General features: G+C 45.3%; 1 protein-coding gene across 1 annotated transcript; it reads right to left on the bottom strand.

Annotated features, from left to right (window-relative positions):
- Positions 1 to 157,266: 157,266 nt before the first annotated feature.
- On the bottom strand, positions 157,267 to 570,562 carry LHFPL1 (LHFPL tetraspan subfamily member 1). The gene is made up of 4 exons (XM_069612594.1): positions 570,452 to 570,562; positions 380,611 to 381,292; positions 296,667 to 296,765; positions 157,267 to 159,695 (listed from the first exon to the last, which is right to left on the bottom strand). The coding sequence occupies exons 2-4, from the start codon at positions 380,990 to 380,992 to the stop codon at positions 159,577 to 159,579; spliced, it is 600 nt and encodes a 199-aa protein (XP_069468695.1). The 5' UTR covers positions 380,993 to 381,292; positions 570,452 to 570,562; the 3' UTR covers positions 157,267 to 159,576.
- Positions 570,563 to 576,716: the final 6,154 nt, after the last annotated feature.

The raw sequence follows: 576,716 nt of genomic DNA, 5'->3' as shown, positions 1-576,716 counted from the left end.
AAGCACATGGCCACAGATCTTGAAAGGGAATGAATGTATGAAAGAACCTGGCAGGAGAGTATTCCAGGTTTTTTTGTTAATCTTGGACCCACACCCAAATTGTATCAAAACACATAGGAGAGAACCTTGAAGGAGAGTATACCAGGTGTTTTGCAAGTCTGTGACCCTCACCCAAATTTAATCAAGGAACTGTATGGGAGAACCTGGCAGGAAAGTATACCAGGTTTTTTGTTAGTGAGAGAATCCCAAGGAAGATTCCTGCCCTTAGGACTTTTGAATTGCATTGAATTGGGGAAGAGAATCATTTCTGCTGGAGTGAATTGCAACACCAAGAGGAGGGGTTTATCATCTTGGACTACAAATAACATTGTTATTCTTTTTAATTTTTGTTTTGGTGTAGAGAAACCTGGGCAATGGAGTCATTCCCTGTAACTTTGAACATTATCTATTTGGAACTTTTGTTGTATTTATATCTTTCTGTTGAACAGCTCTGCACTTTTTCAAGCCAAGGACAATACCCGTAACACCTTTTAGAATGAAAGGGTTAGTACAGGATAGGATTTCAGACACAGGACATTTTTGCTTTGGACATCTTGACACAGGACAGACCCTTTGTTTGTGGTTGAGGTAGGGAAATGCCTCCTAGATGAAGGACAGTGAAGCATTTTCCAACCCGTTTATTATTTAAATAACAGGTTATAACAACCATCATGAGAACTCTGTGTCCGTGTCTCATTCCTGGTTCATCGGTTCATCACACATGGCAATGCTTACATTAACAGGTTTGCATATGAAGCTGAATTCTGACATATCTAATGTACTATGGTTTTACTTGAGCAAAACACTGCCTTGTTGGTGCAGTGATTATCTTATTATAAGCAGCAGCCCACTGGAAAACTTGAGCAATACACTGATTCTATCGGTAGCATTGATGGTGTGCTTATCACTAATATAAGTTTGGAGTTAGGCTTCTATATGGTGACTACACTGTACTAATTTAATAAAACTTGTATTGGAATGCAGCTTGATTTGTTATCAAAATTTGCTGGAAATGTGCTGTGCTACAACACTTGAATCTGATGGAATATGTATAGGGGAATGACTTTCTGATTATCCATGTTTCCATTTCTGTAATAGAAAACAGAAATGTATTTAGTGTGCATCTGGTGTTTGTTTGGATGAGGTGCACTTTGTTCTGATGGGTGCGAGTCACTTAGAGAAGAAAAGTGCTCCGGTGTACTGTAGTTTGGTTGACTTGATACTTACAAATCTGGAATATTTCAAATGTTCCCTTGCAGAACTGGCAAATCCTGTGGATTTCCATTTAATCACTGCTGAAATGTGGGCTGTGGAATGCACAATTTTGATCAATTAGTGTACACATTTTCTTGGGGAAATATGCCTCCCAAATGTTTGCATGTGCATATTTAGGGTAAGTATTTCCTCCCCACATATTATAAACCTCACCACCAGCCACTACTGCACACCATTAAAATTTAACTTATTTTAGATGGTCATTAAATATGTTGGGATGGAGCTGGCCAATTGGAAATTGGCCATCAGTCATGAGAAGCTAGTCCTGTTACTTCAATTGTAATCCTTCAAGCGCACTTATGCTCCTCAGGACACAAGCTGGTGCATACCGTCACAGTGCACAGACATACAGAGATTTATCTGTTGGGCGAAGTGATTGCGCCCTGTCTACCTCTAGAATTAGAGGTAGCCTCAAGGATGCATTTTCCTCTTTCTGGAGTCTACATCCAAGCAGTGAAGTTTAGATCTGTATTTCTTCTGGATGTGGACAAGTGGCATTCTTCAGAAATGTGTTTTCTTGTGCCTTGTCTTCTTGAATACATTTGGAAAGGTTTGCTGTCTCTACTGGCATTACTTAATTGAAGGGCAAACTAGCCTAGGAGCGCAGAATAAGAGACATGTCTTGCATGGCTGGTGAGCAGCTAGCACAAGGATTTCTTTTTAATACCAATTACATGTATACTGTTTTCATCGGTGAAGACAGGGTCTTGACCTTGCCTTGTTCATTGCTATGCTGGGAAATATACTTCTTTCAAATACTTGTTACTGTTTGTAAAGTTTATTTTTCGTTGCTGCTGGTGAATGGCTAATGCATAGAAGGCCTTGAAAATGTGAATCCATTGACAGATTTGTTGGCAGTCTCAACAAAGGGCCTGAAAATTGAGCCTCAAATCTTATGGAGTCAGAGTTGGTGTTCACAAAGATGGTTCACAAACAGCTCCATATTTTTTCCGCCATGTTTCAACATGTGTACGATTTCAAAGCGGAACATTATGTATTCATAGAAACTGTCTGTGATTTGTGTGTGTGAACTTAGCAACTGACATGTTCAATTGCCTTGGGAGGAAGCAGTACATACGTGGGTTGAGAACAAGGCAGGGGAATGCTCTAAAACCAATACCCTTGCAAAGGGGAATTGTGATACATTGAGGTCTCTGTACAGATCCATAGTAGGAGGAAAATGTTGATGTTTCAGGAAAAGTGTTCCATGTACCTGTGTTCTAAGCGTGAGCCAATATGAGGGGCGCTTAACCACAGAATTACCCCCATTTTGCCACCACTTTACCACTGCCATCCGTGAATTGATGTCTACTGACTGCAAAAGCAGTGTTCGGCAAAGAGGCAGCAAGTCTGCCAAAAAATAAGTGAGCGGTAGGAAGAGGAAGAGCACGTTCAAAGAACAAGTGTGGGAAGCTCTAGTATTTGAGGTCATCCAACAGTATAACCTGTTGTATGGGACAAAATGCTGATGAAGTTGAACTTGGTGCTTACTATGGTGTGAGCATTCACTGACGCAAAGAAGTGGTGGTACGATCTTCACAAGTGAGGGAGCCAAAAATATCTTGATGCCAAGCAATACTCATAAAGGTGTTGGGGTAGTTGATAAGAGTCCCACGGGTAAAGAGAAGTTTGAATTACACGCGCCATATTGGTGGCTGGGTGATAGAGATGTTGACATGATGTGGCGATTTAGCATGAATCCAGTGTAGCTAATGTTAATGAGATATGCATTCTCTTTTGTGTTGTTTGTGTTTTAGTTGATACATTTTCAAATTTTATATGTGCAGCAAGATAAATGTCAAAACTGCTGATGCAATATAAACGCAATATAGGTGTGTCAGGCCACATAGTGCTTAACAACCAGACAGCAATGAGCTCTACATGTGTATGCGAGGTAGGAGATTTGCAATGGTAAAATCAGTGTGAGGGGTTGTGGTAGTCCTGAATATACATGTATAGGTACACATACATGGGGTCTCTAGGGAAATAGGTTTTGGGCAGCATGAATATACAGATCTGTTTTGCCGCAGAGTTCTCTGATAAGATAGGAATTGTGCTGGCTGAAAACCTGGCTTGGGCAATTGAATTCAGTGTGACTGAGAAACTAGTTTTACAGGGTTGGCGAAAGACAGCAGCAGTTGCAATGAATATCAGATGGTCAGTTTCGGGCAGGCCTTTTTCATGGCCTAGGTGCATTGTAAAGGTGAGTTGAAATCTCTGTAAGTATATAGGAGTATGTTATTGAATGAGGGGAGGATTCCTGCCAACTGGTATGGCTGGATTTTAGGGCCGGACAATTAAACCTAATGCGGGTTGCTTGCGGGGAAAGGAGGGCCGATAGATCATGGGTTTTCAATAGAGTTATCAAGGTGTGGGTTGGGACCATGTCGGTTGGAATGGTAGGTTGCATAGTTTAGAATGAAAAGTGGACAGCAACATGTTTGGGTGATAAAACCAGCAACAATAGAAGAAAATGTGTTTACTCTCCTCTTCACAAAAGTGGTATTTCCATAGAATAGCCGTGTGCGTCACAAGTAGGGGTAAAGGTTTCTAACCAGATGGTACCTGTGATAATTGAAATTGTTTGTAAGTGGTGTAAACTGTGTAACTGGGAGATGAGGCTATGGCCAAATATGGAAAGGCCCCAGAGAGGGGTGTAGTGTAAATATGAAACATGCAATTATAAGTTAAAGAGGATGGTGCTTCGATGAATGGATCCAATAAGAAGTGTGGGAACTGAAGAGAATATGGTTACATTGTATAGGTAAACTACATATTGTATGGGGGGTTTGACTTTGTAGCAAAACCTCTGGGAGTGTTTTAACAGTTGCAAATTGTACAAAATGCGTGTTCTTTGTGTTGTTCAGGGAGACAGGTTAGTTTGACCCCTTGATGTCATCTAACCGCTCCCGGCTGTTTGTACAATAAACTTGTTTTACGGACAAAGTGTGCACGTACTCTTTAAGGGTGGGCCTACCTTTGGTTACGGAGATCAAAAGGCCCACTCCTAAAAGGATAGGTGATGGATCTCCCTTTTACCTGGAATTTATCAACATTGAACTGAAGTTTTCAACACTATAGATCCTGCCAGTCTTGTATCTGTCTGGTTCTGATACTAGGTGTAACACCACCTAAATAGAAGCCAGTACTGAGCATAGGAGTCCAGAGTAGGGATCTTTGGGCCCCCAGACTCCATGGAAATGGATTTCTGGGAAGTCACCCATTGCACTGTTTAACTTGCAGATAGACAATTCTTGTCCCAGGTACCCTTTTAAATTTCAATGAATCCTATTGAAGCCATTTTCTCCTATGGACACTCATTCTGTTCTATGAGATTTATTAACTTCAATGGGCTGCAATTAGCCTGGTCACCTGCTTTCCTGCCAAGTTCATCTAGCAATTCCTGGTTACTAGACTTCCCAGTGTGTGGCAGTTGGAAAATGTTACATTGTTATTTCGACTCTCCCAGTCCCTGTATTGAAGGAAGGAAGAAGGTTCTAGACCTCCTTCCTCACTCGGGGAGAGACAGTCCACTTGCTAATAACTGCAGGATGTCAGTTATACACTTTCTGAACCTACATTTATTTATTTAACTTTATATTCTCAGGGAAAGTTGTGTGATTTCATTAATTGTTCACGTTATTGTATACCTTTAGTATTAATAGTGTTCTTGTAATGTGTATTTTCAGCTGTCTCTTTACTTGCATGGTTGTATGTGTAGAGCTTAGGTCGCTTCTCCTTTTTAATAGGTGCAACTGTTCCAGTGGCCTACCACCATATCCAGTTGTTATGTCCCTTTCTCTATGTTAACCCAGGCCCCTGGGCTTGACTGTGGCTTTCCCTAGAGACCTTCTGCAGTAAATCTCCCAGCCTGTGTTCTGCTGTCATACCTGCCTGAGGCCTGTCATCCTTCTGCTAACAGGCCTGTCTGAAGCCTGTCTCACATACAGCTGGAGGTCTGTTTTCCTGACAGGACCTGACACCTCTTGTGTGCTGCCTTGATGCTCTTCTCCCTGTCATTGCTGGGGCCATGGCAGGTATGGTGGTCCCTAGGCTGTATTTTAGCACTCCAGCTATATGTGGGGGCTGCTCTCAGCATCTAGCAAAATATACTTATAAGTATTTCACAGTATCTGGGCAGACTCTGCTCTTTGCCCTCACCCACCCCCCCACCCCGGCTGTCAGTTTCCTTGTCTGAGGAATGTTTTGCATTTCACCTTTCTTTCATGTGCATTTGTCTAGGCTTTGAGTTATGTGCTTTTCTCAACCCTGATGCAATAGCCTCAGCCATCAATAGGAGATGCTGCACTCATTTTTCCATTGGCTTCCATTGTGTGATGCAGTTCTGAGATTTATTTTAAGTGCAATACCTCTAACCACATCTAGAGCGTCCTCCCTTTTTACATTGAATGTATGCATGCTCCTGTTTCTGAAAGATTGAGAACTGTCTTTCGTGTTTCAGATAATTCCCCTGAGGTTCGGAGCTGTTCAGCCTGTATTTAAGCCTTATTCAAGCCTCTCAAGTGTAAATATTCTGTAAATATGTTTACTCTCTGCTGAAGTCTGGGATTGCAAATCACTTTCTGAACTCTTACATCTAATTATTCACTGACCTGCATATATTTGTTGGATGGCTTGGCCTGAGTGGCTTGGGAAGTGGGAGACAAGTGCAGGAGTCCTGTAAACTGTGCATAATGTGATTTTGATTTAAAACCTAATTTACTGTACACAACTGAACGAAAGTTAGAAGGCCCCCTATGTTTGTTAGTACTTTCTAGTGCCCCAGACCGTTCATTGTGTTGAATTACTTATCGAATATCTTGGAGTTCGTTGGTTTGGCTCCAGACTGGTTAAGAACACAGAAAATTGGAGTCCTGCTCCCACACGAAGGACATCAGCCCCAAAAGCTGTGTGGTTTCAAAGAAGGAGATAAAATGCATGTAAAATAGAAACCCTTGAATTCATTCTAAGTCATATCAGGACAAAGTGTTCATAATTACAGAAAGGAAAAAGGTGGAAACACGTATGCATGACAGGTGCAATAATGGAAACAACTTTGAGTGTTCATTTTGCATTGTAAATAGATTCGCTGTAAAATACAAATGAAAACCATTTCAGTGCCCTTGCTGTGAATATAAACGCAAATCTTCCCAATACTGTTGCCCCTTGAACTATTTTGTGCAAACCTCTCGCTAAACACGTGTCAAGCCCAGTTCAGTTGTTCTGATTTCTATTCAAGTGTTGCGTTTGTTATTTCTGGAGTCTAGTATTGATTTTGCATTCCCTTTGATTAGCCTGGAATGTGTATTCTGACCAGCGTTCCTGCCTGTAGATCTGGGGGTACCCTCATGTACAGCCCTGTGAAGGTGGGCAAACTTGTCCTGGCCTGTGCCATGTTATATAACATGTGCATCAGGCACAACATTCCCCTTCCCCCAGACATGGACATGCCTCCAGCGGAGGGGGATGACAATAGTGACACAGAGGCTGAGATCCCATTTCCCCATTGCAGGGATGCCATTGATGGCCGTGAGGCTTGCTATCAACTAATCACCCACTACATTTCTACTTTTGATCACAGAGCACATGCACATGGCCTAGGCCATGAACCACAATTGACACCATACAGCAAAGAAAGCACTCTCCCGCTCCAGTGTATTTACATGAATGGAAAAATGTACAAGTAGACCAGCACCCCTTCCCCAACTATCCCTCCCCAACCATCCCTCCCCAACTATCCCTCCCCAACTTGTGTCACACTGTCAATAATGTCTCAGTCCAGGACACGCCCATGGCACATGTTTGACCAGGGCCTATTTTTGTGGCTGCTTACCAGCTGGGCCACCCTTGTGCCCTGTATCACACAGGAGCATTGACCTCTGCCTTGGGCTGCTCTGGTGAGAAATAGGGATGTGGAGCTTATGGATGGTGTGTGGAAATGCTCACTGGCCCGTCCATCCAGGGTCCCCTGCAGGGACATTGCCAGTGACTGGGCCATGGCCGACATGATGCTATTGCCCTTGTGGACCCTCCTGGCCATGGGTACAATTGCGCATTTGTTGCACGTCCGAGGACACGTGCAGTGCTGCGCCCAGTGATCTGCACGCTTTCTCGCATGAGCTGTGCCTCGGTGTGGAGCAGGGCTGCCCCCCCACGTCAGGCGGGACTCCTCCAGGTGCTGCTGCACCATGGCGGACAATCCTTCCTGCCTTTCCTCCATTTGGGAAGGGCAGGTGTGGGGGGCTTGAAGGTAGAGCAGCTAAATTCCAGCCACTCATAGGTGGCATTGTCTGTGGTGTCCCCCGTGATGTCACCTGCATCTTCATCAGCTTCTCCATAACTGTACTCGGGCACATATATTGGAGGATGCTGGGGTGGCGGTAGTGACCATCCTCCTGCACCTGCCCTTGTAGGCATTTGCGCAATAGCTGGAGCTACCTGGGTTGGTGGGGCAGCTGTGGTGACGACTACAGGGGCTGCATGGGTTGGAGGGGAAAAATTAGATGACAAAGGGGAAGAGGGGAAGAAGGAGGAAGGAGAAGAAGGGGGCAATGATGATGGGGCATCAGAATATGGACTGTTAAGGGACGAGTGGGGTGATGGGGATGGAAACAAATGGACACCTGACAAAGCAAGGAGGAGGAGGGGGAGGAAAGAGCACAAATTACATGACAGTGACGGGAGTGGGAAGGGCTGGTCCAACACCCTCCGGAGCAGGGTAGGGCAGGTAATATTTGAGCTAACCCAAGTTACTACACCGGGAGGAAGGAGGAACAGGTCCAACGACACGAGTACTGCCATTACTACAGAAAGGGAGCGGGGACGCACATTATGTACCATGGCAGACAATGGACAGGATAATCTAATATGCAGACTGCCTTCCCTCGTTACAGGGGCCAGTAAATGGATACAGGCACTCGAGAAAAAGATGGCAGGGGTGACATGAGTGATTGGGGACATGAAAATTCAATTTGCAGCCTTAATAGGAGAGCAGGCAGACAAGATATGGAAACAGGCAGGATACAAAGGAGTGAGGTTGAGCATAAATGCTCATGACTGGGCTCCTTTTAATAACTGCTGAGCACATGTCTGGGAGGTTCTGAGAAGTATGTACCCTGACAGTTATGACTTAGGGACAGTAATGGCTCATAAAAGGAAAGATGATGATAACCCAGCCGATTATATAAAATGGGTACAAGATGTATGAACGCAAAAGACGCAGAGGTCTTGGGATGAATGTATACCATTCATTGTTCTATCATATACTGATAAAGGGACTGCCGACAGAAGTGCTGGCATCATTGGATAAGATTGTGGGCATCGAAGCTAAGGGCCGGCCTGAAATACAGGCAACAATAGTGCACAATTGCAAACGAAAGCAGGAGAGCAAGAGGCAGGCAGCAGAAAATGCTGCTAAAGATGAGAATAAACTGATACAGAAGAAACTGGTTAAGTATACAATGGAAGGGGCATTGCTGATACAAGACACTGCCACAGTGGTGCCTGCCCCACAGGGAGGGTTTTCCGCATGAAACATGCCACAGCAAGGGAACTAAATGCAGCTGTAACACACGCCACAATGTGGAATGCCAATACCAGGGAATTACATGCAGGGGGAATTTTTCCAAATGGGGAGGGGGTATCCACCGCGAGGGACAGTGGGATACAGAGGACCAGGGTACAGGGTCTTTGGATTGTCTTATATATGCCAAAACAGGGGGGCTTCTGGCACGGACCTGCCCTTTCATGCAGCAGGCAAAGGCCCAGGCAATCGAGGCAGCCCAGCAACAGGGGTTCGGCAAAACACATCCACATTGGCAGCAGATCCAGCTACTTCCAGTGCAAACACAACAAGTAAAAATGCCCACACAGCAGGGTGGGATGCTGACACGGGGGAACCACAGATGGTGGATTAGTGGTCCCGACTATGAAACAATCACCAGCTGTAGCTGCAGGAACCAGAGTGGTGTTGGGACAGAACGTGGTGCCCCATTACACCGGGGTCAACATTCTAGGGGGAAACCCTTTCCCTTTCTCTCCAGGTAACAGGCAACAATAGGGGGCCAAACAGAAAGCCTGAGTATGTCCAGTCCTAACAGTAACCGATGAACCTGAAAAGGAACCCGAGGTGGCAGTGAAAATAGTATCACAAGAATTCTTCTTTCTCATAGACACAGGAGCAACCAAATAATGCATCAGGGCGGGGTGATTCTCACTATCAAACAAAGTAATGGATACACAGGGCTTCTCTGGGGCGCTGGTCACGGTTCCAGTTACATAAGATGTATCCCTAATGACAGGGACTCAATATCTTGTGGCACCCCTACTATACTCCAAAGACACCCCTATCAATATACTGGGGAGGGATTTGCTCAGTAAGTTAAATGCAACAATCTCATTTACAGAGAAAGGGATGGTGTGTACCACGCCAGGAATATATTGCACACACATAGCACACTCCTTTTGATAGTGCATGACCAAAGCACACAGTGAGCATAGCCCTTGTACCCAAGCATGTTCCTGTACGGGGTTGAGATTCTGCTAGGATGGGTCCCTGGGATACAGGGGATGGTGTTCTGACTGGCTTCAGAATTCTTGTTTAGACCCCAGTGCCAGAAAGATGACATAAAAGGAACCACCCTTGTGCTGCAACTAGAAGAGGTGGTAGTGCGAAAGACATGGTGATCCTGGAATGGTGCCCGGTGCAATTCATCGACCCAACACTGAAAATGACACGCATAACGGATGAACAATTGTTCTCCGAGGGGGAAGAGGAGGGAGAAATAGTGTTTCTGATACAGATACCTTGTCCAGTGTAAGTAAAGTCGACATTTACTGCAATACTAACACAGTTAGAAAAGAAAGGGAACAGACACACAGAAGAAGAACTCAAGAAAGTGCCAGAGATATTATGGACCAAGGGGCCCCACGATGTGGGAGTACTAAAGGGAGTGGGGGCAGTAAATATAAAATTGCGGTAGAGGGCACTGCTGCCCTGGGCAAAGCAATACCCATCATCCAGAGATAACAGGCATCGGGCATCATCCAGCCCACCACATCAGCATGCAACATGGCAATATACCCAATAAAGAAATCAAAGGGTGGGTCATGGCATTTCATTCAGGATTTGCGCCCCCTGAATGATGTGGTTGAGGCAGAGTTCCCCTTGGTTGCAGATCCTGCTACAATATTGTGTAACATCCCAACAAATGTTAAGTACTTCACAGTCATCGACTTGAAGAATACCTTCTTTTCCATCCCATTCCACCCAGATTCAAGATACTTGACCGCATTTACGTATCTCGGGACCAGATTCAAGCAAACTTGCCGGCCCCAGGGGTACAGTGAGTCACCCAGCATCTTTAACAGAGTGATCCAGATGGATCTGAGTAATGTACACATGCTAAGCACAGTGATCCAGTATGTTGATGATCTGTTGACATGCAGTGAGACAGAGGAAGAGTGTAGAGCATGATCAGTGCACCTTCTGACCATGCTAGCAGGCAAGGGATACAAGCTGTACAAAGCGAAGCTGCAGTATTTCCAAGAAGAGGTTGTATACATAGGCCAGATAATATCCATTGAGGGGCGCAGGATAACACCAGAAAGGGTGCAGGCAATACACTCCACCACACGCCCATGCACAGTAAAAGAGATGCAAATGTCCCTGCGGCTGTGCAACTATTGCAGAGCATGCATGTTCAAGTATTGCACATACACAAAGCCACTGTTGCAGGGCCTAAAAGAATCACAAAAAGAGAAGAGGGAACTAAAATGGACGGCAGACATTAATGAGAGCTTGATAGATCTAAAAGATGCATTGGATCATGTGCCAGTGCTGGCAACCCCAAACTACCGAGAGAAATTGTATCTGTTCTCACACTCAGATGGCTCAGTGATGATGGCGGTCCTCACACAAAAGAAGCCACAGGTAAACAAGCCAGTAGCATACTACAGTTTCACCTTAGATCCTGTAATGCAAGGGCACTTCCCCTGCAAACAAGCACTTGCGGCTGCAGTGTTTGCCATAGAAAAGGAAGCAGGAATCACAATGGGTGGCCCCATAGTACTGTACGTGGAGCAGGGCCTATTAGCTGTCCTCGAAAAACCTAAAAACAAACTAACTACACAAAGGGCATCAGGGTATGAGATAATACTGGCTAACCCAGCCATTGAAGTAGTGAGGTACTAAGTAGTAAACCCAGCTATCTTCATAGCTGAGCACTTAGAGGATGGGGATTACATACATGATTGCGCAGCACACATGGACAGAACGGATGGGAACCTACAGGTAAAAGAAGAGGAGATAGTGGGGGCAGAAATGGTTTACATTGACAGGTCGTCGAGTATAGACACAGAGACGGGAAGGAGACATGCTGGAGCAGTAGTGTGCACTATAAATGGGGATATATAATAGCATCCCAACTGCGATTATCCTCACACTATTCGGCACAAGCGTCAGAATTGGTGACAATGATCAGTGCATTACACATGATGATAGGACACACCGCCAACATCTTTTCCGATTCTGCCTGCGTTACCTCAACAATACATTCAGGATTAGCACTTTGGGAGAGGAGAGGGTTCAGAAGAATTGATGCGTCCCTGATGAAACATGTGATATTGCTTAAACAGTTAATCGAGCCCCGAAAGGTACCAGTAAAGGTGGCAATTATAAAATGTGCCACCCACAAAGGTAGACAAGACAGAATATCATTGGGGAACAAAATGGCAGACAGAGCAGTGAATGAAGCAGCCTATTGAATTTAAGGAAGTTTAAGAAGGTACCCATGTTAAAAAAAAGGTCCTCACTCATGGCGATAGAAAGAGAGGTGGGTAGAGAGGAAGAAAGAGAGGAGAACTTCAATTCAATACCCATCGTTCAAATTATCCCGCTGCACGGGGAGGTACCAAAAGAGGAAAAAGATCTGTGGACACAGCGTGGGTGTTCTTTGTCTCCCACCCTTCTGATCTGGAGCCAGAACACCACTGGGTCACCAGTAACGCCCAGGAAATTTGTAAGTGTGGCACTAGAACATCTGCACCACCCCACCCATGCATCCAAAGAGAGTATAGCAGCAGAAATAAATGGGGGTTGGTACAAGCCGAATTTGCACAAGAGAGTGGCAAAGTTTGTTGGGAACTGCGTAAAATGCAAATGTGTTTGTCTGGCCATACTCTGAAGTTGGTACAGGGAACAGTACCTCAGCTGGAAGGGCCCTTCCAACACTTGCATATCGAATATGTTGACATGCAAGAAAGATGTGCTTCTTATAGGTACATTGTAATAATTGTCTGTCCCTTCTCACATTGGCTCGAAGCCGGACCCCGTGCAAAGAACGATGCAAAAAGCACAGCAAAAATCTGGGTGAGGGAGGTGTTCCCAAGGTGGGGTATATCTGAAGAAATAAGGTTGGATAATGGGCAGCACTTTGCCAACAACCTTTTTGAGGAAATTGCTTGCTTCATGGGAATAAAACACAAACTTTGCACAGTGTATCCGGGGCAAGCAAACAGGATTTTAGAGAGGCTTAATGGCTTACTAATAGAACGTTTGGCAAAGCTAACCCCTACTCTATGTTGGAACTGGCTTTTTTGCCTTCCCCTTGTCCTTTTCACCCTACACAACTCACTCAGTGTGGATCACCGTTTGACTCTGCACAAAATTGTAATGGGTCAGAGGATGCATGCGCCTGCCCCTCCCACATGTTCAATTTCGGACGCTAACCCTAGCTCATAAATCCTTGGAGATGAAATGAAAGCATATATGACCAAAGTGACTAAAGCTCTCTGCTACATCTACCGCCAGATTCAGCCGACCTACATGCCAGTCAGAGAACACTGACCAACAGCAAAGTGCTCATCAGGGGGAGGACTTTCCAGAAGCACAGCCCCTTTATCCGGGTAACCAGATAATCATCTGCAAAAAGGTTCAAAAGTGGAAGGAGCTGAGATTATGCAGCCCCTACGACATGGTGTATGCAACACCAACGGCAGTAAAGTTCAAAGAGAGATGGGTATGGATCCATTTGTCCGGCATTCGCAAAGACAACAACAGCACAATGGAACCACAAAGAAATGCCTCATGGGAACTATGAGATAACTTGTACATTTGTACTGCAAATAGATGAGATCAAAGGCCCACCAATGGATGGGAAGATGGGGAAGAGGCTACTAGGGGAAATAGGGGAAAGACGATAAATTATGTAACTACAATGGCGATTGGAATATTGTGTGTTTTTGCTTTAAGTCTAATTCGTCTTTCCTTTTGGTTCCTGATACAAAGGGGTAGTATGAATACACCTGATCATGGCCAAAGGGAGACATGCGCTAAAAGGAGTGTATCCAAAATTGAAGAGTTATATATTGCAATTGGGGAAGGAGGCTTCCGAAAACACCTGGTATAGGGAGATGAAGAGAATGGGGCGAGGCCTGCTATGAGTGCTCTATTCTATTCCAGGGTCATGAAGCAGATGTAAAATGGATTGATGGGGGGGAAGAGGTTTTGCCAGCTACCCACAAGAGAATAGTGTGCAAGACCTTACCAGACCCCTCATGAAAATAAGAGGTCCAGTGTATCACAATGAAATGTGGGAAAGAAGGATGGTCCAATGTTGTGCAGAGGGATTGGCGGGATTTGAAGAAACGGTTGTGAAGAGAGTAAATGCAGAATGTGGGGGATATGGAATAACATCATACATGCCTTGACGTGGATAGATTAAAAACACCACCCCGTAAACATAAAACCACTCACACAGTATAATGTATGTTTCAAAGCAAATGGAACAGTGGCACTGGGGATGAACACCAGCTGTAAAATGGCTATGAGCATCGCAGCATTGGCGAGAGGGACCAGTGCAGTGATGGACATCTGGTGGGCCTATCGGACAAGAGCATATGCCCAGTTACCACCCGATTGGGGAGGAGTTTGTGCACTGATGACCCTGCATAGCCCTGCATTGGTGGTGCTTCATGAAGATTTGGCCAAAAAGGGAGGAATGACGCAACCAGGCCCAGTGAGACACAAGAGGAGCAACCCATGATAAGAAGGAGGAAGAGGGCCAGCAACAACATCTCAGCGGCATCGTCTCAAAGTTTGAATTCTCTCCCACCAGATTTCCAACTCTTCAGAAAGGTGTCTGTGTTTTTCATCTCCCTCCTCCTGCCTGGGGTGCAAACAACTACTAATGCAAAATGGATCCAGATAACCTACTACAAGTTAGTTCGATTGGCTAATGCAACCAAAAAGGGACTAAATGCACTCCGAGAGGATCTTTGGCCTTTGACTCTAATGACCGTCCAGAACCGTTTCATACTTGATCTTATGACGGCAATGGAAGGGGGCATGTACCACAAAATTGGCAGCACATGCTGCACCGCTATACCCATAAATGACGCAGCAAATGGAACGCTCAAAGAAGCTGTCGAGGAGATATGGACAATTCACGAAAAAATTATGAAGGAAACACAGGACATTACATCAAATACTTGGCTGGAAAAATAACTGCCCCCCTCCTCGTCATGATGCTTGTCGCTATGTGCACCCGCCTGGTGGGTCATTCGCTGGTGCACATGCCTGCAAAGGAACACTGGGTATATCATGACTGCTAATACAATTGAGTTCATTAATGTGTCAAGTGAGGGACCCTCAGGTGCAAGTGGAAATGAGGAGATAATTTTCACGGCACCCACACACGTTTTCGAAAAATGCAAAGCAATATGGGGTGAGTAGTCAGATTGATTAAAGGGGGAATGTATTAAAAGTGCTGTACCAGCGCCACATAGGGGGTCAGACCTATAGCCTGTGGGAGTGAGCAAGAGGGGATAGGAAGCCCTAAAACAGGGTGCAGGGAAAACATGGAACAACCAAAATGTAGTCATGACATGAGACGAGGCCACGTAGAGAATTACGGGAGTGGTGATGCCTTACTTATAATAGCAGCCCAAAGGGCCTACGTAAAATTAGCACATGGTGGTGATGATCTAGCCTAAATAGAACACATTAAATGGAGAAACCCCCATGCCTGGGAAGTCCTACTCCAAGCACATGATCAACCTTCCATTGGTCAGGGGGCCGGGGAACAGAACTCACCCAGCGCATCACTGGCAGACTGAGACAGCTGCACCCTCATTGGGTGATGTCAACAGAGGGCAGCAATCCAATCCAGTGGTCCGTTCACACGGCTACCAATGCCTATAGGCAGGTGGTTATGCGAAGGGAAACTGAGCGGAGTGGCGTTCCTGGAGGAAACAATTAAGCGGTACATTGTGTGTCCCTGGGAGGTGGCCAGCCTTCAGAGTATCCACTACAAGCACTGCAAAGGCCAATATTCGGACGGTACCATGTGACAGTCTCCCTTCCACAAGAAGCAGGGAGTCTCATGTTTCTTTCACAATGATGCTGACCAATGGCAAAATAATAAAGCCCCAGTAGTCAGCACTAATGTTATATAACTAATTACAAACTGTTCTGGGGAGGGGTGAGAATCGCTGTGACACCACATGGGAGTGATGTCTTGGGATATTATTGATCTGTTTGCTCCAATCACCTTTCAATAACATACGCACAGCACTAAGGAAATGACATGACACAGCCAATGACTGTCCTGGGAAAGTTGGAAAAGATGTACATTCTAACTGTAACAGTTTCAAATGCTTGGACTATTGTACTCGCCCTATAAAACTAATGTTCGCTGTGCACACTCTTTTATGCTCTCATCAACCAATGCCTGTCCACTGTTCTGTTTGATTTGTTCTTTTTTCCCGGCTGTAATAAACTGTGTTACTTCTTGCCCGGTGTGTGCTCTTTTTACTGCGATTTTCTTTTTTATTTAGTATGATCAGAGGACCCCTACATACACCTGAATACTATTTGATTAGAGGAATAGATGTGTATTTACAATCATTTTAAAAAAAATGTTTCTCATTTGAGCATACAAAGGCACCAACTTCAATGTCATTCTAGATCCAAAGCCACAAGATCTCAACCTATCAATAATAGGATTGATTGATTGATTGATTGATTGATATTTTATTTCTATTGAGCTCGTACACAAGTGTTTCAGAGTGCGACAAGGCAAGGGAGGGGAACAGGGGAGAACAAAACAGCGATCTTACTAGGCCCAGTGACATTGAGAACGCGCAAGTGCATGGGAGCGGGGAGGGGAAAAGTGCATGGAAGGGGGAGAGGTGGAAAGTGCGAATCCGAGGAGAAACAGATAAATAACAATAAATAAATAATAAAGGCATAAAGGATAACATAGATAGGTTAGCTTGGTGACAGGGTTTAAATTGGCAGCCTCTATTTGTCACTTAAATTTGGCTTTGTGACCCGAGGTTGCCAAAATGTTTGACTTTGAGATGGGTAATATAATTCACCTACAAGTATTGATTTAAGCAATTGAGAACACATTGTAACCCAATCTCAGTCACATCAAGTAACATGGTGTTGTCAGCAAAAGGTAAAAGTTGAATATGGGTGTGGCCAATTCTGGCTGGGGACAAATTACAGTTTCAAGGTCATCAATGAGGTCAGATGTGTACAGATTAAACAGGCAAAGGGCAAGGACACAGCCTGGTCATATACCTACAAAGGTTGGTGTTCTGGTGCCCAAATGCGCCGCATTGTCCAGCCTAATTTGCACTATCGTGTTCATATGTAATAACATTAATAATTTCAACAGCCCATCTGGGATGTCCCATTTAGAGAGTTTGACCACAACCTAGAATAGTGCACCCCATCAAAAGCACATGTAAGGTCGACACAGGCTAAAAATGTGATGGCTTATTCCTCAACCAAGCTTGTTCTTGTAACAGGTGCAGAGTCGCACTGGGGCATAAAATTGTCTCGGGCATCAATGAAAAAGTGGCCTACAGTTGCAAATGGCAATTTGTTCCTTTTGTGACAGGCCTTTTGAATAATACCAAAGGGGATTTGTTTTGATAAATTGTGATGCAAATTGTGCATTTTAAAGAATAGTTATTCAGCAACGCTGGTCAAAACTACCAGCTGCATAGTGAAGTAACTCTACAAACTGACTCACATTGGCCCAAAAAGTGTCCCACTTTGGCCCAAAAACCTGGACCCACGCTAGCATTTTTGGTTCGGGCATTGCCCTTTTGCCCTATAGGCCAGTATGATCCTGAACAGGCCTTTAACCCAGCCCTACAAAGAGGTTCCTCTATTCTTTCGAAAACCTGTTTGCAGCCTAGATGGAGGCCCTATATTTACAGACCAACTTTGGAAGTCGTCTCACAATAATGATGTAAAATTCTTGAAACATTCGTTCAAAAGTGCAATACGACAATAGTTTGCTGGCCCATAATGGTTGCCTTTTTATATATTGGTACAATAAAACAAGCTCGCCAAGAGGTCACAAGTAGTCCATAAAGGACATTATTGGTAAACAATGTGTAAAGGACAGTTGACGACAGGATGGGATCACCCTTTAAAACTAGGTTTTTAAGCCCATTGTTAAGTGACTTCAATTCAGCAATCCCACTAAGTCAGTGCCTCGTCTGGGATGCGCAAGGGAAGCCCTTATTTATATATTTTTATGACAAGTTATAATCTGGATGATAAACCCTTATATAACACCCCTCTCTTTGAATCCCCCTGACCTCACTGAGCCAAGAAGTAGGTCTGTTTTGCGAATTAAAGATTTATTGAGAAAGTAAACAATATATATATATATATATATATATATATATATATATATATATATATATCACACTTTTATGAATAAATTAATATTTGATAGCACACTTAGGTGATCAACAATGGATGATGTTACACTAGCACACTTATTTAATTACTGAGGAGTTAGTATAGGGAGGATAAGGTAGCTGAGAATGCTTTTATGGTTTCAAGGAAAAACAATGATGGAAAAGAATGCAGTACAGAAATAAACTGATATGGTTTCAACCAGAGATAGTACAATCACTTTTACCCTTGTGGCAATTCACTCCCCCCCCTATGCAATATAAGGAGATGGACGTAAAGCACACAGTTTTCAGGCATACAATCAAAATACAATACAAATTTCAGTTCCCCCCTAGCAAGCTTAGAGAAACAGGGATGGTTTTAAACACAGGCAAAAGTACTTTTAAATGTGGTATGCAAAGAAGGGAAGGCAGTGATCAAGAAAAAAGAAATATGGGAACTTGTTGCCCAAAGAGTCAGCACGGTAGGCAACACCCCCCGCACAAGAAAGGATGTTCGGAAGAGATGGGATGACCTGCGCCTACGAGTCAGGAACATCCTGTCAGCAAACAGGAGCCAGGCCATGGCTACTGGTGGAGGACCAAGCTCACCAATAAAGCTAAGCCGGTGGGAGGAGATCTGTGCCAGCACGATTCGCATAGAGGCCTTCGAAGGTGTGGGCGATATGGAGCGTGGCGTCACCTCATCGGCAGAAGGAGGTGAGTGTCCTAAGAAAACATTGTAACGCAAAGTATGATGATAGTCCACCAATTTGTCTGTCTAAAGAGGCAAGGCATGGCCCAATACATACACATTCCCCGCCAAGATGTTGTCCGCAGCACAGACACATGCACATGCACATGCATGCAGCATGGCAATGCCATACCTGACACACACCACACAAATATGAAAATGGCATAAGTCACACTGCATGCAGGCCACAACACAAATGCATGTCACATAGCATACGCCCGCCCCAACATGAGTGACCCAGACGGATGCCTGCATGATCCACCCATATAGCAAGCGGTTCTACGTTATTTAATCGCAGGACTTTTCATCGCAGGGTTTTTTTACCGTGAATTTTTTTTAAGCCCTTATTTATATATTTTTATAACAAGTTATAATCTGGATGATAAACCCTTATATAACACCCCTCTCTTTGAATCCCCCTGACCTCACTGAGCCAAGAAGTAGGTCTGTTTTGCGAATTAAAGATTTATTGAGAAAGTAAACAATATATATATATATATATATCACACTTTTATGAATAAATTAATATTTGATAGCACACTTAGGTGATCAACAATGGATGATGTTACACTAGCACACTTATTTAATTACTGAGGAGTTAGTATAGGGAGGATAAGGTAGCTGAGAATGCTTTTATGGTTTCAAGGAAAAACAATGATGGAAAAGAATGCAGTACAGAAATAAACTGATATGGTTTCAACCAGAGATAGTACAATCACTTTTACCCTTGTGGCAATTCACTCCCCCCCCCTATGCAATATAAGGAGATGGACGTAAAGCACACAGTTTTCAGGCATACAATCAAAATACAATACAAATTTCAGTTCCCCCCTAGCAAGCTTAGAGAAACAGGGATGGTTTTAAACACAGGCAAAAGTACTTTTAAATGTGGTATGCAAAGAAGGGAAAAATATGCTAAAAATGATTTTAATTCCCTGTAGGAGGTCCAGAGTAGGTGATAGCTATTAAGATTAGTTCAAGTCACACTGGCAATGATTCAGGAATGATTATCAGAGGGAAAATCGATTTCAGCAATTGAGAGCAAAAGACATTTTCACAGAAAACGAAATTGAATGAAATGACAATTCGCAGCAACTTAGTTGCGTGCGTCGAGCGCGATTACAGAAAAACTATAAGGAAGTCGGTGTAGAGCTTGTTGGAAAGATTCGATTCTTAGCTTTAAAATGAAAGTTAAATCTCGTTCCTAGCTCAAAAGATACGGACGATTTTGTGGAGATAGATTTTCAGAAGTAAAATTAAAGTTTCAGAATGACAAATGCGCTATGGAAGGTTTTGGATCAACAGGATGTAGACACAATTCTATGATGCAGTTCTAGATAGGGGGAAATGGTTTGAATTAGCTTATTTTAAACTAAGAGATTGGTTTTGCAGAGTTCTGGCTGAGTACTCACACTATAAATTTGAAATAGGCCGTCAGGGTCTGGTCAGGTTTGGACTGGACTCCTGGCGGGTGGTTCTGAAGTCACAGCTCTCTGGGTCAGATCTGCTCTGCTGGTCTGGCACTTGGCACTGCACGGCAGTCTGGATCTCTGGTTTTGCTGGTCTGGATCAAGTGCATTCTGGATACAGCACTGCTTTCTGGGTACTGGCACAGGGTTCTAGCCAGAATCAAACAGCTCAGCCCGGCTGTTTGAATAATTTGCAAAAGATTTTGAGGCCTGATGAAAAAGGATTCAGCTGGTGGTTCAGGCCTCTCTGCTACAAGTTCTGAAGTCTGGATTCTAATTTCTGGAGATGGTCCTTCTGGATATTGTCTGGTCCGGCAAAGCGCTTTGCAAGAAAGGGGAAAGTGAAGTCTCTACCTGGGTTTCAGTGTTCCTTTTATGTCTTTTGAAAATGGGTGTGTGCGTGGGCATAACTAAGTCTTCCCCTCACAACTTAGCATTGGCCAAGCTCTCCTCTCTCCCTTGATTGGGGGAAGGAATGGAGTGTCATCAGGCATCAATTTTATGGCATACAGAAAGAACACTCCCCTTGTCAATTTGCACACAAATCTATTTTTGATCCAAATACATATTTATCTATGTACCATTTTTCTAATATTATATGTCCAGTTAACATATTTTCTGTAGCATCAAACCATCCGATCCCTGCCTTTGTAAGATGTCGTGTCCACTTATGACAGAATTCTGCCCTTTTCATCAAGAACACAACCTCTAAACGTTTCCAGAATTTACACAAACATGCACAAGGAATATGGGCATCAGATGATAAAGTGTCAGATTTTTAACATACAGACATTCCGAGTAATACCTTATTTTCCGCTACTACCCCCAGAACATACCACAGAGTCCTAACACCTCTTAAAATCTACACAGAAAAATCACAAGAATAATGATATTAATTATATAATTTTGACAAGTCCGTACTATGAATTATCCATCTTTTTAAAATTATGCTCTGGCCCAGAGGGGTGTGTTTTCCCAAAACACATGGTGGAATTTCTGGTTTGTCCACTTCCTCCAACTCAGGTTGCTCACAGAGGCACTGCTCCTCCCAGTTTCTTCCAAGAGGAAGCCATTTACGACCCCCCCTAATTTAACATTTGCCTGAGCCAAGGAAAGCTTATTGTTCTGTTTCCCTGCTCCTAGGTGCTCCTCCCCTGATTCAATCAGAGAGGTGTAATCTCCTTTTGGTGGGAACAGCAGAAAGCAGACAGGCCTGTGAATGCAGTTGCTGGGCAAGTTTCAACTCCTGTCGGGGGTAGTTGCCAGGCAGAATTCAATCTCTTCAAGCCAGGCTTCAGCTAAATGTCACTTTTGTTCCAGTTTTCTTCATTCAAATCAAACTTACAATTTTTACACATGCAGCTAGAACGCTAATTCTAAGTTCAAAACTATGACATTTAAACAGTTGCAACCTATGTGCCACTCAAAAAGTAGCTCACTCATTTATTTTAAACATTTCGATTTTAGTGGTTTTAAGTCCAATTTCACTTAAACTGCTGACATCCACCGCTCAGCCAGTTGTGTTATGAACATTATTTTAGGCTCTTCATCTTTCCAGATTTTGTATGCACACAAGACGACATTCTGCCAAATGTCTGCTGGTGTTCAGTGAGATTTTTGAATATCTTGCAATGTTTAAAAGAGACATTTTTAGCTTGCATTTCAGAGAAACAAAGGTGATTTAAAAGTGTTTTTTGAGCTAACAGGCACTGCTGTTTTTCCTTTGGGACCACGTTTCACTCATGGCGCTTTTCGTCCATCACGCTCGCAACGGTGGGTGGCAGGTTAGGCAACCATTTTGGTGTGTGCAAAAACTGCACGGTTTTCCTTGATTCTGGCGCAATGTGGGCTTTTCAGCCATCTTGGATTTTCTAAGCCCACAGCACCAAATGTTGTAGCCGAATAATTCAAACGTGGGACAAGACACCCAACAAGCCCCCCCACCCGACTGCACTTTGATTTCGAGTCAAGGGGGAATTGGGTGCAAAAGATGTTTTGATCCACGCGCTGGGATGTCCGCATCATCTTCTTCTGATTCCGTAGATGGAAAAGTTCAGCATCTTTTCCTCCATCGGGGTGGATCGATCGGTTCTCCTCGCCGGTCCTGATGGGAGTATTGGGCGGTACCCGGGCCCCTCGGATCTTTGCTCCCGGTCACTGGGTCATCCTCCTTGGTCAGTCTCCATGGTTTATCTCTCCTAGAATGACAAAGCAAAGCAACAATACCTATTTGTAGACATTTCTCCCCCACCATCGATATAGTGACGCAGCATATACATTTTATAAATCAAGAGACATTTGCATTCTCATTTAAAAAAACAAGATATAATCAGGAGACATTTGCATTCAAGAATCATAATATTTTAGAGACTATATGTGGGATATTTTAGGGTTGGAACTGAATTAATCTGGAGCGCCCCCTCCGGTATTGCAGAGGACTCCTCCAGTTGCTGCAGAGTGTGCCTGGGATGGCAACACTTTAGCTGATTAATATGGACCCACTTGTCTTCCCCTTCCGCCAAACTGCCTTTGGGGACGCGGATCTTGTAAGCGACTGGGGAGATATTGTGTACAATTTCAAAAGGTCCCTTTCATGTAGGCAAAAATATTCGCTGTTTGGCCTGGTTCCATTGGAAATGTTATAGATAGACCCGGTCTCCCACAATGTATTCTTTCCTGGTAGTTTTCAAATTGTAATGGGTCTTCATGCTATCAGCTGATCTTTCTAGATTTGGTAGGGACCACCCACTGATCTTGGCCAGCTTGTGATTTCCTTACCAACAAACCGTCTTGGATTCAGAACATTTTTGGACATTTCATCAACATTCTAAGGTCCTCTTTCCCAATGTAATCGGTATCCGTCAGGGGAAAGTTCTCAGGGTCCTCAATGTGTTTGTAAAACTTACCAAATATTGGATCCCCCTTCTGAGCCGTAATCAAATCAGCATCTGGGGTCTCCTTACTCCATTGTGCAGTTGAAAGATCATTGTGAGCATTTGTCTGGGACCTAGTGATAGCAGTGACCTGGATCTCCCCCAACAGGGAATCAATCTCTATTAGATTCCCTTGGATGGCCCCGGTTTTGGCCAGCTGATCAGCTAAGTCATTTCCAGTTTTGTCTGGTCCCTCTACTTTGGAATGACCCTTGATCTTTTCGAGTAGATGGTCATCCCGTTCGAGGTGACCAGATCATCAATGTTTTGAATACTTCCCATGTTTCAAGGGTTTGTTATTAGCACATAACATGCCTCTGGTTTTCCAATTAACCAGGTGCTCCACTAACCCGTTCTGTACATAATCTGAATCTGTGATTATGACCAGTTCGTGGAGTTTATGTTGAACAGCAGTGAGGATGGCTTGATACACAGCCATCAATTCTGCCACCTGACTACTTTGGGGACCAATTTTGTACCCAGCAGAGGGTTCTGGGGACTCATTCACCCATGCATTCCCTACGCTGGCCACAAGTTCTTTTGACCCATTGTTGTCAACATGATAAGAGCATCCATCCACATAGACAGTGGGCATTCCCTCACACTTGTCTTTTTCAAAGACTTTGTGTGGGGAAATAAGGTATGCCTCCATGTTGTCCTTGATTTTTAGACTTTCGTCTTCGAGACAGTTTTCTCTGGCACAATCATGCAAGTCAGCCAGACCTTGCGCGAGGGCACTCTTGTTTTGGCCATATCTGACCTCCACAAGAAAGCCTCCACAGATGAACTTTTGATAAGGACATCATCTACATAAGCCAGATTACCCCTTGCACCCAGGTCGGGCATGGCCTTATGTAGGAAAATGTTGAATTCATTGCCGGAGTTGAGGTATCCGAAGGGAGTCCGGGTCCATGTGTACTGCTGGACCCCAAAGGTAAAAGCCAGTTTGTATTGGTCCTCCCTACTGACAGGCACGGTCCAGTATCCATTGCTCAGGTCTATTGCAGTGAATACCTGTGACCCCATGGATCTGGGCCAGCCCTTGGTCAATGTAGGGAAGAGGCCATCGGGAAGTAAACCCGTTTATTTAGCTCCCTAATGTCGGCACAGAGTCTCCACTGGCCGTTTGGCTTCAATATTCCCAGCACCGGATTATTGAAGGTGCTGTGTACTGGACGGATTATTCCCCGGGACTCAAGGTTCTTAATTATTTCAGTAAGGGACTCCATTGATGTGAGAGGCAAGCGATATTGCTTCACAAACACTGGAGTCATGCCAGGGTCCGTGGGAATTGTTGTGTGGATGTCGGTGCAACCACAGTCATATGAGTCTACCGCAAAGAGATCTTAGAAATCCAAGAAAACTTGTTTCAACTTTTGCTTCTGTTCCAGAGTCACACAGGCATCAGCTAGGTTGACTCTCTCTTCCACCATCTGCCTGAAGCCTGGAAAGACTTCTGGTTTTGCTATCTCAGCGGCCTCCTCCAGCTGGGTGGAGAAGTCCCTGGTCAGAGTGCTGATTTGGACTGGTGGCTTCAGGTGGGAAAGGCAGCCCTCATGGACCTGGAAAATCACCTCATCCCTCCTGAAGTCACAAGTCACATCTTCCTTACCATAAGGGCAGGACGTGTAAACCAGGAAGTTCCCCCCATGCTGGGTAAAGATCCTGTCTGGTGTTGTATTGTCATCACTGTCACTGTCAAAACAGTCCTTGGGGATTGGTCCTAACAGTTAATTTCCTAAATCAATGGAGAAATGTCGGTCATCAACTGCCATTCCAATAATGGTGCCTGAGGCTAGAGTGATACTCTTTAAGTCGCTGTTATCCACCTCTATTGGAATGGTGTCATGTTCTATGTTGACTAATGTTGTTGGGTTTAATCCCAACCCTTGCGGTTGGAGAGAAGCATTTAGATGAATATAAGCATCAGGGTTTTTCAATTTTTGTCCTCTTTTAACTTTCACTTCCAGGGAGAATTGTCAGGTCCTTTCTGGGATGGTGACTTCCTCTTTAACCTGAATTTCAACTGCATAAGGTAGCAATTAAGCTAACCTAAATGCTTTTTCTGGATCATCAAAGCCCATGGGATTATCCGCTAATCGGGACCAAGCTTTGAAGTTTATTAGGTCCAAACTAATGGCAAAGCGATTGAGAATGTCACTGCCTAAGTAAAAGGCGGCAGTGACATCTCGCACGACCCAACAATTATGGACTATGCTCTTGTTGCCAATGGAGATTTTGAGCATACACCTGCTTGGCAGGAGATGTTTGTAATTGGGTGTTTCCAGATCCATTTCCCATTTGTCTATCAGTTTGAATGTGGGAATGGCTGGGTCTTTTGATAGTTGGCGGAACATGGCTTTGCTGATGAAGCTCTTACCGTTGTTCACACACACTCGGGCGAGAACAGAGTCTTTCCCTTCATTTAACTGAATGGGGATGAACAACTGCTCTCCAATTTGCTTAATATCAGCCAGGCTCTGAGCTGATTTCACATCTTTCTGGACTATCGGAGTGGGAGTGTCTGATTGTGGATTAGTAAAGAATTTCAGAGTGTTTCCTTCCAGTGTGGAATATCACCTTAAACTGGAAGGAATTTTGATTTTCAGAAATAGAGAGGAGCCCCCATCACCAGTCTGTTGTCCTACTGCTATTACTGTCACGTCTTGAATTTGGTTGTTCTGGAAGTGATATTCTATTTGGTCAGATTTTTGTTGAACCATGTGGCAGGTGCCGTTTAAACTAACATGGTTGACACTCTGCTTTAATTTTATTGGTCGGCTAGTCTGGGTCCAGAGGACCTTGTTTACGCAATCTATTAGGGGTGACAACCTTCTCTGGAGGTCATTCCCTAGTAAACAAGGGGTGCCCTCTGGAGTCACTACTATGACCGGGTGTTTCACCTTGTGTCACGCAATTTTGATGTCCAAATCTGCAGTCCCTTCGACTGGAATTTCCTTCCCGTCAAAGTTCTGAAGTTGTCCAGGAAGAGAGGTGAGAGGAATTCGGTAATTCTCCCCCCTTCCTGCATTTAGTTCATCAAAGGACCTTTTGGACAGAAGGGTAGCTTGGGATCCCGTGTCCACCAGTGCCAAAATTGTACCCTGCCCCTGTACTTGTACCGGGGCATAGTATCTTCCCTCCTTCTCCTCAGGGGGACACATATAATGCACATTTTTGGACAACTGGTGGGCTAATTTTCTGGTTTTGGACATTGAGAGAGAAGAGATCTGGGCAGAGTTTGGCAGGGAGTTTTGGGAATCTGAAAGAAACATTTGGCAATCGGATATTGATGCGGATTTGGGTTCCCCTGGTTCTGGGCCGCACCCCCCCTTTTTGGAGGCAGTGCCAGGATGGGTTTGAACCAGGGGTTTTCGGTATTGTTGGTTCTGGGATAGAATGATGGGCGGCAACAGCTCACTCCCCATATCTACCCAGTCTATGGATGCGGTTTTGGGTTCCCCTGGTTCCGGTTCTGGGCTGCCCCCCCCCCTTTTTGGAGGCCATCACCAGGATGGGTTTGAACCAGGGGTTTTCGGTATTGTTGGTTCTGGGATAGAATGATTGGCGGCGACAGCTCAATCCCCACATCTACCCAGTCTGGATTGGAATCCCTTGGGACCCATTTTTCCTTGGGAGGAGTTCCCCCATCTCTGAAGGAGAAGATCCTTTTCCCAGGATCCTCTGAGGATCCCTCTCCCTCAAATTGGAAGACATGTACCTCCTCCACAAAATGGGTCTGTTTGGGTCCTTTGTTTCTCCTACCTCCTCTCTGCTCCTTGGGTGGCAGACTTTCAGGGGTAGGAGATTTTGTTTCAGGTTCCTGGGTTTCCAGGCGCTGTTCACAAGTGGGGAAGGAAGCTTCCTCCAAGGCTTTACACCCCCCCTTCACCTTGTGCCTCCTCCCTTGGAACCGGTGGGTTATCGGGGTGCTGCCCCTGTCATTGTTCTGGAGCACCAGGCCCAGAGTTTGGTGCATTCTGTGCCGGCATGCCAATCTGAGGGTTCTGCTGAGCCCTTAGCAGGCGACCCAGCTCCTGTGCCATATTTTGGGCCTGGCGCTCAAGTTGGGAAACCCGCACAGGTTGATACGGGGTTCTGTTTTTTCCCCTAGGCTGATCCCGGGAAGGGTAGCTATCCCTTCTCTGGTAGTACCCTGGGTTAGGAAGATTTGGGTACCCCTCCACCCTTGGCCTCCCCTCTCCCGGATTAGGTTCAGGGAAGTGGGGAAAGAAGGATGGATGATTTTGGGGCTTGAAATTGGGTGGATACCTGGGAAAAAAGTTCTGCCCAGGGTTTGGTGAATTTCTGCCCTCCTGGGGGAAGTTAGGAGGGAGGTTCCCTGGGTTGGGTGCCTGGTTGGATCCCCCCCCCCTTGGGATGGAGGAGTCCACACATAACCCAGGGTGGGTCGGTTTCCCTTGTAGCGGGGACTTACATAATCAGGGGAGTGAGGGACCCCATTTGTGGGACTACCTCCTTGACTCCTTGTCTGTGACTAGCCCGAGGGCCTTCTGGGCTGAGAATTATTCAGTGCAGGCAGGTTTTTAGGCACCCCCATCTCCAAATCTAAAATGGGGGCAACCTTTACCTCTGCCACCTTGGCAGCAGCGGGGGTGCTGGTCGGTTTGGGACTTTTCTGGGCGTTGTTTTTATTTGCTATGGGCTTCTGCACCTCATAGATCGGGGTGGCCTGTTCAATGACCCAGTCTAGTGATCTTTTCTCATGAAAATCTCTCACTAGCTGGGTCATTATGTATTTGGGTAAGGCATGGAAAAACATATTTAAAAACTCTTTGCTGTCCGTGTGCACCCTTTTGGTAGTCTGCGCAAAGGCACGCTTCAATTCCTGCCCAAATTCTTGTGGGGCCTGATCCTCACCACATTGCAAATTGTAGGCTGCCTTGCGAGCCTCTTGGGGATTTCTGTGAACAGAAAAATGTTTCAAGATGGCCGCCCTATATGTGGACCATCTTGAATGGTTTTGGTCCTCCAGCCCCGCAAAGAAACTGGAGTATTCTGGGGAGAATGTCCATTTGACATACTGAATGCAGCTACTGCTATCCTTCAAATGGAAAGTATCCATCATTTGCTCGTAAAGCTCCAAGTGTTCCCAAACAGAATACTTGGCGTTCTTGTGATAAGTGGTGATGACACTCCTTATTGCCTTAATCTGTTTTAAGGGGTCCTTAAGCAAGCCCCTTTTTTGCCTTATTGGCCTTTTTGGTTCGGGTAACCCTGGTCCATACACCCTCTGACTCAAAAGCAATGCTCCCAGAGGTGCCCGTCTGATCTTCCAGGTTTTCCCGGATTCTGCGAGCCTGGGAATGGCTGGCAGAATGTGGGGATCTAGTCTCCTGTGTCCTGGCCCGCTCAGAGGAGTCTTCAGATCCCTCCTTGCTGCCAGGATTTGATGTGTACCCCCCCACTGACCTAACTGGGCAGAGGTTTTTAGGATGCCCTTAGTGGGCCTACTCTCCTGGGGTTCCCCACTAAGTTGCACTTTGCTTGGGTGCCAATACCCGGATGCCTGCCCATCTATTCCTGGGAGGTACTGGCCTATGAACCCCATACCTTTGGCTGGATAGTAATCTGCCATCCCTGTGGCCCTGGGCTCATGTGTACCATGGGGCATGGGGGTGGCAGAGTCCCAGGACTGGGAGAGATGAAGGCCTCTGGTACTAGGGCTCCTGAGGTTATGCTCAGGTGTTTCCCTTTCCCAGCGAACTTTATCTCTGTCAGCCCCTGCTCCCTGTTGCAATGCAAGAGCCTGTGCTTTCAATTCCTCAGTTAAGGCCTTACTAGACTCGATCAGTCTCTCCTGCATGGCTACCTGTTGCTGGAGCCTATCATTGTGCTGACAGAGAGCCTCATTCTCTCTCTGTGCCTCCTGGTTGGTCCTGGAATACTGGGCCAGTCTTTGCTGCAGAAGGGTTACCTCCTGAGTCCCATCCCTACTGGCCTGTTCCTTTCTTGCCAGAGCATCTTCTACCCTCCTGGTGTGCTCTAGCAAGTCGTGATGCTCTTTTTGGAGGTCACCCAGCCCCTGGAGGACCAGGTGATTTTCTTCAATTTTTTCTTTTAATTGGCAGACTTCCTGGCCTAAGGTGTCCCTTTCCTGACTAAGAGCCTGCATCTGTGCCGCCAGGTCGTCCCTCTGCCTTTGGAAGGCAACAGCTTTCTGTCGCTCTTCCACAAATTCTGTCTAGGTATCCAGGTCTTTCAGAATCAGGTTATTGCTCTCCTCTTTTTCTCTATCCAATTGGCTTTGCAGGGTGGCTACCTGCTTTGTGCATGCCCTGTTGAAATCTATCTGTTGCTCCAGCTTTTTCTGGCTCTGCAGTAGGGAGTCCAAACCTTCTTGGTACTCCTTCTGCAAGGCCAGAAATCTGGTATCCTGGTCAGACTTTTCCTGTTGCAGGATACCCATATCCTCTTTTATTTTAATGATATACTGCCTACTATCATTTTCTGACTCCTGGCTCCTCTGCAGACTCTGCTCGGAAGAGACCATGTCAGATTGGGCCTTCTCTAATGCCATCTGTTGCCTATTTGCCAGATCTTGGCCTTCAGCACATTTGTCCTCTATGGCTCCCATATATAAATATAAATATGCCGCTACCCTAGCAATCTTGTTGTGCTCATCCTTGGCCTTAGGGGCCATATATAGTTCACTCAGGGGCACATGTAATGGACCCTGATCTCTCCGTATGTCTGAACCTGTTGCAGTGATCTGGGGTGCGATTGCCTGCAACCACGCCGCCTGGTCATGTTCAGACCATTCACCTCTCACAAATAGTTTACGGAAGAGGTGCTCTCTAGCTATCTTGATGTCTACCAGTGTCGTCATTCTGGAAATTGATTTCCTTCCTGACTTACAGAAGTTGGTATTTTATTTTGCAAAACAGACCGTTTCCTTAGAGCGTTCCTTTGAGGGGTGTTTTTACAGCATAACACAGTGTGGTGATCCAACAGGATTTATGTATCCTATCAGTTAGCACACTGTATCAAGCTGCACAAGTGATAGACGTAATCCAGAATCCCCGGCTCGAGCCCCCAATCTGTTAAGTGACTTCAATTCAGCAATCCCACTAAATCAGTGCCTCATTTGGGATGCGCAAGGAAAGCCCTTATTTATATATTTTTATGACAAATTATAATCTGGATGATAAATCCTTAAATAACGCCCCTCTCTTTGAATGCCCCTGACATCACTGAGCCAAGAAGTAGGTCTGTTTTGCGAATTAAAGATTTATTGAGAAAGTAAACAATATATATATATCACACTTTTATGAATAAATTAATATTTGATAACACACTTAGGCATATGACAGTGATCAACAATGGATGATGTTACACTAGCACACTGATTTAATTACTGAGGAGTTAGTATAGGGAGGATAAGGTAGCTGAGAATGCTTTTATGGTTTCAAGGAAAAACAATGATGGAAAAGAATGCAGTAGAGAAATAAACTGATATGGTTTCAACCAGAGATAGTACAATCACTTTTCCCCTTGTGGCAATTCACTCCCCCCTTATGCAATATAAGGAGATGGACGTAAAGCACACAGTTTTCAGGCATACAATCACAAAACCATACAAATTTCAGTTCCCCTATATCAAGCTTAGAGAAACAGGGATGGATTTAAACACAGGCAAAAGTACTTTTAAATGTGGGATGCAAAGAAGGGAAAAATATGCTAAAAATTATTTTAATTCCCTGTAGGAGGTTCAGGGATTAGTTCAAGTCACACTGGCAATGATTCAGGAATGATTATCAGAGGGAAAACAGATTTCAGCAGTTGCGAGCAAAAGACAGCTATTTTGACAGAAAACAAAATTGAGCGAAATGACAATTCGCGGCAATTTAGTCACGTGCGTCGAGCGTGATTACGGAAAAACTATAAGGAATAGAAAGGCGTCTGGCTTGATGGAAGGCTTAGATTCTTAGCTATAAAATGAAAGTTAAATCTCGTTCCTAGCACACGTGGTTCAAAAGATACGGACGATTTCGTGGAGATAGATTTTCAGAAGTAAAATTTTAGAATGACAGATGCGCTGTGGAAGGTTTTGGATCAACAGGATGGACACACAATTCTATGATGCAGTTCTAGATAGGTGGAAATGGTTTGAATTAGATTATTTTAAACTAAGAGATTGGTTTTGCACAGTTCTGGCTGAGTACTCACACTATAAATTTGAAATAGGCCGTCAGGGTCTGGTCAGGTTTGGACTGGACTCCTGGCGGGTGGTTCTGAAGTCACAGCTCTCTGGGTCAGCTCTGCTCTGCTGGTCTGGTCTGGCACTCGGCACTGCACGGCGGTCTGGATCTCTGTTCTGCTGGTCTGGATCAAGTGGATTCTGGATACAGCACTTCTTTCTGGGTATTGGCACAGGGTTCTAGCCAGAATCAAACAGCTCAGCTCGGCTGTTTGAATAATTTGCAAAAGATTTTGAGGTCTGCTGAAAAAGGATTCAGCTGGTGGTTCAGGCCTCTATGCTACAAGTTCTGAAGTCTGGATTCTAAGTTCTGGAGATGGTCCTTCTGGATATTGTCTGGTCCGGCAAAGCGCTTCGCGAGAAAGGGGAAAGTGAAGTCTCTGCCTGGGTTTCAGTGTTCCTTTTATGTCTTTTGAAAATGGGTGTGTGCATGGGAATAACTAAGCCTTCCCCTCACATCTTATCATTGGCCAAGCTCTCCTGTCTCCCTTGATTGGGGGAAGGAATGGAGTGTCATCAGGCATCAATTCTATTGCATACAGAAAGAACACTCCCCTTGTCAATTTGCTCACAAATCCATTTTTGATCCATATACATATTTATCTATGTACCATTTTTCTAATATTATATGCCCAGTCAACATATTTTCTGTAGCACCAAACCATCCGATCCCTGTCTTTGTAAGATGTCGTGTCCACTTATGACAGAATTCTGCCCTTTTCATCAAGAACACAACCTCTAAACTTTACCAGAATTTACACAAACATGCACAAGGAATATGGGCATCAGATGATAAAGTGTCAGATTTTTAACATACAGACATTCGGAGTAATACCTTATTTTCCGCTACTACCCCCCAGAACATACCACAGAGTCCTAACATCTCTTAAAATGTGCACAGAAAAATCACAAGAATAATGATATTAATTATATAATTTTGACAAGTCCGTACTATGAATTATCCATCTTTTTAAAATTATGCTCTAGCCCAGAGGGGTGTGGTTTCCCAAAGCACATGGTAGAATTTCTGGTTTTTCCACTTCCTCCAACGCAGGTTGCTCACAGAGGCACTGCTCCTCCAGTTTCTTCCAAGAGGAAGCCATTTACGACCACCCCCTAATTTAACATTTGCCTGAGCCAAGGAAAGCTCATTGTTCTGTTTCCCTGCTCCCAGGTGTTCCTCCCCTGTTTCAATCAGAGAGGTGTAATCTCCTTTTGGTGGGAACAGCAGAAGGCAGCCGGGCCTGTGAATGTAGTTGCTGGGCAAGTTTCAACTCCTGTCGGGGGTACTTGCCAGGCGGAATTCAATCTCTTCAAGCCAGGCTTCAGCTAAATGTCACTTTTGTTCCAGTTTTCTTCATTCAAATCAAACTTACAATTTTTACACATGCAGCTAGAACGCTAATTCTAAGTTCAAAGCTATGACATTTAAACAGTTGCAATGTATGTAGGTCAAAAAGTAGGTCACTCATTTATTTTAAACATTTCGATTTTAGTGGTTTTAAGTCCAATTTCACTTAAGCTGCTGACAACCACCGCTCAGCCAGTTGTGTTATGAACATTATTTTAGGCTCTTCATCTTTCCAGATTTTGCATGCACACAAGATTATATTCTGCCAAATGTCTGCTGGTGTTCAGTGAGATTTTTCAATATCTTGCAATGTTTAAAATAGGCATTTTTAGCTTGCATTTCAGAGTAACAAAGGTGATTTCAAAGCGCTTTTTGAGGTAACAGGCACTGCTGTTTTTCCTTTGGCACCACGTTTCACTCATGGCGCTTTTGGCCCATCACGCTCGCACTGGTGGGTGGCAGGTTAGGCGACCATTTTGGTGTGTGCAAAAACTGCACGGTTTTCCTGGATTCTGGCGCAATGTGGGCTTTTCAGCCATCTTGGATTTTCCAAGCCCACAGCACCAAATGTTGTAGCCTAATAATTCAATCGTGGGTCAAGACACCCGACACCATCTGGCGCCATTGCTCGAGATGATTTACTTTTTTCAATCTTTGCTTCTATATCCTCCTCAGAGAAAGTACCATTCTATGGGCGAAGGGACTCAGATTAAAGATCAGAGAGTATTGCTTAGATTATCAATTTTCCGCCTAAAATAGGCATTCCATGTAGCTCCCGGAATGAATTATCCATTGCCGATGTTCCAGGATCTGGGCTGATCACAACTGTTTACACAACTCCAAAACAATGATGAATTTCATGTATCTGCAATACAAAGCATATATTGGCTACCTGTGATTGCTAGCTGTTGTCTGTACATTTTCTTTTGTCCAGTTTCTATATTGCTGTTTACATTTTTTTAAGTAAGAACTCTTTTTCTTCTCTGATAATGAGTGATTTTCCCAAAATCACCTTTCGCAGTTGCATTGCATTGTCAAAAACATGCGCTCTGCAAAACGTCCTTCCTAGAACCTGTGGTGTCTTTAACAATGACCGCCTAGGGAAAGCATCTGTGACAGCTGTACATGCACCGAGATCAATAGTTTTGAGTTGAGACCATACGTCAAACTTTTCCGTAACAAATCTTAGATTCAAATTACACATTTTAATTACCAATTTAGAATAAAAAACCCTACTTTTGTGGTATGAGGCCTGAATCATTGTTGGAGCATGTGATTCACAAATATAACCTCAAGGTAGTTGAAATTGAAAATGGTACATTTTATCTCAAAGGACAAATGTCAGTAACAAAAAATATTTTGAAATTAATATATAATCAGTGGTGGACTTACTAAGTCCTATGTGCCAAGTTGGATGGGCAGGCAAGTCCCCAGTTATATTACCATTGACTTTATGGAGAAGCCACGTGTCCATAATTTCTGCACAGATAATACCTCTTGTACTCAATGAGGAGGTGCCCATCCACTTACTTTGAGAACATTCCCTATTACAGGTATCAGGAGCATCATAATTCAGATCACCTATTATAATTATATAACCAGTGCCAAATGTGCAATTCCAACTATATAGAATATTTTCAAGCGACCTCAGAAACTCTGATTACACTGATCTATATGGATTACAATAGATATTCTCAAGCAATATATTTAAATGTATTTATTTAATTTGTTATAGTTCATAGGTAAACTGTTCACATTTTATAACTAAATATAGCTCAAATCATAAATTTATGAAGCCCAATAATATCGTAATTAAATACTAATATTGAATAACATAAATGTGGCATATTAACATGCAGTATAAAATACCATTTATAAAAAAAAGGAAACATACATTTTTACAACATTTACAGCATTAAACAATCGTCCAATTGACCAATTCCACTATTACATATACATGATGGTCTATCTTAGGCTTTCAACAATATGAATGTTAGGTGGATCGTTAACCAGTCCACTGCTATATGGTTATTTCCAGGAGCTTTTCTACCTTTGGCCAGACATTGTACATTGAGGTATAAACCTTCCTGTTCCTTGTGTTGATATACTGGGCCCAGAAAGCCATATCTTTTATCGTGTCAGGATTATGTACATATCTTCCATAAGCACTGAGGCATGTCATGATTAAATTAGGGCATTTGGACAATAGATGCTTGCCAGTTTCAATGACATCCTTGTTCTTACATATCCTACACCTTCGGTCAGCCCATGGTATGCCGCCAATTGACCCAGTTACTGCTAGTACTGGTAGGTGATCCAATCTCAGTAGAAGAATGAAACGTCTGCGTCTAGGGGAGGGGGAGAGATTCAAGTACTGCTGTGGAGCTTTAAACGTATACATGTGAGACCTCGACTGGTACTTTTTTAAGCTATTCGGGTGGGCATAGTTTTCCAGCCAGTCCCACAATTCAACACATCTAATAAGCACACACTTCATTTTGATAATATCATTCCCCTTCCTCTGTATCCAACATATCTCATCAAAAAACAGGTCCATGCTTTTTTTTTGTTGACATGTCGTCGATTCCCTAAGTGTTTCCTGATGCAAAACCAAAAGCAGGCCATTAGTGGGATAATTACTCATTGTGATGTACATTTCTGCTCGTTTTTTCTGCGCAATGGATTTGAATGACACCAGGCCTAACACCAGTCTAATAATCACCATAGGGATACAGTCCGGGAGCCCGATTTTTTTCCTCCAAAATGTGGTCCTTATGGTCGGAAGCCACCTTTAATCTATAGATAATAGTGATTCCAGTCCATAAGTTATCATCGGGGCTAATACCTGGGTATATAGCTGGAGAGCTGCCCAAACAGTATATCCCCCATATTTAAGGGTAACATGATACACCATGGCTGTAATCTGTGCAGCTCTGATGATACACGCTTGTTTACATGAGGGGTAACCTCCCTTGTCATTCATTTCAATTCCCAGGTAATTGTACAATGGTATATAGGAGATCTCTAGATCTTTTATCATCAACTTAGGGCAAGCAATTTCCCTGTTTGTGTAAACCATCAGCTGTGTTTTATCACGGTTAATAATTAAACCATTGGTGTCTGTGAATGCCCATAGAGCTTCCCTGGATCTGCAGAGGCCACTAAATGCATGATCATCTTCATATGCCAGAACTGGGCAATGGGCGGAACCTATCATTGGTGGACAATTATATACAGACTTTATGGCAATCTGCAGATCATGCACAAACAGGTTGTATGCGGGGGGGGGGGTGATGACACACCCCTGTTTAACCCCAAAATAGTTAAGGCACTTACGTTATCTTTACTAGGCCAAGTCAGCATTATAGCAATTATACTGTCCAATTTAGTTCCCCATTCTTCCATTTGTAAACACAAAGAATTTTTGTCTCCAATCAAAAGGCCCCAAGATGAGCGTCCACGGTTTCTCTTAGTCGCTTTTTTCAAAAATATAGAATTACCATCTAAGAGTGGGGGATCTATGCGCCAGACTTCCTGCAAGACAAAGCTGTCATGAGAGGTTACATCTATAGAATCACTTTGTCAATTTATAAAACTAGTATAGCCTCTGGTATTCTATGAAATTAATTTGTAAATTAGTGGGCTAAAGATCTAAAGTTGGCTTTGCACCTTTGAACCTGGATAAAGATGCAGATAACCAGAAGCAGTCATCCCTTGCAGCTATCTCTAAGGAAACAGCCCACGATTCGACAATAGACATTTGATCATACCATTAAAACATCTTTGGTCATTTGGAACGGAAGAGGGATTTGTAAAATTCTGTCCTGCCCATCCTCCTACCGATAGACATCAAAAACTATCCCCAAGAGTGGTTCAACTTCATATAAATTCAAGTTTGATATCAATTTGGATATGATGTATAAAGCAACTTTGTCAGTTTAATGATTATCCAAGAATTCTACTTTCTGAATATGAAACAATTAAATCGGTCTAAGTGCAGTAATCAATGCGAAGACCGATAGAATTGTTGACCTATTTAAGATAAGGTTATATGCCATCCAATTTAATCAAGTGTGTGTTCATGTTGGTCTTGAGAGTTCTCTTAGGTAGGCAGTGGTCTAAGGCTACAGATTGATCTAAAGTGGAGATGCAATTTTTAGAGAACACGCTGTTCGAACTACATTTGGAGGAGAAACACATAGCATCCAGAGCCCATCTAATCCAGGTAGAAGAACATATGAAACATGAATGGACCAAGATTCTGCACATGCCAACCTCTTAACCATTTGCTATGGTGGACTCTGAGTCAACTCCTACATCATTAGCCACGATTGGAGAAGTACAGGTTCTGTCCGTATCAGATTTTATGTTTACATCCAGTGGGTGTACTGGATCAGGGAGAACTACCAAGTAGTAAGAATACTAACGCATGAGGAGACATTCACAGTTTCTGATTTTTTTATCTGTTTTTAACAATATTTTTTGTATTAATTAATTGTCTCCTGTTCCTTCAGGGGTATGTTAGCAGCTGCAGTTATGACCATTGCACAGGATTGGTCAGGATTTAAAGAATGTAGACACTTTCTAGGATTGCATCTTAGTAGACCTTTTTATTTAAGGCAGATTTTTTGCATTTGGGCAATGGTGTAATTTCTTGTGATTTTTCTAACTGTTAGGAATTTACCACATTTGGACTATGGGGTGCATCACTGCTAATAAAAACATTACTAATTTCCACTGTTGACTAAGAAGCCCTCATAGGTGACTCTTCTAAATGGTCTGTATGAGTCACAGAGACTTGTGAATGAAGTGACGGATCATCGAGCACACTCGCCTCAAATCACTCTATATTTGATTTATTAGACAGGTTGTTTGATGAAAGTAATAATACAGAGTTAAGAAAATAGACGTCAGGATTTGAGTGTTGTACTTAATTTCCCCGCTAAGAACGTTGCACAGCCGGACCAATGACTGTAGTTTTACATAGATGGCCGGGTTAAAAGTAGTCCCCAAACTCTTTCAGGCCGATTCATGGAATTAATGTGCGCCGAGAATTCCCTCGCAGAGGTGCCAAAACGTGCGAATCGCAGTAAAAGTGCAAAAATCGCAGTGCAACTGCGAAAATCGCAGGGAAACCAGGGCACATCGATTCATGGAAGTCCTTGCGCGAGAAAAATATTGGATGTGCGCTGAAAAAGTGCGCGGCGCACACCGGCGCACAGGTCATCCAACGGCGTGCGCCACGGCCGCTGCGAAATGGCACAAAGTGCGGTTCACATCACAAAAGTAGGTGGAACACGGGCGTAACACTCGGAATGGGGAACAACGCGTGAAAATATGGGCGTCACGGGGGAAGTACAGGAGGCAAGTGCGCGGAACGCCCACACGCTCGCCTACAACTCGTATTCATGGAATCGAATAGGGCAAAGACGCGCACAGGGCCAAACAAGTACGCCACAAGAAAGCAGGCGGTAGCGTCCCTGCGCCTGAAATAAATGTGCGCCAAAAAGTGCGCTAACAAAAAGCACCCATATACAGCTATGATGAATGATCCATACAGTGGCCCTCTAGGACAAATGAGGTGCAAAGGGGTACCGACAAACACGGACACCCGCTGTGTGAAAAATAGCGTGTGCGTGTATTACGGGGTTCGCGGGAAGTTCCACAAGCGATTGGCCTGGGCACGTGTATTCTGGGGTGCGCGGGAAGTTTCACACGCGAATTTGCAGGGTACGTGTATTTCAGTGTGCGCGTGAAGTTCCACATGCAATTTCAGCAGGGTACGTGTACTCTGGATGCGCGGCAAATTCCACACACAAATCCAGCAGCCTATGTGTATTTCGGGGGTGCCGGGGAGTCCCACACGTGTATTCCCTCTACACCCTCCACGGCCCCTGCATGCGGCCCACACCACAGGGGACTCCTCTGCACCCTCGCACATGTCCCGCAGGCAGCCCATCCACCATGGCCATGCCCCCCAGCCAACCCACATGTCACCTTGCACTACTGCCCACCAACGCATGTCTCCCTGCACCCCCAGCATCCAGGGGCACCCTCCACCAGGCCCCCACTCATGTCTCCCAGCACCCCCACCTCCCTGCATCCAGGGGCACCCTCCACCAGGCCCCACTCCTGTCTCCCTGCACCCCCACCCCCCAGCTGTGCGATTTGCCTGGGTACGTGTATTCCAGGGGTGTGCGGGTAGTCTCACAAGCGATTCCATCAGGGTACATGTATTATGGGTCCGCGTGAACTTCCACATGCGATACCAGCAGGGTACGTGTATTCCAGGGGTGCGCGGGGAGTCTCACACGCGATTCCATCAGGGTACGTGTATTATGGGTCCGCGTGAACTTCCACACGCGATACTAGCAGGGTACGTGTATTTCAGGGTGCGCGTGATGTTCCACACGCAATTTCAGCAGGGTACGTGTACTCCGGGTGCGCGGAAAATTCCACACGCGAATCCAGCAGCCTACATGTATTTCGGGGGTGCTGGGGAGTCCCACACGTGAATTGGCTGTGTGGGTCCTCCCAGCTGTTCCCTCTACACCCTCCACGGCCCCTGCAGGTGGCCCACACCACAGGGGACTACCCTGCACCCCTGCACATGTCCCGCAGGCAGCCCATCCACCATGGCCATGCCCCCCAGCCAACCCACATGTCACCTTACACTACTGCCCACCAACGCATGTCTCCCAGCACCCCCACCCCCCAGCACTATAGGACACCCTCCACCAGGCCCCCACTCCTGTCTCCCTGCACCCCCACCCCCCTGCATCCAGGGGCACCCTCCACCAGGCCCCCACTCATGTCCCCCTGCACCCCCGCCCCCAGCACTGTAGGGCACCCTCCACCAGGCCCCCACTCCTGTCTCCCTGCGCCCCCACCCCCAGCACTGTAGGGCACCCTCCACCAGGCCCCCACGCCTGTCTCCCTGCACCCCCACCCGCCAGCCGTGCGATTTGCCTGGGTACGTGAATTCCAGGGGTGCGCGGGTAGTCTGACACGCGATTCCATCGGGGTACGTGTATTATGAGTCCGCGTGAACTGCCACACGCGATACCAGCAGGGTACGTGTATTTCAGGGTGCGTGGGAAGTTTCACACACGAATTTGCAGGGTACGTGTATTTCGGTGTGCGCGCGAAGTTCCACACGCGACTGGGCCTGTGAGAGTGGGGTACGTGTATTCCAGGGGTGGGCGGGAATATTTACTCGCGATTGGGCCTGGGAGAGCGTGTTACGTGTATTCCTGGGGTGGACGGGAAGATTTACACGGTCGCCTACAACGCGCCAAAAAATAAAAGGTCCAATCCTGAAACACGTACGCCAGCATGAAGCAGGCGCACATTCCGCGCAGCATAAAAGAGTGCGCAAACAACAAACAAGCTCAGACGCCAGGATGAATATACCGTTCCTAGCAGCAGTGGCCGTGGGATACCGCAGGAGGAGGAGAAGGATAGTCAGGGCCAGAATCTTCATACCCAGAACCAGCCTATTTGGTATGCCTGATGACCAGGTCTATGGGAGGTACAGGTTTCCACCACACATAATACTCGACCTGGTCAGTGAGTGGGAGGATGACCTCACATCACCCACCCTGTGCTCCCAAGCACTCAGCCCCCTGGAGAAGGGCCTCAATGTACTGCACTTCTTGGCTAGCGGAACATTTCAGGAGACAAGTGCCATAGTGGGGGGAGGTGTCACAGGCCACGCAGTCACGGTGCCTACACCAGGTGTTGGCCATCATCACTGCACGCCCATCAGTCTGCAGGCACATATACCTGCCCAGAACACCTGCAGAAAGGCAGGCTGTCAGCCAGGATTTCTACAGGGTGGCACAATTCCCCAAAGTGCTAGGTGCCATTGATTGCACCCATGTGGCTCTACTTCCCCCCAGGGCATCTGAGCACATCTATAGAAACCGCAAGAACTGGCATTCCATCAACGTCCAGGTAGTATGTGATGCCAAGGGAATCATCACCTCAGTATATGCCAACTATCCAGGGACCACCCACGACAGCTTCATTTACAGGATGTCAACCCTAAACCGGGACATGGAAGCTGGGCGGCATGGCAATGCATGGCTGCTTGCTGAGTAGAAATGCCACAGCACACACATGCATGACAGATACAGAGTAATGCCAATACCCCACTAATGATCCCCATCACCACCTCCCCAGGGGACAGTGCCTACCCTCTGAGCACACACATGATGACGCCAATTCGGAACCCCATCACACCTCCCGAGGTAAAATACAACACAGCCCATATTGCAACACGGGGCATAGTGGAGCGCACATTCGGAGTGCTCAAGTCACGCTTTCACTCCCTTGACCGTTCTGGTGGGCAGCTGTTATACACTCCCCCAGTAGTGTGCAGGATCATAGTGGCAGCATGTGTCCTGCACAATGTTGCAACACGCCGGGGCCTGGCTGTGGACATGGTGGTACCCCCACATCCCCAACCACATGCACGCCCGCTGCGCATGGGAGGGGAAAGGGCACGGGGTGAGGCAGCCCATACGCAGCTGGTGGCTAATTACTTCACATATAAAGCACACCCCTGTGGAGTGCACACAGCCCTGGCACATACCATCTGACAATTAATGATGACTCAATCTGACAATTCTGATGAATTAAGGGGCAGTCAACTATCAGAACCATAGCAGCCTGAGATTGTTCATCTGGAAGTGTCACAATGTGTGCATCCCTACCTACACAAACACCACCAATGCAGTGTCATCAAAAGACACACTTCCATGCAGCAAAAATGAATACCCACTTGCAAAATACAACATGAGAACAGTGCCATGTCACCCAACCCCTCCCCGGCACGGCCACACAACACACCATGGCATGTCATGCAATGTGAGAGCAAACAAATTAATCCCCACAACGTGCCCCAAGTGTCACCAACTACAGTGTCCCTATAGGAAACTGGCCACACATGAAATGCTCACAGTAATGCAGGACCAACAACACACATTACCAAATACTTACCAATAATAACAATCACCTACACAACCTCCAACCTACCATAAACATGACAGTACGGACTTAAAAAATTGGTAGCCTCACTACCTGATAATGCCAGCACTTCGAACACTTCCAACTATACAGTGTTAGCGCCACGCAAGAGTGTAGGTGCACTGCTTACAACATGGACTCCAGTCCCAAAGCAGACCACCTTGTGAAGACATGAGAAATGGACCTGCAAATTAGGAGGATGAGATGGATGCAGAGGTACATATCAATACACCATGCAGTGTACAATACAACCACAATATGCAGTAGGAATGTATACACAGTATTTACTACAGAATGCCCACACATAATATGGGAGTCCAATGTCACCGTGTAAGTCAATGTCACTTGGGCACACCCTTTGCAAGCCCATGGAAACGGGAAGCAGGAGGGGTGTGTTACACAAACCCAAGCATCTGACCCAAATTCAGGACAAGCCTGCATGTGCCGAGCCACAATACAGCGTATGAAAAAATAAAAAAAATAAAAAAAAATGGCCATGAATGGGCCCGGGGGGCATGGGGGAGGCCACCCAGGAGGTCCGAGGACAGGGTGAACACCAAAACCCACCTGTGTGTGGCTCATGGCCTGCACGGCTACCCTATTGTGGGAGAATCGCTGCTGTCGCTCTCCTCACCCTCTGAAGCTGCATCAGGAGATGGTGGCATTATGGGAGGCAGCCCACGCAAAGCCCTAGTCTGGTCCTCCATGGCAGCAAGCATGCGGGTGTGGAAGGTCTGGTTCTGGAGGATAATTGTGCGTAGGTCCGCATGCAACAACTCACGGGATGCCCGGACCTCCGCCCTAGTTGCCTGCATCTCAGCTGAGAGTGTACGTGTGAGCCACTCCAGCTGCTGTTCTGTCCTCGTGTTAGCTGAAGCCTCAAGCTCAACCAGAGTTGCCCTGAGCTGACAGAGTTCCACCCTCAGGGCTTCCCTCTGGCCCTGGGACTCAATAGAAATGGCTTCCCGCAGAGACTCCAGTGCCGCCCGCCTGTCCCTGTTGGACGCCAACATGTCCTCCCTGTGTGACTGGCTAATGGAGTTTGTTGCCTGCTGTAGTTGTTCAATTAGCCTTTCTTGGGGGACAATTGAAGTGGCCACCCTATCCATGGCCTGAGCCATCATCTCAGTTGATGTTGCCTGTTGGTTTGCCATACCGTATATGGATTGCTCCCATGCGGTATTGCCAGGTGGCTTACGGCCACCGCGTCGGCGGGCACCACACCTGTCTGGGGCAAGGCGAACTGCGCCTTGATGTGCCGGCACTGCTTGAGGCTGCAGGACTGCATTCCCCCTCTGATCTGCTGGCCCAGGAACAGGATCAGATGTAGTGGAGTGTGACCTTGCATCCGTAACCACCAAAGGTGGACCTACCAACACTGACATCCCCATTGAGGGTTCTACCCCTGGTGCAGGTGGGTTGGACAGTACAGAATCCCTCCCAGAAACACTTACCTGCGACGGCACATAGGTCTCATCATCCGAATCGACACCTGAATAGAGCTCGGAGGAGGTGCACCCAGAGACACCCCTTGAGATGACGGCCTGCAGCAAGTGTGGGTTCTCACCCACCACCACACCACGTCCCTCACTGGTGCCCGGTCGGGCCTGAGACCCCTCCTGGGTCTGCACCATCTCCACAACCCCAGCAGTATCAAGTGCGTCATCCCCTGCAAAGACATGAAAGAAAAGAAATGGGAACAGGCATTAGCAACATGGAACACAATTAGGGCTGAGAAGCAACAGAAACAGTACTTCATTGACACATGTACCACATGACTATAACCCTCCCATGCATTCACTGTCACTGCGTATGAAGGGGAGGCAAATGGCACACATTGATGACACCAAGATGGAAGACCAACAAATTTGCTGCATGCTGCCTAGCAGTGCGATCACACATTGGCCTGTGATTGGCATGTCCAATACACATATATGACACATGCCATCACACAGATGGCATGTACCCTAGACATATCACACATGTGACAATAGGACTGAGAAATGCCTAGTGAAAGTGGTGGAATGCAGACTGAATGAACACAGAATAACATGCAACTATGTTGTGGCAAGATGACAATTCAAGGGCAACTGGCGTGAGGTTGGGCTGAATGTCTACTGTTGCCAGAAGGGATACTGCAACACCCAAATCCTGGTGCGCAGACTGTATTGGATGAAGCACATGGGTGACCCAAACCACCCAGGCACACACCCCCTCACCTGGCACTCAATCAGAAGCACTCACACACACACCATGCACATGGATGACACACACATGCATGTGCACTCCTGGACAATGCCTCGTAATCTGGCAGGTCTCCCACGCCTTGGATCTGTTCCTCCGTGACGTAGGTCCCAGCAACATACTCATGTGGAGTGAGTTCTATGTCCTCTGCCGGAGACCCACCTCCAGTCACTAGAGTTGCGGCATGACTTGAGGCCAGCTTTTTCTTTTCCCTGTGCTTAAGGTCATTCCAGCGCTTGTAGCAATCATTAGCTGTGCGCCTCACGAATCCAAGGGCACTTATGAGTTCCGCAATGGTCTGCCAGTGTGCCTGACGTTGTGCAGGTGTGGTCTTGCATCCTGCAGTAATCACCATTTCGCTGTCACATACTCCACAAGTGCATGAAGTTCGACCTGATTGAAGCTGGGCTTCCTTGGTGGGCCGGACTGTGTATCTGTGTCTGGGGCATCAGCCTGTACTGGACGAGCACTCTTCCTCTTCCGCTTGGAAGGTGGTGGTGATACTGAGTGTCCTACGCCGCTCTGGACACTAGGGGCAGGAGCCCTGGTGGACTGTGGACTAGGAGTGTGGGAATGAACACTCACCATGGGACTTGGTGCAGGCATTAGCTGAAGTGTGATGTAGTCAGGGGGAACGTCAGCAGGATGGACTAGGACCGACACTGTCCTGGCTGGGACACTCAGAGCTGGGGTGGATGGAGCCGCAGCTGCCCCTGCAGCCTCCCCACCCTGCCTACTCGGGGCAGCAGATGACATAGCTGCCCCTGATCCACATGGGCTGGTGACACCAACGTGCACTGCCACACTTGGCCTAGACCTGCTGACCTGGAAGTCAGCCATGGAGTCACCCAGTGCCAGGTCTGGTGACACAATGGGCTGGTCCAACAAGGGCTGAGCAGGGATGGTGTCAGCCACGTTACCCTCAACCAGGGGGGGGCATGGGTGTCCCTGACTGGTCACCCACACATGGGGGGGTAGGAGCACCCTGCAAGTCCTGGCCACGTCCCCTACCAGATCCACCACGGCCACCTCTTGTGGCTCGCCCACCTTTGCCACCCTTACCGCGTGCTCGCCTCCCAACCATGGCACTGATGTTGTTGTGCATATGGGAGTTGCAGTAAACTATTGTCCTGGGCAATTGGGGGTCAAAGGGGTAGGCTACTAGATGGAATTTGTACCCTAGTGCTCTAGCAAGGCTGTATGTGACCCCTTTGGGAAGATGACGGGTCACGCAACGCACAGGCACCCCGAAAAAGGGAGATAATGTGCACGCAACCCCTCCTAGACCACGTGCGTGGAAAAAAAAAACCTGCACTACGCTGTGGCACCCAGAAACACAAAAATGAACGTATGCGTGTCACATGCAGCCTCGACTGACCTCTGAAGGGGTAGGCAACACACGGGGCAAACACAGATGTCAAATACGTGCGCGACTCACCGTCTGCCAGGAAAAATCACGTGATAAATACGTGCATGTGCGCGTTGGCAACACCCCCGCCAAAAAAAGAATTGTACGCTGTCTGAGGAGACAGGACAACAGGAGAAGTGAACGCTGTTTGAGGAAACAGGCCCAGGAAAAAGACAAGAAGACTAAAAGCTGTCAGAGGTAACAGGGAGTACGAACTTGGAACGCCGTGAAGTAAATCGCGTGTGAACCGACAAGAAGTACAGATTTCACCCACTCGCTCTCCATGAAAAGCACGTACAAGGAAATGGCGTTCTACACATACCTTTTAAACATGCCCACACGTCCAGCGTCACTTCCGCGTGTACGCGCTAAGGCCCCATCCTCCAATTACACGAGCTGAAACTCTGACGTGCAGTCATTGGACATGTAACATGCACCCGTGTACAGGGAAACGCCTGCGCACGCACGTCACAGACGCGCATACGCGCTGGTGGCCTTTGGGCCAATGAATTCGCATACGTGTGCTGACGCGCTTACGCGCTAATGCCCTTTCCTCGAATTACACGCAGACGTGCTGGATTTTCAGGTGCCAAATCACTCTGTATCAAGCTGGCCACGCGTAAGCACACAGAAGACCACGCTCCTGCCCAGAAGGCTGAATTACTGCCCCCCAGAGCCCCGAGCATGCTCCCACCTGCCATCTGCTGCTGCCTGATTGCCTGCTGCCCACGTGCCCTGCCATTTGCTGCCTGCACATCAGCCAGGGGTGCTGTTGCTGTGACCACCCCTGCTGGAACCGAAGACTCCCGACTGGGATTCCATCACTCCACAGCCCATCCCCAGGACCCAGTTGCCCACCCACTCCTGCCTCTGGGGTTGTCATGTCGGGCACTGCAACATCTGGCACCACTGACAACCCATGGCCAGAGAGGCAGAGGGGCACCAGCTTCAGTGCCAGGGAAGTTGGTGTCCTGGTGGAGCAAGTCCTGGGGCAGTATGATGCCCTCTTCGGAAGTTTGTGCACCGACAAGGAAGGACGGATTCGGATCTGGACGGACATCGTGACTGCCATCAACGCAGAGGGGGTGGCAGCCCGACTATTCCATCATGTCAAGAAGCGCTAGGAGGACTTCAGGTCCAAGACCCTCAACAAGGCCCGGCGCCTCTTGAAGGCAGCGGATGCTAAGGGGCGCCGGGGCCACTTGTCGGACGATCAGATGAGGGTCCTGGAATGCATATCCCCAGCGCTCCACGTCCAGGGCCTTGAGAGGCAGACCCGTCTGGAGTCGAGCGGTAAGTGTACATGCATCATGATTGTAAGCTGTGCGTGTGGTAATGTGCCGGTAGTGTGCAGGTTGCACATGTGTTTGTATGGGGCCAAGTATGGGTGGGGGTGTACAGGGCCATGAGGCTAACACATGCGAAGGCTGTCATGTGTGAGACATGGATGGTGCTTGTGTGTGTAGGCTTGCATGCCAAATGCAGTTGTGTGGGCACACATGTTTGGATGAATGTGTATGTAAGTAGGCATGTTCGTGATGTCACACATGGATGTTGTTTTCAGCTGCATGTATCAGCACTGTGTACATGTGCATGAATGTGTATTTGACAAGGGTGCAACAGTGATGCAACATGGATGCATGTGACAGCGGGATGTGGAAGCCTGATTGGCAGATGTGACATGGATGCCGATCTGAACACTGCGACAGTTGGCAGAGGTGTACACATGCATGCAAGTGTGGTGGTGTGTGTACATGTGTAGTGCACTCCCTGTGTTGCATGTGTTGTCTGGCTCACCTTTGCCTGCTCATGCTGTTGTATGTGTATGGATGCTGTTGTATGTGTATGGATGGTGCTGGCAGTTGCGATATGGCTGTGGTATGGCTCATGTGTGCAAGTTGAAATGATATGTGTGTTGGCGATTGTGATGCCATGTCTGAGGTTTGCCAATGCCACTCATGTACAACTGTCATGTGTGTATGTGTCCATTGTACAGTGCCCTGATGCCTGTGTTTTATTTCTCCCTGTCTGCAGCGTCAACTGATGAAGAGGGCGGAGAAGGTGCTGTGGAGCACAGCGGCGGGGATCGCACCGCCAGCCGGAGACGCAAGGCCCGGCTCCCCTCTCAGGTTGTGATCTCGCCGGGGAGTGAGGAGTCCAGTGCCGCATCCCAGGCCGCAGCTGCCGGGGGGAGGTCCAAGAGGCGGAGGTCGGAGTTGGACTCCTCGGCAGCAGAAGGGGCAGCTGGGACCCCACAGGGCCCAACGGGGGAAGATGGCACAGAGTCATCCAGGTTGGTGTGGGGTTTGGTGGAGGAGGAGGCCGTGCAAGCAACAGAGACGGGGTCTGGAAGTGGGGATTCCACTGGTGCTAGTGGTGCAGTGCAGGACCAGGAACAGGAGGCAGCACAGGCCGCCGCGGAGGTCTTGCACCAGCAGGGATGCCTACATCCAGACCCGTTTTCAGGCAGGGGATGAGCTCACAACAACTGGCCTTCCTCTGCCTGCGGACGTGGCTATCCGGGTCCGGGTTGAGCCTGTCCTGACTGGTGTGGCGTTGCGTCAACAGGCCATGCGAGGTGACCAGCAGTCTTTTCATGAGGAGACTGCACGTCATCTCGAATGGCTCGTTGACCGCGTCGGCCTACTGGGAAAGGTCACCCAGGCCGTATTCCTCCGTTTGATGGGGCTTGCTCAGACCCCCTCCTCAACTGAACCCCCTATGCACCAGTCGTCCTCCGTGCCATCTTCCCACCCATTAGTCACCTGGGTGCCCTGTGGAGCTGACTCTGACGGTGAGGCCAGGCTGGTGAAGGAGGCATCCCTGCCACAGTCGGGAGTCGGACGTCCAGCAGGGGTGGCCACATCAACGACTGCACCCCAGCCGGTGGAGGATGTGCAGGCAGCAGGAGCCAGGGCATGGGCACAGGCATAGCAGCAGCAGCAATGAGGTGGGAGCCATGATGGCTCGGGGCCTTCGACATCGGAGGGGCAGGCATCGGCCGGAGGGCAGGAGGACCCAGGACGGGAAGTGTCTTCCGTGTGGCAGCGGACGGGCCACGCCATAGATGCGGAGCGGCAGTGGGCGGAAGAGGCACGGCTCACGATGGTCAGGGTGGAGAACTCCATGCAGAGGGCCCTGAGGCGGGCCGAGTGCCTCGAGGCAATCCGCAGGGAGTTGGAGGTGAACATGTCGACGGCCCTGCGGACCCTCGGGGCCATGGAGGAGGACCACCTCCAGGACATTGAGCAGGAGTTCGATGATGCCCTGGCCCGGAACATCCCGAAGTTAGCCGTCGGACTGGCCCACTGCCCTTGTAAATAGTTCTGTAGTTAGTGTTAGGTTTCCTTTGGTTTTGCATTTTTTTTGGACCTTTTGGACAATGGGCCACATTTTTTAATATAGTTTTTTTTATTATGTAGTGTTATTAGATAGGTTTCATTTCTTCTGTTGGGATCATGGACCCTGGATTGTTTATCTGTATATAGTTGACTGTTGGATTTTCTATTTTTTTTAATGATTTACCCATGGAGCAAAGTTTTTCGATTTTAATTTTCCTTTGGATTTACTTTTGTGAACTGTGTCTTTGGACACCTTTCCTTTGGATTATGATTTGTGGTTTTACCTTATTTTACGGACATGCTGCTTTCTTTTTTTAATTCCCATTAATTTTTAATTCAATGTGTAGTATCATCTCATTGGTTTCATGCATATCATGATATGGGTTTTGACATTCACTGACACCCATTGTGTGTATGTGAGGTTCATTTACAAACTTGCCATTGGGGTTCTATCATGTAATTGCCATTTCTAAGTGGGTGGATGCAATACTAGGGTGGGTGTTTGGCATTTGGATGCTGCCCATAAGGCCCAGGGATCTAGATTGTGATGACATGTTGGCTGGGGGACATGTGTGGGGGCCTGGTGGAGGGTGCCCCACAGTGCTGGGAGGTGGGGGTGCAGGGGGACATGAGTAGGGGCCTGGTGGAGGGAGGCCCACTGTGCTGGGAGGTGGGGGTGCAGGGGGACATGAGTAGGGGCCTGGTGGAGGGAGGCCCACTGTGCTGGGGTGTGGGGGTGCATGGGGACATGAGTTGGACATGAGTGGGGGCCTGGTGGAGGGTGCCCCACAGTGCTGGGGGGTGGGGGTGCAGGGGGACATGAGTTGGACATGAGTGGGGGCCTGGTGGAGGGTGCCCCACAGTGCTGGGGGTGGGGGTGCTGGGAGACATGAGTGGGGGCCTGGTGGAGGGTGGCCCACAGTGCTGGGAGGTGGGGGTGCTGGGAGACATGAGTGGGGACCTGGTGGAGGGTGGCCCACAGTGCTGGGGGGTGGGGGTGCTGGGAGACATGAGTTGGACATGAGTGGGGGCCTGGTGGAGGGTGCCCCACAGTGCTGGGGGGTGGGGGTGCTGGGAGGCATGAGTGGGGGCCTGGTGGAGGGTGGCCCACAGTGCTGGGAGGTGGGGGTGCTGGGAGACATGAGTGGGGACCTGGTGGAGGGTGGCCCACAGTGCTGGGGGGTGGGGGTGCTGGGAGACATGAGTTGGACATGAGTGGGGGCCTGGGGGAGGGTGCCCCACAGTGCTGGGGGGTGGGGGTGCTGGGAGACATGAGTGGGGGCCTGGTGGAGGGTGGCCCACAGTGCTGGGAGGTGGGGGTGCTGGGAGACATGAGTGGGGACCTGGTGGAGGGTGCCCCACAGTGCTGGGGGGTGGGGGTGCAGGGGGACATGAGCATGGGCCTGGTGGAGGGTGGCCCACAGTGCTGGGGGGTGGGGGTGCAGGGGGACATGAGTGGGGACCTGGTGGAGGGTGCCCCTGGATGCTGAGGGGTGGGGGTGCAGGGGGACATGCGTTGGTGGGCAGTAGTGCAAGGTGACATGTGGGTTGGCTGGGGGCATGGGCATGGTGGATGGGCTGCCTGCGGGACATGTGCAGGGTAGTCCCCTGTGGTGTGGGCCGCCTGCAGGGGACGTGGAGGGTGTTGAGTGAACAGCTGGGAGGACCCACACGGCCGATTCACGTGTAGGACAGCCCGGCACCCCCGGAATACACGTAGGCTGCTGGATTTGCGTGTGGAATTTCCCTTGCACCTTGGAATACACGTACCCTGCTGAAATCGCGTGTGAAACTTCACACGCAACCCGAAATACACGCACCACGGACAATCGCGTGTGGAACTTCCCGCGCACCCCGAAATACACGTGCCCAGGGCAATCGCGTGTGGAACTTCCCGCGCACCTTGGAATACATGTACCCTGCTGAATTTGCATGTGGAACTTCCCGTGCACCCCGAAATACACGTGCTCAGGGCATTCGCGTGTGGTACTTCCCGCGCACCTTGGAATACACGTACCCTGCTGAAATCGCGTGTGGAACTTCCCGCGTACCCCGAAATACACGTACCCAGGGCAATCGCGTGTGGAACTTCCCACGCACCTTGGAATACACGTACCCTGCTGAATTTGCGTGTGGAACTTCCCGTGCACCCCGAAATACACGTGCCCAGGGCAATCGCGTGTGGTACTTCCCGCGCACCTTGGAATACACGTACCCTGCTGAAATCGCGTGTGGAACTTACCGCGCACCCCGAAATGAGTTGGACATGTGTGGGGGCCTGCTGGCAGGTGCCCCACAGTGCTGGGGGGTGAGGGTGCTGGGAGACATGCGTTGTTGATCAGTAGTGCAAGGTGACATGTGGCTTGGCTGGGGGGCATGGCCATGGAGGATGGGCTGCCTACGGACATGAGCAGGGGTGCAGGGTAGTCCCCTGTGGTGTGGGCTGGCTGCAGGGGCCGTGGATGGTGTCGAGGGAACACCTGGGAGAACCCACACAGCCAATTCACGTGTAGTGCCCCCCGTGCACCCCTGAAATACACGTGCCCTGATGGAATCGCGTGTGATACTTCCCGCGCACCCCTGAAATACACATATCCTGCTGATTTTGCGAGTGATACTTCCCGCGCACCCCTGGAATACACGTGCCCTGATGGAATCGCGTGTGTTACTTCACGCGCACCCCTGATGTACACGTACCCAGGATAATCACGTGTGAAACTTCCCGCGACCCACTGAAATACATGTTCAGCGCTTGGCGTTTGCTGTTTGGCAGCCCTGTGAACTGGTCCAGGGTTAGCGCAGCCCTTTGAGATGAATTGGGAATTTTTATGGCTTTTCCTTGCGCGGGGGCGTTCTTGGGGGCGTAAATGGCGCTGCTGCAGGGTCGCTGCGCCACTCTACGCCACGGCTGGTTTTGGAGGCTGAAATCAATGAATACGCTGTGCGATGAAATGGATTTTATCGCACGCGGCTGGCGCAGTGTATCGCTCGGGGACACTGTGCGCCAGCCGCGTGCGCCACTTTTGTACGAAATTCTATGAATTACCCTGTTAGAGTCTGCTGCATTAAAAAAGTGGGATTTGACCAAAAAGGCAGCGAGTCTTGCGTAGAAATGACAGATGAACCAAAGTTAGGAACCTTTTCAGTCTTTTCAAACACTGTATCAGCCAGGACAGAAGATGCTAAAGATTATTTGTCAAATATATAGGGAGTAGCAATCACACAGTTTGTAATACAAGCTGTTGTCCTTTTTAAGGCTTTGTTCTCAATGCTTTTACAAAGCAGATGAAAAAGAATGTTTGATTTTTTCAAATGGTCCATTGATGTTTGAAGATATAGGCATTAACGTTCTTGCTGGTGACACTGGAGTAGTGGGTGCTTCTGGTAGTGATTACGAAAGGATAATGCTCCCATTAACATCAATAGAGTCCAGAATAACTGAATAATCTTTATTATGTTGAGGTCTGTTTAGATAAGATTGTAGCCTCACCTTGACGTTATTAGCTTTGACGTTGGAGGATTACTGGGACCTCTTCAGAGGTTATAAAGTGAGGCACAAGCTAAGTGCATAAGGACAATTATATACAAAGTTTTAATAGTTGTCACTAGATTGAAAGTGCAACTAAAACCGGGCTAGGAATAGAAAGCAGGAAACAAGCAATCAAACCTACACGCCCAGAAAAACATGGTCCCACGCCGACCACAGTTTCATCTTTCACAGCTTTCAACTGCTTCAACTGCAGCCACACTCTGCGGCACTACTCCTTCTGCACTCATCTTTTTGCACTTCATGCGTACTGGGGGTTTGTGAGCCTCGTGGCTCCTCCTCGTAACACTGGCAGCAGCAAAGGCAGACTGCTTCAAATGTGGTCACCCTCTGCCGTGCTCCAATGTTCTAATGCTGTTATTTCAAAGTATTCCCCATTCCCTACAACCACATTTTACATGACTCTGCTATTTGTGCTTTGGGCAGAATATTAGAGGGCCAGTAGTTAGCCAGACTTCTATTGCCATTGAACGACAAGATATGCCATGTTCGAGGTGGGAGATAATGAAGGACATTTGATCACTTTTACCATGATGGTTGGGATAGTAAAGAATTCCCAGAACTTGAGAATGAAGAAGTTGTTGCTTAGATAGTCGACTAACGATCTAGGGACCCAGCCAACAAAGATGTTTGGCATTTACACCAAAGGGAGTTATTGAATACCTGGAACCAACTGATCTTTGATACTGGCCAACCACGCTACTTGATGAAGAACATAAATACATCTGTAAGAAGGTACACTCCAAAGGAAAATGGCAATGCATGTTGCCAATATGTCACCTCTGCACAAAGCTAAGCAGGGGACCACCTCAGCAATGGGGCACACTCAATCCACTAAAGAGTTGCTGACAATGACCCATATCCTCACCACATACTATGAATGTACTCCTATGCGCCTCACTGAACTGTCAGACACTGACAAGCTTTTAGTAAATTGCATGGTCTGAAAGATCATGTAATCTGTGCCATCATCCTGCACTGCTCCAGTGGTTGTATGTCTAATGGTCGACCACCTAGTGCTTGACCTCGAACTGCTCGCCTCTAATAACTGCCTATGTGCAGCTGCATATTGGTCAACCTCGGGTGGCCGCTATATGCAACTGATCGACCATCCTCACCGACACTAATCCTACAGATTCCATTATGCCAGAATCCCTCTCCCCCACTACGCTCCCTGCTCTCTCTTTTTCATAGCAGTCCCACCCCTGTACACCCCTTTCCTACCCCCCTGGCTGCACCCTGGCTCCATCACCCACTACATCTATACTGCACCACCCCTTCCATGCCTGCCCTTGTATTTACCCACCTCATATACGCCCATTCTTACTCCCAGCCCACTCCCACCCGCAAACCCCAGCCCACTCCCCACTTTCCAATCAGACATCCACCATACAAGCCCCCACACCCTGACTCCCAGACCCCACCTTTCCTTCTAGGTTGGGGGTTACTTTTCATCAGAAAGTGGTTGGCCAGTTGGATGGGTCGACCTGTCAGAAGGATTTGGCAGTCTAAACTGGCAGCCACTTGCTGATGGTCAGTTGTATGCTCAAACCGTTATGGTCCAGCAATGGACACAATACAACTCCGACTACATCTGACCAAAGTTTTACCCTTAATTACTGCCTTGCCCCACCCAGATGAAGCGATAGTGGCAGAATTGTGCATGTATGTGTGTGTGCCTAAATCCAAACAAATGCATTGCAACACCTCCTTAGAGGCCTCGGCACTAACATCCTGCTTTGCAGAGTCTGTGGTTGGTGATGTCTGCGCCTTCTCATTTGTTCAGTTCAAAATGCCATATTGGGTACCTGCAATAAAACAACCTAAAGGGAGACCTATGGCAGGCCTACTGGTTTGTGCACTTTTCAAGCCACCTTTTATACGCATAAGCATTTATAACATATTTCTATGTTTATAAAAGATGGCTTGAAACGTAAACAATTCAAGCATCTTTTATAAAGCGTTGAGGACGGACAAAACCCGAGGTGGCTTTGTCCATCGACAAAGGCATCTTTTATAAATCTTTGCCAACGGAGATAGACGCCTCGGGCTCTGAGCAGATAGATCACTGAGCCCGAGGTGCCTTTCACCCTCTGCAAACCCGCGGGCTCTGTGATCTAATCTGCAAATTAGATCATGGAGCCCGCAGGTTCGCTGAGGGTCAGTGACCTGGCGAGGGCAAACAAAGGAACTGTAACTTCCCTGATGACCTCTCAGATGAGGGGTCATCAGGGAAGTTACAGTGACTGACAGAGGTGCCAGCCAGCCTCAGCGACGTTGTGCCTGGCTGGCACTTCTGTCAGCTCGCCTGAAATTAAACTGGCGGGCGCATCTCCCGTCGTGGCTGTGGCCGCGGTGGGATAATACATCCCGCCAATGTTGTGTGGGATGGGGAGCCCCGGCAGGGCCCCGGCTCAGTCCCACTTTTTGGAGACTGCCGGGGCCCAGCCCCGGCAGGCCCCGGCCCACTTTCAGCACTGCCCTTTGGCAACCATGGTCGCGATTATCAATGTGTATTGGAAGCCTGCCATTGTAACCGATGATGTGTTTCTCGCTCATGTCACAACTAGGCTTGATGTAATTGTCAATGAGCCCAACATCCAAGCGATAATTATCATAGAGGATCTAAACATATGATGCTTCATTCCCAATGATACTCCGCTCACACCTAGGACTTCTAAATGGATGACATTGATAAATGATAGGAACATGACACTCCTTAATGGTAGCATTGAGGGCGATATTCCCCCACTCTCAACCTGGAAAAGAAATCAATCACAGGCAATACTTGACCATGCATTTATGTCTACCAACTATGTAAACTCTATCACCAGATTCACCATCATCCTGACCAAAGAAAGTGACCACAATATATTAGAAATAAAATGTGCATCTGTTACTGGTCCATCAAGATGTTATTATAAAACAGCCCAGAAAACTATCACAAGGTACAAATCGAATTAAGTGGACAATTCCTAAATTAAACAGAATATTAAATTACCTGCGCAGTAGTAACTCATTGGTAGACACCATATACAATTCACAAGATGAGTATGTTAACATGCTATCTCTTTTTCCTTATACTGTAGATTCGAATAATCGTCCTTTCCACTGACTTGTACGTTTGCATGATCTGATTATCAAGAAAAGAAAAACACAAAAGAGACATGATATAAAAAGCATCAAAACCAAAAATTACTTAATATATCAAAACAAGTTGAAAATATTACTACCAAGTATAAACATTTTCTACTTCAACATAAAATTCTTAAATCACAAAGGGGAAATGAGAAGATGCTACAAGCGCTATCCACTAAATCTAGCGGCCAAATCTGGAGTCTCCTTAAAGCAGGGTAAAAACTGTCTCTTCATCATATATGTTGAATGCCATAGACAAGCAGGAGTGGGTCAAACATTTCACCATCTTGTTTGCACACAGTGCTGAAATCTTGTGGGCAATTTAGTTAACGATATCTCAGATATACGTGAGCAAATAAAAAGACTGAGATCTTCCAGAGCTCCTGGTCCTGATGGCATATCCAACGCAGTGATAAAGGCATATCCAGACTAATGGTCGCTAATACTCCATGTAATCTTTTAAAAAATAGCATCAATGGGTTCCATTCCATCATCATGGAAACAGTCGATTTGAATACCCGTTTTTAAAAAAGGAAATCGAACAAAGCCAGCCAATTATAGACCCTCGGTGATACTAGATAAAACCAGGGAAAATCTACGCGAGGCTGCTAATTAGAGACCTGAGGCAATGGCTTAAGACAAATAAAATGCTTGATCCCTATCAATCTGGCTTTGTCTCCGGATTAGGCACGGCTCCAAATCTGCTCATAATATCGGCCTTAAAAAAATATTCAATAGTGAACAAGCAAGCATTGTACATCGCGTTCATAGATTATAGGCAAGCTTTCAGCTCTGTTTCACGTGCCCTACTATGGGACAAGTTGAAGCTAGCTGGATGCCCCCCTATATACTAAACATATTGCAACAATTCTACTCTGACACCTCTATTAGAGTAAAGCTGACCAAAGAAGGTCTGCTTACATGATCCATGACACCTATCGTGGAGTTAAGCAAGGATGCCTTTTAGCATCCACTCTGTTCAACTTCTATATCAGAGACATTGGAAAACATCTGGTTTTCTGTCAGAGCTTTTCCACCTAGAATGAATACGCACCCAATGGCTCAGCTACTCTATGCCGACTACCTCATAGTGGTAGATCAAACTCCAATTGGCCTCCAAAGATTGCTCGGCACCCTGGAGGCATATGCACGAAAGAACAAATTGGAAATAAACACATCGAAATCCAACAAATACTTGGGAATAAATATGAACGATAGCAAATCTGACGTTCTATATAAAGAAGAAATGAAACACAAAACACAAATGCTATGGTCCTTAAGCGGTATTGATTAATCACAAATACAACACATTCACCTGCCTACCAGTTTTGACATTTTACAATCAAAAAGTGATTCCAGCATTAATATATTGTGCCCAGTGCAAACCTGCAGAGAGCCAGCCAAACTGGGATTACCTAGAGGGCCTTTTCAGAAGACAATATTAGTACTTCCCAAAAGCAATAATCTGATATGAACTGGGTCTCATATCCTTAAAAGCAGCGGTCGACTGGGACGCCTTGTTACTTTTTAGGAAGTGCCTAATGAAGGACTTATTTAAATCTACCGTTGTATCCCTCATATCCCAGGCTTTTGAGAACAATGTATAAGATATGATGAAGGTTTGGAAGGATCTCTGCTTGAAAAATATGGCAAGAGCTGACATAGACAATTTTACTATGACAATGAATCCTGATCGTGCTAAACATAAGGACTGGTACTATGATTGAGCTAACATAAGTCACATTGCGAACAGTACAACATTTCCAAATCTGGCATATTCATTCCGAGAATGTTCAATGATATCCCCAAATACTTGTGGAAATTCCCTGACGCGGATTATCGCTCACAATTAATGAAGTTACGCTTCAATCTACGGCCAACGGGAGCTGTAAAAGCAGCCAGATCTAAAGACCGTCTCGTTACAAATGCATGTAGATTCTGCAATATAAAAAATCAGGTTGAAACATTGGAGCATGCAATGGTGCATTGCAAAGCGCTGTCGAGTTTAAGACATTGGTATTTCTTCAAATGTTTCTGTAAATACCGCACTCTAACACCTAGCTCGATATGGTCCACAATTTTAAATGCCCAGTATATCTCCTTAAACGTTGCCTCAATTAGATACTTGCTAAACACCTGTGTATAGGTGCGTTATAAATGCCATATCATATCCTATCATATCATAGTTACAACTATAATAATCAAATAGTGGGGGGCTCAAATTTATCAGTGATTGTGCTAAGATAAAACAAACAAATCAAAGCATTAGCAAGTATAATGCTAAACAAAAGGTTGTAATAAGGGCATATAACGGCTTAGAAAGATCCCATAACATTCTCGACATGTGTGGCACAGGTTTGTGTGAGTGCTCACTCAAAAGTCAGACTAATCAATCTATGGGCCTCATTATGACCCAGGAGCTAAGTGTTTAACGGCGCCGTAAAAGGCTGCGGCGCCGTTAAACACTTAGCGCCTAATTACGAGGTCCCTTTGCTGGACCCGACCTTAACGGCTGGTTTTACCAGCCGTTAAAGTAGGGACCCGCAAAGGGACCTTGGTGCTAATTACGGTACCGCAATTTGCAGCACCGTAATTAGCGCCTTCCCCATTCCCATTGAGCCCTACGGGGCAAAAATGGGAATGGGGAAGAGCCATGGTGGCATGGGGAATTACCGCCCCGCCAACCTTGTAATGGGGTGGTAATTCCCCATTCCGCCATGCCGGACCCCGGCATGGACCATGGTGCTAATAGCATCGGAGACCTAATGAGGCCCTATGAGTGAACAAAGTCAAATAATCATGAGTAGTTACTTAGTAGGCACGTAAACCATATTGTTAGCGAACGAAACAAAAAGCTAATACCAATTTGGCATTAGACATGCATGAAACAGAGGACATTCTTCACATGCTGAACTATAAATGTCAGCATTTTCTTTTTTTTTCTTTCCTTTCCGAGTCCTTTTTGTTTTACTTTCGTTCTTAATATTAACAGAAATTGGATAACAAGACTCATTATTTTTAAACAAATTGTTCTAATTTTCTTCGAAATGTAAAATGATTCATTATTTTAAATAAATAGTTTTTTTGTATTCATAAATTTAAAAGCTGCTAATTGTATATTTGAAAAGTTGTCATTGCAACTAAAAGAAAAGTCATATTATCATTACAACTCGCTTCAATCATACTATGAAGAAGAGGGTTAACCTCGAGTGATAATGACTTCATCCAGCAATTCTAGTTGCCACATTTACATTGTATATTGTAAAGCTCAAAAGGCTAAACATGCATAAGTTAAGAAATGTGAACAAATGCTTAGTATGTTCCCACAAAAGATAATCACAGTTGCTTTTAGGAAATAGATGACACGTTCATCATTCTGCGGATGTCAAATGTGAAAAGTAATTCAGAAGTGCAACTTATGCTGCAAAGCTAGTAAGGTTTTGGCAAATACAGTGTTGAAGTGTCGCTTCATGTGGGTGCTTAGCAAGGTCTTAATTTTAAAAGTACTTTTGAAGCAATGCTATCCAACTTAATCTAACTCTAAGACATGAAATGTGTCTGAACAAGCATCACTCTTTTGGTATCAACTAGCTTATGTTTGGTAAACCGCAAACGTCCTAGCATGTCAAACTGAACATTACATGAACCAAAGTTTTCATGTTACATGGGCATAATGTTAAAAAAAATGAATTGGTATGATAGCTTGTCTTTACATTACTAGGTCCTCTGTGTTTGTGTTCTAATCTCTCTCGATTGTTTGTGGGGTGTGTGGGTCCCGAGGTAGTGGTATATTTCACAGCAGAGGCGTTGCTGAGGGTTTGGGGGGCTGTAGCCCCAGGTCTTTTGGTTGTAGCCCCGGATTGAATCTCAGGGGCTACAACTGAAAGGGTAGCTAGCCCTGAGTCTCGACAGTCCCGACATTACCATAGCCCCAGATCTTTTACAAACCTAGCAACACCCCTGTATCACAGCGTAGCTGTTGTGCAACATGCAGCAAAATAATACTGTATACCATTCTTTCATCAGTGGCTATTTTTACGATGTGTTTTTAACAAACATATTTTGTTGTAAAAACCCATAAAAACATATAGGGCAAATATAAAGGGTTGTGGGGTCGGAAATAATAAAAAACAAAAACTGTCAGGGGGTTGGGTGGTAGCCCCCTATAAATAAAATAAAAATATTTTTATGTTAAAAACCCATCGAAAAATAGCCATCAATGAATGAACATAGAACCATTAATACAATGCAGCAGACTTCTTTGTGCTGCATAGTAGATCACCACTTATGCACAAACACTTAAACCTGCTATCAAGCAGCCTACATATCAGTTCAACAGTGTAGGGGTGTTCAAGTGGACTGCATTGTACCATCCCTGTGTGTCATCACAAGAGTGTAGGAGTGAAGACATCAATCGCGATTTTTGAGGCTAACCAATGTCACATGTACTCACAAAGGAAATTGAACCAGTAATATGGAATTTAATATGGTAGTTGATGTAGCCCCTGACATTTTTCAACTGCCTCCAACATATACATATCCTTCACTGAACGTGCTCACCAAGAACCAGCTCCTCTCATGCAGAGGACTTGTAATCACTTGTCAGAAGCTGCTAGTGGGTAGAAAAAGGGAATTATAAATTGAGTTTTTATATCACGCTTCATGGCGGATACCAGCCTCTAAGCGTGCAGTAGGGGTTTGAACCCATGATGCTGTTATATTGTGTTATACGTAGTTTTGTGTCACTCATATCTGTGACGCACTGTATGATTCTGGAACACAGGTATTCCAGAATCATACAGAGGCGTCGTTGAGTGTAGAAAGGAGGCACCCGTCCGGGGACCTCAATATACAATAAACCACATAAATGAACATCGGTTTATGAGCATTCTTTAAAAAATCATATACAACAGATGCTTTGTGATGTTTTGCTCCCACGACAAATGCAGTGCCCCTGAGCTATACCCTCAGCCCTATGTGCTGAGCAAGGCTAATCGGCAGTACAATAAGTCATGAGCTGGTCAGTGATGCAAGTCATCTGCACATGCAATGAATATGTCATTTCCTTGTTTGAAAACATGTTCTTCCCTTGAACATAGAGGCACTAGTTGCTTGTGTGTGTGTATGTCAGATGGCCATACCGCATTAGGGAAACCCACTATCCTGTAGAATGCGGTTTTTACCTTCATGAGCTTGTGGCCATTTTTAAAAAAATTAGGTATTGCCAAAAAAGCTTCAGCATTGCAGGGAGCGCCTTCTGCAGAGCCTTTGAAAAGACAAAATGTGACATTCCGGCCACCATGGCAACTATCCACTGAAATTAACCTGGTGTCACAAAAAGAAGCACCATCAAAAGTGCTACCAGCAATTCCACAGCTGTCTTAATTCTTGTGTTGGGTTCAAAATAGGTTTTAATTATGCCCTTTGCAAACAGGATACCAACGGCCAGACTCATGGAATGTGTATTCCCCACACAAGGGGCCCCTTAGATCCAACCCAGGGTACATGCTTCCTTTTGGATGACACTGGGTTACATTTCTTTGACCCTTCTCTCATTCAGCACCCTAGGTCAGCTGAGTGGCACCCATCAGGGGCGGTCACCTCTTTTCTGAAGCATTGGATCAAGAGGTCTTTACCAAAAGAAGACAGAAACAAGCCCTGGTTAGAGTGCCCCAGGCCAATCATTCCTGATAATGTTGCCCATACCTAAGCAATAGACCAGTTTATGGTTTCCTTTTTATCTCAAAACGGAAAGATCCTAAAATAAGGGGTGCATAAGGCCGGTAGGTGTTGTCAAGATAAATTGCTTGATATCTTAAGTGCCCTCCCACACATTTTTGAAATGTCTGAGGATGCTGCACTCTCTGGCATTCCCCTAAATATGCATGACCTGTGGGGTTGGGTGCAAAGAACAATTTGCCTGCTCGGCAGTGGCAATGCTTCCATATCGAGAGAGCACTGTAAAGCATTGATCATGAGAATCGACTCCAAATTGTCAGATATGGCAGAGGGAGAGGCAGATCTGAAAGTATAAGGCATTCTTTTTGGGGAAAGATTTATAAAAAGATTTTTCTGCTGACGTCCCTACCTTCACTGCCTTGGACAAAGCGCAATCCAACATCTGCAAAGTGTTTTCCCCAAACTTTCTTGACAAGGCCAGATGAGTTAGAGCCCGCTCCTCTGGCCATCTCTCCCAGGGTTCATCCCGAACCAGGCAAAATGCTCCCAGGGGTGCACACAACTCCTGCTCCCCAAGAGGTGCCCAAGCCGCATATTTTATCCCCACAGTGTTAATAAGTACAATGTCAATTAAATGTATAGGTGTGTATAAAGTTAGTTTGGCCATGCAAATAATCGAGTACACTGTTAATATAATGTTGAGTTATCTGTGGATTGTCGCGAAGTTCTGTTCTAGAACAGGGCCTTGCAGACATTTGGTTCTGGAGGAGACTGTTTGGTTTTGAAAAGGGAAAGAGAATTGTGCTGGTGATGGCATGAGTTTGGGGCAGCTGATGTTAGAACTGAACCAAAATAGATACCTGCATGAAATTACCTTACCGTGTCCTGAGGATCAATGGACATAATAATAGCCAATGCAGAGGACGTGCAGACAGCGGTTTTGGTAGAGCAAGAACAGCTCCAGGTAATGCCCCATGTTTTGAATGTTTCTTTCCACAGAGGTTGGGGGAAAGGTGTCTAGGTTTCTTTGGCAGTGGGAGGCTCTCACATTAGACCCTGGCGTTCTGCAAATGGTAAAAGGGTTTCACATAGAATTCTACTCCCCTCCATGTCAGTTAGTGTTGTGGTTTATTATATGGTCACACACCAGTCAGGGAGCTCCTTCCCCCACAATGAATGTGGCGCACAATAAAAACACTTTTATTTATATCATTCAGGTCCTTTTTGATAAGGCCTCCAACCCGTCTCGCACACAACCTAAACAAATACCCAGTGCCACATTGGACTAGGAACCAGGCCGGTGTGTATTAATAAGATGTGTATTAATTAATAAGTTAAATTAGAACACACAGATTACATCAGCAACACAAAAACACAATTACTTTGGGAAAGTATCCACACAGAGATGACACTAGTACTGCAGTACAATAGTTTCCTTTTGCATCACCCCCAATACAAGCAAATAACTGTTCAAAGCACACAAGAAAAATGAGTTATACTTTTCTCCCAGCAACCCTTACTTCCCAAACATCCACTAGGATTGACTCTTTTGACTGGAAGGCAGTGGCAGGGGGTGGGAACACAAGGGAAAAATCGGTTTTTGGGTAGTGCTCACAGAACCAACATGTGAGACAGAAAGATAATGGGAAAATTTGTTTTGCAGAGCACAATGGTAAAATCGTTTTTTTATTATTTAGCACCACTGCTATGAGAAAGAATAGATATAAATGGGGAGTTCCTTTTTCTTACACTTAAAATGATAGGCAGGCTTTGGGGGATATTGGTCAGCTCACAATGCGAAAATCAGTTTTGGGTTGTGATTCACAGAAACAATATGACAGTAAGAAAGGGCAGTGGAACATTTGTTTTGCTGCACCTGACAATAACACACAGGGATTTAGGATTATGGTCAGAACAGAATTGGAAAATTGTTTTTGGGATGTTTAGCACAATTGCAATGTGAGAAAGAAAATGCAAATGGGAATTTGTTTTTAGCTCACAATGCGAACACAGGGAAAACAGGGCTTTTTAAAATTAATTCTTTTGGCAAATCTTTATGACTATACCGGCTCACAACACACTGTGAAAATATGGTTGCTTTCAAATGCCACCAATACAGATCCCGTGAATTCAATTGGGGAATTAAATGATTTACTTTGAAAAATATGCTAAGGATCTACACAGGCAAATAAAACATTTTTCAATGGGGTAATAACTAAAACACCCAGGCAAACAGGGGATATTTCAATGGGGAAATAACTAAGACAATGCTGAAAGAATACAGGGCATACATAATCTATGGCTTGGGGTATTTCTACTTACAGGAGAGGTCTGGACTGGGCATCAGGGAGCATCATGGCACACCACTGTGATAGTATGGGGTCAAGTCAAGGATTTTCTAAGTAAGCCAAGGGTCCCAATCAGTCTCTATGCCTCCTGGCTCCACTGCAAGGTTAGGCCTCTCTCTCCTGGGATGTTCATGCCAGATTTTGGCAGCAGGTCACCTCTTGGAATTAGTGGGAAAAGTCCAGCTCTGAGGCAAGCTGGCTTAGTTATAGGGCAAATGACATCGAAAAAATGTCTCATAGTTCCCAAGAAAAGGATTGGTGGAGTGTCACTAACCCACTCCCACCTGTGTGCTGATAGGACAAGGGAATAGGGGAGTGCTTTGGTACAACTATGGAAGGAGAGAACTTCATCATCTCACTTTGACAGGTGGGTTCTGTCTGTTTCAGGGACATATAAATCTCACGACATGGCAAGTGCCCTTAATCTCCACAATTTGATATGTATGAATACATTTTCGAGCACTACCTTTCAAGGCGCATCATATGAGACTAGTTTGAGGTCTGCACATCATTCCGGTAGAGAGATACAGTTTTTCTTCATTTACTCCAGAACTATATCAGTGAAAAATATGTCACTTTTCAGGCATCATACTACTGATATTTGGCATGCTTTATCAACTTTTTGCATCACTGGGAAACACAAGGAGGGTCAAATAGCATTTTCATTCATAACTTTAGTTGTGTTTATCTCACAGAAATCGTTTGGGCATGGTTAGTAGGGGTTAACAGTCCCTTTCATAAAATCTTCAAATGTATTTTACATGATAAAAAGCTTTTCTCCCATTTTAAAAGCAATGGGCAGCTTCACTTCTCTGTACCTCTGACCCCCTACCTTGCTTAAGATTCAGTTTCCCTGTTCATGCCTGTGACGTCAATAGAGGGGTCTGTGTTTAGATTAGCCTTCTCCTTCAAGTGCTAATGACTAAGCTAATGCACTTTTTATGAGACTTGCAACCTGCAGGTCACAAGCTCTGCAGAACAGACCCAACATTATCTGGTTTGCACTGCATTTCCCATCTCAAAAGTAATTATTTTCTTGTATATTTAAGGGAGGCACTGACAATGAAGTCCAGTTTCACATATGAAGAAATCACCAGCCCGCAGCTCATGGCCTTTCAGCAAACAGCCTGTCAACTTGTACATAATGTATTTTAAATGACATATAAGGCACACAATTTGCAATGCATGCACATTATTTCTCAATGGTAAATGTACATGAGAAGACCATGCCCAAACTTACAAGTCTGGTAAGCATTTTTCTGAGCATATTATTAGTTTAAAGGGAAAAACAAAATGACATTGGGCCTCATTATGTTGTTTAATGTACATTATAAAATGCTCAGTTTCACTGTGGCTGCTTGAACACACAATTCTGGCATTTCATTTAGGGTTCTGTAGACTGCTGTTTCATGGAAATATCAGTGCAGCTCTTCATGGATTTGACCACACTGGCCACGTGTCTTGTGCCATGTGAAGTTTTGTGCACATTTTAGCATCTTCAGATTTTTAGGCCCGCTTTCTCTCCTTTTTGCTTTGGTTCCATAGGCTTAACGTTGGACATCATTTCTGCGCTGACCTTTTATTTAGGGGCATGCCCACCAATGACTCTGGCCTCTTGATTTCTGGCATCCAGGGGCTATTTCACCCCACATTAGTGTGTCCCGTTCCCCTCTGTTTTGACAAGTCCAAGCAAAAAACAATCATCTCTGAAGTCCAGGATCTCATTCACAAAGCTGCAGTGGTACCCCCCACCTTCAGGGCCTCTCAATTCCTAAGCAAAATTTTCTTAGTTCCCAAACCAGAGGACGGGCAGCCACCTTTTAAGGAATACGCTCTTGCCAGCAAACTGGATGTTCAAGATAAACTTCAAAGATACGCACTTGGTAGTCTAGTTGTGTCCTCCCCACCAGAGGTTTCTCCAGTTTTAGCATAGGGCTCACACTTGACAGTTTGACCCTCTCCCAGTCAGTCTCTCCTTAGTTCTTTGGTGTTTCAACAAGACAATCTGGCCCACCACAGGTCTAGGGGGATAAGAATCTTCATTTATCTTGATGGCATGCATCTGTTGTCTCTGAACTTCCAGACTCTTCAGACTCATTTAGCGGTCAAAGTGTTTCTTTTACAAGCATTGGGGTTTATCTTAAATGCAAAGAAGTCCATCTTCCAACCTACATAATGCATCCAATTTCTGGGCTTCAATATAGATTCAAAGAAGTGCACCCTCTTGCTTCCAGACAGCAAACTGCCAAGATCGGGGAGGATACTCGGCTTTCCCTTGCAAAGGGGAAGGTTTCCCTCAGGCACTTAGCCAAGGTAGTGGGTATGCTATCAGCATCCATTTAAGCTATCTTTCCAGTACCAATGCATTACAGAGCCTCGCAGCATCTGAAAGCCAGGCTTCTTCGCAAAAAATCTGTCATAATCCCAGTTGACATCCCTCTCGAGACCAGGATAGAGCATCTATGGTGGCTCAAACACATGGACGCTTGGAATGGCAGAGAGATTTTTGGTCCGTCTCCAGATGTGATCCTGGGGTCCTATGCCAGCAAGTGGGTTGGGGGCCAGGATAGGACAGGTATCTACTGGGAAAGTGGTTAGAACAGGAGAGGCCTCTTCATATTAACTGTCTGGAACTCTTAGCGGGATCCTTTGCAGTCAATAGTCTACTGAAAGATCAGGGGAATTGCTGTGTCCTCCTGCGGATGGCCAACGTATCGGCAGTTCGTTATATCCCCTGGGAGGCACTCGTTTCAAGGCTCTAACAAATCTTGTTCAGGATTTTGGCCACTATTGCATAGAAAGGACATTCTGTTGAAGGCAGAGTATCTCCCAGGTTCCAGCAATGCGGTAGCAGACTGGAATTCCAGACACCATCAAGAGAGGAGCGACTGGATTTTGAACAAAAACGCCTTTGCTATGCTTCTCAATCTACGGGGCTTGTTTCTGATAGATCTCTTTGCCTCCAGGCTCAATTGTCAGGTGCATCACTTCTACAGTTGGACTCCGGATACCAGTGCTCTGGCAATGAATGCGTTCCTTCAGAACTGGCTGAGTATGCAGCATACGCTTTCCCTCTGTTTGCTATGATAGTGAGGCTCCTGGTACAAGTTTGCAGGCAGTTTGAAACATTGATAGCAATAACTCCCTTTTGGACCACTCAGGTATGGGTTCCAGCCCTCTTGGAGTTGGCAGTGGATGATCCCTGTCTCATTCCTGTTCAACCTCACATAATCACAGATCTCATGGGTCCTACAGGGGCATCTCTCCCTTATGGCCTGTAATATTTCAGCTCTTCCTGGTCCTTCCAATACCTTTCACAAGATGCTAAGTGTGTCACCAAAGACTCGTGGGCATCCCCCACCAGGTCTGGTTACTCCTCAGCATGGAAACGGTGGGTGGGCTAGTGCGTTGCTCAACACATCAACCCCTTTTCCGCCTCTCCTGAGAGGTGGTTCATTTTCTGGTTACACATATTTAAAGAAGGGAAAGCCTACAGGATAATCAATGGGTTCAGGTTTGCCATTTCTGCAGGACATTATCAGGACTATCAGGCTGATCAATAGGATTGGCTAATGGGTCAGCAATATCTTCCTCTTCACTTAAATAACAGAGATTTCCCGATTCCCCCACTTCCTCCTCACCTGATGAGGTTGAATAGTCCAATTTCTTCCTAGGGTGTGTCGAGCGTTGGGCTTCTTTTTCTTGAGCAGTTAGGGTCTGCCTTGAAAGGAAGCCACTGTGACTCTAGGTCTAGAAATCCACAGTGGCTCACCTTCGTGACAGCCAGTAATGTTGCAAGGGGAAAAAGCCTTTGGGCACAAAAAATCCCCTCGGTTCGTTGGAGAGAACTGAAGATAGCCGGAATAGCTGTTGATGAATTGGCTGAGATGGCAGGAGTAAACACAGCTGAAGATGTAGAACTGGCGAATGAAAGTACCAAATGCTGGATGGAAGGTCCTCAGGATGAAGCGGTACTGAAAACGTCTCTCCTGGAGGAAGTCAGGCGGAAGAGACAAAGTAAGTCATTCAAAAACAAGGGCAGGTAAGAAATCCAGGAGGGATGGTAATGGGGGAAGAGAAAGAAAAAAGAATGCAACAGGCAAGCGAGAGAAGGCTGATGAGAAGGTTGGAAGGGGGCGAAGCCAGGAAGCAGAGGGAGAGATAGAACGAGCTGGAATAAGCGGACGGAAAGAAAACACCGCCGGGAGGAATAGAAAACGGAGTGCACGCAAGGAAGAAAAATCACAGTTGCACCTCACCGAGCCGCCGAGTGCTGAATGGTAAATACACGTGGCGGCAGCCATGTTGGAAGAAAAACTAGACCGTCAACCACGTTGACAAGGAAATGTGACGGCACAGTCTAATGGCGTCCTTGTTTCCACTTCCTCCAAACACGCCAGTCGCCCGGGGTTGTGACAGACATGTTCTAGTGAAAGGGAGACCTATTGGAAGACCTTTTTTGGTGCTTAAAGCTCTCAAGTCCATTTTCAAGTTTCCTCCTCAGGCTAACTATTCTGTTGTGTGGGATGTTAATTTAGTTTTCAGATTGTTTCAGTCTTGGCCAGAAAATGGCAATTTAACCTTACAATAGCTGTTTTCCAAGCTTGCTATGTTGGTGTGCCTCATTTCTATTAAAAGGGTATCAGATATTAGAGCATTGGATGTAGACAATAAAATGTATTGCCCTCAAGGGATAACTTTTTTATCACTAGGGGAACTAGATGTATGACTTCCTCAGTTTCTTATTCTTCATTTCCGGAAGATCACAAACTGTGCGTGGTTCAATTTTTAAATAAAATTTTTAAAAAAGACTATGGGGCTTGGAGCTCAGGGTTCCTCTCAGCTGCTTATTTCTTACAGAAACCCATAAACCAGGCCAGTGTCTCGGCCACTTTAGCCAGGTGGTTAAGGTAGGTTATTAAGGAGGCTGGTATTGATATTTCCTTGTTGGGGGCTCATTCTCTCAGGGGAGCCATAACATCTAAAGTGGGTTTTCGGGGGGAAAGTTTGGAACACATCTTGAAAGCAGCTGATTGGTCCAAAGAAAGCACGTTCAAAACATTTTACCATAAGCGTATTCAGCATGTTGTGGTGGGTGTGATGCAAGAGCTTTGAAATTGCATAATATGAAGCCTCCTCTTGATATAGAATGAATAATCCCTTTCACTAGTGTGAGAGAGGGTTTAGATTATGATAAAGACACAGAGGCGAGTATTTTCTGTTTTCTATTTCCTGCCGCTTTGGGGTGAGATGCCTAACATACAGGAGAGGTCCAGGAGTTCGGAATACTACTTTTGTGCGGGTAAACTCCTGGGTTTTGTTTCTGTATAGTTTTCTATTTTGGTGTGGTTATTCTTCTCGATGGTGGACATCATGTTGCATGTTTCATCGTAAAAGAAAGGACTTATATGGTGGGGGTCTTAGCCTATTGGTTGTTGCCAGGGCATGACTCTCCTCCATCTTGGATTTGTGTCAGCCCCAAAATATAATGCAAGTGTACGAAAATGTCTTGTTTAAACAAAACTTGTTTTTTCTGTTAAATTTGTTTTCTTTGCTGCTGGTGTAGTAGTAAAGAAGTTTTATGCATAATATGAAGCCTCAGGTCTTGACATATAATTCCTTGTGTATTCTGAACTTTGTGTGCTTGTGTATCTGTGTGTATCTACTGTATTTGTGTGTCAGTCAATATAACTACATCAAAATGACATTTTCAGGTTATCCTTAGTCAAAATGAAAGCCGTTCTTAAGCATTGACTAAGCAAGAAAACTGTTTTCAAAATTCCATATTTAATAATTTACTAAGCTTTATACAAAGGCGTGTGTAGGGCACACGTAATGTAAATTAGCTAAATGAACAGTCAGTGAACATTTTGTCATGGGCTTACTCAATTCTTGGAGCATAAATTAACACTTTTTTCTGTTTAGTTTGTTTTCTTTGAGGATGGGGTTAGTAGTAAAGAAGTTTGATGCATAATAGAATCTAAACCCCCTCTCACATTAGTGCAGGGGTTATTCATTCCGAAACACTATTTTGGAGTAGTGTCAAAAGATGTATCTTGAAATCAGTTCTGTTAAAAGCAGTGGGTAATCACATTTCAGATGCACGTTATTCCAAAAAAAGGGTTTATAGTCAATGCATCGAATGCAATAGCATTGAATGCCATACTAGATTAAAAAAAGCATCGAAAAAAAGCATTGAATGCATTTTTTTATGTTTTTTTAATGGGGGGCTGTCCCTAAACCCCTTTTTTTAACCTTTAAACCCCATTTTAATTTAAATAAAGCCTTTACCTTTAAAAAAAAAAAGCATTCGATGCTTTTTTCGATGCTTTTTTTTCTCTGGTATGCCATTCGATGCTATTTCATTCAATGCAATGAACAGCTACCCACGAAAAGATCATTACGATGTTTAGCAAAGGCCCTAATTTGATGGCTTGAAAAGGCTTGGGCTAAAATAAGGAGTGGCTCGTGCGGATGCAGCTATTCAAGCAGAAACGAAGCTGGCAGAGCAGGCGCCACACGCCACCGCTGTCCCATGGGTATGACGACACTCTGCAATGTGACTGAGAAACTGTTAATGCTTTGTCAAAATAATCCGTCACCTCAGTTCAAAGTGCGACCACGGCTGCATTTACAGCGCATTTTATCTCAGCTGTTGCAGCTCCTCTGGGACTTGGGCTTTTCTCCCTCTCTCATAATCTAGTCAAGGCGTTTATTTTTAGCCACCGACGATGTAAAGCAGCAGGTTGTTGCCACCTCTCCCCGCCTTTGCGTTGTTTAAATATTACATAAGTGAATTATGAGAGCAGCAATTCAATGGCGCTGGCGCGAGCTCCCGACGGAGGCCCTGAAGGTCATAAAGAGTATCGCGTATGACGGCAGGCAGCTACTGTACGTGAGCGGAAGCACAAATTCTCTCCATTGCTCGGCAGGCGGTTACCTGGAGCAGGCCGGCAGCACCCTCTGCACATCCCTGAATCCTGACAGACCCCTTTGGAAGAATTCTCTTCCTTTGTGATGACGAATTTGCGCAAATTACTGTTGCAATATAAATTAGCATATGGAATTAAAAGAAAAGTTTACCCATAAAAATATGTCATTTCAAATTCCTCATGTATGTCAGGCTGCTGGACGCCACTAGTGCCTATCGAAATTATTAATTTTATTTGATTTCTTTTTAATGTTCTTCCGCTCTAGCAAAATACCTTTCTGAAGCTTCCTATCGAAATTATATTTCACCCCAACCAAGAGTGTTTTAAGGTGTCACCTTGAGGAAAATGATCAGTATCTGAGCCACATACGCATTCTATTTTATAGTCTAACCTAAAGCAGCCCTAGGGTATTTTTGCCCCACATTTTCGTAAACAATTGTGTAAAAAGGCTTAGGACTTGCAGTCAGTCCTGAAAACAAAATGTTCAAAGGCCTCAGAGGCCAGGTCGTGACACATAAGCATGCATTTCTCTAAGGGACTCAATCATGTATGTTGCCATCCGAAAATTGTATTCCTGATAAGCAGCCGTGGATGCACAGAGACACACATTTAGCACTCAAGCAAGGCCTTTGCAACTGCACTGAGGAGAAACATGGCCTTCCTAAATTTCATTCAAGATACTTTAGGTAATATTGACCTATCCATTATATTCCACCTGTTTTATCGATTAACCGGGAAGTGATATCAGGCAATATTAACCAGGGCGTGGTCCGATCCTGTCGATAGCAGCCCGCCGCCCAATTTAAAGGCCTGAGAAAGCGAGGGTCCCTTCACGTGGGCGGCAGTACGTTACCAGCAGGGTCAGCCCGCCACTGTGGTTAATATCGCCATTAGCACCCGCGTAGTGGCCTACAAAGGTGCTAATGGTGTTTTTTATTTTTGAAAATAAAGACTTACCTTTGCAGCGCAGTGCTGGTGTCCTCGAAGTTGGTTTCCAATGTTGTTGAATGTGACGTCATGAACATTGAAAACGGACTTGGAGCACACCAGCACTGTGCAGCGCAGGGTTGCACTGTAAAAGAACGGTTCTTTTTTTTTTATTGAATAAAAGACACCATTGGCACCCGTGTAAAGAATTACACGGGTGCTAAGGTGAGGGAAAGAGAAAGCGGGGAAGGGAAGGGAGTGCTGGCTAATCCTTACCTTACAATACAGTGCGTGTTCGGAGCATCGCTCCTGTGCATGCCTCACCATTTGTTTTGGCTAAACTATACTCGATGTACAGGCATGTTAGCCTTTACTTTATGTGTTTGGCCATTGATCCTAGTCAGCCACATAACAATAAGTATGTATGTATGTGCATTGTGCAAACCTAGTTACATTTCAACAAAGCACTATACACAAACAGTGGCAACATACAAATAGGCAATGACAGGGAGTGCCCAGGGAGCAAAGGCAACCAGAAGATGGAGGAGGTGGAATTAGGGCGTCAACAGGCAATAAGGTGTTCCTTGAAGCGCAGGACCTTTGGTTCTGCCATTAAGTGCTTGAGGGATGATGCCTCACCGATGTGGGTCAGTAACCTTAACATTGCCCCAGTTAAGCACATATTGTCATGCTCGCTTCTGCATTGCCTGTGTACCATGAGGGAAGGCTCCAACACAACCAGGAACTGGGGGCCATAATCATCTATACAAAACAGGGTTCCCATTGGTAATATCTACATTTTCCATTGTTAAGCATTCAGTGCACTGCACATCTCAGTCAATCTATTCCCAAACTCTGTTTATTTATACTAAATTGTAACAAATTTAAAGTTCACGCAATTAACTACATTTTCTTACCATGTCATTGTAACAATACATACTAAATCCATTTAAAAAGGAAACAACACATCAAACCAATATTAATATGTAGATTTTCTGAAACAGTAAGATCAAAGAACAGCGTACAATGACAAAGGAACAGAAAAACAAATTATTTTCACAACACATTAAAAATGAGAAGAATGAATCTTGACCCTCAACAGGAGCTAAACGTGTATAATCTGCTAAAGTCTAGGTCTGCCACCATAGAGGCCTAGACAAACCAGGGTTGACATTCTCCAGGGGGTCTGTGGTTTATCCTCTGGCAGTGCTTGCTAATTGTGGCTTTGATAGGTCATCTGGCAGTGTTCAGTGTTTCCTTGGTAAGTCCTCTTGCAATGTATAAGGTGCCCTTTGTTTTTCGTCTGGCAGCGTCTGGTATATCCCTGGTAATGCCTGAAGCGCTGTTCATTGTGGACTTGACATGTCCCATTGTTGCATTCAGTCTGTCCCTGATTTTGGCAAAGGTTAGTAACTCCATTATTTGCACTTTGGCCGTGTTTATTGTGTCCTTGGTTTGTTCTCTTGCAGTAATCATGTTATATCTGGTATGTCCTGTTAAAGTATTCTTTGTGTTCTTGGTTTATCATTTCACAATATTTGGTGTATCTGTAGTATGGCATCTGTCATTGTGTCTCTGGTCATCCTCTGGCTGCTTTCAATGCAGTGGCAGGCCTCACATTGACTAATGTCAGAGTGAGAGCTAGGCTGGGGCCAAATGCAGCTGTCCGGCAGCTTGGGAGGGGGCCTCTCCACAAATGTGATTACATGTGCGTGCAAGGTGCTGGGGGGTGAAGGGTGCAGACATGGCATTTTTGACTTGGCCTCTATGATAAAGGAAGTATAGTAAATGTTATTGCGTGGCTTGAATGGCATGCTGGTGCAGCCAATCTAGCCATGTCTTGCTGTGGTACAACATTTTTACTGGGATTCTATGATAAAGCCTGCATGCTAAGTGTTATTACATGTCTAGACTCGCCTACATCAGTGCAACCAGTTTGGACATGTTTTCTTGTTGTGGTATGGCATTTGTAATGGCAAAGCTAGCCAAAGTATGTTAGTATGTGGGCTACTGGCATATATTGGCCAAGCCAGCTTGGACATGATTTCTTATAGTATCATTACTGTGAAAATGTGCAAAGTAAACATAAGTATGCTCTTTTATGGGAATATGGGCATATATTGGTGTAGCCAGCATGCAAATTATGGGTACAGCCAGCTTGAAAATATTTTTTAAACTGGCATATATTGTGGGGAATAGCATCATGAAAGTGCATTGGGAAATGCTCCTGTGCACTGTTGGTGACTTGCATCCATTGGATGTTTTCACGAGTTACCCTTCAAAGACGATTGCAAAATATCTGAATTATTACCCAATTTTTACTTAGAGTGTGCTGTAAAAAGCACCATTTTAAGCAATTGTTCAAAAATGTTCTTGAGGGGGAACCCCTGCAATCCTCCCCTTGCTTGGTTCTTGCTCCCTCGCTATGCTGAGTTGCTCTTACATATTTGTGACACATATTTACACCCAGCAATTAGAAAATCCACCAGCTGCCACTGGTGGCTGGTACATTTGGGTGCCAGGGGACAGGCACCACCCCCTTTTTGTGCTAGGGGAATGATTTAAGCTTTGATTAAAAAACAATGTTCCATCTTTCACCTAGTGCAGTGCATGAAGTGCCACATCAGCAGCATGATCATCCTGGGCATTGCGCATGCGTGGTGGTCAAGGCTGTCACCATAGTTTGATGGTGCCATACAGCATGGCTCATAGGGGGCCGACAAATGTTGTGCTATGCCACTGATTTACGGAGTCATTGCTAAGATCTCTGACAATGATCCGTCTATGTCCTTGATATGACTCCTGTCAGTGTTCATTGAGTCTCTGGTAAGCAAACAGCCTTTGCTCAATATGTCAATTACATAAGGCAGTGTTCTTTGTCTCCCTGACTTTTCCTCTGTGAAAGGTCAGTAACCCCAACATAGGTCTGCTGATAGTGTGCATTGTGGGCTTGCTATATCCTCTAGCAGTAATAAGGGATTCCCTGATATGGCCCTTGAAAGCATTCACTTTGTTCATGACGTGCCCTATAACAGCATGCAGTGAATCCCTGTCACGGTTTTATTACACACTCCAGCCAGGGACTCCTTCCCCGACAATAATTGTGGCGTACAATAAGGTGCTTTTTATTTTTAATAACCCACAGATTCATTTGAGTGGGGCTCCAACCTTCACAAACACCCAGTGTCACAATGGACTAGGAACCAGGCCGGTGTGTATCAATAATGTATTTATTCATTTATGATTTAATGAACAAGGAAAAATACTCAAAATACATCAGCCACCAATATGTGGCAACACAAATGCAATGATTCCTACAGAACAATTGATTCAGATAGCCTCTCACAGTTTACACAGATCTTTAATGGCAAAACAGGAAAAATAACAGTTTTTAATCAAGTCAAGTGATAGCATAAAGGTTTAGCACTCCCCCCTGCAACACTCTTAATTCCTTTGAATGGAAGGAAATTGCAAGGAGTAAGCATAGAGAAAATCGGATTTGGAATACAGCCCACCACCCCAAGATGGGAAGCCAGAACAGAAAGTGAAAACTGTTTTTTGGAGCAAAACGGCAGACGCAGAGTTTGATTTTTATTTGATTATTGCTCAGATCGCTACTCACAACTGCGGTGGGACATAATAAATGAAAAATTCTTGTTGCTACACTAGAGATTGAAAGCCTAGGGACCACTAATCAGCACACCAGGGCAAAGTAGAAAGAACAGGGAAAAATCGGTTTTGGGAGAAAGCAAATGCAAAAGGAAAAATACAACTGGCAAATGGAAATCCGTTTTACACAGGATTAACAATGACAGGTAGCTAAGGATGGGGTTTCGTTTTAAAAATCGGAAATCGGTTTTCAAGGACAAGGACCAAGGCACATAACAGGTAGAAATCTAGACAAAAGGGGTTGCTCTCAATGGGACTATGGTTTGGGTTTTTCACAGGACAGATGCAAATAAGGAGTTAATGGGAGTAATGCTCAGAATACCCAGTCAAATTCTGTTTTCAGTTACACAGAGACTAATTTGTTGCAGCAATACTTTAATGACTATAATTATTAATAACACTCGACAAGATTGTTGACTTCGAATGGCAACAATTTTGAACATGAATTTCAATGGGGAATTAATTGATTTTACTTCAAAATAATGCTAAGGATTTATACAGACAACTGAGAGATTTATCAAAAGAATTCGTTAACACACACAGGCTAATACAAATTCTTCTATGGAAGGTTTATGACTTATACTGGCAATTTGGGACTTTCAATGGGATTTTTAACAGGGGTTGTGTTACAATAAGGGAAAGGTTTATGTAATTTAGGGCAGGGTGGTTTGCTACTTACAAAATAAGCCTTCGTTTGGGATTCTGGAAACCCTGCTGGATTTTAGGACACTCTGGACAGCTGGGACAAAGGGTCTGGTCACTGTACTCTCCTGGATGGGATTCTGGATAGCCAATTGGATCTCAGGACACTCTGGACAGCTAGGCAAGGGGTCTGGTCTCTGCACTCTCCTTGGTATGGTTCAGCTGGCTCCTCTCCACCCTCCTTCTCCTGTCTCTCAGGATTCTTGTGTGTGGGTCTGTCTCCACTAACTTAGTACAGTCCCCCCTTATATAGCCCAAATGGCATCACTTGCTTTATAATCTAAGGGGGGTATTCTATAATTACCCCTACCCTCGGATAGTACAGTTTACCATTCCTTGCTCTGACCCCTGGAATTATTGGTTCAAGGGGAGAGAGCAACATCTGTCTCTTTGGAATTTATTACAGTTCTTTGTTCTCAGGTCACCTTTTTAGACAAACTAAGTTATGTATCATAACCAAATACTTATTCTAGCCACTGCCATAAGAAATCAATATGTGATTTCAGTGGGTCATAGGGAATTAGGCAAGCCGATCGCCAACTCTGTGCAAGGTAGCATGGCCCTTTGGCACTTTTTTGTCCTTTTCATAAGATATACCACAGTTATGAATTGCAAATGATCAAGCATATTCATAATCTCATTTTCCATCTTTCCACCAATTGTCATAATTGTCACATCTTTGGATCAGCCAGAAACTTTCCTAACTGGCCATTTCAGTCTCCAAAGTCCTAGGAACATGCACTTAGTCTCTTAAAATCCCCTGGAAATCACATGAAAAAATAGCATAAAAAGAAATTATTTCTTATTCTGAGTGCTGCGAAAAATGCCTAGAATGAATCAATCATTTAATGTCCATTAGGAGGATCTGTCACATATGGGAGGGCGGTGTTTCATCCTCCACAGCCAACTGTCTTCCCCTGCTCAGCAAGTGATTTTTATTACACCCTTTGAAGTTGTCAGTTTGTCCTTGGTAGTGGATGCAGGAAGAACTCACACTTGCTGGTCAAGCTCTAGCCACACTTGCTTTCTTTGTCCTCCCTGAGCCCCCTGTCTTAAAGTCTGGCAGAGCAGGGAATTATGATGCCCTTAGTCACATCACATGTCATTGCGAAATAGTTCACTTATAGGTGTGACTTCCAGTGGGAGGCAAAGCTTTCAATTGAGAAGTTTCCGACTTGAGCTCAAAAATGTTTTTTTTCTGATATACTGAGCCTCTTTCAAGGTGATTGAAGTCTTGTGGGGGAAACATAATGTACATGGCTTTAGTCACGCCCACCCCAAAAACATACTTCACTGACATTTCTGTGCGAGCAAAGCTATCCTTTCACAGTGGCTTTTTAAAGTAATTTCTTTATTTTTTTTAAACGTGTGCAAGCCATTTTTTTTCATCTAACATTGGAAATGCTGTTCTGTAGGTCATGGGATTCTTTAATTTGTCCTTCTTGAGTGAGTTTGCATTTTCTGTTGGTCCGTTGACACGGAGAGGTAGGCCCCCTGCACAGGGTTCTTTGATTTGCCACTGAATAAAAGAAAATGCCAAGCCATTTTTTTTTCTTCATTTACAGTGTTTAGACTGCTGCTGTTCACATGATAGGGAAAACAAAAGCCGTGACAGGTTGCAATGTTGAAATCCTTGCCCCTCATGTGAATTAAAAGTAAGACAAGGCTGTTTTTGGATGTAGTGCATAACTTGTTGTTCATTCAGATGAAACAGCAGCAACACAGGGCCGTTTTTGCACGCAGTGCATAACTTCTTGAAAGAAAACCAAACGCAGGGTTGTTTTTGGTGAAATGTTTAACTTTTTGTTATCCAGATGGAAAGCAAACACAGAGCTGTTCTTGTGATGCAGTGTTCAAATGCTTGCCACACATGTGATAGGGTAAGCAAAGCATAGCCGTTTTTGGTGGCAATGTTTAATGCGGTTTTTCATGTGAAGGGATTTCTGTTTAGGGCTGCAAATCCACCCCAAAGATCCCCCCTGCTTTTCCATGACTTTTTGTTGGGCAAGAGTAGGGCTGAGTGGGGTTTCCTTCGGTGTAATTTTCCTTCCTCAGGAAGTGGGTATTCCGAGATCCCCTTCAGTCTTTGGGTTGCAGAGTGTGGCATGGCACCCCCTTTTCCTTCCCTTCCAGGTCCCTGGGGTGTTCCTCTCCAGGCTAGAATTTAAGGATGCTAATTATGTAATAGAAGAGAGACAAAAACAAGTTTTAGTACTTTTTACAAAAAATGTTCCCGGAAGATTTACAACAATGGAACAATGACAACAACTTGCAATTTCCATTGTATTTTATTTCTCATTTTTATATTAACATCAAGTAAATTACTCCCTGCCGTCTGATTTTTCTCACTTCTTTTTTCATTCTTCAGATGGTTCCTCTGCTCGATTTTCATCTGGCTCATCAATCAGCCGCAAAGCGTGTCTGGGATGACAGCTTTTCAACTGATTGATGTGGACCCATTTTTCTTCTGACAGTTCTCCTTTTGGTACGTGGATCTTATAAGCGACAGGTGAGATTTTGTCTACAATTTCAAAGGGGCCGCACCAGAAGGGGAGGAATTTCCACTCCTTGGTCTGGTTCCTTTGAAAATTGTGCAAGTAGACCCTGTCTCCTACTTGACCTTCTTTAATAGTTGTCGCTGGTGAAGTGACTTCCTCGATCCAATCTTTTGGGGGAGGCCGAAACGTGAGAAGATGTGGTTGATCAAATGGGCAGCTGCTGTTTCTGCCTTGCAATTTGGGTCCGGTTTTTGTTAGTGTTTTCTAGTCCAGTTTTTATTACATGTTGGTGTGTTTAATTATAGAATATATTTTCATAGACCCTTGATTGGACATTCCTTTATTATGTAAGGTTGTACTTTTGCCCCCCTCGAGAAAATAGCCTACTCTCAGGCCATAATACCACAAAAGGTCGAGATGGTGTATCTCTTAACTGGCCCTGTTTCACCTTTATGATTTATTGATTTTTTATTGTTTATTTTATGTATTTATCTGTAATGTGCCATAGCCCGCAGGCATCAGGGCGCAATCCACAGAGGGCACTTACAAAACAAAATGATTGGGATCACTCTTGTTTTATATAAGTGTGAGGGCTGATACTCATCCTCGTACTCCTGAGGGGCAAAAGTTCTTTTGTCACAATCACATTTGTCACAATGCTTTGCAAAGGACAGTGGTATTATCATACCACCTTTTCCCAGTTGGAATTTCCAGCATTAGTTTAATAATTAATAGAAATCAAAAAAGCAGGGCTTCTGCACCCTTTCCAGGAGGCAATTCCTCACAGAAATCCTCACTGCAATGTGAGACAAAAGCCTCAAACCTAAAACTCATTGGGAAGGTAACTTTAATAACATTAACACATCCCACTTTACCTGTAATATAAAAAAACACATGTTGGCATGTGGGACGATGACATGCATGCCATTGGTGCAATAATCCAGCACATGGTCTGTGATACCTGCAACCTGGACTACAAGCTTGGCTACTAACAAAAGTTATGGAGACAATTGTCCATAATGAAGCAGGGAGTGTACATGGGCAGGAGCCCTCTCTCCAACAACAAGGTGATTTGCTCTTATGAACAGCAAAGTGGAATCCCCAAAATGTGGAAGAGCACACAGTACTTCTCATGGGAAAATTTATGGGTCCAATCACATATCCAGTTGATGTGTGAAGCATTGAACAACATCCTGTGAACTACGGGACTCAGCCTAGAAACCTCCTCATGAGCTCACCATGGTTCTTGGGAAGTTGTGCTGTAAATGAACAAAGTAAGGTATGGTATTGTCTTAGGATATCTTTACAAGATGGACGTCTAGTACATGCCTATTGTACTATTTGGAATATGCCAGTGGAAAAGGGCAAATAGCACCGATGAGGGTTCATAGCTGCTTTGGATAACATCAAAGAGCATTATGGGAACATAATTACTACATATCTCTGTATTTGACAAATATGTATGTGATAAAACTATTTTATGCTTGAATCAGTGAGTACATAATGTGCAGTGGAATTGGTTCTCATTTCATTTTTAACAACGCTCACGCTACCATTAAAGTGCTTGTAACTAGGAACCATATCTACTCCTTTGGGCTGCTTCTTCTATCATTGTATAGGAGTTCTAAGGTTGTGTTGCTTCTCCTTTCCCCAGATATTGGGCCTGATGATCAAATCTGACAGCAAATGAAAGGAGTGCAGAGAGAGCACTCCTTTCATTTGCACTCATTGCTGAAATGGTCAGGCCTCCTTATTCTCAACGGTGAGCTGAGCATTTCATGGAGGGGCTAGACAATAGTGCAAACATGTCCAGTGCACTACTGACATTAGTAAATGACAGACTCCCAGCAACCATGTAGGTTCTGGGAGCACATTTCACTAAGAAAAGCTGTTAAAGGGCCCGTCTCAGTGAAATGCTCTTGTAAAACAAAAGGCCTGTTTGGGGGATGGAACTGCTAGTCTGACAGTTGTAGATTAACCAATGGCTTTCACACTTTAAAAAAATCATGAAAAGGTCATAAATAACGCTGTCTTGATTTGTGCCTCCCCATGAGCCTGTTTGAAAAGTTACAGGGAGATGACCCTTATTCAGGACATTTAAAAGCCCAAATGGAAATTTGGGGATTCAAGCTGTGCTTTTAAATACCGTGAAACGTCCCCTTATTTGCACATGCGCAAAGGGAAGAAAAGGTCAGCTTTGTGAATTGGGCTGCTCCTTAAAGTTTTGAGAAGCTGGCCCAATGTTTCCTTTTTTCAAAACTGGGATTATGGCATATTTTAAGAGGGCATGGGCTAGAGGAAAGCGCATGCACACTTAAAGAATGTTATATAAAAGATGCATTAAACCATTGTTTTTCATTGTATGTTAAAGCATGCATTTTGCAGCTCTATGGTAAAATGCATAGTATACATAGAAACAAACACATGTTATACCTTGAATGATAGATACATTGCTACATGTATTATCATTTTAGTGGTATTCCCGTTTGCTTGTTTGTTCATCGTTTTGATAAGTATAACTTGACGCTGCGAATGGCCCAAATGAAGCTGGTGAGAGAATAGTGACCACTAGAGGGTGCTGGTACCTTGCCTTTCTCATAGTCTGCCGTTTTCCCAAGCGTCTATTACTTTGGAGCGTACTGTGCGATGAATTTGACAGGAAGAAAAAAGCCGGCCATTAGTAATGTGGCATTTCTTTTCTCAAGGAGAGTAATTAGCGGGCCTTCTCTGGAGTACTTAATGCACTCGTCGCCAGAGGACAATGAAGTATACTGTAAGAGAGAATTGCAACAAGACTCAATTAAGATAAAGTATGTTCCAAAGACAGTCGCTGTAAGGATGTGGCAACTATGAAAATGCACGAAAACAACCGCTGTGCAGTGCCAACCCCGTGCTCATGTTCGCACCCACCGGATTCCACACCGCATCATTCGCACAGTGATTATGGGCACAAGGGCAAAGAAAGCAACCTTTGACAATGGCAGTCATTTTAAACTGTGTTTGTATATCTATATAAATATTCAATGAAAAAACTAGTCGCAGGGACGTTTGGGCTGAGAACTTAATGCAACAAAACCCTGGAAATTCAGACAGAAGCACCTTAACTATGCACTGTGTTGCACAACCTATGACCACAATCATGACATTGCAGCTGACATCACTGGTGACATCACTGATGGCATCACTGGTGTTATCACTAATTATGTCATCTAAGACAGACACACAAGTCAATAGGCCTCATTACGACCCTGGCGGCCGCAGTATAAATGGTACTGGTAAGGTACTGGCATCGGTCATACCGGGCCACCACATTACGAGTTTGCTCGCGGGTGGCAGTATGCACTTGTGGTCTGGCCAGACGTGCATCGCAGCACATGCGAGCAGACCAGGATGCTAACAACGGACCCGTCATTAACGGGTCCGTTGTTAGCATCCTCCCCATTCCCATTTGAGCCCTGTGTGGGCTCAAATAGGAATGGGGACGTACCGGGTCCCGAAAATGGGAATTACCGGGCCTCCAAAAGTCAGAATGGCCCGGTAATTCCCTTTTTTCAGGACCCGGACATGAGTTTGGAGGTAGCCATGCCGGTAATGACGGCATGCCTACCTCCAAACTCGTAATGAGGCCCAATGTATTAAACAATTAGATACTATTTACAGATTACTTTTGCTTTGTACAGCACATGTTTTTTTTCAATTTTATCGTGTTCATCACTTCCATATGACACACAAACACATATACATCTATATATATGTTTTCAAGCATTTTTCCCCCTTACCTGCTGTTTCCTCCTAGACCTGCTGCTGCCTCCTCAGCTGCTCCATAAGCAGAGGTGTTGCTAGGGTGGGGGCAACTAAGGCTCCAGTTGCCTAAGAACTTTCAAATCATGGACGCGCTCGTCCGCACTGCTGCCCGCCTTATCCCGCCGGAGAAGGCCAGGCCGTCGATGCGCCGAGGAGCATCCGCTGGTGGGTTTCCCGCCACCCAAAGACCACAGAGACGCTGACAACTTGACGCCCTTGCTGGGCCACAGTTCTTCAAACTCTTTGCGGTCCTGAGCTATCAACACCGAGGTGCCCCGGATGCCTCTTCCTTGCAGGACGTTTACGTTTCACCGTCGACGAGCACCGCTAGGAAAGAAGCTGCCACTTCACCGTCGTAGCTCACCTTGTTCTCCGTCAGACGTTCGATGACCCGTGACTCCTGCCTTAAAGGAAGGCCACTTAAGAAGGGCTGTCAATTCCCTGACGAGGAACGCTACAACGCCAGGTACTTTGGGGTTGCAGACTTATTGGAAAGTCTCTTGGGAACAATCTGTGGACTCGGCTTGTGATATATCTTTATTCTACAGGTTGCCCAGGTGGGGGGATCTCCACTCAGAACTGTGTCTGGTTGTCAGGGCCAGTATTCTGCCAATTGTTCTAACCAACTGCTTTCCTCTTATATCTATTGTTGGTTTCCTTTACAAACTGATTTGTGTGACATTTAACCATACAGTTCTTGCACTTTAAAGATATCTAATAGTAATTGTGGTACCACGTACAAGTGTATATTTGCCATTATAGATAACTAAGTACCAAGTGAGTTATCGTGATATTGTACATAACCTTAAACATTAATTATATAAAGACTGTGTTTTAACTAATACAGTATGCGGACATTCCTTTGTGGGTGCTTGGGGACTACACTGTACTTAAGAACCAGCCCGCCTCACCTCCTGAGAACCTAGGCCATGATTGCTCGTCCATTGCTACCACAATAGAGAATCTTGGCTGGGGTCCTCTGTGCCTCTCCTCTACCATATAGAGAGCAGAAGTACAGACACCCCCCTCTGGTCCTTTACACCAGGTCTTTTGGTTCTAGCCCAGGATAGAAGCTCAGGGGTTACAACCAAAATGCTAGCTAGCCCGGAGTCCTGACAGCCCCAACATTAGAGTAGCCCTGGATCTTTTCCAGACCTAGCAACATCCCTGTCCATAGGCCTTTCGGCTAACGTGTTATAAGCAGACAGGAATCAGGAAGCAGGGAGAGCCGCCTAGTTCCAGACTTGTGCGGAGCGCAGGAGTCGTAAAGTGACCTCTGCTGCTCAGCCTGCAGGGTGAAATCCATAAATGCCCACACAGCGCTGCGCATCGAGTGGGCAATTACAGAGTTTAGAGGAGCCTGGCCTGCTTAGGCCCTACTCTGTCTAAGCCTCTGCAGTCTGGACAGATAAAGCATCTCATAAAGACTGCTAGTGAAGTGCTGTGACTGTGGAACTGTGGATCTGAATAGAGCTGCCCAGGTAGAGGTGGGATGCACCATCCATCAAGATCAGCACAGACTTAAAAGTAGCGGTGATGTGGATGAGGAACCGGGGCATCAGGAAGTGCTGCCCTTTTACTCCCAATGCTTAGGTGATTCCTGCATCCTCTGGGCTCTAATGCACAAAGGTTCCTTCAGTTTCATTCAGAGCCTCGTTTTAATGTTGACCCTCAGGAATGGTAGCAGGGGGGGAGCTGAAGCAGGCGAGTGGTACTAGAAGGCCAAAGGAGCAACAGCCCAATGACGGAATGGTCCCAATTCCTATTTTTATTAGCAGGTTGTCTTTTGGGGAGTCAGTCTGAGTTGCCAGTACAGAGCAATGGGATCCACTGCACTTATGTTAAAGGGGGTATTTAATGGGATGTTGAAACATGCTGCGCAGCAAGTCAAGAGTGGGCGATGGTTGTGGCAGCTACTTGTTTGCGCTTTTTGTGTATTGTTTGAAAACATAGAATACAAACGATAGAATGATCCAAATGTCATACCTGCCTAACCTCTGGGTTTGCCCCGGTGACTCTGGGTTTTTAGCCTCTTCTCCTCTGGGGAAGAACCTGGAGTCTCCGGGTTTTCGCTGCGGGTTCCGTCCAATCCTCCATCCGATTGGCTGAATCAGGTGGAGGTGTAGGGGCGGGACCAATAAGAATGCAGACTTAAGCAAGATAAACGTAGAATACTCCTTTTGAAAGCAGAAAGCAGTATTACCGCGTTTATTTTGCTTAAGCTTTCATTATTTTTGGCCAGTTTGCCTTATGTTTTAGTCGCCCTAAATTGACGGGTGTCTAAAACATAGGGCAAACTGGCCAAAAAGAATGAAAGCTTAAGCAGAAAAACGCGGTAATACTGCTTTCAATCCGGTGTCATTAATGACACCGGATTGAAAGCAGTATTCTGCGTTTCTTATTTTTTCAGCTTTCATTCGTTTTGACCAGTTTGCCAGGGATCAAGTCGAGGGAACAGGGAACACGCAGGCGGACTGACTCCACCCACTCTTTTCAGAGGGCCTCATTACGAGGTTGGAGGTAGCCTTGCCAGTTTTACCGGCAAGGCTACCTCCAAACTCGCATCTGGGTCCGGAGCCCACGAATAGGCAATTACCGGGCTATTCCGGGCCAGCCGGACCCGGTAATTGCCCTTTCGCAGGTGCCGGGCGCGGTACATCCCCATTCCCATTTGAGCCCCATAGGGCTCAGTGGGAATGGGGAGGGTGGTAGCACTGGTACCGTTAATAACAGTACCAGTGCTACCATCATATTCTGCTCGCAGGTGCCGGTAGGGCCACCAGGTCAGACCTGGTGACTGCAAGGGCACCCGCGAGCAGAACTCCAAGTATGGTGGTACGTTAGCAACAGTGCCGGTAGCGATAACTGCGCCGTTGTTGCCTTACCGCCATACTTGTAATGAGGACATCTTTTTTGTGGACTAAGATGGTCACCAGTTAAAAAAAGAATACTAATAATGAACTGTACTGTACATTCTATTTACTTATACAGGCCAATAATCTGATCGCGTGATAGCCGAGGGAATGTGAGCTGTAAGGGGTCCATCAGGCAGGATGAAATGCAGAGACCCTTGAAGACCAATGTTGGTGTGGCACACTAATGACCACAATTAGAAACTGCTTTATTATAATGTGTGCTGCTGTTTGCGCTGAATTATGGATGTTCTACAATGTGATTTATTTACAACTACAGTAAACTTTTCAAAAGGAGCGGACTTCAGAACGTATGATTCCCGTCTTTTCCCTCTTTCCCCAATGCTTTTGTAATGCTGATTGAGTCACTGCTCTGATAAGGAATCCTGTGTTTAACTCATACAGAGCACCCAGCACCGCCTCTGACATCTTGCAAGCAATTTGCACTTTTTCACATGGGTGATTTCTCTCTAGACAGGATGCAGAGGCCCACCTGATTAATGTGCCAAACATTGATGGCTGTATTCAACATGCTACTCTAGCGAACAACTTTCAGACCCCTAATCTCACCATTGTAATCCATTGCAGGGCCCCGTTTGAAGACACACGCTCATTCATTATCTGTGCATTGCACCTGTTCAGCTACATCACCTGCTGTACTGACCACTTTCCTACACAATGGGCTTCATTCCGAGTTCGAGGTAACCACGCCGCTATTTGCGGCATGGCTGTCTCTGAACTCGTCCAAACTTCCGGCCTGGTGAATGGAGTAATTACCGGTCCATTCCGAGGTCGGAGGGACCGGTAATTCCCCATTCACCAGTGCCATTCCCCATTCCCATTTGAGCCCCCATAGGGCTCAATGGGAAGGGGGAAGGTGGTAATAACGGTACCGTAAATTACGGTACCGTTATTGACCCCGAAGTCCCTTTGCGGGTCCCGTCCTTAACGCCTGCTAGAAGCAGGTGTTAAGGAAGGACCCGCAAAGGGAACTTGTAGTAGGACGGTAAGGGTTTAACGGCACCAGTCTCGTTACCGGTGACCATTAACCCTTACCGCCCTACTGGCCCTCATTACGAGGTTGGCGGAATGGGTTTACCAGCACCGGTAATGGTGCCGGTGCCGGTAAACCCATTCCGCCCTATTACGAGGTCTCCTTGTTCTAGCCCAGGATAGAAGCTCAGGGGTTACAACCAAAATGCTAGCTAGCCCTGAGTCCTGACAGCCCCGACATTAGCGTAGCCCGGATCTTTTCCAGACCTAGCAACATCCCTGTCCATAGGCCTTTCGGCTAACGTGTTATAAGCAGACAGGAATCAGGAAGCAGGGAGAGCCGCCTGATTCCAGACTTGTGCGGAGCGCAGGAGTCGTAAAGTGACCTCTGCTGCTCAGCCTGCAGGGTGAAATCCGTAAATGCCCACACAGCGCTGCGCATCGAGTGGGCAATTACAGAGTTTAGAGGAGCCTGGCCTGCTTAGGCCCTACTCTGTCTAAGCCTCTGCAGTCTGGACAGATAAAGCATCTCATAAAGACTGCTAGTGAAGTGCTGTGACTGTGGAACTGTGGATCTGAATAGAGCTGCCCAGGTAGAAGTGGGATGCACCATCCATCAAGATCAGCACAGACTTAAAAGTAGCGGTGATGTGGATGAGGAACCGGGGCATCAGGAAGTGCTGCCCTTTTACTCCCAATGCTTAGGTGATTCCTGCATCCTCTGTGCTCTAATGCACAAAGGTTCCTTCATTTTCACTCAAAGCCTCGTTTTAATGTTGACCCTCAGGAATGTTAGCGGGGGGGAGCTGAAGCAGGCGAGTGGTACTAGAAGGCCAAAGGAGCAACAGCCCAATGACGGAATGGTCCCAATTCCTATTTTTATTAGCAGGTTGTCTTTTGGGGAGTCAGTCTGAGTTGCCATTACAGAGCAATGGGATCCACTGCATTTATGTTAAAGGGGGTATTTAATGGGATGTTGAAACATGCTCCGCAGCAAGTCAAGAGTGGGCGATGGTTGTGGCAGCTACTTGTTTGCGCTTTTTGTGTATCGTTTGAAAACATAGAATACAAAAGATAGAATGATCCAAATGTCATACCTGCCTAACCTCTGGGTTTTCCCCGGTGACTCAGGGTTTTTAGCCTCTTCTCCTCTGGGGAAGACCCTGGAGTCTCCGGGTTTTCGCTGCGGGTCCCGTCCAATCCTCCATCCGATTGGCTGAATCAGGTGGAGGTGTGGGGGCAGGACCAATAAGAAGGCAGACTTGAGCAAAATAAACGTATTACTGCGTTTATTTTGCTTAAGCTTTCATTATTTTTGGCCAGTTTGCCTTATGTTTTAGTCGCCCTAAATTGACGGGTGTCTAAAACAAAAGGCAAACTGGCCAAAAAGAATGAAAGCTTTGTGAAAAGAGAAACAGAATATCGAGGCTGAGTACCCCAAAAGGAAATACACCAAACACAGGTTCCAAAGGAACATACAAAGTACTTTGTTCTCTATCAAATACAATTACAACAACAGTGCAAAGTCAGATAGCTTTCGGCCCTCAGTACAACACAACGAACTCCAGCGTGGTTCAGTCTGTTCAGTGAGAGACTGTACATTAGAATGCATTCGCTTTTTATACATTTTGTGAGCGCTAGGGCCAACCCCTCTTCGGATTCATATTCTACTTTATATGTTACCGATTCTAGGGTTCATTGCCGTGTCTAAAATAACCGCTTCTAACTGGTTCGTTCTTTATTACATGTAACAATAAGCGTATGCATAAACTGTGTATTCTAAGTTTTGTAATGCAGGTCTTCTTAAACATTTATAGAATATAGTAAAACAGATGTTCTTTGTCCAATGTGTAAATACATTATCATAATATATACTTGTGGATTGGTTTCATTTCGCGAGTAATCCTTTTACACATAGGTCAACGTAGGACGAGGTCTCAGTTCATGACCTCAACAAGTAGCCTGCAGGCAGATTACACATTAGCGATGTACAGAGGTTAAGACGGCCATGTTGTATTTTGCAATAACATCGTCCATCATTTTAGCTCACAGGGTGACTTTTCCACATAAACCCTAAAATGGCGGTTTGACCTAAAATGGCGGTTTGACCTAAAATGGCGGCCTACATAGATTAAAGGTCAGGACCTTGTAACACAGATCGCGTAAATGACTTTCGAGCAGCTTGGCGTAGGCCAATATTAATATATTTATTACAATAGGAGGCACGATATACTTTTTATTCCGACAAACCCTCCTTTTGGCCTATGCCAAGTGCTAAAAAGCTATTTTGGGTCTCCTTATGAATAACTCCATACATCAGTATCCATGTACCATGAATCACTATCTGAAATATCTATTGCCATTAGGTCTTTTACTAATATATCTTTTAACACATATTCTTCTGAAGTGTTATCTGAGGCATACACCTCATGTCCTATCAAATTTATCGCTTGTGCACAACACCCCCCTAGCATCGAACACATACCAGGCAGACACTGAATACAGCAACAAAGGAACAACAGAACTCCTAAAATAGCTAATAAAACCGAAAGTACCTTCCAACCCCAAGATTGCAAGAAGTGCAGAACAAAGCGCTTAGATCCCAGTTTCCCTCGGGAACATGCACTTCGGAACCAAGGAAGTGCAGATTTTGTATTGCCTTAAAGATAGTTGGGGAGGAATCTGTACAAAAACACAGCAAGCGGACCCCACTAATTTACATACTCCACCACGCTCAGCTAGAATGACATCTAATGCCATTCAATTTTGAAGTGCTACTAATCTTATTGCTTTCTGCTCTAATGTCACATTGTAGAGTATATCTGTGGTCTGGTTGATGGTTCTCTCCAGTACTCTCGCTAGTTTTCTAATATCTTCTGAATTCGCTGTCTGCCCCCAAAATGGCACAACTGATTTTGCTATATCTCCCAATACTTGTGCCGGGGTATCATGTTACGTTCACCTGGTTCCCACAGGGGCGTCGATCGGACCTGGACAGCTGCGGTCTCCACCAACGTGATGCGTAGTGCAGAGATGACTGTCTGGACTGGCCCGCCTAATCTTGTCTGCTGGACTCGTAGAAGTATTCTGCTGCAAGTGGAGAAAGGGATTTAGCCACCCGTGGACTTTAGTGATGGCCCCCCAACTGTTCTCGTTCTCCCCACTAATCACCCCCGATATCCCCTCTTGGTAACCTCACCTTATGTTTTTAAATGATGAGCTCTCCATCCTGCATGGCATGCAGGGGTGCGTAGAAACCAGTTACTTCACTGGTTTGAAGGTACTGGAGGAGTTCCGGAGGAATATTGACTCCAGTGTCTATAAAGTTCAAAGATTTCAATATGTCTGATGTTCACTCTTGTTCCATTCCCTAGTTAGGTTGCAGCTGGGTCCAAAAGAATATTGCCTGGAGGCAGATGATGGTGTTCAGGTAAGAGTCTGTATTACCAAACACTGTCTGGTAAAAGTTCCATGAGTTTAACTTGCTGTTTTCTCTCCCTTTATAGGTGCGGCACAGGAAGATGCGGTGAATTAAAGGATAATACCTCCGGTGGTAAAGCAGGTAAGCCTATGGTGACAAGAGATTGTCTTTGTCGGTTTTATCGGCTCACCTTGTTATTCCTTTTGTTTTCCCCCCAGGTGCTGGGTTTCGACGAAGAAAATGATGGAGGCAGCGCCGAGTCGAAAGATGTTGTGGACTGGTGAGTATAACGTGGCGTTGCTGCTGGCGAAGCGACTGGTGCTGAAATAATGTCCTTTCCAGGCTCGGAGCTGTGTTGGGTCCCGAATCAGGTAAGGAATCAAATAATGTCCGTGATCTAACCTCTTCTCCTTTCTTTTCCTTTTGTCTAGGAGCTCCGGATTCGAGAAGGGCGTGGCAGAAGACTGGATGCTGACTTGCAGACACGGTGAGCGTTACGCTGCTGGATGCAGAATAACACGAAGCATGGGCTGCTGTTCGGGCGGGGTTTAAATAGCCTGCAAAGTAGTCCCAGGTAAGAAGTTCCCCAGAACCACACCCGAGTGAAAAATAGTCCCTGTAATAAAATAGTCCCATCCAGGCCTCATGTTGGCTTGGACTCATTTGCAGCATGGTCTGCATAAGGTAAGTAAAGTCTATGAGCCTGGCGCCTATGGCGCCAGGACTGATTTCTATGATGAGCCTGGTGCCAAAGGCGCCAGGACTGAATCCAAACAGCCCCCAGCAGGGTCTGTTGGGGTTTTAATAAGTATCTGGATGCCTGCTCCCGGGGCTGATGGACTCGATCCGGATGCCCGGGGGTAGGCATCATGACATATCACCATTCTCATCCCGTCATGGACGAGCCTTCGAAACTTCTTTAGTACTCGCTATAAACACCCCAGGTAACAGGATCCCTAAATAACAGGTTCCTTGCCAATCCCTGGGCAACCATGGAAACGCTATATTACTGCAAACAAAATAGACAGGTTCGCCTACATACAAAGGTCTGTCTTCCCCAGTCAAATTTGCAACGTTGGCACAACCTTTAAAATCTCCCATTGACCGAGTGCCATTCCTCTGTATGCAGAAAGAAACTGAATCGGGGCTATGGTTAACAGTGTAAGAAGGAGGCACGGCATCCTTATTGCCTATCGGAGCCATTTTGAAGGAAATCAAAGATTGAAAAGGACGAGACAATCTATCAGAAGGCCTAATAGAAGCAACATTCGGTCTACTCCTATTCGAAAAAAGAGAGCATCCCAGCTACCAGGTCGTATGCCATGGCCCGGGCCTTCGTACCGCACAGGTAAGGCCTCTCGTACCTGATGGTATATCAAATATAGGTTTTTAGTCAATTGGCTACAATAATCTGAAAGTAATACATTTTCAATATCTCTTAACTTTCAACATTTTGGCAAATTCCAGATATTGGCAGGTCTCCCCATTACCACCTCAAATGGAGAGAGCCCAGTCTTAGTTTGAGGGGTTGTACCCAGGACTAGTAACACAATCGGTAAGGCGTCCGGCCATTTTAGTTTGGTGACGGCACACGTCTTAGCGAGTTTGTTCTTGATGATACTGTTGTGTCTTTCTACTATTCCGGTGCTCTGAGGATGTCTGGCCGAATGGAACCATTTGTCAATTTGTAACGCTGTACATATCTGTCGGATTACAGCGGCGACAAAGTGTGGACCATTGTCCGACCAGATAACTCTCGGCAAACCGAACCAGGTAAAGTATTCTTTTAACATATTTTTCGCAGTGGTCATAGCTGTGGCATCTTTAACAGGGAAAGCCTCGACCCACTTACTAAAGGCACAAATGACTACCAATACATATTTTAAATTATTGCATCGCTCTATTTCAATGAAATCAAAGTGAATTACTTCAAATGGGACAGAGGGTGGCCCAAAACCTCCCCTCGGGGTTGCTGTCCCCTTTCCCACATTATGTTGTAGGCAAATCATACAATTCTGGACATAGTGCTGAGAAATTTTCTAACATTTTCGTCATCTGTTGAGCACATACATGCGTAGGACTGTGTGCCATTGCAACCATCATTGGCACATACGCATCGGGAAGTGACCATTTCCCATCCACCGTGTCCACCCAACACCCATCGTCATCAAGTTCTCCCAAGCCCTCAGCCCACCTCTTGGCTTCATCTACTGTGGCATCGGCTTGGATATCCCGTACAGACCCCACTCCCTCATTCATCACATTAGCATTTTCAGTTTTCCTAGAAACATATATCTCCGTAAGGAGATCAGTAGCAGTTTGTCTAGCTATTTGATCAGCGAAAGCATTCCCTTTTCCAATGTTATCTATAATCTTGCGATGTGCTGTACATTTTACAACTGCTAACTGAGTAGGGAGCGCAAGTGCTGAGAGAAGTTGCACTATTAGGGTTCCATGTTGGATCTTGGTGCCCTGCGAGGTTAGAAATCCTCTTTCTGACCAAAGTCTCCCAAAGTTGTGAACCACCCCAAAGGCATACTGACTATCAGTATATATATTCACTGCAAGCCCTTCGGAAAGTTCAGAAGCTCGGGTTAAGGCTATAATCTCTGTGGCCTGCGCAGAATTATGTGTAATTCTCTTAGTTTCCACAACCGTGCTTAAGGTAGTGATTGCATAAGCGGCTGTGGATGTACCATCCGGAAGTTTAAAGCAGGAGCCGTCACAAAACAGCTCTCCTTGCAGATTATCCAAAGGGGTATCTTTCAAATCAATCCTGCGATTTGTTTACTGCTCGGTCGTGTACAAACAATCATGTGACTCTTCATCACTGCAAGTAATATCTTGCGGGAAAGGTAGGTGTTCAGCCGGATTAAGAACACAACACCTCCTAATTTGAATGTGAGGGGCAAACAAGATCAATTCGTATCTCGTCAACCGTGCGGAAGTGAGGTGTTGCGTTTGAGTTCGGCTCAATAGAACATCTACAGAGTGAGGCACCATCAGGGTCAAAACATGGACTAGGACCATTCCCTCACTCTGTTTTACAGACGCAGCAGCAGCAGCGACCGCGCGCAAACATCTTGGCAAAGCGCATGCTACAGGATCAAGGGTGGAGGAATAGTTACCGCACGGCCTATTCTTCCCTTCATGCTCCTGCGTTAATACAGCCAAAGCACATCCATTACGTTCATGCACAAACAATACGAAGGCCTTTTTATAGTTTGGTGTGCCCAAAACTGGTGCAGAGCATAATGCAGTCTTAAGCAAGTCAAACGATTGCTGGTGTTCCGAAGTCCATGGCAACGGCGAAGAAATGCCCTTCTTCGTCAAGGCCAACATCGGTTTTATCACTAGTGAAAAATTTGGAATCCACAACCTACAGTAAGAAGCCATACCTATCAAGGCCCTAACTTATTCTTTCAGGTGTCAATCTTCTTCCCTCCTTTGACAGGAGATAGCCTAAATAGGCGACCTCCTGGCAACAATATTGGAATTTCTTAAGCGAAGCTTTGTGACCATGCTTAGCTAGATGAATAAGTAGTAACACAGTGCCCTCCTTACAGGCAGTCTCAGAGTCTGCAGCCAAAAGCAAATCGTCAACGTACTGAAGAAAAGTACAAGTAGAGGGCAATTCAAGGGTATCAAGTTGCTCTTTCAAAGCACTACTATAAATACTAGGACTCTCTGTGTACCCTTGAGGTGCACGAGTAAATGTAAACCAGCGTCCCCCTAAGGTGAAGGCGAACAAATATCTACAATCCTTGTGTACAGGAATACAAAAGAACGCATTCTTTAGGTCCACAACACTAAAGTAAGTAGCTGTAGCTGGAATCATGGTTAAGATCATTGTCACATCAGGTACAATTGGAAACTGCGGTGCCACGACTTTATTAATGGCACGTAAATCAATCATAAAACGGAATGGAATTACATCATCACCTTTCTTGTACACGGGTAAAATCAGACTATTGCACAAACTTCCTGAGATTTCTTCAATCACACCACGGTGCACAAAATCGAGACAATACATTTCAAAGCTCGCTCGCCCTCAACCGAAATCTTATACTGAGGAATGCGTGGCAGCTGAATTCCATGTTTCAAAACTATCTTAACAGGCTCAATCTGCAAAACACTGACATCATTGTCGTCGACAGCCCATAAACTCTCTGGTACATCAATGAATTCTGGAGGCAAAGGTCTAGTCAGAAATTGCGAGGTAGAAGATTGCTGCGGTGAAATTGTCAAGCGTACTCCATCAGAAGAACAATATATCACTGCATTTAATTCTTTTAACAAGTTCAATCCCAGCAAGTTTTCCCCGCAATCTGAGGTGAATAGGAAAGGACACTGGTCCGTAAAAGGACCCAAAGAAATAGGTACTGGCATAGAGACCGGACAAATAACTGGAGTACCGGAAAACCCTACAGAAACATTGGTTTGCCCTGACAGTGGAACGTTTGGAACCCGTGAACGATCAATGGAATACTTCTGCGCTCCAGTGTCTATCAAAAACTAATGTTTCCTATTTCCCACTATCATTTCAACGTAGGGACCTTTCTGATTGACGGGAATAGGTGTAGGTTCCAAACCCTGTTTCGGGCAATCCTAATGAAACAGAATATTGTCAAGAGGAAGCTCTTCAGACAAATATGCAGTGGAAGGATGATCGAATATGTTCCTAGTATCCACACTCAGAGTCTGATTGTCCTGCGAAAAAGGTTGTTGAGGGTCCTGTGTGAACTGACCTCTACCTGGGCCCCCTACGCCCGGGCGACCTCTAGATCGCCTACTCATGTTATTATTCGACCTCTGTTGAAGGACGGGGCATTGTGCTCGCCAATGACTCTTTCGTCGACAATAAGCACATTGATTAATGTTCACAGGACCCAAGGGCACATTCCCCTGTTGGACATACTGACCTCTAACCTGAGAGTTACCTCCTCTGGGGCCTCTAACAATTTGCTGCAATAACACCTTTGTTTTTAAATCACCTTTCCATTTTTCAATCCTATCTTTTTCATTGTTGACACGTTTTACATAATACTGAGCCATATGCAGTACTTCTGATTGCGATTTCGCCTGCCAAGCGCTCTCAGAGGACATAATCTGTGACTGGATGTCAGGCAGCAATCCACGTACAAATGTGTCCACAAATAACCTTTTCCCAGACTCTGTGCCTAAGTCTTGTCCACTGAAATCCGAAAATACCTGTTCGAACCGAATAAAGAATTCGGTACCACCCTCAGACTTTCCTTGGACACAGGCCGTAAGCTTGTCCCAGATCATTCTTTTTTCGGGAATTATGGTTTTTAATTTTGCAATGATTCTATCAGGCAAGGTTAATATCACCTGCTGTGGTCTTTCACCAGCTGGCCTTTCCCCATCGAATCTAGTTAAATTTGCCCATGTATCTCCCAGGCCCGGGTACATCGTCAATAGTTCTAACTTGTTTCCATAAATCTACGGGCAGCAGTACTGGAAACAACAAATCAATGTCACCCAAGGTGAACACTGAGGATTGCAAAACGGATTCCATCTCTTTATAGAACCCTGTCGGATTTTTCATAATATCAGGAATAGACTGTCTAATGGTGTTCACTTCCTGTCGTGAAAAGGGGACGTGAACAAACTGTGATACATAATCTGTGGGAATGTCCACAGCGGCTATACCTCGTGCAGCATCGGCCGCAACCTCAACCTTCGGGACAAATGTCGGAGGAACCTCTTCTCATAGGCAACTGAGATGTAGGTAACTCCAAACGCTTACTAAGCAACAGAGCCAAATCGAGCGCTAAAGCAGTCGAAGAAGTGTCAGACGAAAAAGCTCTCTTATAAATATTCAATAAGTCTGCGGGACGACTAATCTTCCTCTTTACACATTCATCTTGCAGGTACTCTATCATTACCTGTATCACTTTTCTCTGCATTTCCAACGTATATTGACTATATGTGTCATATACCTCAACTGGAGTTATCGATATGTCTGAAATCCATCTAATCGCATCTTTCTTACAAATTCGCATTTCCTCCGATATCGGTTTACGACACGGAAGGTACTATTTCTGTACATACATACTTTTCTCTTCATCATCCTCATTCCGTATCCTTTCTAACTCCTTTCTATATTCAAATAACCTTTTGACATGCTCATTTACTTTCTCCACAGTATCTCTGGAAAGTGCTAAAGTATTTAGATCCCTTAACCCTTGCGGAACATCCGTATTATTTAATCTTCCCCACATTATACATAACTGAATCCCCAAACCTTCAATAAAAACATTTTTCTCAGGAAAATGATCCGTATTAGAAAGTGTGGAAAAAACACTAGCCTGATCATCCTTCTCCATACAATGTTTAGCCCATGCAATTAACTCACGTTTCTTCTCCGGTGGTACAGTACTGCGAGTGACGACCTTCGAGCCTGCACCATGATCGATTACAAGCAGCCCAAGACCACTTGGAAGAGAGGCGATAGGCAAATTCGATGTAGGAGCTATAAATGGTGCGACAGGAAGAGGCAGAGGAGCAGGCGGAGGAACAACAGTCAAAGGAATAGGAACAACAGGTTGAGCAGGAAGAATAGGAATAACAGCAGGAAAAAGTACCGCAGCAGGAAGAGGACCATACGGAGGTGGCGCAGAGGCACCAGGCCTTCGTTCATTTAATATTTTCTCAAAAAACTCATCAGTATCATGGAGATCTTTGGAAGGATAGATTTTCTGAATACCAAGCCCTTTTCCATATTTTTAGCCGACTCAGCCTGTTTATCCTGATCATATAATAATGCTTTTTCGGCAACCGTCTTATGACGGCGCACATGTTTTTCTCTACTCTTAAGCTGTTGTAACGCCTCTTTTTCCCAATTCTGTAAAACATCAAATGCTGCAGGTCTAGCTTTTTTCTTTAACAATACTGACTCCAAATATTCAATGCGAGGGATCTCAAAACTACCATTTATTGGCCACTGAAGTTCGGAGGTATGTCTGGTTTGTCTGTGCCAAATATCGTTAAATACTACACTTCCAATGCCATACTTACAGTACATAGTACATGCCGGCGACCCCTCCTGTGGTGCCGATTGGCTAAAGTCCAAAGATTGTCTATCACTGCGGAATAATGCCCTAAAGCAGGTAGACAATTTCCAAGGCATATCTCAAATTCTTGGTGTTACCTGGTCAATAATTGTGTCTGCAGATACAATGCGCCAAAATTCAAATTGCCAGGGTTAAATTGAGAATCGGGTCACGACTCACCTGGCCAAACCTAAGGAGGACCGATCGGTACTTCTAAGAATCTTACCTAACTAATCTTACCTTGCGTATGGTGATTTCGGCAAATCTGCCCGCCTCAATAAGTGGACCCTCGTCAAGATGCCGTCTCAGACCACAGGCTAGTCGTCCAGGGATCGGATCGTGCAGCGCTGCTGAGGTGTCACGTCTCATCCAGGAGCCCCTTACTTTTGTACACCATCCGATCCCGGTCCGATAGCAAGTGTCAACCTTCAACAATCCGGCATCAATCTTGATGGTCCCTATTCGGGCGCCAACTGTGAAAAGAGAAACAGAATATCGAGGCTGAGTACCCCAAAAGGAAATACACCAAACACAGGTTTCAAAGGAACATACAAGTACTTTATTCTCTATCAAATACAATTACAACAACAGTGCAAAGTCAGATAGCTATTGGCCCTCAATCCAACACAACGAACTGCAGCGTGGTTCAGTGTGTTCAGTGTGAGACTATACATTAGAATGCATTTGCTTTTTATACATTTTGTGAGCGCTAGGGCCAACCCCTCTTCGGGTTAATATTCTACTTTATATGTTACCGATTCTAGGGTCCGTTGCCGTGTCTAAAATAACCGCTTCTAACTGGTTCGTTCTTTATTACATGTAACAATAAGCGTATGCATTAACTGTGTATTCTAAGTTTCATATTGCAGGTCTTCTTAAACATTTATAGAATATAGTAAAATAGATGTTCTATGTCCAATGTGTAAATACATTATCATAATGCATACTCGTGGATTGGCTTCATTTTGCGAGTAATCCTTTTACACATAAGTCAACGTAGGACGACGTCTCAGTTCATGACCTCAACAAGTAGCCTGCAGGCAGATTACACATTAGCGATGTACAGAGGTCAAGACGGCCATGTTGTATTTTGCAATGACATCGTCCACCATTTTAGCTCACAGGGTGACTTTTCCACATAAATCCTAAAATGGTGGTTTGACCTAAAATGGCGGTTTGACCTAAAATGGCGGCCTAGATAGATTAAAGGTCAGGACCTTGTAACACAGATCTCGTAAATGACTTTCGACCAGCTTGGCGTAGGCCAATATTAATATATTTATTACAATAGGAGGCACAATATACTTTTTATTCCCACAGCTTCAGCAAAAAAAACACGGAATACTGCTTTCAATCCGGTGCTATTAATGACACCGGATTGAAAGCAGTATTCTGCGTTTCTTGTTTTTTCAGTTTTCATTCTTTTTGACCAGTTTGCCAGGGCTCAAGTCGAGGGAACAGGGAACACGCAGGTGGACTGACTCCACCCACTTTTTTCAGAGGGTGGACTCTGTCACCCCTCTCCACCCTCCAGCTAAAGTGAATTCATGAATAATTAAAAACCGCAGGGACTGAACAACAGCCATCAGGTCTGGGGGCTGGACACGTCTCCACTGTACTATATAACCTGAAGACAAACAACTAAAATGAAATATCCAATTTCTGTACTGCAAATTCCAGGGAAAACCTTTGTATTGGTTCTTGGAGTTTAAAACATGCACACATGTTAACCTTTTCAAAAACACCATTTGAAGAAAATATCGTCTCTTGGTTTTGTGTGTGTATTGATTTAATGGATGGCGTATGCCATTCGTCCTATGCAATTTGGGTGGTTATGAAAAGCCAATTTAATTAAATGTATTGCATTCCACTGTAAAGTGAAAACTGCACATTTTGACAAGTGGGCGGGGTGTGTGGGCGGAGCCATGCGCAAATGGGCAGAGTCTTGTGTGGCTGTGGGTGGGGCATACCTCTCAGGGTTTTTGATTTTCAAATGTAGGCAGGTATGCCAAATGTATAACAAAGGATCTAGAAAACACAAAAAGTGGGAAAAAGCTAAATGAACAAAAAAGTGAACTTAATAATAAACATACAGAAGGTGGATGAAAGGAAAAGAGAGTAGAAGGCACCAGGAACAGGATGGCTGGGTAGATGTTAGGTGTGAGTCAATGTGATATCTGAGTCTAACCCCTATTACCCCTGTTGATCATGTTGGGTAGATGTTAGGTGTGAGTCAATGTGATATCTGAGTCTAACCCCTATTGATCATGTTGGGTAGATGTTAGGTGTGAGTCAATGTGATATCTGAGGCTAACCCCTATTGATCATGTTGGGTAGATGTTAGGTGTGAGTCAATGTGATATCTGAGTCTAACCCCTATTGATCATGTTGGGTAGATATTAGTTGTGAGCCAATGTGATATCTGAGTTTAATCCCTATAATCCCTATTGATCATGTTGGGTAGATATTAGGTGTGAGTCAATGTGATATCTGAGACTAACCCCTATTGATCATGCTGGGTAGATGTTAGGTGTGAGTCAATGTAATATCTGAGTCTAACCCCTATTGATCATGTTGGGTAGATGTTAGGTGTGAGTCAATGTGATATCTGAGTCTAACCCCTATTGATCATGTTGGGTAGATGTTATGTGTGAGTCAATGTGACATCTGAGTCTAACGCCTATTGATCATTTTGGGTAGATGTTAGGTGTAAGTCAATGTGATATCTGAGTCTAATCCCTATTGATCATTTTGGGTAGATGTTAGGAGTGAGCCAATGTGATATCTGAGTCTAACCCCTATTGATCATGTTGGGTAGATGTTAGGTGTGAGTCAATGTGATATCTTAATCTGACCCTTATTGATCATGTTGGGTAGATGTTAGGTGTGAGTCCATGTGACATCTGAGTCTAACCCCTATTGATCATTCTGGGTAGATGTTAGGTGTGAGTCAATGTGATATCTGAGTCTAACCCCTACTGATCATGTTGGGTAGATATTAGGTGTGATCAAGTTGTTGCTTTAAAAAACATCAGAAAGGGTAAAGGTAAGCAGGGCAGGAGTTACATTAACAATAACGTGTGCAAAACACCAAATGAAGAACGGTTTGCTTTCAATTTTTTAAAAACATAACATTTTTGGTTACAGTGTTGTGTTTATGAAAGACAGCAGCAGTTCGACGATTTGATGTTCGACTTTTTCCATTTAAGATGCAAACATCCAATCATTCTACTTTCAAGGTTGCCAAACAGTGCTTGTTTCTTGCGGTACCCGTTGGTTGGCTCTCTGCATAGTTCATGTCAGAGTGAAGGTCTGCTAATACCTGCGGAAAGTGGGTTGGGCGACAGGTAGCACTGGAAGTTCTTGTCCTGCTACAGGTTTTTTCAAGGCATAATAATAACGGCTGGGAGTAGGGCAGCTGGAGAGAGTCCGATGTCATCTGCTCATACAATGATCACAACAATTTTGCAAAGTAACCAAGATTTGAACAGTCTCTTTAAGAAATTAAAAAACATTTCTGACTTCTTAGAACTAAAGGGACTGGAGATTGTTCTGTTCTGTTCTCAATGGGCCAGAAGGGTTTAGTGTAGAATGATTGGAAGCCAAGAAAAATACAGTACTTGGTATTGACGTTTGTAATATCTGTCAACAAGCAATGGACCCCTTGCTGTGATGCAAGACCCTTTGTGTTGGTGAGCACCCAGGGTTTTAAGTGGGTCTCAGCCCCGGCAGGCTCCGAAAGTTCGTTTTGAGGCGGGCCCTGCTGGGGCCCTCTAATCTCCTCTGCCAGCCCTGGCCACTACACGAAAAGGCTTTTTTTCTGAAGCCTGAAGCTCTCGCTCGTGTGCGAAAGCTTCAGGCTTCAGAAAAAAATGTATTTCAGCCATAATGGTGGCGCCGCACCTGCGAGGCAACCCTTTAAGCAGGAGATGCCCGTGGGCCGGCGCCACCATTATGGAGAAAACGTGAGGCCGCTGGAAGCAGAGGCCTTGTTTTCTAAATCCTGAAGCTCCCGCGGATTTGCCGGAGTTTCAGTCTTCAGGAAAACGGCCCTTTCAGCCTTAATGGTGACGCTGCCCTTAACCAGCTGGCGAGGGGCAGCCCCACCATTAAGGCTAAATCGACGAGGCGCTGTCCCCTGCCAGGCAAGCCTATAGAAAATAAATGCAAAGAGCAGCACCCTCTCCCCCGTGGGGGAGAGGTTACTGATCTCTACAAAAGGCTGCCTGGCATGGGTGCCACTGGCCCATTGAGCCGGGGCTCATCAGGGGGGCTCATTTTGTAGTGCCACTGAAGGCACTGTGATCACCCCCTGCCAAATGTATTTCTTTGCCCATAGCTGTGAAGAGAATTATACTGCACCGCTCCACTCTCTCCATGGTGTGGCGCTAGACACACACTGTACTGTGCATCTGCAAGACTTTGGTAAGAGAACATGGTGACATACGGCAACATTTGCTTGAATTGACTTCATGGTCACTGCATTGATACTGAAGCTTAGAGACAAACATCCTCATTACGAGGTTGGAGGTAGCCATGCGTTTTTACCAGCACGGCTACCCCCAAACTCGGGTCCGGGGCCCGCGAAAGGGGAATTACCGGGCCATTCCGACCTCGACGGGCCCGGTAATTCCCCTTGTGCGGGAGCAGGAGCCGGTATGTCCCCATTCCCATTTGAGCCCCAATAGGGCTCAATGGGAATGGGAAGTATGGTAGCAGCGGTACCGTTGCTACCATCCAGTTCTGTGCTCGCGGGTGCCGGTCTGCACTCCTGGTCTGGCCTGACGTGCAGAGCGGCACCCGCAGCAGAACTCGTAATGTGGCGGCATGGTAACAACGGCGCCGGTAGCACTACCGGCTCCATTGTTGCCTTACCGCCACAATCGTAATGAGGCCCAAAGTGTTCATCTCTAAAAAGGGAGCAGCCTGGCCACTGAGTTCACATTTCTGCTTCAATGTGCCTCATTACGAGGTTGGAGGTAGCCTTGCCAGTTTAACCGGCAAGGCTACCTCCAAACTCGCATCCGACCCGGCGGCCACGAATAGGCAATTACTGGGCTATTCCGGCCCAGTCAGACCCGGTAATTGCCCTTTCGCAGGTGCCGGGCGTGGTACATCCCCATTCCCATTTGTGCCCCAAAGGGCTCAAATGGGAATGGGGAGGGTGGTAGTACTGGTACCGTTAATAACAGTACCAGTGCTACCATCATGTTCTGCTCGCAGGTGCCGGTAGGGCCACCAGGTCAGACCTGGTGACTGCAAGGGCACCCACGAGCAGAACTCCAAGTATGGTGGTACGTTAGCAACGTTGTTGCCTTACCGCCATACTTGTAATAAGGACAAGGGGCCTCATTACGACCCTGGCGGTCCCGTAATGAAGGGTGCCTGTACAGGACCGGCACCCTTCATTACGGGAGCATCTATTATGAGGTTCCCTTTGTGGGACCCGGAACGGACGTCTGGTAAAATCAGACGTCCGTTCCGGGTCCCGCGAGGGGAACAGGGAGCTAATAATGGACCGTTATTAACGTGCCCGTCATTAGCTCCCTCCCCATTCCCATTGAGCCCTATGGGGGCTCAAATGGGAACGGGGAATGGTTCCTTCAAGGAGGAATTACCGGGTCCTCCAATGTTGGAATGACCCGGTTATTCCTTATTGAAGGAACCCGGTATTGGAGCCCGGTATGGAGGCAGCAATGGCGCTAATAGCACCATGGCTACCTCCATACTCGTAATGATGCCCAATGTCTTTTTTTGTGGACTAAGATGGTCACCAGTTAAAAAAAGAATACTAATAATGAACTGTACTGTACATTCTATTTACTTATACAGGCCAATAATCTGATCGCGTGATAGCCGAGGGAATGTGAGCTGTAAGGGGTCCATCAGGCAGGATGAAATGCAGAGACCCTTGAAGACCAATGTTGGTGTGGCACACTAATGACCACAATTAGAAACTGCTTTATTATAATGTGTGCTGCTGTTTGCGCTGAATTATGGATGTTCTACAATGTGATTTATTTACAACTACAATAAACTTTTCAAAAGGAGCGGACTTCAGAACGTATGATTCCCGTCTTTTCCCTCTTTCCCCAATGCTTTTGTAATGCTGATTGGGTAACTGCACTGATAAGGAATCCTGTGTTTAACTCATACAGAGCACCCAGCACCGCCTCTGACATCTTGCAAGCAATTTGGACTTTTTCACCTCAGTGATTTCTCTCTAGACAGGATTTAGAGGCCCACCTGATTAAGGTGCCTGACATTGATGGCTGTATTCAACATGCTACTCTAGCAAACAAGCTTCAGACCCCTAATCTCACCATTGTACTCCATTGCAGGGCCCTGTTTGAAGACAAACGCACATTCATTCTCTGTGCATTGCACCTGTTCAGCTACATCACCTACTGTACTGACCACTTTACTGCATGATGCCTTAAATCGTCAGCCCGGGAGGGGGCGCGGGGGCTAGTGGGGGACAGCAACATGATTGAGCTTTTCACTGCTGAATGAGAGCTTGGGCTGCTGTACGTTTTTTGCCCTTGTTAAAAGAAAACTAGTGCTGGGGCAGAGAACTCCATTCATGTTTTCTTGTTAATTCTTATGAACTCATGTGTTTATGTATTATTAGCATAGCTCTCCTTTATGCGCCTGGACACACTGCTTGGCAGAGCTTGTATAATGTCTTTGTACTAGTCATCTTTGCTAGTAATTAAATAGTCACCTAAATTCGAATTACTATTCACATGCAACGTAATACTGTTTTATTTTCAAAAGGCCTTCCACCCCACAGCGCTTTGAGGCCATAACGATGGCAGTAGGTGCTATACAAATAAAATGTCATAACATTCACACTGTATCTACTGTATACATTTCAATACATGTTCAATGAATTTGCTTTTATGCCTGCAAAAGTGATCAAATAAAACGTCTGTGTGAACAGACTGTTGGCCTCTCCTCTCCCGCCAGTTATCACTGCTGAATGTCTTGAACGTATGCCTCCTGCTTCCCTGTTTACCTTTACCTGTACTTCCCCTTCCCCCTTTCCCTAATGTAACTAGTGCCTAGATACCTGAGGTTTCAGTGCGCTGCAAAAAAATGTAAAAATAAATAAATAAATGATGCAGGGTGTTGGTGCTTCTGGCCACGTGTTTAACTGTCATGGAAATGGTTTTCAAGGGACTAGCTGAGAGAGGTGGGACGGGGGAGAGGTTCTTCTACTCACCTCTGTGCCTGGAAACAGTGTGCCCATGTGGGTTGTGGCCAGGGCATGCAGACACATGTGCTTTGATCCCCCCCACCTTGTGAGTGACAAAGCAACAACTAGTGATGAAATGATGGACAGCATTTAACAAGGCTGTTTTGGGACATATTTCAGAGACATATGGGCCTCATTACGAGTATGGAGGCAGCCATGCCCTTAATAAGGGCATGGCTGCCTCCATACCGGGTTCCAGTACCGGGTTCTCTGAATGAGGAATTACCGGGTCATTCCGACCTTGGAGGACCCGGTAATTCCTCATGCACAAAACCATTCCCCATTCTCATTTGAGCCCCCATAGGGCTCAATGGGAGTCGGGATGGAGCTAATAACGGGCCCGTTAATAACGGGCCCGTTATTAGCTCCTTGGTCCCCTTGTGGGACCGGGAAAGGACGTCTGGTTTTACCAGACGTCTGTTCCGGGTCCCGCTAGGGGACCTCGTAATCAGGCATCCCGTAATGAACGGTGCCGATTCGGTACCGGCACCCTTCATTACGGGAGCGCTGGCCGCGTAATGAGGCCCATTGTGTCAAACAGTGCTTTGAGATGTTGGTGAGCTGTGATGTTCTGTAAATAAAAACGTGATATTTACAAATGTTCTTCTCATCTACATTTTATCACAAACTTTAGCCAACATGCTGTCAGATACCCTGGAAATAATGCAATCACAAGGACATGTTATCAAGTATCTAAGGAAGTGAAAAGCAATTAGATACAGCATTTTGGACAATTGAAGATGACAGTATTCGGTAGATTAATCCTCTATATTACAATTTGACACACTTCTATTTCAAAAAGTATTTTAGTAACAATTCTCTTTATTTTTATTTTTTTTTAAACATTGTAAAAAACATGTACTTAGTATTCAACTCACACCACTTTCATACAACAATGGGGTAATTTGATCTTGATTTTGCTATTCTTTTATAACACAACTATCATTTAGTTATGTCAAAAAAAGATAGGGAAAAGAACATTTTTGGATCCCTAACTGCTCGACATGTTTCGGCCCTTCTTGCGTGTACTACACCCTCTTAAGTTTTGTCACTCAATTCACTTTTTAGGCCATCTTCAGGAGACAGCAGTACAATCAGGAAACTTAATTTCATTCCCCCATGGTAGATCTTCTGATCTGTCGTCCACTTTATAATAATTGGGACATCTGAGAACTAATTTCGCCTTTTACTGTGCTTGGGATCAGGTCTTTGTGCTCACGCATTTACAATATCGCAGCTGTTTCTGTGCATACCGAATTTTCATCGCTTCTGTTTCACACTATGGGCCTCATTACACGGTAGGCGGTAACCATGGCGCTATTAGCGCCATGGTTGCCGCCAGTATTTTACCGTGTCCGCCTTGGTGGATGGCGGAATTACTGCCCTACTCCAAGGTGAGCGGGGGTGGTAATTCCCCATTCACCAAGGCACTTCCCCATTCCCATTTTTGCCCACATAGGGCTCAATGGGAATGGGGAAGGCGCTAATTACGGTACTGCAAATTGCAGTACCGTAATTAGCACCAAGGTCCCTTAGCGGACCCGTTCCTTAACGGCTGGTGAAACCAACCGTTAAGGTCGGGTCCCACAAAGGGACCTCGTAGTAAGGCGGTAAGGGTTTACCGGTACTGGTGCCCTTACCGGTACCGGTAAACCCTTACCGCCTACCGTGTAATAAGGCTGTATATGTAGGTGGATGTTCAAAAATGACACAGCGTCCTTGTTCTTTTTTGTTCTTTTTCAAATGTTTCCAAGAAAGCTTTGTTTCTTTGTTTGTAGTAATGAACCCTTGGTTGGCAACGTCCCGTGGTTTGCAATTCATTCATCTGTATTGGAATAAAGCTGGGTTTTATTTCGCACTTGAAGTTACTCATTTATTGAGCATTTTTTATATTATTGTTACATTTTGGCCTATCCTATCAATAGTTCCCATTGCCAAAACTCCCTGGACTAGCTCTCATTAGATTTGAGATACCATAACTCCCAAAAATATGTTCAACTACTCCACAGCCACCTTTGTAGACTAGACTCTTTCTTCTGTTTCCTTAGTGTTGTCATCTCTTAACATGATGATGCATATTTATGAGTGGGTTTCTGCTCCCCAAACAAATGAAAAGTGTTTGTAAGGGGAGGTATTGTCTTCACGTACAGTAGCGGTGTAACTACTGGATGGTGACTGACTACCACAAACTTAATCCCTCCAAGAACCAATCTGTCCTCATCAGTCCCACCACTAAACAGCAACTTGTCTAACAGTGGCTGAATAATATGCATCTAGAAAGAGTTGATCCACAGCTCTTATATTCAGCAAATCCTTAGGCTTCACCATCGAGAGCAGCCTGTCCTTTCAGAAATGGATGGCCAAGAATGCCCAAATGACCTAGCTCCAAATATCCACACTTCGCAAGATTAAACGCTTCATCCTGCCACAGGATTTCCAGACTGTAGTGGAGTCCCTTGTTGGCTTTCACATAGATTAGGAAATTCCCTGCTGACAGGGTTCCCAGCTGCTCACTTGGCTTCCATGCAAGCAGTCCACCCAGCCGCAGCAAACCTTATTACATGTACATGGAAATTTGAACAAATCGCCCCCGTCGTATGCAAACAATATTGGCTTCCTCTCCAGGCCAGAATACTGTTCAAGATTACAGGTATCATCTTCAAAGCAGTCGCAAGTAGCACCCCAGTATACCTGGAGGCTAAGCTCTGCACATCTGGTGGCACAAACTCCTCTGCAACAAATCGACCAACCAGCTTGAACCATAACTTGTTCCTAAAGAGAGGACCGACAAACAATCCTTCTCTTCTAATGCACCCAACCTCTGGAACTCGATTCTACTATCAGCTCATAATCCACCCACAATTCTCCAATTTCACAAATCTTGTCAAAACCTGGATTTTTCAAAAACACCTGACCTAGAACTCATTCCAATGGATGCACAGACTGATGCATATATCGCAACTCACAATACTGCACTACTGTTAAAATATGACAGCACAAATGCCAGCTACACTCTGTACAGCCCTCTGCTGCTCTTGAGATAGGTCCACACTTTAAACCATAACATTTACATAAAATGAAAAAATTGCATTGTGCAATACTGTGTAAACAGGCACAAGCACTTGCTGCACAAGAGGGCTCTATCACAGACTTTAAAAATTATATGCACAAGGTTGCCATTATTTTAGCTCTTAATTGCTGGTGCTCTGCAATTGGGAACTAGCAAAGGCCCACAACAGTCCACTACCTAACTTGGTTGTTAGGTGGTACTGCGCAGTCTGGCACAAGTAATGAAATTGCAGTCATGCTCGCCTAGTGTCACAATTAATGAGGTAAAACACAGAGCTATGAACATTTGCTTCTTTTTTTTCATCTCTGTATTGCATTCATAATAATTCTACTTACTGTTTTGTAAAGAGAGCCGGCCACTCCAAGAGGCATGTCTAAGCGCTGACAAATATTTTGTGATGTGGCCATTTTGATGTGCGTGTGTAAGCTACCATTTTAATCTATATACATTTGCATTGTGCATTACTGTGGAGCCAGGCACCAGCAGATGGTGCACAGAAGTACTCTATCCCAGTCTTTATTATGCAGCATTGTATAGTTGGGCACCAGCATTGGATGCATGAGATTGCAGTACTGTTAGCTCCTAATTGTTGGTGTTATGCAATCTGGAACTACCACATAGCCCACAGCATTCCAGTAGTGTATGTGGTTAATAGGTGGTGCTGTCCAGTCTCGCAAGAGTAATCTACCTGCAGACAAGCTACCCTGTGTTACGTTTGTGCAGGTGAAAGTTAGGGCTGTGGACCTTTGCTTCTTTAAATGTAAAAAACATTTGTATGAGGAAAGTTGGTCTTCTTCTGAATGCCGCATGAGGGCACCAAATTCAGATGTATGGGAATGCTTTACCACAAGCTACTAATATGTGCTGCTAAGCAGTCAGAATAAGCATTTGGAGTGCAGCTACACTGGTGCCTCTGTACCATTTGAGTTGTGATTCTGTGCTTCCTTACTTGCCTGGTTACAGTTTTTTTTATTGGCCAGTTGTAGAATTGATATCCTCTTTGTGTTTCTCAAAAACTATGGAATATGCTACTGGACGAGCTTATGAGGAACTTTGATGTTTTAAGTTAGTTATTCAACATATTCAGTCTTTATAGCCAGTTTGAAAATCCAAAATGTAAATAGAAATCCGTTTCAACTCGAACCTCGTTGTTGGTGTAAGATGTGAATGCTTTAATGCAATCAGGTTTGCAATGAAGGCAATTAGTGTTTCATGCTACTTGTCAGTGATCATGCACCACAAGAAATCAAATAATTTGATCAAAAGAAAATGCTAAGGGAATTAAGTGACTTTGATGTTACAATTCACACAAAATTAGTATCAATATAATTAAAACAATTCCTAGTATATCTGGAAAGTAAATATAATGAGAGAAACAGTTGCAGAGATGATGAGACATTTCTTTAGCAAAACAAGTTTTTCTGATGAACATAAACATTTTCCAAATAGATATGTGTAGAAATCGATATGTGTAGAAAGATATGTAAAAAATAGAAATAGAAGAAAGCATGTTGTGTAATCCCCCCAATTAAAGCCATCTTTTTAAATTATTTTATTTCATTTTAGTACATTAGCCATTACAGCTTTGATGCTGTACTATAGATCACAACACACACATTACATCAATTTATATAAAACACTTTTGTGTTTCTTTGTGGGTTTGTATGTGGTATGATCTTGGGGACGTAACTCCTAATGAACGGTGAGGTCTGGCGTCATTAATTTTGCATAGAATATTCTTTATTTCATTGCCAAATTAATGCAACTATTTCTAGCTCGAAAGGTCATCCCATTCCTGAGATAATTTACTTTTTTGATTTTTTCAGCATTATGTTTTGTGGGTGTATTCCGCGTGCCATCTACAGGTAATTTTTAGTGCTCATCATCACACTGTCTGTGCTGAACAGGTCTTGCATTTTTTTGTTTTCTCATTTTTTTAGAAGAGGGTGAGTGTGTCTTCTTTTCCTTGATTTCTTTGGAATAAACTTGATACATGTTAATGTCACAAATTAATTGAACACCAAATGTTTATTTACCTCTGAGTTAAATTCTCACATGAATATCATATTTGTATGCTTACTCGACAATGGCCACAACTGCTAACAGCACTGCAAATAATCAGAGTAAGCAAACAAATATGTTATTCATGTGAGAATTTAAATCAGAGGTAAAAGAACATTTGACGTTCAATTAATTAGTGAAATTAACAGGTATCATGTTTTACCTTTGTGGCAATCAACAATATTTTTTCATCTTTTTTGATAGAATATGAAAAGAAATCTGAGAATGGACATTCCAGGCAAAGCCGGGTACTTAGGCTAGTACATATATAAACACCAGTTACAAATTAAACACTATACTTAAATCAATACAGCATCAACTTTCCTATAATAAATTGCAATCTAAATAGCATGTATATTTAAATGAGCAAACCTAGTGCAAATGTCAGTATCTATCTAAGTAATAATATTGTGCTTTTGAAGTTGTTATACTGTTGTAAGAAAAGTGAGGTGGTACTGTTCCCAATTTATTTTATTTATTTACTTTGTCATTTGTAAAACACACAAAACCCATAGGTGTCAAGATGCTGTTTTTGCACATGAAAACAAGGTATGAGTATATTTAAAGCATAGTGCAATGGCAGTTGCATTCAGCTAAAAGAAAGTAGTCGTGAGTTATTTGGGCAGGTTACAAAAAAGGGTCAAAGGGTCAGTGGAGTGCTGGCAGAGGCAAGTCCAGGTTGGACAGCAAGGTCGTGAGATGCTTGCGGGAGGCCAATATGATTGTTCAGTTCTGAGTGCTGAGGGTAGAGCATTCCAATCCCTAGAAGCAATTCCCTCTAGCTCTTTTTAGTCTAAATCTGGGGGTGATCAGTCAGTTCACATAAAACGATTGGGTGGGTTTCGCTGAGTTTGCTTTAGTGAACTTGCATGAGAGGTATCTTGTGACATTGTTAGTGAGACTTTTATGTGTGATGTCTAGGATTTTAAAGATGATTCTGATTCTTTTGTGAACTGGTAGACAGTGCACACTTCTCTTCGCAGCAGTGATGTGTTCTCGTCTAGGGAAGTTCAGGCCAGCTCTAAGTGCATTATTCTGTATTACATATGGCTTGTTGATGTTTTGTAAGGAAGATACAGCAAATAGGGCATTGCATTAGTCTAGTCTCGACCCGATTAGAGCACGGGCAATGGTGAGACAACTGTCAGTAGAGAGAAAGGGTCTGCTGGCATTGATTAGCTTCGTGGTGTAGATGCCAATGAGGCAATGGCATTGATTTGTCTTGTTAGCGACAGGGTGGAGTTAAGGTAAACCCCTAGCATCTTAACATAGCAGGAGAGCAGGATGGTGAAGCTGTCAATAACAAAGAGTTTGTAAGCACTGTCCAGTGTATTTAGCGATGATTGTGCACCAACCAAAAGGATTTCCATTTTGTCATTGTTGAGGCATGGCATGTTGTGAGCCATCCATGCCTGGATGGTTTGGTAGACTGAGCTGAGAGCGTGGGAGTCTTTGGTGTAGTCGCCGGTGATACGGATACAAAGTTGTGTATCGTTCACATAGTATATGTCTACGGCATCTAAGAAGTCAAAGAGGGGTTTGTTGAAGATATTGTACAGAGTGGGTGATACACAGGAGCCTTGGGGTAGCCGGCAGGAGACCGGAGCTGGGGATGCAGAGGCAGAGTCAGAGAGGGCTTGCATGGATCTGTCAGACAGAAAGGAGGGATCCAGGTAGTGGCTTCTGTGGAGAAATGCACAGCAGATTGGAGGTGTTGGCACGGGATTTGGTGGTATACCAAGTCAAAAGCCACTGAAAAGTCCAGGAGGAGGAGGGTAATCTTGCCTGTGTCCTTAATTTCATCCAATTGATTTTGGATCCATTTCAGTGCTGTGGCCTGGTCTAAAGCTAGACTGGAGTAGGTTGAGAAGGTTGTTGTCTTCTAGGTGTGACTGGATTTGTAGATAGACTACTCGGTCTAGTATGTTTAAGAGGAATGGGACAGTAGTGATAGACGAGTAGTTAGTTAGGATGGCTGGGTCAAGTGAGATTATTTTTAGTAATGGTAGAACACATGCATCTATTAGCTTGGTAGGTATTATAAAGAAGGAAAATGAAGAATTAATGAGAGAGATCATGGATGGGGCAAGGGCTTCAGAACACACATTAATCACTGCAGCCAGACATACATCTCCTTGTCATCCTGAGGGTTTGAGGCATTTGATCATCTGTTTCAGTGCCATCTCAGAGATAGGTTTGAAGGTAAAGCTCAGGGTGTTGGCATATGAGGCCAATGCCTGAGGGTCTGACTCTAGTAATATATCAATGGCGAGGGTTATTTTATTCTGCAATATCTTGTTTTGTAGTAAGGTGAATTTGTCAAGCAAGGCATTTTGAATGTTGGCGCACCAGTTGCTGCCTTTGGTGCAATTGGTAATGGGTGTAGTGGGAAACTATAATTGTGAAGAATGACAGAGTTCCCTGGCATTAGAATTAACTTTAACAATTCTGGCATTGTAGCAGAGCTTTTCACCTGTAGTATGGCTTGTTTGTATGTCTTGGTTAGGGATGTGAGGGACGCTTTGTTCGAGTCTGAGGGGGAGTTCCTCCAGCTGTATTCAGCTGTGTGCTTATGCGCATAGAGTACTTTCAGATCAGGGGTGAACCACAAGTTCAAATGTGAGGCTGGCCTGGCTTTGCGCTTAAATAACGGGGCAACTATGTCAATGGCCAAAGTGAGAGCTTGGTTGCAAGCCTTGACCAGTGTGGCAGGGTCAGTGCTAGAGGTTGATACACTCCTAAGCTCAGTTAGTAAATGTAGAATGCTGCTAGGGGTTATGTTGTGGTTGTTTCTAGTTAGCAAAGCATGAATGGGTGTAGATGAGATGAGGGACAAATCAATGTCTCATAGAGCAAAGGAGATGATATTATGATCAGTCCAGAGACAAGGCAGGTTAGAAGAGATTGTGAAGTTGCAGTTAGTGTCAGCAAGCCAATCTAAGATCCGGCCTTTGTAATGTGTCGCTCTAAGGATTTGTTGTGTAAAGCCTAAGGCCTTAATAGTGCTATGGTCTGTGTGGTCATTGAATCCTAAGTTAAGATCTCCCAAGAGAATAGCCCTGGCAGAAGGTTTGGTGTTAGCGGGCAAGATTTGAAGAATGTCCTCCTCGGAGGAAAGTGAACAGCCTGGGGCCCAGTAGACCAGGTGGATGGTTACTGACAAGGTGTGGAAACATGTGAGTTTGACAGACAGTATTTCACCTGACTGGAGGTGGAGGGGTTACTGAGTTCTCTTATCAAGAGGGAGTCCCTTGCTATGATGGTGACCCCACCACCTCCAACATCTTTTCTGTCTTTCAGTAGATGGTGTAATTGGGAGGAATGGCTAGGGCGAGGGGTGGGCCTGAGGCAGCATGAAGCCAGGACTTGCAAATAGCATGCAAGTCTAGATTGTTGGCTTTAATCGGGTCAGATATGTCTGAGGAGTGCGCTGATATGGATCTAGCATTAACTATCGTTTACTTTAAGGTAGACACTGCAGGCAAGGAGACTTTTCTAGCAGTTGTTGTCATATGAGATGAATGGGTGGCAATCAGCAGTATTGACCGGAAGCTTGGGCTGGGAGTTAGTGTGGGAGTCAACATCAATTGGTGCCTCTAAGATAGAGGCGTTGGTAGCGCTGCTACTGGGGAGCAAGTTGGTGGGATCATGGCAGATCTTAGCTTCCTGGATCACATAGGAGGTGGTAGACAATGGGCCTCATTATGAGTAGGGCAGTAAGGGATACCGGGCACCGGTAAGGAGACAAATGCTGGTAATCCCTTACCGCCCTACTATGAGGTCCCTTAGCGGGTCCCTCCAGTAACGCCTGGTCTGACCAGGCGTTATGGACGGGACCTGTTAAGGGACCTTGAAGCTAATAACGGTACCGCAATTTGCAGTACCATTATTAGCGCCTTCCCCATTCCCATTGAGCCCTATCGGGGCACAAATGGGAATGGGGAATGGCTTTTTCAATGGGGATTTACCGGTCCCGCAAAGGACGGACTAAACCGGTAAGTCCCCATTGAACGAGACCGGTGCCAGACACATTATTGGTGGCAGTCAGAGCGCAAATAGCGTCATGACTGCCACCAATCTCGTAATGAGGCCCAATGAGTTGAGGGTTAAGGATGAAGGTGGTTTCAATGGCTGCTGGTTGGTAAGAGCCTTAGCAACGGTGGTGTTCTTGCTGTGAGGTGCAATGTTTTGCAATCTCTTTGTGACTGGGCCCTGCGGTGCATGGATGGTAGGATGCAAGGCGTGCGTACAAGCTCTTAAATGTTTCTGGTGGGATAGGATGGGTCTTGGTGTGCATTTGATAGGCAGCAGTCTGCATGTGGGTATGTGGTTGCGATAGTCAGAGGGTCATAGAATGGGCTCGGTGGAGTCCCTAGAGTCTGCGGCTGTCAAGTAGACAAAATCATTAGAAGCCAGGACTTCCTTTGGTGTTTGGGGTATGTGGACTATATGTGTCCATGCACCTAAGCATTTGTTGCGGGACATGGGTTAATCAGCATTAGTTGACAGGTGGGCAGGCCAGCTGTTATCTGCGCAATTGTAGTCTCTTGGATGATCCTGAGTGAGCTTTAGGAAAGTTTAGTTGCTGGTAGTCACAGCATGGCCAAGTGCTTGAGGCATATTCCAAGTGCAGGAGCTGCAACTGGCAAGGTATTTGTTCTTAAGGACTTGACACATGTTGCTGGGGGTATTATACGCTTAGAGGCCAGTGAAGGCTTACAGGTGTGTGCCAGATGATGTGCACGCCTAGTTTTGCCCAGGCATCCAGTGGTAAATGAGGGTGTTGTGCGTAGTCAGGAGAGGTGGTCTGGCTGCTGGAGGGATGGTAGGTGCTCTCATCTGGACTAAACAAAAGGCAAAAGTCTCTCTGTGGATGTGGGTATGGTCTCCCGCTGTTATCCTGTATGTGAATTACAATGTAAGTGCATGAGAAGGTTCCCAATGGTCCGTGTGTAGGCTGAACCGAAGATGGCTACCAAGTATGTGGTGCCATACAGATTTTTTTGGAAAAGACAGAGGGCCTCATTACGGTCATGGTGCTCCCGTAATGTAGGCTGCCGGTACGGTACCGGAACCGTTAATTATGGGATGCCTTATTACGAGGTCCCCTAGCAGATCCCGCTATTTGCTCCATCCCCATTCCCATTGAGCCCTATGGGAGCTCAAATGGGAATGGGGATTGGTTTTGTGAATGAGGAATTACCGGGTCCTCCAAGGTTGTAATGACCCGGTAATTCCTCATTCACAGAACCCGGTACTGGAGGCAGCCATGCCCTGATTAAGGAGTGTTATTAAGGGCATGGCTACCTCCATACCCGTAATGAGGCCCAGAGTGTCTTTTGCTGCTGCATGTGATATGTTTATGGAAGGCAAGCCTATCGAGTTAGATGACAGTTCTGATTTTAAAGTCATAAATATATAAAGTATGAACAGAGTGTGGACTGCTAATTTCTGAAAGACAAGTCCACTAATTTTAAGGTGAAATTACTAAAAATGGTCACAATATTAAAATAGAAAATGACTGTTGTTTACTAGTATAAGAACAACGTAACTAAAACGAGGCGAGTATGAACTAAACATTTTATTGAAATGACAGTAACGTTTTTAGAGACAACCTCTTGTACAAGGATTCTGAATATGAAATAATTAGCTATAAAATGAAGGCAAATCGAATTGGTTAATAAACCAGAGAAACAAGCAGTAGAATGGCTGCCACATACTTATGTTATGTTATATGGCATTTGTATAGCACCCAATGCCATTGGTATTGCCTTAAAGCGGTCTGGGATGATCGTCCTTGGAGGACCGAAGTCCGAGGTCTGAGAAATGAAAGTAGGATTTTAAGAATGTGTGTGCATATTTTAGCCACAGTGAGGGTTAGGAGGGGTGGCTAAATTCCCACTAGAGACCCCTGGAGATCTGGTTAGTGGATGGGTGCTGTGATAGACTGTCAGGGTAGTAGGCAAGTCAAGCAGACTAATAATGTGCCCAGATGGACCAAATTATTTTCGTGGGACTCAGCTGCATTCTAATGGCAGAGGTACTGCACAATATGAAGTGGAGGAGTGAGTTGTTGCAGATGAAAGCAGGTGGGTTGTTGAGCCCCAGGATGGATAATGCTATGTTCCATTGAGATGGAGTGCTATACCTACCAGAAAATCACAGCTGATATCTAGTTGCAATGAGGATATGCAGATAATGACATACAGATCTACTGGAATCCTTTCTGTGCGGGCTAGGTGCAGTCTTGTAGTCTCCTCAGGTGACTCAATGGTACCCCCACCTACCTGTCTGGCGTGATAGTTCACCCATGAGGTGGACTAGGTTGGTCAAGCGGTCAAGATGCACAAGGGAAGAGTGCGGTCTTGGGTGCCTTCCTGAAAGTGAGATTATCCTCTATATTACAGATGCTAAATGGAATCAAGTTCCAGAAGGTGGGAGCTTGGAAGGAGAAAGAGGATCCCCCTATTCTGGTCAATTATGTGACTAGTATGACAAGGAAGAGAGCTGTTCCTGATCTGAGGTTTCTGGTGTGCTTGAAGGGTATGCACTTGTGTTGTAGATATTCTGGTGCTCTGTTGTGCAGAGCTCAGTGGGTGATGCACATTACCTTGAAGGTGGATCGTCCCCTTATCTTGACTAGGGCAACATTTGAATGCCGAAAAGGATTTGCTTCTGGGTGCTTCATGTGTAACAATTATGGAAACCCCAGAAAATGATAGGCTTTGTCCACTGCTGAGATTCTGAAGCATTCCACTGACCAAGCATTAGGTAAACCAACTGCTCCACAGACCAGTTGAGTAGGAAAAACACTGAACATTATGAAAATGGCATATTGGTGGTTTAACTGCTTATCCCCGGAATTAACATGCGGCTTCCAAGTGAATATTCCTCTTGCATAGAATTCCATGGCATGCATCCAAGGAACTGCGTTAGAATCATGAATCTAGAGTAAGCGTGGATGCAGCAGAAGAGAATCGCTTTTCTGCAGCTAAGCTTGCACGCAACAGAAAATCCATGCATCCAGACGTACACCAAAGTTCATAATAGGAGTTGCAGCATATCCGTCACACCACAGCAGTGGCATGTTTCACACACGTATGGCTGGGTTTTCAACCCGAGACAGTACTCACAAGTCCTCCTCCTTTTGCAGTCTGTACTGACCGCCTGCTGCCATTCTCCGCACCAGCATTCCCGGCTCTCCCCGGCCTTGATGTTCCAGGGCCTCGGCTGCTTGTTCCGCTCCTGCCATGCAGTCATCACCTGACGGCTAGCAACAGCTGCATCCTGGCCCTGCTCCACCAATCACACTCTGTGAGAAATCCAACTTTACTGCACACTAATCTATGCATCAATTCACTTATAAGGAATACATGTACTTCAGAAACTTCTATTAAGCCAAATTCGTTTCCCTGAATTTGCTTTTTGCTGATCTTAGGTCAGTTCACGGTTTCCTCCTCTTAATAAGATTGTACCATGAAGTATGAACGTTTCTTTTTGTTATAATTAGTTTGGTCTTTAATTTTGTTATATATTGTGTAGCGTTAAGTTTAACCTTTTTTTATTATATGCATGTTGTTTAAATCTTGAGTGGTATGTTCTCAAAAAGATATGCTCTTCACTGTGATTTCTGTGGGTATGAAGCATTTTATTTCTCCAAATTGAATATTATGTATTTGTGTTTGTATTTTGTTTATTTGTAAGGCGCACCATCCGGCCCGGGGGCATCAGGGCGCAACTTGAGCTTATATACATACATACATAGCTTATATACATACATACATGAGTTATACGCAAACATATAGATATACATGAATTACAAAGGTAGTTAACAAGGTGAGGCATAAAGACAGAAAGTGTACAACGCACAGAGATAAGTGGGTACATGCGTAGTAGAAAAGAGGTAGTCGGTGACAAGGCAGGCGACTGTGAAGCTATGGCGTATAGCGCAAATGTAGGCGTGCCTCAATTCTGATCAAAGAGCCATGATTTTGTTTTCTGCGTGAAGGTGTTAAATGAGTCCTCAGATCTGATGGTGACAGGGAGGGAGTTCCACAACTTAGAAGCTAGGACAGGGAAGCTTGTGCACCCCGCTTTTTGGAGTTTGAACCTTGGAACCTTGGAATCGATAGGCTATGGGCCTGGGCAGTTCTTTGAGGTCGGGTGGAAGAGTGGAGGGAGAGCCGGTTGCAGAGGTAGGGTGGACCTTGTTGGCTAGGCATTTGTGCATAAGGGCGTGTTTTCAATGAGATTCTCTGCTTGACAGATAACCAGTGTAAGTTAGATCTAGATTCAGAAATGTGGTGGTTTCTAGGAATGTTTAGGGCTGCCCTTATGGCATTGTTCTGGGTAATTTGTAGTTTATTCAGATGCCCTTGGCTAGTCCCTAAATAGAGGGCACTGCAATAGTCAATTTTAGACATAATGAGCGTTCTGACTAAGGTGACCCAGTTCGGGATAGTCAGAAAAGGTCTACAAGCTGCAATAAGTTTACAAGTGTAAGCAGAGGCTGATCTGACTGCATTTGTTTGTTGAGACAAGGATAGGGTGGCATCAAGGTAAAAGCCTAATGTTTTTGTGTCTTTGGAGACTTTAATGTTGTTTCCATCTATGATAAATGATTGGTAGGAGAGATCTATTTTGCTAAGACGTTGCAAGGATCCCAAGATGAGGAGCTCTGTCTCGTCGTCATTGAGGCATAGTTCGTGTTGGGCCATCCAAGCCTGGATGACCAGATAAACGTTGTTCAAGGCCTTGGTTTCAACTAAATAGTCACCAGTGATGGGGATGAGTATCTGGGTGTCGTCAGCATAGTTGGTATAGGAGACACCCAGATAATCAAGTACATCAAAGAGCAGTTTAGTGAAAACGTTATAGAGAGTGGGTGACACGCAAGATCCTTGGGGAACGCCGCAGTGGATTGGAGCGGGGTCAGTGGCTGAAGAGGGTGAGAAGACCCTCATGGATCTGTTGCTCAGTAAGGATTTGATCCATGCAGCGACTGAGTCCGAGAAGTGTGCAGCAGAGTGAAGGTGCCGGTATAAGATTTGGTGGTTAACCAGAGCAAAATCCGCAGAGAGGTCTAGGAGAAGTAGCATACCTAGTTTCCTATTGTCTTTCAGGACCTCAATTTGGGTTTTTAAGTCTATCAGAGCCGTTTCAGTCCCATGTCTAGGGCGGAATCCAGATTGTCGTGGGCCTAGAAGATTATCAGATTCCAAGTAGTCTTGGATCTGCAGGTATGCCGCGCGGTCTAAAATCCTAAGCAAGAACGCGACGGTGGTTATGGGTCTGATATTAGTCGGTATACTTGGGTCTAAGGATGTTTTTTTGAGCAGTGGGAACACCCATGCATCCTTGAGGTTATCAGGGACAGTCCCTGTTTTGAAAGAGGAGTTAATAAAGGCTGTAATGAATGGGGCCAAGTGGTGGGCAGAATCCTTAATGATAGGAGCAGGGCAAGGATCACCTTGGCAGTTTGAAGGTTTGATTCTCTTGATGATGTCTTCTATCTCAGCAATAGTGAGAGGGGAGAAGGCAAAAGGTTTAATATTAGGAGAATCTATAGGGGCGACCCTTACAGTGGTGGGTGGATGGTTGTCCAGCTTCAGGCTGTCTTGTTTGTCTTTGATTTTTCGATTGTAGAGTAGAGATTTTATTCAGTAGAGCGGACTGGATGTTAGCACACCATTTATTGTCTTTAGTGCAAGTGTCAGGGGGGGTGGCTGGAGATTCAAGATCTTTAAAAGTTCTTTTGTGTTCGAGTCTGCTTGCAAGATACGGTTATTAAGGGACTCCTTTTTAGCAGTGATAATGGCGTCTTTGTAGGTGAGGGAGGCAAGGATGAAACCATCTTTATGCTTGTCAGATGGGTGACTTTTCCAGTGATTTTCAGCGCAGCGTTCAGCTTTGCGAAGCACTCTTAACTGTGGTGTAAACAACGAGTTCAGATGTGCACGTGGTTTAGACTTCCTAAATTTGATAGGGGCGATAGAATTTATGGCCATGAGCATAGTACGATTGTAGGTGTCTGATAAAGATGTAGGGTCGGTGCTGGAGTATGTGGCAGCATTGAGATATGGGAGTAGCAATGGGAGTAGTTTCTCCTTGGTTATGTCCCTTTTATTTCTAGTGGGGAGGGCTGGAACTATCATAGTCGGGTCACGCAGGGCTGCTTCAATGTTGAAGGAGATGATGTGATGGTCGGACTATAGACAAGGGGTATTGGAGAGGACATTAACATTACAGTTGGATCCAGCTAAGCAGTCAAGGGTCATACCTTTAGTACGGGTGGGTTCTTGAATGTGCATAGTGAAGCCGAAGTCAGTTAGTACGTTCTCCAGGTCAGATGCAGAGGAGTCTTTACGGTCACCAAGTCCCAGATTGAGGTCACCTAGGAGGATAATTTGCGAATTGGTTTTAGTTTTATCGAGCAGAAGGGTGGATATTTCGTCAACAAAGAAGGGTGCAGGACCCGGGGGTCTGTAGATAAGATGGAGGGTGGCGGTTTGGTTGGGAGTTAGTGGGAGTTTGACTGAGAGTAGTTCGGCTGACTCAAGTTTGGAATTGGTCGACACTCTTAGACCGACGTTTTTGGCCTTTCAGGTTTGCACTAGAAGCGTGCCACACTGAGTTCTTAGCAGTTCACTTTCCAAAAACCTTAATCTGAATCTGATTAATATTTACATAAGTGCATAAATCAAGAAAGCATATTTCTGTTATCCCTGCGTTACATGTACATTCCAAGTTATCATCAATCTGGTTTAAATATTCAGAAAAAGAATCCAACTCTTTTCTATCAATATGTCATTTCATCAACATATCATCAATGAATCTGCTCTAATATATTAGTGGGTTATAGTAGTAGGGGAGACAGTATTTATTTCCTATGAATATATACACGTATATGGGGCATATCGTTCCCCTATGGCTGACCTTTGTTGTTGACAGTATAAGGTCTAATCAAAAAGAAAAATATAATTGTGGAGAGTAAATGTTAATATATCTAGGACCATTTGGTTTTGAGCAGCAAAAGTGACTGATCAGTTTCCGAGTATTCCCACACAATTTTGATATCCCAGGGATGTTGAATGCTGGTATATAAGCAAACAATATTAATGGTCAGCAAATGGTATTCTGGTGACTCTTGAATTGGTTGCAATGTATAGATTAGATCTCCTGTATGTTCAATATTATTATTATGTTTATTACTATTATTAAGGTATTTATCGAGTGTGAACCTAGCTTAGGGAAGCACTTTACAATCATGGAGGGAAGAACATGGTGATGGAAGCAGAGAAACAGGGTGCATGGAACTAACAACAGGGCAAGGAGAAGGTCAGCAATTGGTAGCAAGGGATATAAAGCAACGAGGGGAGAAAAGAGTGGGGAGATCTCAGGTAGGGCGGAAAGTTTAGGGTGTGTGGACCTGGGTGTTAGGGAGGAGGCATTCCTTGAAGAGGAAGGTCTGGAGCTCCATCAATATTTAGTGGTAATAATAGTAATAACTGTTGTAAGTGTATATCAAAATTTTCTGAGATTCTTTCTGTCAAATAATTAATTCCACTAATTAGTGGACTGCATAGTGGGAAGTTGTGGTAATTCTTTTGTATTTTAATAAAGAGTTGATTTCTCCTGAGTAAAGTGTGCAAATATGTATTTACGTCTTGGTTTAACAGACCAGGGCAAATCCAATTATCCAGTTTCTCTTGTAGTTCTTGTGATAATGGCTGTGTGAGGTCAACCGCCCATTTCTGCTATCAGCAACTTGTCTATTGGTCTCTTTTACACATGGCCATCTTTTCATTAAGACAATGATAACTCATTTGGCTTTTTTGTATCATTTTCTAAATGTCTTGTTTTTCTTTCTGAACACAATTCTTCCAATATAGTACATTGCACTGTTCTTTATTGATTTTATTTCCAAAGAAGTCAGATCAGGCAGCTTGATAACAGATGTCAATCACATTGGTAGGGGGTACTTTTCCAAGATGCTTGGGTGCAAATTCATATTCAGGAATCACCTGTTTTCATTCAAGCCCGATCTAGTTTTTGAGCAACAAGCAACCAGTAGCAGGCGGCACCCACTTCTCCCTGCCCATATGGATAACAGAAAAATGCCGGTTCTGCCGCATGAAATTTCGGTATAATGTATGCTTCCCAGACACTGAGTTCACCTGTGCCTACATGAACTTTAATCTGAATGATTCACTTCTCAGCCATTTTGTCATCATTTAAGCTGCCTAGATCCAGGTTGAATAGTTGCCCCGTGACAAGAGCCTCACATCTAGTGACATCTGACTTATCCAGTTTGCCACACAGCCTCCCGTGGTTGAGCGTTGTGCCCACACGCATCCACTGAACACCCAGACGTCACAGTCTTTTTGTCCTGATGAAGGCCCACATAAGAACAGGACTATACTCCAGCCCCAGAAGGGCCGAAACACTGTGGTGTAGACATTGACATTGACCTTTTGGTCTATTCCAACCATGGAGGACCCGGTAAGTCCTCATTGGAAAACCCCATCCCCATTCTCATTGAGCGCCCATAGGGCTCAATGGGAAATGGGAGGGAGCTAATAACGGGCCTGTTAATAACTCCCTGGTCCCCTCGCAGGACCCGCTAAGGATGCCTGGTTTTACCAGGTGTCCTAACCGGGTCCCACAAGGGAACCTCGTAATAGGGCATCCTGTAATGAAGGGTGCCGGACCCGTACCGGCACCCTTCATTTCGGGAGCACCATGGCCGTAATGAGGCCCTCAATGTTGTTTTGCAATTTTGTTCATTTCGTGAAACCACTGTATTTGGTGATGTGTTATGACCCCTGTCGTGCTTGATCTCGACAGTAGAATTTGTATTCTGTTAACTCTATGTACTTCACTGCAAGTAATGTAACTTGTCGATATATGTGCTGCAATCTCTTTTGCCTCATGTGTTGAAAATTGGTGTTCCGTGTTGTATTGCTTAGCAAACATATATATGTTCTTGAATCAAAATGAAATTTAGTTTTCTCACATACTGGCAAGGATCATTTTGTAATTGTGTGAGGTCACAGATGACTGTGAGTGAAAAAGATAAACCTTTACTGAGTAAGGTATTTTCCTCTTGACCCAATGTTTTAGAAGACACATTTCTTTGTTTCTGATTTTGACTCTTGTAATCATGCCCAGTTTTATAACTTCCTCCTTGGTGGTTCTTTCCTCCGCTTCTTCCTCTTCTTCTGATAGGTCTCAAACAATTGTCTTGGATTTCTAAAGTATTTTCTCTAGTTGCAAAAAAGGTTACCTTTTATGAGAATTAGTTGGCTCCCTAAAACATTAAAATTCTTCAAAGGATTATTAGCAGCAGAGGTTTGACTGATAGATTCAGCCTTTTCTGGGTCGCTCAATGTTCCTTTTGCATGAGAGGATGAATGTGATGATCTTGTCATCTAATGTGTATGTATGTTTATGTTGCTGGTTAAGAACTGATTTTGAAAGGCACACACACATGATTTGGTTTATGTGCATTTGCTACAGCACATACTATTATCCTTCTATGGGCCTCATTACACGGTAGGCGGTAAGGGTTTATCGGTACCCGTATTTTACCGGTACCGGTAAACCCTTACCGCCTTACTACGAGGTCCCTTTGCGGGTTGGTACATTAACGCCTGCTTTTAGCAGGTGTTAAAAAACGAACCCGCAAAGGGACCGGGGTGCTAATTACGGTACCACAATTTGTGGTACCGTATTTAGCGCCTTCCCCATTCCCATTATGCCCTATGGGGCCAAAATGGGAATGGGGAAGGGCAATGGAGGAAGGAGGAATTACCGCCTTCCCGACCTTGGAATATGGCAGTAATTCCCTTTTCCTCCAAGGCAGTACCGGTAAATTCGCGGCATGAACCATGGCGCTAACAGCGCCATGGTTTACCACCTACCGTGTAATGAGGCCCTATGTCTTACTATTCACACATTGGTCATGGTATTTAAGTATTTCTGCACATGCAATGGATACTACACACGCATGTGTATCAAATGTCAACTCTGTAAACACATGTATTCCAGTACATATGTTCCATGGGGCCCTAGCACTGTTAGTCACAAAGAAGGAGCATAGTAGACCCAGCACATGTCGGGGGCATAGGGACATGTGAACGCCAGGGGTTTGTTACAGGTACACACATCCTATCTTAACCCAAACCAAACAGCAGTATTTCTGTGTGCCTCCAAGAATGGACACCCCCCCTAATCTTAGCCTATGAAATTCCATGGATGCTCCTTCCTCTGCATTCTGCCAAATCCCCCTATCTCACAACCCCTAATATCCTCCCTTCAGAGATACAACCACAAACCTTCATCTACCCTCCAAGGTTTGTGCACACCTCCTTCCTCCCTGCGAATGACTTAGTTCACAGCTTTTCCTCTAAAATCTTTAAAATCCATGACTCTCCTTATTCTGTCCACCCCCTTTTCACCTACCCATTCTACTCTTGACTCCCGCTCCCCTAGCTCTCCTGTCAAATTAGCACCCATCCTTTACAGCACCAACCCATGTTTGGCTAAGCGACCTGTTTGCTCCTCAAACACTTAAATACTTATTCTCAATCACATGGCCTCATCACTCTGAGCAATGTTACCTCATTTTTCTGCTGGATTCTTCCATGCATCCTTCAAATCTGTAACTTGCCTACCCGTTTTGAAAAATCCCTTTGGACCTCTGCCACTTTTGACATTGTCAATGACTCCTCTCTCCTAATTAAAGGTCATTGGGTGGGTGGTTTTCAAACGGATAAATAAGTAACATGAGCATAATGGCCTTGGAGAGCCACGTGGCTTCTATTAGAACTTAAATCCTGAAGGTCTTCAATTTTCTCTCTGAAACCCAACACTCTAAATGCTCATCTGTTCTCATCCTTTTGGACCTCTGCCACTTTTGACATTGTCAACAACTCCTCTCTGCTCCTCTCACTACAGTTTTGGATTTCACAAATGTTCCCCCAACGAGAGTAAAGGCGAAGAACAGAGGTTGAAGGAACTCTGCTCTTTATCCTCTATTCCTCTGCTTTAGGTAGACATCTCATTCCTCGGCTTTCACAACCACCTCTTTGCTGAAAGTGCAGAAATCTTTTTCTCTTTTCCGGCCTTCACCCAGCCACTTCAGAACAAATACCCAGCCGTCCGACCGAAATCCATCACTGAATGGCCCTAACCTTCATCATGCTAAGCTCTTAAAAAAAGGACTCAATGGTAGCAAAAGGCGAAAACGTTTGAAAACATTCTGAAGCCTTGTCCACAGAATGGTGGTCCATCATTGGTTTTGACTATTCAATAAATCCATAGGTGGGAGAATCTTATGTAAAGAAGGAATGGAAGAGGATGTTGGCAAGGATTGAGCTACCTACAGGTCCGGGGTATTGCGTTTACCCATCTAGTACTACCTTAGTATAAGCACTTGTGTGAATGGGTCCAAAAAAGGTAACAGCTACAGCTTCTCATTTGTCTGCGGACAGTGGCATCATTTGTAATGTTCAGGAAATATGCCATGTGCAGTACGTTTAAATATGTGATGTTTTAAGCATTTTTTTCCCTCCAGTTTATATATTTTTGGGAACCACACTTTTTGTTGCAAGAGTGGTTTTATAGAGTGGTTCATGACCCATTGCCACATTGTTCTGGTGCAAAGACGCCAGGATTATGTGTTGGTCTTGAGAAACATTATTTAAGAAATCAGCCCAGAGATGGGGGCTATTACTGCTTCAGACAGGGCAGGGGTGTTGCTAGGTCTGGAAAACATCTGGGGCTATGCTAATGTCGGGACTGTCACGTTTCAGGGCTTGCTAGCCTTTTGGTTGTTGAGCTTCTATCCAGGGCTACAACCAAAGGACCCGGGGCTCTATCCCTCTTAGCTCTCCCCTAGCAATGCCTCTGCCTTCAGGTAATGCCCCGGGGCCCATAGTTTCAGGCCTGAGTGAAGCGAGGGCCTTAACGCTTTAGGTTAAGCTGTAATTTCGGACATAACAGTCATAATAACTAAGGAAGATAGCAACAGATTGACTTGTATATGTGTGAACCACTGAATGAGTGCTACACCTGCTCATTTACCTAGTCCTCCATTCACCTTTATCTCTTTACTCTCTTTCGCTCAATGTCCACACTATCAGGATTTCCTAATTGCTTTATTTTTATGACTTATTAGATACTATACATTGTCCTTTTGGGTAAATGTCCATTAATTGGTACATTGTGTGCTAATTGAATATCTGTCTGATTAATAATACATACATTTCTGAATGTGGATGGATGATTCGAACGAGTCATTGTTTTAGTGATAGTCATGCCAAGTACGCAGATCGGGATATCGCTGATAGATTCCAGGATTCACAGAATCAAAATGGTAAAAAAGTAAAATTAGTCATACCCAACAGTGGAATCTCTTTTGTTTTGAGACAAGTATTTACCACAGTCACCCTTTGTAGAAGGGGTTAACCCTACCTTAGTAAGCTCAGCATGGAAAAGCAACACGGAAACGCATGCTAAGAAACATAGAAGACAACTCCCAGTGTCAACACGGTGACGTAATGCTGGTAAGAACACTTAACTCTGTTGTCCTTTATGTTGTTTGGCAAAGAATTATGGGATAGCGTTGCTAACATAGTGTTGCAAGAGCAGACAATAATCCTGTTTTTCCCGGAAGAAAACAGTAATTTAATATTTATTTTTGAACTATGTATGAAGCATGGGTTTAAGTGATTGTAAGGATATCACGGGAGGCAGGTAAGTAACTTTTCCAAGTTTCTTTATTATAACGAGCCCGCCCAGAGACGCACTCTCTCCCTCCGCTCCTCTTCAACGTCTGCTCCTGTTACGCAATGTCCCTGTTCCAATCATAACAAGGACAGCACGTGACCAGTGCAAGACCACAAGCCATACTACGATTCTCTACATATCCCCTCCCCCCCATAAAAACAAAAGAATAACATAAGGATGCGAAAAGTTAAAATGGAAACTCCTACAGTGATGTATTAGCGCTAGAGGTAATCAGACGGGATATTGCGCTTGGTTGGGGAGATGGAAATATCTATATATAGTCTGAAGGCAGATGTGTGGGAGATCGTGGGGTCTGCAGACCTCCGAGTTCTACCCTCCATCCTTAAAAAGCTGTGCTATTCCAAAGAGAAAGATGCAGAAATTTGGATCAGAGACGTGCAAACCTAGTCATCAGGTGACTAGATGCAATTGCTAGCTCTGCTTTGGAACACCTCAAGATATGTCATCCTAATTAATTTCACCCACCAATGCTGTACTTCCCACTCCACCCACTCCCTTATAAGGCCATGCTAGGGTGGTCTCCCCTCACAGCGGTCCTCCCTTTCATCCCCTGATACTCAAGGCCATGCTTGAGTATCAGGCCATGCTAGGGTGGTCTCCCCTCACAGCGCTCCTCCCATTCATCCCCTTGTACTCACATGCCCAGTGATCTCTCCTGTGGCTGTGCAAGGCTAAGTAACAGTCCACCCAGAAGGTCTTGCAAGAGTATCCTCCTCCTGCTGATAACAAAGCAATATTGCCAACCTCTTCCCACGTGTGACCTTCCCATGTAGCTGCATCCCGGCCCACCTACGCCCTTTTTATCCCAGCCCACAGGTGATGCAGATCCCAGGGCACTTCATTACTGGCCCTACCCTTCCTCCTCTTTTACAGATCTCCAACACTTCCTTTGAAGATTTGTCAGATCCCACCTTGTTGCTCAAAGCAGACACAACTTGTCTTGACCTCTTTACTGCTCCCAAGAGACATTATATAATGACTTTTTTAGAATTCGGACCAGAGTTTAAAGCTCTGTCCGTCTCCCACAGATTATTTCATTAAATTGAAATACACCCGAAAATCATGTCACACTCTTCTTTCATCTAAAAAAACCTCTCCAGGTCGCATAGGTTAACAGGTCCCATATGGGGCGCAGAGCATTCTCTACACAGGTGCCCTCCCTCTGGAAATCTCTGCAGAGAGAAATCAAATCACTGGAAGCCCACATGAAGAACAGGGGTACTATAATATAATTATTATTATTATAGGGGTAGTATAAAGACCTGGCTCTTCATTTGATACATTTCTTTTTAATGTCAGATGTTCATTCAGTCGCCTAGAACACGACACCAGAGCTACAAGGGCACTCCCGTTGTATATGTGCGGATGTGAAATTTAACATCTCATAACATAACATTGTCTCGGGAGGATAGCTCAAGGGTAACGCGCTCGTCTTGGGAGCAAGGCAACACGGAGCAACAGAGGTTCGATCGCCGGGTTTGCGCTTAGAAACCTATGGGTATTAAGCGCGTTATAAATAACCAATTATAATTATAACATTGATTTATTTATTTGTTTTTCCATTTGTATAGCGCACTAAGCCCTGAGGCATGAAGGTGCTGTTACATGACCAGTTACTCACACGACAGGGCATGAGGAGCCAGACAGAGTATCAAGCAACATTCAGGATCCCCATTAAAGAAAGACAGGAAGTTACAGGCAGTTATGGCATTTATGTTGCCAGAAAGTAAAAGACAAGGTCCTTTGCATGTGTTGATAAGTAAAACACGTCTATCCGTGAGAAGACGTACAGGTGCAAGTGGATCTAGGTCGTCTGGCCTAAGCCCCGCCCACCTGTTAATCACTTTAAACAGTTGGTGCCTTCCTGGTTTGCTGCTCTTTTTCCCTACTTGAACCTCCTTTGCGGTTGGTGAGCAAGTGCAAGTGGATCTAGGTCACCATGCCTAAGCACCACCCACCTTCTTAGCCCTTCCTCTTCCTTTCTGCTCTTAACTCTTAGATGAAGGGTGTCTCTCACCCAGGTATCCGAAGCGAAGGGCAGACGAAGAAAAAGGCAATTCCTGTTTGGGCCTGCTTGGACCAGGAGGACCCAGCGCCCAAATCCCTGCTCAGACAGCAGGTAAGCATGCACCGACATTTGTTATCTCCCTCTGTCCCCACCATCATCAGGCAATGCCAAGGTCAACTTCTCTGGTGCTGGGGTGAGGACCGGTGCTCTGTGGCACAGTAAGCTGTACATTTGTAAAAGTTGTATTCTCGCGCTGCAGCACACGTGTGCCCGCTCCACCCTCCCTTTGTCCCGTTTGCTTCCTTGTTTATTGGCCCTCCCCCTCTCTCCCTCCCACTTCGCTCCAATTGGTTGGCATGCCCTTTAAATCGGCCACCCAAGGCACCCCCTGCCGTGCAAGCCCCCTTGGCCAAGGACCAGAGGCTAAGGACAGCTTCAGTGGTGTCTACTGGTGTCTGCTGTGTTAGCACATAGCTTCCAGCCGTCGATCTGCTGCAACTGATCATGTAAATTGAATCTGAGTGTGTTGTATTGTGCTGTGCTCAAAAACATTGCCTTTTTTCACCCTTTTAAGAAAGTCGAATCTGGGTGTGTTTATTGTGCTGTGCTCAAATACCTAGCCTTTTTTCGCCTTCTAGGAAATCGGATCTGGGTGTGTTGTATGGTGCTGTGCTCAAAAACGTGCCTTTTTCCCCCTTCTGGAAACGCCTAATTTGGGTGTTTTCGCACCCTCTGCGGCAAAGCCCTCGCAGGACAAGGCCACGGTGTGGAGCGACACGGGTGCACAAGAGACGCTGCCGGATTATACATAGCAGGCTTCACTACGTCTACGCTTCCATGCCTATAAGAACCGAGGTACGGACCCTGTGTGGCAAAGCACTCGAAGGCCAAGGCTGCAGTGTTGAGCGATGCAAGTGTTTGGCAGCGATGGGATAGTGGTGCAAACTGTGAGCGCTGGCAACCTCACCCTCCTGTCTGTGGCAGCAAGGTAAAAAGGTTCCGGGAGTGCTTGCTTTGCTTCACTCCACGCAGCCCCACTGACCTTGTGCCCCTTCCTTCTCTTGCATATGCATAGCTCCCCACACAACCGATCCTCCCACCCTGACGTGCTTGTCTCTCCCCACTTCATGGTCCCCCTTCAACTCAGACTGCCTGCCTTCCCCCACAACTTCAGGCCGCATGCGCTCCCATGTTTCCCTAGCTGCATGTGCTCCCTCGCATCATATGTCAACTCATCCTGTCTGCATGTGTACGCTCCCGTGAAACTTGGCCACGTGCGCTCTCTTGCTTCCCTAGCTGCATGCGCTCCATCGCATCGTAGGTGCCCTCATCCTGTTTGTGTGCATGCATTCTCTAACAACTTGGCCGTGTGTGCTCACTTGCTTCTCTAGCCATGTGTGCTCCCACAAATAGTAGGTCTCCGCATCCTGTTCCGTTCCCCCTCCTGCATTTCGCTTCATTCCTCTCGCATTTTAGCCCTTCTCTCCTCAATCTATTGTGTATTATTCCAACACTGTCTCGTGTTCCACTGTTTTTCTGGTATTACTTTGCATTGCCTGCATTCTTCTTCAAGGCTCCTGGTGTGTTGTGTGTGTTCAAGGCTCCTGTGCCTTGTTGATTGTATTGACTTTGTGTTTGCTCTCTGTGGTTCTTGATATTGTCTTGCTATCCACGGTTTGTGGCATCACATTGCATTTGGCTGCATTCTTCACTGCTAGGTTCCCTGCTGACCTCTGTGTTTTGCTTTTGGTCCAGTATTGCATCTGCATTTTTTACTTTCAGATTCCCTGTTGTGCTTTGTGCTGTGCCTTGGTTCTGTACTACATCTGCATTATCTACTTCTAGGTTACCTGTTGTGGTATTTTCTTTGCTGATAATTCTGTACTTCATCTGATTTGTAGGTCTGTTGTTACTGTTCTTTGTTGTGCCCCCCTCCCTTTCGTGCCCTCCGCCTTGTTGCCCTTCTGTCTTTCGTGTGCCCTCCCCTCCCGTTCCCCTGCCTGGGCTCCCTCTCCCTACCCGCCACCTTTCATCCCCGCACCCACTATGGTGCTCTCTGTCTCACCTATCTTTTCTAACTGCTTTTCTATCGACTATCCTATCCTTCTCACTAAGTCTGGCAGAAAGAAGCTCAAAGGGGACATCCTGGTCTCCAACATCCCTATCGCTGATACCTACACCAGTGCTTCCTCCAGACAGACCCTTACTGACATACTCTTTGTCGTTCCATCTCCAGGCCTATGGATCCCCCATATGGACTATGTTCTCTCTCCTTTTTTCTCTTCTCCCATTAATTGGTGGCACCAATTGGGAGGCACTCCTGACCCCTTTCCACTCCTCTAAAACCATCATTAATGGCTATTTAAATGGCACCATGTTGGCCCAGGGCCCTCAGGCCAATCTCCTCCTCTTTGATAGACACTGCCCACACCTTATCAACTTCCTTTCCTCTCCTGCTATCCCTTCTTACCCCTCTCTGGCTCTTCTGCCACCTCCTTCCTCTGCCACTTCTTAGCCACCTCCTGCAGCTACTTTGGCCACCCTGTTGCCTCCGCCCTCTGCTACCCCTCTGGCACTCTCTTCTCCCTCTCTGACTACCCTGCCTTCTCTTCCTTCCTCCTCTGCCCTTCCTCGGGCACCTCCAACACAGTGTACCTCTACCCTGTACCCCTCCTCGGAAGTCCTTCAAGTCTGGCAACCTGCTCCACATGGCTACTCCCAACTCTAGTTCAGCTGTCAAACACTTCTCTGACATCTGCTGTCTTCTGGAAGAGCTTGATTTGGATGTACTCGGTCTCACTGAGACTTGGTTCACGGCAAGCTCGGTCACGTGTTTTGACACTCTCCTTCCCGATGCCAACAAGATCCTCTCCGAAGGCAGAACCAACCATCCCAGTGGGATGTAGCCTTGATTTTCCCAGAGTGGATCCCTGCTTCTATCATTCCAATGCAGCACTATTCCTCCTTTGAATGCCTGGTCTGCAGGCTCTCTATCTCTCCTAGCCTCTCTCTCACTGTGGCCACTATCTACAGGCGACCTGGCCAGGTCACCCTCTTCCTGTTATGCATGCTCGAGGTGGCCCCAGAAATTGGTCGCTATGGTGACGTTGGCGTTTGCTTTTTGTTTCTGATATATAGACCCGTTCTCCTAAGATGGCCGCGACACCATATAGTGCTTCTCTAGTTGTTTTGAAAGCAGAAGATCAAGATCCTCCCCTTCGAGCAGAAAGGGTACTTTTTCAGGAGCCACGCTTCGTGAGTATCTCTTACTAGACTCTCATGAGAAATCTTTGCAGAATCTGGACTGTACTTTTCTCTTCTCTCTTTTCTCTAGGAATGCTATCCCTTTCTTCGTGACTAGCGAGCATCTACTACTCAGCACAAACCAACAGGCAATCTTCCGGGTTTCACCCAATTCAAGTAGGCATTCATTTTCACTTTAGTACTCAGAGACTAATTAGACATTTCTCAAACATTACTTACCTCTTTATCTACTCATCCTAGACACCCCTACTGGAATCGAACCACATTTCCCAGCTGCCCTGGCAGTCTCGTAGTGCAGTAACCTGTCAGAGCTTGAATTGTCCTGTTGTTCGAAAGTTCCGGTACGTCTGTTTCTACCCTCCTGATCTTTCCATCTGCATTTCCTCTCATACTCACCCTGTTCTGTTTCCATTAAAGGCTTGTTTCCCGCTGCAGTCGAAATTATCCCCAAGATATTTTGGCCCTTTTTGTGTTCTGGCAAAAAGGGGACCGGCTACCTTCCAGCTAAAACTTCCTTCTTCATGGAAACGCATGCATCCTACCTTCCATATATCTCAACTAAAACCAAACGTGAGGAATAGTTTTCATCCTGTTACTACCAGGAAGCCTCCTCCTATTCTTACTGACACTGGCCCTGAATATGAGGTATCAGGGATTTGTGAGTCACGTTACAGGCGTGGCACTTTACAGTATTTAGTGGACTAGAAGGGTATTCGCAGAGTGAACGTTCCTGGGAACCTGCCGCGGCAATTCATGCCCCTCGGCTTGTCCGTTCTTTTTATCGCTGTCATCCGGGCAAGCCGGGGGGTACCTCCCTTAAGAGGGGGCATACTGTTATGCATGCTCCAGGTGGCCCCAGAAATTGGTCGCTATGGCGCCGTTGGCGTTTTGTTTCTGATATACGGACCCTTTCTCCTAAAATGGCCGCGACACCACAGAGTGTTTCTCTAGTTGTTTTGAAAGCAGAAGATCAAGCTCCTCCCCTTCGAGCAGGAAGGGTACTTCCGGGATCGGATCCGAGACAGCATCGCATTGCTACTGTTTTCAGGAGCCACGCTTCGTGAGTATCGCTTACTAGACTCTCATGAGAATTCTTTCTTCGCAGAACCTGGACTTTACTTTTCTCTTCTCTCTTTTCGCTAGGAACGCTATCCCTTTCTTCGTGAATAGCAAGCATCTACTACTCAGCACAAACCATTAGGAAATCTTCCGGGTTTCACCCAATTCAAGTAGGCATTAATTTTCAGTTTAGTACTCTTTATCTACTCATCCTAAACCGACACACACCCGTACTGGAATCGAACCACATTTCCCAACTGCTCTGGCGGTCTCGTAGTGCAGTAACTTGTCAGAGCTTGAACTCTCCTGTTGTTCTAAAGTTTCGGTACATCTGTTTCTACCCTCCTGATCTTTCCATCTGCATTTCCTCTCATACTCTGTTCTGTTTCCATCAAAGGCTTGTTTCCCACTGCAGTCGAAACAACGGCACCTTCTCTCTTTAAGTACAAGACACTAAGCCAGGGGTAAGATTGCTTTTCATCGCTTGAGAACCTTCCTCCTACCCCAGAATTCGGAATAACTGTCTCCTCTCTCTTTAGTCTCTGAAGAAGACGCACAACCCTCATCTGATAGCTGCACTCATCCTTCCTTTTGAACTCCCACCTCAGAGACCCGTCTGGCACCGACACCTACGTTCTCAAAAACAGCAAGGGTTTTCTTCCCCACGAGGGTTTACGTGGTGTTTTCACCCTATACTAATATTATTGGTGCAGGGAGAGAGTATTAGGTGAATCAATCCTTTCTCCGAATCATTAATGGAGCTTCAGGTTAGTGATTTCGTATTATGATATTCATACTGTGCCTTTGTGGTGATTGTGAGCCTAATCTAGAGATAAAATAACACACCTTGATATGAAACGAATGATACTATTGGAACGGATTTAACACTTCCTCTCTGAGTGGGCTGACCTCTCCTCCTTGCTCCTTGCCTCTACCTCTCAACATCTCCTCCTCTTAGACTTGAACATCCACCTGGATGATACAAGCCCTTCTTCAGGACTCTTTCGCAACCTCTCTCTCTCTCTCTCTCTCTCTCTCTCTCTCTCTCTCTCTCTCTCTCTTCTTCCCTCTGTCCCTCTGACCCACCTCACTCTGCAGGGCACACCCTGGTTGTACTGATCTCCTCAGACCTCCCCTTCTCTAACCCTCTCACCACTCCTCTCTCTTGGAGTGATCACTTTCTCCTTTCTTCCCACTTCTCTCTCTTCCCTGAAGGTCAAGCCAAGTCCAGCACTGCCACCTACCTTCTCGGTCATCCAATCCATGAAGGGTGTGTCAATTGAGGTTTTCGCTGCTACTTTCTCTCCTCCTCCTGCACCTTTGGCTGACTTAGCCTGACACGGGCCCTCTCTAACCTTCATCTCTCCATCTATCACACTCTGGATGTCCTTGCGCCCGTCATGAGGATCTGCTTGAAGCCCAAATCCAAATGTGACTCTTGGTTTTTTTTCGACATTGCCGCACTTAAACATAAGTGTAGGGTGGTGGAGAGGAAGTAGAGGTCATTGGGTGCACCGCCTGACAAACTGGCCTGCCGCCTGCTCCAACGGCAGTTCAGACTCTCTGTCCTCTCTAAGAAGAGAGCCTACATCCAAGTCAGCATCTCTGCGGCATCTTACAACTCGGATGAACATTTCAAAATCTGGCCAATCCTCCTATAGTCCCTACACCCCCTTAATCCCTCCCAGGCCCTCTGCACGGCCTTGGACTCTCATTTCATGATTAAAACTCAGGACATCCTGTCCACCCTCTATTCCTCTACCTCCTCATCTCCTCCTCTACCACTCCTGGCCCATCTGAGGCCATCTCTCCTCCTCCTTTCTTATCCTTTCCCCTGTTCACCCCTGACAATGTTTCTAGACAAGTCTGATCTATGAAAGTCTGGTCAAAGCGGGTTTTCCCCTGCTCATCCTGAACCATCAAGGACCACATCGACACCCATGCTCAAGCCTCGCCTGATTTCTGCAACCACTCTTTTGCCACTGGAACTTTCCCCTCCCCCTTAAACGCTCTAAAGAAGCTCCCACCCGATCCATCCTCTCCGTCTAACTATCGCCTGACCTCCATAACTCCTTTCCTGGGCAAACTCTTGGAAAAACTGGCCATCTCCCAGCTTAATCTACATACTGAATCTGTTGGTTGCCTCCATGACCACCAGTCTGGCTTCAGAGCTGCCAAAAACACAGAAACTGCTCTCCTGAACATCCGTGGAGACTTGCTTCCAATCTTGAATCTAATCTCCCTTCTGTCCTTATTCTCCTCGATCTCTCCTCTGCTTTTGACACGGTCAACCATGCCATCCTGCTCAATCACCTCAATGCCTTGATATTACTGAGCACGCCCTGGCCTGGTTGACCTCCTTTCTCACCGACCGACCTTCTAAGGTCCAACTGGGGTCTGTCCTCTCTTCTATCTCTCTCTACTTGTGGTGTTCCCCAGGGGTTTAACCTCTTTCCCTGGCTCTTCAACCATTACCTGGCACCTCTTGCCCACTGCATCGCTACTTTCTGCTCCAATTTTCAATGTTATGCAGATGACACTCAGCTCTCTTTCAGGCTACCCTCAGCCACCTCTGCTTCTTCTCTTATACCAGACTGGCCGCAATTCAGGAATGGTGTGCCACCAAGGATCTCTGCCTTAATGCCAGTAAGACTGAGATCCTCCTCATTGGGACACCCACTCCCTCCTTTCCTCTCTATCTCTCTCTGGCCACCTACTCTGGACCCTCTTCCTGCTTCTTACTGTGGGGCTAAGAACTTTGGTGTCATCTTCAACTCCACCCTCTCCTTCTCTCCTCACATCTCTGACGTCTCTAAGAAGTCAAACTATCAGCTGCACCTCCTCAGAGGTATTCTTCCTTTTCTCACTTTCCCCCAGAAGCTCACTGTCTCCAGAGCTCTGGTCCTCTCTAGACTGGACTATTGCAACAGCTTCTTCCTGCCTCTACTCTTCGACCTTTACATGTTATCTAGAACAGGACTGCAAGACTTGTCCTTGGCCTCAAGCCCACAGATCGTATCCCTCCAGCTCTGAAATCTCTTCACTGGCTCCCCGTGGCTGCAAGGATCAACTTCAAGACCCTATGCATAGTCCACAAGGCTTTCTGGGGCCTGGCACCACTCTACCTCCAAATTTCTCTTCCAAAACATCTACCTTCTCGAGCTCTCCGCTCATCAACATCCAACACTCTGAGAGTCAGATGTTTCTCCAAGCAGAGAGTTGGGGGCAGATCTATCTCCTCAGTTGGGGTCTCCCTCTGGAACAGCCTCCCTGCCTCTCTCAAACTTCAGCAGAACCACCTCTGGTTCCAGAAGCAACTCAAGACCTTCCTTTTTGCTTCCGCTTTCTCTCTTCCCATCCCCTGCTGATGCACCTGACTGCTCCACACCCTGGTCACCCTCTGAACTCAGGCCCAGGCTCCTGCATGTCCATTTGCCCGCACACTGCCTCTGTGCTTCCTAGCACTTAAGGTTCTGCATCTGCAACCCTAAAGTGCTTTGTCTCTGCACTTATGAGCCACCAGTCGACGGCACTTATGATTTAAGTACCTAAAAGCTGGAGGTAAGCCAGGTGCCCTACTGGCAAACAAAGCCCTCAGTAATCACGACAAATCCCCTCATGTAGTCCTATGGGACTCCATGAATGGGGATTTACGCTGTCCCTCCGGCAGTCATAATCTGGCAGCAATGCCGCAAGACCGAGTGCCGAAAAGGGTAACAGCCTTTGCTGGGATACTGGTGGGTTTACCGCCAGGATACTGGCAAGGTTGTTATGAGGCTCAATGTTTCTTACAAATACTTCCAGGCATTAGGAGGCAAGCATTTGTTGGGTGGCGGTAACTCTCTATTTTACGCTCTAGTTTTGCAAAACTATGCGTTTTGATTGTATAACCTGACATTTTGAGCATATATAAGCTTCACTTTTTAAGTGCCCGTGCCCAAATCTTTGTGCCTCATTTTGATGAGGTCAGATAATCAAGCAGGGCGGTCTGGGAACACATCTATGCCCATTGACGGGGTTCTGCTCCACAGGATTTTGATGATTCTTCCATGGAGTAGATTTTTGCATGGAAACCTTGCCGCTCCATAGGTTTCCATGAAAACAGCCACCTCATGAGGATAACCCGGCAAGATCAACGGCATGCATGCATGGTAATGGTGGCCCATGTGCAAACAGCCACCAATACCTGCTGCCGTCGTCATGGACCTTTACTCAGAATTCTTCATCATGCTTCTCCACCTGCATCAACATATGATGTGGGTAGAAAGGTATAGGATTGCCCAGCATGGAACAGCAAAATGGATGGAGCAGATTTAACCCTGAACTAAATAGCAATGATGCTCTATCACATGCAGAGAGTTTATCTCTCTGTGTTTTAATGCATCCGTGCAATTTCACACAGCCAACAAATTGAAGCAGTTAGTACAAAGGGTGTTAATATAAATTTGCCATTGCCTTCAACTCACTCACACACTCACGTGGGTTTTCATAGACTCAAAATGGCCGCCAACACTGCCTACAACAATGTGTCTCAAACTTTACAAGTAGAAATGCTTCATTAGAAGCAATTTTACGTGGATTTAAAAAGAGCCTACATTTTTTCATGCTAACCTTATCTCCTCTTTGAATAAAAGATGCATGCTGATGAAGTACATGTGATTAATCTGAAGAAATTAATTTACTGGTCTATGAATACGTTGCATGTCTTTTTCATTTGCCTAATGAAATGCATTGCTGCCATCGACTGGGAAAATTCACTTTTGTTGTTAAGATAATAGTAATGTTTTGGTGTTCCAAAGGTTTCCACATTGAATTGACATTAAAACAAACAGACGCCACAATCTGAATGTCATAAAAAAACTAGCAGTCGGACCACAAGATTGTCATCTTTTCTGGAGTGGTATGGAATGGCCCCATCATTACGAAGGGTTCATGTTGCATGCACCATATTAATGACTGGGGGTGCAGTGTACTGAGCACAATGTTGCAAATTCATATGTATCGAGTGTGGGTAATTCTAGATGAGATATGTTACTTTTAGTGTTACTTTTTGTTCAGAACTGATGCATATTAGCTTTAATGCACGCAGAAAGATACAGTATTAAATCCAACAAATGTGAAAACATATATGCATATTAATATAAATACATGGGGAATTCATGAATCTCAATATAAATTGTCTTTTCACAATGAATCATAAAACGGTGGTTAGAGCTTTCTTGCGAAATGCACTTTGACTTCTAAACAGGTTTTCAGACGTCAGAAAGCAGGTGAATGAGTAACTTCAAGTTTCGCGGTCAGCAGCTGCAGAAATAGCCTTGAGTTTTTATGGTCTGATAAGTCTCCTAGATAGTAGATATAGGGCTTCATTACGCGGTAGGAGGTAGCCATGGTGCTATTAGCACCATGGCTACCCCCTTACCGCATTCCGGGTCCGAGTTCCCGAAATAGGAATTTACTGAGTCATTCCAACCTTGGAGGACCCTGGAAATCCCCATTCCGGGAACCATTCCCCATTCCCATTCGAGCCCCCATAGGGCTCAATGGGCATGGGGATGCAGCTAATCTCGGTACTGCAATTTGTGGCACCGTTATTAGCTCTGAAGTCCCTTAACGGGTCCCATCCATAACGCCTGGTAAAGGAAGGGACCCGCGAAGGGACCTCGGAATAGGGTGGAAAGGGATTACCGGCACCGGTGACCTTACCGGTGCTGGTAATCCCTTACCACCTACCGCATAATGAGGCCCATAATCGCATGCTGCTTGAGAGCGTGACCAAAGGACTTTTGTTATTTATTTTGGTCATTAGTAAAACGCAAGATAAGCTAGTGCCTAAAGCTATTTAGGAGTTTCAGTTGTGTGATAAAGTGGGAGATTTGTAGATTGAAAAGTTTCAATGGAACAGTGACCTGGTAAATGAGATAACATCACGAACATAGATAAGTCATTCACCCAGCCTCCTCATATCATGGGAAATGTCCATGCCAGCCATGTGCAAATCAAGAGTTTGGGTTTAATCGGCTTAGGCCAGTTATTCTTATTAATGAATTATGTTTTCAATATCAATGTTTAACCATGTTTTGTCATCATGACCTACTACTGACAAATCATAAGAAGACGTGCAATATGAATATAATCTTTAGATAATTATTAAGATAAACATGGCCAACGAATACATGGGAATTGGGAAAAGATGGGGGTGGATTGCAATAAAGTATTTTGGGAGTGTTTTAACTGTTGCAAAACTATATAAATGATGTGAACAGGTGTGGTTTGTTGAGACTTGGGTTAGTTTGATCCTGCAACACCATCTAACCGCTCCCCCGGGAACATTGTACAATAAACATGCTTTATGTACAACTGTGTATTCACTTCTTAAGTGGTGGCCCTGTTTGGGTTAAGGTGATTGAAGGCCCATCTGCACAACTATGATTTTCGAACTGTGCAATAATACAATGGAATCCACATTTAACAACTGGAAAACTTCTATGCATTGACATCTTCAGACATGCACATTCTGCAACACAATTCCATGTGTCAATTTTCACAGCTATAGTGTACTGTAGTATTATAATTATTGAATCACAAGTCCTCATATGGGTTTGTGTTCACATGGTGATATTCAATGACATATGCCAGCACCTAAAAGAGGACATTTGAATGTTCTGTGTAGTTTTCAAACAATTCCTAGGTTTTCAGAAAGAGAATGAACTACAAAGTAGAGCATCACTGATTGATACGTGTAAAATAGCTGCCCAATAGCAGTCACTGACCCTCTGCTGTAATCAAAGATCATGGGAGTAACAGTTTTGATAGAGGGTTAGTTAAGCAGGTCTACCCCCGTGAAAGCTTACCAGGGCAAATGCTATAAATGTCATGAATGGCAACATATGAAGTTACTATGGACAAATTCATTTAAGACATATTATGCCATTTTTTATTTTATTTTTTAAAGTTTATTGTGCATTTCAGTTACATAAACATTTTTGTACCAAGTTATTATATGTTAAAAATAAGAACATAAATATCAATTGTATTGCCATTAAAAAAAAACAATTGCTTTACCTTAAAACTTGTTAAGATTATGGGCCTCATTACAAGTGAGGCGGAACCGGTTAACGGGACCCACTAGAGGAGGTGTTAGAACTGATATAATATTGTTTCGTCCTCATTGTATATGTTGGCCTATGCCCAGTCGCTTTGCGAGGAAATTCGTATTACAAGGCCGTGACCTCAAGTGAATCGAGCCGCCATTTTAGTTTATTGTACAAAGCCATCCTATAGTCTAAAATGGCCGTCTCGTGTGCCCTTGTTCTTGCCTTAACCTCTTCAACCTCTGTAGGAGAGTTAATGTCCAACCTGACTTCAGGCTACATGTTAGGGTCATGTAGACCTTGTCCTTTGTTGACCTCGGGATCAGGGGATTACTTGAATCAGCAATGTTAACCTACAAGTATACAAGAACAATAATGCTATCCAAATACGACATGCGAAACATTTGTTTGATCTGTATTAAAGCAATGTGTAAAGAGTGTAACGTTAAACTAGAAAATAATAATGTTTGTTAGTAAATGTATTAAAAAGTAAACCGCATGCACGAGATATGTAAATTAGGAACGAACCTGGCGTGACCCGAGCCCAGTATATAATTAACTTGTAAGAGGCTGGATATCATTATAACAAACTGTATGAATACGCTGATGTCCAGCTAGCAAATTCTGCTCACTGCTCACATTGAACCCTGCTGGTGGTCTCTGTGACGTATTGACAGCCAAATAGCTATTTGTGTACTTTGTACGATACTGTTAAGTTTTGTAATAAAGATTCTGGGAATCTTTACAAGCCTGTGTCGGTGTACTTTCCTTTGCATGGTGTAAAAGCCTTAATATTGTATTTTTCTGATTCCACAGATGGCGCCCGAATAGGGACCCTCAAGATCGACTTCGTCTCGTTGAAGGTTGGCTCGGCTATCGGACCGGGATCGGACGGTGCCAACAGAAATGGCCACTCTAGACGAGAAGCGAATTCCTCGACAAAACTGCACGATCCGATCCCTGAACGGTGAGCTGTAGCCCGAGACGACGTCTTGATGAGGGTCCATATATCGAGGTGGGTAAATTTGCCGAAAATCACCAGACACGTGGGTCCTTAGCATTGTCCTTAGTAACCCGATCGGGCCTCCCAGTCCTTTGGTCAGGTGAATCGTGTCCCGATTCTTAATTTAACCCTGACAATTTGAATTTGGCGCATTGTACTCGCAAGCACAATTACTTGACCAGGTAACACCAGAACTTTGATATGCCTGGGAAATTGTCTGCCTGCTTTAGGGCATTATTCCGCAGCGACAGAAAATCTTTGGAAGATAGCCGTCCCACACCACAGGAGGGGTCGCCGGCATGTACTATGTACTGTATGAAAGGCTTTGGTAGTATAGCATTTAATGACATTTGGCACAGACAGACCAGACATAATTCTAATCTTCGGTGGCCAACCAATGGTAGTTTTGAAATTCCTCGTATAGAATATCTAGAGTCTGTATTAGTAAAGAAAAAGGCTAGATCTGCAGCATTTGACGCATTGCATAGTTGCAAAACAGAAGCTTTGCAGCAACAAAAGAGTAGAGAGAAACATATGCATAGTCATATGACAAGTGTTGAAAAGGCACGGTTATATGACCAAAATAAACAATTAGAGTCAGTTAGGAGCACGGACAGGGCGTTCCAATCAGGCATTCAGAAAATCTACCCTTCAAAAGATTTTCATACGTCAGATGAATTGATTAATAAACTTTTGCATGAATGAAGGCCTGATGCCTCCGCGCCACCCCCGTACGTCCCTCCTCCTGGCGCTTTGCCCCTTCCCGTTGTTATTCCCCCCCTATAGTTCCTCTGGTCCTCCCTGCTGTTCTTCCTGTTGTTCGTCCAGCCGTCGCTCCTTTGCCTGCTCCTTTGCCTGCCCCCTTGCCTCCACCTGTTGATATTCAGAATGTGCCTACTCTTCCTCTTCCAAGTGATTCTGCATCGCTTGTAGAAGACCAGGGAGCGAGACCAAGGGTTGTGACACGTAATACTGTGTTCCCAGACAAAATGAATGAATTGATTGCTTGGGCTAAACATTGTATGGAGAAGGGTGAACAAGCTGATGTTTTTTCCACACTCGAAAACTTAAAAGGTATTCCTGAGAAAAATGTTTTTATTGAAGGATTAGGGACACATTTGAGTATAATGTGGAATAGATTAAACAATGTAGATTTCCCACAGGGGTTACGGGATTTGAACGCCTTAGCGTTGTCCAAAGATACTGCGGAGAAGGTATATGAGCATTTTGAGAGGATTTTTAAGTATAGGAAGGAGTTGGGAGGGTTACAGAATGAGGAAGCAGATGGTGGTAGTTTAGGTATTATGTACTTACAGAAACGGTTTTCTCCTTGCCGTGAATTAAAAGGTGAGGAAGCGCGAATTTGTATAAAGGATGCGATAAGATGGATTTCGGATATGTCGATAACTCCAGATGAAGTATATGACACATATAGTCAGTATACGTTAGAAATGCAAAAGAAGGTGATACAGGTGATGGTAGAGTACCTGCAGAATGAGTGTGTAAAAAGAAAGATTTGTTGTCCCACAGAATTGTTGAGTGTTCATAAGAGAGCTTTTTTGATTGATACTTCTTCGACTGCCTTAGCGCTTGATTTGGCTCTGTTGCTTAGTAAGCGTTCGGAGCTGCCTACTTCTCAGTTGCCTATGAGAGAGGTGCCTCCGACATTTGTCCCGAAAGTTGAGATTGCAGCCGATGCTGGACGAGGAATACTTGCGGGAGAAATTCCTGCACATTACGTATCACAATTTGTTCACGTCCCGTTTTCAAGACAGGAAGTGAACACCATAAAGCAATCTATTCCCGATGTAAGAAAGAATCCGACCAGGTTCTATAAAGAAATAGGGCCTCATTACACGGTAGGCGGTAAGGGTTTACCGGTACCGGTAATTTACCGGTACCGGTAAATCCTTACCGCCTTACTACGAGGTCCCTTTGTGGGTTGGAGAATTTAACGCCTGCTTTTTGCATGCGTTAAAAACCAACCCGCAAAGGGACCAGGGAGCTAATTACGGTACCGCAATTTGTGGTGCCGTAATTAGCACCTTCCCCATTCCCATTATGCCCTATGGGGCAAAAATGGGAATGGGGAAGGGCAATGGGGCAAGGGGGAATTAACCGCGCCACCAACCTTGGAATAGGGCGGATGTGGATAATAGAAACATTTTTGATCACCCTTCTGCCGCGTACCTCTCTGAAGAGCATCCTTTTCATAATATTCTGTTTCGCTAGGATTGCCCGAAGCAGGATTTGGAACCTACGCCTATTCCCGTTCATCAGAAAGGCCCCTACGTTCAGATGGCGGTGGGAAATTGGAAGCATCTATTTTTAGTAGATACGGGAGCACAGAAATGTTCCATTGATCATTCACGGGTTCCAAATATTCCCCTGTCAGGGCAGTCCAACGTTTCTGTAGGGTTTTCAGGCACACATGTAGTTAGTCCGGTCTCTTTGCCGGTACCGATAACACTGGGTCCCTTCACGGAACAGTGTCCATTTCTACTTACCACAAACTGTGGGGAGAACTTGCTGGGGCTAAATTTGTTGAAGGCATTGCATGCAGTAATACATTGTTCTCTGGACGGAGTTCGGTTAACAATTTCACCTCAGCAATCACTCGCCTCTCAGTTTTTGATTCGACCTTTACCGCCAGAATTCAGTAATGTTCCAGAATGCCTATGGGCAATTGATGATAATGATGTGGGCATTCTTCAAATTGAACCTGTTAAAATTATTTTGAAACATGGAGTACAATTGCCTCGCATCCCGCAATATAAGATCTCAGTTGAAGGCGAGCAGGCTTTGAAATGTATAGTTTCTGATTTTGTGCATCGTGCAGTAATTGAGGAAATTACAGGTAGCCTCTGTAACAGCCCCATTTTGCCAGTATACAAAAAAGGTGATAATGCGATTCCCTTTCGTTTTATAATTGATTTACGTGCTATTAACAAAATTTTGGCTCCTCAATTTCCTATCGTACCTGATGTTACAACGATACTAACCATGATTCTGGCTTCTGCCACTCATTTTAACGTTGTTGATCTTAAAAATGCGTTTTTCAGTATTCCCATACACAAGGATAGCAGGTATTTGTTCGCATTTACCCTAGGTGGACGCTCGTTCACATTCACTCGTGCACCACAAGGGTACACTGAGAGTGCGAGTATTTATAGTAGGGCATTGAAAGAGCAGCTCGATACTCTCGAGTTGCATACTACTTGCAAATTACTACAGTATGCAGATGATCTCCTCTTGGCTGCCGATTCTGAGAACGCCTGTAAAGAAGGCACTGTGTTGTTGCTTTGACATATAGCGAAACATGGCCACAAAGCTTCACTTAAAAAATTCCAATATTGTTGTCAGGAGGTCGCCTATTTAGGCTACCTCCTGTCAAAGGAGGGAAGACGGTTGACACCTGAACCAATAAAGACTATTTCTGGCATGTCTGTCCCAAATACGCAGGAGGAAGTTAGAGCCCTGATAGGTATGGCTTCTTACTGTAGATTGTGGATCCGTAACTTTTCGTTAACGATTAAACCAATGCTGGCTTTGACAAAGAAGGGCATTTCTTTGCCATTGCCATGGACTTTGGAACACCAGACAGCATTTGATTTGCTCAAATCCACGCTGTGTTCAGCGCCGGTTTTAGGAACTCCGAATTATGACAAGGCCTTTGTGTTGTATGTGCATGAACGTGATGGATGTGCTTTGGCTGTGTTAACGCAGGAACATGGAGGGAAGAATAGGCCATGCGGCTATTTCTCATCTGCCCTTGATCCTGTTGCATGCACTTTGCGGAGATGTTTGAGAGCTGTTGCTGCTGCTGCTGCGTCTGTAAAACAGAGTGAGGGAATGGTCCTGGGTCATGCGTTAACCCTAATGGTACCTCATTCTGTAGATATTTTATTGAATAGAACTCAAACGCAACAACTCACTTCCGCACGATGGACAAGATATCAACTAATCTTGTTTGCCCCCCACATTCAAATTCAGAGGTGTTGTGTATTAAATCCGGCTTAACTTTTACCTGTCCCGCAAGATACTGTTGATGGTGACGAAACGTCACACGATTGCCTTTATGTGACAGAACAAGAGACTAAAGGCAGAATTGATATGAAAGACACGCCTTTGAATAGCCCACAAGGAGAGCTATTTTGTGATGGCTCTTGTTTTAAACTTCCGAACGGTACATCCACGACTGCTTATGCCGTCACTACTTTAAACACTATTGTGGAAACCAAAAGAATTATGCATAATTCTGCGCAGGCCACAGAAATTATAGCGTTAACTCGAGCTTGTGAACTTTCTGAAGGGCTTACAGAAAATATGTATACCGATAGTCAGTATGCTTTTGGGGTGGTCCACAACTTCGGTAGAGTTTGGAAAGAACGAGGTTTCTTGACCTCGCACGGAACGAAAATTCAGCATGGCACTTTAATAGTGTGATTACTTTCAGCACTCGCACTCCCTGTTCAGTTAGCTATTATAAAATGTTCAGCACATCAAAAGGTTACAGATGATGTAGGAAAAGGGAATGCTTTCACTGATCAAATAGCTAAACAAACTGCCACTGATTTCAGTTCAGAAATGTATGCTGTAAGAGAAACTGTAAATATTTGCACTTTGGGTGAAAGTATCGATTCTGTAAAAGACATTCAAGCAGATGCTACCATAGAGGAAACTAAGAGATGGATCGAGGGTGCAGGGAGACTGGATGATGATGGGTGTTGGGTGGACAATATTGAAGGAAAATGGTTACTCCCTGATGCCTACATTACAATGATGGTTATTATGGCTCATGGTCCGACATGTTTGTGCGCTTAAATTGACTAAAATGCCACACGGTGTATGGGCCAATGATAATATTTTCAAAACTGCGGAGCACTTTGTCCAAGGGTGCATGGTCTGCTTACAGCACAATGTAGGAAAAGGTACCTCGACTCCTAGAGGAAGTTTCGCTCCACCTTCTGTCCCGTTTAAGGTTATTCACTTTGATTTTATTGAAATGGAAGGTTTTAACAATCTTAAATATGTGTTGGTTGTCATTTGTGCCTTTAGTAAGTGGGTTGAGGCCTTCCCGGTTAGAGATGCAATGGCCATAACCACGGCAAAAACTCTGTTGAAAGAGTTTTGTCCTAGGTTCGGGCTGCCGAGAGTCATCTGGTCGGATAATGGGCCACACTTTATCGCTACTGTAATCCTACAAATTTGCAAAGGATTGCAGATTGATAAACGATTCCATTCAGCCAGACATGCCCAAAGTGCCGGATTAGTGGAAAGGCATAACGGCATTATAAAGAACAAGCTCGCTAAAACGTGCGCTGGCACCAAGCTAAAATGGCCGCACGCCTTACCAATCATGTTGCTGTCGATGAGAACAACCCCCCAAACTACGACTGGGCTCTCTCCCTTTGAGGTGGTAATGGGGAGACCTGCTAATATTTGGGGTTTGCCAAAAAGCAGTTCTTTGCGGGATATAGAAAATGTGCTTCTTTCAGATTACTGTAACCAGTTGACTAAAAATCTGTTTTCAATTTATCACCAGGTGCGAGAGGCATTACCTGTACGCTACGAGGGTCCCTGTCACAGTCTACGACCGGGGGACTGGATCCTCACAAAGGTTTTTGAGAGGTCATCTTGCCTTGCACCTCGGTGGAGGGGTTCCTACCAAGTCCTGCTAGTCACTCAGACTGCTGTGCGGGTAGCGGGTCGTAAGAACTGGATCCATGCGACGCACACCAAACGGATCCCACAGCCCGCGCCATATGATACAGAAGACACAGAATCCCTTCCCACTGCTGTAACTAGCGTACCTGAAACAGCAACAACCAACAAGGGAGAATCGGAGACCGCTTCAGAATCCACAAGGCCAGACAAAACGGCCATCTTGTCTCCGCACTCCCCAACAGTGGAACCTCCGGATCAATCCTTCTCTGATCCCATTTCCGTTCACTCGCCACCTCCAGGAGGAAGTGACAACACTTTGTTCTCACCAGAAACTGTGAAATATAATTTGTGTCCAAGGAAATAGACATACAGCATGGTGTGACTGTGCGATTGAGAAAATCATTTGAGGGCTTGTTTTTTGGCCTGACTGTACGGAAGGATTCTGTTGGCTAAGGATTGTGGGAAAGACATTAAGAAGACGCCCGACTGGAGTCTCCAGCAAACAAACAATTGGTGCTTTTTTCGATTGAAGACTACAATGCCTGCACCCGCTACCGCCCGTACCGAACTTTTAGATAAATATGTGACTAGCAGAGACAATGATCAAGCATTTAAGGGGACCCCCAAAGTGTATTGTTGCCTTTTTGTGATAATAACTGGATTTTTAGTAACTGTTGGTTTTGGGTTATGTTATCTGGAGGAAGCATATCCGCTAGAGGACTTTTTACCTATTGAAAATGTATCTGTTTTCCCCACTCCTTCCGTGCAATTGCATACTTTATCGCCTAGAAATTCTTCGCATAGACAGAACTATCAGAATAATACTCTTTTGTTAATTATGAATGCCACTCATGCAATTTTAAATAGAACCAATTGCTGGATCTGTTCACATCTACCGCAACATGGGGGCTAGGTTGGTATATTCATCCTTTACCTTTAACAACTGCTTGCTATGCTTCCCTTAGAGACTATTCTTTGGCCGATGGGATGACAGCATCTCAGGGAACTTTGATGGTACAAATTTGAATAGTTTTGAAAAGCATGTTTTGATGCCCCTGGGATGCTCGCTTTTTGCAAATAGAAGTAAGCCAAACGTTGCTTCTGTTAGGCCCTCTTATAGATTGTCTCGTCCTTTTCAGTCTTTAATCTCTTTCAAAATGGCTCCTATAGGCAATAAGGATGCCACACCTCCATCTTATTCTGTTAACCATAGCCCCAATTCAGTATCCTTCTGCATACAGAGGAATGGAACACGGTCAATGGGTAATTTTAGAAAGTGCACCAACGTTACAAATTTGACTAGTGAGAACAGACCTCTGTACGTAGGCGAACCGGTCTATTTTGTTTGCGGTGATGTGGCATTTCCATGGTTGCCCAGGGATTGGCAAGGAACCTGCTATTTAGGGATTCTACTACCTGGGGTATTTATTGCCAGTACTGCAGAAATTTTGAAAACTCGTCCACGACGAGGTGTGAAAGGGGATACTGCAGCGCAAACTCTAGGAGATATCATGAAATCCTTTGTGCCATTTTTTGGGCAAATTACAAATTCAGAAGATATCAGGGGACTAGCGAGAGTATTGGAGAGAACCAATAATCGGACCACTGATATACTCTATAATATGACGTTAGAACAGAAAGTGATCAGATTAGTGGCTCTTCAGAACTGGATGGCATTAGATGTCATTCTGGCCGAGCGTGGAGGAGTATGTAAATTAATGGGGTCCGCTTGCTGCATTTACGTACCAGACTCCTCTCCAACGTTCTTTAGGGCTATCCAAAATCTACATGTTCTTAGTTCAGAAGTACATGTTCCTGAGGAAAACTCGGAACTTAGTGCATGGTTTTGGGACCTCCTATGGTGATGGGGATGGAAGTTGTTTTCAGCCCTGCTGATTATCTTGGGAAGTTTTCTGTTTCTTTGTTGTTGTACAGTGTCTCCCTGGTATATGCTCAGTATTAGGGGGATGTTGCGCGCAAGCAGCAAGTGTATTAGGGCATAAAATATACGCCCCAGAGAAGATTTCCAAAGAGTATGGGCCTCATTACACGGATGGCGGTAGGGATTTACCGGTACCGGTAAAATACCGGTACCGGTAAATCCCTACCACCTTACTACGAGGTCCCTTTGCGGGTTGGGGGATTTAACGCCTGCTTTTTGCAGGCATTAAAATCCAACCCGCTAAGGGACCTCGGAGCTAATTACGGCACCGCAAAATTGCGGTGCCGTAATTAGCGCCTTCCCCATTCCCATAGAGCTCTATGGGGCAGAAATGGGAATGGGGACGGGCAATGGCGGAAAGGGGATTTACCGCCCCTCCAACCTTGGAATGGGGCGGTAAATCCCCTTTCCGCCAAGGCGGTGCCGGTATTTTACCGGCATGAGCCATGGCGCTAATAGCGCCATGGCTCACCGCCTACCGGGTAATGAGGCCCTATGTGTTGAAAGAAACTCTGGTGTCTGATCTAATGGCAATAGATATGTCAGACAATGATTCGGGATGTATAGATGTTGAAATGTTGAGTTAGTCGCAAGTGATTGAAGCTAGTTTTGCGCTTGACATAGGCCAAAAGGAGGGTTTGTTAGAACTGATATAATATTGTTTCGTCCTCATTGTATATGTTGGCCTATGCCCAGTCGCTTTGCGAGGAAATTTGTATTACAAGGTCGTGACCTCAAGTGAATCAAGCCTCCATTTTAGGTTAGAGCCGCCATTTTAGTTTATTGTACAAAGTCACCCTGTAGTCTAAAATGGCTGTCTCGTGTGCCCTTGTTCTTGCCTTAACCTCTTCAACCTCTCTAGGAGAGTTAATGTCCAACCTGACTTCAGGCTACATGTTAGGGTCATGTAGACCTTGTCCTTTATTGACCTCGGGATCAGGGGATTATTTGAATCAGCAATGTTAACCTACAAGTATACAAGAACAATAATACTATCCAAATACGACATGCAAAACATTTGTTTGATCTGTATTAAAGCAATGTGTAAAGAGTGTAACGTTAAACTAGAGAATAATAATGTTTGTTAGTAAATGTATTAAAAAGTAAATAGCATGGACGAGATATGTAAATTAGGAACGAACCTGGCGTGACCCTAGCCCAGTATATAATTAACTTGTAAGAGGCTGGACATCATTATAACAAACTGTATAAATACGCTGATGTCCAGCTAGCAAATTCTGCTCACTGCTCACATTGAACCCTGCTGGTGGTCTCTGTGACGTATTGACAGCCAAATAGCTATGTGTGTACTTTGTTCGATACTGTTCAGTTTTGTAATAAAGATTCTGAGAATCTTTACAAGCCTGTGTCGGTGTATTTTCCTTTGCATGGTGTAAAAGCCTTAATATTGTATTTTTCTGATTCCACAGAGGCGGACCTGTTAAACCTGTTCCACCTCATTACAAGCACCCCTCGCGGGACCCGGTAAGTAATGCCTGGTCAAACCAGGCGTGCTTACCCGGTCCCGCGAGGGGAAGAGGGAGCAAACAACGGGCCGCTCGTAATCAGCCCGTTGTTTGCTCCCTCCCCCATTCCCATTTCAGCCCTATGGGGGCTGAAATGGGAATGGGGAAGGTCCGGGCCCGGGTTCCTAGAGGGAGGATTTACCAGGCCCTCCGAACCCGGAATGACCCGGTAATTCCCCATTTTGGGAACCCGGACCCGATTTTGGCGGCAGCGGCCAATAGCAGCATGGCTACCGCCAAAATCGTAATGAGGCCCTATATCTTTGAATATTCCAGGGCATATATTTCAGAAATTCATTTTGTCACATTAAAAAATATTTAAGCATACTGAGTCTAGCAATTAAAGGATGAATTTCTATCATATCAGTTGCAAACTTCCATACATTATATGAAACGGGCCAAAGAACAGGATGTCATGTTAAATATAGAGTGCTATAATGACCTGCCCCTATTCTTCTCAGTTGGCTATATCTTTTCAAGAAGTACCCCTGTAGAACAGTGCAATCCATCAATAGGGGTTCAGTCGTTTCTGAGTGGATATAGCAGAACCTGCACAGTCTTTTATCTTTGGGGTGATTTATTCTTGAGCCTGTCCTCATAAGCAATGGGAAGAGTTTAATTCTGAGTTTTATGGTAAATAGTCTCATCCAGGAATCTTTACAAAGGACAAGATATGGGAACGGTTGCTGGTACAAAAATCGTTGGCAAGCGTAGTTGTGAAACGTAACTTTCCCCTGCAGGTGATCAGTGAGGACTATGAGATCCCACTTGTGTGCTTTCCTTGTTACCTTTTTCTTGAGTAGGGTCTCATGCCCAGTGTAGTCCGCTGTCAGACTTATTTTGTTGTGGAGCGCTTTCATTGATGCATCCCACTCCTTAATTTGATCACTTATCACATATCACTGTCAGCTTCCGCCTTGTGTTGGTAAACCGGCCAAATTGTGTCGCTCCCATATCATTTAATATTTTGTGTTTCAACATGCTTGTCCAGATGTTGAGGGTCGTGGTTATTGAGACCAGCCATAATCCTAGACGAATGCCTTCAACAGGTTTGCCTTGTGGAAGCCCTACTGCCCGCTGCCAAATGTTTCCTTCCAGCATCTTAAGCCCAAACACTTGTGTATAGGCGCGTTATAAATGCCATATCATATCATATGAAATATTTCCCTTTCCTGAAGTATTTTCAGTCCGTATAGTATGCATGGGACCAGGCTGGAGCGGAGGAGTACTACTCGTCCTTCGACAGAGAAGCCGGCCTTAGTCAGGGTGATTTTTCTGAATACTCCAAACGCCCTCGTTGCTTTGATAGCAACGTATTCTTGATTGGCCTGAATTGAACTAGTAGGAGTGATAAGTTCACATGGGTATATGTATATCTATTGTCTCGCCATCCACTTTCCATGCAACGTTTCTGGCTGGCCTCTTCCGGCCCACCTGCATAGGCTTCGTTTTTTTTTTTAGTTGAAACCCATTACTTTTGAGTAAATATGAAGTGCCATCAGCCCTTTCGTAGGCCGATGGGTGTTCTGTCGAACAGGATGGTATCATTTGCATACATTAGCCATCCTACCTGCATTATATCAACTTTTGGTGGGAATGTATTGCAAGCATAGTGTACCACCTAGATCAGCTACATAACAATTGGCAGACATCAGAACACAATCTTGATTAAGACTGTTATTAGTTTGAAAAAAGGCTATCACCAGGCCCTCTTGGTTATTTCTCACAGCGGCCTCTGTCACAGTATAAAATAATTCGATCATATACTCATCAATACCTCAAACTAGTAGTTTTGTCAGAGAGTCGCAATCTATGCACCGTGTAAAATGCTTTAGAGAAATTAATATAAGCGATGTATACATTCCTATCCTTCTGCCTTCTCTGTATTAAATAATTCAGTGTCCATATATTTGAGTATATCTATGCACCGTGTAAAATGCTTTAGAGAAATTAATATAAGCGATGTATACATTCCTATCCTTCTGCGTTTTCTGTATTAAATAATTCAGTGTCCATATATTTTGGTAGGTACCCATCCTTTCTCTGAACCCAGTTTGCTGGTTTGTTTCGCTCTTCCCAGCTTCTTAATCTGTTTAGTAATAAAGTGCATAAGAGTGTTCCTGGAGCGTCCAGCATGGCTAGAGGCCTGTAGTTAAAGACTTGATCGCGGTCTCCTTCTTTGTGCACAGGAATTGATATAGATTGTGGCCAGAGTGAGAGGCTGGCATCTTCACTGCTGATTGTTTTAAAGATATTCATTAGGATTGGCGTCCAGACCTCAGGGTTCTCTCTCAACACTTTGTTGGATAATCTGTCTGGTCATGGAGCTCTCGAAGCTTTGAGCTTCCTGATTGTGCTCTAGATTTCTTCCTTAGTGAATCTTATCCTGTTTTTGTGATGTTTTACGTTCAATGATTGTGTTGAGTGTCTGTTATTTTGGCCCTGTATTGGTTTTTCACCTACAATTCCGAGGTTACATTACTAACCGGATCAACTAGGGCGTCGCTAAAAGGGTCTATGATGGGCTTTATTCCGCACCCTACTTTTTTTGAGTCATGATTTCCAAGTAGCAGGAACACTTTTTCCATTTGGCTGATCTGCAAGAGGCAGTGTGGGACCTGATCCTAAGTTTGTATCTGGTTTTCAAGTATACAATTGCCTTATCACTGTCAGTAATAGTAACGAGGCCCATGTTATTCTATTTTTTTCTCGTCCTAATCATCTGAAGCTTCTCTTTATTCCTCGTTGCAATATCGTGGTCATACTGCTTGTCGTTCAGAGTCAAGGGGATCTTTGTAGAGGCTCCTCAGAGTGATCCATTCCTATTTGGGTACTTCGCTATTGCCAAAGCCGTCTCATGAATCTCCAGATCCACCTGGTCAATTGCCACCCATTTATTCAGTGCAGCGACATTTTTGTCAGACCAACTAATGTGATTCTTACCGTTATTAGTGGAGTTTCGGTCCCACCTAGACAGGGGAGCTTAGAAATTAGTATTTTGTGCTTGCTACAGGTAGTATTCCTTAGTGATTGAGTTACAGGTCTGGAGATCAGACCAGATTTCTCAAATACGAACTCAATCTAGCTACTATATTTACTGCTACTCCAAGTTACTGTTTTTTCCTGCTTTTTCTTCCTACTGGGCAGTTATAGCACACGAACTCATCTAAGACAAACTAGTATCTAGTAAGAAGATGTCTGACTCAAGCAGATGTGGTAGCCGCAAGAAGGTGCAAATGAGGTGAGAATGTTCTCTGGTGTTCCAGCTTATGCAAGTTTTTCCTTGTTGGTCAATTTTCTCCCCCTGGAGGCGATCTAGCGAGATCCTGACCACTCCCTTAGGGCACACTTTGGTCATTTATCCCTTCCTTCGGAGATACCCATCTCCTCTGCTTGTTCTTTCAGCTTGCGCCTGTTTTGTTTTGCATATGGGGTCAGATTTAAACACTCTACCTAGTTCAACATATAACCCATGCACTGGAAGTTCATTGCATATTCCATAATGAAATCTGCCACATTGTTACTGTGCAAATATATGCATGCCCGGTCACAGTATGCAAACTCAACCCTGAGCATTTCTTTAGTGGTTATCACCCATAGATGTATTTATTTATTTATTTTTTGCTTGGTAGGCGCTTCTACAATAAGAAAATACTGTTTCAAAGCGCCCACTGGGCAGGGAGGGAGCAAGGGTGGAAAGTACATTAGAAACACAAAATTTAAGAGCAGTGGGGGGAAAAAGATTGAAGGGACGAACATACTTTGCCTTGCGAGTATTCAGATGTGGTAATATATGGAGTAGCTTCAGAACCTCAAGCCTATTTGGGAAAGGGTTATCTGCTGTATAATAGCTGTGATGGTTATTATTTTCCTGTTCGCTTAGGGTGGTTTGGTCTCATTGTATTTTGCCTCGGGTCGTTGGTTCCACCCATCTCATGTTGTCCCTACTTTCCGTTGCTTTGTCGGCCCATTCCTCTGTTTTTGAAGGAGCGATCACATCATTTGGTGCTTCGTCATTGGCATCTACTGCACTGGTCGCCGTGAAGCCGCTCTGGGTCTGTTCCTCACCATTAAGAGCAGGTGTCTACTGAAACGAGGACTCATCAGTTGTAGTAGGCCTTGTCTGGCGCACCCAGCCATCCAATGTGCCCACTCCTTTCCTGTTTTCCCTTTCTTACTTGCTCTATTTCCCCGTACTCCAGTTTTCTTGCGTACTTCAATTACTTCTTCTGTGCTAACACATTCAAATTGATCAGCAGCAACCCCAGCCAGAGCGGCAGCCTTTTTCCTTGATCTACCCCAGGGCTTTTGTTTTTTTGATTCTGCAGGTTTGCCTTTAACCTTTCTTTTCCTCCGAGCCCGTCTCTGGTTCGGATCGTACAATGATCTGGGGATGGTTGGTGATTTTTCCCCTGAATCGTTAACAACTTCTACCACCAGGGGTTGCACAGCAATTGAGTCATTTGGCCAACTCTCACACAAAACCTGCAGGGAACTTTCCTCATGGGTCTCCCGCTGAGCTGAGCACTTATTCGTTCATCCTCCTTTAATCCGATTTCTATCATTGATAGTTCGTCCCCATTGTGACCCTCATGGGCTATGTTTGGCCGCTCTCCTTGCGATGGCTGGTGGGCTTCACCAGTTCCAGCAAAGGCCGAGGAGGGGGGCTCTAGATGTTCTCCCGATGTTTCTAGGCAATGTATTTTTTCAATTCAAGGTTTTTCTCTTTTTCTGTGCATAACTCCAGCATTGCTTTGAGTAGTGATCTCAGGTCTTCTTGCGTAAGATCTGTTAGATTCAGCCTTGTTCTGGTAGTGTTGTCGGGAAAGCTGGAGCTGTCTGAGTTTGATGACGAGGAACGAAGCCCTGAGGCTTCCATATGGCTTGTGTGCACAGGCTCCCATATCCCAATAATGTTCTCTGCCACGATTCTAGGCTCATTGTCCATCATTATCTGAGTGTCAGTGATGGTTATTCTCTCCGCCTCCCTTTGTAGACTGTAACAAAGTCTTAACAATTAGTTATTGTTATCGCTTAAGGGTGAGCACTGCAAGGTGTCTTCCTTTTTGTCTGCCCCACTAAAATTAGTGCTTGCCATGCCTTGAAAGTGGTTGTTTGTATGATGCGCATTTTCAGGTACAGTAGTGTAGCATGCTGTGATCTTTCCTTTGGGTCTTGGTGGCCTGTTATCTATAATAGTTGGATCCAGTGTGACAGTGGTTATTGGGGTCTTAGTTAGATAGCTTGCTGGTTCACATGAAGTCTTTCTTTATGCAGGGTCTCCCTCCAGTACTACAGCCATGTTCGCAATCCATGACTGGTCGGATAGTGTCTTACTCGCCACCTCACTCCTTGAGCAGCTACGTGTGTTGTATCTAGAAGGCTGCTTAAGCATGACCTCAGTCTATGAATATCGAGATACGCTCACAGGCCGAGGTCAATCTTTTTCATGAGTTAGAACAGAAAGGCGACCGGCAGAATAAAGAGTGAAGGTTCGGGTCTATGCGTAACTTTCAGCATTTCCGGTCTATGCGTAGCTTCCAGCATTTCCTGTCTATTTGAAGCTTTCAGCGTTTCCGGTCTATGCGTGGCTTCCCGCATTTCCGGTCTATGCGTAGCTTCCAGCGTTTATATGGAGAGAGGAAGGGAAGAGGAAGCAACATTTGAGGGATTGCAGGGAAGAGGAAGCAACATTTGAGGGATTGCAGCGACGGTTCCGTACCGTGGTTCACAGTACTTATGATCCAGAAGCCGCTCAGTAGTTTGTTCCAGGGGGCAATTGCGACCCCGTCCAAACAAGTGATAAGGCTGTCGCACCTACTGCACATACACCGCCCAGCTTGTAAAACAGAATGAGTGGAAAACAGGACTTGTGCCAATCCCAAGGGCTTGATAGGACAGGAGGCGTGCATGGATTTACACGGAGGTAGGGAAGAGAGAGCAGATGCTAATTATGATGTCACAACAGGATATCAGTGGTTTGTGGCTTCAGAGTACCTTATCACTGGATTTTGCTTCAATGCCAGACACGGGGGCTGGCCAGCAGGGTACTGCAACTCAGAGGGCTTCATTACGAGTTTGGAGGTAGCCATGGTCCTATTAGCTCCATGGAAGCCTCCAAACTCGTGTCCGGATCCCGGTTACTTGAATGAGGAATTACCGGGTCATTCCAACCTTGGAGGACCCGGTAATTTCTCATTCAAAAAACCCATCCCCATTCGAGCCCCCATTGGGATCAATGGGAATGGGGATGGCGCTAATAATGGGCCTGTTAATAAGGGGCCCGTTATGAGCTCCCTGGTCCCCTTGTAGGACCCGCAAAGGACGTCTGGTCTGACCAGACGTTCTGAGCGGGTCCTGCAAGGGAACCTCATAATAGGGCGGAATGGGTTTACCTGCACCATTACCGGCGTCGTTAAACCCATTCCGCCCAACTCGTAATGAGGCCTACAGTGTTCAGTGTCTGCCGTCAGCGAGTTACTGGCTGGTAAAAAGCCGAAAAGTGCTGAACATGTCTCATAGCTGCAACACTCCAGCTTGACCCAGCTGCCCCTGCGGACCACCGCAAGCCACTCTCTCCACTCCCGCGCAGTGCTCCACGCGGCACTAATGTTTTTGATGGGAGCCTTCCTGATCCAACGAATAGACATGCCTCCCAGTAGAAAACACTATAGGCAGGCTCCAGTACTCCAATGCAATAGTCAGCTGCTGCAGTCACCACCACAGACGACTCTCGCCACTCAGCAAAATACATGATATGCATATAACAATGATCTTGTGTTTTAAAACCATAACCAACATGAAACACTACTGGTGGGGCATATGCTCAGATGCCTAGACCTCCCAGGGATCAATTACACTTTCTTGCACACTTGTGCACAATTATTGATGTGTGGCCGATGCAGGAGAAAGTTCTGAGATTCCTATGGATGTTACTCCAAGAATGTTGTTTTTTCATTTGCTGTGGTAAATGTGTGCTATAATTTCGGAGAACAACCCCATCTTTTTCAAAAACCTTCTTCCTTTTCCTTAACGTTCGATAGATAGATTCCGGGACATTCGTGTCAGTGATGTACAGACCATTCCAGACAAACCAGTCTAGCCTGCACATGACCTCCGCTGAGTTAACAGCTTGAATATCCACGGTGTCTTCCTGAAGGGTTGCGCAGAATTCAAAAGTGCCCTCTCTTCTGTTACCCAAATGGCCCCTATATCTGCAGGAACAACCGATCAAACTTTGAGCTGTTAGATGAGGCCTGTCGTGGGTCACCAATCCACTGTACCAAGTGGTATGGGCCTGCACCCCTTGTAAACAGCCTCGCTGCACCTCAGGACTTCAACTCTCAGGTCCCATTTCGGCAGGTACGGTTGTTCTGCGGGATACAGATTGCTTAATTAGCCCATGTAGTCTATTATATATCTCCTCTCATCCAATCATAATGTTTCGAATGCAGTCGACAATCTCTTGTAAATTCCTCATTCCAAACCATCTGACTTGAGCAGCAGCCTGGCCAGCAGCACAGAAGCAATTGTGTTCAGCTCTGTAAATGAACAGTTCAATTCCGTGAGTTAACAAACAGTAATGAAACAAAACTGTATCAGGTTTATTATTACTAGCACAAGGTTATTAACTTAAGATTGCAAGTTACTTCTGTTGGCTAATTTGTTTTCAGCTCAATAATAACGCTTTCCTTTTTAGTTGCACAACTCCATGTGCTAATAGCTTTGTAGACCTTGGGAAGGGTTATTAACCCACAATAAGGACCTCTTCCCTGGTCTATAAGGCTTAATGAGAAGTTATGGATCCCCACTTAGTTGATAGTTATGAAGACATCACATGAAGACTATACTTACTATAGTCTTCACGTTTATCTCTGTTAAAATAATGGTTGCTCCATCAAAATCATGGAGCTGCAATGAATTGTGATCACTTCTAGAATATTCGAAGTATATATGATGTTATACATCGATTTACACCTGGAAATAGTTAGCTGCTAGACAACCTTAAAGCAGATAAAGGGATTCGACCTTCTCCTTTAAAAAAATAAAATTTTTAAAAAAAACACAGTTTGATTCTTTCTTGTCTGCTTTTTTAGTGTTTATTTTAACAAGGGCATGATACGACTTTCATTGAACTACATCACGGAAAGGCGGAGGTAGGTGGAAGCTCAGAAGAAGACCTTTTCTTTACAATCATACAGGTTTGTTCTTTTAGGACTATCCTTTGCAGCAGAAAATTAATGCACCAAAAGATTATGACAAACACTGCGTCTCAGACTATTTGATGAATCTGTTAAATTAATGCATCATTAAAAAAATCGATTGCTACTTGTGGTGAAGCTCTAGAAGGACATAGAGACATACCGGAGCACTAATTGGAGATAACGACCAGGCCAATAAGTGAAATATGAGTTAATATACATCCCAGAAAGCACATTACGAAAGTAGAAAATAGTAAGTTAGACCGCAGCAGGGTCGCTGTGTGTGTGTGTGTGACAAATTATAACGCGCCTATACACAAGTGTTTCAAGTCACGACGAGGCAGGGGAGGGGGAACAGAGAGAAGACGGAGACAACGATCTTACTAGGCCAAGTGAAATTGAGATCGTGCAAGTGCAGGGGGAGAGAGAGAGATATGGTTCTTGCCTCCAAAGTGCCTGGGTTGCAGATAGAACAGTAAGTTATGACAGAAAAAATAAGGATCAAGTCACGATAAAGTGTGAAAAAGTTATAATGACGCAGCTAAAGTACCAGGAAGAGTTGGACGGCCGTAATTGCATATATCCTGCAAGGTACATAGGCTAAGTGCAGGTTTAATTAAATCCATACAGTAATAAACAACAACAAAACTTTGATTTGTCATAGAACCTCCAAGTACTTTTGCATACAGTGCTTTTTTAATGGTTGAGTTATGATTTTAAACATTCTCACTGTTTCATGTCGACAACTGAGAACAACGCAATGCTTATTGTATTAATTGGGTACGTATAATGCGCCTATGCAGCAAATGGTGTTTCAAGGCGCTACAAGACAAGCAGGGAGGGGGGAACAGGGATGAAGAAAACAAAAACGGTCCTACTAGGCCTTGTGACCTTCGGATCGTGAAAGTGCAGTAACAAGAAGTGCGGCGGAGGGAGGGGAATTGCCGGCCATAGGAAGACTTGCAAGCCAAACATAATTGGAAATTGGTTTTAGGGGCCAACATGAAGTGAGTTTGTGAAGTAGTGTTGGGCTGTAAATAGAAAAATGCAGTGTGTTGATCAGGTTTTTCCGTAATTAATATGTATAATGATTAATAATAACACCATACCTAGTTCCTTCTGCTTCTAGCAGTAGATGTTATTATTAGCTAAATTATTGGTACTGAATGTATTGGCTGCAGAAGAAAGAAGGGCTGAGTCGGGCATCTTGGCTTTTGAATCTGTGATTGCAAATTGCAAAGAGTGTCTGAGGCCGGGGTTTAACTCACTGCGTTGTCATAACAGACAGATGTAAGTATATTAAGGGGTAGTGGCATAATTGACCTAAAAACGTTTGACCTAAAACATCTGATGGAATTTTTTTGACCTTTTTTTAGTCAAATTTAATTGAATATATATCAGGGTGGCTAAGGGTATAGATTAGGTTGAGGGGAAGTGGGTGAGGGTTGCGGGGGGTCTCCCCCTACATTTTAGACCAAAAAAAAGGTAAATAATTCGATCAAATGTGATTAGGTCAAATGATTTCAGTCAAATAGGCCCAAACCATTTAAAGGTACGACAAAAACAGATATATTATACATAGATGATTTTCAGTGAACAATATTTGCATATTCATTGTCATTCTCAGCACCCAATTGAGTGTTGTTGAATTGACAAACCCAACTCTAATGGAGGAACATATTGATTTAGTTGCCTGGATAACAGGTGCATAGATTTAGCGAGCCGTGGACCACGAGGGATCTAGGTAACCCTGGCATGATTTAGAGAATATGGTTGTGTTGCAATATATGTTTGTAAATATTACATTCCAATTCCACAATGCATAGTTTTCCAATTTCAGTGACATTAAGCATCAGGAGTGGGGAATATATCCTACTTTGTTTGTTTGTTTATTTATTTGTAATGCGCACCAGTCCCAGGGTATCAGGGCACAGAAGATACATGAATGCTTTTGGCTTAAAGTTACAGTTACATAGATGGCACACGATGTTTTACAGAAATAATTACATATTTACATGAGGGATTACATAAGAGAGTACAACATCTTATAAAGAACGAGAAAGTACTTTGTGACAGTTTCAATAAACAAGTGGTCACGGTTCCGGGTCCAGAGTGAAGTTAGTCTTGGGTGCACAGCATAGCCGGGTCATGGCAGTGTTGCTGGAATTCTCAAGAACTCTCTTTTCTGTGCTTTCCTCCTCAGTAGCATGATGGTTTGGAATTTCTGCCAGCGAAACAAGACAGCCAGGTGCAGATCAGCATGGCCGCTGCAGCTCCCCCGCCTGTACAGTAATACGCCCAGCCAAGCTGACATGTGCCTGCATGCAGAAAGAGAAGGAAAGACATGATCACATCACTTAGGCTAATATTTGCCTATCATCATATAGGAAGCTGGGCTATTTAATTCTTAGCAATGCATAAACACATTTAAAATATAGCTATAAGGGATGCACCGGGATGCTGGAGAAAGGCTGTACTCATCAACTGGACTCCCTAAGGAGCAGGTTGGAACAAGATATTCACAACAAGTATGTATCCCTTAAATTCACAAGCATTCGTCCAGTGGTGTGCTCAGATCAGTGGCCTCAGCAACCGATGCCGCAAAAAAGGACCACAACCATGGAGTTGCTGAAATGAAAAGCTGCCAAGAAAGTATGGATCATAAGGAAAAGATCTAATGAAAAGTTAATATAATGTGGTTGCTTAATAATACTCCTCTTGAGAATTATTGAATTGTTTTTTTTACTTCCTAAAAATCCTTCAACTCCCAAGTTATAAAATAGGGATTCAAACATTCCAACCTCGAAATCTTGTCTGCAGCCCTGGGACACAATAATCCCTGCCATGCATGACCAGGCTACATCAAGGCAATGGGAAGTTCTGCAGCTCCATGCTGGAACAACTAAACATCCGAATTTCTTGATAAACTCCCAGGCCACAGAGTCAATTTTTAATGTATTTTCCCATATTGGAGGGAGCACGTCATAACAGGCAATACATGGTGACCGCCAGCTCCATTACTCTTGAAAACCTCGTGGCAAAGTCTCTTTGACTCACAGAACCTAGCCTGATAAGTGGAGCAAATGAGCTTGCACACTCCTATAAGTGCATCCACAAAAGAGCGTGCATGCAAGCCACCATGCACACATACTGAATTACAAAATCCTACTACTGAAGGCACACAGGTGATTCAAGAAGACGCGGTACACATCGTTAAATGAAAAACTAGGAAAAAACACATAACCAGTTCTCGCCAAGCTACGCACTGGCTTCCGATCTCTGCACGGGTACAATTTAAGTCAGCAATGCTGGTTCACAAATGCCTACATGGTACTATGCCTACATACCTTAAAAACATGAAGTAACCTCAGGAGCCCACACGAACATTGCGATCCTCGACACTATCGTGAGTCAGATCCTCGACACTATCGTGAGTCAGATCCTCGACACTATCGTGAGTCGGATCCTCGACACTATCGTGAGTCAGTAACCTAAGTTTCAAAGGTACGAACGGTCATGGAAGGTTATTTCCCGTCATCTCAGCCAAGCTTTGGAACACCTTACCGCAAGGGCTGAGACAACAAAAGGACTGTAGGAAATTTTGTGAACAATTAAAAACCTTACTGTTCTCTTATGAATACTGGTGACCCTTTTATATGTCCCGATCCTTTGTTGTCCACTTGTGTTTATGTTCCTGGCACCCCGAATTAGTAACCCCAAATTCTGGTAGGAAAGTGTTAACGGCTATAAAAGGCATGAAATTGGGAAGGCCCCAGGCCACGAAAGGTCTACAGGCCGATTTTAAAGCAGGTTTTCTGTTGTGCAGGTTTTCTGATGTACTGACTTTGAAGGGTTATTTTTTGTAATGGTTTCTTAGAAAGTTATGATATTCCTCCTACCTTATGGAAGCCCTCTATTTCAGTTTTTGAGGGAAAAAAAGGCCAGGATTCCAAAGGTTGTGGCTCCTGTAGCCCAATATCACTGTTGAATATTGACACCAAAATACTGACACAGTTACTCACCCCAAGGCTAGGCACATTTCTGCCAAGCCTGGTCCATTTGAACCAGGTTGGTTTGTTGATCACTTCAGTGAGCAGACAATACAGGAAAAGCTATGAACCTTATATATGCTGCATAAGAGCTCCAGACCCACCCGATCATACTCTAGGAGGATTTCGAGAGGGATTATGGTCGGGTCAGATGCAGATTCCTCTGAGTAACATTGCAGAGTTTTAGACCAGGCCCCAATTGCAGCATTGGAACCCAGAGATCTATTTGCCCCACATAGCAAAAGTAAGGTTAAACAGTGTCTCTTCCTAGTCATCACTTCTCGGCAAGGGTGTGCAACATGGTCAGACGTTTCCCTTCTTCTCTTTGACATTATCATTGAACTGTTGGTGGAGGCGATGAGGGAAAATGAAGGGATATAGTGATTTCCAGTAGGGGTCGAGTAATACAAACTGGGACTCTCCTCCCATCCCTATGGCTATAAAATCCTCTGCCACATTTTGTAACCCTCCCTCCCCGTTACCCTCAAAGGCATGTACAGTGTTCCGTTGCTTAGTAGCTAAATTGGTGCTGTATAAAAATGCCAGTTAAAAATACATATACAAATGATGTTTTGCTTTATTTAACATATCCAGGATTATCCACCCATTCATGGACAGTGGAACTATTGTTATATGGGTGAGTGTCAAACTACAAAATAAACACTGAAAAACCCATATTCTCCCAGTTGGACCTACAGCCTAACAGCTGGCAGACAAACCCATGCACTGGACGTCCCATTCAAGGCATGTCTAATTAAGATTAAATACTTGTGGAATTAGGTCATGTTCTGAATTGGGCTCCCTTTATTGAGCCAACTTCCCTCCTTTGTGGAACCAGATTCAGGGGCGCCAGAGAAGGTGGAGTTTCTTGTGGCTTTCTTGGATGGTGCTCTCAAGAGCTTTAATACGTGAGGGGGCGTGTTGTGCCTCCAATGATTCCTTATCCATCTACAGTTCGCCCTTAGCACTTCAGGGGTTAACAATTAATGTCAGTTCGAGGTTGTTTTGATTCGTGTCACGTCCAGTGCTTATTCCTAGACAATTGCTTTAGAAGTTAGAGCAACCTTCGTTTGCTTGGTGTGGTATTCACTGAACATCAAATGGTGGGTAGGCCTCCCATTGAAGTATATGATATTGCGGGTGACAAAAAGTGATCCCAGACCTCTGAAGTGAGGTCAAGATCAGGCAAGGGGTTACACTTGGAAATATGGTAATTCACCCGGTAATGGTGGGCGAATAGCTGCAGGTGGCCAGACCTGCGATTCCCCAAGTGGGTAGGAGATTTCCTGTCCTCAGTGCACTGTGGAAAGTTTCAAGGGACATGGCAACTTTATTACCAGTTCATCTCCAATGAGTTGCTTGTGGGATCTTTTCTTCCGAAAATACTTGAACAATTCAATCAGGTTCCAGGAATAGTTAAAGGCAAGACTGGAACAGTTTGGTCAATTATGGAGGGAAGGTCGCTTGTTTGCATATAAATACATTATATGAGCTTTCTGTTGGCAAGCTCTCTTTCTTTCTTTATCTGCAGCTGTGAGGGATTATGTTGCAGGAGAAATTAAACCAAAGAGTTACAAACTATTGATAGAGTTTGAAAAGGTGTTAGATCAACATGAAAATAATACAGGGTCTCTATTGTCAATAAATGCAATAACCCTGAAGGGACGGCTCCTGCAACTATTAGGGTTAGGGGGCTATGGGAATGTTGGAGGTCATATAGGCCTTCACCCTGATATGAGTTACAATGCATGGAATAAATGCATTACAGAGACGGTATCTCCCTACGGCTAACCTGGTAGAAAGATTCCCAGAGGTCAGAGGATGGTTCTGGCGTGATTGTGCCTAAGGCACCACATACAGGCATGTATGGTGGTCATGCAGATACACTCAAGGATTGATGAACTGGAGCGCTTCATAGTCCATTACATCCCTTGATGAAGGTACAGGCTCACTTCTACATACAGTGCAAGCATATGTTCCTTGCAGCTAGAGCATATCTAGCTACATATGGTATCTCTCTGCCAACTGATGTTAAATATCGGCACTGCCATATTCGTGGAAGAAAGCACCACTTAAGTTCCTTGAGATGACTGTAGCTATCTGTCCAATATAGCAATAATCAAGAGTTGCTTTCAACCAGATTGATTTGTGTAATATATTGCTAATTGTATGGGAAATGTTGAAAGCTGCAAGAGTTTGGCTGGGTGGGTGTGATGGGAGTGGAGAGGTTGAGGAGGAAGTAGGTCATACTATAGCTGTATGCCCTTCAGCCTTCAAATAGGAGTTATTATAAAATGGGTTTAAAATCAACGCTGTTCTACAAAATCATCCATAACCAAATGGAAAAATGAAAATTGTATGAATGTGACATTCTCTGTGATGAGACCCAAGGTCATGTGTGTAATATCTCTGCCATTATACTGTGTTTCTTAATTGAAACATAATACACATTTGAAGAAGGAAATCAAGTTAAAGTTACAATCTATTAAACGTCGAAGTTTATACACATTGGGAAAGTTATGGTTTAAGCAATGATTAAACAGTAAACAAAATATATAATCAAACCAGCAATGCTGGCACCTTAACTCCCCCTTCCAGATGATAAAGTGAAGCAATAACATCGGCTCATGGGTACATCACCAGCATCCACACAGCATATATAGACAATGTTCAATACATCCCAAAAGCACACACTATTACTGTGAAACTAAACATACGAATTTATAATCTAATCATTGACTGCAAACATATACCCATAATCACACCTTTTATGAAGTGAACTCTAAACATACTCTTTCAATCGTATGCTATAGTATGTTACATTAAATGTCTGCAACACATACAACCACAATTACTGAAATCACTAGATCAACAGCAACATATACTGTTACTTAATATCTCAATACCACACTTCACACCAAACAACAAAAGACATTGGGCCTCATTAGGAGTTGAGGTAGCCATGCCGTTTTTAGCAGCATGGCTACCCCCAAACCGGGCACCGGGTCCGGGTCCCAAAAATAGGGATTTACCGGGCGATGCTGACTTTAGCGGGCTGGGTAATTCCCATTCCCGGGACCCGGACCCAGTAGAACCCCATTCCCATTTGAGCCCCCATAGGGCTCAGTGGGAATGGGGAGGATGCTAACAACGGGCACGTTAATGACGGGCCCGTTGTTAGCATGCTGGTCTGCTAGCGGGTCCCGCTCTGCACGTCTGGTCTGACCAGGCGTGAAGAGCGGGACCCGCTGCAGACCTCATAATGTGGTGTCCCGGAATGAACGGTGCCGGTCCCTTACCAGCACCGTTCATTCCGCAGCCACCAGCCTCGTAATGAGGCCCATTGACATGCCCAATACATGGCTAGAACCTCAGTATCCAAATTAATCTGATCCTATATTTTGTGCAGCGCTTTGGCGAAAGTGCTATTTAAAAGACAAAAATAAAATGTCATACTAATAACACATTAATGCATCCACACATTTACCAGCAATCCAACAAGAAAGTGAGTTAAGGTTTAAACAATGGTGGTTTTAATACTCTTTTTATATTATGTTATATTTAGAGTTTCATTATAGGTTAGATATCAACATTAGCATTCCCAATGTGTATAGACTTCAACACTTCATAGATATTAACTTTTTAAAATGCTTCCCCCTTACTATATATATATATATATATATATATATATATATAGTCCCATGTCGCAAATTCCAAATGCCACAATTTAATGTAGTCGAAGAGGACTTAAAGCCACTTAAGATAGTCTGCCTCTGCTGTCTCATATTTTCACCGACTATTAGAAAACAGAAGATTCTGCGTAGGAATAGACAGAGGTGCAATTGTTCGGTAGTACCCAAACTGATTGTTTCCAATTGATCGTATGGTAAATCTGTCTGAATTCAGCCAGTACCATTTGATCGTTTGGAAACGATCAAATTGGGTAATCACTACCAAACATGGGGAGCGAGGGTTGCGGGAGGGGGGGGGGTTGGCTCCGAACAATTATACCACAGCCAAATTGTATACATCCAATTTTTCCACTATGTTGGCCAAATACTGGAATTTGTAACAGAAGAATTTGCACCCTAGCGAACCACCTGAAATCCACTACAAATCTAAAAACCTGGCTTTCCAAAACATAATCTAAAGACGGTCTCACCCTACTCTCCATCAAACTCCAGAAACAAATCCTCAATAAGTCTAGAAAAAACCTAAGGGAACGCCAAGCCAGCTCGATCATACCACATGGCTTTCAGACAACTATAATGACTAGAGTATAACAAATCAAACAACAATCCCAACACACTATGAGAAGGCCTTTCCTATCTCCCGGAATATCGAAACTACAAAACATGTCATCTTCCTGCATCAACCACAAACCTCCAAACACTGCTCACCACAATGCAACTAAAAGCAGTCTAATAATTTGAAAGCACTATGGAAACCCACTAGAACACCACGACTAACCCTCCCTTTTCTCTCCACATTACTCAACACACACAAATTCAAACCAGCCACTTGCTCACGGCTAATAAAAGACACTCGAACAGCACAACATGTATACACCTCTAGCTCCTGCCATTCTCAGCCCCTGTTCAATGCACGTCCATACGACAAGCACAAGATCACCTCTGGGGACACAAACCTATCGATGTCTCAGGCACGTCACACCCAGAAATCTTACATGCGCACACGGCTGCGGGTACTTCTGATCTGCAACTGCAACATACAGCGGTACAATCATACCTCTGGCCTCAATGGTTGTTTCCTACAGTTGATGGTGCTGCTTAACAGATTCCTGCCTACATTATGAAAGATGTTGATTTTGTTAATATGATAAAGAAGATCTATATGAAATGGAGTCACCTTGCCACCCAGAACCCAGAGTGAATGGGTGCCTGCCTCTACCTTCCCCATGCCTTCTCCTGTCTCGAGAAAGTGCTCAATTGGCTTCAAACTTCCTGAAACCAAACGTGGACCCCTTGCTCAGTGTACTCAGACGCACATCTCGACCTCACTGATGAGGCCAAACAAGGCTGAAACACATGTATGGGGTTGCTGCTGGTACTCTTGATCAAAGGCGGTTTGCCTGGCATGTCGGTGCTGCACTGCCCTTGTGGGCAGGACAAAGACTGATATGTGAATGGATATTCCTCCTATGTGAAAAGTACAGTGATATCAATCATTCTAACGTGATATGCCAGGGGTTCAGCCAAAGTAGGCCAGGGTCTCCCAAAAAAAAGGAACCAAAGGCCGGTGGCACCAGGTTAATAGTGAACATTCTCAGTTTTGTATAGAACTATGTATGACACATTATGGCTTTCACTCCCGCTGTTGGGGGGTGGACATGGCCTTTAACGGCCCACCAGCCCAAGACCAGGCTGTGGGCCGTTAAAGGCGGTGTCCGCCCCCCCACAGTGGGGATAAAAGCCATCTGCACCTGGGGTTTTTCTTGCATGCACATTTGTTCCCCCCCCCAGGAGATTGGCATATACAAATTCCTGAGGAAAGGAAAATTAGAAAAGATGGACAAAGTCCGTTTTCCATGTCTATGGCGGATGGGAGGAGCACCAGGACTGGAGAACAAAGCTCAGGTCCAGCTGGTAAGTGGGTAGAGAGGGAGAAGTTGTGTGGAAGGGGTAAGGATTGTTTTGGGGAATCACTGGGGCGGGAGGCAACAGGGAGATGGTCCCTGTTGCCTCTCCAAATAAAAAACATTAAAAAAGGAAGAGCGTCGTGTGGCTGGAAGTAGCACGCGAGAAGGTGTATTATCATCCGCTGTTCCAGCCACCTTATTGGCTATGCAACCTTCCCTGGGTGCGAATGGTTGATACATATTTCCTGGGAAAGTATGCAAGATTATATTGCTGTGATATAAAATAAATGAATATTATGTATCCAACTAAAACTTTAGATTTGCTATTTAAGACAAACAGGCATAAGCAAAGAATACAACACAAGACCGTGCAAAAAGAGAGTTTTCTGGTTGCTGACAGATATAAAGAAATGTATAAGGAACTGCATAACAGGCTTGCACTTCCTTACTGCATGCAGGTTAGCAGAGCTGTGGAACTGTTTGATCCCAGTTACCATGGTGCTGCTGTACCCCCCACAGCCCTTTGGACTACTATGGACGGTAGAGCAGCTATGTTTATTCTTGTTCACAAGGAGCATGGATTCCAAGGGGTGAAGCCAAGCGTTTGAAGAATACCTCATCAAGTCAATGTGCATTTCGGAACTTGCAGTTAGTAGTTTTGCGTTCTACAATAAAACTCATATTACCAGAGTGCATGTCAGAACTTGATAAGCTAACCACACATGGCAAAGGGATATGAGCTGCCTGGGAGCAGGGTGGAATACCGCACTCCTATAGAGAAACTTATATTGCCATTGTTTCTGTAAAACTAGGCAGGGCAGTGCATATACAAAATATCTTATGTCTGCATCCAGTATGAGGACACTGCCTTTAAACAGACATCGGTTGTGTCACTATTGCCGCATGAGGAAGAAAGTGTGGCTTCTAACTTGATGCATTACAAGGTCAGCTATTGCACTGCTCTTGCAGTCCCAGGTAGTGGGGGGGCGGGGGCTGGGTCAAGAGAGACTGCCCAACCCCTTCTTCCTGACATTTCCAGCAGAGAATGTATGAGTATCCCTGAGGAATCGACTGAAGGAGGACATTCACTGTATGGAAAGGCAAGTTAAATGTGTGCAATGTTTGCAGTGTGTGTGTGTGTGTGGAGTGTGTGTGTGTGGGAAGTGTGAGTGTGGGGGCTGTGGGGGGCATGGGGATTGCATGTGGAGGGAGTATCCATGTGGGGTGGTGTGTATGTGTGGTGTGTATGTGTGTGGTGGGGGTCTGTGTGTGGAGTGTGGGTGGGAAGTGTGAGAGGGTGTGATGTGTGTGGGAGGGGTGTGTGCGGAGTGCATGTGGATGGAGTATGCATGAGGGTGTGATGTGGGGGTGCGGGGGTGGTGTGTGTTTGTGTGAAGTGTGAGTGTGGGGGCTGTGGGGGTGTGTGTTTGGGAGGGGTGTGTGGGGAGCGCATGTGGAGGGAGTATGCATGTGGAGGTGGTGTGGGGGTTGTTTGTGTGGTGTGTGTGTGAAGTATGAGTGTGGGGGGCTGTAGGGGGTGTGTGTGGGAGGGGTGTGTGGGGAGCACATGTGGAGGGAGTATGCATGAGGGGGTTGTGTGGGTGGGTGGGTGTGTGTGTCTGTGTGTCTTTGGTGAGGAAGACTTCACAAGGAGCATTGACGACTGGTATGGAACCACAAAGAGAGCAATGGCGTCCACTTCCCTTGCTAGGCCTTCTTTCAGGATCGTCTACACACATCAAACATTGGACAGGACTGAGTAGCCGGACTCCTCTTATTGGTTGTGAAAAAGGTAAATGCCACTTTAGTAACTAAATGTTCCATAATGGTGACAGGTTTGCCTGAAGTGCAGAGCTAGTAAACGGGGCCTTGATGATCCATTCTTGGGGCTGTCTTACTGAAGGAACCGTGAGTGATCCTCCAGTTGCCTTCTGGATCTTCCCAGAACTCTGTGGAATCGGCATGATGATGCAGACCAAAAGACTTCCTTCAGGCCCATGCCTTTTCAAACACCCCTCCGGCTATTTGAGATGTGGTTCCTCCCTGCTCCAGAAGCATCCCCTCCGCAACGGTAGCAGATTTGCCCAACTGGCCAATTTACTGCAGGCGGCTCCTGGACTATTATAACTGAGTGCTGTAGAGTGCATGGAGCCAGTCAGCCACAGAATAAGCGTAAAGAGCGGGCTCAGGGTCAAGGCCGTCATAACAACCTAAATACATGTTCACAGTTTCACCATCATGCTTGGCCCCATACTATGTGAGCAGTTACGCACCACTCCAAACAGTCTGGCAGGCAGGTCAAAGATTGCTTTCAGAGTGGGCTTGTAGTCTGGCTAGCAGCCCTCCTGACCCAATTTGCTCGCCTCTCCCTAGAACACCTTGCTTTTTCAAACCGGGTCAGTGCTGGAAATACAACACATTTAATATGAGATTCCAGAGATGGGTTAAAAAAAATAAAGGACTAAAACAAAATAACACTCAGTTTTATAGAAATTACTATAAATTGCTATAGTACCATGTTGAGCAAAGAGCATGATTGTACTTAAGCTTTATTTTCCTGAACCTGATTGGAAGCCAACATTTATCCTCCTGCATGACAATAAGAGCCTAAAAAATCGATTTCAGCAATAATCCCATGTTCCACAGGCTGCAACAGATGATAACAGCCCGGGGCCACATTTAAAGGCCTGAGCGTACCTTGGACATGGGCTTGGATTGTGGGGTTCAGCCCGCGATCCAAGCAACCTGATTGGTTTCTCACTCAGCCCTGGGTCCTAATCTGTGTTTGAAATGGTTGTATCAAGATTGAAAGAAACACAGGGAAAGATAAAGCATCATGTGATCACCTACATGTAGTCATTGTTTCACACAGCCTGCAGGTTTATGAAGCCCTCGTTTCTAATTAACCAATATTTGCAGCTTGTAATGAACGACAGCTACTCCTCAGCACACGCTCACTGCTGTGTCTGCAGCCATTCGACGTTAATCCGGGGAAATTCTGCCCAACTCCTGCAGTGAACCTGGAGAAGAACCCCTAAACATGTCAGAGGTCCAGATGGTAAGCCACTGAGGGTGGCTCCTGGGCTTAAGGATATCTAATAGACCCTGAGCTGATCATTTTCAGTTACACCCGCACGGGGCTCTGGAATGAGCTCTGGACTCAACGACCTGTGCACTGCTAAGGAGCTCATTGTCTAAACCCTGGAGCGCAAATGTAAGTTGTAAAAGCAAAGTGTTGGGCAATTACACCTGACTTTTACACTCCAGGGCATTTTACAAACACTTGGAGGTAGAGAAGCAGCACTAAAGAAATTAACATTTGTAGTTTCATGCTGGCATTAAAAAAAATGGATTCCTGTTACATCCTCCTGCATTTGGTACATTCTAAAAGCAGGCAGCCACCATAACAATCCATTGTAAGTGATATGATATGATAGGTCATTCATGACACGCTTAATACCCAGAGGTTTCTAAGTGCGGACCCGGGGATTGAACGCGTTGTCTTGCTTCCAAGGCGAGCACGTTGCCCCTGAGCTATCCTCCCGAGAGAAGTCCCGTTGGCAAGCTGTAAACGGATCATACAATGAAAGAGTGACGCAATATCGCATTTTTTTAATCTGTATTCTTCCATATGGTTTCTTAATTGTGCAAAATTGCATGCTGGCATCCCAACATCACTTAAGTGTTAATGTTGGTAGCCCCCTCCATGCAAATTGCACTCTATATGGAATGACTCCCTCAATGTCACTAGCAGATAACAAATAATCGTCTCACAGCTTTCATAAATGTATACAAAATGTTTCTTAAAATATTCCCTGTCAGCTTAATGCAAAGCGCTACCTAACATTTAACAGCCTTGCAAAATAAAAAACTATATTTGCCCATCTGTCATTATTAGGATGCATGACGTATACATTCTTGTAGACATATTACAGCTAAGTGGTTGATAGCCATTTAAGTGCCGCCAGTGACACACACAAGATGGCCACTGCAGGATTGTTTTTGACTGCTAAGCGCTATATGTCTGAATAATAAAGCACCTCCATACTTAACTGATAGGATTATCAGAAAAGCTTCCCTCAGACCGACTAGGTCATCAACTCCAACTGCCTCTTAGTACCACGATTTAAATTGTCCCCCATTGGGCGACACAGCTTCCCAGTTAAGGCAGCCCAACTGTGGAACTCCTTGCCTGCCTATCTAAGAGAACATCAAACCCTTGCCAAATTTAGACAGAATATGACTAACTGGCTGAAAGAAAATGACAAGTAATCTGCAATGCTATAGCCATTCCTCAGCTGCCTCCAATACGTAGAGGCCAGCCCTAGTATTCTGCTATTATGTACTTGACTGCTAATATTCCTCCCCACTGTACACCTTTCTGTATATTGTTTTGCTTACTGTGTTTTAGTCCCTTTTGAACACTATTCTGTATGTTAATTCCTATTACTATGTAGTATTCCCTTATGTAAATTTCCCTGTCCCCATGATGTACTGCATGTACCTGTGTAACCAAGCTTAACATATTCTCATGTCTTGCGCCCTGATGCCCCAGGGTCTGGCGCGCACTATAGATAAATAAAACAAACATGTATGGGGATGGAGAGTTGGGAGGTCGGGGGTTGAGGCAAAGGGGAAAGGTCGAGAGCGGGAAATTAGGGTTGAGTGATCAGTGATTGGCAAGCTTTTCTTTGAAGAGTGGGCTCTTAAAGTCCTTCCTGAAGTGCGCCAAAGGTCTTAGCTGGATTTGTAATTAGTTCTAGAATCAGTGTGCCTAGCAGCAAAAGGACGGCTTCCTGTTTTCTGTCTCTTATTCAAAGAGAATCTGTTTAATTTGCTATGGAAGGACAAAAATCAGGTGTGCAGTATTATAACGTCTGCCCCCTCCTGGATGAGTCTGCTGTGTGTGTGTGCCAGTTCCGTCAGTTTAAATACAAACCGTTTGTAGGCAGGATTTTTTGTCGGTTAGGAAAAATATGAGTTAATGTGACAATACGATGACAGATCTGAAGCTTAGATCTTTGTTTTCGCTATCTGTCTGGTTCTGTGCCTGCCATCACCGGCGACAAAGCAGATCTTCCGCCTTCAAAGACTCCCGTCTCCTTTCACTCGATTACCTCATGAATTCTAGGCTCTCTCAGTGACTGAACACCAAGAACAGCAATGCAGTCAGTGGCGGAGCCAGGAGGACCAGAGGGGTGGCCGGCCACCTTCCCCCAGCGCCCCATTGGTGCCCAGTGCGGGTGCGCCTCCCAGCCTCCCGCTGGTGACCTATTATCCCTCCTGAACCCCCCACCAAAAGCTGCCTCAGCTACTGAATGCAATTCCCTCTGCCCTGCCAGTATTACTCGCTGGTGACTCCCTGCAGTAGGACAGGCCTCCTTGACACTAGCCTCATATTCTTTTTACAAACCACTGTAATCTGATACTTACACTCATGCAGCCAAATTGTAGTGAAGGTAGACTACAGCACCCAGAATGCATTAGGCTGGTAATTGAAAGCACAAGATTGAAACATTATGCTCCCGGTACCATGGTCTCCCTTAATTAACTTAAATGACTTTGGTATTTTGCCTAAACTGGGAAGAGACAGAGATCGCTATCTTGTTTTGCCAGGACATGGAGAGACACACCAATTACAAGTAAATCTAGTCGTTAGTTTGCCTGATATTTGCAAATGTCAATACACGAAAAAACAGCCTTTTCTATTTGCTGAAGTAGATCAATAACAGGACTTTATTGGAAACGTATCTTTGCTGGTCATGTTCATTATAAAAGTCAATTTCACAGAGTAGAGTAAAACAAAGGCTTACTCACCTTTACACTTAATAATAATAAGATTGTATTTAGTGAGCGCAGACCTAGCTTCGAGAAGCAACAGTGTGCTTTACAGAGGTATACAACAATACAGATGCATAATGGGGCGCTTTTCAGAGGTAACAACAGAACACATATACAGCAGGGGGGTAGGATACAGAGAGACACAGAGGAGGGCCACAGCTGTATAGGATGGTGGGAGGACGGGGCAGACAGCGTCTAGCGAGTGAGGTGGTGCAAGGGAGACATGATGGCCTAGGTGTTGAGGCGGAGAGACTCATTGGAGAGGTCGGTCTTGGGTTCTTTTCTGAATTGTAGGAGTGTGGGGGCTAGCCTGATGCTGACAGGCAGGAGGTTCCATAGTCTTGGGGCGTAGGCAGAGAAATGTTGTTTTCTGGTCCTTTCCTTTTTGCAGCACCAGATTTCAAGTCTTCTGGTGGTGCGCTGTCCACCGGGGATGATGAGTATCTCTGTGAGGTAGCTGGGTGCCTTGAGGGCGACTGTTTTAAAGATGATGCAGCAAGACAAGAAGGTAATTTGCGTGGTCTGTAGGAGCCAGTGAAGGTTGATGAGGGCTGGGGTGATGTGGTCATATCTCCATCGACCCTTGATGTGGCATGCGGCCGCGTGTAGGACACTTCTCAGAGAAACTAGGGAGGACGACGGGAGGCGTTCGAGGATGGCATTGGCCCATCCAGGTGGGTTGGGACCAGTGCTTGAACAGTGAATCTAAAGTTGTCTGAACGGAGGAAGGGCTTGACTTTCCGCAGGAGGGAGAGCTGATACCAAGCTGTCTGAGTTTACTTAGCAACGTGTGTCTTGAAGTAGAGACGTTCGTCGATGTGGAACCTGAGGGACTTGGCGCAGGCTGTGACCTTGGGTGTGAAGCCCTCAGGGTTCATGGTTGATAGCCAGGTCTGTATGTCTGGGTGTTCGATGTTGTTGGTGAGGAGTAGGAATTAGGTCTTGGAGGGGTTGAGCTTCAAGTATGCACAGGACGTCCAAGACAGGATCGGCGAGGGGCAGGTTTTGAGCCTGTGGATGTACTTGATGGAGTCGATCTTGAGGTATAGCTGTTTGTCGTCGGTGTAACTGTTCAACTACATTTGTGGAAATTTGTAACTGCCTCTCACATTTACAATGGATTCCTAAGAAATATCAGTTAGTCCTAGTAGTTAAAATAAACAGGCAAGACCATAAATGTCATGGAAGAGAATATTATGCATTGACTTATTGCAGCAAAAAAAGTAAAACATAAAAACTGCATCTCCCACGACCCACGTGCACACAAATCCTCCCCTCTAGCACACCATCCACCAGTGGTGTCCATCTCCTTCCTATAGCCTTTGTGATGACGGTCTTAAATTGCTCTTTTCCATTTAAGACAGATATCGAGAAAGTTCTCACTGAATAGCAAGTCAAGTCAAATTTGAGTTTATTTCGGAATACAACAATCCCATAAAAATACAATGCAGAATAATACAAGGACTTAAAAAGGTTGATTATTACAATAAATACATCAAAAAGAAAAGAAATTGTTGATGTATTTCTGTGACCTCTGAGACTCTCTCTTCCTCACAATTCTTCCCTCCGGTCCGACCCACTCTGCCGGACACATGTTGGATGCGCTCATCTCCGCTGACATCCCTCTCTCCATCCTTCTAACTAATCCTCTCTCATGATCTGACCACTCTTTCCTCTCTTCCTTCCTTGACCTCCCCTGTCCCCAGTCTCCTCCCCCGCACTGCCAGCCTCCTTCTCCGCCATCCAACCGATGAAGCGGGTGTCCGTCGCTGCATTTTCCACCACCTTTATTCCTCCTCCCACCCCTGCCATTGACTCTCACACTGACTCAGCTCTTGATAACCTCCATCTCTCCATCTCCACCATGCTGGATATCCTTGCCCCTGCTATGAGGATCTGCATGAAGCCTGCCTCTAAGTGCAACTCTGACTTGGCCACTCTAAAACGCAAGTGCAGGGATGCTGAATGGAAATGGCAGACATCTAGTTCATCCTCTGACAAACTGACCTGCCGCCTGCTCAAAAGGCAATATCGACTCTCCATCTGCTCTAAGAAGAGGGCTCATGTCCAAGCCCGCATCTCAGGGGGCAAAAAACATGGCTGAACTTTTCTAAAATCTGCGAGGAACTTGCTAATCCTACTGCAGTCTCTTCTCCTCTTTCCTTGCAGGCCCTCTGCACCGCATTGGCCTCCCACTTTTCCACCAAAACTGAGGACATCCTGTCTTCACTCTCCTCTACCCCCCCCCCACCCATCCTCCTCTCTTGCCTCCCTTGGCACCCCTCTCGCCCTCCCACATACTCTTCTCCTTCTCTCTCATTGCACCAGATGAGGTCTCTAAAGTTGTCCTGTCTATGAAAGTCTCCTCCAAACAGGTGCTCCCCTGCTCTCCCGGAACTATTAGGGACAACTCTCTTGCCCCTGCCTTGGCTGACTTCTGTAGCCATTCCATTGCCACTGGCTCTTTCCCACAACCCCAGAAGCACTCCCTTGTGCACCCTGTCCTAAAAAAGCCATATGCAGACCCTTCCTGCCCGGCTAACTATCTCCATCACCCCTTTGCTGGGCAAACTCCTGAGGAAGTTGGTCATCTCCTAACTGACCCACCACACCAAATCTACTGGCTGTCTCCATGACAACCAGTCTGGCTTCAGAGAATCCAGAGGCATATAAACTGCTTTCCTGAACACCCGTGATGATCTGCTCTCAGGTCTGGATTCCAACTCTCCCTCTGATCTGATCCTTCTTAATCTTTCCTCTGCCTTTGACACAGTCAATCATACCATCCTCATAAATTGGCTGCGTGATACCCTTGGCATCATGGACCAGGCACTGCCCTCGTTGACTTCCTTCATCTCTAACCGACCTTCCCATGTACAACTGGGCCCTTTCCTCTTCTCCACCTCTCTATCTGCGACATCTCTCAGCGCTCTATCTTGTCACCATATCTCTTCAATATCTACCTTGCCCCTCTGGCCCACTTGATCTCCACCTTCTCTCCTCACTTCCAGTGCTATGCTGATGACACACTGCTCTCCTTTAAGCTTCCCTCTTCTACCTCCTCTTCCTCCTCTCTCATACCTAACTGTCTGACAGCTATTCAGGCATGGTGCTCTGCTAATGATCTCTGCCTCAATGCCAGTAAGACTGAGGTTCTTCTCATTGGGATGCCTGCTCCCAGCTTCCCTCCCACTCTCTGGCCACCCTCCTTGCCCCCCTTTGACCCTCTTGTGAGGCAAAACATCTTGGGGTCATCTTTCACTCCCCTCACATCACGAACCTTGCCAACAAGTCCACCTTTCAGCTCCGCCTCCTCAGATGCATTCTACATTTTCTCACCTTTCCCCAGCAAGCAATGTATCCAGAGCTGTGGTTCTCTCGAGGCTGGACTACTGCAACAGCCTCTTACTCAATCTGCCTCTTTTCTACCTTTGCCTTCAACAAATCCTGCATCTCTCCAGCCCTAAAATCTCTCCACTGGCTCCCGGTGACTGCAAGGATCCAAATCAAGACCCTGCATCATCCACACGGCTTTCTGGAGCCTGGGACCATGCTATCTCCTACTTTCTCTCCCTAAATATCTCCCTGCTAGAGTCCTCTAGCTCCAACTCTCTGCTGATCAGATGTTTCGCCAAGCAGAGAGTGGGGGTGGATCTCTTTCTTCAGCAGGAGATTACCTCTGGAACGGCCTACCTGCCCCTCTCAGACTTGAGCCAGATCTCTTTAAGTTTCCGGAAGCTTCTCAAGACTTGCATTTTCTCCTCCTACTTCCCTAAACCATGCCACTGCGAGTGGTGCCTGGTCCCTTATGAGTCTTACTGGGGCCAGGCCCTCCTTGACTAGTCTACCTCAGCACACCAAATCAGCACTTTCCCTCGGGCACCCTTCCCCGACCAGCTTGATCCTGGTCCACCCTGTCCCCACACTAGCTGACCTCTACTCCTGGTTTGCCCTTGCACTTGCCTTCCTTTGGCTCCCCTCTGCACTTGCCCAGACCCTGGGGCCTGTTTTTCCTGCACGCTTGGGTTGGGGGAGAATGATTTGCTTAGGCTGCTGAATCCCACTGAGGCTTTTACAGCATGGGAAACTGTTTCTGAAATAATGGGGCCCATATTTCTTTATGAGGCTTCCCCCTTACCTCTTGCTGTATCCACCAAGAAGGGATCATGTTCCATCTGGCTCCTGAATAGGTTCCATACGTAAATAATACTTTAGATTAAATATGCATTTTTAACCCACAAAAGTAGGACCCAGTCTACTCCGCTTCAGCACGATGCTAGAAATAAGCTTCTGATGCACACGATAAAGGTGCCGTTGGCAAGGGCAAGGTCCTTTTCTCTAAGGACATGCATAGGATGGTGCACGTCCAGAATGTTTTGCATGCCACTTCGGATTCTATCCCACATTTGAATGCAGACAGAAAGAACTGAAACCAACCCCAGAGTAAACAACAAATGCAATAAGATCAACAAGAGGGTGAGCAAGGTGGGCAGACCCATCGACTTCAAGGTATCATTATGACACTTTGTCCACTCAAAACAATCATACATTATATCTTAGCCTTCCTCGTGTATATCAAATACCTTTCAGAAGGACAAAGTCAGCATTTAAGAAGAGGTACAACTTTGTTAGATCACCAGGCTTTTTTTCGTGGAGTTGTTTGCCAACATCTTCAGCCGAAGAAACGAATAACAAAATATGGGGGGTTGGTAAGAAGATGGGGGTGTGGGGAATAGGGACTAAATAATAGGGAAGGGGTTGGTGGGGACCCCACATTCTTTACACAAAAATTCAATGAGTTTGTTTGGCCCAAAATATGCAGCAATAAACTCCAAAAAAAAAAAAAAAAAAACGGCCATCTAAGAACATAGAACCCTGCCAGAACTGGAAGTAGCAAGAAAAAAGTGCCAGCCCTTACCACGTCTTTAGGAACAGGAAGGAAACTACTGTTGTAGGGTATGCTAAAATGAGGAGTTCTGTACACGAGGATTCTGGGAGTTGTATTTTTCAATTGTTTGCTGCTAGTAAGTAAACAAGGTAAGAGAAGTGAATACTAGAAGCCTCATGCCAAGCCAGAGAATCTACCGGCATTTCGCAGGTGGTAATTTCAGGCACATTCCAAATGAATCCATTACATTACCACCACCACAATACATGCTTGTGTTAGTGGAACGGCAATAAGTCCCCGATGATATCGTTTATGGAGTATTTGAAGCATATAAATTGTTCTTTAATGCCCTCTGCTGGCAGAAAAGTATTTCTTTCACACAGTAGAAATTGCAAAATGCGCTGTTGATGTGGAAAATGAAGACAATGGGCCTCATTACGAGTTTGGCGGTAGCCATGCCGTTTTTAGCAGCATGGCTACCCCCAAACCGGGTACCGGGACCGGGTCCTGAAAATTTGGAATTACCGGGCCATTCTGGCCTTGGAGGGCCCGGTAATTCTCTTTCGCGGGACCCGGACATCCCCATTCCCATTTGAGGCCCCCAATCGGCTCAATGGGAATGGGGAGGATGCTAACAACGGGCCCATTAATGACGGGTCCATTGTTAGCATCCTGGGCTGCTAGCGGGTCCCACTCTGCACGTCTGGTCTGGCCAGGCGTCCAGAGCAGTAGCCGCTGCAGACCTCATAATGTGGCAGCCCGGAATGAACGGTGCCGGTCCCTTACCGGCACGGTTCATTCCACGGCCGCCTACCATGTAATGAGGCCCAATGCATGTAAAAAACACAGCAGATAAATATAAAGATGGTTCTGATCCAGGGTGAATTGACTGTTTGTGGGTATTGCAGAGGATAAAACAATGGTTAACCCGTTTCATGGGCAGATAGATATTGAAATACCGAGAGCCTGATATACAAAGCGTTTTTCGATGGGATTATGCCATTGTAAAAGGCTTTTGTAAATGAGGCCCTGAAAGTAAACAGGCGTTAGGGACAATTGGCTTTTATTGTTATGTTTAATCTGGTGGATAGACCTGGGGCTGCGCAAGGTAATAATAATCATGGTATTAGACACACGCTGATTCACTTTGGCTAGTCTCAGTTTATCTTGAAGTTGAGTCAATGGGCCTCATTACACGGTAGGCGGTAAGGGTTTACCGGTACCGGTATTTTACCAGAACCGGTAAACCCTTACCGCCTCACTACGAGGTCCCTTTGCGGGTTGGAGAATTTAAAGCCTGCTTTTTGCAGGCGTTAACAACCAACCCGCAAAGGGACCAGGGAGCTAATTACGGTACCGCAATTTGCGGTGCAGTAATTAGCACCTTCCCCATTCCCAGTATGCCCTATGGGGCAAAAATGGGGAAGGGCAATGGGGGAAGGGGGAATTACCGCCCCACCAACCTTGGAATAGGGAGGTAATTCCCCTTTCCACCAAGGCGGTGCCGGTATTTTACCAGCATGGGCACCTTGGTCCACCGCCGTCCGTGTAATGAGGCCCAATGTGCCCATTTCTGAGGTACATGAAAAAAATAGGAAAGCTTTCTTCCATTATGGATGAACACTTTTCTTAAAAGCACCAAATTCTGTTAAAGTGATAATTTGGCGACCTGGCATCAAAGCCACAACTTTTGGGTGTGAATAATTTACTGCTTGACAACAGCCTTAGCAACCATGAGAAATGTACGGCAGCAGGCACTGCTAAGGATTCTCCTTTCAAAAGCATTGTTTTAGCATGTCAAAAAAAAGGACTTAAAATATCGCACCACTGAGGTGCCGATAAACTCTACTAAATACCTTTTCCCTTTATAAAAATAGCATTTCCTAGTCTGCAGCACCACTTTTCCAGTTCAATGAAAGCTTAAAGAAACTTTCTTAAATTAGAAAAGTGGTAATCCTTTAAGAAATCCTTGCAGTGCCACCGGTACACATGTCTGTATGAAAAGGATAGATGTAAGACGCCTTTGCTGCTTGAAAACACATCTACCCTCCAATTGTTCCACCCCACTTTAGAATGTTGGTCCTGGAAACTGGAAGGGAGAATGTCTGCTTTGTTCACTACTTTTAACATGAGCTCAGAATTGGGCCCCGAGTGAGTTAATGCTTTGTAACCACTGAGAATTTCTCCTGGCAGCATTCAATACCATCATTTGTATATCTTCTCTGTGCATAACAGAACAAGATTAAACATATGGAAATCAGTCGGGACCCCACGCCTAAAGGGAATGGTCTACTTTGCATGGGGAAACCAGCAACCACCAAACTCACGCCTTGTTTGGCCTCAATAGTGAGGGTGCAGCTTTGTTCATTAGCAAGGCATCAATTTGTGTATGGTGCCTCTCTCCCCTGCCCTTACCAACTAGGGAGATGCTATAAAAAAAATGGTGAATTCAAATACTTGAAGCACTGCTTCTTAAGGATTTGGAATTTCCGCATTGCACTCCACGTTTTCATCGTGTCTGTACCATTACAGAAGGGGGACAACCATATGAAAATGAAGCTGTCAGTTTCAAGCAGATTCATAAAACATTAGATAAATTAAGCTGAACCTGGTAGCGGTAGAACGTAAATATACCTCTTTCACGGCATGCATGAGGTCCACGTGCCATTCAGTGCCCAATCGCGAGAAGTGAGAGTGAGAGAGGGTGAGAGAGATGGAGAGAGAAAATGAAAGAGGAGAGAGGGTCAGCCAAGTTTCACAGCCGCAGTGAGAACTGATCCATTTTAAATATATTAAAGTGGTATGATGCAATGTGTTAAAATGTTGTGCACTGTTATTACCTAGTATAAAATAACAACAGTGTTTTATAAACTGCAGTGCATGCAAACACTTTTATTGCAATATCATGGTGCTGGAAATTACTATGTCGCAATCTAATGAAAGTCAATCTTTCGAATTCGGAATGATAAACGTGCGACTCTGTCTTGACCCAAGGTTGATTTCCGAATTGTGACGCTGCGCAGTTCAATAAGAACGCAAAGACAGGGAGACTCAGAAACACGTCTTTACTGGCTTTTTACATAACTGGTACTGCCCCTTCCTTTTCGCTTCACTTCCCTCCCCACTCCCCGGTACCACCCACCTCCCGAACTACTAGACTGTTACTGTCAGGGACCACGTATGCTGTAACCCCTGGCCCGAATGGGGCCCTTTCAAGTAGGAGATTATAGGTATGTGTAGGTAAGGGGGTGCTAAAGGATATAATGGGAGAAAAGAAAGACTCAGGCGCAGTGGGGTTTTCAAAACAAATGTATGTGTTGGACTGTGTTAGGTCTGTGATTTACCTGGCTGGACTATGTTTCCCCACCATGGGGAATACATGAAATTTGAGAACTGAGGATAATGGGCAGGACTCCCCTACCAACTGGATTGGACTTACCTGGTAGAAGATTCCAAGCTAGGAGCGGGACGGTTGGAGAAGGACAGTTAGGAGGACAGGGAAAGGATAGGGCAGATAACGATATAAAGAAAAGGAGGGAGAGAATAACAAATAAAGAAGAGACAGGTTAGAAGGGAAACTACATGGGGTGGTTCTGCGGCATCAGTGATGCGCCGGGCTAGGCTACGTATGCCAGCTGCAGCCCGGTATCACCAAACTGCATGCCGGAGAAGCCCGGGTGAAGTAAAAGTCCCAGTCCAGGGCCAGCGGGTACAGTGAGCAGCCCCAGAACCAAGGCTCAGCTGGCTGCTCAGAGGGCCAAACCGGGTGCGTCAGCAAAGATCTAAGCCCTAGGCCCAACTGGGGGCAATGTTGGTGTGGAAGCATATAGTCCAGCCAGGGCCAGACCAGGCGGACTGGAGTAGATCTAAGTCCCGGGCCACGTAGCGCTATGTGGCCCGGGTAAAGAGCTCATGGTGGGCCAGCTGGGAAAGCCTGCCTGCACTGTCTTAAGATATGTGTCCTTGCTGGCCAAGCAGTGTGAGAAAGGACCACCTGCACTGCTATAGGGGCCTGTGGGTTCTCACCCTTCACGGGGCCTGACGGGAAGGGTGGCAAAGCACCACAGACTTACCTGGAGCCCAGCCGCTGCCTCCCAAGCAGCCAGGTCTCACTGGAGGAGTGCAGCCGTTTGTTGTAGACTCTGCCTAGGTGTGCTAGACCTGGGTAGAGCCGGACAGAGGAATCATCCACTAAGGGCCGAAAAGAAGCCGTCCTATGGAGGAAACTTTGTCTTCATTAGTCCTGATTAAACTACACACAGCCATAGAGGGAAGTTGGGCTCCATAAACACTAAAAGTAAATACACCTCCAGAGAGGAAGGTTGGGATCCATAATCTCTAAATGTAAACATACTGCCACGGAGGAAAGTTGGGATCGATAAACCCTAAAAGTCAATGCACTGCCGCAGAGGAAAATTGGGATTGATAATCTATAAATGTAAACACACTGCCACGGAGAAAGGTTGGGATCCATAATCTCTAAATGTAAACACACTGCCGCAGAGGAAAATTGGGATCGATAATCTATAAATGTAAACACACTGCCACGGAGGAAAATTGTGATCCATAATCTCTAAATGTAAACACACTGCCACGGAGAAAGGTTGGGATCCATAATCTCTAAATGTAAACATACTGCCATGGAGGAAAGTTAGGATCCATAAACCCTAAAAGTCAATGCACTGCCACAGAGGAAAGTTGGGCCCTTAAAGCCTAAAATGAATGGAGGTACATTGGTTTACAGTGTGAGCCATGCCATGCCCAGTTCTTGTAGCCTGTTGTAGCCACTTGCAGCAGAGCAGGGGTTTGAATGACTGAACCCTAGTGGAGAACAGCAACATAAATCTACTGTACATTTTGTATATAGACGTTGATGGAGGTAATGCGATATGAACTAACCACTAATGGCAGACTGCAGCTGTCATTGTTATTAAAAAAGAAAAAAGTTGTGGGAAAAGATGAAAGGTGGGGCATTAGGGGGGTGGGAGGGGAAATCCTGAGGACGATGTGAGTAGGAACCTACCTAAGCTTCAAGTGGTTTAGATTTTGCTTGGGAAGAGTATTGTTTACCCTAATTAATAAATGGAAAACCTGCGGGTGAAAACTGTTAGGAAGTACGCTATATATGTGCTGTAGTTTTTTCCAATACAAGCATCTGCAAGGGTTAAATCTCCCCTTCTGTCTACTGTACTGTGCCTTATTTGCTATCAGGAACACAGGTTTGAGGCCCATCTGCGGTGCTAATATCTTTAAGTGCCGGTTGCTCCGTGCCTCGCCCTCTCCCCTGGTCAGGGAGGGGGGGTGGTTCCAGTGTGGTCAATTTCTGGCCTCTGGACAATTAAATGTGTGCTCTCACTTGGGCCGGGCAAGAAACAACAGGTGCACAATGGCATTTCATGCCACCCTTTGGCAGCTTCCGGGCACTATACGTGGGGCAGGCTCAGGTAATGGCTGGTTGAGACTGAGACATGCCCCGCTGTCTGGCTTAGTAATATCACAGTTATCCACATTAAATATGTTTGGACATGAGACTGTTAGACCGTTGCCGAACATTCATTGCTTCAACTGCATCACGTCATGCATCGCTCAACCTAAATACGGTGCATTCCATAACACCCGGACAACAGGCGCGCGACGGTTGCAGCAATGATGTTCTTAGTCTCTAGTCCAAGAGTAAGTCACAGATTCAGCCAACCCAAAAACAGCAATACTTTGCCTAATTTGGATATTCCTGAAGTTCTTTTTGGCCTCAGCATAGATACCATTTCAATAATCCGGTCATTTAGTGGGTTTATCAGGACAAATTGAGAAGACAAATGAGAGTACTGCTGGTAAATTGATGTGTTCCAAAGGAACACTAGCCGTCTAAATCAGGTGCGTCCCCACATGGTTTCTGGGGATGTGCCATAGTGAACAAGGCAAGCCTTTCTCTTACCCACTTTGAAGCCCCGGTCATTAGATTCTAATTTCCAGTCCCATTTCCAGTTTATTTCTGTACTTTGTCCCCCTCCAAAATGCTGGCAAAATTCCAATGATGTCCATTGTAAGGGAGTGACAGGAAGCTTGATATGTACATCATACATATACCACAGGACCGAAGTAATACAGCTATTGCCTATTGTGGGGAGCGGGTGGGGGCGGGTTCCCAACCTTACAGATTGATGAGGGAAAGCTTTTCACTATACAAAAGCCAAAACGACTGCCTTGAAAATGCTGTGTTCCTTGATCGCCCGCCCACATACAGTATAATCATTTCTAGAAGGCAAACGTGGCAATAAGTCACTCTTAGAGCTGGTCAGATAGCACAGTGAGCTAAGTGCTCACCCATGATATCTGTACTGTGGCAGGTTTGAGTCCTGGCAGGGTCTACTCAGCCTGTCATCTTTCCGAGGTTGATACACTGAGTACCACTGTGTGGGATAATAATGTCTTCTGTTATTTCAGCGCTCTGAGACCCATGGGGGTGTAGCGCTATATAAAAGAAACATTATTAATATTGGTTTCGGTGCAGTAATGGCACACACAAGTGTCACCTTAAACGGTAGTGTTCAGATATACTGATTGAAGGAACATTTCATTTAAACTGTGGGTGAAGACTGAACCCATCTTAATAATGATCAGCAGTCCCAGGTAAAGGAAGTACCATCAATCCTGGCTGCGCCGATAAAGCTCACAGGTAATAAGAGCAGGCATGACTGGTCGATGATCCCCCTGGCGGGCTAACAGGTTAGGAAAAGGCTGGGCTTCTGTTACCATAGCCTCCTCGGCCTCATCTCCTTACATGCTAGTATGTTCTTAATACTTTATCGAATCCATGTGCGGTCATGATTCCCTTTACAGACCCTTAACTGCCAGGCTATTGTGCAAGTCTATGCAAAAAGGACGAGCATACTCGTAGTCAGAGGCATTGCTAGGGGGTGGCTAAGGGGGCTATAGCCCCTGGTCTTTTGGTTGTTGCCCTGAACAGAATCTCAGGAGGTACAACCAAAAGTCTAGCGAGCACCCAATCCGACAGTTCCAAGATTAGCATAGCCCCAGATCTTTTCCAGACCTAGCAACACCCCTGCTCGTCCTTGGCACTTAAGCCTGTGGCCTTATTTGAATTTAGGGCGGCCTCTCTTTGAGCGCCTATTCCCCGTGCACCCTATGTAGAAATGTTGACTCCTGCCCCTAACAGTCCCCTGTCTGGCCTATTGGTTGTAGTATCACGTTTTAGGCCCACCTCAGGTTGTTTACATTTAGTTCCCATCTTTTGAATCCTCCTTTTACATTCCAGCTCCTGGGCCAGTTCATCCCTGCATTTTACCCACTTTAGATCTTTCAGTACTCGGGTGAACCCTGTCCAGATTGTGCACCTCTATTGACCCAAATTGCAACTGGCACCCCTGAAGGCTTTCTACTTACTCCATCAGGCTTGCCAGGTGCCTCTGGGACCGCACAAAAGACATGTGCACCCCATCATGCAGGGTTATTGAATCATGTTTCCTTGTGCTTCAGCCACACGCCCTGTACTGAATCCTGTATCTTCACTGTTACTACCCTTGTGTGTTCTCATCATCACTGCCTTTGATCCCCTCCTGGCCCTCTTGCATCATCGCTGCCTTTGATCCCCTCCTGGCCCTCTTGCATCATCACTGCCTTTGATCCCCCTGGCCCGCTTGCATCATCGCTGCCTTTGATCCCCTCCTGGCCCTCTTGCATCATCACTGCCTTTGAGCCCCTCCTGGCCCTCTTGCATCATCACTGCCTTTGATCCCTTCCTGGCCCTCTTGCATCATCACTGCCTTTCATCCCCTCCTGGCCCTCTTGCATCATCACTGCCTATGATCCCCTCCTGGCCCTCTTGCATCATCGCTGCCTTTGATCCCCTCCTGGCCCTCTTGCATTATCACTGCCTTTGATCCCCTCCTGGCCCTCTTGCATCATCACTGCCTTTCATCCCCTCCTGGCCCTCTTGCATCATCACTGCCTTTCATCCCCTCCTGGCCCTCTGACTTAACAATGAAGCCCAAGCCATGTGCATGCTCGGCCACATCCCAAAGCCCCCCACGTCTCTCAGATGAATGGTCGGTAGGTCTGACTTGAGTCCTACCTCATTTCATTTGTATCGCTCCCCTACACAAGTGTTTACGTCCACCGTCTTGGGCACGTACTGCAAAGTGTCTCTTGTAAGTCCTTTCTCTGTCTGGCTTCCTAATTATTTAGGATCCTCGAAGAGATAAGACCCTTCTTGGACATGAATCACAAGGAAGCACACATACAAACACTAGTGCAAATCAATATGGATCGTTAACATGCCCTTGACATTGGCATCGATATTTTCGGATCAACCAATTTCAGCTAGTTCAAAACAGATCAGGTAGACGGGTTTGAGGAAATGAGACCACCTCCCCACAGCCCTAAAACCCCAGAAATGGCTCCCTATTAAACAAACAATTCTTCTGAAAACCCTGCATCAAAGACATTAGAAAAAGAGCACGACCAATCAATCAGAAGGATGGTGATTCTATGAGCCGTCCAGACATTAAGGTCTATGAAAGTCTATGAAACTGCAATCGACGTACTCAAGGATATCAATGGCAGGCTCAAGGTTATCCTCTTCACAAGGCCCGGTCCTCTGGAACAATCACTTGTCTGACCTAATACACTACAGACAACAACAGAATGTCCCAACTTAAAAAGAGAACCTGTTAAAAAAATTGTTGAAAAAAAAATAACTATTGTAACAATTTCTGGCTGATGTCACTAGGGATACCTGGCACTTTAAGAGGTTTTTCAGGAAACAGGTTGCCTCTGATACCAGTGGAATGAAATTTGTCCACCGTAGGCTGAACGTGATTACCATTTACCTGTGACTCGTATCTCCCCTTCCCATGATATATCCCTCATAATATGCTATCTAACATTTGTACCTGCCTTTTCCTTAATTATGTGCCCTGGAGCGAACTGTGTTTGGTGAGTGACTCAATATAAATCACGCTAGCACATGGATTTCAATATAGACCTCCTCTCATCCAATCAGAATACACAGAATGCAGTCTATAACCTCCTGTATAAACCTCATTCTAACCATGTTGGCTTAGCAGCAGCCTGACAAGCAGCACAGAAACCATTGTCGCCAGCTGTGTAAAGACAGCGAGGAGCGTGTGCCATGCAACTCCCCAAATTCACTGACATAAAACACACAATGTATTTCTGCTGATTGGAAGGAGCGTTTCATTTCTCCTACGAACGCTCGTGCTTGCAAGGTCCATCCCTCACAGCTGCACTGCGAGCAGAGCTCTTGCAGCCCATTCTGCTTCCTGGAGGGGGCGGACCCCTTCCTGAACACGTGACACAGCACGTGACTGCCAGCCTGCACAAGTTGCCGGCACAGCCGCCCTTGCGGCGTTAAGCCCTGGAGACTGTAAGGGCTGGAGATACTGTTTTGCTGTTTGGCTGTGATCTGTGAGTACACTGTTCTGGGCCTTCCCAAGCCAACCCAATTGAAGTTGTATTCTTACTACGAGGGTTTGGGGTGGAGAGTCGGACTCTGGCAGCTCCACAAGCCGTCGGGCGTTCCCTTCCCAGAAAATGACTATTACGCTGACACAACTCATTTACTAAAACTTTTATTTAATTGAGTGTGTAACATTGCTTTTTATTTTAATTCGCTCTTAATGCTAGGTTACATATATACTTCATAGGGTTTTTAGACAATGTACTGGTCTTTCAGAGTTTGATTTTCGCTATTTGTGCCATACTCTAACACTTGCATTTTTAAAATTTAAAAATTGCCTAGTATTTTTTGCTGTGTGTCTCTATGTCTAACTTCCCCTGACATCTAGGCTTATTTCCAGTGTATTTCTGGGTACCTTCTCTGGCATAACTCTTATTTTCTTTCTCATTCTGCCTACTGTCAGGCTGAGGTTTTATCTGAATGACACGTAAGGGACTTAGAAGTCAGACTGTTATGGAGGTCTCACCTCCTTTGTCCCCTTCGCCCATTGTCAGTATGCCCTCCATGCCATCTACAGTTATTGTGCCAGAAACCCCCATTTCTATTGCTATGGGGAGTTTTGATGATGCTCCACTTCAGGCCCATTATAACCCTCTCCTTTTAAGGGACATAGCCCAGGCCCAAATTCATTTGAGAGAGAGGTCTGAGGTTTGCAATGCTATGGGTATCACTTTACGTAATACAGCTCATAATAACTGTATTTTCAATGGAATACATGACATTTCTATAGATACTCAGGAAGAACGTCTAGCTGCTACTCTTGCCTCCAATCTTTTGGTCGGGGTCAGTTTCTCAAAGACAAAAAGCAACATGGCATATGACAACAACCCTTTGCCTAATATCCCTCTTCCAATGATTGCCTCACTGAATCCTAGTATGCCCATACCCCCAGTCATGGTGGATGAATCAGAAGTTACTGTATCACAACTATTAGAGAAGAAGGACAGTGGGAGCGTTGTTATCTCTCACACTCAACCCTCTTTAGGATCCAAAGCATTACTCAGTGATATTAAGCACACATCTTCTTCTCACGTCAACCTTTCTACTAGTGTGGTGGGAACTCCCTTCTCCCCTAATGGGATCTCTTTGCCGTTCAAAACCCCTCTCCACAAGCCCCGTAACTCAATATCAAAAATAAAAATTAATCTAGGTACCCAGGGTAATCCAATCCAGGGGAAAAACATCACACATTTTTTTGGTAAGAAATCTGTTTCTAGCACTCTGGCTAAATCTCCTCACCCTCTTCCTCCAGTACATACCCCGGCCCACACTAACTTAATTAACGTAGCTAAGAAACTGGATATTGAAGATCTCTCAGTCCAGGATATTGACGATATCAGTATCATAGAATGTGCAGATAAGGCAATTGCTGATAGCCACTTGGACTCCCATCTTAACAAAACAAATAATGTAACACAACAAATTTGTGATGAATCATGGGCAGGTTCCCCTTCAGATCTCACTAACTTTATTGACGAGTATACTGAAAAACAAAACTGGTTAAAAGAAAGAGGTCTTCTTCCGGACTTCAAAACTGATCCGCCCAGTGAGTCTATTCTACATCATACCCTTAAAGATGTTGATGATAGAATTAAACTCTCCCATCCAACTATCTCTGCGTTGAATATGGTTCTGAGTTCCTTTGTGAGTCTCTATGATAACATCTGGTCAGAGGTTACATCCCATTCACGTATACTTTCTGAAATATATTCTAGGCTGGAGGGCCTAGATAGATTTGAAGATTTAGTAAAAATTATAAAAGAAGAAAATCAATTTTTGAACACTCAAGGTCTTGACCCTACCTCCTTCAATCCACCTTTGGCCCCTATACACGATTTTCATCAGGGGCCTACGGGGACCACGGCAACTACTTTAGGGGTGGTCCCCAATGCGGCCCCGGGTCTTCTGGTTCTCCAACCACTAGATCTTGATTCCCGGGGCTCTTCCTCTATGACTCCCCGAGCTGCCTTTGATGGTTTGCGAGAGGCTGACGACCCTACAGATATACTTCCCAATGTCCCGACTGTATTCTCTACGGAAAGAGGAGAGGACAAAGTACAGGAGGATCTGCCAAGGGTATTCCTCAAACCCTCTATACAAGATCGTTCATGTGCAGGTGGGACTGCAGAGTCGGCCGTCCGTTCTAAAGGTGACCATATCGCATCCTTAGGAGAAAACATGATTATCCTAACTCCAGAAATCGCAGCAATTTCCTCTGAGCCCCCAGAGGAAAATTCCTGTCCAAAAGTCCTCCCCTGTCTAGGAAAGAAAAGGAAAATGAGCCAACAAATGAAGAAAACAAAAAATCAGAAGAATGTCAAAAAGATTACTTCGTATACTAATCAATTTTTCAAAAACCTCTTTATGGCAAACTCTTTAGTCCCTTCAACCACTGTTGCAGTTCCACAGGGGACTGATAACTCTGTTGAACCAATCCCCTCTTCCATCCATGTGACCACTCCAGATACCACCAATGCTCCACCTATTTTACCACCTGCATCTGTTTTAACGGATGCGGTGGGTATGTTGATTAATACCTCTGCTTCTATAGATGCGGGGCCAAGGACTGTTGGTACTGGTGAAATTGCAGTTTCTAGCATTCGGATAACACCTCTTACCGTACCAGCATCCACTAGTACCAACCCTGTAGCACTGCCAACTGATATTGTTGCAGCGGAGGCTATGGACTCTGCCCCAGAAGCAATTCTCCCTTCTACTTCTCTGGAGTCTATTTCTGGAAAAAGCCTGAATCATCCGGACACTTCTCTAACTACGCCGACTGTTAATATGGTTAACATTGATATGGTTAAACATTTATTTCAGTCACTACTTGTTCCCAAGATCAGCAAGGTGACAGTGTCTAATTCCAACGTAAGCTTGTCACAGGACGAGGTTCCTACTACTCGGCTCTCTCCTTCTGACCCGGCATTCTTGTCTGCTCCTGAGGAGCCCCCTGTTAATATGGACTGCATTAAGAGGGATGGAGATATGACAGATCGATCAGACAATGTCTTATCGACTCTCCCCCCTTTTAACCATGCTTCTCTTAGCATCTCAAATATGCGCATGTCTGCGGCTCGAGAAGCGGTCCCCTCTGGGTTTGACTTTGCCCATAATAAGAACGTTTCCAAATCTTGGGAAAGATTTCCACTGGGGCCAAATGTCAACCATAATAGGACTATACTAAGAGGGGCAAGGGGTTGTGATCTGGCGGCTGACCCCCTTGGTCACTTTACCAAAAAAATTACTGAGTCCTTACCTGTCTCTGCAACAACAAAAGTTCCTGGTGATGTTATACAGCTTTCCAGTCTTTGGGGCGAAGATATGCCAATCTGTTTAAATCGTGGTAACATACTTAAAATCTTTCACCAACTTCCTTCGCTTTCGCTTATCTCTAGCTATGATATAGATTGCATTTTATTCCCTTTCCATGATCGGGTAGATGTTAGTAATATTATTCTTAGATCGAAGGTAGTTTTAAACTTGATCATGGGGCATATGGAAGGGTTGAAGCAACTAGGATTTGAAGCAAAAATAGTGGACTCTTCTCAATTTGCCAAAAATAAAGGAGAGGGGGCTGAATATAGAGGTAATCTTACAATGGTCTACCATCCAGAAAGAACTCCCCCACCCCAACGGAGGCATTTTTTGCCCAAATCTAATGGAGACTCCGCGAGCTGGGCACATGTCACCGCAGGCTTATGGAAATGATTTAATTCCCGCTAAATCAGAATCCTCTTCGAAGGCCCGCCCTCTAAATAGCTTCAGTTTCTTTTCTTGGAACTCTAGAGGTAATTCCCATTTGCTCACGAACTTAGAAACGGTTGCCGTGATTAAGGCTTCGCATTGTTTTTTTCTCCAAGAAACTTGGCTACTTTCAACTCCAGTTCTTGATGGATTCGATATTTTCTCTCAATGTGCCAAACCTAGCCTGGGAGGCCGCGCATCGGGGGGACTCATTATAGGGGTAAGAACCTCCTTCGGCTCTGTTGCTAAGGAGCTTTCGGATACACCTTTTGGCTTTATGGCCTTAGAGGTGTTTTTTCCGGATTCTAATTGTTACTTTCTCTTGGTCAATGTTTACTGGCATATGGGAATCTCTCCTCTCGAATTGTTTCTGGAGAAGTTAACTGATATAATCCTTGCCTGGAGATATCTGCACCCCATGGGCAAACTCATTCTGGCGGGCGATCTAAATTCAGACTGCACTCTCTGTCTGGAATCCAATTATGATGACCTGGGCTTGGTTATGGAAGACGATCCACGTATAGGACTAAAACTTACATGGGGCCGATCTTGGAATCTGGCTTTGGATTCAATTGGCCTAACTTGTCTTAACAGCCATTATGATGCTACTAATCCTTCCTGCCCAACTTGGCGTAGATCGTCCTCATCTTCCACCTTAGACTACGTCTTTGTCGACCATTCCCTGATTCCATTTTCTTCTAATGTCGAGGTGTCCTTCAACTCATGGAGCGACCATGGTATTCTCCGGGTTCAATTTCTATGCCCCTTTTTCACCAAGCTTCTGCCGGAGGGTGGACCCACTCAGCTGTATACTGTTAGTCAAGGGACAGGGATAAGGTGGTCTCCTTTTAACATCAGTGTTCTTAATAACAAACTGATCTCTTCCCTTAACCACACCTCGCTCTGCTGGAAAATAGCAGTCTTTAACACCTCTTCTTTTGATAGTTTTCTCAATGTCTTACAGAGTAGTATTTATGGCCAGCTAAGGAAAGGAGTCTTCAAAAAATTTCACAACCATAGTTTCGACCAACAATTGGCCAATGTTAAGGCCCTTACTAAGAAACTTATTAGGGATGTTCAAGCCCTTGATATGGATTGGGCAGATAAAACAACAAAAATTAAAACCATTCGTCAAAAATACAAAAACTACTGTAAGCATAGAAAAATTACTATGATTCAAAATGACGCACAGTATATGCTTGCAGTACTAATAAAACGAGATGTGAGGGCTTTCTGGGCTTCGGTTTCCAGCCTTGATAACACATTGATGGCTGATCAGCTTAATGCAATCCCAGAGGCCAAATGGTTTGACTATTACTCTAAACTTTTTGATATTGGGGAGGAAGACTTGGCTTTGGATGCATTGATGATTTACCCATCGAAAGACGCATGGAAACCAGTTTTTGATCTGGAGACAGTGTTCTGTCTTATTTCTAAGGCTAAGAAATCTAGGGCGCCAGGCCCAAATGGCCTTACGAACAATACATTCAAAGCCGAGCCCGAGATTTGGGCCAATCTACTCTTCCTGCTTTTTCAGGACGTAGTAAATTCCGGGAAGGTCCCTATGAGTTGGCATACGGCCCATATTGTCCCAATCTTTAAGAGAGGCTTACGCTCTGAGGTAAAGAATTATAGACCGATCTCTCTTATAGACGCGGACTGTAAGCTTTTTGCTTCTCTGCTCCTCTCCCATCTTAACATATGGATTAGGGACAATCATATTCTCCCCAAATACCAAACTGGCTTCAGGGCCGGCCACTCTACCAATCTCAATGGTCTTATTATAACTGCCCTTCAGACCTCTTCTTGGGGAAAATCTGATGGTCCTTTGTATGTCGCCTCAATTGATTTATCCAATGCATTTGATCTGGTCATTAGATCCAGATTATGGGAAAAATTAACTAAATGGGGCATCCCGGCGGGCCTCCTTTCTCTCATTATGGCCCTCTATGAAAACTCGGGGGTACACATCAGGCTCGATTTGGCTGGTACTCTCTCTAGGAGGATTAGGACGCGTATCGGGGTGAGACAGGGTTGCTCGTTAGCTCCCTGTCTATTTATCCTCTATTTGGCTGATGTGGATAACTTCCTGAAAAATGCAGGCATGGTGAGTGCTAAACTTGGGGACCTGAGATTCTCATGGCTGGCATATGCCGATGACTTTCTCTTGTTCGACCAGACCAAAGTGGGCCTGCAGAGGCTCCTGTGTAAATTTGAACAGTACGCACTGCTAAATGGGCTGAAGATCAATCCTGGCAAAACACGTATCATGGAATTCTCAAAGGGGAGAACCCGAAACAACAAAGTATGGAAAATGGGGGGAACAAACATTTCTCGAGTTAACAAAATCGTCTATTTGGGCTTTTTGATCTTGGCCCAACCATCGGTGATAGAACTGAGACGATTTCTTAGACAGAAACTGCTCCCTCTCATCTCCCAATCACGTACTTTGGAGAATAAATATTGTATGTTTTCCCTCAAACCCGTGGTAGACTTTTTCAAGGGTAAGGTGACTCCAAAGTTATTGTATGGTATGGAACTCCATTATTTTACACTTCTGCCCTTCTGGGACTCTCTTGAAGGTATTTACTGGAGGAAAGTTTTAAAACTGCCCAATTCAATTCCTACTGTTGCCATTAGATATGAGTTGGGTCTGGTTTCTCTACGAGCTAGGATTCTTTGGAGGGTTCTCTCATTGTTCTCAGCCTTGCTTTCCCCTAGACCTGATACTTTATATGTTGATGTGGGCCACATGATTTTTTCCCAGACACACTCGGGCCACAACATATATCTCCATCTTTTCTCCACTCTCTGCGATAAGACCCTGATGGACATATCCTCCGACAGGGATACATTACTTACAAACCCTAACAAGGTAAAGGAGTCTCTGTTCAGCCATGATTGGAGCAACACTATCGAAAAACTTCATGGTTATTCCTCACTGAGTGATCTTCAATTTGATCATAAGAAGAGAGGTGTGATGTCCTTTATTTTGATCCAATTTCCTAATAGACACTACCGCTCTCTTCTTATAAAACTCAGATGGAACCTTCTTCCCACTCGGGAAGTCCTACGCAAAAGGAAGAAGTTTTCTGATTTGGATCCCACCTGTCGTTTCTGCAAACTTTTGGGGGTCACTGAAACTTCTCGGCATCTCATTCTTGACTGCAAGGCTTTGACCTCTTTAAGGGACAAATATCTAGGCATTTTTAATGTTATGGGGCGACTGGGGGTAGACAATTGGATTTGGTCACAATGTCTCTCAATCTCGAACATCAAGGTTGGTCTGGCTGTGGCGGGCTTTATCAGAGCCCTTGACCTATATGCCCCTTTGGTCTGATTTCTGCTCCTATTCTTGGAACTATGAATTTTTTACTATATGAGCACAGTGTTTTTAATATGAGCAATGTATTTCATATTTTATACCTTGTATTTATTCTATCTGTTATTCTCTGTAACTAGTACTTTATATTGACTTGACTAATCTTAGACAATCAAATTTCAAATCTGAAACCGGTTGATTATCTATTGTCTGTCCCTTTTTTGTAAAATTTGCAAACTTTTGCAACTTATGTAAATCTGTAATTTCGTATTTCTTTAGCGGGCATTTTCTTTTTCTTCTTTTTTCAAATGCAAATGCAAAGCAATGAATGTTTATCTTTTTTTTTTTTTTTACTATTTTGTTTTTAATTATAAAGTTTGTTCTATTTGTAAAGGTTTTTTGTAAACCATATACAATAAAAAAAAAAAAAAAAAAAAAAAAAAACACACAATGTGTAAAGCGTAAAGTACATTGCTAGAAGGTTACCTGTTAATTAAATTGTCATTATAAGATATGTGCGTGTGAACATATTTCTCCCAACAATAAAACATGTTTTGTATAACTCCATGTGCTAATAGCCATATAGACCATGTGAGGGGTTATTAACACTTAAGATAATGACTCTTCCCAAACGTATAGCCCTCAGCTTAAATTAATAAATAAAATTAAAAACAAAACTGTTCAGAAGTCATATCCACACTTTTTTGGTTGGCCATCGCATCTTCAACCTACTCTAAATAAAAAATTAAAAATAACATGCTCATGTTGCAGCCTTTTTTCCCTGCAGTCTTTTTGCTCGACACACACAGCCTGTGCACCCGAGATCCTGACTGCACTTACTTCTCACAATGACTCCACCATCGTTCCTATTTAATCTATTCAATCTACCACTGTGGCTACCCCAATCATCACTCTCATTATGTACAAGCCAATCCTTGCGCTCCATGATAATGTTGAAATCACTTCCGAAGGTGGTATATTAAGCTGTGGACCACTAATGTGTGTGGGGGCCACTACCAAAGGCTAGAGCCTATTTCCGCAGGCTCAAGGGCTTCATTAATTTGCCTGGGCCCAGAATTTATTCAGCAAAAATTAAATTTTCAATTTTAAGCAGCGCTAAATCCCCATCTTCAACAGCCTCAATGCCCAGTGGTCCGTGTTTGTCTGTGTCTTCCCCACAGCCACCTTCCTTTCATTTTCCATCTCCCTGAGAATCTACTCCAATCCTAATCACACTGCGCATGAAAAATCACAAGAACGATACGCCAGCAAACCTTTATCGCTGGCTGAGATCAAAGGTAATGAATGCGAGAAATCACTCCTGCCCACACCGTGTAAACAAACTACAGCCTGTTAATCCTTGGGGAACATAATAGTTGAGACCTCCTACCAGCCTCTACAATATTTTCAGATTGACCGAATACAAACTGGGAATGTCTCTAACTCAAGGATTACTTTCTGGATTCTTTCAATGCAGGGTTACTTTGCAGAAAAGAGGCCAGGTCAAAATAAAAGTCTGATGGCAAAAGTGATAGCCGATCCACATGTTTGTGTCCATGGCAACTGTTTACATGAAGAAGAATTTAAAGCAACAAATAATATGGAGGCGTATCTAGCTTCTCCTTATGAGGTGTGTGGCAACACCTGCCAGGGAATGCAGTTAGTTTATGTGGATGGATGTTCCTACTATATTAAGGAAAATGATGAAAAGGAATGAGTTGCTGGTGTTGGGAAGGACTGGGCGAATGATATCCCTGAATCCTCTGCCACCTATAAAAGTGGTCCCGGGAGTGGTCAGGTGGTGGAATTAATAGCCATGTACAAAGATGTCCTTTGCCGTAAAAACATCAACTCCAGAATTTAGTACTAATAACCGATTCAGACTATGTTTGAAATTGATTTGTTAAGCATTTAGTGATCTGGAAGGCCAGAGCAATGCTTTGTGCGAACAACAGGCCCCTGAAATACGGGAAGTTAATCAACACGATAGATGATTTAGTGACTTCAAACAACATGGCCTCTGGAAGAAAATAAAGGGCTCTCAAAAGTGGATGGGCCTGATCAGTGGCAGCTGGTGACTTTGAGGTGGTGGAGCTTAAATTTAGCTTAAATGTATCAGAAGGGTGCGGAGAAAGCGGGTTCACGTGAAAACTTTGAAAAAAATGGCTTCCAAAATGTGCAATTTTCTGTTGAAACCCACACAAGCATGACCTAACAATCATTAGGTTTTAGGTATTAATGATGGTACATCATTCTTGCTTGTGCAAGTCTGATGGTGTATTTTACAGCAGCTTGTATTGAGAACAGCTGGCAATATGTTGTATGCATAAAGATATTAATTATATATCCAGATATCCAGTAATGCTTGAAAAATAATGACTTTCTCATGCTGTAACAGGCATTCATGTGCATTCATCCTTTTGCTTAGGTGGGGTTTTGCACATCATCTTTCCTTGAAACCTGAAGACTGTTTTTGCAGAACAAACGAATTTAAAATATAAATTCCTTGCGTTGTAAATTGCACATGTATACCACACCACACAAGCCGGAAGTGTGTCACACAAGCCGAAAGTAATAAATGTGCGGTACAAATTAAAACATGGCTGGACTGAAGCAAAGCAATTCCAAGGGATGTTGGTTCAGATGGAAAAACAGGCCAGCTCCTTGCAAGGACACGCGGCTCAATTCCTCCGTCTGTACAGCAACATTCCATTTGAAAAGGTGCCAAGAGCCAGCAGGGTGGTGCCCAGGATTAAGGGCGAGGTTAGCCGATGTTTGAAGCAAAGAGTTGTGTGCCCAATGTCAAGGTATTCTCAAACCTCAGTTCAGAACTGAGATCCGCAGCACGCCTGATGCACTACTGTTGACAGGTGGGTTTTCTGGCGGTGGTACATATATCGGCCTGACACAGCAATATCATAAAATAGCAAAGCAAATCAGCTCGAGGGGGGGACAGCAACCAGTAATGTTACAGCAGACTGTTGAGCAGTTTACATTATTTTAATAATGATAAAAAAGACTTCTTCAGCCGGTTGAGAAGTTTAAATGACTTTAAGTGGACACCCTCCCTCTGTACATCAAACACGAACAAAGGAAAAGGCAACCTGAAGTCAAGTAGGAACCGCACTGAAGTGTTTGAAGTTGAGGGCAGACGGGAACCCATGTTTGTTATCTGAAGATAACACAGCTTCACACTTGGCAATGCATAAAAGCAAGGTATGGTGAGAAGCAGAATCGCATACATCAGTGGCAAGAATGCTGGACTAGTGGCATTTATCACAAATGACACTTAACAGAGCCTTTGAATTCATGTGCGCGATTGGCTAGTTTGTTCCCTAGACGCGACACAGGTTTTCTATAATATAATTACACTGACATTACTTAAACAGTGGCCAGGATCACACGCTGAGGAAGATGGCTTTTACTTTGGCCATTATTTCTTTGAATAACCTTCAGGCGATATTCTGGCACTTGGTTTCCTCGCGTAACCCTCTCCTCTTTCCCACATCATCCCTTCCACCCCACTGCCTCGTCTTAAGGGACTATAACCGCATGCATCGATATTGGAGGGCTATTAAATGTGGCTAAATGCCTCCAAAGTAATTGGGCCTCATTATGACAGTGGTAGCCGTCCCGGTAAATAATCATGAAATTACCGCCACCCGCAATGGGGATCTACCAGGGAATTCCAGCCCCGGCGGACCCGGTAATTCCCGCCGGTAATAATTACTCCCCATTCCCATTTGAACCCCATAGGGGTGCCTGGTCAGACCTGGTGGGCGAGAAGGCACCAAGAGCAGAACTCATAGTTTGCCGGTCCGGTAACAATGGTAACAGCAAGCTTACCGGTACTGTTACCAGACCAGCAAGCATATAATGAGGCCCATTGTGTGTTTCCTCCTTTTGTCTTGGAACCTGTACCCATACCCTGAGACCTCAGGGAATAACAACACTCTCCATTCCCTGCAGCCTCTGGGAACACCTCATAATGGACTCACATTATGCTGCCACATGCCCCAGGAAATAATAAGTTGAAGTTCCTACCAATGAATAAACACCCAGACGCTTGCACCATAGATGGGTCAAAGTAAATATGCTGTGAATTAATTAAACAGAAATTGCTATTATTGTAAACTAGGATCATACAATTGTACTGTATAAGGACTAATGCAGTTGATACAACAGTTTAGTGAGCTGAGCTCTTCTCGTATCCGTGCTACCTGAAGTCACAGGACAGGTGCAAACCCCATCCGGGCCAAGTCAGTGCTCCAACCTTGCGAGGTTAATGAACGGAATATTAAAACAATGATATGCCACCCTGGCAGTCCATTCATGGTTTTGGCAGCCTTAGGGCCTCATTACGACCCTGGCGGTAAGTGAAAAACGATCCCGGTAAATGATTACCGGCATCGCTTACCGCTAGGTCCGATTATGACCCGAGAAAGTGCAATTAGCGGCATTGTACTTAACGGTGCCACTAAGAGCACCAAGCTCGCATGCACGCGACCTCCCAAGCCGTAAATACCAGCATCGTGCAAAGGTGGTAACATCACGAATCAAGCGGACATGCTCCTAACGCCCTCGCGAAGCCCGTAAAGTACCTTACCGCCATGGTGCTAATTCCGCCACCGCGAACCAACCGCAAATGGCCATGTGCAGTGTTCCCAGCTGCCACAGGTGCACACAATCAGCACAGGTGGAGGCCAGACAGACTCACCAAGTACAAAAAGAGCACATCCCACCCCTTCCCACACCCAGTCACATTCCAAAATGATTCCAATACGACTAGCAATGTTGGGGCTGGAGGACCTGATTGCAGTGGAAGTGCAACAACTACAACAACAACAGGCAGCACAGAGGAGACGCAGGAGGAGAAGGAGGAGGGCAAGGCAGGGCCAGCAAGCCCCACCAGCACAGCCAGTGCCACCACGTAGGCAGCTCCCAATCCCACGCATCCGAGCCGAGCAGATCCACACCTTGTACCATTTGGACCAGGACACCATCACCACCATTGTGGACATGATACACGACATCATCAGCATGATTGAAACACCCACCGCCATCCCCCCCTACTGAAGGTAGTGTCTGTGCTCCACTTCCTGGCCACAGGCACCTACCAGCACCCAGTGGGGCACTTGCATGGCATTTCACAACCATTATTCTCACGTACGCTGATCCAAGTGTTCGATGCCCTCCTCAAGCACACAGACAACCACATATCCTCACCACGGTCTGCCCAGGAGATCGCTAACACCAAAGTGGGATTCCATGCACTAGCCGGAATACCTGGTTACATCGGTGCCATCGACTGCACCCATGTGGAATTGGTGGTCCCACATGCCATTGAGGTAGCGTACCGCAACCGTAAACTATTCCACTCAATCAACGTGCAAATGGTATGTGACTCCAACAGGATCATCACACATTGTTGTGCCCGATTCCCCGGATCAACCCATGATTCAATGGTCCTGTGGAACTCCACTATACCACGCTACATGGAGCGACATGCAGGGCCAAGATCCTGGCTACTCGGTGAGTCACATGTCATGTGCATGGAAATGTGAAGTGGGTAGGTGATTGACGTACCAATGCATACTATACCTGGCTGAAAGGGGGGGGGATGCATGCCTTACCTGGCTGTGAGTACCAGAGCCAATGGAGCCAGCACATACCTTAAAGCAGGCCAAACTTCAGCCGACACCTGAACACATAATGCCCAATGTAAGCAGCCCAACCATGTGATTGAAGGTGTCGCCCAACCATGACACAACCATCTGCAAGTGCACTGCATTGAATCGGACCCCATCTACCTCAACGAAATGCACCTACATGCAATGACTCCAGCCAATACACGGCACCAAACACCATCAACTGAAAGGGCAGTCCCCAATAACTGCGCACAAAGGAGGCACATGACGGACATCAACATCAATACACCACTACACAGACACCGAGGACCATCAAAATAACATAGCAACATTTGAAGTCCCCAGTGAGGTCAACATGAGGCTGACAGCAATGTTGCCATGATGAGAGCATTGATATCACTGGACACCTGCCAGGTCACCAGAAGAAATGCTATGGACTGACAAAGTGGATGGGCACACCCAAGGCACTGGACCCCCCTGCATACACTGGCTGATGGCATGCAAACAGTCCATGAGAGGAATACACATATACCGGTCTCATAGTGTGACTCCAATTGTGCATGTAAATGTAGTACACAGTGAGAGATGAATGCATGCCATGTTGCCAAGTCATTAATGGAATTTGATGACATGACTGACACATTGTTGCCCACATACAGGTGATACAGGCTATCCCTTGAAGAGGTGGCTCCTTACACCAGTCCGGAACCCACAGAACCAGCACGAGGAGGACTTTAATCGTGCACGTACATGAACCCATGTGGTGATTGAGCAGACATTTGGCCTATTGAAGGCACGGTTTCGCTGCCTCAGCAGGTCTGGTGGGCCACTCCAATACCGCCATGAGAAGGTGGCAAAGATGGTCATGGCATGTGTAATGCTACACAATATGTGCATCAGATGAAATGTGCCCCTGCCCCCCTAACGCTGAACTGCAACCACCTGACAATGAGGATGAGGAGGGTGCAGATGGGGCCGCACCTCATGGAGGAGGCGATGCACAGGAGGGACGTGCCATGCGTCAAAATATCATTAACCAATGCTTCTAGCACACACAGCTGCTGTGTGTCACATGGAGACGGCACTTGGGGCACTGTGTGTCTGGGACATGCACACTGTGGACTGTTCACCAATAAAGCGCACATACGCAATGAGCAATGTCCACACATTTGATTTGTGCAAAAGGGAAAAGTGTATTGTAAATGTGAATTGGTTTAACACACCCACTCCCCAACACACCCACTCCCCCCTCAACTCCCCAACACACCCACTCCCCCCTCAACTCCCCAACACACCCACTCCCCCCTTGTGGGATGTATTTACCCATGCATCCGAGCCCTACCTCAAAACTGTGCAGTACTGACATGGAAAACATCATGATGGCCAGAGCTTCCCAGAAAATGCACAGGGAAATGCATGAAGAATAGGCTGCCACTCATTTTTGCCGATGTTATGGGCACAGAAGGACACTGCCTAAAACCACCATTGGACTACCCACACAGTAGTCTGAAACCATTGGGAATGGCAATGCTGATTGCCAAAAGCAAACCCATAACTGTGGAGAATTCATTTTCTTAAATCCCAAAAAGGGGTGCAGTACCAGTACTCACCACTATCCAAAAGCCGGCGTTTTAAAGCCACCAGATTTTACTTTTTTGTAGAAAACTGAATAAATGAACCCAAAACATGCCAAAGAAAGACTTACTGAGAGGTGGATCCAATGTAAAGTTATATCCTGAAGTGACTTGAAGGTTTATAACAAGACTGGCTGAGCTGTGGATTTCAGCAGTTTAAGTAAATTTGGACTGAAAGACACTAAAAAAAATCTAAATGTTTAAATTGACTGAGTGACCTACTTTTGAGTGTCACATAGGTTGCAATTGTTTAAATGTCATAGTTTTAAACTTAGAATCAGCATTCTAGCTGCATATGTGAAAATGTTTAGTTTTATTTGAATGCAGAAACTGGGGAACAGAAATGACATGTAGCTAAAAACTGGCTTAAAGAGATTCCAATTTGCCTGGCAACTACCCCCATCAGGAGTGAAACTTGAGTCACAGCTGTGTTCCCAGGCCTAGCTGCCCTTTTGCTGCTCACACACACCCATTTTCAAAACACATAAAAGCAGAGAGACAGGACAGATAGGGACCTTCAAATCCATTTGCAGCTGGAAGCTCTGCCGGGAAAATCCATACTTTACCTCCATCAACCTTCAGAGACCCAGACCAGACCAGCAGAGTAGAGCTGACCTGTTAGCAGAACCAGAGAGAGCTGACCCAGATCACTGTGAAGTGCAGAGACCAGAGGCGAGTCTAAAACCTGACCAGATCCGTGGCGTGGCCCATTTCATTCAAGAATATAGTGTGAGTACCTAGAAAACTGTGCAGAACCAATCTCTTAGTTAAAATAATATAATTCAATCCTATTTTAATCTAAGTAGAACTGTCTCTTAACTGTCACCTGTCATTTGTAAAGCTGTCACTTGTCATTTTCTAGTTGCAAGCTGCACTTGTCTTTTTGAACTTTAAAATTTCAAATCTGAAAAACGACCTTTATTTAATCGCTCATATCTCCGTGACCGTTTGTGCTAGAGACTTGCAGTAACTTTCATCTGGAAGCTGAGATCCTAGGCTTTCCTAGGACCCCGAAACGATAGTGACAGTCCTTGTAGTTCCTCTGTAATCGCGCTCGGCGCATTCACAAATTTAGCCGCGATTTGACATTTTACCGCGATTTGCAAATTTCTTCACGTGTAAAAATCTGCTGCTGCTTGCCTTCCATTTGCCAAAAATTCGTTTAACCTACCAATTACTCCTAGATCCTTGCTAAAGTGAGCCTGGACTAATATTAACTTGATTTCACTCACCCTGAACCTCCTAGAGGGAATTAAAAGCATTTTAACATATTTTCACTCCATTGCCAGCACATATCAAAGCATTTTGCCTGTGTTTTAAACTTCTGTAGTCTAAGTTGCTGGGGTGAACTGAATCACATTTAATTGCATTTCTGAGAACTGTGTGCCTTCCTTCCATTTCCTTGCATTGCATAAAAGGGGGGGTGAATTGTACAAGAAAGTGATTACATTGTTTTTGCTGAAATCCTATCAAGTTATTTTCTTTACTGCATTTCATTCCACATTGCATCCATTTGAAACCATAAAAGTATTGTTGCTATCTTATCCATTTCATGTCAACTCCTTAGTGATTATCAAGAAGTGTGCTAGTGCCAGATTCTCCGTTGTTAATCTTTATCATACCAGATTAAGTGTGATATCCAATTATTAATTTATTATAAAGCGTGATATAATATATCTTGTTTAAGTTATCAAATAAACCTTTAAACTTGCAAAACAGAACTACTTCTTGGCTCAGTGGGGTCAGGGGGATTCCAAGGGAGGGGTGTTATATAGGGGTAGTCATCCAGAACGCATGAACTGGACATAAAGATATATCAATAAGGGTTTTCATTCAGTATTCTAGACTAGGCGTTGACTTAGCTGTAGTGCTGAATTGAATCCTCTTACACCCTCCCCCATGAACTCCCCAACACACCCACTCCCCCTCCCCCCTGGACTCCCTGCAAAGGTGTGAGGATGCCTGTGATGAAGTGGCTAATGTTTGATTTTTCCACTGGGCGGCCACTATTGGCAGCCCCCTCTCCCGGCCCCCGGGGCGCCCCTGCTTGTGCTCCGCAGGTTCCTGCCCGATCGGCGGACGGGGCTGCTTGGGGTTGAACTGGCAGTGGAGGAGGTACCTGGCTGCTCATTGGGACGCATGTCCCTAATTGACTGAACAAGCTCAGAGAGCATGTGTCGCACCGCGGCAAGATCAGCACAGATGTCCTTTGTGGAGGACTGTATTGCAGCCTTCACAGTCTGCGCATTGCTGCATTCCTGCCCTTGCACCCCCACATTCTGCCACATGCTCAGTCAGGAGTGAGGAGAGTTGGTGCTGCCGTGTGATAATCTCCTCCAACGACAGTTGATTTTTCTGGGCCATGGATATTGCCAGTGGTGTTTCCATTGGGCTGCTCACCTCCTGCACATCTTGCACTGAGCATGGAGAGCCTGGCCAAGACTATCATCTGATTGCCCCTGTGTGGCATCTTCATGCTGGCTGCTTTGGGACAGGTAGGGGGAATGAGGGTGGGCAGTGGGGGGGTCCTACAACGATCTCATCAATCCCTGCATCACTGTCAGAGGAAGCTGCAATGGCAGCATTCTCCCTGATTGTGCTGCTTCCTGCCGACACCGTCCCTTCTGTGCCCATCAGTTGGTGTATGTCTGCTGCTGCCGCTGCTGCTGGTACCGTGCTGCTTGCTGTGGTGCCTGTCAGTGCCCTGTCCTGTGTTTTTCCCACAGATTTTGGCTGCTGTGGGGGTTTGGTCTGTACAGCAAAGGTGGAGGGTTGGTGTCCTGGCACTGCGGTCCTGGCCTTCTTGGCAGGTGTGGTGGCAGTAGTGTCTTCCTCGTTGAGGTCGGAATGGGAGCCTGTGGTGGAGCAAAGGAGGGAAAGTGTTATTGATGGGTCTGTGGACATTGAGCGGGCATTGTGATGACTGCCATCATTTTGATTACTAGATGCTGCACATTGGAGGCAGGGACATACAGGTTGTCTCCCTTTTGTGTGGACGTAGCATGGAGGTATGTGGGTGCCTACAGTTAGGGTGTGCATACTGCACGTGTACAGGGTGGAGGTCAGAAATGGCTGTAGGCAGTCTTCTGCTGATGTGTCGCATTAACACTATTAGGCAACATTGTGCTTCCCATGAATATGGGCTTCAGTGACTTTTGCATGGCTTGATTTGAGGCCCCTACGTACATCGCCTGATGTCGGGGCTCCTCTCTCCATTTCTCCTACCCCCTCGATGCTCTCGATGCCGATTGTAGTGGCACAGATTTCTTCCCAGGGCTGCAATTTTATTGGGGACTCTGATCCTCCGCCGGTTGCCATGCCCATGTTCCTGTTGGCAGACAGGATGCTCCTAACGCGGAGCCGGAGATCATCCCACCGCTTACGGCACTGTCTCGCGTTGCGGGGTGCTGTTCCTACTGCACTGACCCGCTGTGCAACTAGGGCCCATATGGCCTTCTGTGCGATTGACGGTCTGGTCATTTGGGTGGAAAAGACTAAAGCGGCGTTTTCCTGGAGGTCCTCCGCCAACATGTTCAGCTCTTCCCTGCTGAAACGGTCCTGCCGCTGGCGATCACAACTTTTCTTGACAACTTTAGGCATTTTCTCGAAGGGTAGATGTAGCTGATGTTTTGTGCCGGTTCCCAGGGTCAGATGTCCACTGGTTGCGGAGGATGCCAATGTATTGTTTTTTTAAGATGGCCGCCGTGCTCTTTCCCGTTCCGCCGCGATGACGCAACTTCCGGTTCCGCTTATTTGTGGTCTCCGCTAATTGCGGTCACCGCTAATATCAGTGGCGGCAGTGCACCCTGCGCGGCATACGATGCCGATAGGTGCCGTTTTGGGGGCGTTACCGGCATGGCACAGTTTACATTACCGGCATGGCGCAATGCTCGTGCCCGATGGGTCGTAATGTGCCGCTTTTTGCGGCTTCAGGCCAGCACGGACACGTTAGTTGCGCCATGCCGGTAATGTACATTACTTGCCGCCAGGGTCGTAATGAGGCCCTTAGTGTTGGTCTGTTTGCTGGAGCTGCTGTATCCCATCTCAAGGCGTGTGTAGAAAAGCAGATTCCTGGGACACATCTGTAAGGTTCCTCAGGTAGGCTTTATTCTGGTAACATGTTAAGCTGATACACTGGGTCGCATCGGCCCAGGCTAGGCTTCTCGATCTGCTCTCTCTCCTGGAACCTTCACAACAGCATTCACTCCCAAACATTCTCTCAGGCACACCAACATTCTCTCTCATCATCATGCACCTGCATTCACTCCAAGCACTCTACAACAGCGTGCATGACTCTAACCGCTTTGGTGCAAAACAAAATGTGTACTATGAAGTAAGTGTGGTCTCCTTCACCCTCTGCCATGCTACAGCCTCTTTGGTAGCTCCTGGGCCCATCATTGGCATGTAGTGAGAGCGACTCTTCCCCCTCCAGTGTGCTGAATGCTGCCCGGAATGTACTGCAGTGCACTGCCCAGCACATCAAAGAAGAGACCTGGTTTAGCCTTGTATCCATGTACGTGAAGAACGCAGACGCCCTCCGCCCTTCTCTGCAGTGCGGCCTCATCAGAACTAAATGCAAGAGGCATCCCCACCACCCTGGACTGCGCTTCTTTCAGGAGGGGGAAATTCCGACCTGGGCTCCTGAATCGGTGCTCCAGTGGGCAGCACATATAGAAATGGAACGCTGCTGTCGCAGGCAGGGGTCTAATAGAGTGAAATATATACCAATGTCGAAGCGTTCCAGCCCATGTCAGCTTGCCAGTGAGGAGGTTGTTAGGTGTTTCCAATATACAGAGCTTAGAAGCAGGAGGCATCCCATATGTGACATCGTCTAAGAAAATATGATTATTATTGTATCAAAGTATTTGAAGAGTGTACTATCTTGAACAGGGCCTGCTAGCTGCTGATGAGGGTCAATCGCACACTGTCATGACTGCCACGCACTCAGTGGTGCATGGAGCTTTGCTTTGCAAAGGGCACCACACCAAACCTGCAAGGATACAACAATACAACAGAGGAGAGCTAAAATGGATGACCTGTACATTATTTATCACCCGCAGAAGCAAGGGGGGGGGGTCTGCCCTGCTGGGATTTGAATCTGTGTTCTACAGGTTAAGCACATGGGTGCAGGCAGTTAACCAACTGAGCCATCTTCGTGGATTAGAAGCTTCAAAATATGGACAGGTTGCAATTTTGCCCTCCCCACAATACCGTTGATAACTCAATCCATCTGGTAGCCACAAAGTGTTAAATGTTAAACACTCGATTCCATCATTCCACTCTGTGTGCCCGTGAAGGCATTACACACATTCAGTCTAAGGTTGGACACCAATCTTTACAGCGCAGTTGCGATTTTCCTGGAGAAAACATGTAATAATGCAGCGTTTAAAAATGGTTCCGAGATAGAACACAACATACAAAGACAGAGGGACACTGACCTGCTGTCACACAGACACCTATTTTGATGCTTTTCGACTCTCCCCACTGTCTCAGCGGCTATAGCGGCTGGCCTGAACTACTGTGGTCCATGATTGATGGACCAACAGTGGGTCGGCCCTGTAGTACAGGCTGGTGGGGCAGCACAGTGACAGTACATATAACTAACTTACCATTCAGAGTTGGACTCCTCGATCCACAAGTAAAGTGAAAGCAAGGCTGCTGCGAGTATGCTCTGCTGCGTGGAAGCTGGGCCGGCCCCTATCTGAGGGCTCTGCAAGTGCAACTGACTGTACAACAAGTGAGAAGGTGGTGGTGTTATTGCATCCATCACCCCACCCACACTCATCATAATGGGATTGTCATTGGCTGGCAAACAACCAATGACAGAGCCTATATTAAGCTGTGTGTGCACAAATTATACTGGTGGGGCCACAGCCCTAGCGCCCTGCTAGCCTCCTACAGTGCCCTGCATGATAATGAATAATGTAACGTATGCAGAGCCTACAAGCTCTGTCCAGTAATACTAGAGAAAACTGTGTAAAATGGGACGCGCCCCTTTGTGCGTGTGTGTGTGTGATCAGGCCCAACCCTGTCGTGCGATGCGAGATGATTTATTTATTTAGCTACCACTGCCTCATCGCCGCAGTGTAGCAAAATGAATGCACATAAACAGAGATAACAGGGAACACTGTTTTCCCTGTACTCCCTGGAGGCCCGGGATAAGCGGCCGCTGCTTGGCATGATAAGACAGGAAACGATTTGGCAGATACACTTGCCAAAACTGGAGCAATTCAAGGTGAACACTTTGTCATGGAATATCTCCTTGAACATCACAATCCCATGCTGCTAGAAAGCTTTTTACCCTTCAATGTATTAGAGATACCCCACATCAAAACCTGATACTACCCAAAAGGAATACCCAACTATTGGAAAATTCTATCAATATCTAGAAGCTCCAGAATACTTTCCCCTTAACTGAGCAAGACTGTTAGGGAAAGGAAGGTCTTTGAGTCTTAATGCAGTTTCTGAAAATGTTTAGAATTCAAGATGGACTTTTCGGTAGGCTACCGCGATCTGGTTATGATCAGTGTGTAGTACCTACCTCATTTCGAGGCATAATGTTAAATAACACCCATGATTCAGCAACAGCTGCTCATCAGGGATTTCAAAAGATAAAGGAAATCCTACATGAGGGCGCTTACTGGCCACACATGGGTCGAGAATGAAATATGTATTTAAAAGGGTGTCTGGTGTGTGTGCAGTTCCACTCGAGCTCTCCCTCTCATTAGGCTCCTTTACAAAAGAGAGATCCCATTTTCAGTCAACTTAATTGGTCCAGCAATTCATTCTGCACATGGCTACAGATATGTCACGTGCCTCTTTACATGCCTCTTCACTAAATGGATCATGTGCCTCCCCGCTCCAAATTTCAAGGCTGTTTCATCAGCTATGTTATTGATAAATCGCATCTTTGTTCGTTTTGGCCTTCCTCGAAGGGTTAGGGCCGACCCGGGCAGCCATTTCACCAGTGAGATATTAGCTAAGATGTTGGAAATTTTAGGCATAACGAAAATGTTCCATATCACTTACCACCTGGCAATACAGTGGGGGGGAGGACACTTGTGTATAGGCGCTTTATAAATGCCATATCATATCATGGTTCCATGTCATTTAATCGTGCAATGTTTTTCGCTGGGATTTTTACCACAGATTTTTTAATGAAAAAAACTCCTTGAAATTTTAATTTTTTTATCACCTCATCCCCTTTAATTTTTTTTCTATTCTCAAAAACCCACACCCCATATATACATTTTTCTAACACCCCCTAAAAATGCGATGAGTTTTATTTGTTAAAATATCCACTGTAAAAACCCACTGAAAAAACATCCCACGATGAAAGGACCTCGTACCATCATATCATATCATATCAATAACTCTATTGTGGGAATTTAAATGAAATTTGGGGTGAATTCTGGACACAGCTGCGATTAGCTACTTCTGCTACTAAGATGTCTCCTTTTGAGCTTATGAAAAATCTGTTGTATCAAACACAGGAGCAGATGTTGATCAAACCTCTACCACTCACAAATATGTCGACCATTTTTTAAAACATATCCAAGATGCTTTCGCCTAACCACAGAGGAAACCCTTGTCTGAAAACATATTCAGTCATCATTGTTATCCTCTGACAGCTCAGCCCCCCTTCTTAACTCTATTTTTTCATCACCTGACTCTGCCATGTGTATATTTCAGGTTGTTCCCGCTAGTTAATTTGAATCACTTTATTTCTCTAGTTTATATTGTTCAAAAACTCATTTAAACCTATCATCACTTTTTTTAATTAATTAAGATGGCAATAACTTATTCACCAGGACCGAGCCCAATAATTGAATTACACAAAACTATATTGACTTTATTTGGAAATTGTGTTCATTTCATACAAAATGGAAAAGGAATACATGGAAATAAATATACAAGGGTTAATTCAGCATAACAGGAAACATTATAACACTATATAAATGTGTTTATTTATTTGGAATATTATAGCACTTTCACCAAAACTCTTCACATAATTGAACAAGTCAATAAAAAATCAGCGCAACTGAAGAACGGCCAGAGACAGTGGAATATGAGAATATGGAGGGAGTAAGCAGAGCAGGCAACAGAAGAGTTTAAAGCAGATCGACGATGATTGAAAGAATGGGCAGTGTTACAATGGATTTCTAGAATCTGGCATGGCAGACAGATTTTAGGAGGTAACCCTAGTTATAGTAAACAGGAGAACTCTGAGAGGTTAACCAAAACCCAATCAAGGTAGCAACAGAGAGCAGTCAAGGCTATTCTTATGAGAGTGTCAGTGGGGTCAGGGGACCACAATGAGTCCACACAGTGAAGCACACAATACATCAATCTAGACAGGAATGTATACAAATACAGTATATATTCTTGGCCTGTAACACACTACAAAATGAATCAAGCAGGTGGTAATATCGCACAACAGTCAATAATAAACATATATACAGTCACCATAGATTCTTAAAATGCATTCACTGACTTAAATCAGTAAAATAGGTAAGTAAAGGGATGCAGTACACAAGAAATAGTCCCTAGTTCAGAAGTCCAATCGCTACAAAGAGTGTGGCCTTTTGCCAAAAAGTCACAAGGTGTCTCCCCAGAATGTATCTAATGCAGGTAAAGTACTTGTGTTGGTGATTGCTCAAAATAAGAGATGCAACAAAGGTACTAGGTAAGTACAATGTGTTCTTATCTTTCAGGTTTTATTGCTCAGGTGCAACGACCAAAAAGCAGTGGAATGAAAGGATACAAAGAGACTTGTTCTCAATGTTATCCTATGAAGAACAGGTGGAAACAAATGCTTGGCATTTACCTGCTCCCCTGATTCCAATTTTCCCAGAGGACGGGGTCGCCGGAGGTTAGTTTTTCCGCTGTTGGTTCCGTTGAGAGGTGCCCAGAAGCTACGGGTGCAAAGATTCTTTTGGTCGGGTCCAGGAGCAGAGTGCAATCCCTGGTAATGGGGAAATGCATGAAAGCACCAATGCATCCCTCTTCAGGGAACCTCCTAGGATGGGGAAGGCAAGTTCCAGCGATGGCCACCACACACAGACGATGGCAGGCGTATTTCCGGTCACAGTTCTAGAAGTGCTTACAGAGCAGGATTCATTGAAGCTGGGAGACTGAAATTCAGCAAAAGGTGACATACCACAATCTGGTGCTCATCAGTTTCCAGTTGCAAACACGCAACGTTGATGGTTCCAGCGAGATAGCCCACTGGAGAGCTGCTCAGTCCGCCGGGTGGTCCATTGACAGTTCAGAACGCTCAATATAGCTGGATCCTTTAGGACACGTCAAGATTGGTTGGTCCCACCAGTCAAAGGATTGAAGCACCGCTCAGGGCCTTTGCAGATCAGGTAGGTAGTCCAACAGGACTTCACTGGGCCAGATGCAGGAAAGAATGCTTTGCCTCTTCGGGAGTCTACTTTGGTTCTTCAGTTGGTTGTTATTCTGTGAGGGATTCTTGGCTCATATGCTGATCTCCGGAAATGGCTGCACAAGTCCTCTTCTTCTCCAAAATTGAGCCTGGAAGCAAGTCTAGGACCACCAATGGTAAGGATCTGCACCACTCAATCAGCCAGTAGTTCTCCAATCATGGACAACTATTGGTTTCACTCATGCCCCACATCTAGACTCACTGGCACCATGGATGTGACGTGGGACCAGACAGTCCCACCCACCTCCTGAGATACACACATCCAAAGGCATGCAGCATGCAAGTGCATGGCCTCATATGGGAGTTCCTGACCTGGCCAGGCAGGTAGAAGGCCAAGCTATAATATGGCCAAAGAACAAGCAAGAATCTTGTGGCACGGCGATTTTAGGGCACTAGCCACATTAAGTGGTCATACGCGTTAAACGCAAATGTGCACACTAGAAATACTGCACACACTGTGGACATATATCTGCTGCCAAAAGCTTGCCTTTAGGCACATATAAAAGTAACCAAAAATCACATGTGTGAAAAGCTAGGGTGATACAAACGTATCCTCATTTGACTGAATTGTAAGATGCTGGGCCAATGTCAAAAAGGAAAACACAAAAAGGGAAACATAGTTTCCCAGTACTGACAGTCTGAAGGACTGATCAGTTTCCCCATACGAAATGAGCAAAAGGCCAGGCAAGTGAAGCAGACGTCGCCCCTTCCCTGAAAAAAAGTCAGGGCAAGTTCAAAATCAAAATGTTTGGGGGGTCCATAGAAGTATGGAGGGAAAGTTGCCAAAAGAGAAATCTTTTCTAACAGACAGAAAGACCAAAAAGAAAGGAAGGAAGGTAATCAAAAAATCCCAAACTGAGAATACGAGTAGCTGCTGCAGAAGAAGTAGGAAAAGGATAAATCTTACAAAAACTGTAGCGCTAATAGCGACAAGTGCACGCAAGAGTAGAATTATGATGACAAAGGAACGGAATGGGTCAAAGACAACCGCCAAAGTGCGAGCGGATGCAGGAAGGGTAACAGAATCAGGGGGAAAAGATAAAAGAGGGGGGGCAAAGTCATAAGAGAGACAGTGGGAAGAAGGGAATCTAGGTTTTGGAGGGATTGTTATGAATAGAATAAGAGAGCATCCAGAACATCCCTTTAAACTTTCAGTGATCCACGCTGCAACACTACAGCCATCAAGGCTGCCCTCTGCACCTTACGCACATTTCCCCACACCGCACCAGAGGTTGGGTTTCCAGCCCCTGAGACTGAAGTCATGACTCCCTGCCCCCCTCAATAACCACAATGCTGCCTGCACATCAGGAGCAGATGGAGGGCCGCCTCACGCCAAGTTCCTGCGAATAAAGCACCGGTGGGAGCTATCAGACGGCCACTACTGCCTACCCTGCACCAATAGTCTGTCATGCAGGAGTATGGCCTCTAAACAGAGGGAAATGTTTACATGTAAGGAGGGTACAACGTTGTTGCATCGACAGTTTTTTTTAATGTGTTTTTTACTGAAGGTTTTTATTCTGTAAAAACGAATAGAACAATATTTGGGGTAGTGGGTAAGGGTTTATAAGGGGTAAAGGGGTAGGGAATAATGTTAAATTAATAGGAGCATGACCCCAAAGTAAACAAATAAATGTTTGAGTGTTTTTGAAAAAAATGTTTCGGTAAAAAAAAACACCAAAAAAAGACTTTTGGTGTAATAACAGAGAACCGTATAAAGAACTTATCAAGCAGTGGGGATGTTTTAAATCACTTTTTCCAAGTAATGATAAGAATGTCCCTTCTTCAAGCACTTCATGTATTCTCTAAGCATCGATTAAACCGCAGAGCCCGAAACATGCCTGGCTAGGGCTCAGTGGATGCTTAAATCATCGGGCATTATGGAAGCTATTTGCCTACCTACACAATGCTTAATAAATGCCTTTTATTTTGACTGGGTTGAGCTTAAAGGTCCCAGTGCACTAAGTGCTGTCGGCTAAAAAGCCATCCATGAGTTGGCGCCACTGGGCAGGCATGCAGTAGTCGGGTGATCTGTGCAGAACGCAGGGCCTTGACCCGAAACCGCAGCAGGCTTTTTTTGGTTCCTTCTTATTTTTCATGTATTATATGTAGGAAAAGCCAATGGCCACGTGCGGCCTATCACTGTGGTGCCAGGATAGCAGGGCTATTAACAGGGACCACCATCAGTCTATCTTCCGTGCTCTACAAGCAGCAAATAACAATCAAAACCGGGGTGACTAAAAAAGAGGGGCGCTTTTTTCACAGTATTTGTTCTCTACAGCGCAGGACCTGCTGCTCAGTCGCTCATGGATGCATTACACAGGCGCAAGAGAACGCTTTTGTTTGGGTATAAATGGAGCTGACGTAGACACGTTCCCTATTGATGCGCAGTCATGCAACTTTAGAGATCTGAGAGCCTGCCTAGCCATGAACGGATTGGTAATTAAAGCACAATGCATATGTATTTCTATAGACTCCTTTGTTCAGGCATATAAGAGATGAAACGCATGTCTGGGCTTCCGGGCCCCTTTGTGTCGGGAGGAAGTCAAACAGAGCTTCCCTTTGACTTGCCCTCCAATGAAAGCACCTGCTTGTGTTTTCAGGGGCGTTCCGCCTGCCGCCCCCACACACGCTGTCATGTGATGTGCGATTGGCGCAGATTTGACGGCCTGGCAGATAATGGCCCAGTGTCATCAGCTCTAGATAAATATGCGAGACCGGAAGAGATGAAAGCACGCGACACATGAGCCTCATTGGGGCCCAATTCCCTGGCTTCGTGAACTGATCAGTGAAGCGGCATCCTCGGGGGCCCTACAGTGATTATGACAAGTCACATGCACCTCTGAGGGCAGACCCTGCAGCAGAAGAAAGACCCTGACAAATCGCACGAGGCAGGCGCAAAATCAATTTGACTGTCACTTAAATGAGGCACAAGGACCCTCTGGAGGCTGGCATTCAAGCTCACTGTATACTCTGCAGGCCTGCGACATGTCTATTTATAGCATTTCATGGTCACGACTAGTGCAGCCGGACAAAGGCGCGGTTCAGGATGGAATAATGGGGACTATTTATAACTTAATAGTTAAACCATGTGGTTTCAAGGCGATCATGTACATTTTTGTCATTTAGTTGAACAAAACAGCAGCAGAAATAGTTTCAGTAATAGTGCACTGTAATAATAATAATTATTACATAATATGTATGGTACTGCATGTGTCCCGCGAGGATAGCTCAGCTGCAACGTGCTCGCCTTGGGAGCAGGACAACACGAAGCAACACAGGTGTGAACACTTTAAAAATGCAACAAAACAAATAAATGTATGAAAGGTGCTATATAAATGTTAAATAAATAAATAACTGGGAAGCAATGGGTCGCTGTACAGAGAGGTTGCAAATAGGGGGTCACAAGTAAGGTGCTGAGGTAGCAGCAGAGCCAGAAGGGGCGAGAGAAGCAGGGGAGGGTGGAGCTCCAGGAGGGAAGAAGTAGTATTGCGAGGAGCGACCAGCGATTGGAAAAATGATCTTTGAAGATTGGGGTCCGTAGGTCCTTCCTGAAGTGTGTAGGGTGGAGGGATCCAGTGTTATCTGTGTTGGTAACTTGGTCCACAGACAGCGTCCGGCAATGTCATGGCTTCTCCTGGTGCGTTGTCCTCTGGAGATAATGAGTTTCTCAGCAAGGCAGACGGGTGTGATGTTTCCAAATGTTATTAATCCTATGATGAGGCATACAGCCGCCTGATAGACGGCTTTGAGAGTGGCCAAGGTGCTACCTGGAACTCCTGTGAGTAGGGCATTGCCACCGTCCAGGTGGGAGAAGACCAAGGCTTGGGTGACTGTTCTCAAACCTGGGCTGGGGGGGTGACTGGGGTGAAGGGTTTGTAGCCAACAGCCCCAGATTTCTACAAAACATCCGGTCCTGGGAGAACCCAAGCGAAGTCTGGCACAGTCTGCCACTGCTGGCTGCAGCGGTATTGTGTATGCTGGCCCGCCCTGCTCAACTCAGAATCCGCTTTTTGCTACTGCCACCTGTCCTAGCCCAGTTGTGAGGGCCTGTGAGCTGTCATCAACTGCTCTGTCGGGGTACAACCCACTTACCTGCCTGCTCCTCCAGTGTTTGTATTAGCGCTCGTGTTGTTGCTTCCATTGCTCAGCTGCAGTCTTGGCCACGCCCCCTGTCTCTGGCTATCCAACGGCCGCAGACTTCTACATAACATGTGGTCCTGGGCAAAGCCCAGGCGAAGTACGGCAAAATCTTCCACTGCTGTCGATGGGAAGTGCTCATTGCAAATATTCTATTTGATATTTGTGTGGTCATCTCTTAGCAGCCCTTATTCAGAGCCTGACAGCTTTGCCGGGTCTTCCAGTGGCCGCACACGCCCAGCATATTTACTTGCTAGTTCTTTTTCGTTTACCATCGTTGTGCTTGCAAAATTGTTCCTCCTTTACTCTGACAATTTTGTTTTTCATGGCATCAATGTTATGCCGCCTGCATTTTCTGCCCTTCCTTCTGACAGTTGTTCTTCCTCTGCTTCGTCTAGAATCTACTCTGAGCTTATTTATCCTCCTTACGCCTCTCATTTTCGAACCATTAACCTGGCTCTATGAAATTCTGATCTCTTTATAATAAGTATGCTTCTGTTTTAGATTTATTCTTTCGGTTGAATTTGCATTTTGATTGTATAACTGAGACCTGGAACACTTCTTTTAATAATGCCACTCTTCTTTTTCTGCATCTTTTACTTCCTTTTGTCATACTCCGCACCCTTCTGCTCGTGGCACGTGTATTGGTATCTTGTATCGTTCTTGTTTTGCACTTGCCCGTACGGTTCGTCTCTTCCAGTCTTTTCTTCATTTGAATTCTCGTTTATTTCTTTCTCTATGCCTTATCCCTTATCTTTTTTACGTGCTTATCATTCTCCTGGTTCTGTTGGGTCTTTTTGTGAAGATAGATACATTCTTTTCTACCACTACATTTACAGGCCGATTCATGGAAATACAGTCAAAAGTATCGCACGCGGCTGGCGCAGAGTGTTCCCGTGCGAATGTCGCGCCAGCCGCGTGCGATAAAATCCATTTCAGCGCACATCGTATTCATGGATTAATCCTCCTAAACAAGCCATGGCGCAGAGTATCGCAGCGACCCTGCAGCAGCGCCAGTTACGCCCCCAAGAACGCCCTCGCGCAAGGAAAAGGCATCAAGATCGCAAAACCATCGCAAAGGGCTGCGCCAACCCTGTACCAGTGCGAGAAGTAACACACGCGACCTGGGGGAGCGTGTGCGTGTAATTCAGGGGTGCGCGAGAAGTTCCAGACGCGATTGGCCTGGGCGCGTGTATTGCAGGGGCTCGCGGGTGCTTCCACACGCGATCGGGCCTGGGGGAGCGTGTGCGTGTATTTCAGGGGTGCGTGAGAAGTTCCACACGCGATTGGCCTGGGCGCGTGTATTTCAGAGGTGCGCGAGAAGTACCACACGCGATTGGCCTGGGCGCGTGTATTTCAGGGGCTCGCGGGTGGTTCACACGCGATCGGGCTTGGGGGAGCATGTGCGTGTATTTCAGGGGTGCGCGGGAAGTTCCACACGCGATTGGGCTGCGTGCGTGTATTTCAGAGGTGCGCGAGAAGTTCCACACGCGATTGGCCTGGGCGCGTGTATTTCAGGGGCTCGCGGGTGGTTCACACGCGATCGGGCCTGGGGGAGCGTGTGCGTGTATTTCAGGGGTGCGCGAGAAGTTCCACACGCGATTGGCCTGGGCGCGTGTATTTCAGGGGCTTGCGGGTGGTTCGCACGCGATCGGGCCTGGGGGAGCGTGTGCGTGTATTTCAGGGGTGCACGAGAAATTCCACACGCGATTGGCCTGGGCGCGTGTATTTCAGGGGTTCGCGGGTGGTTTCACACGCGATCTGGCCTGGGCGCGTGTATTTCAGGGGTGCGCGGGAAGTTCCACACGCGATTGGCCTGGGCGCGTGTATTTCAGGGGTGCGCGGGAAGTTCCACACGCGATTGGCCTGGGCGAGTGTATTTCAGGGGTGCGCGGGAAGTTCCACACGCGATTGGGCTGCGTGCGTGTATTTCAGGGGTGCGCGAGAAGTTCCACACGCGATTGGCCTGGGCGCGTGTATTTCAGGGGTTCGCGGGTGGTTTCACACGTGATCTGGCCTGGGCGCGTGTATTTCAGGGGTGCGTGGGAAGTTCCACACGCGATTGGCCTGGGCGCCTGTATTTTAGGGGTGCGCGGGAAGTTCCACACGCGATTGGGTTGCGTGCGTGTATTTCAGGGGTGCGTGAGAAGTTCCACACGCGATTGCCCTGGGCGCGTGTATTTCAGGGGTTCGCGGGTGGTTTCACACGCGATCTGGCCTGGGCGCGTGTATTTCAGGGGTACGCGGGAAGTTCCACACGCGATTGGCCTGGGCGCGTGTATTACAGAGGTGCGCGAGAAGTTCCACATGCGATTGGCCTGGGCGCGTGTATTTCAGGGGCTCGCGGGTGCGGCACACGCGATCGGGCCTGGGGGAGCGTGTGCGTGTATTTCAGGGGTGCGCGAGAAGTTCCACACGCGATTGGCCTGGGCGCGTGTATTGCAGGGGCTCGCGGGTGCTTCCACACGCGATCGGGCCTGGGGGAGCGTGTGCGTGTATTTCAGAGGTGCGCGAGAAGTACCACACGCGATTGGCCTGGGCGCGTGTATTTCAGGGGCTCGCGGGTGGTTCACACGCGATTGGGCTTGGGGGAGCATGTGCGTGTATTTCAGGGGTGCGCGGGAAGTTCCACACGCGATTGGGCTGCGTGCGTGTATTTCAGAGGTGCGCGAGAAGTTCCACACGCGATTGGCCTGGGCGCGTGTATTTCAGGGGCTCGCGGTTCACACGCGATCGGGCCTGGGGGAGCGTGTGCGTGTATTTCAGGGGTGCGCGAGAAGTTCCACACGCGATTGGCCTGGGCGCGTGTATTTCAGGGGCTTGCGGGTGGTTCACACGCGATTGGGCCTGGGGGAGCGTGTGCGTGTATTTCAGGGGTGCGCGAGAAATTCCACACGCGATCTGGCCTGGGCGCGTGTATTTCAGGGGTGCGCGGGAAGTTCCACACGCGATTGGCCTGGGCGCGTGTATTTCAGGGGTGCGCGGGAAGTTCCACACGCGATTGGCCTGGGCGAGTGTATTTCAGGGGTGCGCGGGAAGTTCCACACGCGATTGGGCTGCGTGCGTGTATTTCAGGGGTGCGCGAGAAGTTCCACACGCGATTGGCCTGGGCGCGTGTATTTCAGGGGTTCGCGGGTGGTTTCACACGTGATCTGGCCTGGGCGCGTGTATTTCAGGGGTGCGTGGGAAGTTCCACACGCGATTGGCCTGGGCGCCTGTATTTCAGGGGTGCGCGGGAAGTTCCACACGCGATTGGGCTGCGTGCGTGTATTTCAGGGGTGCGCGAGAAGTTCCACACGCGATTGCCCAGGGCGCATGTATTTCAGGGGTTCGCGGGTGGTTTCACACGCGATCTGGCCTGGGCGCGTGTATTTCAGGGGTACGCGGGAAGTTCCACACGCGATTGGCCTGGGCGCGTGTATTACAGAGGTGCGCGAGAAGTTCCACATGCGATTGGCCTGGGCGCGTGTATTTCAGGGGCTCGCGGGTGCGGCACACGCGATCGGGCCTGGGGGAGCGTGTGCGTGTATTTCAGGGGTGCGCGAGAAGTTCCACACGCGATTTGCCTGGGCGCGTGTATTTCAGGGGTTCGCGGGTGGTTTCACACGCAATCTGGCCTGGGCGCGTGTATTTCAGGGGTTCGCGGGTGGTTTCACACGCGATCTGGCCTGGGCGCGTGTATTTCAGGGGTGCGCAGGAAGTTCCACACGCGATTGGCCTGGGCGCATGAATTTCAGGGGTGCGCGGGAAGTTCCACACGCGATTGGGCTGCGTGCGTGTATTTCAGGGGTGCGCGGGAAGACCTACACGCAAGCCTACAACACGTATTCATGGAATCGAACGTGGCCAATCCGGAAGCACGTACGCCAGCAGGAAGCAGGCGTACGTTGACCCGCACAGCATAAAAGTGCGCGCAAACAACAAACAAGCTCAGACGCCAGGATTAATATACCGTTCCTAGCAGCAGTGGCCGTGGGATATCGCAGGAGGAGGAGGATAGTCCGGGCCAGAATTTTTACACCCAGAACCAGCCTTTTTGGGATGCCTGATGACCAGGTGTATGGGAGGTACAGGTTTCCACCTCGCATTATACTCGACCTGGTCAGTGAGTGGGAGGATGACCTCACATCACCCACCCTTTGCTCCCAAGCCCTCAGCCCCCTGGAGAAGGTCCTTAATGTACTGCACTTCTTGGCCACTGGATCATTTCAGCCGACAAGTGCCATAGTGGGGGGGGGGGTGTCACAGGCCACCCAGTCACGCTGCCTACACCAGGTCTTGGCCATCATCACTGCACGCCCATCAGTCCGCAGGCACATATACCTGCCCAGAACACCTGCAGAAAGGCAGGCTGTCGCACAGGAATACTACAGGGTGGCACAATTCCCCAAAGTGCTAGGCGCCATTGATTGCACCCATGTGGCTCTACGTCCCCCCAGGGCAACTGAGCACATCTATAGAAACCGCAAGCACTGGCATTCCATCAACGTCCATTTAGTATGTGATGCCAAGGGAATCATCACCTCATTATATGCAAACTATCCAGGCTCAACCCACGACAGCTTCATCTACAGAATGTCTACCCTAAACCGGGACTTAGAGGCTGGGCGGCATGGCGATACATGGCTGCTCGGTGAGTATAAATGCCACTGCGCGTGCATGCATGTCAGATACTGAGTAATGTCACAACCCCACTAATGATACCCATCACCACCTCCCCAGGGGACAGTGCCTACTCTCTCAGCACCCACATGATGACGCCAATTCGGAACCCCACCACGCCACCCCAGGTAAGATACAACACAGCCCACATTGCAACCCGGGGCATAGTGGAGCGCACATTCGGAGTGCTCAAGTCACGCTTTCGCTCCCTTGACCGTTCTGGCGGGCAGCTGTTATACGCTCCCCCAGTAGTGTGCAGGATCATAGTGGCAGCATGTGTCCTGCACAACGTTGCAACACGCCGGGGCCTGGCCGTGGACATGGTGGTGCCCCCACATCCCCAACCACATGCACGCCCGCTGCGCATGGGAGGAGAAAGGGCACAGGGGAGGCAGCCCGTACGCAGCTGGTGGCTAATTACTTCACATAAAATCACACCCCTGTGGAGTGGGCACAGGCCTGGCACATACCAGCTGACAATCAATGATGACTCATTCTGACAAAGATGATGCCTCAATGGAGAGTCACCTGTCACAACCATATCAGCCTGAGACTGTACATCTGGAAGTGTACCATTGTGTGCCACCCTACCTACACAAACATCACCAATGCTGTGTCATCAAAAGACACACTTCAATGATGCCAATATCACTACCACCATCCAAGATACTACATGACAACAGTGCCATGTCACCCAACACCTCCCCCCCAGGCCCCCATCCATGACCCCCTGCACCCCCACCCCCCAGCAGTGAGGGGCACCTGCCAGCAGGCCCACACTCATCTCCACCATGGCATGTCATGCAATGTGAGAGCAAACAAATTCATACCCCAAACATTACACAAGTGCCACAGAGTACAGTGTCCCAAATGGAAACTGCCCACACACAGTATGCCCACATATATGTATAAATAACAACAAACATGACCAAATACTAAAGGATACGTTGACCTACAACCTGATAATGCCAGCACATCGACCACCTCTTACTGTACAGTGTTGGTGCCAGCCACATCTGCGAGTGCACTGCTAACAACATGAACTCCATCTCCAAAGTAGACCGGTGTCATGATCTCTGCTTCCAAAAGGCCAGGACTTACTCAACTCCCTTGGAAGCAGATCCATAACCCAGGTTCCGAGTGCCAGCCAGTCCCAATTGGGACCTTTTGGACCCTGTCCTGGCGCCAGTGGCGCCAGGCTCATAAATATGCCCAGTCCCAGCGCTGCAAGCGCCGGGCTCATAATGCTTGGGTGGACTTACCTGCAGCAGACCATGCTGCTTACTTACCTGCCAGTTGAACCCCTGATCCTCTTCTGTTTGGGACTACTTTTCCTGTTGGGTGGGGCAGGAGCCACTCCCTAGGTTCAGAACACTGGAACTCTTCTGGAAAGCAGGAACTCTTTTCTTACCTAGGTGTGGCTGTGGAAGGAGACACCTAAGCACTACAGGAGGCTATTTAAACCACACCCGATGGATGAATCTTGCTTTGCGTTATTCTGCATCCTCTGCAGCAGAACGCTCATCGTGTCTTCTGCATCTGATCCTGGGCCTAAAGGAAAAAGGCTTACCATCCTGAATCCAGTCTTCAGCAACATCTATAAAGACAAGAAAGAACAGGTTAGCACTACGGTCTTCAGTGACAGCGCATCTCTTACCTGGTCCATCGGCTGTCATCAACGCCTCGCGCAGCATTCCTGCATCTGAAAGACAAAGGCTTACCTACTCTTCACGTGCTCCGGAGGTCATCGCACTGCATTCCGGCATCTGAAAGACAAAAGCTTACCAACTCTTCGCACGCTCCGGAGGCCTTCGGCGCTGCATCCTGCATCTGTAAGACAAAAGAAGGTGCGTTTAAAGACATTGGGTAACGTTCAATACTCACGTGCCATTACTCCATCCGCGCCAAACTCAGTGGGCATTCCGGCATCCTTCAGCAGCTCCGAACTGGTACCTGCAAAATAAAAGGACAGTTAGTGCGCATCGTGAAGCAAGCAACAAGCGCTTACTTACGCGCTTCCAGGCGCTTCTATTCCGCATACGGGTCCATCCTCAACTCACTTCAGCCAGTCAACCGCCATCGCCGGAACCCTGCAAAATAAGAGACAGTATTACAAAAGACTTTTAAAGACATTTGAAATATTCGGAACTCACCGTTCGTGAAGTAAACGACGGACAGCAGTCCTCTGAAGTCAAGAGGCCTGCGCTACCTATCCAGTGAAGAAACTGGTTACAGCAGCCTGCCCCGAGGCAGATGGAGAGCTCGGCGTTCACTTACCTAAGGTGAGAGCGTTAACCTTTGGGGTTCTACAGGAGAGGAGAAAAGGAAAGAGATAGGGACACCCCAATAACCCCAGTTCATTAATCCCATATTTTCTATCTGCAGACATCTTACTCTTCGAGTCAGGCATACAGTGCACAGAGGTCCAGCCCAAAGAGCCAACCGGGTGGTGCACATCACTTTTGAAGATCCTCGCCCCGAACTCCCCTACATCGTTGAAACTGATGCTTCGAGCCTTGCAATGGGGGCAGTTCTATCACAGAAGGACCCAGTAACCAATCAGTTACATCCCGTGGCATTCTGGTCTCGCAAATTCTCGCCTCCTGAGATCAATTACACTATTGCTGATAAGGAACTTCTGGCTATCAAGTCTGCCTTTAAGGCTTGGCGGCATTATCTTCTGGGGGCCCAACACACCGTTACTGTGATTACGGATCACCGAAACCTGCAATATCTGAAAATCGCAAAAGCCCAATCCTCTAGACAACTCCGTTGGGCACTATTCTTTGCCGAGTTTGACTTCATAATTACCTATCGACCTGGTACAAAAAACGGTAAAGCTGATGCCCTTTCTCGGATGGGAGTGGAGGAACACTTGACCAACCCTAAACCTGTACCTATCATTCCCGAACAAAGAATTCTGGGTGTAATAACCACACAATCCATAGAGGAAATTAAGGATAAAACCAGGCAACTTATAACTCCAGCAGAAATACAGAATTGGCATCCGCAGGGAAAGGACTTTGCAGTAAAGGACAACATATTGCATTTCCAAGAACGATTATACCTGCCCAGCACAGATTTACAGAAAAAGGTGATCTCTTGTTATCACGAGTCTCTAATGGAAGGACATCCCGGTATGGCCAAAACCTCAGAAAAGATCAAGCGCTACTTCTGGTGGCCGTCTTGGAAAAAAGATATCAGAGACTTTATAATGTCCTGTGGAGTTTGCGCCCAAAACAAGAGTCAAAAGGAAAGACCAGCCGGCCTCTTACGCCCTATTGACATCCCACCTCGCCCTTGGCATACGCTTTCTATGGACTTCATCACCGACCTACCTCCATGCTCCGGATACAATACGATCCTGGTAATCGTGGACTTATTCTCCAAGATGGCGCATTTCATTCCACTCAAAGGCTTGCCAACAGCAACAACTCTGGCCCGAGAATTTCTCGAAAACATTGTCCGACTGCACGGTTTTCCTTCAGTGCTAATTTCGGATCGAGGTAGTCAAATCATTTCTCATTTTTGGCGAAGTTGTTGTCGGTCGGCTCAAATTGATATGAGATTATCGACCAGTCACCACCCTCAAACCGACGGACAAACCGAGAGGAGCAATCAAACTTTGGAACAGTATTTACGCTGCATGCTGCAACAAACTGAAAAAACTTGGAAAGATATCCTTTGGATAGCCGAATATGCCTACAACAACTCTGTCCACTCAGGAACTGGGAAAACCCCGTTTTTTCTTTTATACGGCTGTCACCCTCGAACCTCAGAGTTGGATCCACCCCAAGATCTTGGAACACCAGCAGTAGACTACCTGCACTCTACAATCACCCAAGCTTTTAAGGAAGCCGTTTCTCACCTTCAAAGGGCTAAGGAACAATACAAGAAAGGAGCAGATCAACATCGGAAGGAAGCCCCCCAATATCAAGTAGGAGATCAAGTCTGGTTATCCACCAAATATCTACCTCTAAAAGGACCACGCACATTCAACCCAAGATACCTTGGTCCCTATTCCATCACTACCATAGTAAACCCAGTAGCGGTCAAGTTGGACTTGCCCCCTCACATGAAGATACATCCGGTCTTCCACGTCTCTCTTTTAAAACCCGTGCAACCTCAAACCCGACTAACCAAATCCCCAAAACCTATCCTGGTTGATGGAGAACTCGAGTTTGAAGTCAAAAGCATCCTGGACTCCAAGATCTCCAAATCTAAGCTATTTTACCTAATTGACTGGAAAGGCTACGGCCCTCAAGAAAGATCCTGGGAACCGGCAGAATATGTCCACGCTCCTCGTCTAATCAAAAGATTTCATCAAACATTTCCTGACAAGCCAAAACCCCTGGGGTAGCCCGGTTTGGGAGGGGCCTTGAGGGGGGGGTACTGTCATGATCTCTGCTTCCAAAAGGCCAGGACTTACTCAACTCCCTTGGAAGCAGATCCATAACCCAGGTTCCGAGTGCCAGCCAGTCCCAATTGGGACCTTTTGGACCCTGTCCTGGCGCCAGTGGCGCCAGGCTCATAAATATGCCCAGTCCCAGCGCTGCAAGCGCCGGGCTCATAATGCTTGGGTGGACTTACCTGCAGCAGACCATGCTGCTTACTTACCTGCCAGTTGAACCCCTGATCCTCTTCTGTTTGGGACTACTTTTCCTGTTGGGTGGGGCAGGAGCCACTCCCTAGGTTCAGAACACTGGAACTCTTCTGGAAAGCAGGAACTCTTTTCTTACCTAGGTGTGGCTGTGGAAGGAGACACCTAAGCACTACAGGAGGCTATTTAAACCACACCCGATGGATGAATCTTGCTTTGCGTTATTCTGCATCCTCTGCAGCAGAACGCTCATCGTGTCTTCTGCATCTGATCCTGGGCCTAAAGGAAAAAGGCTTACCATCCTGAATCCAGTCTTCAGCAACATCTATAAAGACAAGAAAGAACAGGTTAGCACTACGGTCTTCAGTGACAGCGCATCTCTTACCTGGTCCATCGGCTGTCATCAACGCCTCGCGCAGCATTCCTGCATCTGAAAGACAAAGGCTTACCTACTCTTCACGTGCTCCGGAGGTCATCGCACTGCATTCCGGCATCTGAAAGACAAAAGCTTACCAACTCTTCGCACGCTCCGGAGGCCTTCGGCGCTGCATCCTGCATCTGTAAGACAAAAGAAGGTGCGTTTAAAGACATTGGGTAACGTTCAATACTCACGTGCCATTACTCCATCCGCGCCGAACTCAGTGGGCATTCCGGCATCCTTCAGCAGCTCCGAACTGGTACCTGCAAAATAAAAGGACAGTTAGTGCGCATCGTGAAGCAAGCAACAAGCGCTTACTTACGCGCTTCCAGGCGCTTCTATTCCGCATACGGGTCCATCCTCAACTCACTTCAGCCAGTCAACCGCCATCGCCGGAACCCTGCAAAATAAGAGACAGCATTACAAAAGACTTTTAAAGACATTTGAAATATTCGGAACTCACCGTTCGTGAAGTAAACGACGGACAGCAGTCCTCTGAAGTCAAGAGGCCTGCGCTACCTATCCAGTGAAGAAACTGGTTACAGCAGCCTGCCCCGAGGCAGATGGAGAGCTTGGCGTTCACTTACCTAAGGTGAGAGCGTTAACCTTTGGGGTTCTACAGGAGAGGAGAAAAGGAAAGAGATAGGGACACCCCAATAACCCCAGTTCATGAATCCCATATTTTCTATCTGCAGACATCTTACTCTTCGAGTCAGGCATACAGTGCACAGAGGTCCAGCCCAAAGAGCTAACCGGGTGGTGCACATCACTTTTGAAGATACGGTAGTCGCCCAGTCTAGACCGGCGCCTCTGCGAGAATCAGGTGAGCGTTACAACCGGCTTGTGAAGACATGAGGACTGACCCTGCAAATTAGGAGGGAGACATGGAAGCACAAGCACACATCAATACACCATGCAGTGTACAATACTACTGCAATATGCAATAGGAATGTATACACAGTATTGACTACAGACTGGCCACATAGCTCATGGGAGTCCAACGTCACTGTGTAAGTCACTGTCACTTGGGCACACCCTTTGCAAGCCCATGGAAACGGGAAGCAGGAGGGGTGTCTGTCTCACAAACCCAAGCATCTAACCCAAACTCAGGACAAGCCTGCATGTGCCCAACGGAATACAGTGGATGCCTACGGGAGCCACACAAGGCAACACACTGCACCTCAAAAATCAAAAAGCAAAAATCAAAAATGGCCATGTAGGGGCCAGGGGGGGGTGGGGGAGGCCACCCAGGAGGTCCGAGGACAGGATGCTCACCAACAGCCACCTGGGTGAATGTTGCGAAAATAAAACACCTCCATGGGCTCATGGCCTGCACGGCTACTAATATGTGGGAGAATCACTGCTGGATTCGCTCTCCTCAACCTCTGCTGCTGCCACAGGAGGTGGTGGTGCTATGGGAGGCAGCCCACGCAAAGCCCTGGTGTGGTCCTCCATTGCAGCAATCATGCAGGTGTTGAAGGCCTCGTTCTGGAGGGATATGGTGCGGAGATCCCCATGCAACACCCGACGTGTTGCCCGGACCTCCGCACGAGTTGCCTGCATCTCTGCCGAGAGCGTACGGGTGACGCGCTCCAGCAGCTGTTCTGTCCTGGTGACAGTGGAAGCCTCAAGGTCCAGTAGAGTCTGCCTGAGGTGCTGGACCTCTCCCCTCAGGGCTTCCCTCTGTCCCTGGGCATCTAGAGAAATTGATTCCCTCAGATTGTGCAGGGCCGCCTGTCTGTCCCTGTTGGACGCCAACATGTCCTCCCTTACTGATTGGCAAATGGAGGCTGTTGCCTGCTCTAGTAGCTCCCTCTGCCTTTCTGGGGGGACAATGGAAGTGGCCACCCTGTCCATGGCTTGAGCAATCATTTCTGATGATGCTGCCTGTTGGTTGGCCATACCATATATGGATTGCTCCCATACGGTATTGCCAGGTGGCGAACGGCCACCGCGTTGGCGGGCACCACACCTGTCTGGGGCAAGGCGAACTGCGCCTCGCTGTGTCGGCACTGCCTGAGGCTGCAGGACTGCATTTCCCCTCTGATCTGCTGGCCCAGGAACAGGATCAGATGTTGCGGAGTGTGGCCCTGCATCCGTAACCACCACAGGCGCACCTACAAACACTGACATCCCCATTGTGGGCTCTACCCCTGGTGCAGGTGGGTCAGACAGAACAGTATCCCTTCCATGAACACATACCTGCGAATCCACATGGGTCTCATCCGAATCAACACTTGTAAAGAGTTCTGGGGAGGTGCACCCATATACAGCCCTGGAGAGAATGCCCTGCAGCAAGAGTGGGTTCTCACCCACCAACGCACCACGTCCCCCACTCGTGCTCGGACGTGTCAGAGATCCCTCCTGGGTGAGCACCATCTCCTCACCCTCAACAGCATCAAGTGCGTCATCCTCTGAAAAAACATGAAAGACAGAAAATGGAAACAGGCATTAGCACCATGGCACGCAAATAGGCCAGACAAGCTACAGAAAAAGTACTTGATAGACACATGTCCCACATGACTATGTCCCTCCCATGCATGCACTGTCACTGAGTTGGAAGGGGAGGTAAATGTCAGACACTGATGACACCAAGATGGAAGGGCAACACATCAGATGCATGCTGGCTAGCAGTGCCATCCCACAGTTGGCATGTACCATAGGCATGTCATATTTGTGAGAATAGGGCAGAGTGATGTGCAATAGAACTGGGGGTATTCCTACAATCAGCCAGAACGTGCACAGCAAAATACGGAACAATGTTGTTGCATGTTGCCACTTCAAGGTCAACTGGCGCAATATAGTGCCAAATGCCTGCTGTGGCCAGAAGGGACACTGCAATACCCAAATCCCGGGGGGGAAAATGCATTGGATGAAGCACATGGGTGACCCAAACCACTCGGGCACACACACCCTGACCTGGCACCCACCCTGGACCCCTCCCACATGCAACTTACACATGGATCACACACACATGCATGTGCACTCACCGGACAATGCCTCGTAATCTGGAAGTTCTCCCACACCTTGGATCTGCTCCTCTGTGACGTAGGTCCCAGCGACATTCTCATGTGGCGTGAGCTCAATGTCCTCTACTGGAGACCCACCTCCAGTCACCAGAGTTGCGGCATGACTTGAGGCCAGCTTACTCTTTGCCCTGCGCTTTAGGTCATTCCATCGCTTGTAGCACTCAGTAGCTGTGCGCCTCATAAACCCAAGGGAACTTATGCTGTCCGCGACGGCCTGCCAGTGTGCCTGACGGCGAGCAGGTGTGATCCTAGACCCTGGAGTGCTCAACATTTCGGCGTCATGATCGGACACATACTGCACAAGTTGATTCAGTTCGGCATCATTGAAGCTAGGCTTCCTCGGCGTGCCGGACTGTGTAGCCGTGTCTGGGGCATCAGCCTGTAGTGCACGTGCACTCTTCCTCTTCCTCTTGTAAGGTGGTGGGGACTGTGAGTGGCATATGCCGCTCTGGCCACTCGGGGCTGGAGCACCGGTGGACTGTGTCGTAGTGTGCAATGGCACACTGACCATCTGACTTCCTGCAGGCATTAGCTCGAGTGTGATAGTGGCAGGGGGAACCTCAGACTGACGGACTGGGACCAACACTGTCCTGGCTGGGAGAGTCAGAGCTGGGGTGGACGGAGCTGCAGCTGCCCCTGCAGCCTTCCCACCCCACCTACTTGGGGCAGCAGATGACATGGCTGCCCCTGATACACGTGGCCTGGTGACACTGACTGGCACGGCCACCCGTGGCCTAGACTTGTGGACCTGGAAATCAGTCTCGGAGTCAGCCTGTGCCAGGTCAGGTGCCACAATGGACGGGTCCAACAAGGGCTGAGCATCGATGGTGTCAGCCACGGTTTCCTCAACCATGGGGGGGGGGGTGGCCATGGGTCTCCCTGACTGGTCCTCCACACGTGGGGTGCTAGGGGTAGGCTGCAAATCCCGGCCACGTCCCCTACCGCGCCCACCACGCCCACCTCTTGAGGGTCGGCCACCTTTGCCACCCTTACCTCTTGCTCGCCTCCCAGACATGGCACTGATGTAGCTGTGCGTATGGGAGTAGCAGGGAAGTATTGTCCTGGGCAATTGGGGGTCAAAGGGGTAGGGTACTAGATGGTATTCGTACCCTAGTGCACTTGCAAGGCTGAATGGAACCCCTGGGGATAGATGACGGGTCACGCAAAGCACAGGCACCCCAATAACAGAAAATGACGTGCAAGCGACCCCTCGTAGACCACGTGCGTGGAAACAAAAACACGCACTACGCTGTGGCACCCAGAAACACAATAATGAATGTATGCGTGTCACACGCAGCCTACAATGACCTCTGAAGGGGTACGTGACACACGGGGCAAGCACTGTTGGAAAATAGGTGCGCAACTCACCGTCTGCCTGGAAAAAGTGCGTGTAGTAGACGCTCGTGCGCGCGCACGCGTTGGCAACACCCCCGCCAAAAGAAGAATTGTACGCTGTCTGAGGAGACAGGACTACAGGAGAAGTAAACGCTGTCTGAGGAAACAGGTCCAGAGAAAAAGAGAAAAAGAAGAACTGACAGAGGTAACAGGGAGTATGAACTCGAAACGCTGTGAAGTAATTCGCGTGTGAACTGACAAGAAGTACAGATTTCACCCACTCGCTCTCCACGAAAAGCACGTACAAGGAAATGACGTCCTACACGTACCTTTTAAACCGGACCACACGTCCAACGTCACTTCCGCGTATACGTGCTAAGGACCTATTACAAGTGCTGATACTAGGACGTGCAGTTCACGTCACAGACACGCCTGCGCTGTAAGGGCCTTTGGTCCAATGGATTCGCGTACCCAGCCAAAACGCGTGTGAAACTTCTCGCGCACCCCTGAAATACACGCACCCAGCCAATACGCGTGTGAGACTTCTCGCGCACCCCTGGAATACACGCACCCAGCCAATACGCGTGTGAAACTTCTCGCGCACCCCTGGAATACACGCACCCAGCCAAAACGCGTGTGAAACTTCTCGCGCACCCCTGAAATACACGCACCCAGCCAATACGCATGTGAGACTTCTCGCGCACCCCTGGAATACACGCACCCAGCCAAAACGCGTGTGAAACTTCTCGCGCACCCCTGAAATACACGCACCCAGCCAATACGTGTGTGAGACTTCTCGCGCACCCCTGAAATACACGCACCCAGCCAATACCCGTGTGAAACTTCTCGCGCACCTCTGAAATACACGCACCCAGCCAAAACGCGTGTGAAACCTCTAGCGCACCCATGATGTACACGCACACAGCCAAAACGCATGTATGACTTCGCGCGCACACCTGAAATGCACGCACACGCTCCCCCAGGCACAATCGCTGAGCTGTGTATACGGTATTTTTTAAGCGCACATTCTGGCGCACATGTATTGGGACTCTACCGCCTGCTTTCTGTGGCGTACGGGTATGGGCCTGTGCGCGTCTTTGGCCGTGCGCTGTTTTACCCGATTCGATTCCATGAATGCCTGTTGTAGGCGAGCGTCTGGGTGTTCCGTGCACTTGCCTCCTGGACCTCCCCTGTGACGCCCACATTTTCACGAGTTGTTCCCCATTCTGCGTGTGACGCCCCGTGTTACGCCTACTTTTGTTCTGTGCGCCGCGCTATGTGCGAATTCGCTGTGGCTTTATCGCATGGCGTTCGTTGACCTGTGCGCCAGCGTGCGCCAGCGTGCGCCCGCGTGCGCCGTGCACTTTCTCAGCGCACATCCCACATTTCGCGCGTGCTCGTGCTTCCATGAATGGATGTGCGCTGTTTTCTGTGCGATTTTCTGCGATTTTTTCTGTGCCACTGCGAATCGCACGTTTTCGCACGCGTGCGCCGGTTTTTCCAAGCACATTATTTCCATGAATCGGCCTGATATTCTCTTGGGAGACGTTAATATCGATTTATCTTCTGTTCATTCAACTCTCCCATTTCTTGCTATTCTTAACTCTAATTTTCTGTCTGCCCTTTCTACTCCTCCTTCTAATGTGTCTGGCTCTCGCTTAGACCTTATTTTCACCTCTTCTTTTTCTGTATCTTCCATTACCGCGCTCCCAGTCTCTCTCTGACCATCATCTTTGTTCTTTTGCAATGGTTCCATATTTTTCTGCATCTGATTCTTTTTCTCCAGTGACGTCATCATATTTCCGGTGTGATTTACGAGCTTTTAACATCCCTCTGTTTGTATCTTCGTGTATTGCTGCTCTTTCGTCTCACTCTTCATTTGCTGCTCTCTCATCTGATGATGCTGCTTCGACTCTGTAATCTTCTCTTTCTTCTTCTCTGCACTCTCTATCCAATCACCACATTCTATCGTTCTCGTAAACCCCCTCAACCTTGGTTTACTTCTCATCTTTGCCCTTGAAAGGCGCTGGCGCAAGTCCAGATCAGAGCGTCACCTGGCTACCCTCTGACCTCGGGCCCAGGTCCCTTCCCTACCAGTTGCACTCCTGCACTGCCCCACTGGAAACCCTTGTACTCAAGGGCTGTTTTCTGTATCCTTACAGCCCCCTACCAGCACCTGGCACTTACATATGCACTTACCTTGCACTTGCCACTAGCTGGCCGTACCTTTTATTTATTGCCTTATTTATTCTATTTTTTTTTTTTATTGTCGATCCCATGTACTGCACTGTCCCTTCCTCCTTCCCCTGCACTTGCGCGATCTCAATGACACCTGGCCTAGTAAGATCACTGTCTCTGTCTTCCCTCTTTTCCCCTCCCTTGCCTCGTAACGCCTTGAAACACTTGTGTATAGGAGCGTTATGAATGCCATAACATATCATACTTAGATTTTTCCCTCTTCCTTCAAGCATGCCTCATTCTTCCTATTCTAAAGAAACCTTCCCTAGATCCTTCCCTTCCCTCTAACTTATTTCCTATTTGTCTTCTGCCGTATCTTTCTAAATTACTTGAGCGCTTACTTTTGGCTCCAATAATTCCACTCTTCCTTGCTTTCAGTCAGGTTTCTGGCCTTTTAATTCTACCGAAACTGCTCTTCTGTCCGTCTGTGATTCTTAACTCTCTGCTTGTTATTCTAATCACTTGTCTCTTCTTATTCTCTTGGATGTGTCTGCAGCCTTTGACACAGTAGATCACATTATTTACTGTCTTCTCTCTCTTTTGGTTTTCCAGTTCTGTTCTCTCTTGGTGTAAGTCATACTTATCCCAACTGAAATGTTTTGGTATCTTGGGCTGGGTCTTCCTCTGATACACTCCCTCTTCACCATGGAGTTCCCCAACGTTCTGTTTTTGGGCCTTTCTTTTTTTCTCTTTATACTTCTTAGTTGGCTGAAGTTATTTCATCTTTTGGTCTATCCCATCACTTTTATGCAGATGACACCCAACATTTCTTGTCTTTCTCCTCTTTTACATCTAATGTTCATGATACACTCTTTGCTTGTCTCTTAGCTATTAACTCTTGGATGTCGGATCATCATCTTGATCTAAATGCTGCTAAAACTGAGTGAAGAGGGAAAATGGGAGAATCCCTTCCCCCGATTCTCATCCAGACCATGGCCCAGGACGTCACGACCCCAACACCCCCCACGAGAGGAATTCGACCCGCTCACTGCCGCACCAGATGTCAAGATCCACTGTGGCCACGCCCCACACGGTCAGGGAGCCTGTCCGTTAATGAAATCACGTGCGGAAACCTCAGGTGGAACTGACATCGACCATATGGATCAACTCGATTAGACAGTAAGCTCAAAATACCACCATCGTTAGAGATGCCAATGATGACATAGCCAACAGAGAAGAACACACGTGCCACCAAGCACATTGGACACCCATACACCAACCCACACAAAGAACATACTCAGTGCTATGACATAGAGGACCACTTACACCCCCACATGCATCATTGTTATGTTTTGCATAGGCCACCTGCAGCACCGCAGAAACGCAAGATGCCAGAAGAGCTCGTATACATGCTTGCAGATGCTTCCTCGCCACTAAAACCATGAAGATGTAACCTTACATATTTACAAATGCATATGACACTGTCACCCTTGCGACACCCATATTATTGGCCATGTACCGCCACCCATAAGCCAGGCCAAGGTAGGCCGCAAAGCAAGAGTCCCCAGGCCCAAGCCTCTCAGACAAAACTGCAAGGCGCTGACCACGCAGAACGAGCTCCAACAAGAGGCCATAGCCAAGGCTGCAATGTTGCAATCTACATGCCGCGCTCACTGCGCCAAGGTTACACCTGCCACTGCTAGACGCTCCTCAGAGCCGAAATACAAATCAAATGCTCATATTTCTGCTCCAGCCACGGTCTCACAACACGTGACCGAGCCAACCTGATACGATGCCAAGCCCTACGGGACAGAGATGCGCTAGGCTCTCACTTCTGGAACACAGTCTGCAACAATGAAGTGACAAATTGGACACCTACAGCGATGGGAAAGACATGCATACCAGCCAATGGTCAGACCTGTCTATTGTCCGCCACTGACACATAGTCATACTTTGTTGCCAGCACCAGGTACACCACATTCTGGGACAAATTAACCCAGGGGAGGTAGGGGGAACAAGGTATTTATACTGCTCCACCAAACCTGTCCCCTATCTACGGAAAACCTTCACATATCATACAAAGGGTTTGGTGGACAGTAGAGTAACACAGGTGTAGCATCGACCTCTTGCTATATCAGTATTCCAGACTGAAGGTGGAAGAAATTATAACTCACCAGCCTGAAGTAAGGAAACACCAGACCATGTTCAAAGTGCACAATGTACATTCAAAGCAAAACTTTTTTTTACCAGAAATATATATTTTATTAAATTGGTTAACAATGGTTAAAAAACCTTCAAAAGGCTATTAATATATAGCAACACAATACGAAATGTGAAAAGTTGACAAGGAAAAACTCAAAACAATATACATGGGAATAGTGACAGTAGGGGGAACCACCTGAAATCAGGTTCCACAACCAGAATAGAGAATCAATCACTATTCAAAGAGACACACAAAGGGCAAAAATAAATTCACCTACATTGAACTCAATGCTGAATTACACAAAAGACTCTCTTACTGCATCATACCCAATCAACCCAACATGTTTCATTCCTCATACAACCACATCACACACAGTAAAGGGAAATTCATCAGGGGCATGTATTCAAAGAACAACAACTATTCACAATAGCTACAGTTTGTGCAACTATGAAGGCTAAAAAAACAGGGCCAAAAAACGAATGCCGTCTTGATCACTGCAAAGTTGCCTGATCAAATGTCAGAGCTAACCAGTAACAAACACTATCAATATAGTTTCAAGCGGTAAACAAGATGTGGTAGAAGCAGTTAAATTGCCGCCTTCACCATCAACTTGATTGCTGATCCTGCTGGATATTGATGCTGTTCATCTGTGGACAATAGAAAAACGGGATAAAGGTAAGAAGGCTGTTCAATAGTCCCTCTATACATATAGAATGTTAAATTACAATTCTAAGGAGTACACAATTTAATTCATAAAGTGTCTCCAAATCCCCATAACACTGTGGAATTCCAATTCTCACACATGTTAAAATTGGAAAAAGATTTTTTAAAACCAAAAAAAGGGCAAGATATGGGTTAAATAGTGTGACCACTAGAGCTTACATCTGGCCTGTGCCCTCCGACTAGAGCACCTGTAGCAACTCTCAAAGGGCTCCAACAGTCACTAAATCACAAGGAACTAAGGTCGTGAGCACACACTTGGAAACAAAAACAATATCAGTTTACCCAAAGGTGACTGTAAAGTGACAGAACATCCTGCCCATGTCCATGGAAATAATAGCTTAGCACCCAACGGGCTATGTACTAGGGTTTGAGCTAAAAAGGGCCAGAACCCTTCCCCACTGCTCTGAATGGCTCATCCAGTTAGAATAGCGAACCATAACTCATTTGGATTAATCAGGCATATATTAAGGCGCATTGGTTGTGGAGAGACAACTGCGGCCTTACCCCTGGAGGCTCCACACGGGTTCAGAATTACGCTGCATAAATAAAAATAGAAGTAATTCAACCTTATGCTGATAAGACCCATGGTCGTGCAGTGTGTAAAATAGAGTACAGCCGAAATCCGATGCCTGTAATTGCAGCCTAATCCAGCCTATTGTTCAAGCACGCTACGACCTCGGGGGCAACTATTCAGCCGTGCGTCATCATAAATTATCGAAGATGTCCGGCGGCTGATCCGGACAGCTTTAGGTCAATGTACCTGTTCAGATTAAAGGCGCATTAAAGTTACAATTAAGTATCTACCACGGGACATTGCCCCAAACGGACATCCTTCATTACTTTCAATCTGCCGTCATGTTCCCATATTGTTAAAGAAGAATATAGCTGTCGGCCATTCTCACTGCCCAACACTGCCCCCAAGTATGCAGCGGGAATAGACCCCTCCATATTCAAATTATACAGAGAGTCTGGACCAAAGATGGACCCTAAAGCAGTGTAGAAGGGGAAATAAACTCACCCAAATATAGCCGATGTAAAAGTTCGGACCGAAGTTCAAAGTAACACCTCTGTATGGATGCAGATCTGTCAGCACCTCCGTAGAAATCCCAGAATCGAGCAAGGAAACCTCAATTTCACTTGCTGTCTGGCTGCTAATATAGGTACTGAAGCTACGTGGCGCAGCTGTGCAGGAAACCGCCCATCAAGGTGGAAGGCAGGCTGACACGCTGCAGGTGTGCGCTTTCGCGCTGGTGGTTGTGGTATCTTTAGTGCAAGAACAAAGAAATCACAACCCAGGACTCGAACTAGCGATATTCACGTAATGTGGTGCCTAGAAAATGCGGGATTCGTCTGACACATTCATTCTCATTGGGTCACGAAAACTAAATGTGAAAAGAATCTCAATCTAAGATGTGAAACGAAGACCGCCGATTTGTCACTTGCTAGTATGGGACTTATCCAAACGCTAGCAGAGGATAGAAATAACAAATGTTGACGAGGACTATGAAATGTGCAGACAGATGCGTGCCTAACGGGAAACAACCCCATGCTGTCTATCATCACGCGTACAACATGGTTTTTTCAAGATAATCTGTCCCATCTGTCAGATTTAACGGGAACAACTGCAGATCTTCAAGCAGTGTAAAAACTGCCCACAGACCCTGCACATAGGTCAAACATCGAGTCCTGTATGACAAATTGAACACACAGCTCCCAAAAATGGAAACTGCTAAAACCTCCTCACGCAGGATCTAGGGTGATATGGTAACACAAGACCCTCTCAAGGGCATAAACACAACCACACTGGAATTGACAGTGCAAGTCTCAAGACCGACAAAATACAAAGTTGGAATAACATCTAGAACGTCACTGCTTAACACATTACACGAGCAAAGGGACTCGTCCCCTATTGTATTCATACCCCCCACTCGATTTTGTCATTTAATCCGGTCTCGGCGCTGAAAATTAAGAATATCATATGTTGTTCCTTCTGGAGTAATCTGATTTTATCGCGATTACTGTCCCCTGTGGGATTAATTCTCAAAATCACACTCCAGCGCAGGTTTTCCACTTTGTGCACAAATTCGATCAGTGCTCCACCAAAGGGGCATTCAAAGTCCCATTCCGGATACAACTTTTGTGTTCCCCAACTCTTATCTTGATCCTACGTTCCTTTTTGCCGACGTACATTCGATTGCAAGGACACCATATTACATAAATCTGCATGTTGGAATTGCAATTGCTGAATTGATGCTGGCGCCACATTGTTTTCAGGCCCAGATTTAATTCTGTGCTTCTAGAAGTGGAATTACAGCACGAGCATTGTCCACATGCAGACTGGCCAGTCAGTTTTGGGATTCCCCAACTTTCAGGCAATGTGCTCTGTTTGCTAGGTCTCGAGCTAACATCATTCCATGAAATGAGTTCCTTCAGGTTGCGGCTTCTTTTGAAAGCGACAATCGGTTTATTGAGCAGTTTGGGACCTTGTTGAAGGAAGTTCCAATTTTTAAGCATCATAGTTTTGATTTTATAAGAGATATGGCTAAAGGTATTAACAAATAACAATTTATCATCCCCATCCGTCTTAGACTTAGTCGAATATTCGAGAAGGGTCTGTCTATTGTTGTTTAAGGCTCGCTTCTTCGCCAAATGTGTACGTTTTTTGGGGTAACCTCTCTCTAATAATCTAGTGCATAAGACCTCAGACTCTTTCTTAAAGTCCTGTGTCATGCTGCTATTTCTCTTCAGGCGTAAAAATTGGCCTAGCGGTGAGTTATCTCGAACATGTCAGGGATGAGAACTCTCATAATGTAATAGAGAGTTTTTATCAGTGCTTTTATGAAACGGCTTCACACTCAGCACGTTATCAATAGTACTTGACATGATCGTAATGTCTAGAACGTTCAATTCGAGGTTGCTCTGGGTGAAGGTAAACTTGAGATACCGATCTTGGAGGTTCAACCATTCAAAGAATAGGTTCAGTTCATGTATGTTGCCAGACCATATGACAAAAATGTCATCGATATATCGTTTCCATATACAGATGTTATGTTTGAATGGATTAGATACTAAAAAGATTTTATTGACTTCGAATTGCTCCATGTACAGGTTAGCCACGCTGGGTGCTAAAGTGGCACCCATTGCGGTCCCTGTATCTGTTTGTAGTACTCCCCGTTGAAATGGAAATAACTCTCTGTGAGTGCCATTTCGGCACACCAAAGTATAAATGACATGGGAGTTATGGAGTCTGGATATTCGAGGAGTAGACGCTCTTCAAGCATATCAAGAGAGGCCCTTTGCGGTATACTAGTATATATGGCAACAACATCAAACCCCACCAACAATTCGACATTACGGTCAAATATCATACCTTCAACCTCGTTAATCATCTGGATGGTATCCTGCACATAAGATTTCATTTTGCGCACTAAGGGTTGAAGGAAAAAATCTGTGAATCTAGACAGAGGTTCCAACACCGAATTGCCCCCAGAAACAATAGGCCTGCCTGGTGGATGTTCAATACTCTTGTGAATCTTTGGGATGGTTTAACCAAGCTCACATTTTTGCATTACTTGACTACACTCACGTAGTACTTATTCTGGAAAAAGCTTAGCAAAAAAGCAACTCATGTGGGAAGGTATCAAGATCTTTATTTCACAAGATGTCTCCAATGCCACCGCAGCAAGAAGAAAATAATTATTGATGTTTAGGGCAGCCCTAAGGCAACTAAATGCCAGATATGGAATCATTTTAAGAGAATAGGCCCTCCTATTGCGCTTCTCAAGATTGAAATAATTACTCAAATGATAGATTTCAAAATATAGTTGGTTTTAATTTTGAAATTTGAAATTAGCAGAGATTAACACATATAAATCAAGAAAAAATATTTTTTGAAAACGTCAAAGTTAAGGTACATTTGTCAATGTGGAATCCTTAGATGCTTTCACTAAGATTTGAACCTTGTGGGTTGAGAAGTTTTTAGTTCGATTCACTAGGTCTTGTTGTAGGTTGAAATAGATCCTTATTGGTTTTAAGTCCTTAGTTCGATTCACTAGGTCTTTTAGGTTTGAGAAGTCCTTGTGGGTTGGGAAGTCCTTAGTTGGATTCACTAGGTCTTGTTGTGGGCTGAAATAGATCCTTGTTAGTTGTGGGTCTTTAGTTCAAATCACTATTCTTTTGAGTTTAAGAAGAAATGTTTTTTCTGTTGATGATTTATGGTTCCAATTTTAGGTTGCAAATACAATAAGTTCTTCAATTGAAATATTTCCTTTAGATCTGGTGGTGTAGAAAACACGTTCCTCAACTTGGAGGTGTATAAAGTATCAGTTCCTCAACACGTGTTTCCCCGCTGCACGGTTGCAGCGGTTCTTCAGGAGGAGTATAAGATGTAATAGCACGAAGTGTCTGAGAGGAAGAGGAAAAGGGAGGTTTGCATTAACATGAGCATTGAGTCTTGTGCTGTGGAGCTTGTGGGTAACACTAGGTAGAATGGAGTTAATGCATCAAGCATGGTACTTGCTTCAGTCGAGTCAATATGGTAAATATTGTTAGTTCGCTTCACTCTATATGTCATGAGTAGATTCCATATGGTCTGGTCTGAAAAAATAAGAGGCACTCAATTATGGGTGCTCTCGTTTTGAAGTGCTCAAAATTACAAAGCTTCAAAATAGGGTTCATTGTTATATTAATTAGAAGTACAACAATGATAAACATGATAGAAGACAAGTGAGGGTGTCTTTATGGATATTTGAAAGACAGATGGTGTAGGTCCAAGCTTGTCATGACTGGCAGTCAGTTTAAGCTATAATATGGTAAGAGAGCCAGTAGGTTGGAGACGTGGCTAAATAGCAGAAATAAAATGCATGGATAGTTGAAGGTCCTACTGGGCATCAGGTTAAATGGAAACATAATGTTGAAAAAGTGGCTGGTTGACAAAAGATAAATGCATAAAAAATGGTTGGAAGTCCTGATGGGCATAAAGTATAAAGAAAACAAAGTGTTGCTATGGTTTCCGCTTACCGCTTGAGTTGGAGTGGTCCTTCTCCTTCGTGGATAACTGCCGTTCTGGTATGGAACGGTATGTTTTGGGCGTTTGGTTTTGCACTGTAAGGTGTGCGCGATGATGTCATATGCACGCATGTTGCTGCGTGATGATGTCATCGCGCCCACGCATCCTCAATAGTGTTGTGGTGCGGCTGAGAAACCTGCATGATGAGAAAGGGATATATGTACCTAATTAAATGGTAAAGATTCAGAAAAAAAAGGGGGTAATGATGAAAAAATGTATTGATCAACAGTGTTTTGATCGCTGAGAGAAAAAGATGTAAGGCAAGTGTATTAAAGAGGCTAGGGTTGACAGTCTGGTGTTGACTGCATGGGCACAAGACATGCTCAATATTTGCATGAGTGTACATAGAGTGTATGGTAGTCTGGAAAGAAACCAGAATCATCCATCCTGCCTCACTGAAGGTTACTCTTAATGGCAATACATTCACATTTCAAAACCCAATGGATTTAAGCAATTGTATCCAAAGTCATAGGAGAGGAAATGGATACGTTTAAACCACATACATGAATTGGAATCTATCATTAAGCCCTCTGTTATCACATGATGTCTTCAACGGAGTGGGGCACTGGATCAGCACCTCTGGATCTGGCCCGCCACTCCTTCCATTCATCGGCACAAATCCGACATGGTTTGGAGTGGCTGTTACCCGCTAGCCACTACTTTTCACATTATATCATGGTTTTTTTGGAAGTTATAGAATTTCATGATGTACGTGTTAGTCTTTCTTGCTCCCTTATGTGTCTTCCTTATATATTAATTCATGTAACACTTGTCAGCATTGACCATAAGTATGCATATTTCACCCTATTTGCTATTCATGTCTCTTAATATATCTTCATGGAATGTTAAGGCATTACATAATCCTATCAAACGACAGAAAATACACTAACACCTTAATTGGGATAAACCTGCAATTGCTTGTTTGCAAGAATCCCATCGCTCACACCAAGAAGCGGCTGAACTGAAGCGGTTATGGGTGGGTCAAGTCTTCTTGAGCAGGGCAAATCGAAGGAAAAATTGGGTTATTACCCTTATTAACAAACATTTTCAATGTAAGGTCATCTCCACTGACGCAGATGATGTGGGATGGTTTTGGTTAAACTTCCCATTGATCCTATTGAATACTCCATATTAAATGTATATGGTCCTACCTATGTTGATCATGTTTTCTGGACTCAACTAAGAAACTATATCTTTAATTCCAGTCCTAATAATCTCATTGTGTGTGGTGACTGTAATGAAGTCTTAGATCCCCTTCTTGACAAAAAATCCAATGTATGTTTGAAGATAACTAAGTCCCGTCAGCAGTTTGCCAATTTTGTTTCCGAATTTAGCTTGATTGATACTTGGCGCATAGCCCATCCCTCGGATTTGGATTATAGATTTTACTCCCCACCTCATAATTCCTTTTCAAGAATCGATTATATTTATATATCTACATCTTTGACCAATAGCATGTTGGATGCCAAAATAGAACCCATTATCCTGTCTCATCTCATCATGCTCATGTTCATATTCAACTTTCTAACCTACACAATGATAACCAATGTAACAGATGGAGATTCAATCCAACACTCCTGAAAGATGATCTCTACACAAAATGTATTCAGCAACAACATTTTCATTTCTTCTCTGAAAACCTTAACATTGATGCATCCATAGACAATAACTGGGATTGTTATAAAGCATTATTAAGGGGACATATTATATCATACGCTGCTAATAAAAGGAAAAAACTTAAACAAGAAACAGATAATATTATGAAATTTATTAAATCTTTAGAACATGAATACTTAAGCTCCAACTCTATCTCTGCCCTACAAAAAATTACTAAACTAAGAATAAAATATAATAATCTGGCTACGCAATACTCATGTACCAACCTCTTAAAGTACAAATCTAAAATCTATCAGTTCTCAAATAAATCTAGTAAGTCACTAGCGTCTTACCTTACATTGCGAAGAAATAACACTAAGATCACTGTTATTAAAGACCATAATGGCAATAGAATCTTTAATGAAAAAGACATTTTAAAGGTATTCTCAAATGTTTACCAAAAATTATACTCTTCGGATACTACAGCCAATAATACTTATACATCTGATTTCTTAAAACATATACATCATAATGCATATCTTAGTACCAATCTGCAGACAGTGAATGCCCCCATGTCAGCGAGTGAAAGATATAAAGCCATTATAGATCTCAATTAGGGGAAAGTACCCGGCACGGATGGTCCTTCAATCGTTTTTTTTTGCCCACTTTAAAGATCTGCTAGTATCTAAGCTTAAAGATCTGTATTCTTCCTTTATTTCAAATGAGAAAGCCAAAGGGTCCTTTACAGAAGCTATGCTTATTATCTTCCCTAAAGCTAATAAAGATGGCGAATTAGTTCAAAATTATAGACCAATATCCCTGATGAATACTGATTGCAACATGTTTGGCAAAATTGTTGCTAATAGATTAATTCCCTTTCTTCCAAATCTCATTAAGAATGATCAGGTAGGCTATGTTAGAGGACGACTGTCTTCAGCTAATATTAGACTCGTTACTAACATCTTAATATTATCCATATGTTGCCATTGCACTTGATGCCAAAAAGGCTTTTGATAGGTTTGAGTGGAATTACATGTTTGATTCTTTAAAGTGGTTTTATAACTATGATCAAAGTACTTTTCTCTAATCCAAAAACATCAATTTACTAACATCTTAATATTATCCATATGTTGCCATTGCACTTGATGCCAAAAAGGCTTTTGATAGGTTTGAGTGGAATTACATGTTTGATTCTTTAAAGTGGTTTTATAACTATGATCAAAGTACTTTTCTCTAATCCAAAAACATCAATTTTTATTAATGTTCACATGTCTTCTTCTTTCTCTCTTCCTAGAGGAATCCGGCAAGGATGTCCCTTTCTCCTCTGCTTTTCATTTTGGCACTAGAACACTTCCTTGAAGCAATTAGACAAGATGAAAATATAACTGTATTTCACTTTAGAGCTATTCAAATTAAAACTGTCACGTATGCTGATGATGTTTTACTGCTTTTACATATAACAGACACGTGTCTACGCAAGTTACTCCATACTGTTAGACAATTTTCTTTGACATCAGGATACAAACTTAATACAGATAAGTCTGAGATACCACTGTACCAAACAACATATTTCAGGCTCCGGAATGAAGTGGTGTCATGCGGGCATTACATTTCTGGGTATCCATAGAACATCTTCTATCGAAAATATAACCAAACAAAATACGGCATATGTCCTAAGTAAATTAAAGAGCTTACTAACTCATGGCCCCCCTGTTATTATCCTTGTGGGGTAGACTTGAATCAATTAAAATAATGATTTCCCCAATGATACTTTATTTTTTAAATATGCTTCCTATTCCCTTTCCTGCCTCATTTTTTAAATCATTACATTCCTGCATCCTCAGATTCCTCTGTGGGAAAAAGAGATGCAGAATCTCGCTAAATAAGCTCAAAAAGCTTACAATTGAGGGAAGTGTAGGGTTTCCACACTTTAGGAAATACCATATGGCCTTTGTTTTCAGGCAGACACAATTGTGGTTTTTCCCTGCCAATCCTTGTTTGCCTAATTGCCTTCAAATAGAGAGAGCAATGGTTTTACCCCATTCTTCTGTAGATTGCCCCTATATCATAGACAATAAGAGATACTTTAATAGTACAAGAATGAATGTCTCTATTATGTATCTAAGGTCCTATTTATTTCCATTAATTACTAAAAAATCCAAGTTTACCTCGCAATATTTATGACTGAACCCCCTGATTAGGATTAATAAGAGAAGTTTATGTTGGAAGCCATGGCTCTCGTGGCACTAAATATGTTGGGCAGCTGTTTATTCAAGGAACACCTCGTACTTTTGATGAAATAATGGCTAAATACAATGTTCCGATGTCACTTGTGCAAAAATACTTAGGTTTGATTAATGCTATAATGGATAACTTTGACTTATTAACATGTAATTTGGAGGAGCACCATGCTAAAAGAACTAGACACATGTCCAATCCAATGTGTACGGCCTCTGAGCTCTATAAAACACGTTTATCTAATCCAACACTTGCTAACCCATTTAATTGCCTAATGGCTTGGAAAATAGATTTTTCCCTTAATGACTCTTTAACAGTATGGCCTGTTTTATGGAAAAATATCAACAAAAATTATTGTACCAGCGAGTTGTACGTTTTTCACCATAAGGCTTTTACCACCGTACTTACTCTTTTCAAAAGTGGATTATCCCAAAATGACAATTGTTGCAGTTGTTTATGCATTCAAGTTTCCTTCAAACATAATTTTTTCGAATGTGTTTTTTGTTCAAAAAAATTGGGAAATGGTGTGGAAGACTACCATAGGTTTTTTTCATATACGACAAAATTTGTGTTTTTCCTTCATTCTCCATGGAAGCACCATAGTTCAACCTAAGATGCATACAAATAATTGTTACCTGTTTGACCTCCTAATTGCAATTGCTTTCCAAACAATTACATCCAATTGGAAAGACTACAAACGTTTACATTGTAAGATTTGGTGGGACTCAGTATGTAACATACATAGAATGGAAAAATGCAATGCTACGACTCCACTTTTACTATTTAAGCATGAGTCAAAGTGGCAGTCATTTGTAGAATACTTACAAAATGCTTCTGGTAGTTGATAGGAAAATATTATAACCTATTGTCATTCTATTCCCTGGATAGCATTATCCCCCCCATCCTCATGTGTATGTCTGTCCTGTGCGTCTTTGTTTGTGTAAAGTTCATATTATGTGATATAAATATCTATGAGTTTAATTTTTAAACAGCATTTGTATGCTTTAGATGATATCACATATGTGATGTCATGTAAGACTCCTATAATGTTAAAACATGCTTGGATATACGGTTCTTCTGTATTAACCATATGCTTATTACTTCTTCACATTTTTATTGTATAAGTCTTGTATGTCTACTGATGTTAATAAACAATATTTAAACAAAATATAAATTGCAATATGGGTTGTCTGATGTTAAAATGTTGGTCTAACATTAAACATCATTTGAAATGATTGCACTAAATTACTATATCGGAGGGTAATTGTCGAAAACTGTTCCTTTGATGATTGAAAACCTGTCTCTGACCCTCCAAATTAGGGTTCCTTACAGAGTCGGACTGGAGCATAGAATTGTCTCGGGCACCTGTGAAAAAGTGGCCCACAGTTGCAAATGACATTTTATTCCTTTTGTGACAGAATGTTTGAGTAGTACTCAAGGGAGAGTTTTTTGATAAAATGTGATGCAAATTGTGCAAATTGTGCATTTTAAAGAATATTTATTCAGTAACACTGGTCAAAACTACTAGCCACATGGTGAAGTAACGTATCAAACTGGCCCACATGGGCCAAAAAAGTGGCCCACTTTGACCCAGAAAACTGCCTCACAATAGCATTTTGCATTTTTGGTTCGTGCATTGCCCTACTGCCCTACAGGCCAGTACGAGCTTGGTTCCTTAAAGGCAGGGCTGGAGCAATACATGATTCAGTGGGGTTACATTGGATATAGGGGCATTGGCAGTGGTTTTCATTCAGTGCACTCATTCTCCAGAAGTCCCAGATAAATAGCTCTGCCCTAAGGCATGTGGATCACCTCCCCGCCCGACCTCTGTCACCCAGGACAGACTGCAATTGACTAATAGAAAGAGTGAGCACATTTGTGGGTGAAGACTTTCTGAGTTGGGAAATAGAGAAGGCACTGCAGCTTCTTTTTGCGGTGAATATGTTAGCAATACTGGGTGGACGTAGGCTCTCAATAATTGCACTAAGTTCCAGTGGCGTGTCCAGACTCTTTTGACTGGGTTGGCCCAAGTGGGGCACTGACTTATGCAGGGGTGGCATGAAGTACGAGCGCACACAAAATGATCATAGTTTAGGATAATGGGGTGGGCAATCAAAATCCAGGGGTAGTACATGCCACCCCAGGCCACTCCTGGACGTGTGCCTGGACTTATCTCCTTCTAGCTCACCCTTTATCTTCCCCAGTACATAAGATGGAGAGGTCCAGCAATGAGGTTATGCAGAGTTCGAGGACAGGAAGTGGCCACCTGAGGAGTAGTCCTCTTTATCTCCTTCTAGCTTTGCCTGTGTCTTCCCCAGCACATAAGATGGAGAGGTCCAGCAATGAGGTTATGCAGAGATCGAGGACAGGAAGTGGTCACCCGAAGAGTATTCCTCTTTATCCCTTCTAGCTCACCCTGTGTCTTCCCCCAGCACATAAAATGGAGAGGTCCAGCAATGGGGTTATGCAGAGATTGAGGAAAGGAACTGGCCACCTGAGGAGTATTCCTCTTTACCCCTTCTAGCTTAGCCTGCGTCTTCCCCCAGCACATAAGATGGAAAGGTCCAGCAATAAGGTTATGCAGAGATCGAGGACAGGAAGTGGCCACCTGAGGAGTATTCCTCTTTAGCCCCTTTTAGCTCACCCTGCGTCTTCCCCAGCACATAAGATGGAGAGGTTCAGCAATGGGGTTATGCAGAGATCGAGGACAGGAAGTGGCCACCTCAGGAGTATTTCTCTTTACCCCTTTCTAGCTTAGCCTGAGTCCTCCCCCAGCAGATAAGATGGAGAGGTCCAGCAATGGGGTTATGCAGAGATCGAGGACAGGAAGTGGCCACCTGAGGAGTATTCCTCTTTATCCCCTTCTAGCTTAGCCTGCGTCTTCCCCCGGCTCATAAGATGGAGAGGTCCAGCAATGGGGTTATGCAGAGATCGAGGACAGGAAATGGCCACCTGAGGAGTATTCCTCTTTATCCCCTTCTAGCTTAGCCTGCGTCTTCCCCCAGCACATAAAATGGAGAGGTCCAGCAATGGGGTTATGCAGAGTTCAAGGACAGGAAGTGGCCACCTGAGGAGTAGTCCTCTTTATCCCCTTCTAGCTTAGCCTGCGTCTTCCCCCAGCACATAAGATGGAGAGGTCCAGCAATGAGGTTATACAGAGATCGAGGACAGGAAGTGGCCACCTGAGGGGTATTCCTCTTTATCTCCTTCTAGCTTTGCCTGTGTCTTCCCCAGCACATAAGATGGAGAGGTCCAGCAATGAGGTTATGCAGAGATCGAGGACAGGAAGTGTCCACCTGGGAGTATTCCTCGTTTACCCATTCCTCTCCACAGTCAGTGCATGGTTGCAGATAAGAGATGCTGGGCCCAGTACGTGCTGTGTCTTTTCAAGTTGTTGTTTTTTTAGGAAATCTTTGTTGGCCCTGCCTACGTAGAAATCTACATATTGTGTTTGTTAGGGAAGTTTGCAATTTTTTCTTTAGGTGCTTCACATGTTGACTGTAAGCTAGGGACTCTTGTCGGGCTACTGCCTATGCTCTGCCTTTTGTCTTTGATGTCGGCCTATGAGGCAAGCTTGCCCTGAAGCTCCCCATATTGTAGCTGGGGTGTGTGTCTTGCTGTGTCTGTGTGGGTTTGGTGGTGCCTGTTGGCTCTTATTTCGAATCATAGGCAATACAGTCTTTTTCCCTAATCCTCTCTGATGTGGTCATTGTTTTGAATAATGGATGAGACTTAGAGAGGTAGAGAAAGAGAGAGAATGAGAAGGAGAAAGACAGAGAAAGAGAGAAATAAAAGACATCATTCTGTACTCAGGGCACATGGAATTGGTGGTGAGCAAAGTCACCTTTCACCCTGGGTGTCAGAAATCCTTCATCTGGCTAAGTCAATACCGCCGGTGAGCTTTCAGTCCCCATCCAGCATTACGAGTCTTCATCTAGCACTGAATCATGGTGTGGCCCCCTCGGCCAGCAGAGGGCAGCCCCCAAGACAAGAGCGGTCCACACTGAAGATCAGCAGAGAGCCACGCTGGAGAAGGATGCCCCCCAGACAAGTCATGAAGGGCAACCCAAACCACAGAAGGCATGGCGACCTATGCTCAGCAGTCACACCAGGAGGGCCATCAGTGCAGGTGGACCACATGTTCTGTGTGTAACCACATACCCGGCAGGACAGCCTCCCAATGTCAACGCGCACACATAATTAGATCATGCACACCTTGTGCATTGCACAGTGGACAAGGAAACCACTCTCCACACATCACTGTGACACAGAGAACGCACAGAGGGATACTCAGGAATGGGAGTCTTTGCTGCAGTTGAAGAAGAATTAGTCGAGTTTTTTACAACTCATTTTGCCGTATATAAATATGCGGGGTGGGCTCTGTTGCGCCACCCTGTAACTAAGCTCCTTGCAAGTAACATCGCCTCGATGCCCAAGGCCTGCTGTGCGCTATACAAATGTAATAAATAAATAAATTAATGTAAGGACGTTAAGAGGGGACTGCGGGAGTCTCCCCCCACATATATATGCCACAACATCAACCTGTCGAAAAAACGAATTTGATGAATTCTTCTTCGACTAAATGTTTTTGATAAGATTACAGAGAACCGGATACTCAAGCACTGACTAAAGGACTTACACAATAGACACATTCAATTAGTATAACCTGTGCTGAGACAATAATTGTGGAGAACCTAATGGTCTAAGAACAACTACACTTAAAGTCCTGAAGCAGAAAAGCAAAAGCCATTACAGAACTATATGAAAACGCAGGAGGAGACACCCCTATGGACAATATAAACATGTAAAATATTCCACCAAGCATAGAATTTCTCTGTACCTTCGACGTCCTCCACATAAGATGGAAACAATGGAAAATAGCAGTTGAGCACTATGCCAGTGTTGTCTGTGGAGCGAGGTGGAAAATGTACTGCCCATCCAGAAGATTTTGGCTGTGCTTAGCAAATGATGGCATACATGGCTATATTAAAGGTTGTGCACATTTCTCCAGGCTTCACAGAACCGGATGCAGTCTGTCCATGGATCAGCGTGCCCAGGTTTGTAAACCCGTTACAAGCCGATACAACATTGTTTAACCCTACTCAACAGTATGAGGTCATTCCGAGTAGGGCGGTAAGGGTTAACGGTCACCGGTAACGAGACCGGTGCCGTTAAACCCTTACCGCCCTACTACGAGTTCCCTTTGCGGGTCCTTTCTTAACGCCTGCTTTTAAAAGGGACTCTGGGGTCAATAACAGTACCGTAATTTACGGTACCGTTATTGCCACCTTCCCCCTTCTCATTGAGCCCTATGGGGGCTCAAAAGGGAATGGGGAATGGCCCTGGTGAATTACCGGTCCCTCTGACCTCGGAATGGACCGGTAATTACTCCATTCACCAGGCCGGAGTTTGGACGAGTTCGGAGGCAGCCATGCCGCAAATAGCGGCGTGGTTTCCTCCGAACTCGGAATGAGGCCCTATGTCTTTTTATTTCTTCAAAAAAACCTTTATTTAACAGACTGTGGGAGTATCAGTAAACACACAAGCATTGCAACGTTGTCACATTATGCTGGGTTATACACAACTTATTCATGACCCATGGTCCCCCAAACCCCTGCAGGCCTCGCCCAGTATATCTGTCTTTTAGGTTTTCCAATTCCAAAAACAATACAAATCTTTCAAAAAACAGAGATGGACAATAGGGAGTAGTTTTTTGTGAATGTGTGGCACTGCAAATAGCCTAAGGGCTTGGTAGCAGAGGAGATGCTGTTCCAGCCCATAACATGACGTATATAGGTTTACATAGTCTGTCCAGGAATCAAATACCTTGGTCACCAATATAGATTTATAGCTCCCTCTCTAGGCACTTTCTGAAATGATCACTACTGTTTAGATGCATATATTTAATTTTATTTTTTGAGTTAGAGTAGCTATGAAGCGGGCACCTCATGATATGGAGATGTTAACTTCCTGCCGAGTGCCCAATCCCGCCAATGTGTTCACACGTTTTCACGTGGACGATTTCTGTCGACCTGGGATGAAAAATGTCAGTGGGCTCTGATTAAGGCACCAAACATTGCTGGCTGTATTTAGTACAGTAGTTGATTAGTACAGTTTCTGGTTTTAAGTGTTTACGTTTTGTCAATTTCCAGTCTTTTCACAAAATGTAATAAGTCTATATTTTTTCGGGAAATATGTTTTGATAGTCTATATGAAAAGGCATACATAGTTATGGGAGTAGAAATATCATGGGATATACAATGTTCTCAATGGACAAGCTACTGAGGGAACAGTCTCTCAAAAGGTGTACCCAACACGCTTCTGCAGAGAAAGGTGGCAACAGATGTCAGTGAGATGCTGCCGCTAGAAAGGATGTAGCCAATTTTGTGTACAGAATGGTGCCCTTTATCAATATCCAGGGCAGGTTCTATGATGTGTTATGGTCTATGAGATAAAGGAAGTTCAGGGGGGCCTAATCTTCAGTTGTATGGACATCAGTGTGAAATCACTGAAAATGAGGGTACAGGAGTGGCATGAGGCTTTGATACTTGATGGTATCATGGAAAGTAACATTACAAGAAATTGTCATGAGTAAACCGAAAATCAAACAAAATGTGTTATGTGCAATATATGTTATGTACTGTTTATTTATACTGCGCACAGCTACCATTTTTATGGTTTCCCGCCACTCTATGAATGGTCACTGTTATTTAAGGCGCAAATGAATGAGCCAGACATTTTGTTTCTAGAGTACAATATGCACAAATCAATTCTAAGTACTTCTACTTTTCACAGATAAGTCACAGTGAGATAAAATGATTTGCCTAAGATCACACACTTCAGTTAAGTGGTGATGCAGGGATTTGAGCCCAGTCACAAACATTGAGCTATGACCAGATATATCTTCCTGGCTCTAATTGGTAGAAAGATGAGGAATTGTATAACATTTTTAGATACATTTATTTTTTGGTTTTGCATGAATTCATGGTCACATAAAAAGGCTCAGAATTGGTTGCAATTGCTCAAAGTTGCACCTGCCCACTGACAAACATTTTCTTATACAAACAAACGATGTAACATACATTTGCTGGTGTCTGTGGATGTATTATTCAAACCCTACAATCGAGGGAGGGAAAAAAGGGGGTTTGTTGCCACAAATTAATACACCAAAAAAACTATGTTAAACCATGTTGTGTAAATACAAATATTAGTCAGTGGTTAAGGGCTATTTTGGGGACTTTTGGCCAGTTTTAAGATGTGAATCGACAGCCACAAAAAGTGCTCAAAGTTTTCTGCAAAAGCCCAAAATATCCCAACAGCTGCCATATATTTGTATTCTATTTATTTTTGTACAAAGAAAACGATGTAACATAGAATGTACTGTATTTTTAAATAAGTTCAAAGTATAGGAGGAGGTAATGGGAGAAAGCATACAGGCATAGTAGGTGGGGGGAGAAGGGTCCTTCTCCTATAGTATGCCAAGACCCAAGGAAACTGGCCTCTGTAAAAATGGCCTGAGGGGGTATTTTGTGTGTGTGCACAGTGCTGTTATGCTATGCTTCTTTAAGGAGCACTTTTGCTTTAGGGGCTGTGCAAAGGTGTGATGCCCAGTGTAACAGAAAACACATAATATTAATAATGATAATTAAGTGTTAGTAGCACGTTCCACAGGCTATACAAGGGTAAAACGGCCCACCGTCTGAGTTAACAGCCCAGGGCTCTATCACTCTCCCCATAGCTACTTAGTCGAGATATCAATATATTGTGACCGACTATATCAAAGGTGGTCGAGAGATGTTATGTTATGTTATTTGGTCTTGTACCGTGCACTGCTGTCACTTAGGTGTTCTCTTGGCGCTCCTCCAATAAGATAAGAATCCCTGTGCCACCCCTGTCCATCTCAGATCATACATGGCAGCCACTACCGCTGATTCCTAAAACCTGCTGTTTGGGCTATTAGGCTATAATTCAAAACTATTGCATGAGAGGACAGATAGGGAGAAATGTCATATGAAGAGTGAGACACAGCTTTTAGGTGTTGTTTGATTATTTGCCCACTCAAAAACTGGCCATGGCCATGCTAATCCCTATGGCCATTCCCACACAGTTTCTGCCCCTCCCCTCCTCATGGAAACTCGTTTATCCTGCTTTAATCAAGTCTTACCATCCAAATGTGCACTCAAAAAGCCTGCCAGTGTTCTTCCAAAGCAGTCTTCTGAGAGTTAATGACTTAATTGGAGCTGTATACATGCTATTGGTTTAATAAAAATGTCTTAACCAGGTCTACCTTCAGCCACTCGATTTATATGCACTCTGCATGTCCTTCACTGAAGTCTAGTTAAAAACAAGCATTGGGAAAGCCAACAGTTTGGCTTGTCTATAAGTATTAAGCATTTGCATTAGATGCCCAGGTGCTCGCACCATTTTGCACCTGCTACCATTAATGGGCAGTTAATACCACTGCAACCAGTCCTGGCAAGTGTCTTTCCCATGCCTACACAAAAGCCAACTGTTCGCTTTGCCAATGCTTGTTTTAATTTTCTGCTGATAGACTTTTGGGACATTTCTGTTATGTTTGCCCTTGAAACTTAAAGAGGTGCTTCTGCCATGTAGCAAGAGCTAGCATACAACGCTGCCAATCATAATGAGTTTCAGGAAAAAGAGAAAAGAACGAATAACTGAGGAGTGCGATACAAATCATATGTAACATGAATAGCCCTCATGATTTACCACCACTTTTACCCCACCGTCATATTACAACTTGGGGGTGATGTGAGCAAAAATATACAGCACTTGTCTTCAGGTCTTTCCTCCAGAAAAATCGAAGCTTTAACGGAGACAGAATTAACACCCACAGAAATACACAAAACTGCAACAGAGTCCTGTGTGACTCCAAAATGGCGACCAACACGGCCATCTCACCACTCGTAATTTGTGGCAGTCCCGGTAAATGAGTTTGCATATTTCCTCTCGAAATACCACCATGCCAGTAGCGAGGGCCATGCCATAAATTATAAAACTAAAAATCGTCTAAATGAAATAAGTAATTTAACATAAAATTGCCAGCGTTTCAAAACACCTTGATCTCGAGGCTTTTTACATTGAGAACATGCAGGCAACTGTCTAGAAAACAACAAGGTTTTCATGGTTGTATTTCCATGACAGGTTTTATGTAACACTATCAGCCTCAAGATGGGCTTATGGATATTAGGCCATGTGTATGTAATCAATAAGCACTCTTCACGAGCCAGCCTGTGCCACTACCACCCGGTCCAGCCCTGAGAATGGGTGTTAATTGCGATTAGAACCCAAAGGCCAACCTGCGGTGTCCAAACAGCAATGTCTGTGTGTGAAACAACGGATCACGGCAAGGGCACGACACGTTGCTCCTCACAAATACTTCCTCACGGCCTGACCTAACATGGCCTCCATGGAACTTGAAGGGCGGGGTTCCGTGCAGAGCCTATCTTCCATTTGAGTGGTGGCCATGGGCAGGCTGAGAGGCAAGGAGAGTCACAGAGGCACTACGAACGAACGCAGCATCCTGAGGTAAATGGGGGCGGTGGCCGGTCTGGAGGAGTGGGGCGGGATGGTGGAAACGGCGGGAGATAGGAGGGGAAAATGGCAGACAGGTGAGTCCACCACTCGGGTTTCTCCGAACCCAGGCTTGAATCATGTGACTCAGCCCGAGTTGGAGTAACCTGATTGGCTGACGCGCCCTCCGAAGGTACTACTGCATAATAATTGATGTACTGGGACAGATACAAGACGTTCTGATATATGTTAAATGTTAAATGTTAAATGTTAAATGTTAAAGGTATTTGTACCGCGCACCGTCACCAACGGAATTGGTCCCCAGGCGCTCAGGCGGATCTGTAAATGATAAAGGTGGGATGGGTTAGTAGCTTGAAGAAGGGAGTAGGATAGTGAGAGGAGTGGTGTGCTGTTGGCTTCAACTCAAGTATACACTGGGTGCTGAGCTTTGGTGCGGGTATCGAATCGGAGTCAGTCCGCGTGTGCTGTTGTTCCGGCTTATGTGTTGTTGCAGTGTTGTGAAGTGCGTGCAGCTTGTTGTGCGAGAGATGGTTGTGTGAGTTTTTTGAGTGAGATAGGTATGCAGAGTTTGAGCTTATATAGGTTAGTGGGTTACCTGACCTTTACCAATGCTAGCACTCGTAGTTCTGAGGAGTGTGGCACTTGTTGGCCTTCACATTCCCATCTATACGCGGCGCAGGCCAATGTTTAGGGCTCCATACAGATGTGATCATGCCAACATTCACACTTTATCCAGACGCGGCGCAGGCTGGTGTTTAGAGATCAGTCCAGGTGTGGGCAAGCTAACATTCACACATCCATCCGAACGCCACGCAGGCTGGTGTTCACGGCTCTGAGTGTGGCACATGCTCGCGTTTACGTTTTCTAAGCGCGGGCATGTTATCCTTCAATCGATCCTATCCAGATGCTACGCGGGCCAACGTCTATCTAGATGCGTCTGCCGGTCTGGGTGTGTTCGTCCGGTATGTACGAGCGGGGGAGTCTAGGTCTGGGTTTCGTCTAGGTCTAGGTTTGTGGTCAGTCTGTGTAGCCTTCCTTTGTGGCTGTTTCCCATGATGTCTTGTGCTCTGTCGAGTGGTTGGTTCTTTAGCTTGAGTGTTTGTCCAATTTGAGAGTGGCCGAGGTTGGAGTTGTTTTCATCATTGTTTTGATGTATGGGCATTCTAGTTCGTCTCCGTAGTGGTTACGCATTGAAGAGCCATGATTTGAGGAGTTTCCTGAATGCTAGGTGGTTTGTTGTATTCCGTATATTCTTAGGTAGGTCATTCCACGTTTTAGGTGCCTGGTGGGAGAAAGACGATCCTCCGAGTTTTTTTCTGTTGTAGGGTTTTGGTTCCAGGCGTATGTCGGTGCTTGATCTTAGTGTTCTTGTTGGTTGATGTAGGCGTAGTTTGTCTCTTAGGAATTCTGCGCCTTGTTTGTGTATTGCTCTGTGCATGATGCACATGGCTTTGAACTTTATTCGCTGTTTCAGTGGTAGCCAGTGTAGTATTTTTAGCGCAGGTGTGATGTGTTCTCTTCTGGGTAGCTTGAGGAGGAGTCTGGCTGCTGCATTTTGTATGCGTTGTAGTTTTTTTAGAAGTTGTTCGGGCATGCCCAGGTAAAGGCTATTGGCATAGTCTACTCTGGACATGATCAGAGCGATGATGGTAAGTGTTTTGTTGGCGAACGACAGGAACGGTAGGATCCTTTTTGCTGCTCGCAGGAGGAAGAAACATTTCTTGATTACAGAGTTGACTTGTGGCTCCGGGGTGAGGTTGTTATCCATCAGGACCCCTAGGTTTTTTACAGTTGATGATGGTTCCAGTGTGGTGCCGAGCTCTCTTGGCCAGGGGATGTAGTTGATGTCTCCTCCCTTTTTTGAAACAATCATTATCTCTGTTTTGCCTGGGTTGATTTTGAGATGGTTGAGGTTCATCCAGTTGAATATGTCACGAAGGCAATTCTCTAGTGCGGTGTTTTCTTCTCGGGTGTCTTGTATGTTGAAGATTATTTGAGTATCGTCGGCGTAGTTGTAGCATGTGAGGCCGTGTTTTTTGATGAGTTTGATTAATAGGTACATGTAGATGTTGAATAGAAGCGGGGAGAAGGATGATCCTTGTGGTACTCCGCACTTGGAGACTCTGGGTTTGGATTTACAAGGTTTCATCCATATTGTTTCTGTTCTGTTTGTTAGGAAGGATTTGATCCATAGTAGGGCAGTGTCTGTTATCCCTAGTCCTTCTAATCTTTTTATGAGGATGGCGCGGTTGACAGTGTCGAAGGCTGCGGACAGATCCAGGAGAATCAGGGCGGTGCTGTTGTCCGAGTCTGCGTTTGTTTTTAGGTCATCCCATATTGAGAGGAGAGCCGATTGTTCCTCTCATGGGTCTGAAGCCAACTTGTGCCTGGTCTAGTAGGCAATGCTCTTCTATGAATTCTTGGGTTATTTGGTAGACGTACGTTTCTAGCAGTTTGGCCATATAGGGTATGTTGGAGATGGGTCTGTAGTTAAATGGGTCCTCCACGTTTCCTGTTGTGTCTTTATGTAGTGGCTTGATTTAAGCTGACTTGAAGGCCTGCGGTACTTTGCCTGTTGAGATTGAGAGGTTGAGGAGATTCCTGTGGTATTCCATGGGGGTTCCTTGTTTGAGAATTGTTTTGTATATGTCCGGGGGGCAAGGATCTTCAGGAGCGCCCGATTTGTTGCTTTGGTTTACCAGTTTGACGAAAGCCTCAACTGGTATTTCTGGGAAGTTTCGTAGCTTGTTTGAGTGTTCCTCGTCTGTGTCGGTGGGGTTTGAGCTGTGAGCGCTTGGTTTGTTTTGTATGGTGTGTTGGATGGCGGTTATTTTGTTTTTGAAGTGGTCTCTGAGGTCCTCGCAAAGTTTTGTCGATGGGATTGGCGTGTTGTTGAAGGCCGGTGGGTTTTTTATTTCGTTTATGATTTTGAATTGTTCTTTTTGAGCGTTTGGTGCTCTGGCGATTCTGTTGTCGTAGTGTTTCCTCTTCGCTTTTTGTATTTCTTTTTATATGCGCAGATCTGTTGTAGGAATTTCAATTTGTTTGCGGTGGTGTTTGGTCCTCCATTCGGCTTCTAGTTTTCGGTTTTTCCTTTTCATGGCGTTGAGAAGTGGGGTGAACCATTTTGCTGTAGTTTTCTTGCGTGATGGGGTGAAAGGCTTTTCTTTGGCGATGTCGTCAAGGGTTGTTGCGATCCAGGTATGAAGTAGGGCAACTTTTTTGTCTAGATCTGTTTCTTCCATGGTTGATGCTTGTGGTTTGCTGAGTTCTAGGAGCACGGTTAGGTTGGAGTTTGTAATAATGAGGTGGTCGCTCCAGAGTATTTGGATTGGGGGTGCGGTGGTGATGAGATCCTTGTTGGCGAAGATTGCATCAAGTGTGTGCCCTGCTGAGTGGGTTGCTCCTTTGACTAGTTGTTGTAGGTTCATGGTTGCTAATTGGGCGGTTAAGGATTTTTGTGTGGTTGTGGTTTCTTCGTTGAACCAGATGTTGAAATCTCTGAGGATGATCAGATGATTGTACTTGATGGCTAGGGTAGTGATTGCTTCCGTGAAAGCGTCTATGAAAGTCGCATCGTAGGTTGGTGGTCTGTATATCAGAATGAATTTCAGGTTGGTTTTGGGGTTTACTGAAAGTCGTAGCATTAAGGATTCGCATGTGTCGATGTTTAGTGGATCTTCCAATTTGATGGCCAGTTCTTCCTTGTGGATGATCGCTAGCCCCCCCCCTCTTTTGGATTTTCTGTTTGTTTGGATGCATTTGAAGTCTTCAGGAAAGGCAGTTGTTGAGGGTGATCTTGTAGTTGTCATCTAGCCATGTTTCGGTTACAAATAGGATGTCTATGCCTCCTTCTGATAGCAGGTCGTATATTTCCGTTGCGTGTTTGGACATTGACCTTGCGTTTATTAGGTTACAGTGGATTCTCTGGGTGAGATTTTGTTTTGAGGTTATTTGTTGCTTGAGTTTGTAATTGTCTGTTTGTGAAGTTTCCGCATTGATGTTGGTATGATGAAGAACGGCGACAGCTGCTTCTTCATTGAAGCGGTCTAGTAAGTTGGTGACAGGGCTGATGAGTCTTGGTGTTTCTGCTGCGATGCTACTCGGATGAAGATCAGCAGTGGTTTCTTCATTGGGTCCGATTGTTGGGTGGGGGGTGGCATTGCTGGTTGTTGGTACTTCGCTGTATTGTGCAGGGCGTAGTGGGAGTCGGTGTTGTCCCTATGTTCTTGTAATGTAAGCGGTAATGGGGTCGGTGCCCTCCCACTCTCTTGTTGATTGCCCCCATCTTTTTTCCGCGTGTCTCAGGAAGTTCTTAGCATGTTTCGAGGTTTCCGTGTTGGGGTGTCGGTGTACCGTGGTTGTTGCGAGGTAAGGTGTGAGGTATAAGGATTTTTCTCTTGTGGATTTTATTCCGGTTGTGGCTGCTTTAGGTGTGTTTTCTTGCGGGTTCTGTCGGTGTTGTGTGTTCGCGTCTCTCGTTGCTCGATCTTGTTCTCTTTCTCGGCATCCTTTTCTGGTACGGGCCATTTTCCGGTCTTGGTGCAGGCGTAGTGTGGTGGTAGTTGGTCCTCTATGCTGTGTTGTGCGGTCGCAGTGACCTCGGTTTCCTTCTCTGGGTACGCTGGGGTGTTCTCTGGCTCAGTGTTGCTTTCTGTCGGAGGGTGGGGGGTGTTTCCTAAGGGTACACTGTCGGGGGGGTTAGGGTGTTAGCGGTCTGCTGGTATGGGATTTAATTGAGTTAAGTAGTGGTGGGTTTCTGGGATTGGTAGGGTACTGAACTAAGCGCAGTTAGACTATTTGAGAGACCTGTATAGTGGGTGGGAGTCCTATCAGTGCTCTCTAAACATCATGCAGTGCAATTAGGAGACAGAACCCCTGCTATAGTGGGAGAGAGGCCTATCAGTGCAATCTAAACTTCATACAGTGCAGTTAGGAGACGGAGCCCCTGCTAAATTTGAGAGACTTGTATAGTGGGAGAGAGGCCTATCAAAGCAGTCTAAAAATCATACAATGCAATTAGGAGACAGGACCCCTGCTGGCTTTGAGAGACCTGTATGGTGGGAGAGAGGCCTGCCAAAGCAGTCTAAAAATCATACAATGCAATTAGGAGACAGGACCCCTGCTGGTTTTGAGAGACCTGTATCGTGGGAGAGAGGCCTATCAGTGCAACCTCAACATCATACACAGCAATTTGGGGAGAGAGCCCCTGCTAAATTTGAGAGACCTGTATAGTGGGAGAGAGGCCTATCAATGCAGTCTGAACTTCATACCGTGCAATTAGGAGACAGAACCCCTGCTAAATTTGAGAGACCTGTATAGTGGGAGAGGCCTATCAATGCAGTCTAAACTTCATACCGTGCAATTAGGAGACAGAACGCCTGCTAAATTTGAGAGACCTGTATAGTGGGAGAGAGGCCTATCAATGCAGTCTAAAAATCATACAATGCAATTAGGAGACAGAACCCCTGCTATAGTGGGAGAGAGGCCTATCAGTGCAATCTAAACTTCATACAGTGCAATTAGGAGACGGAGCCCCTGGTAAATTTGAAAGACCTGTGTAGTGGGAGAAAGGCCCATCAAAGCAGTCTAAAAATCATACACTGCAATTAGGAGACAGGACCCCCGCTGGTTTTGAGAGACCTGTATAGTGGGAGAGAGGCCCATCAAAGCAGTCTAAAAATCATACAGTGCAATTAGGAGACAAAACCCCTGCTAAATTTGAGAGACCTGTATAGTGGGAGAGAGGCCTATCAGTGCAACCTCAGCATCATACACAGCAGTTTGGGGAGAGAGTCCCTGCTAAATTTGAGAGACCTATATAGTGGGAGAGAGGCCTATCAGTGCAACCTCAACATCATACACAGCAATATGGGGAGAGAGCCCCTGCTAAATTTGAGAGACCTGTATAGTGGGAGAGAGGCCTATCAATGCAGTCTAAACTTCATAACGTGCAATTAGAAGACAGAACCCCTGCTAAATTTGAGAGACCAGTATAGTGGGAGAGAGGCCTATCAATGCAGTCTAAAAATCATACAATGCAATTAGGAGACAGAACCCCTGCTATAGTGGGAGAGAGGCCTATCAGTACAATCTAAACTTCATACAGTGCAATTAGGAGACGAGCCCCTGCTAAATTTGAGAGACCTGTATATTGGGGGAGATGTCTATCAAGGCAGTCTAAGCGTCATGAAATGCAATTTTTTTATTTTTTATCTTTGGGTTTGGTAAGTGGCTCGGAGTCTGGGGTAGAGTAGTTGCTCTAATCCTGACCCAGGCCACTACTACCTTACTGGTCCTTGTGGATGATGGTTGACGGCTGGCCACTGCTTCCCCTGCAGACACCGGCTGACATTTCTTGAATCCGCCTCTGTTGGAGCCGCCCTTGGCCTTAGGGCCCTTTGCCGCAGGGGGCTGCCGGGCAGAGGGCTGCCCTGTGGGGACCGGTGATAAGGCTGGGAGGACCAATGAGAGCTGTGCTGGGCGGGTCGGGAGGTGGGAGGGGAGGAGAGCCTGGGTTGGAAAAGGGCAGTGAGCGCCTGCAGCGCGGGTCGCTAGACCCCTCACACGGCTCACACGGAAGGAGAGGAACCAATCACGGGCGGTGGGCGGGTTGGGAGGCGGGAGGGAGCAGGGATATGCTCAGGAAGGGATGCGCGCAGCGGAGGTCAGGGGGGGCCTTGCGGGTGGATTCTATGGCCCAAAATGGAGGTCGGGGGCACAACACTCACCTGCCGAGTTTGGAGCAGGCAGTGAGCGCCTGCAGCGCGGGTCGCTAGACCCCTCACACGGCACACACGGAAGGAGAGGAACCAATCACGGGCGGTGGGCGGGTTGGGAGGAGGGAGGGAGCAGGGAAACGCTCAGGGAGGGATGCGTGCAGCAGGGGTCAGGGGGGCCTTACAGGTGGATTCTGTGGCCCAAAATGGAGGTCGGGGGCACAACACTCACCTGCCGAGTTTGGAGAAGGCAGTGAGCGCCTGCAGCGCGGGTCGCTAGACCCCTCACACGGCTCACACAGAAGGAGAGGAACCAATCACGGGCGGTGGGCGGGTTGGGAGGCGGGAGGGAGCAGGGATACGCTCAGGGAAGGATGCGTGCAGCGGGGGTCAGGGGGGCCTTGCAGGTGGATTCTGTGGCCCAAAATGGAGGTCGGGGCACAACACTCACCTGCCGAGTTTGGAGAAGGCAGTGAGCGCCTGCAGCGCGGGTCGCTAGACCCCTCACACGGCTCACACTGAAGGAGAGGAACCAATCACGGGCGGTGGGCGGGTTGGGAGGCAGGAGGGAGCAGGGATACGCTCAGGGAGGGATGTGTGTGCAGCGGGGGGGCCTTGCAGGTGGATTCTGTGGCCCAAAATGGAGGTCGGGGCACAACACTCACCTGCCGAGTTTGGAGAAGGCAGTGAGCCCCTGCAGCGCGGGCCGCTAGACCCCTCACACGGCTCACACGGAAGGAGAGGAACAAATCACGGGTGGTGGGCGGGTTGGGAGGCGGGAGGGAGCAGGGATACGCTCAGGGAGGGATGCGTGCAGCAGGGTCAGGGGGGGGCCTTGCAGGTGGATTCTGTGGCCCAAAATGGAGGTCGCGGGCACAACACTCACCTGCCGAGTTTGGAGAAGGCAGTGAGCGCCTGCAGCGCGGGTCGCTAGACTGCTCACACGGCTCACACGGAAGGAGAGGAACCAATCACGGGCGGTGGGCGGGTTGGGAGGCGGGAGGGAGCAGGGATACGCTCCGGGAGGGATGCGTGCAGCGGGTGTCAGGGAGGGCCTTGCAGGTGGATTCTGTGGCCCAAAATGGAGGTCGGGGGCACAACACTCATATATCCACAAACGTTTTGCTTTCTATGACCCTCGTGTAGCATTACAGTTTGTTCCTGCGAGTGAAATGTGGAGAACATGAAAAGGATGATATGCTGTCCAGTAACTTAAGTGTGTGCCTACAATCTGCAATATTTGAAGGGGGTGAAGGGGCAATTTTGAATTCTTACCTCCACCACTGGAGTGGAAATAAAAATAGGCAGATTTAAAGAACGAAAATCTGTCGTATTTACTGCAGCTGTGTTCCATCAGACTACCTCCCTGGTGGGTGGTAAATCCAGCGGTAATCATTACAAATATTTTGGGAACTGAATGAATGAATGTTTGCGTATTTCCAAGTCTGGATAACGTTCCATGCCATGCCTGAACTCACATGGCGCAGTGATCCAGAGGGACGGCCGTTATTCTGAAAGATGAACAGGAAACCTCTAATCTCACAAGTAGGTGCTAGGATTGTGTGTTTGTTACTTGGGGAGTGTGAAGGATATACCACATATCCGAAGCTACAGAACAGACAGCCCAGTGCTACAGTCAGAGGTCCAGCAGTACTGAACTATCGGGTTGTGAACACCTTGACGTCAAGGCAGTACAAATTGAGAGCACACAAGCAACTCTCGAGAAAAACAACAAGGATTTCGGTACCGTATTTCCATTATTGTATGTTTATGGCTGGTTGTACCATTATCAGCCTCAAGATGTGCTCATGTATATTATTCCATGTTTATTTCAACAATAAACACTCTTTCTGGGGGCTGAATTGAGTGGTAACCACCTTGCGCCACTCCCCCTGAGCCCCAGAATGAGTGTTTATTACCATTAGTACCCCGAGGCCAATATATTTGCGAGAAATGGATCTGTACAATCGGTTTGTGAAAGTCATAGTCTATACTATGTTAGTATAGCAGAGCTGTGTGCTATTTTGATGGACCCTTGTGCCTAACACCACTGCACTGCCACCTCATTATGAGATTAGATTTTTCTTTTCATTTAGAAAAGGCAAACATGTATGTAAAAAGAGAAGAAAAGTAGCGTCCGCAGGCAACAGTGGGTGTCCCGCATTTCAATGTTAAAACTAAATACCTGCCTGTAGTGTATGAAACATGAGCTGGAAGACGGGAAAAGATGGTACCAAGAACGCAGTGGAAGCAAAATCACATTTAATATTACATACGATTGAAATTCACTAACACAAATACAAATTCTCAAACTTACATTTTCAAACTTACAGGTATAGCAATGCAAAAATGTATATTTTCGAACATGAACTTTGTAGATTTAGTGGGTCAAAGGGAGTTGGCTGATAATGCTGAATCAGGCATAAATTGTCAAATACCAACGGATTTATCATCCACCAAGGAGGTATTCTAAGGGAATACGGGCAGTGGTAAATTAGACAGATTCCTGCGGTAGCAATTGTTCTAAAAGATACAATATTTCTGTGAACTGATGCGTAACCGCACTCTTATATGGTGACATGCAACCACAATTTCCCTTCTGCTTCCATAAAAAAGGTTGTGGGGTACATTTTAAGGCCCAAAGCAGAATCCCCCTACCATCAATTTTGTCGAGTGTTTTTTATTAATCGTAGCCATTAAAATATAGTCTCAAAAGAAATAGTCTTGTTTAACTAAAAACTGAATTTGCTGTTACATTGTGCTTTTCTATATATTCCGATTTGCATTTCCCATAGAAAACCTCACCATACCATCCTATTAAAATTAATCCCTTTCCATCAGAATCCTATCTGTCATGTGCCTGTGTCTCTGATCCTAAAAACTGATTTTCAATTTTGATAGTTGAGCCCTTCTCTGTGGCTGCCTGTCATCACAAGTTATGTGTAGAAAAGAAGTGCCACACTGCCGCGTGTGTTTCTTTTTGCATTCTGTCTTTTTCCCCAAAATCGATGTTCTCACCTGTGTTCACATTGTCTTGGTATCCTGCTCTGTAGTCTGTAGGCTTCCTTGTCTTTTAAAGTGCAGCCACACACATTTCTGTCCTAGCTATCCTGCTGCAATTGTGAACTGATATACAAATAATACGTAAAATCCCAGTATGCCATTTTGCTCTTAAATAAGGTTTTCAATTTCGTTTCTGGCCTCCCATCTTGGGGTGGTGGGCTGGATTCACATTTTGATTTTTCTATCTTCCTACTGACTCCTTGCCACTACTTTCCATCCACAAAGAATTTTGTTAGCAGGTGTTTGGGGGAAGTGTTGCAGGGGGGGGGCATAACCTGTGTGCCATCTGTCATTCTAAGAAAAGTGATTTTGCTTCTCTTTTGCATTTTCTATTAAAGGTTTATGTAGATTATGTTAGGAATTTGAATTAACTGTGTGGTAGGATTATTGCATTTATATTGTCACGACAGTGGTGGCGGCTGCCCTATTATTTGATTTTGCTCTGATTTTTCCTTGAATCCTAAAACTAATAAATATTTAATTTCATTGTTAGCCTTCTCAAGAAAGAACCCAGAGTTCAAATAAAAATAAAAAGGTGTTTTGATTGTGTGCCACATTCATTGTTAGTGGAAGAAGCCCCTGGCTGGAGTGTGCCGTGTCATAAGACCGTTAGAAAGTGTCTCTTTTATTCATGCTGTTTTTCCAGTGCATATAAGATTCATGGGCTTTATTTTAAAGTGGACAAAGATGACCCTCTTCTCCAGGCCCTAACTCCAACCGGCTGGTAGAACACACACTACTTGACCTCAACTATTTTACTGAAGTCACTAAGGCATACAGTATATTAACTAGGAACACATCACCCTTCTATTTCAATTAAAAGGATCTTATTACTTACATCTCGCTAGAATCAAACATTGCATCATTCCCCACGAGTAATACTCTACCTCTTTCCACAGGGTTCACTCTACAACCGACTCCCGAGCTCCAATCCCTAACTTTCTCTTCCATTGACTCCTTCCTCACAATTTCCATGCTTAACCTCACAACTCCTTTAATATTTCACACTCTCTCATCACCCATCTCTACTGCATTACGTAACACTTCAATCACTTTGGTAGGTGCAATGTATATTAGCATACTCTTACAAACCTGCAAGGATCTCATACATTTGTTACTATCATTTCTGTCTTTGATGTGAGTCAACACTTCTTCCCTGTCTTTGACCACCTCTAACAGTCCCAAACAGGATTTCATACTCATGCCATTTATTACACCATTCAGCATGTTTTTGCGAACATTCTGGCCTTCCTCCTTCTCATGACCACAAATGGAGAAACCATGCTCACTGAATTATGGGTGTACCTGTACATTTCCTAGCCGTCCTCCTATCAACCACATGAATGTTATTCAGTAAGTGCCTCTGTGCCCTATCCTTAAACATATGTTTAAATCTCTCGGCAAACCCAATGGCCTGCGGGTGATACAGTGACTATGTTAACTCACTAAGGCTGCAAAAACCTGTTCATGTCATGGAAATTAATTGCATGCTATTGTCCATTACGATCTCCTCCTGAATACTATTCAAAACCTCTGGGACCTAGCCATGGTTATTTGACCCACAAACATCTCTTTTAGCTACTTGGAAAAGTAGCCCATAAACATATCTGCATATGATTTTTTAAGAGTTACCTGCGGTATAGATAAGCTAAATCCAATGCAACTCTTTGCCAGGATCCTTGCAAAAGGTCTGATGGAACTAATGGAGCTACAACAGCTGTGTGCCTGAGACGGAAATGTAAGACAATTTACAGTGGGGAAGTGCTCTCCAACCCTTTAAACTCCACCAGTGTAATGAACTGTTCATGCGAAAACAAATCCTGGAATCTGTCCAACCCAAGTCTCTGCATACAGAGTGTGTAGGTCCATTTGCTGGCTGGTGAGCGGGACCTTGGGCACATGCGCAATGTGTTGGACTAGTGAGTAGAGCGTTGCAGTTCCTATCTTCCGACCCAGTGCATTGCACTATAACTAGCATTCCTGCAGTCCTGCAAGGATTTGTAAGCACCACAGCCCTCAAAAGTGAATGCACAACTCGTGCCTGTTCAATCTGGTCATGCGGCCAATCAAGGACAGGGGCATAGCAGTAGGATAAATAGTGGGCCTGAGCGGCTAAATAGTAGGATTCAAGTTAGGGAAGTGCCAGCCCACCTCTGTTCAGTGGTTCAACCAGCTTGTCCCAGCTCACCCAGTGGTGTTTGTCTGTCCATATAAACATAGTGATCATAGCCTTAAAGAGGTCTACTTGGAGCATATTTAAACAATATATACAGAAACCGTGGTAGCAACACCATTTTAACCAATGAAATCCTACCATATAGGGAGAGAGGAAGCCTCATCCACCGATCAACTACATGTCTCGCTTGTTCCAAAGCCTTACCATAGTTCCTCTCCCAAAGGACATCAACTGTTTGAGCTAGCTCTACTTCCAGGTATTGGGTATTCGACATGTGCCACTGAAAACCTTACACATCCGGAGGCACTGTCTGATCAGTATGTGGAAAGAGCACCAACTTCCCACGGTTGATCTTGAGGCCTGAGACGCTTCCATAAACCTGAACCTCAGACATGATGGATTCCAGATTCTCTTCTGGATTGTTTATATACAGGACCATACTGTCAGCATACAATGATATGATCAGTGTAAATATAGCCTTATTCCTCTATGGATGTGCCTCACCCGTATCAGTTCAGCTCATGGTTCGAGTGTTAAAGCAAATAGAAGAGGGGAACGTGGGCACCCCTGTCTCGTGCCCCTGCCTAAAAGGATTGCTTCGGATAGTTGGCCATTAACTTGGAGTCAGACAGTAGGCGAAGTATAGAGTCGAGACACCAATGAAACAAACCCCTCTCCTACCCCCATCCGCTGCAGCACTGTGAAAAGGAACAGCCATTCCACAGAATCAAAAAATATTTCTGTGTTGAGAAAGGAAGGAACCACCAGAACGGATTGATCCGCAGCAGACATCAGGCTGAAAATTCAACCGAGCCTCTAAGATGTCAACCTGTCTGGAACAAAACCCGCCTGATCAGGCCTTCACATACCTCGTCAACAGTGGTGCCAATCTGGTGGCCAGAACCTTGGCTAAGATCTTACTGTCTACGTTGATGAGTGAGATTCCGGAAGAGTCCCATCATTGAGGACTTGATGGTACACCTTGAGGAAGTGCAAATCCAGGATTGTAGGATATGCTTTGTAGACATCAGTAGTAATTCCATCAGGACCGGGGGCCTTTCCGGAAGGTAATCCATTAATTGCCTGCTGTTCCTCCTGCCTCTAAGATGTCAACCTCCCCAGAACAAAACCCACCTGATCGGCCTTCACATACCTCGTCAACAGTGGTGCCATTCTGGTGGCCAGAACCTTGGCTAAGATCTTACTGTCTACATTGATGAGTGAGATTCCGGAAGAGTCCCATCATTGAGGGCTTGATGGTACACTTTGAGGAAGTTCGAATCCAGGATAGTAGGATATGTTTTGTAAACATCAGTACTAATTCCATCAGGACCGGGGGCCTTTCCGGAAGGTAATCCGTTAATTGCCTGCTGTTCCTCCTGCAGTGTAATAGGAGTGCTGAGCCGTTCCCTCTCTCCTTGACTAAACCAATGCAACACCACCTGGTCCAAAAAACCGTCAAGAAGCAACTGCAAGGTTTCCAACCGTGACAACTATAAATGAGTAAAACTCCCATAGGATATGCATAATCTCTGTGTCCGTGCATCTCACCACCCCGGGGGTGTCTTTTATGGCGGTTATGTGTGTATATGGATTCTCCACTCTTGCCTTCCAGACTAATAACTTAGCAGGTCATTGACCCTCCCCATATTTCTGTACCACTGCATGTCTACCCGGGAACTTGACCTCCATTTGTGCTGTGTTCTCAAACCTTTGCAACTCCTCAAATATTGCGGCCTGCTTAAAAGGGTCAACAATATTGTTAGTGTCCTTCTCAAGTTCCCTAAGTGTCTTTTTGCTATCCTCCAATTCTGCTCTAATCGTTTTCAGTATTCGGCTTTCCTTAGCTATGCACTCACCCCTCATGACACATCTAAAGGCTTCCCACAGTATTGTGTGCAATTCAAACGTGCCTTCCTTCTCCTTAAAGTAATTACTAATACTCTCCAAAATAGATGATTGAAAACTGGATCCATCAAGCCATCGCTTTTGAAAACTCAGGTGTTCTGATTCAACACTGTCCCCAGCAGGTTAATTTGTCCACTCAAAGGTGCATGATCGAAAAGAGTGGGAGCCAGTATATCACAGTCCCCAATCCCGCATTCCGCCCTCTTTGTGACCAGTACGAGATGCTGATCTATGGACTGCAGAGCCGAACGTGAATCCTTTTACGCCTCTGTGCCTTCCTTTCCAAATATCCACTAGGTCAAACATGTATACCTAACTGCCGTCGTTTTTGTGTGGATCTGAAAGCCGATCTAAACACCCTCCCTGTTCTGTCTGATTATAGAATACGAGTTCAGGCCATAATAATTGAACATTGTCATTATATGGTTCTGGATAACCCCAGTCAGTATGAGGGCCCTACTTGTCACATCACCAACTGCCTCCAGGAGACAAAAGCCCAGGCACTTATGAATTAAAGTACATATCCCCTTCAAATTGTCAGAATATAAGGCAACGTACTGGTGAAATCCCCACTTAGCAAAATAAGATTTATTAGCCGGTGTTAGGTGGGATTCCTGGAGAAACGCAATCTGCAGGTAAAGTCTAGCCAAATACAATAACACCCTTCTCACCTTTGATGGGCAGTTGAGACCCCTGATGTTCCAAGTAATGAAGTGTACCCCTGTAGCCATAGCCATTGTCAGATCTCAACTGCCTCGCCACTGACCCTCCACCGTGGATTGGACCACCCATCAGCAGTGCCCCCTCTCTGCAAAACACTACAGAACAGAAGGAATGCTACTTGTCTATCACCTGTTTTACCTTATAACAAAAGAAACTGCAAACATTCCCCAAACCGATCCAACTTCCCCCCACCCCACCCCTTCACTCGCCAACAACCACAACATGACAGTATACACCCCAAACCCGAACAACCCAACATACCAAGCGCATTCGCCTTGGAGGGCGCCTGAGTCCCACCCGCCACAGGATACAGAACAGCAGACACCGCTGTGACACAAGCATCAGCTAAAACCAGCTCAGCCACTATCCCGATTGTGTGGAGTGGTGGGCTGCCTCCTGCCACCTAAGTGGGCCGACAAGTGAGGCAGCGAGTCCAGAAACTCCCCAGCTTCTTTCGGTGTGTGGAAAAACAGCGTCTTTCCTTTATGTTCCACCTGAAATTTCACCAGGATGAGCATGGCATGGTTTATTCCTCTTTCTCGCAATTGTTTTTTCACATCAAGGTACATTTTTCAGAGGTCTGTACACTATTGGAAAAGTCCGGAACAATCCTTATCTTTTCTCCCTTGTAGAACAACTGGCCTTTTTCACAGGAGTGCCTGATAGCGAGATCTCTGTCCCTGCAATGCATAAGCCGTGCAGTTATTGGCCTAGCTGATGATCCAGGAACAGGTCTCTTTCCTGGATTGTGATGCGCATGCTCCACAATAAAGGCTGGTGAGAAGCCTTCTGCACCCAGTGCTTCCCATAAAATGGACTCTACCAGCAGTTCCATTGAACCGCCTTCAAATTACTCTGGAATTCCTACTATTCTCAGGTTGTTACACCTCGATCTGGATTCCAGGTCCTCCTGCTTTTCAGAGCTTTCTTGACCTTTGGCCATGTCACTGGACTTCCTCATGGTCTGGTCCTCCACCACCGATATTCTCATCACCACCTCATCAATATGGTCCCCATGCTTGCCTAGCCTGACCTTCATATCATCCACCTTGCATGTCAATGTGTGTAGTTTATTATCCACCAACTGTATTCCAGTTAGCAGTTGTTTGAACATGTCCTTTATTACATTCAGCATATTTGGTGCCATGTCAGGATGTCCTTCGTGCTGTTCAAAGGGAAGCATCTCCTTTGTTTTCCCCTTTTTGCTAGAGTGAGGAGTCTCAAAGGGGAGCTGGTTCTGGTGCTTATCCATTTTCCCCATGATGGCCTTGGAGTCCGTAGATCCAAAGGGGAACAGGAGTGGAATCAAACTGTCCAAGTGAGCTCCCGCTTCACCTGACCACTATGTCGACATAACTGCAGCGCCGCCAGCTCTAAATACAAAGGATATCGCCTAGCTCCTTATTCACAGGGCACCGGAATGCCAATTTGACACAATTACGGATCAAGTATTTACGTTGCTGAATAAAAGTACCCTTTTTTCCCCTTCGGATCTCCATGCAGGGGACAGCTTGCAGGTGTGTCCCAGTTCTATAGGACTTTCCTCTTATAAACTCCAGCATACAGGCCCGCGGTTCCCCACAGGCCTCCAACAGCCGTTCGGGCAACACCCCTTCTAACTTCAGGCAACTGCCGGGGGACTTGCAGGAAATCCAACGCTCCCCTCTGCAGCGATGCATGATGCTATTACTGCCAACACACCTCAATATCCAGTTATAGCAGACCTCACAGCAAGCCTCACCTGACCACCTCCTCATTGCAGCATTGACCATAGACTCTGTACCAAGGTTTTTTGGCTACCGCTCCTATGTGCAACTCAGCTAGGCAGACTCACGCCAGGCAAGGGTTGCCCTCTCACAAGCCTCTTTCCCACTGTGAGAAGTGCAGACCCTTTGTCACTGTCAGCAACTGTCACCTTCTGCTGGTGAGTCCACGGTGCCCAGACCCCTTTCAAATCACCCACATCTGGGTTGCGCGTGAGCACCAAGTGTCAGACGGATAAGGCAGCTCAGGTCGTCCAGAGCGGGCTGCTAATCTCCTCTGTCGGCAGTATCCCAGTGCTGCTCCTGCCATCAAGCAGCTCCCTTGGACTCCAGTGTTCTACGACCATACTATCAGCGGGCTATGCCTCTGCTGTCTGTGCCATGTCCAGTAATTCACAGCCTCACCCGATCATCCTGTCTTGTATGCACTGCACCCGTCAGGTTTATTTGGCTACTGCTTCCTGCTCGGTGGGTACTCAGACTAAGTGCTTCAAGGTCTCCACCACGCCCGCCAGCTTTCTACTCGAGGGTCCTTCCCTCCTCTCTGTTAGATTTGAGCTGGGTGCCACTCCACCAACTGCGCATAGCGTCCGCCACTGTGTCCTCACAGTACAAGATTATTTTACGACTGATGAAAGGAGATATGTGCCGCATTTCTTTGGGTCTTTACAGAGCTCACCTAAGAGCGGCCATCTTGGTGGAGCACTTGAGCGCCCTCTTGGTAGAGTGAGGGTGGGTGTGTTGGCGGTATGAGTGGGGTACGACTGAATGGACCGCTTATGATATATGATATATGATGTAGCATTTATAATGCACCTGTACACAAGTGTTTCTAGGCGCGAGATGAGATGATGGGTGAGGCAGAGTGAGGTTGAGTGAGGTGATGTTGAGTTGGTGATATCAAGTTGGATGGGTGCTTGTTCGGAGGTGAGGTGAGGTTAGGCTAGGTGGTTAGGATGAAGTGCTGCAGTGAGGTCGGGCAATGTTAGGCGCTGACACGGTTTGATGGGAATGGGTTCTGGGGTGAGGCGAACAGGTGGCCTTTAATGTACACTTTTTGGCTGTTCCATTCTCTTCCCTCTTCCCTCTTGCACATCATCCCACACACCAAACCACCAACCCAAACACTGAGCAGAGGGGAAGTAATACAGGCACAGTGGGGATAAGCAAATCCCTCTTCGGATGATTTCACACTAGAGTACCCTCCATCCATTATCCTCCCTTCCCTCCCACCGAGTGCTCCGGTGCATCCCGGTCCCTGCAAGTACTGCCAATGAAAAGGAGAAGGAACTACGTTTAGTTCCCACAGTGTTCCTGGTGTCGACTATGGACAAATGTGAGGCAGGTCAGTGGGACAGGTGTGGCGGTGGGTGAGGGATGAGGGAAATGCAGATGGAATTGGAAGGAGCAGGAAGGGGATGCACAGGGCGCACTTACCTTCAACCATCCGGGAAAAATGGCAATCTCCCGCTTCCAATAAGGAGAAAGCTCGGAGCAGGGCCTTTATCGTGATTGGCTGGGAGACTGCAACACACACCCCTCTCTCCCAGCACCAGTTGCTAATTAGAGAGAAACTCGATCAGACAATACATACAATATAGATATAATCAGTTCTGGCGCAGAGCCATCACGCCCACCAGTAATGCCATACAGTCCTATCCTATCCCCTCACTTTTCTATTTGAATCACAAATTAGCTAAATGTAACATCATGCACATGTACACGGTGCATTCTGCTATATTTCTTCCGCAACGGGAAGGTTCCAAGCCCATTTACTGCGTCTATGAGAAATCTGTCTAATTCAACATTTTAAAGCCATTTTTGCCGCTCAAAGTGTGACCCACTTCTGTGCCATTTTGCACTTGAGGTTTCTGTATTTCAATCTTTGAAGCTGACAGTCGGGATTTCCCCACGAGACAACGTAAATAAATGCATTTTACATTAGCAGCGACAGTGTGAGATCCGAGGTGGAAGGTGCCATCTGTATAGCAGGATCAACTAAGTGCTTCAGAGTGCTTCAGAGTGCTGGACTTTACTCTGCCATCTGAACAGACGGGCGAAAACGCCCACTGTATTTATCCATGAAGGTCATCTCTAAATTACATCACACGCACACACACACAAAGACACTCTCACACACACACACACACACCTAGTATGTGCAAATCTACCCTTGCACCAGTGCAATGTTCCTGAAAAGGTGCTTTAAAATTTGAAAAGATGCTTTAAAATTACACAAGTCTTAATTTTGCCAAAATTCGCTGACTGAATCCCTTAATCCTTGCATGTGTCAAAAATCGGATCTATACATGTATAGATAGATATACATAAAATATATACACCAGATGTGTATTAATTTGCATAGCCACAATTCTTTGCCCATGTGGTACTGAACTGAAAGTAAAGTTCCAACGATGGCCACTGGGTGGCACAGTGACATTTGTGACCTGAATCCAATGCCTTATTCTCGGAGCAGGACGATTAGGCGCGGCCAGTTCGGCGCGGGCTGATTCACTGCGACCGATTCGGCGCAGGAGCCAATTGGGCACGCCCATTTTGGCACACCCAGTTCGGCGCTGCGACGTTTGGCCGCGGGAATGTTTTGGCGCGGGGTGGGATTCTCATTGTTTTGCGTGGTTCAGTATTTTTTAATATGAATTACACAAATGCTTTACAGTATTTTTTAATGTGAATTGCACAAATGCTTTATAGTATTTTTTTTATTGTGAATTGCCCAAATGCTTTATTATTATTTTTTTATTAGACTATTCAATCATGGGGGTTAAATATGTAACTTTTGCTGCCCCAGGCACACTGCCAGTTTGGTCTTGTGGTTAAGTTCCAAGCCTCACAATCTTGCAGGCCATGGTTGTGGCTGGGCTAAAGCTTTTAATTTGATTGTATTTGCAAAATATCACATTATTTTTATTTAAAAGGGGAAATTAAAGAAAGGTTCAGTTTATCCACAAACCATGGCCTGCAAGACTCTGGGGTAGAGAACTTAACGCAAAGCCACAACCTCCAGCAAATTTACAAATACAAGAGGGAGGGATACGCAAAACCCAAAACCCAAAGTCTCACTGGCCAGGGCACTTCAAGAAATGGCACACAGATAAAAAAAAAAACACCCCAATGAAATTCCGAAAACACAGGACTGCACGGATGATATGTTTATTATTGCAATGTGCACAAACACCTTAAAGTAGCGGGAAATACACCTGTGTCTACTCCATTAAAAAATTGTGGGCAAGACCGCGGAGGTAACCCAAAACATCACGCTCTCCATAGCTCGCCACAATGTTCTGCACCCTCCTGCTCTGGTCCAGGTATCTCTTTCGCTTTGCAGGTGGGAATTCGCCACAGATGTATTCCTCGTACAGTTGGTCTCTGCCCTTTTGTATGAACCGTACCCCATCTACAAATTTCCACAGAGTAGGGTGGTCCATGCCAAACTCAGCCTGCATCCTGCGGTGGGCTGCTTCCGCAAAGTTGTTAGTTCGTGCCTGGTCCTGGCAAGTTCTTTCGTACACCAACCACATCTCTGGTGGGAACACAGCGCGGTGGCGGCTACGGTCAGGGTTCTGGTGGCCCATGTAATTGTCCTCGAACCAGCGCAGGACTGGCACCAACTCTTCAGGCATTGCGTTGTCCATTATGAACACGGCTCTGTCCAGGTCTTGAATTGGCACAAAGGCAAACGCAATGATCGTGCATGCTGCCAGTGCGAATTCCGGTTCATTGTTGTACCTTGGGAGCAGACCTCCAGCAGCATGCTTCTTGCGGACATTGCGGGCTAGGTGAAAGAGGCAGCCATGTAATTGCGAGCCTGAAAATGTTGCTCTTACAGCACCAATGGCAGCCTGTTCAAAATCCATTGAGATGGATGCCGGATCAAGATTAGGCCACATGTCTTTGACCGCCTCAAACATGCGCTGGTAAGTACCCCTTTCCTTGTTGGGCAGCAAGACATAGAGAACCGGCAGCACAAATCCTCCCCGCTCTGCCATCAGTACATAAATCTGCGCAAAGAGCACTGGAGCCAGGCTGAATGTTCCATCCACATACAACTTCTCCATTTGATCAGCCCATTCCCTGTGCGACTCACGGCCAAATATGAGAATGCGGTTCTCATCATTCTCACCGAATCCCAAAGGAGAAAGGGTTCCGGCTGATTCGGTGTGGTATGGTAGACCCTGTAGTCTTCTGGTATCCTGATTGCCGCTCTGTGTTGTGGTTGAGGTGGAACCCCGTGGGTTGAATTGCGACACCTCTGGATCACCTTGCGAATTGCGTGCTTCCTTGGCATCTTCCCTTGCACGCTATTGATGTCCCCTGCAGGGCTCCATTGATGATCGACACTGGCGACTCCACTGTCCCCACCGCCCGCTCCTTGATCCCTGATAGGATGCGGCACACTTCCCCTTTTGCGGCATCACTGCCATGGCTATGCTCATGCATCCTACTCAACATCTGGTCATCCAGCGTTGCTGTGTGTAGGTGTGCTTTGCATTTGCCTTTTTCCTCACAGCGCCAGACTATCTTTGACTGGTCGGCGCTGTGCCTATCGAAGATATATTGGTAACCCTCATGGCACGCTTGGAAATGACGCCGGCCATTCTCCTGGACACAGGTTGGGGGAAGGTTTTTGCTCAGGCCTTCAGACACTGTAACACAGCCCAGTCAGTGCAGCAGACTAAAGAACAACATGTCAGTGCACCAAGCCTCACAAAATACTGTCATGGCAGTGGCGGGAAAAGGCCTCATTAGTACCTCATTGGCCCAGTACAGTCCAGCAAAGTAGCAGCCCCTCCCACCCCTTCAGACCTTTGGCCTCCAGGTAGCAACCAAAAAATGGACCAGTGTGGGCCCTTGCACTGGTAGACAAATATCTATTTATGTTTATACATTCATTCATATAATGTAGTGTTCCTAAAAATATTATGCACATATACTAGGTGTACATGGACCTATATGTGCTTTACAGAGGCAAACAATATAAAAAAGTAAATAAATAAATAACCACTTGCTTCCTGTTTTATTTTTTTAGGGAGCTCACAGTCTTCTACAAGCTAAATATGAAACTTGGTGATGTGACATCATTGTACTGCCTTTGGACTAGTGGTTAGCTGTTGCAGGTTTAACTCTGGCGAGCCAGAGTTCAAGACTGCACAGATCTACAATCTAATTTCTTTCTTGGGCTCATTGGCGCTTTGATGCAAACAATATAAAAAAGTAAATAAATAAATATCCACTTGCTTTTTATTTATTTAGGGAGCTCACAGTCTTCTACAAGATAAATATGAAACTTGGTGATGTTACATCATTGCAAACAATATAAAAAAGTAAATAAATAACCACTTGCTTCCTGTTTTTTTTTTTTAGGGAGCTCACAGTCTTCTACAAGCTAAATATGAAACTTGGTGATGTGACATCATTGTACTGCCTTTGGACTAGTGGTTAGCTGTTGCAGGTTTAACTCTGGCGAGCCAGAGTTCAAGACTGCACAGATCTATAATCTAATTTCTTTTTGGCACTTTACGTTTTCTGTCAACGTGCTGCATTTGAAAATAATTATCCACATCCCCTCGCGCCAAATCTGCGGCGCCAGAAAGGCTCCCGCACCGAAATGGGCGCGCCAAACTGGCCTAGCAGCAAAACGGCCGCGCCGAAAGGGGGTGTACTGCTTATTCTACCTTCATGCTTTAGGTAAAAGGGATTTTTCAAGTCTTTTTCAAGCCTTCATAGTTTTGATGATGCTTTCTACATGTGTCAAAAATTACTGGGAATTCCGTGACTTCAGAGGTTTCAGAAGCAAAGTTTACATCAGGAATTAGTTTTATGGATGAATAATCTACTCATAGTTTTGGTACTTAAGCAATATTACCCGAGCAAGTAGGGCATTACTGGGCCTGGTAAGGCCCCCGGCAAGGTAAAAGCCTGAGCAGCTCGGTCATTCCTCAACTTAAAAAAAAAGATGCCTGCCAAGAATCCGATGAAAGGACTATGTAGTCCCTACTCCCTTTCCATGATGGTCATTAATGAGGCTGCAGGGATGCGCCGGGAACACTGTGGTTCCCGAAGTTAGTGAGGGACCAGGCAGCGCAAGGTAACTGGGGTGGGATGCAAGGGGGGAAAATATGTGGAAAAGGGGCGTGTGGGGGAACACTTAACTGAGTACCCGGTGGGGGAAGATGTGACCTCCGGCTTTCAGGAGGCTTGAGCAGCCGGATTACCATGTGTTAATGCCTCCATTTTGAGCCTCCTCATTGGCAGGAAAGCGATATACCCCCCTCACCAGTTACAAATTGATGCTAAAGTACTGCATTCATTAGACATGGGCTTGTCTCAGAACCTGATGTTTTCTAACAGCCTGTGCTTACCTCAGAAAAATGATGCACTGAATGGGAGCATCAAACGCATTTACCATCGTCCACCATCAGCTGTTAGCACGGATGAACATGTGACATCTGATATACTATCTGTAAACTCCTCCTAAAGTTCGACGATAACTGATAGTCAGTGTCTGACTTTGAATAACAAATGCAGATTAAGGATTATAAACCTGATTTTAGCTGTACCCCATCACTTATTAGTACACAAGCTCCACCAGCTGTTACTGCACAAGTTATTACGCCTGCATCTACAGCTGACAGTACCGAGCTTATTAAATTGTCCATCTATAAAATGTACACTGTTGAATACATCTTCCCCTGTGAAATAATCCACTGAGGTGGCTGACATTATTGTTGAATCTGGAATTGATATGTTTCAAAGGGAGACGTGGCGGCACCCGCCTGCTGGTCCCGCGATATCCATAGTTGTACTGGATTGACACCTTATCATCCATTACAATCGACCTGACCAGGTTGGCGGGGGAGTTGCTATCATCGATTCTTAAAACTTTAAGATGAATTAGCTGGATGTTCACCCGATTTCTATGTGTAAAATTCTGCATATCCAACTTTTGGTAAAACCCAATGTTATGTATAACATTCCATTCATATTTCATCCTCTAATGATACGCCCCTGTTTTCTCACAAATAGATTGCCAATATCATCTTGGGAGATCTTAGTAAATTAGCATTATTACCCGAGAAGGGGGCGGGGGCATTACCAGGCCCTTTCTCAACTTTGTTAAGTTGAGAAAGTACACAGCCGTTTCTCAAAAAAAAAAGCAAAACATGGCCATCATGGATAAAGAGTAGTCCCTTCTTCCTTTCCATGATGGTCATTTGCAAGGCTGCGGGGATGAACCAGGAACACTGCGTTTCCCGGAGTCGGCGAGCGTCCAGGCAGTGCAAGGTAAGTGGGTGTGGGAGGGGGGGAAATATGTGGAAACAAGGGGTGGGTCAGAAGGGCAAATGGGGATGCGGGGCGTGGGGATTAGCATGTGGTAATGCCCCCGTTTTGAGCCTCCTCATTGGCTGGAAAGCTGATCCCCCCCCGTTGCCAGGTAATAATTTAGGGGATCTAGACCATAATGGCATGATCGCACTAGATTGCTTAACCACCCTTGCTGAATTACACCTATCCCAAATTAGTCAGAGGTCCCACGCATAAGAAGGGTTGAACTTTTGACTGGGTAGTTGCCAACAAAGTTGTTATATTAAACATCAACCCCAATATATGTCTCCGGTCAGATCATAACATCATATTTTTCAATCTACTTATGCCATAAAGCCAAGGCGACCTCATCCAATACAACCAACATCTTATGCCATAATATCAGCAATATTACCCCACAGGGTATTTCACCTATGCTTAGTTCATTGTCAGATGACTCTTTTCTTGAAAAATCTTTAGAAAAAAGGTTGATCTCTATTATGCTTCATTACAGTCAGCCTTGGATACTGTTGCTCCACTTGAACCAAAAAACAATCAGATCTATGCAAAGACGTCCCGCTACTGATAGCTCCATTATTAGAGATCTTTGTGCGGCCAAAAGAAAGGCTGAAAGGAAATGGCGTAAGACTAGCATTGACGAGCATAGAAGGGAGTGGGCAAAATGCACAGGCCCGATATAGGCCAGCTCCAGTTGCTTCAGTTGCCTCTAAAAAGGAGTTTGATAATAATAACATTTCAAATGCACAAAACGCACAAAATGCCACCAAATAACTCTTTAGGACCTGATTCACAGAACGTTTTCCAATGGGATTGCGCCATTATAAAACGCTTCTGTGAATCAGGCCCTTGGTCTCTTGCATACCTTAGAAAAAGGGAACATTATATCTACTGGCCCTCCTGCCTCTGTCATGTTGTGCAGTACAATTATGTCATTTTTTTCTCCAAAAATCAGCAAAGATTAGGATTAAGATTTCTGCTAAAATATCGTCTAAACGGTCATCTGATGATTTGCCTAATTCTTTCGTAGAGCTCTCATCAGGGCTCTAAAGGATGTTGGATACTACTATTCTACAGTTTGTATTCTCCCAAGTGTCCACGTTGCCAAAATTATTCAGAAGCCTAAAGCTGTGTTAACGATGTATGTCATGGCAAAGTCATCAAAGACTGTGTCCCTTGTCTGGTGCAAGCAATTACTGCAGCAGGCAACAATAGTTTTTCTACTGGCTCCATACCTGACTCCCTGAAGAGGATTAACATTATGCCTGTCCTCAAAAAGGCATCCTTGAACTCTTTTAATCCTTGTAGTTATTGGCATATTTCTCATGTTAATTACCGTCCTAAAATCTTGGCTAAAATTGCATACTTGGGGCTTCAGTGTTTTGTCATTTCACACAATCTCTTGGGCATTAATCAGTTGGGTTTTAGAACAGCCCATAGCACAGAAACTTCTATGCTGGACATTCAGTCCGGCATAGTTGATATTCTGGATGAGGGCAAAGCCGGTGTGCTGATGTTCTTGGACTTATCAGCGGCCTTTGATGTGCTTGACCGTGATATTCTTTTGTCATGCCTTATGCATGATCTCAATGTCCATCCTCTGGCCTGTTGCTGGGTCACCTCTTTTATGAGAGGAAGATCTGCTTCCTTGGAGCTGGGTCAGTACTCATCTTCCTCCCATCCAATCACACAGGGAGTGCCATGGGAGCGTGCATGTCTCCTCTCATTTTCAATTTGTATATAAACCCCCTCCATGATCTTTTGATCAGCAAGGAGGTTACATTTCATAACTATGCTGATGATGTCCAGCTGTTGTTTATGCAATCTGCTGAAATGGTTAGAGACACACATCACATCAACAACATTTCTAATGTCATCAGTCTATTGGTGAGAGACAATTGGCTTTGCCTAGATGACCAAAAGACTGAGCTACTCCTACCGGTGACCCTAATGCCATCAGGAAATGTGGGAATCTATACGACCCCATGTCTATCAATATGTACTCAATTCCCACATTAAGAAAAGCTAAATCTCTGGGTATTTATCTTAATACTGAAATGAACATGGATGCCCAAGTCTCAGCAACAGTTACCTCAAGACATTATTACATTTGTCTGCTTCGGCAAATAAGGCAGTTGATTTCTGATTTGAATACCTCTGTAATAGCCAGAGACATTTTAGGGCCAGACTCGGCTCGACTATGGCAATGCACTGCTCGCTCGCAAGAGAACCTGACTCAGGCACCCTGGTTCTGGCATGGCTTTGCTACCTTCTTCCTCAGAGCTCCAAGCTTCTCTGTCTCACCAACTTCATCAAAGCTGCAGCATTCTGCAGGCTTCCTTGGGTCTCTGCCCACCACCCCGACTCTTCTTCCAGGGACCTCCTGTGAGGGAGAGACTCTCGCTTCTGCGTCATATGAGCTTGCAAGACTTCAAGTGATTCAGAGTGCTGCACTCGCATTGTGGCCAATATTCATAGGAAGCTTCATATCCCTCCTACATTGAAGTGTCTGAACTGGTTGTCAGTTGCCCACAGAATAAAATATAAAACCATGACCGTTCCTCACAAATACTTACACAGTGATGCTCCATTGTGCCTAAAGGCCAGATTAAGACCCTACAAACCACCTTGCTTGCTGCGTCAAGTTCACAGCAACCTTTACACCGTAAGCGTTACAAGTGTAGCCGTGCTGGTGGCAGATCATTCCAAAAAACAGCCTCACATTGGTGGAAAATGCTACTACCCTGTATGTGTTTTAATGGTAGTTCTGCTTCTATTAAAAAACAGCTGGCAACTCATCACTTAGCAACCATTTCAGATAGTTTGGGCAATACTATTTTTGGGCTGACATTCAGAGGTGATTATGCAATATCTGCTATGCTTAACTGCCCGTATCAGGGTAAGCCAAATTTCACTGGGTGGACGCCCCTTTGGGGACAAGGAATCCCCAAGTAAGGGTTTTACTCCACCTCCCTTTACTTCAGAATTCTAAATGTTTCTTAGTTATATGGACATTGGACAGGGAAGTAATGTACAGGGCCCTTTAAATGTGGGTTGATTGGTTTCTGACCAGTATTTGTTGCCACCCTTGCATGAAGAGCAGAACCAATGGATTCCCCCATCTCGGAAGGTCCCAGGACTTAGACAGGTGGGGATTCAGCCGGAAATGCTAGCTTTTGCAGCCACGCAAAAGCGAGAGTCTCTCCCTCAGAGGAGGTCCCTGGAAGATGAGTTGGGTTGGTGGGCAGAGACCCAAGGAAGCCTGCAGAATGCTGCAGCTTTGATGAAGTTGGTGAGACAGAGAAGCTTGGAGCTCTGAGGAAGAAGGTAGCAAAGCCATGCCAGAACCAGGGTGCCTGAGTCATGCCTTCCCAACACCAAAGATATGTCACTCCATGGCGGGAGGGACTATCACAAGAGACCCAACTGCGCAAACTGGAGTGGGGTCAAGAGGCTGTATCCATGCTGGCCAGAGAGACCTCCACCCCTAATGAACAGTGAAGCTGAAAAACAGGTGTGCAGCATTGTACAAGGAGCGGGTGGAGGGCGGTTAGGCCACAGCAGAACCCACACCGGGCTGAGAATCTGCATACCCCCTGAGGGGGTGAAAGAACTGACAGCCAGAGTCTGGCTGAGAAAGCCCCTAGTCCACACAGGGCTGAGAATGTGCATACCCCACAGTGCAGTAAAAGTATTGACAATCACAGTCAGGCTCAGAAAGCCCATACCCCTTCGCAGGCTGAGAAACTGAAGACTCCATGAGGTGGTGAGAAAACTGAGCACTGAAGTAGGGCTGGGAAAGCCCATTGCCTACACCGGGCTGAGAAAACAAGTATTCCATGGGTGGTTGAGAAAACTGACAACCAAAGCAGGGCTGAGCAGGCTCATAGTCCACGCAGGGCTGAGAATCCAAATACCCCATGAGGCGGTGACAGAATCGACCCACAAAGATAGGCTGAAGAGCTGAGGAGTCCACGACGGCCAAGACAACAAATATTCCACAAGGGGATAAGATGTCCACCAACTCAAGCATGTGTGAGCAAGGGAATTACACCAAACGCTTCAAGTCACAAAACACAAACACCCAAGCTGGGGTGAGAGTTGATTACGGTTCTGCGAATACCGAACAACCAGGGTCAGGAGAAGCTGTTGTTTCTAACGATGAGACCACATACCGGGAGACGCGATTTTGGCTAAAACGAAAGTTGAGCGACTTTTTTTAGTTTGAACTATAATAATAGGCCTACAGCCAGAAAAGGCATTGATAACTCTTTGCTGGGGGCAGACGACCAGCCACCACTAATCAACCTAGGGGGGAAGTAACACTATCCTAAGCTAAAGATTATGTTTTCCTTTTTTCCTAGTGATAGAACAGATATTAGGGTAGTGTAGGTTTGAGCAGAGGACAAAGTTTCTAAGACGCCCTGATGAGCACCCGTTTATTATTTTCCAGAATAGGGAACTCGTCGTAGAAGTAGGGCCTAGAGTAGGCATTCTTTCCTTTAATAAAATATTCTGTTGCAAACATGTCCTCTTGTTTGTCTCCTATGTCGGGTTTACCACAATATGCATAAAATGGCACTGCTCTGAAAGGCAAAGACAGTTGTTTGAAGTTGATTGTTTGCATTTGGGCTCATTTGGCAATGCTTTGTCATGTCCCTCTGAAATGGAGTTGCACTTTAGGGATATGGCCACTGGGTGGCGCAGTGGCATGTGTAACTTTGCACAAAGTCCTGTTCTCAAATATCTGACCTATAGTTATGGTGAAACATGTGTACATACTTTCCCCAAAATTCAATTGCTAATAACTTTTGACTCACCAGATGGATTGGGATAAAATGTTCCCAAATTAACTGTTGTCCATTGACCCCCAAAATGGAAATTTGGGGGAAAATGTGTTAAAAGGTGCAAAAGTTATTAATAAAACAAAAAATACTTGTTTTCAGCCTACTCCCATTCATATTCTCATAAAGAAAAAGTGCATTCATTGAAAACCTAAAGCGCGAAAAATGCTGGACGAATTTGGACCAAATTAAAAAACAAGCTGGGCACAAAGTACTGCAGATGTGCTTTTTTGCTGCTCTGGTGTAAATCGGGCAGTAGTTTTTAAAGTATTCGACAGAGAAGGGGCTGCCCCCTGTTCCTGAAAAACATTTATGTATCTCCCATGGTGCTTTGCAGCAGAGCGGCTGAGACGCATTCCAGAAATGAAAATGATTCTCGAGGTAATACCAAGGGAAGCCAAAAATGAAAAGTGCAAATTTGATTTGGAGGAGGAAATGGGGTATCTTCACATCAGGCTAGAGGTGGGGAGAAGGAAAGAGGAGAGCATGTGAAATGGGGGACTCAGGGTGGGTTGTGGATTTTGTTTGGGGCAGAACATTTTGGTCTATCGGGGGAATCCCAGGGAATTCTCACGAGATTACACTGGTAACGTTGCAAGACATGCACGGAAAAAAACTGTGTTACACGAACCAAAGAGTGAAAGGGGGTCTTAGGAGAAGGTCACAGTGGGATTAAACAATGGAGGGGTGTGTGGGGGAACAGAAAACATGGAGGGAGACACATGGTGAGTGCCATTGAGGGCAAGAAAGACTTTTACATTTTCAACCATTTTCTGGCTACCGCAGGAATCACCATGCTCACGCATGATTACCGCAGGAATAGGAAGAGAGGGAAAAATCACGTGTACATTCAATAAAACCTTTGCTGATGACATTTACTAGGCAAGGGGTAATAGGCCTTTGTGAAGAATTAGTGCAACGTGTACAATGCACACAGCCTTGTCCAGTGAAATACAACAGACACAGCTATGGCCACTGAACCCTGAGACTATCGGCCTTGGCTAGTGGCCTACTGGAAATGGCCAAAGGCCATCTACAGGGGTTATGGGCTTCGGCCAGTAGGCCAGGGCCCCTGATCATGGCCAAATGTCATGGCCAGGGCGCTTCCCTCTTTTAGAATCATTGGTGCACCATGAACAGTGGGTACAGGCGAAGGCCATGTCAAGTGGGCCCCAAACAAACTATAGTATTACAAACGCCTTGAGTTAACACCCATTAGTTGATAGAGACTTAAGGTGAGCTGATAGGCCAGGGTACCTTACCTTTTTTGAAGTCATTGTTACAACCTGGCATTTAGCTGGTTTCTAACGACTCCTGACTTAGACAAATATATGCACTCGGGTGCAGATGGATGTAGTGATATACACAGGAATAGGGATTAGAACGTCTGTCCCCTGACCAGAAAATCTGCAGTTTAGCTACTAGATCACAAATAAACCTGAACACTAGGCAGAAAGTCATTCGACTTTAGTGAGTTAAGCGTTCACTTCACAGATCCGTGTGTGTGACCAATAGTCACTAGTTCACTAGTCCACAACTCAGCAGAGCCGACTCAGAACTTCATCCTCCTGAGGTTGATAAAATTAGTACTGCTGGTTAATACAAACACATCCTAACACAGTGCTTAACATCAGGAAGAACCAGGCATGAGGTGGAATATGACAACGAGATGTAATTATTGTTTGTACAAAAGAAATATTGTTGGCTTGAGTTCAATTCTTGACCTGGTCCATGGAAGCTCATTGCTGTAAACTGGGGACAAAGTTCCTGTCATGCATTTCAAGCATTCTAACTGGCGGGTCCATGTCCTATGGTTAATACTAGAGGACACAGATAATGCTAGTCGAACTCCAAAATGTCACGGGAATCAATGTTGCTTTCTCAAGGTATGGAAAAGGTTTTGCCTCTGGCGTATTATGCTAGGACAAACTTGCACAAAATGGGGAGGGCAGATGATGATACTTGCTGGAGGACAAAAGCAGGCAGGATCTTTCTTTCATATGATCTGGGCTTGCCCCAAGGTCAGCGAATACTGGGAAAAGATCCTGTGTATCTTACCCAGGCTGAATGAAATATCAAGATGTCTTAAGGTAGCTGTTCTGCATATTTTGGGGGCAGCAGTGAGTTCTGGGGGGATCAAACGACTAATCAGCAAAGAGCTGGTATTGGCAAGGAGGGATCTAGCCACTAGCCATGTGTTAGGAGGGCATGGATCTCTGCTGGTCACTGGGGGAATTGTATACATGCATAGAGGAGACCTTAAGAAGTTTCAGAAGATATGGGGCAAGTGGGAAGAGAGGGGTTGAAGCAGGGGGGGAAGATATTCTCTTATGCATGGATTGGCGATAGGCGGGCGGTTTTGGACATCATGGTAATCAATGGGACTCGGACCATCACGGCTACACTGAACGTATGCTCTGTCTTTTGGGTCTGTTTTAGTTTTGTATGAGTTATTCTGATGTTTCTGAATTGTTACTTAATTAAAAGAGTTATAAAATAATATTAGAGGCAAAGGACTCTATAAATGTAGGAATCCTGTTTTTGAAAAGGACACAAATAATGCAAGTCGAACTCCTAAATGTCGCAGGAATCCATTTTGCTTTCTCAAGGTATAGAAACATGTAATGAACTCAAGTTAGAGGTAGCGAACAGAGGATAGCACAGAGGCAACACGCTAGTCTTTGAAGCAAGACCACACAGAACAACAAAGATTCGAATCCTGATTCTATGCTTAGAAACTCAACTCTGGTACGATATTAGGCGTGTTATAAAAAAATAATTAAAAACATAAATCTTAATAGCGGATAATTCACAAGCTACAGTTTTTTTTTCTCATTCCTTACACCAAAACAGTTATGCAAAAATGTGATATTAAAAGACGAAAAGAGTGCAATCAGGCGGAACTTACACTTTCCACAAAATCCACTGTATTTTGGGCCAGATTTACTAAAAAAACACACACCTCAAAATAGGCTGTATAACTTCTGGAGGCGGACAGCACTCTATTACACGTGAATGTGGAAGAAAAACAACAACATTACATTTCTCAATTGCTTTTTCCCACACAATTCGATACTTTCTCCATCCATCCCATTCACTTCCATCATCAGATTTGAACTTTCCTGCTTCAAAGAACCGATTAACACCATTATTAACAGGGGTAGTATAGATCAGTGGCAACACGTTCCTCTTGAAAACAGGATGACACAGAGCAACACAGTTTTGAATCCTGGGTCTGTGCTTAGAAACCTCTTTGGTATTGGGTGTGTTATAAAAAAACAATTATAAAAAAAATGTGCAGGTGTAATGTATGACAAAGGAGATAGGTTTTTGAAGCAGTGGAAAGGTTTAGTGCATTCCAGCAAACGTACACCTTACGGATGTGTCTACCATGCACGCCTACACACATCACTGACACCTCCACGCAAAATAAAGTTTTTGTTAGGTCACACCCAGCTGACACACCCATTTCAGATAAGTTAAACTAAAACTTACAATGAGGAACTTTCGCTGTGTAACTGCAGAGAGACAAGGGCCTCCAAATCTTTAAGCTTACTGGAATCCTATTACAAAGGTGTAAGCTCTGTTAGTGACTTGCTGCAAGTTATTTTGGTGCAAGTTACACCATTTTATGGCATAGGTCATAGCTTTATTTTTGGCTTGGTCAATTGGTCCAATATACCAATGAGACATTGGAACACTTTATTGTTGCTTGCTAATCAAGTGTCTGGTTCACCTTAGGGCACATCTCCTCTAACTAATTTATGACCATACAGATTTATATTTTTTCTCAACCTTTCACAATATTGCGTATATATAAAATGATCAGATCAAAACAGACCCCATACTATCTTGGTCAGGAGGACACAAAACATACTCACTGATAATTGATTTGTAACTCTGTCAGAAAAAGTCTTGGAAAATTCCTCTAGTTCTTTACCATAAAACAGGTTAAAAAACAACTGTTTCAGCTTTTGGTTTTGCTCCTCGGTCTCACAGGCATGAGCGATTGATTAGTTCTTCGACCATCTGCTTAAAGCCTGGAAAGACCTTGGGTTTGGCAATTTCAGCGGTATCTCCAGTTGGGTGGAGAGATCTCTTGTTATGGTGCAGGCCTGGACATGCGGTTTCAAGGATGGGAGGTAGTCACTTATGACTAGAAATACCACCTCTTCCTTCCTTATGTCACAGGACACCTCCACCACACCATAAGGGCAGGAGGAGTACAACAAGAGATTCCCCCCCTTGCCGGGTGAAAATCTTTTCCGGAGGGATATCGTCATCAGAATTGTACCAGTCATTTGGAATTGGTCCATTAATCTCATTGCCTAAATCAATAGAATAATTTTGGGCATCAACCGCCATTCCAATAAAGGTGTCTGCAACCAAATTGATACAATATTCGAATTGTTCTTGAAAACTGCCAGACATGAAGTTAGCAGCACTCTGTGCATATAATGTGGTGAGTTGGCTTTAGGTCCCAGGTAAAGAGGTCATCACTCGGTGATCGGAAGGTGCCTTTCCATACTCTAACTGGTCGGGGTGCCTCAAAGCCTCTTTGTATTTGGCTATTTCCTTTTCCAATCTCTCAGATTTGTTTTTCCCAGCCCCTATCTCTTGGTGTCATATAGAGGCCTCAACTCTGATACCAGTGCTTGAGTAGCTTCTAGCACTTTATTTTTTGCCAATACACGGTCACTGAGTCCCTTATTCTCCTCACAAAGGGACTCATTTTTATTTCTTGTAGGTGTGTGTTGTCTGGGCATATTCAGACCTCTTCTTTTGCAGGAAACTAATCTCCTCCCTTCATGCACTTTTGTCCTGTGTTTCCTGCTCTATGTCAAACTCTGGTTGCCTCACCTGGTATATTTTTTTTAATATTCTATCCTCATGTACGTCAGTTCCTGAGAACATAACTCACTTTTCTCCATGTCCATCCTTAACTGACACACTTTGTGAAACAGAGTACTTTTCTCCTGACACAATTTGCTATTCTGTTCCCTCAGCTGCTCTCTCTGGTGTTTCAGAGCATTCAGATCTCTGCGCATCTGATCGAATTCACCCTGAGAACTGACATCCCTAATGATCAACTGGCTATTTTTGGCTTTCAGTTGTGTAATCTGCGTTTGAAATGCAAAAATGTCCTCTTAACAGGTTCTATTGTGCACAACCTGCTCACTTAATTTTTGTTGACTCGCACTCATGTTTTCAACACCTTCTTGATACTCCCCTTTCAGTGCAGAAAATTGAGTCTCTGGCTCTAAATGTGCTTGCTGTTGTGTCAGTAACCCTTCTTTTAACTGCTGAATAATGTTTTCTAATTTCAACTCTGAATGTTGGCTCTGTTGCGCATTTTCCCCTAATTGTTTCAACTCTCTCTGTGCTCAATCCAAAATCTCAGATTGGTTTTGCAGGGAGGCTACACAATCTTGGTATCTTTCTTCCATGATCATCATATGGAAGTACATATATGCTGTGAGCTGAGCGATTTTAATTTGCTCATCTCTGCTGGTCTGTGTCATATAAAAGTCTGTCAGGGCCTGATGCAACAGCCCATTATCTTGTCATATATCATCATTTGCAGAGGTATCCTCCTGCATCATTCTAGCTTGCCACATGTCATGCTCCTGTTCTACCCATTCACCTTTACTAAACACTTTGGATAGAAGGTGCTTCATAGCCAAATTGATTTCTACGTAGCTCATTCTGAAATGTGTTCTGCACCTAATTTGCTCTCTGTGCAAGGGCAAAATCTCAACCCTGTTCCTGGTTCGTTTGTACTCACAATGACAACTCAAATCAACACTATTTTATCTACACACCACCTTGAAATTTAGGGTACAGGTTTGAATGGCGCCTTCACAATGCAACAGAACTTTCCATCCACTGCAATGCAATTACACCCAAATTAATAGTCTGCAGATACTGCACTGTAATGAGTGAAAACTCTTTATCAATCCCAGCATGACCCCCCAGTTTTCTCGTGGTTTATCATGCGGTCACACTGAACTCAGGGAGTTCCTTTCACCCCAATCAAGGTGGTGCACAACAAATAACTATGATTTTGATTCAGGTTCACTTTGGGAAGGCCTACAACCCATCTCGCACCCAGCCCCAACAAATGCCTGGTGCCACAATGGATGAGGAACCAGGCCGTTGTATAGTAAGAATATAGATGTATTTATTTACTTAAACCAAATTTGACAAACAGACTAACATCAGCCACCAATGCTGTGGCAACACAAGAACGAAATTGACTTAATGGCATCAACACAGAGATAATACTGAGATATACAGTCACAATTTCCCGCATTTTTCTTTTCAAATCACCCACCAATAAAGAAAAAGAACAATTCAAGACACCCAGTGACTGCTGATTTCGCTATAATGCTTTTTCTCCCAGCAACCCCCACCCACCCTTCAACATCAATTAGACTAGACCCCTCCGAATTGAAGGACAGTGGCAGAGAGTGGGAACACAATGGAAACATTGTTTTGAATTCTGATAGAAATGCACTCTTTGAAAAAGGGCTTCAAGGGGAAAAATAGTTTTTCACTTATTACCACAGATGAAATATGAGGGAAAGAAAAGCAATGGGAAAATGTGTTTTGCCACAGCGAAAAAGAACAGGCAAGGCATTGTGGTTTGGGTCAGAGCAAAATGGGAATAAACAGGCAATTTTGTTTTCTCCACCACACATGCAAAGGAAATGCAAGGCTTCACACTTCTGATCTACAATGCAGGGGGTCAATGGGTAATTTTGTTTTGCACCCTGCAAACTCATTTGGAAACAAGGTTTTGGGGATTCATTCTTTTGGATTCAGGACCCCCCCTCTGAGCCAAAGTCAGGGGTTTTCTTACCAATAGTCAATAAAATCTTTATGTCTATAACAGATCAAAACACATTGGGGGGAGCTTGTTAGTTTCAAATGCTAACAAAACCCATCTGTGAGTTCTATAGGGGAATTAAGTTATTTATTTTAATTAAATATGTAAGGATAGACACATACAAACATGGTATTTTGCTATGGAGAAATAACTAGAACAATACTTACTTACTTACTACACAATCTATGGCTTTGGGATATTTTTACTTACAGGAGAGGTCTTGTAATGGGAATCAGGGAACCTCTGGGACAGCAAGGGTGTCAGTTAAGGATAGTTTCCTCGGGCTTCTCTCAGGGGTCCAGTCAGCTTGTATGTCTCATTGTCCCTGTCTCCAATGCAAGATTTGGGGCCTCTCTGCTTGGGTGTTTCTCACAAGAGTTTTGCAGCAGGTTACCTCCCGGTATAAAATGGAAAAAGCCCAGTTCTGATGGAAACTGGTTTACTTATAGGGCACATGACACCACAAACATATCATGATTCCTGCAGAAGGGATTGGTTGGTTTTCTCTACCCACCTCCCACCTGTGTGCTAATAGGATACGGAGATGAGGTGTGTGAGTTAGCAAAGCTGTGGGAGGAGAAAGCTTTGTCATCCTAAACTGACATGCTGGTTTGGCATGTTCAAACACTGAACATTTATCAACATGGCAAGTACCCTCATTATTCAAATCTTTACATGTATGGATATATTTTGAAGAACTACATTTTAAGGCCAATCAGATGATGCTAATCTGAAGTTGGCACACCCTCCCTATGCAGAGATACGTTTTTTCTTCCTTTACTCAGGAGCCGTATCAATGGAAAATATGCCACTTCATGTTTCCCATGTTAATTTTGTCCTTCACCCTCACACCAACTTTCAAATCTCTTGGAATCAAGGGAAGGCCCAAATCAAATGTTCCTTAGTAACTTCTGTTATGTTTATCACACATGGTTCAAAGGGGGTTACTGTCATCTTTAATAAAAAACTGGAATTAGCAGTTTGGCATATACGCTTCCCTTTTTATGCAATATAAATGTGTTTTTCTATTAACTAAACTCCAGCCTCACATGCCTCGCTCACTTTGGCCCCCACCTTTGTTCTCTTAGGTTGTATTTCCCCTTAAACATGTGACCAGCCAGATGCTGGCTCATGTTTATCTAAGCCTATCCCTTTGTGGCCTTGTAACTGTTCTGGCTGCCCCTTAATGCACAATTTATGGGAGTTGTGACCTCAAAGTCACTTCTGCTGAAAAAGACAGGCATGGCTTTATCTATTTCCACTACGGTTTAAATCTAGGCAGTGAATTTCTTTGTATTTTTTTAAGCAATGGACGTGATTGAATTTTGACAACCAGACCTCCCTGTCTAGGACCAGCAGAGGGAAGGCCTTTGAGGTCAAAGTTTAATTTCAGAAGAAAGGACCAGAAGCATGGAGAATTCTGCAAGAAATGGCTTTTAACTCACACACAGTGCTTTATGCATGACATTTTATAAGGCACATGGGCCTTATATCCATGTGTAATGTACTTCTTTAATCTCACAGTTGCAAAAGACATGAGTGTCACTTCTGGATTGGCCATATGTAGGGGGCAGTTATATAACAAAACCATGTTCACCTTAAATCCAAGTAGGCACTTCTCTCTGTGTACTGTCATTTAGGATGAGGAAAAAGGGAGTTATTTTATTTCTTATAAATGCAAGAAGCTTGGTTTCACTGGAGATTTCGGGATCACAATCTGGGATTACATTGAATATAATATACACACTTTTATTTGTCAATGTAAGTAAAAAGTGTAGCTTTCCATGGATTTAGTAAATCAGCATTGTCAGCCACATGTCTTTCTTTTCCTTGCTGAAATGCATTGGAAATCTTTGCACTTCTGAGATTTAAGCAAACTTTCTTTCCTTTGAGATTTAGGCCTGTTTTTCGTTCAATAGGCCTCATGTCTGACATCACCATTTCTGTGCTGGCTTTAGACTTCAATAGGATTCCACAATCACTCTGGCCTCTTTAGTTATGGCATATGGGGGCTGTATTTTACCCCACAGGGTGCCCTGCAGTCATGAGCAGCGACTGAGCCTTTGTTTGAGAGCGTAATTAAAGACAAATCTATTGTTCAGACTTCCAAAGTAGAAAGAATTGGTTGTGTAGAGAAATTGTGAACAGGCTGGTGTTCAGTATTACAGGCCTATAAAGAACCTCATTTGTGAATATCTTATGCATATCACAAGTTAGAAACAAGGGAAACAAGCACTTGCAAAGCTAATAAGCGTTCAATGTCATATGTCAAATTGAGCTCCAAATGCCCCAACAAACTTCAAGACATGACTTAAGTTCAGGCAATAATGTTTATATCATTGCAAGTAGAAACAATCATTAAATATCTTAAGAAAACAGGCCCAAACTTAAAACATAAAACTGAGAATAACAAACACTGTTATGCTAAGCCTCAGACATCTGGTACTCATTAAATTTACTACATAGCAGAATCAATTAGTTTCATTCTTCACCTAGGCTGAACTACAGCAACAGCCACTTTCTAAATCTGCCTGCTTCTACTCTCCTCCCTCTGCAACTCATCCAGAACAGGACTGCGAGACTTGTGCTTGGCCTCAAGCCCAGGGATCATATCTCTTCAGGACTGAAATCTCCGTGCTGGCTCCCACTGGCTGTGAGGATTAAGTTCAAAACCCTATCATTGTCCACAAGGTCTTCTAGGGCCTGGGGCCTCAAGACCTTCAACTCTCTCTCCCAAAATATCTTTCTTCTCGAGCTCTTTGCTCATCCACCTCCTACTCCCTCAGGGTCAGTCGCTTCTCCAAGCAACAAGTTAGTGGTAGATCTCTTTCTTCGGCTGGGGCGTCCCTCTGGAACAGCCTCCCTGCCTCCCTGAAACTTGAGGAGAACCATCTCCATTTCCGGAAACACCTCAAACCCTTCCTATTTGCTTCTGCTTTCTCTCCTCCTCTCCCCTGCTGAACTCCTGGCTGAAACTTTAACTGCACTGGTCACCTGGCCACCCTCTGATCTCAGACCCAGTCCCCATCCCCCACCAGTTGCATACCTGCACTGCCTCCCTGGCAACCCCCGCACTTGGAGACTGTTTTCTCTATCCCTACAGTCCCCTACCAGCACTTTACACCTAATGTCTGCACTTACCCCTGCACTTTACACCAGCTGGCTGCACTTTTCGCTTAAAGTTTTTAGTATTCTATTTTAGTTTTACTGTCGATCCCATGTACTGCACTGCCCCCTTCCCCTTGCCCTCTGCACTTTCTCATTCTCCCTTCCCCTACATTTGCGCGATCTCAATGTCACCTGGCCTAGTAAGATCGGTGTGACTGTCTTCCCTCTGTTCCTCCCCTTGCCTCGTCGCACCTTGAAACCGTTTTGTATAGGCGCATTATAAATGCCATGTCATATTATACCTTTCAGCAAATGACAATGTCTGAACAATACAAAAGGAGGGGGTAGTGACATATCCGTAAAGCAGATGCAATCTACATCCATGCAAATTTGTTTTTGCAACTCTAGGCAACTGCTACAAGCCAACCCCAAAACAACAGTTATGTAAACCAGTATAACAACATGTTTGCACCAGCTTCTGCCTGCCTTCGAGAGAAAGAGCTACAAGGCCATGACCAAATCTGGCCAGATGGTGTCTGGAGTCTTTGCTGGAATTCACATCACATAGAATGTCTTGGATGATACCTTCCAAGGTCTGAAGGTGGTCACCACCAGTGACTGGATGGTCACTAAAAGACTGAATTAACCCTGTGACTGGGAGCTGGTATGGCACTCTGCTTGCAATATTCCTACTTAATCCGATGGGCTGAACCAATACCTTTTCTATATCACCCTTGTACTCCGTTACATACACTTACTTTGCCATGCATTCACTTTGCCAAACATTTACTTTGTCATTCCTTTACTTTGTCTGCAGCTTCACAATGGGAAGATGGTGATGGATTTGGTTAGTGATAGCGTACGGTTAGGTTTTGGGGTCAAGGTGTAGCTGGAGGAAGAATATGACAAATAAAAGAAGGGGGTGCAGAGTCTTTGCCCCTGCTATGACAAAGTAAATGTCTGGTGAAGTGAATGTAGACAAAGTAAATGTATGGTGAAGTGAATGTAGAGAGAGCAAATGTCTGGAAAAATGAATGTAGACAAAGCAACTGTCTGGCGAAGTAAATGTGACAAAGTAAGTGCTGACGAAGTGAATGCTGACAAAGTAAATGTCTGGTGAAGTAAATGTGACAAAGTAAGCATTGGAGAAATGAATGCTGGCATAGTAAAGGCATTCATCCTACCTTTTCTATCAACACAAGCTGAGCCTGAGGATGAGGCCTGTAACAGAAGAAGGAAAGACCAATCTAAGAGGAATTGTGAGTAGGCTCTACTGGGATGCATCTTTTCAAGACAGTGAGTGTGTCTGTACACATGCCTCTCTGTGACCAGACAGAAGCTCCAAATGGTGCTCTCTTCCCTTAACCCAATGGGACCAGCTGAGCAGAAAGATCTCTAGACAATTTGCACCAAGACATCTGGCTGTGACCACTAAGCAAATACTGACCTGAGAAGGCGTGAACATTGAAACACTGAGGCGTGAGTATGTGACTAGTATTGTAAAATGGGCTGCCGAGATCATCAGTACCACAGAAGGCATGGGTTCCAGTCCATTAGTCTTCCCCATGGCCAGCTCCAGCCTCAACAGCAACCCCAGATTCAGAGAAGCACTTCAACAGCCACAGCACCTGAAAAGCATTTGCGGAAAGAAACGTTCTACTGCGCTGGCAAGAACACTTTCAACGGCTTGAACTTGGTCGAGAGATCTGAGGGAAACCAAACCATGAGGTTCCAAGTTTAAGCATTCGCCTGATACAAGAAGAATCAGTCTGCTTTTGAATTGTAGCACTGGCATCGTAGAGGAACACCCCCGCCTGATAGATTGTAAAGTCTGGCAATCATTGGAACACTAGACTACTACATTGTATAAAAGAGCCAGAAATACAAGTTCAACAGAGTAACCTTGGGCTGAACAGGCCCACAAGCAGATGTGTAGTGTAAAATAACTGTTAACAAATGAATGCCACTATTTTTGTTTCTTTTGGTAAAGCACACGTGGCCCATTTATAAGGCCACCAGTATGCTACTCATTACAATTAGCAACCAGATAACCCCTTCAAAGGGGTATTGTTACTTTTGAACACTGCAAGAATGCAGAGACTGTTGGCAAACTGAATAAATAGCGCACAGTTACCTATGAACTTAACACTCTCCTGCTTGAATCATCTCCAACAAGAAACTGATCATTCTCCTTGTCATAACCTCATAGATAATTTGATTTTTGAAGCCTAATCAACCAAAACCAGACCTCGCTACCCAAAACATCCTGTGGCCCAATGAGATGCAGCGCCACCTTTTCCCACCCACGAGTGGAAAACTTTACTAGCTGAAGAAATGTGGCATTCTTTTGGTGGGTTGTTTTGGGCACAGCTGACACTGAGACTGGTGTAGGAACAGGAACCATCTTTACTTAAGCTCCAGTCTCAGGTACAGGTTACAATGACACATATAGGGACATTGGGTAAGTAACTAGGGGACAACATCCACCTGCACCCTATTATTCAGTCAACCAATCTCCAACTGACACTCTCAGAACACACAGGAGGGAACATACACTCACTCAACACTCCATGGTAGTCACTCCTAACATTCCATGTACTTAGAGCAAGTTGCAATGGAAAGGCAAGTTACAACATGGGTCTTGTCATTCAAAGCACTACATCATCCATAACAGGCCACAAATATGTTAGCTTCAATGATCTCTTAGTCTGCTTGCTGTCCAGGGGATCTGCATATGCATTCTACACTATCTGGCCCTTGGAACAACATTGGAATATTAGTCTGCCACCGTGACCAGATCCCGCTCACACACCACCAACCCATCCTTTCCTCACAAAGGTGTGGTCCCACTCAGCGTTACCCAGCTAACCTGCCAGTTTATACCATGCCAACCCGCTCAGCTCCTCATCTTTAGCCAATTCACTCACCCATTCACCTTTTTCCACCACAATAATGTCAACCTCCCCCTAAATGGGCCACCCGTGCCTCTATTCGATACTCTGCTCATCCTTACATGTCCCATGTTGTGATAGAGAATCAACAACTGGGCTGCCCTTCCATGAAAGATATTCATAAGCAAAATCAAATTCTTGTGTTTTGACCACCCATCTTTTTCATCTTAAGTTTGCCCGGCCTGATCCCTTATGGTGACTGCGTTCAGAAGAGGCTTGTGATCACATGGCATGTCCCAGATACATGTACTGAAATGCCAGGCAGCCCAGAAATCCCAGTCACAGGATAATGGCATCTTCTCTATAAGAGAGATATTTGTCGCACTTTCTGCAAATGTGTTGCAGATGAAGGCCATTTAAAACCCCTCATCATCCTCCTTTTGGCTGAACATGGCTCTCTCCCATCTGTCTTGCATCCACCAACACCTTGGCGTTTAAACCCCAAAATGAAGGGACTGGAGAGGGGTGCATTCATCACATCTTGTCGAAATTCTCACGTGTGCATACCATCCATGCACACAAACAATGCTCCTTTCATCAAAACCGGTCAACCCAGATGGCTTTATTAAGTAAGGTCTGGCAAATCAACGCACACTTTAATCCTACTATCTGCCCTTTTTGGGTGATCATTACAGGGGACAGCCATTCACTAGACTCAATTCATATACAACTTACATTCCTTTATACCCCTCCTCATATAACTTACCCAATACCGCCACAATTACTCTTTAATCTCCATGGGAACATCGCTCCCTTTATGCACAGCCAGGTCAGTGCCCCACTTCAGTTTTATTCCGTGGCTTAATGGCTGTAACTTCTCTACTTGATAGGGAAGCACTTTGGGTTACCTCTCCGCCACACTCAAATTCATTCAATTTCTCCCCACATTCTGCACCTGGTCTTTCTTTCCTGGCTTGTGCTAAGTGTGTAATCATCCTGCATGGTTCCATCCTAGCCGACTAGAGTATAAGAAGACCCAGAATCAGCCAGAATCATGATAGATTATTTCTGTAAATTGGTACATGGGAGATTTAAAAAAATCACTTAATACTGCCACAGTAATTCAATTCTTATTGAAAGACGGGTTCCCAATCGAAGTCCTTAAGGATGATGGCAGGAAGATTCTGTCTCAAGAAGTTCTAACGTTTCTGGGCGGTTTTGGTATAAAACATAGATCAGTCCTCCATATCACCACGAAAGTAATGGCTTTGCAGAGCGCACTAACAGATTAGTAAAAGACTGCGTATAGTGAGTGAATGAATCGCAGTGTGAAGGGCATGACACAGTAAAGGATATTTTATGGTTGTATCGCTGCATGCCCCATAGTGTGCCGGTGTTATGCCGTTTATACTACTCGGTGGGAACAAGTTTATGTTAACATGATCTGACTGTTTCAAACAAGCTTCATCAAACACTCAGAGTCGAAGTGAGGACGGACCAGACTGGTGAGGGCTCAACAGGAGATACCACACCGAGGAGAGTGGCGTTAGATAAGTGTTGGACACGCGAAGGTCATTTCTCTTGCTTGAGCCTTTTAGGTTGAAAAAAGTAATTCAGACTTGTGTATTCTACAGGCTATTTTCAAAGTTAACACAGAATTCTAAAACTAATACTGCCAGCCAAGCGGCTTCGTGGGCAAATAATGTCACTGAACTCCTGTTGACCAAGGATAGGATGTATCAGAATGCATATTATACAAATGTATCTGTGATTTGCTTTTTTCTTTCAAAAATATCAGGTTGCCGTCACTAATTGTTGCAATGGTGCACACGTGTAGTTGTGTATACTAAATGACTCATGGGTTTATTGGCATTGGAGAAAATAGTGCCATGGACGTGCATGGAACGGACTATGGAGAAGGTTTAGTGGTAAGGGGGCAGGAGTTACTATTTAGGATATATCGTAATTATAGAGATCAATATTACAGCATGCACAAATCTGAGGTCTAAGAGACTTGCATTGCCTATTCTCATAGGTGTGGCGACAGCATTGAAACCAAGAACTGTGGCAAGAAGAGAGAAAGGGGGCGTGAGACACTGGTGCAGATGTTGTGATTCTGAACAGTCATTGATCCGATCCCCCCAGTTTCTGCATCGTCTGTGTATCCTAGCTCCCTGTAGCCATTGGTGTGAACTACCTGTCACCTGAAGATCGCAGCCTGCATGGATCCTGTTGAAGTCTATGGAGAAGTGTCGCTTACTAGGGAGATGATGCTAACGAAAGTGGTAGGCTACCAATGTTACTTGACAATTATAGTGGAGTATTGCAGTGGTTCTGAAACAATGGCATGTTGCTTTTCTCTTTTTTGATGCAGATATGCTAGCACTGCAGGTAAACAACCTTTGAAATGTGTGCTTGTGACACCTTGGGTCCAGGGCTCCACTTACCTAAATGAAACTGATTGGAGGCGTTTCCACAAGTCTGCTTGATCTCTGGACTGTTCCAGCCCAATGGGTACAAGGCGCAGCCGGAGCCAATCAAGAGTCCTTTGAAAACAAAAACAAGATGCGGCAGCTGTCAGTCTGATACTGCGATATCTCTGCATATACCACAGTAAGTCCAACCTGAGCCATGTCTTCAAAATCACCTTAACCCAGTCCTGGCTTTTGAGAGAACAGTACTTTGTATATTCGAACAGTAGTTATGATAATTGTATTCCAAGTAAGGCTCCCGGTTTTACGCCATTACATTTTTTCATCATTTCTATCTGGATTTTTCCATGTTTGTGGTCATTTCATGTCGATTTATCCACATTCATGTTTTTCTCTTTAAAAATAATAATGTGCAACTACAATTGTTCCACATTTATGGAAATGAAAAATGTAGTGCTTGGATGCCTGTCTTGGGATGGTCGCTGAGCTGGGTTCTGGCAGAGCAAGCAAAGATCCATTATTGACTAAAGACAAAACTGCTGCCCTGCTGTTGCTACGAACCGCGACACTATATTTGCAGTCATTTAAACAACCTCGAGGGGGAAAACAAAACATACCATTCCCAGTGTGTTACTCTGTGTCAAACCCATTGGTCCCGAAGCCATGATTGACAGCATGGAGAGTAAAACACTTTACCCGCTTTTTTCTGCTTTTAACAACCATGAACAGTAAGGATGCCTAGCGATTTCCATCTGTATTCATGTGTACAAGTCTGAATAAAATCGGTAATTAGGGCGCCTTAATTATAAGTATGCACTGTCTAAAAGCTCGAGACTGGCTTCGAGTATTCTGATCACACAGGCACAGCTGCCAACTATAGGTCCTGCAGGTTTAACTTCCATACCGTACACAAATCACGTGCACACAGATGGTGTCCAATACCTACACCAAATACCTACCTCATGTTCCCAGCTTCCTACCAAGCCACGCAGCTAGTGCCAAGTATCTGCCCCATTTAGCCAGGTCCTACCAGGCCCACATAGAGTGTCCAATACCTTCCCCATTCAACTAACATTCTACCAGGCCATGCAAATGGTGCCCAATACATCCCATTCAGCCAGCACCCTACAAGGCCATGAAGATGGTGTCCAATACCTACCCCATTCAGCCAGCATCCTACCAGGCCATGAAGATGGTGTCCAATACCTACCCCATTCAGCCAGCTTCCTACCAAGCCATGAAGATGGTGTCCAATACCTACCCCATTCAGCCAGCACCCTACAAGGCCATGAAGATGGTGTCCAATACCTACCCCATTCAGCCAGCTTCCTACCAGGCCATGAAGATGGTGTCCAATACCTACCCCATTCAGCCAGCACCCTACCAGGCCATGAAGATGGTGTCCAATACCTACCCCATTCAGCCAGCTTCCTACCAGGCCATGAAGATGGTGTCCAATACCTACCCCATTCAGCCAGCTTCCTACCAGGCCATGAAGATGGTGTCCAATACCTACCCCATTCAGCCAGCACCCTACCAGGCCATGAAGATGGTGTCCAATACCTACCCCATTCAGCCAGCTTCCTACCAGGCCATGAAGATGGTGTCCAATACCTACCCCATTCAGCCAGCTTCCTACCAGGCCATGAAGATGGTGTCCAATACCTACCCCATTCAGCCAGCTTCCTACCAGGCCATGAAGATGGTGTCCAATACCTACCCCATTCAGCCAGCTTCCTACCAGGCCATGAAGATGGTGTCCAATACCTACCCCATTCAGCCAGCTTCCTACCAGGCCATGAAGATGGTGTCCAATACCTACCCCATTCAGCCAGCACCCTACCAGGCCATGAAGATGGTGTCCAATATCTTCCCCATTCAGCCAGCTTCCTACCAGGCCATGAAGATGGTGTCCAATACCTACCCCATTCAGCCAGCTTCCTACCAGGCCATGAAGATGGTGTCCAATACCTACCCCATTCAGCCAGCTTCCTACCAGGCCATGAAGATGGTGTCCAATACCTACCCCATTCAGCCAGCTTCCTACCAGGCCATGAAGATGGTGTCCAATACCTACCCCATTCAGCCAGCACCCTACAAGGCCATGAAGATGGTGTCCAATACCTACCCCATTCAGCCAGCACCCTACAAGGCCATGAAGATGGTGTCCAATACCTACCCCATTCAGCCAGCTTCCTACCAGGCCATGAAGATGGTGTCCAATACCTACCCCATTCAGCCAGCACCCTACAAGGCCATGAAGATGGTGTCCAATACCTACCCCATTCAGCCAGCTTCCTACCAGGCCATGAAGATGGTGTCCAATACCTACCCCATTCAGCCAGCTTCCTACCAGGCCATGAAGATGGTGTCCAATACCTACCCCATTCAGCCAGCTTCCTACCAGGCCATGAAGATGGTGTCCAATACCTACCCCATTCAGCCAGCACCCTACCAGGCCATGAAGATGGTGTCCAATATCTTCCCCATTCAGCCAGCATCCTACCAGGCCATGAAGATGGTGTCCAATACCTACCCCATTCAGCCAGCTTCCTACCAGGCCATGAAGATGGTGTCCAATACCTACCCCATTCAGCCAGCACCCTACAAGGCCATGAAGATGGTGTCCAATACCTACCCCATTCAGCCAGCTTCCTACCAGGCCATGAAGATGGTGTCCAATACCTACCCCATTCAGCCAGCACCCTACCAGGCCATGAAGATGGTGTCCAATACCTACCCCATTCAGCCAGCTTCCTACCAGGCCATGAAGATGGTGTCCAATACCTACCCCATTCAGCCAGCTTCCTACCAGGCCATGAAGATGGTGTCCAATACCTACCCCATTCAGCCAGCTTCCTACCAGCACCCTACAAGGCCATGAAGATGGTGTCCAATATCTTCCCCATTCAGCCAGCTTCCTACCAGGCCATGAAGATGGTGTCCAATACCTACCCCATTCAGCCAGCTTCCTACCAGGCCATGAAGATGGTGTCCAATACCTACCCCATTCAGCCAGCACCCTACAAGGCCATGCATATGGTGTCCAATACCTACACTATTCAGCCAGTGGCCTACCAGTCCACACAAATGCTGTCCAATACCTACCCCATTCAGCCAGCTTCCTACCAGGCCATGAAGATGGTGTCCAATAACTTCCCCATTCAGCCAGTTTCCTACCAGGCCATGATGATGGTGTCCAATAATTACCCAATTCAGCCAGCTTCCTACCAGGCCATGAAGATGGTGTCCAATATCTTCCCCATTCAGCCGGCTTCCTAACAGGCCACGAAGATAGTGTCCAATATCTTCCCCATTCAGCTAGCTTCCTACCAGGCCATTTAGATGGTGTCCGATATCTTCCCCATTCAGCCAGCTTCCTACCAGGCCATTTAGATGGTGTCCAATAACTTCCCCATGCAGCCAGCTTCCTACCAGGCCATGAAGATGGTGTCCAATATCTTCCCCATTCAGCCAGCTTCCTACCAGGCCATGAAGATGGTGTCCAATAACTTCCCCATTCAGCCAGCTTCCTACCAGGCCATGAAGATGGTGTCCAATACCTACCCAATTCAGCCAGCTTCCTACCAGGCCATGAAGATGGTGTCCAATACCTACCCCATTCAGCCAGCTTCCTACCAGGCCATGAAGATGGTGTCCAATACCTACCCCATTCAGCCAGCACCCTACAAGGCCATGAAGATGGTGTCCAATACCTACCCCATTCAGCCAGCTTCCTACCAGGCCATGAAGATGGTGTCCAATACCTACCCCATTCAGCCAGCTTCCTACCAGGCCATGAAGATGGTGTCCAATACCTACCCCATTCAGCCAGCTTCCTACCAGGCCATGAAGATGGTGTCCAATACCTACCCCATTCAGCCAGCTTCCTACCAGGCCATGAAGATGGTGTCCAATACCTACCCCATTCAGCCAGCTTCCTACCAGGCCATGAAGATGGTGTCCAATACCTACCCCATTCAGCCAGCACCCTACAAGGCCATGAAGATGGTGTCCAATATCTTCCCCATTCAGCCAGCTTCCTACCAGGCCATGAAGATGGGGTCCAATACCTACCCCATTCAGCCAGCTTCCTACCAGGCCATGAAGATGGTGTCCAATACCTACCCCATTCAGCCAGCACCCTACAAGGCCATGAAGATGGTGTCCAATACCTACCCCATTCAGCCAGCTTCCTACCAGGCCATGAAGATGGTGTCCAATACCTACCCCATTCAGCCAGCTTCCTACCAGGCCATGAAGATGGTGTCCAATACCTACCCCATTCAGCCAGCTTCCTACCAGGCCATGAAGATGGTGTCCAATACCTACCTCATTCAGCCAGCTTCCTACCAGGCCATGAAGATGGTGTCCAATACCTACCCCATTCAGCCAGCTTCCTACCAGGCCATGAAGATGGTGTCCAATACCTACCCCATTCAGCCAGCTTCCTACCAGGCCATGAAGATGGTGTCCAATACCTACCCCATTCAGCCAGCACCCTACAAGGCCATGAAGATGGTGTCCAATACCTACCCCATTCAGCCAGCACCCTACAAGGCCATGAAGATGGTGTCCAATACCTACCCCATTCAGCCAGCTTCCTACCAGGCCATGAAGATGGTGTCCAATACCTACCCCATTCAGCCAGCACCCTACAAGGCCATGAAGATGGTGTCCAATACCTACCTCATTCAGCCAGCTTCCTACCAGGCCATGAAGATGGTGTCCAATACCTACCCCATTCAGCCAGCTTCCTACCAGGCCATGAAGATGGTGTCCAATACCTACCCCATTCAGCCAGCTTCCTACCAGGCCATGAAGATGGTGTCCAATACCTACCCCATTCAGCCAGCACCCTACAAGGCCATGAAGATGGTGTCCAATATCTTCCCCATTCAGCCAGCTTCCTACCAGGCCATGAAGATGGTGTCCAATACCTACCCCATTCAGCCAGCTTCCTACCAGGCCATGAAGATGGTGTCCAATACCTACCCCATTCAGCCAGCACCCTACAAGGCCATGAAGATGGTGTCCAATACCTACCCCATTCAGCCAGCTTCCTACCAGGCCATGAAGATGGTGTCCAATACCTACCCCATTCAGCCAGCACCCTACCAGGCCATGAAGATGGTGTCCAATACCTACCCCATTCAGCCAGCTTCCTACCAGGCCATGAAGATGGTTTCCAATACCTACCCCATTCAGCCAGCTTCCTACCAGGCCATGAAGATGGTGTCCAATACCTACCCCATTCAGCCAGCTTCCTACCAGGCCATGAAGATGGTGTCCAATACCTACCCCATTCAGCCAGCTTCCTACCAGGCCATGAAGATGGTGTCCAATACCTACCCCATTCAGCCAGCTTCCTACCAGGCCATGAAGATGGTGTCCAATACCTACCCCATTCAGCCAGCACCCTACAAGGCCATGAAGATGGTGTCCAATATCTTCCCCATTCAGCCAGCTTCCTACCAGGCCATGAAGATGGTGTCCAATACCTACCCCATTCAGCCAGCTTCCTACCAGGCCATGAAGATGGTGTCCAATACCTACCCCATTCAGCCAGCACCCTACAAGGCCATGCATATGGTGTCCAATACCTACGCTATTCAGCCAGTGGCCTACCAGTCCACACAAATGCTGTCCAATACCTACCCCATTCAGCCAGCTTCCTACCAGGCCATGAAGATGGTGTCCAATAACTTCCCCATTCAGCCAGTTTCCTACCAGGCCATGATGATGGTGTCCAATAATTACCCAATTCAGCCAGCTTCCTACCAGGCCATGAAGATGGTGTCCAATATCTTCCCCATTCAGCCGGCTTCCTAACAGGCCACGAAGATAGTGTCCAATATCTTCCCCATTCAGCTAGCTTCCTACCAGGCCATTTAGATGGTGTCCGATATCTTCCCCATTCAGCCAGCTTCCTACCAGGCCATTTAGATGGTGTCCAATAACTTCCCCATGCAGCCAGCTTCCTACCAGGCCATGAAGATGGTGTCCAATATCTTCCCCATTCAGCCAGCTTCCTACCAGGCCATGAAGATGGTGTCCAATAACTTCCCCATTCAGCCAGCTTCCTACCAGGCCATGAAGATGGTGTCCAATATCTTCCCCATTCAGCCAGCTTCCTACCAGGCAATGAAGATGGTGTCCAATAACTTCCCCATTCAGCCAGCATCCTACCAGGCTATGAATATGGTGTCCAATATCTTCCCCATTCAGCCAGCTTCCTACCAGGCCATGAAGATGGTGTCCAATATCTTCCCCATTCAGCCAGCTTCCTACCAGGCCATGAAGATGGTGTCCAATAACTTACCCATTCAGCCAGCTTTCTACCAGGCCATGAAGATGGTGTCCAATATCTTCCCCATTCAGCCATGCTTCCTACTAGGCCATGTAGATGGTGTCCAATATCTTCCCCATTCAGCCAGCTTCCTAGCAGGCCATGAAGATGGTGTCCATTATCTTCCCCATTCAGCCAGCTTCCTACCAGGCCATGAAGATGGTGTCCAATAACTTCCCCATTCAGCCAGCTTCCTACCAGGCCATGAAGATGGTGTCCAATACCCACCCAATTCAGCCAGCTTCCTACCAGGCCATGAAGATGGTGTCCAATATGTTCCCCATTCAGCCAGCTTCCTACCAGGCCATGAAGATGGCGTCCAATATGTTCCCCATTCAGCCAGCTTCCGACCAGGACATGAAGATGGTGTCCAATAACTTTCCCATTCAGCCAGCTTCCTACCAGGCCATGAAGATGGTGTCCAAAAACTTCCCCATTCAGCCAGCTTCCTACCAGGCCATGATGATGGTGTCCAATACCTACCCAATTCAGCCAGCACCCTACAAGGCCATGCATAGGGTGTCCAATAACTTCCCCATGCAGCCAGCTTCCTACCAGGCCATAAAGATGGTGTCCAATATCTTCCCCATTCAGCCAGCTTCCTACCAGGCCACGAAGATGGTGTCCAATATCTTCCCCATTCAGCCAGCTTCCTACCAGGCCATGCATATGGTGTCCAATACTTACATTATTCAGCCAGTGGCCTACCAGTCCACACATATGCTGTCCAATACCTACCCCATTCAGCCAGCTTCCTACCAGGCCATGAAGATGGTGTCCAATAACTTCCCCATTCAGCCAGCTTCCTACCAGGCCATGAAGATGGTGTCCAATAACTTCCCCATTCAGCCAGCTTCCTACCAGGCCATGAAGATGTTGTCCAATAACTTCCCCATGCAGCCAGCTTCCTACGAGGCCATGAAGATGGTGTCCAATATCTTCCCCATTCAGCCAGCTTCCTACCAGGCCATGAAGATGGTGTCCAATAACTTCCCCATTCAGCCAGCTTCCTACCAGGCCATGAAGATGGTGTCCAATATCTTCCCCATTCAGCCAGTTTCCAAGCAGGCCATGAAGATGGTGTCCAATAACTTCCCCATTCAGCCAGCTTCCTACCAGGCCATGAAGATAGTGTCCAATATCTTCCCCATTCAGCCAGTTTCCTACCAGGCCATGAAGAAGGTGTCCAATAACTTCCCCATTCAGCCAGCTTCCTACCAGGCCGTGGTGATGGTTTCCAATACCTACCCAATTCAGCCGGCTTCCTACCTGGCCATGAAAATGGTGGTGTCCAATAACTTCCCCATTCAGCCAGCTTCCAAGCAGGCCATGAAGATGGTGTCCAATATTTTCCCCATTCAGCCAGCTTCCTACCAGGCCATGACGATGGTGTCGAATACCTACCCAATTCAGCCAGCTTCCTACCAGGCCATGAGGAGGGTGTCCAATAACTTCCCCATTCAGCCAGCTTCCTACCAGGTCATGACGATGGTGTCCAATACCTACCCAATTCAGCCAGCTTCCTACCAGGCCATGAGGATGGTGTCCAATACCTACCCAATTCAGCCAGCACCCTACAAGGCCATGCATATGGTGTCCAATATCTACACTATTCAGCCAGTGGCCTACCAGTCCACACATATGCTGTCCAATACCTACCCCATTCAGCCAGCTTCCTACCAGGCCATGAAGTTGATGTCCAATAACTGCCCCATTCAGCCAGCTTCCTACCAGGCCATGATGATGGTGTCCAATTACTACCCAATTCAGCCAGCTTCCTACCAGGCCATGAAGATGGTGTCCAATATCTTCCCCATGCAGCCAGCTTCCTACCAGGCCATGAAGATGGTGTCCAATAACTTCCCCATTCAGCCAGCTTCCTACCAGGCCATGACGATGGTGTCTAATACCTACCCAATTCAGCCAGCACCCTACAAGGCCATGCATATGGTGTCCAATATCTACACTATTCAGCCAGTGGCCTACCAGTCCACACATATGCTGTCCAATACCTACCCCATTCAGCCAGCTTCCTACCAGGCCATGAAGATGGTGTCCAATATCTTCCCCATTCAGCCAGCTTCCTACCAGGCCATGAAGATGGTGTCCAATAACTTCCCCATTCAGCCAGCTTCCTACCAGGCCATGAAGATGGTGTCCAATAACTTCCCCATTCAGCCAGCTTCCTACCAGGCCATGAAGATGGTGTCCAATAACTGCCCCATTCAGCCAGCTTCCTACGAGGCCATGATGATGGTGTCCAATTACTACCCAATTCAGCCAGCTTCCTACCAGGCCATGAAGATGGTGTCCGATATCTTCCCCATTCAGCCAGCTTCCTACCAGGCCATGAAGATGGTGTCCAATATCTTCCCCATTCAGCCGGCTTCCTACCAGGCCATGAAGATGGTGTCCGATATCTTCCCCATTCAGCCAGCTTCCTACCAGGCCATTTAGATGGTGTCCAATAACTTCCCCATGCAGCCAGCTTCCTACCAGGCCATGAAGATGGTGTCCAATAACTTTCCCATTCAGCCAGCTTCCTACCAGGCCATGAAGATGGTGTCCAAAAACTTCCCCATTCAGCCAGCTTCCTACCAGGCCATGATGATGGTGTCCAATACCTACCCAATTCAGCCAGCACCCTACAAGGCCATGCATATGGTGTCCAATAACTTCCCCATTCAGCCAGCTTCCTACCAGGCCATGATGATGGTGTCCAATAATTACTCAATTCAGCCAGCTTCCTACCAGGCCATGAAGATGGTGTCCAAAATCTTCCCCATTCAGCCAGCTTCCTACCAGGCCACGAAGATGGTGTCCAATATCTTCCCCATTCAGCCAGCTTCCTACCAGGCCATGCATATGGTGTCCAATACTTACATTATTCAGCCAGTGACCTACCAGTCCACACATATGTTGTCCAATACCTACCCCATTCAGCCAGCTTCCTACCAGGCCATGAAGATGGTGTCCAATAACTTCCCCATGCAGCCAGCTTCCTACCAGGCCATGAAGATGGTATCCAATAACTTCCCCATTCAGCCAGCTTCCTACCAGGCCATGAAGATGGTGTCCAATAACTTCCCCATTCAGCCAGCTTCCTACCAGGCCATGAAGATGGTGTCCAATATCTTCCCCATTCAGCCAGCTTCCTACCAGGCCATGAAGATGGTGTCCAATAACTTACCCATTCAGCCAGCTTTCTACCAGGCCATGAAGATGGTGTCCAATATCTTCCCCATTCAGCCATGCTTCCTACTAGGCCATGTAGATGGTGTCCAATATCTTCCCATTCAGCCAGCTTCCTACCAGGCCATGAAGATGGTGTCCAATATCTTCCCCATTCAGCCAGCTTCCCACCAGGCCATGAAGATGGTGTCCAATAACTTCCCCATTCAGCCAGCTTCCTACCAGGCCATGAAGATGGTGTCCAATACCCACCCAATTCAGCCAGCTTCCTACCAGGCCATGAAGATGGTGTCCAATATGTTCCCCATTCAGCCAGCTTCCTACCAGGCCATGAAGATGGCGTCCAATATGTTCCCCATTCAGCCAGCTTCCGACCAGGCCATGAAGATGGTGTCCAATAACTTTCCCATTCAGCCAGCTTCCTACCAGGCCATGAAGATGGTGTCCAAAAACTTCCCCATTCAGCCAGCTTCCTACCAGGCCATGATGATGGTGTCCAATACCTACCCAATTCAGCCAGCACCCTACAAGGCCATGCATAGGGTGTCCAATAACTTCCCCATGCAGCCAGCTTCCTACCAGGCCATAAAGATGGTGTCCAATATCTTCCCCATTCAGCCAGCTTCCTACCAGGCCACGAAGATGGTGTCCAATATCTTCCCCATTCAGCCAGCTTCCTACCAGGCCATGCATATGGTGTCCAATACTTACATTATTCAGCCAGTGGCCTACCAGTCCACACATATGCTCTCCAATACCTACCCCATTCAGCCAGCTTCCTACCAGGCCATGAAGATGGTGTCCAATAACTTCCCCATTCAGCCAGCTTCCTACCAGGCCATGAAGATGGTGTCCAATAACTTCCCCATTCAGCCAGCTTCCTACCAGGCCATGAAGATGGTGTCCAATAACTTCCCCATGCAGCCAGCTTCCTACGAGGCCATGAAGATTGTGTCCAATATCTTCCCCATTCAGCCAGCTTCCTACCAGGCCATGAAGATGGTGTCCAATAACTTCCCCATTCAGCCAGCTTCCTACCAGGCCATGAAGATGGTGTCCAATATCTTCCCCATTCAGCCAGTTTCCAAGCAGGCCATGAAGATGGTGTCCAATAACTTCCCCATTCAGCCAGCTTCCTACCAGGCCATGAAGATAGTGTCCAATATCTTCCCCATTCAGCCAGTTTCCTACCAGGCCATGAAGAAGATGTCCAATAACTTCCCCATTCAGCCAGCTTCCTACCAGGCCATGAAGATGGTTTCCAATACCTACCCAATTCAGCCGGCTTCCTACCTGGCCATGAAAATGGTGGTGTCCAATAACTTCCCCATTCAGCCAGCTTCCAAGCAGGCCATGAAGATGGTGTCCAATATTTTCCCCATTCAGCCAGCTTCCTACCAGGCCATGACGATGGTGTCCAATACCTACCCAATCCAGCCAGCTTCCTACCAGGCCATGAGGAGGGTGTCCAATAACTTCCCCATTCAGCCAGCTTCCTACCAGGTCATGACGATGGTGTCCAATACCTACCCAATTCAGCCAGCTTCCTACCAGGCCATGAGGATGGTGTCCAATACCTACCCAATTCAGCCAGCACCCTACAAGGCCATGCATATGGTGTCCAATATCTACACTATTCAGCCAGTGGCCTACCAGTCCACACATATGCTGTCCAATACCTACCCCATTCAGCCAGCTTCCTACCAGGCCATGAAGATGATGTCCAATAACTGCCCCATTCAGCCAGCTTCCTACCAGGCCATGATGATGGTGTCCAATTACTACCCAATTCAGCCAGCTTCCTACCAGGCCATGAAGATGGTGTCCAATATCTTCCCCATGCAGCCAGCTTCCTACCAGGCCATGAAGATGGTGTCCAATAACTTCCCCATTCAGCCAGCTTCCTACCAGGCCATGACGATGGTGTCTAATACCTACCCAATTCAGCCAGCACCCTACAAGGCCATGCATATGGTGTCCAATATCTACACTATTCAGCCAGTGGCCTACCAGTCCACACATATGCTGTCCAATACCTACCCCATTCAGCCAGCTTCCTACCAGGCCATGAAGATGGTGTCCAATATCTTCCCCATTCAGCCAGCTTCCTACCAGGCCATGAAGATGCTGTCCAATAACTTCCCCATTCAGCCAGCTTCCTACCAGGCCATGAAGATGGTGTCCAATAACTTCCCCATTCAGCCAGCTTCCTACCAGGCCATGAAGATGGTGTCCAATAACTGCCCCATTCAGCCAGCTTCCTACGAGGCCATGATGATGGTGTCCAATTACTACCCAATTCAGCCAGCTTCCTACCAGGCCATGAAGATGGTGTCCGATATCTTCCCCATTCAGCCAGCTTCCTACCAGGCCATGAAGATGGTGTCCAATATCTTCCCCATTCAGCCGGCTTCCTACCAGGCCATGAAGATGGTGTCCGATATCTTCCGCATTCAGCCAGCTTCCTACCAGGCCATTTAGATGGTGTCCAATAACTTCCCCATGCAGCCAGCTTCCTACCAGGCCATGAAGATGGTGTCCAATAACTTTCCCATTCAGCCAGCTTCCTACCAGGCCATGAAGATGGTGTCCAAAAACTTCCCCATTCAGCCAGCTTCCTACCAGGCCATGATGATGATGTCCAATACCTACCCAATTCAGCCAGCACCCTACAAGTCCATGCATATGGTGTCCAATAACTTCCCCATTCAGCCAGCTTCCTACCAGGCCATGATGATGGTGTCCAATAATTACTCAATTCAGCCAGCTTCCTACCAGGCCATGAAGATGGTGTCCAAAATCTTCCCCATTCAGCCAGCTTCCTACCAGGCCACGAAGATGGTGTCCAATATCTTCCCCATTCAGCCAGCTTCCTACCAGGCCATGCATATGGTGTCCAATACTTACATTATTCAGCCAGTGACCTACCAGTCCACACATATGTTGTCCAATACCTACCCCATTCAGCCAGCTTCCTACCAGGCCATGAAGATGGTGTCCAATAACTTCCCCATGCAGCCAGCTTCCTACCAGGCCATGAAGATGGTATCCAATAACTTCCCCATTCAGCCAGCTTCCTACCAGGCCATGAAGATGGTGTCCAATAACTTCCCCATTCAGCCAGCTTCCTACCAGGCCATGAAGATGGTGTCCAATAACTTCCCCATGCAGCCAACTTCCTACCAGGCCATGAAGATGGTGACCAATATCTTCCCCAGTCAGCCAGCTTCCTACCAGGCTATGAAGATGGTGTCCAATATCTTCCCCATTCAGCCATGCTTCCTACCAGGCCATGAAGATGGTGTCCAATAACTTCCCCATTCAGCCAGCTTCCTACCAGGAAATGAAGATGGTGTCCAATATCTTCCCCATTCAGCCGTTTCCTACCAGGCCATGAAGATGGTGTCCAATAACTTCCCCATTCAGCCAGCTTCCTACCAGGTCATGAAGATGGTGTCCAATACCTACCCAATTCAGACAGCTTCCTACCTGGCCATGAAAATGGTGGTGTCCAATAACTTCCCCATTCAGCCAGCTTCCAAGCAGGCCATGAAGATGGTGTCCAATATTTTCCCCATTCAGCCAGCTTCCTACCAGGCCATGAAGATGGTGTCCAATACTTACCCCATTCAACCAGCTTCCTACCAGGCCATGAAGATGGTGTCCAATAACTTCCCCATTCAGCCAGCTTCCAACCAGGCCATGAAGACGGTGTCCAATATTTTCCCCATTCAGCCAGCTTCCTACCAGGCCATGACGATGGTGTCCAATACCTACCCAATTCAGCCAGCTTCCTACCAGGCCATGAAGACGGTGTCCAATATTTTCCCCATTCAGCCAGCTTCCTACCAGGCCATGACGATGGTGTCCAATACCTACCCAATTCAGCCAGCACCCTACAAGGCCATGCATATGGTGTCCAATACCTACACTATTCAGCCAGTGGCCTACCATTCCACACATATGCTGTCCAATACCTACCCCATTCAGCCAGCTTCCTACCAGGCCATGAAGATGGTGTCCAATATCTTCCCCATTCAGCCAGCTTCCTACCAGGCCATGAAGATGGTGTCCAATATCTACCCAATTCAGCCAGCTTCCTACCAGGCTATGAAGATGGTGTCCAATAACTTCCCCATTCAGCCAACTTCCTACCCGGCCATGACGATGGTGTCTAATACCTGCCCAATTCAGCCAGCACCCTACAAGGCCATGCATATGGTCTCCAATATCTACACTATTCAGCCAGTGGCCTACCAGTCCACACATATGCTGTCCAATACCTACCCCATTCAGCCAGCTTCCTACCAGGCCATGAAGATGGTGTCCAATAACTTCCCCATTCAGCCAGCTTCCTACCAGGCCATGATGATGGTGTCCAATTACTACCCAATTCAGCCAGCTTCCTACCAGGCCATGAAGATGGTGTCCAATATCTTCCCCATTCAGCCAGCTTCCTACCAGGCCATGAAGATGGAGTCCGATATCTTCCCCATTCAGCCAGCTTCCTACCAGGCCATTTAGATGGTGTCCAATAACTTCCCCATGCAGCCAGCTTCCTACCAGGCCATGAAGATGGTGTCCAATATCTTCCCCATTCAGCCAGCTTCCTACCAGGCCATGAAGATGGTTTCCAATAACCTCCCCATTCAGCCAGCTTCCTACCAGGCTATGAAGATGGTGTCCAATATCTTCCCCATTCAGCCAGCTTCCTACCAGGCCATGAAGATGGTGTCCAATAACTTCCCATTCAGCCAGCTTCCTACCAGGCCATGAAAATGGTGATGTCCAATAACTTCCCCATTCAGCCAGCTTTCAACCAGGCCATGAAGATGGTGTCCAATATTTTCCTCATTCAGCCAGCTTCCTACCAGGCCATGAAGATGGTGTCCAATACTTACCCCTTTCAACCAGCTTCCTACGAGGCCATGAAGATTGTGTCCAATATCTTCCCCATTCAGCCAGCTTCCTACCAGGCCATGAAGATGGTGTCCAATAACTTCCCCATTCAGCCAGCTTCCTACCAGGCCATGAAGATGGTGTCCAATATCTTCCCCATTCAGCCAGTTTCCAAGCAGGCCATGAAGATGGTGTCCAATAACTTCCCCATTCAGCCAGCTTCCTACCAGGCCATGAAGATAGTGTCCAATATCTTCCCCATTCAGCCAGTTTCCTACCAGGCCATGAAGAAGATGTCCAATAACTTCCCCATTGAGCCAGCTTCCTACCAGGCCATGAAGATGGTTTCCAATACCTACCCAATTCAGCCGGCTTCCTACCTGGCCATGAAAATGGTGGTGTCCAATAACTTCCCCATTCAGCCAGCTTCCAAGCAGGCCATGAAGATGGTGTCCAATATTTTCCCCATTCAGCCAGCTTCCTACCAGGCCATGACGATGGTGTCCAATACCTACCCAATTCAGCCAGCTTCCTACCAGGCCATGAGGAGGGTGTCCAATAACTTCCCCATTCAGCCAGCTTCCTACCAGGTCATGACGATGGTGTCCAATACCTACCCAATTCAGCCAGCTTCCTACCAGGCCATGAGGATGGTGTCCAATACCTACCCAATTCAGCCAGCACCCTACAAGGCCATGCATATGGTGTCCAATATCTACACTATTCAGCCAGTGGCCTACCAGTCCACACATATGCTGTCCAATACCTACCCCATTCAGCCAGCTTCCTACCAGGCCATGAAGATGATGTCCAATAACTGCCCCATTCAGCCAGCTTCCTACCAGGCCATGATGATGGTGTCCAATTACTACCCAATTCAGCCAGCTTCCTACCAGGCCATGAAGATGGTGTCCAATATCTTCCCCATGCAGCCAGCTTCCTACCAGGCCATGAAGATGGTGTCCAATAACTTCCCCATTCAGCCAGCTTCCTACCAGGCCATGACGATGGTGTCTAATACCTACCCAATTCAGCCAGCACCCTACAAGGCCATGCATATGGTGTCCAATATCTACACTATTCAGCCAGTGGCCTACCAGTCCACACATATGCTGTCCAATACCTACCCCATTCAGCCAGCTTCCTACCAGGCCATGAAGATGGTGTCCAATATCTTCCCCATTCAGCCAGCTTCCTACCAGGCCATGAAGATGTTGTCCAATAACTTCCCCATTCAGCCAGCTTCCTACCAGGCCATGAAGATGGTGTCCAATAACTTCCCCATTCAGCCAGCTTCCTACCAGGCCATGAAGATGGTGTCCAATAACTGCCCCATTCAGCCAGCTTCCTACGAGGCCATGATGATGGTGTCCAATTACTACCCAATTCAGCCAGCTTCCTACCAGGCCATGAAGATGGTGTCCGATATCTTCCCCATTCAGCCAGCTTCCTACCAGGCCATGAAGATGGTGTCCAATATCTTCCCCATTCAGCCAGCTTCCTACCAGGCCATGAAGATGGTGTCCGATATCTTCCCCATTCAGCCAGCTTCCTACCAGGCCATTTAGATGGTGTCCAATAACTTCCCCATGCAGCCAGCTTCCTACCAGGCCATGAAGATGGTGTCCAATAACTTTCCCATTCAGCCAGCTTCCTACCAGGCCATGAAGATGGTGTCCAAAAACTTACCCATTCAGCCAGCTTCCTACCAGGCCATGATGATGATGTCCAATACCTACCCAATTCAGCCAGCACCCTACAAGGCCATGCATATGGTGTCCAATAACTTCCCCATTCAGCCAGCTTCCTACCAGGCCATGATGATGGTGTCCAATAATTACTCAATTCAGCCAGCTTCCTACCAGGCCATGAAGATGGTGTCCAAAATCTTCCCCATTCAGCCAGCTTCCTACCAGGCCACGAAGATGGTGTCCAATATCTTCCCCATTCAGCCAGCTTCCTACCAGGCCATGCATATGGTGTCCAATACTTACATTATTCAGCCAGTGACCTACCAGTCCACACATATGTTGTCCAATACCTACCCCATTCAGCCAGCTTCCTACCAGGCCATGAAGATGGTGTCCAATAACTTCCCCATGCAGCCAGCTTCCTACCAGGCCATGAAGATGGTATCCAATAACTTCCCCATTCAGCCAGCTTCCTACCAGGCCATGAAGATGGTGTCCAATAACTTCCCCATTCAGCCAGCTTCCTACCAGGCCATGAAGATGGTGTCCAATAACTTCCCCATGCAGCCAACTTCCTACCAGGCGATGAAGATGGTGACCAATATCTTCCCCAGTCAGCCAGCTTCCTACCAGGCTATGAAGATGGTGTCCAATATCTTCCCCATTCAGCCATGCTTCCTACCAGGCCATGAAGATGGTGTCCAATAACTTCCCCATTCAGCCAGCTTCCTACCAGGAAATGAAGATGGTGTCCAATATCTTCCCCATTCAGCCAGTTTCCTACCAGGCCATGAAGATGGTGTCCAATAACTTCCCCATTCAGCCAGCTTCCTACCAGGTCATGAAGATGGTGTCCAATACCTACCCAATTCAGACAGCTTCCTACCTGGCCATGAAAATGGTGGTGTCCAATAACTTCCCCATTCAGCCAGCTTCCAAGCAGGCCATGAAGATGGTGTCCAATATTTTCCCCATTCAGCCAGCTTCCTACCAGGCCATGAAGATGGTGTCCAATACTTACCCCATTCAACCAGCTTCCTACCAGGCCATGAAGATGGTGTCCAATAACTTCCCCATTCAGCCAGCTTCCAACCAGGCCATGAAGACGGTGTCCAATATTTTCCCCATTCAGCCAGCTTCCTACCAGGCCATGACGATGGTGTCCAATACCTACCCAATTCAGCCAGCTTCCTACCAGGCCATGAAGACGGTGTCCAATATTTTCCCCATTCAGCCAGCTTCCTACCAGGCCATGACGATGGTGTCCAATACCTACCCAATTCAGCCAGCACCCTACAAGGCCATGCATATGGTGTCCAATACCTACACTATTCAGCCAGTGGCCTACCATTCCACACATATGCTGTCCAATACCTACCCCATTCAGCCAGCTTCCTACCAGGCCATGAAGATGGTGTCCAATATCTTCCCCATTCAGCCAGCTTCCTACCAGGCCATGAAGATGGTGTCCAATATCTACCCAATTCAGCCAGCTTCCTACCAGGCTATGAAGATGGTGTCCAATAACTTCCCCATTCAGCCAACTTCCTACCCGGCCATGACGATGGTGTCTAATACCTGCCCAATTCAGCCAGCACCCTACAAGGCCATGCATATGGTCTCCAATATCTACACTATTCAGCCAGTGGCCTACCAGTCCACACATATGCTGTCCAATACCTACCCCATTCAGCCAGCTTCCTACCAGGCCATGAAGATGGTGTCCAATAACTTCCCCATTCAGCCAGCTTCCTACCAGGCCATGATGATGGTGTCCAATTACTACCCAATTCAGCCAGCTTCCTACCAGGCCATGAAGATGGTGTCCAATATCTTCCCCATTCAGCCAGCTTCCTACCAGGCCATGAAGATGGTGTCCGATATCTTCCCCATTCAGCCAGCTTCCTACCAGGCCATTTAGATGGTGTCCAATAACTTCCCCATGCAGCCAGCTTCCTACCAGGCCATGAAGATGGTGTCCAATATCTTCCCCATTCAGCCAGCTTCCTACCAGGCCATGAAGATGGTGTCCAATAACTTCCCCATTCAGCCAGCTTTCAACCAGGCCATGAAGATGGTGTCCAATATTTTCCTCATTCAGCCAGCTTCCTACCAGGCCATGAAGATGGTGTCCAATACTTACCCCTTTCAACCAGCTTCCTACCAGGCCATGAAGATGGTGTCCAATAACTTCCCCATTCAGCCAGCTTCCAACCAAACGATGAAGATGGTGTCCAATATTTTCCCCATTCAGCCAGCTTCCTACCAGGCCATGAAGATGGTGTCCAATACTTACCCCATTCAAGCAGCTTCCTACCAGGCCATGAAGATGGTGTCCAATAACTTTCCCATTCAGCCAGCTTCCTACCAGGCAATGAAGATGGTGTTCAATATCTTCCCCATTCAGCCAACTTCCTACAACGCCATGCAGATGGTGTCCAACACATATTATGTCCAATACTATATGTCCAATGCCTACCCCATTTACCCAACTTCCGACCAGGCCAAGCCAATCGTGTTCAACACCTACCCCATTTAGCCAGCTTCCTACCAGGCCACGCAGATGGTGTTTAGTACCTACCCCATTTTTTTAATTATTTATTTGCATTTAATTGTATAACAATTTTTACAAAACCGAAGGAGGCTTTCAGCAGTTCATCAACAGTGTTTCTTGAGTCCTTATTCCTATCATCATATAGTGTCTATGTTCGTTCGTTTTTCTGCCCATTTTGGTCTCTTAAAACAAGCCGATTTGCTTAAAAAATAGGACGTCTGCCACTGACCAGCTTGTTTTCTCCCCCCTCATCAGGCGTGGCCACCACTCTTCTTCCTCCAGAGTGCTTGCTTTTTCCTGGATTCTGCTTAAATTGGTTTCTCTGGCTCCTTGTGTTCCTCTGAATGTCAGCAGTACATGATGAATTGACTCGACCTGTTTGGACTTGCAAAATCGGCATTCATTCGTATTACACTCACCTCTAATAGCCATGATCTCATTTGTCCGTATCAGGTTTAGTCTAATTCTCAAGAAGGTACGTCCCAGTTTCTTACTTGGAAACTTTTTCAAGTAGCCCCTCGCCTCATCTACCCCATTTGCACTTTTCCTACCCAGCCACACAGATGGTGTTCAGTACATGCCCCTTTTAGCCAGGTTCCTACCAGGCGACACACATGGTGCCCAATACCTACCTATTCAGCCAGCTTCATCCCAGTCCTTGCAGCTTGTGCCCAATGAATACCCCATTCAGCCAGCTTTCTACCAAGTCCCATTGTTGGTGTCCAATACTTAAACCATTCAGCCAGCTTCCTACCAGGCCTCGTAGATGGTGTCCACTACCTTTCTGTTCATGAAAAAACTAATTTGGGATGTCATTACATTGCCAACATAAAGTAAAAACATCTGGCCTTAATATAATGCTTTCACTTAACCATCCTTTTGAACAGGCATTCAAGTTACATATTGCTTTATTCTATATAATACTTTTGCATCTATATTTATGGCATTGTATTAAACCATTAATTTCCTTGCCGCCAGTGCATTCAGGCCCATGTGTTCTTGTGATTAACTTAATCCTCCAGGCTATGTATGCATGTACTTTACCACCTGCATCCCTTGCACATGTTTCTTCCTGGGCCTGGGATTCCTTTTCCTAGTGCTGTCTTCTCCGGGCCCGTTCTTGTGAGTAACCATCTTCCTAGCTATCCCTTGCCCTATGTGACACACTGATTCGCGAGTTGCTTTCTCTTTCCCATTGAAGCAACACAGCGGGACTCATTACGACTTTGGAGGCAGCCATGCCCTTAATAAGGGCATGGCTGCCTCCAAAATCGTGTCTGGGTCCGGGTTCTCTGAATGGGGAAATACCGGGCCATTCCGAGTATGGAGGGCCCAGTATTTCCTCCTTCAGGGAACCCGAGCCTGGTCCTTCCCCATTGCCATTCGAGCCCTCATAGGGCTCAATGGGAGCTAACAACTGGCCCATTATGAACGGGCCCGTTGTTAGCTCCCTGCCTCTCAGGACCCGCTATGGACGTCTAGAAAAAACAGTCGTCCAGAGCGGGTCCCGTGAGGGGACCTCGTAATAGTGCGGAGTGGGATTAACGGCGCCGGCACCATTACCGACGCCATTAAACCCATTCCGCCCATGTTGTAATGAGGCCCAGTGTCTCTCTCCTGAGCACCTTTTGAGCATTTTCGTGTTTAGTTTCCTAGTGGCAACCTTCTCTGGTGGCTACCAGGGTGAGCAGGGTGTAGCAACCCAAGAGGAATATGCCAGCAGATTACGAGTGATTTATATACCTGTGACTTTCTGAGATGGAATTTGTGCCATTTTCACGTTAATAGAAACATGCAAGACCACTCCGTGCTACACTGACGTGGACTCATGAAATAACCTGTGCTCCTATGAATCACCACAAAATAAGAATGAACACAATCTAAATGGATTAGAGTACATATTGGATCTCAATACATAAACAACTATATTTTGTCCTGATGAAGGCCTAAAAGAGGAATACATACAGATTGCAAAAGATGGGCGAATCTCGATGGAAACGACGGCCGAAACGCTATGTGTCGACATTGTTTTAAAATTTTGTTTTTAAAATTTCGACATTTTTTAAAATTTTCCTGGATTCTGCTTAAATTGGTTTCTCTGGCTCCTTGTGTTCCTCTGAATGTCAGCAGTACATGATGAATTGACTCGACCTGTTTGGACTTGCAAAATCGGCATTCATTCGTATTACACTCACCTCTAATAGCCATGATCTCATTTGTCCGTATCAGGTTTAGTCTAATTCTCAAGAAGGTACGTCCCAGTTTCTTACTTGGAAACTTTTTCAAGTAGCCCCTCGCCTCATCTACCCCATTTGCACTTTTCCTACCCAGCCACACAGATGGTGTTCAGTACATGCCCCTTTTAGCCAGGTTCCTACCAGGCGACACACATGGTGCCCAATACCTACCTATTCAGCCAGCTTCATCCCAGTCCTTGCAGCTTGTGCCCAATGAATACCCCATTCAGCCAGCTTTCTACCAAGTCCCATTGTTGGTGTCCAATACTTAAACCATTCAGCCAGCTTCCTACCAGGCCTCGTAGATGGTGTCCACTACCTTTCTGTTCATGAAAAAACTAATTTGGGATGTCATTACATTGCCAACATAAAGTAAAAACATCTGGCTTTAATATAATGCTTTCACTTAACCATCCTTTTGAACAGGCATTCAAGTTACATATTGCTTTATTCTATATAATACTTTTGCATCTATATTTATGGCATTGTATTAAACCATTAATTTCCTTGCCGCCAGTGCATTCAGGCCCATGTGTTCTTGTGATTAACTTAATCCTCCAGGCTATGTATGCATGTACTTTACCACCTGCATCCCTTGCACATGTTTCTTCCTGGGCCTGGGATTCCTTTTCCTAGTGCTGTCTTCTCCGGGCCCGTTCTTGTGAGTAACCATCTTCCTAGCTATCCCTTGCCCTATGTGACACACTGATTCGCGAGTTACTTTCTCTTTCCCATTGAAGCAACACAGCGGGACTCATTACGACTTTGGAGGCAGCCATGCCCTTAATAAGGGCATGGCTGCCTCCAAAATCGTGTCTGGGTCCGGGTTCTCTGAATGGGGAAATACCGGGCCATTCCGAGTATGGAGGGCCCAGTATTTCCTCCTTCAGGGAACCCGAGCCTGGTCCTTCCCCATTGCCATTCGAGCCCTCATAGGGCTCAATGGGAGCTAACAACGGGCCCATTATGAACGGGCCCGTTGTTAGCTCCCTGCCTCTCAGGACCCGCTATGGACGTCTAGAAAAAACAGACATCCAGAGCGGGTCCCGTGAGGGGACCTCGTAATAGTGCGGAGTGGGATTAACGGCGCCGGCACCATTACCGACGCCATTAAACCCATTCTGCCCATGTTGTAATGAGGTCCAGTGTCTCTCTCCTGACCACCTTTTGAGCATTTTCGTGTTTAGTTTCCTAGTGGCAACCTTCTCTGGTGGCTACCAGGGTGAGCAGGGTGTAGCAACCCAAGAGGAATATGCCAGCAGATTACGAGTGATTTATATACCTGTGACTTTCTGAGATGGAATTTGTGCCATTTTCACGTTAATAGAAACATGCAAGACCACTCCGTGCTACACTGACGTGGACTCATGAAATAACCTGTGCTCCTATGAATCACCACAAAATAAGAATGAACACAATCTAAATGGATTAGAGTACATACTGGATCTCAATACATAAACAACTATATTTTGTCCTGATGAAGGCCTAAAAGAGGAATACATACAGATTGCAAAAGATGGGCGAATCTCGATGGAAACGACGGCCGAAACGCTATGTGTCGACATTGTTTTAAAATTACATCCCTAGGGAAGTTGGTGCACGCATTGAGAGCACAGTGAGAGATTGTAAAATCAGAAACAGTGTGTGCTAAGTAATTGGAACCCAGTGGGCTCATTAACACCACACTGCAATACTCTAGGAATAGAATATGAACTCCCTAGAAACAACTACTATACTCCCTATAATAATATGTGTGGACCTGAAGAAAAACCTGTTTGAAATTGTACTGTTATTTGCTTATTTGCACACCTTTGACACTTTAACTAACCCCAGTTGGGCTTTTGCACTTTAGACTACAGTATGTATATGTCATTTTATTCGATGAGTTGAAATAAAAAAGATATATTTTTATTGTGTTAATGAGTAAATGTTGAATCTATTATGTAAAAATGGTGGAGTCCCATGCACAGTTATTTATATGACTGTATGTTGATGTATTCATAAGATACTCATTTGAAATACAGGAGGAGGGGTAGCTTGTGGCCCCTGTCGTATTCTGATACATTGGGCCTCATTACGACCCTGGCAGAATGGGTTAACTGGTGCTGCAAATGGATGTGGACCCGTTAAACCCATTACGCCTGATTACGAGGTCCCATGGCGGGACCCGGTAAGGATGCCTGGTAAAACCAGGCGTCCTTACCGGGTCCCGCAATGGGTCCAGGGAGCTAACAACGGGTCGGTCGTAATGGGCCAGTTGTTAGCTCCCTGCACCCATTCCCATTGATCCATATAGGGGCTCGAATGTGAATGGGAAAGTCTGGGCCCGGGTTCCCTCAGGGAGGAATTACTGGGCACTCCAAACTCGGAATGGCCCGGTAATTCCCCATTCAGGGAACCCGGACCCAGTTTTGGAGGCATGGCTACCGCCAAAGCCGTAATGAGGCCCCTTGTATCCCTGTTGTACCACTAACCCCCATTAACAAAAATAGAAGGGATTGACCTGTTGTTTAAATCGCCTATGCCTGTGCTGCGTTGCATCTTCTTACGGGTGCATCCCTGCTTCTCTCCCACTTCTATGGCCTGTAGTCCTAGGGCCCTCATTAGGACCCAGGCGTTAAGGGTATTACGGCGCCGTAAACGGCGCCGACCCTTAACGCCTGATTCCAAGGTCCCTTTGCGGGATGGTGATTTTAACGCCTGCTTTTTGCAGGCGTTAAAACCCATGCCGCAAAGGGACCTTGGTGCTAATTACGCCACCGTAATTTACGGTGGCGTAATTAGCGCCTTTCCCCATTCCCATTATGCCCTATGGGGCAAAAATGGGAATGGGGAAGGGTAAAATGGGAAATGGGGATTTACCGCCCCACTCACCTTGGAATGGGGCGGTAAATCCGCCATCCACCATGGTGTAAACATAGTTTACACCATGGTGGTAAGGGTACGACCCAGGCGGTAACTTACCGCCTGGGTCCAACCCTGAATAACTGAGCTGTGGGGGGTGGGTGGGAGGTGTGTGTGCGTGCGTGTGTGTGTGTGTGTGTGTGTGTGTGTGTGTGTGTGTGCGCACATTTGTGTGTGTGTGTGTGAATGTGTGTGTGCACGTGTGTGTGTGCATGTGTGTGAGTGAGAGAGAACTTTACTTTACTTTACTTTATTTATTTATGCCGCCCAGTCCATGGAACCGAAGACTTAAGGGCACTAATACAAAAACCTCCAGCAGAAGGAACAAAGGGCAGAATTGCAGAAGGTCAAGACAAGACGGAAGAGATTCAATTAAAAAGCAATGTTTTCAATTCCTTCCTAAAGATTTCGGTCGATTTTATGCCCCTCAGATCTGGGGGGAAGTCCATCCCAGGCTTTAGGGGCCGCATTAAGGAATGCTCCTTTAGTAGCCCTAATGGTGTTGCATTTAGGTAATGTCAACTGATCAGTGTTGTTGGATCTAAGACTTCTTGTGAGAGTGTTTTCTTTAATCAGAGCCTGTAGGTATGCCGGCATCTTCCCCAGTCGGCGTTTGTGAACAATAAGCAACAGGCGATAGAGCAGTCTGGATTTGACCGGCAGCCATTGTAAGTTACGACAAGCCTCTGACATGTGATCTCTCTGTGCAGTCCCTATCACCACTCTTACCACACTGTTTTGAATAACCTGCAGGCGCTTACACTCCCCTCTGCTAATACCAAATAGGAGACTGCGACAATAGTCCATTTTTTCGGGGCCACAATCGCCCTCGCGGTGGTCTCGGCATTCGGTTGGGTAATAAAGGGCCGAAGGTGAGTCAAGAGTTTAATATAGTAGACAGAAGACAGCCCAAGGCTACTAACATGAGCCTTCATGCTGAGATGTTGATCAAGCATGACACCCAGGGTCTTGACCTTCTTTTGAACGAGCTCTTTCTAGCATATTCTTTCCTAAAGTCTGCTTAGTGATTGCCTGATGTTACCCTTCTTAACCAATGCAGTCACATACCTTAGAAGAGCTGCCTTCCGTGCTCCTTGTCTTCTTACTTAAATTATAACACTCTTCACCTTTTGCTGAAATATTTGTGCTTTGGAGAATTCGACATAGGCTGAAGCTTTAAAGGTATAACTGGGCCTCAAAGCCTCACTGTTTTCATGTGCTGCTGTCTGATATCCATCCAGGCCTTCTATCCTTGGCACAAATGGACGGACTAATCATTTTCTGCAGTGTTGGATGTAATGTTTGGAATTCATCATAACCAATGGAATTGCTCATGTCACTCTTTCAACCCATTATTTCTCAACCTGAATCCCATTAAAGGAGGGCGCCAACTATATGAAAACTAGGCTTGGTCCACCCCAAAAGGAGCAGTTCCACCTGAATTGCTAGGTCACATCCCTTCTGCATGAAACCACAGACAACCCCAGGCATGTTACAGTCTCAACCAGCATCTTCCACAAAGTGTGGCTTAAGCTATAGGCACAGCATGCTCAGGACGGTTTATAGTGATAACACCGAAAACAAAAATCTCGAAAACAAAAATATCGAAAACAAAAGACCGAAAAATCAAATTTTTTTTATGACGTTTTTTTCTCGAAATGGGGGGGTTGCCCCCCCAACCCCCCTTTTTTTCTATTTTCTTTTTTTATTTTAACCCTTTTTTTTACTTACCTGACCCCAAAAACACATATAAATAAATAAATAAATAATTCGATATTTTTTTTTTCAAGATTTTGTATTCGAGATTTTTGCAGTTCGAGATTTTGTTTTCGGTATTTTGACCGACCACCGCTCAGGACCTACTCAGGGCATGTCCATCCCTCTTAGTGTAACTTATGCAATTCTGAAGAATGATAAGAGGAATGGCTTGAATTAATCATAACCATTTGCATTGCCCTGAAAAACTCTCCGAACCATTATTGTTTTGTGTGTTATGCCATTACAGAAGAGACTAGACAATATGGGAGTCCAGTCCAAACTGCTAGGTCACAAGCAACCCTATATATGTCTTTCAGCCCCATTAGTTACAGTTATTAGTTATTTTATATGGTACCCCCTTTGCAGCTTACAACTGTGGGCAACAAGGCCGATGTGCCCCCTCGTGCTCGACACGGTGGAAGATGGTCATGGCATCCGTGTGCCTTATGCAGTACACACAGCATTCCATGCTATATGTGCCATTCTGCGATGCATTCCTTTGCATGCAGAAGGATACATACAGCATGGAATGTTTAGTATGCATTACATACTACTGTGGATAACTTCATCCCTCGTCCCATACATGACTCTCTGCCACCAATCAGAGAAATGTAAACAAGAATTATTCAATGGGTTTTATAAGAACAGTATTCATACACATAAAACAAATCTGTTGTCTTTGAAACAAAGAGTTATATGCTTATAAGGAGGCGGTGTAGTAAGTTTACAGTAAATAAGTGGAGGCACCCTGGGACGGGTATGCTAGACCAGGCCCCACTGAGTCCCCAGGCTGAACCGTTTCCACATTGACTTTGATTTGACCCTCTAAGCCTGTGACTAAGAGGGTGACAGAAGAACAGGAAACAGAAGAGGGTTCAGGAACTTTCCAACTCGTAACAGGTTAATTCCCAGAAGTTCTTTTGAGCCATGTGGCTGTGGTTTGGCCTGTCTGTGAGGCTCCACTGAACAGGGCAATTCCAGACAGATCTTTGGAACATCCTTCACAAATCCTAGGCTGATGATTGTGTCTACAGTGAGCTGTATGAGTGGGGTTGTAATAATGGATCTATGTGATAATAGAGATTAAAGTGTGCAGTTTTACTCCATATAGGATATCCTACATACTCAGGGCCATACTTGCATTGCCTAATAAAGGCACCGGTAAATAGATAGGCAACATTGCCACCAGCAATCATAAAAGAAGCGCGGTCATTGCCGTGCAGCTGCAGATCCAGCAGAAGTGGACTCGGAAATAACTGCAGGCATGCAGGCAAACCCAGTTTAACAAGCCCCTGCCCACACATGTTTAGGATCTCAGGGTGATCTTTGCTAGGCCAAAATTCACGCAGCAGGGAGTTATGACCACCACGGCCATTGTGGCATTGGCCCCTGCCGTTCCTCCAATCAATGTTGATGGATTTGTCTCGGTTTATAAAAATGATCCACCAGAATCAGCCACATCTGTGGATTTGCAGTGATGTAGGAATCCCGTTGCAAATATTATCTGCACTGCGAGGCATAGATTGTCCGTGTGCAGAACACATTCATGTAATGTTGTGTTCTGTGGATTTTCCCTAAATTCACATCCGGGGCAATAAGAGAAACGTGCTTATTTACAGTCAATTTCACTGGGATCGCTGTACTTTTGAGTCAAAACTCAAAGCTTCAAAATGCAAATGAGTTAAGAGACTATGCTTTAATGGCCCCTACTACGAGAAATTCCTCTTCCATCCTGCATAATCATTTGTTTTGTTCTGTTTCTCACAATATGTACTTTCCTCACTAAAAGGGAAACTAACACCACTGTGGTGAGGACAGGAAAACAGCTTTCGCTCCAGGGCCATTAGCAGCCATTTCACTGCAGACTTTCCCCTCGGTGTGAAGCCGCTGACCTGAAACTAATTAGCCATATCCTCAAATGTATTGCGCTTAATGCATGTGAGGCCGAGAAGCATCTGCACCTCAATGAAACTCACTCTCTCCTTCCAGGTTTCTATATGCGTGCGTATCAGCCACTGCACTGGCAAGTTATACTATGGTATATCATCTATACGGAATATATTAATCATTGTGCTGTCATATTGCTGCTAGTAAATATCTTTAAGGAAAACGCCCTTCCTCCCACGCCACTCCTAGACCCACACTTGCACATATCCTGGCCAGGTGGTGAGCAGTGAGTGTCACTCTTTCAGGAGCACACACCTATTCACCTCACCTCCTCTTCTTGCCTTTTCAGTCGGGTGTCACCCCTACCCTCGTGTGCCAGCCCCTAAGAGCTAAGTATTTATCATGGCAAAGTTATTCCATTTCCAAGAACATATGGTGTCCATTAGGGGTTAACATTGCTGCTACAGCATAATTGCTGGCATGCCCATATGCACTGCTCTGTAAATGCTGTTCTCTATCCAATCTGCCTGCTTATATTTTGGAAGTATGTTGTAGGATTATCTCCTTTGATGTGTATTGGCAACTCACCTGATTCAATGTTCCATAGCAGAACAGCTTGTTGAAAATGAGCTGGTGTGGCATAAGGAGACTAATAAAATACTACTCCTTTACTTACTTCTGTGGAGCAGCTTTAATACACTGGGGAAGAGCAGGTAGCCATGTTGCCATCTGCGTGTTTTTTTATAGTTAGATGTGCCCAGTTGAAAAGGAGGCGACTGGGCATCCACCAATGATTGATATGATATGATAGGTATAAGACGCTTAATACCCAGAGATTTCTAGGCGCAGACCCGGGGATCGAACCTGTGTTGCTCCGTGTCACCTTGTTTCCAAGGCAAGCACGTTGCCCCTATTATTGGAGTTTTTCACTTGTTCGGCATAAGGATTGCTTGTCGCACTGGGCAGCTGGTCCATTCCGCAGTGATCAGCAATATAAGTCGAAATAATGAAGATGTTTTAGTGAGTCCCCTGAGCTCCGCCCACGTGTGCCTCTTCTCTAGACGTGCACTTGGAGACTGGGAAACAACAACGTGCAGGTGTGCTCGGAGTGATGCTAAGAAGAGGAGGTTAGTGATGTGTGTTTTGCTACACTGTGATCGGGCTGGTGCTCGATGGTCGCCCAACCGCACAGATATCCTCACCTTTTGTGGACTAGGCTGCAGCATCCATCCTGGTGGCGCGGCTGTACGCAAGTTCATAGGATCTCCCCATCTCAAGGATGCAGGTAAGCGTGAGCCCTGGCTCGCAAAGGACTTGTCTCTGCAGTTTGCCGGAACTGCACCCCTGCAGTAGCTGGTTGCGGATCATGCCCTCCTCATTGTCCCGTGCTCACGAATTGGCAGAGCCTCGAGCAAAACTGGTCGAGTGACTACTCTTTCCTTTGTTTCTCGCTGCACATCACAAACCTTTCAAAGTCCTGGTTCGCCAGCGGCATGAAATGTTCTTTGAAGGTGCCCTCCACGGCCCGGTATGAGTTGGCGGCGGGAGTGAGTGTTTCAAAAATGCAATGTAGTTCAGGCCCAGCAATGTAGATGAGGATCGCCACCTTTGCTTCGTCATCAGTTTCGCCTGTTGCTTTAAAGTACATTTTGAGCCTTTTGACCACAATAGCCATTTTCTGGACCCAAATTCGTGGGTGGACCTGATGTGTCAAATTCTGGCATCAGGGCCATTGTGCGCTGCTGTCAGGGCACTCTCCCCACTTGCAGGACCCCCACCACACCTTGAGCGGTGCCATCATCGTCACTCATGTTGGTGGATCGCACAGGCACCTCTCAGGCAAGTAGTGGCCGCAAATCTGCATTTTCCAGTGATCTTCTATGGAGTTGCGACTGCACGGGCACTCTCCGTAGGACCGGAGTGTGGAATTGTCTTGGGCTCCCACCTCACCAAAAATGGTAGATGCTGCATGGAAGGATGGCCTTCCTGTTCATGCAGATGGATGGGTGGAGGGAACGAGAAAAATAAATATTTATTTTTTCATAAAGGGGCCCCTCCTGGCCTCTGCTGTGACCCCTGTGGCCTTGCAGACAAGAGTTAGTCCTTGTGGGCTCCAATAATTGACCCTGTGGCTCACGAGCACCCCCTATGAGGAGCCGCAACCACAGATCACACAAAATGGCGGTGTCATCTTCCTTGCAATGTCGAATGTTCCTGGCAGGTGTCGGAGAACAATGCTGATGCATTCATTGCCATTGGATTGTAATCACCCTGCCCAGAGCCATCCTCGTCGCCAGTGTGATGAAGAGCTTATTGAACAAAGGAAGCACAACCGTCTGTGTGTACGTATTCTACCATATTTGTTGAAGGACACGTTACTTCCAATTGAATCAATGCAAGCTGCTGGGGAAGGTTGTGTTATTGACTAAGTACAAACACTTATACATCCTTGAACTTCAAATTGGAAGATAAAGAGAGTGGAGGATAAAGAGAGTGCATATTAGATAAAAGAAAGGAAGAGACATCAAGGAAGGCGTATATGAGAAAAACTAAAGGATAAGTTATTTTAATAAATTCCAAGGATCACATATACACCAAAATCAACTAGTGACCAGTTTGTATAAGGGCCAGCAAGGGGTACAGGCCCCAATGTTTTTCTTGAGATTCTGGGTGAACCTCAAGTGCCCTAGAAGCAGTGGAAGAAACGCTTTGACAACTATGTGCATGTGGTACATTGTCCGAATTACTCAAGTGAACGCAAGAAATCCCTCTTGATATATTGTCTTGGCAATTACGGCTAAGAACAATTTGAACATTTTCTGGCTCTGAGTGATGCAGAGTCATAGGGGGTCATTCTGAGGTTGGAGGTAAGGGATTACCGGCGCATGTAAGGGCACCGATGGCGGTAATCCCACCTCTGTATTCCGAGTTCCCTTTGCGGGTCCCTCTTTACCTCCTGCTTTTAGCAGGAGTAAATTACGGGACCCGCAAAGTGACCTTGGAGTAAATTACGGCACCGTAATTTATGGTGCCGTAATTACCTCCTTCCCCATTCCCATTGAGCCCTATGGGGGCAGAAATGGGGATGGGGAAGGGCTATGGTGAATGGGGAATTACCGGTCCATCCAACCTTGGAATGGACCGGAAATTACTCCATTCACCATGCCGGTATTCCATGGAGTAAATAGCTCCATGGTTGCCAACCATGGAGCTATTTACTCCATGGTGTAGTCCTAACTCGGAATGAGGGCCATAATGTCTTATTGGTTATAAAATGTGGACAAAGATGTTGGACAAACATTGGGATACGAGGATCCGCATTGTGCTGGAGAGGAATCATTTCAGAAAAAGAGTACAGGAGCAGGGAGAAATAACTGAACAATACATTACCGCAATCAGGGGTCTTGCCACAACAGGTGAATTTGGGTGTACATTGGAAGAGCGATTACGAGAACAGTTTATGTTGGAATGCAAGGATGGGAAAGTGAGGGAGGCATTGTGGTCGAAGGGAAATCCATCCTTAGATGAAGTTCTCAGAGTCATCAAAGAAGTGGAACACCCTAGCAAGTGTGTGAAGGAGCTGAAAAAAGGGGGTGAAATTGGCATGAAGAAAAGAGAGCTGTCTACGTCATCAGAAATCTTAGTTGTTCGGGCAAAGAAGAATGAAAAAAAAATAAACCATTCATGCGGACGAAGACATTTCGCAAGGATAAGAATGAGGGGGAAGAAAGAAAAAAGTGTATTCCGTGTGCCAGTTTGTGCCATTGAGCCAACAGTGACAAATGTCCAGGATGGAAGGCTCTGCACAAGAAATGCATGTGTTTATTTATTTATTTAATTATTTTTTTGATTCATATAAAGCATTACACGCCTGTGGGCCTCAGAGGGCACAAGTAACAAAACGGGATTTAGCGATGGGGTTTAGGGGTATAGCAGTGGGTTTAGCAGTAGGAGGCAAGCAGAGGGGTAAGAGGGCAGTTAGTCCAAAGGGGTCATTTCACCAGTTGTTGCAGGAGTTAGGTACACTCCACTGACTATTTGGATGAGCTGTGTGAGGAGTTAAAAGAATCCACATTATGATTGATGAAATGATGGATGCAATAATGTCAGTCCAGGACAATGATGCGGATACTGAGAAACCCATGGCACAGATACGGCTTCATGGTATTACAGTAGAGATGGTCATAGTCTTGGGTGCCAAGTCACACTTTCATGCCGAAGAAGATTTTTGACAGAATGTGCAAAGGCAAAGTGTCACTGGAAATGATAGACATAAATCCTGTTTCTGATAGGTGTTATTGGGCTGCCATGGCGTATAAGAGACGCTCAGGAAACTGAAAGGTATATGAGTCGAACAAAAAAAGCACTCCACTTCTTAGTTGGTCTCACAAGAGGAGACTCAACATTACATTGTATCCGAATGTGGAAGAAGCTGTGCATGCGGTTGGAAGTGAACTGGGTCACAATAATGTTTGATGCAATGTCAGGAATGGAAGAGGAAGTAGCAGGTTTTGATGCCCTTCTCAAGATGGCCGCCATGTGTACACATCACGTTCTCACTCGAATGAGGTTTCCTCGCATTGGGCATTTTAATTAATGTCAATACTTCTGCAAGCTAGCCAAAGCAGCAGCAGTAACACAGTTTTCGATCACGGGAGAAGGAGGAAGGTATGCATTTGCTTACTGACTTTTGGTTGCTCACGGAAAGAGGAAAAAGTATCATTTTCAACAACAGGTTTTCTCATTCTTAAATACAATGGTTTTGCCTCACTTCTGCTGGGCTGCTACATGAAGGTGTCCATTGTGTTTAGAAACTCAGAGTTATTCAGATGTTTTCTCAAGACACGTGTAATACAAATGCTGAAACACGAATGACGATAACACCATGGTGGAAAACGAATATGAAAGCTTCTGCGTGTTAACAGACTAAACACTTGGTGAAAGATACAAATGTTTGTGTGTAATAGAATGTTAAATATATAATACAAAAAAGAAAGGTCTGAGAGTGAAAACGGCGTAATTTTCTTGCCCTCATAGCAATATAAAGAAAAAGCCTACAATCAATAGCCAATGCAAAGTGCGCCAGAGGTTTAACGAGGGGCCCACAACCTCCCTTCCACTTTGAGGTTAGTAATATTAAATAATATAAAGATTGGTTAACAAGCAAATTGAAAGGGCAACGTTATAAGGGGTCTCTGTTTGTTCAATAGAGTGGTGCAGAGCCCGATCCTGTTTGACAGACAGAAGAAATTCAATAAAAATTCTGCCTTGTACACCATGTATCAAGACTCAGGGCAATAGACTTCACACTTGGTAGAGACTTAGTAAATAGCCTACAAAAGGAGTTTTAAGTAGGTGTACACTTTATCTGTTTCTCTATGTTTGAAAACCTGGGGGTATACCAAATTGACTCGAACATCTAGCAATTTCACGTCCTGATGACGGCCCAACATAAAGTCGAGTGAGAACGTAGAGTGTATCACAGTAGAGGGGCTGAAACACATGTCAACATAAACATGACTAGATAACATGGGCTGACTAGTCCCTTTTTTCCATAAAGGACATATAAATATTTTTTGCCCTTGTACCACAACAAACTTATGTCTGTACGAAATATGTCAAACTGTTTCATAAAGATATAGGCCCTCATTCCGACCCTGGCGGAAAGGGTTTACGCCAGCGTAAATCATGGCGTACCCTTCCGCCTTACTACGAGTTCCCGTAGTGCCATGGAGCTTTTTTCGCCTGCTTTTTCCGGGCGGAAAAATCCATGGCGCTACGGGACCTTGATGTTAATTACGCCACCGTAATTTACGGTGGCGTAATTAACGCCTTCCCCACTCCCATTATGCCCTATGGGGCAAAAATGGGAATGGGGAAGGGTAAAATGGGGATTGGGGACTTACCGCCCCGCCAAGGTCGGAATGGGGCGGTAAGTCCGCCAACCCCCATGGCGGAGTTGGCAGCTTTGCGCCATGGACCATGGTGCAAATTGCACCATGGGTTTCCGCCAGGGTCGGAATGAGGGCCATAGTGTATTGTATTTGAAAAAGTCAACTGCTACTAACCCCTAGACACAATTGTATAGCATTGTTGTTTTTCTTGAAAGAATGTTGGAATTAATATGTTTTCTCTTTTTTTGTATAATTGTTTCTAATTATGTATGCTATAACAAAAAAACAAAAAAAGAATTGTTAACAAAAAATAATGAACTTGTATTTTGGATGATGAAATGCTCTGATTATTAATGCTGATAAAAAGCTAAGCATATATCCAGGGAGCGGTGCAATCACAAATTGCGTGAGTGTGAAAGTGAGGGGTAACCAGTTTCCCTGTATATATTGTGCAGAGGAAGTAGTGCAACACAGATTGTTCAGAGATGAGTTGGAATACCTCAAAGACTTTGCACACAAATAAAATATAAAGGAAGGAGAATGCAGTTCCAATAGCTCATTAAGTGAGGAGAATATTGTAGTATCCTAGCTTAACATCTACTATGTGTGTCTATGTGAGGGAGCAGTGGAGCTTGGAATGTTGGTGCGAGGCCTGGAATTGGGTGAGTGTAAGGGTTCCGGGAAAGGACGGTGGGGAGATTGTCAGGGAGAGAGCCAAGGGAAGCAGAAGCACATCACCTCATCTCCTATCTTACTTTCCCACTGTAACTGAAACAATAAAGAAGACTTTACATTTTCTATAATCCTGGCTCTGGTGTGGTTCCTGAGTTTCCTGTCTGTGTCCTAGCCACACCAAGATACATCACATATACATTGTTGTAAGGTTTTAAGTTCAGAAAGAAGTATTACTCATGGAGAAGCAAGGAGTCATAGAAAGCAAGGTTTCAGCAGATTGGGCCCCATTGTTGATGGTGGTAAGAAAACCTAATGGGAAACTCAGGCTGTGCATTGACTTGAGGGCAATTAATAGATGTATAGTGCCGACAGACACCCTCTTGCCATAATTTCATAAATGCTGGGAACCACTGGAGAAGCTGAGTGGTTTTCCACCTTAGTCTTCAAGTTGGCATACCATCAAATTAACTTACACCCCTCATAAATTAAACCCCTCATAAACACCCCTCATTAACTTAAACCCCTCATAAACAAACTTGACTGTTTTCATTACTGTTTTCATTACGCCTGATGGCCTGTTTCAATGTGTGCACATTTACAACTGTAAAAGATAAAGTTATAGTACTAGTCATCTCAAGCAATTTCTGTTTTCCTGAAACGTAAAGTACATTCTGCCATGTAATGTTGAGACTGTACCGAATTTCCAGACAACCCAAAGCAGGTTGAAGCCATAATAACGGCAGCTAGGTTCAAAACAAACCTCTCATAACATGCCATGTGTTTTGATCTGTGCTGCGTACAAGCATTTGTTTGAGATTGCCCAAAACGGAATGCTTTTTGGGCTGGAGTGTGTGATCACTTAGCCAATGTTACTGAGAAAACTTTGATTTAACAATTTCACATTGTCTTATCAGCATTATACCTTATAATAAAATCAGGCGCAAGTTGCTCGTAAATTGCTATTCGGTTGGGGAGACTCTGCAGAGACCTTGCTGTGCAATTTGGATTATACGTGCTGGATCATCTTTTGCTGCAAAGCCACACCCCTTTTTACCCACAAGTCAATAAAAAAGGGTGGCAGCGCGCGCTCTGAGCAAGTTGCTCATAAATTGCTGTTCGGCTGGGAGACTCTGCAGAGACCTTGCTGTGCGATTTGGATTATACGTGCTGGATCATCTTTTGCTGTATGTGCATGGACTTTAGACCTTTGGACTTTGCTTGCTGGATATATATATATATATATATTTTTTATATTATATCAGCTTTGAAGATAGAGGCATAAACACAACTTTTCTTTTGTTTCAGGCAAAGCCACACCCCTTTTTACCCACAAGTCAATAAAAAAGGATGGACGCGTGCTACCGCGCGCACTTTCTTAGCAAGTTGCTCGTAAATTGCCGTTTGGCTGTTCGCTGCTCGCAGCGCAGCACGTCAGCCACCAGGTTGGTGTATCACTATACTTGAGTGCACTAATTCTCCCTTTTTCTGTAGCCTTGCTCAATTTCTTAGGTGAAGCCAGCCTTTGATTATTCGTGTGCAGACTTGAATATAAACATAAGGCGTACGTTACTCTGCCACTCATGCGAAACGGTCTATAAACGCTTAAATCAGGAATTCCTGGTTACGTGGCTATCTCTCGTGCTTCAGTCCTGCTTAAATCCATTCCATTGAAGGCTTCACCCGTTATTACTAGTAAAAGAAACCTCACTGGACTATCCTCATTCATGCTTGACAAGAATTCGGCTGGTGACATTCGGGAATGTTGTCAACCTCGCTTGCAGGAGGCAGTGACATTACCTGCTGGTTCTATACTACCAATGGACCTATAGTCACGTAATGGTTTATTCCTCTCTCACAAACACTCAAATTATGTCAGGAGCTGGCGTTCCTGCCGTTTCTTCTTGTAGTAAACCACTGGTTGTTGATTTAATTAGCCAGCCTAACATTCAAAGTGTGCCTTGCTCTGTGCCTGCTTATCATGTGTATTTGCAGAGTGCAACCATCTGATGTTCTGTATGAGACTGCCTCCTTAAGGTAAGGAGATTGCCGAAATGAATACATCTGTGGGTGTGCCTGCGTGTTTTATCACCCATTACTAATCAGCCTCGAGCAATAATGAAAGTCCATGTCAATGGACATGTTTGATAAGACCAAGCAAGCCTCCTTTAATCTTTCTTTATCTTACACTCATCCAACCCCTCGAAGACCACCATCTCATTTTGGCCTTCCCTTGGCTTTGCATATGCTTCCTATTCCTGCTAACAGTCAACTACCTTTGCTGGAAATCACACTGAATGCCATGAATTCAACTATGCTTTCGCTTACTAAACTGTTTGAAAGTTTGGACGATAACATTTCGAGTCAATCTAGACAGATTGCCAATATCATCACTTGGATGAATCACTTTGATAGAAGGCATGAAGCTATTAGTCAGCATCAGTTAACTAATATTTATACATCATGTTTGAGGCACTCACACAGACACGGGCCGTTAATATGAAATAACATGTGCTTGCCTGCTCTAGGTGCTTTACCCATGTTTCCATCAGTAATTTGTCACGTGGTGTCTGGTAATTTGGAGTGTGCAGATTTGGCTGTTTCTATTCTGCCTATAAGTTTGCCTGTGTTCAATGAAAAAGAATCTCCTGTAATCACAGCAGTGAACACAATCAAAAAGCCCCCATCTAATTCTTCTACATTGTTCAACATGTTTTAATCACAATCGAATACGGAATCACTTGAAGTTTCGTGTGAGAAAAAAAAGACAAGAATCTAAAAAATTCAACCTCTCATGTAAAAACCAGCATCAAATAATGTGTTAAACGCGTACTACCTGCTGTTGTGCCTCCAACTCGCATGAGCAACGTTGTACTTAACAAATACAAACAGCTTGCTCAAAAAAAGCAAAATCGTTATGCTTCTAAGGCAAATTGTCCTAAAAACTACTCTCCTTTGAATGCTTTGATTTCTGCTATGGCTTTTGTGGGTGCAAGTGAGGGGGCAACATGTAATACATCTAATACTCTGTTCCTTTGAAGGATTTAACTAAACAATTGTTAAACTGGCCACCCCAAACATCAAGGATCTCAGCTTGGCTATGACATTTTAGCTCAAATTAGAGCTGAGATACAAAAATCAATAGAGGATTTCCTTACAACTAAACAACAATCTGCATTAGTGTCTGCTCCCAGTCTTACAACTTCTTACGTACATGACACATCTGATGAGATTGGCGTTCTGCTCTGTGTGGCGCCTCGTGGTAATCTTAGAGACACTGTTCCGGTTGGATACTCCCCAGCAACCAAAAGACAAACTGAGGCCCGGAATGTTAAACAATCTAATTTGGGCTCTGATTATCATCGTTTTATATTAAAATGTTGTCCGGCTCCATTTCCTGCCTACGATTTTAGCAGATCGAGTGTGCTAGCCATTTTTGATGAGATCACAAAATTGCAGGATGTCACTTCTGCAGATATTGCGTAGGTGGCATTTTTGAATGATGACGATCTTACCATAGTGAGAGTATGGTTAACCACGAATCTTGTAAGAAATGTCATCTGGCAAGCCAAAATGCAGCTGTTTGCTCTGAGTTTTGTTTTGGCACTTGAACCCACGACAACTAAAAGTGGGCAATACAGCAGTTAGCTGCAGATGTCTAAACCCAGCTTGCCTTTCAGATATTCAAAAACGTACAATCAATGCCAAAATTCGAATAACTCCAATGTACAGCAGTGCTACTCCATTGCTGTAACTAACTCTGATAAATGAGTTGAAGGTAGTGTCACTTGCAAGCTGGAACACCTGTGGTTCCTCTCATTTATTTGGACCAAGTGTAAAAGCCATTTGTTCGTTTGATATAATAGCACTGCAGGAGACGTGGTTGTTTGAGCAACCGGTTTGGAATAACTATAATATAGTCCTGCAGTCTGCTAGATCAAATGGGAAAGGCCCTCCACCTTCAGGCCTTTTGGTAGCAGTTGCTAGCAATAAGGGCTTTGAAATCTATTCATGGGCGGTACCTAATTTTTATTTGCAAATGGTGAAAATCAAACATTAGGGTGGCATGATTGCCTTAATTAACATCTATCGTAATCCAATAGCCATTTCTGATGAGAAATGTTTTGGAGACCTGGAACAACTCTTGAATATCTCTTCACAAGCGCCAGAGATTACTAACGCCGTCTAAGTTGGTGATTTAAATTTGCAGTGCCTGCTGCGAAGTGAAATAAATAATAACTCCACTTGCCAGTGGTGGTTGTCACTCATGCGGGAACGACAACTTCTTATGTTTAACAGCGCTATCGGGGGTGATATTCCACCCAAGAACACTTGGCAGTGCACTAAAAGTCAATCCATTATTGTTTATATCTTTACAGACAGTTACAATTTTGGTCAGCCCATTTCTTTTGAGATCATCATACAGGACCATAGTGACCATGAAATGTTATCTTTACAGTGGTCCTATGATTCAGTTTCTTCAAATTCCATCACTAATATTTATCAACCGACCCTGAATATCAACAACTCCAGAACTCGTTTTTGTTGGAATGAACAATCCTTAAAATTCTTTAACAATACATACAAAGTGGGTCTTCACGTGTTGCTTGGGAAGGCGAGCCTTATACTTTTTTTCTGCAGCTTTTTAAGCTTCATTCCAGCTCTGCCACCCATAAGTATTACCAGCCAAAACATGTTTTTGTTCCTGACGTGCAGGCAAGGAAGGCACAGTTATGTAAGCAGAAAAAATTGGCGCTTCTCCTTCCTGCCACGGAACGATCTAAGTTTATTCAATCTATAAAATGTAAATATAACAACTGGCTACACACGCACAAAGCATATTTACATCAATGTGATGGTGAAAGTATGTTACAGGCGATGCATTCTAAGAACACTTCTCAGATCTGGACCTTGCTGAACAGCCACCCACTCAAGACAACTGGCGGTCAATGTAGTTTTGGAGCATGAATGTGCCGCATATTATTCAAAGATGTATGAACATCCTGGTGGTCATTTTTAATGGAAGTCTGAGGGCAATTCTAGCTTCACAGATTTCAAAATTTTGGCGGAGGATGTTCGTTATTACATTACAAAATCTAGTTGTTCCAGACCTCCGGCCCTGATGGCTTGAATAATATGATGTTCAACCAACACACCCAGTTATGGGCAAGAATTCTTTTTAATATCTTCCAGCAAATTTTGAAGTCCAATGCCATTCCGGATTCATGGTGTTGTTCAGTAATTGTGCCCATTTTCAAGAAGGGTGATCACGTTTGTCCTGCGAATTACAGACCGATCGCCCTCCTTGATGCACTGGGGAAGATTTTACCCGGGTTCAATTTGAAAGACTTCAATCAATGGACCATTCAGAATTTCCAGCGTGACCCTTTTCAGACTGGCTTTATTGCAGGGGTGGGCACCGCTATCAACTTTTTAACAATTAAATCCATCATTTCTCACTATGTGCCCATGAAACAAACTTTGTATTTTGTTTTTGTAGATTTGTAGATCTGCGTGCATTGTTCGACTCTGTTTCGAGAGAGCTGCTAATTGCAAAGTTGATTCCCGCTGGTTGTCCTTCCTATCTTGCTCTGATTACACAGTAATACTAAAATTCAAGTCAGAGTGAATTGTGAGGGAAGCTTATTACTGTACATTGATACACGAAGAGGGCTGAGACAGGGCGGTATCCTTGCCTCGGCCCTCTTCAACTTTTTTATTTCTGACATTCAAGGAACCTTTGTAGGAATATTGTCCGATGGCCCTAAATTAGCAACTAAAGTCATATCTGCATTATTGTATGCTGATGACTTCATTCTAATATCAAAAGTGCCTCAGGGCTTGTAAAGCTTGGTAGACGCACTAGCCATATATGTGCAGAACAACATGCTCACCATCAATTTAGATAAAGCAAAAATCATGATTTGCAATGGTCACAATAAGGGCTTTTAAACAAGATCTAGATGGGTGCTACAGGGAAAAGAACTAGATTGCGTCCATCAGTACACATACTTGGGTGTGTCCATTGCGGATTATGATGATGATAAGGTGCATTTGGATTGTCTGGAAGCTAAATGGAGGATGTCCATCTCTCAAACTGTCATTATTCAAAACAAATACGGGAAGTTCTCGTTGACACCCGCCCTTTTCAACAAAAGGTCAGACCTATACTTTTGTGTAGCTCTGAGATGAACAATGTGATATCCGAATTGGTGTGGACTAGGTTTGAGGGCAAATTTTGGAAGCGACTGTTGAGGCTACCTAGTTGTGTCCTATTTGTGTGGATCTGGAACGAACTGCGACTAATATCATAATATGCTACAAAGAAAAAGAACGTTGTTGCACACTCTCTTTCATGCGCCACTTAAATCAAGAAAAATCCACTCAATTGGAATATGAAAATATATTTCTGTATTGGTGCGGATAGATGCCCTTTGTGATGACGCGTGTTTCAACGGCCCACGCCATCTTTTTCAAATCAGGGCTAATACATTAGACAGTGATCCAATACAAATACATAATTACAAAAAAACAGTTGGAGTCCAATGGAACCAGTAAATATGTCAAGTGTTGCACAGACAGAGAGGGTGGGAAATGGGAAGGATTCAATGGGTTGAATAGTGTAACAGTAAACGTCAAAACAGAAATTTGTAAAATACCATTCATATAAACAAATTGGAGACATAAACGGGATAGGGATGATTGGAAAGAAAAGAAAAATAAATTAAATACCATGAATTCATTTGTCTCTGGGATTGTAAATACGCAAAAAGAATATCAAATCATTTTTGAAGTGGATGTATCTTACCCATTATTTAAAGTTACTTAATTTGGAACGTTGCTTTTCACATAATGATTCACGGGATCAATCCCAGCCTGCCAAACAATGTTTGGGTTGTTACATGCTGTATCGATACATTTGTTCGCTTATGATTATCAGTTAATATTCTGAGCGGTATAATTAAATTCATAGTGAGTATATTTGACCAGTTAAGTGGGTTATATTTCAATTATAATTTCCTGTGAATAGAGATAGCGCACCTCTTACGTGCTCTTAAACAATCGAAAGGATAACCACGTTTCTAGGAGTCGAGAAAAGTAGTTGTGTCATTCAGTCTAACATCGGGCTGCTACGAGAGTATGCTTAAATGTCACCTAGTACTACGTTGCTCATTAAAACGGTCTTAGGGCAGCAAAATAATCTATTGAGCATGTCTTACCTCTGCAATAAGGCAATAGCACCTCCGTACGATTCTGTCCGCGTTCGCGGAAGAATCCAAAATGGCAGCTTTATAAAGTTGTTCATGTGGTTGTCACAGCAACTTCAATAGTCCTTTGTTAATTACTGATGTGAGCGCCATCTTTTAGTGTTGTGTAAAACGTACTGCCTTTTGGCCAAGATTAGGTGTGATCTTACTTAAGAATAATACGGCTTACGAAAAATTATCTTACAAATGTATATGAAGTATAAGTCTGAAATGTCACCCAAATGCAAAGCAAAAATAATTTCGTTTGAGGAACGATTGTCCCGGGCATTGATGTTATGGATGGATACAGTAGACTTGAAAATGCGAACAATCATATAAAGCACGTTAACTTAAATGCAATCGAGTCTAATCATATAGACTGAAAAGAAATTAAAGAATATACAGTATGTAAGTCTTGCACAATAAAAAAAGGGTGAACTTATATTGATAAATGGACTTTCCTGTCCATATATGAAATTGACAATTAGGTTTGAAATATTAACATTCTAAGCTATTGGTTGGAATGCAGGGTAAGCTTATTATGCGTTGACTTTCAAATACATAACTGACAGAAAATACATAGTTTGTGCAAAATTCAAGATTCAAATGACTCATAAGAAGGAGGACATCTCATTGTCTGTGTTTAGACCCCTTTCTATCGTCAGAAATCTGCATATTAATTTCGCCTCCTCTTGGCTCAATCTCTTCTCTTGATCACCTCCTCTCGGTCCTAGTGTTACTTTTTTGAGACCCAAGTATGTAATGTCTTGTTGTTACTTAATTGGTGGTTTCTTTGCCAGTGAGCTGCCAATGGTAAATTGGTATTTTGACTGCCAATACTGGACATATGTTCACGGATTCTGATTCTCATTTCTCTAATAGTGCTCCCAATGTACATATTTTTACATTGACAAATAATTGCATGCACAACAAATTTCGTTTTGCAATTGATAAAGTCAGTGATTTTGTACTTGGTGCCGTAAGAGTCTTCAAAAATCTCAGTGTTGCGCATTGCATATTGGCACATGGAACATGAACTGCATTTCCGAAGACCCTACAGGTAATTGTGCTAACCAGGAAGTTAACTCTACATGTTTTTCTTCAAGTAAAAGTGAAGGACTGAGGATATTTCTCAAAGTTCTTGCTCTTTTGTATGTTATAGAAGGATTTCCATCAATATAGTTTACGATATGTGGATGCAATTTCAAAAGTTCCCAATTCTTTTTGAGAATTTTCCTTATTACGAAATTGTTGGCACTAGACATCAGTGTGTTTTCTCTATTGAGTCCCCTTGCTTGTGCACGTGCTTTAGCAATGTTTTTTGTGGCATATCCTCTGGCTAAAAAATGGGTGTTAAGTAGTTTGCACTCCTGATCGAAGGTTGTTTTTGCCGAACAATTTCTTCAAGCTTGTTTAAATTCCCCTTTCGGGATGTTTTTGATTACGGGATTATGGTGACAACTCGTCGCAAATAGAGTTGAGTTTGCCTCTGTTGGTTTCCTATATGTTTTGGTCATAATCTTGTTTTCTTCTATATAAATTGTTAGGTCTAGGAAATTAACTTCTGATGTACTTGATGTTCCCGTAAATTGTATTCCTAAAGTGTTTTGGTTTGCTCATAGTTTAAATTCTTGCAGCTGGTCGTCATTGCCCTTCCAGATGAAAAAAACATCATCTATATATCGGTTCCATAAAACAACATTTTCTTCATAATTGAGATCCGAGTAAATATGTTGATCTTTGTACATAGCCATTACTAGGTTAGCTAGTGCTGGAGCATATTTTACTCCCATAGCTACACCACAGGTCTGTCTATAATATTCTTTGTTAAAAAGAAAACTGTTGTTTTTCAAAGTCAAGAGCAGCATTTCTTTGAGCATCTGTATTCATTGGTAACTTGACGCTGTATCTTGTGCGAAAACGTAGTCTATAGCTTCCAAAGCTGTGTTGTGCTTGATCGAAGTGTAGAGTACTGTAACATCCCATGTGACTAGGATGTAACCGGGTTGCCATATGACACTTGTTAATTTGTTAATAATTGCTGTTGTATCTTTTAAAAAAGACTTGGTTAGATTTACTTTGGGCCTAAGAATATTATCAATGTATTCTGCCATATTAACTGTAGCCCAACCTATTCCACTAAGGATAGGTCTCCCTTCTGGAATTTTCTCAAATGGTTTGTGAACTTTAGGTAAAAAGTAAATGATCGGTAACGTGGGATGTCTGATTGCCAATGCTTGTTTTTCCTCATCTGATAAAAGACCTTGACGGTGCCAGCACGTGATTGCTCCCATGAGTTCTTCAATCATGTTTGATTTAGGATTTGATGTTAACATCTCATAACAAAATGGTATCTTTAAATGATTATAGGCTATTGTTATATAATCTTTGCGGTTCATCACCACAATTTTACCACCTTTTTCAGCTGATTTGATCGTAATTGTGGAATCTTGTTGCAGGTCTTGAAGAGCTTTTCTTTCTGTTCATGACAGGTTGTCAAATTTGTATTTAGTTTTAATGTTACTCTTTGTTGTATCAAATGCATCGTTAAGGTCCTTGGCCATTGTTTTGTAAAACACATCAATTAGGTTGTCTGGCATTAACTGAGGTGTAAATGTTGATTTATTTCTCATTTCTTTTGGCGCAAGACTGCTTTGTTGAATCCGTAATTCATGTAACGTCTCATGTATTGGTTGTTCAGTATTGTCTTCCAACGATCTAAGTAAATTAATATAGTTGAGATCTTCTATTGTGAGTTCACTTGACATAATAGGAACTTCTTTTTGTCGATGCGTATTCATCACTTGAGTAGCAAACCATTTTTTGAGTTTAAGTTTTCTGACAAATTTAAGCAAATCTATATGGACATCTGTGGTATTGTAATCTATTGTCGGAGCAAAAGAGAAACCTTTGTTCAATAGGGAAATTTCTTCTGTTTTTAGATGTCGTTCAGATAAATTCAGAACTAGATTGTCTACTTGGTCTTTTTAGCTGCCTCTCTCGCCGCAGCTCTTGTAAGTCTTCTGAAATCTTCTAATGCGTCGGGATTCCCTGGATCTCCCACTCCCACGCTTCCCCCTGGACCTGTGACGGGCTGTTGTTGCGTCGTTTGCGGTGGAAGTAAAAAACGAACTTTTTTCTGATACATGGTACGGTTGCCTTTTTTGAATCTTCTGATTTGGTTCAAGGACCCTAATCTTGTGTTTGGTTGTTCGCCTGTATCTGTTTCCTTATCCATTTCTTTTACTTGATCGCCTTCTGACTCTACATCCGAGCTGCCTGGTGATGAAGTTGGTGTGCTCTCTCTCGAGACTGGTTTAGACAATTGTTTGTATTTGTCATGAAATGTATATACTTTATCATCTTGATAATCACGATCATCTCTGAAAAAGTCCTCATTTTTCTTAATTTAATTTCATCTTGATACTCCTTTAAAATATTGAACATTTTTTGATAATTTTTCTCTTTTGTAACTTCGAGTGCTTTAGCTTCGTGAATCTCCTTTTTCAAAGTATCTATCTGTTCAGTGATTCTTTTATGTTCTCTGGTTGCATGTTCGACCAAAAGGTCTAACATATTCTTGGAGCTGAGATTCAAATTATTTTCCCATAATTCTTCCAAGTCCTTATCCTCGTCTCGTGTGAAATCAGGGAAGATGAGAATTCTAAGTCCCCTTGGTATTTGTTCTTTACTTATGTAATTTTTAAGGGAAATAATTTCCCAATATTTATCTATTTCACGTCGGGACGCTCTCTCAAGTTTAACAAATTTATACCGTAAATCTTCTCGTGGTTTGGCAGACTGGATGTGAAGGCATGTGCGTTGCTGCCTTTTGGAGTAAATAGTTTTATTGCATCTTCTTCTCTAGTTTCTAGATATTCAGCCATTTTAATGGATATTAGCTAGTTAAATCTTGGTCTGCAAGGTCCCAAGTGTTCTGTCTTGTACAAAAATTAAATCCTGTTGAGGAACCTTTCTCCAAAGAACACTTATCGAAAAATGGACCTCAGCGCCCTTATATCTGTTTTTGAGATATTCTGTGTCGCATGGGTTGCGCAACAGCGGAGAAAATGTGGTTCCTCCACTCCGCTTTATAACTCAAAGAAAAAGAACGTCGTTGCACACTCTCTTTCATGCGCCACTTAAATCAAGAAAACTCCACTCAATTGGAATATGAAAATATATTTCTGTATTGGTGCGGATAGATGCCCTTTGTGATGACACGTGTTTCAACGGCCCACGCCGTCTTTTTCAAATCAGGGCTAATACATTAGACAGTGATCCAATACAAATACATAATTACAAAAAAACAGTTGGAGTCCAATGGAACCAGTAAATATGTCAAGTGTTGCACAGACAGAGAGGGTGGGAAATGGGAAGGATTCAATGGGTTGAATAGTGTAACAGTAAACGTCAAAACAGAAATTTGTAAAATACCATTCATATAAACAAATTGGAGACATAAACGGGATAGGGATGATTGGAAAGAAAAGAAAAATAAATTAAATACCATGAAGTCATTTGTCTCTGGGATTGTAAATACGCAAAAAGAATATCAAATCGTTTTTGAAGTGGATGTATCTTACCCATTATTTAAAGTTGCTTAATTTGGAACGTTGCTTTTCAGCTACACATAATGATTCACGGGATCAATCCCAGCCTGCCAAACAATGTTTGGGTTGTTACATGCTGTATTGATACATTTGTTCGCTTATGATTATAAGTTAATATTCTGAGCGGTATAATTAAATTCATAGTGAGTATATTTGACCAGTTAAGTGGGTTATATTTCAATTATAATTTCCTGTGAATAGAGATAGCGCACCTCTTACGTGCTCTTAAACAATCGAAAGGATAACCGCGTTTCTAGGAGTCGAGAAAAGTAGTTGTGTCATTCAGTCTAACATCGGGCTGCTACGAGAGTATGCTTAAATGTCACCTAGTACTACGTTGCTCATTAAAACGGTCTTCGGGCAGCAAAATAATCTATTGAGCATGTCTTACCTCTGCAATAAGGCAATAGCACCTCCGTACGATTCTGTCCGCGTTCGCGGAAGAATCCAAAATGGCAGCTTTATAAAGTTGTTGATGTGGTTGTCACAGCAACTTCAATAGTCCTTTGTTAATTACTGATGTGAGCATCATCTTTTAGTGTTGTGTAAAACGTACTGCCTTTTGGCCAAGATTAGGTGTGATCTTACTTAAGAATAATACGGATTACGAAAAATTATCTTACAAATGTATATGAAGTATAAGTCTGAAATGTCACCCAAATGCAAAGCAAAAATAATTTAGTTTGAGAAATGATTGTCCCGGGCATTGATGTTATGGATGGATACAGTAGACTTGAAAATGGGAACAATCATATAAAGCACGTTAACTTAAATGCAATCAAGTCTAATCATATAGACTAAAAAGAAATTAAAGAATATACAGTATGTAAGTCTTGCACAATAAAAAAAGGGTGAACTTATATTGATCAATGGACTTTCCTGTCCATTTTTGAAATTGACAATTAGGTTTGAAATATTAACATTCTAAGCTATTGGTTGGAATGCAGGGTAAGCTTATTATGCGTTGACTTTCAAATACATAACTGACAGAAAATACATAGTTTGTGCAAAATTCAAGATTCAAATGACTCATAAGAAGGAGGACATCTCATTGTCTGTGTTTAGACCCCTATCTATCGTCCGAAATCTGCATATTAATTTTGCCTCCTCTTGTCTCAATCTCTTCTCTTATTCACCTCCTCTCGGTCCTAGTGTTACTTTTTTGAGACCCATTATATGCTAGATATTTATGGCAAAAGATTGCGTTATTTAGAAAAATGCATCATGGCTACAGAGTCAATATTGTCAATAGGTGTTTTGTTCAGGCATATTTTTGCTTCTGAAGATATGTTTGTGCAAAAATGGAGATCTGTGGTAGTACAGACGTTAGCTGATGCTGACGTCTCTCTTGATGTCCTTATACAGAATCCGACCAGGGTGAAAACCAAATTGTTTCAATTTGATTGGAGCAGGACGAGAGAGAAATGTATGTACTTTCAGGATTTTAGAAATAATCCTTTTCACCACAAAAGATTCAGTGTGTTAGAATCGTATCTACAAAGATCTAACTCTTCGTCACACCGATTACATTTTTTGCATCTGAGGTTTAATATATGGCCAACTAAAGATATACAAGCCAAACGAAAAATCATTCAGCGACAAGAAAATGGGTGTCGTTTTTGCCGAGCCATTGACCAGCCTGAAACTTTGTAACATTTGCTGGTCTATTGTGAAAAGTTGACTCCAAATCGTATTCAATATTTAAAAACTTCAGTTCCAGATTATAGAGATTTATCTCCAGATTTGTTATGGCAATTAATATTCTGTGGAAATATAGTCTCACTCAGAATTGGGACAATTAGATTTCTCCATGCTCTGAAATTGGAGGAATCTAATATTAATACTTAAATAATGGATATGTACCATATTTAATAATATAGCAGAGTGGGTCTCCTTATGGAAAATGCTGGAAGTCGGAATATAAGTGATCATGATGCTTAACAATGCGATATAATGAAGCATATATTTGTTCATAATTCTTAGTTATTTTTGCTGAATTGTTCATTTGTTTTGTTTTGCAGTAGTTATTGTTAATGTAAAATTATATTGTTTAAGTGATTCATGTGATTTTATTTTTGAGCAGTATTTTAAAAATGTATTTTAAATCTTGTTCTACCTTTTGCTGTTCGTTTTATATATTAATCAAAGTGCTAAATATTGTAAAGGTGATTTAAATCAGCTAAATCAATTTTTTTAAAAAATCAGGAAATATATATATATGGACATTTGTAGGGATAGCATTGCTATTAGAAAAACATGCATTATCAATGACCCTGATGTGCAAGGGTCACCCTGTATTATCAGGATGGTTGGCAGATTTGTTCAAATGTGCCATGATAGAAAGCTGTATAATTAAATATTCCCAGTGCCAAAAAAACAGATTTAATTTTAGGCAAGAATATGTACAGAAACGCCTTTATACAACCTCCTTAGGCAATTATTTAGGGGGTTTATTCAAATTACATGATAATTTACCTTTCTTTTACTACTATTGGGGAAACGATCTATGTTTTAAAAATAGAAAATGTGTGATCAGATGTTTCCACATTTTCAACCTAGTTGTTTGTGAGGTTTGTCATTCACTTGTTATCAACATGTTACAGCTTTGAGCCTTCGAATGAATGTTATGTGTGAGGAAAGTGAGTTGTCGGAAGCGGCTTGACTGAGCCTGCGTTTGTAATGGCTCTCTGAGGTGCGGCTTGACGGCTCTCGGCATTCGCTAGGTCCCTTCCTCCGTGAGAGCTAGTAGCGTTGCGGCTGCGGTACGGCTGCTCGGATGTATGTGAATACGAGCGGCTGAGCGGCTGACTCCAAACTGCTGACCCAATCTGCTGACCCTCTTGCTGACAGGATTGTCGGGGGCACCACTCGCTTCCTGAAGCTGCCGCTGCCACCTCTGTGTTGCCTGTGCATCTTGCGGACACTGTGACACGGTAAAGCTTTCATCAAAGAGCCTGTATTACCTTGTAACTCTTTCGTTACATTTCAGGGTGATACTTGTATAGTATTGGAGCAATCAGAATAACTAATCAACACTGCTTAGTTACTTTCGATACAATGGCACTGAGGTATGGCTACTGGTGCAGGTGACTATAGTGAGCTTGTGACTATAGTGAGCTTGTGTCGGAGGCGGCCTCTTATAACGCATTGCGTTACATTTAGGTGCGGCTTGACACATAGCATCCCCACGCCATTTTGTACAATTAGCTATAGCGTTGGGCCGTCTGGGAAAAGTGCGGGTCCCTGTTCTAGTACCACAATCCCTGACTGCGGTGCTAGAGAAGGGTGGACCTGGTCACTTGCTATGGCCAATTGGGTCTTTAGACTAAATGCCCAGGAGACTGTGGGATTAAGCCTTTGATCCTGGGCAGTTTAGCATTCCGTTCCCCTATATTTGGCTCCCTGGAGAGAGGAACTATCGGGTTGACTCCTGTAGACAGTGTCCTATCCCCCTTCTCCTCCCTAGTTGTTGCAGTGAATAACTACTTTCTCCTGATAACCTGATACCTACGCATCTGCCTTAATACAGCTTTGGAGAGTGCCTCTCTGGCCATTGAGTAGACAATCTTGGTGGACCTTACCGTCTACCTTTTGCCGACATGCAACAGGGGAAAAGGCCCCCCCGCTCAAATTACAACCTGCAGAAAACGAAGGCTTTATCCTCTAAGGAGAACATGGAGTCTGCTATGAAGATTGCTAAACCCAAGAAGAATGCGAAATATGCCGAGCCAGTTGACCACGGTGCTATCACGGTGCTATCACCGAATTTTTTCCAGTAAATCCTCCTCCGGACATAAACTCAACCACCATTGAGGAAACCATTGCCCCTGGCCCTAGCGGCAGTATCTCATTGAATACCACCAACTTTGATGATATTGACAACAATTCTCTCTTGGATCTGTGTTTAAACATTCAGAGAGGGATGTCATCACAACTGCCATTGACGACTAACCTAGGTTGCCGAGCTCCAATCATCAGTTGCTGCTCTGCAATTTGCGCTTAAGATCCTATTGCAAATGTCAGGCCGCATTTTTACCAATACTAACATTTTAACCATGGCACTTAGACAGAAGGACCAGCTCCGTGAAGAGGCTGAAGCTAATCTATCTGACGCCTTGCACATTGCGGAAGAAGACAATGATCAGGACAATATTGAAGAAGTGGTAGCTGCAGTACCAGAACCCGCCATCAGCACTGAAAACCATGAAGGAACCCTGGATAATGTTCGTGACCTGGAGTTGGTATGAAGCCCTTTTGTCTTCTATTCATGGAAGCAACGCAGACTGGCGAGGAAAGCCCACTATCGTGCCACCGACATGGCTGAGGACCCTGTGATAGACATGGTGCCAGATTCTGATCTCAGCTTACTTGTAGGCACTGAGCAACCTACAGCGTCTGCACATCAAGGAAGTTCATGTCACCTGTACCTCTCGAATCGGGGTGTGACTCTAAAGACACCAATGAAAATCGCATCTGCTTTATTAAGAAGTTATACCAGAGCGGTAAAAACACTTGGCTTGCGCGATCAGAGCTACTGGTCAGACTTTACTCCATTCCTCAACTCCGAGTATTGAAATCTGACGATTTTCTGTTCATTGAGCCTTTGAATGGACCTAACCCCAACGTTTCTGCTCTACATTGCACTTTTCTATCTACAGCGCGACTGATTAGGAAATATAAAGAGGAACTCATGACGGTCGATGTCGCCATCCATGTGGACCCAAACGAAATTGATCCTAATACTGCGCCTGTTGGCATAGCTGTTCCTGACCCTGTGCCTATTTGCCCCAAACCTACGGAAGTGAAAAACCTTGAACTTGCCGAAGTACAACAAGTCCTAAAATGGCTGCTGGAATCGCTCCCGGGGGCCTTACAGAATCAATGAGCCTTCTCCCTTCTCACATGGAACTGCAGAGGCTTTGCCCACTTATTGAGAACGGAGGGCTCTGTTGATCTTCTGTCTAAACATAGCTGTATTTGTCTCCAAGAGACCTGGGCAATGGATCCTCTGCTTTGGGATGGTTTTGTGGTGCATCAATCTTTTGCTAAATGGGGTACAAGGGGCCGCCCTTTTGGTGGCCTACTCATTGGGGTAGCAAATACTGTAGTCTCTCGCAGGGTGCATTGTGATGTTGAAGATTACCTTATGGCAGTAGAGGTTGAACATGAAGCAAAAGGCTGCTCTCTTGGGTTTCTCCTTGTTAACCTTTATAATCCGCCAGGAACAAGTATAGTAGAACCTTTACAAGAAGCACTGCAGGACCTACTGGCATCTTGAACCTTGAAACCTGGTAATGAGGCAGTGGTGGTCATGGGTGACTTCAACTGCCACATGACAGGTGAGGGCTACACATCATCTAATGTGAAGCTTAGCACAACATGCCTCATGACTCACAAGAAAAGAGAGGCAGAGGGGCTGGGTTGGCTGCAATTGTTCGCTCACTGGGATCTTGAGATGATCAATAGCCGTACGCCCGGGGACAGACCAGGGAAATATACCTGGACCAATGGCTCAGCATCCAGCACTCTGGATTACATATTCATGTGCCCCGAAATGCTAACGAAAGTCACCCATGTGAAAGTGACTAGTAACAACTGGAGTGACCATTCGATGCTCCAATGTTTTCTTCACTTACCTAGCCATTCTATTCCTACATCGAATATTGGTACTATTTGCATTAATAGCACAGGGTCTAGAATTATATGGTCAGAAAAAAATATTCGGTCAGCTACGGAAGCCCTCACATGCACCTCTCCTGTAGGCCTTTTGGACTTTAACACCATGTCCATCAATGCCATTGAATACTGGATTCAGGCTTTCTCGGGAAAGCATGCTGTGGCTAAAATGGGCTACATGATAAGAACTGAGGGTGTTAGTCGCCCTTACAACAAAGAAATTAGAGATGCCAAGAGAGGGCTCAGAGCCGAAATGCGTAGTTTAAAGAGCTTGAACCTACCACCTGATCTTTACTGCAAAAGAATCAGAAAAGCCAAAAACTGCTTCAAAACTAGCATTAAGTACATAAAGAATGCTGAGAGAAATTGTGCCTATCAAAGGCTAGTGCAGACTATCTGCTCTAGGGACTCCCGTAGCATCTGGTCTCTATTGAACGAGACTAGGAAGAATGGTAAAGCCCAACTTGACAATCCCATTGGTGAGGAGACTTGGATAAAATACTTGGAAGGGCGTAATATAGGGGTGACTAATTTGCATATTTCATCCTCAAATAGGGCCCCTTTTTCCCTGCCATTTGAAGTATCCCCTGGGATCACTCTGAACAAAATAAAAGCTCTTAAGTCCTCAAGAGCCCCTGGACCTAATGGGTTAGCTAATGTGGTCATCATGAATTACCCTGAATTTTGGGCGGAGCTATTCACCATACTCTTTAAAAAGATCTTAGTGCAGGGTAGAATCCCTCAATCTTGGCAATCTGCCATTCTTATCCCCATCTTCAAAAAGGGTAACCCTGCCGATCCCAACAACTATAGGCTCCTCTCTATGCTGGATATCACAGGTAAACTTTTCGCTTCATTATTGTTAAGCGAAGTAAAGAAATGGGCTGATGAGAACAACATACTTAGTAAATTCCAGTGTGGATTTCGGAGGGAATTCTCCACATCACATAACCTTATGGTGATGGATATATTCTGCACTCGGGCACTCTGTAAGGGGCAGCCTCCCCTGTATGCTCTATACATCGACTTTAAGGCTGCCTTTGATTCCATCCCTAGAGATAGATTGTGGCTGAAACTAGAATCAATGGGAAGTCCGGGAGGCCTCTTGTATTACCTGAGACTTTTGCACCAAAACACCACGGCCCAGCTTAGGCTAAATCAGGAAGGCAATATAACCAAAAAGGTGCCCCAAAACAGAGGGGTAAAGCAAGGATGTGTCACAGCACCCCTGATCTACAACCTCTATGTATATGACTTTCCTACAGTATTGGCTGAAATTGACAACTGCCCTCCGAAAATAGGTGAGGCCCCATGCAATGGACTTGCATATGCCGATGATTTGGTTATATTTGATAACACCATTAGTGGGCTTCGACGCTCTACTACCACTTTGTGGGAATACGCTAGCCTGAATGGTCTGACTATCAACTTAGACGAAACCAAAGTACTCAGATTCACTGGTAAAAGGGCTTCCCGAGTTAACTTGATGGTGGGTAAAATCATTATACCTTATGCACCCTCCTATTGCTACCTCGGAAATGAAATTGAGCCAAAGGGCGACTACCGGCACTGTAGACAAGGACGCAAAACCAGGGCAGCGCAAGTCACTGCACTGATTGCTGCATTCTCCAATAAGCAGGGCGGCTATACGCTCTGGGGGACACGTCACCTCTATATCCAAGTGTTTGTCCCCATGATCACTTATGGCCTTGAGGCTCTTCTTTCATTTTATTTAGCTTGGCTTCAAGTGATGGAAGGCAAATTTTGGCATAGGATATTAGGATTGTCTCCAGGCGTGCCTATGGCTTTAATAAGACTTGAAATGGGCCTCCCATCACTGAAAGCAATTGTCCTCAAAAAGAGAGCCGGGCTCTTTCTAAAGATGACTAGTGGTTGCTCTAATCCCCTACTGTCTGTGATACACCAGGAAGTGGCTAAAAAATATACCACCTCACCCCTATTCAAATTGATGTCAGAATTCTTTGCGGACATAGGTTGGGTACATAGAGGGGTAGTATATACTAAGGAAGTCCAAAACGCACTCGGCAAAAGGGTGGACCTTTGGGACTGGCTTGAGAATTTTGCACATCTGAGTACTCTGAAGAGCTACCAATTCATTAAGTACAGATTGTACACTTTTATGAAACCTCAAGCATATTTGAACCTCTGTCCGACGAAAAGGCTGAGACGTTTTATCATCCTGTTCAAACTAGAACAACTACCCACTTTATGTAACCAGGGACCTTGGGAAAACATCCCTGTCCATGAGCGAATTTGTCGCCTTTGCAAATCACTTGAATGCTTGGAGACAGCGAAACATCTCCTTACGGAATGCTAGACATTAACCAGTACAATAACATCACATCTAGCTGAGTTTGTTCATAATATTCAAACCATTAGTGAAATGTCATTCTGGCTGTATTGTACTAACACCTGAAACATGCATTTGTTCATAGCCCTCTATAGCATATGGCTAAAAATTGAACTAAAGCTGGGCCCCTTGATTTGAATAATGTATGCACTGCAAGGCGAAGTAAGGCATGCCACCGTGGGACTAGTCATTGGCATGCTATAAACATCTGCCTACCTCACGAGCTGGATGCGATTAGACTTGTAAATATGTATAGCATTGCTCAATAGGTTTAAGTTTACTTGGCACTTGAGGTAAAGATGGTAATACTGTTCTCGATTTTATACTTTATTCTGAAAATTTGATTTATTATTATCTGTGTATCTAAAATTCTCATATCATTTGTTGATTATTATGTGTTTATTGTTCTTAATGCTATTGTTATTGTTATTAACGAACAAATAGTTATTATGTGTAAAGTTTGAATTTTCTTTCATACTATATCACATTAAATTTTAAATTAAATTAAAATAAGCAGGGTCAAAGGTCATAAGACGTGAAAAATGTGCATTCAAAATAATACACATAGGTGTTGTTCTACAAACTGGGGTAAACCAGCTTCCAAATTGCTATTTGCTTCAGTCATCATTAGTTTCAACTTCCCCTTGAGGCCTTGCAAGATTCACCACATTTAAGGGGAGAATAAGTATGGGAGGATTGCCAACCCTACTTTAGCAAGGAAAAATTACCTCTGACAGGGTAGCCAATCCAGAATTCAAAAGGGCTAAATCCAACACACTCTTGTTGAACTTCCCGGTAGACAAACAAAAGACTTTGCAGAAGGTGATCCAATTTCCTTCTAAAATGTTCCTCTTAGACACCTATCATGCTTATCATGGTGCAGTTGAATCTTTCAACTTATCTATTTGTATGTGGATGATAAGTGGTGAGGGACTTGTAGGTTAAACCCACACTCTTTCAACCTGGCTTTCATGTAGCTAGACATTGAGTTGGCCCCTATCAGACACAACTTCTTTAGGAAATTCAACCATGGTATAAATACCAAGGAGAGCTCTAAGAAGTCACTGCCATAGCAGGTGTAGTTCTACAGATAATTGTATAAAGAAACTTGGTAGCCTGGTCAACCTCCACTGGAACAAAGCAGTTTCTTGAGGATTAAGGTGTGTCAAGCTGAACAAAAATGTTGATCCCTACTTTCTCAAATGTTACTCCCACTACAAGCAGAGACAACAGAGGTGCATGAATCATAGCACCAATCTTACCTGACAAATGGCAAACGATACAACATCTGCAGTGACTGTCTACCTGGGCCCACATCTTGCAACTTTATTAACAAAAAGGTGATTACACTTCCTTTCTCTTCTTCATCCCAAGGTAATCTAATAGAGGTACCTCATGTACCAACCACAGTAGGAGGTCTAGGACTAACTGGAGCACCACCAGCCGTCCCCAGTCTAGCGTCACTATAAAGGACTCCATCTTTCAAATGGATCCTATGTTTCTCAGCGGGCTCCCCTTCTAATGTCTGTCTTCTCAGATGTTTTAGAGTGGGACACTACCTTCAACCTTTTTAGAAAACCTCCCCTTAGGGATGACCTTATGCAAGTTAACTTTGTAGTTCAGAATGGTACTTGAGGTCAAGGTTCTCAACGTCAGGTTAAACCTCTTCTTCCTCTCCAGCAGGAGGCTCAGAAGGTTTAGGAACCTAAGGTAAATGCTGAGGTTTAGGGTTGAGTACAGAAATATTTCCCCTCTTATATTTGGGTTTCCACTTTGGCGGAGATTTATCGTCTGCCACAGGCATGGCCTTCTCAGATTGTGATCTATTAGTAAAACTGCATGGAAGATCTAGAGTGTTGGAAACCAGTCCCAACAGTTCTAGGTTACTAACAAGCAAAATATTGCCTGTAACTTCTTTATGCAAACTGACAGTAAGAATAACTATCATATAACTTACAGGTAAAACTGTAAACATTTGAGGAGCCCATCAGTGAGTTTAGTGAGCCTCTGAAGATCCATAGCATACTCCTCTGGGTCTCGAAAGGGGAAAAGGCCTTTTCCACCACTGTCATGCTGGCCACAGTATCTCTAATGGCAGACACTACCTGCCTGTTCATAAATCCACTATACCCTTAAAGTATTTTTTAACATTCAAAGTTATTGAGCCATAGACTTCACACTATCTTCCCAAGCCCCCAAAGGACAATAAGGTCACTTCTGATGAACTCCACTTGGTTCTTCCGCAGAAGAGAAGGATGCACCTGTTACGTTCATTTTGTCATCTTGAAACAAGTCTACATTGACATTTGGGACCCCCAAGGTCTAACTCTTACACCAAGAGTTCTCACATCATATTGTCCTGAGCCCCACAAGAAAACAATGACAATACACTATACCCTTAGAGTATTTTTTAACATTCAAAGTTATTGAGCCATAGACTTCACACTATCTTCCCAAGCCCCCAAAGGACATTAAGGTCACTTTGCATTAACGACCCATAACCTGACTCACCTCTTACCTAACTACCCCTGGCTTACTTCTGACATGACCTCCACTTTCCTTTCACTTGACCACCCCCACGACTCTATACGCACTACCTGTATACACTCCTGTATGCATACACGCCCATAAATACCTGTAAAGAGCTATACTGTATTCTAGGTGAATGTGTATATATAATTGTATATGTCAATGTTTCCTTAACTCTCTAAGGACACGCTTTGTTCTATATGTATGTATGCAATTGTTCCATTTACCTGTGTTATGAATTGTCACTAAGCTATAAGACTACTTGTACCGCTGTGCGTTACCAAATAAACAAACAAACAAACAAACAAACATGATTTAGCATATGAGTTCCTACTAGAACCAGACTCTGGTTATGAACCACTAAGCATATTATGCTGCCATTGGCATTTTGTTTATGGCCCTGTTTGGAATGGTTTTTGTCTGACCCTTCTTTTTGCTTCTTTCCTCCTCCAACAACTTATTTTCCCCTGTGTCATTGTGTGTTATTGAGTGGGACACCCACAAGTCAAAAGCTATTGCCAACTTCTTAGAATTCAACTTTTTTGAGCAAAGCATTCACCCAACTCACTGAATTAGTACTATCTTTCTCTTTTAGATCTGAAAATTGTTTTAAGTAAACTTGGTCTTTCTCATGTTGTCACAAACATCTCTCTCACTAGCCCTGAATTCCAATATAGCATTACCACAACTGTGGAAGGGCCTATGACGAAGACATGCATCATGATCATTATCACTCACTCTGTGCATTTTGCTAACTAAATTAAAATCATTCCACCAATTCTTCATATCATACATGTTGATCAAGTCTTTAGGGAACATGTGTTGTCTTGGGACCATCCACAGCATCTAGAACCACTGGGACTAGAAACCTCAGAAATCGGCAGCCTTTTCCCTTTCCTCCTGAGCCATCCGATTGCCCTTTCCACATCTCTTTATGTTTTCTCTGACCCAAACTTATTGGCATCTGCTACCATCTGAGCACTATTTAAATCCAGTTGAAAGGTTTTCTTTTTTCCAATGCCATGAGAACATCAGTGTGGGAATATGTACTTGCAGACACTTGGGTGGAGGGGCTTGAAACAGCTACATAACACCCATCCCCTCACGATCAGAATTGGGAAGAGATATGCGAAGCTCTAGCATTCCCTTCATCAGCTGTCGCTTGGTGCCAGCCACCCACAGGCCAACGCTTTTTAAATCTATCTACTTTGCATTTGACTAGGGCATCGGCCGTACATGTTTCCATATTCAAGTTTTTCTACCTGACAGCAGACTCAACTCACATGCACAGTTATGTGCTTCTTTAGGTTGGCACCCCTGCAAAGTTTGACTGAGTCATTATACTAACCCATTGCTACCGCCACTTTGTTAGGAGGAATATTCCATACCACCACTGATGTGGGGTCTAGAGAGATCAGCGTGTAGTGGAACTGCAGGGTTTCCACAAAGGTAGACCAAGCTCTCAAAGGGAGAAGTGACTAAGCAGTTCAGGTTCACTCTTTGGAGGTGTAAACACTAGCATAGAGTACAGTTCACCACCAAGTTGAGACCAGGTAAAATGTCTGCACAATCAATATTGAAAAACATGTACATGTCCCAAGTGATACGTGGGGAGCACAACCAACAAACTAAATCTCAGGATTCTAAAGCATCTTAGGGCTATCAAATACAAGGATTTTGCATATCCTATAGCCAAGCATTTTCGCGAAGTCCACAATGGTCAGCTACTGGGCTTCAGATTTTTGCAGGGCATAACATTGATGAAGAACTATATACATTCATCAGTGTCTGGCTGCTTATGTGCTGGGTACACGTTGGTTTCCTCTGTCAGATCCTAACATCTTGGCCTACAGTTTGAGTTGGATTTGCTCACTTATTGTTGAGCTTCATTGACCCCCATTGTGATCATTGTTTATGCTTTAGTCTCCATGGCTTAACCATCATTATCTGGTTCGTATCTCCTGTCTCTGGCTTTGATATTGATTTTGATTCTCCTCCCTCTCTCTCTTTTGCTCTCTTCTCTCTCCAGTCTCCTGGTGTTGCATACTTGGTGGTAATGTCCCATATCATACTGGGGAACACACAAAATATCAAAAAACTGAACGATGACTACTCTTCATTTATCATAGATGGCAACACCATTAAAGTAGCGAAAGAAGTAAAAACACTAGGTTTTTACCTCGACTCATGCCTCTCTCTAACAAAGCAGGTAAATGCGATGGCCTCCAGCACCGCTCACACCTGTAAGCTGATTAGAGCAGCTAAACCATATCTATCCAACGCCAGCTGCCTCACCCTATCAAGAGCCCTGGTATTATCCAAATTGGACTATTGCAACGCACTATACATAGGGTCCAATAAACACACACTGCAAAACAACGCCCTTCGAGCCGCCCTAGGAATCCCAAGAAGAGAGCATATCTCAGACGCCAGAAGACAATCTAACTGGCTATCCACAGCTGACAAAATTAAACTCAAAACAGTATCATTGACTTTCAAAAGTATTAACGACCTAGTCCCCAAATACCTAACAGAAAGATTCAAAAGAAGAACCTCTAACAGACCTACCAGAGAAGCATACACCAACCAACTAGCTGTGCCCCCATTCAAATTGAGCACAGCCGGAGGCACCAGCTTCCCTGTCAAAGCGGCCCAGCTATGGAACTCCCTCCCATCATCCTTAAGGTCTGACCAATCTTACCCACATTTCAGACTTAATTGCATTAAATGGCTCAACGAAAATGACTTATAACTGACTAGACTAGGACTACTCACGTCTGACCCACCTGTTAATCTGCAGCTAAAACTTATACCTCGCTCATCACCCCCGCTTAACCCACCTTGCTCCTTAACATCCAATGTATACTGTGTATACACCCCTGTGTACAATCACCTGTGTATGTAACCATGTATATTGTCATCATTTACTGTTAATGCACCCTGTAACCATCCTGAAATGTGTAACTGTAACATGTAAGCTTAAAGTATTCTTGAACACGCGCCCGGATACCCTCAGGTCTGGTGCGCGCTATAAATAAATAAACAAACAAACAGACATTAGTTGTCTCTTATTTCATTTTTCTCATTTTCTTTTCTTTCCTGTGTCCTACACATTTCCATTCTGTAGGTCCATCATGCCCCTTGCCTCTCCACCCCTACCCATCCTTCCTTACCCCTCTACCTGCACCCACCTTTCCCCATCGCCCTCTTCTTCCCACCCAACCTTCCTCATCCCGCTCTATTCCCACTCCATTCTACTGGCACCACTCTAAACATTCCACCCTGACTTACTCCTCCATAACCACCGACCCTAACTCACTCCTTTATATTATACCCCACTCTACCTATTACTATCCCCACCTCACCAAAATGTTTTCTTTCCCCCACTGTACAGCTCCACCCCACCCTACTCTACCCCACCTTCCTTACATTACCCCTGCCCACCCAACCATTCCCTCCCTACACCCACACAATCTACCTCACCCTAGCTCACCATTGCCACTCATCCTTGTTCCCCCATGCATATCATGCTCACCAATACCTATCACCTACTGCCTCCCATCTTTGCTCACCCCTGGGGGTGCACCCCTCCAATAGCTCACAACTACCTGCAACACCTTAGCTCTTCTTCAAATCACCATACTGACACTGAACATTAGTAAAACACCTGGTAAATAGAAACATGTCTACCATGTTCAAACACTGTTGTTGGCATGTTTGGAGTACTGGGTAAATAGAGCAGATGTAAAACGCAATAAGCAACTGCACATACCAAAGCTTGTGGCTTTGTCAATGCTTGTTTATTTTGAAGCTATACAAAAAATAGGGGTCTGGATGGTAAAATGGTAATTTAGTGGAGTGCTGAAGAAGAAAAGAGATATAGCCCAGACCAACGATGTGCTGAAGGAGAGACTATTCGAGTGACTTAATGGTGAGAAACTCAGTGATGTTAGCATCCACAAAGTAATTTAGCTAACTCGACTGCTTTGTTGCCATACCCATTCCCTCACCTGCACATCTCTACTGCCATAAGCCCTTCAGTAGGAGTCACGTCTCCAGGGACTGCAATAAAGGCATGATGAGCCGGGGCTGAAAGTAGCTCATGGGATCGATTTAGCAACCAGTGGGCAGGAGCAACATCTGGGGAACAAGGAGCAGCCAGTATGCACAGGATGCAGCAAGTGTGGTAGTAACATGGGACTCAAGCACTGTAAGAAAGTATCAAAGAAGGGGGTCATTACAACCCTGCCGGTCTGGAAGTAACGTGCCGGTAATTCTGTTTACCGGCACGTTTCTGGACCGGCAGAGTACACGCTTGCCGGTGGGGTAGCCTGATTTACCCCCAGCCAGCAGCTGGGGGTAAATCAGGTGCCCCACTGGCAAAAACAGCCGGTATTACCCGTGCCAGTAGTACTAGTATCCTATGGACTCAATGGAATGGGAATGTACCAACTGTTGGCGGCACCTGTAATATTCCGGCATATCAGACAGGTTCCATGTCATCTCACCAACACCCGTTTTAACGACGGGTGTTTTGCCGCAGGAGTTTTTATGAAAAAACTCGACTTTTTTTTTTACATTATTTTTGCAAGGGTTCCTGCCAGGCTACCCTTTGTTTTACTATTGTTTTTATTCCATTCCCCCAACCCATTATTCCTCCCCCCCAAAAATGTTGATAATTTTTTCGTAAAAACTCCCACGGCAAAACAACCTTCGTAAAAACAGGTTTCGAGTCGACGAAAGAACGCCATACCATCAGATGCCGGTGATGGTAGGTAAGTTTGCTGGTACCCCACCGGAATTACAGGTGGGATACCGGGGAACTTCTAATGAGGGCCTTAGTCTCATTACGAGTTACGTGATTATCTCTCTGCCTTATTATGGGTTTCTTTAGTAAAACTCAGAAAAAAGCCAGCATTTGAGTGGTGGTAATACCTTCACAAAAGTACAGTAATGGTGGTGGTATGACCAATGGAGTGTTAACGCATGCAGTAATCCCTCATGTCTCCAAGGAAGTCCTACGGGACTGCAAAATGGGGATTTACTCGTGAGTCTGCCTGACTCTAAATCATGCGGACCATTATGGCATGGAGAAGAGTGTGACGGTATTTGCGCAGGTAATTCCACCAAATGCTTAATGAAACCATCTTTAGAGAAATAGTCAAAAACCCATTTGAGGTAGGTGGATCCAGTAGAAAGAAGTTGTGGATGGACAATTGAAAATTCCATTAGAGTATACACGATTTTTGTATTATTATAAACACTAATAATTGTGTTTATACATTCTAGAGGACTGTAAAATAAATAAGAAAATAAAGAGAATACAGTCTAATCCAGTTCCCAGAGTCACCCACAGTAAAAGCAAAGCGAACACATGCACATCTGCTCAGTATTACGCCGTGATCAACACCTGGTTTTTGAGTTATTGCAAATTCCAAATACACAACATGTGACTTGTTAATCATATTTCTTAATTTTAGTATTTGACCCAAGATCCCAATTAGAAAGGTGATCAAGGCCCATATGTATAGGCATCCCAAATGGCCAACACAGGTGTCATGTCACAGGTGAATATTGAAATAGCAGGTGTCATGTTACAGGTGAATATTGAAATAGCTCCAGTGGTCTTGGAGTCAAAGGTCGCTCCAGGTCTCGAGTCTGTGTTTAGGTAATACGGCTCTAAATGTAGGAAATGACTCCTAGCCAGCAGCAGATTACTGTGCAGCCTATTTGGTCGCAGGCGAATTCGTCAAACACTTTTTGACTCATTTTGCCACATATATACGAGGGGGGGGGGGGGTTTAGGGACATCATTATTGTATAGGGGTTGGGGGGGATGTGGGGGTCTCTCCCCCACTTATATGTGTGAAAAATCAACCTGTCAAAAAAAGAATTCGACCAATTATCCTACGACCAAATATTTTGGATGTAATCACCCTAAACCCGGCTATTTCTATCCCTGCTGCTCAGTGATACACGTCTGCTCAGCAGTAAAGTAAACCTAGGCAGTGGTCGAAGTGTATGAAAAGAAGTAGTAGAACTATGTTCCATCCTGGCCTGCCCAGCCCCAACAAACCCCATGCCCCCTCCCACGCACAATATAAACCTCCAAACAAATGCACCTGCTGTTGAAGGGAGCGTTCAGAGCAGTCCACTGAAGTGCAAGTTTCAGCTGCTAGCGTATTATGAACCCCCGCTTTAGGTAAAGGAGGGACTGGGCGTAGTGCTCAGAAAATACGTGAATAATTAAATCGCCCAACATGAGTGGGCTCCACCCACGGAAGTGACCAAACCTGTTTGTGCGTTTCTGTGCCTGACCCAGTTTTAAATGTCAGGGTTGTGCGCGGTCTCTTTCACAACTCCTGTCTGGTTGCAATTGTAATCCCAGTGTAGTCAGACATCTGCCTGTCAGTGCTATAGCGCGAATCTACAAACTCGCCGGATGTAGAGTGTTTATCATTCAAGAATGGGAGAAAAGCAAGACCCACCCAACGGCAGGGAACTGGCATATACCGCTACTGTTGTTCTCATCTATTGGGGTTCTGATATTGTCATTAGAGCAGATTACTTCGATTCCGGGTTATATTTGAATGAATAACTTAATGGCGTCTCTAAGTGCATTCCCTGGTTTATATCCAGTTTCCTAATGGAAGTAGATTTCACTGGATCTTTTGGATCCAGATGAACATGCACTGAAACTGCCATGGGGAACATTTGAGTGGATTCCCGGCACACGTTGAAACTGACAAGTGACGTCTTAATGTGTCAACCTGTGCCTTTTATTTTTCTACAGGGCATATTTAGTCGTAAACCCATTTGTGGTAGAAGGATCCAGTAGAAAGAACTTGCGGGTGGACAATTCAAAATTGCATAAGGGTATACATGTTTGTTTGGTATACATTATTATTTTATTTAATTTTCATATTATTATGAACACTAAGCATTTTGAAAGAAATCTGTTCCAGCAAATGAATTAACTGCACGTCTCGCTTCTTCGTCCTAGTACTTTGCTTTTGACGCAACAGATAATGATTACAGGACACTTTTATCCGTGAGCGGAGGATAGCACAGTGGCAACGTGCTGGTCTTGGGCTTCGAATCCGTATCCCCGCTTACAAACCGAACTCAGATATTAAGTGCGTTATAAAAATAAATGTTCTAAACCAAGGTATTTTGTCCTCCCTGCTGGATGACACTCACACCCCTATTTTAACCGAGGGACGTCATTTCACCAAAAATGTTAGGGGTAGAGGAAGTGACAACACATGACCCTTGACCTCTGGCCCCACCCCACCCCAAAGTGACATCACGGGAAGCGATGGAACACAACCTTTCACCCCTTGACAAAACAGGAAGTGGCATCACATAGCATTGTCTCTAAATACAATACGAAAAATATGGTTACGATATCACTGTAAAGTTATATACATTTCATACAAGAATGGATCACCATATGTATCGTTAATATCAGCTCATATATGCCCTTGTTACCAAATGACAGTGAATGCAAGCGGATGTTGAAGGCCAAATGATAATGATGTGGTATGATACAGCACTTACGCTTAAGCACTTCATATAGAACAAATATACATACAATATCACCCAACCTGTGTTCGTACTCATTTATTAACCTCAGCAGGATGAAAAGTTGAGTTGACTTTGCCGGGAGTCGAACCTGCAACCTGTAGATAACACTCACAGTGCATCAGCGAGCGCTCAACCCAGTTAGCTATCTTACCGGCTCGGCTATAGCTTCTGAAAATCAGCCACTGCAGAGACAAAGAACCACATGTTGCTGGCCACAGACAAGGAGCCTCAATTAAAAAAAATAACAAAAACACTTTTTTTGTTTGTTTCTTTTAGGGGTAGCAATGGAGACCTCAGGGGTAGCAAGGGAGACCATTGGGGTCGCAGGTGCAATCCCTGGTGACCCCTAAATGACATTCCTGTTGGTGCCCATGTGAAAACCATATCTGCCTTACCTCTGAGTTTAACCCAGAGTTTTTACTCTTCTCCGGTTCTCTGGGGAAGAGCGTGGAGTCTCTGGAATTTCCAGCGTACCCCGTTGTCGTCTTGCACCATTCCTTTTGCTCCAGAAATACTACTCACTCCACCAGGGAAAGTAGTTGCTGTGGAAACAGTGACGGACGAGATCATCAGGACAGGGCCTCCAGATGTCACACCTCGGATGCCTCGGAAGACAGTGTCACCGCATAAGACCCGACATGTGCCCATCAAGACAGGCACACGCAGGTCTTTTCCAGCCATTCGGCTGGGGATACGTCATTCCTTTGCTGCTCCATTCCTTCGGCATTGGAGGTTGCCGTGGAGACGGACTATGGTGGCTGGTGGATGCCACAAGACTTCTGATTCCTCAGTACTTCCCTGTGACACATGTTCATTTCCACCAATGAACGTGCAGAGCCTCGTTTCAACTTAGATTCATAAGTCTCGTCAACCTGCCGACCGCTGCTTCTGTTTTAGGTTAGCTCCCGGCTTGAAGTTCCGTCTTCAGGGGAGACTATGCAAGCCCAGCGCCTCAATTCAGGATAGAAATGCCAACCAACCAACTCCACTAACAATTTAACCCTCTGCATATAGGTCTCAAACTCCAAACCAAACGCAACCAAAAACCTACAGCACAACAAACCGCACAAACTTCACTACATTGCAACAACAAAACAAAATTCACACATAGACTCGCACAACAGTACACAACGACTAACGGCCACAAACACCCCAGGCCAAGCCAATGGACGCACCGGGATAGGGACGCCAACAGCACATCACTGCTCTCTTGCACTTTCCTGCTTCCTCCCACTAACTCAACCTCCCCTCCTCTTTCAGAGCCACCAGAGCGCCAGGGGACCACTCCGGTGGTGATATTTTTCGGTACAAATATCCTTTAACATTAACATTAAAATTCACTTCCATGTGTTTGCTTTACCTGTTATTGGATTCCCTGTGTACTGAACTCTGCTTTGCCTACATGGACTGCTGCTGTTACGCGTCTTGGTCTGCCTGACACACTGTGTACCGAACTCTGCTTTGCTAACACAGACAGCTGACGTTACATGTCTTGGTCTGCCTGACACACTGTGTACCGAACTCCACTTTGCTAACACAGACTGCTGCTGATACGCGTCTTGGTCTGTACCGAATCCTGCCTTCCCTGCATGTTTTGTCTCCAAATTCCTGCTTATCGATTTGCTCTCATAGACTGCCTCTCAGAAACCTCTGTATACCTACATCCTTCTACCACCACCCGGATTGCTCTCTCATGTCTCCAGACTACAGGACATTGTATCCAACCTCTTTGCACACGAGGACGCTCTGCAGCCAGTGCACTTCCCAGAACACAGTGCGCTCCTCATGCCGCCCGGTTCAGTTCCTCCTGTACTAACCATCCCAAATTTTTATTTTCTCCTGTCGTTGTGGTTCTACTAACCTACAGCATCCTCACGCACACGCTCACTTACTACACCGGTAAAAACCTCATGGTTGCATATAATTGTCTGCAAATCTGCTGTTTCCTATGGATAACATAGTCAACTTCCTTTCTACTTTTGTAGGGTTTAATCCCATCAGTTCTCATATAGCTGGGAGGGGAACTACTGGCCCAGGTGAATACATAGCACTATTGCCTGTTACACAGTCTTTTGCCATATACAACCTATTGACCTGTGCAGTCTTTTCTTTCCAGCTGGTTCTGTGGTGGTGTGCTATCCCCACTCTTTTAGGTGATCGGTCCCTCTGTCTGTCTGTTCTCAGTTCAGCAAAGGGGCATATCATAGAAAAGAGTTTCCCTCTGACAGGAGGCCCAGGTTGCATAACCGGGGCTCTACAATCAATCAGGAAGACCCATCTCTCCTCATCTCCTCCATTCACCAGATCGGTGAGTAACAGAAATAGAACCCATGGAAACTGCAGAGACCCTCTGACTACCCTAATGCAGCTGGTAGCTGATCTGACAACGGATATGACCGCAGCCCATGACGTATTGCAGCATAGGATTGATAACCTGCAAGGCATGTCAAGCCCCTGTTCGCTAGGGGCTGACACCTCCGGGGCTGCGGCCTCCGGTTTTCCTTATTCTAGACAGGAGTCAACACCTGTCCTCATGGCCATGTAATTTCCCTTGGCTCCCCCGCAACGATTTACCAGTGACCCTAAACAGTACCAGACATTTATTAATCAGTGTAAACTGCATTTCCTTTGTCGTCACTCAGCCTTTCCTAACTCCGCCACCAAGGCAGCGCTTGTCCTATCCTATCTCAGGGGCACTGCTGCAGCCTGGGCCATTCCCCTGCTAGAAGCATATAGCTATATGCTGTATGACTATGATGCCCTTGAATAGGGTTTTCGATACCCTATACAAAACACATGCAACAAATTTGGAGTTCTTGAATCTGCGCCAAGGTACTACTTGGTTACTTACGTACTTAGCCTGTTTCAACCAGGTAGCCGTCGAAACTGACTGGCCTGAAGAGAAGAAATCATCAGTTTTCTACAAGAGACTATCAGAGAACTCAAGGACATGCTGGCGACTGTTCCCATTGTCCCTACGGCATTCGGGGAACAGTTAGATCTGGTGCTGCAGATTGACACTCATAGAGAAGAAAGAAAGGGGGAACGTAAAACCCAGCCCCAAGCCATCCCTTCATACAACGCAGCTGGCCCTTCTACCTCTGCTCCTGAACCCATGCAGTTAGGGGCGATATGCGGTCCCATGACCCCGCCCAACAAGAGCACCGGAGTTCGCACAGCTTGTACATGTATTGTGGATCGGCGGAACATCAACTCAAAGATTGTCCTAAAAAACCTGCAAAAAAGTCGGGACACACACAAACCCAGCAGTGGACAGAGTCTCTACACCAGGGGTGTTTTCTTTGGACTCTCATGGGTCATTAGCGGCTGCGCCAGTCAGTCTTCACTCCTGTGTCTCATGTTTCTTTTGCAGCTCAGGCTATAATTGATTCTGGTGCTACCGGGAATTATATGGACTATGACTATGCTATTGCTAATGGTGTTCATGTACAGACTAAGGGACAACCAGAGACAGTTCATGCAGTTGATGGCACCTCCTTGCTATCTGGCTCGGTCACACAACATACTTCTCTTATCCACATGCCTACTGAGGAAGGCCATGCTGATACCATTTCCTTCGACCTAATCAAGGCACCCCCATTCAGGGTTATTCTAGGCATTCCTTGGTTGCAAAGTCACAATCGTGCTAACGACTGGTCCGCAAGGGTTGTACAATTTCCTTCACTGCTTTGTAATGAGGAGTGTTTTCAGAACATGAGTGTTTCCCAGGAGACCACATGTCAGGCTTTTGGTGGCTTCTATGGCACTCATTGGTGCTCTTGCTACCAGCTCGGGATCTAGCATTCCGTCCAAGTATTCAGCCTTTCTGGATGTGTTTGACAAGGGTGGTGCAGGGAGGTTGCTGCCCCATAGGCCCTATGATTGCCCTATAGACCTGGTTCCCGGTACTAAGATTCCATCCGGAAAGGTGTACTCCCTTACCATACCTGAGGACAAAGTCCTAAAGGAGTACATCTACAGATCCCTGGCTATGAGGTTCATCCGGCAATCTCCCCCGCAGCTTCTTCCCTCTTCTTTGTTCCGAAGAAGGAGGGTGACATCCGGCCCTGTATTGACTACCGGGCATTAAATGCAGTCACCGTAGAAAAACAGTACCCCTTCCTCTCATTTCTGTTCTGCTGGACCAATTGGGGTCTTCTGTAGTCTTCACCAAGTTGGATCTAAGCGGTGCCTACAACCTTGTCTGCATGAGAAAAGGGGATGAGTGGAAAATGGAAAATGGCTTTAAAAACCCGGTATGAGTTGTTTGAATACCAGGTCATGCTCTTTGGGCTAAGCAACGCACCTGCTACTTTCCAGGCGTTCATGAATGACATTTTTCATGACTACCTCAACCAAGTAGTGGTGGTCTACCTAGATGACATTTTGATTCATTCACCTTCACCTGAACTCCACACTGAACACGTCTGCCTAGTACTTCAGAGACTGAGAGAACACCACCTGTTTGTGAAAGCAGAGAAATGCGTCTTTAACTCCTCGGAAGTGGAGTTCCTAGGTTACAATCTAACCAATCATGGCATTAGGAGGAGCTGTACTAAAGTTAAAGCTGTATTAGATTGGCCCGTTCCCACAACGATCAAGGCACTTCAATCATTTTTGGGGTTCGACAATTTCTACATGTTATTTATTCATTCTGTGTCTGCTATTTCGTCTCCTCTGACAGCATTGACCAGTTCTTAGAAAACCTATAAGTGGACTCCAGTGGCACAACGTGCGTTTGACGCTCTAAAAGAAGCTTTCTTTACAGCACTGGTGCTTCAACACCCTGATCCGGCCTTGCCCACTCTTGGTGGAGGCTGAAGCATCGGTTCAGCACTCGGGGTGATTCTTTCTCAACGTTGCCCTGATTCAGGAGAGACATCCAGTGGCCTTCTTTTCCAGAAAACGGACTCAATGTGAATGAATCACCCCATCACACAGCGAGAACTGTTAGTCGTAAAAGAGGCCTTTTTTGTGTGAAGGCATCATTTGTAGGGGGCCCGACATCCAGTGACTGTTTTTTCAGACCATTGCAGCCTTCTGGCATTTAAATTCATGAAATGCCTTATGGCCCGGCAGGCTCGCTGGCACCTTTTTTTCCCCAATTTAATTTCACAATCACATATCTCCCGGCTCGCCTCAACACTTGTGTGGATCCCCTTTCCTGACTACACACTGACTCTTGCAGCCACCCTACGGTTCATTCCTTGCTCCTGCCTTGTAGGGTGGTGTGCAGTTGCACTCCTCGACCTTCCCTACGGTCAATATTTTCAGACTGGATCACCTCGCATCCTGGCGAATGTCTGAGTCTTAACCTGGATGTTGTGCAGGGCATGCCATACATCCAGGGTCACTTGTTCATTCCTCCCAGAGAGGCGCATCCCTGTGCGCTTACCTGGTCCCATGATTCTATCATAGCGGCTCATCCTGGTTAACAGAAGACCCTGGAGTCATTGCACCACTGGGCTTGGAGGCCATCCATTTTCAAAGATGTAATCGACTACCTCTCCACCTGTTCAGTCTGTTCACAATGTAAGACCTCCCATTCCAAACCAGTCGGTCTTCTGCATCCGCTACCAGTCTCTCACAAGCCCTGGTACATGGTTTCGATGGACTTTATAGTTGACTTACCTCCTGTTCGTGGCTTCAACACTACTTGGGTCATCGTGGACTATTTCACTAAGATGGGAATTTTTGTTCCTTGTATAGGTCTCCCAAAGGCTCCCAAGCTGGCAGGTCTTTTTCTGAAAAACGTACTCTGTTTTTTTGGGTTACCCTCCATCATTGTGTCGGATCGCAGTACTCGATTTACCTCTCGCTTCTGGAGGGCACTGACATCTTCCCTTTGCATCGTTGATAGGTACAGTTCTGCCTATCATCCACAAACTGATGGGCAAACTGAGAGGGTGAATGCCACCCTGGAGCAATATCTCTGGTGCCTTTGTCTTTGGTTTCAGGACTCTTGGCTGTCTATGGTTTTGCCTGCCGAGTTTGCTTTCAACAACTCAGTACATACGGCTTTGGGCGTTTCTCTGTTATTTGCTATATACGGCCAGCATCCACGGTTCTTGCCCCTGGATCCTGCTCTTCCGATTGACAATCCGGCTGCTCAGACTTGTCTCCGTGACATGGACTCCTTGCATAAGGAGGTGCATGACCATCTTGTCAGGGCTCTGGACAGACCCAAACATTACACAGATTTGCATCATTCTCATGCTCCCGAATACCAGGTGGGGATGTGAGTTTGGCTCTCCACACGGAATCACAGGATACCGGGCAAGAGATCACTTCTCCCCCGGTGCGTGGGTCCTTTTCTGGTTACTGCTCTAATTAACCCTGTGGCCGTGCGCATATCTTTTCCTGTCTCCTGAAAGGTGCACCCGGTTTTTCACGTTTCATTGCTGAAACCTTGTATTCCGGCTTCTCGCCTGCCTCTCCGGCCACATCCAGTCCAGGTGGATGGCGACGATGAATATGAGGTGGCGGACCTGCTGGACTATCAGTTAAGCAGGGGGCGCCCATTCTATCTCGTTGACTGGAAGAGGTATGGCCCAGAGGACCAGCCTTCGGAGCCCCTGGCCAACATCCGGGCACCGGCTCTTTTGCACAGCTTCCATGCCCTCAGGGAATTGCCGCCGCCTTTGGGGGTGAATGCTGTCACACCTCGGATGCCTCAGAAGGCAGTGTCCCCGCATCAGACCCGACATGCGCCCATCAAGGCAGGCAAACGCAGGTCTTTTCCAGCCGTTCGGCTGGGGTTATGACGTTCCTTTGCTGCTCCATTCCTTCAGCATTGGAGGTTGCCATGGAGATGGACTATGGTGGCTGGTGGTTGCCACAAGACTTCTGATTCCTCAGTACTTCCCCGTGACACGTATTCATTTCCACCAATGAACGCCTAGAGCCTCATTTCTACTTAGATTCATAATCCTCGTCAACCCGCCAACCGCTGCTTCTGTTTGAAGAAAGCTCCCGGTTTGAAGTTCAGTCTTCAGTTCCATGTGTTTGCTTTACCTGTTATTTGATTCTCTGTGTACCGAAATCTGCTTTGCCTACATGGACTGCTGCTGTTACGCATCTTGTTCTGCCTGACACTCTGTGTACCGAACTCAGCTTTGATAACATGGCCTGCTGCTGTTATGCGTCTTGGTCTGCCTGACACTCTGTGTACCGAACTCCGCTTTGCTAACACAGACTGCAGCTGTTACATGTCTTGGTTTGCCTGACACTCTGTGTACCGAACTCTGCTTTGCTAACACAAACTGCTGCTGTTACGTGTCTTGGTCTGCCTGACACTCTGTGTACCAAGTCCTGCCCTCCCTACACGGTTTGTCTCCAAATTCCTACTTATCGATTTGCTCAAAAAGACTGCCTCTCGGAAACTGCTGTATACCTACATCCTTCTACCACCATCCAGATTGCTCTCTCGTGGCTCCAGACTTCATGACATCATATCCAACCTCTGTGCACATGAGAACGCTCTGCAGCCAGTGTGCCTCACTGATCCTAGTACGCTCCTTGTGCCGCCCGGGTCAGTTTCTCCTATACTAACTTTCACATTTATTATTTTCTCCTTTCTTTGTGGTTCTACTAACCTACAGCATCCTCACGTGCAAGCTCACTTACTACACCGGTAAGAACATCCTGGTTGCATTTAATTGTCTGTAAATCTGCTGTATCCTACACATAACATAGTCAACTTCCTTTGTACTTTTGTAGGGTTTAATCACATTGATTACCATATACCTGGGAGGGGAACTATTGGGCCAGGTGAATGCATAGCACTATTACCTGTTAGACAGTCTTTTGCCATCTACAACCTATTGATCTGTGGATTCTTTTCTTTCCTTCTGGTTCCGTGGTGGTGTGCTATCCTCGCTCTTTTAGGTGATCGGTCCCTCTGTCTGTCAGTTCTCAGTTCAGCAAAGGGGCATGTCATACAAAAGAGTTTCCCTCTGACAGGAGGCCCAGGTTGCATAACAAGGGGCTCTACAATCAATCAGGAAGACCCATCTCTCCTCATCTCCTCCATTCACCGGATCGGTGAGTAACACCAGACAGGGGAAATGCTAATAAGTGCCTGACAAGAATGTCCAGAGTAGTTACAGGGAAGATAGTTGCGAGATTGTTGCTTCAAAATATGGACCTATGTAATAAAATGAGGTGTTTCCTTTTTCCGATGTAATAAATGAAATTTCATGAATTTATTAAATAAACGTTGCTCACTAGAACATTTTCAAAATAGACTTATGGTGTTATTCAAAGATGGTATACATATCGTACAGGCCAAAGAAAATGGTAACAGCCATAAGGAACTGGAGTTTATTGTGTTGCAGTGGTCAGTGGTAGCCTGTCTCTACCCCAGCGCCGAAACAGAAACTTCCACATCACTACCCCCTTACGAAAGTGTTCGTTTGCCATTGCAAGCATGTGGGTGTGGCCTTGCGGAGACATAGAGCTCCGGGTTTTTCATTTTGGAATGTAGACAGGTATGGTGAGAACCTTCTTCTGCACAAGGGGAGAGGAAGAGGAAAGCATTGCGGGCTGTACTCCTGGCCCCTCTGCATTGCAAGGGACCTCAATTGAGAAAGGGGAAGCACCGTGAAGCCATAGAGATCTAGAGATATGTCTACACTGTGCTGTGCAGTGAGTTCTCATTCCTGGGTTTGGGAATCACCACATGCCCAGGTGGGCTGATGGGAGGCCTGGTCAAATGACAGGTCCCGTCCGGCATCCGGTATGTGATTGAAGGTTTAAGTTACCCTTGGACTGCGGTTTTGTGGCTTCCAATGTGCTCTGATGTCTCCATATTGGGGCTTGGTGCGGCCACTCAGAGCATGAAATGCATATGGGGTAATCTTTGTGGCATCATATCTCCAATCCAGATGGGGCTAGGATTGGTTCCTCGCTGGAAATATACAGCCTTCCTGGGGCGCTCCTTATCACAGTCTTCTTTTACATCTGAAACCTTCTCCATTGAAGCTGGTTCCTCAGATGAGGGTCCAAACCACAGGGGAAAGTGCATGGCTAAGGAGGATCTGGTGAGCGTTTTCCTATGGGTGGCTGCTGCTATGGGTTTTCCTCACAGGAAGTGCTTGGGACGTCTGGAGACCCAAAGGTCAGGCCGTTTACAAAATCCCCCAAGCCCGATTTGCCTTTGATTTTGGATATCAAGGATAAGGTTCTATCAGCGTGGAAAGACCTGGAGTGGATCACGCGGACTCACTTTATGGTTAAGTTGTATCCATTGAGAAGAGTGGACTCGTCATTACCGGACACTGTGGAAATTGATCTCATATTGGTAAGTTTGTGGGTTTGACATCCATGACCATTGAGGAGATGATTATGAGGGACTTTATGAGGTCTTATTCTGGGGCCCATTTGGCTCTGAGGTCAAGTACATTTGCATCCTATACAGCCCAGGCGGGTTTGGGGAGCTTTCAGAGGCTGGATGTGGTAATTTAGGAAGGGCCGAACTACACTCATTTTCTGGTGGACAGGCTGATTGGAGGACAAGATACAATAGGCCTTCAGGTAGACAAGCACATGGATGAACTTACACAGAAAGGAACGTTGTCATATTGATCTAAGGATACAAACATTCAAAAGGTGAAGGAGAGGTTTGATTGGAATTGTGCAAAGTTCTGCTTAGCACAGGAAGTGTAGAAGTCCCGATGGGTGGAGGATGCTTGTGGGGGCTTGCTGCAATTTTTTAAAAATGCATGGGAGTGCAGATCACCCAGTCCTTGGGCCTTTCAGGTGGATCCAAAATAGAGTTTGCCGCATTCAGGGCCACTCATCATTGCATGGCCAACCAGTGAGCTCAAGGGGTTGGCTCTTCAACAGGAGCTGCCTGATAAGAAGGCAATCAGGGGAATGCCCTGGGACTTTGTGTGTCAAGGGTTCTATTCCATTATCTTTCTAGTCCCCAAGGTGTCAGGCAAAATCTGCATGTCATGTACTTCAAAAGTATCAACTGGTAGGTGGGCAGTTTAAGATGAAGATGCTGCAGCAAATCATTCCCCTGACAATGTGGGGGCATTTTTAGCCTCATGATGTGTACTATCAAATCCTGATTGGTTGGGTCCCAACAACAGTCCTTGGGGTTTGCAATGGGGAGTCTCCACTTCCAGTGCAGGGTTCCCCTATTTGGAATGCGGACAGCCCCAAAGATGTTTACAATGGTGTTGGCTTCAGCAGTGGCTTCCCTTCACCTACAGGAGTTTCAAGATGTCCCTTGCCTTGACACCTGACTTCTGAAAGTGCCCTCTAAAACTCTCTGTTCCACCTCCTGTTTCTCCTGGGGTTATTCATCAACTGGGAAAAGTCTTATCTCACGGCTTCCCAGGATTTTACTGTCATTGGTGCCCAGGTCAGGACGGACATGGGGAGAGTCCTACTCTGGATGGACCAGGAAGTGCATCTGCATGACTTGGAGATTGGCTGGGATGGAGGTTGGACCAAGCCTGATTTGCATATCGTCTTTCCCCTTTCTGTAAAGATTTGGCCGGCGAAGAACGATGGTCTGGAGGGTTGCAAAAAGCAATTGCCAGAGGTTTAAGATTAATTTTAAACCATCCAGCTATTATCTCTTTGTTTTGCTTTGTCAGCCCAAGTGAGAGAGGTAGGCCTAGACGTGGGTCCAGTCCCTACTGGGCCTAAAGATCCAAGATACTCCTCACTGATGACACCCAACAAGGCCGAAACATGTCTGGGAATGCTTGTGGTCTTGTGCAGAAGGAATGTGAACAAGCAATTCAGGCTGCACTGCCCCTTTGTGGGTGAGACCAAGCCTGATTTGTATATGGTCTTTCCCTTTCTGTAATGTCTTGGCAGGTGAAGAACAATGGTATGTAGGCTTCCGCAGGGCAGTTTCCAGAGGTTTAAAAATAATTCTTTACCATCCAGCCATAACCTCTTTGTTTTTCAGGGATTGAGATGGCGTCAGCCAGTTTGCCACTCTGAGTGAGGGGCACATAGCTTCCTGCATATTCTTGGTTCTGTGTGTCAGATTTCACCTGAGGCCTATTGTGACGCTCTTGCTTGAGCCTTGGTGTCTGGCATTGCTGATGTTAGGGACGGACCCCTAGGTATGCCAGAGGGACACTGGAAGTCAGCGGACTTGGAGCGCCCAACCCCCTCCCCCAGGATACATGGAGAACTCAGTCAATGGCAAGTTCAAACTGCGGTTTATTACAGACAAAACCAACAGGGATCAGCACAGGAACAGGAAAAATCCATGCACATCTCGCTCTTCCTCGTTTCGCAGGCCGGTTTTACTACCCAATTCCATCAGCATGACATCACAACCTGGGCCCTTCTCCATAAAACCTATTAGATCAAGGGATTGGGTATTGAGTATTATACCACCGATAGTGGACATTATAGATATTACTCTACTGGTCCTCGCATTTCAGGTGGCTGGCCAAAGTCCGTCCCCAAGTCACTAACTATAACATTGTTGCAGTGTTGTGGACTTACCATTGGTTCTTTCCCGTTGCTACCCACCCCTAGGGTACTAAACTGTGATTGGCTAGAGCTGACGTCCCGAGGCCTGGGATCTGCAAAGATTCTCAGCTCGCTGTGTACCTCTTCAAGGTAACAAGAATGACTATGTGTCTGCATTGTAACTTGTGTGTACCACCTTAGCTTATGAGAGTGCTCTCCTGATCGGCGCAACACTTGTTGTATATTGTTGCATACTTGTCGCTGTCTCTGTTTGGCAGCCTGAGACCAGTGCTCCTTTCCCACCGATGCTCGCAGTCCATTGTCTGCTTCAGCCGCGTCACGTGTTCAGAGACCATGAATTTAACTGTGCAGCTCTAAATTCTGAGGATTTATTAGTCTTTTCTGCAGCTGGTCCTTTTGTCATCTGGGGATTGGAATGTCATCAGTATCTCTTGGCCTTGGCTGCGGGTTCTGTCTCACACGTCTTGCTCTCTGTTCAACCTGAATCAGTTCAGCTTGTCTCTTGCTCTGAGGCTCTAGGCCTGCTGTAATTTTCCTAAACCTTATAATGTGGGTTCTACAGTGTCCATGCTATACTACATTTCCATAGGTTAGTCACACCTGATTTGGTCAGGTCCCATAGGTGCTCTTGCAGTTCCATAGGGTTATTTGCGTGTAAGCATCTGCAATCTTTGCTCAGGACCTCTTGCGGTTCCTGCATTGCTGCGTTTGGCTAGTGGCAAAATAATAAAAGCAATGACAGTATGTAAATGTATCTGTCTTCTGACTATAGAACTATTTGCTTGTGTTCTTCATGTACTGCAGTGCGTGTTTGTGTCCCGAGTGCGGATGGCACGTGTGCTTTATGTCTAACGCTATGTTGTGGTGTCTCTAACGACATCAGCAACATGGCTTCTTGGTGTTTTAGTCCAAGCTGTACATGCAGGTGTCTCTGATCATGGCCTGTGGCTCTTCATCTACACATGGATAGATCTATATGTGCCTTGATCGGTATGGCTGGCTGAGGGGATACCTGTTGACATATTTGTCAATCATGGGTCCATTGGGAATTCATCCGAAATAGAAATGGTGTTTGCGGTGCTCTCTGGCCTTCTTCCTCATCATTAATTTAGTAGGAGGGGGAGGGCGTGGTAGACTTCCCCATCCCTCTTCACTGTACTTTCTGACACTGCTGCCTGTGACTTTCTCTAAAGGTTAGCTTTCGTTTGTGACTAGACTTGGCCAAGAAGAGGGAAGTTTACTTGTTGTTATGATCATTGTCGATAACTCTTATCACCAATGCCAGAAGCTTAGGATGGGAAGTGACTCTCCGAAAGTAAATGCATCAGGAGGAGTGAACTCAGCCAGAGTCAATGTGTTCCTATGTTTGGTGGCAGTTAGTAGTAGTTGGCAAGGCACTGCAAGTATTTCCGTGCAGGTGATGGGTCACTTGGTGTTGGTCCACATGGACAATAACACAGCAGCGGCCTATATCAACATGTGCATGGGCACTCAGTAGAGGTTGCTGGAAGAGTTGGCCAAGTTCTTGGAGGTTTAGGTAGAGCTGCAGCTGGAATCCCTCAAGACAATGCATATCTTCAGAGTGCACAACTGGACTGCAGATTGATTCCGTCGGTTGTTTCCTTCCTCCCATGAGATGTCTCTTCAGGCACGTGTTTTCTGGAGGATTTGGATGGCATTTGGCTTCCTGGCCATAAAGCTATTTGTCACTCCAAATAATAGCCCTCTCCCTTAGCCATGCTCCGGAAACCCAAGCAGGGGGCCTCAGAAGTGTATGTAATGTCACTGATTTGGCCAGGCATCCTTCTGTATGAGTTCCATCTTATTCTGCTGATCACAGTCATATTTAACAAACTGAGGAATAGTACAATGGGAATGATTCTGATGATGCCCTACAGATCTGGAAGGTCAGAGTTTACCTTTGTGATGGGACTGGTGCTGGCACCAGTGTGGATCCTGGCAAAATACCCTTCTGCCTTCAGGTGATCAGGTTGTGTCTCTATTGCATTGATGGATTTGGAAGTTGAGAGCAGAGGGTGGCAGCAGCTAGGCCTAACTCCTCTGCTTGCATGACTATTCAGCAATGCAGGAGGCCCAAGAACCAGAAATGCTATAATGAGCACTGGAACAATGTTGTGTTCTGGTGTATGAAGATTAGGGTGCAGACTCTGACGTGTGACATTCAAGCAGCACTGCAGTTCTTATCAAATTAAGAAGGGTTTGGCTTTCTCTACTTTGAGGGCACAGTGGTCAGCAGTGAAGGCATTCAGGAAGCTGTGAGGAAGGCAGCTCTGATGCAGTGCATGATACATGCTTATAACATGCCTACACAAAAGCCAAAACTCTTAAAAGTAATTCTGCCTTTACCTAGTCTTAGCATGTGAACGCCTCAGGGTCTATGCACCGTACAAACATAAATCAAAATAAAATACAGGTTTATATCATGAATACATCCTGGAGTGGTCTGGGCTGCATCCATCTTTTGTCCAGAGGAAAATTCTCTGGAAGCCAGACCAACAGGTCATTCCAGGAGAGGGCTAAGAAGCAGTCTAGCCTACTGTATCTTGCACACATGGATTCTTCCCTGCATAGTAAGCCCTGTGAATAGGCAGCACGTTTCAGACTAGGTCTTACCTATGTATTTTATAAAAGACACAAAGAGCCTTATTAAGAGTTTTACTATCCACTCCTTTGCATTCAATACATAAATTACTACCATGTCAATTTCCAGACTAAACATCATAAGGTTAGCATTAAAGTCAAGAATGCGTCACAGTTTCGACTCACTGTTTGGTTAGTTATGTTTTTGTACCTCTAACACCAATTTAAGTTCCCTGTACCTAATTTCAAGTACAAAGTGATTTTAGCTTCTTTCCCAACCTCAGAAGTTTTGTTTGTATGTTGTTTGTGTGTTGCTGTTTTGCATCTTTTGTTTCAAAGTCTGCTATTGTTGTGGCTTCTTGTTGCAAATTAATGTACTCTGCCATCCACAAATAAAAGAGTAATGACGGATGAACTAAAATGCTTGCTGTGACGGTGAGTACTTGGCACAAACAAGCATTGTTCTAAGCCCAATCTACTCTACACACTTCCCCCTTTTACTCCAGTACTCACCAAAATGATTTCAATGTTCAAGACGAAGAACTGTCAAGAACCAGAGAAGATAAACCTAAGATGGATAAATCAAATGAGGCCTTGAACAGTGAGATGGATGTGCAGGTTGAAAAGGGTATATTCTTTATGAAGCAAAGATATTGGGAGGAAGGAGATCAAGGAGGTAGGCTGCTAGCGAACAAATGAAAGGGTTTCTCCAAAAGATCATATATTCAAAAGATTGATAATTGTTTCGGAGGCATAATCATTAAGAGAAAAGAGATGTGTGAGTGCTTTCGTTCTTTCTACGCTTCTCTATATACTGAACAGCTAACTCCACAGGCACAGGAATTATCAAATTTCTTTCAGAAAATTGATATCCCTAGTCTATTGGAAGAAAGTAGGAACTCCTTAGATGCCCCGATTGTCATATCGGAAATATTATTGGCAGTAAGTGAATTGAACATTGGAAAATCTTCAGGAATGCACGGATTGCCAGTAGAATTTTATACATCGTTTGACACACAATTGGCGCCAGAACTCTGTGATTTGTATAATCGTTTTCTAGTTGAAGGGACTTTATGTCCTTCGATGAAGGAGGCTATTATTACTATAATCCCTAAGTTAGGGAGGGACGCATATAAATGTTGTAATTACCGCCTAATATCACTTCTCAATGTTGATGTGAAGATTTTTACCAAGGTTTTGACTAATCGATTGGATAAATATATGAGGGATCTGATTGACCAATCGCAGGCAGGGTCTGTGAGGCTATGACATGGCAATGACAACATTAGAACACTTTTAGACATTTTAGGCCTACCTGATTCCGAGGTTGGTGAAATTCAGTACATTTTTTTTTTAGATGCTGAAAAAGCTTTTGATCAAGTGAATTGGACATTTGTGAACTATACATTGCTGGAAATGGGGTTTGGGCCTTTATTCACCAATCCTATTGGTGCCCTACAATCAGAAATAACTACTAGAATCTGGGTGATTGAAGAACTTTCAGCGCCTTTTCAACTATTTAGAGGTACGAGCCAAGGATGCCCACTATCTCCTTTCCTTTTTAATCTAGCTTTAGAACCCCTAATAGCCTATATTCTGCAAAAGCAGAATCTTAGAAGTTTGAGTGAAAGAGATGGAGAAATTAATGTTCTGGCTTATGCAGATGACGTTACAATTATTTTGAGAAATCCGGGAGAAGGAGGTCCTATTTTGAAGAGTATGTTTGAACAGGTGGTATTGCTGTCGGTTATAAAATTAATTGGGGAAAAACTGTGGTATGTCCTGTCAGGGAGACCCCGGCATGTAATCAATTAATGGATTGGAAATGTAAGTGGGAAAATGTAAGTGTGAAATACTTAGGGATCTATTTTATCCGAGATATGAAGCAAATTGTAGACTACAATGTGAGTAAAATAATAGAAGTCCTTCAGAAGGATATTAAAAGATGGGGATGTATTACACTGAGTGTTTGGGCAAAGGTGAATGTGATCAAAATGATGCTACAGCCAAAAGTATTGTATAATTCACAGTCGCTCCCTTTGCGGTGTGCGAAATAGTCTCTTGGGTGTACAGTATTTCAGAAATTTTTGTAGGGTGCAAGGAAGAGGCCTAAGATACCACACTATATTATTGTTTAGAGTGTTCAGGAGGGGGATTTGGATATCCTATACTTGAGAACTACTGTAGAGGATTTTTGTTAAAAATATCAGTCAGCTACTTTGAAGAAGAAGGGAGTTCAGTACCGTTGTGGGCACAGATATAAAGGGGGAAGTTGGAACCATATCGGGCAGAGGGTCTATACTCATTTGGGAAATTACCCAGACAGGCAGCAAATTTGCAGCCAATTGTAGCCACAAAGCATGCACTGACATCATGGATATTGGGTAGCGGGCAAGGGTTGAAGATGCATCGATTTGGTATAATCCAGGGTTGCAGGTCGATAATAAAATGTTGATTTGGCTGAGTTGGATTAATAAAGATATCTTGACAATTGGGGAATCTGGCGAGATGGGGAGTGGTGTCCTTTGAAATTTTGATGGAGAAGTATGGACTGAATAAGAGGGAGCTTGAAAGATATAGGGTTATGAAGAACTTGATATCTGAAAGACAGCAGATATTGAATGCTCTGTTGGTGCAAAAGCCAGAGATTTGTAGTCTGTTGGATGCAATGCCGCAAAAGGTGTCAAGTTTACTTAAACTTATGCCAATGGAGGGTCACTTATTGGTCTCATGGGAGAAACTAAGGCAGACCTGCTCTGAGGAGTTAGGTAGAAATATTACTGTAAAGGAGTGGGAGGGCCTTTGGAAAGTTCCTGTTAAGGCAAAGATTGATTTAAATTTGCACTATATCCATCAAAAGAATATTAGGCCGCCTTTGCTGGACTCCGGTGCAAATGAACATATTGGGACTGGCTGATAGTGATCAATGTTGGGGATGTCAGGGAGAGAAAGGTTAATTGTTGCCCATGCTATGGGACTGTGTCAGGGTGGTGGATTTTTGGAAAGATGTGTTGGACAGACTTGATACAATCTGGAATATTTCATTCCTACGGAATTCATCGGTGGTGATTCTACAGTGACCAAAAAGCATATGTGACATTGATTGTGAATCATTATGTTGGATTAACAAGGCCCTTCTGGTGGCAACTAAACAAATACTGAAATACTGAAACTGTGGAAAACAAGAAAGAAACTACTTGTGGAAGGCTGGCTACTAGATATGCAAATACTCTCAAATTTTGAAAAATCAATGTTTCATAGACAACATAGAGAGGAAAGGTATATAAAATTGTGGGGGCCTTTCATTGAACTATATAGGTGATCGTAGATTAGAGTGTTGAATATGAAATGTAGATGTGTTGGGTACAAGGGAGAGGGGACTGTCAGAGGGATGTGTCTGTCCTGCGTCTTGTTTATGTGTTTGTCTTGTGTAGTTCTGTCATTATATTCTGGGTCAGGTCTTGGGATGTTTGATAGAATTGTTATTTTATGTTGATATATTTCTGAAATGCAATTCTAAAGTGTTGAAGTTGATGATATCTATTTTTATTGTGATGTAGTTGTAATACCCTAAAGCCTATATACTTTTTGATGTATTGTTTTGATGGTTATCGAAAAATGAAATAAAGAGTAAAAAAACAAAAAGATTAAGAACTGTAGTACAAACATGATTTAAATACATTTCTGTATTTTGTGTATGTTTACCTTTGTAAAACAGTGATTGTGCATTAAAAAACAAGGCCCTTATCACGAGTTCGACGGTACAGTAAAAACGGTGCTAAAGTGATGGTAATTCCATTGCCGCCACTTTATGCATACATTATCGCACTGCTGAATTCTGAGTGGGGGCATCAGGTGGAGAATTCCTCTCCTGAAAAAGATGGAGGTAGACCCTTCAGTTTACCTACGAAAACCAGTGGATGTAATGCTTTGGAGTCTATATGGCTGCATTGTGATTGATGCTGCAGTACCATCACTTGACATCCAGCAGTGAAGCTGCAGACTGAGTGGCAGTAACGGTAAATGATTTTGCAGCAAATTGGTGGATTTACTGCTAATTTACTGCCACACTCGTATTGAGGCCCTACCTCCCGTAAGAGATACAAGTGGTGCAAATTTAAACTAGGACAAGAATTTCATTGGCAACTCAGACTCCTGTAGAAAGTGTATATCACCACGTAATCAGTGCTAGTGGGTACTTCAGCATGGGCATATACCTTAGTGCTGATGTGAGACACCAATGAGAATTCATAAAAGCCAAAGAAGAGTTGAGTTGGGATTTAGCGCTACATAGCATTAGACAGCATAGCATAGGCATAGTGTAGATTTAGTAGAGGGACTAAAACCTTAACACTAATCCCCTAACATACTAATCATTAACCTCTAACCCCTAACCCACCAATATAATTAGTGATTTGAAAGGGACAGCTTAGTCCATAGCAAATGGTGGCGGGAAGCAAAAGTGGACTTAAAAAGGCTGAGAAGGAGGGGCTTTTTGATCACGCCAGGGAGCAAGAGGAGAGAAAAAAGAAAATAAAAGATCAGAGAGTTCAGGGTGTGGGGCTTAGCCAAGCTGACCGTGTGCTGTGCTGGAAGAAGAATAGAGAGCTGCAATGCTGCAGAGCATCAGTGGCCAGTCGGAGTGACAGAGAGAGTGAGCCCATGTGTTTCAAAAAGGGTTGTTGTCAGTCGACAGAGACAGAGTTCTTCTAAATTTTGGTAAGTATAAAGTGAAAACTGAAGAGAGATTTTTACACGTGTTTTAGATACACTTACACTCATTAGCAAAAAGTCAAATTAGGCATCAGGAAAACTCCTTTGCTCTTCATTTACTGGAGAGCAAATGCATTTTCCTATATGAAGCTAGCTGCTTGCAAAAAGAAGGGTGTTGCTGTGCTCTCAAAGCTGTATTACAGAATAACAAAAAGCTGCGCCTGGCTGGTTATTGTGTGCCATACTTATTTTTGTAATGTGCAGAGGATAGAATTTGGTACAACCATAACCGCAAATGCATGATAAAATTTAGAGTGACCTGCACAATAAGAAGTCCGGTGGTGACCTTTCACAGATCCCTAATGAAAGGATACATTTTGCAGTGAGCTGATGTCCACGCTAGGAATCAGAGAAACACATAAAACAGCACATGAGATTGTAGCGGCATAGAGATAAAAAATATCTGAAAGTCCTCCACTGTGCATTTTATAACTGATAAAATTCACCCAAGGAGAGCAAGTAAAACCCAAATGCAGACAAGGTACCACCATTTTACTGCTGCATTACTACACTGCTGAGATCCACGTGGGAAGGAAAAGTGGAGGATTGAAGATAGATCATCAACTTTACCTCCAATAATCAATGAATTTACTGTGCGGAAATTACTGCTCACTGTAAATCAGATAAAACTCTACGAAAATGGGGGTTTATATTGCAGTGTCACCACACATAATCCTGCGGTAATGGCAAGGGACCTAGTGGCAGAAATTGTGAATGATTCTGGATGAGTTACCACCAAACTCATCATGAAGCTGTAAGTTCTCCACTGTGCTATTTCTGCAGAATTCACTCAAGGCCAAAGAGTAAGAACCAATTGCAGACAAGCACAGTACACAGTTACATGAAGCTCTTAGTCGCACATTAGACCATGCTGTTAATGATGGAGTACACATTGAGGATCTCATATGGTGAATACATCCAGGTAGTCAGGATTTTCACACTTTATATGCATGAAATAAGTGTAGACAAACTTGATGATCATGAGTATATAGAGTTCCATCTAGGAATACTCGCGTGTACTCAGGTTTCAAGCCATCTACGAAATAAGTAGCTTACCACCAACAAACTGAGCCGCGCCCATGCAGCATGCTGTCATTCTAGAGATGAGATCCTCCATGCAACAGCCAAGAGTGGCGGCCATTGCCACCATAAGGAGCAGAGCGCAACCTGTCCCTGTCACCACAGTGCATATCTGCCAGGACAGGCTGGGGATGGCACTGAAGCTGGCATATCGCCCACACTCTTCTACCATCACCACGCCCTTCTCTTCTGTCTGGGCCGGATAGGTGCATCTCCGAAATGTACTAAATGACACCGGCTTCCCCATCTGTGTACCAAAGAGCCAGTAAGGCATGAAAAAACTGGTTGAGCTTGTCGCTGCAGTGATGAAGGATAAGACGGCCCAAAGGGCTCCGAGTGGAGTGAGGCTGCTTCCCATATCAGTGAAGGTGATTTAACAATCACTCAGCTCAGTTTTCAAAAAGGCCTTGAGGATATCGTCCACAATGACTTCCTTTATATTCCTGTACTCTGTTTCCCGACCACTGGACAATTCAGGTCCTCATGCACATTGGCTTGCATGGGATACGGTGGCTTACTGTGCACAGGCAGCTCAGAGTTTCTGTCTCCGGCCGCTTGTAAAAGTCACTTTTTTCTTTAAACAACCATTCTGCTGACACGAAGCGAGACAGGTTCGAATCCTGCGACTCCTTCAATGAGTTCAATGCATTTTCGCCACCTGGAAGTGAAACAAAAATGTATAGCATTAGATGACTGGCTGTCGAAAAGAAAACAAGACACGAGACTTTTAAACATTTTATTTCACTCTAAAGCAAAATTTTACTCCCACTTGAACAGAACATTACTGATTTGTACTGCAAAATAATATCAAACAAATACAGTTTAAAAAATAAAGACATGTGGGCTCATTGTATGTTTGCCTGTATCCCAACGGTAATTCCGGAAAACTGACCTACCTTTTCCTTATTACTGGGACATTCCAGGTGGCGGAAAGGGGGGGTAAATCACCATTCCATGTTCTCCCATAGGACTATGTGGAGGGGATTGCAGGTAATTTCAGCTTTTTTTTGCCAGTGGGGGCCTGATTTACTCCAGCTTTTGGCTGGAGGTAAATCAGTGGCCCCCATCGGCAAAACCTGTACTTTTGCGGTGTGGGAAAAGCAGCAGTAACAAAATTACCGCCACTTTTACCACCACTTTTCGCACACCTCAAAGTTAGAATGACCCTAATAATTATGGTAGTGCTAAAGTTTACAGTTACCACTAGTGGGTAGGCTCGTGTACCACTCAAGTCCCTAGAAATTCCATGGGTTCACCCAGTTGGAACCTTTCACGTTTTACCTAAGGTACTGGTCGACCGGATTCAACCTGACCTCCATGTAAAGGCAGGTGAGTTACAAGCACCATTGGGCTTGTTTTCCCTAAGTACCACTTGTTTTGGGTTCCTTTTAAATGAGTATTGAACATGTCTTTATTTTTCAGTGAAAATCGGGATGCTGCGGTCGGGCGTGTGAAGAGGCAGAAGCGATAGTATGAAGCTATGCAGTTGGATAATTAGGGAAATAAAGGCATATTGTTAGGTCCCATGAATACTTAGGATTAGTTGTAGGGCAGGTTAGCGTTTCGTTGGTATACAGTGTTTATATTGAATCCTGTATATCGAATCCCCATATATCGAATCTTTTATCTTGAAAACCTTTATAGTGTATGTATTTAAAGTGGGGTAAAGGGTTACATTTTTTGGGGAAATGGTCAGAATGGGTTTTTAAGGATGGGAAACGGGGACCCCCCCATGCATTCACTATAAAGGTTTTCAAGGTAAAAGATTCTAATTGCGTTGGTGCTAATCGGGCCATTACTGCCCCCACAGAATCCAATGGGGAGTAACAGTTTTACCACAACTCAGGATCTGGTACTAATAGCGCCAGACCAAATTGTGGTATCGCTAGTTCCATTGGCAGTATCCCGGCGCAATTACCGCCGGGGTACCGCCAAGGCCGTGTTGTGGCCCAATTGTACTAAGGATCTACTTTCAATGGGTTTATAGTGATATTTTTGAATGCCACAGTTTCAAATGGCAAAGTTTTGAATTAAAATGCATCGAAAAAATGCATTAAAAAAATTAATGGGGTGTCCCCCCTAACCTCTGTTTTCCTACCCCTTAACACCCATTTTAGTAAAAAAAATCTTTACCTACAAAAAATTTTTTTTTATTCGATGCATTTTTTTTGAAACTTTTGTCATTCGAAACTATGTTTTAGAAAAAATGACGGGATACCCGTTCAATGTGCTAGTTCATAAACAGCATGCATAAAAAGAATGTATAAACATTTTAAGAATGCTATTAATGAACAGGCACATTTTTCCATGGATTGTATGGCATGGCGAGGGCAATGATCATAATTTGCAAATCCACCACCCTTATGCGCTTTGCCATCGAACTCTGGATGTATTTTTACCAGCATCTGATTCTGAGGCTGGAAGAAATACATTGGGGTCTAAAAGATGCTAAATGTTGGCAGATTCCATACGAATCCATGTAAACACCTCCCCCATGCACGAGATTGCATCCTAACTGTGTTTGAACACCACCCCATCCGTGCCCCCTTGTGACTGTCTTTTTTTAATATAATGGTTTTGTAGCTTCCCATGCATCCTTTGCACTTTGTAGTGCAAACTATGAACATTTCAAGGCCCTCTCCATGAAGTTAAAACAGAACCACAAAAAATTAATCCTAAGTCTTTCATTTATACTATGCATTTTTATCAATCTGTAAACATGTCTTGTACTGTTAAGTAAAAGACAATCCTCGTGCCTTCGATTTGCAGAAGTTACTAGTCATCACTGCATCTGTTCTAACAAATTGAGTCTTGAATTTACGGAAATTACTAGACAACTGCATCTTGTTCTCACAAATTTTGCCTTAGAGTGACATTGATGAGTAGGCTTCACATAAATGTCCAGACTTACCGCCATCTTGTTCTCACAAATGTTGCCTTGGATTCACAGAAATTACTAGACTTTACTGCATCTCCTTCTCCCACTGCATCTCCTTCTCCCAAATGTTGCCTGGTAAGTCACATAAATGACGCGACTTAACTCCTTTCTGTTCTCACAAATCTTGCCTTGGAATCACGAAATGACTCGACTTAACTCCATTCTGTTCTCACAAATCTAGCCTTGGAGTCACAGAAATGACTCGACTTAACTCCATTCTGTTCTCACAAATCTTGCCTTGGAGTCACAGAAATGACTCGACTTAACTCCAGTCTGTTCTAACAAATCTTGCCTTGGAGTCACAGAAATGACTCGACTTAACTCCAGTCTGTTCTAACAAATCTTGCCTTGGAGTCACAGAAATGACTCGACTTAACTCCAGTCTGTTCTAACAAATCTAGACTGGGATTCACAGAAATGACTCGACTCAACTCCATTCTGTTCTCACAAATCTTGCCTTGGAGTCACAGAAATGACTCGACTTAACTCCAGTCTGTTCTAACAAATCTTGCCTTGGAGTCACAGAAATGACTCGACTTAACTCCAGTCTGTTCTAACAAATCTTGCCTTGGAGTCACAGAAATGACTCGACTCAACTCCATTCTGTTCTCACAAATCTTGCCTTGGAGTCACAGAAATGACTCGACTTAACTCCAGTCTGTTCTAACAAATCTAGACTGGGATTCACAGAAATGACTCGACTCAACTCCATTCTGTTCTCACAAATCTTGCCTTGGAGTCACAGAAATGACTCAACTTAACTCCAGTCTGTTCTAACAAATCTAGACTGGGATTCACAGAAATGACTCGACTCAACTCCATTCTGTTCTCACAAATCTTGCCTTGGAGTCACAGAAATGACTCAACTTAACTCCAGTCTGTTCTAACAAATCTAGACTGGGATTCACAGAAATGACTAGACTTAACTGCATCTTATTCTCAGCGGCCATCAGTGGATATACAGAAAGGAACTGACATCTCAGAAAATATGCTGCTGTGATGATAGTCCTGTTTCTATATATCTGATGGCACGTTGGGTCGCATTACTCCGAAGGAGTTGCGCGTGGGAAATCATGACCAGACAAGGCCACTTAAAATGTACGCTTTCTGCTCTCAGAATAGTTTGATGCAAGGAAGGTATTTCGGCTGACAGACTCATTGAAACATTTGCATACACGCAGGTATAATCAGCCTTTTGTTTTGCACAATCAAAAGCCTGGTCCCTGTTCGGGGCAATTTTCAAGTATGCCCTATTCCCAAGCCCTTTTTAAATTGCGTGCTTTCCACTGCTTAATTAAAGCGTGAAGCCTCTTTTAGTGTTCCTCGCTGGTGGTTGTCGTCTGATTGACAGTCAGTCATAGGGAAATTTGAAAGCTTCACCCAGGGTTTCGAAACATCTGCTTAAAGCTTGCTATTCATAAAACCCTCAGAGTCTCAGAGCTGTCCATAAGTTTTAGATTAAAAAAAGCAGTCCTTACCGATAATTTCATGCAAGCACAGTCTGTAAATTGAGTCCAACATCAAAACGGGATTGCACGAAAAGATCGAATCTAAAATGCTGAATGCACGTTTAGTGTGCATTCGGAATGGTAGATTAGATCGAAGCCCATAATACCGAACACGGGAGTGGGGATCCCCAGTTTGGTACTATGGGCTGCACAGATTGTAGGGGTTGCGGAGGTGTCCACCACATACATTAAAGACAGTGCAGGGGACAAACGGGAAAAATCCCAAAGGAGCGAATTACAAAATTTGGGCAAGTGAGCCCCACAATTTTGTAATTCGATCTTTTGGGAAAAGTTATTTTAATGTACATCCCATCAAAACAACTCAAACCACTGAACTTAAAAATGTTAATTGAATGCATGCGCGTGAGGGGGATTCCCAGACTGCAATACACTGCATACTTGTAATGCATTCATATTATCCGCGCTTATCTTTTATAATTGTCTAAGGATTCATGTGCATTGGGGACTGGGTATGAGAAAAGCCTTTAGGCACAGATGTTCTTACCCTCAAACTCAGCCCCTCCTCTTCTCATCAAAAATTATGCGAGGATACCAAGCCCAAACAACGACATCGAGGAAACATTACCTCCAGAAAGATGCAATACACCACTCAGGTGGTAGGATTATAGACATTGAAGGCTTTAACGGTTTCCCACGGAGCCTCAATTGTAGGTTCCCAATGGCACTTTCCACTAATTGCAGCTCCTAAAATAAATATTTATCTTAGTGACCCTTCACCTTTTCCATTCACTCCAGTAAAGTTCAGTTGAAAGTGTCAAGGCATCCTTCATTAAACCTTGCAAGGTTCAGAGTTATGTGTGTGGCAAAGGGGGCAGGTGATTGCTTTCCTGATATACAAGTGCACACTGCATGCAATTTCCTTTCATAACTTATTTTTTACCTCAGATATCAGGCCCCTCTCTTTAATGTTTGTATGGTTGTGGGTTATATAAGTATTTGGGTAGAGCCTAGTGCTTGCCCTTAGTTATTTTCAGTGGTGTGCACACGTTTGACTGATTTACATGCACACAATGCACCCCGTGCACAATGCACTTCAACAAAGCTCCAGTGACCCTCACTCTGAAGCCACCACCAGCACTGCCCCCAAAACTAATATTTTTTTGTTGTGGCACTTTTTTCCTCCATTGCTATGTGCAAGTAACACAATCATTCGGTATCACTACATATCATCCCCACCAAAAATATCGCCTTATATATGGTCGTCTGGAACAGCCATAGGCGATATTTTTGGGGGGGGTGTCATTTTTGGGGGTTTTGGGAGCAGGGGTTACGGGGGTGTCCCCCGCTCCTTTCAAAATAATGCAGGGGATGCAGGGGTGTCCCCTGCAGGTTCCATGCCTTAATATCGGGGCAAAAATATGGTGACATTTTTGTATGCCGATATTTTTACGGGGATATTAACACATGAAACCAATCATTCTGATATGGATGGACTGGTTCTTGGTGATTTGGTCGAGTATTTTTCGTCGAATCCAAATTCGTTGAATTTATTTTTTCTTTTATTCAGTTTGGCTGCAAATGTATGTGGGGGATGACACGCCCTATATTTATTATCATGATTTCCCACCCCCACATATGTTTGCGGCCTAATTAGCCCAAATAATTCAGTCAAATTCTAATTCGACAAATTCTACCTCGACCAAACCTCCCATTCCCGGAAGGGACCCTCCTTTAGACGTTACAGGGTCCAGAGCATTACATGTATGTATTTGGATAGTGGCTGCATTTCTTCTCATAGGTTCGTTTTTATTCATTTGATTGAGACTGGAGTGATGAGATGCTACATGCGCAAAACTACCACCTACCACGAAGGCTTTATATGAACGTTCAGAGATGACTGTCCTATTTCCCATGCTCATTTGTTCTAGAACTTTCTGGTCCCAAGGTACGTGCATTCAATGTATTGTTTTCCAATATGTTATCTTGAGCCCCGAAAACTACACAAATAGGGGACAGCCTAATGACCTGCCTCCGCATTTGAGCACCTTGTGCACACTCAGGAATAGGAGGGTGATTGGGATTGCATCGGTTTTGTTGGCGGAGCACAATTGCTCAAGTGCCAAAGAAAGAAGAAAGTGGGAATAGTCCCTCCCACTTTTCTCTCTTCCTTTCTGCTTCCCAGATTTCCCAGATTTCCTCCCTCGCCATCCACTTCCTGTCGTCTCCCTTTCGTCTTTCTTTTCCATTCTATGCCTGACGTATCCCTCAATTTCCATTTTAGGGTGACATTCACGTGAATACATATTTCTGATCATGTTGTCTATGGGCCTCATTAAACGGTAGGCAGAGGTCCAAGGTCGGTGGGGCGGTAATTCCCCCTTCCCCCATTGCCCTTCCCCATTCCCATTTTTGCCCCATAGGGCTCTATGGGAATGGGGAAGGCGCTAATTACGGTGCCGCAAATTGCGGTACCGTAATTAGCACCCTGGTCCCTTTGCGGGTTGGTTTTTAACGCCTGCTGAACAGCAGGCGTTAAAGTACCAACCCGCAAAGGGACCTCATAGTAAGGCAGTAAGGGTTTACCGGTACCGGTGCCCTTACCGGTACCGGTAAACCCTTACCGCCGTCCGTGTAATGAGTAATGTAATGTAACATGTTCATTTGTTTCACATGTTTAACGAACCCCTTCTGACTGTTGCTAGCTAAAACAGCAATATTCCAAACTATCTATCTCACCTTATAATTCTGAGAACAACTATCCTGATTAAGACACGCATTCTGGCACAGGTTGAAACATGTTGACATTTTTGCCACCTTGCCTGTAAACATTGGTTCCTCAAGAATAAGAGTCTGTGTGCGTGTGCAAATCTCTGCCCCAGCCACGTGCGCTAAAATCCATTTCCGCGCACAGCGTATTCATGGATTTTAGCTACCAAAGCCAGCCATGGCGCACAATGGCGCAGCGACCCTGCAGCAGCGCCAGTTACGCCCCCAAGAACGCCCCTCGCGCTGGGAAAAGCCATCAAAATCCCCAATCCAGCGCAAATTGCTGCGCTAACCCTGTACCAGCACGGCAAGCAGTGAACATGTATTACTGGGGTTTGCGGGAAGTTTCACACGCGATAGGCCCTGTGCGAGTGGGGTACATGTATTACTGGGGTTCGCGGGAAGTTTCACACGCGATTGGCCCTGTGCAAGTGGGGTATGTGTATTACTGGGGTTCGCGGGAAGTTTCACACGTGATTGGCCCCATGCGAGTGGGGTACGTGTATTACTGGGGTTCGCGGGAAGTTTCACACGCGATTAGCCCTGTGCGAGTGGGGTACATGTATTACTGGGGTTCGCGGGAAGTTTCACTTGCGATTGGCCCTGTGCGAGTGGGGTACGTGTATTAATGGGGTTCGCGGGAAGTTTCACACGCGATTGGCCCTGTGCGAGTGGGGCATGTGTATTACTGGGGTTCGCGGGAAGTTTCACACGCGATTGGCCCTTTGCGAGTGGGGTACATGTATTACTGGGGTTCGCGGGAAGTTTCACATGCGATTGGCCCTGTGCGAGTGGGGTATGTGTATTACTGGGGTTCGCTGGAAGTTTCTCACACAATTGGCCCTGTGCGAGTGGGGTACGTGTATTACTGGGGTTCGCGGGAAGTTTCACACACGAAAGGGCCTGTGCAAATGGGGTACGTGTATTACTGGGGTTCGCGGGAAGTTTCACACACGAAAGGGCCTGTGCGAGTGGGGTACGTGTATTACAGGGGTTTGTGGGAAGTTTCACACGCAAAAGGGCCTGTGCGAGTGTGGTACGTATATTACTGGGGTTCGCGGGAAGTTTCACACGCGAAAGGGCCTGTGCGAGTGGGGTACCTGCATTACTGGGGTTCGCGGGAAGTCTCACATGCGATTGGATCTGGGTACGTGTATTTCGGGGGTGCGCGGGAAGTTTCACACGCGATTGGCCCTGTGCGAGCGGGGTACGTGTATAGCTGGGGTTTGCGTGAAGTCCCATACGCGATTAGAGCAGGGTACGTGTATTTCGGGGGTGCGCGGGGAATCCTACACGTGAATTGGCAGTGTGGGTCCTCCCAGGTGTTCCCTCTACACCCTCCATGGCCCCTACAGGCAGCCCACACCACAGGGGACTACCCTGCACCCCTGGTCATGTCCCGCAGGCAGCCCATCCACCATGGGCATGCCCCCCAGCCAAGCCACATATCAGCTTGCACTACTGATCACCAACTCATGTCCCCCAGCACCCCCCCAGCAGTGTGGGGCACCTGCCAGCAGGCCCCCACTCATGTCCCCCTGCACCCCCACCCCCCAGCAGTGCAGGGCACCTGCCAGCAGGCCCCCACTCATGTCCTCCTGCACCCCCACCCCCCAGCAGTGCAGGGCACCTGCCAGCAGGCCCCCACTCATGTCCCACTCATGTCCCCCTGCACCCCCACTCCCTAGCAGTGCGGGGCACCTGCCAGCAGGCCCCCTTTCATGTCCCACTCATTTCCCCCTGCACGCCACCCCCCAGCAGTGCGGGGCACCTGCCAGCAGGCCCCCACTCATGTCCCCCTGCACCCCCACCTCCCAGCAGTGTGGGGCGCCTGCCAGCAGGCCCCCACTCATGTCCCACTCATGTCCCCATGCACCCCCACCCCCCAGCAGTGCGGGGCACCTGCCAGCAGGCCCCCACTCATGTCCCACTCATATCCCCCAGCATCCCCACCCCCCAGCAGTGCGGGGCACTGGCCAGCAGGCCCCCACTCATGTCCCCCTGCACCCCCAGCAGTGCAGGGCACCTGCCAGCAGGCCCCCACTCATGTCCCCCTGCACCCCCACCCCCCAGCAGTGCAGGGCACCTGCCAGCAGGCCCCCACTCATGTCCCCCAGCATCCCCACCCCCCAGCAGTGCGGGGCACCGGCCAGCAGGCCCCCACTCATGTCCCACTCATGTCCCCCTGCACCCCCACCCCCCAGCAGTGCAGGGCACCTGCCAGCAGACCCCCACTCATGTCCCCCTGCACCCCCAGCAGTGCAGGGCACCTGCCAGCAGGCCCCCACTCATGACCCACTCATGTCCCCCTGCACCCCCACCCCCCAGAAGTGCGGGGCACCTGCCAGCAGGCCCCCACTCATGTCCTATTCATGTCCCCCTGCACCCCCACCCCCTAGCAGTACAGGGCACCTGCCAGCAGGCCCCCACTCATGTCCCCCTGCACCCCCACCCCCCAGCAGTGCGGGGCACCTGCCAGCAGGCCCCCACTCATGTCCCACTCATGTCCCCCTGCCCCCACGTCATGACAATCCTCAATCATGTCCCTTATGTCCAGCCTCCCCAGCCCAAAGACCCAACCAAGTATTGCATCCACCCACATAGAAAAGCATGATACAACCCCAAAGGCAAGTATGTAAAAGAACACATGTCTGTGTCACACACACAATGGGTGCAAGTGAATGTGAAAACCCATATCATGACATGCATAAAACCAATGAGATAATACCACACATCGAAGTATGAAGAAAAAATGTTATTAAACACAACATGAATGTAATTAAAAGAAAACACACAACAATGGGAATAATTAAAGAAATGCTGCATGTCCGTAAAAGAATAAAAAACAAGAAATCATAATCCAAAGAAATCCAAAAGAAATGGTGTACAAAGTCACAGTCCAACAAAGTAAATCCAAGGGAAAAAAGAAAGTGAAATCCATTGCCCAACTGATGAAATGAAACCTACCAAAAATACTACCTAATAAAAAACTATATACAAAAACGTGGTGCATTGTCCAAGCGCAACCAAAATAAAAAAGAAAGGAAAGGAAACCTAACACTATCTAACTATATAAAATGGCGGCGGGCAAGTCCTGCGGCTCACTCTGTGGTGTCCCGGGCCAGGGCATCATCGAACTCCATGTCGATGTCCCGGAGGCGGGCCTCTGCCCTGGCCCCAGGTCTCGCAGGGAGGCACTCATGGCCTGTTCCAACTCCCTGCAAGTCGCCTCGAGGCACTCTGCCCGCCTCAACGCCCGACGCATGGAGAACTCCGCCCTGACCATGGTGAGCCGTGCCTCTTCCTCCCACCGCCGCTCCGCATCCATGCGCTGGCCCAACCGCAGCCACACGGAAGACACATCCATTCCAGGGTCCTCCTGCCCTCTGGCCGATGCCTGCCCCCTGATGTTGATGGCCCCGAGCCATCATTGCTCCCACCTAGAGCTTGCTCCTGCTGCTGCTGCTGCTGTCCATGTGCCCTGTCCGATGATGCCTGCACATCCCCCATCAGCTGGTCTCCAGTTGTGGTGTCCACCCCTGCTGGACCGCCGACTCCCGACTGTGGCAGGGATGGGATCCCCACCAAGCTGGCTGTGTTGGTCAGGCCAGGTCCACAGGGGGCTCTGGTGGAATCTGGGCCGGAAGACTGGTGCATAGTCTCCACAGAGGAGGAGAGGTCCGCCAGAGTGTGCGTCACATGTAGGAACCCACCAACCAGGGCCCCTCCCAACAGTGCCACGTCGCGACGCTGCGCTTCAAGATGGCGTGCGTTATCTGCCCAGGAAGAACGCACGTCATCACGAATGTCACGCGTGCGCAACGCAACACTAATCAGGATGGAGCCCATACGTTCATGGGACCCCTCGTCCGCAGGTAGTGGAGAGGCAGATGACATGGCACTCTCCCCTACCTGCGGACGGGCCTGGGACAGGGCGTCCCTGCTGGTGCATGGTGGTGCAGTCACAGGGTAAAGGACAGCGACATGCACAAGCCCCTCTGTGGTGACCTGTGCTGCCTCCTGACCCTGGTCCTGGACTGCAACACTTGCACCAGTGGTACTAACCCCACCAGTCCCCATGTGCGGCTCAGTAGCGTGCTCCTCCTCCTCTTTGGAGACCACCAACCTGGATGTCTCCGTACCATCTTCCGCCATTGCAAGCTCCTGTGGGGGCTCACCCGGCCCTTCTGTCACAGCCGTAGTGGCAGACGCGGCACCAGCCCCCTCGCTCCCGGATGATGGCAAGTCCTGGGAGGGTGGCTGGGCCTTGCGTCGCCGCCCAGTGGAGGCATCCCTGCCGCTTGGCTCCACAGCGCCGTCCCCGCCCTCTTCTTCACTTGACGCTGCATAGAGGGAGACATAGAACACAAGCATGCTGACCCGGCCACCCTCCACGACCTGAAGTCCTTCCAGCGCTTCTTGACGTGCTTGATGTCGCGGGTTGCCACCCCCTCCGCGTTGATGGCAACCACTACGTCGTCCCAGATCCTCTCCCATCCTTCCTTGTTGGCGCGTGATGTTCAGAAGAGGGCATCATAATGCCCCAGGACATGCTCCACCAGGACACCAACTTCCTTCACACTGAAGCTGGTGGCCCTCTGCCTCTCTGGCTGGGGTTCGCCAGTGGTCTCAGATGGTGTTTGCTCCGACATGGTGACCCCCGAGGCAGGCGGGGTGGGCAACTGGGTCCTGGGGCTGGGCTGTGGAGCGATGGTATCCCAGTCGGGAGTCTTCTGTTCCAGCAGGGGTGGACACAGCAACCGGAACCCTGGCTGATGTGCAGGCACCAAATAGCAGGGCACGTGGGCAGCAGGCAGTCAGGCAGCAGCAGATGGCAGGTGGGAGCGTGCTCAGGGCTCTGGGGGGCAGGAAAATGGCCTTCAGGGCAGGAGCGTGGTCTTCCGTGTGTGTACGCGTGGCCAGCTTGATACGGAGTGAATTGGCACGTGAAAAAAGTGCATGTCAGTTTGAAATCCGAGGAAAGGCCCTTAGCGTGTAAGCGCGTCAGCACACGTACGCGATTTCATTGGACCAAAGGCCCTTAGCGCATAAGCGCGTCTGTGACGTATCGCGCACGGCATTGCCCTGGCACGGGTTGAAGATCTCACATGGCGTTCCATTGCTCTGTACGTGCTTTTCGTGGGGTGCGGGCGTGTGTTTTCCAGCCATTGGGGTTCACACGCTATTACTTCACAGCGGGTGGGTGTTGGCTACGTGTTCTTCTACACACAAGGCAGAAGGTGAGTGGTATCCCGCTTGCCCAGGGCCAATCGCGTGTGAAACTACCCGGGAACCCCAGTAATACACGTACCCCACTCGCACAGGGCCAATCGCGTGTAAAACTTCCCGCGAACCCCAGGAATACACGTACCCCACTCGCACAGAGCCAATCGCGTGTGAAACTTCCCGCGAACCCCCCAAGAATACACGTACCCCACTTGCACAGGGCCCTTTCGTGTGAAAAACTTCCCGCGAACCCCAGTAATACACGTACCCCACTCGCACAGGGCCCTTTCGCGTGTAAAAACTTCCCGCGAACCCCAGTAATACACGTACCCCACTCGCACAGGGACCTTTCGCGTGTAAAACTTCCCGCGAACCCCAGTAATATACGTACCCCACTCGCACAGGGCCAATCGTGTGTGAAACTTCCCGCGAACCCCAGGAATACACATATCCCACTCGCACAGGGCCCTTTCGCATGTAAAACTTCCCGCGAACCCCAGTAATACACGTACCCCACTCGCACAGGGCCAATCGCGTGTGAAACTACCCGGGAACCCCAGTAATACACATACCCCACTCACACAGGGCCCTTTCGCGTGTAAAACTTCCCGTGCACCCCCGAAATATACACACACGCTATTTTTCACACAGCGGGTGTCGTGTTTGTCGTGTACCCCTTTTTTTTACGGCCATACTGGCCTGCCTGTTGATCACGTATGGTTTTTTTTGGGCTCCTGGCTGCCACGCTGTACTATGTGTGTCATTTTTGCACGCACGTGGGCTACTGGGGGGCGCTTGTCTCTTTTTCTTCTTTTTATGGGGTGCCTGTGTGTTGCGTGCACGTCATTTATCCTAGGGGGCCACAGTATGGGACATTCATCATAGCTGTATATACGTGCTTTTTATTTGCACACACTTTTGTAATGCGCAGGGACGCTACCGCCTGCCTTCGTGTGGTGGACGTGTTTAGGCCTGTGCGTGTCTTTGCCCGTGTACTGGTTTGCCCTAACCAATTCCATGAATACGTGTGGTTCGCATGCATGTGGGCGTTCCGTGTACTTCCCAGCAGTACTTCCCAGTTACGCCTTCTTTTTCACGCGTTGTTCCCAATTCTGCGTGTTACGCCCCGTGTCCCACCCCCTTTTTGGTGTGGGCACGGACGTTGTGCGCTTTCCCTGTGCGCGTCGCGCACGGCGTTTGAGCTGTTGCAATGACGTGTGCGCCCATGTGCGCCCCGCTCGGGTTTGGCGCACATCCCAAGGAAAACACGCGCAGGGACTTCCATGAATCGCACGTGCGCCTGTTTTTTTCATGCTTGCGCCTGCTTGCGCCACGATTTTCGGTGCACATTTGTTCCATGAATCAGCCCCATAGTCTCTGCCCACATTCTCTGCATTCATCATGCAACTAACTTGCTATACTGACTTTGCTTGCTATTAACACATATTCTCTGCCCACATTCTCTGCATTCATCATGCAACTACCTTGCTATACTGGGCCTCATTAGGACCCTGGCGGAGAGGGTGTTACGCCAGCGTAGTGCATGGCGTACCTCTCCGCCATACTACGAGTTCCCGTAGCGCCATGGCGGCCTTTTCTGCCTGGTTTTACCAGGCGGAGAAAACCATGGCGCTACGGGACCTCGTTGTTAATTACGCCACCGTATTTTACGGTGGCGTAATTAACTCCTTCCCCACTCCCATTATACCCTATGGGGCAAAAATGGGAATGGGGAAGGGCAGAATGGGGATTGGGGATTTACCGCTCCGCCGAGGTCGGAATGGGGCGGTAAATCCGCCAACCCCCATGGCGCTATCGGCGGCTTTCCGCCATGCTTCGCGGTGCATTTAGCACCGCGAAGTCCGCCTGGGTCCTAATGAGGCCCACTGACTTTGCTGTCTAGTAACACATATTCTCTGCCCACATTCTCTGCATTCATCATGCAACTACCTTGCAATACTGACTTTGCTTGCTAGTAACACATGTTCTCTGCCCACATTCTCTGCATTCATCATGCAACTACTTTGCTATACTGACTTTGCTTAAGCATTGCGTATTTTTCTCCATGATCTTTTTAAGATCTTTAATACAATTCTTTTAAGGTGAATTACTCTCTGTGACTGCTACATTGCAGCACCTTCCCCCCGCCTTCCCTTTTCTTACTCCCCTTTTCTTTTTTGGTGCCCCTTATCCAGCCTGATGCTAGAAAACATTGTTTCCTGCTGCACTTAAACCTTAGGACCAATATTAATGTGATTAATGTGTTGGCCCCATTCTCGCTGCAGGCGTCGCAGATGTAATGCATGCAGGGGCAGGGATGTCATTTAAGGGTTCCCAGGGGTAGCAGTTGCTAGCCCTGGCTCCCCTCTGCTACCCCTAAACGTGTTCTTGCTACCCCATGGCCACTGTACAAAGAGTAGTTTAACTAGGTAATCTCCCTTAATTCTTGTTAACGGGGGGTCATAGTCTGGGCACGGGAGAACAAGGCACAGGGCACTTATACAAAAATGAGACTATTGACTACCCCACTCATAGTACAGGCAGGCTGGGCTGGGTGATATATTTATCGAACTTATTTGTGATGCAAGTCTCATGTTATTAGAACAACGTACACAACCATCTCAATTATACACCTTCACAAAATCCAAACGCTAAAAATCAATAGTCATAAATGAGTCTAAATCAATTTATTATTAAGACACATTTAGAAAAGTTAAAAAAGAGAGAAAGCAGAAATATACAGATATATGTCATCAATCAAAAACTGCATAATCGACTTAATCTAATCCTAAAAACATGATAGGGTTAGTAAATTTGATGAAAACTAGCTGATGTTGATAAAGCAGTATTCTAGATGTAAGACTTTAGAAATTGATAAGTCTTGTCAAGTGTCGACATGTTTCGGCCTTGTTGGAGATTGAGACACTATCTCTAGTGTCTCTACACCTGTGATTTTTCGGCCTTCTTCAGGACAGACAATTTCTTTTATTCACAATGGAAACCTCTTTCATATACCCCAGTCAATTTTGCATAATATCCTGGATGGACGTGAGAAGAACGGCTACAAATGGCCGTAGTGGGTGATGGTATCAAATTTCTTTGTCACCGGAGGTTCGTGGATCACCTATTCATTTGTTCACCCGACCCAACAGTTAATTGGGGCCTCACTCTGGGTGAGTTATTAGTTCTTCATGCAGTGGAGTCTACTATGTAGTGTGCCGCTCAGGCGTTTCTTGCCCGTCTAGCTATCCAGTGTCAAAGCTTGCACAAGGTCTTCAAAACAACTTAAAAGTTGTTTATCTAGAGTAACTTGATGCGTGCAGCGGAACAAACATCCTCCCACCGGTGGTGTTCTCGAGACTCCACTGCATGAAGAACTAATAACTCACACAGAGTGAGGCCCCAATTAACTGTTGGGTTGGGTGAACAAATGAATAGGTGATCCACGAACCTCCGGTGACAAAGAAATTTGATACCATCACCCACTACGGCCATTTGTAGCCGTTCTTCTCACGTCCATCCAGGATATTATGCAAAATTGACTGGGGTATATGAAAGAGGTTTCCATTGTGAATAAAAGAAATTGTCTGTCCTGAAGAAGGCCGAAAAATCACAGGTGTAGAGACACTAGAGATAGTGTCTCAATCTCCAACAAGGCCGAAACATGTCGAAACTTGACAAGACTTATCAATTTCTAAAGTCTTACATCTAGAATACTGCTTTATCAACATCTGTCATGTCACGCGGGAGACTGGGGTCTGCCGCTCCCATTTCCTCCTGGCGAGTCTACCCACGCGTTCGCGTCTGGGGACTCGCCGGGAGGGGAGCGACTGGTTACGGGGCCGGCGGCCTTCGGCGCATGCGCGGGAGACCTCTGTCTCGGTTCCGCGCATGCACCGTGGACTGGGCTCGCTGCCTTGGAGGGGCTTGCCTTCCAAGCCTCGTTGTGGGTTCGCCGGCGCCCGGAAACGGAACGGCTTGCGTTCCAGGCCTCTCGGGCGCCGGCGGCCCATAAAAGAGGTCGCGAGTCATAGCGGGTCGCGTCTCAACGCGGTTCGCTTCGCTCGCCTCGTTGTTCCTGCCTCCAGCACTTACCTGGGTCCTGCCTTGGGCCAGCCTGCCTCCAGCACTTACCTGGGTCCTGTCCTGGGCCTGCCTGCCTTCAGCTCTTACCTGGGTCCTGTCCTGGGCCTGCCTGCCTTGAGTCCTTACCTGGGTCCTGCCCTGGGCCAGCTTGCCTCCAGCTCTTACCGGGGTCCTGTCCTGGGCCTGCCTGCCTCCAGTCCTTACCTGGGTCCTGTCCTGGGCCAGCCTGCCTCCAGCTCTTACCTGGGTCCTGTCTTGGGCCAGCCTGCCTCCAGCTATTACCTGGGTCCTGTCCTGGGTCAGCCTTCCACCAGCCCTTACCTGAGCCCTGTCCTGGGTCATCTACCACCAACTGTGTATCTGGGTTATACCCTATGCTAGCCTGCACTCTCATGTTCCATCCTGGGCACGTTTGGACAGTTCTTTATTTGGCCAGACAGCCAGCTCAACCTGACCTCCCTCTTTCCTGTCTTGCCTGACTCCGAACCTTATCCTGTGTACCATTGGAACCATCAGCACCAGCCAATCTCCTTTTGCCTATTGCGAATACCCTTTCTGCCACACTGGTCTATCTACCAACTGTCGCTGCACAGAGGTTCTTGGAAGATTCATGGTCTTGACAACAAGCTCCACCTGGACTATGGCTCCATCCATCTGAGCCTAACTATCCTCCTGTCACGCGTATCTGGAGAGTGCCTTTCGTGACATTGGGAGTTGGTCCATCCTCCACCCAGTTCCTCTTTTGGGTGGTGGAGAGGCTGGTTCCTCGTGCCGCTAGTTCATCAGTTCCCGGACTCCAGACTGTCGACCTCTGCGAGACCAACCACCAAGACTGCAGGTACGCGGTCCTCTCGGGCCATCCAGCTTGATAGATTGAGACGCCTGCCTTCTGATTCAGAGATGGATGATTCGCAAGACATGAGGAACGAGTTGCTAGCGCTCAGGGCCGAGATGACCGCCCTGCGTCAGGAGAATCAAACTTTACGTCAAATGATAACGCAAGGAGCACCCAGTACCTCTCAAGTAGAGGGATCATTGGCTCATACTACACCCATCAAATTCGACGGAGACCCTAGACGGGTGGCAGAGTTTTGTAACCACTGCAGGATACATTTTCTCTTCAGGTCTACCTACTTCAACAACGATAGGGCCAAGATTGGGTACATCTTGGGGAACCTAACTGGGAACGTATTAGCTTGGGCAACTCCGTTTGTGGTTACGAACAGTCCTATTTTGAATGACTTTGCTGCCTTTGAAAAGGCCTTCCTTGAGGTGTTCCAGACGCCGAACCTGGCCTCCGTTGCACAGAATCAATTGATGGACTACAAACAGGGAAGCACTGACATCATCACCTACATCAGCCGCTTCCGACTTTTGGCTACCGACTCCCAGTGGCCCGAAATTACACAGAAGACACTGTTTCGTCGAGGCCTGAGAGAGGAGTACAAGGATGAGCTACTCCACATCCCCGAACCAGAGAGCCTTCAACTCTTGATTGATCGAGTACTCCGTATTGACCAAAGGTTAGCCGAACGAAAGGCTGAGAGACGTCGGCTTGACAGAAGCGGTCCCAGGACGACCAGCTCACCCGCAGGTTCGTTCGGGTCGACCGAATCCGGACCTGAGCCCATGCAAGCAGGAGCCATGAGAGGACCTTTGACGGAAGAAGAGAAGAAACGAAGGAGGTTTTTGCGTTTGTGTCTTTACTGTGGAGCAGCTGGGCATTATTTGGGTATGTGCCCTTTGCGTCCGCAGAAGAAGAAGTCGGGGAAACTAAGAGACCTGTCGTATACTGGAAGGGCAACGACAGGTCCTATCCCTTCCTCAGACCCTTCTGTTATTTGTTCTATTCGTCTGCCCATGCAACCAGCGGTGCTACAGACCCTGAAGGTCCAAATTAAGTTACCAGACAAGAACTTGGAAGTATCCGGTCTATTGGACTGTGGGGCTTCTGGCAATTACATTGACGAAACGTTCGTCTCCAGACATAAGATACCACTCATTTCCAGACACACACCTCTGTCTGTGGAGCTTATTGATGGTACTCCCTTGTCTTCTGGACCCGTCAGTCAGTTCACAGTTGGACTGGCTCTTCTGATTGCTGATCATTACGAAGAACTTGCCTTTGATGTTATTAAGTCACCGAACTACAAGGTGGTCTTGGGATTACCTTGGTTGCAATACCACAATCCTTTGATAGACTGGAGAACCCAGACCTTGACCTTTTCATCCGCAATGTGTGCTCAAGAATGCAAGCTACCGGTTTCCACCATGGCCGTTTCAACTTCTCTAGAAACCGACTGCAGTGGGGTCCATCTATGTTCCACGTCTCTGGTCCCACAGGAATATTCCGAATTCAAACAGGTTTTCTCTGAACCCGGCGACATACCCCTTCCTCCACACCGTTCCTTTGATTGCTCCATTGAACTGCTGCCGAACCACGTTATTCGCCATGGGAAAATATATGCCTTAACACGTGACGAGAAGCAAGTACTTCAGGAGTATTTGTCAGAGAGTCTAGGAAAGGGGTACATTGTGCCGTCAAAATCACCCGCAGGATTTCCCCTGTTTTTTGTAAAAAAGAAAGAAGGTACATTGAGACCCTGTGTCGACTACCGGCAGTTGAACGACATAACAGCCAAAGACCGGTATCCTTTACCTTTAATTCGCAGTATCCTTGAAACCCTGCACACTGCGCGAATCTTCTCCAAATTGGACCTCCGCGGAGCTTATCATTTGGTGCGCATCAGGAGTGGGGACGAGTGGAAGACAGCTTTCAAGACATCTTTTGGGCATTTTGAGTACAGGGTTATGCCTTTCGGCTTATGTAATGCCCCCGCTGTTTTTCAACGATTCATGGACTACATCTTTGGTGATCTGCTAGGATTATCCGTCTGGGTTTATCTGGACGACATATTGATTTTTTCTAAATCCTTAGACGAGCATGTGGAACACGTTGGTGAGGTCCTTCGTCGGCTATCCATCAATAACCTGTTCGCCAAAGCAGAGAAATGTAGCTTTCACCAACCCAGCATTGAGTTTTTGGGATTTGTTATCAATCCGGAAGGTATTGGGATGGATCCCAAGAAGGTGCGAGCCATACAAGAATGGAAACATCCACACGATATCAAGGCTCTCCAACGCTTTTTGGGATTCGCAAACTTTTACAGGCGCTTTATTCCACAGTTCTCGCAGATCTCGGCGCCTCTCACCAGGCTAACCAGCAGCAAGATCTCTTTCGAATGGGATTCCGTGGCTTCTCAGGCTTTCGACGTCTTGAAGTCGGCTTTTATGGCTGCCCCGATCCTGCGCCATCCCCAGGAAGAGTTGCCCTACATAGTGGAGGCTGACGCTTCCAGCTTCGCGGTAGGAGCAGTCCATCTTCAGAAAGATCCAACCATGTTAGTGGAACATCCAGTGGCCTATTATTCTCGCAAGTTGAGTCCCAGCGAAAGAAACTACGCGGTTATTGAAAAGGAACTGTTGGCCATCAAGACCGCATTCGAGGAATGGAGACATTTTCTCCTCGGAGCTCGCTTTTCTGTGGAGGTGCGGACAGATCATCGCAATCTGCAATATCTTCGCTCTTTGCAATGTCGGACTCCTCGTCAAGCCCGGTGGGCCTTCTTCTTCTCTCCGTTTGAGTTCCATGTTACTTATATCCCGGGAACCTCCAATTTAAAGGCGGATGCTCTTTCCAGGTCCTTGGAAAACGTGGAAGGGACGCCTTGTCCAGATCTGCCACTGAATCTCCTCGCCATTTTTTGCTGGCCTTGTCCCCTCACCTTAAGTCCATTGCGGAAGCCACTCGGTCGGATCCAGAAAGAACGACCCTTCTTAGTCGGCAATTGGTTTCAGAATGAGATGGACTGTTGTTTTTTCAGAAAAGACTCTACATACCTAGAGGAGCTGTTAGAAGGGGCATTCTACATGGATTCCATGATTCACCCATAGGAGGACATCGCGGGGTCAGAGCCACTCGAGAGTTGATATCCCGACAGTTCTGGTGGCCTGGTTGGGCGACCGAGGTCCAGAAGTACATCGAAAGTTGTCCAATTTGTGCCCAGTGCAAAGTTCCTAGAAGACGACCATTGGGTTTGTTAATGCCCACTGAAATAGCACCCTATCCGTGGCATACTATCGCTATCGATTTCATTGTGGATTTGCCTCCATCAGAAGGGTACACCTGTATAATGGTGGTTGTGGACAGCTTCACCAAACTGGCCCATTTCATCCCATTCCAGAAAATCCCTACAGCTACTCAAATGGCTTCAGCATTTCTGCATGAAATTTACCGGTTGCACGGCCTACCGGAGAAGATCATATCGGATCGGGGAACTCAGTTCCTTTCATCATTTTGGAGCCAGGTGTGTGGTCATCTGGGAATACATAGAGCTCTAAGCTCAGGCTACCACCCACAGACCAATGGGCTAACCGAAAGGACCAATCAGACTTTGGAGGGGTACCTCCGCTGTTTTGCCAATGCCACACAGTCTAATTGGAAAGATGGGTTAGATCTGGCAGAAGTATCCTACAACAACACCGTTCATGCTTCCATTGGAGTCAGCCCATTCTTCTGTTCCACTGGTCTACATCCTCGATTGATGACTTTTCAACCAGTTCCATCTAGTACTGTTCCCTCTGCTGATGGCCTGGTCTTACACATCCGGAAACAACAAGAACTGGCACGCAAGATCTTGAGTGAAGCCAAGGATCGGATGAAGAGACAGGCAGACAGGAAGAGGAGTGCAGAACCAAATTTCCGGGAGGGTGACAAGGTGTGGTTGTCCTCAAAGAACTTGCCCCTTCGCAACCTGCCCGTCAAACTGGCCCCTCGATATTTGGGGCCATTTGTTATCACCAAGCGGCTGTCCTCTGTAGCCTTCCGTCTTCGCCTACCCCCTTCTTGGCGTGTACATCCCGTTTTTCATGTGTCCCTGTTGAAACCCTATGTGGTCGATAATTACGGCCGCACCTCTCCTCGCCCGGCCTCTGTTCTGGTGCAGGGCGTCCCAGAGTTTGAGGTACACGAGATCTGTGATGCCCGTTACCGCAGAGAGGTACTCCACTATTTGGTTGATTGGAAGGGGTACCCAGCCTGTGATCGTACATGGGAACTGCGCCAGCACGTGCATGCACCCCGGCTGATACGTGAGTTCTATGTACGATTTCCCTGGAAACCTGGGGCCCCGGGTCTTCCTGGGAGGGGGTATAGTGTCATGTCACGCGGGAGACTGGGGTCTGCCGCTCCCATTTCCTCCTGGCGAGTCTACCCGCGCGTTCGCGTCTGGTGACTCGCCGGGAGGGGAGCGACTGGTTACGGGGCCGGCGGCCTTCGGCGCATGCGCGGGAGACCTCTGTCTCGGTTCCGCGCATGCGCCGTGGACTGGGCTCGCCGCCTTGGAGGGGCTTGCCTTCCAAGCCTCGTTGTGGGTTCGCCGGCGCCCGGAAATGGAACGGCTTGCGTTCCAGGCCTCTCGGGCGCCGGCGGCCCATAAAAGAGGTCGCGAGTCATAGCGGGTCGCGTCTCAACGCGGTTCGCTTCGCTCGCCTCGTTGTTCCTGCCTCCAGCACTTACCTGGGTCCTGCCTTGGGCCAGCCTGCCTCCAGCACTTACCTGGGTCCTGTCCTGGGCCTGCCTGCCTTCAGCTCTTACCTGGGTCAGGTCCTGGGCCTGCCTGCCTTCAGTCCTTACCTGGGTCCTGCCCTGGGCCAGCCTGCCTCCAGCTCTTACCGGGGTCCTGTCCTGGGCCTGCCTGCCTCCAGTCCTTACTTGGGTCCTGTCCTGGGCCAGCCTGCCTCCAGCTCTTACCTGGGTCCTGTCTTGGGCCATCCTGCCTCCAGCTATTACCTGGGTCCTGTCCTGGGTCAGCCTTCCACCAGCCCTTACCTGAGCCCTGTCCTGGGTCATCTACCACCAACTGTGTATCTGGGTTATACCCTATGCTAGCCTGCACTCTCCTGTTCCATCCTGGGCACGTTTAGACAGTTCTTTATTTGGCCAGACAGCCAGCTCCACCTGACCTCCCTCTTTCCTGTCTTGCCTGACTCCGAACCTTATCCTGTGTACCATTGGAGCCATCAGCACCAGCCAATCTCCTTTTGCCTATTGCGAATACCCTTTCTGCCACACTGGTCTATCTACCAACTGTCGCTGCACAGAGGTTCTTGGAAGATTCATGGTCTTGACAACAAGCTCCACCTGGACTATGGCTCCATCCATCTGAGCCTAACTATCCTCTTGTCACACGTATCTGGAGAGTGCCTTTCGTGACATTGGGAGTTGGTCCATCCTCCACCCAGTTCCTCTTTTGGGTGGTGGAGAGGCTGGTTCCTCGTGCCGCTAGTTCATCAGTTCCCGGACTCCAGACTGGCGACCTCTGCGAGACCAACCACCAAGACTGCAGGTACGCGGTCCTCTCGGGCCATCCAGCTTGATAACATCAGCTAGTTTTCATCAAATTTACTAACCCCTATCATGTTTTTAGGATTAGATTAAGTCGATTATGCAGTTTTTGATTGATGACATATATCTGTATATTTCTGCTTTCTCTCTTTTTTAACTTTTCTAAATGTGTCTTAATAATAAATTGATTTAGACTCATTTATGACTATTGATTTTTAGCGTTTGGATTTTGTGAAGGTGTATAATTGAGATGGTTGTGTACGTTGTTCTAATAACATGAGACTTGCATCACAAATAAGTTTGATAAATATATCACCCAGCCCAGCCTGCCTGGACTATGAGTGGGGTAGTCAATAGTCTCATTTTTGTATAAGTGCACTGTACAAAGAGGCAGTGCCAAGAGCAGATATCTTTGTTAGCCTTAAAAAGGTGGTTGTAAATGCAGCTAAATGTGCCACAGCTTTTTTCATCTGGAATCTCAATCTCGTAAGCTGGAGAAATAACAGGGATGCAGGAAAAACCATGAAGCCGCCATCACTAACAGGTTGTCTGTCCATTAGTGAAGAATGCCTAAATGGTTGGGTTCATAGGCGGAGCTGTCTGTGCAGCTCATAGCCAGTACTGTAGCAACAGGAAGGGAATGGAGGCTAGGTCTAGCTAGCTGGGAATGGGTAAGAGCAGCCTGCAGTACTCAGTGACAGCACAGCATGAACGCACATCTCATCAGTGTTTCTCGTCTGCTTTGCACATCCAGTGAGCCATTGGGCCTGTGATGAGAGGTAGTGTGTCCCAGTGGCTCCTGCCACCAATCCTGCCTGGGCACTGTGTGACCTGACCCAGATCTGCCAGACCTGCATCACAGGAACACTGTAGATAGACTCAAGGTGAGATAATTCATTTACATGACCTTGCCCTCCGCCTTTAAAATAGACCATCTGTTGCTTGCTCAAGTGAAAAATATATATGTTTGGAAAGATAGCTCAGGGGCAATGCACTTGATTTGGGAACAAGAAGATGCAGTGCTACATGGGGTCAGTTCCTGTTCCAGTGCTTACAAGCAGGATGAGGCTGGCATTAAGCAAGGTATAAAGGACCAAAGAAAATAATACAATGGGCCTTTTCTAGTGGTGATGTCATAGAGCTGCTGCTGCTGTTTACATTTTAAAATTTAAAAAATCCTGCAATTACCATGACCTGCAACACATCCTTACCCCTCTATCTCTCATCTAACAAAAAAAAACTGTGGGTTACTTACCAAATAAGGAAAACAGAAAGGTGATGGCTGGAAGGTTTCAAATCATTAATAACCACTGGCACAGCTCAGGGCAGCCCTCCAGACCATCGTTTTTCAGCCTGCCAAGCCACTACAGAAGGGAAAGACAATATGCAAATCATGCTTGGTCCTAACCGAAATGGGGCAGTCAAGCCCATCCCTTCTGCACGAGACCACAAGCATCCCCAGGCATGTTTTAGCATCATTGTGCGTTATTAGTGATGGGTAGACTCGGTCTGTAGGCCAAGCAGGCTTTTCAAGGGGTGATATCATGAAGCTGCTGCTGTTTACATTTTAAAATAAAAAAACTGTGGGTTACTTACCAAATAAGCAAAACAGAAGGGTGATGGCTGGAAGGTTTTTAATAATTCATAAGCACTGGTACAGCTCTGGGCAACCCTGCAGACCATAGTCTTTCTGGTTGGACTTGTGTTGGCAGGCACTGGATGTCTGTGCTTTGGGGTTTAGGCCTCTTCGAGATGTTCTGTCTGTTTACAGTTTAGCCCGAGTGTTGTACAATAGTCCAGGTTGTTTTGTTGGACGTCTGATTACATTCACAGTAATTTGGTAATATGGGCCTATACACACTGATATTAACACTACATATGGTGATCCAATAAAATGTATATCATATTACTGTGATATCGTAACCATATTTTTCTTAGTGTACTGAGGAACAATGCTATGTGATGCCACTTCCTGTTTTGTCAAGGGGTGAAAGGTTGTGTGCCATCACTTCCCGTTTTGTAACTTGGGGGTGTGGTCAAATCACACCACTTCCTGTGATGTCTTCAGAGGTCAAGGGTCATGTAATGTCACTTCTGCTACCCCTGGCATTTTGGTGGAATGTGGTTCCTGTGCAGGGGTTGCTTGCAAGACATTGAAAACTTTCCACCCTTGGACAGATACCATGTCATTGTTTTGTGTCCATCCCCCCACGATGTCTGCAGACCGCATTCCCCAACAGACAACAGGGGAGTATGGTCTGCACTAGGGGCCACCATCAGAGGAGCATTAGGGGGCACCATTTTGTCTCCACAAATAACACATCTGTCCCTTTGTTAGGGTGCTGTTGTGGTAAATGTGCACTTTGCACGGAGCCCCATCAGTCCTTTCACCAGCCATGACCAATTGGTCATTGTGGAGTTTAATAATCATAAGGTATTCCCTTCAATGTATTAGTCCGAATGCAAATAAGGAAACAGGCCACCATGCTTCTGAATGATAAAACTGTGCAGAAATGAGTTTACAGGCAACATTTCTACTAAGGTATTACACAAAGGTTTCATTTATTCCTACATATAATTCCACTGCAGAGTGGGGCAGGGTGGTGCAATCCCTGCAGAGAGCGAGATCGTTGGTCTGTTGGTTCTGGCAATTTCTGAGGGGGAGCTACACTTCAAAAACGCCTCGAATCCGTGGAGCGGAGTGGGGCAGAGTTGTGAAGTCGCTGCCGTCCAAGCAGGGGAACGGCGCGATGGAAAAGCCATAACAAAGCTGTTCTTCAGCCAAGGACACTTTAGATAGGTGAGTCATGTGATTTGAACTGTCCTTCGACACAGCTGAGACTGTACAACTGGAAACCATTCGAAGGACATACATCTCCTTCTGAGATCCTTTGATCGAAAGGCAAAGAACTGTTTATACCTTGATAGACCCCGCAGCAAAAACCCCACTAGTGCATTCAGGTGGGCAAAAGTCCAACACGCCAAGCTCAAGTTAGCCTGGTATTTCTTGAACGGGCAGAGACTTATATCCAGAGTGAACGAGGAGCCTCCGGGGCGAGTCCTTTTGATCTTCAGCACTGAGCTGGCTAAAAATCTGCAGGAAATCAAAAAGATGCATGTTGAGCGACAATGCACTCTCCTCTGATAAATTTTCAGAGCAAATTGTAGTGCATCAGGTAGAATCCACTGCAAATATGAAACAGAGGAAAATATTCTCGTTCTTTCCTCAGCAGCCTCCAAAGTTATTCAGCCAAGTAACTAAAGATGGGCGTGGCGTCTCTGATAACACCCTGATAACAATAAACGAGATGATAACATGTAAAGACCAAACAGATATTTCAGAGTCTGAAATGGCCAGACAAGTACTATCACAGGTGGAACAACAAGCAAACACCACCATTTTCGATGCCGGTGTGAGCCTGGAAAATGAAATGCAGGCGATTGAAAGCCTACGTAAACGACTGAGTGTGTCTCCTGGCTTATTCAGAACCCAGGACGCACTCAGCAATGTGATTCCAGACACATTAATACATGACAGTTATAGAATGAATGATTCTACAACTGCGAGGGATCGCAGTTCCTTGCCTTTTCAGGGAAATGTGTCAAGTTACAATGAATCAATGGACGGTGCTTCGACGTCACTTGCTGCCTTAAATATTGTTCTGCAATCACGTATACGTCTATATGACACTTTGGCCCACAAAGTAAGAATGAAAACACAGTCATTAAATGAGACAAGGTCATTTTTGGTAAACAGAGTGCAGCCAGGTGTGTTGTTCTGTTGTAAGAAGGCTATAGTTTTGGGCTGCTCCGAACCATCTCCAAAATCATCAGAAACTGCCAGGTAACACAACAAGGAAACGGAGTCGACCGTTGCAATAGATGCTGTGTCATTTGAGACCCCCAACTTGGAAGGGATCTCAGTAAAACAAAGACAAACTGAAATTCAATTCAAGAAGACAGAATCTAAAAACATTAAAGGAGGATTCAAAACCTCTAATAAGGGGTCAGACAAGTTTCTAAGAAATATTTCAATTGCAGTAACAAAAAAGCAACCAAAAGAAGACCACAGACACTAACTTTAGGGAAATTATCTGCATCAGTGACGAGAGTCAAAGTATTGAGGATGTGGGGGAGCCTAGAAGAAGTAGCAAGAAAGTGGTTTCAGCAAAGCCCTCATCAAATTCAGAAAAAGAGCCAACAGCGACAAAGAACATTTGCAACAACGTCAAACGAGCGGGCACACCAAGAATGTACTCATTAGGGAATTCACTAGGAAGGAAAAATGAAGCATCAGCAAGCATTAAAAAACACCAAAAACAAACAGAAACAGAAATCATACCCCACAAACAGATTTAAGGAAAAGCTATCGTTTACAAGTGGACGCGCGTTTCAATCATGGCTCTGATGCTCAAGACGATGGCTCATTGCATTCAGATGTGTGCCCAATGGGCAAAAACCGGCAAACAGAGGCAAGTGACTGCAGTTGGTTTCAAAAGGCGACTGAGTAATTTCTGATCTTTGAATCTCCAGGGCTTCGAATGTTAATTTATACGTCAAGCAGAACACAGAAGAACAGACCTAGCAAAATCGAGGATTAAAGTAACGCCCCATTTCGACACAGACTGCAAGAGAGAAGTCACCCACAACTCAGAAGCATCAGGTTGGGGGTGGATTTACTCTGCTTTGCCAGCCACAGTCTGAAGCAGATCTGGTTTTATCTAGTACTTGGCAAATCTTAAGCTGGAACTCTCAAGGACATAATTCCTTTTTGAACGATGACACAAATGTGAAGTGGGAAAAATGTAACATACTTCTTTTGCAGGAATCGTGGCTGTGGCCAATTCCCGTGTAGGATGGTTTTGTAATTGTATCCAAACCCACAAAAAAAGGTCCTAGAGGTAGGCCAACGGAGGGCTTTTAACATCTGTAAAGGCAACAAAGCATCCGAGTATAATCGAAATCATCACTAACTCAGATGTTATACCGATTACGAAGGTTGCGGACACAAGGGTAATCCCAAATGTTCCGCTAGCTCTCGTGATCAATATTTATTATAACCCCTCGAGCATGATTTTCGAGGCTGTCCTGAATGACATCGAAGACATATTGGTTGGTTGGTTTAACTGACAATCCACAAGGTTGCATTTTGACAGAGGGGGATTTCAATTGTCAATGCCAAGTCACAGATTTGTGAGTGGGATTTATTGGACGGGGATAGATGAGTTGTACCCACTAGGCATACAGTGGGAAAAGCCAAACAAGAAAAGACCTAGTCAAGATTTTTGTCAAGGTGGGCCTTCACCCAAACCAATTTATCAAATGGAGGGGCTCTCAAAGATGCCCCAACGTGGTTGAATGCTTTTGCTGTCTCAGTCATTGATTATATTTTTCTAATAAATGTCGAGGTTGAGCAAGTAGGACCCTTGAAAATCTAGCAATCATGCAATGTTGTAAATATCTCTGGTTATCAGAGGTTTTCAGGCTCAAAGGGAACTAATGTCAGAAAAATCACTAGTGATCTCTAACTTAGAAAATAGGGCCCCTCAATACTACTATAAGTCAAAAGAAGTGAACCTCAGGTTGTTGGAGTGGTGGAACAACCTGAGCAGTAGAGGAACATTTATACATAGCTCGCCTTGGAAGCAAGACAACGCAGAGCAACACAGGTTTGATCCCGGGTCCGCGCTTAGAAACCTCGGGGTATTAAGTGGATTATAAATAACCAATTACAATTACAATGCAAACCCTCCCACGAAAACGTCCCTGAATTAATAGCTAGACTAAAGAAACCGAGAGAGAAAAGGCTCGCCAATAAACTACACATAGATTTTCACCCGAAAAGGGGGAACTATGACAAAGAGATCCAAAGCCAAAAAACACAAAATGCAGAAAGACATAAGGAAATTGCTCAAACGTACAGATTTGACTTGGGAAGAAAAAACAAACTACAAAAAGACCATAACGGCATAGGAATTGGTGTAAATTACACAAAATTCTAAAATATATAGGGAATAATCAGGAGTTGCTGCACAAAATCATGAAACAAGATACACGCACTATCTGGTGGACACTTAATAAAAAAAAGTCACAGGTAGTCGCTCAAGCCAGTGGTGTAAGTGAGAGGGCTTGGGATGAGTATTTTTCGAGTAAGTACAACATGAACACAGCTGGCACAGCTCCTCCAGAACCACGTAGATCTAGTTCTCCACCTAAACCTCTTGCCTTTGATCAATTTGACATTGAGATGATAATCAGCAAATTCAAGAACTCGAGAGCGAGTGGTCCAGACGGGGTAATGAACGGTATATTTAAGGATGACCCCGTGGTTTGGGCGGATGTCCTGTTCCATTTGTTCACGCACATAATTCGAGAATATGTGCCCCACATCCTGGTCTGACTCAATATTCGTCCCAATTTTAAAAAAAGAGAATAGAGCTGCACCCTGCAGTTATAGACCAATTTCATTACTAGACACCTACTCAAAAGTTTTTGCCAATATAGTATTAAAGGAACTCACATTGTGGGCAGAATAAAGCCATTGATTGAGCCTGTTGCAGACTAGTTACAGGAAAGGTGTGGTTACAATACTAAGTGGCCTTGCACTGAAGGCCTGTCTATCTGACATAGGATCATATTCTGGGCGTACTTTATATTTCGCAGTGTAATCGATCTGACCTCTGCGTTTGACAACATTGACATTTCTAGGTTATGGACAAAGTTGTCAAAATGGAGGATAGATCCAGCTTTGCTAAGGATGATCCAATTGTTGTATTCTAAAACCACCAGAGCCAGACTGAATACGCTAGGAGAATTCAGCTGAAAAAAGGAGTGCGTCAGGGGTGTGTGTTGGCCCCCATCCTATTTAATCTGTACTTGGCTGATTTGTAGGACACTAGTGGGGAGGATGTGTCCCAACGTGGTCAGGGCTGAAATTGAGGCGTATTGCATTTGCAGATGACATCCTGCTAATGGATTACACCCCGGCTGGACTTCAACTGCAACTTTTGGAGTGGAAAACTACCTTAAAGGAAACTCCTTGCAGATCAATACAGGGAAATCCTATGTCATGGTGAGTACTACTAGCAGGAAGTGCAAAGTGTACTCTTGAAAATTGAATAAGGTTGCAATCCAGAGGGTTGACTCATTTTCGTTACTTCTTTTTTGAGATCGCAGTTCAGAACCAACGCAAAAAATAAATAGCCAGAATGGAAGAAAAGATTTCTTCATGTATGTCACTGTTGAAGATGATAAAATGAAAACTGTGCTCATACTCTTTGGTTCACTGATCGAGTGTTATAGAGTGAAAATGTCCCCAATTGTTCTCTATGGGTGTGAATAGGTGAATATCTCAGGCAAGAACTTTTTTGATGTGCAAGAGGCAAACATTTTTAAACAGGTTCTGGGTCTCCCGATTTCAGTACCAATAAGTATAATCAGACTGGAATTGGGCCTCACGTAGTGGTGGTCCCAGTATATCAGTAGGAGTGTATCCCTGGTTGATAGACTAGAGAGAGCAGGTGAACACTCCATTGGGTTTTACTTGAAGGCATTATTTTTGAAAGATACAAATCCATTCTTGAAAAAATTAAGAAAAAGATGTGATAACTTCTGCACCATAGTCGATCTAAATGGTTCTGAACCGAAGGTGATCTTTAAGAACAAAATAAAAAAATGGGATAGATCAACAGACTTAGATCTAGGTTGCCTAAACTTGTAAGCGAGCAAGGAGCATTTTTACTTACCGGCAAAACATCTAAAACCGTAATTGGGGAAATGTCCTTGCTCGAAATACCATTATTGGTATTTAAAATTCTGTTTTAACTGTCTTCCTACTTTAGATGTTCTGGGCCCTAAGGTTGGTGTTCTAAGGGAACTGCGCACCTGCAGAATGCGCGGATCAGATTCCATCGAGTCACTATTCCATCTGGTGATGCTGTGTCCCTCCCTCCTTAATCACAGGGAGCGCAGTTTTGAGCAGTTCATACATTCAACGTCTGAGGTCCTGACTCACGACTTTTGGCATAGACTGATGAAAAGCTCTCAACTTTCATTGTTGATAGCCCTGGTTAAAATGCTAACAGACATTTTCTTGGAAGTCAACAAAGTAACGGAGCAGAGAATCTTAGATTTAATCAAGATATGCAAATATTGATGGGTGAATTCTATCTAGAATTGAGGGATGGAGCAATCAGATGTTGATGTAGTCCTCCATGTGTAAATCTTATCATGTGGTTCATTTGTTTTATATTTTTATGTACAGTGTGATGTATAGTTTGAATATGTTTGTATGAGATTTGTGTAAATGTACTTTGTGTACAGTGTACAGTGAACGCAAATAAATAAAAAGAATATGAATCATTACACTGCACTCAATACCCCACTTGGGCCCTCATTACAAGTTTAGTGGTCCAGAAAAAAAGTGTTGGTAACAATGGTTGCTGGCACATTTTCCGGACTGCCAAACTACAAGTCTGCCAGTAGGGGCTGAGACCTACCAAGCTGGTAGTTCTGCCCCCAACCGGCAGATTTTTCACTGAAGCACCGGCACCGTTTGTACAGTCCAACAGGGTTCCCATTCCCATTTAGTCCTAGGGGGTGGGGGGGGAGGGAGGAAGGAAGGAAGGAAGGAAGGAAGGAAGGAAGGGAGGGAGGGAGGGAGAGAGGGAGGGAGGGAGGGAGGGAGGGAGGGGGCCTTTGGAAGGGTTTATAATTTACATTAGGCCAAACCAACGCCCTACGCTCTAAATCCTGAAAATAGATTGAACATTTCTCCCGGAATGCAGGTGACAGCAAAGGAAAATGTTGCTTCTGGTGCATGAGTAGTTTCTAGAGACATCTACAAGCTGATATGGCTGGCTTGCGATGCCATTCAATGCATGCATTATTCATCTGAAACGAGGCCTGTCTTTCCCCAGGGGGGCTCTGGGAGTCTTTACAGACAATGAGAGCGAATTAATGTTCTGACTCACCGATGTCATCAAGATCTCGTTGGCGGCCTGAAATTCATGCCCATGTGGTCCATCACTGTTAACCCGCCTCCATAGCAAATCTGGGCCTGCCACTTGGGTTTGGCGCAGTAGGACACGGTGCCATTTCCTTTCAGAGAGGCTGTGAAGGCAGATGGGAGGTTCAGACATCGCAACAGATGCGCCTGGCAGGCAGGCGGCACGGGCGGGTCCGCAGTTTGGGAATTCAGGCCTCGGTCTGGAAACACTCAAGAGATCTCGAGGTCCTCCTCTGCCACCTGATACTGCACAGAACCTGCCACACAGCTTCACTGCTAGTTTTCTATCGGTGTGGAGAATGGCTCTGGACGCTGTGTGTTTTCCCTTTAGCCGAGGATGACACATTCGGAGATTAAACATAAGTAGACCGAGCAAACATTGGAGTTGGCCTGAGCAAACATATGCTGTGGATCTCAATCGCACAGACAAGTCAAGTTATGTCACCCCCTCCTTCAACAAATGAACCCATGAATGCTGTTTTCTGCAGTTGTCTCTGGAAAGAAAGCCGCTTGTTTACTCCTTGTTTCATTTTTTAAGGAAGAATTCTAAACTTTTTCTATGAGGTGAAAGAATTGGTCTCATTATTCTTGCATTTCCTTTTTTCTTCCTTCCTTTCTCCCTCCTGTATTCCTTTAATTCATCCTTCTTTCCTCTTTTCCTTCTTCCCTTCCTACCTTTCTTCCTTCCTTCCTGCGTTTCTTATTTCAAACCCTCCTTCTTTCCCCTCTTCCTTCTTTGCGTCAATTCCTCCTTCAATTCTTCCTTCTTTCCTTTCTCTCTTCCTTCTTTCCCCCCTTTCTTTCTTTTCTCTGTCTTTGTTTCTATTTCCCTCTCTCTTTCTTTGCTTTAATTTTTCGCTTTCATACGCTCTTCTTTTCTTCTCTGTTGTATGAGATAGGCGGTTTGGTGATGTGCTGAACAGACTGGCAGTGAACTCTCTAAAGTGTAGGTTGGTAATCCTTTTGTGAAAACACTAAAAACACAACAATTTAGCCACAGTTAAAACATTTAAAACTTTTATTTTCCTTTTATTTGAGACCAGTGGTTGGGGGAGGAGGGCAGTGGGCGTGAGCAGAATTCATCTGGCAGTTTCCTGTAGAAAAAATGAAAATGAAGAAAACTGTAAAAATAAAGAATGCTTCTCCTGTCTTGTAAGGTGTCTCAGAGTTGGGATGTTGATTAACTTCACTTGCCGTCTTGATGTCTCAATTCTCTCTCCCTTACTCCCCACGCATAAACTCTACCGAGCTGCTCACACAGAAGGTTTAGAAAGATCCTCTCCCCAGACTTCAAACAGCAGAAATCTCGAGCTGGCCAAAGTATGCCGACGTAGCAAGCATGCTGCTTCCTCTCTGGACACAATGGGCCTCATTCCAAGTCTGGCGGTCTGGAAATAAGGGTGCCGGTAGCGTACCGACACCCTTTCCGGACCGCCAGACTACGAGTATGTCTGCAGGGACCGGTCCTCCCGTCAGGTCCGGCAGGCATGGCTAGCACCGATGCCAGTGCTTCGGTGTCTCCATTCCCATGGAGTCCTATGGAAGATAACATGGTCTCTGGATTTTTACGGAACTTATAGATTGCGATTTGTCAAGGAGGCCATAGCAGTGTTTATCTGTGCACATATGTACCAATCAAGGAAAGTTTGATTACACTGAAAGGCTTTCTGGATAGCAGCGATTCAGCAGCGACACTGGAGGAAGATTGCAGATAAAACTCCAAAAAGAAACAATTTTGTACATTCACTTAAGAAATCTATGTGCCTCCTGACTTTTGACCCACGTTCCTTTTATCCAACAGGTGTGGCTATATGCAAAGGAGACCTTCTAGGGTCTTTGGGCCTCATTATGACCCAAGCGCTAAGTGTTTAACGGCGCCGTAAAAGGCTGCAGTACCGTTAAACACCTAGCGCCTAATTGCGAGGTCACTTTGCGGGACCTGACCTTAATGGCTGGTTTTACCAGCCGTTAAAGTAGGGACCCGCAAAGGGACCTTGGTGCTAATTACGGTACCGCAATTTGCGGTACCGTAATTAGCGCCTTCCCCATTCCCATTGAGCCCTATGGGGCAAAAATGGGAATGGGGAAGGGCCATGGCGGCATGGGGAATTACCGCCCCACCAACCTCGGAATGGGGTGGTAATTCCCCATTCCACCATGGCGGACTCCGGCATGGACCATGGTGCTAATAGCACCATGGTTTAGCGCCGGAGTCTTAATGAGGCCCTTTGTCTTGAGGGCTTACATATGCATGTGTCATCTACATATGGCGCGATTCCTACCTCTGCATCAGTGGCGTGCACAGCACCTATCACATCACCGTTTGCTGTGCCTCCCTGCGCTGCTGAATCGCCACCGAGTTCATTTCTCCCGCCACGTGCCAAGCAGTCGAGAGACTCACCAAGCCAGAAAATCGAGGCATATGGGAAAATCACGCTCCAGCGCTTCCGAAGATGCCAAAAGAGAGCCTGTCCTATGGAGCATGAGGAGGCATGTGTTCAACAATTATGCAAATGGGAATCACTCCTCTCCTGACACCGCAAAGGCAGTGGTCTGCTTAAGTCACCTCTAAAGCTACACACTTAAACCTCCTGATGCTGGTGTGTTGATATGGTCGTTTTATGTGCCTTAGTCACATATTTTTGTTTGCTTAAGGTACAACTCTAACAGGCAACCTCAAAACCCTACTTAGCACATGTCAGCAGCTGCTAATGGTGGTTTAGCACAGGTCAGAAGCTGGTAAGTCTGGTTTATCACAGGCCAGCAGCTGGTTATGTTAGATTAGCACATGTCAGCAGCTGGAAATGCTAGTTTACAACAAGTCAGCAGCTGGCAATGCCAGTTCACGACAAGTCAGCCGCTGGTAATGCAAGTTTAGCACAGGTCAGCAGCTGGTAAGGCTGGTTTAGCACAGGTCAGCAGCTGGTAATGCAAGTTTAGCACAGGTCAGCAGCTGATAATGCTGGTTTAGCACGGGTCAGCAGCTGGTAATGCTAGCTTACAACAGGTCAGCAGCTGCCAATGCTAGTTTACGACAAGTCAGCCGCTGGTAATGCTAGTTTTGCACAGGTCAGCAGCTGGTAAGCCTGGTTTAGCACAGGTCAGCAGCTGGTATTTTCTTTATTTGAATTTATAAAGCGCACAAAGCGGCCCTGGGATATCGTGGAGCTGTTACAGCAATGCTTACTTAGTTGCAAGAAAAAGAAAAAGAGCACCTGTCAGTGGTTCTTGGTTACATTGAACCTGTTGCCAGACAGTTGAGAAATACAATGACAAAAGGCGGCAAAAAAGTGCAGAGATACAGGCAATAGGATTGAGGTAACAGATAGCGAGCTAGCGAGGGCAGGAGACCTCCTCATGGATGCAGGTGAGTGACTAAACTAAACTCCAGCATGCAAAACAACACTCGCAGGCACCAGTTCCTCCTGTAAGGGCAGAGAGTACCAGGTGCTTTGGGCAGAGAGTATTGGGTGAGCTAGTTGAAGAGTTCAGTTTTGAGCGATTTGCGGAATGTTAGATAGGATGTCTCCTTTCTCAGGGTTGTGGGGAGGGCGTTCCAATACTTGGGAGCAAGGAACGTGAAGCAGGACCCTCCTGCTTTGGCTCTTTTGAAGGTGTGGACTTTTAGCTGGTTGGAGTAGTGTGACCTTTTAGGTCTGGGGGAAGTTGCCCTGGTGATTGTATCTGCCTGATAAGGGGGGGCTGTGAGTTAAAGGCATTTGTGTGTTAAGAACAGAGTCTTGAAAAATATGCTTTCTTTGATTGGCACAGGTCAGCAGCTGGTAATGCTGGTTCAGCAGTTGGTGATGCTAGTTGTTCCTCCTGTGAGTTGATTTCACCCCTCTTCCAACAGTTTAACTACACAATGGAACCATAACAAACACACCTCATTGTGTGTGCCCCAATAAACTAAAGTGAATGGTACTTAGGCCCAGACAATCTAAGGAGCGTTAAAGAAGTGTATAAGATCAAAAGGGCTGCTTTGGTCCAAGATGTGCCTGTGCCTAGTAGGAGCGCATGTGCGAAGCCATGTAGGCCCTCCACAGTGGAGACAGTTGAGGAGTTCCCTAACCCCGAACTGCAGAAGATGTGGAAGCCTGGAAGCTCATTGAGCTTACACACCTAGGCTGCACTTTGGGGGACCTGGGTGGTTTGAGCAGGTGAAGAAGACCTGCGACAGGTCAACCAGGAGGCCTCTGTGGTGACCCCCTTGCTGTAGAATCTGTGGGTTCAATATGCATAAGACTACGCTAAGGAAAGGGCCTAGAGGCTTACTGTGTTATGTTTGTGTTGGTGCTTTATGCATGTACAGACTCATTCAGTCACTCATTCAAGAAGTGGTGCAAGCGCTAGGGTAACTTGGGCATTTGAGAAATAACCATTTTTTGTCGAAGGGTATTATCCAATCTAAATACCATTCTAAGGGGAGACTTGCGCATAATGTAGTTGCATGAAAATGATTTGGGTATAACCTGTGATGCACTATCATGGAGGACCCCTATTTAAACGGGTACCAAGGCCCTGCCACACTGCCAGGGGCACAAATAACATCAGAGTGTGTTTACATGGAAGTAGTTCTGCTACTGACCATAGTATGAGCCAGAGTAAAACGGATGTATAAAGACTCAAGACCCGTCAATCCTCATCCCACCTTTAGAGCTAAGACCGGGGTCCCCCCCGGCAATGACATCCATTTTCCAAGAACCCTTGTTTTCCTCCCACGCCGAGGCCCCAGCATTGCGGTATCCCAGATTCCAGCACCCAGCATGTCAGTGGCTTGGCATTCGGCTTAGTACACAATAGCAGGAGTGACACATCTTCCACTACCGTCAGTGGTAGAAGAGCACCGAAACAACTAGTGGAACTGTGGTCTCAGCAGGGGGCAGGCAGGAGCATCGTGCAGCATGTGACAAGGTGTTGAGGCCGGGGCATTGCAATAGTCTAAGTGACTAGTAACTAAGTCTCCTATTACAACTTTACACTTGCACGGGAACATGAATTGACAAAGCCTCTGTATAGAATGGTGAATATGGTCGTAAAAAGTAGAGGAATGGTAAACAGAAAAAAAGGAAAGTAGTGGAATACCGCTCCCGACTATTCCCACTCACTACAATCACTGACAACCGAGTTTCTCAAAAGTCATGATGGCCCCCAATCTGTGGCCTCACTGATTCCCCCGGGTTCCCTTTCTAGAGAGCCTAACCCTGAGGTCATCCTAATGTTCAACAGAGTGGCCCTCATTACAAGTCAGGCGTTAAGGGTTTAACGACGCCATCGGCGCCGTTAACCCTTAACGCCTGATTCACACTTTAACGCCTGCTTTTTGCAGGCGTTAAAGTCCAAGGCGCTAAGCGACCTTGGTGCTAATTACGGCACCGTAATTTACGGTGCCGTAATTAGCGCCTTCCCCATCCCCATTATGCCCTATGGGCCAAAAATGGGAATGGGGAAGGGCAAATGGTGAATGGGGAATTACCGCCCCACTCACCTTGGAATGGGGCGGTAATTACCATGGTGCTAATAGCACCATGGTCCAGCGCCGGACTTGTAATGAGGGCCAATGGCCCTCATTCTGACTCAGGCGTTAAGGGGTTTATGGCGCCGTAAACGGCGCCGACCCTTAACGCCTGATTACAAGGTTCCCTTTGCGGGATGGCTTTTAACGGCTGCTTTTTTGCAGCCGTTAAAATCCATGCCGCAAAGGGACCTTGACGATAATTACGGCACCGTAATTTACGGTGCCGTAATTATCGCCTTTCCCCATTCCCATTATGCCCTATGGGGCGAAAATGGGAATGGGGAAGGGTAAAATGGGAAATGGGGATTTACCGCCCCACTCACCTTGGAATGGGGCGGTAAATCCGCCAACCACCATGGCGTAAACGTAGTTTACGCCATGGTGGTAAGGGTACGACCCAGGCGGTAACTTACCGCCTGGGTCGTAATGAGGGCCAATGTATGACTTCAAAAAGATGAAGTCCTCCCGGGGCGGTGTCGAACCTTGTCCCGACTCCCCAGCAGAGTCACAAACACTATGTGCTGCCCACTGTCTCCCCCCCTTGCTGCTAATTCACCACCTTCCCCTGTTAGCTCCCCACTCCTTTTTTCTCCGCTTGCCTCACTGTGTTCTTCTCCCTATGATTGTAAAGCGCTCTATCGCTTCCCAAAGCTGAATAAATACCCTAATGATAATAATACTGATAATACTATGTGGATAGCTGTCCACTCCCTGTAATGTGTGGAATAAGGTGATAGCTACGGAGTGCACTGCCCATGAGTGCATTGCCCATGAGTTTGCATTTGTACCTCAAGAATGGAGAGCAATCTGGCAACGTGCCACCAGCTCCTGGATCATTCTAGAAAGCAAAGTAAGGCCCATGGGTAAAGATTGTAGAGACACACGTTTGAGAGGGTTAGGTCTTCCTTCTGCAATTGAAGGCTGCAATTTGATATGGTACACATAGGACATGATATGGTAGGTTATTTATAATGCGCTTAATACCCAGAGGTTCCGAAGCGCGGACCCGGGCATCGAACCTGTGTTGCGCTGTGTCGGCTTGCTTCCAAGGCGAGCACGTTGCCCTCTGAGCTATCCTCACTTAATTGCTTGGTGGATTAGAAAAAGGTATATAGCGTTCCAATACCCAGAGGGGTACCAGGATGCTAGCCACTTCACTAGGTTAGTCTGCGGCTCAGTGGATCAATGCATCCTAAACACAGACCTCTCTTTGATCCAATTGCCAGAAGTAAATCCCTTGAACCTTCCGAAGGCAATAATATGAGTACCATTGAAGCAGGTAACACTAAACCTCTGCAATCTGTCTGTAGCTCCAAGTGGCCCTTTTGTGAGCGAATGTGAGCTGGACAATGCACCTGATAACGTAATGGGATCTTGAACATTTGGTAAGGTTCTGGTCCCAGGCAGAGAGGAAAACCATGGGCCTCATTATATGTTTGACGGTGTATTGGAAAAATGGCAGTAATTCTATTCATGCCATTTCTTGGGCCGGTAACGGAATTATCGTCATTTTTACTGCACTGGCGAATTCAAAGTTTGGATGAAAAGTGGAGGATTTTACCCCCACCAAACATCTGGAGGCAAATCCTCTACTTTTCCTTTAAAAATCTGCAGAATTATCACAACGGAATTACTGCTCATGGTAATTGTGGCAAAAACCCCAGGAAGTCCTAGGGACTCCAATAATGGTGACTAACAACTTCCTATCATCATTTGTAATCCCATAGCAAACACAAAGAATGGGACTAAGTACTGGCAACGGTAACCAATTTTGGCAGTAATTTGGCAGAATCACCACCGAATTACCACCAAACTCAGAATGAGGCCCGATATATCTAAGAAGGAATTCAGTAATGCTGATGGAAGTGGGAGACAGCGATGGCATGCCAGAAGAAGTCACCGTGGAAGAAGAGTGAATCTTCATATTTGGTGCAGATAGCCAGAAATGCAACTCAGTATCCAAGATCTGTGGATGATCAGAAAGCATTGCTTGCCCGGCAGATACAGGCAGCTGCATAGTCACCAGCCACGTCAGCAGTGCAATGAAAGGAAAAATACTAGGCATTTACCCAGGTGAAATGCAGCGTTCAATTTTCTGTAATCCATAGTGTAAATAACGCAAATACATACAATCAAGTGTCGAGATTAGATTTTGTTGATGGAATATTTTACCCCCTAAATTGTTGCAGTTGGGAGTACATTATTTTTAGGGAATTTAAAGTTATTGCCTATGGGATTATTTTATAGATGAGTAAAATATATATTTCACCTCTAAAAGGGATATCTTTCTGTAATGCATACTTCTTTGCACCTATTAATTCCTTAAAATTAAAAGATGCATGTCATGTATCCGTAGTTTCCTACTTTCTGGTGGGATTATTTGTTCTCCCTTTTTTGTCAGTGCATTACATTTTTTAGGGATTAAATGGGGCAGGTATGTCCCCTATATATAGGGCTGATTACAATGATAACCTTATATGTCCCAGTGTATCCTCAATATTGCTGTCCACTGCGGGAGGTGATTTTCACTGCTTAAACACATTATGTTAGAGGCCAGGAAGGAAACTGTGGGCCTTTGTGGCTCTTAAATCTGGTTATACATTATTTATATATATTTGGAGCCAAGCTGGGGCATTTAAGAATACACCAGTGTAGAGGAGGAGCCAAGTACCCCCACTCCAACTGCCCCATCTACATTACCTGAAAAGTATGAACCAAAGTATGTGAAGTACACAGAACAGTTAAACCAACAAAGAGAAACAGACGAACTTTGCCGAACTATTTGTGTTGTCTTGATTATTGATGTATGAATAAAATCTGCATCCCCATCCATCTCCAGGGTATTGCTACTCAACTTAAAGGGCTGTCTGAGAGAACACCCCGCTCACTGGCTTGAATTTTCTGATGATTTCATCTTTTTTGCTAGAACTGCACAGGGTTTACAATTGAAATTAGACCTTTTTGGTCAGTACACACTTGCCAACAATCTGTATCCCAATGGAGCTAAATCTAGTGTTGTTATATTTTCAAGCACTCCCAGGCCAAACACCAAGGCCCTCATTATGACCCTGGCGGAATGGGGTTAATGGCGCCTGTAGAGCTGCCGGCGCCATTAACCCCATGCTGCTTCATTACGAGGTCTGCTCAAGGGACCCGCTCAGGACGCCTGGTTTTACCAGACGTCCTTAGCGGGTCCCGTGAGCGGCCCAGCATACTAACAACGGGTCTGTCATTAACGGGCCCGTTATTAGCATGCACCCCATTCCCATTGAGCCCTATGGGCTCAATGTGAATGGGGATTAATTTTCACAGGGTCCAAGAAAAGGGCAATTACCGGGTCCGCCAAGGTTGGCATGACCTGGTTATTGCCCTTTTCTTGGACCCGGTAAAAATTCATTACCGGCGGCAGATGTGCCCTTAATAAGGGCATGGCTACCGCCAGGGTCCTGATGAAGCCCCATGTGTTGGATATTGGGCTCTGAGCGACTGGAATGAGTTCTTTGGCCTAAATATCTGGGGTGTAATCATTCCAATACAACTTCTGTGGAGATGTGGAGGTCTATTCTATATAAAAAACTTTGAACCCTTTCTTCACAGATGAAATGTCTCTTCTCTCGAGTATGTACATTTTCCATTTTACCTATCTTGAGATTCTACGCGATGAAGATTGAGCCTGTATTGCTGTATGTCCTAGATATGTATTTGATTGATCTAGGAAATCTTCTGAATAATATCCTGGGTAAACTTTGGAAGGGGGTCCTGGGTTTATCACTGAGTATTCGAATGCCATTATTTGTCATGAACTTTGTTTATATCCTTAAAGGCTCATTTCTCATGGAGACCGTTGACGAACTATGCCAAGATCATCCAACCGACGGTAAATTCTTTATATTGTGATTTGAATATAATTATGAGGGATGCCTCATTGGAATCAGTCAAGTGCTTTAAAGCTAATATTCTGGATCTTCTGAAGGCAATTGGAGCTTCAGAAGAAGATTTACTGCAGCGTCCTGTGAGCGTCAAACAAAAACCTTTTATGTATGATTGGTCGGTTACTATTGATACAATAACCATGTATTCTACCTATGTTGAATATGCACATTTTCCTTATAAAAGGGATTCTCTTTTTATGTATTTGAAATGATTTCCATGTAACAAGATGCGAGCAGTCTTATGCGCTTTAGGATGAACCAGCTACATACCATGGATAGTGTTAAACATTGGACGTCACAACAGGCACTTTGCACTTTGACTTGCACATTTTGCACTACAGAACCATACTCAGGAAACTTTAAGGCATTGGGTTACTATTTCCTCTAGGTGTCGATTTTTTAAAGACTCTATCCACTATGGCACTGATTATTCAATTCATTTGTTTTGGTCTAGGTTGATGTGGGGGGAGCATGTGTCATTAATAATTGCATTGTATCATTTTCTAACTATGATATTGGATCAATTTAGGTGAATATGTAAGTATGTTTGTTTTTTGTATTTGTGTAAGGTTTGCTGTAAACCAACACAAAATAAAAAAATAATAAAAAAGACCACTTTACTATGTATCCAACTCGTTTTCCCTGCACGAAATGTGTTATCTTTGCATGTGCTTCCAACCTAATTAGTTTCCTACCATGGATCGAACCAAGAACCAGGATCTGTATAAAATATCAGCCTCCAATCTGAATTGTTGATTCTGTCTCTCTTGTGATGGTGTTGAAATTTTGCGACATTGGGTTTTGGAATGTCCTACTCTTAGTCATAAAAGAGCTTACTGCTATAAACATTCTGAATTTTTTGATACTGCCGTCTCTAGGAAACTATTGTGGTCTTGCTTCATTTGGGGGGAAAATGTTTCCTTGATGATCTCTTTATGTCATTTTGTAAGAGATATTCTGGGACATCTAAATGGAATGTATGTTTCTTTTGTATTTTCTTCTGTTAAAATGTTAAGATGATGTATGAAAAATGATTTAAGACAATACGTATTTTATATTATTTGTGTAACGTTTACTTTAAGACAAATCAGAATAAAAAAATTAAAAAAAATCTTGTTATAAAACGGCATTAAATTTGAAAAACAATTCTAGCATGCAGGGGAGCCGACAGGTATCAAGCGCAAAGATCTGTATCAGGCTGAAGGATCATATTAAGAAAGATACGTCTTCATCTTTTTTCTAAAATAAAGAAATCTGGGCCTGATTTACAAAACTATTTTACAATGGTGCAATTCCATTGAAAAACGTTTTGTAACTCCGGCCTAGATCCTTTATAAAGTGCTGCTCTTCAGAGGAATCCAATATTTTGCAGCACGCTGAACAATCTATGCATTGCCTTCAAAGGTTTAAAGCTTGAAATCACCACCATGTACACTTTTGTTTAGAGTGTGGATGTCCCACAGGGCAGTACCATTCCATCTGCCTACTGATTTACACTGGGACTTAGCCATAGAGCGCCTTAACAAAATCAAAGTCTACAAGCCCACTTTACCATAACTGGAAGCCCATGAAATCTCCTAACCAACTATGTTATATGTCCCCACACTAGGTCTGTGCTGACCACTCTCGCCGCAGCATTCTGCAGTATCTTTTGGCACTGTAGAATCAGTTAAGTACCCCCTGAAGATAATGGAAGGCAATACTGCAGCTCCACACCAATTACTGAGCAGTAAAAAGAAGCCCAAAATGGCCTCAAATGTCTGACTAGCATGAGATAATAATAGCCAGAACCGGACATATGATTAACACACTGGTATAGAATCAAAGATGACCCCTAATGTTTGAACCTTTTTCTGCACTTGAATAATATGATCTGCAATAACAAACTGTGGACAAATTTCTATAGTCCCAAGGGACACATATGTGGGCAGCTTTGAGTTATGCACTTGGCAACTCTGTAAAAATAATTCTGCAGTCTCACGCCATCCTTTTCCCAGTAGCCATCCAAATGCTTCACAATTTGAGTGTCATCAGCATAATTGTAGAACGTGGCAACTAATTCTAAATTAAGGGTTTGTAGTGCTTTGATGGAGATATTGAAAAGCAGGGACAAACGTGAGACCCCATAACAAGATGGGGGGTTGAGGGTGTAAAAGCCCTAGAAAAGTCCAATAACACCAACTCCATCCTCATCCATCATTTGAAACAGATTGTCTCAGACATTCAAAAGGGCTAACTCTGTGCCTCTGCCCTGACCAAAACCCGAATGCCATTCACTCAAAAGACCATATTGCTCTACACAATACTGGAGTTGTCTAGTAGCATCTTATCTGTTATATTAAAATATTGATGAATGGAGCCAAAGCTTTAGACTGCTGCTTCACCACTGATGTAGTGCAAGGACCTCCTGAGCAATTAGTGGGGATATCAAGAATATTGGCTGTTGATATAGCCCTACTTTCATATGAGTTGGTATAGTATGGTCTGTCTTTGCTCAGCTTTTCAGAGGGTGGGCCTCTTCAAGATGTTTCTAAAAGACAATTCTTTCTAATATGATCACAAATGTTTGAAATGTTATCTCATAAATCTTTTGAAACTGTTCATACCAAGTTCCTGGAAATTGTTTTCTTGGAAGCTGAGAAACAAGGATTTTCTAATAATTGAAGAATTTTAAGACGGTCCTTAGAGCAGTACATATCTGACCTTAAAAACATTTTTTGCATTGATAATAGCCAGTTTGAAACTTTTGCGTATGGCCTATAATGCTTCAAAGTGTGCACTATTTTGATAGTTCCTGCAGGTTTATGTGTTTTGGTCGAATGAAAACTTGTCATATTATTTTTTACCACATTATTTCCCTTTTTCTTTTTACCACAAACCGTCAGATGGTAGGTTGGGGTTAGGCATGTAGAAAAAGTAGATTATGGGGTGTGGGATCTTCCACCACCATCAGCGATTATAAATCAGTAAAGAAATGTGTCTAAAAATAGTGCGACCAGTTTAAGTTCAAGCCAATCCTCTCTGCTTTTTTTAATTTACTTTTTTTTTAAAAGAACAAAGAAAATTGTATTCTTTCTTCGTATTAATTTACATTTTATTAAAAAAGAAATTCAATGTACAAAGTAACACTAGGATCAAACCCCTTCTGGCAATATATGAATTTCCAACCAATCCACATTACAAAAGAAGTATAAACATGGTTCGATAGTATAGATAAGAACTCAGTGCAAGCCTTCCCAAAACAGATAATTCCTAGATACAACTCAAAACACATATTTGTATTGTTAATTTTATTTATTTTATTGTTTGCTTTCTAGGCACTTATACAATAAGAAAATACTGTTTCAAAGCGCCCACAGGACAAAGGAGGGATCAGGAATGGGGCATATAATAAATACATTAAAAACACAATAAATAAGACCAGCGGGGGGAGTGGAAATCAGGACGAACCTACTAAGCCTTGTGAGTAATTCAGAACGTGCAAGTGCAGCAAGGGAGAAGGCAGGGGTCAGTGCTGTGGGGTCTGAGCTGTAGGGTGAGCCACAGATGAAGTGCTAGGAGTGTTGAGTGCTCCACGGCCGAGAGTCGCAAGAGGTGTAAGTGCGAGCCACCAGGGTGGAGGGTGTGAGTGCCAGTGCAGAAGGCAGGAGCAGGGCCGATTGGGCGAGGAAGGTCAGGGCCTTGAGGATACATAAATACACAAAATACTACAGCACAGCACAAACTCATACAGTCAAACATGCATGCAAACACACAATTCACCAGTGGCGGCTGCTATCATAGGGCGGCCGGGCGCCGCCCCCCAAAAAAGAAGGAGAAAAGAAAGAGGAAGCTAAAAGAGATTCAATCTGAGAACTTCTCTGATTGAATCTCTTTTAGCTTGCATTTCCTTTGCCTTTGCCAACAGCGCGGGGGCGCTGTGGCTAGGCAACAACAACAAAGGGCCGTGCCTGCTGCTTTCACAGCGGGGCGCGTCCCATTTTACGCTTCCTTAATCAATAGTAGAGTGCGTGGAGCTCGTAGCTCCACACACTCTCCGTAAGCCCCTTTAATTTAGAAGGCTGGCGGGGGGCTTCAGGGTTAGCCCCGCCAGTCTAAAATGTGCGTAAACAGCCACTAGGTCATCACTGAAATTCCCTCCCCAATCCCCGCCCCTGCATGGAGTCCATGGACACAGTAATGTCATTGGCTGTTTGTCAGCCAATGACAACCCTTGCATTGGCTGGCAAACAGCCAATGACATTACTGTATCTATGCAGATCTCTGGTGCTGGTGCAGGGTGTGTGGGTGTGCCTGCGCCACCTTCACACTCTCTCCCTGGGTCCCTGGCCTTCATTCTTTCAGAACGACGGCAGGAGGAGTCATGACTGACCACCACCACCAGCCCAGCAGAGACGGCCTGGACCCTGGTCCACGACACAAGCTGCCGGGGGTAAGTACTGGTCCCAGCAGATGTCTGTGTTTTGGGCCCGGGCCCTGGGGACGTGGTCCTCGGACCACAGCCCCAGTCAGCAACACTGAAAGACGTGTAGGCCAGGGCCTACGTCTTTCAGTGCTGCTGACTGTGTCGTCAAGTTAGTTACTCAACTTAATGGGGGGCCTGTGTCCCACAAGTCGACTCGAGTCGAGTAGTCTCCGGCGGGCCTTGGTGGTAGCGGGCCTGGGCCTGCCTACCACCAAGGAGGGGGCCGCCTGGCCTGGGCCTTTACCCCCGGTCCTTGGTGGGCCAAGGCCTAAAGGCCTTGGCCCACGCGGACCGCAAGGCCCAGGCAGGCGTGCGTGCTGCTGCTGCCCAGTGTGGGCCTTTTAGAAGTCCATGTCCATGATCCAAAATGTGCCGTTTTATATTTTCGGCAGTTTTCGACAGAAAATGCCGAAAATATAAAACGGCACAACTAAGTCATCACCAGGGAGAGCCAGAGCCTGGCCGCCTGGCACAGTGGCACCACACCACCACGGCTGGTGCGGTGCCTGGTGGCCAGGCCTAGCACAGGGCATCTGCTGTGTCAAGGCCCAGGCCAGGCAGTCATGCGTGCTGCTGCTGCTGCCCAGTGCGGGCTGCCTGCGTAGAAGTCCATCCCATCCAAAATGTGCCATTGTATATTTTCGGCATTTTTCGACAAAAAATGCCGAAAATATAAAACGGCACAAGTAAGTCACCAGTGCCACTGAGAGCCAGAGCCCTGGCAGCGTGAGGGAGAGGCCTGGCCGCCTGGCACAGTGGCACCACGCCACCACCACCACCGCTGGCAATTGCAATTACAATTTTTCCCCACATAGTATAGTGATGGTTTCTCCCACTCGCCCACTTCAGACCTTCATTAATTATTCAAGAACCACACATTCATAAACAGCTTTGTAAATCCAGCTGCACGATTGTGTTCATTTGGGCGATCAAAGTGGTGTTTTCTCCCACAGAAAAGTGAAACCTGATTAACCAATATGAGATGTGATTGAGCGCCACACTGCCTGCACCTGTAACATGTGCAACGCATAGAAGGGTCATGCTTGGCCTCCTTTGCATTTTGGTGTGCAGGGCAGCAGCAGAATGGACCACTGTGGTTCCACTTTTTTTCCAATTTATGTACGATCTTAGTCTCCTAATTTTATAAATATGACGACCTGTAAATCTGAATTGGTGTTAATGTCCTTATTTGTATATGCTTGTGTGCAAATAAAAATAGTCTTTCTTTGCATGCTCCAAGCAAAGGTCGTCAGGTGTTTTGAGAAACTCATGCAGCCCTTATGTATAGCTTCACGTGTGTTTCTTAACCAATCTCTGTGGAGGGTCTTTCTTGCCTCTAAAGACAGCTCTTGCACAGCTTATTTTGAGCCATTTTAGTTGAAGGAAAAGTATAGAAATTGCTATAGAATGTACAGAAAAGAGAAAACTAGAGTAAAGTTCCTGTTCGCTAAGGTCCTTTCCTGAGATTGTACTGGTGTTCTTTTTTAATTACTGGCAAGTGGTGACTAATATTAAGAAAACATGTTTGGTGTCGATTATGTGTTTTCATTCGTTTTGTCCGTATTGGCTTCAGCACCCAATAAGTCTGCTTCTTCATGTTCCTTTAGAAGGCCTCTCATGTAAGCGACCTAATTGTTGGCTTATTTATTTAAAGCAATATCATTGTAGTTACATGATCATCACTAGTTTGTAGCAGAGCTGTTTGTTCAAATGTATATATTATTAAAACAACCTTGCATAAACTCCTGTCTGCAAGACCCATTACAGCTCACCCCAGACCCAACCCATTGCCCACAGGCACACCATTGGCCTGTTCGCACACTAGACATCCCAAATAACATGATACCACAATTAAGCTGCTTCACTCCCATACCTTCGCTCTTAGAAGTGGCAGCCTGCGCTCTGTAGGAGGCTTCGGCGTCATGTGGCTCAGGTGGGTCACTGTTCTCGATTGATAATAAAGCACTCAACATAATAAACTTAGTAAACTATTTCTGTTGCATTTTTCTCCATGCAATATATATGTGCTATTTCTGAGACCTGTGCATTCCACTTGTTGCAACTTTGAGCAACTGAAGCAATGGCAACTCAGCGAGGCAGACAGCCATTAGAGGTAGGACAAATATGTCGCATTAATTAAGTGGTTAAAAATTAAAGTGATATTTTATCTTAGTTTCCCCCTTTCAGAAAATGCCTAAAATCCTACCTTAGTAAGAGGATGAACGCATGTGAATGCCAGTAACAGCATGACAAACATATGTTTCCATCATTACTGACTACATAATGAATTTCTTTATGCATACACCATAGTACCAGCTATTCTCAATACAAGCTGATGTAAAATACACCATCACACTTGCACATGTAAGAATAGTGTACCACCATTAATATGTAAAACCAAATGCTTTTTTCATATTTTGGTGGGTTTTTTGGACAGTAAATTGCACATTTTGTAGGCCATTTTTCCAAAACTTTTGCGGGGGGAGAATCCCCCCGCCCCACCCTTGGGCGGGTGGGCTCGCGCCATGCGCGCGCTGGCTACTAAATTCGCCCTGGGAAATTTACACCCCACCAGCTTTCAAACTCAACAACCACCACTGCAATTCACCCAAAGTCTTCACTACAAATCCAAGCACTGTACATTTACAAAAACCATCCCCTATGTACCATATACATTATTAAATGGTGACCAGAGTTCCAATTAAAGGTCTACTCAGAACCTGCTTTCGAAAAATTATTCTTTCAAAGTCTGCTAAAACTTGTACGTCATTAAGCCAATCCTTTTAATAGTCTAAGGTCTGTGGTTGTGACATTTATTTGAATGTGATAAAGGTTTCACTACCTTTGTATTTAGAGAGCAGAACCATTCATTATACTAGAGATGGATACATTGTAGACTTGTATGAGCTTTTCCACCTTCACAGAACCTTCTGGGGACAGAACGAATTTACTAATAATGGGAAGGAGGATGTGTGACTTCAGTGTCTGCTTATCTCTAAACTCTATCTAAGTGATCTCCTTCATCTGGTCCCCTGCCCCTCCAATGAGTTTCTCTTTATTGGCGTTTTTTCTTTATGGCAGATGTTGGAGTAGATTCTCTTTGTGCAGAAATGATCCCTCTATGAGGCTAAATTGGGACCAGCTTTGGATGGGAAATCTTGGTTGTACGCTACGAGGCATTGCATTCAGGTCATACCATTGACACATTTGTGCTATACAAATGCTGCAGATAATATACAATAGTCTAAGTTAAATAATCAATAAAAAGATAGTCACAAAAATCATATGTTCAAGTGGGTCTGTCACAAATATGTGAGCTAGGCATCAACACAATGGGCCTCATTACGACCCAGGCGGTAAGGGGTTAATGGCGCCGTAAAAGGTGGCGGTGCCGTTAACCCCTTATGCCTAATTACGAGGTCCCTTTGCGGATCCCAACCTTAACGGCTGGTTTTTACCAGCCATTAAGGATTCTACCCACAAAGGGACCTTGGAGGTATTTACGGTACTGCAATTTGCGGTACCGTAACTACCGCCTTCCCCATTTCCATTGAGCCCTATGGGGGCAAAAATGGGAATGGGGAAGGGTCAATGGTGAATGGGGAATTACCGCCCTGCCAACCTTGGAATGGGGCGGTAATTCCGCCATTCACCATGGCGCAATCGGTAAAATACCGGCGACAACCATGGCGCTACTAGCGCCATGGTTACCGCCTGGGCCGTAATGACCCCCAATGTAAAGTGAAATGCCAGAGACTGCGGTATAGGAACTACGAGTTAGCATAGGCCACAAAATGGACTCTCACCACTAGCCGGTGGGCAGTGATAAATCACCCTTGGTGAGTAGTACATGGTGTGCTGTGTGAACGGAGAGAACTGGCGTTCACGTCCGGGAGCAGAAGGGTGTGCTTTTTATGGTTGGCTAGGCAATTGTACCTTGTGGTGAATCTCACACAGAGACAACTGTTTGACCAAAAACAGGGTCCACAGTCAAAGATTGCAGATAGAAAGCGGTCAGCACTAGCAAACCTAGAAGGAAGATCAAGAGAGAGTCGAACACAAATATCACCTGGGCATCAAGATCTACCTCCTCATACACTGCCCCAATAGGAGGACAAAAGACACTGCTGCTCCACAGAGTTCTGCTGTAGAGTCACAAACCTCTGAAACCTGAAAGGCGAACAAAAGACCTGTATTCTGCGAGTGAGGAAGAAGAAATATCAGAAGCCCACTATTTGACCCTTCGAGTTTAGACTCCAACACATAGAAGCATACTAATGAAAAATCAGCATACCACTTATGAACACACACTATAGCAGATTATCCCACCATCAAAGTAATAACAATCATATAACACTTTATATGGCTTGGTCCTTAGCATTGGATGGCCTGTGGGTTGTTTGTATGTGGGCATTTGGTATAATTGATAAGACACAGGGAATTCCATTAGGATTGACACTTTAAATAGTTAATCTAATAGAATAATAATTATACAAAACACATCATTATCTAGACATCACATTCAATAATGACAAGCAAAAAGTAGCATATCTTGGGAATGGGATAGTAAACCTTTATGCACTGGAAGTAACATATCACCATCCCAGCACCTACTACTTCTTCTACAAAAACTGTACAATAGGTTAATGAAACATTTTTAAGACCAAACAAAGCCTAGACTGGATAACATATTTAAAACCACAATGTTAAGAAATTGGGGAGGCTGGGAAAAGTAATGACATGAGAGGTAGAATTACAGTTGGAGAGCTAGAGTCCATGGGCAGAGCGGAACAGGAGTGTCCTGCATTCATCTGAACTTCGGCCAATCAGGTTGAAGATGGAGATGCATCATTAAAGGGTCAGAGGGGAGACCCTCGTTAATGAAGATGTCTACCCCCTCAAGGCATGTGCTTTGGCTTGTGGATGGCAAGCACATGTTGGAAGGCAAAATGTAGGCACCTGGTTGACTTTAATACTAAACTGCAGCAGGAACTGCTGTGCTTAGCCTGCTGACTTAATGGGTGGTGCTAGGATGATGGCTTACCATTCTCTGTATTCCTCTGCAATAAAGCGATGGAAGATGAGACATTGACAAGGGTAAAAGTTCAATATTCTAAAGTATGGGTAATGCAATTTGTACATATGTAAAATTGTTCTGCCTGATTGTCCATGCATTATTTTGTGTTACTCATCAGACGAAACAGCTGTTAAGTGGGACCTACTGTACTAAATAGGGACATTTGCACATATTGCTCACTGTTTATCAACCAATGTGGCCATCTCACTGGCACATTGTGCCACTAATTTTGGCCCAAATGTATCTCCAGTATATGCCGGACATAGGCGTCTGTGACACTGTTTATTATTTTGCCACTAAATGGCCCTTACCATTCAACGGTGTCAAAGCACCTTCAACTGAAAGCGCTGGACACAATGCACACTGTCGGAGAAGAAGGAAAGTGTGACGTACACATCTTTTTGAAAGCACAGGCATCCAGGTGCCGTTTTTCACTGTAACTTCAGCAGATGCTGTGAGTTGGTCGTCTTGCAATACATTGGGAACCCAAGAGCGGCCCTTGTGAACCACTTAACAGCTGGGTGAACCCTTCAATCAACTGGGCACCAGCAGGTTCACCACCCAATACGCTTAACCAATTTTATTTTGTCATATGTGGTGGGCACCACTTTGCACACTGTATTTCGTGTTTTAATTGCTTTACTTATTCTCTACTTTTTTGAGTTAATAAATGGGGGTCAATACAGGTTACCAGTCTGTTAACATGGGTGCCGGTAAGCTACCGGCACCGTTGCTACCGGACCGGCAAAATACAAGTTCTGTGGGCAGGTGCTGTTCCGGCCGCCAGGTCTGACCTGGCGGGCGGAACGGGACACGCACGCAGAGCTTGACGGATGCATCGGCACCATTCATGAATGGTGCCGGTGCATCCATCTCCCCCATTCCCATTGAGTCCTCTAGGACTCAATGGGAATAGGAAGTCATTTTTACCGGCACCCGGCAATGGGGAATTACCGGGACGGCCGAGGCTGTAATGCCCCGGTAAGTCCCCATTGCTGGGTGCCGGTAAAAAAATGACTCCGGCGACAGGTGTGCCGTTTTTACCGCCAGACCCAATGAGGCCCAATGTATCCGTTTTATGCATACAGTATACATTCATGTGAAATCCTATTGCACTGTGTGTGTTTTTATCTAAATCTATGTTATTTTTGGGCAACCAATGGCTGCAACAAAATAGAACATAGGCATGGGAACTCAGTGAATAAGTTCAGTATGTATTTATTTATTATTTACTTGTAATTATTTGTGTTTATTTCCTGCATGAAAAACGTTATAAGATATGCAGCGTGCACGGACCTCCAGTGAATCCATTCAGTATTCAATATATTTAACACCTCAGTGGTCGAAGCGTGTGACATAAAATCACTTCCAAGTCCATAGGCGTTCAGGTGCCTCCTATTTCCATCATACTAAGAGGCTTGTGAATAGGAAACACGTATGGAAAACCCTAGTTCAACAGGACAGGGGTCAGCCCGAGCCTTATGGATCAAGGTTTGATTACCCCTGCAACGTTGACACTATAATCATTTTTTCAGCTTTTTAATATTTTTTTTTCACGCAGGTATCGAAAACGGATCATCATTCCAGTGGATCTGAATAGGTTTGATATGATATGATATGGCATTTGTAACGCACCTATAGACATGTGTTTCAAGGCGTGACGAGGCAAGGGGGGGGGAATAGAGGGAGGACAAAGACAACTATCTTCCTAGGTCAAGTGACATTTCGATCGTGCAAGTGCAGGGCTAAGGAAAAGTGCCAGGGGAAAGAGTAGGGGGCAGTGCTGTACATGGGATCCAAACAATAACAAGAAGTGCGGCCGGCAGGTGCAAGGGTAAGTGCAGACAGCAGGTGTCCAATAAGTGCAGGTAGAGGGACTGTAGGGTTGCAGATACACACCCAAGTGCAAGGGTTGCCAGGAAGCAGTGCAGATGTGCAACTGGGCGGGCAGGGACCTGGACCCGAAATCAGAGGGTAGCCAGGTGACCAGTGCAGTATCGGACAGGAAATCAGCAGGGGAGAGGAAGAGAGAAGGCAGAAGCAAAGTGGAAGGTCTTGAGATGCTTCCGGAACCAGAGATGGATCTCCTCAAGTTTCAGAGAGGCGGGGAGGCTGTTCCAGAGGGAGGCCCCAGCCGAAGACAGAGATCTACCACCAACTTGTTGCTTGGAGTAGCAACTGACCCTGAGTGCGTTGGAGGTGGAGGAACGAAGAGCTGGAGTAGGAAGGTATTTACGAAGGGAGAGTTGGAGGCATTGAGGAGCCAGGCTCCAGAAGGCCTTGTGGACAATGCAGAGGGTCTTGAACTTAATCCTTGCAGACACTGGGAGCCAATGCAGAGATTACAGTGCTGGAGAGATACGGTCCCTGGGCTTGATGCCAAGGACAAGTCTTGCAGTCCTGTTCTGGATAAGTTTCAGAGGGCAGAGAGTAGAAGCAAGCAGATTTAGAAAGAGGCTGTTGCAGTAGTCCAGCCTAGAGAGAACCAGAGCTCTAGAGACAGTGAGTTTCTGGGGGAAGGAGAGGAATGGAAGAATACCTGTGAGGAGGTGCAGTTGGTAGTTTGACTTCTTAGAGACGTCAGAGATGTGAGGAGAAAAGGAAAGTGTGGAGTCGAAGATGACCCTAAGGTTCTCAGTCTTACAGGTGGGAGCCGGAAGAGGGTCAAGGGAGGCTGGTCAGAGAATGATAGGAAAGGAGGTTGCAGGTGTGCCGATGAGGAGAATCTCCCTCTTACTGGCATTAAGGCAGAGATCATTGGTGGCACACCACTTCTGGATAGCAGACAGACAGTCAGAGATGAGAGAAGGAGAAGAGGTGGCAGAGGGGAGCCTTAAAACGAGCTTTGTGTCATCCACATAGCACTCAAAGTTGGAGCAGAGAGCGGCAATGCGGTGGTCGAGAGGTTCCAGGTATTGGTTGAACAGCCAGAGAAAGAGGTTAGACCCCTTGGAAACACCACTAGTGGATAGTGAGATAGAGCAAAGGAAGGACCCAAGTTGGACCTGGGAGGGTCGATCAGAGAGGAACGAGGTCAGCCAGTCCAGGGCCTGATCAGTGATACCCAGGTCATCACGAGATGGCATGGTTGACCATGTCAAAGGCAGAAGAGTGATCAAGTAAAATGAGGACAGAGGGGAGATTAGAATCAAGGGTAGAGAGCAGGTCTTCATGGATGTTCAGGAGAGCAGTTTCCATGCTTCCGGCTGCTCTGAAGCCAGACTGATGGTCATAGAGACAACCAACAGATTCAGTGTGCAGATTAAGCTGGGGGATGGCCAGCTTTTCCAGGAGTTTTCCCAGGATAGGAGTGATGGAGATCAGGCGATAGGTAGCCAGGTAGGAGGGGTGGCTGTGGGTTTCTTGAGAAGAGGGTGCACAAGAGATGTGTATGTGATATCACTCACTCAATTTATTTATTTATTCATCTATTTTTGAATTTGTTACAGCGCGCTGAAGCCTTGGGTATCTGGGTGCTCGTTACATTTATTGAACAGGAGAAAGAAACAGCAGAAGAAGAGGGGATGGGAGAGGTATTAGGGGGTACATGGAAGGTCAAGTATAATAGTTTTTTTCTGAATGTCCAGTATGAAGGCTGCTTTCTCAAGTCAATGGGGAGGTTGTTCCATAGTTTGGCAGCCACAAAAGGGAAGCTGGAGCCTCCAGTGGATTTGCCTCTGACGCTGGGGACTTTGACTAGGTGGCAGATCTGAGTGGGCGTGTGGATATCTTTTCGCAGTGAGAGAGGTAGACTGGGGCAGTGTTGGAGAGGCATCTATGTGTGATGGATAAGGTTTTGAATGTAATTCTCCCGCAGATCAGAAGGCAGTGAGCGTCTCTTCCAGAGGCGTAGATAGGGTAGGGCCTCAGTGGGCAAGCCCGACTCAAAATATGTAAGCAGTGCTGTGTGGGCATTTACAGATGTTAATGTCACCGCAGTGGGCCCAACTACATTAACTTCAGGCCCCACTTGTTAGACAATCCTGACTATGGATTTGGTCTCTTCTAGCTTCAGTGACGTGGTCATGTTTGGATAGACCTGTGGTAGCACGTAGGGCATTGTTTTGGATAGTCTGTAACTTGCTCAGGTTACGCTCAGATCTTCCTGCAAATAAGGCATTGAAGTAATACAGCTTGGCCCCTGTGATGGTGCTTGCTATCGCACAACTGTTTGTGGTGGAGAGGAAGGGCTTGCTGACAATGACATCACAAGATGTGACATCACATCACCTATGACCCTGGCGACACATAGGAAGTAGCAGTGCAGATACAAACGAAATAAGATTGACATTGATACATTAAGAAACCGCTAAGTACAAACAATGTTACCATTGAAATGGGACTTGATAGGCCGGAGGTACATAAAGTAGAAGCAACCTAGGCAAGGGGCACTGCCTTGATCTGCCAGCACAGTCATATATGGCCTGTTACTGTCATCCTATGTCAGTAATACCCTCACATAGCAGGTATGATCAACATATGCTGAACAGATCTCCACAGTCTCTGGTGAGGCCATGATATGCTGTGTGTACACTCTTCTATGCGTATATGTTCCAGCTATAGTGCCACATGCCATCAACAGTCATAATATGCAAAGGACAACTTCATATGTGCTGTGATGCCAACATATGACAAGTGCAGCCTTAATGAACTAGTAATCACACCTAATGCCAGTTCATGCCTTATTTGCCAGGTACAATCAGCATATTCAAGGGAAAGTATAACAAGTCCAGGTGCTGTTAATATTTGCTATGCACAGCATCAAGTGTATAGTTAACATGTGTAAGGTATGCCATTTCATGGTGAGGTGCCCACATCATGACGTCTCTGTCACTGTACGTGTCAAACCTCAAATAAGACATGGGCAGAGATATTGCAGTACGTTAAAAGACTACAAAAAAGTACTTTAACGTTGTAATTTGCGTGCATATATTCTGGTGTTGCACTATACTCCTTTTCCACTAAGTTACATGTATTATGTGAAGGGAAATTGTGGAGTTGCCCTAGAGGATTACATACTGACTCTGTCATTTTCTTCACACATGTCATTTAGGAAATTCTCCTTCTGTCCCAATTTCTGTTTGCATGTTGGGACTTGCACTTTTTCTGTTCCCATGATAAATCACGGACTAAAAGTCCCAGAATACATAGACATAAACAGGAATTGATAGGCAAAATACCAAATGACAGGGGACATACAGGCAGTAGCAAATATTTACTTGCAAAAGGCCATGCAAGCATTCGATCAGATCCTAGCTAGTCAGGCAATATTCCCCCAACCCACATTATTGTTGTTCAACATATAGGCTGCACATCTTTTGAATGAGACATGAAGCTCTGTGCAAATTGTCTTTAATACAACAGGAAAACCTAAACTGCCTTTGCACAAGAGCACCCTGAGGTTTGCACAAAAGCTGTTATTGAGCCTTTCAAGGGATTAGCACATGAGCTCCTTGTAGAGTAGTAGGGATGACTGATCTCATTCATCCGTCACTACTTGGACAAGGCCATTCCAGTAACGCTTTAGCCCAACGACACATTTATACCAGCAAAAAAAGGGTTTCAAGCAGTACATCAACACAGCCTGCACATACGCAACAGAGAAAAACACACACAACTTTCCTCCTCGGCTGTGCTTCCTTGGGGCTCAGATTCCAACCAATCCACAAAGTGAACAAAGTTCATGAGCCGTGTTTTCACCCCTATATGAAATATGGGTCACAGGAACAGAGCCCGGGGTACCAACAAGAGGCGACCATCAAATGGCGTCCATGTAGTAGTAAGTATTTGGGGCGCAGGTTCTAAGAAGTATTGTAAGAGACGCAATAGAACTTACAGTAGCACATGTTTTCACCTCAGTGCTACGGGATACTGTGTAAAACCATATACTCTGTTCCCAGGGTCACTGTAAAAGCATCGTTTTGGGCACAGTGCTCAAGACTAGGGGGCACATGGTCACCTTATGACCATTGGAGGCTGTCCTTCTCAGTAGCCTGACCACGAATAGCTTGGGGTTCATCTAAAGCGCCTTAAGCATCCTCTTCCACATGTTCATACCATACTGACTGCCAGAAGCTAAAGAATTGAGGGCACAACCCTAGGGGTTGGGGTGGGAGCCAGTTACTTTGAAGTGGATATCGTCAACAGAATGGGGAAGCCATACTCAGGGGGTACCGGAGTCTTTTTGATCTCAGGCAGACAGGAGAGAGGGCAGTACAGTGTAGCTGAGGAGCAGACGTGTACCCAAAAGACGGGGCCCGCCATCTTGAAAATGCCTACGCCTCACTTTCTGCCTGTGACCACTCCCAACTGAAGACAGGTGACTCTGGAAGGTGACATCAGAAGGTAAAACGCATGCTACCCCACAAGGATTGGCCCCTTACAAAAGGCTTGGAATGCACCAATCTTCTTTGGCAAAATGACTATATAAGGGGTTGAGGCCCCAAATCACCTTAATTAAATCTTCTTTAAATCATCTTCTTGCAAACATCTTCTTGGGATTTCTTACAAGATTTCACTGGAGCCTTGTTGGGGTAAAGACTGCCCAATGCCCCGTGCTATTGGGATGAAGATAAGGATTTCCTAGGGTGCAGACCCGCCCCCTAACCACTTCAGGGGAGCATTTGAAGCAACCTGCAATTGGACATTCGGACCTTTGCTGGACCACTGGTACCCAGGAGTCTACCTCCTGAAGTGGTAAGCCTGAATGTGTGCCTCACAACCTTCCTGGCTGGGAAGGGCAGTACATGAGCTCCACATTCCTCAAAGAAGCTGCATAGGGTTTAACTACATCCCTGGACCAAAGACATCTACCTCTACCTCTCCCTGCATCTCTGAACCACTGCAAGCTGGTTTGAGCACATTCAAAACCGTGCAAGTCACTGCATGCACCCACTGCAGCTTCTTTTGGCACTCTACACTTTGATCTCCTCTGAGCCCACCAGCTCGACATTGCGCGCCTGTTTCTCAGCTTCTTCAAGCTTCGAGCTGTTGCCGATGCTGACCCGCAGTTCTATGATTAACCCAGTCAAGCAAGCTCCCCGCTAATGTTGAATCCCCACCCCGAGCCAGGGTCAAGTCTTCAAAGCGTATTTGTTTGTCCAAGCTTCTTTGAGGCTCAAGCTTGGGGAATTTCATTCCCTTGCTGAATCCCATCGAATCAGCTTATCAAACTCGACCTCGACTCGACTCATCGGAAAGTGCCTTGGAGCGCAGCTCGATGTTCTCAAGCTTCTGAAAGCACTTATGTCCACAGGCTCTGACATTTAAGACCCAACCTTTTCACCTTAAAATACACATTCATAAAGTTGTTTTACTTTTCTACGTGACTGTTGCCTGCACACCCCCGATTTTCAATACCTCGATTGCCTCGTTATCCCAAAGTCTGCATTCACAGTGTACTTCCTTGAACTGGTTGGTTGATATTTTTTTAATAGTTTGTCTGTCCTTTTAGTTTAAACTTTTATTTTTATTGAGCCTTGATTGGACATTTTAGGTAGCTTCTGTTCAGCTTTTGTTTGGATGTTTCCATGCTGTCTCACACTGTCTTGAAAACAATACCCTGCCCTTAGCCCAAGCTAACCTAATGAGGCAAAGGGGCAATATCATTGTTATCCCTCTTTCTACTAAATGAATGAGATCAATGCTGTGTTATTAGTAATGTGGAGGTGGAGTACGATTTTAGAAACCATTAATGATCCCTTTAGTCTTGCAAAGCAATAGTCATTTCATCACAGGCAGGGACAGAACATCCTTTAGATGTGCCCTACATATGGTGGGCGAGTAGGGACAGAATGAGGAAAAAGCACACAGAGAGGCAGTGTAGAAGTGCTAAAAGTCAAGCACAGGAAAGAACAACTTGGTGAGACAAGATGATGCCAATGGTGTAAAACAGGCACAGAGACAGGGGGAGGTAGGCAGAGGGGAAGGTTAAGGAGTGCCCATGGAGCTCCAGAGCTACAGACAAAGGTCCCTCCTTCTGACACCCCAACCCATCTACTTCAAGCAGGACAGATACCCAGAAGATTGTTCTTGGTGACCCCAGCACTCTTATCTTTGATCACCCTACTATGAAGGATAGTTGAGCGTGGAACTGCATGGCATCTTATACCTGCATCAAGAACAAAGCCAGTTTGATAAGTGCTCTTATGTGGCCTTACTGGCCTACATTGGTACATCCGGTTTGGATATATTTTCTTAATCTGTCATGGTCAAATTTACTGCCATCAAAGTTAAAATGAACATGATGAGTATTCCTATGTGGCCCTACTGGCCTATTTTAGAGAAACCAGTCTTAACATGTTTTCTTACTGTGGCATGGCATGTTTTGCTGGCTTCATATTTCCTTACTGTGCCATGGAATTATTTACTGGCAAAGCCACCAGGAATATGTCCTTATGTGGGGATACTGCATTCATTGGTTGGGCCAGCATGAACATATTTGCTTATAGTATCCTTCGAGCAGAGCACCGTCTCCCACCCGGATCTGTCAATCAAACGTGTCTGCACAGTGCACAGGAAACGATAGGATGTCCTGTGTGTACTCTGTGTCAGTTTCATTGGACAAAGCACACGTGCGTGTGCCACACGAAAGGGGAAGGTAATATGTATCCATACAAGCGCATGCGCCTCAGAAATATGTGTGAAACCTGGAAAAAAGCGTAAAGATTGAAACATCAATCGCGAGGACACCAGGGTGTGTTTTGTTGCTGCATATCAGCACACCTGTCTGCTGGCCTACTACCCCAATTCTCCTGCGTGTGGGAAGATGACAGGGAAACACACCACACCCTACTAAATAAGTCGTGTCGTCCTGCTTTCCTACAACACTGTCAGGTCACAGCCAGTCTGGTGTGCTGAGGGAGGGACGAAGTGGCATTGCTATGCACGAAAAGACCAATGCAGGGAAATGTCCTATTGAAGGAAGCAAGTATTTCTTCCTGGGCTGAATACAACGTGCACATTCAAACTTTGGAGGCGCTCGATGTATCCTAAGAATGAATACATTCGCACTCCACTTCTAAAATGTCTTGAGTTTTGCCTATAATGGTTTTGCCTCCCTCTCGGGAGAATAGCTCAGAGGCAACGCGCTCGCCATGGAAGCAAAACAACACAGAGCAACTTAGGTTCAAACCCAGGGTCCGCGCTTAGAAATCTCTGCGTTTAAGCGCGTTATTAATAACCAATTACAATGATATTATGTATAATGGTAGGTAGGAACTTTGTATGAGTGCAGATTTAATCCTTCTTATATGCTTCTGGCGCTGTGATTTGATGAATGGCGATCCTTCTGTGCGAGTCATAGGTGCATCTTTATGTATGGGTAGTGCATTCACTCAATAGCTTAATTGCCTCGCGGTGCTTTTGGTAGATTCCCGCTGCATGACCCTGTGCCCACTCTCCTTTGGCAAGTGATTGGTAGCACTTCTGATCTCTGAAGCTGTTCTGGGTGAGTAGGTTACTTCCTCACTTTATCATAATAAATCCAATCTGTACACTTGACCATGTGGTATGTGACTTTCACAGTACTACATCCCCGGAGCTAGTACCCCAACAGAGAGGGAGTTGCTTTGGAGGTCCGTGCCTTCCTCTACATTGGCAAATCAAAGCCTAGCGTGGCACCTCCATGCCCGTACAGCGGTGCAGGTAACAGTAATAGGCTGCCCCCTTGTCTCCAGGCGCTCTTCACTGATGCCTGCGGGTGAAATCCATGGTTGCTTGGATCGATAGCTGGCCTGACTACACTATTGATGAATTATTGCTTCTCCAGAAGAAGATGATTTGTGTATAGTCAAATGGCCGAGATACTGCTCTCTGACTCGTAGACAAAATTATGACTTATTGGGCACGTGGTAATTATATCAAGGACTTTTAGAGAGGAGTGTTCAGTAAAGGTCCTCCCCCACTGGTAAATATCGTTAAATGTATTTTTGTGGAATACACTATTTTACCAATTGGATTTTGTGAACTCAACTATCCTAGGCATGTAGGATTCGGTGAGCACGCCTGTGCATCGAGAACTGAGCATGTGTGCGGCCATCCTTACCGAGAGATGCGGTGTGGGGAAAGGAAACATCTACAAATAGCCCTCAACTCTAACCTCAAATTCAAATCCCCTGGCTGCCTGAATCAGCAGATAACCTTCAATGTTATAAAAGTTCTGCTGTTAAGGTGTGTGCTGTGTAAAATAAAATGAGCCCCTAGCCCAGCGTGTACTATGCAATTAGTGATTGAAGCATACAACCTTTTCATCACAGACATGATTGGCAAATATAAATGGCCTCATCACGAGTTTGGGGGTAATTAGGCAGTAAACTGTTACTGCCACTTGGTGCCCGGGACTTAGCACAGCATTCCAAGTGTCGGTATGGTAGTGTTAGTCCTCATTTTTGGAGTCTGTAGGTCTCCATGGGGATTTTGGCAGATTTACCATGAGCAGTAATTCCACCATGGCAAATCTGCCAATCTCCGATTTTATCCACTACAATGCCAAACTCGTAGTTTGGCGGTGTGGTAGAAATGGCAGTAATTCTATTACCGCCAATAAAATGGAAGTAACGGAATTACCACCACTTTTTTCTGCATTGCCACATTAGTAATGAAGCCCAAAGTTCTGTGGGCATTCTTATATTCCCAAAATACACTTTGATATCATGCAAAGCAGGCTTGAACCCTCATTGGTGTTATTTGTCCCCTTCCCCTTTCTAATACGTGCATTCTTAAAGAGTACATGGAAGTGTACAGATGGTGCATCTCCGAATGATAACTTTCTATCAGAAAATCATTTATATCACTAGGTTAGGTTGTGCTTTGCTCAGTAAGACAAGTATAATGTTCTCATTAGGACTAAAATACATACTGGAAGCGATCATTAGAGATGAACATTGTAAATTATTAAAAGAGCCAGTTTACCATCTTAGTACTATTAAATAATGTTCTCTTTTTATTTAAAAAAAAAACACTCAAGAGATTTGTTTTTTACCTCTGTCTGCAGCTGTCACGAACCACTGGGCTGGCTGTAGCAAATGTTCACCTGACAAAGTGATTCTCACCCACATAGAAAGATACATAGACAGAGAGAAACAAAGCACAGAGAAAGAGGGAGAGAGTGCTAGGTTGGTGAATGATACCTGGGGAACATATAGTTTCTTTATAATATGCTTTATAAAATTGTTTTTCATTTATATATTTAGTGGTTTTTTTTATACTTAAGTGCATTCACATGGTTTATTGAGCAGGTATGTTTTAAGCGTACAGAGGTTATTGCAATTCCTTTAATAATGATCTTAAAATTGTTGCACTATACTAATTTTTTATAAATGTATCTTGGAATAAATGGACCATTTAAACATCTATCCTGATCAATGAAGCCTTTTTCTCTGAGTTTGACCCGTATTCAATTGGTAGCGTGTGGCCTCTTCAGTGGTATTTTTAGATTCTGGGTGGATTTGCCGATGACATAGTCCTTTTTGATAATACGCGTGTTAGCCTTCAAAGGACCCTGAATAAGTTAGAAACATATGTTGCGGAAAATAACCAAAATATCAATTTAAAACACTTATCTTGGTTTCTTCCCATGGTAAAAAGAAACAAAAATATAAATGGTTTTTAAATGGAAAAAGCCTGGATGTTGCTCTTCACTTAATATATCTGTGCTGTTAAATTTATGATAAACCTAGTGAAAAAAACATCATTATTAGGATTAAAAACAAACTTCCACTTCTAAAACAACAAATGGTTAAGATCAAATTAAAATGTTGTAAATCCTCTATAGCACCCTTACTCAGGTTCTATAAAGGGGAAGTAATTCCAGTGGCGACGTATGAACTAGATTTAACAAACATATTGGACTGGAAATGTATTGATCGTATTGATGCAGTTTGGTGGAAATAAATACCACACTTACCATCTAGCATACCAATCTCTTTGTTGATATATGAATTGGGCCCACAATGCTTGCCTTCTACAATTGCCAGCGAAAAATAATGTTGTTCCATGAAGTCTTATTTCCCCAAAATCCTCTTCATTTGAAGATCTGAATTCAATTTCCCAGAGCATCACTACAGCGCCACTGGATGGCGCAAGCCGGCCTTAGTCTAAAGGCCGACTCTTAAGGCTAGTTGCCTGTCGGAGCCACTCAGAAGTACAGCATCCTGGGCAATGGAGGGCTGGAGCCCATCCCTCTTCGCCGAGAAGCAGCTTCTGGAGAAGCATGCCGCAGCCACCATCCATAACTCTGCGAGGGTAAGCGTGCTAACTCTGCTCTACGTGCTGCCTGCTAGCATCATATTCCTGAGTAGAGCTTCCCTTCACTGGACATTTACCTTTACATCCCGATTGCAACATAATATTCGCTTCTGTTCTGATCACCGTCACAAGGAATACCCAAAATGGCTGCCGCCATGTATTGTTTACTGTTGCCAAGCAGCAGTGTTGGAGGAGCTCCGCGCTCTGATTGGGCTGCATTTCCCACATCATCATGACAGCGCCACTGGATGGCGCCAGCCGGCCTTACTCCTAGTTGCCTGACGGAGCCTGTCCAAGACACTGCACGCCCACGCCAGACCCCCTGGCCATTTTTGCTCCACTACGATCGCAGGACACTCTCATGGTCGATTTTCAGTCAATATATCCACCATTCACTGGATTTCACTACTTCCAAAATTCACTGCGGAGCATCTCGGCACTGCAACCGGACCGTCCCCTACACTTCCTCCCCTGCAAAGCCGCACATCAAGATCACAGACTACTTATTATTTCCTCTACTTCATGGCACAGTAAGGTACGTCGAATGGCTACCCGGCACTGCCATTTGCACTTAACTGTCTCAACCTTATCTCCTGTTTAGCACACTTCCTCTACACACCAGTTATAGAGCTGACCTATCCATCACTGCTACGCTGGATTTAACCGCTGTGCCTTTCATCACTGTAAATTTAGAGTATCTGCAATCTGTGCCTGAACATTGCTAGTGGCCCCAGCCCCCTGCACATTATTGGAGCAATTTGCATTCAGCTCTCTATGCCTTAACATTGCTGGTGGCTTCCACCCCGTGTACCTAATCTTAGAAAATTTGACTCAGTCCGCAGTACCTTGATTTTGCTAGTGGCTTCAAGCCCATTGTGGCTGATCTTAGAAAATCGTACTTCGCCCACAGTGCCTTAACATTATTATTTTGTTACTGATCTTAGAAAATTGTATTTAGCCCGCAGTGCCTTAACATTGCTATTTGTGCCAGATCTTAGAAAATTGTATTTAGCCCACAGTGCCTTAACTTTGCTAGTGGCTTCCAGTCCATTGTGCCTGTTCTTAGAAAATCGTATTCAGCTCTCTATGCCTTAACATTGCTATTTGTGCCAGATCTTAGAAAATTGTATTTAGCCCACAGTGCCTTAACTTTGCTAGTGGCTTCCAGTCCATTGTGCCTGTTCTTAGAAAATCGCATTCAGCTCTCTATGCCTTAACATTGCTAGTGGCTTCTGCCCATTGGGCCTGATCTTAGAAAATTGCACTGAGCCCGCAGTGCCTTAACGTTGCTAATGGCTTCCAGCCCATTGTGCCTGAAATTAGAAAATCGTACTTAGCCCGCGGTGCCTTAACATTGCTAGTGGCTTCCACTCATTGTGCCTGATATTAGACAATTGTATTAGCCCACAGTGCCTTATCCTATGAGTCATGAATCCTGTCCCAGGCAAAATTATTACCATCCTAGTTCTTAGTTTTTCTGCTAACACCCTCACTCTCCTTTCGCCCATACTGCCTTACTTTGCCTCGCCATCATCCACCCCTGTGGCCACCACTATGACCTTCACCAACACGACTTCCAGGCCTCTGCCTATGAAAACACCTCTACCACCATCCAACCAGAATAGGCCAACCCACTTCCTACCACCTATCACTCCTACCCCGCAGCCTACACCCTCAATCTGCAAAGACACCCAACACATATCAGAGTAACTATCACCAGCTCAATGGATCCTTCATTTCGCAAGTAAGCCTAAGCCAACCAACCGTGCCCCACAAATTGGAGAAATCACAGACTAGTCTCAAAACTCACCAACCTGGCTTCAGAGCCAACGCCTTGCACCATCAACCACATCTCTAAACTTATTCAGGAACCCGATCCCCCATTGCCCCCCAAAAAAATCCCAACCAATAAAAAGACTAGGGAATCCCTCAAAATTAGCGGTGCTCTCATCAACGCCAGATCTCTCGTAGCCCATGCCACCTAAATCACTGACATCATTACAACCAACCAGCTCGACTTCCTAGCCATTACAGAGACTTGGCTCCACAAAGCATCTGGCCCTGCCCTCTCCCTAGCTGTCCCAGATAACTTCACCATTATCAGAAAAGAAAGAGAAACCTCTTTAGGAGGAGGCATATCATTCATATGTAAATCTAGCCTTGACATGAGAGGAATAGAATCTACCCCTCTACACGCCGCTGAATTACTATCAGTTAAACTACGATTATCTGCTTCTCGCACTGTCTCCATGCAACTGATATACCACCTCCCAGGCTCATTAGGGACCTTCGAAGAAGACATAACGACCCTCCTCAATTCCAAAACCAAACCCAGTTCCCAAACTAACTTGCTTGGAGACTTTAATCTAGGTTTGAATGACCCTAATGACACCAATGCTACCATCCTATCTAATAGCATCACAGAAGCAGGCCTCACCCTTAGGAACAACGGACCTACACACACAAAAGGTTTCACCCTGGATTGGATCACAGACATCAACTGTCTGTCCTCCATAACAAATACTGAGCCATGTGTGTGTACAGATCATAACCTGATCTCATTCACCATCCAAGATAGTCCTCAAACCAATTTGGCTAGACCCTGGGCCCCACCTGCACTAACTAGGAATAGGAAAAACATTACAGTCCCCAACCTCCTGCCCCTGCTACAACCTATTACCAACTCTGTCAACCTACCCTCCAATCCTACGGATCTGGTTGACCTGTACAATAATACCATTAACTCAGCTATTGACGCCATTGCACCAGTTAAACTCAGCAAAGAGAACCCTTTAGCTCACTTAAACTCGTGGTTTACTCGTAGCTTAAAAGCCCTGTGCATGGAGAAAAGACACGCTGAGGCCAGATGGAATAATAACCCGACAGATCAGAACAAGCTCCTTCTTACCTCCTTGGCTGATAAGTACAAAAAGGAAATCATTCAAACAAAAAAAGACACCTTTAAAGATAGAATAAAAAAAAGCCAGCTCAAGCACCAGAGAAGTCTTCTATATCCTAAGGGAATTGGAAATCCTGGTCTCTCCCAGGGACTCTTGCATCAAAAATATATCCTAGTACACATACACCAAAACGCCCTCTGCAATAAAATAACCTTGCTCCAAGAAAAAATTAGTGCCAAAAAGCCACTCTACACAAGATTGCCTTAGAAACACAATAAGCCATATTTCAAGAAACCTCCTCTAAACAAACCAGACCCTGTCACCAATTTAAATTTAACTTTATCTCAACCACTGAGGCTGAAAAGATCATTTCCTCCCTCAAACCATCTAAATGCCTAGAGGACACATGTCCAGCACCTATTATTAAAGAAGCTGCCAAAAGCGTGGCTCCTTTCATCTCCACATTTATCACCTTCTCCTTCAAATCATGCTCAGTACCTACCAATCTCAAAGATGCCTGGGTACTACTCCTACCCCTACTAAAAAAACCTAACCTAGACCCCAACACTCCCACCAACTATAGGACTCTCACAATGGTACCTTTTCTTCTCAAAATCCTTGATAAAGCTTCCTATCTCCAGATTCAAGCTTATCTTGAGATCAACAACCAACTGGGCACTTGTCAATCAGGCTTCAGGCCAAGACATGGCACTGAGACGGCCCTCATTGACCTGAAGAATCAACTAGACGACCGGAAAGACAAAGGTGAAGCCTTCATCCTTCTTCTGTTGGACTTGTACTTGTCTGCCGCGTTCGAACTTGTCGACCATGATGTCCTCTGCAATCACCTTAAAACAGCCGCCCATTTCTCCAAGGTAGCCACCACTAGGATAAGCTCATTCTTGGACATCAGATTCATGAAAGTCTTCTCACCCTCATCCGCAGCAGTCCCAGTACCTATTACATGTGGAGTACCACAGGGCTCCTGCATCTCCCCGACACTGTACAATATATTTACAAAGCCCCTCTTCGACATACTTGACAATCTGGATGTCTCATACACCAACTATGCTGATGACACCCAGATTCTCATCCCCATCCTAGGAGACTATGACAAAGATGTAACCATGATTAACAAAATCTATCTGATTATACGAACATGGATGGCCACCCTCGGATTAGGCCTCAACGACGAAAAGACTGAGCTTTTAATCATTGGGTCCCCTAAAACACTGACTAAACTCTCTACCCAATACAACTCCATTCTCATTGATGGAATTAAGATCAAAGTCTCTAAGGAGTTCTAGACTCTAGGCTTCTACCTGGACTCGGCTCTCAACCTCAACAAAAAAATCAACGCCACAGCGTCTACCACCAACTGTATGTGTAAATTGATTCATGCATGCAAACCATTCCTGTCCACAATAAGCTGTATTACAATTGCAAGAGCCTTAATCCTCTCCTAAGTGGACTAATGCAATGCCTAATATTTAGGCACCAGCAAACGCAACACCAGTAAACTACAGACAATCCAAAACAATGCCCTAAGAGCGGCTCTATTCATACCGAAAACTCCGCATATATCTCATGTGAGACACAACACCAATTGGCTTTCCATAAACGGCAGAATCAAATTCAAATCTCTCAACCTCACTCACAAATTTCTGTCCAACGAGGCTCCCCTGCACCTCTCTGATAGATTTACCAAACACACCTCAACACAACCTATCAGAACAGCACAATCTAACAGCCTTAGAATACCCAAGTTCAAACTTAAAAAAAACAGGAGGGGCTAGCTTTCCAGTCCTGGCTGCGCAACTATGGAACTCCATCCCTGATTCGTTAAGAGCCATATCTCCCTTCCACTGCTTTAAGACTAACATCAAGAGGTGGCTGCACTCCCTAGACCAGTGACCCCTTGGCCTGTTTCCTGGTACTCTTTTCCACAGACTTTAGCTAAATAAGAAATAGTAACCTAGGAATCTATCGATTGTATATATGTATATTGATGCCACTTTTACCTGTATGTATCTGTATTTTTGATGACCTGTCATATGTAACTATGTAACCTGTACTGCGCCCAGATGCCTACGGGCCTGGTGTGCACTATAAATGTATAAACAATTACAATTACAATATGTCTAGACATCTGGTTGAATTGTATGATGAATGTGATCAATTGTTGGAACAATTAAACTGGTGGATGGACTTGTTTTACGAGAAAATCCAGAACTGGTTAAAAAAATGAAAGTTACATGATTGGTGAACTCAAAAATCTAACACTTTATTGATTTAATTGTTTTTATATAACAAGTTAATTTACTAAGCACAGATCTGGGACTAACACCACTGTTCTGGGATTCGAACCTCTGTTACTTAGCATGATCTTGCTTCCAAGACCAGCAAGTTGCCCCTGTGCTATCCTCCATTCACGTTGTGAAATATGTATTATATATATATATATATATATGTATTATATAAAGAATATGCCAAGCTGTAAAAATCTCCTAAAACATTAGAATCATATCTTTTAAAGTTTGCTCATAAGAGGCGCAGATGCATTTTAATGAGATGTAGGTTTAATTAACTGTGCACTTTAGATAAGGTGGGGTCACACTGAGGCATATCAAAGAAAATTAGATAAAAGTAATGAGGAGTTTGGAATGTGTGGACATTCTTCAGTCTCAGAGGCATTAAGCAGTTAATCACGGAATGTGATTCCACGTGTGTTCTGAGATACCAATGTTTTGGCAAATTTTTCACAATCACAATTCATTGAACTCAGAAGGATTTTGGTTACGACTATTAAATGGTTCACAGATCTCCCTGATAATTGGTTTTGGTGAGAGGTATTGTCATAAAACATGGACAAAATGAAGAACAAGTCCTTACAGGTTGTTTTTAAAAGAATGAATGTTTATGAATAATGTTTATGAATGATTAATGAATATTATTTAATTGATGATTAATTTGTTTTTAAATATTTTAAATGGGAGGTTTTTGAAATAAAGCTGTATATGGGAGGGAGGAAAAGAGAAGGCTTCCTTTTTAATAAAACAATGATTTTTATAGTGGCTCAGCGGACTGTCCACCCTTAGGAGGATGTAACCTTCCTAATGTATTCTCAGAAGACAGGGAGGGGGAGAGAGACAGAGAACTGAGTTTGGGTAGGCAGATGTTAGGTTACACATTTCAGGGACTACTGGGGAGTGGTAGGATATACTGATCAAGGGTGGCACACAAGTCATGGTCATAGAGAAGGCATCCCCACAGTCTGGGCTTCATTCATAGGAGAGAGCATTATCTGTGGCTTTGGGAACTGCAGAGATCAGGTAACATGCCCACAAACAAGCTCTTGTCTACTTTCTATCTTAATAGCTCTTGTGGCATCTGCACTACCTATGGATGACATCAGCACTTGGATTGTGTGCTGATGTCATCAAATTGGAGAAGGAGGCAAAAGTGGCAAATGTAGAACTCATTTTGATGCTGGTGTTTCTGCCATGCAATGGGTCGGGTTTGGAGATCATCTCTGGTGGAAGCATGAGCTTTTCAATCGGGTTTAGAAATGTACGGCAGAATACATACCATTGCCAGCATTAAGAACATGCTAAGGTGAGTTAAGTATGTACCTTTCATCTAAAATGCTGAATTGCTCGACCTGTGGGGAAACACATGTTGCTGTATGATATGATATGATATGATATGATATGATATGATATGATATAAGTCATTTACAACACGCCTGTACACAGGTGTTTCTAGTCGACATTGCTGCCCATTTTCTCAGCCTTTCTGTCAGGAGCATGGTGGAAACACAAGCTAATCGGTTCATGTTGTTAGCTCTGGTGTTGGCCAGGCATACATTTTCAATGGCCAGGAGAACCTAGGGAGGTACAAAACTGACAATATGGGACAAGGTGATACAGAAATTGGAGGTAGGAGTTTGTGAAAAGAACACAAGAGTGGGACCGGATCCAATGTCACTTCATGCAAAGGACCACATGCTAAACACCCTTCTCTATCGCTCGGTTGATAGAGACTACACTGATGTAATGAGCATGTGTAGTGTTACGGCCTTGGAGTAACTCTGGACCAGAGGCCTCCGGATTTGATCATGAGCAACCCCTGATGACGTCCACCATGGGCTACCTCCAGTGCCTTGCTGGAGTTGGAGGATCCTTGTGTCATGTTTACTCTGATCATCTGCTACCATGTCATTGGATTGATTTCAGTGTTGCAGAAGTCATTGAATGGTCGTACTTGGCTATGGCTCCTGTGGCTCCTCTGGGTCTCCTCTACTATCTGAACTAACTCATGGCTCAGAACATGTATGGACTTTCCTTTGGATCGCTCCAGGACAGGGGACGGGCTATGTGCTGCCAGGCCCAGTGATAGAACGATGCCAAAACTGGACTACTTTCGCACTTGTCTCTCACTTCTCTGTTCAGTGTCTACTGTCACCTCCTGCTCGACCTTTTAGCACTCACATCACCTGGAATTCACCAAGGACTGTGAATGATCACTTTCCTGTCCCCCCTTCTCCATGTTACCCCACCCCTTGTAATTTGTTTACCCCGCTCTTCCCTATGTTCCCCTGCCCCTTATGATTTCTTTCCCCCGCCCTTTCCAATGGTTCCTTATTCCATGGGATTTGTTTGCCCCTGCCCTTCCGTAGGTTACCCTGCCCCTTATCATGTATTTGCCCTGCTGTTTCCTATGTTACCTTACCCCATGTAATTTGTTTCCCCCGCCCTTTCCTATGTTACCCTACCACTTGTGATTTGTTTCCCCACCCTTTCCTATGTTACCTTACCCATTGTGATTTGTTTCCCCCGCCCTTCCCTATGTTACCCTGCCCCATGTGATTTGTTTCCCCGCCCTTCCCTATGCTACTCTGCCCCTTATGATTTGTTTCCCATGCCTTTTCCTATGTTACCTTGCCCCGTGTGATTTGTTTGCCCCTGCCCTTCCCTATGTCATCCTGCTCCTTATGGTTTGGTTCCCCCACCCTTCTCTTTGTTACCTTACCCCATGTCATTTGTTTTCCCTTCCCTTCCCTATGTTACCCTGCCCCTTGTGTTTTGTTTCCCATGCTTTTCCTTTGTTACCTTACCCCATGTGATTTGTTTCCCCCGCCCTTCCCTATGTTACCTTACCCCTGATTTGTTTCCCCTGCCCTTTCCTATGTTACCTTACCCCATGTGATTTGTTTGCCCCTGCCCTTCCCTATGTTACCCTGCCCCATATGATTTGGTTCCCCCACATTAGTGATGTCATCAATGACATTTGTGATGTCCTCTTTGATGTCCTGGGTGTTAGTCGTAGCAATGCACGTAGATGGTACAAGTTATGGTTGCTTAGCTAACCATAATTGGGGAATGTGCAGTGTTTTTTGGTTTCACTGTGAAGTATAACATCCGTTTAACAAAGTTTTTTTTACTGAATGTCCATATATATGTATGTGGCAGGGAACAAAAACAAAGGGGCTAAACATGTGATGTCATCAGTGATGTCATCAATGACATTTGTGATGCCATCTTTCATATTCTGGGTGTCAGTGTTAGCAGTGCACATTGGTGATGGCAGGTATTGGGGCTTAGTTTACCATAACTGGCGAATTTCAGGGGGTTTTCGGTTTTAATTTGAACCATAATGGGGAGGTAGAATTATTTTTTTTTCTTTTGTGAAGTACACAGGTTTTGTGGTAGGGTAACTTAACCATAACGTCCCCTCAACACAGTTCTTTTTGCAGTGAATTTTACAGGTTTTTGGAAGGGGAACTTAATCATAACATTGTGATAATGAAGTTGTTGTGCTGAATATACACTGTCATCATGTGATTGTGGGAGATATGTAGTATAATGTACGTACTTGGTATACATTTAACATAGAACATACAGAACCCCTTCCATTTTGATATTAGAAAGGGACAGACTGAGTGCCTGTTCGCGGACGGGGGCGGACGGGATCAACATTACCCAAAGATGCAGGGGTATCTGAAAATGTACTATTGCCTTACACAAAAAATGTGCAACGTAGAAGAAGGACATAAAGACATTATAAGTAGTAATAAGTAAATATGGAAACCTAAAGGTGTGAAATGAAAACGACACATTTAATAACCATGTAGAATGAAATGGATGGTACCATAAAAAAAAAGAAAAGGGTGCCTCCATCGTTATCACTTTACAGAAACTCTGCAGCCTGGACCAACAGTAGACGGATGCAGTAGGACAAAGGGAAATTACATCAAAATAGTGAGTGAAGGGCATTTGTTGTATGTGTGTGTAATTATTTTGGTATGTGGTGCAGAAAAGAAATAATAATTTCTTTCTGTTGTTTTGACACAGAAATGGCTAGTACTTCGGAGTGGCTGGAGGAGAATTTTCCGCATGCGAAAATGTCTGAAGACAGCGACAATAATGGTACACACTGCTCTGCATAGGCAAAATAATGATCAGTATTTTATAGGCATTTAACATATGTATATTTTTTTTGTACAGACCTGGAAAGAAAAGAAGAAAAGCCAACAAACGAGACAGAAGAAGACAGGATGAAAAGGATTGAGCAGAAAATGGATGTATTGAATGACAATTTTAAAAGTTTAAGGGAGTTTATGGAGGACTGTGTGAGAGGAAAAGTATGTTACCATTGTCCCACCTGTACCTGCCCCGCTACTCCATTCCCTAGTGAACCATCCCCAAACCTTCAAGAAGAAAATAGACGTTTTGACAAAACATCCATCCCTTCTTCCCCTCACAAATCTTCTCCTCATAACCAGCCCGTGTTGAATCCTAATTCCCCTATATTTGTGTCAGTATCTGCCTCCCCCGCTATTTCTTTGGCTTTAAGTGTGTGTGTGTGTTTGGAATGTTTTTGTATAGTAGTTGTAGTTATAGAGTTTGAGGATTTTGTTTTTTTTTTAAACTTAAAATGTTTGTGAACAGCGCGCCTGTTCGACCTATCCGTAAGGAATGGAATGTGCGTGTTGTAAAGGCAGTACACCTAAGCTTACTAATGTCAAGTAAGATGGAGTTGATGTTTGACCACAAAATCTGTTCAAGTTGTACGTGCATAAACAGAAAGGGGCATCCTAAGGACATTATACCTCACTGTGCCTCTTACAAACGAGATGAAACATGTTCATAGAACACACCTGGTGTCCGGGACGGTTGTAAATGAGCAAAATGGGGGTGTGTTGAGGACAGTATACCTGTCTGTATCGTCCGCAGCCAACATGGTGGTGTCTGTAGAATAGGAGCGGTGGCAGGCAAGTTCGTGTCAAACAAAATGGAGTTGTCCTAAGGACACTGGACCTTTCCGTACAGTGAGCATATCATTTATGCACATGCACAGAACAACCGTAAATATAGCGAACATAGCGCCTGTCCCTAACTGTCCGTCTCATTTGTGTCGCACTTTGAATTAGTTTGAGAACCCGAACACTGTCCATACGACACTTGCACACATACGCAAGTTTGTTACTCTGCATTTGCTGTCCAGCAGACTCCCATTTCTGTCGCGGATGTGTTCAGGACGTCATCATGTGACCACACCCACGCTGAGCGTGTGGACTAATTTGCACAGTTTGTGTGCTTCCGCAGCAGTACAAAAGAACTTGTAGACGCAAGGCAAAATATTGTAGAGTGTAAAAATATCATTTCACATATCCCAGACAATAGCTTACCTGAGGACTTGTTGTGTAAAATGTTCGTGCCGCTTTGCAGTGATGAAGACGGTCACGAGGAACACCCCTCCACCCCTATAAATGGTCACACCCGTGAGCGCATCTTCATTGTCCTTCTAGCTATAACAGATTGAGGTGTACTGCCTTTACTGCTGTAGTGACCAAAAGGAAAGTAATCGGTATGGCTTCCATGGCTGCTGTTGGTTCATTAGCCTCTGCACCACCCCCAAGCCTGCCACCACCACCACCTCCCCGAGGGCCTGCAGAGAGATATACGGGTGATGATGTAAAGAGAGACGAAGAAGAGGAGGAAGAGAATGAGGTGGAGGAACTACACTCTACGAGCACTCGCCGGGAGTCGTGGGTGTGGCAGTTGTTTCCGTTTATGGGAACGTACCAAAAGCACGTGCGAACCTGGTGACGCTGGTGCTGAGTGTGGGAGATTTGGTGCGTACAGCTTTGGTACGACAACCATGAAGCGACACCTTGCTTCGTTGCACACTGTGGACATTCGCAAGGTGGTGCCATATGAAGAGCGTAGTCGATTGAGTTCCTCCACAGCATCCTCTGTGCCCGATCCTCCCACCACAAGAGACACTCCTATGGGGGAGCGCCTCCCTCCAGTGTCCTCACAAGCCATTCGCAATGCTGTTGACCCTTACCTTTCAAAGGTGACAATAGTGTGCATGTATTGTGATGTAGTACTCTGCAGGGGGGAGAGTTTTCGAAGTGCTTTTGAGGCTACGGTCACGGAGCACCAGAAGTTCTGCTCCTTACCTAAGTGAAGCTCACCCTATATCTTTCTCTGTCCACTTGCCCTTTCTTATCCCTGTGATTGGTGTCCCTTCCTTACCCTCCTTTGGCCTCCTCTCCTAGTGTGTCATGTGCTGAGAAGCAATAAACGTGAAAACAACAAAAATTACCGAAAAAAGGCTCTTTTCAGAGCCGCCTTTCTCAGTTTAACAATAGAACTATGAAGTGACCGTTGTAGACCCCCGCAGAGTTGTGGAAAAGTTCACGGACAGTCGCAGGGGAAAAAAAAGGAGGCTACAAGCCGAGCAAACACAATGAAGTGTACGCTGGGAGTAAGTGGTGGCTCTGAAAAGAGTCTTTCGGTGGTGTGTTGTGTGGGTCAAAAACTGTGCATTGGAGAAAATGGATTGTCACATAGGTTATTGTGAATCCAAAAGAGGTTGCAATGCATTTTGTACATTGCAAAGAAAGATCTGATTGCCAGCATATGTGAGATGGACTCCATCTCTGCGGAAAATGAAAGAGCCGCGAAACAAAATGTTTTCATTGTGGAATGAGGACATGCCAACATCTCTTAAAAAGGCACAAACAGCCTTATTCACATTGCATCTCACTTTCTCCATTTGTGGACCACAAGCAGAAGAACGCAGCCATATTTGTCTTTGTGCAATACGGGAAAAAAGTATTTGACAATTTGGAAACATGTCCATGAGCTTCGCAAGTCCTTCCTTCATTGCAAATTGCAAAGAAATTGCAGAGACATGGCCTAACTGTTTCCTCTGCAATTAATGATAAGTATATCTGGAGGACGCTCTGTCAGTAAAGTAACACAGAGAGGTACCAAGTCCAGCCACCTCATGCCACGCACGCCATGCCAGTGCACTTCCACATGAGGAAATCCGAGATCTGCAGATAAACTGCAGCTTTCTGCATGCACCTTCAACCAATGTATCCATGAGTCTCCCAAAATCCAGATAATCTGTTTGCGAGCACACAAAGCCATGGCTGTAATGTCTCCTGTCAGGGAGAAGACGGTCTTACTAAATCTTGCCGTTCAGAACACACCCACTGAACTTTATTGACCAATCCCTAGCTCTGCTCATTTTCATTTGCATGCGTCTCCACCCCAGAATCCCTGTTGGTGATATGCGCTGGCTGCAAACTACCGCCATGTCCGCGGACATGTATCCGATCAGAGCGTGACGATGGTACATTAAAGTATTATTCCCCTTTTTACACTTTAAGGTGGGTGCTGAAAAGAGCTGTTTTTATTTGTTTTTGGGCAGATACCTTACAGACATCTGTTATTTTGTTTATTTTTTTAATTTTTCTTCCTTACTTTACTCCTACAACCATTACAGAACATTCTCTAAAGCAAGCCTTACATTCCAAAAGAACATCGCATTTCCCAAAGAAGATAGCACAACACCAACTGCTTCAAAATAATCTGCATTACTTGGAACAATGTTTTCGTGGCTGCAGAAAAACATACCAGCGCGTAACTAAAAGCATGCATGCCGCGATTAATGATACACCTCCCAATAATTTGATCTGGACAGAAAAAATAATTGTTGTCCCATTTTACTCTAGGGAGTAAACCAGAAAAGATGACTTTCGCAGTTGGAAAGATGTTCATGAGTGCTTGAACCAACTGTCCCAAATCTGCCAACAAAGTACATGCAGTCACGTAGCCCAAATGGCAAGCACCGTAGTGCAAAATTACCACATGAGGAGAGGTCATCGTACGTATGTCTCTGCAAACTTGCAGAATTGCCGCAACATTGGCATCAGTCTCAGCTTTCCACACCACCTCCACTCCTCTCCCATCGAAATGGTGTGCCACATGCCTACTCTCTGTATAATGTTGTAAGCCATGGACAAAAATGTCTCCAAGCACCAAAACCCTGACCCTCTCGACCTCTGCCATCTTCAGTGTACGCACCGTCTTTCGACACAAAAGAGTAATGTGAACATCCGATTGGCTGATGCCTACAGTCCCCTTTCCATGCAGGATTTGCTGTTGAAACCCATATGTGACACACCCGACCCGTGGACAAGCGTTGCCTACGTGCGGCATGTAACTCTTACCCAGTCCTTTCACCCTTTCCACAGCGGTAGCAAATCGAGTCCCTCATTGGACACAACTAAGCAGTCACACAACCATCCAACAATCACATTGAAAATCGCGAAATCTAACTCCCTCATCAACATTGCGCACTTCAAAATTACTGTTGATAATTCTGGAAGTCGCATATCATTGTAAAGCACCTACTTCAGAAGCTACTGTGCAAGTGTTGCGAATTTCTACGTACAGCTCCATGCATGCGTACATGCATGAGTATAGAGTACAGGTATGTATATTTTAATCAGAGAACATGTGCAACCCTTATGATTTAATTTAAAACAAATGAATGCCGCTAAATGTGCATAGGCAATACATACCAACGCTCCCCCTTTTAAGTGCAATATGTCCAATTTATCATTGACAAACCACACGATTTCTTACTGTCTTCCGCATAACCTATACATACGTTGCAAGCATGCCTATTTAGGGGGAAACTCGATTTTGTAGTAGAAAATGTCGGAGTTGTGTACTGTGTACGGCCTACAGTAATGCTACTTGCAATGTAATCGTATGACAAAAGTAAGCTCTCCCGATTGGTGTGGTGACATCTCCCTCTGGGGGTCTCCCGATTTTTTGGCATCATGCTTTTAAATTGCAAGTAGACATTTTTTTCCCATCTATTAATAAGCCCTATTGCTTACAAAACTCTCTCCTATAGACAGTACACCTTGTAAAAAACAAGGTATTTTCATAACCTTAAAAATGTTAGCAATTGTGAAGGACTTGCAAGTAACATATTGCAAATACCATGCAAAGGCTGCCCAGAGTGAAGTGAAATGCGCACATGCACTGGGTTCAAATATGAAAGGAGAATGCTCTGACGAACGATGCACAATTAATGTGTGCAGTATCAGCACTGCTGTAAACACACAAAGTAATGAATTTTGATTTTTAAATCGCAGTGAAGACTACTCCCCTGGGAATCAACAGCATCTACACTGCAGGTGACATATCCGAAGAAACCTGGTCATTTTACAAAAAAAGATAAGTACAGTACTACCTTTATATTGTAACTACTCCTCAAAGAGGCTGCATGGGTTATTTGTTTAATTTGGGACCAAAGCAAACATTGATTTCTGAACCATTCGACCTACAAATATCCATTTATTCAACAACGAATACAAGGCAGAATGGCTCACAAATCCCTGTGTGTTTGGAATTCAAATAACATACATAATCCTTAGAAGGTTAGATTTAGAAAAGAAGTTGCTGTTGGAAGTTTATGGCTTTTCGTTTATTAATAATGCTTCTCGTCACCACTAGCCCACTTTGTACTCTCATCTGAAGCACATTGTAGTAGTATACAAACAGTAAAATAGCCTTACCAAATCATTGCAAGAGTCTAATGCACATTCACACACCATGATGAAGAGCTTCCCCATCAGACTCATGCATGCATGCACACAGCACACATACATCACATACATTGTACAACAGAACAAAGTATGCCTTCTTTTTTTCAACAGACACCAAAGAATGCCTACCAAAAAGCAACTCTGTAGAAAGGAATGCAGAAGTAGAGAAAATAAAAATAAAAGTGCCCAATCTAAGCATCCATCTGTTGTAAAAATTGGCTACCAGTACAGCTAACAATGCTTCTATTAATACTGATAATGTAACAAGAACCCATAGTAAAAAAAGTATTTTATCAAAAATGTTTCGTCACAGAGTCCTTCAGAATCTACTAAGAAGAGGACCGAAATCATCCTCACCCCTTAAAACCTACCGTAAAAAGTTAATCCTACAAGCTCTTGTGGACAGTGCAATCCTTCTTCAAAAGAAGTTGTTTATATCAGTGTTAAATAGGATGAAAGCACTAACAAAACTAAGTATCAAACTACAAAAGAAACTCAGCAATAAACGGAATGTGAACAAAAATAATTTCTTAAATGTTTGTGGTGGTGAATGGAGTCACACAACAACCACAGAACCATATTTTAATGAAGACGCATACAAACAAAATCAAACAAACACAATTGCCATCCATAGCAGGGACGAGGGTATTAGAAAATCAATACTACCATCATGGAACAAGAAACACTGCTTACAAAAGTATCCTCTGAAAACTCAGAATTACCTCTCAATTCAGCAGAACTAGACCGTCCAGTATACAAATGGCCATGCACATCAATGTGTGCCATTCCAAACAAAGCTTTCAAATCTTTACGTCAGTTCCTTAATCAGTATGTAAAAGGTAAAGACAAAAGTAAAATGAAAGTGCTGCAAAATATGGATATTTTTCCAGTTCGCAAATACACAGGACTACAAAGACATTCATCAGCCTGCATTTCTGGGCCTATTTGCAAAAGCACCTTCCATGATATCAAAAGGATATCAATACATCATTCAAATGTAAGAAATAACACTCTTCTGCATGGTACACCCAAATACTTACAAGAAGAAATTGACCGTATTCAGAGAAAGTATTTTGGAAGTGAAAGCCACTTACAAAATGCAATAGTTTTAGAACATAGTAGCAACAATTCTGCACATGGCAACCTTCTATTACACACATACAGAAAAGAAATAGTAAAATTTAAAAGGTCATTGGCTGAAGTACCAAACCATGTGTGTGTGTGTTGCCACAGAACGTTTTACAAAAGGAACACAAAAAATGTAGACATAGCATACAAAATAGAAGACAATGAAGATTCTAAATGGTTTGAATTAGCTCTCTACCTGTTAGCAGAAAACAAATATGAATGAATTAAACGCCTAATATGTTGCAGTTACTGTACTACAAAATTAGACAACAACCACACTCCTTCACGTGCTATTACAAATAATTTGGAATTGTTCCCACTACCAAAAATCCTGCAACAACTCAATTTGTATGAGAGCATAATAATTCAAACAGTTCACCCATTTCAAGCAATTATACACCTTCATCCAAAAACAACAAAATTACCTTCCTCTGAATTGGTGAAAGGCATTTGTGGCAAAGTAGATTATTTGCCATTAGATCAAATGGAAAATGTACACACTCCAGGAGTTCAACGTTCAATAGAGTATTCTTTAATATTCTTTAATAGTCTTGGTAAATGGTGTACCAACAAAGGACAAAATAATTTGGCAACAACCGGTGGACTTACATAAAATTAGACAAGCATTGCAATATCTAAAGACAATAACGAGTACTACAAGGAAATAAATATTGATGAAAGCTTAAGGGAAACAACTGAAATAATTCAAGAGCCATTAGAAACTGGACAATTTGAACTTCTGGATCCTGCTACAGTATCCACTCTTTTGGACCATTACAGAATTCATCCATTGCAATCCAATGAAAGCATAGATGATGCACTAGAAACTTACCAAATGCGACAAACCAAAGGGTCACCAATGAGTATATGGGAAAAAAGTATAGAAGCACGTGCTTTTCCACTGCTATTTCCTACTGGCAAAGGTGGAAGATACCATGATAGACCCACTCAGGTTGGGGCATCAGAATACCGCTCATTACGAATATATTCGCAAGATCCCAGATTTAGGCAAAATGTGGAATACATATTCCACCTACTCTATGAAAGTGAATTAGCAACAGTATGTAACGAAGTTGCACACATCTTGAAATCTGGAACCCACTTTCAAAATATGTCAGCTACGCAGTTAATGCAAAAGGTACAGGAAAAAGATGAGGTTTTACAATCAAGTATAACAAATTTGTTTGCAAACATGCATGGTACAAAGGAATACTGGTTCCGACAGCACATAAACATATGATCAGAAACCTTGGACCACCGACTTGGTTTGTTGCGCTAAATTGTGCAGAATATGCATGGGAAGATTTACATGAGTTCCTACGCATAGAAAACAGCAACAAAAACAATATAGATATATTAATACCTGGAGAACTTTGCTCTCTAGATCCAGTTAATATGTCAAGATATTTCCATCATTGTTTCATTGCCATGCTACACTTTATTTGCAATAAAACTGTTCCTCCCCTTGGAGAAGTGCAACACTTCTTTTGGAGAAAAGAATATCAAGCGAGAGGAGCACCACATATTCACATGCTGTTATGGATCAAGGGTGCACCGAAATTTGGTCACAACAGTGATAGCACTGTTTTGCAGTTTATCCAAAAATATGTCACTTGTGAAATCCTTTCACAACAGACACATAGTGAGCTGCATGGGCAGATTTTACTATTTCAAAGAAACAAATGTGGCAAATATAGTCGCCGCAAATACAAAATCAAAGGTAAATACTACACCAAATGCCGCTTCGGTTTCCTTAGACCAGTTACAGAAACAGGTGAAGTAAACAACTTCATGTCTTCAGTTTGACATAGTGTTAAAGGTAAATCACCTAAGAACACATATTACATAAAAAGAAGGGAATAATCAAAATATATCAATGATTACAAAGCAATCATTGCCCTCTTATGGAATGCAAACATAGATGTGCAGTACATTGTAGACAATTCAACTGCTGTTGCACGATAAGTTACAGCCTACTTAACAAAAGCAGAAAAAACAGAGCTTCAAGACCTCTGGGATCACCTAGCATCAGACCAAAGATTATTACAGAAATTGTACAACCTAGGCATAAAAACGCTCTCTCATAGAGAATGTGGCACCTATGAAGCAGCAGATCGTTTAACCGGTACTGCTTTGTAAGGAAATTCAGACAACATAATATGGCTAAGTCTTTATCCTGCAATATCTAGAAAAAGAGTGCTGAAATCACATGAGGACCTAGAAACAATTGCCAGAAATGATCCCAACAGCCAAGACATTCTAAAAAACAATTTACTGGACACATACTATCCAAACAGGAGTAGCACTTTGGAAAGCATGTGTCTATACCACATAGCTCAAAACTTTGCATACAAAAATATTGTAAAACCCGATGAAAGCAAACATAGATATAGAGTGACCGATTGTGAAGGGAGCTTAGTGAAACTTACCAAACGAAGCTTAACTAATAATGTAAAATTGTCATTAAAAACTACTCAACAGAAAGGACTATATTACATGTCTCTGTTACAACTTTTCAAACCATGGAGAAAAGAGGAAGACATACTAGAAAACTATGACTGCTATGAAGATGCTTTCAAAGCAAATGAAAGCGCTATCACCGATGTGAACTTTACGCAGTACTAAACAATGTTACACAATGAGCAGCAACAGGAAGCATAACTTCGGGTCCAACTAGATAAGGACTCTTCCGACATTAGTCAACCTTCTGTAACAGGAAGTCAAGAACCACTAGGACAACCACTAATAGCAAATGAGGCTGAAGTAGCTATGGCAGAAGTAGAAAACACCATGTATCAGTATCAAGAAGATACAGAAGACTTAAATGTACAACAAGCAAAACTTAACAAAGATCAGCGCACCATTTTTGAAGCCGTAACAAAACAAATTGTACATGGTGCACAAACCTATACTGCTGTACGTGAGTGGTGAAGCTGGATCAGGGAAAACATTCTTAATCAAAATCATCAGCAAGTTCCTTCAACAAAAGACAAACAACAAACTGTCAGCTGTTGTAACGGCCCCCACAGGTTTAGCTGCCTACAACATAGGCCGTGTCACTTTACACCGATTACTACTGCTTCCGGTAGAGCATCAAAATAAATTAGACTATTACAAACTTTCTGCAGAAGCTGCAATGGAATTACGCAGAGTATTAAAACAAATTAAAATGCTACTAATAGATGAAGTGAGCATTGTCTCCAACCTAATGTTGGCTTTGATTCACCTCAGATTGCAAGAAGTACTTAAAAGTAACAACAAAGAACTCTTTGCAGGGAAACACATTATAATTTTCGGAGATCTTCTACAATTGACAGCAGTGAAAGGTGAACCTATTTTTAAAACCTTAGGCCACAATCTCTGCCGGAAAACTGTTGGTAGCATAGGTAGGTAATGTCAACCTTTGGCAAAATTTCCAATACAGCGAATTAACTGAGAACATGCGGCAATCTGCAGATCTCACTTATGCCAACATCTTAAAAAGTATTAGAGTTGGTGTACTATCGCAAGAAGCACAAGTTGAAAAACCGGCACATTCATGCACTTTATGGCGATAATGCATGTGCAACTGATGTTATGGAACAAATAGCACACAAAAATGCCAATTGTGTGGCCTTAATGCCAACTCTTGCAAGCTGTTTAAAATTCAATGAAAAAATGTTAAATAAAGAAATGCAACCAATAATGGAAATTAGCGCCACAGACAAACTGGACGTACATGGTATGACAGTACCAATGTGTGAGCAAGCCACAACAAGACTAAATAGTTTAGAAAATTCAATCTCCAACACATCTGGGTTGGAAAAAATATTAAAATTATCCTTAAATTGTAGAGTAATGCATAAACATAACCTTGACGTTGAGCAACGGCTAGTTCATGGGGCACTGGGTACAGTTGTTGGCTTTCAATCATACCCACGTGACAGCAACATTCAGTTTGTCAATATTCGCTTTGATAAAGTTTCAGAAGTGAAAAAGATAGGGCGCTCAATTGCTCGATTCCTTCTCTTCAAAGACATGTATGTACGTAGAGAGCAATTTTCTCTAGCTCTTGCATATGCAGTTACCATTCATAACTCCCAAGGTCTTACCCTAGACAAAGCATTGATAGATTTAGGAAACACAGTCTTTAAGGAAGGCATGAGCTACGTAGCATTATCACGCTTACGTACACTTGACGGTCTATTGCTAATGAACTTTGATGCAAGTAAAGTCAAAGCTGATATTCCTTGCATTCTAGAATACAATAGACTGCTTTCACTGTACACCCCTCATCTGAAACAATGGGCCTCATTCCGAGTATGGCGTTAAGGGATAGCGGCCACCGGTAACGAGACCGGTGGCGGTGATCCCTTACCGCCATACTCCGAGTTCCCTTTGCGCCCTCGCCCTTAACACCTGCTTTGAGCAGGTGTTAAAGTCGAGGGCGCAAAGGGGCCTCCAAGCCAATAACGGTGACCGTAATGAACGGTCACCGTTATTTGCATCTTCCCCATTCCCATTGAGCTCTATGGGGGCTCATTTGGGAATGGGGAAGAGCCTTGGTGAATGGGGAATTACCGCCCCGCCAACCTTGGAATGGGGCGGTAATTCCGCCATCCACCAAGGCGCTGTCGGTCCGGGTACGGCGTCAACCAAGGCGTTAATAGCGCCATTGGTTAGCGCCGTACTCGGAATGAGGCCCAATATCCTGTTCCAGATGAAGTAAAACGTAGTAAAAGAAACTAAATGAAACAGAAATGCAACAGAATCCAACAGCAAATTCCTCAAAGAAAAGAAAAGAAGCTAAAATGTCAGCAATTACCACAAAGAAAGAAGAACCTATTAGGGAATGTAAACCAGGGACGTCAACAAAGAAGAAACAGAAATTCTGAAAATGCACTCAGATACAGAACTAGCTGGTCCATTCAAATTTGCAAATGAAAGTGGGGTAAATTGCTATGCAAATGTTTCAATGAATATTCTATTTCAATTGCCACCAATTGTTAACAATATTTACTTGCACAGTACAGACCAATTGTGTTTGCAAATGTTAGTGCTTCATAGAAATGCAACAAGCAATCCTGACAACACAAACAGTGTTCATGGGATACGGCAAGAATTGGACGACTGTGCTGGAATGGTGAGATTCACTGTGAACTCACAAGAAGATCCACAAGAATTTCTAATGTACTTACTATTAGTATTGGAAAACAAAAGCATACCTGTAAATGAAATCTTCCAGATTTTGTACATGTGGAAACATACATGCACTCTCTGTAGCAATGTGATACAGGAAGAAATCCCAAATGAGCGATTTGTGTATGTTTCCATACCAAATTTTGAAAGCATTCCATTTCAGCAACTTGTACAGAATGCAAGCCATGGCAGATTATGTACTATTTTCAATTCAGACAATCGCTCCACCTTACTGATACGTACATTACGTTATAATGCAGATGGTACCAAAAACAACTGCAAACTGACTGGATTCACACACGGTCAAGTGTCACTTGGAAAGAAAACCTTTACAACAATAGGTATAATCTACCTTGCAGGAGCTACAACCAATGCAGGTCACTACACTGCATACATTAAAAAGAAATGTGGATGGATCGAATGTAATGATAGCACCATTACTCTAAAGAAGAGATTGTCAGCTAATCTTACAAATGCGTATTTAATCTTCTTAAAGCCAAAATGTAATAAATAATGTGTACTTCAAGATTCCCAAAAAATTATGTGAAAGACTACAAACAGTTAGAATACGCCTATATGTATCTAACTGCCCAAGAGCATATAACAACGACACTAATAAATGAATATAACAGATTTGCAGGAACAAATGCACAGTTAGAATACGCCTACAGGTATCTAACTGTTGTTAAAAATTGGCAGGAAGGCAACAAACATAACATTAATCAGAAAGATGAAGGAAACACTCAAAGGAAACAAGGAAGTAGTTAGTACCATAGCAAATGAAGTTTTTTTTAATCCGACAAGGATTTTGTTTCCCGAGAACCAAGGATTAGAAATGCAAACACAGAAACTGACTGAGCACAATGCACAGTACACTGGTTTGTAAACTAAATATGAGGGTAAATAAAAAAGGTAAACTGTCTATTATGCAATGTAGTACATTTTCATAAAATACAAAGACTAACATACCTTTTTCTTCTAACACAGAAATTAAAAAAGGGATACTTCTGCCAAGTACGAAAGGCATTTAAAAAATATATATGGATTCTGAACAAAGTAAGGAGTAAGTATATTGCCAGTCATTTTCTACACATGCAAATCTACACGTCTAATCTATGGTAGTAATATGCTGCAGTGGCTGTAGGCTGGCCCATGCATCTTCGGTGTGTAACCTACGACCTACGCCTTACGATCAAGGTACAAAGAGTATAGTTCCTAGCCACAACCATTGCTGCATATCGAAACCATGGTCCTTGTAAATTAGCTACTTATAAATTTACTTTTGGGACCATCGTCTGCAGCCAAGACATTAGGGCGTGCACAAAACTAGCGCATTACACCACACCCATATTCACTTATAACTCCACTGCTTATGACTTCAGTCTTGGGTGCATGGCCTTTGGGCATGCAGTCAAGACTCTGGGTCCTGGCCAGAAACACCACAGCATATTGGAACCATTGTGCCTTGTCATTTCACTATGTAGAAAGTTGGTTTTGGGAGCATGGCCTTTAGCCATGCTCCCAAAATGCAACGCCCTCCCCACAACCATTTTAATGATGTTGCATAGTACAAGTGTACCAATAGCTGTGATATGGTGCAGTAGTTTGTAGCCACAGGCTACAGACATGAGTTTGATGCCATCGAAGTATCAATGTATGGGTGTACAGTATATAAAATGCACAATTGCTTACAACTGCAGTGCTTATTACTTTGTTAAAATACTCTGCATCCTAGCCACTACTACCACACCATATGACATCCACTGCAGCATATAACTACACTACATACAAATGTGCTTTTGGGGGCATGGCCTTTGGCCATGCACCCATGGTTTCAGCCCCTCCACACAGCCGCCTGAGTGATGCACTACCACACCATATCACACCCATTGTGACTTGTAAGTACACTACATACAACTGTACTGTTTGGTTCATGGCCTGCAGCCATGCACTCATGACTGCAGACCCTCCCCACAGCCACTTGACTGATGTTGAATACTAGGGGTGTCTCTGTAGCTCTGAAATGCTGCACTGTTTGTGGGCAGGGCCTAAAATCTTAGGTGTATGTCCATACATTTCAATATATGGTTGTGAAGTGGCTTATAACTCCAGTGCTTACAAGTTTCCTTTTGGGTGCATGCTTGGGTGTATGGCATACAGCCTGCAACCATGCACCCAAAAGTACACATCTTGGCCAAAACCACTGCACTAGATAAAACCCATGTGGGCTTGCAAGTGAAGAGGTTATAGCTTTGTTGTTGGGTGCATGGCCTTCGGCCATGCACCCAAGACTACACACACCACCCACCACCAGGCAATCAATACACATTACTATGGGTGTATCCATGGGTGTAACATGCTGCAGTGTTTGTGGACAGGGCCTAGAGTTTTGATAGTATGGCCTTCGGCCTTTGGCTGACGGCCATGCATCCAAGACTCTAGGCCCTGGCTGCAACCACCGTAGCATGTGACACCCATGGCAGCGTACTAATGAATACAATACCCATAGGAAAAAGTAATGCCATTGTGGCATGTTGTCAATTTCAATGTTCCCTAACACCACGGGTGTCCTTACAACAGTTACAAGTTCCCTGTGTATTGCACAGACTGAAATACTGCCCTTATTGGACCCCTCATTTTCTGTGCATACAAGGTGGCCATAGAAAATACATCATGAAGAGGTTATAACTTTGTTATTGGGTGCATGGCCTTCGGTCATGCACTCAAGAGTGCAGGGTCTCCCCACAACCACCTCAGTGATGTGTGGTAGTGGGTGCTTTTCTATAGGTGTGGTATCCTTCACTGCTTCTGGCCAGAGCCTTCACTCCTAGCTGTATGTCCATAGATATTACATGGGATGGGTGCAGTGGCTTGCACGTCCAGTACTTGTAACTTTGTTCTTGGGTGCATGCACCAAAGACTGCATACACTCCCCACAACCTGGCAATCGATACGCAATACAACGGCTGAATCCATGGGTGTGACATGCTGCGGTGGTTGTGGCCAGGGCCTATAGTCTTGGAAGTAAGGCCTTTGGCCTTTGGCCGACGGCCATGCATCCAAGACTCTAGGCCCTGGCCACAACCACTGTAGCATGTGACACCCATGGCGGCGTACTAATGAATATAATAATAACCATAGGAAAAAGTAATGCAATTATGGCATGTTGTCAATTTCAATGTTCGCTACCACTACGCGTGTCCTTACAACAGTTACAAGTTTCCTGTGTACTGCATGGACTGAAATGCTACTGTTATTACACCCCTCATTTTCTGTGCGTACAAGGTGGCCATAGAAAATACATCATGAAGACCGACCCCAAGAACAAATGCATTGATCACCCATGTCTTACTGTCTGAACCTGTCCCAACCCTCTGTGACATAGCAAAAGAGTTTTATAAATATAGCATGTGTACGCTGGTGGTTGCTCCGCTATGGGCGGATCCAAGATGTCGGGCGCAGCCAAACCATCTGACGCAGAACACATCTCGCAGCAGCCAATCGGCAGAGACGTTGCGTGTCTGCGGTCATGATGCCAGCCCCTTAGCCAATCGGTATCTTGTCCGTGGACCGAACAGGGAAGTGTGACCGCAAAGCGGACATAGATATCACTAATTTTTTCAGACCTACTTTTTGATCTTTTTAATGAAAAGCACTGCACGGAAGGTCACCAAATTTACAAAAGCACGCTTTCTGGACCAAGCCCCTGTACCTGCCACAAATTTCATGAAAATCCGTCCAGCAGTTTGACCTGTAGCCGTGCGCAAGGTTTTTACCCCATTCAATCTATGGGAAAAAAAGACATTTTGGGACCCCCCTATAACTTTTGTCCCCTTGAACCTCTCCAAACTTTGTAAAAAAAAATTCTGAGTGGCCCATATACTTTTTTTGCAAATTTGACAATTCGTACCGGGGGAGCGGAGTTATAGGCCACCCAAAAAAGTGCTCTTCCTATGGAAACACCAACTTAACCATAATTTGTAATTCTAAATTTCAAATATATTTTTTCTTATACCAACCAAAAAATGTTTTTGTTGTCAAAAATCTTTATTAACATTTTCTTTTTGAAACTGATTAGACTTATTCAGTTCATAAAACAATCTTTTGATGACGTCCAGAATTTAAGTTGGCTGTTATTAGAATCTTTGTGATATCATTATGGATACACACACCATTTAAGTGAATGATTTATTGAACTCACTTTCCCTAAATGGTGGAGACTCTTGTTTTTTGCTTTTCTTCCCCTGTTCATGCCAAGCATGCTTGCAGTATTTGAGAAATACTGCATACAGTAATTGCCCTACTGCATGCAGTTTTCCTAAAACACTTTGTGCAATGTTGATGGAAAATCTGAAGCATGAATTGTCCTTCCTATTTGAGTGATGGAAATACATATGGGATGGCAGCAGTTCACAATATTGCGCTCATGGGAAGGAAAATGCAGGGAAGGGTTCTTAATTACCTTTCTATGCATTATGCATATGTGGGATGCACACACTACCCCTTCTTTTGTGGTCTCTTGTACAACTTTGCCCTGTAAGTTCAAGAGTTCCTGAATGGATATATTTACCACCGCCTTGTGAATGTCGAAGTGGAATTCAACGTCATAATCATGAGGTTTTACTGTGTGGGGTATACCTGAAATACCAAATTTAGTAACTCACCCCTCCATAATCAGGTGGTCTGTACCCAAGGCTGTTTTTACAGCTACAGCCCATCTCATGATGTCTTCCACAGTGACAGCCTGTACCATTGCCACGAGGCATGATGCACTGCAAGCAGCCCTGGTGCATTGAATAACCATCGAGATCAAGACAATGTAATCCCATTACACAGCAATTCCACATTCCGTACTTTAGAGATCATGGGATGCTCGTGGCCATCCACACCCCCATCCTGTGATGAAACAACAACTGCTCTGCAGGAGCACAATGATGAATAGTGTGTAAAGCTCAGCCCCACACTACTTGTAAATCAGCAGTGATCTAAATCCTAAAGGTGAAATAGGTACATTCCGACAGGAATACCTCCTTTACCTCTTGTGGTAACATGGGCCGAGGGCAGGCTATACTCCTCAAAAGGGAGCTTGCGCAGACGCATCCAAACAACCAAAAGTACTGGGGTACCAAAGTAAACAAAATATCCAAACATGGTCCAATAATATAGGACTCCTTAATGAAACTAAAAATACAAAAACACTACTAACAACACTAGTATCCCACCCCTGTAAGAGAAGACACAGAATATGCTGACTAAGATTAAAGGGGGCACTTTGGGCCTGAAGGCAGGGGTAGACAGACAATAGTCACTGCTTCAATGTTCCAGTTAAATAACGATATGCTTCAAAAGGGAAGAAGTGGAGTCTTGAATTGTCGAATGCTGACTTCAACCAGCAGGGTACCTTCATCGCGTTGAGGACTCAGCTACTGCTGGAACCATTGAAAGATAGTGGGCCTCATTCTTTGTTTGCCGGTCTGGAAACAAGGGTGCTGGTAAGCTCACCAGCACCCTTGTTTCCGGAACGGCAAACTACGTGTTTGCCTGCCGTGGCCTCTGTGTCTGACCGGTCTGACCCTGCCGGGCGCAGCGGTCACGGTAGGCAAACCCTTCATGGAAGCACCGACACGGTTATTAATGGTGCTGGTACTTCCATGTCCCCACGTTCCAGTCCAATGGGACTCTATGGGAATGGGGACTTACAATTTACCGGCGCCTGACTTCCCGTGCCACCGGAATTGTAATATCGCAGTGGCACTGGGAAGTCAGGTGCCAGTAAATTATTACGGGTCAGGAAGCAAGCCGCCGGTAGCACCGGCAGGGTAACCGCCAGACCCTTAATGAGGCCCATTGTCTTGCCAACTGAACCCATTGGGAGCCTGCACCATTGATCCAGCTCAATACTGGCAGCGGTGCGATCACATTGACTTAAACTGTCTCGATATTGGCTCTCCAGCAGCTAATGTGCAAAGAAGTCCCTCTTGGCGGTGTTGAGTGCCAAAGACAAAGAACTAAAACACTGTGAGGAAGCCCTGTCGCCCTTGTCCACTTTTGGAACCATAATGAATTTTGGGCCCCCTTTCTCTACATTGATCTCAAATACATATCCTTTGAATAGTGAAATTGTGCCTGAGCACCCATGCTTATCTGCGCAGAGTGCCATGTCACCAAATCTGCATTGTCTGTGTTTTCTTTTACAGGGGTGGGTTTTTGTTAGTGTTTTCTGATTAGTTGTTTTGCTTTTAATTGATTGATTAAAAGTCTGGATTTTTATAGAACTTTACTGCACTTTCTTTTTATTTTGGACCATTGTATTTAAGTTGTTTGGGTTGCTAGTGTTATCAGTTCATGCCCCTGCCCGAAGCGTATAGTCTTCCCTCGGCACACATTACCACAAGAGGTGAAGGAGATATATCTGTTGAGCGGTGTCAGTCTCAACTTTCTGATTGGCATTAGGCTGGGTGATAGTAGTATAGGGTTGAGAAGGCAGTGCCCAGCCTCATTATATTACATTCTGCAATGGCAGTACACTTTTTGGGGGGCTCAACTTGCTCAGCTGCTCCCATGCATCCCCCAGACCACACAGAGTTATTAACCCGTAAGTCACTCCGGTCTCGTTAGTTTCAGGATATTCCTGCCCTTTTACCTCCATTGGCATAGGGCTTAGCTTACCAACATGGCAAGTACACGACTCACAGACCACACTTGGGGACATATCCATCTGCAACCGCGGTTCTTGTTCCCGTGAGTCACGGAATACTCATGCACCTTTTTGATCCTCTGGATCTATTGATATAGATGGAGTAACCTAAAGGGACCCACTGTTATTTCCTCCTCAGTGGTTGATCTAAGTGCTTCAAGCTACACTGCAGCTGGCCCTACATCCTTTAGCCCTGCCTGGCCAGTTCGACACAGTGAGCCAGGTGAGTAGGGACTATGCTTGTTTCTGATTATTTGTAGCAGATATGCCATATCTAACATGAATTGTGATTACTTACACCATGTCCTCATTGCACAGGGAAGATACATCACTGAAGAACACAGTAAGAGGCTTAAGGTCAGTGCACTTCTGTACTTGACATGAAGTAGGCTGTATGTACATAGTTACTCATTAAATTTAGCTAGTCTACCTGTTGTTCTTCTAGGTGTATGGATGAATTCATATTTATTTTAACAAGAACAAGATTGGAACATTAAGCTTCAAAGCCCTGAGGATGGATTTATACTCCAAAACGCGTTGGCAATTGTTGTTGTTTACACAACATTTTGAGCTTTTTGGGTAATTTGTTTTCTGTTTAATTTGTATTCTGGGAATTGCATTGATGTTGGGGCACAATATATACTTGTGTTTATATACAGACAGATTCTATCAACAAAATAGAGAATTTTGTTGAGATGTCTATAAATGGAGATGAACTGGTATATGTCACCTCTGGATTTGTACAAAACTCTTTTGTTTTGAATATTAGCTACCACTGTTAATTAAGGATTTTCTATGAATTATATCTTTGTTTCCATTTGGTCATGTTGATTGAGGGTGGGTGAGTCACCCAGACAACATTAAATTTCACCTTTTGAACGTTCATTCTAGTAAATGTTCTGAACTATATTACTGCTGTTTCCTTTACGTGTATAACTGTATCGGTGTATTGAGTGGAGCTCATGTAGCTGGCACCTCTCGCCTGCACCGACAAACCTCACTGGACTTTGGTCCCTTTAGAGTGCATACAGGGTTACCCGTTGGCAACAATGGCCTTGTTATGTTTGTATAGTAGTTATTTAGGGCCTAATTCGTGGAAGCGTTTTATAATGGAAAACCCCCATTGGAAAACATTCTGTGAATAAGGGCCTTAGTCTCTGGAGGCCTGAGACTATACCCTGTTGCACCAGAAATTATGGTTAAGTTTCTTAATATATGATATTTATTACCATTAGGTAATTCTACTACTAAGGTCCATTTTTTCAGAACACGTGTAGTGCCTCTCTCCCCCATAGTTTTTCTTTGAGTAGGCACTACTCATCCCTGTTCTACTCCGGAGTAGTATTTATTTTGTCACAATTACCTAAGATGTAACAGTTTCGATGAAATATGAGAATGGTAAATGTTATATATACATTATTTTGCTCTTTTGTAGTGAATAGTTTGTAGATAAATACTCCCAATCACCTCTCTGCACATCACAACTGTAACATTACCAAGCTGACAGAAACCGGTTCAGAATATTCAACTATATTCTTCCAACATTTCTTCCAACTATTTGTCATGCAATTTTATGCTAAAGATCAGTTGCAAACTATAAATGTGCCAAATATATAGCATTCTGCAGTATGTTAATGCCAGTTGAATGCAACTGTGGACTAACCGTGCAACCTCTCCTCCCTAGAATGGCAAAAGCTCTATGAGTTGATATCCATAGCAACGAAGCACTCTACAAATTACACAGATGTCTTGGAAGTATGTGAATTTGACAAATGAACGTTTCTGACAAACTTAAATAGTTAATTCATGACGATTGTCTTAATGATTTGTTGTCTCTCTTCTGTTTTTCTTTATATATATCAGAGTACAAGTCCAAACCCTCATCTTTTGTTAACCTATACCTTTCCCTACCTCTTTGTTATTTTTAGTTTTAGCTTTTAGGTGGTGCTTAAGTGCTACCGATACACCAAAACTATTGCATTGGAGTATAGCGAGGAATGAGCTGACATGCAAGGAGGGAAACACAGCTTGTGGGTGTCGTTTGGTTATTTTCTCACCCAATGACTGCCCATGGCCATGCTAATCATTATGGTCATTCCCGCCCGCCCCCTGCCCTTTCCCGCCCAAGACACATCCTGCCGTAATCTCTTTAGATCTATTAAGAGGTAACATGAAACGTTGGCCTGCCAATGTGTTAGGAACGATTCTTCTTTACTGCACCTTTCCTTCCATTTCTATGGACTCCCAAACTTTCTGCTTTTATTTTTGCTTCTGACCTGTTCTTTTTACAGTGCAGTAAAGCCTTAAGCTTCACTATACTGGCTTTTTCCTCATCTGTAATGGGGAAACTGACATGTCCTTCAGGCTGCCAGTACTGGGAAGCATTGTTTCCCTTGGTCTTATTATTTTGTTAATACGTTTAGTAACTTGTTACCACTTGTAACTTTTTATCATTGTACAATGCATCTTACATTGCAGTACAATGGGGTAATATTTTTATTTTGCCCTAGACTAACACTCAGAGGATTTTTGGTTACTCTAGGTGTGCTAAATAGACAAGCTGGTGGCAGCAGTGACTTATTAACTTTTTTTGGTGCATCTTGTTTTAGGTTTACTGTGTTTACCACTTTTGGCTACTAACTGTGGTTAGTGTCAAACATGGCGATGCCACAAGGTTTTTCTGGTTGTCCTTTGGCCATCTTGTCTTTTAGCCTTTTTCCTGGCCTGTGAGGTCAGTAAAATCCTTATATGGACTTCCAGTGCCCAGGAAGCAGAGGCTTTTGGCGGCCTACCTGAGGGATATGTGTCTGCTGACAGGAAGCGGGATGGGACTGTCTGGTCCCAAACCACATACTGGTGCCAGTTTGTCTGGGTGGAGTGAATGCGTTTTGCCACCAGTGGTACTGATTGGACCAATGCTGGGGTGTGTGTGTGGGGCAGATCTATCATTGGCTAGTGGGAGCTGCTGCTCTTACCTGACTTTTAGGATAAGAAGAGGACTTCTGCACCCACACTATAGAGTTCCTGGAAGAAACGAAAGGAGCCAAGACTCCTGGCCAGCTATAAGACTTGCAAGGAGACAGTGGACCTGTCGGAAGAAGGCTTGGCAACCAACTTCTGCTGATGCCCTGGTAGAGCCCTGTGCTGTGGAAGATCTCCAGCAGTCCTGCAAAGGAGCTGTGACCCTTGGAGTGGAGGGACATCAATTTTTGACGTCAGCTCGGAGTCCTATGAAGAAGAGCCTTCAGAAGTGGCCGAGGACCGTCTTGTAGCTGACCAGCTATGTGTTTGGGCTACCGTGCTGCAGACATCACTGTTCTAAGTTGAAGCCTGGAACTTGGGAATCCTTAGCTTGCAACAAGACTTTGAAGTCTTTTTGCTCTTTCTGTGAGCCTGCCTGGAGGTGGGACTCAAATACTGCAGCACACGCATAGCGCGCGGTGTGCGTAGTGTGTTTTGGCAAGTTGGATTGTGGAGACGCCACGCTGTAAGCTGTCCCTCAATGCCAGATCTTTGAAGTGTTTTTACTCTTTCTGTGAGCCTGCCTGGAGGCGGGCTCAAATACTGCAGCACACGTGGAGCGCGCGGTGTGTGCAGTGTGTTTTGGTGTTTGGTAGTGTGGGCATATCAAGAACACTCCCGCGACTTACTGAACTAGCAATCATCGGTAAGTCTATGGGCCTCATTACACGGTAGGCGGTAACCATGGCGCTATTAGCACCATGGTTGTCGCCGCTATTTTAGCATGTCTGCCTTGGTGGGTGGCGGAATTACCGCCCTACTCCAAGGTGAGCGGGGGCGGTAATTCCCCATTCATCAAGGCACTTCCCCATTCCCATTTTTGCCCCCATAGGGCATAATGGGAATGGGGAAGGCGCTAATTACGGTACCACAAATTGCGGTACCGTGATTAGCTCCAAGGTCCCTTTGCGGCACCCTGCTTTAACGGCTGGTAAAACCAGCCGTTAAGGTCGGGTCCCGCAAAGGGAACCTGTAGTAAGGCGGTAAGGGTTTACCGGTACCGGTGCCCTTACCGGTACTGGTAAACCCTTACCGCCTAACGTGTAATGAGGCCCTATATCTGCATGTGACACTTCATATTCTTACATTTGGCATCACTTTGTGTAGGTACATTTCACACAACTGCATTGGAACTCACTCTACGCTTCATTAAATAACTGCAGCTGGGCCCTCTACTCAGTTAGTTTCAATCAACTGAGTTTTTGATTTTGTGCTCCCGTTACCCTCAGAGAAAAAAATAACTACCCCCTGGAGGTGACCGCGGCTCTGGGGCCTCATTGCCTTGGAATTGCAAACTTGTTTCATATTGAAAACACGCAGGAGGTGACTGCAGGCTTATCAGGCCTTTGAACCTCCTTGCGCAAAATCATCATAGCACTTATGGCTGGGTGTTAATCTGTGAGGACTGCACTAGGATTCCTGCGACTAGCCATAGCTCTTCACTTTGCTCAAAAGAAAGAGCACTGTGTACCCGGGTACTGGTAGCCAGTCGAGCGCTGAAAAAGAAGGGTAATGCCACAAAGCTAACTAAGCAATCAAAAGCAATTCTGGTGGGAATTGCTCATTCAATTCTGGACATAAACGAGACTGAAAAATCCGAATGTGGCAAGATCTATCCTAAACCCACAGAAAATATAGAAAGCAGTGCCCCTGCCACAACGGCTTTACATGGAGAAACTAGCAACACTCCGACCTTAGAGCACGATCTATCTGCAGACAATCCGATCGACAATAACTCTCTGCTGAAGTTGTGTTTAAATGTACAGGCTGTGTCAACTATTATGGCTGAACAAACTATTGGAAGCAAGGAACCTAAGCCGGTACCTTCATCTGAATTGGCAAAATCCCCAAATCTAACTACAATTGCCATGAACGCCTATTCCTCTTCCCCTAAACGTCTTGCAAGGTTCTCTTCAAGCAATGCTTCTTCTTTGGATGACCCTTGTATTGAACCTGAATTTATGGCTTTGCTTAAAGCCTTCTTCTCACTCTACAACACTATAAATAAAGACCAGCAGATACTAAAACAGGACCTGACGAGATCGGCACCTGTAAGAAATGTGGAGGTCATGGCCAAGGTAGGGGAAGCTAATTCATCATTAATCATCTTTCAAAATATGCAAGAAGTTGAATTTATAAAAAAATTATTAACATAAGCCTGGCACGGCAGAAGACTGTGTTATGTGACAAGCAAGTGAAACATACTTGGCCGAGCAAAAAGTGCATGACAAAAACAGAGATGTGCAACCGCAAAGATGACAAACATTTGTAAGGCAGGACTGGGAAGACTAGGTTTAGCAGTGGCTTTTCCAAGTAATGTATCTTGTCAGGAAACAGCAAAAGGGTTTACAATCATACCAAACTAGGCTCAATAAAGTAAGAAAAAGACAATGCAAGGTTACATACCCGATTTGGAATTGAGAAATACAAACACCACACGTAAAGAAGAAAGGATGGGTATTAAATCAGATAAATATTTTTTTTTTCCTTTCAGTTACAAACACTGAAAAGGATAGCAAAGAGCCTACTTAAGCTGTTGGGATCCGATATATGGGTTCGAAGTTTCAACAAAATGATGACAACACTGAATATACAGATATTTCAGATTTAATAGAGGAAGAGAACCATAATCTGTGAGGCTTAGACCATCTGTCTCCTCAAATAATCAACGTTGTGTCAAACAAGATAAAAATAATTGACTTATATGCAACCTCAACTAGTCCTTTTTGAATCAATCAAAACTATTAGAATTACTCCATCAAGTTACTCCATTAACAATTATCATTACCCACGATTTAAAATAAGTGGAAATCCCGCGAAAATCATGGGAATCTAATTGGGCTGTGATTGATTTTGTATCTCCTATTATCACAGATTATGACACAAGCTAATGGCTTGTTGCAATTGGGATATGAATTAGTTAAGGAGATAAAGGTGAAGCCAAGATCTGAAAACAAATGAAAGCATTTAAAAATAAAAGGAAATGTCCCAGTCATGAATTACAATGTTGCAAGGATTTGTTCTGAATTCCTGAAAAATAATCAAGTAGGGTGGGCTCCCACCTATGAAGATTGGGATTACTGTGACATGGACGGAGTTGAGTGACTAAACCCTCCAAAAAACCTAATTATTAGATTTTGGAATTCAAGGGGACATCGATCTTTTCTAGAGAACCCCTTGGGAATTCACTACCTAGTCACGGCAGACATCTTCCTCATACAAGAAAAATGGCTAATGCAGGACCTGGTTTTAGATGGACATACAATTTTCCAAAAGAAGGCACAGAAATTTGAGAAAGGACGCCGCTTTAGAGGGTTGATCACAGTAGTTGTAAACCATCTAAAGGCCATAGAAGTTCTCGCTTCACAGCAATCAGATCAGGTTTTGGCTGTTATGGTGGAGCAGATGTCGACACATGGGAAATACTTTTATATTTTCTTGAATGTGTCCTTATCACAGAAGGGAGAACTAGTTATCCTAATGGTGTTTATTATATAATAGGAGATCTTAAAGGAGAGTTCCGGGACTTTTTTTTTATTGTCCCTACGGTTCGGCCATGTGTTTTTAAGCATAACTCGGTAGATCGTGGAAAACTTTCCTATGGACCTTACCCGACTTTTCGTCCATTAACGCACTCGAAATCAGCCGCCATTTTATGATAATCCTATCACTTGCCGCATCGCCCTGGCTCACCTGCTTTTGCGGCACTAAATCAAATCCCCCGCCCCTGAAACAGACTTGATCAAAACATTCATATTCCCCGCCTCTATCCGTGACGTGACTGAGCTGCGTAGGCAAACGCGCCCAGGCGTCTTCTACGCGACTCCACACAGAACCAGGAAATCAACACAGATGAGCTCAAACAACACAGCGCGCCACAATTGGGAATATGAAACTGTACTTTTAAATTAAACCGCAAGATTGTAAATTTGGTAAAGTAAATTTATTTGACATCAAATGTTTTGAGAATATTCAGCGATTAGCATTTTTATTTGCACATGTTCCAAAAAGTTCCGTTTCGAGGCACACGATGTTCCTTTGCTGTACACAGGGTCTTAGATCATCTCACAATACAGCGCCACAATTCGGAATATGAAACAGTGGTTTAAAAGCAAACGGCAAGATTGTACATTTGGCAAAGTACATTTATTTGACATCAAATGTTTTGAGAATATTCAGCGATTTGCATTTTTATTTGTTCACGTTCCGAAAAGTTCGTTTCGAGGCACACGATGTTCCTTTGCTGTACACAGGGTCTTAGATAAATGAATTTTTATTTGCTCTCGATCCAAAATATTTCGTCTTGAGGCAAGCGATGTTCGTGTGCAGTAGACATGGTGTTGGTTTACGATAAAATAAGCTCTTCGGTCGCACTGATAATCGCATGGCTGTTCCAACAACGAGGCACTAGGCCACCACAACGGTCTGTATGTTGCATCTAGCCGTTAGTACCGCGTAAGGGCATACTTGTACTTGGCGATCGTCCCATAAAATGGTCAGGGTGGTAACGTTGTTCACGCGGAGAAGCAACTGGCGGTTAAAGAAGCCGTCCGCCGGTGTCTGGTACTCGTGACACATGCAGTAATGCATGATGTACCTGTTTGAAAAACATAAACAATGAAATTAGTCTCACCATCAGATCTTTATTAAAATTATTCATTTTATATATTCGGTCGGTAAATTATTTCATAGCTAGGACAGTGCAACTGGGTTTTAAACGTCAAGGGGGGGCTGTAGGATACTGAGACAGTCCCTCAGTGCAGGGGTTGACAGGGAGTGCAGGTGGAGAGTGGAAGGGCCCAGGACCGAGATCGCAGACAGTGGACCAGTTGTTGCAGGGGAGAGGGAGAGAGAAAGCAGAAGCAAAGGTTTTGAGGTGCTTCCGTAAAAGTAGACGGTTCTCCCCAAGATAGTGTGCGGTACAAAACAACATGCCACATAGAACGAACAAGTACAACTTAACCCGTCTTTAAAGCAACTGTATAGTAATTAAATTGCGGTATAAACTCATCTAAAGAGTTACTTACATTATATTTGCATTTTCCATTGCGTCTGTGCGTAGGGCAGCCCCGAAATACCACTCCTTCTATGCCGACGTTATTTCTTCTAATGAACGAACATGAAATGGCTTTCGTTTCTGAAATTATATTCATTATCGTTTCTTACGTGGTCCAGGCCTGTCAAGGTCAAAATACAATAGAACCTTATTCTGAGTCGTGGGCCATTCTGGCACCCGAGAAAAAATCAAAGCAGCTGACCTTCACTTCGAACGAGCACACATTCCAAGTTAGCTACATTCAGTGTAAGGCATTCTCACAGGACTTGAAATTTACACTCCATCTTTGCATTTTGTCTGCGTGCTTTGCAGCCACACAGAACCATAAATACGGAGAGATTCTATATTTATTGAAAAATGATTTATATTACTGTTTGGTTTAATTTAATGCGCAAATGAACAAGGGTGGAGAGACACATTGCATGTACACTGAGCAATCACTTTTATTTAGACAATACATAGATACACATATTCAATGGGCCTGCGACATGAGGAGACTTGAGAGAACAGACAATCAAATTACAATCATTTAAACCGTGATGTGTATTTCTCAATGAGTTCTTCTTTAGGTGGACATGGAACAGATGCAATGTTGGGTGGCAATGCAGTTGTCCCCTGCACAGGTTCGTTCACAGCTCCATTTATGTGCCTATCTAGGACGTCAACAATAAGTTTCTCAATAAACTCATATTGCATATCCTCAAACACTGGTTTGATCACCCATTGTTTACTTCTTTTAGTGAAGGCCTTATTGTAGCGAAGCGTCCCTAAAGTTCCGGTCGTCCTACTTTGTTGACGGCCAACATTATGGTTATGTGCCAAGACCGCTAAAAGAGTCCGATTTATCATGCCCTCCATGCCAAAATGCAATCGTTTTGGCCTGTACTTTAGGCACATATTGTGGAACACCTCCAAATCTCCTGTGTGGCAGAATTCCGTGAGTCCACTCAAAGCTTTTGTTATAGTTTTATCAAATACAATCTTTTCAATGGCTTTGTGAGTGGGTGATGAAGGAATCAACCACTTCTTCTTCCGTGCCTCCTCTGTGGACAAATGGCCATGTTCACAATTGTGGAAATGTTGGTTCGTGTTCCATCGGTGAACATTTGTACAGTGTGGCATTACTGACCGCCATTTTTCCAGTAGAATTTCCAACGACCCTCCACATGTTTTTGAGCTCCACCAAAGATGGTTGCTGATTGACTTGGACCACTGTGAAATACCTTGCAATTCTTTTTTTTTACCTGCAGCCGACAATTTTTTATTGATTGATTTTGCAAGATGCCAAACGTCAAATTGGTGATTTATATTTTTGTACTGTTCTCTCATTGTCTTGGCAATTGAAACGTGTCTGTCCGTGGCTATCAGGTCGATCACCATTCCCCGCGATTGTAGTTCTTGCAATGATGCTACAAAGCCAACTTTCTCCATGGCCACTGAGGATGTACTTTGTGACACCTGCACGACCACCGAACTCACAATTTTCTTACTTTCCATGTCCTGAAAGTGGTAGGTGCAGTACTTGGCTGAAAATCCTGGGCTGTCGCACTGTCCATCACCGGCTAGCCTGAACCGTTTGCCCGCGAATGTACTATCAATAGACATTTTTTCCATTCTCCAAGCTTCGCTAATGGCTGGAAATAGATAATCGGTTTGGTATTTGTAGAACTGAGTTTTCGCAATGAAATGGATTCCCACAAACTGAAAGAACGACTCTAATTTTTTAAAACTTGAACCACTAAAAAGTGCAGCCGCTGCACAAAGTAGATTGCCTGCTGGCAGTTGTCCCAGCATAGGTTGTGCAGACCATGTGAAAGGATGATATTTTGTACAGGTGGCATGTATTTTAAGGTTAGTGCCTCGAATTGCACGAGTCACATTAATCAATGGCTCCCCACATACTTCCCCACCAACCAAATGCCCACATTTCATCCGAATAATAATATCAATCAAACAACTATCGAATACAATGAATTTGGCCTCTTTCCTTATACTGTCACTCTGCATCCCAGCTGGTTCGGCCTGTAACGTTGAGGACATGTCACTCACATGAAAGGTAGAATCTCTGATATCGTCTTCCGCTATGTTCAGTGATATTGATGGTGTTTCATTGTCGTCTACTTCATTCTCTTCCATTGCAACATCTGTTCCTTCTCCGGCGATGGGTGAATAAAACAATTTCTTCAACTTTCTCGCGGTCTTAGTTTTTGCGGATTCTGTGAATTGATCTCCGACTGCATCCGAACTACCAGGAGGACATTCACTATCAATGGCTGGTGGTGGTATAGCTCCGTTGTCAATCACTTCATATTCTTCCCATTGGCACGATGCATCTCCAGTCTCAAGTCCCTGCCAAAAGGTTTGACAAGCAACATCTCTCGTTCGCTTCACTGTCTGTGTAGATCTAGTTCGTACACCCACTCGCAACTAGAGGACAGATTGGAAAAGGGATGTTCAGTTTAAACACAACTTACAGTATTGAACTATTAACAGTGAAAAACAACATAATATAGTGCCCAGGACACTAACCTTCTTTTGCTTTCTTTTCTTTGAAACTTTCTTGCCTCGAACTTCAACATCAGGACGCTGTTGCTCCGACTCGTGTGTGCATGTCTCCACTTCCTCTTGCGCTGCAACGACTATATTTTCATGATAAGCACATCCATCACGCACTGACGCTCCATCGACTCCCTGAAACATAGAACTTTCATTAGTATGTATAATAATATCGAAAACACAAAATGTACTTGGGGACCAATACCCATACGTACATCTCAATAGCAAAACACGAATGAACGCATTGTGTAGAACATTCAAACGACAATAGTTCACGCATTGTTGATCTAGTTAGATGGAACTGTCAAGATCCATACCTCGGGCTCCTCATAGACTTCCATTGATGATATTATTGAAGATGATGCTTCAGTGACTCCCTGAAACACAGTAATTGCATTAGTATGGTTTTCTATTTTGATAAAAAAGAACATAAAGTTTGTGCAGGCGTCAACGGCTCATCTAAATAGACCTGCACAAATGATCAGTTGTCTAAAATAAATAATGGATATCTAAATATGATTCGATTTGCTCGATCGTTGGAAGTGTCACCACCCAGAAATCTGCATCAACTACTAGGGGTGATGTTCTTGTAGAAGAAGCTCCGTCATCTCCCTGAAACATAGTACTTGCGTTAATAAAGAAGGAAGTATAGCGGATGTAATCAAGTCATATGATCTCGCTTGATCGAGCTGTCAGTATCCATACCTCGAAATGCATAAGAACATCAAGGGACGATGTGACTGCGGTGCACACTTCTGCAAGCTGTTGCGCCGACCCGTAACTGCACGCTCCCCCTTCTTCTTGGACTAATGCTCCATCGACTCCCTGAAACATAGGACTTTCATTAGTAATGAACACAATATTGAAAAAAGAAGACACATAGGAGGGCGACGACAGAAGGACTTATCAATGGCTAAAAATGATAGAAACATTGTGTGTAACAATCACGCTACAAGAATGCAAGATCTGATGATCTCCATCGATGGAACTGTCCTGAAACGTACCTCGAGCATCTGAGTGACATCAACGGTAGTCGTCAATACGTTGGACTCCTCAGCATCTCCCTGAAAGACAGTACTTGAATTATTTTGGATAACAATAATTATAACTGAAAGCAAAGACTAGAGGACGAGTACAAGGGTGTACCATTAGGTAAAATAATTACACGATAAATTAAAACTATTGATTTACATGCCTAAAACAAGTCAGTGGCAGAATAGCCAAGTAAGATTACCCGATAGGCGCTTGAAGTGGCTGATGACTGCAATAACGACACGGATGGAGAATCTTCCGCCTTCATATTGAGTGGATACATAAATGGGGAAATTATTGTTAGCTAATGCTACACACTACCGCAAGGCCGAGAGATAAATACGTAAACTTGACTCACCAGTGGAGGGATGTGGACGAATAGAGTGGGAATAGCGGTTGAGAGCAATTTTCGCCTCGCTCGCGGTGTGTTCTTCTTTATTAGCAATGATGTGGAGTACATGTCAGAGGTAAAGTGCCTGCTGCAGATGCGGTATCGATCACCCCTCTTGTCCGCAAAGACTTCTAGGACTCTACTTTCAAGTTCAGAGGGTGGATATCCGCAATATCGGACCCATTCTCTTATCTGATCTATTGTCTTAGGGAAAACATGCATTATAGTACCTTCAGATTTATTATGGGTCTTCGAAGGACAACCGCCAATGGAACAGGCAGGCATTGTGGAAAGTTCTGAAAAGTAAAGATCAACAATTCTCTATGAATACCATTGTGTTAAAAAATTAAATACATAAAAGGTTCAATGCAAGGTATGTTTTGGTTCTTGGAACTATACACGTTATTCACATGCGGATAAGTATTTGAATAACTTTAAAAAAATACAAAAATAATTTCACTAAACTCAGAACATGTGACTAGTTCCTTGCATGTACTGTCTTGAACGAAAAGAAATTGGACGCAAAATGAGTATGGTACATGGCCTTACCTTGACGAGCAAACAGTTAGATGCAGGGATCAGAGTAGTTTCTTGTCGTAGAACAGGGAGCAGTTCACAGGTTGCAAACTGATGAGTTTGCTCAAAGTGGTCACGGAAGTTCACAGAGACGAAGAGCAGACAACCAGCACCTTCACGGGTTGACTAGCAAAGCGCAAAGAAGTTCTCATTAGAAATATGAAGTGGGTTATAAAGAATTCGAAACAGGGGTGTGTTTGTGAATGAATGACGTGTATATGTCGTGGCATTATGCGGTTTGCAGGGGGGCGTCCCGCGTGAGGGGAGATGCTTGGCAGGAGACACGGGGTCTGGCGGTAGACATGGGAACAACAACCCATGCTCTATAGACCACTTTGAAGTGTACATGGTCTTTGGCACCTCTTGGCCTTTATCGCTCCCTGACAGCTCCACTTGCCAGCACAAGTACCCCGGTGCGAACTGCCTTTGATAGGGCGGGGGGTGGATTGGGGCGGTGGTCGTGCAGACAAGACACAGGAAGACTCGTGAATGGAGACACACTTATGTGGATTGCAGGGGGCCGTCCAGCGTGAGGGGAGATGCTTGGCAGGAGACACGGGGTCTGGCGGTAGACATGGGAACAACAACCCATGCTCTATAGACCACTTTGAAGTGTACATGGTCTTTGGCACCTCTTGGCCTTTATCGCTCCCTGACAGCTCCACTTGCCAGCGCAAGTACCCCGGTGCGGGCGGTGGTCGTGCAGACAAGACTCGTTTGCCGTAGGGCCTCACCAAGGAGAGGCCATCTAACTGCATGTAAGAGGCAGGCTGCAGGATCTAGTACATGGAAGGCAGGGGGGTGAGTTTATAAATACCTCAGCCTCCCAGGAGAATATATGGGTGCAGTTCACCCTGGAGACCCTGAACAAAGTGGTGTGGTAAGTATTTTTGGGGGAGGAGGCAAGGCCGGGAGGCTTGATGCCAACCCGCAAAATAACATATGTATGTCTGCTGCATATGGGTTCAACGGTTATGTGGATTGAAGGTGGGCGGCCAGCGTGAGGGAGGATGCTGGCCGGAGACATGTGGTGTGACAAGACAAGGCACAGGAAGACTATTCAATGGAGACACACTAGATTCATTTAAAAAATCAAAACAACCATTGTTAAAATATATGTTGGGTTTTATTTTAGATCTTAATTTCAATTGAACATAAATAATAAACATTACACATTGTAAAGTTGCGGTTGCAGCACATCCCGGGAAAAGCCGCGGTATTGTCCACTGTCGCTGGGGAAATGTTGTCTAATGGCAAGTACCGCACAGGCAGGTATTACTCTCCGAACGCGGTGTCCGAGCCTCCCGTGAAGCCACCAAGTGAAGCAACGATAGGCCACCAGCCTGTACCACCTGTGAAAATGAAAGATGCAAACTGTATTAAAATGACAACTTTCTTATCACTGTCGATTCAGGTACAAAAATGTCATTCTGCTTTGAAAAAAATTCTATCTAGAAAATGCACAACATGGAACCAATTTACATGCATTCGAATGATATGTAGATGTAGTTTAGTTTTATATGTGGGAGACGACCATGAAATAGTAGTGGCATCACTGACATCACAACCAGAGTATACTTACTCGTTACTCGGATTACGCGGACGAACAGTGCCGCAAAGTTCGTGCATAAGCACCATCATCATCCTCAACACTGTCCGTGAGAGGCAGGCTTCCCTGAACTCTGGCAGCTCGGTGATGCATTGCGGACTTGGCTCGCCTTCCGAAATGTAGGCCAAGCACCCGGAATTTTCACGGCAGCAGCAGTTCTCCTCCTCAGTTGGCATTAGCTCGCAACGATTGCACGTGCACCAGGTGGAGACGCCGTCCATGCGACATGGTCCAGGCTCTTCATCCGTTGACTGGTCCTCCCAACTGCCGTCCGAATCCCCATCGTTTTCGCGTGCTTGCCTTTCCAGTAGTTCTTCCTCGGTGTACTCGGGCTCGTACATATACGGCATTATTGTAGCCATTGTGTGGTAAAGAAAGTAAAATAATTTATAGCGGTGGTACTGGTATCTGTTCACACGGGCTACAATCAACGAAGGTATTTGACCAGAGCACAGAAACGAGTCACAGAATACTCAAAGTAACACAGCGAGAGTAATGGAATCGAAAATCTGCTGCTGTGTGTTGTGAAACGGTGTGTTTATACTTATTGAGGAAAGAGGCGTCCTGCCGTTTCCATGGCGACACTTCATTAGCTGAGGCGCAGCGATTGTTGACACGAAACGTGCTTTGGCGTTGGGAAATGGGCGGTACGCGTCTGCTGATGTCAGGCTCGGGGGCGGGGGATTTGATTTAGTGCCGCAAAAGCAGGTGAGCCAGGGCGATGCGGCAAGTGATAGGATTATCATAAAATGGCGGCTGATTTCGAGTGCGTTAATGGACGAAAAGTCGGGTAAGGTCCATAGGAAAGTTTTCCACGATCTACCGAGTTATGCTTAAAAACACATGGCCGAACCGTAGGGACAATAAAAAAAAAGTCCCGGAACTCTCCTTTAACTTCCACCGACCCCAATAAAAAAAGAAGTAAACTTCTCTCAAGATAATTTTTATATTAGGAATCAGTTTGAATTATGGGCGTTGGGCTCATCAGAGGAAAAAATAAGAAATCACACTAGTCGCTCGTTATTGTTTTTGCAAGCATATCAATTACTGCAACTCGTAAATGTTAAGAGCGATGTGTAACACTACATTTGGACAAATCGAATACAGCATTCATGGATTGATTTTAAATTAACTACAAATGAGGGTTTTATGAATATTAGTAATTTTGTTTTTATTTCCAAATGAACTCAGTGATTATGTTGTAGTTGAAGTCCCCCTTAACTTAAATGTTTTTCCACCCCAATAACAAATGACTGGAGAGTTTTCCATTAGCAATGGAGGTAACAGAATAAGGTGGACGGAATGCAATGTGACTAGGATTGGTGCGAATTATTATCCCTCTTAATGAAAGGAAATGAAATGATTTTTATGAATATAGAGTGATTTTATCAGACGATCTAGTTATTTATTAATAATCTTGTTAATGACCAGAGGAGAAAGATCTACACCACAAATAAAATACATCATTGCACAATAGAAGAAACAACGAATGCAGGATATCCGATGGGTAAAAAGAAATGTGAAGGAGGATCCTGAACGGAAAAGTAATGATAGAAAATTGAGATTACATTTTTTTAAAACTGGTATGAAATGCATGAGGGCAGGATTGCTTCTGCACAGTGGAAGGTGATGTTCTAAGTCTTAAAGGGCAGGGATGCGAAAAGTTCTGGAATATATTTCATAGATATAATTCAAACCACACCTCAGTGAGAGAAATCAATCCTATCTCAAATGAGGTATGGGAGAATTATATACAAGCCCTTTATTATAAAGCAAATGTCCATGAAAAAAATGTTGCTTACAATATTATTGAAGGATAGAGAAAGAAAATATTGTTAGTATTGAACAATCAGGGTTTAGAAAAGGTTTTAGTACAGTCACAAATGTATGGATTTGGATGTTTTTTATTCGTACCACATAGTAATAAGACTTTGTATATTTGTTTTATTGATTTTACAACGGCTTTTGACACAGTTGACGCCACATATTTTAACAAAGCATTTTTTTATCTAAATAATAAAGTTCAGATAAGAATAAATCAAAAAGGTGGCTTAAGTGGGGAATTTCAGGTCAACCATGGGTTAAAACAAGGTTGTATGTCAGCCCCTACTTTTTTTACATCTATTTGGCTGACCTACGAATCTCACTGCAGAATTGTAACAATAATCCTCCACGAATTTCGCATTGCCCGGTGGCATGGCTTTCGTATGCGGACGATATTGTTATTTTTGATCAAAAAGCACTGGGACTACAAAATAGCCTAAAGGCATTAGAGAAGTTCTCCTTAAAAAATGGTCTGATTATAAATCTAGCAAAAAATAAGATAATGACCATTAAGTCCAACAGAGGAAATATAAAAAAATATAACTAGTCTCTACAGGGGAGAAAATTGAGGAAGTTTTGAGTTATGTATATCTCCGATCACTTGTCACAATCAATATGAGTAAAGAGATATTTTCTAAATCTATTACAGAAAAAGTGATGACAAAGTTTAAAGCTATACGGTCATTTGCAAAGAAATCCGGTGGGAATTCAACTGAAGGGTTGATACAACTGTATAAAATCTGTGTTGTACCATCTATTGTATATGGCCTGGAGATATCCACCTTGAAAGGAACAACTTGGCTTAGTATTCTGGAAGGAAATATGTGGCATATGGCGGTAGGTCTGTCGCAATCTGTCCTTGTGGAAGCTATCTGTAGCGATGTAGGAATCATCTCATTAACTACACGGAAAATGATTCTCACATGTAACCTTTACATCAAGATTTTGATGAGTCAGGACAAAACAAAATTAATATTTGCACACTTTCTGAATAAGCAGGGAGGTTTTGAAAAGTTTGCAGCTCTTAAAAATTGGAGAAAATATATAAATATGTGTTTGGCAACTATAGGATACACGTGTGACGTTACAGACAACTTGGCTAGTAAATTTAAAGAAATAAAATGTAAAGCAGCCATCTGGTATAGAAATGAAAGATGCTTACTTTCATCTAAAAAATCAAATATGTAGAATACTCTAGACAATCTTTTCCTGTAGACACTCCTTGTATATACATAAAAAATTACGAAATTCTTATGCTTTTAAGGTTTAATCAAATCCCAGCATTAATGACCATTGGCGCTTGGAATAATGTACCTCATGAGGATTGTTTGTGTAGATTGTGCACAATGGAAGTTGAAACCCCTAGACATTTACTAACCAATTGCATTAAGTTGAATATTTTATATGAAAGGACCAAGGGCTCTCGGGTACATGACCTGGACTCTCCACACTGATCAATTCTGGTCCTATATGTGCATGGGAGAAAATGTGGTCATGAATTGTACTCTGTATTATTTGTGGAAAGAGATTGTAATGAAATTAGGATTTTTTTAATTTTTGATTGGATTGTTTTTCAAAAATGTTTTATGAAAATGATAGTAGTATAAATATGTGTAAAATTGTTTTTTAATCTGTTTCATATTAAAAAAATGTGTGCATGTGTAAAAGGTTTTATTTACCAACAGACACAATATATACATATATGTATCTAAGTTTAATGTTGTGTGGTAATATGACCTGTTTGTGGTTATTTTTCACTATGTTATTTCGCCATAAGCAAAGAAGTATGTGTATACCTGTTTGCCCTAGTGTGTTCTTTGACTGCTTCACTGTGTGTGCTCATTGTGTACCCTTTACAAGGTCACCACCTCTTGAGATTTAGCCTAGACCCTTGTCACTGCTACCTTGAACTGGTTTGGCTACAGCTACCAGAGTTGTCCCTGTCACAATATAGGTTGGCCTTCTGTCCACTAGGCCAGAGTATATAAAATAGGTCCTAACACAATGTTATTTCCAAGCAGTCTGATGAGAGTTAATGACTAAACTGCAGCTGTAAATGCTGTGCTATTGTAATAAGAATATCTTAACCAAGTGTGCCCTCAGCCACTCGATATATGTATTTTCCTTGCATTGAAGTCCTGTTAGTATTGATAAAGCCAACAAGTTCGGCTTCTATATTAGGGAGGCATTTGCCAGACACTGTGATCGTATGCCCAAGCAATCATAACATTGTCTAGATGTTGCCATTTTATGGCTGCTAGTACCATTGTATCAGTGCCAGGTAAATAAATGCCTTTTCCATGCCTACACAAAAGACAAAACTATTGGCTTTGACAGCGCTTGTTTTTTTGATTGTTTTGCATCGTTGATCACCTTTCCCTTCTCTTGTAACAATAGCATCGACTCTAGTACAAATGCTAGTACTACCCCAAATTCATCAAAAATGTTTCATCATATAGAAAATGTATCTGAAATACAGCAAAAACCACATTGACCTCAAAACGTCTTTAATCCTTGACATTGTTACTGCACATGTGACATGGTACCTGGCCTACTATTGCAATGCCAGCAGTATTACAAGTTCAGAAACTCGTTTTTCTCACTTCCCTGTCTGCCACTGTGATCTGTAAGAAGGCATTTGTGCAGACATAATTGGCGACGATTAAGGTTTCTCCCAACAGAGTGTTTCAGGCAAGATGGTGGAAAGTCCTCTCGCAAAGTGTCATTTACATTGCAAGTCTGCAGTCCCTGGAAGGATACTGGGAATGTGTTTATGGTATCAGATGAAGTCTTGTGGCAGTAGATTTGGTTGCAGTTTGGATAGGGTTACAGGGTAAATCTAAAGCGATGATCTGAAGGTTGCAACACCTCAGCGAGTTAAAGTCTGGCTGCAGAGTGTGGATTCAGTGCATATTACAAGTTTCACCCAGAGCAGGGCCAACTCATCCTTTAATCATTAGGAGGTTGATAAATTCGGGGAAAGCATTAGTGAAAGGGACACCTGCTACTCAAAGCGCTGTAAAGCAGCACCCACGTCAAGTTCTTTTTTTTATTAAATTGATGATAGTTGGTGTTGCACTCATGGGTTTGAAGCGGTGCCGCTCTGGCTCATTACAGCTGTTCTTAAGAACACCGGGGTCATGCAGAGGCCACGGTGATAATACCCTTGCAGAGGCTACCCAGCTATTATGCCGATTCCATGATCTGCACAGGATGAAACCTATATTTCTAGCCTTGAAAAAGCACCAGGAAGACGCCAACCACATGTCGGTCCAGCGAAAAAAAACTTTTGAAATGAAGCAATCCGAAAGGGATACATTAAAGACACCCTTAAACAGTCCAAAAACAGCGTGCTGACATATGGGCTTGTAAATGTATTTTTAAGCCCGTAAGAGACGCATGAGCCTCATTTCAGCTCAGGGATGAAAGACATAACGCTGGTTTATGGTACATGGCGGGCATTTCTTTGCAGAGTGCTGACCACATAAGCTAATTGCTTCTTGGCGCTTTTGGCAGATCACAGTCGAGGATCCTCCGGGTATTCTTATTAGGCCAGATGGGTCTTAGTTTTGTCACCTAAGACTAGTGAGGATGCTCTGTTTTTTTTTTTTGGATATCAACCCTCTGTGTCCTGCGCTAAGAGAAGGGTGGCAGCTATTCAGTGAAGTAACGAAGTAGAACCCCCTACTTCGGTGGATAATAGGAAATGTTCGGGGCTCAGGTGAACCCCACTCCACCTAAAGTATAGCACCAAAGGTCAATCAAGACTCACACTCAGTGATTGTGAGAAAATAATATATTCAAAATGCCCTTTCTGAGACACGTGTTTCGGCGACAGACTCACCTTTTTTCAATCAGGGCTAGTGGGTGTCAGTATTAGTCAATTTTACATTTAGTTGATTGCCTTGATCATGGGATAAATCCCGCCTTGCAAGAGGTGGTCCTGTTCGTAAGCGTCGGTGTCGACAGCCTGCGAGGGGATGCTGGCCTACTCTGGAGGCTGATGCATGCTTTTGAGTGGGTTGGTGACTGGTCGGCCTTTCCTTAATCCACAGAACAGCCTACCCGTGGCGTTCTGGACTTTTTGTAGCCTTTTGATTGGATAGGCAGAGAAACTTACATAGAGGTCATTGAAGGAAACTGAGAGATCTTTGCAGTGCCATTTCTAACCATGAGTGTTGTGTGAGAGAGAGAAGATCAATCTGTGTGTAGAGTCCCAGGTAGGGTCTGACCTGCCTGGACTCTCGTTCATACACGGCAACCTGACTATTCACAGAAATCAGGCACAATCGTCTCGGGAGGATAGCTCAGGGGCAACATGCACGCCTTGTAAGCAAGAGGACACGGAACACCACAGGTACTATCCCCGGGTCGGCGATAAGAAACCTCTGGGTATTAAGCACGTTATAAATAACCTATCATGTTATATCATATCACAGACATATGGAACAGGTTGTACATTTCTTTATATGACAGGTGCCCACGCGTAACTGATTGTAACCCGGTAACCCCTCCCTTTCCGCCCACACCGCTCCACATGCCTTTTGGCTCCCTCCCCTGTCAGGTGACATGCGTCGTGGCTTCACGACACTACAACCTTTCCACTTTCAACACAAAGTCAACATCTAGTCCATTTCCTCAATTAGTCTATGAGGTCTGTTTCTCGCTCTCTCAAGCCTGCCAGTGCCACTCACCTGCCCTCTGTCTGGGCTCGGCCTGCCTGACGGGTCCACCAGATCATCACCGGAAGCCTCTACTTCTCATTCATAAGGGGCATCAAATGAATCCTGATCCGTCTCCTAATCCTCAGATCGTCTCAGGATAGCACCCGCTATCTTCTTGAAGTGCGAGGAGTTTCGGGTCACCTTCCTCCATTCATTCCCTGCAGTATTGAGAGATCCTTTCACTTTGGTGACTGTCAGTGGCACATTCTTGAAAACTGCAGTGTGCTTGTGGGTACGGGGAAGGGGCTGCCGTACTATCACTGTGTCCCCTGGCTGTAGGTTGCCCTTGCGGGCTTGCCTCCTTTCATGCGTTATAACGCTTTGTGGCCTCCTGGGCATGGGCATCATGCTCTCACAAGCTCTGATCTTCAGCATAGGTTTCCTCTGGGCGGGTGACGTCGGGTAGTCAGGCCCTGATGTTCCGGCCAAACATGACTTCTGATGGGGCCTTTCCGGTCGTGCCGTGGGGAGTATTCTGTTAGTCCCGAAATAGTTGATAAAAAGGCTTTCGCTACAGGCTCGCCAGTCAAATGGGTGGTCTGAACATTGCATTTGATGTTGCTCATGTAACACTTCACCGTCCCATTAGCTTGTGGCCATAGGGGCGTGACCCGCCTATGTTTGAACCTCATGTATTCTGCAAACGTTTTGAAGTCCTGCCCTGAGAATGGGGATCCGTTGTCTGATTTGACCACTCTCAGAACCCTGTACAGCAGTGAACATCCTGCCGAGCGCCAGGATGGTGTGGCAGGCTGTTGAACTTCCCAGTTGAATTTCTGGAAAGCTGGAGTATTGATCCATTGCCACAAATATGTATTCACCCCCATCGATGGGACTAAAGAAGTCAATGGCCCTGACTCTAGACATCGGAGGATGGTTTGGATTGCCTTGTCATTCTCTGTCTCCTGCGCAATCTGTGGGATGTCAACACCCTTCGGGGTCGCAGCCTGCACTATGTAGTCTGCAATTGAAGAGCTCATAGTGGCTGAGGCGATGGAGTACAATTCGAAAATGGTAGTCTTGAAGCCACAGAACACATCTTGCTATCCTGGGGGGCATTTTCGGTTGTGGATCCCATAAATGAACAACAGTGCCTGGTAGTCAGTGACAACAGTTAATGGCTTGCCATACAGGAACAAATGAAAGTGTTCACAGGCACATACTATGGCCATCCCCTCCTTCTCGGCCTGTAGGTATGCCTGCTCTGTTTTTGAAAGACTCCTGCTGGCATATGAGACAATATGCCATTTTTCATGGTCTTCTTGGTCCACCTGTGCCAAATTGGCAAATAGCCCTACCGGACTGGTGTCCACAGTGAGCCCTGTCTCCCTTGCAGTGAGAGCCATGGGGTGGGCCCTAACGCGGGTTCAATGATATCCTACTCCAGCAGCTTGTGCAAATCTTCTTCCACTTGTCTCTGAATGTTCACAGGGATCCCTCGATAGTGATGTCTCACGGGCCGTACTTCGGGGTCTATGTGCAACTTGATCTGTCTGTTCTTTAGTTTCCCAAGGCCTTTAAAGAGTATGGGGGAATAGCTGTTCAATTTTTGCTGATGACTCAATGTATTTGTGTGCCATGAGCCGATACAGTACGTGCATGTGAATGGGAAATCTTTTGGTCTGAGTTTTATATTTGCATTCAGCCATGAAGTATCCTTTGTACGGTAGCTGGGTCTTTGACCCATAGGGGTAAATGTTCAGTACAACGTCCTTTCATCAAGAGACTTTTTTTGATGTTTTTTAAAAAAAGTTTTCAACAAAAAACAAATTGAAAAATACAGGGGGGTGAGAAAGTGCATATAAGGGGTGGGGGGTCAGTAAAACAATAGAGGAGGAGGGGTTGGGGGAACCCCCCAAAAATAAAATACATCAAAAATCAAAGAGTTTTGTCATTGGAAAAATATTTGTTAAAATAAACGCATAAAAAGAAAATTTGTTGATGAAATGACATAGAACCAAATGTTCACCTCTGCTGGTCTGAGCTTGTGGCGAGTGAAATGTTGCCACACACCTCCTCACTGATTACATTTACTGTCGCCACAGCGTCGACCAAAAAATCAGCCGGCAGGTCATTCACTTGTAGTAACAGTATGAGGCTCTGTTCCTTTGCAGTGGGATTCCCTAATGCGTAGAGATATCCTTTCTTTCTTGGTTCTTTTGCCAATGACTGGCTGGACCCATTGTCTGATTTGGATTGCTCCACCAGGTATCGGACATATCTCTAAGGCCTCCTCTTAGGTCACAACGTCAACGAGCGATGTGACCACCATTCTGGTGTCATCCTTTCATAGGTTCTCCCTTCCTTCTTCCTTTCCTTCTGTCTTCGTAGAGGAGTCTCATAGAGTTAAAATGTCGCTTCTTGGGACCCACTGGGTGGTATACCGTCATTTCATCCCCGCACTTTTCATCGCAGGGTTTGTTGCTGTGATTTTTTTTCCGTAAAAAAAAACGCATTTTTTGGGGGGGTACATTTTTAAAAAAATGGGTTTGGGTGTTCGGGGTGTAAAAAAAAGAAAAAAAAGAAAGGAGAGTTTGGGGGATTACCCCCCCCATAAAAAAAATTAAAACATTTTTAAAAAGCAATGTTTTTTTCGGAAAAAAAATCGCGGCAAAAACCCAGCGATGAAAAATGCAGCGATGAAATCACGTAGAACCCACTGGGCTTCTCTCTAATGTGAGGCATCAAGGTGCCAACCCCTTCACCTTGTGCTTGATTGCGGGACATTCGGCAGACTGCTTCGAAATTAATGTCTCCCCCCACACACCGAGCATTGTTGTCCAAGAGAGGGGCATGAACCCTTGTGTGGGAACTTGTATCTGCATCTGTAGCAAAAGGGTGTGCCATTGCCCTTGTGCGAAGATGTAGGCTCAATATTCTTGACCACCTCCGACGGCACACTCAAGACCTTGATGTTGCTTATGGCTTCTACCTGCAGGGCTAGCACCACATCAGATCTGGCCAATCGCTGTATCTCCTCCAGCAAAGAGGGCTTCTGGAACAGTCTTGTCTAAATGTCCATAGACTCACACCCTGCAATGATTTGGGAACATAGAGCCTCCTCATTAGTAAAAGTGTTTTAGGTGGATGAAGAGGCGAATCACAAAAGCGTCCATCGATTTGCCGTTGTTCTGTTTGGTTGTGTGGAACATGTGGTGTTCGTAGTCCACATTGGTGTGGGGTGTGAAGTATTCCATGAGGACAGCTCTCAAACCCATATATGAGTCAGTTGACCTTGCCAGGAATTCGTCCACAATGTTATGCACATTTGGGCCTATGGCCATTGTCATTAGGATGTGCTTCTTGTCATCGTCAGGAGGACCTATGACCCTGATGTATACGTCAAAGTCTCTCACCCATTAGGGCCATCTGGGCCCCAAATTGCTGGTCTCTGAGAAATCAATGTGATTGGGTAGTAAAACACCTTGTAGCATGATAGGCACTGTGAGAATTTCAGTGGCAGACATGGCACGCTGGTGATGAGGGCCAAGAGGGCCCTAAGTATTCCTGGCCTGATGTGGCATAGGTTAATGGCATCACTGGGAGACGGCGCTAGAGGGCCAACCAAGATTCTTAGTAAGCTCCCACACGGCCTGATATTAATCCTGCAGAATCCTCTCAATTTTAGAATAATACAGCCCTACCCTGAAGCCGTCCTGATCAGCCAGACTCTGCTCAACAACCTGGTGAAGTTTGCGGCTTAAAAGGTGGTCAGAAGCCCTCAAACGTGATGCTCCGCACCCTCGCCTGGGAGGGACCCGCAGGCCTGCCAGGAACCGAGTCAAGTGACAACAACCTGAGACTGGGCTGGGTATGAGGGAAGGGGATCCACCCACTCCAGCAGCATCCCTGCATGACTGCAGAGCACGACTAGGGCCAGAGGGGGGGGCTTCCCCTCCCCCCTTACCAGCATCCCGGTCATAGCGGTCCCCACCGAGCCGCTGAGGTCACCTGGAGACCGGGACTCGGGTAGGAACTCACAAAGAGGCCGGGCAGCCACCCGATCACCCGCGCAAGGGAAGCGCGTGACGAAGACTAACCAAGCTGCCCCCCGGCTTACCCTCCCGTCCAGTCGCGTGGCTGGGCTCAAGGTGAGGAATAGACATGCCAGCCTGCTGCGTGTCCGGGGAAGCCGCAGGGAGTGAAGCCAGGCCGGTCCGCTGCGAGCCGCGGCCATATCTCAGGGCAGAATCCTCCCTTCCCCCCTGCCAACAACTCACCTGCAACGAAGGGCCAGAACAGAAGCCCGAGAACACGGCGCGAGCAGCGGCCTAAGTGTGGGCCAAACGAACACCCGATTGCTCACAGAGGGGAGGCGCGGAGCGAGTAACACACCCACGCCGCCCCCCTTGACCCCCATCCTCGACACGTGACTGGTCCCGGCGCGAGGGCAACGGTACCTCCCCGCGTTCCAAAAGCAGAGAGCGACATCCTTCTACAGACGACAAGAACCCCACGCAAGGCAGGAAAGACAAGCTGCAACCAGCAAAGGAGCCCAGCAGCTGAATACTCGTCACAGGTACGGAGCGAGCGGGAGGGAGCACTATACTATCTGCTTGGGGCCTTGCCTAAACCCCCACTCATACACATGCTGGTGACTTTCAATCCTGAGCCACCCACCCCACTAGGGTGACATTTGCCACCCCTGGCCTTTGTCGTCTGGGTCAGAGAACTATGTGCTCAAGTCTCCGTACACGCCTAGACCCCCGCAAGATCTGAAGAAGCGATCTGCACCCAGCCCCCGACCGGCGTGGAGCACCACTCTTCGCCCGCCTACTACTAAGCCACCAAGCCTTCCTCAGATCCTCAAAACGTGCCACCCAGCTACATATCCAGGCATAATATCCGCGCTCCCCCGGCTTAAGAGGACACTCTGCCATTGACATCAACCATGGAGCAACGCGCTCCGTATCTCACTGCAACCAGACAGCTAGGATCCTAATGACCATACACAAGCACCAAACCCAACTCCAAACTACTCCCAGCTACACAGCCTCCATGGGTAGAATGGACAAGTCGCAGCGAAAACTAACATTCGAGTCCGGTTCCGTCCCCAAAACGCCCAGACTGCAGGAAGAACTGGCGACCCCTTCCGCCAGCGGACACCAAATGGACGAGGGAATCGTCTCTGCAGACATCAAAGAACTTCTAATGGATCTGAAAGCAGCCATTGGGAGTCTAAACAACAAAATGGACAGCCTTGCCTCCAAAGTTGATCTCCTCCAACACTGCATGGACACCCACTCGGAACGCCTCAACGAAGTAGAACAACGCATATCCAACCTGGACGATAACACAGTGTCCCTTGGAGTGAGAGTTACTCAACTAGAATCCCAAATGAAGGCAACTACCGCCAACTGCGAGGATTTAGAGGGCCGCTCCCGAAGAAATAATATTAGGATTGTTGGAGTGAGGGAACACCAGCCTGGAGTAAAGATGGAAGACTTTGCCGAAGCGCTGTGCACCACCCTTTTTGGCCGCGAAGCCTTATCCCATCTGTTTGTAGTTCAAAGGGCACACAGGATACCAGCCTCCAAACCCATCCCAGGAGTTCCTGCCAGGCCAATAATCGCCAAACTGCTTAACTACAAGGACCGCGATACCATCCTCCGATTAGCCACAGAAAAAGGTGAAATTCACCATGATGGGGCAGAATACACTTCTACCCAGACTTCTCTCCAGCAGTCCAATCCCAGAGAAGATCATTCACTTCCACTAGGCAGAGACTCAAAGAAAACCAAATCATTTGCTCGACGCTCTTCCCAGCACGGCTCAGGATCCAACACGGGGGGAAAGTCCACATTTTCCAGACCCCGGAAGAAGCAAACGATTTCCTGGACTGAGCAGGCTGCCCAGGCTCAAACCCCAACCAAGCACAAGTACAGAGGGGAAGAGGCAACAGAAACCCACCGTAATCGAACACCAGTCCGTCGGCATTGACACCACAGCACAAATCCCAGCAACTTTTCCGAAACCAACAACGGAGTTAATCACTCCAAGGCCGAGTAAATTGGGAAGCCGCTAGGGCCCCTCGCACAGCAAGTTAAAACATTTGTTCAGGGAAAAGGGAAAAACGACGAGCAAGTGCTCGTGAGAAATAGTTGGGGACTCTACACAAGTTGGGGGTTAACAAGTTCTACCGAACCCAAGGCAATCCACATGTGCCGCCCGCAAGAAGACCTCACCTCGCCCATCGCTGTAACAACAAGTCCTACGACCTTCGCCTTCCAGCAACCAAGTGGGAAAACTCGCTTGCACACAGATATGAAAAGACAGTGCCTTCACCGTAGCTACATGGAATATTAAAGGAGGGAACCAGCCGGCCAAAGTGAGAAAAATAACACAATACCTTCGCCGACACAAAATAGATATAGCTCTCATGCAAGAAACTCACCTTCGTCTGTCGACTGAACACCCATGGGCCAAAGACTGGGGATGCCACCGCTACTTCGCATCATTCTCATCGTATTACAGGGGAGTAGCCATCCTTATTAATAAAGCAACTAATTTCAAACTGATTTCAGAGAAAAAAGACACTGAAGGCAGATCACTCTTGTTACACGGAATAATTGATGGCGAAGAGGCCACCTTAGTGAACTCATATGGCCCTAATACTGACAGTTCCAGCAACTTCGAATGGGTGATGATCCACTTGAACACGCCCAGATGGTCCACCATCATATGGGGCGGAGACCTCAACACAACACTCAACCAATCCATAGACAAGTCGCACAATACGACGTCGGCCCCGTCCAAGGCGAGCCTGCAAATCAGAGAAATCTGCAAAGCCTATGACCTTGTTGATACCTGGAGAAATAAAAACCCAAATGGTCAAGACTATACCTTCACTCCTGGGTCCACAACACCAGTTCAAGAATAGATTACCTTCTTGTGTCCACCCACAGCCTCCTGCAATGGGGCGACTGCCACATTTTACCGAGATCTCTGTCAGACCACTCCATGGTGACCCTAGAATGTAACACGTCACAAACAACCAAATCCAAGCCACACTGGAGGTTCAAACCCAGAGCACTCCAAGACACTGTCTTCGCAGAAGAACTCTGAACAGAGATAACGTCCTTCCTAGACACCAACATAGGATCAGTGACCTCCGCCGGGACACTGTGGGAGACATTGAAGTGCTACACCAGAGGAGTATGCATAATAAAAGAATGCAGAATCCTTAAACTGCTGCGAAGAGAACTGAACGCCATTGAAACCAGACTCAAAGAACTCGAGAGCTTACTCTGAACCGATGATAACCCACAGACTCTGGCAGCAATCAAACAAGAACTGGAGCTGTTCCGCACCACAGCAGAAAGAGAGGTAAAATTCCTGAATAGCCATCACAAAATCCGTCAGTACGGCGAGGGACAACAACCCGGGGCACTCCTAACAAGGCTCCTAGCAGCTGACAGGAAGCCCATATCGATTGAATCAGTGACAGACCACACGGGCAACACTGTCCACTCTGCAACCAAAATCGTCGAAGCATTCCGTACCTTCTACCAAAGGCTGTATGATTCAAACTACTCCGCAGATCCCGCCAAACTGACACAATATCTAGATACTATCGAACTATACTGGACAGACTCAGAGCTGAGGGAACCGCTGAACACTTCAATCACATTCGAAGAGATCCAGGAAGCCATCAAGGAGCTGCTGAATACAAAAGCACGAGGCCCGGATGGACAGTCCGGTGAATTCTATACATTTTATGCAGACCTCCTCGCCCCACTACTCCTACAGGTATTCGACAAGGCCCTGACCAATGACCAACTGCCGCCAACACTCTACATGGCCAGCATAATCCTTCTACATAAGCCCAGCAAAGACCCAACAGAATGCGACTCGTATAGACCAATATCACTGATAAATCTGAACAATAAAATCTTCACGAAGATCCTAACTAAAAGACTATTACCCCTCATGCCCGCCATGGTGCTGGCCGACCAAGCCGGCTTCATCCCAGGGAGGAACACATCCTACGGGATAAGAAGAATGTTGGGAGCGATAGAAGCCCTCGACCCAGAACGCCAGGCGGTGGCAGTACTATTAGATGCCGAAAAGGCGCTCGATTCTGTCGAATGGCCCTTCCTCTTCACAGTTCGAGAAAGGATGGGACTGGGCAAACGCTTCATACAACTGGTCTCACTGCTTTACAAAAAGCCAACATCGAACATCACACTGGGCGGTATCCGATTGGCTGACATCCATCTAAGAAGAGGGACCAGACAGGGGTGCCCACTCTCTGCACTTTTGTTTGCCTTAGTGATGGAACCTCTGGCCTCCGACTTACGCATGCATCACCACCATAGAGGCCTCACATTCGGGCCACACAAAATGATCATCTCACTATACGCGGACGACGTGGCCCTTTTTCTTCAGAACGCCGACGAGAACCTGAATCCGGTGATGCAAGCAATAATCCAATTTGGCCATTTCTCGGGACTACAAATCAATAATAGCAAATCAGTCACCTTTCCACTAACTGCCGCCACCACCGAATTCACAGACGACTTTGTTTTTCAGTGGCAACATTCGCACGTGAGATACCTCGGTATCCATATGTCCAGATTAAAAGAAGACATCATACGGGATAACTACGAAGCTACATTGGATGCTTTGCAACTCAAAATCGACAGATGGAAATCCCTACCTCTCACCATCTGGGGCAGAACATCGATAGTGAAGATGATTATCCTACCGAAGTTTTTGTACCTCTTCGTCAACATTCCTCTACTTCTCCCACATAAACTCCTACCGTAGATCAAAAGCCTGGTCCGCGGCCTCATCTGGGCGGGCAAGGTGGCGAGAGTGGCCTATACCACACTAATTCTACCAACCCGACACGCGGACTAGCCCTCCCCGACATGGAACACTATAAATGGGCAGCTCAAGCCCACTTCATTAGCCATTGGTACGCGACGCATTTCATGAGACCCCACGTCCAGATAGAGCGAGCGCTGGTAACACCATATCTCCTCCGTTCCATTATCTTTGGCCAATTCCCAGTCAATCAATCATCCATGAACACTGTCACTATCACGCACTCAATCTGGAAAAAGATAGCCAAGAAAAGTAGCGTCACATCCAGATTCTCCCCTCTCCTCCCGATTAAACACATCCCAGGAATCCACATCACTACAGAAAAGGTCTTCCACCTCTCAACGGAAAAACTACAGCTAAGCACCATGAACAATCTCTTCCCAGAATGTACATTCCTGTCCTTCCAGCAAGCCCAAGACAGAGGAAGCAATAACGCCCTAGACACCTTCATCTATTACAGACTGCGGCACTCACTGCGGGCAGCAATCCCGACCTTTCCACAACAATTGCCATTTTGACCACTACTCCACAACACAATCCAGGCCCAAGGAGAGGGGCATCTGGTAGCAAACATCTACAGAGCTCTCATCAGCAAATCAAACCCACCCTGCTCAAGAGCCAAAAAGAGATGGGAAAAAACACTTGGAAGCATAATCCAGGAGGAAGAATGGGCCTACATATTAAATCTTACTCAAAAAGTAGCGATTAACTCAAGACTGAAGCTAATCCACTTTTACTTCTTACATCAAACATACCACACACCAGCGAAACTCCATGCCCAAAGAAACACTATGTCGGCAGAGTGTGACAGATGCAGAGAGCCAGAAGCCGATTTCCTACACCTGGTGTGGTTATGCCCACCGGTAGCCACCTTTTGGAAGGCAGTGCTGGAGAAAACATCGGCAATAATAGGAACGGTCCTCGACCCCGACCTGAAAATTACAATACTAGGGCTGACTCAATCATTGCCTAGCACAACTAGAAAACTAACAAACCTACTTCTAGTCCTGGCACGAACAAGGGTTGCATACAACTGGAGTAGAGGACCCCCACCAAGTCCGCAACGCTGGCTTAAAGACATCACATATTGCCAAGACGTGGAAACTAACTTCATCAAGACACTACCGCTCCATTCACGCCCCCAGACATCTGGGGCCCATATATAGCATACTTTCTTTCAACAACAGACGAACTAGACTCACAACACTGATCCCCTGCACAGAACTCGAGTACCAGCTCGACGCGCAATGCTGCCGCCACTCGCTCTCTCAATGCGCGTCTTGCGCCACAGGAGATGAGTCCTGCACTGTGGGGACTACACTGTCTGCCGCTAACCGGCAGAGCTCCGCTCCACGCCAGCATTGCTGGGCACTTCGACCACACCTCACAGCACACAATGCTTGTACCCTCCACGCACGTAGACCTTCGCTCAGGTGCTCCGAGCACGGCACGAGTGGGCCAAGCGCTTTGTCACAAATGTAGAGTCCCAGGTAGGGCGTCTGCCCTTCCTGGACTCTCGTTCCCACATGGCAACCTTACTATTGCAGAGAAATGAGGCGCGGACACATGGAGCAGGTTGTGCACCTCTTTATTTCACAGGTGCCCACTCGTAACTGATTGTAACCCAGTAACCCCTCCCTTTCCGCCCTCCCCACTCCCCATCCCTTCCGCTCCCTCCCCTGTCAGATGGCACACGTCGTGGCTTCATGAAACTACACTGTGTAAGGAGATAACCTCAAATTATAAATTCCTAAAGTAATACACTTAAAGCGAAAAAAATAAAAAGGGAAAGAAAACGGTGCTGTCTTCATTAAGATAACTAAACTTAAATGTTAAAATTAGGAGAGTTTTAAAATACCCATCCTCCTGACCTTAAACAGGAAACAGGGTGTGGGGGCGCCCCCAGGAACCCCATGTGCTCCTGCCAAACATCAGCCCTCCTCCCACCTACCTGGAAAGACTCCATTTTCAAACTGTACGGTTCAATTGTGTATTACTATTAGAATATAAAGTCACTGGAGAGCTGTGCCTTATGACAATAACAATCATCTCAGTTTTTGGATTCAGGGTATGTCCTTGTATCCTGTTCATAGGGGAGCACTGAATGTATGTCTGGCCATGCCCCGCCTAACCTTGCAATGCCATCTGCAATCACCAGTTTGTGATTTGTGAATGTGTGTTGTCAACATTTCAATAAGGGCGTTGAAGGAAATCTCAATTGGTGAAAGGGAAAAATAGATGCACTGCTGTAGCAGGGCAGAGGTAGGATGTGGGCACCCTGAGCCTACCGGTTCCCAGCCTGTTTAAAACTGGTTTAATAATTAGCTTAAAAACTAAAGCCAGTCTAAGTGGAACTGGACCTTTACACGTAATTTCTCAAAAGGCTAGTGAACCCCACGCTGTAGTGAAAATGCTACTGAAGACTTCCACCACCACATTTCTTTGGGTTTAATACGTCACATGCATGGTTGCTAGGATAGTGATAGTCCCTGCTTTGGCTTGCTTTGACCAAAAGTATAGCCTTTTTCAAGATCTTGCATTATATCAGTGTGAGTGGGAGCTCTTGGGGAAGTGCAGATTTCAATTCTATTTTGTTCAGGTTGGTCTTAGACTTGATCGAGCTTGGTGTGGTTGAGAATTCATATTTAACATATAATTGCATAGAATTGTAGCTGACAGTCATTTTTGGATGTTCTTGGACGATTTTAATGATGCTACCATTTCTGTTGATTGGACCTGCATATAATAAAAAAAGAAAGAAAAAACAACAATGGCAAAACCAACAGTTTTTGCTTTTGTGTAGCTTGGGATAGGCATTACAGGTTTAAAATGGCAAAAGATGAAAATGATGAGAGTACTTGGGCCTATAAAGGAGCCAGACATTGTTTCCTTTGGCAATGTCTGGTTTTAACAGGACTCTGGTGCAAGACACAGACGTGAGTAAGCACATACTGCTTATAAATCCAGTGGCTGAAGGCAAAATTGGTTATGAGATGTTCGATTACACCAGGAACTGATTTGCAGCTGCAATGTATCCAGTACTTTTCAGAAGACTGCTTAGAAATAATGGCAGCCTCATTGATGATATTGCGTGATAAAGCCAGAGGGCGTGGTGTGGATTGGAGGGGCGGGCAGACAGTGAGAATAGCCATAGGGATGAGGATGGCCATGTGCAATCAATGGATAAAAACTTCAACACCCAGAGGCTGTGTGTCCCTCCACAAACAACATCTTCCTTCTATCTGTACTCCAATGTCAATAATGTTGTCTTATAGGTGGCACTTAAACACAACATACTGGCGAAAACTAACACATTACTGTTTTGTTGAGAGAAGCGCAGCCTGTATAAGTTAAATTCTGTCAAAGTTACTACATCAAAACGTTTCCTTTGTTAGGGAACCTGAGTGACACACAGTTCTACTGTATCCAATGAGGGAACAGGGGGGATCATTGACCTTTTCTAAGTATTGTTATCCCTTGCATTCCAAACCCACACGTTTCATAGCATGCCAGTTGCTTCCGGAGAGCTCCTGTTCAGACCAGCATCTCAGCAGCAGCATGCTGAGAGCTCAGGTTTTTCTCACAATGTGAGCAGTATCTAATCCAGAGCATCCTATACAGCATCACAGAAAGCCCCAGATATGGAAGCCAAAACAGAGGAACCAGCTCTCATGTGCTATACAGATGTTCTGCAATATCTGAGCACTCCACATATGTACATACGAAGGCATGCAATGGAAATAACAGCAGTCTGATGTCTATACCAACGCTGGTGGCACAACAAGAGTGAAGTCAACAACACTGAGCCCCTTCACAAACCTGGACCAGAGGAACTCGCAAACCTCCGATCACTGATGTGTTAGGTGCTGGGAACCACTCATTTTTGGTAAGATTACTTAACAGTACTTAGGTTACTTAAGAACATTCCTAAAGACAGTTCTGGATTCTTTTAAGGAAACATAAAAGGTAATCGCCCATAATCACATAAATATATATTAGCACATGGAAATCAATATTGATTGTTCTCAGCCAAATAGAATGTGAGGAATGTAGTCAATAACTAATGATATTGACTGCAATCCAAATATTCTGACTTCATAAGAACACAAAAACTACAGAGTCCCACAAAACAGCTTCCTTCCCTTTCTGCTCAGAGTGAGTAATTATAGATGCATATGCACTTCGTTATGTTCAGCCCCTAACCAAAAAAGGGGCGAATAACCATGTGATTATCAAAAATATACATATTTTAATATTCATCAAATACACATTACACGTTACAATATATTTCTCTAAAAAAGCTCGACATTATAATCAGAACACATTCTGAAACATATATCTATGTGTATATATATTGTCCACCTGGAAAAAAAAGCTAACACTTCAAACCCTTTCTGTGCCTAACTATAGGGTGTGTATCTATCTTGACCACCACTGTTGTTAATATTGCCCCTCCTGATTTGTACGGGCAAGAGACTGTGCCAACACTTCAAAAATGTGTTTCTAGAACCAACATGAATCTTGATCAAACGAATACACACAGAAATTAATCCACATTGTATATCCTGTTGGTGCTGTCTTCAGGGCACTTAATCTTTGTTATATATTCCCTGGTTTGCAGGTATGTCATCACGTGTTAGTAGCCATAGTTTCAATATTCTAAAAAACAAACAAACATTTGGTCTAAAAAACATGGTTTTGTGACTTTAAGCAAAGCAAGTCATACATAGCATCTATATCAACTTCATCTCTATTTACAATATAAGCAGAGGGATGTGTTTATTACTGACCACTGCCACGCAATTTTTCAACATTTTACATATCCTAATCTCTTACAAACAATTTCATCAAAGTATCTCAGATACACCATTCATGCCATCAAATGTGACTCTTAAGCAGTTCTCATTGTCCCAGTCCTATTGCCTTCACTACTTACGGTTAGGTTCTACATAAAAGAGGAACACATCCCTGTCTTACATTTAAGTTTCTGAAATAAATCGTCAAACAAGAGAATGCGGGGCACTGAGTGAGTGCTTACCTACTGCAGACTCTTTGCATAATAACCTGCCAACGTAGCACTTGCTTCACTTCACGTGCTGGCTGCGGGACCCCGCGTTTCCCTGAATTCTAACAGAGAAAATGGCAATGTTGTGTGTCTTTTCACCTCCAACTATTTCATTCTGTAAAGAAGTAAATGCCTGTGTTTTTTGAGAGACCACAGGAAGACATTACATTGCTACGCCCTATCATGTATTGGGCTTACCGATTGAAATTTTCCCCAAAGTGTCTCTTTTCAAAGTGCCATACATGGGATCCTTCACCTTTGTCCTTAATTGCTGTTGTAACCCATCTCGTACCAATGTATTACCGCTAGCCTAATGGGACAGAGAAAAGAAGAGTGAAATTTCTTCTCGCTGGGATGGTGGAGCATTATTACTCCCAGCGCATTGCTCTTACCTCACGGAAGCTGTACGTCCTCTCAGTCTTGCCTTCGTGCAGCACACTCTCGCCTGATGTATCGATGCGGCAGAGTAATCGTAGCTCGCACTGGGCCGTTCTAAATAGCGGTGGGCCTCATATCACATGTGACACTCGCGGACGCGCGCGCCATATTCTCACGTGATCGGCAGCCATTTTTGCATGATTTTAACGTCTGCCATCTTGGAGCGGGGTGTGTGTTTTGTCCGACGTTCTACTGTCTCCCGTACTCATAAGCACTTGTGCTTGTGTTGGAAAAGCATACAACCAAGTCTTTTAGGCGTTATGCCATCCAAATCATCACCATATTCAGGTGTCAGCGTATGTCATGGTATCCCATACGAGGCGCCCATCAGTGTATGTTTACAACGTCCACCATCATCAAGCAGAGCCTGTACCTAATATGGCACTCAACTCAAACTCGATCGAATGAAATATCAGGCTTTAATTTGGTCAATCGCCCAATGTGTGCTTTCAATAGGGACTTCCCTCAGAAGGTCACACGTCCAACTTTCTTTACTGCTGCACCTCATCAGAATCATGACACATCTCGTGTTCCCCCACATCATGGTCTGACCTGTTATTTTTTGTGATGGATGAACAAGGACCATTCAATGAAAATATTCAAACAGTTTCTTACGATGTCCAATGAATAAATCCATTTTTGTTCAGCTTGTCTGAGTCCAAGGTCTCTGTTGCCTCCCTGTCATGATGCCTGCCCCCGGGAAACCAGACCAGGCCCAGCAGCCCCGGAAGCAGACATCAAGCCATTTGGAGCATGCCCAAAAGCCCCAGTTAGGGGCTGTTTGAGTGCAGTCCTGGCGCCTTTGGCGCCAGGCTCATAAGAACAAGGTCAGTCCTGGCGCCATAGGCGCCAGGCTCATTTATGAGAACTCACCTGATGCGGGCCATGCTGCGTGAAGACCTAAGCCAAATGAGGCTTTGGAGGGACTATTTTAATGCAGGGACTATTTGCTTACCTGGGTGGGGCAGTGGAAGAATACTTACCTGGGACTTCTTCCAAAGCTATTTAAGCCACGCCCGGACAGCCACACGTGCTTTGCGTTATTCTGCAGTAGCAGCGTTACGCTCACCGTGCCTGCAGCAGCTTCCAGTCTTCTGCCACGCCCGTCTTCACTCCGGAGCTCCTGAACCCTGCAAGGAAAACAGAAGGAAAGGTTAGAGCAAGAGTTTATTCATACTCACCTGGATCCTGCATCTTCCCGACTAGACCTGGAAGAAAGAATCCATTAGCCGCTCTTGCCGCGCCTCCTGCAACGCCGCGCTGAACTCTCCTGTTGCATTTTTCAGCATACCATCATGCTCATCTTCAGTCCGCGGCCGCTCTTCATCACCTATGGACATAAAAACAATAAGGTGAGCAACAGAGAGTTATCTAAGGCAACAAAGGCAAATATTAAGACTTACTTGAGAACACCAGGGATACTCACCTAATCTCGGGTCGGCGTGACCTTTTCCGCATATCCGCCGCACCCCGGCCCCTATGGGGAAACATTCTGCTACAGACTTACCCGGTTGCGGTAAACGCTTCTATCCACGGATCTTCCTCCGAATGGATGCCTGAAAAGGAAAAAGACTACAGATTAGAACAAGCTTCCCTCTTTATTCCGAACAGCTTTAATAAACACTTACCTGCGCATCTCTGGTTGCCACGTGAACTCTTTCCAGAACCATAAGGGCAACCTAGGGGAATTGGACAGAGTGAATTCCAGACGTTTTTGAACTCTTATAACTATTACCTCTACGGAGTCAACTCTGTCTGCAACTCGCCAACTTCCCACACCAGTGAGGCAACTGGTCATCTACGCGCCCCTGCACTTGAAGCAGGATGGAGAGTTCATCTTTCCAGATTATCAGGTGAGAATCCAAAGGAGTTCCAAAGTAATTCATGGGGAGAAGGTGGGGTTAAGCTTAAACCTCACAGGTGGTTAATTCCCCTTTCTGCATTACAGAAGAGTATTCATACGAGCCACACTGACCAAGCTGGGTGGCCCGGTCTACTCTGTCATCTCGGCGCTCCAAGTATCGCTGGAAGAAGTAACATCAGGCTGGTCCAGATCAACGCCCCCGTGGACACCAGCGTAACACTCCCCTAGGTTGGTGGAGTATCATTTCGATAATGAACCAGATGTCATCCACATTATGGTAAGCACCCTTGAAGTGTGCTACCAAAGGTTTTTCCGGTACCTGATTTTTCACACAGGATCTGTGCTCGCAGATCCTCTGCCGAATGGGTCTCTTGGTTTTGCCAATGTACAGTAACCCGCAAGGGCACCTTATACTATACACTACCCACTTAGAATTGCAGTTTGTGAAATTGTTTAGCTCCAATTTTCTCCCTTTCAAATCTACATATTTCATATTCGATGTCAATTTGCACACCGAGCACTTGCCGCATGCATAATGGCCCACTACCGGTGGCAAATTCCACAATGTCGGTTGAGTCATGGGACTACCCTCCTTAGGTGTTCTGTAGGTGTGTACCAATTTGTCTCTCAGATTAGGCATACGGCGGAACGCGAACCGTGGTTTGTTAATGGAGAAGTCATCGGTGTTAATGATGCTCCAGTGTTTAAGTACACACCTACGCAAATCATTACTAATAGGTGAAAATGTGGAGACACATGTGATCTTATCTTCTGCAACTTGAGGTCGTGGTACAAGGCAATCCTGTCTTTGAGTAATTTTGGCTCTTTTCATTGACCTCCGCACGATGAATGGTGAATAACTTCTTGCTTTTAGTCTAGCTGATAAATCTTTGCTATTTGCATCAAAATCCTCCCTGTGAGTGCAGTTTCTTCTGACACGCAAAAACTGGCCGAACGGTAAGTTTTGCCACAGGGATTGAGGATGAAAACTCTCAAACAGTAATAAAGTGTTCTTCTCCATGGCTTTTCTGAACAGAGTCGTGCTAAACTTATTGTTTGCATCTTTATAGATCTCGAGGTCTAGAAACGAGAGCTTTTTGTTGTTTGAGCTCATGGTGAAATTAATGCACTGTTCTTGGTCATTAACCCAAGTCAGGAAAGAGTCAAGCTCTGATAGGTTCCCTCCCCATAGCATGAACACATTGTCGATGTAGCAAACCCACACTTTCACCAAATGTTTGAATGGGTTGTGCTCTGCATAGACTGAGTGTATCTCAAGGTCATCCATAAAAAGGTTTGCCAGATCTGGTGCGAAATTTGAGCCCATACTTGTGCCATGTTGCTGCAGGTAAAATGTATTCTGTTCAATAAAGAAATTGTTAGTAAGGGCAAGTCTAATGCATTCCAAAATAAATGCTGATGGAACTGTCCTGTCCTCTCTCTTTTCTAGGTGCTTTCCCATTATATTGACACATTTCATCTGGGGAATGCTCGTATATAACGCCTCGACATCTAAGGTAACTAAGATGTCAACTGCTCCCACATTTATGGTGACTAGCACCTTAATCATCTGTGTCATATCTTGGATGAAGGAGCACATCGTTTTCACAAATGGTCTTAGAAAAAAGTCAGTATATAACAATAGAGGCTCTAAAACTGAGCCAATCACTGCCACGATGGGACGACCAGGAGGGTCCTCCCGATGTTTCTGAATCTTAGGTAAGCATAAGAACACAGCAACAAATCAGAAGGAATTAAGCACCCCTCCCATATTTTACGGCCTATTTTATGTCAAATAGCATTTTGAATTGGCATGAGTGGTCGTGGCTTTGGGGGTGGCACTGCCTCTGCAGCCCAGGGTGATTGTGGTGCTGGAGCCAGTGGTGCTGCTGAGGCAGTGGGTGGTGCTGACTCTTCAACCCTGGGTGGTGCTGTTGGCTGCACACCCAGCAAGGCCTCGTGTGGTGGTGCTTTTGGTTGTGGTGCTGGTGCTGCCACTGAGGCCCAGGATCGGGCCATTCCTTGCATCCAGTTTTGCTTCTGAGGCCATGGGTATTGGTGGTGCTCCCGGTTAAGCCCTGGCTAACAGTGTTGGATGCACTCTCAGCAAGGTCCTGTGTGTTGTAGGTGATATTGGTCATTGGGCTGGTGTTGCCTGTGTAGTCCAGGCTAAGGATCAAGTGTTTTGACATGTAATTTGACTCAGTCTAAACCAAAAGAGGGGTAATGAGTGCAAGAGGGACCTCCACTAACAGCCATGAAGACCCCTATCTGGACCTGTCCGGGCTCAAAGGGCCTTCCACTCCAAGCAGCGGCAATAAGGTATGTGCTCCCACCTGCTGTATTGTATAATGCAAACCCCTTCCCTGCCTAATCTCATCCCCCAATACTCCATAATTAAACCAACGGCCTTTCTTCCACCAGCAGACTTGCCTAACCGCACCTCCAACACTGTCCTTGCACGTCGCTCGAATTCGTAGTCCCCAACCTTCATGGTAATAACCTGCACACAGGTACTAGGAGACCTCAGATCCCCCCGCGTCACGCACGCACTCCCACGTCTCTGAAAGAACGCACATGCTACATTCACTTTATGTCCTGCAACTGCCCTTGCATCATCACCAATATCACCCTAGACTGGTGTGAGTAGCCGTACCAGCATAGTGCAGCTAACCAGGCTGCTACGCCCATGCCCTATTCATCCAATCAGAAAAACGTGTCACGCATTGAGCCAAGCAAGAACAACAAGGCTCTCAACATCTGACCATCCAATATTCTCTCAGACTACGAGACCGGTTTCTTGAACAATCACAAACTCAATGGCACCAAATGTATCCATCGTTACTGTTCCAGTAGCTCAGTGAATTCCACATTGCACAGCCCACCAGAAGGTCTGCTACATGTCCCAAGGATCCACACATCCCAACCTGGTATTGGAAGCATGTCAACATCCGACCCTGCACCACCACAGCACCCTCAGAGCCAGACTCCACTCGCATGACCGGTAACTATACCCAAAGTGACCTGCTCAAACGCCCAGCTTCTCCATCTAATCATACCTTAGATGCCCTGCCCAGCTTCAGAATGTCCTATGAAACCACCTTGAGTCTGCAATCGACCCCTTCTGCCACACAGTCAACATTGCTAAAGATGCCGCCAGCCTCTCACCGAGAAGAAGCACCATAGTCATCCCATCAAGCCCACCAGCCCTGCCTCTGAACTGCACACTAGTCAATGCTAGATCCATCCTTGCCCACCCTCTGAACATTCAGGACCTCATCATGGCCAACAACCTGGATGCGCTAGCCATCACAGAATCCCGGTTACAATCCACTTCAGGTCCCGCCCTATCCATTGCCATACCGGGCAGCTACACCATCTTCCGCAGTGATAGACCTAATTCCAGAGGTGGGTTGCGGGGGGTTGCACTGATGGCTAGAGACACCCTTGCTATTAGACAATCTAGCACTGCTCAGCTGCAGAACTGCCACCTACTCACCATCAAACTACCCATATCATGCACAGTGACCATCAACATGTACACCAGGACCTGCTACACATGCTTAGCTCCATTATCAAACCTGCCTCAAAAACTATCCTTCTCAGAGACCTCAACCTAGGCCTTAATGACTGCACTGACACCAATGCTGCCACGGTAATCAACGCCCTCAATGTTCTAGGATTCAAACAATGTATAACAGCTTGCACCCTAGACTGTGTGAAAAACCAGAGGGTGTTTCACTGCCTAGATCCCAGAGATCCCATAATCAAGTGGCCAGAGCACAGCCATCACCTTTGGATCCAGACACTGGGGGTGGACAAGTGCAGGAAATTCACCTGGGTGATGGGTCCTCGGGGAGTGGGGGAGAGCGCTGAATGGCGAGGCAAGGTATCCCCCTTTCCGAATACCTGTCCCATCCTATTTTATAGGATATTTCAACTTCCCAGACACAAACAATGAGCAGAGGAAGAGGTGATCTGAGGCTAAAAGGAGTACCACCCATGCAATACATTGGACATTTCCCACTAATAAGATCAGGAAGGGTCAGGCACTTGAACTTAATTACATACACCTGGTACCTATTAGCTCTGCTCACATGGTTAAAAGGTGGTACACTGAGACACACTCAGAGCAAGGCGATGCATGAAAAGGAGCAGTTCTTTCAGGGCAACGGCGAACCAGGTGGAGCATAGCGACAGGCTGAGGGACGGTCCTGAGGTACAGAGAAACCTTAGACACCACAGCAAGAAATCGTTACCTCTGAAGTGCCTTGGCAGGTGCGCAAGAAAGGCCAGCCAGAGAGAAGAGACAAACCACTTTTGTGTTTCAAGGATACCAGCCACCCTGGTGGGTGAACGGCAGAGTTGGGGAGGTGCAGCGGTAGTTGTGGTATCAGCCTTGACTTCAGGATCAAAGCTGCAAAAGACGTAAATTAATTAACACAGCTGGTGTTCTTTTCAATGAATTAACATTGCTTGAAAGCAATGAAAGTCCTGCCTGTGTTAAATGAAACTTGACGGCAACAGTATCCGATGAATGAAGGTTGCTTGTGTGCTGATAAGACACAAGAGAAAGCAAAGCATTGCAAAGAACTGTACATTAAATATGCAAAGTAACAGAGTGGGCCAGCGAAAGAAGATTTCCCAATCGAAAGTCTCTGTGAAATGTCTGATGCCGTACAAGTGGTGGGAAGAAAAAGAAACTGAGATACAAAATTTTAACTGTTGTTATGTTTGATCCCGGCAGAGGGAGAGCTGTCTTGTACTGTTAGATTTCATCTCGACAGAGGGAAACCTGGATTTGAGAGATATCTTTGAACTTCACATTAAGTTCTGTGCTCGAAACTACATTTACCAAGAGGCCTCGGTGTAGGAGAGAAAAAGTGACGTTTGAGGAAAGAAGGTGGAAGTGGTCCTGCTGAGGTCAGAGCAAAAGCCTTGCAGTTTCAAAAGTCTTCGACAGCGAAAGGAAATTGAGAGAAGGCTTGAGCCTGATGGAGGGTAGCCTAGGAAGGTGTGATTGAAGCTTGGGGAAAGGAGCCCCCACAAATTGTGATTGAAAGGTTTGAGCCCGGCGGAGCAAAACCTGTAACATTTGTTGAGCTGTATTACAAGACTTTTTGTGGAAGGTCAAGTGGGCCCTGGTCCACGAAACAAACTGCATCCTGGTGTCCAAATCCAGAGTGTTTCGCAAGGTCCAAGTGTGCCACCTTACTCTATGCTACAAAACGTGGGGAAGGGAGTTTACTCAGCCATACTGACATTTCTTTTGAACACTGATTTTCCTTTTTGCATTAAACCTTCCCTTTACACATGTATTGTATTAGAAAGAGGGCAGGCATTAGGTTTATTAGTATAGGCCATGTTATTTTGACTAAGGATTGACTAGGACTGTATTATCTTTTAGTTTGATGGTCGAGAATACTCCCATCTTAGTCATAGGGCAAGAGAGGAGTTTTCCAACTCCTTTTAAAGCATCAATAAATGTTTTGAAACTTGCAGCTCTTGCGTCAGTATCTACTTGTGATACCATGCCTCCCTCACAACTGGCTAGTCAACCTCAATTGCCAGACCGCCGTCCTCTCCAAACTCTGCTGCCCTTGGACCGACCACCATGTTATCTCATTCACAGTACCTCTCAACAAACCACCCACCCGCATAGACCTAGCTATACCACCCACTATCACAAGCAGCTCAATAAATCTTACTAAGTACAGAATCCTGCCCCTGCTTGCCACTCTACAACCACACTTCCACCTCTCGCAGACCCAGACATGCTAGTCAATTTGTGCTCCAACACAATGCTGTGTGCAGTTGATACCATTGCACCACTTGCACCCCATAATTGCAAACCTACCAGGCAAATCAATTTGTGGTTTATGTCAGGCCTCTCAGCTCTCTGTGCGAAAAACTGTTAGGCCGTGGCCAAATGGAGAAGAACACCATCAGCGGATATCCATAAGGCCATGTTCGCCTCCTCCCCCAACACATACAAGCTAGCCATCCTACAAGCCAAATCTGCCACCTACAACACGAGAATTGCCACTGCCAAATCCAACACTTGTGATATATTCACCATTCTCAGGGAACTAGAGTCCGACACCTCGCTGTCACCCGACTTTGTCAAAGACGAGACTTGGAGCACCAAAATTCAAAATGCTTCCTCGATAAAATTGTCATGCTTCATGATAAAATCCTACATAAACAAATCAACACCAATCAGCAACTTACAACCCACCCCCACCAGAGCATTGAGAGACCACCCCCTACTTCGGCTTTAACACTGTCTCTGAAGCTGAGGTCACATCCATATTGAATGGCTTGAAACCTTAAAGATGCAAAGCAGATTCTTGCCCAGTCCCAGTTATCAAAGACTGCGCTGAAGCCCTGGTCCCCTTCATCACATCCTTCATTAATGCCTTTTTCACCTCTTGCCAGGTCCCCCCTAACCTTGAGGAAGCTTGGGTACTCCTGCTGCTAACAAAATCATCTGTAGACCCTACCATCCCCACCAACTACCAACCAATCACCAAAGTCCCATTCCTCCTTAAGATTCTAGATAGAGCAACCTGCTGTCAAATTTAGCACTACCTGGGGTCAACCACATCCTTAGTATCTGTCAATCTGGGTTCTGCCGGGGTCATGGCACGGAACCAGCCCTACTTGACCTGAAGAGCAAGAACAATGAAACCAAGGATGCAGGGAAGCTGGCCCTCTTGCAACTCCTTGACCTCTATTCATCATTTGACCTGGTCAACCACAAGATCCTCTGCAAACACCTGACCTCCACAGCCAACTTCTCGCTAGAAGTACCACCTGGGTCTCCTCCATCCTGGAGAATAGAACAATCAGAGTATTTGCTGAGAATGCAAGTGCGCCACCAGCACCTATCTCTTGTGGCATCCCCCAAGGATCCTGCATCTCCCCTACCCTCTACAATATATTTACCAAACCACCCTTCAACCTCCTACACTGAGTCAGCATCTCCTATACCAACTATGCAGATGATACCCAAATTCTCTTCCCCCTCTCTGGCAATTGCCATCAAGACTCCAAGAAACTAAACACTGTCCACCAGACCTTCTCTGTCTACGCGCCTTCTCTGTCTCAACAATGAGAAGACTGACATCCTCCATGTGGGTTCCCCGGTGGTGCTCAAAAACCTCAACTATCAATACACCTCCTTCACCATTGATGGTATCAAGATCCCTGTTTCCTTGACAGTGAAGACATTGGGAGTCTACCTAGATGCTTCTCTCTCACTCACGCGACAAGTCAATGCCATCTCATCTTCTACTGCCCATACCGTCAAACTTATCAATGCATGCAGACCCTTCCTGTCGGCCAAAAGCTACCTCACCATTGCCAGAGCCGTTATCGGCACCAGACTAGATTATTGCAATTCCCTAGTTGCGGGCACCTCTAAACACAATTTCCGGAAACTGCAAATTATCCAAAAACAAAGCGTTTCATGCTGCTCTCCACATTCTGAGACCATGTCTCGGCCACTAGAAGAAAAGTTCACTGGAACGGAACGGATCACCTTTAAACAATGTCAATCATCTACAGATGCCTCTCCAACACTGCCCCCCTAACTCTCCCAGAAAATGGCCAAAGAACAGTCAATGAGACCGACTAGAACTGCCTATATCAACCGGCTCATCTTGCCCAAGTTCAGACGGGCCAGAGCTGGCAGCTTGAGTTCCCCGGTTACCGGAGCAAACCAATGAATGTCCTTCCACCCACCATGTGAGAGCTGAACAATCATACCGGACCTCCTGCAAGAAGCTGAAAACATGTCTCTTTACCTAGAACACCCTTCCACTCGGCTCCTTTCTCAGAGCCTCCCCCGACACGCCCAACCCTGACCTCTACTCATGCAACTTACTCTGTAACAGCGCCTTGATGCTCAAGGGTTTTGTGCACTTTATTAATGAAATAAATAAATAAATAAATTCCTGGGTTCTTTCCCCTCTTGTTGCACCTATGGGGTCTAAATCCTTATCATTAACATATGCACACCTATTGCCTAGTGATATAAGTACCATAGTGCCTTGCATAGACAGGTACACTCTGAAAGCACTATACTCTGGAAGGGTAATTCTCACACTGTGAAAAGGCCTAGGTCTTTTATGAAATGTTCTTCATTCTAAATGTCCCATTCTGCACTGCAATATTAAAACGTGTAACGTGCAGCCCAGTTGTCAGTAACTGGAAAGCATAAATGTATTCTCTCTAATAGAGATTTTCTACTGTAGCTCTCAAGAGGGAGCAGTGTGACCTAGCCTTGGGCCTCCATACAAGAAAAATTGGTGGCGAGGTGATAACATGTACTAACAAAAATCACCCATACACATGTCTTTAGGGACATGGATACAGCACTTTCCCAGGTGCCGTCTCTGGCTGAAAGTGCAGACAGAGCTGTGTCAGCTGATGTAACATCAGTGGGAGATTCAAACCTATACATCGAGAGGGTATTTATTGGGATTAGGGGCGTGACAGTTTGGACAAGGCAAGGCGTCAGAGCCTCTGCCACACAGGCTTGCATTTGAATACAGCAGCAGAAAGCTGTCTTTTCACAGCCCAGCAGAAATACAGTTTTGGGGGACTTCCTTGAAGAAGGTATAAAGTTGACCAGCAGATTCAGTCTGGAGGCTGGCAGGCGAGCAGGGACTGACCTGATCCGGATAAGCAGTCCTAAGCACTCTGTCAACAGACAGACCCCTAGCGGGTGTTCCTACTGTAAGGGCAGGGAACATCCATTACATCATGGGTACAGAGCTCCTGAAGTGATCAGTGGCTCATACTATGGGCCTCATCACGACTTCGGCGATAACCCTTAAATCCGGCGGTAGCGCTATTACCACCGGATTTAAGGGTCCGCCGAATCAGGGCTTCAGCGGATTTCGCCCCAGCTCTGAGCTGGGGGGAAATCTGCCGAAAATTTGCGCTATTACCGCCGGCGGGAAATCCGCCAGCGGTATTAGCGCGAAGATTCCCCATTGAGCCCAATGGGGAATGGGGCATTCCCGAATGGGCTCAGTAGGGAATGGGGACTTACATTACCGCCAAACTCGTGATCCGGCGCTATTAGCGCCGCGGAGTTCAGCGGTAGGGCTAATACCGCCTGCGCTAATAACGTTATTGTTACCGCCCAAGTCGTGATGAGGATGTCTAATATTTACTTATATCCTGGAAATATGCTAGCATTCATTTTGAACTAGATGCAATGGTTTTCATTTGCATTATCTTGCATCAAATTCTTTTTGCATTACGGACCTGCATTTTTGCATTTCTGAATAGCACTTGTCTGAGAGAGTGGTACTCCGAGTTTCCAATGCTGATGCTTTGGTTATATTAGTGAATGCATTTTGCCTTACATATTGAAAGCTTTTGCATTAACCTGCATTGTTTATTTTCTGAACACTTTTGAAATAGAAAGTGATGCACAGTCTTGTTTATCATTGTTGATGGTTTGGTGTTTATTAGGTTCACTAGTAAATGCAATTTCCTTATGAAATATACCATCTCCTGATTGTTTTCTTAAGTATTGTGTTTAACATTGTAAAAGATATATTTCGTTGAGGATCACTCACCATATAGGATAGACAGCGTCTCATCCTGGTGTTCTGACTGTTATGAGCTTTGATACGAGAAGACTCATTTTTTAGCACCTGCTCTTAAGTGCTGAGAACGCTTTACGCTTAATGATTGTGTTTAGCATGCTGTGAACTAATTAATTGAATTAGAAATGTTCCTTTGACGTTAACTAGTGGCTTTTGGTTTCTGAGAATTAGCCAAGTGGTGTTTATATTTTTATAATACAATGTGTTTTCAGTGCATTTTCTTGAGTTCATATTTATTCGTTGTTAGGCTGCAATGAGAAATTGAAATGCCATCTTATCCTGTTGATGTTGTTCACATTTAATGCACTGCACATTAACTGAGGTACCACATTGTGAAAGGCCTGCCAGACGCTGACAGTGCCCATTCAGGGTTGAATTAATGTGCTTAAGGTGGGCTAGATATCTTAACCCTCATGAATAATATGTAATATCATGCTGACTGGCTTCAAGAGCCTGTGAAATAAATAATAGATTGTTGTAAGCATAAAGAGACGTCTGTTCCGATCTAGGTTCTATAATCCATGCTGCCTGTCGTTAAGAAGGCTGCCACGGCCCTTCTTTGGCTAAAATTACAGGTGGGGGTACTCCCCATATGTGTTCAGCATTCCTGAGCTACCCAGAATTTTTCAAATAGAAAAACACAACAGTTTCACTTTCTTCAGATGTACCATGGCATGAGGGTTCATGGTGAACCCCTGAGTATCGCTGTAAGGGATAGTGGCGTCAGAGCGCAGTGAAGTGTAAGCGCAGGGTCTAGTGGGCAGTTGATAACAGAATTACAGATTTCAGTCAGAACACAAAAGTGTGGGGTCTATGCTGGTCTACAAAAGGGTCAAAGTCAGGGACAGATGATGGCGTCCGCCAGTCCAGTGACCTGACGGCAGGAGGAGGTTGTGGGTTCAGGATAAACCTTACAGTAGTTAATAACAGAATTGCAGATTTCAGTCATAACACGAAAAGTGTAGCGAAAAAAAGAAAGGATTTAAGGTGAGTTTAAGATGAATTTATCCATGAATTCGTGTTGGGGTAGTCCCTTGTTAGTCGCAATAAAAAGTGCATATTAGGCATTGAGCAAAGACAAAGCTCAAGATTACGAATATTTTTAAGTGTCAAATTTCACACAATACGGAATGTCCTAGATTTCTTTCAACGCTGCTGGCTTCTTTGACTATTACTTTTGGGTCCTTCGTTCTTCAGAATGTGTCTAGATATTTCTGCATGTGTCTGTACACGCACTGTCATGCAGCTGGGTCATGTCTTTTCAAGGCATCCTTCCACATGGTTATGAAGACAGTTTGGAACTGAACTGTCTTGGAGTATGGGGAGTTCTACAATTCTTCAAGACTTTTTAAGACATTCAAAATAGGTCACTAATTGTACAAATCTGGCATTACAAATTACACAAATAATATGCAAGACTGACTGTGCAGGCTGTATATGGAATTGAATGTATATGGTTGGGGTGTGAACAAAAGCTTTCAAGCAGGAGACAAAATGATAATTTAATACAAAATAATTCTACATTACAGTCTTGGTGCAAGGTCACAAATCCCTGCTCGAATCCTGTACCTATAGCAATACTTCTGTTCTACAGTGACACATTGACCTGTTTGATAATCGATTTATCCAATCTAACAAGAACTTGTCCATGCCTCCACCTTCCTTCCTCTACGTCCTTTGCCTGTCTATTCACTTTTCTGTGCTCTTCATTTCTCTACCGCTGTAACAGCACTACCTCTTCCTCTGCTAGCCTCACTGCTTCTTCCAATTTTTTGTCAACTCCTGTGTCTCATCTACCATTTGCAGCCTATCCTCTACCCTAGCAGTAAAATGCATAGTCTCCCCTTTCTCCCTCATTCTCAACTCTTCATCTACTCTTCTAGCTGCCGGCCTTGCTCTCCCTCGTTCCTCCACCCTTAATCTCTCTGCTAACCTAGCCATCGGGGGGAGTTATTCCCTTTACGTTCTCCATGCTCAAGCTTTCTTCAGACCTAACCATTGAAGGAGTTATCCTTCCACTTTCCTCAATATCTCATTTTCTAGGAATCGTAGCTGCTGGAGGTGTTAACTGTATCTGTCTCAGAACCACTGGAGTGGCCACTGGAACCAATGGTGTTTCAAACTCAGGGTCTGTATACCCTTCTACAAATGATAAAGGATAGCACCCATATGTGGACGGTGTGGAAGGAATTCCAGCACCTTCCTTTTTCAGCCCTTCCTCTGAGACTTTAACATTATGGCCTTCCCACCTTTTTCATACATCCTCCAAGGCTTTAAGATGGTCAACCACTTCTCTAACTTTGAACCCTTGGGCCTTGTAGTAAAAAAAAGTATGCAGGTTTTCCAATATCCCCTTATCATAGGTCCCCTCAGTAGGCCAACAATTGAGCATTTTACCCTTACTTTCCCACAGCCATTCCGATGGTATTTTAAAATCTTCACTTTATAGCCAGGAAGTACCTGACACAAATGATTCAGCGGAGTCTCCATACTTCAACCCAATTTACCCAAAATAATTTCACAAAATATCACACCAAAGCCGAACAAACGGCACAAAGAACCCCCTTTTTCCCCTTCCGGGTTTCTTAGTCTTCCCCCACAGTCACTCATCTCACTCTCTTTCACCGCAATCACCTCACTTAGCTATTTACTTTAATAATACTTCTCACTCTTACACAAAAGACAGCATCTTCATCTAAAAAACACACGCCGGTCAATATCTCTGACATATCTCCTTCACTCAAGCATAGAATGAGAGCAATATTTTCCACTAAAACACTGCTGCTCTCACTCTGGTCATCACTAGGACGGTATTTTCTACTACAACACTGTCTTTTCCTGACTAAGGAAGATACCCTTCACTACTTTGACGAACCAAAAAAAGCGAGGCGAGGGTCCCATCCGCACAGTCAATACAAAATGAAGAGTGCCAAGGGTTTACTTCAGGAAGGTACCTACGTGTGGACTTACTATAAAGATGCCACGACACCTCTAAGTGAGAGCTTCAGCCAACCAGACAAGCAAACTGAAGGGAATCAGGGCAAACCTCACAATGGACGTGCTGGTGTGGCTACCAACTCACACCTCTAAAATAACAAACTAGGTAAAAATATATATACAAAGGGCTTACAACACAAAACAGTTCACTCGCTCCTTCAAAGTCTTCACCCTTTCAATCCCTGTAACCCTCGGCTAACTCCACATGCGCACTCCGATTCTACACTTACCAAAACCCCTTAAATCAAAGAAACAACCCGGTTTTTCTCCTATTTCTAATCTTGTTTTACTCCCCCAAAAGTACACTCAAGTGAACCTGATGTGCTTCGAAGTGGGGTGCCTTCAATTCGCCCTGCACAGCTGGACCACGATACCACACCTACGGGGAAAAGACAGGGCTTTAACTTTAACTAATGTGGCACCCATAAACCTCTCTTTTTCACTGTGCACAGAAGTCTGGTCCCCGCAGGTCTCGGAAAGCCTGGAGTCCCTTCATGGTCGCCAAATGTGCGCATGGGCATTTAATCAACTTAACCCAAACAGGCTCACCACTTAAGTAATGAGTGCACAATTGTACGTAAAGCAAGTTTATTGTACAATAGTCTGGGGAGGGGCAAGATTACTCAAATTAACCTGAATATCGCTGAACCACACAAGTTAACACATTATTTATTTTATATTTTAATGCATTTTAGTTCAAAATAAACTTTACACATAAAGATCAATAAAGGAATAGTAAATACAGAAACTACAATAAAAAGAAAATGTATATATAAATATAAAGTTACATAAAACATAAGACATAAATAGTATAAAATCAATTCAAACAAACAAATTCATTCTGTCATCTTTTGTTTAGCATACTATAGCTATATAAATTTCAACATGGTTGGATTTTTCAATGACAAGCGCGTAATTCAAATTCCAACGACATATCCCAATTTGACAAATAACATAGTATCTAGCGGTTCAATGCAGGTCCGATGACATAGATTAATACAATGCCACTGCACAATGAGCCCTTGGTTAGAATGGGTTTAGGCAATTAACTCATCTACCTATTCGTAGATGTCTAGTTTCAACTTATCTTATGTCTTTCCACAGATTTTTCAAAAGAGGTCCATATACGATATAATGCTAGATGGAGACTATTGTTACTTGTATTCAAGCAGTGGGTCCAGAAAGCATTCTCACTGATTGATGACAAGTTATGGACTTAATCAGCCATATTTTGTGTAATAGCTGTTGCCATATTTGGGCATTTTGTCAGTACATGCCTCATAGTCTCAGAGCAATCAACGGTCTTACAAGCACAACAGTTCCTTTCGATCCTTCTTATCATTAAAGCTGGCCCAGTGTTGGCCAGTACAGGCCGTCCATTCAATTGAAACAGTAAAATAAATCGGCGAAGCGTATTTGAGGGACAAAGCATTAAATATCTCTGTGGTGCTCCTGGGATATATAGCATGTAAGGAACATGTTGGTATGACTTTATTCCTTTCAAATGTGCATACTTGTTCATTCTACTCCAATCCGTTAGTTTAAGTTGAACTCTTTAAACAACCCTGTATAACCCCTTGGTGACCAGTCAATTAACTTAAACAAGTCTAGTATGGATTTTACACATGGTTTTGTCTCATTACTCACCATATCCTGGGCACATACTCCCAATAGGGCACATTGAGGGTTGTTTAGAGCTTTGAAGTACAGCATACCACACTTCAAGCGTACCATGGACTCCATAAAGACAACGCCTAATTCTAGGCGTATTATCTCCACTGGGACACAGGTTGGCAGATCCAGAATTTGGCACCAGAAGCAGCCCTCTAACTTACTGATCCACTTGGTGTCATTCAACGTTAGGGATTCAAGGCCATATGTCACAGCCGGGTAAAAACACTGTTTATAGAGCCTGAGTATTCCGCTTAGGCTGTAACCAGCCGTGCTCTTGCTGAAGTTTGCTATCAATGCCGTCAACTATACTGCCTTCCTTTTCCTTTCGGCCACACACTCTGGGAAGTTTCTTTTAGGTTCCATTTCAACCCCCAGATATATGCAGCTTTTAATATATTTTATTCTAGTCTCCCCAGACAACAGTACCGTTCGTGTGATTTTTCTTTGATTGAATAGCATCAGTTGTGTCTTTTCCTGGTTTTTAACTAAATAGTTCTCAATAGCGTATTTCCACAATCCCTCTGTACGTTTTCTTATACCCCCAAAAGTATGATCTATAAGTACAATGTTGTCTGCAAAAGCTAAATATTTGACACATTATATAAATGTTTGCAACAGTTAAAACACTCCCACATCTTATTACAATCCACCCCCCACATGTGATTGGTTAAAGCCTATACAAAGAAATCCAATCTTTCTCCAATTCCCCCATTCCCATTGGTTGCAGTTATCTTAATTACTATCGTCAGGTCATGTGTACAACACACCCCTATTTAGGACTTGTCCCAGCTGGTCTGAGACCTCCTAACCCTAAATGTAATTGCCCATGGCTTGCACAAGTACTTCAAACAAAATGAAGAGTGTCAGAATAACCAAGTTCCCTTTGAACACTCGATAACCTTCTTACCCACCCCGACTTGCTGGTATCATTGGAACATTCTAATCTAAATGGCCACCAATTCAGGACGCACGGCACATCCTGAGAACACAATCGAAAAACACAGGGAATATCGGTCAATTCTGGCCTCAGGCGTCCTTCACTCCATGTTTATTGTTGGTCAAAAGCAAATGGCGGATCCTTCTGCAAGCTACTATGCACTTAAAAAGATGACATCTTCCTTTGCGATATTGCCAAGCCATAGGAACCCTAAGGTTCTCCTTCGGCCTCCAACCCTGCAAAACCAGTTGTTCCCAATTGCTCAGAATTCACTTTGCGAACCCTGGACTGCAGTTTAACAATTTTATTAAAAGAGCCTACTACATATAGATTTAAAAATTCCCTACGTATGTATCTCAGTGTGCATGCATGTTTAACAACTACTCTCTCTTCTTCACAGTGCATTTTTCATGACAAGTGCCCTTCCTCGCATGCGTATTGTGAAACTCTTTGCTACCCAGCTTCTAGGCACTTCGTAGCACACCATATCTAGATCATGTTTATATTTAATTCGCGATTTTGATATTTATCTTGCTGCGTGCGTGCAAATCTAATATGTATCAACTTGAACACAAAGTAACCCTTTAAAGTAAAACATCCCATTCACATTAACTAAGCTGGATATATATAAATCACAACATTGCCCCAACTTTGCTGCACCCACAGTCACAAATATGGCGCGTGTAACTTGAACCCCTGTTTCTCAGTGGGACCTATCCTGAGCAACCCAACAGCCCCAAACATCAACCTAATAATCTGGTACTTTGGCTCCCCCTCTGAGCATTCTGATTCTTCCTATGTATTAGGACCACACATGGGCTGGGAAGAAATTTACCATTTCACTCATCAGAGCCAGATGCGGGATACAGGGGTGAACTCATGATCAGGGTATAGAGAGCAGTGCTGCTGGAGATGGTAGTGAATTGGGTGCACTCAGGACAGTTCTGTTCAGTCTACTTTACCCAGAGAGTGGAGATGCCAGGCAAGCCATCTTCACCCTGAAGTCAGGCACTGTCCAGTATGTGATTTAAAAGTGATCTTACCGATGGGATTTACAAGAGCCACACACACATGGAAAACTCCAATGAATAGAGAGAACACTTTGATTTTGCTGTGACTTCCACGCATGACTTAGAATGCCCAGGAACCATGTAGAAACCCGGAACTCCCGTGTGGGATAACAGTGGAATAACAGGGAGAATATTTGAGAAGGCCACTCTCTGTCAAAGGGAAAACAAGACTCTCAGAACCTGGCCTGTGAAGGAATAGAATACAACGCTACACCATTATCAATTCTTCATTCCTGGACCTGAACCAGGTTCCTTCCTCTCTGTCCATGTGAATTCATTAACAAAGGTTAAACCAACTCCAGTAACCCTGATATCTCATCACCAAAGAAACCTATATTCAACCACTCTGATAAGCAGAGACCTTAGGTGGATTATGGGTTGGCAGGGAAGTGTGGAGCATACTATTAAAATTGTTCTTGCTTGCTTCCAGGTCTGGTAGAGCCAAACAGTCCCAGGGGAAGACTTCCATAGACCAAGATATCAGCAGACATATCTGCTTATTGACAATTGAAATTTTTCTGTGCATTTAATGAGAGGGGTCCCTGTGGGTATATGATTGGGGTGTATATTCTTTGTTTTCTTCCATTTATTTCTTCTCGCTCCGTTCAGGTGAGGTCTGACAAATTGCACTCTGAGCAATGGAAAAACATGTCTAGTGGTACAGAAATTACAAAATGAGGGAACAAAATCACAATAGAAAAACACTGGCCCTCATTACAGGTCCGGCAGAAACTGTGCCGGTAAAACCATGCCGGTAAAACCAGCAGGTAGCTGCCGGACCCGTAATGATTTACTGCCACCTGACTTGCTGGAAACACAAGGGGCATTACAGCCCCGGCGGTCCAGTAAGTCAGGCACCAGTAAAATGTTGATCCGCAATCCCTTAGAGTCCCATAGACTCTATGGGAGTGGGGACCACGGAAGCACCGACACTGTTAATCACGGTGCCGGTGCTTCCGTGAAAGTCTGGGGTTGGGTGCCGTGCCGCCCGCCAGGTCTGACCCTAGTTTGCCGGTCCAGAAACTACGGTGCAGATGTCCAACAGACTGTTCTAGAAAAATTAGATTACAATGATGAAATCACTTTTTTTCCTGCGCATGTTAATAGTATTTACTTGTGTTCACATTTCCATTGTCAGATTGTCTAATCAGGTAGCAACTCAGAACTTCCCTGTGCAGTAACAGATTTAAAGGGTAAGCTGAGATCTTGGGGGAGACTATTGGTTAACGGGAGGTTTATTAAAAACTGTTATTTTTTTGCTCCCCGGTCCAGTACTGCTGAACAGTCCTATGAACAGAGTTCCATAGTCCAAAATATCTCATGACTCATCTGCCTGGTGGCCATTAGAATTCCTCTTGTGAACTTATTGAGGGGATTTCTTATGGGTATCAGATTGGGTTGTATATTCTTTCATTTCTTCTGTAGACTTCTCACTTCATTAAGGAGACATCGAACACTAGCACTTATACAAATAAGGTCAAAAATATTGAATTCTATTGGCAGACAGATTTAGACATGTGTTCTCAAGTAGGTGATGTTGTTAGGCGTTCCTGTTTAATTTATTTAGACTCCTGCAACCTCACTGGATCATGCCTTTCGTTCCAAAAGAGCATCACGCTACAGTTGTTGGCTCTCTTATTAACTCAAAACCTGATTATGGTAATGCTCTTTATGCAGGTATTCGGAGATGCCAACTTCAACGTCTATATCAGATAGAAAATTCTGCTGGTTGCCTTATCTTTAGCCTCAGTAAATGTGAATCAGTTATCTGCTTAGGTAGTCATTTGATTGGCACCAGGTGGGATGCACAACCTCTTTCAAGAGGCTCTCATTATAAATGTGCCGGTCTGGAACAAATGCCAATAATTCCGGCACCAGCAATTTTACCGGACCGGCAAAACACAAGTTTGCCAGTGGGGGCCACAGATCTCCTGGCATGCCTGACCTGCTGGTAGAACAGGCCCCTACCGGCAAAGAAATGCCTGAATCACTGACACTGGTAATCCCGGTGCCGGTGATTCAGGCAGTCATGGGATGGGAATTTACCGTTGTCTCTGCCACCCGTAATATCTCGGTGCTACCGGGATATCAGGTGATGGAGACGGCACTGCAGTTTTCCCGGTATCCCACCGGTAATACCGCTGGGATACCGCCAGAACTCTAACGAGGCCCATGTCATACATATTTACATTTACTTGATTGTAGGTTTTTGGAAACCCCACTCCACCAGTGCAATAATCTTGCTTTTGCGATCTGAACTATTAATCTTCTTCCTTTCCAAAGAACCCTGGAACTCATAGATTCTGCAAATATTTAGGCACCAACAGTGAAGCTGATGAGCCCCTTTTCCAGTGGATGTAGAAAACCTCCCAGTAATTGAATTCAAATGGAAAATCATAGCTCTCATTGAATCCTATGGGCAGAGGGACCCTATGTTTGAGGTGGCAGTGTACTGAATGGAGAGATACATTTAGGAATTGCTGTGTGCCCCGGACATACATGTAGCGGTAAGTGAGTAGCATTCAGGTGGAGTGCCAGGGGTGTGTGTAAAAGTTACTGTTTGAACCCAATTACCTTCAGCAATTACATTCACTACAGTGAACAGAAGTCCTTTTACTATGTCTAGGCTTAATGTAATAGAGTGCAAACCCCCACTGGAACAAATATTTTTAGTCTTCAAATGTATTTGCTACCTCTATGGACATTATTTAATTACTCATATCATGGTAAAATTGCAGTGCATTTTGAGATGGTTATGTTCCAAGTCTTTCTATGTTTTCTATATTTCTTGGAAATACATTGCATATTGTTACATGGGCAAACGATGGCATGTTGGGCAAAGCAATCACAGGTGTAACCTTACAGGGGCAATTTCTGACATATTGGGGAACATCCATCTCAGCTGTCCTTACAGGGACTAATGCTGGGTTGTTGGGCAAAGCCTGCATAGGTGTTTCCATAAAGGGGGCGCATTCTGGCCGTGTTTGGGCAAAGCAATTGCAGGGGTGTCCTAAAAGGAGCAAATTCTGGCATTGTGGGAAAAGGCATCAGAGATGTGCCCTTAAAAGGGAAAATTAAGGCATGTTTCGCAAAGTTATCAAATGCTGCAGTTTGGGGGAACAACCATCAGAGTTGGGTCCTAACTAGGGCAAATTCTGACAATACTGGGGCCTTTCCATCAAAGATGTGTCTTTAAAGGATGGTGGAAATGCAGGCATGCTGGCAGTTTAGGACAAAACCATCACTGGTACGTCCTTAAAGTGGAAACTGCTGTCAATGCAGGCCAAAGCCTATACATGTATGTCCTTAGAAGGGCAAATGATGGCTTTTTGGGTCAAAGCCATCACAGTTGTACCCTTACTCGGGCAAATGATGGCAATATTTGCGTAAGGCTTTTCCTAGTGTGTCCTTAAAGGGGAAAAGTCTGCCATTTTGGGGCAAGAACCTCATTGGTGTGTTAACATATGGGAAAATGTTGACAATATTTGGGCAAACCCATCATAAGTGTGTTCTTACAGTGGCAATAGTGGCATTATTTTCTTCTGTCTGTATTGTACATCTGCAACTTCCAAATATCAGTCCATCATCTATTTGATTTTCTGCATGCAACTGCATGTCTTATCATTTGTGGTTTTACCTGTTTCTATTTGCCCTCATTTATTTCTGGGCTGAGATACCCTGAGATGAAAAACTTTGTTCCCTATCTATGACCAGTAGCAATAAATAGCCAGCAACTATAAAACACATATTTATAAATGACATGTTTGCCACCTACTAATAGCATTGACCCTTTGATTTCATTGAAGGCTTGTTTTTCACTGTTCTACCCGGTTTCCTAATACGTATATGCAGCAAATGTTGTCTGTCTGTGCTCCATTAATGAAAAAATATGTTTTGTGTGTTTATAGATTATTACAACTTAAACACATAACATATTCCACAGTAACAAGACACAAAATTAGGCCACACATTTATCCCATAATATTATATAAAAGAAAGACATCAAGGAATATTCAATTCATCACATACATACAAAATGAAGCAGGATACCCTTACACTGTAAAAGTCATTATTCAAGATAATTATTATACGCATTTTCGCCCAATAACTCATGAATCATTGTTAAAACGTGAATTAGAGCAATGGTTAGTGTTGTCAAGTTGCCACTCAACAATCTAGCCAAAGCATTCTCACTGGCCAGGGCCTCAGTGTTACTGACAAACTTGTAAAAGTCAGAGTCCACAAATTAGAGGTGACATAACAAACAATTAGCGATTGCAAGGACCCTGCTTCACCAAAAATTCGACATATCCTATTATTCATAGCAATACCTTGAATTTGTTCCCACCTTTGTCGGGTCCCCAACAAGTGAAATCTGAAGCGCATAAAAAATATGGCCTTACCGGGCATCTGGAAATGTAATCAAATATTGTGTTAGGGTGTTATTGAATGGACGATGAATCATGGAAAATTCACAATAGATCTTGTGATACGGTTGTAAACACAACAAAAATTCCATCATTTTAAGTTTTTCTGGACACTTGTCAGATTATGCAAAAGGTGTTGTTTGTTAGAAACAATCCTGCACAAAGTTGTTCAGAGGTTGACAAGATGTATTTGTCAATGCTAAATTCATATCCGTAAGTAGAGAATCCATAGGTGGGTCTAGTCATTTCCGATATAATCTCAATTTTAACTAATTGACGTAGGATCTCAAAGATAACTAATCAAATTCATGCCTTATTAAAACAAAGGGCAGAGAGGCAGGGAGACCCGATAGATTTTCCAATACATGCCTTCCCTACTATTTCGAATTTTCCAATCAACACACAAAAGCTCAACTCCCTATAGGATTGAGGGTGCCGCCTTACCGACATAGAATCTGATCAATGGAAAGACGGTATTTACAATAGCTAAATAACATTTTCCTCATCTGTGAAGAGAACAGTGCTAATTTAGATTTCAGTCTAGCACAAATATCACCCTTTCTACACTTACTGTATATGGGTAGCCTAAATAGATGAGCTTATACTCAAAGTAGAGCCCTCTATACACTATTTAAAATGCCTCTTAACTCTAATGTTGATGCAAGGGGGTATTTGCAGCGAATCAAAATTAATCACACAACTGCACATATCAATAAATCGTCAAAGAACAACAAGCAATACCCTATATTGCACATGCTGGATGCTGATTTCAAAAATGTGTTCTACAGTTGCCCTAAAATGCATACCTTTGAATATGCATATGTAAGGCAATTAAACAGAATAGCGATCTGAAACAAACAGAGCATTAATTATACTTTTAACTCAAAAAAACAGGGTTTCAGAAAGCAAAAGTCAAGCAATCACACTACAGATACATTTCAAAGTAAAACTCCACTTTTACCCCTTCTATTATGACATCGAAACAGTGAATGCATTGAGTCCACTAGTTCTTTGCTTCGCGACTTTGCACTGCAAAAATACACTTAGCACAGTTCCATGAATCAGTGTTTGTGTCGTCAGTGCAAAGTCACTTTTCAGCAGTGCAAATTCACTTTGAACCTGCAAATGATACCATGAATGTGTGCCTTTGTTCTCTTTCTAAATGATATGGGTAAGTAAATTAAGCCATTTAAAAAAAGTCGCACAGCGGCACCAAGGAGCCATTGCTAGAAATGTGCTTCCAGTTCAGAGTAAAAGAGCAATGGGCAATGCATTATGGGTTTATAAATTAGCTGAAATGCCAAGCTTTGCGAAGGAAAATGCTTTTGTGTATAGGGCAGTGCTATTTTAAGCAGAGCATTTTTCATTCCAAGGCACAGAGTGCTCAAGGCTGCACACAGCTACATATCGGTTTCAACCTTATTAACGATCATCAGTGCAGTACAGTCTAACTGCCTTGTGATAAATAATATGGGTAAAAATGATAGTGGCTCCAAGTATGAGGAAAGACATTGACTTGTAAAATGTTATTTGGTGCACAGTCAGTTTACTGGGAAAAGCAAATGGTTCTAGGTTCCATAGTTGCAACCAAAAAAAGACATAATTATCTATTTAATGACATTTTAGTTTTGGCTGTGGCCAAAATGATTCTGTAATATGAGTGTTCTGACTTTGTATAAGGATACAGCCACAGTTCATTTTACTGTTGCCAGGCTTTGAACTGTCAGGTCAACAGCGGCTTATCGCACTATCCCTAACATAGCCAGTGGCCGCGCCTCCTGCAGAAAAGCCTTGGAGGCCCCCCACATAGTAGGGATACCCATAAGATGCAAGACCCTGACCGGAAAGAAGAAAAGCAGCAGGGGTCAGACGGCATAAGGGTATGCAGGCAGGGGGGACCTGGGGGAACAATCAGGTGTAAGGGGGAGTCCAGGAAGGACGGGTAAGGTGCATCTAAGAGCCCAATAAAATGGAAGGGACAGGGGGAGTAGCCCTCTTTGATCGCCCTCCTGCATCCCCAAAACGACGAGGTCGACTGAAGCAGCAAGAGGAAAGTGAAAGCAGAATCTGGGCTGGTAAAGCAGCAGGGGTAGAGAAAGACAGTGCAAGGATAAGAGACAGAGGATCAGATGGGGATACAGAGTTTCAAACAGTACACACATGCAATCAAGGGTATCACACGAGCTAAATCTAGATGTCTCAAGAAAGTAACCCTTACTTGTATATGGTAGAGGACACCCATGTGCAGTCAGAGGAAAGAGAGGTGGACGAGGAATTGCCCAGCACAGGCAAAGGCTGCAACACAGATGAGGGATTTTGGGACTGTTTAAATGCTTTGGTTCAGGAGAAGGGTTGGGAAGCCGATGTTGGGGTTATGAGAAAAGAGCAGGGAAAAAGGTGGGGAGGAGAAAGGAAGTAGGAAAGGGTTGTTTGGAGGCAGATGAATACATCATCCAAAGCTTCTGTCCTTCCCTCAACCCAATACTGCACAGGTGAGACAACCGTACTACCCTTATCCCAGGCAGGTACAGCAGGATATGGAAACAATCGAAGCTGAAGATGGCAAAAGCATTTAAACTACTGTTTTAACAGTAACAAGCACATGCACTAGACACAACGTACATAGGCATTCCACATTAAGAACAAACACACTAGGTAATACATGCATTTATACATGAAGAATATAACAGAGCATCCACAGACATGAACACAGACATGAAGAACACTAATATGATCACTGTATAAGTTTAATGCAACATGAACGATGTATTAATATAGCTCGCTAACAAAGAAACAAGAGCATTGTTGGACATCCATCTTCATAAATATGGAAGCTGCAGCATGCTTCAGAATAGGCATAAGCCTCATGTCCTGGAGAAAACTCAAAAAGCTGAATCCACAGAAATGCAGGTCTGTATAGAGCTCAGACGTTGGCTGACAATTAGTGCCACGGTTAACATAAAATAATGCGGGATGGGAACGGTGGAATGAAGGCACGAGATAATAATTCCCAAGACGCAAGCAGTGTGCTCCCAGATTAATTTCTGTTTTATAAGAAGGCAACAACTCCATGTTAGCCAGGTGCAGTAAAATTAGAAGCCAAAAAAAAGTAACTCAAGAGTGTCCCTGGTAGCAACAGAAAACATGACACACATGTTAATATTAGCTAGAATCTCAATAAATAAAATGATATTTGATTTCATACACAGTTTCCTAACTCGTGATCCATAGCTGGAGAACACAGACTATTCAATTGAGGGCAAAATAGATAGGACACCTGATACGCCCTAAAAACACACATGGACACACAAGGCCAAGTACAAAGAGATTGCCTGGTCTCATGGCCTAGGCATGAAGGATAGTAACTTTTAATTCAACAAAGGACAGTCCATGGGCTTCTCTCGCCATACTCCCTGCCTGGCTCATATCTTGACGACCTGTCAAGTGTCCAAGGTTGGTTAGCAAGAAACCAGCCTATCAAAAGCTCCAATGTCAGGCCGCCCAACAAGTAGTATGCCAACCAAACACGTGTCTTAGAAATTATGTATTTTTCACGTTTTGAATATAGGGATGGTTCTAGGTAGAGCCATCAAATGCTCTAACCAATCCCCATTCCTTGTAGGTTTTGCAAATTGTGATGATGTCATGATGTCATAGACGACGAGTTCTGAGGATTAAAGCATTTGCTTTGTATTAACATGCTGAGAGTCACAAGATTTGAATGATTGCATGTTGTCCCGGTTTTATTTGAATGATAATAAAACTGGGATTTGCCTTGCACTTTGTCTATGTTGTCTTTGAGTCTGATTTTGATTGACTCCGATTCATTTGGGTCTATTAGGGCCTTAGGGGCCACCTGCACACAGTGATTTAGGGACTGGCAAAGAAAGTAATGGATCAGGGTCAGGAACGAGTCAGGAGACACAGGGATGCAGGAAAAGATAGGCCAAATTGAGTGGGGAGGCAAGAGTGGAAGTCTAGGAAGGTGCTGGAGGATGATTACCAGCAAAAGAGGGATTGCAGCAAATGTGGCACCAGTGGCAAGATCAGACAAAGCTGGGAAGGAGCAGGGTAAAGAGCAAGGAAAGGAGGTTGGCACAAAGGCACTACGTGGAGCAGAGGAATGGGGTGAGATATTAAAGGAATTGTTGGTAAATATCAATGAGGTCAGGATGGGGGTAATGGGTGGGAACAACTGGGGTAGGCATTACAAGAAGAAGCTGGACCAGTGGCAAGGGGTGGCAGTAAAGAGGGGTGTGGGAGGGGGTGCCAAAAGCAGGAGTGGTGTGGGGAGCAAGGGAGCCACTGGAGGGGACTGACGGAACATTTACACTATGGAGACAGGTGACAACATCGAGGGACAGGGGGGACTTGGGTGAGGTAAAATCTAAGGGCACATTGGGAAATATAGCAGAGGGGAAGCAATCGGGTGGGTGCTATTTCCCACTGGACATCACCCGCCAGAAGCACCTGAATTGGCACATCACAATAGGAGTGAAAAAGCAGTTGTGGAACCATGGGTTGATAGACATCTTTTCCTTATTGGAGCATGTAAAGGAGGTCTATGACACACTTCAGGGTAATAAGAAGGAGGAGGGGAAGGGGAACACATGTGTGATGGTGGCAAAGACCCTGGAAAATTGGCTGGATGCATTTGTTTTTTTGGAATTGGAACATATTACAATGGACAAGTTCTCTGAGCAAGGACTGGCATTACACATGAATAGAAACTGGATTATGTACTTTAGAAGGAGAGAAGAGGGATTGAGTTGATGTGATATTATCACAGGTTTAGAATCTAAGATGTAATATAACCCCAGGATGTTATGGTTTCATACAAAATTATTGACGTCTGGGTGGACCATATGCGGGCATATTCTTGTTGGTGGGCAGGGAACATTAGGGAGCAGGGTTGGCAGGTTGGAGAGGCCTTCCTAATCAGTATGTAAGTGGTGGGGCATGAGAGTGGGGATATACGTATCAGCCACACGCTAGCAGGGGGCCGCATGGGCAGGGGGAACTAATGAATAAACTGGTGAACGTAGAAAGGGACCAGGGGAGGGGCAGCGTCATAGTCAGGAAAGACCAACGGATATGAAGGCTGTTTAACAGGGGGACATGCAAGTGGGTTCCCCATTGAAATTTCATGCATGCAAGTTCCTCTAGTGGAGCTCTCGGCCACAAGGCAGTGGCCTGCTGCATGGGTAATCGGATTAACAGAGGATCCGGATGTTGAGGGATTGGGTAGTGGCAGAAGAGGAAGAACAGGTGGAGAGGAAGGACAACACGAGCCTACAATGCGAGAGCTGGGGCAGAGGGATGGGCCAGGCAGAGGGTAAGCATTAGGAGCTGAGATTGGGAACTGTGACTCGCACTAATGTGATGAATGATAATAAGGTTCATGTAACAGATGTCCCAATGCATTGTGATTCTCAGGTGCAAAAAGGAGGGTGAATGCAGAGAATGGGACGGTAATGGGGGCCCTGTATGACCAATACTGCATAGTGCAGCTATTGAGTATAGACAGTAATCAAGGGGAGTGACAGAGAGCGCAAAATGGGACACTAAGGGCCAGTTTGCGTGGGCACAGCTAGGGGACATTGGGGGTAGTTGAGCAAGGGCTGGGAGGGGCAGTGGTCACGGACACGGTGGGTGAATCTCAGAGGATCAAGGGCCCAACACCCATATGGGTGGATAGGGTGCTGGGATGGTTCTGAATATACCCCCCCATAAAGGAACACAATGCATTGGTGAAGGGTTTTTCAATGTGCTTCGAAATTCCATATAAGGGCCCCATGGTGGAAAGATGGGCATGTAATGCTGAATCGGTACTGGATCACCCAGAGGTGGTGAAGGGGATGATAGAAAAGGAGCTGGCACTGGGCAGGATAGCTGGCTCGTATGCAACAAACCAATAGGGCACCTAATCATTTCACCCATGGGCATCATACCTAAGAAGGAGTTAGGGGCATTTAGGCTAATACACAAACTATCCTACCCCAGGGGGACTGTGTAAATGATTGGTTGGACTACAAGGAGTGATGTGTGAGCTACGCTTCTTTTGACAAGACGATAAACTGGGTTCACAAGGCGGGAAAGGGGTGTTTGTTAGCCAAAGTGGATATGGAGGTGGCGTTCTGCTTACTGCCAGGTCATCCTGCTAGTTTTCACCTGTTAGAATTCCAATTCTAGGAGGTAATCTACATCCCAATGGGTTGTTCAATTCCCCAATCTTTCTTTGAGCAAGCCACCTCTTTCCTGAAGTAGTTGCTAAACAAAAAGGGACCCGAGGGGGGAAAACACATCACCTGAACAATTTCCTCTTTATAGGCAACAAGCGAGGGGAAACATGCGCACAGCTATTGAGCAAAGCAGGAGAGTTTGGGGTTCCACAATCAGAAGAAAAGACACAATGGAGGGGTGCTTATTCACACAGGTCCTTGCACACTTACCCATTATGGGATAGAAATAGACACCGAGGGCAACTGTATCAGGTTGCCACAAGAGAAGGTGAGTAATGTATAGATAGTATTAAGAGAGTAATTGCGTGAGAAAAGGTAACACTGAAAGAGATACAAGTATTGTTGGATAGGCTGAACTTTGCATCAAGGATAATACCAGCAGGGAGGGCATTTTGGAGGAGACTGGCATGGACGACAGCCAGCGTAAGAGAACCAAGACATTATGCAAAGGTTGAATGGGAACGTGAAAGAGGACTGAAGAATGTGGCTTACTTTTTAACTGATTTTAATGGGGTATGTTTGTGGTGGACACATTATGGGCTGATGCATCAGGGAGATTTGAGTTTGGTTGATATTGGGGAACTCATGGTGCAGGGCAGCATGGCCAAGCAAGTGGCAAAGGAAGGATTGGAGGAAACATAATAAACACTCTAGAATTATTCCCAGTGATTGCGGCACTTCACATATGAGAACCTAGACTGGCAAACAGATGTTTGACAATATGGTCAGATAACATGGGGGTGATGCAGGCAATTAACAACCAGACTCTGCAATGTCCAATAACAATGGGGTTGATTTGCCACCTAGTAAGGAGAGGGCTGCAGCTGAACTGGAGGATCTGACACATGCCAGGTCTATAGAACACAGCCTCTAATGCACTTTCTTGTTCATAGCATGAGAGGTTCAGACGGATATATCCCCAGGCAGAGAAGGACATTACACTATTCGCTGAGCAGTTGTGGGTACTGGTGGAGTGGACAAAGGGGTGAAGGAACTTGCAAAGGAACTTGCAAAACAGGTGCTGGCAGAAGGGTCAAAGAAGAAGTACAGGAGGTAGTTAAACATCTTGCCAAGATGGCAGGAGACAGGAGGTGTCACTGGGAATAATAGGTTAGTAGGCGTACTGCCCAGTTCACACTGTAGGGACTGTGACAAATCTAGCAAGATCGTCACTGGATCTCTGGAGGGATGCTTCACTTACATTGCCAGGGAAAGGCAGAAACTTCCTGATTCTGGCCCTCGGGGTGGCTATCTGCGGGAGGACAATGTAGGGGAGGACAAACTCTAGGGAAGTAAGAGAATACTAGATCTAACCAAATCTTCAGCTGAAACTCTTAGTAAGACACAGGGATCTATGACAATAAAAGGTTGAACCCAACACTTAATCTGTTACTGTGTCCGAGTCCTACACTTGATCCCTTACAGGACCTACACGCTGGTCAGTACGGCTTTGCAGGGATATTTGTATCTTCATCAGGGTGGGACACTCCTGACACAGTTTCAGTTCAGGGGGGTGCTGGCCATGTCACTGGGAAAGATGGGTTTGGAGAAAGACAGATACGCGTCACACTCATTTAGGATAGGGCCAGCAACCACAGCACATGAGGAGGGCTGGAAGAGCAGGGAATAATGCCGATGGGGAGGTGGAGGTCCCACCGATTCTGGAGTTGCATCTGACCAGGGTTTGGGCGGGGGTTGGTGGACAAGGTTATGTTGGAAGGGAGGAAGTAGGGATCCAGCTATTCGATGAGTAGACAAAGCAACTGAGGGTACTGGGGCTGACAGGATGAAACACAGCGATCAGGGGTGGGGGTGGGGGACACTGAATGGTGAGGATAAAGTGTGGAATGATGCAAACTAAGCAAAACAATGCTACAGTTAAACTTATACTTTCAGTTCATTCTTAGGGCGAAAGGAAGCATGGGTGGCTTTCCCCTTCTTCATCGTAAGAGCAGTCCGGGGACCGCGGCAGAGGAAGTGGAGCAACGACATGGAGCTCAAGATGACAAATGTGCTGTGGATGGAAAGGGGGGGATGAAATGCAGCGAGTTGCAGGTGTTGGTAATGGGGAAGTGGCAAGATGAGGGAGGCCACACATCATGTTAATTCACCCGAGCAGCAACAACTCAACCTCTAAGGGCAAATGCCTGTTACGGCATCACATGTGAGAGACACTGATAAACTTGAGTAGAAGATTGGGTGACACAGAGATCGCATGGCATGGTCTGAGTTGATACCAAGACAGTAATGTAGGAGTGCTTATTCACGCGGGGCCGTTGAGGAATCAAGGAGGCGTTTGAATGCAAGTATGGGAAAGTTCTTAGGAGGCATGGGTTTCGCATGGGTCAGGCACAACGTAATCACCATAAGGACACCGGGATACTTTGCCCCCAGCAAGGTTGTCTGATGGGGGGGTGGCCATAATGAGAATGATTATCAGGGACATGTTGGATGGGCAAGGGTGCAATTGAGAGGGTGAATGGAAGGTTGGGGTTTGGCAGAGAAGAAGGGAGGCAGGGCTGCGACAGGATTGAAGTGGAAGAAAATGGAGAGTGTCAAGATAACAAGAAAGCATGGCAGGCTTGGAGGGGGTGTCGGACAGATACGTTGTAGAATAAAAGAGTTATCTATGAAGATATGCGTTTTTGACTGTGACGAAGGAGCAGGGGGTACAGATGGCTGTGGGACCCTGGGAAAGAGTGGTCTTTGTTGGGAACTCAATAGTTGCGATTGCCACCGTAGACTGTTGGTGGAGTTACCTGGTGTATCCAAAGAGCAAAGTGCTGTGGGAGACAAAAGGATCCAGCTGTTTTCATGGGGAGAGGGTTCTGGGCTAATACACCACCTCAGGGTACAGGGCTTTGGGGAGGCATGGGGTCTAAGAGCCTAAGGATGCTAACCCTAAGAGGGGGAAGACTTGCCAATGCAAGCATGTTAAGGGGAGGCCAGCTATAGGGAAGGCTATGAAGGGTGTGATGTGTCATGGAGAAGGAAGGAGGAGGGAATGGGGCCCCGGAGCCAGCAGGGTGAAGTTGCCAGCTCAAAGAGGGACGTATAAGCAAATACATGGGGGTGGCGAAGCCAGCCAGGGTGAAGCACTGGAGATATGATATGATATGATATGGCATTTGTAACGCGCCTATACACAAGTGTTTCAAGGCGCGACGAGGCGGGGGGGACAGAGGGAGACAGACAACGATCCTACTAGGCCAGGTGTCATTCAGATCGCGCAAGTGCAAGGGTAGGGGGACTGGGAAAAAGTGCAGGGGAAGGGGAGAGGGGAAGTGCAGTACATGGTTAGTAGAATACAAGATAAATAATAGGGCCAGATGGTGGCAAGTGCAAAGGTAAGTGCCAGGAGAAGGGGCTGTAGGATACAGAGACAGTCCTGTAGTGCATGTAGGCAGTGCAACGAAGAGTGGCTGGGCCATGACATGAGATCGGTGAGTGGCCCAGTTGCAGATTTAGTGCAGATTCAGTGATTTTAGCAGGGGAGAGAGGGAGAGAAAGAGGAGGCAAAGAGGAAGGTTTTGAGGTGCTTCCGGAACCGGAGATGGTTCTCCTCAAGTTTCAGGGAGGCAGGAAGGCTGTTCCAGAGGGAGGCCCCTGCTGCGGCGAGAGATCTACCACCAGCTCGTTGCTTGGAGAAGCGGCTGACCCTGAGGTAGTTGGAGGTGGATGAGCGAAGGGCTCGAGAAGGAAGATATTTAGGAAGAAAGAGTTGAAGGTATTTTGGCCTAGAGAGAGAGCGGAGCTGGCAGTCGCCAGGAAGCAGGATCGGGGCATGAACGAAGAGGGGCACTACCGGGACAGCTTGGTGCACAATGGGCAACAGCTTAGCGGAGCTTCTGTGGCACGTGTCGTTAAAACGGATCACCTGTAGGTTAACTCTCGCTAATAAAGCAGCTGCGCCTTTTGATCATACACTAAGAATGCGTGGCTGTGGAATTATAGAGGGGTAAAGAGGTAGTGGGTGGAAGGGTGCAAAGGCCCAAGGGAAGGTGAAGGTTGACAGAGGGGAGGGAATCTGGAGAGGGTCCGGTCGCCAAGCGTGGGATGTCCCCACTATGCCTCTGGCCCCTCTTCCTGGACCCCTGATTCAGACCAGGAACAATTTCTGTATAAGCTAAATTTTGGCATATCCCACAAGGTCTCTATATTTGCTGCTTGGCACCAGGCAAACAGGAGAACACTGGAGCAGATAAGTAGTGTTTTACAGCCAAAACAAGAACTGCACGTTTCAGAGCTATTCCAAACCATTAAGTATCTTTGTATTGACTTCCCCAGCAATCTCATAAAAGGGGATGTGTTTGTTCACGTGTGGTGCATTATTGGAAATGTAATAACCATAAAGCGTGCGGCCGGCACATCCGGTAAATCAAAAGGAAATAGATGTAAGACGACTAAGACCTAGCAGCTTGTGTAACATTAGAAGCACGCACCTTATAAACAGGGGATCCGGCGCCTAAACAGATAGGAGCAGCAGCCTCTTGGCTGAGCAACATACAGGGCACTGCAGGGCGGAGTCACCACAGAGCCTCTGCAAAGTCAGGATACAATACCACCGTCTGCGAAAAACTCCGGAATTAGATATATCAGAAACCAGTAGCCAGTGCGATAGGAAGAGGGGAAACAAAAGAAGCACTGACACAATCAATAGTTTTGCGCTTGATGTAGGACATTTATTGGCGTTTGTTTGGAAATATACACCCATGAGTACACAAGAAGTGTATCACTGTGGAAGAACCTCATTGCAATTCATGCATACACACCCACATGCACACACACACACACACGCCTTCCGCATGCACACTGCCCCAACACTGCACTGCACACACTGCCTCATCACTGCACACTCACACAACTCCTTGCACCTTATACACATACACATACAGACACACGCACCATCCCACCAAAATACTGCACTGCAAACACACACCAAAGCTGATTCAGAACTTCATTTTACTCATATACATATCATGCCCACCAGTGCACACAGCACCAGCCCTACAAATATATGCCCAAACACATAAACACAGCACTGCAGCCAGAGGCGTTGCTAGGGAGCTCTGGGGGCGGAGGGGGGAGGGAGAGGTTGTTCCAGACCGGGGTCTATTGGTTGTAGCCCCGGATAGAAGCTCAGGGTCTACAACCAAAAGGGTAGCTAGCCCCAAGTCCAGGGAGAGTCCCGACATTAATGTAGCCCAGGATCTTTTCCAGACCTAGCAACACCCCTGACTGTAAAGACCAGAGGGGTGGTCTGTACTTCCGCTCTCTATATGGTAGAGGAGAGACACAGAGACCCCTGCCAAGATTCTCTAGTATTGGTAGTTGTGGTCGAGCAATCAAGGCCTGGCGTCTCGGGAGGTGATGCGAGCTGGTTCTTAAGTACAGTGTGGTCCCCGAGCACCCACGAAGGAATGTCCGCACACTGTATCGGTTAAAACACAGTCTTTAGATAATTAATATTCAAAGTCATATACACGATCATGATAACTCACGATAACTCACTTTGTACTGCGAAAATCAACAATGGTAAATATGTACAATTCCGAAGTGGTACCACTAACATTATTAGATCTCCTTAAAGTGCATACGGTCCGAATGACACACAGATCAAAATAAAGTAGAGAGAGGAAGGAAAGCAAGATGGTTGAACAATTGACAGAATACTAGTCACTACCGTTAAACACAGTTCTGTGTGGAGATCCCCCCACCTGGGCAACCTGTAGAAGAAAGATACAAGCCCAGTCCATATATTGTTCACACTAGACTTTCCAATAGTTCTGCAACCCCAAAGTACCTTGGCATTGTGGCGTTCCGCGTCAGGGAAATTGACAACCCTTCTTGTGTGTCTTCCCTTTCAGGCATGAGTCACAGGTCGTCGAACATCCGACGGAGAACATGTCGAGCTACGACAGTGAAGTGGCCACGGTGCTCGTTGACAGGGAATCGTAAGCATCCTGCAAGGAAGAGGCGTGCGGGGCACCTCGGTGCCGATAGTTCTGGACCACAAAGAGTTGATGAACTGTGGCCCAGCAAGGGCGTCGAGTCGTCGGCGTCTCTGTGGTCTTTGGGTGGCGGGAAACCCACTGGTGGATGCTCCTCGGCGTGTTGACGGTCAGGCCTTCTCCAGCAGGATACAGCGGCGACGATTGGATCAATTAAGTTCTTAGGCAACGGGAGCACGACGGCTCCAGTCGGCTATGGCTGTCGGCGAAAGTGGTGGACAACAGTCCGGGTGCTTCTCCTTGGACTTCCACAGCAATCCCCGTATCGCGTCGGCAGCCTGTCGAAGGTCTGTCTACCAAGCAGCTTAGGCAAAGATCGGCTGTGCACGATGGTCTCTCGTAGCTCGGGAAGAGGGCGCCTTACCAGGTCCTTTCTGGGTCAGTTCTTGAGGCACAGCAGCTTTCAGATTGCGAAGGAGAACAACAGCAATTCTTCTAGTCCAGCAGGGCTCAAGGTTAAGCTTCAGTTACTCGTCGTAGTGGACTCCAGCTTCCGAACACGATTCCTAGCAGTGAGAGGACCCCAGATATACTGTTGACCTCCCATTCATTCCGCTGGATCACACTCAAGCATCCAATCACGACTATGGGCATTCATGCAGAAAGGCAGCCAATCAGGCACACGAGATATTCAGGCCATTCACTTCTCTCCAGACACTGACAACAAGTTATGTGTTTTGGGACAAGTACCGAGCCATCAACACTCCAAGCTGCATTCATACCGGTTTCGGGCAAGGCTGTCTCAACCATTCTGTCAAACACCAGATACTAGACAGCCACAACATAGAATGCATATTCATCACACACTCCATTCACCCAGGTCCCACCCCAGATGTACCCACAACATACGGTCGTTGAGAAGGCTCCAGCCAGTCTGGTCGGCACTTCCCCACACTACCATATACGGAACTTCCACCCAACAGCCAGTCAGGGGGAAGGGACAGAGGCAGGGCTCCCGGGACTTCAGGAAGATCAAGGTAACAGGTGATGGAACGCAAGAGGCCATGGGGGCCATTTTGTCTCCATCAGTAATCTACCGATTCCAATGACAGGGCTTGGGCATCCCAAAATGGAGGACACTCAGAGCACCAGTCATTTCAGCACGGAGCTGCCACCAGCCCGTGCCCTGCTCTGTGGGTCACACACAATTGCCCAAAATCATACACTAGGGGCACAGGGTTGTACCCCTACCCATGGGTGCCATAAGGGTATCCCACAGGTCTGTTCACCAAACCAAAAGAGAGAGAGCTGTACCACCAGGAGTCCCACATGAACTCCTGTGCGGAAAACACGACAGAACACACGATAAAACGCAGAAAAGGACAAGGATACAGAAGCCCTATCCCTCTGATGCATTTGCAGCATCACACTGACTGCAGCACTGCACATACATGCAAGCACCCCCCCCAGAAATGCACTGCACACGCATACACAAAAAAGAAAATACTGCACAAAAATGTCCACAACAGCACTGCAATACATCACTCCCAACAGTGCACATACACATATACAATAACAGGCACTGCACGTCACACACAAACAACAGCCCCAACACTGCACTGCACATCTGCACATGCACTTTCCCAAGCATCACATACATTCAGCCCCTAGCACCACAAATATACTCTGACCTCCCAACCCCCTTGCAATGATAACTGGGCATAACGCAATATGGGCTTAATGTGCCTACAGGTGGTCTGGCTTTAGTGTGATAATTTTGAATAACTAAATGTAGGGGTACTATGATAACTGAGGAGAACTGAATCCAGAATTTCTGTGTTAACTGAGCATAATAGGAGGGGGAGCCAATCCCTGGGAAAGAGATAAAAAGCCTAATAGGGCAAACTTTTCAAGCTGAGCTGGATTTGTTCTGCGAGATCTGGGTAAGAAGAGAGAGTAGAGTATGGAGATGGGAAGTGGTGTTGGGTAGAGCTGGGATGGTGAGGGGATGAGTGCCCAGACTGCCTGTTCTTTGTCTGAGAAGTAACTAGTTGTCCTCAGAGGTGTAATAAGGGTGGGTGTGGGGTAGTGGAAGTAAGTGAAAGAGGATCGCAAAGTCTTACTATTGTTATTGCCAGAGTTTTTGATGTGATGAGAAATGTAAGTAGGTTTGGCGGTAAGTAAGTAAGTAAAGTGGTTTTATATAGCACCTCTTGAATAGCACCCTTCTTCCACTGTTGTTGGCCTTGCTGCAAGTGGCTCTGTGGGAAAGGAAGGCCAGGTTGTTAGTGGCAAAGGGGAAGAGGCAGATGTGAAATGTGTGGTGTTGATGGGCACATATTGGAAGTAACCAGGTTCTGTGTGCCAGAATTCTTCCATTTGTTTGTCGGAGAGCCAAGGGGATATGTCCTCCAAAAGGGAGAATGCAAGATCCGAGAGGCTAAATGTACTTTGAGCAGTGTTTCCACTGATGTGGGGCAGTGCAATAGGACTAAAGATAATGATCAGGTGGTATCAGCTCGGCCTGTGGCAGCCATCTCTGGGGGTGGTTTATGAATAGCATAACGGATCAGGAGAGCTTGCAGAGGGGTCTGTTAGTCAAGGGAAATAGGCAAAAGGTGTTCTGAGTAGTGAGAACAAAAATAAAACCTTGGTTGGCCTCTGGAAGTGAGGGTATATGCACCTGATGGCTTAGTAGAAAAGGCAGTTTTTCAGTAATTTGTGGTGACAATCATTCAAATACGATAATGTTGATTGGAAGTCTGACCCAGCTGAGGTTGTTTTCTGATCGGTTTGGCGGCGGTATGAAATTGAGGCAGCCTTCCATAGGTGAAGTTGAGTTGTTTAAATGTGTAGTTTGACAGGGCTCCTTAGTTGAAAAGCCAGGTTTGAGCTGTTTTCTGGTAGTTAGGTGGTTTTCTTCTGTACAGAAGAGTGTAGGTAGGCAGTTCCAGAGCTTTGCTTTCTAGAGGGGAGAAATGTTTCCCTCCATGACATTTCCTGTTGATGTTTGGTTCCATTACTGGAGCGTATCTACTGTATCGCAATGTTCCCAACGGTATGCAATGCTGGAATTTCCTTGTTATGGATTCCCTCCCCTTGCCATTGCAGGAGCGATGAGTGATTCAAAAGGGCCTATTGTGGTAGATGTTGAGAGTGGGCAATGGGCTACTACATCCGGCCAGTGGATTGTTGTGGGATTGGGTGGCAGTGCACCTCTGATCATGACCTCAGTTTTGGATGAATTGGGCTTCAGTCTCTTGTGGGTCCTCCAAGAGCCCATGTGTGCAAGGCACGAGTTGAGGTCAGGTGTTTCCATTGATGGGTCGTTAGTGAGGTTGTAAACAATTTGTGGGTAATCTCTGAGGTTGAAGCATGTAAGGCCTGTGCTTCTAATGAGAACCAGGAGGTGGACATGTTTATGGTGAAAAGGAGAGGCGAAAGGCTGTCAAGTTGTGAGGTGATCTGAAAGGGACAATGGGTATTCCTTCTGTTCCAATGATAGGAACATAATCCATGCTTTTGGAACTTGCTAAAGAACAATGCTGACAATAACTCCAGCAGATCGCTCATCCTAGTGGACATCACTGGCGCATTGGACACCCATCAGTCACGAGATCCTTCTAAACAGATTGGTGACGATTAGGGGGACAGATTGGTGACCATTTGGGGAGAAAGGGTCAGAGCCTTCATGGACAATGATCTGTCTAATGTTGGGGGTCCTTTACAGGGTTGTGTGGTTGTTGGCTCCTCGGTGAAGATGGTGCAAGGAAAATAAGGCTAATCTCCCCTACATAAACTCACTGGGGAGAATGCAGTGCTGATGTTGTCAAGTAAGAAAATATCATCCAAGCTGTGTTCAGCTTTGTAGGTAGCTCCTTTAACCAGATGTTTAAAGTGAAGTGTGCCGAGGTTTGCATAGAGCGACTTTGTATCCATGGTCAACATCACATAGTCGGGTCATAGTCATATCACTCTTTTCAAGCCTGCCAGTATGGTCAAATGTTGATATCTGAAACAGATTAATGGTCATATCAGCCAGGTTGCCTGTGAAGCAAGGGTTTTAGGAAGTTGTTCTGAGTGTGTGATGTAATGTTATGATAGAGGCATGTGTGGTCAAGCAGGTTAAGAAGAGAGACTCGTCAACTGAAATGTTATTGGATAGTGGAGTCATCACTTGAGGAGCTCTATGCGAACAAGTGCTAATTCATCCTTCTCTTTCCTGGATGTTCTGTTGCTGAACTCAGTGTTGTACTGTGCAGGACAGGTTTTGTGTTTTATTGTTGAGTAAACCTCTGGGGCCCAGGTTACTGTGATGAACAGTAGGACTGTTGTTTTCATAAAGCGGAACATAGATGTGGTTGTCAATAAAGTGGCCATTGATGAGCAGAGATCTCCTACCAACCATTCCTAAATAGCTCCTTTGTGCAGATAGGAGTTGGTCGAGCTGTTCACTATTTTTGTCGTGGTCTTCTGAAGATCTTTAGTTGTTGCCTTTATCCTCTGAGCAGGTTCTTTGTAGAATCGTATTGATCATCCTGGCTCTAGTGAGGGATGGATGTGGGGTGCTGTTTTATGTTGCAAAGTGTAATCAGCTCGGCTGGTTCCATTGATTTCCAAAATGTGGTCTGGTCAGTGGTTTAAATCTAGCAGTCCACAAGACGAGAGGGCTTGATGGTTGGTGTGGCTTTTGTTGTTTTCTGTTAGTTCCCCTTGCATTGAGCTGTTGGTTGTCTGATGCCAATGCGAGGGTTGTGGTATCTGCAGATGAAGGCAGGTAAGAGTCTTTTTTTAGGTGGGTATAGAACTGCCTCCAGTGTTCCTTGTTGAATGGTTTGTGCACAGAGAGAGAGTGGACTCCTTAGATGCCCTGCTTCTTCCATCAGCTCTGATCCTGCTATCTTTCTGTGTCTTAGGCATGATGAACTGTTACTGTGAGAGTTATACCTGTGGATAGAAGGGTTCTGGAAAGCTATTGTGAGGTTCTCTAGGTAGTGTATTTCACTTACCTTGAAGCAAAGGTTCTGTTGACAGGCTTTGAATTCGCAGTGAGGCACAGGCCTGGGTCTGTGTGGATAACTTATAGATCAGGCTATACAACAGGTACTATAAGTATGCAGAAAACAAGCAGGCAATAAAACAACCACTCTCAATATGTAGAACTCAGGTCTGGCCAAGGAACAGTTAGTTTGAATGATGAACAGGTCACTCCGACTATGAATTCGTTGTTTTGACTATGTGAAAAATAACCAGTATATTGGCAAATAAGTATGGCTAAACAGGTGAATCTGGTTAGCCACTTTTGTGATAAGTCTGGCTATTAGTACTTAGTCTGGCTATGCAGCAGTCAAAGTATCCTTTATCTATCTGTTACCTTATACCTCTGTACAAACGCTGTGATACCTCCGGGTCTGGGAGTTACATAAATGTAATAAATAAAATAAATAAATAAATAGCTTGACTGTGCGTGGATGAGGCTGGCTATGCAAGTAAGTCTGGCTAGGTAGGTTAATTTGATTAAGCAGCAAATAATGATGGCTACGCAGAAGGAATGTGGACCTGCAATGAGTAATCTGGATAAAAGGATCTGCAAAATCTTTCTGTGCAACGTTTAATTTGATTGAGCAACAAATATATTTGGCTATGCAACAGCTGATTTGATCAAGCAACAGAAAAGGCCAGATAATCAAAAATACTGCCAACAAAAGCAAGAAAATAACTGACATATAAGAGCCTGCCACGCTACTTCCATGGATATGCTCAGATCAGTGGAACCAGCAAGAGCAATGCCACTGACAAAATTCTAACTGCCTGACCTGAAGAGGTACTTTAAGGTAAAATGCATACTTTAATTTGCATGAATTAGTAGCTTCAAATATCTGTTTCAGAGTAAAAATATATATTTTTAGTTGCCAAAAAATATGACCATTGGGAAAGAGAATTATGTTTTACTCCCTAATCATTGTACTTCCAAGTTCAAAATATAATGAGTAAAATACTACAACTTCCAAATCATACCTGAAGTCATGGGCCTGGTCATGCAAAGGGAGTCTGACTATGCAGTGATTACTCTGGTTGAGATGGCAATTAAATGTTGCTATGCAGCAAGTGACTAGTTAAGCAACAAGTCTTGCTAAGTAATGATCACATTGAAACTTACCAGGTGAACTGGGCGGTGCCTCGGTTACTTTTATTAAGCAAGCAGATAGACCTGCATATGCAGAAGTGATATGATTCAGCAACACATGAGTCTGACTTTCTAGAACTAACCTGGCTGTGCAATAAATGATCTGGCAGAGAGAGGGAATTCATCTAGTTATGCAACTGTTAGGCTGATTACTCAGGCTTGCTTTGCAAAAGTGTTAGGTTATGCATTTGTTGATTTGATTCAGGAGCAGTGTAAGTCTGGCTGTGGGACCAACGATGTGATTCAGCAACAGCTAGATCTGGCTACACCACAATTGATTTACTTTAGGAATGAAAAGAAAGAGTCATGCTATGCAATCATAATCTGGTTGACAGAGCAAAAGCAATCTGTCTATGTGACAATTAGATTGACAAATCAGGAAGTAGATCTGGTCATAAAACAAATAATTTCAGTTAATGTACTTAAATCTTTCTCCAGAAGTTGAGTTTGTCTATGCAGAAAATTAGGTTAGTTTTTAGGGCACATAAATCTGTCTATGCAGCAGTTATACTGATTACACAACAAATAGGTGTTGGTATGCAAAATTAGTCTGGCTATGCACAAAATCAATTGATCTGGTAGTAAATTTGCATGCAACCATTGATTTAGCTTGAGAAAATAATATCTGGCTATACATAAATCAAAGAGTCTGGCTATGCAAGAATTGCTCTGATTAAGACAATGTAAAAAGTGTCTTGCTATGCAGCAACTAACCTGGCTAAGAGAACAAATAATACCTTGTATAGTGCTTTTATCCAAAGCACTTCACATAGAACATTTGTATACACAATTATTACTCATTTGGAATTGGTACTCAATTTATCAATGTCAGAAGGATGAAAGGCTGAGTTGTCTTGCCAGGATTTGAACCTGCAGATCACACACAGATTGCAGCAGTGAACACTTAACCCACTGCGCTATCTTACTGGCTCTAAATAAATCTGGCTGTGTGACAATTCCTTGAGTAAGCAATAAAAAAAGGGTCTGGCAATTCAACAATGACTTTAAAACAACAAGAAGTAAATCTTGATATGTGGCAATTAATTTGGCAAAGTGAGCCACTAAATGTGGCTATGTAACACTTGATTTGATTCAGCAACAGATACGTCGGGATATGCAAAATAAGTCAGTCTATGCAGCAAATAAAATGCCTGATAAAGAATTTGGCTACGCAATGATGAAATATAATTAATTAAACACATACGCCTGGGGATCCAAAATGAGTTTGGCTATGCAACAAATCATTTAATTAGATAATGGGTACATCTGGCTATGCAGCCAACAATTGATTTGCCATGGCAGTAAAATATCTGACTATGCAAAATGAATCTGGATATGCAGAGATTGATCTGGTTAAGAGGGCACATAAATCTGGCTATGTAAAAAGTAATCTGATTCAAAAGCAGATAGGTCTGGCTATGTAACAAATAAACTGATTGATATAGCCAATTACACCGGCAATACAAACATGTAAGTGATTATGCAGCAGTTAATTACATTAAGCAACAGATACCTCTACCTGTGACACGATTGCTTTGAATAAGTACCAAATAGGAATGTAGGAATGGGTATGCAACATTAGTATTGCTGTGCAACCATAATATAGTTGAGGCATCCAAAAAGTGCCTAAGCAAAAATGATCTTTATGGTGCTGTAAATTAATCTGAATATGCAAAAATTGAAATTCAATATCCAACAGATAACTCTGGGTATATCACAGTTAATGTGGTTAAGATGACACATCAGTCTGGGTGTGCAAAAATTAGATTCAGCAATAGATACAGATGGCCGTACAAAACCTGTTTCAGGCAATGTAATGTTCAGTTTGGCTATGTAGAAGTTGCTCTGGCAATTTCACCCTAGGACTGGGGCTGGCAGCAATAGGTCAGGCAACATTGTTCGTTGTTTCCTATCTGATACAGCAATTGTTCTCTGGGTCTCTGAGCCAGAAAGGTGGTAGGTGCAGGTCATGTGTGCCAAGCGAACAGGCAAACAGGTGTCACCATTTGCCTTTGCCATTCACCAGACGACTTGGAAAAGCTGCCCTGGGAAGATTGGGAAAGTAAACCGTTCAGTGAGAGGCATGTGACCCGCCAACATAGGGGACCAGGAGTGCAGGAAGTAAGCAGGAGAATCTGGGCCAAAGATGGGTAGGTTGGATGATATTTCGACTTGCGTACTGGAGATGGGTAAGAAGCTGAAAGGCTCATGAGTAAGAATGCTAGGTTTAGAACTATCATACTGGGGCTTGTCTTGCAAGTCCATCTGGAGGGAGATTTTTTGGTTGTTAATTTTGGTTTGAAGTGTAGCTATTTTACCAAGGAGCGCCTTCTGAACATCAGCACACGAGGTGCTATCTGTAGTGCACGTATCAGGTGGGGTGACTGGGGATTCCACTTCTTTTAGGATCTTAAACAACTCTTGAGTGTTGGATTGGGCTTGTAAAATTCGCTTGTTTTAAGTGTTTTTTTTGGCCTGGAGGATGGCCTCTTTGTAATTCAGGGTGGCTAAGGCGAGGCTAGCTTTGTTCAATTGAGAGGGATTGCTTTTCCAGCAGGCTTCTAAGTTACGTTTTTCTTTCCGCAGAACTCTCAACTGTGGTGTGAACCAAGAGTTGAGGTGAGCATGTGGTTTAGGTTTCCTAGATTTAATAGGTGCAATGCTGTCAAGGGCTTTTAGCATGGTCTGATTGAATGTATCTACCAGGGCGGTAGGATCAGTGCAAGAGGAGGAGTGTTCATTGAGGGTAGAGAGGAGGAGTGGGAGCAGTTGTTCGCATGTTATGTCTCTCTTATTTCTTGTGCACATTGCGGCACCGTACTTAGCACCAAGGTCGCTTTGCGGGTTGGTTTTTAACGCCTGCAAAAAGCAGGCGTTAAAATCTCCAACCCGCAAAGGGACCTCGTAATCAGGCGTTAAGGGGTTAACGGCGCCGCCACGTTTTACGCCGCTGTTAAACCCTTAACGCCAGGGTTGTAATGAGGGCCTAAGTCTGCTAACCAGTCAAGGGTTCTGCCTTTGATGTGTGTAGGCTCAGTGATACGTTGTGTGAAACCTAAGTTAGATAATTCAACAGTAATATCAAGTGCTGAGGCATCACTGGGATCTTGGAAACCAAGGTTGAAGTCACCTACTATGATGATTTGCGATTTGGTTTTAGTGTTGTCAGCAAGGATGTAAGATATATCTTGAGCAAAAGTAGATATGGGACCGGGGGTCCTGTAGATGAGGTGAATTGTGATGGTTTGGTTAAGTGAAGTGGTAAGTTTCACAGACAGTATCTCTACTGATGGAGTCTGTTGAGTAGGGGAGATGCGGAGAGTAATCTAGTTTTTGTGAATGAGGGCAATACCACCTCCATTGGTTTGGCTGGTGTTGCGATCGTTTCTGATGATAGTATATCCTAAGGGGATGGCCAGAGATAGAAGAGGTCCTGACGCGGCATGGAGCCAGGTTTCTGTAATGGCAATGAAGTCAAGGTCATGTGTTGTGATTAGGTCAGCCATGTCAAGTGCGTGAGCAGTAAGGGACCTGGCGTTAATCAGTGCCGCCTTAATCCCGGTCTTCTGTGGAGAAGGGATGCTTATGGTAAGTTTGGTGATTGTGGAAATGGTGGGTAGTGTAGGGGTGAAGACTCTTGCAGGGAGTACTGCAGGGTTAGAGTGCTTAGTGCATGTGGCGGTGGTGCTGATGGTGCAGGTGGGACAGTGAGGGGCATGCAGGAATCGGGAGCCGATTCTGAGGATCCTCAGATGTAGTGAGCATGGTTGGATAGGAGTAGGTTTGGTAGCAAAGTGTTCGAGCAAGAGGGGTGGTGAATTAAGGTAGGGGTTGGCCGAGGGTGGTAATGGGTTGAGTGCTGAGATGGGGTAGTTCTGCAGGGTGGTGGGGATGGCAAGGATGTGCCGTTGTTCCTTCAGGTTGGACGGCATGATGTGCCGAGGATGTGTAATGCAGGGAATCAATGGGAGAGTGTGGGTAGTGGTAAGTGGTGGTTCTTACCGGAGGGCACTGAGATATAAGGTAAGTGACCACATCAGTGATAATAACTTAATAGTGAATGAGCATATGAGGTGTTTAGTATTGTCCTGCGTGAGATGCAAATACATAGTGGCGCGTGCTGACGCAGAGGTGTAGAGGAATACAAATAATAGATAGCGCTAGGTAGTAGTCCTGACAGTGCTGCGCTCGTGCAGTAAACACTACAAAGTACGCTAGTATAAGGCAAGGTGGGGTGAATCAGAGTGGCTGAACGGGAGGGCATCTGGGCAGAATCACAGGATAAGATCACCCAGTGGAAGGACTATATAGTAGATGAAAATATAGTTGCAATGGGCCAGTTCAAGATATTGTTTTGGAGGTGTACATAGTATAGCTACGTTAGGCAATAGGAACTAACAAGATAGAGCATATACAGAGGCACAAGATTGAGATAAAGTGGGGCAGTTCACGGTAGTAATGGGACATTGGGGCATAATGCATTATGTGTAGGTCAAGGTGAGTATCATTTGGGTAAGACGCAACACAGTATATGCTAAGCGAGTAAACAAGACACAGTGGACTAGGCCAAATTGATACATAAGAAGTGCCACACGAGCAAAAGCGAAGGTTGAGCAGGGTAAGATAGAGTGAACGTGACACGTGAGTCAGAACATGAGGATGGGATGGTAATGCAGACATGTGCAGTAGGCACCAAATGTACACAATGGACTAGATCAAGACACAAATTGTGTCCGTATTTAAATGGCCAATACAGTGCACGTATGTGAAATAGGTGCAAACAAAACTAAATAGTCAGCTACAGAATAATATAAGGAACTGAGCATAAGGTCAATGCACTGCTCAGTCGGTCAATACAGAGGTCATTTGTGGGGTGGTGTAGGTTTGATCCAGAGTAAACTAGTTCACAGCAGCGCCGGTGGGGCCGTAGCACAGATTCTGGTCGCAGGGGCCAATCAGAGGACGGTTGGAAGAACGGGTTGCCTAGCAACCTATTAGCATTTTTGTGGTGGCCATTTTACACACACGCCGCAGGCTCCACGCAGCTCCGAGTGAGCGGTGAGAATTTTCAGGGCAAAATAAGCAGATGAATGAAATAAAAAGTCGGATGGGCACAGATGCTTCATCTGGGCGGGTGAGAGGGAACAGGCTGAAGGAGCGGAGCTCCTGATCCTCAATCCGGTGTGGATTCTTGTCGTCCTCGGTACAGCAGAGCTGGGGAGAGAGGGCTTTGTTGCGTAGTACATACACATTGTGCGCATGCACGAGGTTAATAAAGGAGGTCCCGGACGGCAGTTTCAGCCGGGACCCCGCACCAGCAACACGCATCCCGTGTGCCTTCTTGTGTGCATGCGTGTGATTCCGTATGTGGCGACCAGGAACAACGACGGTGGGGGAACGTGGCATTGCTCTGGCTGCTGCTGAGTCGGAGATAGTGCGTTCTTTCCACACGCGGTCGCGAGCCTACGCAAGTGGCCGGTGGCCATCTTAAGATACTCGCGGATCACAGCAGTTGCGGCCCACACGGGTGCTCGTGCGCCGGCTGTGATCCGGATCATCAAAAGACAATTTTCGGACACTCCATGGCCCTTTCTGGATTAAGGGCCGTGGCTCAATAAAAAAAAAAAGAAGATAAAGGTGGAAGGCGCCTTCTACACCTGCTGCAGCCACACCACGCCTCCATCCAAGGCCTTTGGTGCCTGGTCAACATCCTGGACTCCTGAAGCTCAGTGCAGGCAATCCAGGGCGGACCCATCTGCTGTACCCTCAACCCAGTCACCACCATGGGTGAGGAGGAGGGAGAAGAGGGAGCCCCAGCAACAATTCCATGCAGGCTGCACAGCACCTTGGCACCCATGCCTGAATTCGACACCACGGGCCCGCCATCCAGGCTGGGGCCGAAGTGGCTATTATGGGTGAAGAAGTTAGAAATGTTCTTCAGGGCCTCAGGAGAGACGGATGATGATGCGAAGGTGGCCACAATGGTATATTCAGCTGGCACGGAGGTCCACATGATTTATGACTCACTGAATCTTCAGGTGGTCACTTATGATGCGGTGAAATAGGCCCCCTGAGACCATTTCCTCCCCATGGCGAATGTCGACTTCGACAGATTTGTAATGTGTGCGGAGAAGCAGCAAGGGGAGGAGTCCTTGGACCAGTTCTGTGCACGGCTGAGACACCTCGCAAGCACCTGCAGGTGGGTGAATGAGGAGGAGATGGTGAGTAAACAGCTGATTCAGGGGTGCAGCTCCGGAAAGCTAAGGAGGCAGGTGCCCAGGCCTGACGCTGCCGGAAATTCTTGACACTGGGAGAGCGTATGAACTGGCGGAGTCCAGAGGTGCGAAAATGGATGCAGCAATGCACCCAGGAAAGGGTGAGGACGCCGTTGCCCTCGGGCGCTCCACCCAAGGCAGGGCGCACTGGACCCCCAGAAGATGAGACAATCCCTCTGCACCCAGAAGTACCCAGTCGTGTCCATACTGTGGATATGATTTGCCACACGCGGGGGAGTGCCCTGCAAAGACTAGAATCTGCGGATGGTGTGGCACACCGGGACACTATGCGAGAGTGTGCAGGGCCTCAACCCCAGTGGCTGCGTTGAGGGGGCCAGCGAGGTCAGTCGGGGGCAGTACCCGGTGAATGAGGGGTGTGTCGTCAATCGAGCAGGGCGTACAGAATCTAGACATCGCCGAGGAGGAAGAAGAAGAGGACATCTTTTTCATCTCGAGCATAGCTACCGGGTCAAGAAAAAGCAGGCAGCCGACGTGCACGGTGAACATTGGCGATGTGCCCACCCCAGTCTTGATAGATACGGGGGCATCGGTCTGTGTGCTGGCTGCTGGACACTATGAGGCCCTCCTGGGTCCTCCCAAGCTGGAGGAGTCCAAAGCCCGGATATACTCCTTCGGAGGGGACACGCCGCTGCCCATTCGGGGAGTCTTCGTAGCCCCGGTGTCACACGGGCTGAACAAGATCAAGGCGAGGTACTTTGTGACGAGCGTGAGCCCGCATTCCCTATAGAGTTGTGCCGCTTCTGAGGCCCTCGACATTGTGCATTTCACTCTGTGAGTGTACCACACAGACATTGATCGCCTCCTGCAATAGTTTGAAAGCATCTTTCAAGGGGTAGGAACGTTGAAGGGAGACCCCATCACACTCCACATTGATGGGTCAGTAAGGCCGACGGCCCTAAAGCACCGAAGAATCCCGTTCCACCTGAGGGCGCAGGTGGAGAACGAGCTTCAATCACTCATCGATTTGGACATTATCGAGAGGGTGGAGGGCCCTACTCCATGGGTCTCACCCATAGTGGTGGCGCCAAAGCCCAAGCAATAAGGGGCCGTCTGCATCTGCGTGGACATGAGGCTGCCAAATGCTGCCATCAAGAGGGAGCGCCACCTGACGCCCACGCTGAACGATATAGTAGGCGACTTGCAGGGGGCAAAACTCTTCTCCAAGCTTGATCTGAGATCGGGGTACCACCAGCTGGAGCTCCACCCTGAGTCACGGTACATTACCACCTTTATGACCCATGAGGGGCTATATCAGTTTAAAAGACTCCGTTTTGATGTCTCGTCAGCGGCGTAAGTCTTCCAGAACATCATCAGGGGGGCCTTGGCGGGACTCAAAGGTGTCATAAACATGTCGGACGACATCCTGGTCTTTGCACAGTCAGAATCTGAACACCTGAAGAGACTGGAACATACCTTGGAGAGACTTAAAGGATAGTTCCGGGACTTTTTTTTCCCTACGGTTCGGCCATGTGTTTTTAAGCATAACTCGGTAGATCGTAGAAAACTTTCCTATGGACCTTACCCGACTTTTCGTCCATTAACGCACTCGAAATCAGCCGCCATTTTCTGATAATCCTATCATTTCCCCCCATCGCCCTGGCTGCACTGCTTTTGCGGCACTAAATCAAATCCCCCGCCCCTGAGCCTGACATCAGCAGACGCGTACCGCCCATTTCCCAACGCCAAAGCACGTTTCGTGTCAACAATCGCTGCGCCTCAGCTAATGAAGTGTCGCCATGGAAATGGCAGGATGCCTCTTTCCTCAATAAGTATAAACACACCGTTTCACAACACACAGCAGCAGATTTTCGATTCCATTACTCTCTCTGTGTTACTTTGAGTATTCTGTGACTCGTTTCTGTGCTCTGGTCAGCTTCCTTCGCCGCTTCTAGGCCTTGTGAACACCTGTACCATCTCTGTAAATTATTTTACTTTCTTTACCACACAATGGCTACAATAATGCCGTATATGTACGAGCCCAAGTACACTGAGGAGGAACTACTGGAAAGGCAAGCACGCGAAAACGATGGGGATTCTGACGGCAGTTGGGAGGACCAGTCAACGGATGAAGAGCCTGGACCATGTCGCATGGACGGCATCTCCACCTGGTGCACGTGCAATCGGTGCAAGCTAATGCCAACTGAGGAGGAGAACTGCTGCTGCCGTGAAAATTCCGGGTGCTTGGCCTACATTTCGGAAGACGAGCCAAGTCCGCAATGCATCACCGAGCTGCCAGAGTTCAGGGAAGCCTGCCTCGCACGGACCGTGTTGAGGATGATGATGGTGCTTATGCACGAACTTCGCGGCACTGTTCGTCCGCGTAATCCGAGTAACGAGTAAGTATACTCTGGTTGTGATGTCAGTGATGCCACTACTATGTCATGGTCGTCTCCCACATATAAAATTATATCTACATATAATTCGAACGCATGTAAATTGGTTCCATACTGTGCATTTTCTAGATAGAATTTTTTTCAAAGCAGAATGACATTTTTTACCTGAATCGACAGTGATAAGAAAGTTTTGTCATTTTAATACAGTTTGCATCTTTCATTTTCAGAGGTGGTACAGGCTGGTGGCCTATCGTTGCTTTACTTGGTGGCTTCACGGGAGGCTCGGACACCTCGTTCGGAGAGTAATACCTGTCTGTGCGGTACTTGCCATTAGACAACATTTCCCCAGCGACAGTGGACAATACCGCGGATTTTCCCTGGATGTGCTGCAACCGGAACTTTACAATGTGTAATGTTTATTATTTATGTTCAATTGAAATAAAGATCTAAAATATAACCCAACATATATTTTAACAATGGTTGTTTTGATTTTTTAAATGAATCTAGTGTGTCTCCATTGAATAGTCTTCCTGTGCCTTGTCTTGTCACACCACATATTCTCCTGGGAGGGTGAGGTATTTATAAACTCACCCCCCTGCCTTCCATGTACTAGATCCTGCAGCCTGCCTCTTACATGCAGTTAGATGGCCTCTCCTTGGTGAGGCCCTGCGGCAAACGAGTCTTGTCTGCACGACCACCGCCCCAATCCACCCCCCGCCCTATCAAAGGCAGTTCGCACCGGGGTACTTGCCCTGCCAAGTGGAGCTGTCAGGGAGCGATAAAGGCCAAGAGGTGCCAAAGACCATGTACACTTCAAAGTGGTCTATGGAGCATGGGTTGTTGTTCCCATGTCTACCTCCAGACCCCGTGTCTCCTGCCAAGCATCCCCCTCACGCTGGACGGCCCCCTGCAATCCACATAAGTGTGTCTCCATTCACGAGTCTTCCTGTGTCTTGTCTGCACGACCACCGCCCCAATCCACCCCCGCCCTATCAAAGGCAGTTCGCACCGGGGTACTTGCGCTGCCAAGTGGAGCTGTCAGGGAGCGATAAAGGCCAAGAGGTGCCAAAGACCATGTACACTTCAAAGTGGTCTATAGAGCATGGGTTGTTGTTCCCATGTCTACCTCCAGACCCCGTGTCTCCTGCCAAGCATCCCCCCTCACGCTGGACGGCCCCCTGCAAAACGCATAATGCCACGACATATACACGTCATTCATTCACAAACACACCCCTGTTTCGAATTCTTTATAACCCACTTCATATTTCTAATGAGAACTTCTTTGCGCTTTGCTAGTCAACCCGTGAAGGTGCTGGTTATCTGCTCTTCGTCTCTGCGAACTTCCGTGACCACTTCGAGGAAACTCGTCAGTTTGCAACCTGTGAACTGCTCCCTGTTCTACGACAAGAAACTGCTCTGATCCCTGCATCTAACTGTTTGTTAGTCAAGGTAAGGCCATGTACCATAATCATTTTGCGTCCAATTTCTTTTCGTTCAAGACAGTACATGCAAGGAACTAGTCACATGTTCTGAGTTTAGTTACAAGAACCAAAACGAACCTTGCATTGAACCTTTTATGTGTCATTTAATTTTTTAACACATTGGTATTCATAGAGAATTGTTGATCTTTACTTTTCAGAACTTTCCACAATGCCTGCCTGTTCCATTGGCGGTTGCCCTTCGAAGACCCATAACAAATCTGAAGGTACTATAATGCATGTTTTCCCTAAGACAATAGATCAGATACGAGAATGGGTCCGATATTGTGGATATCCACCGTCTGAGCTTGAAAGTAGAGTCCTAGAAGTCTTTGCGGACAAGAGGGGTGATCGATACCGCATCTGCAGCAGGCACTTTACCTCTGACATGTACTCCACATCATTGCTAATAAAGAAGAACACACCGCGAGCGAGGCGAAAATTGCTCTCAACCGCTATTCCCACTCTATTCGTCCACATCCCTCCACTGGTGAGTCAAGTTTACGTATTTATCTCTCGGCCTTGCGGTAGTGTGTAGCATTAGCTAACAATAATTTCCCCATTTATGTATCCACTCAATATGAAGGCGGAAGATTCTCCATCCGTGTCGTTATTGCAGTCATCAGCCACTTCAAGCGCCTATCGGGTAATCTTACTTGGCTATTCTGCCACTGACTGTGCTCGTCCTCTAGTCTTTGTTTTCAGTTATAATTATTGTTATCCAAAATAATGCAAGTACTGTCTTTCAGGGAGATGCTGAGGAGTCCAACGTATTGACGACTACCGTTGATGTCACTCAGATGCTCGAGGTACGTTTCCGGACAGTTCCATCGATGGAGATCATCAGATCTTGCATTCTTGTAGCGTGATTGTTACACACAATGTTTCTTTCGTTTTTAGTCATTGATATGTCCTTCTGTCGTCGCCCTCCTATGTCTCTTCTTTTTTCAATATTGTGTTCATTACTAACGAAAGTCCAATGTTTCAGGGAGTCGATGGAGCATTAGTCCAAGAAGAAGCGGGAGCATGCAGTTACGGGTCGGCGCAACAGCTTGCAGAAGTGTGCACCGCAGTTACATCGTCCCTTGATGTTCTTATGCATTTCGAGGTATGGATACTGACAGTTCGATCAAGCGAAATCATATGACGTGATTACATCCGCTATACTTCCTTCTTTATTAACGCAAGTACTATGTTTCAGGGAGATGACGGAGCTTCTTCTACAAGAACATCACCCCTAGTAGTTGATGCAGATCTCTGGGTGGTGACACTTCCAACGATCGAGCAAATCGAATCATATTTACATATCCATTATTTATTTTAGACAACTGATCATTTGTGCAGGTCTATTTAGATGAGCCGTTGACGCCTGCACAAAGTTTATGTTCTTTTTAACAAAATAGAAAACCATACTAATGCAATTACTGTGTTTCAGGGAGGTACTGAAGCATCATCTTCAATAATATCATCAATGGAAGTCTATGAGGAGCCCGAGGTATGGATCTTGACAGTTCCATCTAACTAGATCAACAATGCGTGAATAATTGTCGTTTGAATGTTCTACACAAAGCGTTCATTCGTGTTTTGCTATTGAGATGTACGTGGGTATTGGTCCCCAAGTACATTTTGTGTTTTCGATATTATTATACATACTAATGAAAGTTCTATGTTTCAGGGAGTCGATGGAGCGTCAGTGCGTGATGGATGTGCTTATCATGAAAATATAGTCGTTGCAGCGCAAGAGGAAGTGGAGACATGCACACACGAGTCGGAGCAACAGCGTCCTGATGTTGAAGTTCGAGGCAAGAAAGTTTCAAAGAAAAGAAAGCAAAAGAAGGTTAGTGGCCTGGTCACTATATTATGTTGTTTTTCACTGTTAATAGTTCAATACTGTAAGTTGTGTTTAAACTGAACATCCCTTTTCCAATCTGTCCTCTAGTTGCGAGTGGGTGTACGAACTAGATCTACACAGACAGTGAAGCGAACGAGAGATGTTGCTTGTCAAACCTTTTGGCAGGGACTTGAGACTGGAGATGCATCGTGCCAATGGGAAGAATATGAAGTGATTGACAACGGAGCTATACCACCACCAGCCATTGATAGTGAATGTCCTCCTGGTAGTTCGGATGCAGTTGGAGATCAATTTACAGAATCCACACCCGCAAAAACTAAGACCGCGAGAAAGTTGAAGGAATTGTTTTATTCACCCATCGCCGGAGAAGGAACAGATGTTGCAATGGAAGAGAATGAAGTGGACGAAAATGAAACACCATCAATATCACTGAACATAGCGGAAGACGATATCAGAGATTCTACCTTTCATGTGAGTGACATGTCCTCAACGTTACAGGCCGAACCAGCTGGGATGCAGAGTGACAGTATAAGGAAAGAGGCCAAATTCATTGTATTCGATAGTTGTTTATTGATATTATTATTCGGATGAAATGTGGGCATTCGGTTGGTGGGGAAGTATGTGGGGAGCCATTGATTAATGTGACTCGTGCAATTCGAGGCACTAACCTTAAAATACATGCCACCTGTACAAAATATCATCCTTTCTCATGGTCTGCACAACCCATGCTGGGGCAACTGCCAGCAGGCAATCTACTTTGTGCAGCGGCTGCACTTTTTAGTGGTTCAAGTTTTAAAAAGTTAGAGTCTTTCTTTCAGTTTGTGGGAATCCATTTCATTGCGAAAACTCAGTTCTACAAATACCAAACCGATTATCTATTTCCAGCCATTAGCGAAGCTTGGAGAATGGAAAAAATGTCTATTGATAGTACATTCGCGGGCAAACGGTTCAGGCTAGCCGGTGATGGACAGTGCGACAGCCCAGGATTTTCAGCCAAGTACTGCACCTACCACTTTCAGGACATGGAAAGTAAGAAAATTGTGAGTTCGGTGGTCGTGCAGGTGTCACAAAGCACATCCTCAGTGGCCATGGAGAAAGTTGGCTTTGTAGCATCATTGCAAGAACTACAATCGCGGGGAATGGTGATCGACCTGATAGCCACGGACAGACACGTTTCAATTGCCAAGACAATGAGAGAAGAGTACAAAAATATAAATCACCAATTTGACGTTTGGCATCTTGCAAAAACAATCAATAAAAAAATGTCGGCTGCAGGTAAAAAAAAAGATATGCAAGGTATTTCACAGTGGTCCAAGTCAATCAGCAACCATCTTTGGTGGAGCTCAAAAACATGTGGAGGGTCGTTGGAAATTCTACTGGAAAAATGGCGGTCAGTAATGCTACACTGTACCAACGTTCACCGTTGGAACACGAACCAACATTTCCACAATTGTGAACATGGCCATTTGTCCACAGAGGAGGCACGGAAGAAGAAGTGGTTGATTCCTTCATCACCCACTCACAAAGCCATTGAAAAGATTGTATTTGATAAAACTATAAATAGAGATTTGAGGGGACTCACGGAATTCTGCCACACAGGAGATTTGGAGGTGTTCCACAATATGTGCCTAAAGTACCGGCCAAAACGATTGCATTTTGGCATGGAGGGCATGATAAATCGGACTCTTCTAGCGGTCTTGGCACATAACCATAATGTTGGCCGTCAACAAAGTAGGACGACCGGAACTTTAGGGACGCTTCGCTACAATAAGGCCTTCACTAAAAGAAGTAAACAATGGGTGATCAAACCAGTGTTTGAGGATATGCAATATGAGTTTATTGAGAGACTTATTGTTGATGTCCTAGATAGGCACATACATGGAGTTGTGAATGAACCTGTGCAGGGGACAACTGCATTGCCACCCAACATTGCCTCTGTTCCATGTCCACCTAAAGAAGAGCTCATTGAGAAATACACATCACGGTTTAAATGATAGTAATTTGATTGTCTGTTCTCTCGAGTCTCCTCATGTCGCAGGCCCATTGAATATGTGTATCTATGTAATGTGTAAATAAAAGTGATTGCTCAGTGTACATGCAATGTGTCTCTCTACCCTTGCCCCTCCCTTCACCGTGCAGTAGTGCGAACCACCCGGGTTTCACCTGTGACTTTGCTCTCGAGTCTCCTCATGTCGCAGGCCCATTGAATATGTGTATCTATGTAATGTGTAAATAAAAGTGATTGCTCAGTGTACATGCAATGTGTCTCTCTACCCTTGCCCCTCCCTTCACCATGCAGTAGTGCGAACCACCCAGGTTTCACCTGTGACTTTGCTCTCGAGTCTCCTCATGTCGCAGGCCCATTGAATATGTGTAGCTATGTATTGTGTAAATAAAAGTGATTGCTCAGTCTACATGCAATGTGTCTATCCAACCTTGTTCATTTGCGCATTAAATTAAACCAAACAGTAATATAAATCATTTTTCAAAAAATATAGAATGTCTCCGTATTTATGGTTCTCTGGGGCTGCAAAGCACGCAGACAAAATGCAAAGATGGAGTGTAAATTTCAAGTCCTGTGAGATGGCCTTACACTGAATGTAGCTAACTAGGAATGTGTGCTCGTTCAAAGTGAAGGTCAGCTGCTTTGATTTTTTGCTCGGGTGCCGGAATGGCCCACGACTCAGTATAAGGTTCTATTGTTATTTGACCTTGACAGGCCGGGACCATCCCGAAAGACTTCTTTTTGGGGGTGTGGTGCAATAACGTAAGAAACGATAATGAATAAAATTTCAGAAACGATAGCCATTTAATGTTTGTTCGTTAGAAGAAATAACGTCGGCATAGAAGGAGTGGTATTTCGGGGCTGCCCTACGCACAGAAACAATGGAAAATGCAAATATAATGTAAGTAACTCTTTAGATGAGTTTATACCGCAATTTAAACTTGTTCGTTCTATGTGGCATATTGTTTTGTACCGCGCACTATCTTGAGGAGAACCATCTCCTTTTACGGAAGCACCTCAAAACCTTCCTCTTTGCTTCTGCTTTCTCTCTCCCTCTCCCCTGCTACAACTGGTCCACTGTCTGCGACCTCGGTCCTGGGCCCTTCCACTCTCCACCTGCACTGCCTCCCTGTCAACCCCTGCACTGGGGGACTGTCTCAGTATCCTACAGCCCCCCCTTGACGTATAATACCCAGTTGCACTGTCCTAGCTATGAAATAATTTCCTGACCGAATATATAAAATGAATAATTTTAATAAAGATCTGATGGTGAGACTAATTTCATTTTTTATGTTTTTCAAACAGGTACATCCTTCATTATTGCATGTGTCACGAGTACCAGACACCGGCGGATGGGTTTTTCAACCACCAGTTGCTTCTCCGCGTGAACAACGTTACCACCCTGACCATTTTATGGGACGATCGCCAAGTACAAGTATGCCCTTACGCGGTACTAACGGCTAGATGCAACATACAGACCTTTGTGGTGGCCTAGTGCCTCGTTGTTGGAACAGCCATGCGATTATCAGTGCGACCGAAGAGCTTATTTTATCGTAAACCAACACCCTGTGTACTGCACACGAACATCGCTTGCCTCAAGACGAACTATTTTGGACCGAGAGCAAAGAAAAATGCAAATCGCTGAATATTCTCTAAACATTTGATGTCCAATAAATGTACTTTGCCAAATGTACAATCTTGCCGTTTGCTTTTAAACCACAGTTTCATATTCCGAATTGTGGCGCTGTATTGTGAGATGATCTAAGACCCTGTGTACAGCAAAGGAACATCGCGTGCCTCAAAACGAACTTTTTGGAACATGAGCAAATAAAAATGCAAACCGCTGAATATTCTCTAAACATTTGATGTCAAATAAATGTACTTTACCAAATTTACAATCTTGCGGTTTAATTTAAAAGTACAGTTTCATATTCCCAATTGTGGCGCGCTGTGTTGTGTGAGCTCATCTGTGTTGATTTCCGGGTTCTGTGTGGAGTCGCGTAGAAGACGCCTGGGCGCGTTTGCCTACGCAGCTCAGTCACGTCACGGATAGAGGCGGGGAATATGAATGTTTTCATAAAGTCTGTTTCAGGGGCGGGGGATTTGATTTAATGCCGCAAAAGCAGTGCAGCCAGGGCGATGGGGGGAAATGATAGGATTATCAGAAAATGGCGGCTGATTTCGAGTGCGTTAATGGACGAAAAGTCGGGTAAGGTCCATAGGAAAGTTTTCTACGATCTACCGAGTTATGCTTAAAAACACATGGCCGAACCGTAGGGACAATAAAAAAAAAGTCCCGGAACTATCCTTTAAAAGTTTGGGGCTCACCCTGCACTGCAAGAAATGTGAGTTTCTCAAGGACCGGATAGAGTTTTTCGGGTTCGTTTTCCATGCCGGGGGCATATCGCCTGATCCAGAGAAGGTGAGAGACATTCGAGAGGCGGCCCCGCCTGAGTCACCGGCGGAGATACTAAGCTTCTTCGGCATGATGAACTACTGCGGACGGTTCATCCGCGACCTGGCGCCGCTGTCGGAGCCCTTACGAGCCCTCACGAGGAACGATGTCGCATGGACATGGACGTCTAAGGAACAGAAGGTGTTTGCTGAGATCAAGAATGCTCTATCGGGCCATGAAACCATGGCGTACTTCAGCCTGGATAAGGAGTCTGAGATAGTGGTGGATGCCAGCCCGGTGGGGTTGGGGGCGGTGCTCATGCAAGCAGACTCTCAGGGGCTCATGCGTCCAATCGCATATGCCAGCAAGGCGCTCACAGACACAGAAAAACAGTACTCCCAGATCGAGCGGGAGGCCCTAGCGATACTGTGGGGCTGCAAGCACTTCAGGATCTACATTCTGGGCAAACTGGTGGTAGTGATAACTGACCACAAGCCCCTGATTCCGATCATGGCGGGCGCCTCCTCCAAGCCACCGCCCGCATCGAGAGGTGGATGCTGTCACTGATAGAATATGGGGTCAAACTACAGTATCGCCCGGGCACCCACAACCCCACGGACTACCTGTCCAGACATCCTGGGGCTGGGTGCCCACGAGACACAGCCGAGGTGGTGGACTGCATTGAGATGGTGCGCAACGTTGTGGTGGCGGCCCTGCCGGTGGCCCTGGCGCGGCAGGAAATTGCAGGCGCCTCGAATGATGATGAGATGTTCTCGATCATTAAGGAGGCCATGGACAGCGGGGAGTGGAGAGAGGTGGTCACCAACAACGCCAAGAGGGAGACAGGGGCCCAAAGAGATCTCCAAGCGCTGTGGAAGGTGCGCAACGAGCTCTCAGTTGCGGAGGACGGCCTTCTGTTGAGAGGGCGCCAGATCGTCATCCCGCGAGCATTGGTGAAGAGAGTGCTACAGCTGGCCCACAAAAGACACCAGGGGACGGCAAAAACGAAGGCACGCCTAAGACTGAAGGTGTGGTTCCCGGACCTGGAGAAAAGGGTGGACGAGTTGTGAGCTCATGCGTGCCGTGCCAGGCGGCCAGTCCGGTGGAAAGGGGACCACCCATCAGAGCAATGGAAAGAAGTGAACAGCCGTGGGGGACGGTGCACGCCGACTGCGGTTCCACCAGCAGAGGACTGTACTTTCTAGCAGTGGTCGACCAATGGTCGCGGTATCCCGAGGTGGAGCTGGTAGAATCAATGGCCACCGACCACACCATCCTGGCACTGGAGAAGATGAACTATGCTCGGACAACGGCCGCCAATCAAGGGGCAGCAATTCGCCAGGTACTGTGAGGAAAGAGGGATCACACACCAGAAGGTCACCCCGCTATGGCCCAGGGCGAATGGAGAGGCCGAGCGCTTCATGCGGACACTCAATAAGTTCTTCCGAATCTCATTGGATGGGGAGGGAATTACGCCTAAACCTCTTCGAATTTCTGCGAGAGTACCACACAACCCCCCACCAATCCACCGGGGTCGCGCCGGCCGAGGCTTTATTCAAGAGGTGCCCCAGAGGTCTGCTGCCAGAAATGGAGGGGCGCTGCCCGGGGGTGATTGACAACAACTATGTATGCGCAGAGCATGCCGTCAAGAACGAGCGGGAAAGTGCTTGCAGGAGCCTGCCCGAGAAAACGATTGTGGTAGGTGACACTGTGCTGGTCTGGAACCAAAGGCCGGAGGGGAAGCTGGCACTCCAGTACGAAGCCCAGCCACTAGGAGTGACCCACATCAAAGGGTCCATGATCACGGCGGCCAACGCAAGAAGAACCATCACGCGGAACGTCTCGTTCTTCGAGCGGATCGAGGCCGCACCACCTCCCGTGCCAACGGAGGCGGCATCTCTGGGACCCGGACCACCACCAAGGGAAGAAGAACCCCCGGGGGAGGTCCCGGGGACGCCAAGTCCACCTCGAGAGGAGACCCGAAGGTACCCGAGCCGCGAGGGTCGACAACACCCGCAGAGGTTCCAGGACTTATCATGGACCCGGCCTCCTAGGAGGTCGAGAACTGTTCCGGTGTTCCCATATTGTGTGTATCATTGGTTAATGTTGGACTTGTCTATTGTTTGGGGAAAAGGAGGGATGTTGCGTAGTACATACGCATTGTGTGCATGCGCGAGCCTCGTTCCGGGCCGCGCATGCGCCTGGTTAATAAAGGAGGTTCCGGACGGCAGTTGCAGCCAGGACCCCGCACCAGCAACACGCGTCCCATGTGCCTTCTTGTGTGCATGCGTGTGATTGCGTGTGTGAGTGTAGGTCCTCTGGGGGCCCCCCAGCCCATAACAGGCTTCTGCCCTTCTCGGTCCGAGGCAGCTGCAGAATGGGGCTTTTTTTCCCCAGAATGGAGCTTGGAGAAAGAAAGTGGAGATTGACACCAACATTCAGGAATACCTGCAGAGGTTCCATTGCGACGTTGCACACTCTGCAAGTACCCTAGATATTATTTTACCAATAAGGACATTCTCGCTTTTGGTGAAGGTCACATGACCCACCCGGCAGACCAATAGGAGTGTGGGGACGGAGCATGGGATACTGGGTGGGGAGTGAATATTGCTGCCAAATGTCAAGAGTATGTGTAGAGGTTCAAGTGGGCCACTGCGCACTCTGCAACGCCTGTTCATAACGACTAGGATGGTTTTGTAGGCGTGTTTAACATTCTCAGAATGGGAGAGGTTCCCGCAACCTTCTGCATCTTTAGGCTGTGTCTTTATTCAATGGCAAGGGCTCCAGTAAACAACTGATATATTTTGTTCTTTTAATAAAGGGACTTTTTGTGTCAAGCATGAGACACAGTTACCAAGGAGATTTGAGATGAAAGAGATCCGCTCCTGAGGAGCAGAGATCAGAGCAAACTATTAGTATTTAGTGCCTCATTCTGCATTTGGCAGTAGTTCAGTGGTAATTCTGCCAAATTACCACCAGAATTGGTTACTGTTACTGACACTTGGTCCTGTGGGTTTACCATGGTATTACAAGTGGTGGCTGAGTGGTGTTAGTCCCCACTATTAGAATTCATAGGACTCCATGGTTATTTTGGCAGAATTACACGAGCAGTAATTCTTCTGTGGTAATTCTATTTTTGGCTGTAAAGTGGAGGATTTACCTCCATCATGATGTTTGAGGTAAATCCTCCACTTGAACGCAAACTTTGCATCTGGTGGAGTGGTATAATCTTGCTAATTCCATTATTGCCAGAAAAGTGGGGGTAATAGAATTACCCCCACTTTTACCACTCCGCCAAACTCGGAAAGAGGCCCTTCATTTTCTCCTCAGGCGAGTATGTGTTTTGATAGAAGGGGAGCAGAGATGAAGACAGGTCTATCGAGAAGTGAATCGCAGCGTAATCAGATGATCGTGTAGCGAGGATTTAGTTCATGTTGCCACTGTGAGATTTGCTGAGAATGCAGTCCCAGGTGTGACCTGCAGAACGTGGAGGAACGGAGAGAAGCTTGGTGAGGTGTCAAGGCTGACGAGGAGGAAAGAAGCTGCCCAGTCAGCATGGTGCCTGCATGTGTGAGAGGAGGTTGCCCATGCCATAGGCAAATTGGGCAGTGAAAGAAGCAGTGGAGCAGGGAGGCAGTGGACTAAGACCATGGGCAGGGATTGTAAATCAGGAAAGGTGATGCGAGAGGTCAGGCTCTCGCAGGAGTACATGCATGCAAAGGATAAAGAGGAAAAGAAGACACATTGGAATATCATCCTCCTGGGGAAAATGTCAGTTGACCATTTACAAATGGCTCTTTGTACATCCAGATTGTGTCTAATGCACGTTTCTGTGTGTACTAGAGTGGAAAAAACTATAGTTAATTCTAGAGTTGTCTTGAAAGAAGATGTCGGTGCCTAATGTTGTCTCTTAGTTTCAATTGGTATTTTTATTGAGCTATTAGAATTTCCCTTGTTTTTCAGATTGAACATATGTCCTGTGTGCAGCGATAACATGTTGTGACTGGGTTCGGAAGTGGCCATTTGTAACTGGTCAGCTGCCCTTCCCACCGCAACATTCTATAGAAAGCATACCTTTCCCTTAGCAATGCAAACACCATGCAGCCCTCCTTGCAATTTCCTGTTGGGGAATGTACCCCAAATCAAGACCTTGCGTTAGCAGTTGCCAGTTCTACCGGTTAGTCATATAGATGCAAGGGAAACAGTAGAAGGACAAGGAAGCAGTCCCTTTTCAGGCCATTCTCTGTCCTAATTGTTCGGGTGTATCTAGAAAACACTCTGATTTGAACTCAATTCTAAGCATCCTACAGCACAAAACCATCCGAATACACAACATTCCACTCATAACTTATCCAGGATTTTCTCCTTCATCCACACAATTGAGGGTGCTTTTCAAGTCATCAGAGCTGAGAAACAGCGGTCTCACCTTTTCTCTCCCATGGACCGCTGGCCCAATTTTGACCGGTTAAATCTCAATAAGCCATTCTAGATCATAGTCTCAGGGCTCCACGTGAATAGATTTGGAAAACAGTGACTCAAAAAGTCTCCACAACGTTCTGGACCCTGTTTGTCCAAACACAGTGGGAGGCATCTGGACTCGATGCATTAACATACTTCTAAGCATTGGCCATGTGCAAAGTCTTGTATTTTCGAGAATCGGCGCTAGTGTCCCTTTGCAGCGCTATCTTTACTCCAAGTAAGTCTACTTCGCAGGACAACTCAGACCTTACACTGATTAGGAAATAGGGATGAGGTATCCACTTACACAGGAGACATGTGAAACATACAATGTAATATGAGGCGTGTTCGACAAGATGACTCACGGCATGTTCTTGCTACTACTTCATGCCACCCTCTCATTTCATCACCGCCAATGCCCTTAGGTCTTTTGTGGGGTGCCAGGAACACCTTCTTATTTAATTTGTTTACCAATTAAATTTACATGATTTAAATGAATATATGTATATACACACACATATGATTTCATAGGTTATTTATAACGCGCTTAATACCCAGCGGTTTCTAAGCAGACCCGGGGGATCGAACCTACGTTGCTTATGTCGTCTTGCTTCCAAGGCGAGCATGTTCCCTCTCAGCTATCCTCCCGGGAACATATTATTTTAACATTCTTAATCACATCTGCACTTTCACAAGACACCACAAAACACAAGTAATAATGCAGGACTATGTGATGGGCTCTAAAGGGTGGCACATCGTGGCACCAACTGCCTATGACAAATGTCCTCCATTGAGTGCCTGGAAAGGACTTACGTTTTGTGATGCTTCTGTATTTGTATTTGGGCCATGTGATTGTCCAATCACAATCCAGCCCGAACTTCATGCATCCCAGAAGGGCAGCTAATTGGCCTGGCCAGCTGTCCAATCTGCAAACGCTGAAGAAGCATCCATTCGAGTCTCAGCTCAGCCTTTCACCAAGCCAGGACAGGACCCATGATGGAAAGTTGCCATCTTGTGATAATGTCAATATAATTTATTTATAACGTGCTATCACAACTAGTTTGGTATAACGCTCCACCAGCACCCCTTTCACTAAATCCATCAACCTAATAATGTACGTTGATTTTCAATCAATAGAATAGATATATTTGGCTACCTCATATTTGAGAGTCCATGAGGGGTCAACAACCTTTGGCTCTTCAGATGATTTGGACTATAATTTCCATGATCCCTCCCCCCTGATAACGCCTGCTATGGTGATGGGAGATGTAGTCCAAACCATCTGCAGCCCCAAAGGTTGCAGACCACACATGTGCCTTAAAACGATGAAGGGCAGATGAGCAAGGTGCACACAGATCGGTGCAGCAGATGAATTAGCCCACTGAGTTCATGTGTGTACCCACCCACCTCCCCCTCCCACACACCCACACTTCCTCACACTCACTGTCAGCTTGTGCTGATCTGCAACTGCATTCTTTGGATCTGGTAGACTCCCTTGCCTGGTGGCATGTCTTTTGCCACCTGAAAAGGCAAAAGTGAGAACTCTAAAAGCAGGACGCGTTGATCAGGCGTAGTTTGCTGTGCAATCGTCCAGGTTCACGTCGCATCCAGCGGCGGCAGATTGCGCGCAAAGCGGGAGGACGTTTCATTTTACAATCTGTCTGCAGCATGACTGTAAAATTAAAAGGTTTTAATTTCCGACACTTTTGCGAAACGAGCAGCCGGAGCACCTGCCAGTTTCAGAAGGTGAGTGGAATGCAAATTGCCGTAGTGTGCGCAGACTTGCATTTTACACGAGTAGGTGTTCTTGCATCTGTCGGCTTTAGACAGAACCTGTCGAAGTGGCATTAAACGCGCACCAGGGACCGTCCGCGCCAGCGCTCCCTTTACTCCCCCGCCCCCTGCGTTCCCCCACACCCACATTGCGCAGGCATGTACTTACCGCCCCGCTGAGGCTCAGCCGCCTCCCTGATGTCCGGAGCTGCGGTGGGAACTTCTGAGGGGCCGCCGACGCCTCACAGACTGGGCTAGGAGCTCGCGCCCGCACTGCTGCTACCTACCGTGTGGGAGGAGGAGGAGCAGGAGTGCAGCGACTTGCCAAGCACCTCATTAACCCTTCAGGTGCTGGAGCCTTCTTCCCTGGGATGCTGTCCGATCACAGCCCTGTCTCAAACGGTCCTGTTAAATACACAGTCAGCGCAGAGAGAGTTTATATCCTAAGAAATTCCGGGCACCCTCGCCTCATCAGGTTTCTACTCAATAGCCCACACAGCTCCAGGAAACTCTTGAGCACACCTCAGGGCCTTCACGCAGCCACAGTGTGATGTAATGTCAACACCGTGGTAGTGACTTTATCCCTGCAATTTCAGCTGCACAATAAGGGAAGCTCTTGTCCTTACTTTTGAAACATTTTCTTCTTCTAACCACTAAAGTTTATAAATTCATCCCAACGATGACTGAACTGAGCCCATTTGTAGCCCTCACTCAGAAAATGGTACATTGAACACCCAACACCCCTAAAAGCAAGAAACCCCCTAGTAGGAAGCTCCACCCTAAAACATGTATGTATTGCATTGCTTTCCATGCATCATACACTGCACACGTGTGGCTAATGCCAGCTATCTTCCCTTTGAATGTCATATTGGGCTGGTCATTCTCAAATACAGCCTGATACGTGAACATGCATTGTATGTTTCTTTGACATATCTGACAAAAGTACATTTAGTTTGCATGGGATCACATGTTACTCGTGGAGCCCTCACCTGTGGACAGTTGCCCTTGGGGTTGATAGACTCATTTATCCCCATTCCACCCGTAGTGCTCTGCCCCCATAAAATACAGGTGGGTCCCACACCAATGTGGTCCAGCTGTCGCAAAGTCCCAGACATGGCAATCCACGGCGCAACTGAAAACTCTTCATGTGACACCTATCATAATGTCACTACACTTGTCATCCCTGCTAATAACTGAACCTTGGCCCACATTCCGCGCATGGCGGTCTGGAAACAAGGTGGCCGGCAGCAACGTACCGGCACCCTTTCCTGGATCGCCACACTACGAGAATGCCCGTAGGGGCACGGATCCCCCGGCAGGCCAGACCCGCCGGGTTTCCAGGACCCTATCGGCATGTCTCTCACTGAAGCACCGGCACCGTTAGCAACGGTGCTTCAGTGACCCCATTTCCATGGAGTCCTATGGCACACCATTGAAATGGGGAATAACCGTTACCGCTGCCACTTGTGATATCCCGGTGACACTGGGATATCAGACGGTGGCAAGGGTGTTACCGGTTGCCGGTAGCCCGCCACCTACCGGTGGGTTTTACCGGCAACCCCATAATGAGCCCCATTGACTTGAAATTAAAGGTAATATTTGCATACAATGACATCTTTTTTTAAATTTCATGTCTGTTCAGACTACTGTCTGCCAAAGACTCATGTATCCTATAGCAGTTCAAAGCCATAACAATGGCAGTACGGCGCTATACAAATATCAAGCAACATAACATAGCATACATTCCCAGCAAAAGTATGCATGCACTCTTGACAATTCAATTGAGAATTTTGTTTGTGACTGCAACTAAGCATAGGGACAAGGTAACCCAGTGGGGAGTTGGCTAAGTCACTTAATGCAAAAATACCAATTATTCCTAGTAAATATAACAGAATTGGGATTCTATTAATGACACAAAAGTGAGTACTATGTATTTGCAATTTTCGTTTAATTAAAAGCGGTAAGAAGGAAAAAGCCACAGCTACCACAATTCCCTTCTCTTATTGGCAGGGTCACACTCTCCAATCAGTGTCCTTCATGCCCCAGATAGCCTCCTCTGTGAAATTCATCATCCTCATTACAGTAGTGACCCATAGATAGAACCCCATGAGCAGGGCCAGCCTTAGGGGAGGGCGGGCCAGGCAACCAATCAGGGCGCCATAGCCCCATAGGGCACCATTAGCTCCCCCGCCACGCCAGCTTGGGAGATTCTTTCAAGGACTCCCCTGAGCTGGCGTAGTGGGAGAAGGCGGTATAGGCGCTCTTTTGTTATTAAATGTGCCCCTGGGGCACATTTTATAATAACAGTGTGCTGATTTGCATCAGCACCCTATTGAGATGATTACCTCCCCGATCCGACACAGGAGCGAGGCGGTGTTCATTAGAATAGGGCGCTCATGCAATTCCAGTGATTAACTCCCTTCTCAAGCGCCGGTTGACCAGTGGCGTGTAGGGGGGGTGCGAAATTTGTCAGAAACCGCCTGGGGCACTGCCGCCGCTAAGGCCGACACTGCCCATGAGACTCTAGGAAGCTACAGGAAAAAGGCAATTACAAACACAATCCAGCACCAGAACATTGACCAATCGCCAATACTCAGAAAAATGTCTGACTGTTGAAGCTGCATTTTCATGAAAGGATGGGTATTAAACAAAAGGATATTAGGGTATTAGGACAAAAGGATGGGTATTAAAATAAGGCATAAGAAATGCTACTAACAGAATCCTGACTCTGCATTGTATTTACTTTGCAACTTCAAAGCCCTGAAATAACCACCACCCAAGTGTGCACAATTGCCTTGCAATAATATTGGTTGATGACTTATTAGTTAGAGCAGTCTGCAGACTTGGGAATGCCTTCCAGCCGGGTTCCGGACCAAAATAGCTAGGACGCAATGGGCCCCGTAGAGGAGTGCACATCCAAAACCGAAACATCTATGCCCTCCTGTGACATGACCCATCGGACCAATGTAGCCAAAGTGGGGGAAGAAACCGAATAGAAGGGTCCATGAATGGAGATGACCAACTGATCCGTGCGGGATTCATGCTGTCGAAGACAATGAGCAACAAGTGAATGTGGAAAGTCGTGAAAATAGATAAACTCAATAACCCTAGAGCTTGTTCTGGCTCTGCAAGACATTTTGAAGGGAAGATCATTGGGAGGAAATAACTCTCCAGATAAATGAATGGCATGTGCATTAGCCAATCTCCAGAAGGAAACCAATCGCATCAACATGACCAGTTTGTGGAAAGCAACTGAAGGGACAGACCAGCGTTATCGGGCCGATCGATGAAAAGTGAATGAATACCATTAACATCCCCAAGATAAGAATACTTCTGTTTAGCCGGAGATAGCAACAGAGATACCAGTGAAACCTACACACCAACGGGTGCATTCACAGAAGCACTCTGTCCTCCAAAGAAGGATTAGAGGAATATCAGAACAGTCCATGTTTATAGTGTGGTAAGAAAAGGAGGTGACCAGATGGTATTAGTATATTTGTTTGAATATATTTGGCCGAATGGTAAATTTGACTGAATTTGGCCTGTAGCATTCGACCGAATATATTCAAATAAATTAGCTAATACATACTGAACATGTGGAGCGGGGGTTGCGGGTGTTTGCCCCACTCCCCATGTTTGGTGTGTATTGGCCTTGTGGGTGTCCCCAGCTTCCTCGATATTGGAGGCGTGGAACGAAAAGAAAAAAAAAGAAAAAGGGACCCTGTGGCGTCGGATCCAACCCCAGTTGAGGGACAGATCTGACGCTGCAGGGTTGAAGTGGACCAGGTGGCGAGCAAGCAGGTAAGTAGGGAAGGGGGTTGGTGGGTGGGGGGTGGGTAGTGGTCTTTGAGAATTGATCGCATGCGGGCTGTTTTTTTAGAACAGTTTGCCTCGATCGATTCTCATACGACCAAACGCCCCTAAACCGACTAGACCTGCTAGAAAGGTTATCACCAGAAATATGTTTCTACTGAAAAGGATTAAAATGTTTCTGGTAACACCAGCGAACCCAGATTTTATAAGCCAAAGTGTCGGCTATAACTGAATTGGCAGCCCAAAGTCTTGTTTGAATTCCAGAGTCTCAAACGATGGAAGCTTGGGGGCCATCTGCTCCTGGATAATAATCCAAAAATAACTGGGCAGTCTATGGATATTTTTAGGATCTAGCGATAGCGTGCTTGAGAAGGCCAAAATGGTGTACATGTCCCATGGAACCGTGCCTGAAGCATAGTCTGTGCCATCATAGAAACAGAAGGAAATGCATATTGCACCCCTTCACCCCAATTATTATTATTACGGCATTTAATGAGCACGGAACTAGCTTACAGGGGGGTGAATGAAGTTAACCTAAGAATAAGCATAAGGTTAAACTAACGTATCAGTGACAAAAACATTCAGTTCCAGTCTCCAACTGAAAAGGTTTCGGGTGATGGGAATTCCGACTGGGAGCAACGAGATCAACCCGAAAGAGGGCCCACCTCTTCTGAAGCAGCCCACATATACAACAGTGCCAATTACTCGGGTCATCTTAGAGACAGGAGCATCAGTCTTCCATCAAATTCTGAGTGTCTGCTGAACATTCCGCCCACAACTTTATGCAGTAAAGAATGCAAAATAATCAAATGTTTTTGACCAGCTTTGGCAGCGACGTGTATCTCGCCCTCTCACACCCAACTTGTTCATGTAGCATACGTTCTGATTGCATGTCCATGTATTGACAAATCACACCGCAGGGGAAACCCTTTGTAAAACAACAGACCGCAATGGATCCGGCAACTAAGTAGTTGGTATGCCATAGAGATTCCTGAGTAGACAATGTCCTCCCTTCAGTCATAATGGGACCACGCCTGGCACCCTAACCGTGTAGACTTGTGTCCCATACCAATTGAAGATCTGCGAAGGAAACAAACTGCATTTTCCATTCAAAGCTTCTATATGTTGAAGGCACCAAAGCAATTCTTCCTTTCCTTCTCTGAAAAGTAAAAAACTATATATCTAGGAATATCCTAGTCCTTTTTCTGTGGCCTCTCTCTTCAATTGCTGTAGAAATCTCTAATGGAGGAGACCTGGGAATATTGCTTGGATGGACAATGAAAGAAGTCCTGTTATCCTGTTCAATCCCCTGACAGATATCACTGGAAGGAGAAAAGCCCATCTCAGCTTCCTGATGCACTGAACGTCCTGCTGTTGATCACATACCTCAGAAGTTACATGATGTGAAAAGGGACCAGCTTTGATTCCTCCGAGTTTATGATAAACACCAAGGACTTTAGAAATGTCCCCATTCAGTGGTGATGGATGCATGGTTCCTGCTTGCAACAGGCGATAATCAAAATGTTGTCTACATAAACAATAGATACAGAAGAAACAAAAAACAGACTTCTTTTATTTAACTACTGCAATAGCTTCAATAGCGGTTGATGACTTCAATTGCATTTATCAAGGAAGGTTTAAAAAGTATTATGTGACAAGGCCAGTAGTTTCGTTTTTACAAAGGGAGGAGAGGGGAACCTTCTTCAAATGAGGCTAGTATTGGCCTGAGGAAGGGGGGTAAGGTAGAATCAGAGAAACCCCCCAGGCCTGGACCCCATCCATCCTCCACCTTATTTCATAACACACAGACCTGCTTCTCTCCAGGAATCGCAAAAACTAAAGCAGACTTCAGAGAAAACCCCTGAGAAGCAGCTGGTGTAAGTGGCCCCCGCATCAGTCAGCAGAGGCAGAAAAATCTGACACAGCCAGTCAGGCCATTGGTTGGCATCAAGAGGAGCAGGAGAGAGGCCGGCAGCCGCAGCGTGAGGCATGGGAAGCAGCAAAACTGCACCGCGGAACAAGAGGAGGTAGGCTGCTAAGAGCCCACCTTGACAACCAGCATACAGGACAAAACAGTTCATAGGATCGGGCTGAAAAGCCCCAAATACAATAAATCATCAGGGATTGAAAAGGCAGGTTCCAGTCTTACGAGAGAGAACCGGAAAATAGAGAACCGGGTCTGCAAACGACGGTATTTCTTCCGTGGTGAGCCCACATAAGAAATGTGGCTGAGGCTTAGCCCCTATTTGAGGGCCATGTCCGTCATATACACAGCCTGCAGAGCGGAGAAGACAGAACACAAGTGGTCACAGAAAGCAGACCAATCGTGGACGGGGAGGGTGATTTAAGCTGGAAACAGGAAGTGTGGGTTAGCCGGGTGAGTTCAGTGGAGGTGGAAGAGAAGGACCAAGAGACCAGAAGGAGGGAGAGAAGTCCTACGGAGGAGATTTGTGCAGCAGGCGAGGTACTGGTTGCAGTGAAAAAGGTTCTACAGTGTGGGTATGTGGGTGGCACAAGTGGGTAGTGAACATAGAATTAGGAGTGAATGTGAGAAGGTTGGTACTGAGTGGTTGGAGGAGAGTTGAAGGGGTTGGAGGAGAAAAGTAGTGGTTGAAGTAATA

Source organism: Ambystoma mexicanum, chromosome 5p (assembly GCF_040938575.1).
Source record: "Ambystoma mexicanum isolate Mex_15411 chromosome 5p, UKY_AmexF1_1, whole genome shotgun sequence".
In the NCBI taxonomy this organism is placed as follows: Eukaryota; Metazoa; Chordata; class Amphibia; order Caudata; family Ambystomatidae; genus Ambystoma; species Ambystoma mexicanum.
The sequence above is the reverse complement of the archived record's forward strand: the minus strand, read 5'-3'. Positions and strand labels throughout refer to the sequence as shown.

Excerpts from the sequence above, each read along its gene's own strand:
- LHFPL1 (XM_069612594.1), bottom strand. The coding sequence starts at position 380,992 with ATGGGAAGCAGCCTCACTCCACTCGGAGCCCTTTGGGCCGTCTTATCC. Across the intron at positions 296,766-380,610 it reads CGCGGCTCAGTTTGTTGGTG|GACTCTTGATTGGCTCCGGC; the intron begins GTAAGCTACTTA and ends TTGTTTTCAAAG. Across the intron at positions 159,696-296,666 it reads CTCCAATCAGTTTCATTTAG|GCACATGTCAGCTTGGCTGG; the intron begins GTAAGTGGAGCC and ends TTCTGCATGCAG.